At 41.3% G+C, this 479,512-nt stretch overlaps 2 protein-coding genes, 1 non-coding gene and 1 pseudogene across 3 annotated transcripts; all 4 read right to left on the bottom strand.

Moving 5' to 3' along the window:
• Positions 1-16,593: 16,593 nt before the first annotated feature.
• On the bottom strand, positions 16,594-18,974 carry SP5 (Sp5 transcription factor). Its single transcript, XM_060151449.1, has 2 exons — positions 18,924-18,974; positions 16,594-18,231 (listed from the first exon to the last, which is right to left on the bottom strand). The coding sequence occupies exons 1-2, from the start codon at positions 18,972-18,974 to the stop codon at positions 17,083-17,085; spliced, it is 1,200 nt and encodes a 399-aa protein (XP_060007432.1). The 3' UTR covers positions 16,594-17,082.
• A 57,718-nt stretch (positions 18,975-76,692) lies between these two features.
• Positions 76,693-464,711, bottom strand: MYO3B (myosin IIIB). The gene is made up of 36 exons (XM_060151181.1): positions 464,696-464,711; positions 464,323-464,326; positions 464,087-464,270; positions 463,219-463,353; positions 451,980-452,084; positions 451,648-451,747; positions 449,018-449,094; positions 429,555-429,700; positions 351,034-351,099; positions 297,770-297,925; positions 286,116-286,212; positions 285,021-285,137; positions 284,400-284,504; positions 281,927-282,010; positions 280,683-280,885; positions 275,959-276,057; positions 275,523-275,637; positions 268,412-268,538; positions 267,401-267,611; positions 266,452-266,599; positions 264,923-265,076; positions 263,615-263,703; positions 261,724-261,853; positions 232,142-232,221; positions 224,846-224,923; positions 222,436-222,641; positions 200,382-200,493; positions 199,289-199,451; positions 197,875-197,955; positions 184,927-185,028; positions 180,585-180,687; positions 154,242-154,302; positions 153,213-153,312; positions 78,950-79,056; positions 78,529-78,575; positions 76,693-76,831 (listed from the first exon to the last, which is right to left on the bottom strand). The coding sequence occupies exons 1-36, from the start codon at positions 464,709-464,711 to the stop codon at positions 76,693-76,695; spliced, it is 4,047 nt and encodes a 1,348-aa protein (XP_060007164.1).
• Positions 152,752-152,858, bottom strand: LOC132522531 (U6 spliceosomal RNA). Its single transcript, XR_009541271.1, has one exon. It is a non-coding gene; the product is annotated as a U6 spliceosomal RNA (small nuclear RNA).
• LOC132521781 (large ribosomal subunit protein eL39-like) lies at positions 343,548-343,701 on the bottom strand (annotated as a pseudogene).
• Positions 464,712-479,512: the final 14,801 nt, after the last annotated feature.

Below are 479,512 nucleotides of genomic sequence, written 5' to 3' on the forward strand. Positions count from 1 at the left end.
TCACAGAGCTCAGTCAATGGTTGTGAAGAGCTGAGAAGAGCCTAAGCCAATGGTTGCCATCCCCACCTGAGCCCAATCTTCAAGTCACCTCAGCTCAGGCATCAGGATGTGTGAATGAGGCAGCCTCCTGGTGGGTCCTTCCTCAGCCATTAAGTTTTCACAGCTGAGGCCCCAGATGTTGTGGATCAGAGACAAGCCATTCTTATTAACCCTGTCGGAATTCCTGACCCACAGAATCTGTGAGCATAATAAGATGACTGTCGTTTTATGCCACTAAGTTTTGGGGTGGTTTTTACACAACAATAGATAACGAGAATAGACTTTGGTACCCGGACATGGGATTCTCCCATAACAAAACCCCAAACCATAACCCATTAGCTTTTGACTGGGAAGCAGGAAATGTGGAAATAAAGGAAGACCAACCAAATGAGAACAAGCAAAGGCTATCTATTCAAAACTTGCTATAGCAAGGGAGTCAGCCACCATCACTTGCGTTTTGGCAGACACTCAAAGGCAGGCAGAGGAGTGGGACAGTTTTACAGTGGAAAAAAGGGGAAGACTTCAAATATGCCCTGGTTGGAGGCTGTTGGCATGGGGATACTATAAGCAGACTGAATAGAAGTGGGAAATCCTATCTGATTGGTTAGAATGAATATTTGGCTTTCTCTGGTTGGTCCTAAGTTGGAAACGGGGACAAAAATTAGGGAAGCAGTTGGTTATTAATTAAGTCCTGGTCACTTGGGGCCGATTTTTACAGGAGCTATTGTTTTGTTTCCTAGATTGTTGCTAGAGATAGCTGTCTGATTTCCTAGTCTGTCTTATAGTAGGTTGGCTTTCTGGGCTGCTTACTGTAGATAATAGGTTAGTCTCCTAGGCTGGCTGCTGCAGACTGTGGGTGAGAGTTCCACTTTTATATATTATCTGGCCATTATCTGTTTGTATATTCAGTTTCTCAAGGTCAAAGGGCGTTAGAAGTTAGCGAAACCTGGATGGACCTTGAGAAGACTGTCAGTGAAAGCTAGAGGGACAAAGAGGAAATTATTGTTGGAAGGCGGAAAAAAGATGACTTTGCTAAGTTGCAGCAAAATGTTTAGCAACACCATCACCTGTGGTAACATGAAAAATAGAAACTATACTAAGTGAACTAGTGGATTTTCCTGACGGAAAGCTGAAAGTGTCAACTGGTTTCTTTTAGTTACTGATGACAAAATATGGCTATGTTCAATTTTGCAGTAACATTTAGAAGAAGTATAGCGAGCTCAAGTCAGTCTTTCCAATCAGCAAAGCATCCTCAAAGTAAGAAAGGCCCTCAGTGCAAAGGTCGAATCAAGGGTTTGATTAGGAAGACACGGTCTCAGAGTAAAGAGGAGGCCAACGATGTGATTTTAAATACTTTTTTTAAGACCTCAGAAAGATTTAAGATGGTGCCTCATGAACCATTTCAGACAGATAGTTAATAGGTCTTTAAAGTATCTTAAGACTAGAAGACTCGTCTCTTTGGTTCACAAGTCTTCAGACTGCAAGGAACTTCAGTGAAGGGGCTGTGCCTGAGAAAGGCACTGAGAAACCTCATCAGCATTGGACCCGACTAGATACCAAGATCTTGGAATTTGAATTGATGCAGACTTTGAAGACCTTGGGGATGAGACTTTGGGGATCTCGAGGGAGGGATGAGGCAATGTATTCGGGAGGCATGTGAACCTTCATTACCAGAGTGCAGACTGGAGCAGATCATACTTTTCCAAAGATGGCGGCAATGATGGTTCTTTTGCAACGTGAACTTGCTGATCTGGAGTCTACTTTCCCTTCCCTCGAATGTAGGCTAGCCTTGGTGATGTGCTTGTAACCAACAAAATATGGTAGAATTGTCACTAAGTGACTTCTAAAGCTAGGTCTGAAAAGGTCAAGTAGCTTCTGCCTGTTCTGGAAGGCTCACTATTGGGATGATCAATCTCAAGACATTCCTTCCGAGAACCCAGCTGCTATGTTTTGTGAAACCCAAGTCACATGGGGAGGCCACGAATAGGTGCTCCGGTGGATGGAGTACTCAGCTCAGACTTCAAGTCATTCTAGCTCAGGGACCAGACATGTCAGTGAAGCATCCAGGTGATTCTAACTCCTAGGCATTCAAGTTACCTCCAACGGAGTCATTCTCAGAAGAGAGACCCAAGACTATGAGACAAACTACCCCCACTGCATCCTGGGTGAATTCCTGTCCCCCAAACTATGTGAGCATAATACAATGGTTGTTATTTTATGGCATTAAATGTTGAGGGGGTTCTACTTAGCAATGGATAAACCAGAATACCTGGCTATATATACAAGCGTTCATAAGAATCATACCATTTTCAAGCAGGAAAGGACCTCAAGATATCATCCAGTCCTACTCCTTCCATTTTCAGATAAAGAAATTGACCCTCACAGAATCACAGGACTTGCCTAAAGTCATGCCATTAGTTAGTAGCAGACCAAGAGTCTGAACTCCTCTTCCATTGCAGTACAGATGAATCCATTATACAGTGCAGTCACCTATGAACTGGAACAGAAACAGCTACTCCTCACGAAAGTTCCACCTCTCTGGAGGGAAAAGGTCTTGACTTTGGGTAAACCTTTCAGCTGAAGCTCCCCATAGGGCCTGTCTAAGGAGTCAGCCCTCTGCCTGGGTCACATTACTAGCCTGGCCACCTTGTTTCTTCCTTTCTCAATCTTCCCTGGTCTCTTTCCCCCTCCTCCTCCTGGCTTCTCCCACTCCACTATTTTCTTCCATTTTCCTTTTTCAGCACTATGTTTTGAAACCTTGTGTATCAATGAATGGTTATACTTGTAGTTCATGCGGTCCAGCCTCATACAGGAGTGGAAGGGATCATCAACCAGCTGGTTAGTGGTTATCAGAGGAGCTCAGAATATGGAACAGAAGGAGAACATCTCATCTACGAGACTCCTGAAGCATCTCATCTGTCACCAGGGGTGCTAAGGAATTACATTTGGAAACCCCTTAAGCTCCCTCCCATTAATAGAGGAGGAAACTGATCTCAGAGAAGTGAAGTGATTTGTCTGTGATCATACAAGTCTTGGTGTCTCTGTGTGGATCTCAGGACTAAAATCCCCCCAAATCAAAATGGGCAGTTGTATTTTTCCCCTTAAAGATCTTATCTGTGGCAGTTTAATATTAAAGTCACTGGTATTCAAAGAGTAGATTTTCAAATCACAAATTTAGACTTTATAGATAGAAATCACTTTATTTGTGATTTCAAATCACAAATTTAGACTTTATAGATAGCGGCTTTAAATTGTAGGGTTTAATGGAGCATATGTATCTTCTCAAGAGTCGTACTTTAGATGGATACAAAGGGAGGAAAATATAAATGAGGACACACTTTATGGAGGAAAAGAAATAGGCCTTGTGAAGAAACTCCAATTTTTAAAGACTGAGCTGGGAAGGTATTTGGGGTTGTCTAAACTAAACCCAAGCGTAGAGGTTGGCAATTAATCCTGCTCCAATGAGGAGCTGGGACGTAAAATGAAATCATTAAGTTTAAACGTAGTGAAATTGTTGGTTTTGGCTCTATGTTTCTGTTTTTGCCTGTTTTCTAGAAAGTTTTCACATTTCTAGGAAGGAGAGAGGAGTAATTAAACAACACACAGATGGAAGGACTGGAGCACAAAGAGGTGAAATTATGTGATCAAGTCAAGCACTGGCCCATTTAAATCACAGCCCTGCTTTTGGATTATGAACCCTTTTAGAATGTAACTAAGTTTTGTATCCACTGTCCAGAAGAAAAAGTACATCAAGAACTTGGCAAGAAAGAAAAGAAAGAAAGAAAAGAAAGAAAAGAAAGAAAGAAAGAAAGAAAGAACTTGGCATACAATGCCCATTCATGGACTCCATGTCCATCAATCTCTCCACCAAATATACACACAAATGTAAATACAGACAACAGAATACCATAAAGCAGTTAAAACGATGAACTTCACCTTCTATGTTTTGAAATGGAAAAAGGAACATCACTGAAAGGGTTCAAGGAGTAGACCGTAGTTGTATATAAGTATCAATAGTATAATCCTGTTTATATAAAAGCAAATATTTATATTATCCATATAGCAATAGTAGCAGCCTTTTTTTTTTTTACTGAGTGCTTATTCTAAGTTATTTAACCTATATTATCAAATTTAATCCCCTCCAACAACCCTATATATTAGCTACTATTTTAATACCCATTTTGTCAATGAGGAAACCGAGCCTTCGGGAGTTAAGTGGTTTGCCTGAAATCGTATAGCTAGGTATGGTACAGGCAGTTTACAAACCCAGGAGGAGACACACACATACACACACACTCAAGCTAGAAGCCACATGAGGTTAGGAACCATCTCCAGCATATTCAGCATCAAGGACAGGGCCGGGAACAGTGCAGGAGATCAATAAAGATGTGTTGGTTGAATGAAAATGTTAACAGTGGTTATTTATGAAGGGAAAGGATAAAGTGCCCCTTTTATTTTCTGCTTTATGTGTTTTTTATTTATTTGGATTTTTATGATGGGTATGTTGGTGGAACACTGTTAGTGTTCAACAGATATCCATGTGCATCTCTATATTTTCCATCCACCACGCATATAGGTGTGTTCATGGGACTCATTCTCACCAAAGGGTAGTAGGTGGAAATAATTTGTCTCCTTCAGTCTGAGGCAGTTATGAGACAAGGACTACTGGGGGCCATTCTTCAGGCTGGAGACCGTGAATTATCCAGCAATGTGGCTGAGACTCAGTTTCCCTGCGTGATCTTGTAGGGTAAATGAAGATGAATTTCAAGTTGTTGTTCTATTTTATGATTCCCTGAATTATCTTATTTGTTGGTTTATTTGTTTATTGTGTCTTTAATGCCCTACTAGAATGTCAGTCACCTGAGAGCAAAAAACTGGTCTGTCCTGTTCACTGCTGTATCCCCAGGCTCATGTGACTGCCACATGAGAAATTCCCATAAATAGTCTAATAAATGAATCACTGAATGACTGAAGTCCTCTGGGTACCTGAGCATGGGCAAAGCTGGAAAGCAGTGATAGAGTTTTCCATAGCAGCATCCTAAGAGGATACCCTTTTGGGGGCGAGAACTCATTTTGAGGACTCCAGCAGACATAGCCTAGGAGGAGCTGGAAAGGTGACACATTGTGACATCTTTTAAAGCGATGTAATTCACAGCTGCCACAGGAAGACTCAGCAGGAGCACTGCTAATACCTGCCTCTGGAAGCACTGTGTGATCCACCAGTTAGGATACTGGTTTAGTTACGGTAACAGATAGCAGATAACAATGGCCTAAACAAGATGGTTTATTTCTCTTTTAGATAGAAGTCCAGCTGGTAGGCAGCCCAGGAAAGTTGGGCTACTCTGCTTCAAGTGATGGTCTGGGGACTCCTATTCCTTCTGTTTTATTTTTCCAAGATCTTCCAGAGTGTTGGTCTTATCTACATGATTGAACTGGATGCCCACCACAATATATGCATTCCAGCCTCAGAAAGGGGGATAAAAAAGAAGGGGAGGGCATGCAACTTTCTTTTACGGATGTCACTCAGAAGTGGCATATATCACACAGGCTCACAGCCCATTGGTGGGAACTTAGTCATATGGCTATACCTAACTACAAGGGAGGCTGCCATATGTAGTCTCTAGATGGACAGCCATATGCCTCCCTAAAATTTGGGGATTACTATTACAATAAGGAAGAAAGGAAAGATGGATGCTGGGGGACAGTCTCTCACGAGTGAGGAAGCATCATAGCTGATGCTGAGAAACTCTTTGTCCAAACCTTTATGGTCTATATAACATGACTCCATTATTTTTATTGTTTTTGACAAGCTGTGTCACAAGGTGTGATAGTCATCCTCTAAAATGGCCTCCCATGATTCCCACCTCCTGGTATTCGAATCCTTGTGTAATCTTCTCTTGAGTAACCTTCTTCAAGTGAGTAGCATGTTGATAGGCTGTCACTTCTGTGAATAGATTACAAAAGATGTACTTCCATCTTTCTTTATTTAAAAAAAAATTATTTTATTTATTTATTTTTGGCTACTTTGTTGCTATATGCGGCTTTCTCTAGTTGCAGCGAGCCGGGGCTACTTTTTGTTGTGGTGCATGGGCTTCTCATTGCGGTGGCTTCTCTTGTTGTGGAGAACGGGCTCTAGGCACGCGGGCTCAGTAGCTGTGGCTCACGGGCTCTAGAGCACAGGCTCAGTGGTTGTGGCACACAGGCTTAGTTGCCCTGCGGCATGTGGGATCTTCCCGGACCAGGGCTCGAACCCATGTCCCCTGCACTGGCAGGCAGATTCTTAACCACTGCGCCACCAGCTTCCATCTTTCTAGTAGACTTTATTGCCTTCCCAGCTTGCATGTTGATGAAGCAAGTGGCCATGTTGGAGAGACCCATGTATCAAGAAACTGTGGGTGGTCTCCAGACTGCAGCCAACAAAGAACTGAGGTCCTCAGTCCAACAACCCACAGAGAACCAAGTCCTGCCAACAACCACTTAAGTTTGGATGAATATCCTTCACTGGTCAAGCCTTCAGATGAGACCCCAGTCCTGGCCATCACCTTGATTGCAGCCTTATAAATGTCCCTAAGCAGAGGCTACAGCTAAGCTCTGCCTAGACTCCTGGTGCACAGAATCTGTGAGATAATAAACATATGCTGTTTTAAGCCTTTAAATTTGTGGTATTTGTTATGCAACAAAAGATAACAAATACAGAGGAATCTTTGCTGAGACAGTTGCTAAGAGCTCTGGATCTAGACTTTTTTACAACTTTTTTACCTGTTCCTTCTGAAATATGGTCCTTCCACGTCCCCAGATCTATCTGATGGACAGATAGATCTGTCCATCACATGACACACACCCATACCATTATCAGCTCTTTTCCATCAGAGAGCCTCTCTTTTTCTCCTCAGCTCTGGCTTCTTCTACCCCCTGCCCTTCTGGTCTTTGCTTTTTTTTTTTTTTTTTTTTGCCTTTGAATGGTCACTTAACAATCTTCTAAATGAGTTTACATTTTGATAACATAGGGAGATTGTGGTGGGGGGATGTCTTTAAAAGCTGAAGCAATGAGACTTAGGCGTTCCAGGGAATGACTGTTAAGGCATTGGGAAGTTGAGATTGCCTCAGAGAAGGCAAGAGGCCCAGGATACTGGGAAGGGTAGAGGGAGCCAGTTAGCAGCTTCCTAGGACCACCACCTTACCTCCACCCACATAGCTAAGGGTAGAAAGGGATCCTGGTCTTGATCCCTGGGTCTTCTCCCACTGTTCATGATCCTTAACTATCACTCCCTTTTCTAGGCTGCTGAGTTTCTACTGAGTGTACTTACTCTTTAATGTATCATAGATACATTAGATAATGGTTGCTTCATTTGATTAAGCATGCCCTCAGTTGTCTCCTCTGTTAAATGAGAAGGTCAAACTGGATGATTTTTAAGGTCTTCTCCAACTCCAACCTGTCAAATTCTATTTCTATGAATCCTGGTTGGGGAGATTTATCTGGTCATAGAGAGCTCCCTTGATCTTTCAGGGCTCTGGGGAACTCCTTGGGGATATGCCATAGTCATCATCAACCTAGATTTTTGTTGTCATTCACTAAGTGTCCTCCTAAAGTACCCCCAAATCAATGATGGATAGTTTAGATTTGGAGGCAGAGGTTCATTCACTGGAAAAAATTTTGGAGCTATTCTCATTGATGTTACAAGTTTCCCTGGTACTGGTAATTCCCAGCATCCTTCTATAATTGCAAAGGTCAGAAATAAAATGTTTTTCAAAGAAATGTTACAAAATCATGCTCTGGTTTGAGAAACAGCCCTGAGATGCACCTTGAGCAAGAAAGATTTGGTGGAGGAGAGGGTTGGGCTGAGGAGGACAGCAGTGAAACTAGAGGAATTGAAGACCGCGGGTTTAGATAAATATCTACAACTTCCTAAGTTTGGGCCTCTACGAAGAAGCCCTAGGACTCTGCACTTCCCTATCAGTAGTTTTAAAAGCCCTTTTTTTTTTTTTTTTTTTTTTAGCAAAACAAAGGCTTGAAGCAACTGTGCTTGTGTTTTAGAAGTGCCATCCTTGTATTTCTGCAGCACTGAGTGTACATGTAGTTTTCACTCTTAGTGGTGGAGTTTATACATGCCCTAAGATAATTAGCTATTCATCATCCAATGACACTAAAAATCCAAACTGCTCAGTTAGCTGAGCACTCCTTTGAAGAAAACAGATGTTGTTAAAAGTCACTGTTCCACTTTCTTGGGAAAATTCCACTAACATAAAATATGATTGATGATTCAAAAATGTAAATCTTCTATGTGTATTAAATACTACTATAAAAGGACAGTTGTCTACATAATTGTAGAAGATACACAGAAGAATCACTCTGTAATTAAGACTATTGCTGTCTTCTCATCAGGAGTTAGAAGGTTCTCAATTGGGTCTCTTGACGGGGTGAGGGATTTCAGCCAAGTGACCTGTCCATTCTCTATGTCCCCAGAATAGCTTATGAGAAATGTGTTAGGCTTGAATTTGCTTATTTTCCATAGGTTAATCTTATGCATTATAAAAGGTACCATTTCCTAGACCAGTGGTTCTCAAACCTTAGTGTGCATCAGAATCACTTGCAGGGCTTATTAAAACACAGATTGCTGGGCCCCTTTCCAGAGTTTCTGATTTAGTAACTTGGAACTGGACCCAAGAATCTGCATTTCTAACAAGTTCCCAAGTGATGCTAACGCTGCTGGTCTAGGGACCACACTGTCTTGAACTCTCAGCTCCATGTAAAAACCTAAAAGGATTCTGAAGGCTGCAGGTGGAGTCTGTGGACTGTTGTTTCTGAAGACAGAAATATTTATGGCATAAAATAGTTTAACATTGTTTTACCTGAAGTAATTTCTCTTTCCTTTTTGTTATAATAGGAATTTCGTTACTGGGTTTTTAGTTAGGCCTTGTCTTACATTCATTTGTGTGTATGTCTTAACTCCTTTATGACTGTGAGCTCTTTGCATTGTGTTCATCTTCCAATCCTCAACGTACCTTACATCTTGTAAACTCAAATAAACGTTTGGTGCCTTGAATTTAGTTATGTATACATGTTTTGAATTTGTTTTGCCTGAGTTTTCTGCATCTAATAATTATAAATAACAAATACTGAATTAAGTATGCAGCTCAGGTATTAATTATATATATCAACTTGACTGACTTCGAGGGTATGGGGAAAGAATGGTTTCCTTAAATTTAGCTAGGCCACAGTTTGTAAATCTAAATGATTACACCTATATAACTACTGAAAAGTTACCTATACTTTTCCATCCTGTCATTGTACTGTGAAATTTCCATACATAAAAACAGGACTTGGTGATGTGCATCATGGTACAGCATTTACAAAGACTGACACCCCCAGAAGTGTTCTTTTCAAAAACCAATATTAAGATCATGTGACTACCTTCTGATATTACTTCTAGAGAGGCTGACTGATTTATCCCAAATTACTCTGCTGCTCTTTAATACCTTTAACTATTTAAGAATAAACTATATTTTCCCAAACTGGATTTCTGAAATCAGATGCCAGAATGCCAGGAATATCCATACAACTGTTGCATTTTTAGTAGCTTTAATAAAATGTATTTGGATTTTTTGATGTACAGATTTTAGATTTGAAGCATTTCAGCTTTGGAAGAGACCATAAAGATTCTCCAAGTCCAACTCAGTCAAGGGCTGCATCTCCCCTACAGCCTACTCATACTCAGCTTTGGTTTAAGGAAGACAAAAACAACCTGGGGTGAGGGAGGCGCTTTCCCGGGGTCCATTCTAACTTTGAGAAAGTGATCAAGCCTTTTCCTTCAGCTCCTACCCAATGGCCCTATTTCCACCCCTTTAGGAACATCCTGTCTAAACAGGATCTTCCAAATGTCTGTTATTCCCCATGGTCATGTTATTCCCTCTGATCTGTTTCCCTTTTCACTACTTCTAGACCTCTGTGCTACAGAAGCAAGGGGGCAGCTTCCAGCTACTAGCTACCCAGGGCACACAGATTTGCCATTGACACGCCTGAATCATGATCGATGAAGGGAGTGCTTTCTCCTTAGAAAACTTTAACAACTTTCTACTCCAAACCCAGTCTCGGTACAAAATCTGTTACCAAAATGACTTTCTTGGCAGTTGTCTGAGGTATGGAGAGATGACATGAACTTCACCAAGGATCAAACAGAGGAGAATAAAGGCTTTGAGAGAAAAAGAAACCTCCATCAAATATAATAACCTTAACAAGGAATAAAAATAGATAAATGCTTATAGGTCTTAGTTCACATTCCCTTCATTAAAACCTTAGCTCGATAAATAAAGGGCTATGTTTACAGATTTAGGTCATCTACTTCTTTTGTATGCTTTTTACTAATTAAAATCTATCCAACCTGGTATTACCTCAAACCATAATTCTCTACCATATTTTACAATTTTACTCTCAATTGTCACGGAAATATTTTTTCCATGACAACTGAAAGTAAAATGATGTTCAGAAATCCACAGTAAACAGCAGTCATATAATGCATAAATAAAACATGATTTGAATCTATAAATAGAACTCTAAATTGAACTCACTCACGTAAAATTTAGACCAAGGAATATGTGTCTGTTAAACGTACAACAGGTTTTAAATAATTGGAGTTTAGAATCCTGTCAAGTCCTGCATTATAGGGAGCAAAATAAAATAATGGGCATAGATACATCAAGAAAAGGAAGAGAGACACACGACACAAAACGAGTTTCCGTGCTAGAGATGAACACGAATATTTCGAAGACGTGGCATCCACAAGTAAAGAGACATACAGAATACAAGAATAAAACTTACAAAGACAGAAATAAGAGAAATAAGCTTTCATGGTACCTTACATAGAGTTTCAGGAAACTGTCACCAAACACTTTTCAAATTAAGACACATTTTCCCAACCATAAGCATAAATGAGGATTTAGCTTTGATACTTGCCTTGTGAATTGGATGAAATTAAGCTAAGGGCCAGATGTTTTTCATCCGTGTTTTAGATTATGCTAAACACAAAATCATTAGAAAGCATCCATGTGACTGAATGGCTTAACATTGTATTAACAAATCAGGTGATATCTAGACACTGCCTTAGACCTCAGAAAATTTTAGTGTATTTTTGATGTTAGGGTTTTGGCAACTAATGAAAAAAAATTAAATAGTTTTCCTACAAAACAAACTTCCATTTTATAATGGGCAAACCAAATCTTCATAATGCTGAAACAACTTTTTGGGAAGTGAAAGCTGCAGACTTTTATATACAGGCATCCCTGACTTACGATAGATTGACATACAATTTTTTGATTTTATGATGGTGTGAAAGTGATACACATTCAGTAGAAACCAAACTTCAAATTTTGGTCTTTTCCTGGGCTAGCGATATACTGTAGGGTATTCCTGTGATGCTGGACAGGGCAGCGAGCCACAGCTCCCAGAGAGCCACGCCACCACCAAGGTAAACAACCGAAACACAATCATCCTGTACCTATATAACCACTCTGTTGTTCACTTTCAGTATAATATTCAATAAATTACACGAGATAGTCAACACCTTATTATAAAATAGGTTTTGTATTAGATTTTGCCCAACTGTAGGCTAATGTAAGTGCTCTGAGCATGTTTATGGTAGGCTAGGCCAAGCTATGATGCTCGGTAGGTGAGGCGTATTAAACGCATTTTCAACTTCGGTATTTTCAACTCACGATGAGTTAATTGGGAGGTAACCTCATCGTTAGTCAAGGAAGATCTGTATCAAACTAGGAACTGATTTATTTCCCCTGAATTGAATTTTGGTATTAGGTAGACAACCAAAATATATTAGTTAATATAGTTTATTATGTGTTGTGCAGAAACTACTGCAGTTCACATGCATGGGTTGAATTACGAATTAAGTGTCAAATACCCCATTGAGGATTATGCTTCAACATAATCACTAAAGACATGGAAGGAGAAGTATATAAAGTCTAGCAAGGGAAGTCATCAAAACGTCAGCATGAAAATGAATACTATATCAATCATCACATGCAAATCTTCAATTGGTAATAAACTGTAACAGTAAAACAACTGTGAAACTATCAAAAAAAAATTATGAAGGTCCATAGCTGTTTGATTACATCTTTGCTGAACAGTATCACTTACTCATTTTAGGAAGTAACATTATGTAAGTTATTTTACAATGTCCATAAATTAACTTGAAACATTGCTGATTCTTTAAAAACAATCAAGGGAGGAGGAACTGACACAAAGATCTTTATGCAAAAATGTGTCGAGTCTGAACATCAGAGAAAAATATACTGTTTACATATATATATATATATACACACATATATATGTGTATATATATATATATATATACTTTTTATTTTTTTGATTTTTGGCTGCGTTGGGTCTTCGTTGCCATGCACGGGCTTTCTCTAGTTGCAGCGAGCGGGAGCTACTCTTCCTTTCGGTGTGCGGGCTTCTCACAGCGGTGGCTTCTCTTGTTGCAGAGCATAGGCTCCAAGCGCACGGGTTTCAGTAGTTGTGGCACATGGGCTCAGTAGTTGTGGCTCGCGGGCTCCAGAGCACAGGATCAGCAGCTGTGGCGCATGTGCCCAGTTGCTCCGCAGCATGTGGGATCCTCCTGGACCAGGGATTGAACCCGTGTCCTCTGCATTAACAGGCGGATTCCTAACCACTGCGCAACCAGGGAAGTCCCTGTTTATATATATTGAATGCCACATGAATCAGCTTACAATTATACTGGCCCAATACTGAAACCTGTCATTTTGGTGTATTAATCTAAATATATGTCTCATTACCAACATACATCTTTCTATCTAGATGTTTTCCTTATTTGTTCCTAGTTTATCAAACTATGTTGGCACATGTCCTCATGTCAAAGCTGCCCTTGGTTTCATACTCTTTTAAGTTCCCCTCTACCATGCAAACCAGAGGAAGGAAATGATATTTAATAGAACATTGGTATGACTTGTTTTGAGTGGCCCTCAATTTGGGACATTAGCAAAGCATAATCACATTTACTAGAAAACAAAGCTTGAGGTTTGAATCTGATTCCACAACAGATGATTTCCCAGTGAGATAATGTCAATTTACCACAACTTGTCATTATTTAATGTGGTTAGCTAACACAAGTAAAAGTGGTTTGCAATTTTAGAGCCATAAACAACTTAGTAGGTGTTCACGTTAGTGTGAAGATATAGCTACCGCTAAAGGTTCTGTGAAAGTCTCACAGCAGAACCAAAACAGACGGGAAACACTGAAGATGCCGCTTTAAACTGAATATCTAAAACCCAATAGTATTAAAATAGAAATGGAGTGAAAAACTGCCTTTTCTACAAATACTGTTTCATGTAGGTTTCTGACAGAAGCAATCTCATCAATGTTAATTTTTTAAATAGGCATGTGTTGTCTGATTGACTTAAGGGAAAATAAGTTAAAACAACATACACAACATAGTTATAAGATTTAAACTCTAACTGAAACTAGAAAAGACTTATTTAACACGATGGTGAATAATGTAGCTGTATTTTCTTTAATATAATTTACTTTCATTCATTACCAAAACTATTCCAAATTAGTGGTCAGCAAAGGACAAATTTGCACAATTTTCCCTTGAGAAAAGCAGAAAACTATACAGTGTTGTTAATAAGTTCAGAAACATATAATTCCAAATTACCTAAATTACTGATAACTCAATTTCTCTCTGTTTCCAAGTTTTTGGTCAAATGGTTCATTTATCAATTGTGTTAAACAATGTAATCATATCACACTTATTTTAGAATTTTCTAAAATATGACACTTTACATTATATTTGCATGCTACTGAAACAGTTGCTTAAAAAACAAAATGTCTATTGACATTTGAGGCCATCATTAACATAGTTTCTTCAATTGGTTTTTAATTCAATTGAATTTGGTTCTGGGGTTCTTAAGTAAAGCCTTGAATTCAGTTGGTGGATTAAACTTTCTTTTTTGATGATGGCAAAATTCCAAATAAAAAATAAATTTCAGTTTACATTTAAAAGTACTTTGCTTCTGAACTTCTTTTAATTTGAATGTCATTAAAATTAAATTAAATGTGCTTAATTTACATCATTTATGCATATATTTCTTGCATACTGGTTTATTTTATAATAATTTTTTAAAGTTATAAATGGATAATACCATAGTAGGTTGCAGTTTTATGAACCAAATAAAGCATGCAGCAGCAGTTCACATTTTAAAAGCTTACAGAATCTAATACATTTCTTCATTGTCAAACTTGTATTTCTGAGCATTTATTAGCTTATTTTTCAGTATAAACATGAAATGTTTTCCTACACTTGGATAATAATATCACATTATTGTGACTTCCTGGCTTCTATTTGGATAATGGCATAAATATTTTTTTCTAAAGTAATTGGAACACAGATTTGCACTGACAATAAGGAACAGTCTTTAGTCTAGAGTCTATACTTTTACCAAACTTTTAAAATTTGCAGGTTCAATTTCCTAAAAACTAAGAAAGTGATTTGTCATCAAATGACTTCATTCTGCTTTTTAAAATTATAAATATTGTATTTTTAGATAAATTCCATATATTTTATCTTTCTCTTAACCACCACAAAGTTATAGGAAAACTATCTTCAACACCTTATCTGTTTAGATACAAAATTTCATACATTTTACCTATTTTCTCTCTTAACAACAAAGTTAAAGTTATAAGGAAATTTTATCTTCAACACTTCACCTGTTTGGATGCTAAATGATCGTAGCTGTCAATAATAGCTAGTAGAGTCACTTCAAAATTGCCAGTTTTCTTTCTCTACCAAGGGCATTTTCTTTCACGTGAGAGAATCGTTTCAAATTTTCCAAAGAAAGTCCTTGGTCTTTTCACTCTCTAACAAGGACTTCTCTTTCCCTGTCATCTGCCAAAAAACCTTTTCCGGCTCTGAAGTCAATCCCAGGGCATGGTTCAGATGTGAGAGTTTCTGTAACTCTTCATAGAAATTATTCTCAACAATCTTGATGTAGATTAAGATTACACATTTAAATGCATATTAATGTTACTGTGTAGCAACTTTCTTATTGCTATTGCTTGCAAAACTGTCACAGCCTTGAGAATTTAGCCAGCCCAAACTGCCCTTTCCAGGTAAAGAACCCTAAAGACTCACATTCCATTTTGTCATTCAATAGTTCCAAAATCTCTAATGATAGTAACAGGTTCTAAGGCATAGTCCTACAATGATTTTAGTAGTTACCACCTTGTCCCAAGTTACAAAGTAAAAATGCTATTTCTTAGGAGTATAAAAGTAATTTTCATCTCAACTATGTTGCTGGTTGAGTTTTACTTAATACAGTAAGTCTCAAGCACAACCCTCCTGGTTTTTAAGAACTTACCCTTCAGTTTGACTTCAAACGAAAGGCAAGGTAACAGCAGTGTGTAAACTGTGAAATCCTATCAATTTATATACACTTCTACTACCATGAAAAAATTATTCAGTTCGATTGAAATTTGGCATTAATGATGCCAGCCAGTTTAACATAGTAACAAAATTGAGAACAATTTCTTTTCTTTGCTAGTTCTAAATCAGAAGATTAAGGTTTTGGTTTCAGGTTAAAAACTCACATATTAGAAAACATCCAGGAGTCAGCCGAGTTGAAAAAACACTTGTAAACTTTACATTTAAAACTTCACATTTTAGAGACAGGTGAGAAACCTAGATATGAGTATTCCTGGCTCCTCCCTGAGAAAATCTTAGTCTACTGCAGTGATTGAAAAAATAAAGTCCCAAGACACAAAATGGAACTAAACTTCCAGGCCTAAACAGAAATCCCTAAGAGGCTATTGTGAAACAAGACTGGTAAGATTGCCACAGCAAAAGGATTAAGAAGAAAACAAGCAAGACAAGGTTGTGTATCATGACGGGGCTGAAATACAGGAGAGCCGCTTCTTTCCCAAGCAAAGATCAACCTGAACAAGGGCCCCTAGTTTCTCTGTAACTCTCCAAAATCTCATCTGTGAACAGACCCTCGAGATAGTAGTACCCCTGCAGACAGCAGCATAGCCGGCTGCCAGGAGAAAGCGCAGCTCGCCTGTGACCTCTGGGAGTACCAACAAATGAAAAGCCACAGGCAATTCGCCAGATAAAAGGATCGTGTATTGTATGTGCAGCAGGTATCAACTTTTAAGAGAAGCCCGACAGTCTCTGGTCAAGTCCTAAGGCCGCGTGAGAAACTCAAGGTGGGACTGGAAAATCTTGCCCTAATCTCTTTACCACAAAACTGACCCTGCCCTCCTACTTTCTGCATCTTTGCACCCGACACACTTGCCCAGAACCTTCCAAACCAAAGAAGTCTCCGACAGAGGCAGCCTACAGGAGCCTTCAAATTCCCGGTGAAACCTGACAGCTTTGTAAAGCCTCCCGGAAGGAGAAAAGATCAAATGAGACCGGCTCAGCGGGGTCTTCCCGAGGTGACCCCGGAGTTAACGTATTTATTTTCACGCTGCAACTGCTGATTGCTTTACAGAGACATTTCATGCTGTAGCTCTGCATGGAGCTGAGGACAAAAGTAACATTTTAATTAATGTTATAATTATTATAATTATTCTTTAAGAAAGCTATTAAATAACCTGTACAAAGCCCGGCCCAGTCCTAGCAAAAAACACAGCACTATTTCAAATCTCTCAAGGTTCTTCCGCTTTGATTTCAGCAGCGTTTCCTATATACAGAGGTCAGCCCAGGGTAGTCCCCCCAAACTGTAGTCTCCCAGATGGTGGGAATGGTTCAGAGCCTGAAACTGCTCTTTCGTGACACAGAGCTCTCAACCCTACCTCCCCTGCTCTTCCTGGGCACACGGTCCTTGTCCGCAGGCCGGCCAGGGAGCTGGAGGCCTGGCGTCGTTTTTGGGAGGCGGGCAAGCAGGAAGGGGCAAGTAAGTGCCTCAGTTGGGTCTCCTCTCGGCCGGCTGCCCACAGGCCACCGGAACCTCTCCGAAGAGGTGCTGGGTAGGGAGCCCGAGGCAGGAGAGGCATCGAGGCGCCCCCGGGTGGGCTTACAGGTCCCGCGGGTCCTCCCGCTTGACTCCGGCCTCAGCAACTTTGAGCTTCTTATTCTGGTGCGTCTTGACGTGCTTGGCGAGGTGGTCGCTGCGCATGAAGCGCTTGCCGCACTCGGGACAGGCGAAGCGCTTCTCGCCTGTGTGAGTCCTCAGGTGCCGCTGCAGCTCGTCCGAGCGCGTGAAGCTCTTGCCGCAGAAGAGCCAGTTGCACACGAAGGGCCGCTCGCCCGTGTGCCAGCGCAGGTGCGCCTTCAGGTGCGACGTCTTGCCGTACACCTTGCCGCAGCCCGGCACGTGGCACACGTGCTGCTTCTTCTTGCCCGGCTCTGCCTCCGGGGCGCCGCCCGCCGCCTGGCAGTTGGGGCAGCGGCAGCGACGGCACCTCCTGGCCGTGGCCGCCAGGGGGGCCTTGGTTTGCAGCAGCGCAGCGATCTGACTCTGGTATTGCGCGAAGTCCGACGGGCCCAACACCAGGCCCCGCTGCAGCGCGGCGGCGGCGGCGGCGGCGGCAGCGGCGGCCGCTGAGGCCGGGAAGCGGGGCGCGTGGGGTCCCCCCGCACAGGCGCCGGAGAGGCTGCCCCCCGGAACCCCCGAGGTTCCCGGACCGGTGCCGGCCTGCGGGATACTCCACCACGGGAGGTCGTCGGGGGCCGAGTTGGGGGACAGCTGGCGGCACGTGGGCGGCGGAGGCGGCGGGGGCGGCGGCAGCAAGTTGGAGTAGCCGGGCGGCAGCGCGGCCTGGGCCGCGTAGGGCACGTAGGCGGGCGCGCAGCTGGCGGGCAGCGCCGCCATACTCGAGGGCAGCATCTTCACCGGTGAGAACTCGTAGGGGTACGAGGGGTCTGCAGGGGGTGTAAGCGGCAGCTCATGCGCTGCCCCGAAGGACGGCTGCAGGTGCGTTTTCTGCGGCGTCAGCCCCAGGCTGGGGTGCGGGGATGGCAGCGTGCCGGGCGAGTGCGCCGGCATGTCGGCGGTCCACGGGTGAAAGAGCCTGGAGGGCGAGCCCAGCGCGGGGTCGTAGGACACCTGCAGGAAGTCCGGGGGCGCCGTAGCGCCCGGCTGGCCAATCCGGCTACAGGTGGCGGCTAGCAGCGCCAGGGGCGAATGCTTGCCCAGGTCTGGGGAGGCGCTGGGGGTGCGGTCCTGCATAGGCGGCGGCACGGGAGGGCGGAGAAGAGACAAAAGGTTAGCGCTCCAAGCGCGGTCTCCGGGCCGGCCCGCCACACCCACGCCGGCTATTATACCGCCGCCCCTCCCCCGTCCTGGGTGTCCCTCCCCCGCCACCGCACACCACGCACGCACCCACCAGTCCCGGGAAACTTTTGGTGCTTGCGCTACCTGGACGCGGGAGCGCTTCCTGTGAAACTACTTGGTGCAAAGAGACGCCATCTAGCCTCAGAGGAAGACAGGCACAAAGTGGGAGGGGAGAGAGATCCGACGGGCCACTCCCGGCTCCGCGGCCAGAAAGGGTCTGGAAACACCCACAGCCCGGATGCCCATCCGCCTTCCCTCCCATCTTTTAAGCTCTCATTTCCACGCTACTCTCGCGCTCCTCCTCCGCCCGCCCCAGGAGGGCCCAGCGGGGTGAGCTGGGACCGGTTCTCAGCCAGACGCGCACCTCCGAACAAGCCCTGGATACGCGCGCCCCTCCCCCAAAGGCCACACTCTTGACACCAGGGTTCAGTGTGAAGTTGGTGTGGGCACCCCTAGGTCTCACTCCATTGGTGTCCACCGAGCGGGATTCCCTTTGAAATTCAGGGTGCACAGAATATCAGGAAAGATCCAGACATGACTCTTCCCACCTTTCCCTCGCCCCCTCCGAGCCCAGCCCTGACCTGGAGGAAGGCCTGCAGCGAGTCGTTCCGGAGGACGGCCACGGCGGCCATGGCTATGGCTTGCGGGCCGTTGGCTGAGGAGCAGGGCGCTGCTGAGGCATGGAGACCCGAAGGCGAGGACGAAGGGCCGCCTTAGCGTCCCTCCCGGGCGCCCTCTCTGCGCGCAGGGGCCCTCCCCGCCCGCGCCCCTCGCCGCAACCCGCTCGCTCGCCCTGCGAGCGGTCTGAGCGCTTCAGGCTCACCTCCAAGAATTTGATAAGGACTTTGCTGGGCCGCCAGCCAGTCAGAGGGAAGATTTATGGCTTTGAAGTTTGCCGCTACCCAATCATCAAAGAATAGCGGCTCTTTCAGAAGCGAAAGCAAATCCTTTGAATCCACAAAGCTCCTATGGTGTGTTTGTTGGTCTGGATAAAAGAACTGATTATTAGGGGGGATGGGAAGGGAGGAGATAAAGGCGGGACAATTAATGAAGTAATCACTATGTGGGAAATGTATATACACAAATAATTGGATTTTCCTGATCAAAGGGGGCCTTGCCGCCTGGAGACCCGCGCTTGGGTTGCTTGAGACACTCTATCCCCCTCTCCCGCCGCCACCCCCCCGCTCCCTTGCAATTAAAGATTTGCGCCAAGGCAGCGCCCAAAGTGACAAAGTATCTTTGCTATCTCCAGAGAAATCTGCCTTCGGCTTCCAGGCGCGGGACTTGGAGACGAAGATGAGGGTAATTCTCTCCTCTCCGCCCCCGGTACTTACACACCCGGCACCCGGACAGCACAGGCACCGGCCCGAGCACGTCGTCAACCCGAGCACACCTTGGACCCGAGGGAATTCCCGGGGCTGAACGTGGCACGCCCTGCGCCCCGCCCGCCTCATGCTCCCCCTTCCTCCCCCAGCCCAGCCCCCGCGGAGCGGTGAGCAGCCCTGGGACCCGGGGCGGGGCCGGGCGGCCGCCCAGGGCGGCGGTGGGTGGCGCGCACGCTCCAGGGCCGCCCGCCCCTCTTGCGACGTTCCGGCTGGCGACCTGGAAGTTCTCGGGCCACAACTTTTGCAAATAGTGAGCCTGCGAAATACACCCGGGCCACGCTTACCCCCAAAGCTAAGCTTGGCGGGACACTCAGAGCAACTCGAGGGGGAAATGTTTGGTGTCTTGCTCTTCTCTCTCGGAGCAGGCAAGCTGACCGCTATTAAGCCCCACCGAAACCCACAGAGATGCTAGAAATCCCCACCCCGGCGCCAAGCCCGGCCAGGCAAGTGCGCACGCCTGCAAGCCGCACACACCTACAGGGAACTAACCGAAAAAAGTAAGGCGCGGTGGAGGAAGACCGTAGCTGTTCTTGTTGAGCAAACCACAGATAGTACGAGGGTGGCTCCCTAATCGGAAAGAAATGTCAATAAAAACTGTTGTTCCCAGCACCTTTGTAAAGAAAAGAAATTTCTTCAGGCGCGGGCCGTGCTTCGCTGGGGTCAGGAAAACGCTCTCCAGAGTGTGGTCTCCCCAAACCCTCGCTGCCAGTCATGCCTGGCCCAGGAGGGACGGCAGGCCACCTGCCTTCCTCCGGCCCACGGCGCAAGATGCGTCCTGCAGGGGAGGTACGGACACCCAGATCTCCTCACCCGGGAGAGCAGGAGCGGCGTCTCGGTGTCCTCACCGCGCTGGAGGGCATTAGGGCCGGGAATGGCCTCTGAGGCCTCCAGCCGGCGGCCACGCTCCGTGGAACGGCGCAGCAGAGTGGGCCGCCTGCGCTTGGCCAACCCCGCTCCACTTGCGGCGTCCGGGTACACCGCCTCCTCTCTGCGACGCGGCCGACCGGGCAGGGATCCTCTGAGCCAACTCGCGCCCAGGCTTCCTGCGTATGGTCCTCCCGGGTACCGCACAGCAGCCGGGACTGACGTGGAGAGGTCGGATCAGGTGGTCCAACTCGCCGTGCGGCGCCAGCGGTTACCCCAACACCAAAAGGCTTCTGATTCGGAGTCTGGGCTGTGTATTGGTGCCCTCTGCACTCGCATTAGGGGTCAGGACACTATGCCACCAGGCCACTTCCCCACACCCAGGGCCGGCCAGCAAAATAGAAACATCTTGCTGAAGGCGAATGGGCCGAATGCAGCCCCAATACTATGCTTGAGCACTTCTCGAGTCCCGTCCTTGCACGCCCCTCTTCTCTGCAACAAGGTGTCACCCAGGAACGGTGAGCAGTGACTGCACAGCTCGGCCGACGCGGTCTGGCTCCTGAAGAGGAGGTCCGAGTGCTCTGGGAGCTAGGAATGAGAGGGGACTTAGTGTTTTGCTCCGGAGGCCCGGAAGACCTACACTTGTCCACACTGCGTCCAGAAAATCGATTACCCGCGAAGCCTGGAAGGGGAAGGAGCCCTTTCCCGCCTGCAAGTCAGAGGCCGGGGGTCCCATGGTGCACACACACACACACAGGCACCTGTCGGCACTGTCGAAGCGGGCCTGGTCCCTTAGTGAGTTTCCTCTCGGGCTCCTTTGGGCTCTTCGACCTCCACTATCGGTGATTGCAGGCCAGGCTGGGCCAAGCAGGCTAGGAGGCATTCTCGTTTGCCGAATCTGTTCACTATTTTAACAAAAAGGCAAGAGAAGCCAATTCACATCTCCATAGTTGTTATAGAAGAGAACTTTTTCTCCAAGATGCCCCGTTAGCCAATAAGCCACCATCAGTGGCAAGCAGGGAGAGAGTAGTGGGTTGGTGTTAAGAGCTCCAACTCTGAGAATCTGAAGGCCGATTTCTAGATGCCACTTTCTAGTTGATGACCTGGCTGATGACCTGGGCCAGCAACTTACACAACCGCTTTGTGCCTCAGTTTCCCAATTTGTAAAATGGGGGTTATAGCAATGCTCACCTTGTAGAGTCCTTGTAGGCTTAAAAGAGGTAAATACATTCAAAGTATTTAGGATTGTGCGGGTGCACGGTAGGCCCTCCCTTGACTGTTTGAAGTCCTGGCTCTGGGCCTCTCCTCCATTTGTGAACACCCGCCGGGATTCCAGCCCTCCCAGGCGCAAGCTGAAGTCTGGAGAGAGACTTTCACAAAGTGCTGTTTAGCCGCTCTCCCTTTGCACTCGGGGCTCCTGAAAAACTTATCCTTAATGAAGTACTGTTCGGAGCGTCCATTAAAAATGAAATGCCGGGAGATCAAAGTACAATATTTATTTTTGAAATTTGTTGCAATCACCAAGAGATACAGGTATTAAGGCCAAATGTCAGTTCCGTTACACAAAGCCCTGCGCCCGGGAAGAGCGTGTGGCTGCTCTGCCATAATGTAAAGAGACATCAAAGACCAAGCGCGCTGCAAAAGTACGCAGCCGGGAGGAGGGAGTGAGCCCAGGAGGGCTGGGCGATCCCCAGACCGCGCGGGGGCTGCGGGAGCTTCGGGGGTGGGGTCAGTTCAAAGAGGTATCCGCTGGGGCGCGAGTTCGCAGGAGGGAAGATTTAATGGGCTTTTTTTGTTGGTGGGTGTGTTTGTGCACCGAGGACCCAGGAACTCCTCTGTGGTCCTCCAGCCCGAGGGCAGAGGCAGGGGGCGGGGGTGGGAAGCGGCGAATGGGGAGCAAACTTTAACTACGGCGAGGGGGGGCGGGGAGGCGGAATACCAGCCTCCCGGCGGCTGCTGGCGCAGTGGAGCCGTTCTCCTAGTAGCTCTCCGTGCAGCAGTGTTCCGAGGCTGAGAAGTTGGCCTCGCGGTTTCTTCGCGGGCAGGCAAGTGCTGACCAGGTGCTACCTGCGAGGAGAGGCGGGTAGGTGAACCCGCACAGGCATTAGCGTGATGGACTGACCTGGTGTGCGCGCTCCGGAATCTACTCCAGGAAAAAAAAAGTGTTTACTGAGAGCTCTGGGGCTGCAACTTCGCGCCGAGCCTGGTACCTCGCCTCAGGCATTTTCTTGCAGCAACCGGGGACTCCTGCCCCTGGGGTCAATCCAACCGGTCTCCCATTTTCAGTTGATTTTTAAAAAATCTGTACATGATTTAGGTCATTTCGACAAATTCTTAATTCACCGGCTCTTTACAGCAAGGTGTTGCTTGACCTCCCAGTCTCGCCCCTTGTCTGCCAAAGCCTTAACCTTCCAAGATCGCGCATCCGCCTAGTTAATACAGTACCAGTCGTTGTTTTATTAAAGGTGCTGGGAGGGGAGGGGGCAGAATTTCCCTCGTGCTAGCAGAGCAGAGTCGCAGGAGGAGGCCGGTGCGTTTCTTCGGTCATCTACAACCAAGTATTCTTAGAGCAGTCACTCGGCAGCCTTTTGAAGGTATGCTAGAGCAGAAAGCTGCTATTGTTTTCAGCTCTCAACAGGGAAGAGATAAAACTTTGCCTCTTCAATTTGAAAGTTGTTTTTTTTTTTTTTTAAATAGTGGTGTGGGGGGGTGTTGCAATCGGACACACTCTTAACTGTGAGGGTTTGGAGCCATCTCACAGTTTAAACTGCAAACCAAATCACAGATGCCCTAATGCTTGCGCCTGAAACAGGGCCGGGATCGTTATTACAGCCGAGAGCATTTTGTAGCAAGGAATTACAATGCTGGGAATCTTTGGAAAACACTGGCTTGGCTTTGGAAAGTTTCAGTTAGAAACCTTGAGTTAACTTTAAGCTTACTCTTCAAATTTGGATCAGTATGTAATGGAGGAAGAAGTGGAATTCTAAATCTAGGAGGGATACTTTATCTCATCCAATTAGACTCCCCCACTTGACAGCAGAAGGAAACAATGTTCACATACATGTGTCATGCCTGTTCAGTGCTGTGAACTTCAGTAGCTATTCAACAGATGCTTATCGGTGTTGGGTGGTAGCGTAGAATTGGGTGTACCAGTGTTACCTGCATAGTGATTGGTGCTACAGAACACACAAATGCAGTAGGGACACAGAGGAGAGCACTGGCAAAGGCTGGGGTAGTTAAGGGAGGTTTATCAGGGAGCTGGGGTTTGAAGAAGCCTTTAAGGACCTATGGAATTTTAATTGGGTTCATAGAAGGGAGGGGAAAGTACAGCAAGGAAGGAGAACTCCCCTTCAGGGAGGAGCTGAATAACCATGGAAGATGAAATTTTGCATATTTGATTTGCTGGTATAAACTGGGTGGGGCCGTATTAGAAAATCAGAGAGAAGAGTTTGGCCCTGATGCTGTATGTATTCAGTAGTAGGACTTTAGGCTCCTGAGCAGGTGAATTACATAAATTCAATTCATTTCTTAAATTTCCTTCTTTAGGAAGTTTGGCTTGCTGAGGGCTTGGAAGGATAAACATGGATGCAGATATCTCTGTGTGAGATGGTAAAGGCCTAATCTGGGAACTGGTGTGGTAGTGAAACAGTGACAGACATTTTAAAGGGAAAAAGGACAAAACTTGATTAACAGGTTGGAATAAAAGATAAAACAAAGGGAATAATTAAAAAGATCCCTCTCTTGACAAATGGTGCGGGGACAACTGGATATCCACATGTAAAAGAATGATGTCAGACATTTTCCTTACAACATGCATAAAAATTAACTCTAAATGGATCATAGATCTAACTACAAGAGTTAAACTATAAAACTCATAGAAGAAAACATAGGAGTAAGGCCTTATGACCTTGGGTTAGGTAACACCTTCTTAGATATACCGAAAGCACAAGTGGCAAAAGAAAAAATAGATTAATTGGACTTCATAAAAATTTAAAACTTTGTGCTTCAAAGGATACCATCAAAAAAGTGAAAAACCCCACAAAATTGGAGAAAATATTTGGAGATTGTATATCTAATAAGAAACTTGTATCCATAATGTATAAAGAACTCTTGCAACTCAACAATTTTAACGAAATTTTTTTTAAAAAGCAAAGGATTTGAATAGACATTTCTCCAAAGTAGATATGCAAAAGGCAAATAAGCACATGAAAAGATGCTCAACATCATTAGCCATCACTGAAATACAAATAAAAACCAAATGAGGTCCTGGTTTACACCTACAATGATGGCTATGATGAAAAAGATAGTAAGTTTTGGCGAGGCGTGATAAAACTGAAACTCTCATGAACTGCTGGTAGGAATGTAAAATGGTGCAGCCACTTTGAAATACAATTTGGCAGTTCTCAAAATGTTAACCACATAGTTATAATTCTACTCCTAAATATAGATCAAAGATAATTGAAAACATATGTCCACACAAAAACTTGTATGCATGTCATAGCAGCATTATTCGCAATAACCAAAAGGTAGAAGCAACCCAAATGTTCATCAACTGACGAATAGATACACAAAATGTGTTACATTTATACAATGGAATATTATTCAGCTGTAAAAATGTCTTAAATACTGATACCTGTTACAATATGGATGAACTCTGAAAACATTATACTAAGTGGAAGAATCTAGTCACAAAAGATTACATATAGTATGTTTCTATTTATATGAAATGTCTAGAATAGACAAATCCAGAGACAGAAAGTAAATCAGTGGTTACCAGGCCCTGTGTGGAGGGGAGAATAGGAAATGATTGTTTTGGGACTTTGGTGGGGGTACAATATTCTAAGATGGATTGTGGTGCTGGTTGTACAATTCTGTGACTATACTAAAAACCATTGAATTGTGTACTTTAAATGGAGAATAGTGTGATGCCTGATTATATTTCAATAAAGCTGTTAAAAAATCAAAAGGAACTCAAAGTTTTAGCCTGTGAGGCAGCAAGAACGGTTCAATTGCTGACAAAGTGGGAGATTAAAGAAGACAGACAGATTGGAGTTAAGTGGAAGTCCTGAATTCAGTTTTGGGCCGAATTGAGTCTAAGATGTAGGCTGGATGTTCATGGGGAAATGCTTGCAGAAACCTGGAAGTGTGGGGAGTGGGCAGTGCAAGCAAGCGATAGGGCTAGAGATAAGGACTTGTGAATTTTGGGGAAGTAGTAATGGTGGAATAAGTGAGCTCACTGAAGTGGGTGGAGGTCAAGCAGGTAGAGAAAAGCTACAGCAGAATTTGCAAGGAAACCCCAATTAGAAGATGAACAGAGGGAGAGGAACCATCAAAGCAGCCAAAGGATAAGGAGTCAAGAAAGGCCAGAGAAAACAAAAAAATGTCGAGGTGGGAGATGAGTAAGAACACTGAACGTGACCAAGGGCATCGGAGGTGGGGTGAAGGGCTAGAGAAGGGGTAGGACGAAACAGAGAGTCTGTCTGATTTGGGAGGAAGCTTTGAGGATCCACTCTCAGAACTGAGGTGAGGACAGGAAGCGGATTAGTCTAAGCAGCAGCTGGATCAGATAGCAGGGTCAAGGCAAAAGCCTCATGTGTGTGTTTTAGGATGTGGTTAAAAGGAAATGTTAGAAAGAGGGGGCGGTTTTAGGTGGGGAGCCTAGAGACTGGGTGTTTGCAGTGGAGGTGTGAGGCCTTCCTTTGATGAATTGCAGAGAGAGGCAAGCAAGTGTAAACTGCAGGAGGGAACTTCTGATGGCGGGGCATGCCAAATGAAACTCAAGGGGGAAGCGCCTTATTTATTCATTTAAAAGTACAAGGTAGTAGCAACATGGCTGGACCTAGAGATTTTCCTACTAAGTCAGACAGAAAAAGACAAATATCCTATATCACTTATATGTGGAATCTAAAAAAAAAAATGATACAAATGAACTTACTTAAAAAACAGAAACAGACTCACAGGCATAGAAAACAAAGTTATAGTTACCAAAGGGGAAAGGGGGCGGGGAGGGATAAATTAGGAGTTGGGATTAACAGATACACATTACTGTATATAAAATAGATAAACAAGGACCTAGTATATAGCACAAGGAACTACATTCACATCTTGTAATAACCTATAATAGAAAAGAATCTGAAAAAGAATAAATATATATGTATGTATAACTGCTGTACACCTGAAACTAACACAATATTGTAAATCTTCAATTAAAAGAAAAGGTACAAGGTAAGGTCATTGCTGAGAGTGAAGGCGGGGGTGGGGGGGCGGGTCCCACATTAAAAGTGCAGCTGGAAACGGGTTACAGATCAGGCGATGCTTATACCTACTTGTGCCAGGGCTTGTCCTGTGTGTTTTACTTGATTGCATTCAGGCCTCACACACTTAAGCCCTGCCTTCTAGTCCACTCTACCGGCATTTGGATTTCCTCAGACAAGAATGCAGCCCCTCTCCTTCCCTTCCTGTCTGGTAAGGAGAGGGGCAGTGCAAATGTCCTGCTCTGGGGGCTGTCATGTGGGGCAGGGGGAGAAGCCCTGGGGTGTTACCTGCCTCCCATGGGAGGGAGGTACCCACATAAACATGCTTTTTGAGGGGGGGGCATATAAAATTGCTTTCTCTGGGTTGTAGGCAAAAAAATTGCTTTCAACAGCACTACCATGGATATGAGTGATCTTTAGGTACAGACAAGGCCCGCTTACAAAAGACATATCCTAGAAAAGGTAGTACCAAGCTTCCTTTCTTAGTGGTGCTGGTGGTATAGTGGTGAGCTTAGCTGGCTTCCAAACTTCCTTTCTTAAGGATATCTTTTCCTATTTTAGTTTATCCATTAATATTCATGTTTTAAAATGACCCCGTGTTTGATTTGTGACAAGGATCACTTGATGCCAGAAGAAATAAAGGCACAGAGAAGTGTAAGGACTGAGGTCGTGGCAGGAGCCTGCAGAAGCTTAAGCTCATTCTGCAGCTCGTCTCCCATCTTTATTCCTCGGCACAGGGAGCCCAGTCTGCACTGAGTACAGAGGATGTGTGTGCAGCTGAGCTCAGGCACAGTTCGGGGGGTCCCAGAGATAAAGAAGATGTACCCTGCCCTTGGGTAGTCTGGAATCCAGTCCTGAGGACAAGAAAGCTCACAGGGGAGCCACATTTTGGGTCACAGGACCACGGGGAGGTTACTGAGGGCAGGTGAAAGGACTGAGGCCCAAAGACGTGAGTGGCTTCCTGAGATCACATAACACAGTGGAAGAACTGAGTCGTGCCTACGTTATTTCTCCAGTGCCGATAGAAAACAGGACTATTGAAAGATTTTCCCTGACCTGTTACTCATTTGTGGGAGCATTTTTTCCCTTAAAAGAGGAGAAAGTGATAAATCTTTAAGCTACACAATAAATTTACACATAAATTTCTGGAAATGTGATCTGGAAATTGCAATAAAATGAAAACATACATTAATATAAAGGAAAATTACTTTGGATACAGGTCTAATAAAGATTCTCTCTGCATATCAAGAAATACAAATAAACTCTGTACCCTCCATTTTTAACCCTCTCAGTCCAGTCCCCCAGGATGGAGGGGGTTGTGGCCCAGAGGCTGGAAAAAGGAGTGCTGATGAGGTGGTGGGTTTGCACCACGATCTCTCTGGTGTGCTGGTAGTGGTCTCTCGGTGGCCACGGCGTGTGCCCTGTCTGTGCACCAGGCACTTTCACTCACCGTGTGCTTATGTGACTGTGTCCTGTGGGTCACACTGTCATCACAGCAATACAAGGTCTCACCACATCTCTCACAACCCTATTTTATGGATGGGGGAATTGTTGCACAGAGGGGTTAAGTTATCTGCCCAAGATCCTGTTGCTGGAATTGGATCCAGGTCATGTTACTCCAGAGGGCAACCTTTTAACCCTCAGGATAGAGTGCCACCCTGAGCGAATGCAAGTCTTCCTATTATTAGAAAAACAATGTATGTGTCTATGGGTCTGCAGTGATGGTATTAAACAAGAAGCCTGGGTCATTTATTGGCCGCATTACAGGTTGTTTGTTATTTGCCTCATGGTTAAAATGTCAGACCTACATGAGACGTCTGCTCTCTGTTTTACCCAAGGAGAGAGACAGGTTGACCTCAAGGAGGATAGTATGGACCTATGACCTTTTGTTTCATGGCTAGAGTACTCTTCTCTCCCCCTCACCCTCATCCCAAGCCACCAGGGGGCACACAGAATCAGCTCTTTACCTTGGAAGGTTTAGGTCTCCAATTTTAAGGATTTAAGAATGAGTCCGATATCTTTAGGGGTCCAGCTGGGGACACACTAACACAAACATCAGGTCTCTGAATGTCCCCAGTTCTGTTTAAAAGGTCAGCTCACCCATGGGCCTTTTGCTCTTGAGAAACAACACCCTTTTATGTGGGTTCTAGGATCACGGTTTGGTTTCCAGTAGAACTGTTCTCTTTACCCTGGACCTTCTCCTGCAGAATCACTCAGACCTAGATGGTCCCTTTGGGGACCCTCACTGACCCTCCTCTCCATTCGCTCTCTTCTCTCGCTTTTGCCTTTTCATAGCTGCTCCCTGAAATCTTTCTCATTTATTATCTTTCTAAGATTCGCCTAGGTGGCCACTGCACAAGGCTCTAAGACCTACAGCAGGATCCATACTTGTTTCTTGCTTACTGTATGGCCAGGGCTCAGCTAAGTGAGTCGACTTCACTGGACCTAGTTTAAGCATAAAGGGACGTATTCCAAGGTAGCCAGTGTCTTACAGATTGACAGGAGGGCTGAAAAAACAAAGTCTCAGCTGAGCTATTAGGGTGGACAAGGAAACCACTGCCTCTGCCAGGATCAGAAGGCTGTGGAATTAGAAAGCTGCCTGCCTACTGGGAAGCCACAGTAACACCTGCCCAGTTTCAGAATTATGCCACCTCTACTGTGGTCTGTACCTTGTCTCTTGACAACTGTGTATGTAGGGCTGTGACATTAGGACCTCTGTTACAACTGTCATAGAAAAAGCAAATGTACCAGAACTCTGCTTACTGGTAGAGACAGCAGAAACACAGTTCCTGCCTCACAGTTGTTTACTTCTGTCTTCCAAATTTGGTATGCTGCATCTGATTGGAATAATCTAAATCATAGATCTGGAACCCTAGCTGCAAGAGAGTCTGGAAAATATAGATTTTTTTTTTTTAACTTTCTGGCCTAGAAAGAGATTGGAGTAGCTACTAAGTGAACCAATTCAAATATTTGCTACATTTGCTGATTATGAGGTGGCTTCACTTTAATTCCTAGTCTACATTCCCAGGTTCTCACTTCTCCTTTAGGGAATTGCCCAGGGATTGATATTCTCTTCCATTTCATTATAAGCACTAATTTTGGTCCAGTCACTCTGGTCCCAGCTACAGTGGAGTTATGTCATTCAACCAATATTTGTTGAGTTCCTACCATGTGCACTCCCTTGACCATTTCCTAATCTCATGATTCCCAAATCTGTCTTCAGCTTTAACTTTGACCTTTCTCTAGAACTCCAGCCCTGAATTATTAACTGCCATTCTTGATATATCCTCAAGAATGTCCCGCCAGGGCTTCCCTGGTGGCGCAGTGGTTGAGAGTCCGCCTGCCAATGCAGGGGACATGGGTTTGTGCCCCAGTCCGGGAAGATCCCACATGCCGCGGAGAGGCTGGGCCCGTGAGCCATGGCCGCTGGGCCTGCGTGTCCGGAGCCTGTGCTCCGCAACAGGAGAGGCCGCGGCAGTGAGAGGCCCGTGTACCGCAAAAAAAAAAAAAAGAATGTCCCGCCAGATCTCCAAAATAAATATATCCCCAGGAAACAGCTCCTCTCCCCACTTTTCAAACCAACTCATCTTCCCAAGATTTCTGGTTGGTGATTTTTAAATTGATTCATGTCCAAACTCAACTGAGCTTCCTCCTTCTTTACTCTCCACTTCCATTACTGTAGTTGCATTTCCACGCTGTCGTCTAATTCTTACTTCTTTCTTTTCCCACTTCCATTTTCCTGGTTGAAGCCTTCATTATCTTTCAACTCCCTTTTCATGGCCTTTGTGGCAGACTATACTTTCCAGAGATGATCCCAACAATATCTCTCATCCCACAACCTGACTGGCCTTAGTGACTCACTTATAACCAATAGGAGGCAGCAGAAGTGACTTCCAGGGCTAGGTCGATACAGTTCAAGTGGCTTTCACCTGGACTTCTTGGAGTGCTTGCTTTCCAGATGCTCCCCCTTGGAACATTCCCTCTTGGAACCCAGCATGAGAAGCCCAAGCTACATGAGAATCTGCCTAGAGGTGCTCTGGTCAACAGTCCCAGCTGAAGGAAGCCTTTGGGTCATCCCAGCCCAAGAGCCAACATGTCAGTGAAGAAGCCTGGGGGTGATTCCAGCCCCCAGATGTTTCAGTCACCCTAGCCGAGGTGCCAGACATCATGGAGCAGAGATGAGCCATCTTTTCTGTGCTCTGTCCAAATCCTTGACCCAGAAAATCCATAAGTACAATGAAATGGCTGTGGTTTTACTCCACTAAGTGTAGGGTGGTTTGTTATACAGCCATAGGTAAACAGCCCTCAAATCCATATCGCACATTGTCTAATGATTACCTTGCTAAAACACCGAGCAGCTCATGTTTTTACCTTGCTCAAAAAACTGAAATGTCTCCCCACTGAATATGGAATTAATTGTATGTTTTCCGGGTTTGTGTCCAAGGTGCCCCATAGTTCTTAATCTTCCTACCTTACATTCCACTTTCACTACCACCTTTTATTCCAGTCTTACCTGGCCGGGCCTGAAACGTTTTTACCTTGACGAACTTTCACAAGCATTGCTCTTTGCCTGGAATTTTCACTTTCTGTATGTATCAAACTCCTACCTATCCTTCTTAAGCCAGCTCAAATCTCACATCCCCTAAGACTATGCTGTCCAACATGGTAGCCAGTAGCCACCCGTGGCTATTTACATGTAAAGTTAAATTGATTAAAGTGAAACTTCAGTTCCTCGGTCTTGCCACATTTCAGTGCTCAGCAGCTACATCCTTCTGAACGGCACTACTCTAAGAAGGCTTCTTAGCCTTACCTTTTCCAATTAATCTCTCCTTCCCCACAGAACCTTAATCTGAAATTTTAGCAATTTTGATCTGAATGACATTTTGAAGGTCATATAATCCAATACCATAAAATTACAGATGTTTCTTGGCTTTCTACTCTTCTAGAGCATTGTTCTGTATATGGTAGGTGGGCTCAAACATTTCTTGAGTTGCAAGGAAGCAGCAGTGAACTTATCTGTACTAAGAGGTTTGGATTAAATGACCTCTTAGGACCTTTTCTAGTAAAATATTCAGCAAACAACAAATCATATGTCTTTGACAATATGTAATCTCCCAGGAGAACTGTTTTTTCAAATCACAAATGATTTGGGAGGAGGGTCTCTTGGGAGGGGCATCTAGGTGTAGCCTTCTTTATTTCTCTCCAGCAGCTAACCATTCTAGGGATTTAATTATTTTGGAATGTGTGTGTGTGTTTTGTCTCAAAGGATGCCAATTTTCGCTCAGTCCTCATGACATCTTAGTCTACATGCCAACTCTACATCCCATCGAACAAGGAGGAATTTCCTTCACACAGTTTTCTCTGACAAAGGAGGCCATGGTACCAGCCAGTTACCAGATGGATGAAATTCTATTCAGTTAAAGAAAAGGTTTTTACCAGTCCCCAAGTTATTAAATTCATACAAATAAGACACATAAAACTAAGCTCTAAAATCATATACTATGTAATAGGACTACTTCATTGTGTGTGTGTGTGTGTGTGTGTGTGTGTGTAAGGGGGGGAGAGAGAGAAATTTTAAGGTTAATCATCTAAATTTTCACTCATATAATAAAGCCAGATTATTAGGGATGTGGTAGATTCAGTGTGTTCAGGAACACAGCCTTCCACAAGCCCCATAAGAGAGAAGCTTTGACGATTTTATATATGATACTACGTGTTCATGTTAGTAAGTATTGATCGTTACCATTTCCCTTCACTCATTATCACAGAGTAAAACTCCTATTAAACCTGGGACATTTTTGAGGTTAATATTTACTTAATTTAAACATTCAGTTTTAACAATAAAACCTGGACTCTGTACCAGAAGCAGTTTTTCAGTTACTCAATAACATTATTTTTATCCGACAGTAATAAATGGGAATTTATTTACCTGTTTCTGGAATAGATGATGAAAATTAGCACATAGCTGCCTGCTGAATACCTCTGGGCCACTCTCCTAACTTAGCTGTCCCTTTAGAATAATTATGACTTCACCCATAATGACAATATTTTATGCTTGCTTAGGTAGGATGGGTTTTTAAGATGCAGAAAGCATTAATTTTTCTTGATAGTTTAGAGAGGTGCCCTCAGGTCTTAGCACGATTACGCAGCACTTGAGGGAGATGCCTTTGGGCCTCGGGCATCTCAGTGTGGCCCAGACAGGGAGGTAGCCCTCCCCCACTCCCATGTGCCTGCTGAGGGGAGGGCAGCTTTGTCCTTCTGGATCAGGGTGGCGCCTGGACTCCCATCCTAGCACCAGGGCAGGGTTTTAATAACTTTCCACATCATTTGCCCTAATGGTGGTATCACGCTTCAGACATCAACAACTAAAGAATACGATGCCTTCAATTTAAGTCTGAAAGGAAGAACTATATGCAATACCTGTGTAGTTTGTTCTCCATAAACCTAATTAACAATTGACAAAAATATATATTGCTCTGTTCTCTTGCCATAACATGAAGAGTTAACATCATTTTCTTCTAAAAGCGGTACAGGGAAACATGAAGTTCTTTAACCTTCTTATTGCGATTACAAGAAAGTAAGAAGTCCAGCCCTCTGTGCATGCACACGGGCATAGCTGAGTGACCCTGGGCAAAGCTCTTGACCATTCTGGGCCTCATTTTCTTCACCTGTGTAATAAGGGACAATTTTTTATTTTTTGCTTCTGCTTTTCTTTCCAACACATAGTAATGTGTTTCCAACAGATAGTAATGACACTTATTTTTTTGGATATGTTAAATGTGAGGGTTTTAAAATAAGCTTAAATTGGGCAAAAAATGCATAACTAAAATTGACCATCTTAATCATTTTAAGTATACAGTTCGGTGGTGTTAAGTAGATTCACATTGTTGTGCAACCAATCTTCAGAACGTTTTAATCTTGAAGAACTAAAACTATACCCATTAAACAACAACTCCCCATTTCCCCAGCCCTTGGCAACCATCATACTACTTTCTCTTTCTATGAGTTTGCCTACTCTAGTTATCTTATATAAGTGGAATCAAACAATATTTGTCTTTTTGTGACATAATATCCTCAAGTTTCATCCAGGTTGTTGCATGTGTCAGATTTCCTTCCTTTTTTAATCTGAAGCAATGACACTTTTTTTTTTAAAGTAACCTTGTTCCTGTAGGTAGATAGGATCATAAAATTTTAGAGATAGGCCTTGAAATCCAATCTATTATTTTACTGATGTGGAAGCTGAGGCCCAGAGAAGTTAAGTGACTCATGCAGGGTCACCCAGCAGTTTCGTGTAGGAGTCTGGGCCAGAACTCTGGCTCTCAGGACTTCTAGCCCAAGTACTTTTTCTACCGTAGGGAATGAGGGGCTGCATTTCAGTACATTCTAAAAGAAGAGTTATGGGGTTTAAAATAGCATTAGGGGGCTTCCCTGGTGGCGCAGCGGTTGAGAGTCCGCCTGCCGGTGCAGGGGACACGGGTTCGTGCCCCGGTCCGATAGGATCCCGCGTGCCGCGGAGCGGCTGAGCCCGTGAGCCATGGCCGCTGAGCCTGCGCGTCCGGAGCCTGTGCTCCGCAATGGGAGAGGCCACAACAGTGAGAGCCCCGCGTACCGCAAAAAAAAAAAAAAAATAAATAAAATTAAATAGCATTAGGTAGAAGGGAAAATAGCATCAGTTGTGCTGGAAAACAAGGTGTGCACCTGGGAACGTTGGGCAGAGCCAGGGGAAGACATTAGGGTCCGAGGAGGGGGTGGGAGAGGAGTAGGAGTAGGAAGACTGATGTGGGGAGAGGGCAATGAACTGGGGGGAAGGGAGGAGTGGGGGGAGAGGGAAAGGAGGGAGAGGGGAGGGAAGGAGTAGAGCCAGATGGGAACTCAGTGATGGTCTAAGGCCCAGGCTTTGGAATAGGCTAGGGAATCCAACCTGCAAATATCTCTGCCCCAGAGCAGCCAAACCACATTGACTTCAGGCCCACCGCCTCCAATCAGCTAAGTTTAGTGAAAAATCATGGAGTGGTCTATTTTCCCCACAGCCACCTGTCCGTGGATGCTTCAAATACCTGAACATAGGACAAAGGCTTACAGTCTCTTAAACTGAAAATGCTTAGTTAGGGTAAGTTGACTGACACTCTGCCCACTAAACCAATCCCCTCAACAAGTGTAAGTGATTTTATCAGAAACTTTCTTGTTTGGGGCCAGAGAGTGAGCAGAACGGGTGGGTTGCTGGGATTGCTAAAAAGGTGGGTATTAATGCAGGAGACCGAAGGAAGGGGAAACCAGGAGTGGGGAGATCTGTGCATCTCTGCCTGTACTCGGCCTCAGTTGCCTGCAGTTGTCGTGGGCCTGGGCATTCGGAGGTAGATCTGCCTTGACCAGAACAATGACTATGGACCCAGAGGTTCAGAGGATTTATGAAGATTTTACTTTTTCAACCCAGTTAATTCCTTTCACAAGGAAGCTCTGTCCCAGGTGATTCATAAAGAGCAGACCAGGCAACACGTGTTCCATAATATCTATGTTTCCTAGATACCCAGAACGCATTCATGCACACCCTGGGAACTCTAATTGGATGTTCATTTATTTTGAGAGTCTTTGTTTTCCAAGAACTAATTCTTCAAAGACTTGCAGAAGAGAACAGAAGCCGCCACCTTTACAGTGGACACAATTTTCTTTCTCTCCCATGCTCCAACTCCTGGCTGGCTAGAAAGCTACCAGGCTCATTTCCATATCAAACAAAGAGAAGGCAGGAAAATACTCCCCTGATCAACATAAAAAGACACATTACTGGAGACTGTCTAAGAACTTGTTTTTATGGCCAAAATTAGCAAATTATTCACAGTAATAGGTGAGTTGGATGACAATAGTGTTTAAGAGAACAAAGCCACTCATCAGGACTCCGACCCCAAATCCGCCCCACAGCCGGTCCCCAGCTGCCAGAACATCTCCGCGCACAGACAGCCAAGAGGCTATAAAAAAGAAAAAGAGGCAGCCAGGAAGTCTGCCACTTACCCAGATGCAGCTACCAGAAAATACATTCCAGGGCTCACTCCTGCAGCTGCTTAGAAGGCTCTGTGGGTGGCCACTGTGTTAACGTGGGAGCACACGTGGCTCCTATCTCACTAGGGGTCCCAGGGCAACCAGGGAACTTCAGACGCCCCATATCTGTTTCCTTTCTTGATCTGAAACTCTTTGGAGGTTTTGGAGACTTCCAGTGGAAACCTGAGCTGCCAGCTGCCAAGTATAAAGTGCTTGATTTCTTGACCTGCCCTTAATCAATACCAATTTAGTAACCCCTTGGAAAAGGTTAACGTCCGCCGGGTTGCAGGGTGGTGAAAACAGGCTTGGCACCTTTCTGTATGAGATCTGTCCCAGAGACAGTTTGTCACCTGGTAAATCAGTGTTGGCCATCTGGGACTCAGCGACCCTTCCTACGAGGTCGTGGTAAGAGATTAAATAGACAAGGCCTCGAAACTACCTGGGAGCTGAGGCCTCCAGAAAGCGAGGAAAGTCTTAAGGCAGGACTTGGGATCCAACTGTGGACACCTGGGCTAAGGCTTGCAGAGGCAAGAGCAAGGAGCTCAGCCAAAGGAGCAAATTGGGAATTGAATGCTGCTAATTGCTGATCATTCCCTCTGCTTTAGGCCATCCCTCCCTCAACTCATAACTCACGAGGATCTGTCTGGTATCCTCGCCTCTCAGGGACACATCCTCTGCCAGGTGACAGGAAGCGAATCTCATAAAAATCCTCTTACCTTCTTTTAGGACCTCTTGAAGATAATAGCTCAACTCAAAAGAGTGCCCCCAATCACAGGATTCCAGGCCCTGTCTCTGAGGTGTTCAACTCTGGCTGCAGGTGAGAATCATTTAGGGAAATTTTCATGATACTCAGGCCCCACCCGGACACATTAAATCAGAATCTGTGAGGCCCAGGCACTGGAATTTTAAAGAAAGGTTTTATTTCAAAAATAGGTACAGCTTCATAGGACATTGCAAAAACAGTGTAGAGATGCCCCGTGTATCCTTCATCCCATGATTACATAATACATAAACCCAGAAAACTGACACTGGTACAATGTGTGTGTATAGTTCTATGTCATTTTTTCACACGTCTAGGTTAGCGTGACCGCCACAACACTCAAGATACACAACTATTTCATCCTTGCAAGCCTTCCTGCTACCCTTTACAGCCACACCTAGCTGCCACCCCTCGCCATCCTCAATGCCGGGGAACCACTGATCTCTTCTTCACCTCTCTAATTTTGTCATTTTGAGAATGTTACATAAATGGAATCATATAGTACTTGACTTTTTGGGATTGACTTTTTTCATTGGACATAATGCCCTTGAGTGCGAGCCGTTCAAGTTGCTGCACACATCAGTAGTTTGTTCCTTTTTACTGCTGAGTACTGTTCCATTGTATGGCTATGACACAATTTACCCATTCACTTTTTGATTATTTCCAGTGTTTGATTATTACAAATAAGGCTGCTATAAACATTCATGTACAGGGTTTTGTGGGGATATAAGTTTTCATTTCTTTGGAATACTTTTTTTTTTTTCCCGAAACTTCAGGTCATTCCAATAGAAAGCAGGGCTAAGAACTCTTAGACCAGGGGAAAGTGAAAAAGTAGCTACCACACGTCTCAAACATTTGCTACGTACTCTGTGTGACGCTGTGTTGTAAGGTAGGGGGTCTAGAAGAGTAATAAGAGCACAGGTGTTGGAGACAGACTGCCTGGGCTCAAATCCGGGCTCCACCACCTTGTAGCTTGACCTCTCCATGCCTCAGTATCTCATCTATGAAATGAGACAGCAACACCAACATCAGGGTACTGTTGTGAGCATGCAATGAATCTTGCTATGGACTGCATGTCTGTGTACCCCCAAGTTCATATGTTGAAGCCCTAATGCCCAACGTGATGGTATTTGGAGGTGGGATCTTTAGGAGATACTTAGGTTTAGATGAGGTTGTGAGGGTGGAGCCCCATGATGGTCTCTGCTATAAGACGGGACCAGAGAACTTGCTCTCCCCTTCTGTCTCTCTGTCACGTGAGGATGCAGCAAGACAGTATCCTTCTGCAAACCAGGAACACAGCTCTTCCCAGGAACAGAATCGGTCAGCACCTTGATCTTGGACTTGCCCAGCCTACAGAGCTGTGAAAAATGAATTTCTATTGTTTAAGCCACTTAGTCTATAGCAGCCCAAGCTATGACAAATACAATTCAAATATAATTCATGTAGAGGCTTAGGACACATTAATAGCTCAGTGAATGCTAGCACTTATTGTTATTATAGTGGGAACTGAACTTAGGTCACGTCAGTTCCTGGCTTAAAACTCCTCAAGGACTATTTTAACGCCTCCCCTCAGATCCTACACGCAAGCCTTAGGGAACTTTGCAGCGATATCTTGCTGTGGACGTTTTACATGTGCTGCAAGCTGAGGTGAGAGCGGGTGGCACTTCCTCCTGAGAGCCCTCCCCCGGGGTCTGCCCCTCGCTGAGCTCCACAGCACGCCTGCTTATCTGTCTCTTATGACACTTGCTGCTGCATCTTGGAACTGCCTCCATCGTCTGTACACTGTGGGCTCCTTGGCGGCTCCTTGGCGTGCGTCCTGCTCACCAGTCAATCTCCAGTGCCTGGCGTGGTGCCGGTCAGTAGGCTCCCATTAAATGTATGTTGAATGAGAGAACAAATGAATGAACCGAGGGTCCAGTTACTGTGTGTGGTGGGAAAGGACTTAGACCCCAGTTAGCTCCCTAAGGAGGTCCTGCTCTCCTCCTTATTCAGGGTGGTCAAGGTCAGGGAAGCCTGGGCAGAAGGCAGAGCCTCAAGTTAGTTACTGACTCCTGTGCTGAGAGTTTCAGGGCTCTAACGGGTCATAGAGTGAGCCCTCAGAGTAAACATGACAGGCTGGAAGGATGCAGACAAGGGCACCAACACCAGCATCATGAAGACTGTCAGAGCAGGAAAAGCAGAACAAGCCAGGACTTAAAGTTAGAAGAGGCAAGTTCAAGCTATGTGACTTGGAGTAAATCAAATAACCTTTCAATGCCTGAGCTTATCTGTAAAATGAGGAAAATAATTGGTGTTACCTTAGGCACTGATCCTGGAGCCAGACTGCCTGGGTGTGAATCCAGCTCTGCCACTTAATGCTTTGTGACCTTGGACACTTTACTTAACCTCTCTGTGCCTCATTTTCTCATCTGTACCGGGGGATAATAATAGTACCTACCTTATAGGGTTATGATGATTAAAACAGTTCATAAATGTGAAGGGCTCAGAACAATGCACAAAATTAATGTTAATTAAAAATTTAAACATACATAAATAAATACAATGAGAATAAAGGATTGTTGTGAGATCAAATGAAAGGAAACCGAAGCCATGTTGCCTGTGATTCTGGCAAGGCTTCCTGAAAAAAGATTTTGTTTTCTATTTTGGTCTACATTCAAAATTCCACACTCTGATAAATATCCGGAAAATAGTGAAGCTGTAGTGGGGAGCCGTTGGACACAATGGAACCGATCTGCTCAGGAGGGCCCGGAAGTTGCTACCATCTGATGTCTGTCTTGCGACTGCATGAAAGGAGCTGGGGGTATAAGTCCAGCTCCTAGTGGACAGGTGTTTGAAACCCAGAACCATCCTTATAATTGGCACCCTTGGTGAGTTCTCCACAGACGGGCGAGGATTAAGTCGAGGGGATACCAAATTACTCTTCCACCTGGAGCTGGTGGCCCCAGCAGGCAAGGCTGAGGCTCAGTGACAGAGACTGGGCAACCAGAGTTAAATTCTTCGCTGTTGTGGTCTACACTCTGCTTTGCAGAGAAATCTCAAGTTTTGGCCCCCAGAGCAGTCAGTCCAACAACTTTCATAGACACTGTCCTATTCACATTATACTTCCATCTGGCCACAACTGTTTCAAAGAATTAGCTGCATCTCTTTTATTATCAAAAGAATAATATAATTAATGCAAAGTTTTAGGCTTTGAATTCTGCTGTCAGAAATAAAGTAAAAAGAGCAGTGTCCTGGACATTGCCTTTTATTTAGAAGTTTTTATTTCAGTCAAAGAAAAGAGAACGCCAGGAAGGAAAGGAGTTTTGAAGTATCTGGTTCTCGCTTTCTGTTAGGAGTTCAGTTTTAGAGTACTGATTTTTATTGATATACAGAGATTTTCAGAACCTAAGTGTATAGCCAAAATTAGCAACATAATAGGAAAAGATCTCCCTCTAAAATTTAAATAACATAAGCATGTATGAGATTACTCTATCTTTGGAAATCTCTCATACTACCAAGAAATTATTAGCCAATGTGATGAAATTGATGTTTCTCCTCGAACTCTCATCTGAACGTGTGACTGACACAGGATGAGCAGTATTCTAATTATTGGTGTTTTGCCTGCCCTGAGACAATGTCGTAAGGTCAGAGGATAATGGTGACATGAGCATTGGAACCAGTCTTGAAGAATGAAGTATTTGTCAGTCGTGAGAAGACTGTGCTCAGCCAGCCTGGACACAAGCAGTCCTGCCTTCTAGGAAAACATATCCCCGGGGAAGAGGGTAGTTGATGGAGCTGGTGTACCAGGCCATCTTAACTCCACACACTCTCCCTACAATAGCCCCCCTTTGGAGAGTGTGCCTCAGCTCAGACTCCTGGGCCCTACCCTCGGAGACTCTGATCAGTGAGCTTAGACTAGAGCTTGGGGCTCTGCAAGCACGGTGCTTGGCCTGCCACAGTTGTGATGAGCGTGGGTCTCGCCAGCACCTTGAGAAACGTGCTCACTGCTCCTCTGACCCACTGGCTTCATCCTCCCCAGTCGTCTTAACTTGACCTTCTCAGAGTCTGCACAGTAGGTTTTCCTACTGACAATAAATTGGTATCCTGTTTGATAAACCTGTCTTCTACAAAATTAGGTGGACAGAGGTTTCACCGTGTCTAAAAGGCTAGGAGTTCAGCAGAGGTGCACTAGGGTGTGTGGCGCTGGGGGCTGGGGCAGGAGGAGCTGGGCCCTCCCTCTGTGCCTCATGGACTTCTGTGATTCCACAGGAAGGAAGTCAAGGGCTCTTGACTTAAAACATTCTGCAAATTATTGGGTTATATTTGTCAATCCTCCAGAGCCAGACCATCCCTTGATAAAGTGATTCAACTGAGCTGAGCTTGCAAAGATGAGGCTGTACCCCTTGATAAGTGGTGACCCCACAAAGCTGCAGGCCCCCATGAGGCTTGGTCTAAGTCATCTAGCTTTTCTCTCACAAAATTAATCCACTGTCTACTCTCACAGAGCCCCTCTTTCTGTATTTGTTCCAAATTCAAATGAAAACATAAAAATAAACATCATTATCCATCACTTCATCCTCCTAGCATGTCTCTAGTCATCTTCATATCTATCACCTCCTGTGTTCCCATATAAAATACATTGTTGAAACTATAATGTCCATCACATATACTTATCCTGCCAGTCTTGCTTAATATTTTACCATGTTTTCCCATCTTTCTCCATAATTAACACCATTTTAATTTTTAATAGTTGTGTAATAGTCCATTTTAATGATGTGTCATAAGTTTTAAATGATTTTAATAAAGAAATTTATAAGACCTTTCCTCTGGATGACTGATGGAGCATCCATTCCAAAAGCTTTTAACAGGAAACGGAACAGTTTAAAACAAGATTGGACAATGTTAAAAAGATTACACAGAAAAGCATTTTGCATTAGAGAATGAATTATTATTAGATTTTTTCAAGCATAAATAATACAAATTTCTAGTGAAGAAAAAAGAGCCAGTTACTTTCTTTCCTTAAACAATTCTTTCCTAAGAACAATTATTAAATGTTCAATTCAGGGCTTCCCTGCTGGCGCAGTGGTTGAGAGTCCGCCTGCCAATGCAGGGGACACGGGTTCGTGCCCCGGTCCGGGAAGATCCCACATGCCGCGGAGCGGCTGGGCCCGTGAGCCATGGCCGCTGAGTCTGCATGTCCGGAGCCTGTGCTCCGCAATGGGAGAGGCCACAACAGTGAGAGGCCTGCTTACCACACACACACAAAAATGTTCAATTCAGAAAGACAACCATTGACAACCGTCTAGGATATGTCTTTCTAATAATTTTCATGGCTACAGAGACCTATTTTAAAATAGAAAATAGTGTCGTTTTGCACTTTTTAAAAGTCAGGCTTCTTTTTCCATCTTTTTGAGCCATTTTAAAGACTATACTATATTATCCCATGGTATGGCTACACTATAATACACCTAATTAACACCTTAATATTGAATATTTAAATTGTTTCTAGTTCTTTTGTTATTATATACAATGCTGGGGAAAACAACATTTTGCACGTATCTCAGACCATTCTCTCAGGATACATGCCTATGAGGAGTGAGGGTAAGCTGTCTTAAGGCTTTTGACATACACTCTCAGGTTGCAGGCCAGGAAGTCCATGCTAATTTTTACTCCAACCAACAGAGCTTGAGAGTGCACATTGCCCAGTATTCTCACTAACACTGAGCACTTTAATCAAGGGAAAAAATTGCCATTCTGAAAGTAAAAATAGTATTTTATTTGTAATCTGTTTTATTAGTAGAGTTTGCCCTCTTTTCCATAGGTATCAATTTGTATTCTTTTTTGTGAACTGCCTGTGCATGGCCAGTTTTCTTCATTTCTTTTTTGGGGTGTTTTTTGTTAATAGTTTGTGGGAGTTCATTATGGATCTTGAAAGCAAGACTGCAACGTCTTGATTTCCATTGTATTCCTAGTGCATCATAACAGTCAATACGTATTCAATGAAAAAGCAGTAAGAATATTAGCCTTTATCATATATGCAACAGATGTTACTTCTAGCTTATATTTGAATGTTAATATTAAAGATATTATTGAAAATTACACACAACATAAAAATATTACCATTTTAACTATTTTTTAGAGTTTAGTGGCATTAAGTATATTCATATTGTTGTGCAATTATCATCATCCATCTCCAGAACTTTTTCATCTTCCCAAACTGACACTCTGTGCACATTAAACAGTAACTCCCCATTCTACCAGTGCAATTTAATTTATTGTATGGTGTCTTCGACGTGGAGAGCCTTTAAATTTTTATGTAGTCAAATGCATTATTCTTTTTCCTTTAAGTTGCCTTTGATAATACATTTAGAAAGGTCCCCCTTCCTAAAAACTATGGAAGCATTTGTATATATTTTCTCTTAGATTTTATAGTTTCTTTTTTTTTTTCTTTCCTTCTTTTTCTACACTGAACTCTTTCTTTAATCTACCTAGAATTCTTTTTAAATAAAACACTAGTCAATAACTGTCGGGAGATAATTCTCCATGTGTCTCTTGTGTGGCTGCACGTCTTCTGAGCAGAGGCACTGACTGCCTTTGTTCTAAATTATGTTTTCAAGGATGTTTGCATACTGATCAGCCTGGGAAAATATGGACAGTGTCCCCTTAGGAGCAGAGAGTAGGTTGATAGGTTGTCCAATGTAATAAAGATAATGCCTCATTCAGGTCAGAGGTTAGGCAGGCTTACTGCCCATTACAAAAGAATAGAGTTCCTTAAGTTTGGGGTTCCTCTCTGTAATACACCCCACTGTATGTGCAAGTATCATCTGGCCCTCTTTGCATCGCCCTGTGGGAACTGGGGCTCAGGGAAGCAGTGCCAATGCTGATCCTCTAGCTATTGCTACTGCACTTTGTCTCTGACCCAGGAGTCTTGTGTCTTTTGCCAACATCCATGAAACTATGGCAGGCTAACTTGTTAGTGTGCAAGTGAGTAAAAGTGTGAGAGCTTCACAGTTCTCGACAAAAACTGAAATTTCTTTTTTCCAAAAGTTTAATTAATTTTCCCAGCACCATTAATTGAATCATTTCTCCACTGATTTGAAATTTCAGCTTTATCATTAAGAAATACTTCCATATAGTTGTGTTTATTTCATGTTTTTCTTGTCTGCTGCATTCTTTAAATTTGTCCAATCTGGTGCCAGTAAAATTCTGTTATTTTTTGGAAATTTGACAGCATATTTTAAAATCCTCCTTTCTTCTTTATTTTCCTATTTCTTGCTTTCTTCTTTTTTTCCCTCCCTGTCACCTTCAGTTTTTTTTTTGTTTGTTTTTTATCGTTTTGTCCCAGATGAACGGTATCTATTTTGTTCACCATTCTATCTGGTACACAGCAAATATTTAATACATATCTTTTGAATGCTATTAATGAAACTGAGAACATTTGTCAAGTATTTCATCCTTTTTGAATGTTTTTAATTATGTTAATTATAGCAATTAAACTGGAAATAATTTAATTTTTGCATGCACTTCTAATTTGTTAACTAATTTTTTAAACTGGTCCTTTAAGTGTTAAGAATTTAACTGTTACTGATTATACAATTTAGGAAAAGAATTTATCTTCTTAGAAAATGTCTAATAAAAACATAAAGAGTTCTTGCACTTTTTTTGAATTTCAGAGTTTCCTGGATATTTGGAGAATTCTGAAATTAATGACATTTCCTGACAATTCTAAGGAAACTTATGTCAATATTTATTTATTTATTACCTTTTAATGGGCTTTATTATTTCATCATTTCCAGCTTTTCATTAGAATAAAATTTTGCTTTTGTCTCTGCTAGGAATGTTACAGTTCAGTATCTCAGGAGAGATTTCTTAGAAAGAAAAATGATGTTAGAGCATTTATTTATGGGACAGCATTGAGGAAGCAGCATAAATATGTGGGCTTAGTCCATGACAAGAACTGCTACTTGGGTGTCATGGAGATTATTCCTAGAGTTACTCCTTTTTCCATGGGCTACCCTGCTGGTCGCTGCTGGGGCCATAGCCACTGCTAGTGATCTGCCCAGCAGCTGTGGAGGTGAGCTGGGCAGCCATGGCAGTGGGGGTCTAAGTCTAAGCAACCTCTGGATGCTTCCCTCGCCCATAGACAGGGATCCTAACTGTTAACCTAAAGACATTTAAAATGGCAACTAGTCCCAAATTTCGTGTTGTTCACCACTCCCATATCCCCTGTTGATTTGATGCTATTCAAAGAAAAATAAAAGTATAATACTCTCTAGAGAAACAGATGAATTTTTCAGCACTTGTAAAATCCATGAATGTCCTCATTCTTCTCTTGTATTCATGGGGAGCTACATTTCTACATTCTGGAAAAACTGGCAAATTGGTGTCAGTGTTTATATTGACTTTAGTACTTGTAAGTGACTTATAAGAAATAAAGGTATTGAAATTTTGGAGGTAGGGGCTGGAATTAAATAATAAAATCTGCCTTCCAGTTATGAGATCAACCTAGTTTTCAGATGCAGTGTTAATGCTCCTGTTTCTATAAAGTAAATCTCCATTAAAACATTTTTTTTTTGCCTACTTGTTTAGTCCCAATAATTTAGAAGAGCACTCTGTAATGTGTAAGGATGATGCATATAATTTCTGGATGATCACAGTTTAGTGAGGGCCTTATGATGTCTGTGTGAAACCAGTGACTGGAAAACAAAAATGATACAATGAAAAGCCAGAGGCTTTGCTAAGAATCTCTAGGAAGAACATGCAATTGCTTCTACCACTCGTCCTTAATGCTTTTCCATTGAAAGTGGAGGCCAAGTTCGTTCTCCCCCACATTTAATTGTCAAACTCATCCGCATCATTTAGACATGTTTTTTAGTTGGTGGAGGTCTTTATGGCATTTCTCTCACTCTTTATACAGTGAAGAAGTTACGGGGTTATACAAGCTCTCAGAGTGCAGGAGTCTTTTGTATCTTGTTCACCTCAGGATCTCCAGCTCTTGGCACAATGCCTGGCCCATAGTAGGTGCTCATTAAAAATGTATTGACTGGGGCTTCCCTGGTGGCGCAGTGGTTGAAAGTCCGCCTGCCGATGCAGGGGACACGGGTTCGTGCCCTGGTCCGGGAAGATCCCACATGCCGCGGAGCGGCTGGGCCAGTGAGCCATGGCCGCTGAGCCTGCGCGTCCGGAGCCTGTGCTCCGCAACGGGAGAGGCCACAACAGTGAGAGGCCCGCGTACCGAAAAAAAAAAAAAAAAAAAGTATTGACTGAATGGTGATCTGGCGTTACAGACTACAGAAAGTACCCTCTAGGTAAGAACTATCATTTATCTAGGGCATTTCACAAATCATGGTAATTGGGGAATTAGAAATGGTATTCTGTTAATTTGGGTGACTAGCTGGATAAGTGAACTTATTCTAGATGACTGAGCTAACTTGTTCCAGGTAGAATTATTCATTATTCCTTTCTCCATCACCTACCCCTGGCTAACTCTTTAGAAGCCATACATCACTAGTAGTCCTGCAAAGAGGCAAACTGGAAGCTAAGCAAAAGAGATTTACTAAATACAATGAATGCTGCATATGCTTTGGGTATCTAAAAAGGTGTGTCTCGTTTCTCCTAATTTAATAAGAATTTATATTTTATTGTTGCAATTTATTTGAGACAAACACTCTAGGATCTATAACAGGCCTGTGGACAAAATAAAGCTTTGTCAAATGACAGTGCCTGTTGCTCAGCCAGGAATCACGGAAATTTGCAAAAAGAGTTGTGTTTGTGGCCAATCAGGGGAGATGCTTTATAAACAAACTCTCTCTCCCATAATTGAGAGTTGCTGTTTAGTGAGAAAAAAAATGCCAATTTTACAAAATACATTAGGCAGGAAAGAAAATCTCTTAGGTCCTGTCCTGAAAATAACTTGACATGAACATTGTTCCCATCCCCTGTGGTCTGGAGCTGGGCTCTGTAATTTACCCGACATGATGGAGGATTCTATGCCATTTTAACTAATGATGTAAGTTGGAGGGTACTCACCCCTTTGTTCATTATGACAAAGTATTTACTGCCTATGAGTACTAACTTCTAATAAATGTTTAATTTGCTTCTTTTTGCAATGCTGTGCATACTTGCCTTAAAGTGTTATTTGTCAATGAGCGTTAAACACAATAGCCAGGCAGCTCTTTTTGAAAGACCCCAAATAAAATCCCATATAAGGACCCAATCCTAGATAAAGATACCGATACAAAATACATTTTGCTGGTAGTTAGTCATCTAATTTGGCAGAGGGGAATTCGTTTTTGAACAAATTCCTTAAAAGATACAATGACAATAAGCTAGTTGATTAGATTTTTCCCCTTTAACTTTTCATAATGTTTCCAGGCTTTGCTACTTGGCAAAGACAATTTGGGACAGATTTCTTTATTTTCTCCTCTGGCCTAAAACAAAAAACCCCCACTTTCCAAACTGTTACCACCGAAGAGTTTATTAAATGGCTGAAAAAGACAGCTGGTCCCACCATCTGTTAAAATTTTTCAGGGGCCAAATAAAACAGGTTACACCTTTAGCCATGCCAAGTCTTGCAATACCCCCTTCCTCTCACAGCCTGGGGAGGGCTAATCTGAATTTCACGCTCTGATTTTGCTATTGCTAATGCCTGAGCTGCTTATGTGTGCTTCTCAGCGTTGCTTCTATTACCTCTCTTTTTTAGTTACCAAGCTATTCTCACATTTCAACCAAGCTTATTTGCAACCATTACCCTACACCTCTATAGTCTCTATAGTTACACCCAACAACTAGAAGAGAATCCACAGACACCTAATTTCTGACTTTTCAAGCAAAAGGGGAGAGCCAAAAGTATGTTTCTGTTGTTTTGCAACCATTTATAGCATTTCTATAAATGCTAATGGAGGTAATTCAGATTTTGGAACAAAGGCTTAGCTCATCACACATTGCAGGTGTGAGAGGGTTGAAACAAAAGAGATGCTAACCCTAATGGTATTTCTTGTCATTAACGATTCTTTGATGTTCACACTGGAGCCTCCCTTTTATCTTTTAGTTTTTCAGCCATCTTTGTTAACGCGCAGCTCAATTGAATCTTTTTTTTTCCCCTGGCCTTTAAAGACATCTGCAAAATGTTTATGCTAAGTTAGTTTCCACTGCATCTTTTAGTACCAAGGCAAAGTAAGATGAGATAAAGCTTGTGAGGTTATTATTAAAACATCAGTAAGTTTCTATCATTAAGCTGAAGGGGAAGATCAATAAAAAGGGAGCACTTAATGTTACTTTAATAAGGATGAGTTTCCTGTAACAGGACTTGGGATTAACTTTAGTATTACTGAAGTTGGCTTTACAATAAGGATGTTGCTGTGATGAGAGGAGTTTGACTTGCCTTTACCCAATTAAACACTTTGCAAATACTTTGAATGTACTTGATCTATTATTTCCTGTTTTACTGAAAGCTTTCATGATACGGCATATTTCAAGAATATTTGACTATGGCTTTTCCTTCCTTGTAGATCAGTCCCTGGCAGCCTACCAAAGACCTTCTAAGGCAGGTTTGCCTCTGTCTGTCCTTCTGTCCATTTAGGATTGGGGGAGGGAGGAGGTGCAATGACAGGGAGTAGAAGTGCAGCTTCAAGAAAAGTTTAACTCGCTTTGATGACAGCAAAGAGTAGGGAACAGTCAATGCTACATAATATACCCATAATATACTGTCCCAAGCTATTCAGCGGCAGGATCTGCAGCTAGACAGTGGGTGCTAAATAGAATCATATGTTTCATGCCAAGATTGTTTGACTGATCTTACTATTCATTTGTATATTTTGCATTGTTTTCAATAAAGCAGAAATGTTTATTAATTGCTTCTTAATTAATACAGGTTTTCCTTTAACTGCTGGAGGGGACAAAATGTTTAACTAGTTAACTGTTCAACCAGTATAAGTGCTGATCTGGACAGTTAATTTGTTTCCACTTGAGGACTCATTTTTGGCAAGTATTAATTTGCAGCCAGGTTAATACTACCGTTCATAGCTATAATAAATGTGGCAACTCCCTCAGCCTTTATATATAGTTCAGCCCCAAATGTCAAATGCTAGGGAGCAGATAATAAGAAAAGATAAAATACAAATTAATGTTAACAATGTATCTGTTTTATGATTTTCCTCTCATATTATTTAATAATTCTTAGCATTTATATGATGCTTTTCATCTTCAAAGCACTTTACAAATGTTAGCTAATTAATCACGAGGTAATGAGGCCTGGATAATAATGCTGCAGTAAATGTTCTCTAGCTCAGATTATAAAGTAAAAATGGAGATGTATGTATTCATACATTAAAAAAATAACATTAGGTGGTCTTAGAGATTTTTTTGAGTTCAATACTCAAGCAATTTATCTTCTATGTATAACTTACGTCTCTCTGTAAAAAATCTTGGGCAATTCAGATGCTCGTGAATTGTAAGGATTTTCCCACCTGGCAGGTGGTTGGCAAACTTTCTTTCATCTTAGCCTTGTCTGTCCTTATTCCTTGATCTCTCTCCTCTTACCCAATAACAGAGAAAGGTCTAAAGGGAAGGACTATTCACTATTAGGAATTAGGGATAGACACCCATCTTGGTTTTCCCCAAATTTTTCATGTTCTTTTCCCAAATGTTTCCCATGTAGTTTTCAGTTTGTGGACTACATGGTAAAACACTTGTGCTATTTTACAGTGTTTTGTATAATGGCACTAGTGCAGGTATATTTCATTACTTTAGAATGGGTGTATATTTGTGCTGTGGACAGTCTGACTTTGTATAAGACCTAAATTATATAGCTTTTCAAAAGGAAAGCATACTCTATTCAATATAAAATATTACTGATATAAAATGGATTCCAGTAAGGAAAACTGTTACTAATAAAAGCACTGTAGTTCATAGCTGACTTACATTACAAACTAATAAGCACACCGCTTTATAAGAACAGAGAATGAATTGCTGCACTCAGGCTCTGAGAACAGGTCTTATTTTCCTGAACCCTTAACTTGGAAAAGCCACTAAAGTTAATAAGACTCTTCTTATTCATGAATAAGATCTTGACAATTCAGAGGGAATTTTATTTGAACTACAGAAAGTCCTACATACTGTAAGTCAGGGAAAGTTAATTTAGCAAGCAGTTATCCTATATGTTAAAGGATTTCCCCTCTTCTTCCTATGAGTTATGGCATGGTGCTATGTCTATACAGCCCACACAAACAACTGATAAATGGAGGTTTCAGTCTGGACACTGTCCTCCTGAGACTTGGAGAACATGCTGATGCTATTTGGAAAAAGCCCAATGATGACTGGTGTGCCACAGACAATGTCCAGATGACGATAGAACTTTTTCACTTTTCAGTCTATTTCTGAAGTCCTGAAATCTAGCATCAGCCTGCATGCTTTCACAATAATAATAGATCACCAAAGAGAAGAATCAATTGCTTAGATACATTAAATCTGGTTCTATAAATGTTTTAGTGATATGGCCTCTTTACCAAAGTAGTACCTGCTGACAGAGTGCACATAAAATGTACCATTATCGTAGGACTGGTTTCCCCCAAAGAAATGAATTATACACTTAACTAACTTGCCATGACATAACTTGGTCAACTGGAGCTTACAATACGATGATCAGGGAGAAGTGTTTCTATTATAAGTCATGACCTTGTCTCCAGCCTTTTATCCCTAAGGATACCCTTAGTGTGGTGTGTCATTACGATGGCTTCAGTCTTCAGATGGGGGTGGAGAGGTCAGGAAGGCCAAGAAACAAAATCAAGATTAATTTTTAACGTCAGTGACACCTACTTCCCTCCCACTTCCTATTTGCAGGGGAAAAGAAGTGAATCCCAGTGAAAATGGGAACTGAACCAAGTGCTTTCATACTATTCCAATTAAATCTCTCAAACATTTCTTAACTAACTGATATTGCTTCTGTTGAGATGATCATCGCTACATATAACAAGAAACTAACCTGATCCAAGATGCATACATTTGTCTGCAGTTAGTTATTAAGGATATACTGCCAGAAATATACTGCTGAGGCCTTATAGAACTTCGGATTCTTGCAGTGTTTAATGAGAATTGTTTCCTGTTATATCTAGCTTATATGTATAAATATTGGGGAAGAGATGTGAATTTGCTAATAATTTTTAAAAAGTTGCTAAGTCATCCAGACAGATTACACATATACAAACTAAAGATGTTTTGTTATAGAAGTAAGTAACTGGAAGGACCTAGTCTACTGAATAGATGCTTCAGTGGTTTGATGGTTTTTGATGGCAGGATTCAAGAACACATCCAAATCTGGGAGTGAATGTAGGATGCTAGATTTCAGGACATAAAGTCTTGGGATTTCATGCTGGTTCAGGAAAAGCCAAGGAAGCTACTGATTGAGGGTCCTTGGAAACCCAGGCATCAGCCCCATGGAGAAGACCAGTGCCCTCACAGGACAGAGCACTACAGTTCTGAAGGGATTCTTTCCCAGCTCCTTCCCTCTCTGGCCCCTTCGATCATGTTTTCTCCCCTTTTCTGAAGTTGCCTGGTGAGCCTTTAAGCATCCCATACTGTCCTCCTTCTTCCCATAATCAACGATCAATAAGGCTCATATTCTATACTCCAATTTATATATTAGAGTATTAATCACACAACTTTAAAAAAAAGGGCAACAGAACCATTTTACTAAGTTTTTGGTCCAAGAATTTTTCACTAGGCTAAACCTATTTGATGTCCCCCCAGAATGGTTGGAAAGTGGTTAGAAAAAAGTTTCCCCTCCATTTCTCTGAGTAACAGTCTATAGCAGGGGTTGGCAAACTTTTTCTGTAAAGGGTAGATAGTAAATATTTTAGATTTTGTGGGCCATGAGGGTTTTGTCATGCTGACCTAACGCTACTGTTACGGTGTGAAAGCAGCGATGCACAACATGCAAATGAATGGGTGTGGCTGTACACCAATAAAACTATCTATAAATAGAGGCTATGGGCCACATACAGCCCACAGGCTATAGTATGTCAACCACTAGCCTTGAGAAATGCCATTTCCCTGCATGGCCATGGTTGGGAATAATTCTGCATATCAGTAGTTAAGAAAGTCCATATTATTTATTTTACTACCTGGATATTAAATACCAAATAGCTGAGGCAAAAGGCTGATGAGTTTTAGTCTTTGTTTTTTCAGTCTGAATGTTCTGTGAATGAAAGTAGAAGTGACTGTTAACCAAATATTGTGTGACATAGGAACAGCATGCTATTTCTAACGAAAGCCTTTTGAAAATAAAGACAATGTGAATTTAGAGTTACATTTGTACAATGGTTGGATATTTGCCTGGGTTTTTTAGTTTAGGTTCTAACAGTCAGAACTATTGCCAATAGCTGTCTTTGCACAACATGCCCCAGACTTTTTACTGCCCGTCAGTCTCCAAAAAACTGTTTTTCCTGGTTCCTTGTTTCAGCACCAACTCTCAGAAGTTAGCTCATCTGAGAAACTAATCACAACAGAAGTGTAGATTGTGACAATAGTTTAATGCACTCTTCTTTGGGATAAAAGATGGCTTAGGTGGTCTCCAAACAGAAGGCTCACCATCATTTTCCCCATTGCTTTGTTAATTTTCACCAAGAAATCAGGAATTTCTCTGCAAATCCCTGCGCAGGCTATTCCACACTGCCTCAAGACCTCCAGTAATTTCATATTTCATAAGCTAATAGTTGTCTGAAGCCTTCAAGTTTTTTCCCAACTCTGCCCCATTAAGCCCCACTGAACATTTCCACACCTTGGTTTCCTATGAAAATGCTACTAATGATGATGATAACATCTATCTAACAGGTTACTGTGAAGATTAAATGGAGTGTTAGGGCTTTGTAAAGCACAGGACTTGGCACATAATGGGTACTCAATACATGCCAGTTATATTATTCTCAGATAAAAATTATATGAAAGCATGAGCATATTTTATATTAAGCTGAGTTTTAGTTATCTGGCCCCAGGGAGATTGTCATTTAACTATCAGTTAATGGGCAGTGAAACGCAGGTTGCTTGGCTCCTGGAAAGAGCATGGTTTAGGACTCTGATACACCTAGATTTGCAGATAGCTCCTTCCTCCCAGCTCTCTGACCAGGGTCAGGTAAACGTAACCTTTCTGAGCTTTACGTTTATGCTTGTCACCTGCTTAACACAGCTGGTGTGAAGATTAGATAGGAGAATGCCAGTGAAATTGCATTAAATAAATGCATTAAATATTTAAATTTCAATAACGGCTTTAGATGTCCTCAGATTATATCTGTAAATATCTGTTGAGTTCTTGCAAGGCACTATGTCTGGTATCAACATCTTACATTTTGGGAGAATTAAAGAAATATTTTTGGAAAGAAAAACATCTCTTTTCTAAGTAGGTTATTTGCTGTGTGTAGGAATGAGGCAGGTCCTAGATAGTACGACATCACTGGGAAGGCTGACAGTTTGGTACAGAAAGTACCAGAAAGTAGAATAAACTGACTTAGATTCTTGTCTCTACTGTTACTGACTCACTGTGTAACCCCTGAGCAAGTCACTGGACCTCTGCTCTGTCATCTGTAAAAAGAGTAGATTGGACTAGGGATTTTCTAAGTCTTCTTACTGTTCCAAAATAGAACCTTTGTATATATAGGGCAGTGACATGTCATTTTTATGTCCACAGACTGGCAAGTGACATCCAACCATCCAATGTTGTCAAGGGAATGTTAATTAATAGAAATATTTTCTGTTTTTAACACTGTAGAGTGAGTGGCAGTCAAACTTCTATTGTTTTATTTTTGTTCCCCTCCTTTTGTTTTGAACTATACGTGGCCCAGTAAAACCACAAGCGTGTGTGAATGAAGAAGACATTCCTGTGTGACTTGAAAGACTAGCATTCTTGGCTTCCCTGGTGGCACAGTGGTTAAGAATCCGCCTGCCAATGCAGGGGACACGGGTTCGACCCTGGTCCAGGAAGATCCCACATGCCGCGGAGCAACTAAGCCTGTGAGCCACAACTACTGAGCCTGCGCTCTAGCGCCCGAGAGCCACAACTACTGAAATCAGCATGCCTAGAGCCCGTGCTCCGCAACAAGAGAAGCCACTTCAATGAGATACCTGTGCACTGCAACTAAGAGTAGCCCCCGCTCACTGCAACTAAAGAAAAGCCCGCATGCAGCAACAAAGACCCAACGCAGCCAAAAAAAAAAAAAAAAAGACTAGCATTCTTTGCTGCCATTGATCAAGGGGCTGGTTTGGAGAACAGTAAACATCAGAGGTTTACATAAGTGGGAAGCATTATGCAAGTAAATAAATTAAGCATAGACTCTCCCCATGTATGGTTCATGTCTGTCATGTGTAAATGCACAAAATCCTTCTCTATCTTTAACATAATTTGAGTACACTGAAAACCTGATTTGGCTGGGCACTTCAGTAAAAACAGCCAAACTGGTGTTTACACATAGACACAGTCTGAACTGATGACCAGGTCAGTCATTCAACCAGTTAGCCTGATCAATAACTAGTCTGACTTTATTGAGAGGTCCTCAATGGATCAAATGATTCTAACCACTTGGTATGATTAGACACAGTTCTATGAGCAAGACATGGATACAAATAAGAAAATATTTAAGAGGAAATATCTCAACATCCCTTTACATTTTCTACTTCACACAAATTTGACTTAGGATAAAGACTAATGTAATTTAATAATAGCTATATAGAAAAGGGGCACCATATGTAATTTAAAAAAGAAGAAATCCCTAAACATTTATTTTAGGAAATAGTCTCTGAACTTTGAAATGTATATCTAAAATGATATCTATGATATAACAGTCTGTCTCTTGAAGGTTATGTTAACTGTCATCAGGGAGCTGGCAATAAATACCTTATGAAATCCCACAAAGCAACATCAGCAGTGTGAAAATACAACACACACAGCCCTGAACAAACTACCTTTCAATGATGGCTTTAATGTCCAGTGCTTTTGAACCTCATAAACATAAAAAGTTTAATCTCTCCTGTCTTCAGTCTAAACCTCGATCCTAATCCTTCTCTTCAGCCTCTGATTGTTTCCATCCTAAAAATCTGGACAACACTACAATCTCCTTGAATTACCTCTCCACCTTTTTCCTTCTTTTTCCTACTAAGTTTCTGGAGAAGTAGTCTACAGCCACAGGAAACTAAAGTGACTGTCCCAAACATCCAGTTAATAAATTATAGGGAAGTTCCATTTCTTCTGCATGGGGTCATCTTTAATTTATCCCTCCCCATCCCTTCCTTTCCCACCCCCTACCACCCAATATGTAAATGATAGTTTTGCAAGAGGTATTGGTTTCATACCCGTTTCTATTACTCTTACTCAGGTCTTCATTGTCTTTTGCTGAACTACCATGTAAGTCTTCCAGCTGATCTCCTTGCCTCTCACTTCTCCTCTTCACTCTACTGCCAACAAGCTTTTGCCAAATCCTAGCTCTGTTCATGGCATTCCTCTGAAGAAAGTCCCCATTGGTTTCTTTTTTCCCAGGAGAGTACAGACTCCCTAGCACAGCATTCAAAGTCCTCCATAATCAATGTCTCCAGTTTTGCCTTTTATATATATTCTATGCTCTAATCAAGCCAGAACAGGACCTGAATTTTCCTGCTGCTTCAGATTGATGGAGCTCTTCTGGGACACTTTCGGTTGTTCAAGTTGCATAAGGGTGCTTGGGATGGGGAGGGAGGAGGTATTTTTTTCTAGTTCACACTAGGGGCTAGTAGCATCCCTTGAGTCTCACTTTATGGGATGCCAGTCTGTCCTACCTCTGCCCATCTCTGCTGTATCCACCATTCAAGATTCAGGATGAATACTGATTCCTTCATGAAGCATTCCTTTATGGTCCCCGCTCTGACCTTACTTACTCTGCCATTTCCTAGTAAATATTTATGCATATGTCACAACTTCCTTCCTATATTGTAAGCTCCTAGATCAGCGCAATGATAGCATCTTAAAACGGTAATATCTGGCGGTTAGTCATGAGGTGTAGAACAAATCATTTATTTTTAATAATAGTTCAAATATTGAACTGTACACTTTAAAAGGGTGAATTGTACAGTATGTGAATTACATCTCAATAAAGCTGCTATAAAAATAAAAGTTCAAATACAAATATTTGTAAATGATTTAAAATCATTTAAATAATTTTAAGCAGGACAGGTTACAACATAGCAGATGAAGCATGCACACATTTTTATCTCCTATTTCTTGAGACCTCATTTAAATGGCAGTAAAGAAGAACAAAAAAGAATAAACTCAAAGTAATGATGAGAATGGAAGAGGGAATTATCAAGGGAAAAGATCTTAACATATTTCTGGAAGATGAAAAGTGGATAGAAGAAGGTATCCGCTTCCAGTCATAAAGGACTAAGTGATTCAAACTGCCTTTCTTTTGAGGCCAAATAGTAAGTTAGGACAAAATTTAAAATAAAACTGATAAGTCAGACAAAAGAAGACAAATACTGAAATATATCACTTATATATGGAATCTAAAAAATACAACAAACTAGTGAATACAACAAAAACAGAAGCAGACTCACAGATATAGAAAACAAACTAGTGGTTACCAGTGGGGAGAGGGAAGGGGCAATATAGGGATGGGGGAGTGGGAGGTACAAACTATTGGTTGTAAGATAGGCTCAAGGATATATTGTACAACACAGGGAATAGAGCCAATATTTTGTAATAACTGTAAATGGAATGTAACCTTTAAAAATTGTATAAGATTATTTTAAAAAATCAAAAAACTTAATAAAATAAAAATTAAAAAAAAATATACCTGACTGAAGGCACTCGAAAGCTAGCATGAGACTGAATATATACTGAACCAAGGTCTAGGAGAGGACAGAAATTCCGAGAGGATACCTGAGCGCTGGGGGCAACTTTTCTTCTGGGAGACATTTGCCAATTCCAGAAGAGACAACTAAGGAGAAGCTGTTAGGCTGTGCAGTGCAGGGTCAAGCAGACAAAAGCTGGAGTCTTGAACACCTACCTCCACAACACACACACATACTCTGACTTGGGATTGCAAAGAGCTCCCCTCTAGCAGAGACGGAACCAGATGCAGACTGCTCTCACAGGGACTGCAGGTACGTTTCCAACCATCCCAGGCTCTGAAGTTGGAATAAAGTGGTCCCTATTTGTTCATGCCCCCCAGCAGATATTAGTTTTATGGAGGAAGACAATACTATCCTGGGCCTCAAATTACCTTTACAAATAATTTTGCAAATATAATTTCCAGCATGCAATAAATAATAACCAAGAGAGTAAGAAAACATGAATGAGAACCACATCATAGTAAAACTTCTGGAAACCACAGAGAGAGGAAAACTTAAAAGTGGTCACAGAAAAAGACAGATTACCTTCAAAGGAATAACAGTTTGGCTTACAGCTGACCTTTCAACAGATACAATGAGGACCAGAAGATAAAGTGCTGCCTTTAAAGTTCCAAGAGAAAATAACTGCCAATATAGAATTCTACACTCATCAAAAATATCCTCCCAGAATTAAGGTGAAATGATGACATTTTCAGTTAAACAAAAACTTACAGCAGCAGACTCACATTGAAGGAAACACTCAAGAGTGCTATTTAGGCAGAAGGAAACAGATTCTAGAATAGAAGGTCAGAGATGTGGGAAGAAATGAAGAGAAATGAAAACAATAACAACATCCTGTGGGACATAAAATGTATATAAAATTGAGATACACCATAACAGTGGCAATATAATCAAGGAAGAATGTATATAATGTAGATAGATTGATAGATAGATAGATAACTACAGATAGTGTTTTAAGGTCCTTGGATTCTTGAGTGATCTAAGAAGAGGGTATAAGTAGCACAGGTAATATTAGAGTTTGATAAGTCAAGGGTACACATTGTAATTTCTTGGGTAGCCACAAGAGAATGATAAAAGTGTGTGTATATACCTAGTAACATAGCCTCAAAATATATAAAGAAAAAATATACAAAAATAAAAGGAGAAATAGGCAAATTCATAATCATAGAGGGAGATTTTACAGACTTCTCTTAATAACTAACAGAAGAAGCAGTCAAAAAATCAGTAAGTATGGGGAAGATGACAATTATCAAACTTGAACTACTGTGCGTATATTGAAGGCTGCAGAATACACCTAATTTTAAAGCATATATGGAATATTTATAAAAGTTTTATCCAAAAAAATCATATGCTGGGCCATAAAGTCTCAACAAATCATACTGAATTAGTTCTCTGGCCATAACACAATTAAGCTAGGCTCAACAACAAAAAGAAGAGAAAATGCCTGTATGTTTAGTAATTAATAAATAAAATTCCAAAAATCTCATTAAAAAAGGCCAAAAAAAGGAATGAATGTTTGAAACATGTTTTGAGTCCAATAATAATAAAAATACTTGTATGTTGCTGCTAATTTCATACTTAGAGGGAAATGATAGCTTAAATGAATGTATTAGACAGGAAGTCTTAAAATTCTAAGAAGTTAGGAAAAATAATGGCAAATTATATCAAAGAAAAGATATAGTAAGTAAAGGAGTAAAAGTTAGTGAAATAGAAATCAAATAGGTAATAAAAAAGATGAACAAAATCAAAAGTTGTTTTCATTAAAAGACTAATGAAATTGACAAACCTGAAAAGACTAGTCAAGGAAAAAGAGAGAGAACACAAATTGTCACCATCACAAATGAAAAAGGGGACCTTACTACAGATTCTACAATATTAAAAATACCTTAAGGTATATTTTGAACAATACTAACCAAATTTGAAAATGTAGGAGAAATGGACAAATTCCTCGAAAAATGAAACTTACCAAAACTGACACAGGAAGAAACAGAAAATATGAATAGTCATGTTATTGAGGAAATTTAATCCATAATTAAAATTTTCCCCTTATAAAAAACTGCAGGCATGCACTTGCCTGGCGATCTAGTGGTTAAGACTCTGTGGATCCCTTAGTCTGGGAACTAAGATCCCACATGCCACGTGCTGTGGCCAAAAATTAAAAAAAAACAAAAACAACAACAACAAAAAACTGCAGGCACAAATAGCTCCCTTAGTGAATTTAAAAAATTTTAAGAAGGAATTAATGTCATTCTTACACAAACTTTTCCTAAGAAAGACAAATTGGATATTATGAGAATGAAAGTTTTACATGCTAATTTTATCATGAGCATAGCTATAAAGATTTTTTAAAAATAACAAATCAAATGCAGCAATATGTAAAAGGATAATACAACATGATAGAGTTGTATATATTGTAAGAATGCAAGGTTTATTCACATTAGAAAACCAGTATAACTCACTAGTTAACAAAATAAAGGAGAAAAATCATAGGTTTCTCAAATCAACAGAAACACTCAGCCAACCCACAGGAGTTGTGAGAAATACGTGGTTGATTCCGGTGGTTTATAGTGCAGCAAAACCTAACTGAAACAGGTAGTAAGTCAAGAAAAAACAAAGTATAAATATTGAAAAGGAAGAAAAAGTCTATAGTTATTTGCAGAGATTGTGTATGTAGAAAATCCAAAATTATCTACAGATACATTATTGGAATTAATGAGTAAATTTAGCAAAGTTGATGGATCTCAAGTGCAAAATATCAATTGCATTTCCATATAAGGACTATATCTTAGTCTGTTCAGTCTGCTATAACAGAATACCATAGACTGGGTGGCTTAAACAACAGAAATTTATCTCTTACAGTCCTGGAGGCTGGGAAATTCAAGATTAGGGTGCTGGCAGATACGGTGTCTGGTGAGAGCCTGCTTCCTGGTTGAGAGACAGCCATCTTTTCACTGTGTCCTTACAAGGCAGAAGAGGCAAGCAAGCTCTCTGGGGTATGTTTTACAAGGGCATTAATTCCATTCATGAGGGCTCCATCCTCATGACCTAATCACTTCTCAAAGGCACCACCACCAAATACCATCACACTGGGGCCTAGGTTTCAGCATATGAATTTTTTTTTGAAATTTCTTTTATTTTTAATACAGCAGGTTCTTATTAGTTATCTATTTTATACATATTAGTGTATATATGTCAATCCCAATCTCCCAATTCATCACACCACCCCACCACCCCGTTTTCCCCCCTTGGTGTCCATATGTTTGTTCTCTACATCTGTGTCTCTATTTCTGCCTTGCAGACCGGTACATCTGTACCATTTTTCTAGATTCCACATATATGCATTAATATATTTGTTTTTCTCTTTCTGACTTACTTCACTCTGTATGACAGTCTGTAGATCCATCCACGTCTCTACAAATGACCCAATTTTGTTCCTTTTTATGGCTGAGTAATATTCTATTGTATATATGTACCACATCTCCTTTATCCATTCGTCTGTCGATGGGCATCTAGGTTGCTTCCGTGACCTGGCTATTGTAAATAGTGCTGCAGTGAACATTGGGGTGCATGTGGCTTTTTGAATTATGGTTTTCTCTGGGTATATGCTGAGTAGTGGAATTACTGGCTCATACTGTAATTCTATTTTTAGTTTTTTAAGGAACCTCCATACTGTTCTACATAGTGCCTGTATCAATTTACATTCCCAACAACAGTGCAAGAGGGTTTCCTTTTCGCCACACCCTCTCCAGCATTTGTTGTTTGTAGATTTTCTGATGATGCCCATTCTGACCAGTGGGAGGTGATACCTCATTGTAGTTTTCATTTGCATTTCTCTAATAATTAGTGATGTTGAGCACCTTTTCATGTGCCTCTTGGCCATCTGTATGTCTTCTTTGGAGAAATGTCTATTTAGGTCTTCTGCCCATTTTTGGATTGGGTTGTTTGTTTTTTTTAACAATGAGCTGCGTGAGCTGTTTATATATTTTGGAGAATAATCCTTTGTCTGTTGATTTGTTGGCAAATATTTTCTCTCATTCTGAGGGTTGTCTTTTCGTTTTATTTATAGTTTCCTTTGCTGTGCAAAAGCTTTTAAGTTTCATTAGGTCCCATTTGTTTATTTTCGTTTTTTTTTCCATTACTCTAGGAGATGGGTCAAAAAAGATCTTGCTGTGATTTATGTTAAAGGGTGTTCTTCCTATGTTTTCCTCTAAGAGTTTTATAGTGTCCAGTCTTACATTTAGGTCTCTAATCCATTTTGAGTTTAATTTTGTGTATGGTGTTGGGGGGGTTTTAATTTCATTCTTCTACATGTAGCTGTCCAGTTTTCCCAGCACCACTTATTGAAGAGATTGTCTTTTCTCCATTGTATATCCTTGCCTCCTTTGTCATAGATTAGTTGACCATAGGTGCATAGGTTTAGCTCTGGGCTTTCTATCCTGTTCCATTGATCTATATTTCTGTTTTTGTGCCAGTACCATATTGTCTTGATGACTGTGGCTTTGTAGTATAGTCTGAAGTCAGGGAGTCTGATTCCTCCAGCTCCGTTTTTTTCCCTCAAGACTGCTTTGGCTATTCAGGGTCTTTTGTGTCTCCATACAAATTTTAAGATTTTTTCTTCTAGTTCTGTAAAAAATGCCATTGGTAATTTTATAGGGATTGCACTGAATCTGTAGACTGCTTTGGGTAGTATAGTCATTTTCACAGTATTGATTCTTCCAATCTAAGAACATGGCATATCTCTCCATTTGTGTCATTTTGATTTTTTTCATCAGTGTCTTATAGTTTTCTGAGTACAGGTTTTTTACCTCCTTAGGTAGGTTTATTCCTAGGTATTTTATTCTTTTTGTTGCAATGGTGAATGGGATTGTTTCCTTAATTTCTCTTCTGATCTTTTGTTCTTAGTGTATAGGAATGAAAGATTTCTGTGCATTAATTTTGTATCCTGCAGCTTTACCAAATTCATTGGTTAGCTCTAGTAGTTTTCTGGTGGCATCTTTAGGATTCTCTATGTATAGTATCATGTCATCTGCAAACAGTGACAGTTTTACTTCTTCTTTTCCAATTTGTATTACTTTTCTTTCTTTTTCCTCTCTGATTGCCATGGCTAGGACTTCCAAAACTGTTGAATAAGAGTGGCGAGAGTGGACATCCTTGTCTTGTTCCTGATCTGAGAGGAAATGTTGTCAGTTTTTTACCATTGAGAATGATGTTTGCTATGGGTTTGTCATATATGGCCTTTATTACGTTGAGGTAGGTTCCCTCTGTGCCCACTTTCTGGAGAGTTTTTATCACAAATGGGTGTTGAATTTTGTCAAAAGCTTTTTCTGCATCTATTTAGATGATCATATGGTTTTTATTTTTCAATTTGTTAATATGGTGTATCACACTGATTGATTTACATATATTGAAGAATCCTTGCATCCCTGGGATAAATCCCACTTGGTCATGTGTATGATCCTTTTAATGTGTTGTTGGATTCTGTTTGCTACTATTTTGTTGAGGACTTTTGCATCTATATTCATCAGGGATATTGGTCTGTAATTTTATTTTTTTGTAGTATCTTTCTCTGGTTTTGGTATCAGGGTGATGGTGGCCTCATAGCATGAGTTTGGAAGTGTTCCTTCCTCTGCAATTTTTTGGAAGAGTTTCAGAGGGGTAGGTATTAACTCTTCTCTAAATGTTTGATGGAATTCACCGCCATCTGATCCTGGACTTTTGTTTCTTGGGATATTTTTAACCACTGTGTCAATTTCATTACTTGTGATTGGTCTGTTCATATTTTCTATTTCTTCCTGGTTTAGTCTTGGAAGGTTATATCTTTCTAAGAATTTGTGCATTTCTTCCAGGCTGTCCATTTTATTGGCATAGAGTTGCCTGTAGTAGTCTCTTAGGATGCTTTGTATTTCTGCAGTGTCCCTTGTAACTTCTCCTTTTTCATTTCTAATTTTATTGATTTGATTCCTCTCCCTCTTTTTCTTGATGAGTCTGGATAAAGATTTATCAATTTTGTTTATGTTCTCAAAGAACTAGCTTTTAGTTTTATTGATCTTTGCTATCGTTTCCTTCATTTCTTTTTCACTTATTTCTGTTCTGATCTTATGATTTCTTTTCTTCTACTAACTTTGGGTTTTGTTTGTTCTTTCTCTAGTTTCTTTAAGTGTAAGGTTAGATTGTTTATTTGAGATTTTTCTTGTTTCTTGAGGTATGATAGGATTGCTATAAACTTCCCTCTTAGAACTGCTTTTGCTGCATCCCATAGGTTTTGGATCATTGTGTTTTCGTTGTCATTTGTCTCTAGGTATTTTTTGATTTCCTCTTTGATTTCTTCAGTGACCTCTTGGTTATTTAGTAACGTACTGTTTAGCCTCCATGTGTTTGTGTTTTTAACGTTTTTTTCCCTGTAGTTGATTTCTAATCTCATAGCACTGTGGTCGGAAAAGATGCTTGATATGATTTCAATTTTCTTAAATTTACTGAGGCTTGATTTGATGTGATCTATCCTGGAGAACGTTCCATGTGCACTTGAGAAGAAAGTATAATCTGCTGTTTTTGGATGGAATGTCCTATAAATATCAATTAAATCTACCTGGTCTATTGTGTCATTTAAAGCTAGTGTTTCCATATTAATTTTCTGTCTGGATGATCTGTCCATTGGTGTAAGTGAGGTGTTAAAGTCCCCCACTATTATTGTGTTACTGTCAGTTTCCTGTTTTATAGCTGTTAGCAGTTGCCTTATGGATTGAGGTGCTCCTATGTTGGGTGCATATATATTTATAATTGTTATATCTTCTTCTTGGACTGATCCCTTGATCATTATGTAGTGTCCTTCCTTATCTCTTGTAACATTCTTTATTTTAAAGTCTATTTTATCTGATATGAGTACTGCTACTCCAGCTTTCTTTTGATTTCCATTTGCATGGAATATCTCTTTCCATCTCCTCCCTTTCAGTCTCTATGTGTCCCTAGGTCTGAAGGGGGTTTCTTGTAGACAGCATATATATGGGTCTTGTTTTTGTTTCCATTCAGTGATCCTGTATCTTTTGGTCAGAGCATTTAATCCATTGACATTTAAGGTAATTATCGATATGTATGTTCCTATTACCATTTTCTTAATTGTTTTGGGTTTGTTTTTGTAGGTCCTTTTCTTCTCTTGTGTTTCCCACTTAGAGAAGTTCCTTTAGCATTTGTTGTAGAGCTGGTTTGGTGGTGCTGAATTCTCTTACCTTTTGCTTGTCTGTAAAGCTTTCGATTTCTCCATCGAATATGAATGAGATCCTTGCCAGGTACAGTCATCTTGGTTGCAAGTTCTTCCCTTTCATCACTTTAAATATATCAGGCCACTCCCTTCTGGCTTGTAGAGTTTCTGCTGAGAAATCAGCTGTTAACCTTATGGGAGTTCTTTGTATGTTATTTGTTGTTTTTCCCTTGTTGCTTTTAATAATTTGTCTTTAATTTTTATTGGTTTGATTACCATGTGTCTTGGTGTGCTTCTCTTTGGGTTTATCCTGCCTGGGACTCTCTGTGCTTCCTGGACTTGGGTGGCTATTTCCTTTCCCACGTTCGGGAAGTTTTCGACTATAATCTCTTCAAATATTTTCTTGGGTCCTTTCTCTCTCTCTTCTTCTGGGACCCCTATAATGCAAATGTTGGTGCGTTTAATGTTGTCCCAGAGGCCTCTTAGGCTGTCTTCATTTCTTTTCATTCTTTTTTCTTTATTCTGTTCCACAGCAGTGATTTCCACCATTCTGTCTTCCAGGTCACTTATCCATTCTTCTGCCTTAGTTATTCTGCTATTGATTCCTTCTAGTGTAGGTTGTTTTTTTTTTTATGGTACACGGGCCTCTCACTTTTGTGGCCTCTCCCGTTGCAGAGCACAGGCTCCAGACGCACAGGCTCAGTGGCCATGGCTCATGGGCCTAGCCGCTCTGCGGCATGTGGGATCTTCCCAGACCGGGGCATGAAACTGTGTCCCCTGCATCGGCAGGTGGACTCTCAACCACTGCGCCACCAGGGAAGCCCCTCTAGTGTAGTTTTCATTTCAGTTATTGTATTGTTCATCTCTGTTTGTTTGTTCTTTAATTCTTCTAGGTGTTTGTTCTTTATTTCTTCTAGGTCTTTGTTAAACATTTCTTGCATCTTCTCGATCTTTGCCTCCATTCTTTTTCTGAGGTCCTGGATCATCTTCATTATCATTACTCTGAATTCTTATTCTGGAAGGTTGCCTATCTCCATTTCATTTAGTTATGTTTCTGGGGCTTTATCTTGTTCCTTCATCTGGTACATAGTTCTCTGCCTTTTCATTTTGTCTATCTTTCTGTGAATGTGGTTTTCGTTCCACAGGCTACAGGACTGTAGCTCTTCTTGCTTCTGCTGTCTGCCCTCTGGTGCATGAGGCTATCTAAGAGGCTTGTGCAAGTTTCCTGATGGGAGGGACTGGTGGTGGGTAGAGTTGGCTGTTGCTCTGGTTGGCAGAGCTCAGTAAAACTTTAATCCTCTTGACTGCTGAAGGGTGGAGCTGAGTTCCCTCCCTGTTGGTTGTTTGGCCTGAGGTGACCCAGCACTGGAGGTTATGGGCTCTTTGGTAAGGCTAATGGTGGACTCAGGGAGGGTTCATGCCAAGGAGTAGTTCACAGAATTTCTGCTGCCAGTGTCCTTGTCCCCTCAGTGCGCCACAGCCACCTCCCACCTCTGTAGGAGATCCTCCAACACTAGCAGGTAGGTCTAGTTCAGTCTCCTGTGGGGTCACTGCTCCCCCCTGGGTCCTGATGCATACACTACTTTGTGTGTGCCTTCCAAGAGTGGAGTCTCTGTTTCCCCAGTGCTGTTGAAGTCCTGCAATCAAATATCGCTAGCCTTCAAAGTCTGATTCTCTGGGAATTCCCCCTCCCATTGCCAGACCCCAGGTTGGGAAGCCTGACGTGGGGCTCAGAACCTTCATTCCAGTGGGTGGACTTCTGTGGAATAATTGTTCTCCAGCATTTGAGTCACCCACCCAGTGGTTTTGGGATTTGATTTTATTCTGATTGCGCCCCTCCTTCTGTCTCATTGTGGCTTTTCCTTTGTCTTTGGATGTGGGGTATCTTTTTTGGTGAGTTCCAGTGTCTTCCCGTAGACGACTGTTCAGCAGTTAGTTGTGATTCTGGTGCTCTTGCAAGAGGGAGTCAGCATACGAATTTTGTGGGGACATAGACATTTTGTCTATAGCAAGCAACTAATAGTTAGAAATTTTAAAAATAACATCAAATTATATATGGTACATAGGAATAAAACTAACAAAATATGTGTAAGATTTCTCACAGAAAATTATAAACCATTATTGAGAGAGGAGAAGAAATAACTAAATAAATAGAAGGATATACCATGTTCACAGATTAAAAAAATCCAATATTGTATTGTATCCATGATAATTCCTTCCAGATTGACTAATAGACTCAAGATGATTCCAAAGAAATCCCAACAGGTTTTTTTTTTTTTCCCTCTAGAAGTTGACTATTTAATTCTACAGTATGCAGAGGGCCCAAACTAATCACAGGTGTTTTGGAGAAGAGAAACAATGTTGGAAGATTTGCTCTGCTGTACACGAAGGCCTATTATAAAGGTATGGTATTTAAGGTAATGATAACAGATAGATCAATGGAACAGAATAGAGACTCTGGAAATAGGCCCATAAACACTTGATTTATGTAAATGGTAGTAGTTTAGAACAGTAGGAAAGGGATGGCCTTTTCATTAAATGGCGCTGAGACACTGAGTATCTATTATAGAAAACCTGAAAATTGACCCTTACTGCCCACCATTCACAAAGTCAATTCTGTGTGGGTTGAAGGTCTAAATGTGAGAGGCAAAACAATAATGCTTCCAGAAGGTAGTAAAGGCAAATATCTTTATGACCTTTGAGTACAAGTTTCTTAACAGGCTATAAAAAAGGACTAATCAAAAAGGAAAAGACTGGTAAGTTGTACTATGTTAAAATTATAAACTTTTTTTTTTTAAGCAAAAGTTAATTTAAGAGCAAGCCACCTAGTTAAGGAATTATTTGCAACACATGTAACTAACAATATATGATACATTTCTTCAAATTAAAAGAAAAATTGTTAACCAGTTAAAAATGGACATGTAACAAAAGGAGATCTCTAAAATGGTCACTAAACACATACAAATGTGCTCAATATCATTATTAGTCAGCCATGTGTGAGCTATATTCACAGTGAGACTATATACCCATCAGAGTGCCTGTATGAAGAAGACTGATACTAGCAAGAGTTGGTGAGAATGCAGACCAATGGGAGCTCGCTTGTACCACTGGAGCGACTATAAATTGGTACATCACTTAGGAAAACAGTTTGGCATCATCTACTGAAGTGAAGGTATGTGTACCTTAGGACCCTGCAATTCTAATCCTAAGTATATAGCCAACAGAAATGCATGCAAATATATACTAAGACACATATACAACAATGTTGTAGTAGCAATTTGCAAAATAGCCCCGTATTGGAAACAAGTCATATTTGTCTATCAAAAGCAGAATGGGTAAATCAATTATGGCATGTTCATATCCTGGAATACTACACAGCATGAAAATGAACTACATTTACATCCCACAACACAGATGAATCTCACAAATATAACACTGAATAAAAGGAACATGATCCCCCAAATTACATACTACATGATTCCACTTATATAAAGTTCCCCAAACCTACCTATAAGAGGTAAAACATAACTATAGTGTTTAGGGATACATGTAAGTGGTAAAACTAAAAAGAAATCAAGGAAGTGTTCACCATAAAAATCATGAGAGTGCTTATCTATGAGAAGGCAGGTGGGGGAAGGAGCAACTGTAAGGGACATGAAGGAGGCAGCTGACAATGTTCTATTCTTGACTGTAGGAGTGGTTACATAGATACTCACTTTCTGATAACTTATTGAGCTGAGTCTTCTGATTTGTGCACTTTTCTGTATTTGTATTATATTTAAAAATTAAGTTTAAAAAGTGGATGGAAGCATATGTGCAGATGAGCCAAAAGGGAGGAAGAAACAGCAGCTCAGAACATGAACACCAATGGTTGCAGTGAAGTTTTAAAAAATTGTTCTATTCTCATAATTATTTTTATTTTGTCCAGGGACCATTATTCTATTAGTCTTGACATTACCCTTCAGCCTGTTGGTTTTCTTCAGGTCAGCTATCCTCATAGAGATACTATCTAAAGTTAATGGCACAAAAAATAGGTGTTTAATTATATAATTCAAAGTTTAAAAGGTAATCGACAAAAATTTAAAAACAAAATTGTAAGCACTGGAAGAAATAAGACAGAGGGGTGAAGAAATTGAGATAAATGCACATCTTCCATAGGGGAGGAAAGTAGATATTGTCTAAAATGATGAATCAACAACAGAAGCAAATTATTCAGAGATATGATGGAAAGCATTAAAAGAATTAGAAATACTTTTAAAAAATGATTGCTTCTGCGAGAGGGACTAAGGAGCACAGAGAAGAAGACTGCTCTGAATGATTTGATTTTTGATTTGTTTTTGCCATGTTCATATTCCCTTGATAAATCTAGTAAGACATTTAAGAGATTCCATGTTGTATCATTCTAACCTACTGATTTAAGAACTGCTCTTTGAGTTTGTGGCATTATGACTTGTCAAAGAATAATATCTACAGTCTGTCTTCTCTGTGTTGTAGTTGATAATGAACACAATTTCTAAAGTATTTTTAGGAGCTATGGCATTACTGTGGCAATGACCAGTTATTATAGAGCTTCTGAATTATGATTTTATAATGGCTTTTATTTCCTTTTAAACTTTATAGATATATTTTAATTAGAAACAAGGCAGGTATACAATTGTACACTGACAAGTTGGAAGTTATGAACATTTATATTCAACAACTTGAGAAGCTAATATTATCAAATCAAACGTACATGAATTGATGAAAGTGAAATTCCCCAAACCACTCATATTACTAATAACTTTAAAAATCTATATATTCTAGATACTGTATTTTAAACAATAAAATAAAATTCATTTGTGTTTCTCCTGCTCTACTTGCATACCTTATGAACATTACCTTTGGGGTGAAGATCTGGAAAAAAGATCAAGACTCATTTTTTATTTTTATTTTATTTTTATTTTTGCGGTATGCGGGCCTCTCACTGTTGTGGCCTCTCCCGTGTGGAGCACAGGCTCCGGACGCGCAGGCTCAGCGGCCATGGCTCACAGGCCCAGCCGCTCCGTGGCATGTGGGATCTTCCCGGACCTGGGCACGAACCCGTGTCCCCTGCACTGGCAGGCGGACTCTCAACCACTGCGCCACCAGGGAAGCCCAAGACTCATTTTTTAAAAAGTAAAGTGTAACTACTGAATAATTAGCTCTATTTCTTTTTCTTGTAACATTAAAATTTCTGAGATCTTTAAATGCCTCATTTCATTACGTCTGTAAGATGCTTATTAGAACTCTCCCCTTGAAAGCTCTAGTAACAATTATTTTTCCTATTTCCTCAAGTTTATTTTTCTCAAAATCTGGGTACCCCCATGTGTACTATCTGCCAAATATTTTAAAGTAAGAAGATTTTTTGGGGGGTGGGAGCTTTATTTATTTATTTTAAACATCTTTACTAGAGTATAATTGCTTTACAATGGTGTGTTAGCTTCTTCTGTTTAACAAAGTGAATCAGCTATACATATACATATATCCCCATACCTCCTCCCTCTTGCGTCTCCCTCCCACCCTCCCTATCCCACCACTCTAGGTGGTCACAAAGCACCAAGCTGATCTCCCTGTGCTATGCGGCTGCTTCCCACTAGCTATCTATTTTACCTTTGGTAGTGTATATATGTCCATGCCACTCTCTCACTTCGTCCCAGCTTACCTTTCCCCCTCCCCATGTCCTGAGGTCCATTCTCTACGTCTGTGTCTTTATTCCTGTCTGGCCCCTAGGTTCTTCAGTACCAATTTCTTTTTTTTTTTTTTTAGATTCTATATATACGTGTTAGCATATGGTATTTGTTTTTCTCTTTCTGACTTACTTCACCTGTTTGACAGACTCTAGATCCATCCACCTCACTACAAATAACTCAATTTCGTTTCTTTTTATGGCTGAGTAACATTCCATTGTATATATGTGCCACATCTTCTTTATCCATTCATCTGTTGATGGACACTTAGGTTGCTTCCATGTCCTGGCTATTGTAAATAGAGCTGCGGTGAACATTTTGGTACATGACTCTTTTTGAATTATGGTTTTCTCAGGGTATATGCCCAGTAGTGGGATTGCTGGGTCGGATGGTTGTTCTATTTTTAGTTTTCTGAGGAACCTCCATACTGCTCTCCATAGTGGCTGTATCAATTTACATTCCCACCAACAGTGCAAGAGGGTTCCCTTTTCTCCACACCTTCTCCAGCATTTACTGTTTGTAGATTTTTTGATAATGGCCATTCTGACTTGTGTGAGGTGATACCTCATTGTAGTTTTGCTTAGCATTTCTCTAATTATTAGTGATGTTGAGCATCCTTTCATGAGTTTGTTGGCAATCTGTATATCTTCTTTGGAGAAAAGTCTATTTAGGTCTTCTGCCCATTTTTGGATTGGGTTGTTTGCTTTTTTGATATTTAGCTGCATGAGCTGCATGTATATTTTGGAGATTAATCCTTTCTCAGTTGCTTCATTTGCAAATATTTCCTCCTATTCTGAGGGTTGTCTTTTCGTCTTGTTTATGGTTTCCTTTGCTGTGCAAAAGCTTTTAAGCTTCATGAGTTCCCATTTGTTTATTTTTGGTTTTATTTCCATTTCTCTAGGAGGTGCGTCAAAAAGGATCTTGCTGTGATTTATGTCATAGAGTGTTCTGCCTATGTCTTCCTCTAAGAGTTTTATAGTGTCTGGCCTTACATTTAGGTCTTTAATCCACTTGGAGTTTATTTTTGTGTATGGTGTTAGGGAGTGTTCTAATTTCATTCTTTTACCTGTAGTTGTTCAGTTTTCCCAGCAACACTTATTGAAGAGGCTGTCTTTTCTCCATTGTGTATTCTTGCCTCCTTTATCAAAAATAAGATGACCATATGTGCGTGGGTTTATCTCTGGGCTTTCTATCCTAATCTATATTTCTGTTTTTGTGCCAGTACCATACTGTCTTGATTACTGTAGCTTTGCAGTATAGTCCGAAGTCTGGGCGCCTGATTCCTCCAGCTCCGTTTTTCTTTCTTGAGATTGCTTTGGCTATTCGGAGTCTTTCATGTCTCCATACAAATTTTAAGATTTTTGTTCTGGTTCTGTAAAACATGCCACTGGTAATTTGCTAGGTATTGCACTGAATCTGTAGATTGCTTTGGGTAGTATAGTCATTTTCACAATATTGATTCTTCCAATCCAAGAACATGGTATATCTCTCCATCTGTTTGTATCATCCTTAATTTCTGTCTTCAGTGTCTTACAGTTTTCTACATAGAGGTCTTTTGTCCCCTTATGTAGGTTTATTCTTAGGTATTTTATTCTTTTTGTTGTAGTGGTAAATGGGAGTGTTTCTTTAATTTCTCTTCCAGATTTTTCATCATTAGTGTATAGGAATGCAAGAAATTTCTATGCATTAATTTTGTATCCTGCTACTTTACCAAATTCATTGATTAGCTCTAGTAGTTTTCTTGTAGCATCTTTAGGATTCTCTATGTATGATATCATGTCATCTGCAAACAGTGACAGTTTTACTCCTTTTCTGATTTGGATTCCTTTTATTTCTTTTTCTTCTCTGATTGCTGTGGCTAAAACTTCCAAAACTGTTGAATAAAAGTGGTGAGAGTGGCAACCTTGTCTTGTTCCTGATCTTAGGTGAAATGGTTTCAGTTTTTCACCATTGAGAAGGATGTTGGCTGTGGGTTTGTCATATATGGCCTTTATCATTTTGAGGTAAGTTCTCTCTCTGCCCACTTTCTGGAGGGTTTTTATCATAAATGGGTGTTGAATTTTGTAGAAAGCTTTTTCTGCATCTATTGAGATGATCATATGGTTTTTCTCCTTCAGTCTGTTAATATGGTTTATCATATTGATTGATTTGCATATATTGAAGAATCCTTGCATCCCTGGGATAAACCCCACTTGATCATGGTGTATGATCCTTTTAATGTGCTGTTGGATTCTGTTTGCTAGTATTTTGTTGAGGATTTTTGCATCTATGTTCATCAGTGATATTGGCCTGTAGTTTTCTTTCTTTGTGACATCTTTGTCTGGTTTTGGTATCAGGGTGACGGTGGCCTTGTAGAATGAGTTTGGGAGTGTTCCTCCCTCTGCTATATTTTGGAAGAGTTTGAGAAGGATAGGTGTTAGCTCTTCTCTAAATGTTTGATAGAATTCGCCTGTGAAGCCATCTGCTCCTGGGCTTTTGTTTGTTGGAAGATTTTTAATCACAGTTTCAATTTCAATGCTTGTGATTGGCCTGTTTGTATTTTCTATTTATTCCTGGTTCAGTCTCGGAAGGTTGTGCTTTTCTAAGAATTTGTCCATTTCTTTCAGGTTGTCCATTTTATTGGCATAGAGTGGCTTGTAGTAATCTCTCATGATCCTTTGTATTTCTGCAGTGTCAGTTGTTACTTCTCCTTTTTCATTTCTAATTCTATTGATTTGAGTCTTCTCCCTTTTTTTCTTGATGAGTCTGGCAAATGGTTTATCAATTTTGTTTATCTTCTCAAAGAACCAGCTTTTAGTTTTATTGACCTTTGCTATCGTTTCCTTCATTTCTTTTTCATTTATTTCTGATCTGATCTTTATAATTTCTTTCCTTCTGCTAACTTTGGGGTTTTTTTTTTGTTTGTTTTTCTTTCTCTAATTGCTTTAGGTGTAAGGTTAGGTTTTTTATTTGAGATGTTTCTTGTTTCTTGAGGTAGGATTGTATTGCTATAAACTTCCCTCTTAGAACTGTTTTTGCTGCATCCCATATGTTTTGGGTCGTTGTGTTTTCATTGTCATTTGCTTCTAGGTATTTTTTGATTTCCTTTTTGATTTCTTCAGTGATCTCTTGGTTATTTAGTAGTGTATTGTTTAGCCTCCATGTGTTTGTATTTTTTACAGATCTTTTCCTGTAATTGATATCTAGTCTCATAGCATTGTGGTAGTAAAAGATACTTGATATGATTTCTATTTTCTTAAATTTGCCAAGGCTTGATTTGTGACCCAAGATATGATCTATCCTGGAGAATGTTCCATAAGCACTTGAGAAGAAAGTGTAATCTGCTACTTCTGGATGGAATGTCCTATAAATATCAATTAAGTCCATCTTGTTTAATGTATCATTTAAAGCTTATGTTTCCTTATTTATTTTCATTTTGGGTGATCTGTCTATTGGTGAAAGTGGGGTGTTAACGTCCCCTACTACTATTGTGTTACTGTCGATTTCCTGTTTTATGACTGTTAGCATTTGCCTTATGTATTGTGGTGCTCCTATGTTGGGTGCATAAATATTTACAATTGTTACATCTTTTTCTTGGATTGTCCCCTTGATCATTATGTAGTGTCCTTCTTTGTCTCTTTTAATAGTCTTTATTTTAAAATCTGTTTTGTCTGATATGAGAATTACTACTCCAGCTTTCTTTTGATATCCATTTACATGGAATATATTTTTCCATCTCCTCACTTTCAGTCTGTATGTGTCCCTAGTTCTGAAGTGGGTCTCTTGTAGACAGCATATATATGAGTTTTGTTTTTGTATCTATTCAGCCAGTATATGTCTTTTGGTTAGAGCATTTAATCCATTTACATTTAAGGTAGTTATCGAATGTATGTTCCTATTACCATTTTCTAAATTGTTTTGGATTTGTTATTGTAGGTCTTTTCTTTCTCTTGTGTTTCCTGCCTAGAGAAGTTCCTTTAGCATTTGTTGTAGAGCTGGTCTGGTGGTAGTGAATTCTCTTAGCTTTTGCTTGTCTGTAAAGGTTTTAATTTCTCTGTTGAATCTTAATGAGATCCTTGCTGGGTAAAGTAATCTTGGTTGTAGTTTTCTCCCTTTCATCACGTTAAATATGTCCTGCCACTCCCTCCTGGCTTGCAGAGTTTCTGCTGACAGATCAGCTGTTAACCTTATGCGGATTCCCTTGTATGTTAATTGCTGCTTTTCCCTTGCTGCTTTTAATATTGTTTCTTTGTATTTAATTTTTGATAGTTTGATTAATATCTGTCTTGGTGTGTTTCTCCTTGGATTTATCCTGTGTGGGACTCTGTGCTTTCTGGACTTGATTGACTATTTTCTTACCCATATTAGGGAAGTTTTCAACTATAATCTCTTCAAATATCTTCTCAGTCCCTTTTTTTTTCTCTTCTTCTTCTGGGACCCCTATATTTCGAATGTTGCTGTGTATTTTGTTGTCCCAGAGGTCTCTGAGATTGTCCTCAATTCTTTTCATTCTTTTCTTTATTCTGCTCTGCAGTAGTTATTTCCACTATTTTATCTTCCAGGTCACTTATCTGTTCTTCTGCCTCAGTTATTCTGCTATTGATTCCTTCTAGAGAATTTTTAATTTCATTTATTGTGTTTTTCATCACTGTTTGTTTGCTCTTTAGGTCTTCTAGGTCCTTGTTAAACGTTTCTTGTATTTTCTCTATTCTATTTCCAAGATTTTGATCATCTTTATTGTCATTACTCTGAATTCTTTTTCAGGTAGATTGCCTATTTCCTCTTCATTTGTTTGGTCTGGTGGGTTTTTACCTTGCTCCTTCAACTGCTGTGTATTTCTCTGTCTTCTCATTTTGCTTAACTTACTGTGTTTGCGGTCCACTTTTCGCAGGTTGCAGGTTCGTAGTTTCCGTTGTTTTTGGTGTTTGCTCCCAGTGGGTAAAGTTGGTTTAGTGGGTTGTGTAGGCTTCCTGATGGAGGGGACTGGTGCCTGTGTTCTGGTGGATGATGGTGGATCTTGTATTTCTGGTGGGCAGGATTGTGTCTGGTGGTGTGTTTTGGGGTGTCTGTGAACTTATTATGATTTTATGCAGCCTCTCTGCTAATGGGTGGGGTTGTGTTCCTGTCTTGCTAGTTGTTTGGCATAGGGTGTCTAGCACTGTAGCTTGCTGGTCGTTGAGTGGAGGTGGGTCTTAGCATTGAGATGGAAATCCCTGGAAGAGCTTTCGCTGTTTGATATTATATGGAGCTGAGAGGTCTCTGGTGGACCAATGTCCTGAACTGGGCTCTCCCACCTCAGAGGCTCAGGCCTGACATCGGGCTAGAGCACCAAGACCATGTCAGCCACTCGGCTCAGAAGAAAAGGGAGAAAAAATAAAAGAAAGAAAGAAAGAAAAAATAAATAAATAAAGTTATTAAAATAGAAAAAAATTATTGAAAACAAAAACATTATAAAGTAATTTAAAAAAAGAGAGAAAGATCAACCAAACCAAAAAAATCCACCAATGATAACAAGTGCTAAAAACGATACAAAGAAAAAAAAAAAGGACATTCAGAACCCTAGGACAAATGGCAAAAGAAAAGCTATACAGACAAAATCACACAAAGAAGCATACACATACACACTCACAAAAAGAGAAAAAAGAAAAAAATATATATATATATTTAAAAAAAAGGAAGAGAGCAACCAAATCAATAAACAAATCTACCAATGATAATAAGCTCTAAATACTAAACAAAGATAAACATAAAACCAAAACAAACTAGATGCAGAAAGCAAGCCCCAAGTCTACAGTTGCTCCCAAAGTCCACCTCCTCAATTTTGTGATGATTCTTTGTCTATTCAGGTGTTCCACAGATGCAGGGTACATCAAGTTGACTGTGGAGATTTAATCCACTGCTCCTGAGGCTGCTGGGAGAGATTTCCCTTTCTCTGCTTTGTTTGCACAGCTCCTGGGGTTCAGCTTTGGATTTGGCCCTGCCTCTGCGTGTAGGTCACCTGAGGGTGCCTTTTGGGAAGTCTGAGGTCTTCTGCCAGCGTTCAGTATGTGTTCTGTAGGAGTTGTTCCACATGTAGATATAGTTTTGATGTATTTGTGGGGAGGAATTGATCTCCATGTCTTACTCCTCTGCCATCTTGAAGGCGCCCCGCAAGAAGGATGTTAAGAACATCTTTTCTAGAGAAAGGGTCTTGTTAGGTTTTCATATCACACAGCAATCTCTCACATATTGTTGTGCACAGAGTAGTTACTCAAAACACTTGTTGTATTGAATCACACTGAGTAATATAATATATGGTAAAACATCATTACAATAGGACTAGGCCAAACTTCATTGAAAAATCAGAGCTTATGGTGTAAGAAAAGTGATTAATAGTCTATCACATATAATTGAAAGTAACTTTCCTGTCAGATATGTTGTATAACTAAGTCTCTCCACTCACTCAAGGGTGGGCATTTACTGGATGTCCTCTCTGTGCAAGGCACCGTGCTAGGCTCTGTGCACAGAAAGGTGGACGAGACAAAATGCTCCCCTTGCAGCCACTCACAGCCTCATGGAGACAGCCAACCAGAGAATGGACAGTTACAAAACGATGTGACATGGACTCTGACAGGTCCAGATTTTCTTTCCATCTCTTTCCTTTCTTTTTACTGCCAAGTTGATGGGGTGTCTTGGTAAGGTAGAATAAAGAGGCAAAGGCTTTATCAGGATAATAATTAGCAAGAGAGGGGTTCATTTGTCTTAAAGGAAGAACCTGAAAGATTCAGGCTCCCCTGAGCATGAAAAATTATCCTGGCCTCAGAGACCTTGAGTGTACTCCTCAAGGATGGGGGCACTCAGCAATGGAGCCCTGACCCTGGGGAGAGGCAGGATGGGGTAGAAAAGACCAGCAAAGGGGAAGGGGATGCAGTGTAGACGTGAGGAGGAAAGGGACTCCTGGATTTCCACAGGGGCGGATTCTGCATGGAATGACATGGTGGGAAAAATAAAGAAATACCATCAGTGTCCACACGTGAGACTGATACCCTCTTAGATGTTGGGGGCATGAATGATGGTTATTGCTGTAGTGGAGGTGTGCTCAGTGTCCCACAGGGACCCATGGGATGAGGAAAGGAGAGGCTGCCTAGGTCAGGCTACACAGCAGATGTGGGGAGGGTGATAGAGGTAGGAGAAAATGGTTTGAAATCTGAAAATTGTTCAGTAAGGCTCCAGAACAGACCACATGTCCATAGAAGCTGACTCCATTGCACGACTTCCTTATTAAATGACAATCAGTCAATTACCATGATTGTTCTTACCCTCAACAGACTTGGGGGGCAGGAAGTACAACTCAGTGCTGAGCAGAAGATGCTCCCTTTGAGGATGAAGAAAAAAAGAGAGGGTGGGCTGAGCTGTCTTCCTCGGGGATAGAGCCCACAGGTGACAGAGATTTGTAATAGTCATCTTCCCCATCAAGCACTTTGATTTGGCTGCAACAAAGGAAAGAGTTTCAGCAGAAAAAGAAAACAAGTGCAGCAGTCATCAATGGGGCAGCTTAAGTTGTGTGAGTACTTGGAACAGGGTTGGGCCCCAACACTGAGTCGGGGGGGGGCAGCTTACGGTAGCTCAGGGTCCCCCAGCCCGGAGAACTGGTGTCTGATCCACAAAGCCTTTCACATCTAGGTCACACACTAATAATGGGCCCAATTTAGTGGTATCTGGAAATTGTAATCATATTGCAACTTAAATTATGTGAATTAACTTGTCTGGTTCCCTCTAGATGAGAAAGTTCCCTTCCTGATCTTTATTTCTCAGACTAGTACCAATTACCTACCTCATTCCTATTCTTTTTTTTTCTTTTACATCTGTACCTTTTTTTTTTTTTAACATCTTTATTGGAGTATAATTGCTTTACAATGGTGTGTTAGTTTCTGCTTTATAACAAAGTGAATCAGTTATACATATACATACGTCCCCATATCTCTTCCCTCTTGCGTCTCCCTCCCTCCCACCCTCTCTATCCTACCCCTCTAGGTGGTCACAAAGCACCAAGCTGATCTCCCTGTGCTATGTGGCTGCTTCCCACTAGCTATCTATTTTACGTTTGGTAGTGTATATATGTCCATGTCATTCTCTTTGTCCCAGCTTACCCTTCGCCCTCCCTGTATCCTCAAGTCCATTCTCTAGTAGGTCTGCATCTTTACTCCCATCTTGCCCCTAGGCTCTTCATGAACATTTTTTTTTTTTTAGATTCCATATATATGTGTTAGCATACGGTATTTGTTTTTCTCTTTCTGACTTACTTCACTCTGTATGACAGACTCTAGGTCCATCCACCTCACTACAAATAACTCAATTTCATTTCTTTTTATGGCTGAGTAATATTCCATTGTGTATATGTGCCACATCTTCTTTATCCATTCATCTGTTGATGGACACTTAGGTTGTTTCCATGTCCTGGCTATTGTAAATAGAGCTGCAGTGAACATTGGGGTACATGACTCTTTTTGAATTATGGTTTTCTCAGGGTATATGCCCAGCAGTGGGATTGCTGGGTTGTATGGTAGTTCTATTTTTAGCTTTTTAAGGAACCTCCATACTGTTCTCTATAGTGTCTGCATCAATTTACATTCCCACCAACAGTGCAAGAGGGTTGCCTTTTCTCCACACCCTCTCCAGCACTTATTGTTTGTAGATTTTTTGATGATGGCCATTCTGACCGGTCTCACTCCTATTCTTAATCGAGATGCTAACAAGCAAATCAGCCACAAACTCTGCAGTGTCCCTGGCTAACCATTGGGGGAAATTATCCTTTGTGTACCTTTAAGGCCCACAGGTAGGGGAACGTGGGGAAGCGGCCTATTTGCACTGCATGGAGTGCTCTGATTTGTGGGAGAGTTTTATACAGCCTGATACACGTCTCAAATTATGAGGACAGTACAATTTCCTGGGATAATTATGAAAAATGACACTTGCCTTTTGGTGGCAATTTCAGTCTTTTCAGACAGAATAGATTCAAGTTTTGTATACTTGCTACTGTGAAAAGTAGTTTCCAGTGTCAATAATAGTGGTGATATCCCCACTGCATATTTTTAGAAGCCTCTCTGGAAAGTTTTGCATTTTCTATAATATCACAAAGGACCCCTTCTGTTTACAGTTGCTTAGAACTAAGAAGACAGATATTTACCCAAGTTTTCTTGGCTTCCTCTTGCTCCCTTGATATTCTAGAGCTCCCTGTGGAGAGGGCCAAGAACACACAGTCAAAGGAAAGCAGCAAGTCGTTAATTTTTAATTCAAAGTGATTTTGTGTTGAATGCAAGCAGATGCTGATAATATCAGAAGTCACAGCATAATTTTTTTGATCAAAGGGCTCAAGTGAGCCTGATGAAGCATGCATCTTGCTCGTCTTTGATAAACCACATCAATTATTCACCGTGAAGGCAGACATCCTGACATGAAAGCAACAGATAAAGGGCCTAAGCACATGTTCAAGAGGAGAGTATAAGAGAGTGGGGGCGGGGCTGGAGGGGCTGGAACAGGTATTAATAACAGAATTATTAACTGGAAACAAAGCCAGTGAAACAGCTTTATGGCCACTTTGAACTCACATTTAACTGGTTATAGTACATGGTGTCCTCAGGACTACTCAACATTTTGGGCTGCTGACATCTTCGGTGAGGTGTTCGCTGCTTCTGTGCAAGACCGTTTTCTGAATCTGCAACAGGATAGCAAAACTTTACTGTAAAGCATCTGAGGTTTTGGAAAAACTGAGTGTAAAATCGCTCATCACATAAATGCACATAGCAGAAACTCTGTCCTGTTTTAACGGGCACGTTAGAGCTTTGCTAATATTAGGAGAAATATCATGCTAAACACACACACACACAAACACACACAGATTGCTAAGTGTAAACAAGGGCAGCTGTCGAGGACTTTGCCTACATCTTTCTTATCTGAGTCAGCAGTCAAGAGTGAAGGAAAGAAAATTGGTTTGTCCATGCTGGTGAAGTAGAGGTTGGTGGTCAGCCTTTGTAGAGTAGAGAATGCCCTCTTGGTGAGATAACTCAGTTAAGGCAATGAAGGCAATCTGGGGCAGTTTGCACCACATCCTACAGTGAGAGTTCAAAGACATCTGGAGCACACACACTCTTGGGTAGATGAGAAGCAAACCTTTTGGTGGGATACATTTTGGGGGGGATACATTTTGGAGGGCAAATGGCTTGAGCTAGTATTTTCTGAAATGCTTTGAACAATACCACTGATCCATGCAGTCTCTGGAGGTAGTGTAAAGGAGAAGGGGAAAGGATGATTGCACGATTTCAGGGAGCAGCCTCTCCGTGTTAGTCCTGATTTTGGAACCTTGGACCAAGAGTGTACTAGAAATTAAGAAACCACAGGTCCAACAAAGTCATGATTTATTTCCCTTCCAAGCAGATGATTTTCATGAAATCTGCTGTCCTTTTGGCACTATATCTGAATCAGGATTCAGCAGTTCTAACTTCTTGCCAACACACACAAGCGTGCGCGCGTGCGCGTGCCTGCATGCACGCAAACACAGCCACCATAAAATATTGCTCATGAATGTCATGGTTTGGAGAAGACATATCACTTTCTTGGACCAAGGGTATACCATAAACTAATTATTTATAAAAAAGAGTTGGAGCTTTGTATTTGGAATCATAGCTTGATTTCATTAGAGATTCCTACTATACAAGGAAATTCTAGGGGAATTTTCTAAGTGAAGAATGACTCAGCAAGGACCACAATGAAGAGTGAATTATCAATTTCCTAAGTATGAAGTTTTGCGTCTTTTTTTTTTTTTGAATTGGAACATATCTATGTTTGAACAAGACTATTAGAACCATACAGGACTTTAGGAACCATCCATTCTAAATACCCATTTTTTCACAAAAGGAAAAAATGAATGACACACCCCAGTTCAAGTGGCAGAGCGGGGACCCAACCTTAGATCTCTTACCTCCTGTTCTGGCAGTTAAAAAAAAAGACTACAGCATATTGTCTTTCTTAATAAAAAAATTGTTTTAAAAAGTCAAATTTAGGGCTTCCCTGGTGGCGCAGTGGTTGAGAGTCCGCCTGCCCATGCAGGGGACACGGGTTCGTGCCCCGGTCCGGGAAGATCCCACATGCCGCGGAGCAGCTGGGCCCGTGAGCCACGGCCGCTGAGCCTGCGCGTCCGGAGCCTGTGCTCCGCAACGGGAGAGGCCACAACAGTGAGAGGCCCGCGTACGGCAAAAAAAAAAAAAAAAAAAAAAAAAAGTCAAATTTAAGTAAAAGTAAGCTCCATGAAAAAATATTAATTAGCATAGCCATATGATGGTGCTTGCAGAAGGTTCCAATAACCTTAACAGACATCCCTGTCCACATCTTCAGGAACTGTGCAGAGAACAGGATTCAAGCCTCTTGTACTGGCGTCATCCTCAGAGTACAAGGAATCCAGAATTGATAAGGGTACTTTCTGATAGTTCCAACATACCTACCTCCATACGCTTTATGAAGTTCATATTCTGTAATATGGTAGAACATAAGGTTGTGAGGTTCTTTTGTTATCTCCTCTGATTCATAGACTAATGAACAGAAACATCTAGAGTTAAGGTTGCCGGTGTGAGCATGCACTGGAGATCTGACATCTACTCCCTCTTAGACTTTCTACTATTACAGGAATTCCAAACTTGACAACTCAAAAGACTGATCTTAAATAGTTTTGGGGTTCAGCTGACGTTCAGCCCCATTCAGTCGGACTTTATGTAAAGTTTACAATTGATCAGAAGCTTTTATTTTATATTCTTAACTGGGAATGCTTACTATAAGACGTGGTTCTCAACTTTTGCTCTTGATGAACTTGCTGTTTCATAGGTGGGTGTTCTTTTCCCGATTCTTAGAAAGAATTCAGTTATTGGATTGAATTTTACCTATTTTAACATTTCCCATAAATTAAGACAAACTGTTGGTATCTGGTGGTATCTATACCATACTAGAATCTAATGTAAGCTGGTGTCTGATTTAGCATCAAATTTTTTTTTTTTTTTTTTTTTTTGCGTTACGCGGGCCTCTCACTGTTGTGGCCTCTCCCGTTGCGGAGCACAGGCTCCGGACGCGCAGGCTCAGCGGCCATGGCTCACGGGCCCAGCCGCTCCGGGGCATGTGGGATCTTCTCGGACCGGGGCATGAACCCGCGTCCCCTGCATCGGCAGGCGGACTCTCAACCACTGCGCCACCAGGGAAGCCCTAGCATCAAATTTTAATTTTCATTATTTTAACTTTAATATCTCCATATTTCATGATGTTTTGCAAGAAGTGCCACAACTTCCAGGTGCTTTGCCATTGGAACAAATCTGAGTATCACTGATATATGATCGATCACAAGCAGCCAAATAAATAATTGGGAAATAAATCATTATTCAATTACTGCTGTTGGAACAACTGGATAGCAATATGCAAAAAATGTAACTTAAATATACACCTTATAAAACTTATTCTATATGTAAAGAACTTTGCTCAGTATTGTAGGGAAAACAACAAGGAAAAAGACAAGGTCCCTGCCTTCAGTCTAATAGAGGACCTTGAGTCTTAAGAGGTTAAGTGACTTGCCTAAGGCCATAGCTATTGCTGTTGGACTCAAATTAATTTTTTTTAATTCTAAATCTTTTACTTTTCTCAATATACTTCTTGATTCTCACCAGCCACAATAAATTCCAGATGAGCTATATAGTTAAACATTTTAAACATTCCCATAAAAACTTTAGAAGGAAATGAAATAGACTATATATCTTAAATGTGGAAGAAGATATTAGGGACAAGGATGGGTTCAATTATATTAAAGTGAAGTATTCTATATGATGGACAGTAACAAAACCTTAAGATGAAAGAAAGTGCAACAAAAGATAAAAACAAATTTAAAAATATAGACACAGAAGTCTATTATCCATAATGTGGAAAGGCTGAGGCAAGAGAAAGATGGAGAAATATTTATACATGTTGAAATGCAATTATGATATGAGATATTGAAAAACATTCAGCCACCTTGACAAAGAGCTTCAATTAAAGCAATTACTACTGTCTTTCTATTAATTAGGATAAATCAAAAAGTAAAAAGACAGTGTGAGAGAGGCCCCAGGTGCACAGATGAGTCCATAGGCTCCACTTCTCCTGAAGTTACCTGACAATAGATAACAAAAGCTAAGCAACTTGTTCCAAGGAACATGTCCCAACAAAGTAAACCAAAAGAGAAAAAAATACCATTTGTATGAAGATGGATATAATACTTTAACAGAAAAAAGCTAGAACAATACTTTCTTTAACAGAAAAAAGCTAGAAACATGATAAATATTTGATAATTGGGGACAAGTTAACTCTGAGATATAAATATGATGTCATACCATAAAGGCACCAATGAGGATAAATATGGGTATGATACTGATAGATGAAAATTCAAAGTTCAGAAAAAGAAGCAAATACAAAATAGCATATGGCACACTGATTAAATCTAAATATGTGTGCACTTTGAGAAGTTTGTCATGATTTTTTTCCCTTAAAGAGTTAAAAATAAAAAATGAGGCATGTTGGACAAAAATTATGATTTCTTTCAATATATAAAGAAACTATAGGTAAGAAAGGCTAAATCTGTACGTGGCAGAGTGGAAGCTTAACCTCTGTCTTCTGGCTCTTGAGCCAGTTTGCTCATAGGAGATACAAAACAATAGGGTTACCTGGCACTTTCCTAGTTCATTTGACTAGTTTATGTAGATAAGCTGGGCAGTTCAAGTTTGAAGATATACATTAGAATATGAGTTATTACTTTGAAGACAATGATGTTCATATTCTGTAAGTAGCCAACTTCCATCTCACATAAATATTTGTTAAGCCAGGCCAAATTCTCCAGTTTGTAATACTCTGGGTGCTACCTACCTGTTGTGCTTTATAAAAGTATATCATATCATGGATACCAGCTTGAGCTTAACATAGGTTCTCTTTCCTTTCAGGAACCCCTGTACATTTCTTTTCCCCCTGCACTTTTTGATTTCATAGTTGAGACCTTGAATACACCCTTCTCTTCTGAGTTGTCACAGAGCTCTATAATAAACTGGAGAGAAATCTGTCAGAAAATGGAAGAAATATGGAGAGAGTTTCAAGAGCACCAGGAAATGCATACTCCTTATTCCCTAATTCCAGATCACTGTGTGGCGGCACAACTGGCCAAGTCCTTGGTGAGAGACAAATGGCTGAATTTAGTTGATAGCTTTGTTCCGTAACTTTAAACAACTGGTTTGGAAATTTAATATTTCAATTTTCTTTATTGAACATGCAGGTATATCCAAACTAGAGTTGCCAGATCAAATACAGGGTACCCAGTTAAATTTGAATTTCAGATAAACAACCAATACCTTCTGAGTGTAAGTATATATTCAGGACATACTTATACTAAAAAGTGATTGGTTGTTAATCTGAAATTCAGATCTAGCCAGGTGTACTTTTTTCCCCCTAAATCTGGCAACCCTAACTCAAACACAATTTTAGTTACAAATGAGGCTTTTTGTTTTCTCTCAGGGTCTCAGAGATGAAGAAAGAAATGACTTCCTTTACTCTATTTGACTTGCTGAGTTACAGCTATTTTGGCCACAAAGGCTCTTGCCTAACATTGTCCCCTAACACTTAGTTTCACTTTCCATCACCCATCACAGATGTGCCAGTCCTGGTAAATTTCCTAGCTGGGCTTGCAGCAGGGGAAGGACAACCACAGGGACGGCAGGATGGCACATGCAGCCCAAATAGTCCCCGTCCTGGGTGGGACAGTATGGATTCCAGGTCCCTGAGGAGTGGGCAGGCAGTGAGCAGGGTTCTTGGGAGAGGGCATACTGGGAGAGCCATAGTCTTTGCACTGTGCTTGAAGGCCTCTGCAGACAGGGATACTTTCTGAGCAGTATGACTGCTGATCTGATTGCCATTTTGTGGATGAGGCATTCCCAGCGTCACTTGCCAAGTAAAGCATCCCCCTGAGCCCTTGAGGCAAACACAGTGTTCAGCGTTCCAGATTTACAGATGGCAAATCCTGTACAGAGTTACGAGATACACCCTACTTAGGGTCATTTTCTTCACACTACAGTAGATGTTCAGCTTTTTAAAATACCAGTGCTCAGATCAGGACCTTGATAGGTCGATCTATCTATCTATCTATCTATCTATCTCATATACATACATACATATATATATATATATATATATATATATATATATATATATATAAACACATATTTTATCTCCTTAGGTGGTTCTAATGTGCAGCCATGGCTGAGAGACAAGGTACTAGACCATCTTAAATCTTCCCTTCCCAATAACAACCACACTGGCAGAAAGTCTGCAATAATCTGCACTACCTTAAAAATGCAGTCTTTGGAAAATTATGGAATTATGAAATCTATGGAATTAGGGTTGCCAGATTTAGGAAAAAAAAAAAAGGACACTGAGCTAGATTTGAAATTCAGATAAACAACCAGTGTGTTGTAAAGCATTTGCTCCTGATCTGCTGAGGCATGGGCTATGTCAGGGATGCTCAGAGCCTTGACAGGGAGTAGAAGGGGAGAAATTATGTCTGGTAGTTCAGAGATAATTCAATTTTAAGTTATGACATGGAGGATGATAACCTCTGTGGTTAGGCTCCTTGCTTTTATATCTAAGGGGTCTGAAGCCCAGGGAGCTTGGGGCCCTCTGCTGGTCTCCCCTCAGGGCCTAAGCCTTGGACTCAGGTCTTTTGATTCAAACCTCAAGGCCCAGGCCATGGCCTCTATTACAATGCTTTTTCTTTAAATGAGACGTTCTTATAAGTTTTCACCTTACCACATCTAACTTCGGGAGGGACGAAGGAATTCAGTAGGCTTTTGTAAAACACACACATACAACCAGAAAGAGAGATTTTCTCCTGGGGTGCATGTAATTCAGATCTTCCTTTCTAAGATGAAAGGAAAGCTACAAATTTTCCCAGTTGCCATGTTATGTCATGAACAATCTTCTTCAAAATTGCAAAATTGCTACAAAGAAAATATCCCTGAGTTAAATTAGTGCCTGTGGAAGATGGTGGAGTTATAAATTTTCTATATGGAATTCTCCCCTTATTAGTTAGGGAAGTGGTAATAACTTCCGCTAAAACGATTTCACAGCTCAGGTCCTGGCACACACTCAACAAACAATGAATGAATGAATGAATGAATGGTTACTATTCATCATTCTTGTTAAGGTCTGTTGTATCTCTGTGGTCCACTCTTTGTTTCTGTCAATTAGAATATTATTGCCAAGGACTTTCTTATCCTGGGACATCTCTGGGGAACCTTAGTCTACCAAGGAGGGCGATGAAATTGGCCTTTTAAAAACAAGGTTCATTAAGTATTTTTTTCTTAATATCCTTTCAATATTTTTTCTAGGAATATGTATTCACTTTTTTAGCCAGAAAAAGCAAAACCAAAACTTAATCATTCATCTAATTTGTTACTACTTTTCCCCACACTTAACAATAAAGTCATAAATGTTTTCCCATGATTTAATCTACTTTAAAAATAGTATTATACTTCTAGAGTTACATTTTTTAAAGTAATGAATGAACATGATGTTCAAATAAGTTAAGCAGTGAAAAAAAAAAAAACCCCAATCCCATTCCCATAATAGCAGCAAATGATGGAACAAGTTTCTTATCTGTCTTCCAGTTTAGTCTAAATGGCATCATTTCTAATAGCTGCATGCTATTTCATTTTATGAATGAACCGTGATTAACTTATACAGTTTCCTGTTTGGGGCATGGAAGTTGTTTCCAATGTTTTTCTCTAATAAGCAATGCTGTGAGGAACATACTTATAGTTTGATCTTTGATAATTCACATTATTTTCTTAGGATAAATCCCTAGAAGTGGAATTACTGGCCGAAGACTATACATATTTTAAAAACTTAAAATTTTATTTCCAATTGCCTTCTAGGAAGTGGGTAGCAAAATATACTTCTACCACCTGTACCTGATATTACCTGTTTTTGAAGGCCTTCACCAGCATGGGTCAGCATCTTTAAGAAAAAGCCTGACAATTCAATAGGTGAAAAAATGGCACGTCATTTTTTTGATTTGCATTTCATTGATTACTTGAGAGGGTAAGTGCCCTTCCTTTCCCCCTTCCCATGTTATTAGCCATTTGTGTTTCAGGATTCCTCTTGAGTTTGAAGCAGCAGCAAAGTTCAAAGGTCCCAGCTGGACCTAAAAAGGATGGAACTAGTTGCCTGTCTGGTGTGAAAGGATGAGAGGTCCCATTGGCTAGTAGATGTAGAGATGCCCATTTTTCAAAATTACCATGTTGTGGGAAAGTATTTCTCAAACTTCTGCATTCATCTGCCACTTCAGTATTTTTTGCTATATTCGAGACACCTGTACTATTCTTTATTTAATATTTTAAAATCAGCCAATTTCTTTTTCTCTTAAATACATTTCTTTAAAAATGAAACTACTACTGTAAAGGGAAAACACGTGTCATTTGCCATAAATAGAAGTAAACTGTAAAGTAAATACAGTAAGAACAAAATAATATTCTCACAGCTGAGCTAGGTTCTGTTTCCCACAGAACATTCTGGGCTTCTTAAAGGTTTGTTAAAAAGACAGGTGAGTAAATGTGAGAGGAACGTAAGACATACTAACATCACTATGGCTTTCTCCTTAACCTGAAGAATTTAAACTGAGGACTGTAAAAGGAGTAACTTTCTTCTACACAATTCAGTGTTATTTAAGGTCACATCCACACACCATGTAAAATCAACCTGCAGACCACCAGAGGTCCATGTCCCACACTTTCAGAAACATGAATGTTACAGAAGAAAAAAGAAGTCAGAAAAACCTGACTATGAATCCCATCTCTAGCACTTGTTAGAAGTCTGAACTCACTGATGATGATCACGCAAGTAAGGCTGTAGTGAGGATGACAGATAATGTATGGAAAGAGAAAGCGTGGCACCCAGAGGCAGAGCAGGTGCGCCTAAGGGGTTGTCGTGATTCTTGTTATATGAGAGTGATTCTCCGTCCTGGTTGTACATTAGTATCACCTGAAAGCCTTTTGAAAAACACTGACGCCTCAGCCTTATCCCTGGAGGTCCTAATTCAGTTGGTTAGGGTTAGGTCTCTGGCATTTTTATTGTTTAAAAAATGACCCTCCCGGGCTTCCCTGGTGGCACAGTGGTTGGGAGTCCGCCTGCCGATGCAGGGGATACGGGTTCGTGCCCCGGTCTGGGAGGATCCCACATGCCGCGGAGCGGCTGGGCCCGTGAGCCATGGCCACTGAGCCTGCGCGTCCGGAGCCTGTGCTCCGCAACGGGAGACGCCACAACAGTGAGAGGTCCGCGTACTGCAAAAAAAAAAAACCCTCCCCCTTTCAGATGATTTTAATTTGTAGCCAGGGTTGGAAAAACCCTGATATTTAACTCTTTCCTAAGAGCTTAGGTTGATTTTGCAGATTAGCTAGCTGCATCTTGAAAAGTTGGCCTAGGGTCGGAGAGGTTTTGAGATGGCAGAAGGAATTCTAGGAAGGGGAAGCATCTCCAGTAGAGCTCCCGGCATCGTCAAGCATTTTCTTTGCACTGGAAGCTGCATCAAATGGCTTGAGCCCAAAGCAGACATTAATTTCCCTGGACACTGGGAAAATCATTTCTCTTATTCCAAGAGAACAGTTTTGCTGATCATGGAAACATGTCTGGTTTCCAGAGGTACGATGCTGCTCAGTGCTCTTCTCGAGGGTTCAGTATGAATGCATGACAAAGCTGAAAAGCCTTTTGGACCTAGTAAGACTCCTTTTAAAGCAAAACATAAAACTCAGGTGTCAGGAGATTTGAAACTAGACAAAAATGTTTAAAATGTGCAAGCTTAGAATCAGTTATACAGAGTCTAATGGGTTGCTGTTGGTTTTCTTTTTGTTTTACTTTGCATAGGGGTCAGATTGTTTGTATCATGTCCCATCTCTCTGCTTTTAGGAGTTTTCTAACTGCTTATTTTGATGTCTCACAATATTCCTTTCCAGCCAGGTGTCTTCATGTGGGATGACTGACTTCCTCTGTACCCTCCCTGACAATGGCTCTTCTCTAACTTTGGTCCTGTGGCGGGGGGGCAGGAATTAAGGCCAAAATGGCCACCCAAACTGTGCCCAGTGGGAAAACAGCATTAATTCAGCTTTTTCAAAAATGTCAACATAAAAAAAAAAATCTAAAACCTGTATCTGATGCTTAGTGGACCCACGGCGCCAGGCAGCAGGCTGGGAGATATCATTTCTGGAGCTCCTAATGAGATGCAAATCACCTAGTGAACTCCTCGGAAGCTGGGAAACAATGTCCTAGGTAAAAGCAGATAAAAATGGAACGGAAGAATGTCTTTGAAGATTGGAACGACATTTTGAATGCTTGAGGATATGGGACACCAGATAGTGCTGGTTTTTACTATACTAATTGTGAATGGGTCTTTGATTCCTCGTGGCAGGGGATTCCGGGGTGTTCATCCCCAGCTCTGCCTGGCTCTCTAAATTGGGTACCTGGTTCCGGTACCTGCTGTTAGCGTGCAAAGGGCCGGTCAGCTGTAGCGACACCAGCACTGGACTTGGGGTCAGAAGGCCTGGGTGTAGTTCAGGTTCTGGAACTTACTGGTATGTGACCTTGGGTGAATTGCTTAGCCCCCTGGGCTGCCATGTTTTATCTGTGAAACAGGGGGTTGGACTGATATAGTGATTTTTTCAAGAGGGTGGTGATGTGGGACATTACAGCTGTTCTTGCCTGGAGATTCTGAGCTGTTCTCCTAGGAGTCATGCTCCTTCCCAATGTGTGAGCAACTGTGTGCAGTGAAAGATGTACGTGATGGACGTTTGTTGCATGAAACCAGTGTGAAAGCAGGTAAAGGGTGAGAACCATTAGTTGAGAGCCTCTTTAAGGTCCCTGCCAACTTTAAGATGCCGTGGCTGCAGATTTCCTGCCGCTTGGCCTCTTAGTACCTCATCTGCAAAATGGACATAAATGCTGTTGACCTTACTGGCTTGTTGGAATTTAAAGATGACCAAACAAAATGCATTCAGGGCTTCAGGGAGGAAAATTCTCCATAACTATACCAGAACTTTATTCTAACGCAATTCACTCATTTAAAAAGCAATGCTGCACCAGGTGGCCTTATCCGAACCCCTTTCTGGATCATTTGGTCACTGATGGACTAAAAGACCACATTTTAACCAGTTACTTAGTCTTTCCCCAGCTGTGAGCAAAAACTGCAATGTACCGGTTAATATCGTACAGCTGTACAAACACCCACCAAGGTTCATAAATTCTAAAATATTTTTACAGGTAGAGAGCAGTCGTTAGTATGGATGAGTTGGTTCGGGGCAATTATACACACAAATGACTGGCAGGTGTGCGCACACCTGTGGGCAACAGTAGAGAATGTGAATAACAGACGAAATGAAATCACAGGTATGACTTTTGTTTGCATTAAACTAATGAGATGCAAAAGTGAGATCAATGCAGTATTCGTGGTGAAAAAGTAGATCACTCTGGTGCTTTCAGTTTTAATCTCCAAAAAACCAATAAAATAGGAAGTGTCTGGGGGAAACAAAGTTAAATAGAAAATAATTACATTTGGGTTATTTTCCTATCTTGTGCTTCATGTTGGAAAAAAATTCCTTAGTTCACTGTAAATTAAATCTGGTTCAACTATCCAGTAAACATTTAAAGATTTATAAAAATAGTGAGACACAAAGCTCCCAGTTCTCTGCTCAGATCAAGAGTTTAGACTTTGGTTCTTTAGGGTCATATAGAATTATTTAATTTCTTTGCCTTGTTTTCTTACAATTTGATATGAGATTAATGAAAACCCTTTACGAAACCATACACAGAATAATGACCTCTCAAGCTCTCCACTTCCCTCTGTTCTCATTGAAGGTTATTTTGTCATGAGTAGGTCCGGAGAGATCTGAGTTTGAGTTTCTCCACTGGACTCAAGATCTTTCAACAAATTAATGTCATCAGCTTTCTTCCCTTTTAAATCCCCCTTCTCTGAGTCACGTGACCAGTATGTTGCAAAAAATACATTCCAGCATGTTGCAAAAAAACAAGCCAAGGGCTTCCCTGGTGGCGCAGTGGTTGAGAGTCCGCCTGCCGATGCAGCGGACACGGGTTCATGCCCCAGTCCGGGAAGATCCCACATGCCGCGAAGCGGCTGGGCCCGTGAGCCATGGCCATTGAGCCTGCGCGTCCGGAGCCTGTGCTCTGCAACGGGAGAGGCCACAACAGTGAGAGGCCCACATACCGCAAAAAACAAACAAACAAAAAAAAAACAAGCCAAGCTTAACCAAAGTAAATACAGCTATTATCCGCATACCTGAAATGGGTATCTCCTGTGTTATACAGTGATTTAGGCCGAGACAAGGAAATTATCACCTTCACTCAGGTTTCTTTGTAGTGACTTTGTATACTGACACATACGATCTGCTCTGATCACTAAGTTCGACCAGACTAAAAGACAGTTCCAGTGCAATTTAATTTTAAGTTTCCAAACTAACATATTTCAGGGGATTCATATCAGTAGTCCTCAACTCTTGAACCCTACAGGAAATGCTCTTTCAGTGTTTGCTGGCTTAGTCAAATGAAATTTTAACAATCTGAAGCCTGGTAGCATTTATCTGACAACAGAGTGAAAATCATGTTAACAGGAGCTCTCCACTGGAGCAACCTTGGACATGCGTGATGGCGCCGGGAAACATGCCACCAGCTCTGGAAGGGCGGGAGTTCCTGGATGGCTTGGCACCTTCCCACTTCCAGCTCTCACTGCCTCTCACCCTGCGTGAGATGGGGACCCAGCAGGGAGGGGTTAAATGGGTTGAGGAGCCAGTCCAGCTGGGGGTCATTAGCAATCAAGGAGCAGCATTAAAAGGCAGCAGGAGACTAAGGGTCTCTGACAGGCTTGGCTCTGTGCACCATCTGGAAGGACAGAGGCTGTCAAAGCTGGATTTTTTTAAAAAAGGACTTCATGGAGACCCCTTTCTTGGAGATACAAACATGAACAGTGATGTCGTTTTCCAAGTGGGTCCTTCCTTTTTGAGAGTAGGTCCAGGTAGCCACATTTCCAGGTCAATCCCTGGCCATAATGGACCAGTCATTGGCACCTGAGGTGGGACCAGCCCAAGAAACTCTGACTAATGGTTTGCTAGTGGCTAGTGATCAGAACACCCAAGCTGGATAATGAGGTACCAGCAATTGTGAAGCCTGAAGTGTGGGGCAGAGTTCATAGCAAATAACACATTTAACTGTAGTCTGTGCATTATAATCCAATCTGTGATGAAAAAGAGAAAACCTGACAGCTTTACTTAGGATATGCACAAGTTGATCATTCAAGCTGTAATTTTTGACACAATAAAAATTTAAAAACAAGTCATGGCTCACTTCCTAAGGTCATTCTAAGGTAATCTGTACAAAGAGGTGGCAGATACAGGCAGTCACAGATGTCACAATTGCATCTACCTGGTCACTGACTCAGGTCATATTATTCATTAAGTTGCTTTTCTCTTCTTTTTCTTTTTAGACTTTTGGGTCCCCCTCCCTCTTCACCTTATCTATAAATAAGAAAGAAAAAATGTTTAAAATACAGAATTTTATTTCTTTTGGTCATAGATTGTAGGCTTATAGAATAAAGAAGCCTCATAACATGATCTTTAAGATATATTACAATACTAGTTTAGAACAAGCTGCTAATCACTTTGTAAGAATCATTAATATTATAGTTGAATTTGCAGAGGAATTTGCATTCCAGCTCATTATTGTACGATTCTAACACTGGTCTTTGGTATACCTTTAAGTTCTGATAACAAAGCAGCCAGTGCAAGGAAAAGGACTCAGGGTTGTATTTGTTTTTTACATGGTGGATGTACTCTTCTGGTATTGTTAAGAATGAATAGTAGCTAAAATTATCCTCATGGAGCTTTTGGCAAGTTTACAGATGCCTGGGAAAGGGAAAAAGTGAAAATGAAGATCTAAGATACTGTGGTCTCTCAGATTCAGGGTCACCAGAGTGGAGTGGACGGTCAGGTGACATTGCCTGCTGACCCAGGCAATAGACATCAATTGGTAAAGAAATCAAGGTGGTTAGCAGACCAGTAGAAACACAAGATTCTGAGAGTTGGGATTTGGATAATTTTTAGTAAACTTTGGACAAATTTACATCCATTAGTGGCTAGCCTGTCAGAAATCGTGGTGTTTTTATTTTATTTTATTTTTTGGGGGGTTTGCGGGCCTCTCACTGTTGTGGCCTCTCCCGTTGTGGGGCACAGGCTCCGGACGCGCAGGCTCAGTGGCCATGGCTCACGGGCCTAGCCGCTCCACGGCATGTGGGATCTTCCCAGACCAGGGCATGAACCCGTGTCCCCTGCATGGGCAGGCGGACTCTCAACCACTGCGCCACCAGGGAAGCCCAGAAATCGTGTTTTAATTAAAGGTACAGTCACACAGAACAGAGCTTGTTTAAAAAGAGACATGCAAATACCCAGAGATAGAACATTGTGGATATAATGCATGGAGGAATCCTATCCTTAAAGTTCTGTATTTGGACTGGGCATATACCCTGAGAAAACCATAATTCAAAAAGAGTCATGTACCAAAATGTTCACTGCAGCTCTATTTACAATAGCCAGGACATGGAAGCAACCTAAGTGTCCATCGACAGATGAATGGATAAAGAAGATGTGGCACATATATACAATGGAATATTACTCAGCCATAAAAAGAAACGAAATTGAGCTATTTGTAATGAGGTGGATAGACCTAGAGTCTGTCATACAGAATGAAGTAAGTCAGAAAGAGAAAGACAAATACCATATGCTAACACATATATATGGAATTTAAGAAAAAAAAATGTCATGAAGAACCTAGGGGTAAGACAGGAATAAAGACACAGACCTACTAGAGCATATGAGGATATGGGGAGGGGGAAGGGTGAGCTGTGACAAAGCGAGAGAGAGGCATGGACATATATACTCTACCAAACGTAAGGTAGATAGCTAGTGGGAAGCAGCTGCATAGCACAGGGAGATCACCTCGGTGCTTTGTGACCGCCTGGAGGGGTGGGAGGGAGGGAAACGCAAGAGGGAAGAGATATGGGAACATATGTATATGTATAAGTGATTCACTTTGTTATAAAGCAGAAACTAACACACCATTGTAAAGCAATTATACTCCAATAAAGATGTAAAAAAAATATATCATGCTTATAAAAAAAATCATGCTTATATGGGGTGTGTGTGTGTGTATGTGTGTGTGTGTGTAGCATTTCGTGATTTTAATATTAGCTAGAAGTGAAACAAGATAAGTGTGCTAGTGTAATTTTTGAGACATCCATTTCTTATTAATGAAGTAAACAGAGGCATTTGTGAAGAAGCATGAGCAAGGAACTCAGCAAACACGTGGCCAATTTCCCACCTACATCAGACAAAACATGAAAGAGCAACTCTTAATTACAACCAAATATTAGCTCTGGCCCCTGGGAACTCATCATCCCATCTCAAGGTCTATATTTATGAAAATTTAAGCAATGTCTTAAAACATGTTAATTTGTTCTTTGTTTATTTCTTTCCCTGACAGATTAATTTATTCCAAGGGACTTTGGTTCTCAAGCCCTCATATATCGATCGGGTCCATGTACGACATAACTAACAGCCTGGGGAGGAGATTTTGGTGGAAAACAAAAGTCTTTCTTGTAGTTTTCCTTAGGTAATTAACTTTGTATTTGTGGGCCCTGGAATGCTTCCAGTTTTCTCTGGATTTGCATCCCTTGACTTTCAGATCAATGGTTAATTTCATGAGAGAGAGGCTGGGAGCATGGGGAGAGGGGGGAAGGGGGGAGAAAGGACTTCAGGCTCCAATGAGTCACTCAGAGCACATGGAGGCCATAAGAAAAGTTTTGTTTTTTTTTTTTCTCCAAGAGCTTCTATGTAAAGAACATTTAGACGTTAATAAGAACCTGCAGTACTGGCGCTGGAGAAGGGAAGGTGAGGAGGCTGTGAGAAATACTATTTATCATTTATGGACACTTCTCTCTGTGTGTTTTGCATCCCTCCATCTTATATAATCCCACTGGGAAGTCAAAGCAATGCTTACAAAGTGCCATCCTTTCAAAGTCTATTAATTGATTATCAGTTATTTTGTAGTCCATGAACTGTACTGAGAAGTCTGTGGAACTTACACTCTATAAATTTTTATATCTTTTAGAAAGAGAAAGTACATAGCAAATAAGACATGGGATTAGCCCCACACCGTGTTCCATACCAACCTCATGCCTATAACTACGAGACTAACTTAGCAGAATAGAAAACCTCCAAAAATGCACCTGTTCCCAAAATTCAGGCAACTTCTTAAACATCCCTGGATTTTGTCTATAGGTTGTTTTAAAGGTATACGAGTTTTTAAAATTACATCAAAATCAGCAACCCCTAATGATATTATTTCCCCTTCACTAAACAAATCTTTCAAATCAGCAAGCAGAGAGATTTCTGTCACTCTTTGGAATTCCTGATTTCTATGAGCTTTGTGCCTTCTCCTAGAGCTTGTCATTAAATACAACAAACTTACATTATTATGTTTAAAATGCTAAATACAAGTCAGAACACTAAGGTAGATATTTTTACTATGTAATATTGCTTTTACAAATGGACTAAAGGGCATAAACCTAGTCCATTTTACAACTAGGACATATACTTGAAGTATAGGTACCTAGTATCAGGTGAAAGCAGTAATTGCTCAGGATTACTGTAATAGACTGTGTTACTTTTATACCAAATATTTCTATTGCCACCCCTAAAGTGCATCTCCCAGGAGAAAGACTCACATCCCCGCCCTGTTGAACTCAGGAGTGGTTGTGTGACTTTTTCAGGCCAGTGAAACACACACAAGGATGTGTGTATTTCTAGGTAGACGCTAGAATGTGGTTCACCAAATCTCTGCTGCAACTACCAGCAATGATCTAGACAGAAACCACTACACCAGCCTGGGCCCTGGAGTGAAGATAACACACAGCAAAGGCACAGCCGAGCCATAGCGGCACAGTACGAGTGAGAAATGAGCCTTTGTGGTTGTGAACCACTAAGGTGTGGGAGTGTTTGTTTCTGCAGCATAATCTAATCTATCCTGAAACAATAGCTTAAACCAGAGATAGACACTTTAATTAACTATTTATTAGCTGGCAGCTTATGAAATTGCCATTGGTAGTAACAAATGATCTAATGGCAGCAATCTCATGTGATTCAAATTATTATAATTGAGAAAAATTGGAATATAAATTTGTATTCATGAATGCTTTTCCTTCTGAGGTGTAATTGCTTATTAAGAGAAGAACATAATTATTACTTTTAGTTTCCTTTTATAAGGAACATCATAGCAGAGTTAGAAAATGGTGGCAATTTAAATACTCATTCCTAAAACCATAGCAGTATCAATGATCAACTGAGTGTCTTCCATGTGTCAGTTCCTAGGGATGCACTGTTAAGCAAGACAGGCATGATCCCTGCCTTCATGGGGATTTCATTCATTCTGGTGGTGGAGTTCAACTCTAAACAGGTAGATTATCGCAAAGGATCTTAAGTGCAAATAAGAAAACAAATAGGCTGTTTTAAGTCACAATTACATAGGAAAAGGGTGGTAGGAGATGATCCCTCTGAAAAGGTGACAGTTAAGATGAGGCCTAAAGAAGGACAAGAGCCAACCACGTGAAGAGAAGGTAAAAGTGGGGGTGGGGAGCATTCCAGGCTGAGCGAACAGCATATACAGACACCGTGTCTGTGTCCTCCAGGCAGATCAGATCTGACCAGGGTGGCTGGACTGTAGTGAGGAAAAGGACCATAACGTGAGATAAAGTTGGAGAAACAGGCTGTGGACAGATCATCCAGGGCTCTGATGGCCATGGAAGGAATTTGAATTTTAATTCAATGGGAAGCTACTGAAGGAGATGGGAAGAAAAAAGACATGAGACAGTTTATTTCTTTAACAAAGAGCATTTTCTCTGGCTGGAGTTCCATATGTGTGGAGGCACAAGTATGGAAGCAAGAAGACCAGTGAGGAAGCCACTGTAGGTCAGAGGTGATGGCTGTCTAGACCAGGTTGTAATGGTGAAGAAGAAGAGATGGGGACAAAATCAAGATATATGTTGTAAGTCAAAACAAAAACAGAACTTGAAGGGCTGGATGCGGAAGGTGAGGAAAAGGGCATGACCAAGAATGACTTCCAGACTTCTGGCTTGGGTCCTTGAGTGTGTGCTATGCCATATACTGAAATAGGGAACACCCAGGGAAGACGGAGGTTTCTGAGGCTGTGGGGAAATCAAGGGTTCTGTTTTGGACACGTGACGCATGGGATGGCTGCGAAACATCTGAGCGGAGATGTCGAGTGGGAAGCATGTCTGCAATGCGGAGAAACAATCTGGGCTGGACATAGGAACTGAAGAGTCATCAACACATCAGTGGGGTTTCAGGTTTGGGGAATAAATGTAGATGGAGAAGAAAGAAGGTTTTTGGATGCCTGAGGAACCCCAGCATTTAGAGGTTTTAGTAGGAAGCAAAGAGTAGCCATGAGGTTGGGGCAAAGCCAGGAGGGTGCGTCTTCACAGACACTAAGAAAAGGGAATGGTTTATGAAGGCTGAGAGAGGTGGAATAAGAAAAGGACAGAGAAGGTCCTCTGGACCTAGCAAACTGGAGGTGTCCAGCGACCCTGGAAGTGTGTTTCAGGAGAGTGATGAGCCCAAGGAGTTCTGTAGGGGAGGAAATACAGGCAATAGGTACAGTAAAAAATGTTTTAAAATTTGGGATTGACATATACACACTACTATGTATAAAACAGATAACTAATAAGGACCTGCTGTATAGCACAGGGAACTCTACTCAATACTCTGTAATGACCTACATGGGAAAAGTATCTAAAAAAGAGTAGATAATATGTATATGTATAACTTTGATTCACTTTGATATGATTCACTTTGTTGTACACCTGAAACTAACACAACATTGTAAATCAACTATACTCTAATAAATTTTTTTTTTTTAAAGTACATTTGCAAAATCTAAAACGGCAAAAAAAAATTGGCTAAGAAGTAGAAAAGTGAAGAAGGGTAAGGGAGGAGAGCCCAGAATTAACAGTATTTATTTTAAAAAGACTATGAAAAATCCTGGAAATGATTGAGTTTACCTGGAAGCTACCAGATTGTTTTCTTCCATCAGCAAAAATGTAGGCTTGAGAACTAGCTAACCAGTCAGAACCCTGCACATCTGCATGATGTGGCCAGTTTCTGAAATACTCTGTTCCGCAAGCATCGGCTCCTGTTCCACTTTCTTTTCCTATATTTATGGAAAATGCTGACCTAGCTGGTTTCTGTATCTCTTGGTAGAGTTCACTTCCCTCTTAGCACAGTTCACTTCCCTCTTAGCTTTAGGGTTATTAAACGAGAGTAAAATTTCATCATACATTTTAGTAAAAACAATGTTTAATTAATATTTTTAATTGAAAATGTACGCATTTTGGGTATAGGAAAAAGACAAATAGCACAAAAGATTACAGAATGAATAAGAAGTCCTCTCCAGACCCCCAGTCCTTGCTCCAGAGGAAACCACTGGCATTACCGTATTGTGTGACATAGTCTATGCAGATACAATTCTAAAGCTATAGCTCCTATTGTTAGAGCAAAACCCAAACCCCCAAAGCCCCTGAGGTGTGGGCATATTTCTACACTCTGTGCCTTGCTTTCCTCATATTCCAATATAATATGGAGGATGTTCCATAGGAATACATATGGATACAACTCATTCTTTTTTGTGGTTTCCTAGTATTACATTTTTATGGTTGTGCCATCATTTAATAAGTTTTCTGTTGATGAAGATGTAGGTTTTTATTAGCATCTTAAAACCATAAGATAAAGAACGTTTTTAAGTGATTACATAAGACCGTTGCCCAACAATACACAAAACTTTTGCCCAACGTTAATTAAACAGTTGTTATTCCCAATCCCAAAGAAGGTTAGACTGGGAATAACTGATATTTTTATAGTTTGTGATAAGAAAGATGGCTGGTATTTTGGTGACTTTTCCATTTATGACATCTGGGGATAACAGCAACCCCAGCCTTTAGGAATAATAAGCATAAGTCATAGGAATAATAAGGAAAAGAACAAATATGAAAGTTTTAAGACATTTAGAAAAACAATCCTTTAGAATAAAGAAATAGTATATGGGCTATCAAATGGCTTATATAACAAGTACGTGGTGTTTCTTTTTTTCTTTTCTTGGCTAATATGCTACAAGATTTTTTCAAAATGGCGTAGTTTTCTAAAGATGCTTTCTTTCAAACTTTATATTACATGGACAATTAGTATTTTCAATTTCAAACAATAATACTGCTTTTGCAGGGGGAGGGATAGATTGGGAGTTTGGGATTGACATGTACACTGTACTATATTTAAAATAGATAACCAGCAAGGACCTGTTGTACAGCACAGGGAACTCTGCTCAATATTCTGTAATAACCTAAATGGGAAAAGAATTTGAGAAAGAATAGATACATGTATATGTGTAATTGAATCACTTTGCTGTACACCTGAAATTCATACAACATTGTTGATCAACTATACTCCAATATAAAATAAAAATTTTTAAAAGAAAGAAAAAATTTTATACTGCTTATGTTTCAGTTAAATCTTGTTAGATGTTTTAGAAGAGTGTACCTAATAAACAAGAAGAAAAAAAGATACTGCTTTTATTTGGGGGAGATTTTTCATGGGCCTAATAAATGTATTATGGAAGCCAAGTGCTCACATGCCTTCCCCTAGTATCATCATTAATTAGGAAGGTGTGTTTCAGGGGTTAGGGAGGTGGAGATCTGTTTGGAAACACATAAAATAAAGTTTGGTTGTGAATGTTTGGAAGTCAGTCTTAAAGATTTTGCCTTTTATCCTGTGAGTTGTGGAGAAACCTGAGGTTTCTGATCAGGAACATGACACAGTACAGTTGTCCCTCAGTGTCTGCTGGGGGATTGGTTCCAGGAAACCCCGTGGACACCAGAGTCCGTGGATGCTCAAGTCCCTGGTATAAAATGGCGTAGTACTGTCGCCTCTCCGTATCTGTGGGTTCCACACCCACAGATTCAATCAACCTGCAGATTCCGAGGGGAGGGCCGATTGTGAGTGGCAGTGGCACGTAGAATGAATTAGAGGAGGGGCAAAAGGGAGAATCAGAAAGAACACCGCAGGAGTCCACGCTGAGGTGAGGAAAACCTAGGCTAGGGTGAGAACAGCAGAAACAAAAAGTGAAAAGGACCTAAGAGTGAATCTTAACCCTTTTTCTCTGTCCCAACACCCTTGTGAAGTGAGACAGATCCCATTAATTAACAGCGATTCACTCTGCATTCAAAATTTTGTTATGAATGCAGGAGAAAGCCCAATTAAAAGGCTAAACCATTAAAGTGTGTCACAACAAATTATTAAAATGAATATAAACAAGGAAGTGAGTGTCTTCAGAGTGTTCTGTTGCTTACATTGAATGGGCTGCTTTTGCCTTCTTTGGTGCCTTCCATGAGCCATCATTGCTATAAGGTAGCGAGCGAGGCAAGACCTCCAAGAATGGAAGATACAGTCAGCAATGATGGTTGATTCACGAACTTAATCATCTGTGCTAGGTAAATTCTAGATAGCTTAAGAATAAACATTTTAAGGATATTTATATTAAATCTAAATGTTAAAAAAGTTTTTAAAATGATAAAAGATATGGGTGAATATATAATTAGGGGGTGCGAAAAATCTCTGGAAGCAGGAGACCAAAGACAGACACTCTAAAATATTGAGCTGACTACGTTAAAATGAGAAAGAAAAAAAAAAACCTTTTGACAGTAAAGGTGCAAACAAAAACAGCAAAATAAATAAATAAATGGCAAACAACAAAGTATAAAAATATCTGTAACATCTATATTGAACAACAGATCACTGTGCCTAATGTATAAAGAGCTATTACAAATCTTTGAGAGGAAGAGATTTCCTACTCAGCGCTCTCTCTCTTCATAGAATATAGCAGACTGGACACACCTGAAATGCCTCTCCTTTGATAGAAAGACAGCCATAGTTACCCAGAGTATGGCCAGATGGATGCTCCCAGGGTTAACAGAATTATATACCTTGGTTTGATACAGCCCTTTCTGCTGTAAGGAAATAGAGGATGACTAAGAACATGACACGGGTGTGGGGAAGAAGGTCTTGTAGAGTGAAATGAAGACAGGATGTGTGGAAACACTAAAGAAGATAGCAGAGAAATACTAAATCTATTTTTCAAGCAACACAATACTGAGAAGAATGTAAAAGCATCTAAAACATAGACCCCAGCCTGCAGTAGGCACTTTATTCAAAGTGTACTGAATTTAAGCAAAGGCATGACATAACTAGAGGCAAAGAGGCAGAGATGAAGTAGGTCCTACCTTTAACAATAATTACAATAATAGCTAATTATATGATTATGGCTTACTAGGTACCAGATGCTTAGCTTAGCGCTGATATGGGTGATTTCATTTAATTCTCATAACAACCCCTGTAAGATTGGTACTATTACCCCTATTTAACAGATTTGGAAATGGAGACTCAGGAAACTGAAATGCTTTGCTCAGGTTCACATGACTAGAAAATGGCCAGGTGATTAAAATTTTGACTCCAGAGCCCATGTTCTTACCACTACACTCTACTTCCTCACTGGCCATCTCTCATTAGCAGGGAGACCACATGTGGTCTGAATGGACCCAGGTCCTCAGCCGGTAGCCACAAACATGGTTCTTGGTAGAAGGGCTGTAGTTCTGAATTTCCACACAGGATGGCTGGATTCTCCAAGTGCCATGAAGCATCAGGCTAGGCTAGGAGACTGAGAGACTAAAAAATGGAAAAGCTGCCACAAAAGAAATGGTCTTTCTGGGCCTTCTACTTTCCAGTGACCAAACTGCACTCTGTTTATTCAGATGGAGGCAGACCCTGGTGCCAAGCACTGTACATTGAAAGGGAATTCGTTTGTGAGGTCCTTTGATGTCACATGCATCCCAGGAACACCCAGCTCAAACAGGGAGAGCTGCTTCATGTTTATGCCTCTAAATAAAACCATTTGAGTACACAGACCAAAGACCTGGTCCGGGAGCACTGCGTTTTCTCCAATAGGGTGATTCATTACTAATGTCTTCATTTTGGACACTGCAGTTGAATGTGAAGCCATATGCTTTAAATTAAAAGCACACTAAGCAAATCACAAGTTTCTCAAGATGGTGCTTAAAGTCTGTTTTGGCATCTGTTGGTTGCCAAAAGACCCATATGATCCTGTAATTAAACAACAAATATTTTCTGCAAAATCAATCACTTTAGCTGTCCCCAAATGCTATGATTACGTTTAAATGCTATGTTGAGAAACAAGTTGCACAACTAGATCTTTTTTAGAATTGTTTGTTCCCTACTCCAATACTGTCCTGATCTTTCTCTTAGCCATTTTATTCCAATTCATTATATTAGAATGCAAAGCTTTTTAGTTACATGAGCAATAAACAGCAGAGCCCCAGAGCCGGAAACGTTGGCAGCAGAACCACCACTAATAGATACTGTTATATCTACGTGGTCAGAAGATTCCTTCACCATGTGGTTGGTACCAGAATCAGCTATGGGTCGTGACTGCAGTCATCAGAAACCAACTGAGGTCATCTTAAGTAAAAAAGGGAATTCACTGGAAGGAAGTCAGGGACTCACAGAACTGATGGGGAGGTAGCCAACCCAGCCTGGACAACAGGTTGGATCCAGAGGCAGTCTGGAAAGCCAGGGAGTGGAAAGAAGCAAGGCCACTGCTATGCTGATGCTTCCACCTCCTCCCCACGTCTTTGCCTGGTTGGCTTAAGAGTCTGGGGGGCACCAGTTGGGCAGGGCCTCTTTTGAGGGCTGACCTGTAGTAGAAGTGGAGGTCGCCCGTACTTCCCACCTAGATGGTGAGGAAATTCCCCAGGAAGATGGGGTTGCTAAGAGCAAGGCAAGGTCAATGCTAGGCAGCCAAAGATTCTGGTAACACACTCCTAAAATGGAGACCATTTCCATTTTCAGGCCACGTTTTCCGACCTAAGCAGGAAAATGTGTGGATAGAAAACCAACTCTATGAGGGTCACAGAAGAGGTAAAGGTAGGATGCAGCACCTAATGAGCAGGCACTAGCAAGGGAAAGAGACTCCTTCCTGAAGGAATCGAGGCTTATTTCACAGGCTTGTGGCTGGTGAATGTGTGTTTAGAACAATGGCTTCTTAGGCCCACTTCAGCTGGGAGGTTGCCTTCTACAAAATGCATCGTTTCTTATCGCCTTAAAGGGCCTTCTCCGCCCTGGAGGCAGTGAGGTGGGTGGGATAGTGGTAGTTGAGGGGCAGAGGCGGGGGGAAAAAAGAACAGAAGAAGAGATGCTTATTTAAAATGGGTCGTTCTTCCGCCTGTGAATGTTATGGGTAAGAGAAAACATATAATCAGAATTAAGGAATTTCATGGCCAAATTAAGCCCAATTAGGAATGTGCGGTAATGCTTAGGTATGTGGAACAGCTAGAAACAGTGTTCTGCACGATTTACGTTGTACTCTGAGGCCCAGCTGAACTTAGGTAAAAGCAAGCTCGGATGAGGAGAGGCAGAGGGAGCCCCTGGGGCTGGGACCAGTCAACAAAGGGACCACCTAGGAGGTGAGACGTGAGGGGCTAAAGGGCCAGCTTTCTTTCAGGCCTGGTACCAGAAATGACAGCTTTTTTTGGGGAGAGGGGTTACGGTAGGGATGCCCCTCAGAATGGTTGTGATGGGGCTTCTTATTTTCAGTATTCGAAAAAACCCGGCCAGCATCAAAGACAGGCTAATTAGAACTTCACATTTCTTTCCTTTTGGCCTGAAATGAACTCACTCAATGTAGTGCTGTTGACTTTATCATGCTGGTGGGTTAAGCCCTAATGGCAAACATTCCCATAATTAATAAAGTGAGGAAGTTAATTTTACTTACTAAACTGTGTGCTTGGAAGAAGATATAAATTTCAAAATAGCCACAAGAGAGAATAATAGAAGGTGTTAAAAGTGACAAGAAATGTTGGGAACACCTGGATTTGGGCATTTTGACTGCAAAGGTCCCCATTAAAATGCAACCAGATTTAGGAAGAGTGGATTCATTAGGAATAGCGACTAGAATCTTCATTCATTCATTAGACTAGCTGAGAAAGGGGGAAGAAGTGGTTGGGGTTAAGAGTAAGAAGGGAGGCCAATGAAGGCCCAGATGGTATGTCCTTTGGAGCTGGGAGACGCCCGAACGCCCTTAGAGCCCTTGGAGAGTAACAGTAAATGAGGAGAAGTGGGCCGTGTGGGGAGGAGGGGCAGGGCAGAGGTATAGGGCCAACAATGGCTTCTACCTCGTCATTCAGTCTTGCCTGTCTAAAGACTGGCAGCTCATCTCCCTGGTGGCCACGAGCTTCCCATCCCACCATCTGGCCATCTTCAGTCAAGGTGGTGGTGCAAGAACTACCGCCATTTTTTTGACCACCTCCTACACGCGAGGGGCTGGGCTGCCCAATTGGCATATATTCTTTTCTCCTCCCCCCCACCTCTGCAAAATGGTGGCTGTGGTTCCTATTTTACAGATGAAACTTAGGTTCTAGGCGGGTTAGTGACTTGCCCGAGATCCCAAGGCTCGTGGAAGTCGGAGCCCGCGTCCCTCTCTTGCACAGGTGCTCTGGAGACGCGGGCGTGACCCTGGCCTTAGGGCACCACACAACCCTCACGGCTGAGTCAGGTGCGGCCAGTGAAGCTTTAATGATCACCTTCTGTGCCTGGTACTGGGCTGCCTTCAGCAAGGGAGAGAGAAAAGTGACAGATGAAGGCGTGTAAGTGTAGCTGGGCACTGAAGGTGTGCGCTGGCAGAGAGCGCACAGGGAGGCGCGGGGGGCCGCGAGCGACAGAGCAAAGCGTGGGGAGCCCTGCGAGGAGGAAGCAGGGGCTGGAACACGGGGAGACTGCGGCGGCGAATGAGGGGCCGGGCTTGGGGCACAGTTTACCTCGACACATCCGCCGCTGGGTGGGGCGTCGGGGGCTGCTCGGGACCGGCCGCCCTCAGGGAGATGGTTCTGTAGCACAAAGGTAGCCATTTTGCTGTTTACTCCCGTGGTAAAATTCCCATTTGCTATTAGATAATGTGTTAAATGTCTGTTAGCTCAGGTGACAGGAGCCAGTTCAAATCTGTTCTCCTAGCACAGGAAACATAGGCTTACTGGACAGAACAGTCTGGGAGGAAGAGCTGGCTTCAGGTGTTCCAGGGGCTCACATCCTGTAACCTGGAATTTCTCTCTCTGCGGGCTCCTGTATGCCCACCGTCCCCCATTCCTTCTGTCCCTAAGCCCTGCTCCTCCCTAGGCATCGACCATGCTCCCTTTTACTTCATACAGCCTCTCTCCACCTGGTGGAGGTGGGAGAGTGACGGTGCTGGAGGATGTGATTTGGGGGAGGGAAGCAGCCATACATAAAACCTCAGGTGGGCCTAACTTGAGGCATTTCTCCCACTCTGTACCAATCACAGCAGCCGGGGGCGGGGCAATCAGGGATTCTGATAGACCAGGCCCGGGTCTCATCCCCAGAGGTTTGACCAGGAGTTGGCATAATTTGAGCATCTCATCAGAACCGCAGGAAGTGTGTGTGTGTGGGGAGCAATTTCCCAAAGGAAGGCAGGTGACATGATCAGAAGTGGAGGAGAAGGAATGCTGACAACACTAATGAATATCACAGTGTACAAAATCAGAGCTCCATGAAATAATATGGACTCTCTATGAAAAATGGGCAGACGTCTCATGACATAGGAAAATCTTACAGATGCTCCTGACTAATGACTACCAGGGTGCACATCAGAGAGAATTGGAAACAAAACAGTGGAAAGCCAAGGCTGCATCCTGTTCAAGTATATGGAGCTCATTTATTTTAAGATGTGCAGTTCTCTTTTAATTATTTATGATACCTCACAGCATACTGTAAGTGGATCCCAGTATGTTTTGTGAGAATAATGACGTCGTAGGAGTAACAGACCTCACTCGGGTCTCTGTTCTCCAGCTTTCGCTAAGAACTGAGAGAGAGGCAGTGGAAGTTGATATTCAGATCTGTTTATCTGCTTGACGGTGTATCTTTTCTGTGCTGATGTGTGCCAGGGGCCGTGGGCTTTGGAGTCAGTGGACTTAGGGAAACTGTGAACCTCAGTAAGCTACGTTGGGTCACTGAACCTCAGTTTTCTCCTTTGTAAAACAGAGGTGGTAAGACTCTCATTAAAAGTGGTGAGGAATTCGTTCATTACTATGTTCAAACAGTGATGTTTATTGAGCATCTAGCATGGCTGTGTGATGGGCACCAAGGATACAGCACTAAACAGCACGGACAGGATCCCTGCCATCAGTGAAGGAGACCAATGAAAGGATATGATATTCAAAAGACACCTGGCACAGAGCCTGGTACACAGTAAGTGCTCAGTAAGTGTGAATTGTCTTCCCTTTTCCTGCCAATCCACTCACTCATCCTGTCTTAATCTAAAAATGGTAGCAAATCTCTTAATTTCTCTGAGCCTCAATTTTCTCATGGGGTTAATTGAAGGGTTTGGAGAGATTTTCTGATGTTTCATCTTGCTTTAAAATTCTGTGAATCTTTGGCTCTCTTTCCTCTTCACCCAGGGCACAGAAAACGGGTTTATTAAAGGGAATGTCACTGGGGACTATCACCTGAATCCTGTCTTTAAAGGGCAGTTTTATTATTGTTGCCAACCTGGCCCCTAGACCATCAACCTGACCCCAATGTAAAGCTTGCAGAGATACTTCTACCCCACCCCATCTAAAACAGCCTCAGCAAGCAACTCTATCAACATAAAGGTGCCTATAAGAGTGATTTTACAATACCCATGAGAGGCAGTGTGGTTACGATAAGGGCTTTCATTCAGATAGATTTGGCTGGAATCTCAGCAGTTGAATGGGATTTTCGGACAAACGATTTAACCTCTTCATGCCTCATTTTCCATATGTGTAAATGGGAAGAAAAAAACCTGCTTCAACAGGGATATTGTGAGGATTGAACAAGATAATGTATGGGGGGGTTGCCTGGTGTGGAGTGTATTAGTAAATGGAATATACTACCTTGACTTGAGAAGTAACTGCATGTTAATTGCAAAATGGTAGCTGTAAGGAACTCCTGCTGGAAAGTAAAGCACCTGGAGCTAGTTCTAGATTCGTATTATCAGGCTTAATGTGTTCTAAGTGAGTTTAGTACATAACATTATTCTTTTAGCAGAAGGCTGGGGGAAGAGACATTAAGAAGGTTAACTAGGAAGTGTGATGCTCACCTATGAAACAAGAGGGTTGGACTAGGTGACCTCGAATATCCTTATAAATTCTGAAGTTCTAGGATTCCAGGCTTTGCTAAAAGTCTGTGAGGGAATTTGAGAAACAGGAAAAAATATCTTTCATTCTACTCTACCTCACTCTCTCTTCCCACACTGGACCTGCTGACTGATGACTGTTAGCTGTCCTATGTTACCACCAACCTCTGTTGTCATTAACCTCATGTTTTCATAGAAAGCCCGTTTTGTCCAGTGAAATGTGAAAAGGTGAGGTTTACAACCCCATCATATCTTTGATTTTTAATACTTGATCTCAGTGAAAGTGGTTTGCACTCACTTAGCAAGATCATGAGAAACAATAGAGGCCCTATGTACCTTTAACACAGAGGCAAGAGTTCTAGGCCTCCTAGGAATGAGGTTAGTGTTTGTGAAGGTCTAAAACTGCAGGCACATATTGACACTGTACAAGCTCTTAAATCCACAGGAATCCGCTGGTGCTCAAAGGAGAGCAATCAGAAACCTAAATTAGTAATTGTGTCAATAGATTTTGCTAAGGAAAGAAAAAAATTAGCATGCCTCAGGCTATTGGAAAAATAATTCCAAGCAGGGAGAAGAGGTAGTAAAATATCCAAAGGCCCAGCTTGATGATGTTCATTTTTAAATGTTGGGAGCAAATGTGGTATTATGACCTTTTTCTTCTATCAGCCCCTTGTGGCAGGGCTCTGTGGCCTCTGAATATTGGGCCATAATCAATTTAATTTACTCAAGGATCCCGCAACAAAATCAAAAGTGTGAGGGATGGCGAGTGTGAAGAGAGTGGTTCAGCCGAGTGTTTTTCCCAGGAGCACCCTAGAGGCCCTGATGGAGAGAAGCCATTTGAATACTCCAGCCCCCATCCCAGGAGATTCTAAATTTGGTATCAAAGTGTAGCACCGCCCCTCCCACCCTTCCTTCCTGGGTTTAACAGAGAGCAGTGGACCATTTTTTTCCCTCCAAATTCAGCCAGATTTTCTTAGCTCAGTTCTATGTCTTGTCCTTCACAGAGATAAATATGCAGATGAGGAAAGATCTTTCAGGTAACTGGATTTTGTAGATTTAGAGAGATTTGAGGCAAACAAAAGAAAACAAAAAGAAAAAACAAACAAAAAACTATTTAGTGCATGACTTCTGATAATGGAAAGGAAGATGTTTGAAAAAAAAAGTTTGAAGACAGTAGTCTTAGCTGGTGCGAGGAGAGGAGCATTTGGTTCCTGGTCTGCTCGGTGCCTGGCTCACTCATTACAGGTGGATTAAGAATAAAATATGTTAATATAGGGGCGGGGCCATAATGAGGAATTTCATTAGAGGTAAAACCAAAATATGGAAGAGTAATTCCATTTGTTTTCAAACAGCTTAGGGTGCCAACTCTTATTCTCAAAGGAGAAAAGTCAGGATAGAACTTTTGAGGAAAAAACCCTATTTGAACCTTTGTCCTTTCATTCATAGGAAGCATTCACTCTCCTGTGCCTTTTGGTTGTTTTCAGAGAAAGTAACTGTACCAAGAATTCTGTACTGGAAAGTAATTTCCTATATATATATATAAAAACATATATGTATTTGTATATATGTATACTTATATATTTATGTATATATTATTTATATGTATATATAATATGTATATCTATAATGGAAATAATATATAACATATACATATGTGTATATGTATAGAGCGTGTCTATATATATAGGTATATATATAACAAACACTTCTGTCTCTGAGATCACTATAATTTGGACAGTGGTTGTGATAAAGGATATTAACTACAGGAAGTAAAACAAGTTTGAGGCATATTTTGACCAAGCTAATACAGACGTAAATCCTCTATGGTTTTGTGTTTGGGAATAGTTGTTTTCTTTCCTTTACCTGTGTTTGTGTCATTTCAGCAAAACAAAAACCCATGTCATGCACTGTTGCACAGGCAGGTGTGAAAAGTTATCTAAGCCTTTTCTGCTACAGTTGGTTGACTTTTCTTTATCGCAAAATGCCCCTCCCGAAAAGTGCTGAAATTCTTACTTTGTTGGCACTGGGCAGAGTTGGCAAAGCTGAAAACTAACATACCCATTTATTAAAAAAAATCTGAATTGACTTCCAAAGCTTTTACTTAAGCGTTGTTTATACAAACTGTTAAATATTTGGATAATCAGCTGTCAAAGTAGCAGTTCCTGGAAGAATTATTTTCTATGAAGCTGCCAAAGTATCTGATTTTGACATCAAAATTAATTTCACAAAATTTTAGATTTAGTTTAAATCAAATTTAGACTTGATTCGGAGCCATCAATAATTAAATTTTATGAGCACACAGCAGAATCTCTGGTGCCTGGCAAAGTCTTCAGGGCCACTGAAACCGAAACGTCCACCATGTGACCTTTATTCAGGGGCAGCTCTACTTTTAAATTAAGAACTTTTCATCTCACAGAAAATGAAAAACAATGAGCAATTTCTTTGGGTCACGTATCTCTGTTGCCAGAAAAATAAAAGACATCGAATTTTTCAGTAACATATATAACAGGCACCATTTTTGCTTTTATGTAAAGTATCAATTCCACATGTAATTGCTGAAGATTTTCTAAATTAAGAACCCATGTGGTGAGCGGGTGCACACAAAAAGATAATCAGAAAAATCTCGGCATTAAAATATAGCCTGCAAGTAAAAACACATAAATCACTTTGGTGAGTCCCAGCCTGCTGTGAAAATGATGGCTCTCAGCCTCGTATTTCTGTTGAGTCTAGTACAAGGAACCAAAAATCCACTGGGCCTGTGAACTTTAGGTCACAAGGTAAAGGCAACTAAAACAAATAGCTACAGAGCACAAGTCAAAGACCAAACCCAAAGCAGCACGGAGATCTACTACTGGCTTATAATAGAGTCTGAGCTAGAAGGAGACCTGCATTCTAGTTTCTACTTTTCATTCCTCTGCTTAGTAAATTCACTTCACCAAGGGCGCTGCTTTCCCAAATGAGGATAATAAAACCTCTCCCTGTACCAACACTGTGTGACTTCTTGAAGTGATTTCCAACTCCAAGAGCTGTGACTTTGCTTATTTCCTTATTCAGTTGCTTGTTTAGAGACTGTTGCTAGTGAAGTCACAGGTGTAGGTTTTCTGATCACCTGGGTCTGTTCCGCTGTCCACAAATGGTGCCCCTGATGCCGGCTGGTCATCTCACAAATGTCACTGGGGGGCAAACCCGAGAGCACACCTGTGCCCCAGGTGACCCTGTGTCCACTCCTGGAAAACCACGAAATGGTTTGCAAAAGTGGGGACGGCTCTGCAAGAGCTCAAGGCCCTACAGTGCAGTGGGGGGAGGGGCGGGGGGTGGGGAAGGTGAGCAGACCTCACAACTGTGCTGCTTCTTGCTGGTCCAGAGGAGCTTTTGGAGGTGAGTGAGGTATAAGAACTGATTGTTTTTTGGCCCCCCCTTAAAAGAAAGACATACTCAAGTGAGTCCTGAAACTTTTCTTGGCTCAGAACACAAAGAATCACTAGGAGTAACACATTATTCGTCTGCGATGCATTATTCAGGCTAGTAGAAACATTTGCAACCTGAGGACATGCTGGAATTTATGTTTCAGACTTATTTATCAGGTTTCCTCTCTCTGCATGTCCCTGGAGCTGTAATTTTCAGCCTTGACTGCACATTAGAGTCATCTGAGGAACTTGAAAATAATCTTGATGGCCAGATCACACCCCGGAACAATTATATCAGAATCTCTGGAGGTGGGACCCAGGCAGCTCGATGTTTTTTAAAGCTCCCCTGGTGATTCCAATGGGGAATCACTTGGTCCCCTGGTGATTCTCAGCCAAGGTTGAGAAGTGCTGTATTAGAGGAATGACAGTTGCATGGACCCCGACTCAGGAACTGAGAAGGGTGGAAATGCTGTCAGTTATGCTGACTTGTTAAAAGCGTCCCAGATTTCTAGGGTAGCTACTTAGTGTCTGCTGAAAAGTTATTTCAGTTTTCCTCTTAAGGGTCAGAATCAAAGGCAGACAGCCTAAAAATAACTCATCAGCAGCTTATTTGGCTGATGAAAATTGTGGAAGCTCTAAGTTGCTTTTTAACTTTAGCTTATTGCCTTCTTCCTTTGAAATACTTCAAGTATTAAGAATCACCTTACAGATCAATAAAAGGTCTTGTTCACCGTGTTAACAAGTGTGGGGCTTCCCTGGTGGCGCAGTGGTTGAGAGTCCACCTGCCGATGCAGGGGACAGGGGTGCGTGCCCCGGTCCGGGAAGATCCCACATGCCGCGGAGCGGCTGGGCCCATGAGCCATGGCCGCTGGGCCTGCACATCTGGAGCCTCTGCTCCGCAGTGGGAGAGGCCACAACAGTGAGAGGCCCGTGTACCGCAAAAAAAAAAGACAAAACAAAAAACACAAGTGTGAAAGGTCCAAAACAACACCCTATGAGTATTCCCTAGTACTGACATAACTCTCTACCTAAAATTCAAGAAACACTTAAAGGGGAAAAAAAACCCCAGCAAAGATTCTTGAAGAGAACTGTATTTCCTTAAAGGAATGACGAGTGATACATTTTCCACATTAATTTATATACACCCTTCATCTCCACAGGCTCAATTCATAAAAGTTATGCATAAATCATAGGAGAGATCATCAAATCAACCAGTTCACAGTGCTGACTAATTGGTAAATAAATACTTCATGAAAATGGTGAGGGGTCTACAGATTCTGTTTTTCTTTTAAAAACAAAACAAAACAAACAGAAAAAAGCTTTAGTTGTAGCTTTGGTAGAGATAACCACACCTCATCTACTTCGATTTTATAATACCTCCAAGTTTGTTGGAGGGAATTGTACAACAAAGATAGAGCCCCACAGGGTGACCACAGTCCTGGATGAAGAGTTTATAATCAAATGAAAAATTCAGATTTGTTTAATTAGCCAGATGCCTGGTAGCATGTACACAAGACATCCTAAATCTGGATGTTACCACATTTTCGTTTTGGTCTAGTTGTTTGTCACTGTGTGAACATAACTACAGACAGAGAAAAAGAAAACAAGACAGGCATAGGAGAGGATGAAAATAGATCTTTGCCAGGATAGACTAAAAACCAAAGAGACACTTTGTAAATTAGCTTGCTTTCTGAGGTTTAATTTTTTTTTATAAGGTTACTGCTATATATGAAAATAACATCTTCAGAGAGAAAGACTTTTTTTCCCCTCACCGTGAGACCTGAGTCTGAGGTCAGGCTGTACTGCTTGCCCACTGTGTGACCTTCGGCAAGATACTAAATCTCTTTCCCCATCAGGGAAGAATAATGGTACCCACTTATAAAGACGTTGCCTTATTTAAGATATCGTGTGAAAAACATTTGAACCTGGTGTAGGCACAGGGGAAAATGCTCATGAAATATTTATTATTGTTGTTACTATGGGTGGACAAGCCTAGTACCCATCTTGATTTTTCTCACAGAAACTCAATTCTTACAGAAATGGATCCCGCAGAGCAAAGACCTAGATTCAGATGTAAATTCAGATCAATGACTCTATATAAAATAAATGAAAATTTAGAAAAGTGATGCCTCCATCCTTGACCTGTCATCCCTGTTTCTCATGGAGACCTTGGATGTGGCCAAGGGAATGGTGAAAGCAAATTTAGAAGGGATACAATGTTCCTAGCAGCCAGTGGAGAAGGCTCAGCGAGAAAGGACCCGGCTGCTCACCGAGGGCCTCTATCCACGGGGAAGCTGAGCTCTCCTCCATAGGGTCAGGATGCAGAGAAGACCAGAGGTGGAAGGAGACTTGGTCCCCGCTCTCAAGAATCTGTCAATCTGGTAGGGGAGACCAGAGTTAACTATACACACAAATATGCTCAAATGCTGAAATTCAAGCCCATTGAGTTCCATTAGGACCTGGGGGTGGTTTCTGCAGTGTGGTAGCAGTCCAGGGGCAGCGGGAGTGACAGGACTGGCCAGAGGGCCCGGGGCATGGTTGGGCCCCCAGTGCTCTGGCCAGGGCTAGTTTTGCATCTGCGGAGAGGGGTTGTGTCTCTTTGCCAAGCTGCAACATTCACTCTTTGAAGTGAGCTGTTGCAGAAAAGGGTCTGTCAACCTCCAGAGAGTAAGCTCAGGAGGGCATTCTGTGGGAGAGTGAAAGAAAAAGTCCCATTGTTCCTCTCCCCAGGGCCCCAAGAGATAAAAGCCACAAAGACAATTGTTTTTCTTAATAAAAGGTGCAAATATTGAATGTCTGTTGCTGAGTACTTATTTCACTCTTCTGGGGGATCTTTAAGTCACAACTCCTGCTGGGATTTGTATTTTTTAAAGAAAAAGATGAGAGAGAAGTAGAGGAAGGAAAGGGGGGCAAAGAAGACAAAGGAGAATTGTGAGAAAAAGCAAGAAACTGTGAGAAACTGGAGAGTCCTCACTGGGTGCCATTTAGAGTGGGACTAGCCAGGGACGTGGTTACGCCAGCACGTCCCATACGCCAGCAACGGCCCCAGCAATTGGAGAATTGGTGATGAGGTCATCTTTCCTCAAAAACAGTGCTCTTCCCCCACGACTTGACTCCATCCCACACACATTTGCCCCAATGCCTATATTGTTTCGTTTTCTTTCCTGAGTCTAAGAAATGAAGCAGCGGTTGTCCACCAAACTTCCTATCTCCACCCTCAACCCTTCCCAAACTGCTTCTCTGAGTGACACAAAATCCCAGGAGCTCCGTTCCCTGCTTCCTGGGAATCTTCCAGACCTACTGGTGGTGTGTCTCTAGCCATCCCCAACTTCAATCTGCTTACAGTCCTAGAACTTCTTTCTCACAAAGTTATGTTACATGAAAGAGCCTTTCCTTTGCCCCTGCAAAAGTTTATTTTTTTTTTTCTTCCTGAAAAGTGGTTAGAAGGTAGTTTATAAATCAACAGGCTGCCTTACAATTGTTGGCCTGTCCAACTTTGAGGTATATCTTACATTAGATTAAGATAATTCTTGACTTTTGGGTTGTTTTCACTTGTTAATAATGACATGTACCTTTCAGCTCCTTTACACTGCATAATTTTTAATAGCTTCATGAAAATTGCCACAAAAGATTCTTGCGTGAAAAGATAGCTCATTAACATACGCCGTTATCAAAACCATGTTATTATTGTACCTCAAGTAAATATTAGCTTTTGTAGTAAATCAGACAGAGGTTAAGTTGCCTAGCCGCAACTGTGAGGGTTCAGCAAGAGCCAAGTTTGCGGAGAAGGCTTCAGCCCATCAGAAGTCCAAATGAGAGGCTGGCACGGCTTTAGGGGTCCCTCCCGATAACCTGCACCTGCAGCCCTTCCACAGCCACCTCAGTAAACACACAGTCTCAGAAGAAGCCATGGTACTACAGTGTAAACACAGCTTCAAAGCCAGTCTTCTAGCAGCTCTCCAACCAGGTTGCGGTCCCTAATAGCTGCCCCTGTGGGGATTCTGGAGCTAGCACTGGCTATAGCTATCAGAGAAGCAGTGTTTGGAGTTTCCTATTTACTGAGGAGATGCATAGACAGAAGGAAATCCAAGTGACTTTTGTATTAAATCATTTAACAAACATTAATTAAAATCTGCCAGTGAGCAAGGAGCCCTATTAAGGTACATGGAAAATGTCCCTAGTATAACATCCTGAATCCTTAGCCTGTTGACAAGACCCGCCCCTTGCCTCCCTCTCCAAGCTTATGGTACGCTATGCACCAGGTGGACTGAACTTCCTCCAGTCCTTCAAGTTCTGTGAATGTTCCCTGCTTTCTTTTTTCTCCCAGCTTTTTCATCATTCCATCTGCCTGGAACACACTTCCCGCTATTTCGTATGAGACTAATTATTTCTCATCCTTTAAATCGAAGCTTAGTTGTAACTTTTCTAGGGTAGTCTTCTCTGATCCTTGGGACTAGGCTTTGTTAATTTTCTATTTGCTCCCATAGCCTCCTGAACTTCCCCTTTCAAATAATCCCTTTCATGTTTATCACTGCTTAAATGTCTTTCTTCCCATCTGTAAATTTCATGAAGGGAAAGCGCTCTGTCTTCTTTGTAACTATGTGCCAATAGCCTAAAACTTCATGCCTAGCACATAAGTTGCTTCATGTTTATTGAATTATTTAATTGAATATAATGTCCCCTGCCTACAAGGACTCCTATAACAAGAGAGGGGAAGAAAGTAGATAAATGCCAGAGCACATGTGTGTGTGCCTATTTAAGTATACAATTAAAACCTGGCAACAGCAACAATGAAGAAAAAAATTCCAAACCAAGACCTGCCAGTTTCTGGTTCTCCTAATACTGAGTAATATCACATGAGTTTCAATTCCTACCTATGGTCATTGCTACTGTGTCAAATATTCAGCCACTGCCCATGAGAATGAGTAAAAGGAACTCAATCTTGGAGTACCAAATCTTGTTCCTCTACAGCACAAGCCTAAAATATATATATATATATATTTTTTTTCCCCCCACCCCAGGAACACAGCATTCCGTCTTTACCTGACTTTCCCTGCATAGGCAAGTTGTCTGGAGTATTGTGACTAATAGTGAGGTGACAGCACAGGGGCTCTGGCAGACCAAAAGCACCACAGTAAAAGAGCACCCAAGAACTCTGTCAGTCAGTGTTCTGCATATAAACCTCTGCAAAACATTTACATAAGTCACTGACTCCACAGAACCGTGCTAAGCTCTGAGGAAAAACTACAAAACTACAGCGAATGCTACAAAGCATTAGCAAGTAAAATTCAGTAGTGTGTAAAAAATTACATTATGATCAAATAGAATTCCAGGATTTCAAGGATGCCTCAATATTTTTAAAGTCTTAGTAATGTGTAATACCAACACAGCATACTACCTAGAAATTAAAGAAGAACTTTAGTTCTGTGGTTCATCTAAGTAGATACAGAAATAGCTTTTGACAAAATATACCCTTAAGTATTATCAAACTAGGAACAGAAGATAATATACTTAATCTCATTAAATTAATTTATTTAAAACACAGTAAAAATCATACTTAGTGGTGAAACTTTAGAGGCATTCTCATTAAGGTCAGGAAAGAGTCATACTCATTAGTTCTGCTAATATCCAGTATTGTACTGAAGCTTCTAGACAACATGATGAAGCATGAAAAAAAGAAGGGTATCACTGGAAACGAAGAGAGAATTTTTTTCTCATCTGTAGCAATGTTATAGGCTATATAGGAAGCCTGAGACAATCTGTAAACTATTGAAACTAATAAGTGTCCAGCAAGTTGATATTCAGAATCAACATACAAAAATCAACAGTGTTTCAGTCCCATTTATAATAGTAACAGAAAATATAAGTGTGGTAGCCGACCTCCAAGATGGCCCCCAATGGGCCCCCCATTCCCTGCCTTCCAGGTATTCCTGTGTAATCAATAGGATACCACAGAAATAACAATGTGTGACTTCCAAGGTTGAGTTGTATAAGATATTGTGGCTTCAACCCTTCTCTCTTGGATCACTTGTGGTCACCATGTCATGAGGACACTAAAGCAGCCCTAAAGAGAGGTCCACATGGTGAAGAAGTGAAGCCTCTTGACAACAATCAGAAAGGAACTGCAGCTTCCTTCCAATAGCCATCTTGGAAGCAGATCCTCCTCCAGCCCTAGTCAAGCCTTCAGATGACTGCAGCCCTGGCTGATATCCTGACTTAAATTTCATGAAAAATCCTGAACCAGAATCATACAGTTAAACTTCTTCTGAATTTCTGACCCTCAGAAACAGGTAAATAAGTTGAGATAGTAAATGTTTGTTGTTCTAAGTAACTAAGTTTTGGGGTAATTAGGCAACAATAGATAAATAAGTTTAACAAAAATTTTAAAAATTAATCTAAGGAAAGATATGAAAGGCTTATAGAAAAAGTATTTTAAAAAACATTATTGAATGACATAAAAGACAAACTGAATAGATACAATATTCTTTACTTGAGGACAGAAATTCTTTCCAATTTAAACTATATATTCTGGACAAAATCCCAACCTACTTCCTATGCAACTTGATGAGCTAATCCTAAAATTTACATGGATGGTCAGAAGAGCAAGAATATTCAAAAACAATTTGAAGAACAACACCAGGTGTGTGGAGGGGGATAAGCCTTGTCTACCAGCTATCAAAATTTATTACAAAGCTGTTATAATTAAGATGGTATGGTACTGGCACAAGAATAGACAAATAAACCAATGGAACAGAATACAAAGCCCAGAAACCGACTTGGAACCTTGATCGATGTGATAGGCAGAATAATGCCCAACCCCACCCACCCACCAAAAGATGTACACATTCCAGTTCTCAGAATTTGTGAATATGTTAGGTTACAATAGTAAAGGGGAATTAAGGGTACAGATGGAATTACAGTTGCTAATCAGCTGACCTGACTTTAGAATAGTGAGATTATCCTGGATTATCTGGGTGAGCACAATGTAATCACAAAAGTCTTTTAAAGTGGAAGTGGGAAGCAGAAGAGTCAGTGTCAGACAAATGGCACTGTGAGAAGGACGTGGCCTGGCACTGCTGATTTTTAAGATGGAGGAATGGGGTCGTGAGCCACAGAATGCAGAAGCCATGTAGAAGTTGGAAAGGCAAGGAAATGAATTCTCCCCTAGAACCTCTAGAAGGGATGAAGCTCTGCCTACACCTTGATTTCAGCCCAGCAGGACCCATTTTGGACTTCTGACCTCAAGAATTGTAAGATAATAAATTTGTGTTGTTTTAAGCTACCAAATTAGTGGTAATTTGTTACAGGAGCCATAGGAAATGAATATAATCTATGTTACAAGTCAGTAGGAAAAGAACATACTATTCCACCAATGGAGCAGGACCAACTGGTTATCCATATAGAAGAAAAGAAAATTAGTTCCCTCCCTCATGTTATATACAAAAATAAATTTGAGGTGGAGTGAGTACCTACATGTGAAAAGCAAAATAGTAAAACTTTTAAGAGACATAAAGTTTAATATTTTTATGAGCTTGGAGAGGAAAGATTTCTTAAACAAGGCACAAAAAGCACAAGCTATAAAGAAGAAATTAGTAAAACTATGTTAAAATTAAAATCATCTGCTCAGTAAAAGATACTATACATAAATACAGAAAACAAGACACAGACTAGGAGAATATATTTGCAGTGCATCTAAGGCACAAAAAATATCCATAATATAGAAATAATTCTTCCAAATCAATGAAAGAAAGACAACCCAATAGAAAAATAAATGAAGGGCATGAATATGCGGTTCATAAAAAAGAAATTCAGATACCCATTAACATATGAGAAAGTGCTTATCTTTATTATTAGCTAGAGACAAGCAAAGAAAGCCATACATCACTGTGTTTCTGACTGGAAAGTTTTTTTTCAAAATTTGAAAATGCTTAGGGTTGGTGAGGACATGGAGAAAAGGAAGGCTAACAGTCTTCTGGTATGAGTGCAAATTTGTACCTTATTTTTGGAGAGAAATTTGGCAGTATTCTGAACAGTAGATGTGCATCTTGTGTGACCCAGTAATTCCTATTTAGGAAGGGATACACCCTTGTACTTTTATATAAGAAGACATGCACAGGAACATCCATCGCAGCACCATTTGGAACACTGAAAACTCATGAACAACCTAAATGCCAATGAAAAACAAAATAGATGCTGTGCTGTTTCCATGAAATTAACAAAATACGTGTATCAACATGGATAAATATTGGAAACATTTTAAGAAAAAAATAAGCTTTCAGAGTGATAAATATATTCTGCATTTGTAAAGTTTAAAAAATATACTATTTATGCTTTTGTATATAGAAGCTTGTATAGGACCTGAAGCTTATATAGTTTGGGGGGGGCCTCATTAAGAAAAATATTAATATCAAATAGAATATAAAATTATGTACAAAATTGAATATTAATTTTGAATAAGAAAAACACAACAAATCATAAATTTTTAAAAGCTGACAAATACCATGAATAATAAAATCCAGAAAAACAATGTAATATTAACTATTCAGCACACCTCTATAATACAATCTTTTCTTATATTTGTTAGCTTCATTCTCTTTGACTTCAATTTTGTAATAAATTTCTCTACAGAGAGTGTTAAAAGATAATTCCATCCTTTTTCTAGTAAGGCTGATCAACAAATATAAGAAAAAAAGGATCCTTTAGAAAAGATTCTTTAAGCATCACAACTCTGTAACTTCTGTCCTTGCACAGCAGAATGGCTATTTGACCCTTCTGGGCAGGGCTCCCCAGGCAGCCTGGAGCATGGCCCCTGGGCAAGGAGCAGATTCTTCTCACAGGTTGTGGGGAATCAGAGGTGCAGGGAGATCTACCAGGGGCAGAAAATCTCTGGCAGCTGGGAGCTGGAAGGGTACAGAGGTCATCCTGGCAGCCCCAGGGCCCCCCCCCCAGGCCCAGAGAGGTCCCCCCATCCTTGGGTGGTGCTCCAGACTTCTACCTTGACAACTTCTGGGTCTTGGAGGAAGGGGTGGGAGTGGCTGCTCCTGAGCCTAAAATTCTTTAGTTTCAGGGTAAATTGGCTTCTGCTTTTTTTTTTTTTTTTTTTTTTGCGGTACGCGGGCCTCTCCTGTTACGGAGCACAGGCTCTGGACGCGCAGGCTCAGTGGCCATGGCTCACGGCCCTGGCCACTACGCAGCATGTGGGATCTTCCCGGACCGGGGCACGAACCCGTGTCCCCTGCATCGGCAGGCGGACTCTCAACCACTGTGCCACCAGGGAAGCCCAGGCTTCTGGCTATTTTTTTCAACCCTCTTAGGGTCCCTGGCTGGGACCCTAAGAGGGTTGAAAATTAGACTGACAAAGACAGATTAACAGGAGAAAAACAAGTTTACTTAATATAAATTTTACATGACACGGGAGCCTTCATAAGGAAATGAAGACCCAAAGAAATGGTTAAACTTGAGTGTTTTTATGCTAGGTTTGTTGAAGAGTAGAAAGATGTGCTAGGACAAAGGTGAGCTAAGGGTAGTAAACTGGGGGAAACTTAGCAAGGTGTGTTTGATCAGATTCCTCTCTGTGTCCCTTCTCTTGGGAGACAAGGATGCTCCTTTCCTCTAGGCATAGGGAGGACACCTCTTATATGAGAGTTTCACAATGTGCTTTAGGGGAAGGGCAGAAAGTCCTTCCTGCACACGCCATTTCTCAAATTCCTTCAGCTTGAAATATTCAATATGGTGTCATATTTTGGGGTAGTGTGTCCTGAGCCAAGTCACTACACATTTAACAAAAAGTTAATAACATGTTAGGGAAAGAAATGAAAATTCAGAATAGTGAAATGAAATGAAATGAAAATTCATTTTCATTTCTGAATGAAAATTCAGAATAGTAGGGATAAGAGAGGAAGGATAGGATTGGGAAAGGTTAAGGGGGGTTTCAACAGTATTTCAAATTAAAAAAAAAAACGATGCAAACAGGGTGGGATATTAAGACTTCTTATGGGGGTGTTTTAGTACTATTTTTCTTCTTTTCTGGGTGTTTGAAAATATTTTATTACTTTATATATACGTATATAAAAACCAAAGCACTGACAATTGGGGTTGTAACTGGCAGTGCCCACTCTGTGCTCAAATGACTTGAAAAGGTCTTGTCCAAAGGAAGAACTATTTACAAATTACGGATCTTTAAATTAAGTGATACTGATTCTCCAGTTCTCTGCTGGTCATAGTTTCTCATTTTATTACACAACCAAGAAGCATATTTTATTGCTTTTATACGAATAGTTGCTTCTATAGTGACAAGCTCTACAAACATGCTGAGTAAGTAAATGCAATCCATAAACTTTTTGTTGGCCAGGATTTAGGGACTAATTAGAATATGAATTTCTTAAAAATAATAACTTGCTCCCCATACTATGTAGAATTTCTGTAACAAAGTCATTTCTCTAAGAAAGTGCAAAGCTCTTTGGAGCTACTGCTGAAGATCCAAGCCTTCAGTAAGCTTTCCAGGCCCTCCATGTAATGCCACCATCAGCTGGGGACAACACAATTCCTGGGGGGGTCTGTTCACTTAGACCATAATATCTACTCTTTTAAAGCGAGTTTCGCAAGTGAACAATGTGAATATTTTAGCAGTTAGTTCAGAGAAATGAGTGCAGATTGTGGATAATACAGCAAATATATTACTAACCTAGGATATTTAATATATTTTAAACAAAGTATAAATTATGTAAAATGCAAATTTTTAACAGTAATTAAGAGTGTTCACAGTATTTACCTTAGGATGCTTTTGAAATCCTTTAACAGAAAATATTTATTAACTTTCCAATACCCTCTCACAGGGAACTACTTTTTTTTTTTCGGTATGCAGGCCTCTCACTGTTATGGCCTCTCCCGTTGTGGAGCACAGGCTCCGGACACGCAGGCTCAGCGGCCATGGCTCACGGGCCCAGCCGCTCTGCGGCATGTGGGATCTTCCCGGACCGGGGCACGAACCCGCGTCCCCTGCATCGGCAGGCGGACTCTCAACCACTGCGCCACCAGGGAAGCCCTTACTGCGCACTTTGAAATGGAATATCTTAAATTTTAGAAGATTCCTTTTCCTGTGACTTTAAATAGGGAAATATTTCATTAGCTCCTCTTCCCAAATCCTGAGGAGCTACTGAAATGTGAACCAAAGCAGTCTTCCACTGCCTGGAGCTCCTTCACAACATCAAACACTTAATGAAAATGTTTTCCTCAAACCTCAAGCATTTCCAGATATTAAATGTGAAAAGGAAAGATTTTGCTCTAACTGCAAAGTGTTCTACAACCGCAGGGTAAGTGAGAATGCCTGTGTGTGTGTGTGTGTGTGTGTGTGTGCGCGTGTGTGTGTGTGTGTGTGTGCGCGTGTGTGTGTGTGTATTTCCCATTTAATACTTCTGAGATAAATTGAATATTATGCCCAAACCCTCTCTAAACAAGGTTGCATAAACAATACCTGTTTGGGGTATTCTCAAGGGTTCATTAGGAAGAGGTAGGAGGTATGTGTGCCCTCCCCCAAACACAGCCAAGCTGTCAGCCTGAGAGAAAGTGGGTTCTCATGCACACAAGGTTGCTGTGCTCTCTCAGGGCTATAATATCTGGTGACCCAACACGGTTTGTTTCAGGGGAAGAGGCAGGGGGTGGACAAAAAGGTACCAAGCAGCTTAATTTTAATTAGATCTGTTTTGCTAAAGCACAATTTTAAGGGCTAGCCTGGACTTTAAAAACAGAACAGCTGTTCTATATTTGAAGGTTCACCCTCTCCTGAGCTGCTATGAAGTACTTTGTTTTAAATAAATAATATCAAAAGTAGTTCCCCCAGGCTTCCCTGGTGGCGCAGTGGTTGAGAGTCTGCCTGCCGATGCAGGGGACGCGGGTTCGTGCCCCGGTCCGGGAAGATGCCACATGCCCCGGAGCGGCTGGGCCCGTGAGCCATGGCCGCTGAGCCTGCGCATCCGGAGCCTGTGCTCTGCAACGGAAGACGCAAAAAAAAAAAAAACGCAAAAAAAAACCCAACTATGTATAAAGTGCGCAGTAATGTAAAACACTATCCGAAAGCCATGACACTCTGAAGGGAAGTTTGAGGAATTCATATCCTAGTAATCTTCAACCCAATACTGATAAATGGGGTGCTGAGTCATAGGTTACTAGAACTTATTCGTTAAGTCCAGACTGAAGAAACCTAGCCTTCATGTGTGAGCTAGCAACATTAAAGTGAAAACAAAAAAAATTTTAGTCTTCTGACACACTCCAGTTAGCCCATATCTAGCTATCTATCTACCAATACATTCAACCAGCATTTATTGACTGCCTCTCAGGTTACAGATGTTATAAAAGGCCCTACTAGAACAAGTTGGAGACTTTGCCCTCCAGGAGATTAAAGTCTAAGGTGAAAATATTTTTCCAGGGAGTAATAAATCAGAGATAATGGATCCATTCTAGAACTTTTATTACTTCCTAAATAATTAAAATAGTTTGATATAGAATTTTTGCTTCTTATCCCCACAACTTTCACTTCTCCTGATTTGAAGGTCTTGGTACCCAAGAGAGGAATGCTTCCACCTGGGGATATAACAGTGGTTCCATGAATTGGAAGATGAGGCTGCCACTTGGCATTTGGGGCTCCTTATGCCACTGAACCAACAGGTTACAGAAAGGGATTACTGAATGGAATGATCCTGATTGTCAGGGAATTGGGACCACCCAATGGGGCAAAGAGGATGCTGTCTGGAACTCAGGACCTTCTTTGGCCCTCTCAGTACTTCCATGTCCAACAGTAAAAGTTAATGGCAAACTAAAGCAAGCAGAAATATGCAGAACCAGTGAAGATTCAGACCCTTCAGGAATGAGGTAAAGATCCTCAACAAGCTGAGATTCTCAGCAAGCTGGTCCTCTTCCTCTTGGCTGAGAGATCACAGGTTAAGGAAATTATAAGCATCAGCTATGGCTTTATGACCATTTCCTTTATAGTAACAAGGACTATAGCAGCCCTATGTATTTTCTTCTTGCCTTTCTTATGCACGAGTGTGTATGCACAAGCACACTAATTTCGTTTCTTTTCTTCTCGCCCTCATACTATTACTATTACTCTCAGTTCCACACTCTCTGATGGTAGGGATGGGACCTGACAAATCACTTCTCCTTTGCTATATGACTTCCTATTAGGCTCTGCCAACGGGGGGCGCTAGAGGGAGACTGTGAGGCAGGGGAAGGTGGGACTTGCTTCTTTCTGTTTGCTTCTTGTTCCAATGAGCATCACTGCAGCCACAAAGCTTCATCCCGGCAGCACTGTTGATTCCAGCAGTCACAGTTAGTTCCAATGTACAGTGTGCCCACACACCAGAACTAGCCTCACTGCATCCCCTCAGACACCAACACCAGCTGGACAGTGACCCTTCTCAGAGGTCTGAACTTCAGCTCTGGGAGGCCCCTCATCCAAGCCTAATTTCTAACAATCACATCTTTTGGTCCTCAAACTTTAGGAGTGGTAGCTGCTTCCTAAAGTTATTATCTCCAGGATACTGCAGGGTCTCCCCTTTTGCCTTTTCAGTTCTCTAATATCGGTTACCAACTAAAGAGTTAAATTCTCTCAGTTAAAATATCTGGTGTGGTTTCTGTCTCCTGACTGGACCTTGAATGATAAAATGAACACTGTTACCTCTCCAATATCCTTTCTACCCCTTCTACAATGCCTAGCAGTTGTACTTGGGAGAGATTGATCCTGCCCCTGACCCAGGGACAGGCTCTAATTGGTCTAAGCCGGGGCAACTTCATTCCCTTCCTTAGAGTAACTGGTGCATAACAACCCAGGCCTCAGCCAATGAGCTCACAGCCACAGGGATTGGTTAGGGGTACTCCAGTCAAACTGTGGGACATGGAGGCTCTATCTCCATGGGAACAGGGTTTTATTTAAATGTAAAGTCTACAACTGCTGTGGCCATTTTGCCGTCTTAAGAGAAACCAAACCAAGAGTGAAGCTGAACCAGGCAGGATGGCAGAGTCAAGGGAATTGCAAAGAACAGAGCCTGAAGTCCTGAGCAAGTCATGCCTCACATACTCAGGACACTTCAGTTAAGTGAGCCGGTAAATCCTCTTTATTGTTTCAGCTAGTTTGAGTTAGGTGTGCAATGACTTGCCAGCAAAAGCCTGACAACGAAGTCATCTTGTAATTAAACATATGTGTGACTATAAAGGACCATGTGGGCTTATATTATGATATAGTTTTATATACATGCATTAAGCACTCACAGGGTATATAACCCATGTGAGGCGAGTACAGTAAATACTGAAGAATGATAAGTCCTTCACCTTTGTTTGGGTCCTTAAACTAGAGTTACCCTTTATAACCTGTCTTCCTTCTTCATCTTAAAAATAACAAAAACTTTATCTGAATAGGAAAAGTTTTCTTGCGTCTGTTTTTTTTGCGGTCATCAGGACATGGGAACCTGTTTAGTTTTAAATTTTTGGTTGGTATTTCTAATATTCTGGGGATATGAATTCAGAGCCATTAGAACACATACAAGTTCAAATGAATCACAACCCAGAAACTACTTTAACTTCCAACAGCTTCGCTTTCAGCTCCTCATGCTAGCATGTTGATGGGCCAATTGGGAGGAAAGGACCGGGGGTAGCCTGCTCTTATTTCTAGAAACCTGAAATCTTGACGCTCTCTCAGGGCCTGCCTCTGCTCTCCTTCTTTTTTTTTTTTTTGCGGTATGCGGGCCTCTCACTGTTGTGGCCTCTCCCGCTGCGGAGCACAGGCTCCGGACGCGCAGGCTCAGCGGCCATGGCTCACAGGCCCAGCTGCTCCGCGGCATGTGGGATCTTCCCAGACCGGGGCACGAACCCGTGTCCCCTGCATCGGCAGGCAGACTCTCAACCACTGCACCACCAGGGAAGCCCTCTCCTTTTTTTTTTTCTTTGGCTGTTCCACGTGGCATGCAGGATCTTAGTTCCCTGCGATTGAACCCCTGCTGCCTGCAGTGGAAGCTTGGAGTCCTAACCACTGAACTGCCAGGGAATTCCCTGCTCTCCTTCTTAAACATTCTTAAACACTGTCAAAGCCTCAGCCTCTGGCCTTTGACTCTTTAGTAAAGAGCAAAGGCACCAGTAATAAAAATTGCCTCTCTGCCACTGATTGCCATGTATCTTGAGCGCGTTGTTAAGTTTTGGGAGTCTTCACTTCCTTTTGTAAAATAAAGGGTTGTACTATTCATACGTCTCTAAAGACTCTTCTAGCCATGCGATTCTAGGGGGCACTGGGTACGGCAGAAAGGGGTTCTCCGTTCAAAACCTGCCCCTGCCACCTACCATTTGTTAAACTTGGACAAATTCTTTCTTTTAAAAAATAATGCTTATTTTTTTCTTTCTATTATTAAAGTATAATATATGTACTATAGAAAATATATTGGGCTTCCCTGGTGGCGCAGTGGTTGAGAGTCCGCCTGCCGATGCAGGGGACATGGGTTCGTGTCCCGGTCTGGGAAGAAACCACATGCCACAGAGCGGCTGGGCCCGTGAGCCATGGCCGCTGAGCCTGCGCATCCGGAGCCTGTGCTCCGCGACGGGAGAGGCCACAACAGTGAGAGGCCTGCGTACCACAAAAAAAAAAAGAAAGAAAGAAAGAAAAAAAAGAAAATATAGAACATATAGGCAAGTATATTAAGGAAAAAAATAAGATCTCTTATAATTCTGCTACCCAGAGGTAATCAGCTATTTTAGGGTGTTTCTTTCAGTGATGTAAATCGGGTTGGCACACTCACCCTCAGGCCCACTGCTATTTTTGTATGGCCTGTGACCAAAGAATGGTTTTTACATTTTAAATAGTTGAAAAAAAAATCAAAAGAGTAATAATATTTTGTGGCTTGTGAAAATTATATGAAATTTACATTTAGGTGTCCATAAATAAAGTTTTATTGGAATACAGTCATGTTGATTAGCTTATGTACTGTCTATGCTGCTTTTACCCTACAACAACAGATATTATGGCCCACCAAACTTAAAATGCTTACTCTCTGGTTCAACACAGAAAATATTTGCCAACCCTTGATATAGATAAAATATAAATATGTGGGTATATGTAAACATATATGAAAAATTACATTATATATCTTATATTCTACTTTTTTTCTCTTAACACTTAAATACGAACACTTGATGGTAACTGTAAATATTCTTTGTCAACAAGATTTAATAGCTTCCTAATATTACATCATTTAAGATGTTGTTGGACATTTGGTTTATTAATATTTTTCACTTATAATTGCCACAAATATCTTTTATTATTTCCTAAAATTAAGGGAGATGACTAGCATAAACTATATGAATAGTTATAGTCTAAAAATGTTGTTTACACATCCATTATTCTTAGTGAGTGAGAGAGCTTATCTCTGTATCCTCTGAGTAACCGTCATTAAAGGAGAGAGAGGGGAGAGGAAGGGAGAGGACGAAGGGGAGAGAGAGAGAGGGAGGGAGGAGGAGGTTAAGACTGAGGTTGAGATTAGGTCCAGGTTCGTTTGCCTCTATGAGCATATTTCCTCTTCAATGATATGCTGGTAAGAGTTCTAGGGCCTAAAACGTTTGCTCTGAGGGTCAAAAAAGATGTGAAAGCACTTCGTAAACTGTTAAAGCAAAATCACTGTCTCATAATTATTATCATGATTCTATGAAAGCTACATATATGAACCAACCAGTAGTTCACCCCGAGGGTGGAAAAGCAACTCACCATAACTGTCCTTTTTATGAAAGAATAGGGTCTTTACAAAGAGTATTTTATCCCTGTGTTACATTCTTAAAATTAGATCCATGTGTTTCTTTTAATTAGTATTTGATACAGTATTAATATTCTTATTTATCTTCTGCATGCCATATGGATTAAATTCTCATTACCTTTGATCTTAATACTTTTAAAATATGTAAATCAGAAGACACCCTCTTTAAAGCAGTGTTTGCATCCCTGTCTATTATTGCCTCGGGCAAAAGGAAAATATCTGCATTGCAAAAAATTCCCCAAATTGTGTTCAAATCCTGAAAGCCATATATTACACTGGTCAATCTCAATAGATTAAATGATGGCCAATTGGAAATGAAGCCAATTAGAACTAAATATTGCTTAAACCTGACGAAGGTTAATGAGAGCCCACCATGTGTGCACATCAAGATGGTCACATTTATTTCAGGGACAAACTAGTTAAGGCTTTGTGAGTTACTTAACTTCAGTAAACAGAACACAATAAAGCTTTTCTGATTAACAAAGATATGCATGCTACATTAACTGCTTCAGTGTTCTGGGTGAAAGTCCTTTTCTTCGTGTTGAGCTATAGCAAGTCATTTCCCTTTCTTGGTCCTTAGTTTCTTCCTCCGTAAAATGGGGTGATTAGGCTGGTGAATTGTAAGGCATATTCCAGCTCTAAGCACTAATAAGAAGTAATAGCAGGAGTGTTATCTAACACATTTTAAAGGAACTTTAAACTTTACCGCGACTATAGTTACTAAGTAACTCAAGAAGGACTGGAGAGGAAAAAGTGCAACTATCGTTGACTGATGGAAATTAATCTTAAACAAGACCATTTATATATCCTTTTTATGACTACACAGTCTTTTAGAAGGTCTTTTTCTTTTCTTAAAAAAAAATGTATTGTGAAACAAATATTGGCATTATCTTTTCACCTCTTAACTTGAAATGTTCTTCTAGCTGATGCTGGGATAGTCTTTCCTTCCCTTTAGAGCTTATTCAATTAATGGTATAAAATACTTTTAGGGGAATTTTGTGTCAATCAAAGGTCCATAACCTGCACACCACTAAATGTCACAAATTATTCTTGCTCATTTCATAAGGTTAATTGCCTTTTGTCAGCTATTCCTTTTACTTTGGAAGATAAAGTTTCCCAGACTTCTAATGGAGTTGAGAGCCCTCCTTGGTTTGCAGGAGGGCTTATGTTCTTAAGCCCAGATGTAGTTCTTTCTGGAAGAATGCAATCATGTGTTCATTTTGAATTAATTGCCAAATAGCCAGTCTCTAGTTTCTTGGAATTTAACTGACAAACACCCTACATCCTACTAGTTATTAGGTAATGCAGTTTGATTCTCAATTCAGTCAAACTTTGCTGATACAGCATAGTCTACATACATACGCTATCTCCTAGAAGCAGTCTAATCTCCAGAATAACAAGTGTCTTCTATAGAGAGTGGCTCTGCTTTAGAGTTTCCAATCTAGCTGTATATATCTATATGCCTTTTTTTGGGAGCCCTATTATTGACTAGTAACACATTGAGACCAACTTCAAGGTACATACAGCTGAATATCAAATATGGAAGACTGGAGTTTATATGACAAATTACTAAAGGAATAAGGAATATCTAGAGGAAAACCACTCGTGACACAGATTCTTTCTCATAATAGATTGGCATGGAAAAATGAGAACCAAGGATAGATTCACAACACATATTACATTGTGTATTTGTTTCCCCAATTTAGCCAAATATGTTTATAGATATTTATCTTTGTCAAAATTATTTCAAGAAGCATAGGCCCAGTGGAGCATCTGCTATATTGCACCTGGGGGTGTCTTGCATAAGTGGGTGCCAACCTTGACCATGAGGGTGGGGCCTGTGCCGTTGGTGGGTGGAGGAAATGCCAACCTTTTACAGCCTCCTCCACTTTTCTACCAACTGATCACCAATGTTTCAATTGTGTGTTGAAAGACTAACCCTTGTTCCCCACTTATTTCTTTAGCACTATTTCATCATAACCTTAGCAGCTGCCATTGAGACTCACTGCCTTATAAAGTTATTGAAAAGGCATCACTTTTCTACAGTGTGTTCAGGAAAAGTACAAAGCGCAGAAACAAAGGAATCTCATTCCAGGTTCCTCTCTCCACTACTCCTCACCATACATCAGTCACCAGGGCCTGTTCCACTTTTAGCCTCCGAATGGGAAGCATTCCATCTATCTCACTGCTGCAATGCAGGCCCTCCTCAACTCTTGCCTGGACTACAGTGACTGCCTCTCTGTTAATCTCATCTCTAGTTTTGACCCCATCCTATCTATTCTCCACAAGGTAGCCAGAGATAATTTTCAAAATGAGCATGTCATTCCTCTGCTTAATATCTTCAGTGGTCTTCCATAACTTTCAGGAGATGGCACTCTTCAGCTCAGCACACAAGGCCCTTCCTGATCTGATACCTACTTACCTCTACAGCTCATTTCCTACTTATTCCTCAGAGCTCAGCCTATGCTCCAAAACAACAAACTCCATCTGTTAGCCCTGAAGAACCATCTCAGGCTCATCTTCTCTTGGAAACTTCCCTTACTCCTAAGTGCAAGCTGAATGACCTAACACTGGGCTCCCATGTCAGCCTGTACATAACAACATAATAACAATTATCCCACCTGACACAGGTATAGAATCATATTCATCTTTCTATTTCTGTGGCTTGTATCAAAACAAATGATAAATGAGTGTATATTCAAGAAATGAACCAATCTTTTAGTTGCTCTTGCTCAAAAACATCCACCAACATCTCCAATTCCTTTAGAAGTCACTCCTTGCTAGATGAAAGCCAGCTAGTCTGATAAATTAAATCTATCTAAGTGTTAACTATCTTGAGAAACATAAGGTTATGTAAACAGCAGGCTTTTAGGAGGTAATCCTCAGTCAGCAAGGGAGATGTTATTGGTGAGTCTTTCAGGATGATCAGATAGACTCATTTATTTCACAAAGATCGAGTCCCGACTGTGTTCCGAGCACCACATTAGGGAACAATGATAGCGAGAGGCTTAAGGAGAAGGCTGTGAGAACTTCAAATTCCTGCCTATCACTTACAGATGGGTTGCTGGGGTGCTGCTAATTTGCAGAATAAATGTTTATACTGATGTCTGCAATAATTGAGAAACTGTCCAGAGATCTGCAAAACCACAGTGAAAAACTGCAAATAAAGAATCTAAAAACTAGGCCAGAATAAAACACAAATGATTATTTTCTTAAGGACCAGTAATCAGAAGGGTCACTTACTAAATAAAATCAACCCTGCCAGCCATACAACAGTAATTAAGGAAAACCACCAAAAAGCTGGGTTAGGTGTCTGCTACAGACTAGAAGTCTGTATCCGTCTCCCCACCCCCACTCCCAAATTCATATGTTGAAATCCTAATCCCTAGTGTGATAGTATTTGGAGGTAGAGCCTTTGGGAGGTGATGAGGAGCCCTCAGTGGGATTCTGCCCTTATTTTATTTTATTTTTTTCGGTACGCGGGCCTCTCACTGTTGTGGCCTCTCCCGTTGCGGAGCACAGGCTCTGGACGCGCAGGCCCAGCAGCCATGGCTCAGGGGCCCAGCTGCTCCGCGGCATGTGGGATCCTCCCGGACCGGGGCACGAACCTGTGTCCCCTGCATCGGCAGGCGGACTCTCAACCACTGCACCACCAGAGAAGCCCCTGCCCTTATTAAAGAGACCCGGGAGAGGTCCCTTACCACTTCTGCCATGTGAGGACACCCAAAAGATCCTTGTCTATGAACCAGGAAGAGGGCCCTCACCAGATACTGAATCTGCCAGCACAGTGATCATGGACTTCTCAGCCTCCAGAACTGCGAGAAATAAATGTTTGTTGTTAAAGCCACCTAGCCTGTGGTATTTTTGTTACAGCAGCTGTAACAGACTGAGACAGTGTGCAATGACACTGAGTTGAATAATCAGTTTACTGTGGAAGATGACAGAGCACAGTGGTCCACAGCCCAGGCTTTCCAGTGAGAAGAACCCACGTAGAATCCTGGCTCCTGGCTGTGTAAGTGTGTGCTAGGCACCTAACCTTTGGGAGCAGCAGTCTCCTCATCTGTGAAATGGAGAGATTCTGTTACTTTGTTCACAAAGATCCAATATAAAAAAAGATTAATTTTATCCAGAGTAGCCTAAGAAAAGGAGCTAAATTAAAAAGGAAGACTGAAAACCAATTGGACTCCAACCCTTCAAACCAATTTTTTAAATGCAGGTTTTCTTTCCTTTAAACACCATTTTCATGCTCCTGTTACAGCAGCTGGGAGAAGCTGGTTTTCTCTCCAAACTGGAAAACTCTTTTTCTTCAGCCAAGAACTTGTGTATGAGATCTAAACCTGATTTCACAACGTCTGAAACAATAGTTCTGGCAGCTCAGTACATTACTCTTGGCTCTTCCCCCCGGATCATACCAGGGTCTGAGTCTCCTTAATCCTCTTCCAAATTAGTTAAATTAGGTTTAGTCGGATGAAGCATTTACCAAATACTCTCGTCTTCAAATAATCCACACCACCTTATAATGAGGACACTTAAAAAGAGCCAGATCCTGCAGAAAAAAAAATTAGGAAAATATCCTGAATTCTAGAATTTAGGGAATAAAAGAGCAAAATATTTCCATGACTCTCAGTTTTCTACGGACCACAATTCAAAACTTGAAGCTTGAGAAGATAACCCAGTTTGGTTTTAGACAGTCTCTCTATCAAGGTCCCAGGAAGAAAATGACTCCTCTGCTTATGGGTTACAATTCAAGTGCAGCTTCACAACTTCCAGTGAAATATCCTGCAGAGGCTGTTGGTGATTAAGCATGTGTCTTCTTATATATCAGTTTTTACCTAAGACATCAACCATGTTAGTGTGAGGAGAAGAACATATTACTTGAATATTGCTGGAAGTTGCATTTTTTGGTGGGGAAACACTGACTTTAGCTAACTTTTGGAAAGATGGGTGAAGAGCTATCAGGAAAAGCTAAATACAGACAAAAGGGAAGCTAAATACAGACAAGGGGAAACAAAACTGGCATGCTAATGTTCCCTGGAATAATATTCAGGTCCCAGCTAATGGGAAAGTACAGGTATGATGATAAAGTGACATTCACAATTTTATGAATTTCTAGTATGTTAAGTTTTGGTTTTTTTTCTCTCCTCCAACTGCCCTCACCACCAAGGTTGAAAGAGAAAAATGACAGACTGGATGTCTAAAAATATATGTGGATATTAAATACCAACTTATCTAATAGGACACATATGCCACTGACTTCATTTTTGTAAGCCTCGTCCCTGGCCATCCAACTTTTCAACGAAACAGTTGCCTTAACCCAAGATCCAGCTGAAACCACTGTTGAGAGTCACTGTAATCTCACTGACAAGCAAATGCATTTTAGGGACAAAATCCTGTAACTTTGCAAACGTGGGGAGGCAGATTATGGAATACAAACCTGGGAGCTGGATGTTTCAAAGAGCTATGGTTCTCATCTCTTTATTGAGAACAAAAAGATACAAAGGCACACAACAGCTAAACCAATGCCATCTGTTTGGAAATCGTATTTTAAACACAAACAAAATCAAACGCTCCATATGCCGTCACTCCTGAACATTTGCTAGAACGTTTCTGAGTATTTATTGTTAGAGTGTCAGTGTGGTCAAGTGAAGAAAGAAAGAAAGCCCGACGGGAAGTCCCCTGGACTCCCTCCAGGCCCGTTATCACCACGCATGTCATGTGTCCTTTTAGGGGACGCTGAACTCTTTCTGCCTGTTTATTCACTCACAAAATAATTTTACATGTCCCTTCTTTTAGACTTCAGGAATTTTGCAAAGCAGGTTTTTAGCCTCCGCCAGGTCATGACACACATAGAAAAAGGGTACTATTCGTGTGGCACAACCCGGCGAGCCAGGCCAACAGAGGCACTCCGGTTGCCCAGTTTGGCCTGGCTGCTTTGATATATTGGCACAAGCATAACTCCCCAACAACCCACCAGTGCACTGCAGCACATCACGAAGACCTATTGGAAAATGTATTTGCTTCTAGGTGATGTTAACACTATCACTTCTTTAAAAAGTTCCTAAACGGAATATGAAATTTTTATTTGAAAGCACATAAAAATGTGCATGACTCTTCATCACCCCACTCCTTAATCTCATCGAGCTTTCCACAGTTTGGGTCTGTGTTAAGACTACTTAAGACTCTACAAACACTTGTAGTTATTTCTGTTCCCCATAAGAAGCAGTAAAAGGTGTGGCTTTCCTCACGGTGACATTCACTTTGTGAGTCTGGCTGAGGGTTGTTTTTTTTCCATTGGACTTTCTGCCTGGAGGCATCTCAGCATCCTGAGATGAGCCACACAGCACGTCATTCCTTTCCAACTTTAGCCAAAGGACCCAAACAAAACATCTTACGCTGATCAGAAGTGAAGCTCAGTGATTTTGTTCTTTGCGGCTCTGATTCGATCTGTACCCTGTTAACTTTCTTAAACATTTCATTATGTGACTTTTTATATGAGCAAAGGAATGTCATACTTTCAGGTCCAAAGACAGCTTCAAACATTTCTATAAGTCCTTTTCTTTGAATCTCCTGCAATCTTCACTAGCATCACCTAAAATCTCTCAGTAGGGGAGAAATTTAACATTTTCAGTTGAGAAACTTAAAGAAATTTACAAAGATCTTATTGAAATTCTTATTGATTTCATTAACACTCATCTAGTTATCATTTTAATATTAGAATGACAGTTTCAGTAGAATATATTTTAATTATTATTACAAATATATAATAAGCTTAAAACTAAACATCAAGTTTATAACTGAAATCATTCCTTCTTCTTCCTGCATTGCATCATTTTATTTTTCCTCTTAGAAGGAATCTCTGGAAAGACAAGACAACACCCTCCTCATGACAATAAATGCAGTTCAAATTGTTTTAACCGAAGGTTGCTTGCAAAAATTCTATAACCGGTTTCCCACAGGCCACCGGGCTGAGTGTCTCATTTAAAAATACGACAATATTAAAGATTAGATGGTTGACAAACACCCGTGCTAAAGTTCTAAAGCTTTGAGTCTGTGACTCGGGCAGAGAAGGCTGCACTTCTTCATCAGGTCACTGCCCTCCTCTCAAACCTGGACTCAATCATGCCGAGATGTGAGGACCGCATGCACTCTACTAATCTTTCTGACTTACAGGAGGTACCAATAAGACAGCAGGACACTAATCAGAAACATTTGAGCTTCAGAATTATACTGAGAAGATTTACTTACTGAGAGTGAGACCCTCTTCAAAATGCCAACTCTATTCACACTTGGTGTATAATTTTTTAAAAACTGAGCTTTCTTTTGCCAGCCTCGTCTGATAACACCATAGATTTCAATACTTTGAATAAGTTTGGTGCAGATAACGTTAATAAATTAGTCAGGGGAAAATGCTGTGGAAAAAATTAGGATTTTCTTACCAGCCACTCATAACTTTCTCTGTAAAGTGGATAATAATATTTAGTTGCTGGGGTAAGCAGAACTTAGAAAAATTCAAATGATAGAATTCTAGCCATAATGCATATTCAAAATGAGACTAAAATGTAAGCTTTATTTTCTTTAATTGCCTATACAATTCACATGGTAAAAATTCTCAGGCATTACAATCAATAAAAAAATAATGCCACAGCCATTTTCTAAAACTCATTTTTCTTCTTAGACACCATGTTATATACCTAAGTTGAATTTTCTATCCAAAGTCCGTCTAACTGAGCGGCGTTACTTCATCCTTCCCTTTGTAACACAAACAGTTAAGAACAAGTCTCTTAACCTATTTTAGATGCTTTCTCACATTGAGTGATTTAAACATACTCTGTTGGGAATTGCTGAGAAAATAATGCAGCTTGCAGAAGTTTCTAATTTGACATATTTTCATCATTAAAATCCAAGCTTATTTTAATGTGCTGTAACCTGCTGATATGAAGTTCAATATTTCAAGTTGTCTTCACTGATTACTGTAGCTAAATTCTTTTGCAACAAAGGTTGGGGGATTTTTCAGGTGTGTTAAGGGAAAAGTGTTTGAGCAGAGGAGGAGAAAAGACTTGAAAGCAAGCTACACCTCCTTTCAGCAGGGCCTGAGACCATCTCTCCAGACTATGCAAATTTATCTAAAATGATTATGCTTGTCAATCAGATGACCCAGTTAATTTTTCTCTCACCCAAAGCACTGCATAAGCTAAATAAATCACAGAGCAACCTGATTTGGTCTACCTTGCCCCCTACAGACTTTTCCAAGGCTCACTACTAATCTCCTTCTCCAGTCTTGTTTGGAGACCACATTCATTTTCATAGCTAATTTGTACAAAAAAGACAAGAAAGGCAGACAAACAGAAAGAAATCTCATCCCTTAAAGTCTCCCACTGTTCTTGACAGATGGCTGTGCCCTATCTCCTAAGCTCTAGTCCCACAGCTACAAATGTTGACCAGAAATATTTAGAACACGAGACTAAAATGCAAGCTACTCTTTGAGACAAAACCTATTTCCCCAAAAGTGTCTACCCATCTGAATTAACTTATCGTTTGATAAACACTTATTAAGCACCTACTGTGTGCTAGATACCATGTCAAGCACTTCCCTGTTTGTTATCTACCAAAATTCACAGAGTGACCAAGAATGAACATCACTGGGTTCTTTTTAGACTTCAATACAACTAGCCACAGAACAGTATATATTGCTTCCAATGTGCTTATCCAATTATGTACAGAGGATAAGTTTATGGAGCAGGTATTGCTGGGCCAAATGATATACTGGCAGATATGCCCTAAAAGAGGCTGTTGCCCTGCCACAAACTATACTATGAGTGCCCTTGTTTCCTCGTTTTCCTGACAGCCCAGGTATTATCTTTTTTTCATCATAGCCCGTCTGATAAACGAGAGAAATTTTCATTTCTCTTATTAAATTCTGAGGTTGAACATTTTTGCATATAGTCATAGGTCATTTGTATTTTTTCCTTTTATGAATGTCTCTTTAAAACTCTTGGTCAATTTCTTTCTGAAGGGGTGTTTGTTTGTTTGACGAGCAGCAATGGAGTAGAGGGTATAAATCCTACTGTTAATACTAGGATGGGGGCTCCAGCCATTTCGGTTGGATATTAAAGGAAAGGGAGACCTAGAGAATTAAAATACTCAAGAAAAACTGCAGCAGAACCTTAGGCTAATATGATAATAAAACCAATTCTCCTATGCTATCATAAATGCATTTATGTAATGTAATATAATTTTAATAGTTATATATTATTCCACAATATAGCGGTATCAAAGTTATTTAGTTCTCTTAACTTTTTCTAGACTTTTTAAAAGGCAGATTATGAGTAAATTATTGGGATAAAGGATCTGACCATTTTTAAAAGTCCCTCAATATACACTGCAAAATATTTCTGCACAAAAATTGTTCCTTTATACTTCTACCAGCATGCTAACCAAGTGTGTCTTTTCCATTTCTCCCATTTCTAGACTCTGCCAGAAATAGTTTCATTTTGTTTGGACAAACTGTTTCAAAGACACACTTGAAAATCTGCCTTAGAATTTTATAGCCATCTCTTATAAGTGGCCTTTCTCTTTACTGCAGGCCTTGGTATTCCATGAAGAAAGATCAGAGGCTAAATCTGATCATTCAGGAGGGAATATTTGATTCATATGACTTGAAAATTCCCCAGATCAGAAACCAGCATGAAACTATGTCCTTTGAAACTATGTCCTTAGCATATGCACCTGAGATGATTAAATTCTGTCTTGGGTAGACAATATTAGTGTCTACTCAACACTCATTATTTCTTGCTTCTTTCCCAATAGAACACTTATATCATAGGGGCAACAACATAATCAACTTAAATGTTTTTTTTTAGGTTCTCCTGCAGATAAAGGAGGGCCATGAGATGTAAACAGAAGGCACTGCATAGGGCCTCTAGGAAAATCCTTTTAGTCCTTTCACAAAGAATGCAGCCACGATGGCTGGAGCTCCAGCAGCCATCTTGAGACCATGAAAAAAAAGCCAAGAGAATTGCAGAGGCGTGGCCTTGCCTGACATTCTTGATATCCTGAATCAATACCAAAAACTGCCTACCCTCTGGAGTTCTGGTGGCATGAGGAAAATGAACATTTATCTACTGAAGTCACTGTGTTCCAGTGTCTCTTATTTAAGCAGAGAACAATCCCTGACTAAGGCACTATTTTAAAAAATATATTCCAAAGAAGTATCTTTCATCTCTGTGAAAGAGAATGTGAATTTTTTATTAGGAACTGAAGTTATATTGGATCCTTTTAAATGGTGTAGCATTTCTTCCCAGTAGATCCATTCTCCCCCTATTTCTACCATGTTCTCTGACCCAAAAGCTGACCTATACGGAGGACTCTGGCTTCCCAGTGGCTTGGCCAATGAAGAGCCCTAGCAGGACATCAGAAGGAATGAAGAAAGTGAGGAAAGAGAGATAAAACATTCTCTCTTATTTCACAGCTTCCTTCCTGTGTGGCTGTCTTGTGTTGACTGTGTTCTTGACTGAAGGTCATCTCTCTTCTCAAGGCCCTTCTACTCACATGGATCTTTCCTTCTGGGTTCCAGATGCCATGACCTTTCCTTGTCTTTTAGGTGTATGTGCTAACAGCTCCAGTCTCATTAGCCCCCAGGGTACCATACTATCCTTTATAGTTTCCTTATATCCTGCCCATAACCTTTTAAAATAATCCCTTTATTAAGCAATCCCCAATCTATCCTAATTTGAGTGTGCAATCTACTTCCTCCTGGGATTCTGTCTGATATATTTCTTGAACTTACTTACATAGAATCTTGTAAGTTTAGGGAATTCAGGCATGACTTGGTCCAACCTACTCATTTTTTAGTGATGGCTAACTGACTGCCTAAAACCAAGTCAAATACCTCATCTCTAGACATTCAGTCAAGTTTGTTTTGGTTATTTGGGGGTTTTATGAGGCTTTGTTATTGTTTTATCTGTATCTTGATTCTTCCTAAATTCTATCTAGTTATAATTCAGCCTTCAATGAAAGAAAAAAACCAAGCACAATTTTAAAACTCTTAAAATACAACATATGAGATTTCTGGGACCGTTAATACTTTTATAAAATTAGTGGCCTATGAAGTCAAAATAGGGTAACATCTAAGTTCAGACTGATATTAATGAGAAGCAGGAAGTAACTGCTTTCAAGGAGAGCAAAAATACTAATGTATGCTGTGCATAAAGTATCTGAGCATTTACAAGTGGCTCAGAAAATATTAGCCCCACTTTGCAGGGAATTCAAAGTAAAATGATTTTAACTCAATCTTTATGTTCCATCTTTCAGTCTAGAATTCTACTAAGAATTCTCCTTCTCTCTCTATTAAGTATGGAAAATTGAGCAATAGCTAAGTAATATATTTTTTTAAAGATTTTTTTTTGATATGGACCATTTTTAAAGTCTTTATTGAATTTGTTACAATACTGCTTCTGTTTCATGTTTTGTTTTTTTGGCCATGAGGCATGTGGGAGCTTACCTCCTTCACCAGGGATCGAACCTGCACCCCCTGCATTGGAAGGCAAAGTCTTAACCACTGGACCGCTAGGGAAGTCCCCTAAGTAATATTTTTTAATTAAAAAAAGAGTTAAGGTGGGCTTCCCTGGTGGCGCAGTGGTTGAGAATCTGCCTGCTAATGCAGGGGACACGGGTTTGAGCCCTGGTCTGGGAGGATCCCACATGCCACGGAGCAACTAGGCCCGTGAGCCACAACTACTGAGCCTGCGCGTCTGGAGCCTGTGCTCCGCAACGAGAGGCCGCGACAGTGAGAGGCCTGCGCACCGCGATGAAGAGTGGCCCCACTTGCCACAACTAGAGAAAGCCCTCGCACAGAAATGAAGACCTAACACAGCAAAAATAAATAAGTAAATTCCTAAACTCCTACCCCCAACATCTTAAAAAAAAAAAAAAAAAAAAGAGTTAAGGTGATGGAGAAATAAACAGAGCTCAATGTTTTAGTCTTTTAGAGAATTCTGAGGTTTAAAAATTTTTTTTTTAAAGGGATCAGTTGTTTTGTTCTGTTTTATTTTAATGAAGAAGGAAAATACTATAGCAACCTACCTTGGCATTTTTGAGAACTACACCCCTATCTTTTTTGGATTGCATGCATGTCTTCTAGACCCAAGGCCTGAGATCCTGGCACAAAAATTTCCTAATGTGGCCATAGCTTTTAAGGGTTATTTGATGAATTATACTGTCAAAGGCCCCAAAGAGAAGTCTCACTGAGAAACCTATGACAATCTACAAATATTTGAAGAACTACCACGTGGAAAAGGAAGTAGCCTTTTTTTTTTTATTGTTCTGTTACTGCGAAGCAAGAAGAAAAGCACTTCTATCGAGCTTTCTAACCATAAAATTGATAAGTCTTCAAAATTAGTCAGCTACTCTCACTGGTATAGAGATTATTAATGTGTGATGTAGACCCTTATGGAACCATGAAGATGTTCAGGAAGTCCTTGACATTATGCGCAAAATGGTGCAGTTGTGCATTTGTCCATTTTTCTGGGTTTAGGGGGTGTGGATTACATCAGCTTCTCAAAGGGGCTCAGGATATAAAAAAGTCTGCAAAAGAATGCATGAAATCAGCCTGCATGACCATTTGTCAGGAGTGCTAGAGAGAAGATAATCACTCTTAAGGTCAATATTTATAATTCAGTGGTTACAGATAATGTAAGCAAAACTTTTATGCAGTGTGTGTTCAATCCTCTAATCATTCAGCAATTATTTACAGGTTGTGCATCAAATAATTTGCTCAGCGTGGTGGGTTGGAGGGAGCATCTATTTTAACTCCCCCTTTATGGGGAGAGATAATGTGATGTACTTTTTTCCAGTGCTTTCCCACAGTGCTCCGTAGAAACTGCTACATGAAGTGGAGGCTCCATTAATAAGCTGAGTAAGGGGATGCAGTCTAGAACAAAGAATGGCAGCCCACACACATGAGAAGGGCCTGGACCCCAGACAGCAGCCCAAGTTGAAGATCAGAGGGCAGAGTGCAAGTGTGAGGCTGTGAGCTGGACTGCTCTGGGTGTGGATAAATATAGCAGTGAAGGGCAAACAGAACGGACACTTTGTAATTTGACCCTTGGAGATTTGGAGTGGATCCTTGGATGCTCTGTCCTCCACCCATACCCCAAACATTCAGACCCTGGGTAATGAGTTAGCATGCAAACTGTCCTTTTGGAGGACATCTCAGTTAAGAGCTGAAACAAGCTTAGAGCTCTTTGCACTTATCTGATTTCTGCACAAATGCAGAGTTTGGCATTTAAAGTTGGTGTGTGCCCACTGGGAGAGCCCAGCCATTGTGTGCTGGCATCAAAACTTCTCCTTTGAAATTAGGATAGTGTGTAAACTCATCCCTTAAGAGCTTTGTAGATCTCTTGCATTTGTTTCTGGGGCCTGTTTGAATTTGTTCTTTAAAAGAGGCTGCTTAGAGAAAATTCCCGGCACCAGTGTAATGAAAAGGGATATCATTAATTTCTTCCTTTAAAAAGGAAGTGCTCCTTTGGGACCACTGATCTTTGTGTATATTAGGTCAGACAAACCCAGCCTAATGTCTGGGTAGACTGGTTGTTCTAACTACCGACCGCCAAGCAGGCTTAACAGACCCTCTGCACAGCAGAGAAAGGAAATGGGGCTCTGAGTCGGTGGGAGCTCTAAATAGTCCTTATACCATTTAGGTGGATTGCTGAAACATGACTCCTTCCCATTACACAAATTGCCACAGAAAATACCAACAAATTAGTCCCACGCTTTTTAAATGTGGTGAAGTTCCAAGGTGATAAACTCTTAGGACTCGTGGTGGCATCGAGAAAAAAACAAATGCAGTTTCTAGAAATCTTAGCACACTCCATAAGACTTGACAATTTGAATAGAAGGAAGGAAGGAGTTGTTAACTTGAAAATTAAGTGCTTTCAGAAGTGATTCTCATTTCAGGAGGGAGAAATGGCAGCGGCAGCAGCTAAACATTTATTAGGTGCTTTACATATGCCAGGCTCTATTCTCATGCATTAAGCCCATAATCTGGTGTCTTATTTTTGAAGGACAAAGTTCTGACCCAGAGTTCCCTCAAAGCTGCCAGAGTGTCTTCAACACACACACGTGCGCGCGTGCACGCACGCACACACACACACACATCCTAGGAACACAGATCACAGAGCAGGAAAGTTCAGTGTAATAAAAGGCTTAAGTACTAGCAAAGCAGTGGAAATATGGGCAAAATGTGGGAGTGGACAGGTTTGGGGTGGTGGGCAGAGCTCAGGAAGGCTTTGGTTTAGGATAGAGTACAGTGACTTGCAGGTGATCAGGAGATCGCTGTGGATTGTTCTGAGTTGGGAGAAAATCTGTGGACTCATTTAATATCAATTGTTTATCTTGAACTTCTCCCTCCTGTCATTATCCCAACTTCATATTCACAGTTTTATAAAAAATGTATCTGTTCCCTTTTTTAAATCACAAGTAATTTTAATCTAAATCCAGCAGCAGTCTGAGCTAAACAAAACACTTACACCTAATGCCAATAATCCCCCAGGCATGGCTTTATGTCCCTTATTTTGCCTTCCTGCCTTTGAGCCTAATCAGGATAGAGCCCATGATGTCCTAAACTCTGGCCAGGAACAAACAGTCAAATAACTTGAGTGTAATGTAGCAGACTTCAGAGTCTACAACTGAACATACAGCTAAGTGTTCAGCCCCTTAAGGTTTCTATTTTTCTCTGTTCCTCTGAAGAGCAAAGAGGAAAATACATTTAAGAGGCTAAAATGGCCATCCAAAGTACCATCAAGATTGATCTGGGGGCTTCCCTGGTGGCGCAGTGGTTGAGGGTCCGCCTGCCGATGCAGGGGACATGGATTCGTGCCCCAGTCTGGGAGGATCCCACTTGCCGCGGAACGGCTGGGCCCGTGAGCCATGGCCGCTGAGCCTGCGCGTCCGGAGCCTGTGCTCCACAACGGGAGAGGCCACAACAGCGAGAGGCCGGTGTACCGCAAAAAAAAAAAAAGAATGATCTGGGCCCTAAGAGCTGGTCCAGAGGCATCACTTCCTTGATTTCTCCCTAGAACACAGCTTTGGGCTGGGTTCTAGCTCTGGGTTGACCAACTGGGACTCAGTTTTCTCATCTGTAAAATGAGACGGTTGAGCAAAAGGATCTCAACCAGATGCCCAGCGACACAAGAATGGATTCATAAAATGGGATACTGTACAGCATTGAAAACAAACACGTTAATCTTAAAATATTATGTTAAGAAAAAAAGAAGAAGTAAAAGCTAGAAACCAAAGAATATATACTGTGTGATTCCAGTTATACAAAGCTGAAAAGCAGGCCAAATGAAACTATGATATTTAGGATGCATACTTAGGGGGTGACCTCTAGGGAGGAGGAGGACAGTCAGCATCAGGAAAGGGTAGCAGAAGGCTCTGAGGTGCTGCAAGTTCTCTCTTCTGATCTCAGCTGTAATTGTGCAGGGACTTTAGAATAATTCATTATGCTGTGCATCTCTTTTTTAAACCTTTTTTTTTTCTGTCAGCATGTTACATTTCAGAATTTAAAACTACGTTAAAGACAAAACAACCACAATCTGATATCTCTCATGTGTGAGCTTTTCCTGGTGTGAAGAGGGAACAGGCAGAGGGCCAGAAACATCTTTCACTCTTTGCCTGGCTGGTTCTTGATTCCCCTTCAGTTCTCAGCTTTGGTGTCAGTCCACTGACCCTTCTCTGCTCCCATGAGACCACGAAGGTATTCCTGTCATAGAACAACTCCAGGGGTCACCAAGGCTCGATCTTACTAACACCCTGGCTGAAGGAGATTTGATTTTAGGTTTACTTATCCATTTCTCCCTAGGAATGTAAACCCACAGGGCAAGCCTGGATCTTGCTGCATTATATACCACCAGCACCCAATATAGCACCCACCACTTAATAACTGCTCAGTAAACATCAGCTGATTGAGTACCTGAATGAATGGGTAATAAAGGTACATTTCACTCTCTCCCAGCCCTCTTTGAACTTAAACCGACAATTTCTCTCTTGCTAAGTACAGTTTTTACTGGAAGCAGACAGCCCCAGAATCGTCCTGGTCATTCTAGGAGTTCTAGTTACTTAAAAGAGAGTCAAATAAAAATGAAAACAGAGAAAAATCTTACCATGGTTCTACAAACAGTTGTATAACCACAGTGTTTTCCCCCTCATTTAATTTTGGACTATGTTTCTCTTGCCTCCCTATAACACTTAGACTTGATTACATTTAATTTAGGGAACACACTCATGTCACGGTCCTCAAATATTCAATTACTGAACAACCAATCACCTTGTTCCTCTCAGGCTGTTTCCTTTTCTGGGAAAGGGAGTGGGTACTATACTAAGATGAGAGCCAGGTTTATTTAAAAACACTTTTCTCCCTGATTATATACATAAAAAATTCATTACTGCTCCACAAAACACACTGTTAAGAGAATGAAAAGACAAGCCCCAGACTGGGAGAAATATTTGCAAAACACGTATCTCACACAGGATCGGTATCCGAAATATGCAAAGAACTCTTAAACCCTCCAAATAAGAAAACGAACAACACAACTTAAAAACAGGCAAAAGATGTGAACAGACACTTCACCAAAGAAGCTATACAGATAGCAAATAAGCATATGAAAATATGCTCCACATCAGGGAAATACAAATTAAAACCACAATGAGGTACCACTGCACACCTATTAAAATGGCAAAAAGCCAGAACACTGACGACACCAAATGCTGGCGAGGATGAGGAACAACAGGAACTCTCGTTCATTGCTGGTGGGAATGCAAAATGGTGTAGTCATTTTGGAAGACAGTTGGGCAGTTTCTTATAAAACTAAACAGGTACTCTTATCATATTACCTAGCAATCACACATTTTGGTATTTACCCAAAGGAGTCGAAAACCTATGTCCACACAAAAAAGTTTATAACAGCTTTATTCATAATTGCCAAAACTTGGAAGCAACCAAGATGTCCTTCAGTAGGTGAACTGGTGAACAAATTGTGGTACGTCCATATAATAGATTATTTTCAGCAATTAAAAAGAAATAAACTATCAAACCATGTAAAGACATGGAGGAATCTAAAACGCATATTGCTAATGGAAAGAAGTCAATCTGAAAAGGCTATATACTGATGTATAATATGTGTGATTCCAACTTTATGACATTCTGGAAATGGCAAAACTATGAAGACAGTAAAAAAAAAAAAAAAAAGAAATCAGTGGTTGCCAGGAGCCTAAGGAAAAAGAGGAAGGGATGAACAGGTGGAGCACAGGGGATTGTTAGGCAAATAAAACTACTCTGACACCGCAATGATGGATACATGTCATTACATATTTGTCAAAACTCACAGACTGTACGACACAAAGAGTGAACCTTAATGTGAATTATGGACCTTGTTAATAATAATAGATCAATATTGGCTCATCATTGTGAACAAACAAGCCACACTAATGCAAGATATTAATAATAGGGGAAACTGGGGGGAGAGGGAGAGGTAAGAGAGTGTATGGGAACTCAATACTTTGCGCTCAGTTTTTCTAAAAACCCAAAACTATTAAAGAACAGTATTAATTTAAAAAAAAACTCAAAAAATTTATTACTCCCAATCTTGGAAAACAAATAAAAGTAAAAAAGAAAAATCACTCCATGCCTACTACACAACTATGTTTCATTTTAAAGTTGAAAAGAATCCTTTAAAATGAAAGAAATGAGGCAGCCAAGGTTAACAGTCAATTTGTGCTGCTTCAAATACATCGAGTAAGAAAAGAATGTAAAAATAAAATTCCTCTCAGCACGTTTTACAGCCATGCCATCAACGTCCAATTCTGAAAGCCAAGCACCCTAACTTGACTCACACATGCCCCCACCCCTGCCCTGTGTTGTTTGGCAGCTACGCTCCTGACATCCTACGTCAATGCCAGAACCTAACTTGGCATCAGCAAAGAGGGCATCCTGACCTAATGCACTCAGGAAAGCACCTTAAAAGTTTCTGCTGAACCCTCCTCAGAAATGTTTGCAGTAACAATCTAAGCAGAAATAATGTCCCCAAACTATCCAACTTTGTAACAGGCTTTAATGAGCTGCAAGAATGAGAAAAGGCTGTCACAAGGCTGTCCCTGAGGTATGTGACCTTAAGAATTGTGGCTGACAAATGACTTCATGGCTTCTACCTACCAGCCCTCACAGTGGCAGCCACTTTCCCCTCCAGCCTCAACTCCTCCCGTGGAGTCCAAATCTCACTGACTCAGCTGGCTGAGGGGTGGATGCAGTGCTGACCTATGTGGACTGCATCCCTTCTTCCTTATCCTCCACACCCCCAAATTTCAGGGAAAATGCTTTGCCAAAAGGAATCTTTGCCTCTTGGTAGGTACCGTATACGGTTCCTGTAGAAAGCCACAATTTTGCACAGAAGCCTCAGCTGGCGTAAACGGCCATGACTGCAATTGACGACCCAAGCACTCTGCATTCTCCAAAATTACAAAATTAAGCAAGACACGGACAAGATCTAGTAAAATGAGGAAAGTCTTTTAAACAGAATAGGGAAGGTGTGTGATTAATATAAATGGGGCTATACGTGAGAAATTAAATTTGGGATCAGGAGAACTACAGTCTCTCCTCTTTCTCCTTCCATTCCTCTGCCCTCATGCCTTCAAGCCTCAAACCGTGCATTCCTTATGTTGGCCTTGCCTAAATTCTTTTGCAAAAAGCCAGGACACAAACACTATGGCAACGACATACGTATTAGAGGTACAAGCAAATATTCAGATCTGGTAGTGTTTTGAGCACTTTTGCCTTGCGGGAGGCTAGCAGAGGCAGTAGAGTTTATAAAATAGAAATATCTTTTAAAGGCAGTAATTTCTAATAATTTTAGAAATTGAGACACTTTTAAAAGTCTGGAACACTCCCCTCTTCCTCCTCTATAGCAAAGTTACAAGTAAATGAAACTTTGTTCTTGACAACTTCCTGAGAATTTAATGAGACCACTTGAGATAAATGTGGACACATATGTTACCAAACTTGCTTTGGAAAATAACAGCTGCAAAGACCCAGCCATTAGAATTGCATTTGTCTCTTAAGTGTCTTACTTCACTGCCAGGGCTGTGTTTGGCATACAGTAGGTGCTTGATAAGTGTCTGTTAAGTGAAAGAATAGAAAGCCATATATATAAAGTTCACTTTTTCTGATTCAATATAGTATCATAGAGATAGGGGATGTGGTTCTCAAAGGGCAGTTCCCCAAAGAGCAGCACCACATCACCTGGAAACATGATAGAAATACAAATCCCCCCTCTCCCATACCCCACCCAAAATCGGAAACTATGGAATGGGCCGGCAACTTGTGTTTTCACAAGTGCTCTGGGTGATACTGACATTTACTGAAGGTTGAGAATCACCGGCCTAAAAAAGATCCTTTAACAAAGAGGTGTATTTTTCTACCCTCCGCACTAAAGGTAAGAATTCTAGGCCTGTAATTCTTTTACCATCTCACTGAGAAAAGTCCTGAGACCGAGGCTTCATGATGAGGGTTTATGGTGAATTCCGTGGCACCCAGGCAAGAAGAAAAGAGGGATCAGCCGTATGGGAGCCAAAAAGAGCAGGGATTCGAAACACCAGAGATGACCCATATGTGAGGGCACAAGAGTGGCCTCTAAGCCTTGTGTGTGGCTTCCTGCCATGGCATTGGGCGCGGGACAGGGAGGCCCAGTAGCCTTGCCTCCATAGGGTCTGGCTTCCATGTGCTTTCCTAACAGGGATTATGTTGCCTTTGAGTCTCTGTTGTAGGAACACGCTCTCCCTGTCAAATGGGCGACATCTGAGCCCTTTATGATCACAGTGGCTGTGGTTTGGCAAGCTGCTTGTATCCCCTTCCAAACACAGGCAGCAGTGTGAGGTGATTCTATAGCACAGATCCAAGGCTCAGTCTTGCCTGATACAGTGATCTAATTAAAAAAATTAGTTCTCGGCCCAATCAAGTTCAACTTCCAGTATTATTATAGGATGACCAACTTGTCCCAGTTTGCCTGGAACAGTTCCGAAAATCCACATCTTGGAAAACCTTCGGTCCTGGGAAAACTGAGATGTTTGGCCACCCTAAGGATTAAGAGTTCCAAGGATAAAATACAGCCCAAGTTTGCTTTCTGATAGCTGAACTTCTGCCAAGATCAACAAAATTTAGTGATGAGCAGTGAGGAAGGTATAGGCAAATAACAAAGTAGATGGCATTAGAGAAGTAAGTGGGTAAAAGAAAGGGTGTGTGATTTGCTCAGCAAATCTGAAGAAAGATCTGAAACCAGATCACTAAAGCCCCAAATTAGACGCTCTGGCAGGGGCAGGGGGCTCCACCACACCCTGACACTGCACGCTGCCACTGTGACCCCCTTGGGAGGCTGGTACAATACCACCTGCTCCCCAGCTCCCTAAAAATGTACTAGGCGCCATCTTTAAAAAGCCATGTAGTTAAAGTTACTCTTAGCAAATGCAATGACTTTTTGACCTTCAAAAAAAATACAAATAATTTATACTACCTGTAGACGGGAAGATAACCAAGGGCAGGACTACCTCATGTAGGTGAGGTATCACAGGAAACCCAGGGGCAGGCAATGACGGTCCTTGAACAAGCAGGTCACAAACTTAAACTAAACTTGTGTATGCCACACTAAGAAAACACAGGTAAAGCACCTAGCATGTGCCCAAAGTCAATACTTACTACATCTGTGGCAGTTCCCTTTCTTTCATTCATTGGGATCTCCTCACATCTCCCACTCAGATCCCTTTTTTTAATTGATAAAATGCAGAAAAAAAAATGTTTAAAACCTGTTTTTTTTAGGCCACAACCAAGGAGAAAAAGAGAGAAGGTGGAAGGAAAGTATGTTACAAAAAATGAGCACATTAACAATAGCAGGAAACACCAGCTTAGTGTTGAGAGAGAAGAAAGTTGAAATAATTAGGCACATTAAGTAAAAATCATAATGGCTGAGGGTCATTTAATGCACGGGTAGGTGGTCCCATTTCACAATGGTCTCCAAGGATCTCTGCGTTACAGCCAGTGTGACAACTGTTGTTAATAATCATGTCCCGAGACACTGAGGATAAGGAGAACTGTCCAGTACACTTAATATGAAAACGAGTTGTAGGTTTTAAAAAGTTTCAGCTGCCTGGAAATTGTAACTTACATAGAATATCTCATACATCGATAGTGTCTGTAGTCTATCCTCAACCCAGTCGCTCCCAATTCACTGAGTTTATACCCTTGCTACTCAAAATGTGGACAATGTCAGCAACACCTGGAAGCTCCTTAGCACTGAGGAATCTCAGGAGCCACCCAGACCTGCTGAATCAGAACCTTCATTTTAATCAGATCCCCAGGGTGTCTGTTTGGACCTGCATCAGCTGGCTTCTCACCCCCTATGATACTCTTCCTTGCTCTCAGCTCCAATCACCTGGGCTCCCTTCTACTCTTCACATTTTCCACGCACGCTCTCTCCTCAGGGCATCTGCCTCGGCTGTTTCCTTTGCCTGTAATGCTCTTCTCTTAGATATCCACATGGCTAATTAGCTCACCACCTTCAAGTCTTCTCAGTGCAGCCCACCCTGACCACCCTATTAAAAGTAAACCGTCCTCCACACTTTGGCCACGCCCAATCTCTCTTGCTGTATTTTCTCCCCTATAATACTTTGCCTTTCTAACATCCCATACAACTGACTCACGGATTATGCTTATTGTTTATTGTCCCTCTGCTAAAATGTAGCATCATGAGGACAGGACTTTTTGACCGTGTCGTTCCCTGATGTATCACACATGCCCGGAACAGTGCTACTGAAGTGTGGTCTGCAGGCTGACTCTTGCTACTGGTCCCAACTATCAATAGATCACTAAAGAAATTTAGAGTAATTTAAGTTAGAGCAAGAAATTTTGAAAAGTTTAGATCAATTTGATACGGACACCACACCTACATGTGTGATTATTTACCTAGTAATTCATTTTTACTATATTTCACAAAAGTATCAGACTGTGCACATTGGAAATTAAAACACCCAACCCAAAACGGGTCTTTTAAAACTGTTTTGAGAGGCACTGGCCCAGGAAAGTTGCTGGCACTTAGTAAGTGTTAATAAATGTTTGCTGAATAAATAAATAGAAGAACAGATGGTTAAAGAATAAATTTTTGGGCTTCCCTGGTGGCGCAGTGGTTAAGAATCTGCCTGCCAATGCAGGGAACAAGGGTTCAAGCCCTGGTCCGGGAAGATCCCACATGCCGCGGAGCAGCTAAGCCCGTGCACCACAACTACTGAGCCTGTGCTCTAGTGCCTGCGAATCACTACTACTGAAGCCTGCAAGCCTAGAAGCCTGTCCTCTACAAGAGAAGCCACCGCAATGAGAAGCCCACGCACCGCAACAAAGAGTAGCCCCCGCTCGCCGCGACTAGAGAAAGCCCGCGCGCAGCAAGGAAGACCCAACGCAACCAAAAATAAATAAATAAAATAAATAAATAAATTTTAAAAAAGAGAAAATTTTTACATAGTAAAGCCAGATCAGGTCTGTATATATGCCTGTGAGTACAATTAAATAATTTCTGCTTGGATCAGTGGCAAAGTGATTTGTACTATGAACTTCCTGGATATACTGTGCTCTCCTCTCTCGTGTGAGGAATGAGTCGATCTCAAATGGATCAGTTAAGGACCTTCCTGAGATTCTCTGAGGGGCAGAAGACAGCTTTTGTCCAAGCCCCACATCTGCACTCTTTCGCCTGCCTGCTCTAAGCAGAGATGGCCTGATTAAGCAACTTTAGATTTACTCCCTGCCTCCCCCAACCCCCATATCCCCCAGACCCCTTTATGAAACAGTGAAGTTAGCACTCACGGCCAGATAGAAGGCAAAATCGTTGGATTTTGGTGTTTTCTTAAAACTGAAAAGGTCATAATATTCTCAGGCTTTCACAGAAACATGGATTGAAATAACGGGTCATTTAAGGCAAAGAATTAAATATAAAGGTACAACTGGCTAAAATGTCTCTTGCAGAATAAATATACTCTTAGTTTTGCAGCTTATCACCTTGAAAACATAAACAAAACTGGAAAACTTTTGTTGTTCAATCCATCTTTGTTGCCTTCTAAGGTCAGGAGGAATCTGATTTATAAATGCTTTTTCCTGCCCAAGCCTTCCTTCCCTCTCCCCCTGCTCAGAACAACAACAGCAACAAAATGAAACGACTTGGATCTTTTTAACTTGTTCCACCGGTATGCTCTACCTATTTGGGGGTGCCTAAAAGATCTTTTATTTTGTTCCAGGATTATTAAAAATACGGTTTAAAACTTTCTCTGACTCATTTACTCAAGAGTTTCATTTCATTCTTGCTTCCACTATATTTCATCACAGCTTTGGTTGCTCAAGAATTCAATTTGGGAACCTTGGCTAGGTTGCGAGGAGAGAATTCAGAAATGAAAAGATAGGACCCCAGAGAGTTTAAAATCTAGTAGATGCATAAAAATAACTGTAGGGCTTCCCTGGTGGCGCAGTGGTTGAGAGGCTGCCTGCTGATGCAGGGGACGCGGGTTCGTGCCCTGGTCCGGGAAGATCCCACATGCCACGGAGCGGCTGGGCCCGTGAGCCATGGCCGCTGAGCCTGCGTGTCCGGAGCCTGTGCTCCGCAACGGGAGAGGCCACAACAATGAGAGGCCCACGTACCACAAACAAACAAACAAAACAAAACAAAAAAACTGTAATACAAGGCAGAATGCAGTAAGTACTAAAGGAAAGTCAAAGGGCTCAGAGGAAGCCATTGTGGACTCTGAAGAACGGAGAGGACTCAGAATGAACAGTAAAGGAGGACAGGTGGGGCACAGGGAGCAGCATGAACAAAATCACAAAGGAGAGAAAGAACACACTGGGCATGCGTGGAGGATAGAGAGTAGTTTGGATATTCTGAAGCACAGAATAAGGGAGAGAGATCAGCAGACAATAGAGCTAGAAAGGAAGATTAGGACCAGAACAGAGACAGCCTTGTATGTCATGCCAAGAAGTTTAGAGATGATGGTGGAACAATGGGGAGCCACTGATGATTATAGTGGAAGAGAATGTTATGATCAGGGTATGCTTTAGAAAAGCTCCTCAGGTATCTATGCATGAGGGAAGTTGAAGGAGGAAAAGAATGGAAGCAGGAAGACCACTTAGGATACTGTTTACAAGAGTTTAAGGAGAAGTCATGGTAGTGGTGGCAGACCCAACAGAAAACCATCTAGATTGGAAGGAAGGAGCAACTGTGACAGGAAAGTGCATATGAACCATTTACAGCAAATCAGATGTGAAACTTATTAAAAAGTTTGACTTCTGGGGATACTTTTCTAAAGAGAGGGAAAGATGATTATAATCCAACAAGTCTTTTTAGTAGTTAATTAAAAATGCAATATATTTTTACTCCTCCTAAACTATACCACCAAAACTTAATGCCTTACAGTAAGAACTTTATTTCTCTACCCATTTTTTATACTTAATTTGCATTTATATAGTATCAATAGCAGTAAATACCACTGCAGCATCTGACACAATAATGTACCCTTTCTCTGAACCAGACACCATGCTGTGCCCTTTACTCCTACTAGCTTATTTAATCCTCAGTACAACCCTTTGGCTAGGAACTACCATTTCCCTATTTTACATGTGTAGTTATTGAGGTAAGGAGTTGTTACATAGCTTTATTAACACTACACAAGAAAGCAGAGATTTGAATCCAGGCAGGTCTGACTCCAGAATCTGTGCCTTTGGCTACTCAACCATGCTTTAAAATTTTCTTTTTACTTGTATTTTAAAGTAGAATGCTAAAAGAGAACAAAGACCGGATGGGACACATGGAAAACAAATAGCAAGATGATAGATATAAACCAAAATATATCCACAATCTCATTAGATGTAAATGGTCTAAATATCCCAATTAAAAGGTAGAAATTGTCTGTCTGGATAGAGAAAAATGCCATCCAAATTCATGCATAATGGATTCTGTTCCACCCACGATCTTTTTCCTCGATTTTCTTTTTTGCACTACTCCTACCCATACCTCATGTGGCCTTATTCTTAAACACTATCTGGCTGTGGGGAAATTAGTCCATTGGACAGTTTTATCATTTTTGGCATATTCATTTAAAAGGTTCTGCTGTAATACATTAATCCTCTCTCATCTCTCTTGAAGAGTTTGCTTTGTATGAACTGAAGGTCCTAACACATTTATTACGCATTTCCCACTTCATATTGTACTACTTTGCCACTGAAAAACAGACTAAGAAGAAAATTTGAGAAACCTAAGAAACTACTGCATATTTCAGAAAAATAAATGAGGTCGACAGTAAGTGTAATATTAGTATTTTAAGTTGAAAAGATTTTTTCCTTTGGAATGAATCCACCTTGTGCTTAGTATTTCCTGGTTCATAAATATTTCTTATGATCATGCTTCTATTTTATCTTCCAGAAGTATTGATTATAGCCATACATATGGCCCCAAACTGACTTTTTACCATATTCTGTAGCGAATAATTTAGAAAAGGGGCCAAAAATTCTATTTTCCATAAAAGTGTGGCAAGATGTCTACATTCTTGCTGGAAGAACAGCCGTGTTGCCAAAAGGGCAGAACTTCTCTCTAAATCCATAGTCTTTACCAAGCCCTAGATTTTGACCCTGAACTGTCTGCTCCACTGAAAGCTGGTCAATTATTTATCTTTCCTTTAAGAAAATAAAGTTTTTTTAAACATATGGAATGCTTCACAAATTTGCGTGTCATCCTTGCGCAGGGGCCATGCTAATCTTCTCTATACTGTTCCAATTTTAGTATATGTGCTGCCTAAGCGAGCACTAGAAAATAAAGTTTTAAAGCAGTTTCCTAATTTGAGGTTCTTACAAGTAAAGGGAAAAGTATGGCCTTTGATATTCATTTTCTTCCTTCAAAAAAGTAAAGTTCAGTGGCACAGGTGGGTGATAAACTGCCACTTTTAATGCAAGTTTTGTTTCCAGTCTTTATGGCTTCCCAAACCTGAACTTTCTGCTAACATTAGGTTATATTACTTACTTAGGTTATTACTTAGGTTATTACTTAGGTTATATTATATTACTATCTGCCTTCTACACAGTCCTGCCTAAACAACTCATTAAAAAGTACAAAAGCATGCAAATGGTAGAAACAGCTTGCAGTGCAAAATGTTCTTCTTACCAGATTTTGCAGGGGCTCCCCTCGAGGGTCTCAGTCCTGGGCGATGTGGAGCAGCATGGCATGTCTGAGAAGACACAGACTCAGTCCCAGAAACTGAGTGCTTCAGAAAGACCCAGTAAAAGAAACATTATTTTTATCCTCTGATGAGGCAGCCTTAGAACTTGGCTTCCATTTAACTAAGGGACCCTTAACCTCAATGGTACTAGGGAAAAATCTAAGTATATTGGGGTCATGTGGTTAGTTGCACGTGTCTTGCAGCAGAATTGAGTAGAGGTCCTCTCCTTGGGGCAATTACCTGCAAAGTCTCAACACCTTTTGCTTCATCCATTTATTTCTTCCTCTGAACAAGCCAACCTAGCCCCCTCTTAAATTAATTATAGTCCATATAGAAAACAGCTATGTGCTGATTTTCTCCTATACTAATTTTTATCCCTAAGAAAGAAAAAAGAAAACCTATAGGAAGGTATTAATCTACTTAACATTTCTAAGTATATCATCCAAAGGATTTTGTTTTTTAATCTTACATATGCTCAGCAGAGTTACTGGCAAAAACTGTACATTTTCTTCATTTCATCCTTTCAACATCAAATAGTAGGCAGTAAAAATTGGATCAGACTTCAAAGCCTGCTGTGGGCTCCAAGTCACAGAGAGACGCCTCCATTTCACATATTGAATTCGAGCAGGATATCAAAGTGCTACCAAAGAACCTCAGGTCCTTACTCAAAAAGAGGCTCTAACATCTGTAGAGAGTGGAGTGCACAGACAAATCACCTCAGGGAGCAGCTAGCATTTATTCTCAGGAGCAAATTCCCAGGCTTTTGATTCTCTCTTCACTGTACCTCCCTGTCTCTCTGCTGAACCAAAATTCTTTAGCAAGCTGGGCTTTTGTCTCAAAGCCTTCGAACTATCACTAACAGTTCATGTTTGGATGGCCTGACCAAGCCGCCATAGACAGGCACCACGACTATGGACTTGGATGAGTCTGTAATAAGGATACACAGTTACTTCAGAATCAAGATGTCCTTCTACCTTATTTGAATGTCCCGCGAAGACATCACACCCTTTTGAAGAACTCTGGGCTTGTGAATGCCTAAAAATAATAATAATAATAATTTTTAGAAGGCCTGAAAATGATAATTAAAAAAAAAACTTAAAGAGGGTTGCTTTCCTCCAAAAATGGATCAGAAAATACTCTTTAATTAAGATTCCATTGTTTTCCATTCCAGTCCTTGGTTAGAAGGATATGGTCAACTTAAGGAAATGCATCCTACCAGGTGCTGCTCATACACCCACAGTCAGCCTGAGATGCTAAGACCCAAGAAACTGCCCCTTTTAAAGTTGTGTGATCCAATCTAGTTTACTATTGGCGTTCACAGACTTTACCAAGTAGCCAACCAAGTTGATGCGAAGGCTCTACTTCCCACCCAGCACATTAATCACGTTGTTAAATAATTCAAAATAGATCCTGTAGTCAAATAAGTTTGGGAAATGCTGAACTATACATAGTTTAAGAGGTTTCCTTACTGCAGAATGATCTTTCACAATCACAATATGAATTTATGGGTTTCTAAAGTAGGGTGTATGGGGGGAGAATTCAGTTTCCTAAACTACTGTGACCGAGAAATTTAAAAAGTGATAACCTATTAACATCTAGTAATGTTTCATGGAGCAAAGTTTGGAAAAATCAACTGTGCTGTGCCCCAATTTCCAGAAATTGGAACACACTGTATAAAAGTGTGATGGGGGCTTCCCTGGTGGCACAGTGGTTGAGAGTCCGCGTGCGATGCAGGGGGCGCAGGTTCGTGCCTCGATCTGGGAAGTTCCCACATGCCGCAGAGTGGCTGGGCCCATGAGCCATGGCCGCTGAGGCTGTGCATCCGGAGGCTGTGCTCCACAACGGGAGAGGCCACAACAGTGAGAGGCCCGCGTACCGCAAAAAAAAAAAAAAAAAAGTGTGATGATTATAACTCACTGTTATATAAACAGACTCTTACAACTCCTCTCATATGGAACCCAGGAATGTGGAAAGCACTGACTAGGGGAAGGGAAGTCTGGATTCTAACTCCTGCCTCAAGATTCCTGATCTTCCTCTCTGGTCTCTCTGATACACACACATGCATGCATGCGCGCACGCACACACACACACACACATACACACACACAATTGGGTAAATTTCTGTAGTATTCTGGGTTCTAGTTTTCCTCATCTATAAAATGAAGGGATTGAAATAAGTTATTCCTAAGGGCTCTTCTAGTTCCACATTTAAAATCTTATTCTTTATTTAAACTGACAATTTCATTTTTTGAATTTCTGTGAATGGTTCATTGGTATTACCTTCAAAATGCATCTATATAGATTATAAACAATATACCCATTTAAAAAATATCACATCAGTACCTGGGGAGAGGAGACTATGATGAATATAAATATATATTTATTTGTGTGTGTATGATTGTTTATCATATGTCTCCCACTATGAAATGTAAGTTCCAAGAAGGCGGGGAATAGGTCTGCTTTATTCTGTACTCTATATTAGCACCTAACCCTGTGCCTGGTACACTGTAAGTGCTCAATAAATATTTGACAACTTGAATGAATGAAAGGGCTAGTGGACCCCCAAAATATGTGCCATGAAGAATACCCTTTACATTAAAATTAAATTAAGTAGCATTTATATAGCCCTTCATATTTTAAAAAATGCTTTTATATATCTAATAAGAATTTCACAACCATCTGAGCTAAGTGCTTTAACTGTCCCTATTATATAGCTGAATACACTGTATTTCAGAGAGGGCAAGGGATCTGCCCAGGGATCATGGCACATACCTGGCAGAGCTAAGACACTGACCCCTGTTAGTTTGACTCCAAATCCTCTGCTCTTCCTCTGAACAATGACACCCCCCTCTCCAATGCCCTTGGGTCTCTGTGCATTGGCCCAAGGAACTCATTCCTGCCAGCTTAGGCAGGTCTCAGTGGCAGTGGGACACCTATAGAACAGGTGGATTCAGTTCTTCTAGGAGTCCTGGTAGGCTTTGGAGAAAATCTAAGGAAGAGAGTTTAGCTGTTGAATTACCATGGGGTCTCCAATTTCTGCCTTTCCTGTACCTACAAGAAAATGAAACCTCTTAAGAACTCCTCTTGCTTGCATGGCTTTTCAGGTCCAAAGGTCAGTGCAGATACCCTCCAACAATACACTGGCAGTCGGCTCATGAGTTTGACTACCTTCTTATTCAAGCCTTTGGGAGAATCTAAGGCATCTCAATATAATTTTTACATGTGTTACATGGTTTTAAAGGGCGGAGGCAGGATGCGTAGTGTTCAAAGGCAAATAAATGAGAAAATACTTGACTAAACAAAGTTAGGCAGGTTTCTTTCCTAAGATGATTTCCAGAACCTTTAACTTAATAATATGCACAGTGAAACCTTAAGAGTGGGAGAGAACAGGCAGCATCCCCCAGACATTATCCTAACAATGGAACCCTCCCCTGGAGCATGTCAGAGGCCCTGGTTCTTACAACATGCCTTAGAAAACACTCATCTGAGCAGCCCTTATTTGAAACAAGTTCCAATTTGCCTTTCAAAAAAGGGTTAAGTCAATTCTCTTCAAAAGTCTAACTGCCTCAACTCCTTTGCAGCAAATTTATCAGATATGTTGTCATTTGCCTCAGGGACTTGAGCCTGGCAACAAATGGATAATGCTTTTGCAAGCTGTCACCACCAAAATAAGGAAAAGCACAATGAGAAAATATCCAATGCTTATTGCCTGCACACATGCCACCAGGCCATGGGCAAAGCATGGATACATGGTTATCTCATCTAATACTTCCAACAACCATGTGGATTGGGTCTATTTTTATACCCGTTTTACAGGTGAGGAAATTAAGACTCAAGAAGCTAATGACTTGTTTCATGTCATAACTAGTAAATAGTGCAGCATAAAACCTGCCTACATAGAAAAGGAGACTCCAAGGGAAATTATTGATTCAGATATGAATTATCAGTTACTGATAAAACCTTAGACAAATGATTGATGGTGAACAGGACATTCATATGGTGCCAAAGTACCACCGTACAGATTCCTTCTTCAGGTCACAAGGGGAGCAAGGGAACTGCACATGGGAGAAATCAGGTTACCATCTCAATCCAGTGCAAATCTTAGCACCACTAATGCCCAGACAATATTGTCTTGTGATGTGAGGCAATATGAAATATCTGACATCACCCAGGATATTTATATTTTTTCTTTTAGTCAAAACATTTAACTTTAATCTAATCAAAGCTTTAGATCTAACTTATAGTTTACCCCAAACACAAGGTATAGAGGGGAAAAGCTAGGACTGCAAAGAATCAAGCAGACAAATGTAGAAGGTGAGTTATTTTATGGAATAATTGGCTCATTCTCTTAACAAGTCAGTGCCATGAAAAAAGGGAGTATTGTATATTAATAGAGATTTAGGGAAATAACAAGTTGATGTAATGTTCTCGATTAGATCTTGGCTTGGACAAACAGGTGTAAAGGACAATTCTTAGAACAATTGGGAAATTCTGATTGGTATTAGATGATATTAAGGAATTATTCATTTTGAAGCATGATATTATTATTTTGAACCTGCAGGAGAAATTTTTTGAAATAACACTGTTCTCAGCCTCTGTAAGGAATCTGATGCTAAATGACAGAAGCAATACATTTGGTTATCAAAGGGTGGTGAATAGGAGGTAGTTGTCTCTCTAGAAACGATTCACTGCATATTTCTAGGGCTCCTGTAGCCTCTCAGAAGTCATGACTAAAGTCTTAAGCAGATTGCCTCCAGGGCTTGGCCACTCTGCTGCTTTACTGCAGTCACTGAATTGTGGGTTCTTGGGGAGACGAAAACTCTCCGTCACCACTGAAAACCCTTCTGCTGGGCCTCTGCCTGAAAAGCCCCCGAGACGAAAGTCACATTTGATTCCCTTTTCTTAACCCCCAATCCCAGTGCGACCGGATGAGAAGCAGGGGCAAGGCTGGCACACGGCTGCCAAGAATGCCCGAGCATCTCTCTTGTGCAGCGAAGATCCATGGGGCCAGCTGGCTTAGTCATGCTGGGCTGGCGGCTCTAGGTGAAGTCACCTTGTTCCAAAACTGGGTCTCAGCTTTGCAGCCTCCGAAAGTCAGTCTGCCAGTTTGCTGAGGGGTAATGATGTTTTCGAGAGCTGAGTTGTACTAACCAAACTCAGAAGAGTCGTATTTGAAAAGTAGAATGCCAGTGTGTGATTTTACAGTGAATACGATAATCTGGACTATACTTTCCCCCTTACTAGTTGGCTGATACACTCTGGAGACCAAATTACACATAAGAATGGAAACAAAGGAAGCAGGGTGCTCTTCCAGGATCTGACCAACCAGGTTGGTCTTGTAACTGGCCTTTTTCAAGTTTAGGGCTAGAATCAGTAACTTTTTTCTTGGACAGGAATACAGACACGCTACCCTTTGACTCTCCATTTTCTAAACTTCATTTAAATTTCTTTGCACAGTTTTTATTAACTTTGATAAAATTTGCAAGATTGTGTGTTATCTTTTATCAATTATAATGTAGAATGGCTTCTAGACAAACTGAGAAATCCATTAGTCATCCACAAATGAAAGCCATTAGTCATTCACTTGCAAGCATAATCTAATTTCAAAACAGGATAGGTTGCAGCTTATTCACTGTGGATTGATTTTTCTTAGCTTCCCGCTGTGTCCAGATTTGGGAGTAGTTCTCATTGTAAACTCATGTCTTACTTGGTAGCCCTGGGAGAAAGGTTAATCAGCATAACCAAGCAAATTTGTTCCTGCCTCTTCAACAGCTCTGAAAAAAAATCTTCTGTACATGGAGCTTTTAATACAAAGAGGTCATTTCTTTTTCCCAAGAATCAGCAGCCAATCTACCCTGCAAGAGGTATGCTCAGACCAAGGTATTTTAACACAGTAGGAGGCCCATGAATCTTGAGGGAGGCAGGTTTCAGACAAATAAGTCAAACAACTTCCCTTCTGGAAGTTATTACCATGAGAGATAATAGAAAACATAAACACCTTTAGAAATGGTTTCAATAAGTTCAAGTTCTGAAGGTAAATTAAGACATTTAAGGGATGACATCAGAGAAGAGGACACTGACCTGTGTAAAAGATCCTGTGCTAACCTGAGTGCTAACAAGGTTTCTATATGAACTGGCCATAGGTTGAATTGGCAACTCAAGCATACTTACTTAGCTCTTATATGGAATCTGAATATTTTAAGGGTTGAGGGTATAACCGTGGAACAACACCCAGACCTGAATCTACCCACGCTGTCACTATGTATCAACTCTTTCCTGATTTATATCAGCTAGGTGTCATTGCATATTCTTCTTACTGCTTATATTTATTTAAATAGCTTTGAAGGCACAGGAGATTGGAAGATAATGTTTTAAGAACACAGATTATTGTGTTAAGTTCGAAGGCACCCAAAGTGTATAAGTTAATGCATCTTTTATTACAAAAACTGAAAAGTTAGGATTTCTAGAATGCTTTGTTGTTTTCTATTCACCACCACCACCTAAGTATTTGCCAAGCACACACTAAATCTCCCCAGGGTTGTATTCATACTTCTGTGCTTTTACCTGCAATGTCATCTCCTCTCTTGCCCACCTGGCCACTGCATCCGTACCCTTTAGCTCAGGGGGTCGGCTGCTCTGAAGAGCCTTTCCTGTCCCATCCCCATCCTGGTCACCTCTTCCACTCAGGGCAGAGTTGGAGGCTCCTTGGTGTGTTCCCACAGTCTACTGAGCATAACCATACTGAAAACTTGGTTCTGTAACTGACTCATCTGGTACCATATCTTGACCAATTAAAAATGCAAATCATCTACCAAAGGCAAGCTTCATCAAATTTTGATCAAGGGAGGGAAAGCAAAGAGCAAGTACCATAATTCACTTGGCTTCTGAGATATCACAGTTCTTCTTATTCCTGTGCTCATCGGTGTTATCTTTTCTTCTCTATTTTTTATTTGATGAAAATGCTCTAAACTCCCAAGAGGTCTGAATATTCACCAATCCCTAATCAATGAAAGTGTAGCAATATCTGACTTTCTCCCCAAAGTAAATGACTAAAAGAACTGGTGGTAAAATGTTTCCCTTTTTTTTTCCTCTGTCTGATTAAAGTTTTTTTCTGATTAAAAAATAATATATATTCACTGTTGTACTGTATAAAATACAAATATTCAAGGAGAAGAAAATAAAGTTCTGGGAGAATCTCTACACCCAGATATAATATCTTTCTGTATATGTTTTCAGATGCTTTTCTATGTATATGATATACATTTAAAAAATAATGGCTCATGATATATTTGTTTCAACTTAACTTTTGTATTATGAGCATCTTCCCATACATTTGTGTGGAATACAACATACGTAAGTGTGCACATACGTCATATTTATCGTTGTACAATATTACATTGGTTGATTATCATAAATGATTTAAGTAATCTCTTTTTTTGGATTTTTAAGTTGTTTCCAGTTTTATGATATTATAAATAATGGGTCATTAAAGATATGCGCATATAGTTATGAGTACCCAGCCAAATTTGACTGGGATAAATCTAAATTTAAGACTATTAGGTTAAAGGGTGAACAAATTTTCTGTTTTAAAGCTTTTGAATTGTATCATCAAATTCTCCCTTAAAAAGCAACAAAAATGAACACTCATGACCATAAAACTATGAAAGGACCCATTTGCCATATCACTAACACTGGGTATTATCAGTCTTTTTAATCTTTGCTTACCTCTTTAGCCAAAAAAAAAAAGTGGTAACTCATGATTATTTTAATTGGCATTTCTTTATTTTTAAAGAGGGAAAACATTATTCCTGGGCTTTAATATATGGTATGAAGGAAATACAAAGAGTATAGGAGAAATGAAAGCAATAATCATGCAAAATAAGATCACCATCGCAGTAGGAAAAAAGGAAAACAAAGAGGAATGACGACAGGTTTTGTATTATTTTTTTCTCACTGGGTTTGGCTACTTGGTAACTTTTCTGTTTTGAGTGCAGAAACAGCATGTATCTGTTTCTGTATCTCACCCCAAGTCAGTGTCATTACTGAATGAGTTGAATGCAAGTTATACTGAAAGTTATGGATATTTCTTTGCTCTTGGACACAATTATTCTAAGTTTTAGAACATGGCTCAAGGAGAAATTCATCAAAAGGGCTCAAAAAGGCTGATAAATGTTTCATAATGCCATTGCTGTAAGTTAGCACTATTAGTTTATGTACTTATGCTAATTTCCCAAATCCCACTGAGCCCTTTAAATTTGATATTTGTTTGCCTCATTGTTTTTCCCCAACCATGAGCCCATACAGCCTTAATTTGCCACTTCTTGTATTCTCATTTCTTTTTTTTTTTCTCCTTTGCTATTTTATTGCAGGCAGCTGTCACTGTGTAAAGTCTAAGGTAAGAGCCAAAGGCTTTTCTTAATTCTGCTGAGAATGCTTGCCTTATTGGAAAAAAAGGACACTCAATGGAGAGCCCTTCAAGTAACCTAAACTTAAAGTAACCCACAAAGCTTACTTCAGTTCTTTGCCAGCAACCAAGGGAGCCAAGAGAAAACCCGGCCTCAGGGCTGGGGATGCAATTAAGATGCGGTAGTAAGGAAGAGCACGTGACCCAAAGGACTGCATGGCCATGGGCTGAGGGCCACAGCACAGCCAGAAGAGCTGACCATTCAATCCTCGCATCCACACTAGAAATGCAGATCCTACCAGGGTCTCCATTTCACAGCTGAAGCTTGGGCCGTTTGAGGTACCCAGATACGCAGATACAAATCCAGATCCTGTGGACACAGAGCGTGTGCTCTCAGCCTCCAGTGCCATTTTGTTACCGGACTCTTCCAGATATTCACTCAATCATATTTAGGATCTTAATAAATGACATCTGGGGTGACAAACATTTAACTCTAGAAAACCTACCAGGAGGCAGATCAAGTTAAATCCAGAATAGGTCTGGAGGTAATCCTTAGCCCCTGACCTGCTGACCTTTTACTTACCTTATGTCTATGGACTAATGTTAAGATTATACACATCTGTGCCACACTCAAGGCTCCAATTTGGTGGCAAGCCTTCTTGAGATTCTCTATGATTATAAGAACGGATATTACATTGTGCAATATAGGGTCCTCGACAGCCTCCCAGACATCACTCATTCATTCCACAAATATTTATTGAGCCCCTTCAATCTGTCTCCTACTGTTTTGGAGGATACAGCAGTGAACAGGAAATCTAAGATGCCTATGCTCATAAGAACCTACATTCTAGCAGGGAAGGTGTAGATAATAAATGAAAAAATAAGTAAATATGTTAGCATGTTCAATAGAAGTAAGGGCCAAAGAAGAAAATTAAAGCAGGGAAGGGGTATAGGAAGTGCTGGTGGCAGGCTCTGCCATTTTAGATGAAGTGGGTACAGTAGATGATATGTGAGTAAAGACCTTAGTAAATAAATGGGAATTGATGTCTTTGAATACGTTTTCAACTGAAAGCGCCTAACAGGTAAAAAACTTTATATGTTATGGCACATAGAGGTCAGAGGACTGATGTAAACACTTGGTAAAAGTTTAGCAACACACTTTATGATATATATATATATATACATGATATATACATACATATTCATGATATATTAGTTCCCAAGCACTTGGGCTAGTGTTGCCATATAAAATACAGGACACTCAGTTAAATGTGAATTCCAGGTACAAGGTGAATAGTTTTTTTAGCATAAAAATTTTCAAGTACTTCATGGGACATACTTATGCTAAAAAGAAATTTGTTGTTTATATAAAGTTCAAATTTCTGTGGGTATCCTGAATCTTCATTTGCCAAAAATGGCAACTCTAACTTGGGCAAATCAGCACCTCAGCTTCTGCATTGGCAAAATATGAATAAAAACTCTTGCCAGGGCTTCCCTGGTGGTGCAGTGGTTGAGAGTCTGCCTGCTAGTGCAGGGGACACGGGCTCGAGCCCTGGTCTGGGGGGATCCCACATGCCGCGGAGCGGCTGGGCCCGTGGGCCACAACTACTGAGCCTGCGTGTCTAGAGCCTGTGCTCCGCAACAAGAGAGGCCACGTTAGTGGGGGGCCCGCACACCGTGATGAAGGGTGGCCCCCGCTTGTCACAACTAGAGAAAGCCCTCGCACAGAAACGAAGACCCAACACAGCAAAAATAAATTAATTAATTAATAAACTGCTACCCCCAACATCTTCTTTAAAAAAAAACACAAAAAGACTCTTGCCAAACTGGGGCAAAAAGACTAATTTGTCCTTTCTGGCAGAATAAAATGAAAATATAAGAACAGGATTTTAAGAGGATTAAATCGAGAGGTATACATGGTCAGAATTTAGAAATAAAATGCACACTCAGCAAAGTGCTATACTTATTGCACTTCTGAAAGACAAATCCCTGAACTTGGACACTTCAGGCTCGACAGGGTAGAGAATGACAATGACAGGTATCTGGAGTGGCTTCCATTCTGTAACCTTTGCCTCTCCTTTGGGCGGGGTCACAAGGTAACTTGTAGGTTGAGTTACAGTATTAGCACTTTAAAGAGTAGATTAGGCCAGGCATAGATTTGTGGAGGCAAAGGAAACTACATATATGTTACTACATATATTTTTCATGTTGTAAGCGGGGAAACTGAGGCCCAGAGGGGTGATAGGACTTGCCCAGGTGAGTGAGAGGAAGAGATGGGTCTAACATCCACGTTTCTTGGATGATGCTCTTGTCGCCAGTGCAGGCCCCAAAGATAATATTTAATCCAGTTTTCCCCCTTTAATTCTGAAAGCAGTGTTCATTTCGGGGAAAGAGAAGCAAGAAGCCCTGAAATGAAGTGCAGGATGAGCCTGGCACTAAGTGATGAGACCCAAAGACAGATGAGGGTGGGGGCGTGAGGGTAGAGGAGGAACACTTTAGGGAGTTTTGAAAAAATAAAGTGAAAAAAACTGAACAAGATTGTGCGCAGCAGGTGCTGACCAGTCAGCGAGGTCACAGGGGAGAAGCTCGAGGACAGACCCTGAGCAGTGCCATGCTGATGTGGACAGACATGGAGGTGTGGATGGGGAGGGATCAGTTTCTAAAGAGAAAATGGCTGATGGACTGCGCTGTCTAAAGAAGGGAAGTAGCACTGTCTTACTTTTTTCATTTTAACATTTTATTTTGACCTAATTTCATTTTTATAGAAAAGATGCAAGAATAGTATAAGGAATTCTGTATCTTCCTCAGCAGGTTCTCCAAATATTAGCAATGTATACATTTGCTTTATCCTCTCTCTGTGTCTCTCTCTGTCTTTCTTGTTTTTTTGTGTGTTTTTTCGTTTTGCAGTACGCGGGCCTCTCACTGTTGTGGCCTCTCCCGTTGCGGAGCACAGGCTCCAGACGCACAGGCTCAGCGGCCATGGCTCACGGGCCCAGCTGCTCCGCGGCACGTGGGATCTTCCCGGACCAGGGCACGAACCTGTGTCCCCTGTATCGGCAGGCGGACTCTCAACCACTGCGCCACCAGGGAAGCCCTCTGTCTTTCTTTTGGTACATGTATACTGATAACCATACACACATACAAATACATAAAATTTTTTCTGAACCATTTGAGAGTCAGTTGCACCTGATACTCCTTTATCCCTAAATACTTCAGCGTGTGTTTCTTAAAAGCAAGGGCATTCGCCTATATGACGATAGTGCAATGATCAAAGTCAGGAAATTAATGTTACTATAATGCTATTATCCAACGTATAGATTATATTCACATTTTGCCTATTGTCTCAATGATGTCTTCTACAGAAAAAGAAAATTCTGGATCATACATTGCCTTCAGTTGTCGTGTTCCTTTAATCTCCTTTCATCTGGAACAGGTCCTCAGTCACCCTTTGCATCTGACTTTGAGGCCCACAGGTCAGTCAGTTTGGAAGAGGTCCCTTTGTTTGGTTTATCTGCTGTTTCCTCATAATTAAATCAGGTTATGCATATTTGGCAGGAAATCCACAGAAGTGATGTTGTGCTCTTCTCAGTGCGTCCTATCAGGAGGCACATGCTGTCAATTTGTCTGATTACTGGGGATGCTAACTTTCATCACTTGGTTAAGGTGGTGTCTGCCAGATTTCTTCCACTGACCTTTTGCAATTAATAAGCATCTTATGGAAATTTACTCTAAGACTATGCAAATAGCTTGTTACTCCTTAAGCTTTCACTACCAATTTTAGCATCCATTGAAGATTCCTGCCTGAAACAATGATTATTTTGGTAGCTGCCAAATGGTGATTTTATGCCTTCATCCTTCCTTTTACATTTATTATTTCACATCTTACTGCAAGGAAAAGCTTACTCTGTTTTTTTCTTCCTTCCTCCCCCACTTCCCTTCCTTCCTCTCTCTCTCCCTTCCTTCCTTTCTTCTTTCCTTCATTTCCTCCTTCCATCAATGTGGATTCATGAATTCTTACTGCATTCAATATTCTATTCTTTTATTATCATTATTTATTTTGATACTGAAATTGTCCTCAGTTTGGCACTTGCTTAATTTTAAAGGGTTGGGATTAACAGACTTCAAAATGAGGACTTTGGAAAGGAATGTATAATACTAGAGATTACGTAAAGAACGGTGAACGCCTCCGAGAGAACAATAGTAACTCTCCCTATTACTACTATTCATGAGTGCTTTTTGTGTGTCAGATGAAATGCCGTGTGCTTTGTATGTGTTCTCTCATTTAACTTTCATGACCTGGTGAGGTAGTCATTATGGCATTTTTATCTTCCATTTAAAGACGAGGAAACAGAGGCTCTGAGAAAATAAGTAAGTTCATCAAGATCTTACCCTCAGTCGTAGCAGGTCTAGTGGAGTCCGGGGCCCCTGCTCTCAACCACCAGGCAACCCTACAAATAGGTGTGGAAACCTTCAGGAAAGGAAAAGGTCTTAGAAGCAAGGCTGCACTGTTACTGAGGGTAGCTGGACATTTGTTCCAGGATCTATAGTCATCTGAACTTTATGCATTTTTACAAATGGGGCATTTCGAAACTGCCTACAAGTCTGCCTACTACAAGTCTGTCAAACTTCCCTAACCTGCACTGTGTAAAGTATCCAACCCTGCCTAAAATCCAAGGAGGAAAGAATAAATAAAGTGCTCATTTGTGCCAATGTCAGCTGACACAGTTCAAGAAAGACATGAGTTGGCCAAGTCACCCAGGGAGGCATTCCCATGGGTCAAGACAAGTGAAAGCCAAATTCAGGCAGAGAAGAGAAAACTAAGGGAACAGTAGAGCAAGGATTCTTAAGAAATTAAGTATCTATTCATCTATGGAGATCCCAGGTGAAGACAGTGCTGTGGAGCCCGCCCCCCCAGGCTAACATACTAGATCCTTCTTCCTGCAACAATACCAGAACTCTATCACCACCACACCACCACTTTTATTATCACATTTCAGATTCTATGCGAATGAGCTTGGGTGAAAGAAATATGGTGCATGCTAGTGAAACTAATTCAAACAACCATCCTGCCCTAGAGGGAAAAGCACAACTGAATCTGAGAATAACACCCTTACCCTCCCAGGAGGAACAAACTAAAAATAAAAGACAACAAGGTGCTTCCTGCCAGTCAGTAAATCCAATAAGAAGATGCCTCAACCTGGCACTGGGCAGTTAACAGTCAGCCCGACTCCCTCCACCGGAGAACGGCCATGTGGTTCTCAGAGCTGACAGCTGCCAAGCAGAACCCCTCAGATTAACCCATAGGTGGTGTTGAACCACTTCCCATTAAGATATTTGCAAAGCAAACAAAAATGATAGCCCCATTCTGAGTGCTGGGAGCCAGCCAGGAGCGCTGGCTGTTCTTGTTGACACAAAGAGCTCTCCAGGGAGGGTCTGGGCCAGAGCGCGGAAGGCCACTCCTGCCTGTGTCTCCAGACCGTGTTGATCTTAGGCCATTAGAATCTTGGTATCAGGGACTGTTTATTATCTAATTTCCCAATCACAGCAGTTGCTAGAGCTCTGTTTCACCAGAGCTCTCTATTCCTCTCTGTCTCCCTGACCTACACCATTCAGATGAAAAGAAAAAACTCAACTCTCCTCCTGTTATGTCTACTCATCAAGGAGACAAGTCTGAGAAGTTACTAAGATGCACACAGAGAGTGTGGCATTACCACTGTCAACAGCTTCTGTGGCAAACACTCATTCAGGTTCCTTCTGAATTTAAAGCGACCGGAGCTAATGGGAAATATGCTGGCATATTTGTGTCCTACAGGTAGGAGCAAACTGCTGTTTAGTTCACAAAATACACTTGGAACTGAAACACTAATATTTTTTCCTTCTAACCCAGAGAAGAAAATGAAATAAAGTTAAAGAGGCTATGGACATGTGCAAAGTTAATCTTCTTTCAACCTGAAGGATTATAGTCTCAGTTCCTTTAAGTGTTCATAATGAAGTGCTTTCGTACAGAATTCATTTTTTACGCAAATATTGTTTCCTGCAATATTTTCAACTTGAGCAAGTTTTCTTTTCTCAAGTTTCTTTCCTCTCAAAATAGCCTCAAAATGAAAAGGTATTTTTGTCAAAAATTCATTCTGAGCTTAAATAGAGCAAAGGTCTTGATGAAGATACAAGCACAGTAGATACCAGAGATGTGCTGAATTTCTAGAATTTCCTACACTCACAAAAAGAGTAATGTAGGAAGGGAACAAGGGATGGCAAAATGGTCAGAAGAATTTGTCCAATTTTGTCATTACTGGAAATTGTCCTTTAGATTGGAAAGCAGAACTTTAGAGATAGAGGTATTAATTCTATAAGGAGAGAGATGAAGAAAGAGAGAGAGAAACAAGGAAAGACAGAAGGAAAGGGAGAGAGCTAAAGAGAGGTTGAGATTACTTTAGAAAAAGCAGAGGCATTAGCATACTAAAAATTGACTTTTTATAAATAAGAGAACTGCTTGACATTTACAGTATAAAGTTAGAAAGCAGTTTTTTAGACTATATCATTCAGTTTTAGATGATGTTTCTCCAAATAAAAGTAAATGTTGCTGGACCCAAGTTCTCCGTAAATGTGCAAGTTTTCCAGAGAGGAAGTGAATCCAACCCTGCAGGTCAACTTCGTAGAGCTCAAGCCATCATTTGCTGATGTCATCATCATTTGCTGATAGCAAACGTGTTTAGGGACAGATTAGCATAAGCACAAAAGTCTGTCCACAGGTGATCACGTTAAAGACCTTGGTGGAGTGGTATAGAAACCTCAGCTACGTATGAGACGTGTTGGACATACTGGAAACCCGTTCTGACAGACTGTCCAAATCTTTTCTGGACATGCTCCATCTTTGAGGCACCAGACACCAAATCAGTGCCTTGAAGTAGGGATCTCATGTAGGCGTGGAGGTCGCCAGAGAACCCAAGTCAAACATGCATCCTAACATCATTTCTGCTTAAGTTCACTATGTGCCGATTCCTGGCAACTGAACTTTAAGTTAAGGAGTTAACCATAGACAGCTACCTGCCAATAACTGAGCTTTTAAAGAAAATACATAATTAAACATCTTCCCAAACTTGGGGCAGGCTTATTTTTGACTTGGGAAAGCAGATCCATTCCAGACAAACTACACGGTATTAATAGCATCCCTCCCTTCACTTATTTTGTTAACACTGTTGGAGTTTTGAGAAAGCCAGCTTCCCACCTTATCAAAAATTAATTATTGTGTTCAAGTCAAACCCAAGATAAATAGGAAGCATTTCTTGAGGACAAAGTAATAAAATTTAGTTTTGGACCCAACTGAGATAAAAATGCAAGAGCACATATTCCTTCATCTGTTCATTAATTACTTTTATTTTATGCCTATAACGGCCAAAGATTCTAGATTCTAGATTTGGTGAGTCATACAGAAATATGTGACAGGTAGTTTAAGCCCTGGAGTTTACTATGTTGTGTAGAATATAGTAATAACAGCTAATATTTTTTGTGTACTTACTACATGCTAGATAGTTCTCTAAAATTTTACTATGGCTTATTCTCACAACCGCCGTATAAGGTATATACCAGTGTTAGAAATATGCTTAACTTGCCCAATGTCATCTAGCTAGTTGGACACAGACCTGGGCCTAGAAGAGAAGAAATTTGGCTCCAGAGTCTGCAGCCTAAACTGTTTTCTTTACCTGCATGGAGCCCCAGTACACATAGGGCAGGAATCAGACTCAGATGCTGATGGGGTCAGGCCATGAATTAAGCAGGCCAGTGGGTTGGTATCAATGGAAAACAGCCTCTCTTCAGTTCTAAGAGACTGCTGCTAGATACACCAACTTTTCAGGAGCCATCAGAAATCTGAATTGTTATATGAAATATTTCTATTTTTATATGTTGGAAACTAATTGAGAATTTCAAAACTATTGTTCAGGCCAAATTAAATGTCTGCAGACCATATTCTACCCAGTGACTGTGGGTGTGCGTCTCTTGGCTTACAGAATAAAGTCCAAAACATTCATGCAGCTTTTAAGGCTTCCCAAATCCTGGCTCCCATCTACCTTATTCCCTATAGTAGTTCTCCCTGCATCACACCACTTCCACCCCATCCTCAGTCGTTATCCCACCGGACATCTCATCCTCCCCAGAATGCCCCCCACCACGTACATCCTGCCTCGGGGCCAGGGCCCACTCTATTCTGCCACCTGGGCTGCTCTTCTTTTGGCACTAGTCTGCTTCAAGGCCCTGCGGGAGGTGCCACATGGGTGAGACCTTGAAGGATGGTTAAATATCAACAGGTAAAGAAAGAACTGGCAAGGGATTTCTATTTAGAAGGAACAGCATTAACAGATATACAGAAATAGGAAAACAAAAGATGTTGAAAACCACCAAACACCTCCAAATATTTTAAAAGGCCTCTGGCCCTTGGAATCTGGTCCTATAAAGGAAACTCTAATTTCTGACATTCTGGACATCCACGGTCCTTCTAAAAGAGTCCTTTGCATAAGGATCACTGATGATTTAAGGTTTATTCAAACAGTCCAGATAAATATTTATGTATAGCCATAAGCAAATCCACAAGGAAAAATGTAATTCAAAACAGATGTTTCGTTAAAGCTCCTTTCAGCTGGTGATAAGGTTTCTGGCTTCAAAAAGGTTTTGAAAATAAAGTGACCAATTAATATTTTAAACTCTAAGAAGCCTCTAACAATCAAGGAAGCTCTGAAAGTTATCATTTGACGGTGTTGCCAGTGAAACCTGGCCATATTGACAAGGGTGAGTCTTGGGCCCAAAGTCAATCTCAGATTTATCCCTGAGATAAGAGCCAGGAACACAGGAAAATAAAATTTGGCTCTCAGTTTAAAGCTGAGAGTAAGTATTGTTCTAAAGTGTTGGAATCCTCAATGTTTATTTTAGTCCACAGCTCTAGAGCTAAACCAGAGGGGTCTTGACTCTTTATATCAGGATAGCTTTACAGAAACCTTTTAAATACTACTATCGCTACTATTATTACTACTACTTCTATCCCCATGAACAACAACTTGCCATCATCTTTAATTGGGCATTTATTATGTCTAGAACTGTGCTAGTTCCTTTGCATAGATTATATCTAATCTTTTTTTAAGCTCTAATCTCAGATAACTGATTTTTAAAATTTTTTTTCTCATTTTTTAAAAAATTAAATGATATTGGAGTATAGTTGCTTTACAATGTTGTGTTAGTTTCTGCTTAAAGCAAAGTGAATCTGCTATACATATACATATATCCACTCTTTCTTAGATTCCCTTCCCATCTAGGTTACCACAGAGCACTGAGTAGAGTTCCCTGTGCTACACAGTAGGTTCTCATTAGTTACCTATTTCATATATACTAGTGTATATATGTCAATCTCAATCTCCCAATTCATCCCACCCCCACCTTTCCCCCCTTGGTAACCATAAGTTTGTTCTCTACATCTGTGACTCTATTTCTGCTTTGCAGATAAGTTCATCTGTACCATTTTTCTAGATTCCACATATAAGTGATATTATATGATACTTGTCTTTCTCTGACTTACTTCACTCTGTATGACAATCTCTAGGTCCATCCATGTCACTGCAAATGGCATTATTTTGATCCTTTTCTTGGCTGAGTAATATTCCATTGTGCATATATACCACATCTTTTCTTCTTCTTATTTTTTTTTTTTAATACCACATCTTCTTTATCCATTCCTCTGCTGACGGACATTTACGTTGCTTCCGTGTCCTGGCTATTGTAAATAGTGCTGCAATGAACTTTGGGGTGCATGTGTCTTTTTGAATTATGGTTTTCTCAGGGTATATGCCCAGTAGTGGGATTGCTGGGTCATATGGTGGTTCTGTTTTTAGTTTTTTAAGGAACCCCCATACTGTTCTCCATAGTGGCTGTATCAATTTACATTCCCACCAACAGTGTAAGAGGGTTCCCTTTTCTCCACACCTTCTCTAGCATTTACTACTTGTAGATTTTTTGATGATGGCCATTCTGACTGGTGTGAGATGATATCTCATTGTAGTTTTGATTTGCATTTCTCTAGTAATTAGTGATGTTCAGCATCTTTTCATGTGTTTTTTGGCCATATGTATGCCTTCTTTGGAGAAATGTCTATTTAGATCTTCCACCCATTTTTTGATTGGGTTGTTTGTTTTTTTGGTATTGAGCTGCATGAGCTGCTTGTATATTTTGGAGATTAATCCTTTGTCTGTTGTTTCATTTGCAAATATTTTCTCCCATTCTGAGGGTTGTCTTTTCATTTTGTTTATGGTTTCCCTTGCTGTGCAAAAGCTTTTAAGTTTCATGAGGTCCCATTTGTTTATTTTTGTTTTTATTTTCATTATTCTAGGTGGTGGATCAAAAAATATCACTGTGATTTATGTCAACGAGTGTTCTGCCTATGTTTTCCTCTAAGAGTTTTATAGTGTCTGGCCTTACATTTAGGTCTTTAATCCATTTTGAGTTTATTTTTGTGTATGGTGTTAGGGAGTGCTCTAATTTCATTCTTTTACATGTTGCTGTCCAGTTTTCCCAGCACCACTTATTGAAGAGACTGTCTTTTTTTTTTTTAACTTTATTGGAGTATAATTGCTTTACATTGTTGTGTTAGTTTCCGCTGTATAACAAAGTGAATCAGCTATACGTATACTTATATCCCCATATCCCCTCCCTCTTGCATCTCCCTCCCACCCTCCCTATCCCATCCCTCTAGGTGGTCACAAAGCACCGAGCTCATCTCCCTGCGCTATGCGGCTGCTTCCCACTAGCTATCTATTTTACATTTGGTAGTGTATATATGTCAATGCCACTCTCTCACTTCATCCCAGCTTACCCTTCCCCCTCCCCATGTCCTTAAGTCCACTCTCTATGTGTGCGGAAGAGATTGTCTTTTCTCCATTGTATATTCTTGCCTCCTTTGTCACAGATTAGGTGACCATAGGTGTGTGGGTTTATCTCTGAACTTTCTATCCTGTTCCACTGATCCATATTTCTGTTTTTGTGCCAGTACCATACTGTCTTGATTACTGTAGCTTTTTAGTATAGTCTGAAGTCAGGGAGCCTGATTCCTCCAGCTCCATTCTTCTTTCTCAAGGTTACTTTGGCTATTTGGGGTCTTTTGTGTTTCCAAACAAATTAAAAAAATTTTTGTTCTAATTCTGTGAAAAATGCCATTGGTAATTTGATAGGGATTGCACTGAATCTGTAGATTGCTTTGGGTAGTACAGTCATTTTCACAGTATTGATTCCTCCAATCCAAGAACATGGTATACCTCTCCTTCTGTTTGTGTCATCTTTAATTTCTTTCATCAATATCTTATAGTTTTCTGAGTACAGGTCTTTTGCTTCCTTAGGTAGGTTTATTCCTAGATATTTTATTCTTTCTGACGTGATGGTAAATGGGATTGTTTCCTTAATCTCTCTTTCTGATCTTTCATTGTTAGTGTATAGGAATGCAAGAGATTTCTGTGTATTAATTTTGTATCCTGCTACTTTACCAAATTCATTGATGAGCTCCAGTAGTTTTCTGGTAGCATCTTTAGGATTTTCTATGTATGGTATCATGTCATCCACAAACAGTGACAGTTTTACGTCTTCTTTTCCAATTTGTATTCCTTTTATTTCTTTTTCTTCTCTGATAGCTGCAGCTAGGACTTCCAAAACTATGTTGAAGAAAAGTGGTGACAGTGGACATCCTTGTCTTGTTTCTGATCTTAGAGGAAATGCTTTCAGCTTGTCCCATTGAGTATGATGTTAGCTGTAGGTTTGTCATGTATGGCCTTTATTATGTTGAGGTAGGTTCCCTCTAAGCCCACTTTCTGGAGAGTTTTTATCATAAATGGGTGTTGAATTCTGTCAAAAGCTTTTTCTGCATCTACTGAGATGATCATACTGTTTTTATTCTTCAATTTGTTAATGTGGTGTATCATATTGATTGATTTGCATATATTGAAGAATCCCTGCATCTCTGGGATAAATCCCACTTCATCAGGGTGTATGATCCTTTTAATGTGTTGTTGGATTCAGTTTGCTATTATTTTGTTCAGGAGTTTTGCATCTATGTTCGTCAGTGATATTGGCCTGTAATTTTCTTTTTTTGTGTGCTATCTTTTTCTGATTTTGGTATCAGGGTGATGGTGGCCTCATAGAATGAGCTTGGGAGTATTCCTCCCTCCGCAATTTTTTGGAAGCGTTTCAGAAGGGTAGGTGTTAGTTCTTCTCTAAATGTTTGATAGAACTCACCTGTGAAGCCACCTGGTCCTGGACTTTTGTTTGTTGGGAGTTTTTTAATCACACTTTCAATTTCATTACTTGTGATCGGTCTGTTCATATTTTCTATTTCTTCCCGGTTCAGTCTCAGAAGGTTGTACCTTTCTAGGAATTTGTCCATTTCTTCTAGGTTGTCCATTTTATTGGCGTGTAGGCTGTTGCAGTAGTCTCTTATGATCCTTTGTATTTCTATGGTGTCCATTGTAACTTTTCCGTTTTCATTTCTAATTTTATTGATTTGAGTCCTCTCCCTTTTTTCTTGATAAGTCTGGCTAAAGGTTTATCAATTTTGTTTATCTTCTCAAAGAACCAGCTTTTAGTTTCATTGATCTTTGCTACTGTCTTCTTTGCCTCTATTTCATTTATTTCTGCTCTGATCTTTATGATTTCTTTCCTTCTACTAAGTCTGGGTTTTGTTTGTTCTTCTTTCTCTAGTTGTTTTAGATGTAAGGTTAGGTCATTTATTTGAGATTTTTCTTGTTTCTTGAGGTAAGATTATATCTAATCTTTACAATTGTTCCCTTTTTCCAGCCTAGGATACTGCTGTCAGAAAGATGAAGGAACTTGCCCAAGTCTCATAGCTTGTAAACAGTTAAACTAAGATTCAAACCCAGGTCTGTCACCTGATTTTCTACCAGAAGAAGGTAACACATAGCATCATAGGCATCTCATGAAAGAAGGCTACCACCCCTACCTCCTCTTACACCTGCTGCCCTTTCCCCTCTGGTGCCATAGGGGGTCCTCTAATGCTTTAGTGCACTAACTTGGTCACAGGGGTGGGAAATTTGCTGGAGGGCACTAGCCCCCTGAGGGAGTGAAATGAAAGTGGAAGGAAAAATTAGCATGGGAATTGAAGGGTGGGAGAGGAAACCTCCTCCGGATACTGATATGGAAAGAAAGGTTTTGTTTTGTTGAATCTTCTTAGCACTGCCACGTATTTCTACAATGACCCACCACACAGTCTATCAAGATATGTGGCAATCTGTATTTCACAGCCCACAGGAAAATCTGGCCCACAGTCGGCCCTAACAGGGAGGCTGTTTCTCTGGCTCATTAATTCTGAGGTCAGCCTGACTGGCTCCAAGCCCTGGGGCCGCAAGGATGACACACGGGAGAAATATGTGCTCATTTTCCCCTCTTGCGAGGTGCCAGCTCCCCTTGAGCTGCCTGAGTCACGAAGGTTCTGATCTCTCTGAGTCTGAATCCTCACTGAAGTGGCCCAGGATGAAGCAGCTTCTCTGGGGGTGTGTGAAAGCTGCTGGGTAAAAACATCTGCACCAGTAAGATCAATCTCCTGCCTCCCTCATAGGGGCTTCTTTTTACACAACAACAGGCTAGCTGTGCTAAAGAATGTCAAAGAAAAGCCTTGTGAGAGCTTTGCCATATGCAGGCCAAATTAAATTAGGGGCTAAGGGGCGTAATCCTCACTATTGTACTTATCAGCATTAAAATGGAGGATTACCATCAAGGGAACAAAGGCCCCCCAACATAAAAGACTACTTCCGTTCTGTCATTCACTGTACACAGTTATGGGCTCACACAGGAAGTGGAGCAGAGAAGCACCAGGCCAACCACTGACTTCGACTTGCAACGTGAGGCTTCCTTCTCCCCAGCCAAGTGAGCCCTGCCCCACCACGCACCCATGGGAACACCTTTCCCATGAGACCAGTGGCTTTCTCCCAAGATTTGGTGCTGGAATCTTCTCCACCAATCACAGGGTAAGAGTTTGATGCTGATCAGAGTTTACTCCTTAGCTGCCTGTGATTTAAGATGGGTACATATATACAATGGAATACTACTCAGCCACGAAAAGGAACGGAATTGGGTCATTTGTAGAGACGTGGATGAACATAGAGACAGTCATACAGAGTGAAGTAAGTCAGAAAGAGAAAAACAAATATTGTATATTGACGCATATATGTGGAATCTAGAAAAACGTACAGATGAACTGGTTTGCAAGGCAGAAATAGAGACACAGATGTAGGGAACAAACGTATGGACACCAAGGGGGGAAAGTGGTGGGCAGGGGGTGGTGGTTGTGGTGGGATGAATTGGGAGATTGGGATTGACATATATACACTAATATGTATAAAATAGATAACTAATAAGAACCTGCTGTATAAAAAATAAAGGAAAAAAAAAAGTTTTGCTGCAATGACAGTTATAGAGAACATAGAATAGAAAAAGCCCTGGGCTAGGTGTTGGAACCCTACAGAGGCAGCAGAATGTGCTGGTTATAAGTGTGGGCCCTGGAGTTAGAACACCTGTGTTCAAATCTTTACTCTGTCACTTTACTGACTAGGTGACAATGGCAAGTTCCTTGTACTCTCTAAATGTCAGAAATTATACTGGGTAATATCTTACTGAAAAACCTGAACAAACTTTTTGGCCAATCCAATATAATATGCACTTCTCCCATAGGGTTGTTGTGAGGATTAAAAAGAATCATGCATGTGAAACACTTAGCATAGTGCCCAGGAAGTTGTTAGCAAATATCAAATATTAGTTGTTATTACTGTTGGAGACAGAAGATCCAGATTCAAACCCCAGACCTGCCATTTACTCTCTGTGACACTGGGTGACCCCCGTGCTAGCTGACTGGGGCAGGAGTAGGTAAATCTGATGCCTCCAACCCAGCACTCACCTCTGGTCCAGCATTTGGGAGCTACTTGATTAGCCTTTCCCATGTTCAGTTTACTCATCAAGAACACCACCCAAAGGACCCGTGTGTGAGTTATGTGAGATAACTGTGGGAAAGATTGCCATTGCCATAAATGTTGGGTGACCTCAACACGTCCCTGTCGTACCATCCTCACAGTATTTCTTGTCATGTCTGGGTCTTCCTTATAAACTCTTCCTCTGATTTTGCCTTCCCTCCATCATTCCCCAGTACTTATCTGCTCCTATCACTACCCCTTCAGGACTCTTCTGGAAAACTTTGCTGGTTGCTTCTCCAACCCCTTTATTCTTTGAGTACTTTCTCTTGCAGCTGAAAATGCTCACTTTCCCAGCCTCCCTTGCAGCTCCCCTGTGGAGCCACCTCTGCAAATTCTGGCTGATGAGATGGGATGGGAATGTCCTGGGGACTTCTGGGAAAGGTCTCCCTCCTAACAAGAGAGAGATTCCTGAGGAGAGGCCCCTTTACATCCATCTCTTCTTTCCTGATTTGGACAATGCTATGTGAACAAGTGATACTTAGCACACTGCTTCAGCCACCTTGTGCTCCAAAGTGGGGGTATCACTGACGTGCTGAGATAGCAGAGCAAACAGATGGAAGGAGCCTGTGTCCACATCCCTGAGTGGCCAACCCAGCACTGGAACTTCTCTCTTTGGACCTCTTATCCTGAGGGATCCTTGAATCTATTGAGTTCTGTTACTTGCCGCTGAGAGCATCACCATTGGCATGACCCAGTTCTCTTCTCATTATGCTCTGCCTGCCCACCCCCCGCCCCCCAAGATTTCCTTCCTTTCAATCCCTGACTTGATCCATCCACAGGGCATTGAGGTGACTATCAAACACAGCGGGAAAAATGAGCCCCCAGCCCCCTGGGGCAGGGATGTCCTGAAACACTATCTGATGCGTTATTCTGGATCCTGTTGTTGCCACCACCACTTAAAGATTGAGGAGGAAGAACATTTCTTTCATAAAAATCTGAATTCTGAAGAGTGGTCTTGAAAGTCAGCTTGACTAACTTATTGAGACCCACTGCATGTACTGGAAATAGGAAGAATGAAGACTCAGCCCTCACCCTTGAGAAGCTGACCTGCTAGCACATGGTCAACCACAACACCAGGCAAAAACAGGAAGAGCCACAGAGAGTGATACACCAAAGTGTGGTCTGAGGACACAGTCTGTGAACGTTACCACTCACAATGTCGTAAGGGCTAGCACCAGAATGCAAATCAATTCAATTCATTACCAAGTATCTTGTTTCATTTGGCTGAGATTACGTGTGTGTGTGTGTGTGTGTGTGTGTGTGTGTGTTTGGGGGGGGGGTTGGTGACAAAACTTTCTTGATGAAGAAAGCAGTGGATTGATTTACATTTGGACACAGCTCATTATTTTGTTGTGAACGAGCACGCTGGGTAGTACTGTCATAAATGGACTGTGACGGTTCAAGGAGTGTTAGAGAGAATTAAGGTCTTTGTGGAAGAAACGGATATGATGATGTATCTTGATGAAATAGGTAAGAACTGAACAGAAAGGAGTGGGAAGAGAGAACAGAAGTAGGTACATTGGTAGGAACAATATGAAGTTTGACTCCAGGTAGCCAGAGGGTGCATATAGGGTCATACAGGAGGTGAGTCTGGAGGACAAATTGGAGCGAGACAGGGAGGGGCTTGCAATAGCAGACTGAGGAGTGTGAACCTCTTTTGGTCTAAAATGGGAAGCCATTATTGTTCTTTGAAAAGTCAGAGTAGCTTTAGGACAATTGATCAGGTGTCAGAAATGAGAGCTGGTCTGTAAAGAGGAGCGAGTGGAGAGAGAGACAGAGATAGACGTAGGCCTGGGCCAGGGAAGGATGATAAGAAAGTGATTGGAATGGGGTTAAGTGAGAGGTAGGGATCAAAAATGAGCACCAGGTTTGAAGACCAGGTCACAAGACAGCACTGACAGAAGTGGCAAGGTCAGGTGAGCCAGAGGAGGTGCTTGGTGGACTTTTCTATTGAGGCTCTGGTATGTGGATCAGGAGTCCATGGGCAACAGGAGGTGGGTGTAGGAGTGTGGAGCTCAGAACAGAGATCTGATAATCACACTCACTCATCTGAGAGTTGGCACCACAATACACTAGTGAGAGAGGATATCACCCAGGGGAGAAGTAGAGAAAGAAGACAGTCAAGGATTTAGAGAACGTCTACATTTCAAGGTGGTGGAAGAGAAGGAGGATAAAGACGGAGTACATTTTGGAGAAAGAAGCTGAGGACCGCGGTGCTGTAGAAACCCATGGAAGAGTCTGGTCCAAGGAAAGCACAGCACATGGCACTGAGAGCTGTAGAGCGTGACGAATATGAGGCTCCTGTGACTGGGAGCTGAGCTTCCCAAGGATTGTTTGAGGGATGTGGTGAAGGCACAGATCATATTTCAGGTTTAGGGAGGGAGGGGTTGGTGAGGGAGTGAGGCAACTGAGCTGGATGTCAGTCTGAGGAAGTCTGATGGTCAAATAAGAAGAGGGAGCGACAGGGCCAAGGGCAGGCTTTTTGTTAGAATGGGGAGAGGAATCAGCAAAAGGGGAAGAGGCAGCAGAAAGAGAAGATGTGGCAGGAGGGGCTGGGCTACCTGATGATGGCAGGGCCTGGAGGGCAGGGACACCACAGGGCCTGGGTGAGCCAGGGAGGGAACCTACGGTCTTTTGAGATGGGAGCAAAGGAAGAAAGGACAGCTGAACAGAAGGAGCGATTCTAAGGTGGAAGGAAGGGAAGTGGATGTTGCTCACAGCACTGTCCTGATATTCTGAGTAAAGTCTGTCATCAGCTGAGGTTGACGGCAGTCAGGCTGGGGCTGGAGCCATTTCCCAAACTGGTTCACTGACGTGCCCAAGATCAAAAAACTGGAAAATGCTAGCTTTAGGACCAGAACCCAAGTCTTCCACCTGCCAAGTTCAGTGGTCTTTCTGCTGCAACGGAAATTCTAAACTTTGTTATTCTAATATGAGATGTTAGGTCTATACTATTTCATCAAGTACCCCTAAATAAGCTATTCTGACTATTTAGGAAAGGACAATCTGCCCTCCATAGGCGTGGGTTTCGCGCACATCCAAGGTTGGTTGAATTTGCGGTTGGGAAACCCATGGATATGGAGGGCAGACTCTACCGTGACATTTTATGTATAAGGGACTTGAGCATCTGCAAGTTTTGGTGTCCACGGGGGCTCCTGGAACCAATGCCCGCGGCTACCGAGAGACAACTTTAGTCTACTTTGAAAGCAGCTCGAGCAGTTTGAGACCACTAGTGAAGGACTGAGAATTTAATTTGTCAAGTTTCAAAAATATTAATAAGATGTCTCAAAAAATTAAGAATTATTTTTAAAAGTTACAAATCAAGGCCACCTCTTTTTCCAGGTGAAAATATGCGAAGAACTTTCTAATGGCCTGCTTATTTCTCCAAAATCCTGGAGTAAACTTGTAATAAAAATGATACACCCTTTTTGCATTAGCTTAAGCCCACAGTTTTGTTTAACCTCAGGCCTACTGCCTTTTTAGGCTAGGCAATTCTTTGCTGTGGAGGCCTGTCCTATGTACTGTAGGATGTATAGCAGCAGCCCTGGCCTCTACCCACTAGATGCCCTTAGCACAAGCCCCTCTGCGAAAAGTTGGGACAACCAGACATGTCCCCAGAAGGAGAGGGGGAGAGGGGCAAAACTGCCCCCGGTTGAGAACCACTGCTTTAACCTAATGAGGCCAAGTACAGGTTTCACCATGAGGAGAACCCACAAGAGAGGGTTGTAGTCAGGTTGCCCTGTGGAACAAAGACTTTTGCCCACAGAGTAATGACCTCTGACATGGAAGAATCTGATGGGCAACGCTTTTTGGCTCCACTGTCTCCAACTCACCAAAAGAACACAGTGTAAGAAATACTGTTGTTTCATTATCCACTGGAATGAAATCTTATGGATAAGACTCACCGATCTTTCTCAGCGATAGCTGGAGAGTTGCTTGAAGTCTCTGCATGGCCATTGCTGGGTTCTGCTTGTGGACTGCTTTTACGATTGACAGAGCCCCTCAGAACTGAGAGAAAGCAAATTAGTACTTAGAGACTAAGGATAAACTCAGAAGTAGGCAGGGATTACTCTCCGCCGTACCTCTCTCCCCGTCCTCGTGCTGCTCTCTGACTTTCTGCAGCCTTTGTCTAGGACACCTCATCAAAACTGACCTGTTCTGTGATTACAGGCCTTGCTCAGTACTCGGTCCCAGCCAGCAAATTGGATAAAATGACTCATCTATAGGAAAATAAGCTACCTCTCTTTGACAACAGATATAAAGAGTGGGCAGGTTGGAAGCCCCAAGGTGAGGCAGATGGTGAAGGCAGCAGCACGCAGTAGCTGGAATGGTGCAGAGCTAGACAGAGTTAGGAGACCAGCCTCCATTCCCGGCTGGGCTGGGCAGGGCTGCCCGCTGATGAGGACAGTAGTTGAGAAACACTGTCATAACATGGCTAGTATTACGGTAACTAGGGAATCATTCCAGGAGGAACTCAGTTCTGTATTGTGATTGAGGACAGCTTACTGGTGAGTTTGTCAAGAGTCGGGGGTCACAAATACACTTCCTCCTTCCTGTGACCATGGCAGCATGACTGACTAATCATGGCCCCTCTCTCTTGAACTTTCATTCGGCTTCAAGTTCCTTTCAAACACAACGTTTCACATCAGTGGTTCTCAAAGTATGGACCCCACATCATCACGGCTAATCGAGAACACATCTCATGAAGCATCAACATCGCCTAGAGACTTGTTAGAAATGCAAATTCTTGGGTCCCAGCCCTGACCTAAGTGAACCAGAAAGTCCAGGGGTGGAGACTGGCAATATGTGTTTTTAACAAGCCCTTGAGGTAGTCAGGATCTATGTTGAAGTTTGGGAGACACTGTTCCAGATCAACAATTCTTAATCCTAGCTGTACATTAGAATCACCCAGAAGATTTTAAATATGCCTGAACCCAACTCCCAGAGATTCTGAAACTGATCTGGTGTGGGGTTGGCATCATTTTTTAAAAGCTCTCTAGATCATTTTAAAGTGTGGCCAAGGCTGAGAACCATAGTTCCATGTAGTCACTACCAATCCTTCAGGGTTGTAAAGAGACTCTACACTTATTTGCTATCCTTATTTCAGATCATCTAGAAACATCCAAACCAAAATACAACCAATGAAGATAATCTGTAAATTTACCAATTGTGACATATTGTGGAAGGTGCATAAAATATAAAAGGTTGATGTTATGATGATGAAACATATAACACAACAAAAATGGAGTACAGAAAAAGAAATATGGAAATCAATTGTTTTTTGTGTTGTCTATTCTAGAAAGAGTATGCTCTGACTCTACATTATTGGTTTGGTTTCTTAGGCATATTTATCTCTTGTGTAGAAGAAATGTAATGCTTTTTCGCTATCAGTGGTAGATAAGACCATCTGTTGTTGTTATTACTATTGCTATAAACACCAAAGGGATAAAAAGAAAATTTTATATGGAACATTATTACATTTTTATTATTATACACACACACACAAACATTATGACCAAACAGTGAAAAAACAATATTAAAAGAAGGGGAAAAAAAAGGAGAAATCAAGAAAAACAGCCTTTTAGAATTTCATGAGCTGATCCCCACCCCTGCCCCCCCCCCCCCACCTTCTCTTGATAGATGAACTCCTCTGGTTAGAGGACCAGGCAGGTTTCCTCTCCCGGAGATTCTAAAACATTGTTTGGCCCAAGCTCACTTGTAATACTGTGCTAAGCAGCATAAAATCAAGAACTGACATAAAAAAAAAAAGAGAAGCCCACTTCAGGGGCACAAATATCTGTTTCCTTATTAAGAAGGAAAATCGACACAACTCATTTTTAACCTTGTTCTCTGGCCCAGTTCAGCAGCACCAAGGGCTACCACTCACTGATCAAACCCTAGATGGTCTTGCCATGTGGGAAGTTGAGGGTGCTATTGTCTGCACCTATTTTGAGATCCTCAGTATGAAAAGGAGCAATTCAGAGAAGCAGCACAAGCAAAGCTAGGAAAGACCACCAACCCCTCTTGGTTTGGGGCTCTCCTTAGGAAGGTGCCCTTTCCACTACCAGGAAGAGAGAAGGCAGTAACACCTTTATTTGGGGCTTAGCAAAATGCCCTCAGTTACTTTGCCTGGGTTTCCAGTAACAACCCATAGAGTTTCTATTCGTGTAATTAAAGGGAAGACTCATTCCTTGTTTCTTATTCACTTGTACTTCAGTCATCAAAATATTGATTTTTTAGAGTTATTTGAAGTTTAAAAACCAAACAGAAACTTACAGAATATTCTTATTAAAGCTTAGATGAAGTCTGCCCCTCCATCTCCCAGCTCTGCCAGAAGAGCAGGGATAAGGATTTGGGTCAGAGTAAAGAGATAAACTTAAATAAGAAGGAAGTAATCATTATGTTGTACACCTGACACAAACATAATGTTGTAGGTCAATTATATCTCAATTTTAAAAGTTTTTCTTTTAATGAATAAAAAATAAGAAGGAGGTTGTCAAACCATTGAGTTCAAAGCAAAATCCTAAATTGTCAAATATTGTTAAATATGTCTGGTGACAGTTGGAATCACCTGGCATCTCTCTGGCAAATTAATTGTTAAACAAGGAGACTGGAGAAATGGAGCTATGGAGAAAAACAGTAGAGTAAAATAGGGTGATTCATTCTAAGTGAGTAGATCAGGTTAAAGGAATTAGACCAATGACATGGCTGAGAAAACTAAATGATGAACTTCAATAGTTCACAAAATATCAGACATGAGGTATGTGCAGGTGTGACCACAGAGGCTCCTCCAGACATGGGGCTCCTGTCTTCAGGGAAGCATCCTTAAGTATTCTGGTTAAGTGGAATAAAGAAATACTGGGAGGGACTTCTCTGGAGGAGTTGAATCCTTCCAAAATCAGGCTGAACTCTAGAGCCATTCATATTTCCCAGGAAAATTGAGCCAATTCTCCACTGGACCATTTTGAAATAAGATGAAAAAGCATTTGACCATCAGGAGGAAAAAAAAAAAAGAAAGAAAACAACATAGCAGGTGTTGCAAACTCAAAATGCCTTTGGGGTCACTCAGGTAACACGAACATGTGTAGTGTCAGGCAGAGGATGGGGAGTAGTGGGGTTTGTGGTGAGCCAGAGGACGTACACCCCATCTGAAGACATTCGGGTTCAATGTTTTTGTAAAAAAACAAAACAAAAACTCTGTGTCTGGCCAAACAAAACATACCTGCGTGCTGACTGCAACAGGAAGACTCCTATTTCTGAATTCTGCTAGGGAGAAAGGGTCTAGACTGCAGGTCTGTAACAGCTAGACATCCTTTTATGAAAATGAAAAGTGTCTCACCGTCTCCACCTCCATGACTCCTCAAGTCCAAGAAACACTGCTGCTCCTGGGGCACTCCCTTTCCTTTTTTTCCCACATCCTAACCTCCTTGCCCCCAGGTAAAGCTCCAGTGTGTATTTTCTTGAAACCTAGGCTGGGCAGCAGATTCCAAAGGAGCTGGAAGTGCCCAGAGCCTCGTTACTGGGCCTGGTGGAGAAACTAACTACAAACTCTACCGTGAAATCCAGGGCAACTCAGCTTCTCTTTCCATACAATGCTAGCATTAGCGTTAAAGGTTATATTTTTAAAAATCGTAGCTTCTTCTTCAAGCGGAAGTCCAGAGAACTTCAAACTGAAAAATGGGAGGATTCTAATATTTTTTAAATGTTTGAAAACCACTGATTTAGTCCAATTCTCTCATTTTACAATGACGATAATTAAGGGAAGGCTTAGACCAGATAGCCAAGTTTTAACTTCTTGTCCACAGTGTTCCTTCCCTCCATGAATGTTCTCAATATGTTCCAGTGTCAGGACCATAGAAAGACCTTCCTGAGAAGCTAAACTTTCAGAAGGTCTTAAGGTAAATCAGAGAGAAACATGTCAGCGTCTGCTCTAAGAGGATGGGTGGAAGGGAGACAGCTGGTACGGAGAGCTGCAACTAGACCAGTTTCCCCAGTGAACAGGTAACTGGGCACCCAGGACAGCTGTGGAGGGAGGGCTTGAGCTTATCTCTGTCTACTCTCTCCCCTTCTGTGAAATCACCTTGCAGAGTCCCCTGCAAGGCTGCCCCTGAATTTAATCTGCTGTCACCTGTAGGAAAAAAAGAATGCCCGACAGAGTCCATATCAGGTGATCATTTCCAGCTCTGGAATCTTCTCTGGAGTGTCCACAAATACAGGACACCCATCCCAAACCTCTAAGGACCTCACCTTTGTGGTCGCCGGGCTCACTGCAGTCTTGAACCTGGGCAGTTCCCCTGGTGCCCCCTGCAACGGTGGGGTGTAGATCACAGCTTTGGTCTGAAGGGCTCCCTGTGGAATGAAACAAAACAGAATCTTCTCTAGGTTATGCCCTACACCTAGACGAATTACCAAAGTGGGAGATACAGTGTGGCTAGGGAAACCCACACTTTTCTTATGGTTTGAGGCTCTGAGGTGATGAATCTCACCCATGGGTTTAGTGTTACTTTGAAGATTTAATACAGTGTGGTTGTGAAAGGGCACAACTATAGGGAACAGAAGAATTAGTAACTGTCTTGGCTGGACTCCCTACTAGCTTGGAGACATTGGGTAGGTTGGGTAACCTCTCTGTCTCACTGATTGCATTAGTCAAATAGGGAGCTGGGAGACAAATAGAGGTCATGCGTGTACTAGGCCAGGGCTTCTGGTTTGACAACTGGATGGCTTTCCTGTTGCCTTTCAGTTTCCACCTGAGAGTAAAAAGAGAGACAGGTCTCCTACTTCTCTCCAAACATCTGCTCTAGGGCAGGCCTCTTTTGTCATGCAGTCCTGTTCACTGACCTTTGTGGGTCAATGGTCAATTACTCTGCCATGGAAAAAACAGGCTACACACAATTCTTAGTCGAGGAATGTCACCACTGCAGCTTTTCATCATCCAGTTTAGCTTACTTCGCGTTGATGAACACCTAAATACTTCTCTACCAAGACAGCTGATGGCTTGGGTGTAAAGGTGCTAAAGGGATGTTCCCGGCTGTCCCATGTCTTCTTCCATGCTCCACGACCCTCAAGGTCACAATGGGTTGAAGATGTCCCAACATCTCAGACCACCTCAAGTATCTGGAGAGACCAGGTCCTTTCCAGCTGGATCCCTTGGCTTTAGAAGAAACCATCCTGCCAGCGGGGCCTCCTCTCCACAGAGGAGACCGTCTTCGGGCTCTTCCCTTAGGCATCAACCTAACTCTGTCCCGTCTCCTTTCTCCCTGGCCTGTGATCTAGACCCTGTTTTCTCTCTTGTCTGCACCTCCTCCTAACTCTGGCTGTTTCCAGTTCTGCTGACAGTGCTTCTAGATATGCCATATTAGAATATTTGGGATCTCTGATCTTTCTCCTTTTTTATTTCCTCAGATGTGGTTTTTTTCATGCCGTCTCTCTCTCTCTTTCTGGATGGCTCTCCTGCTTCAAGCATTGCTCTCCCACCCAGCCATGTCTCTCCATTCCTTTAAGGAGGCCCAGTAAACATTCCCGTGTTAACTAATGCCGGCTAACTCAGACTATACTTAAGGAGGCACACACAGTCCCTACCCTCATGGAGCTTGCATTCTGACACAGAGAGTGAGAATAAAAAGAGATATCTACCTGGAACCTCAGCATGTGTGACCTTACTTGGAAATAGGGTCTGTGCAGATGTAATTAGTTTAAAACGAGGCCCTACTGGATTAAGGTGGGTCTTAAATCCAGCGATTAGTATCCTTATAAGAAGGACACGTGAAGACACAGAAAGACACGGGGAGAATGCATGTGACAACAGAAGCTGAGAGTGAAGTGATGGGCCTAACAAGCCAAGGGATGCCGAGGATTGCTAGGACCCAGAAGGAGCTAGGAGAGGGCTATGAAAAGGCTTCTCCCTCAGAGCCTCCAGTGGAAACCAATCTCAGTGACGCCTTGATTCTGGGTTTCTAGTCTCCTGAACTGTGAGAGAATAAATTTCCATTGTTTTAAACTACAAAGTTTGTGGTAATTTGTAGCCCTAGGAAACTACAATAATATGAGAAGGGGGAGCTGATGGATGTTAAGGGTTTAACTAGAAGAAAGAGGAGAAAAAGATCAGGTATGTGCATTCAGCTTGAACTGGCTAGCAAGGCGGGGATGGGGTGGTGGGAGAAAAACTAGGAACAGGAGCTAGGGAAATGGCCATTATTTGCATTTAACAAACACAAATGTATGAATTATGATGTTCCATCCATTGTCCTAAGCCCTTTATAAAAATTAACTCATTTAATCCTCATAGGAACTGTAAAAGACAGAGACCACTATTATTCCCATTTTACAGCTGAGGAAACTGAGGCACAGGGAGGTTAAATGATTTTCCCAAGAAAGTCACACACAGCTAGAGAATGGCAGACTCAGGGTTCAAACCTAAGCAGTTTTGCCCTAAAGTCTGAATTCCTAAATATTACAGGGTACAGCCCATTTATTTAAACATTTAAAAATGATTAACCTCCACTGTCCTATTTTTTAATTTACAAATGGAAATAAAATTCAGACTATTTCATTCACATGCCTGGGCCTTTAAGGGTCCCACAGATTAGCCGCTGCAGAAGGAGGCTCTGGCCTCGTGTTTGATGACCCACCGAGAGGACAGACTCAGGCATTATTTCCAGCAGGGACACTGGGTAGGTTTCCTGGTCGGTGATCTAGGCTGGGTAAGCTTTCCTGCCTTCACCACGGACCTGGCAAAGGTGCCCACTGTACCTGGCAGAGAGGGCGCATAAAATGAGGCACAGAAGCCCCGCCTTCCCCTCCTCACCACTGCGGGCCAATGGCGCGAGGACCCTGTGGTTTCTGGCTGGAGTGACGGCTGGTCAGCAGCCATCTTATCAGAATTTAAAGAGGCCAACTTGTTGGAGGTCCAACAGGCAAATGCCACCAAAAGCAGCACAAAGTCGAATTCTTAAAGAATAGAATCTCATTGACACTTTTTCTTCCCCACTACAGCTGCATCAGAAACCCTGGCCTCCATTTCCACCACACAAAACAAGTCTAGTAATTTTAGGCCTATGAGAGCACTTTCCACTTTGATTCTTCACTACTTAATTCCAGTTATTATTCCAGTCAAACTTTGACAGAGTTCAAAGAAAGTCTTGTCTGGGAACTGCTTTCTCTAACTTGGAGGCTAAGGAGGGAGGCTTTCCCTCACCCTAGAGGTCAGTTTCTTGCCTATCCTGGAGCATCACTGAGGAATTTCTTTTCCATTCCAGCTTCTAGGGACTGCCTCTCTCTTCTCTCCCAACTCCCAGCAGCCTCAGGTTGGATTCATTTCTTATAATTTATGCTCTGCCTGTTTCCAAAAAGGACTTGGGGGGGAGCGTCATAGATCATTTGCTCCTGTGGCTGTGTTAGTTGGCTCTATCTTAGTACTCCTCTCAAGCCTGTGGTAGGCGTGTTGGTCTTGGTTCCATCTGAGACTGTCCCCCCTTGTTAAAAAGTGTATTTTTAGAGCAGTTTTAGGTTCACAGCAAAATTGAGGGGAAAGTACAGAGATCTCCTCTAACCCTCTGTCCCCATACATACACAGTCTCCCCATCATCAACATCCCCCATCAAGTGTACATTTGTTACGATCGATGAACCTACACTGACACATCATAAGTTCCCATAATTACCCAGATTGCACAGTTTACATTACAGCTCGCTCCTGGTGCTGTACATTCTATGAGTTTGGACAAAAGTATAATGACATGTGTCCATCATTATGGTACCACACAGAGTATTTTCACTGCCCTAAAAATCCTCTGTGTTCCGCCTATTCATCCCTTCCCACAGCTCCTCACCCCCTGACAACTACTGGTCTTTTTACTGTCTCCATAGTTTTGCCTTTTCCAGAATGTCATACGGTTGGGATCATACAGTATGTATCATTTTCAGGTTGGCTTCTTTCACTTAGTAATATGCATTTAAGATTACTTCATCTTTTGTGGCTTGATAGCTCACTTTTTTTCAGTGCTGGAAACTATCCCGTTGTATGGATGTGCCATGGTTTATCCATTCGCCTACAGAAGGACATCTTGGTCGCTTCCAAGTTTTGGCACTTAAGAGTAAAGCTGCCTGAATCTGTTCAGGTTTCTGTGTGGATACAAGTTTTCAACTCCTTTGGGAAAACACCAAGAAGAACGATTACTGGATCATACAGTAAGAGCATGTTTAGTTTTATAAGAAACCGCCACACTCTCTTCCAAAGTGGCTGCACCATTTTGCATTCCCACCAGCAATGAGTGAGAGTTCCTATCGCTCCACATTCTCACCAGCATTTGGTGCTGTCGGTGTTCCAGATTTTGGCTATTCTAACAGGTAAACAGTGGTATCTCACCAATGTTTTAATTTGTATTTCCCTGATGATGTGGAGCATCAGACTGTCTTCCTCTCTTCTGAAGGGAAAAAAAGCCAACATTTTTATGTTGTTTTTGTGACCACCCCCAAAGCATCCAGCAGAGTGTTCTTTATAGACAGGATGTTCAGAATGTTTGGGGGGAAGGACAGCAGATCGGGAGTCAGGCAGTCTGAATTGCGGGAGGTTTCTTAGCCACGGTCTGTAAAATGGGATAAAACCCCTAACCTACCTCTCAGGGTTACTATGATAATTACAGGAATAAGGTTAGTGGAAGTCCTTTGCATGAATCTATGAATTGTAAATTGCCATGCAAAAAGTATAAGATGTTATAAAAATAAGCATTTCTATTGGTTAATCAAGAAGGAAACAACTCTTACCTCTAGGATCATTCTGGCTTCTTATAAAACAAAGTTATTTACTTTCCTCTAAATTTTTCTTAAAAAGACAAATTTCTGCAAGTTTATAGTAGCTTTATTCATAATCGCAGGAACTGGAAACAAGTGTCCTTTAGCTGGTAAATGGACACAACTGTGGTACATCCACAGACCAGAATTCAGCTCAGCAATGAAAAAGAACAAACTACTGATAAATGTAACAACACTGATGACTCTCAAAAGCATTATGAGAAGTGAAAGAAGCCAGACTCAAATATCTACATACTGTATGACTCCATTTATATGACATTTTGGAACATGTAAAATTACAGGGACAGGAAAACCATTAGTGGTCACCAGAAGCTGGGGGTGGGGAAGGGATGGACGACAGAAGGGGCATGAGAGAACTTTTGGAAACGTTCCTTTTCTTGATTGTGGAGGGGGTTACCTGACTATATGTGTTCACCCAATTTTATCAAACTGAGTTTTACTCTGTATAAATGATACCTCAATAAATCTGACTTGCAAAAAGTCACCATAATTTTTAAAAAATAAAAGGATAAGTCCTCCTTATCCTCAAACTGGATTGTTCCTGGACAGCAGGATGCAATTGCTTCTAACCCACGAGGAGGAGAGTCTGGTGAGGAAAGCCTTGCTGTTGACGAGGGACCCTTCACAATCGTTTGCATCACTGACCATAGCTGGTTTTGACACTAAGCACTTGGCTCAAAGTCTATGAAATTAGCAGGCTCTGGTCGCTTGTACATCTCACCCGTCACAACTTTATTGATGAGAATGGCTACCAGCTGTCACCTCTGCCTCTGCCTCTGTGCTGGGTGATTCAGACTTCATGGCCACAGCAAATCAAGCCGTGATCCTGAAATGGCTCTTCATGTTGGGGTTTGAACTCTTGGCCAAATGGCTGTCGCTCAGTTGTTATGTTGCCAATCACCCGTCACTGTGGGTTAAATGTGACAGGCTCACCAACATCTTCCAACTCTTCAGACATCTGAAAGGCGACTTGCTTTCCACGCCAGCAAATCTGGGTGATATTTAACTCCTGGATTTTAGAATTTCTGACTTCTGGAAGGAGGTGAGGAGGAGACTTGTTATTTTACAGAACAAGTTGCAGAAGGGCCTCAAACCCCTGAGTGGGAAATATGATGTCAGGAGCACACCACCTAAGTCGGAACAATTTTGAGGTCACTGAAAAATGTATCCACACAAATGAACCAAGCTCTCAGCGTGATGGAGAGTAGCTCTTGATAAAAACAAAACCACCTGAAATCTTTCACATGCTATTGTTGTATTTTAATTTTTCCCTGTCAGATAAGCAAGACATAAGTTAAGATTTGGAAAATTCTCTCTTTTATAAAGGCTTCATTGTAACTATTTGAGATTTGACAGGTACTATTTTTTTCTTCTCCAAAAGTGAGAGAAATAGTTTCATCTTTTTGAAGTTATAACATTATTATTCTAATCATAGAAGAGTATTTCACAGACAATTTTTTTCCCTCTCAAGTTAAGTTCATACTTAGGAAGGGGGAACAGAGAGGAAACTAACACTTACTGGATATCTGCCACATGCCGGGTCCCATGCAGGATGCTTTGTGTATATCATCTGCTATCATCTTCACAACAGTCCTGAGAATTAGACCTTAACGAGCCTCACTTTATAGCTAAGGAAACTAAGGCTCAGAAGTTAAGTAATTTCCCCCAAACCATATGACAAATGGTGGTATAGCCAGGATTTGAAGTCAGTAGTTCTGACTCCAAAGTCCACATGCTTAGGATGGTATATAAAACTCTCCCCAAAGTTTTGACTGGTACTCTATGTCCATGTGCCATCTCCAAGATGGAAACCATCTAGTAGAGCACGTTCTAGTAGGAAGAGCATTGGGTAAAGACTCAGAAGAGGGCTCTGATATCGGTCATTAGGCTCACGTAACACATAAGGGGAGACAACTTATGTAGACTCTCTGTGCTTCTGTTTCATCTATTTAGGGGGAAACAAAATCTGCCTTTGTACACACCGGAGTCTTTTGAGGAAAAAAGCCTGATAATTCTTGCCATAGCACAGTTAATTTTTCCCCTGAATGTTTCTTTACTGTAACTTGGATAGAGCCCAATAACTAATAAGGGTTAGAAAACGTGGTACCACATTTTATGATTCTATGTGAAAAAACATGAAAAGACATAAAGGCAACTCGAGTGTGTTTTTGACACCATTATTAATCAATTATTACTGATCATAAAGTTGTTGCTTGACTCAATGTTGAGGTGGTAAGGATACCATTTTGGGCACTGCCTTTTTGCAGCCAGATTCTAGAGCTCTACATGAGGTCCATAAAGGAGGAAGCGATTCCAAACTGAAGAGGTTCTATCCATGGGCTTGCTCTGAAATTTAATCTTGAGTCCTGGGGTGCCAACTGCTGCGCCAAAGTTTCATCTTGAGCATTTCCATGCCATGTCAGTATGATATCGGGCACAAGTGGACGTCAAACCCACTTTGGCTTTGCAGCTTCTTCTCTGTGCATTAGATGAATAGTACCCTGCCCTTTGGGTGTTTAATTCTAACATAGGCAATACTTTGATTCCATAGCAAAGGACATGCCTTTGCATCACAGGTTATTTCATGGCAAGAATTCTACTGCTTGTGCCCCTTGAGGTTTGGCAGATCCCATTTCTCAACAGAAACCTTGAAGCTACGGCCAGGCCTCCTCTCCGCTATAAACCACTTTCTTGAAGCCATGCTTCCGGGGCTCTCTGTATGTCCTGACCCTGCTCACAGACAAGGCACATTTCCCCAAAGTAAATCACAATGCTTGTCCCCCCAAACACTTTCCCCTCCAAAACGTTATGCCTGTGGTTGTCAGACACCAGCCATAGACCTTCATCTACAGAGAGTTAGAGAAAGCCAGACAGTGCAAGTGGACTCAGCAGGACCCTTGTGTAAGCCTGAAGGGCACCCTGCCTTTGGTTAAGCAGAGCTTTAGAAGACAGTGGAGCTAGTGTGAGTTGACAGTTCACCTCAAGCTCAGATGCTCCAGTTAATTCTTTCCCCTAGATGCTGCTTTACTGTTGTGTGGAAATGGCCTAAAACACCAGAAAAGGATAGGCAGCTTGCTCCTGCCAAGAAGGGTTATATTTTTTTGTGCAAGATGACCAGGAATCTTTCTATGAGATAGAAACGGAGTGAGTAAAGAAACACTGGAATAGAGGTAGAATGACAAATAGAGATGCATAAAGGAGTGACAAAGGGCAGCTTGTTTTCCTTCTGTCTGTTCAAAGTGGACTTTTCTCTCGATGGTACATTCGCTTGACTCTCCTCCACTGTTTGGCTTGTGATCAACAACCTGCTTATGCACAGATTCGACAGACTGAAAAATACCTACCTAATTATTTTCACCTTCAAGAAGCATGGGCCATTCTCAGTGTATATCCTCAGCTATATTTTATAATGATTTTGACTCTTTGGAGTTTTACACAACTCCCTTCCATTGAACGTTGACATAATATAGAGGACCTGATTATACAAACAGCATCCATTTGAGGGAGAGAATGCTTTTTAGCCCTCTGCACTGAAGATGGAAAATTTGAGGCCCCAAATGAAATCCTATTGCTCATCTTGGTAGTAGCTCCAACATAAAGGAGGTAATTAAACAGTAGTTGAAAAAGTGAATGAAAGAAAGAAATTTCCGAATTTAAAATATAGTTGTCCTGCGCACCTAGGGGTATTTCTGGAAATCTCGTTCTAGGAAATTATTGTAACCACCTAGTCATTGCCAACCCACCAACAATGCTAAAGGAACCAGCCTTTCAGAGTTAGAAAAGACCAGGAGGAGGCCTTACCCTGAGAGAGATTGAAAAGTTCAGGCAGTTTTAAACACTAAAAACTTGGTTCCAACGTGAGGTAGGGGTCGGGTTTCTATAAGAAGTTAACCTGGAGGAGGGGCAGAGCCTGTCTGGATTCTCTGCTTGCTTTCCTCTCTGGAAGCTGCATTTAAAGCAACTCTCATTGGCTGGAGTCACATGATGCGCTGCCCAGAGGTTCCAGCTGCAGCTGGTTTAAAACGCCTGCTCACAGGCTCAAGGAAGAGGCCCCCTCAGCCTCCGCACGGCTGAGGCTGCCGCTCCAAAAAGCACTCCCCCCAAAGGGCATCAGAGGGACAAACGGCCATAGATTTTAGTGCTGTTATCTCCTGGAGGACCGAGGAGGGGAGTAAGTAGGAAGCTGACCAGAGGACAGAGAGAAAGAGAAAATGACAATTTCCACAGCACTGAAGCAATCAGATGAAAAAGTGCTATCAACCAATGGGTTCTTCCTGCTCCAGGGGTGGCTGCGGGGGACAGGCGGGAAGGGAGGCTGGAAAAGCCAGCTCCTCCTGGAAACACTCTTTGCAGTTCCTTCCCAGACTCTAGGGCTCCACTGTCACCTACTTGAGGCTTTTCCCCTGTGACATGGGGAGCCCAGCACTTTGCTCTCGCTTAAAAAAAGATTTTGAATTAGAGGGGCAATTTTTTTTAAATTGTGCTTTCAAAAACTTAAAAGACTGAGACACTGTAGATATTTTTTTAAATTCCCTGCAGGTTGTTTGTTTTGATAGTATTTACTGAGGAAGGTATGCAATTTTAGTTGACAAAATCTAGTTATATCCACTTTCTGAAACTTAAGAATTCATTTAAAAAATAATAGATTAGTTAGATGACTAATAAGGACCTACTGTATAGCACAGAGAACTCTACTCAATACTGTCGAATGACCTATATGGGAAAAGAATCTAAAAAAGAGTGGATATATGTATATGTATAACCGATTCACTTTGCTGTACACCTGAAACTAACACAACATTGTAAATCAACTGTACTCCAATAAAAATTAAAAAAAATAAACACTAGAAACTCGAAAAAAAAACAGATTAGTGATGGGATGACATACAACTATTAGTTTTTACTTAGAATACCCCAGGTATCTGAACACTAACAGGTGCTCAATTATTTTTCTGATTAAAAAAGTACATTTTTTTAATTCTTTGGTGTTTAAAGGAGTGTGTTTTCCTATGGTAAGAGCCTATTATCAGCACTAATCAATAATAAAAACACAATAAAGCATGCCACTTCTCACCAAGGTGACATTCAAAGTGGTTTCCCTCCCCGCCAAAAAAAGAAACTGATAAAGGATACTTTTGCCCAGATCCCCAGCTAGCTCTCTCCCTGCGACCCCACATCTCACAAAGGCCCTTTATTGCCGGCATAATGTTCTGTGCACAGGAAACGTGTGCGCATGTGCCAGGCGTGTTTTTCCGTTTGTTTTCTCTTCCAGCATTGCTCCCTGGCTGGTGAACAGTTTCGGGCCCACAGAGATCTCGAGACCACCAGCTCATGTATTTGAAAGGCATCTGTTTATTTTGAAAATGCAAATGTGGCCTATCTCAAAGACTGACAGGCAAGAAAAGACCCACGGAGCAAAGGGAGAGGTTTCCAATCTGGAGCCCTGTCCCTCCCTGTATCACACCCAGATCACTAGCTGTCAGAACCACTTAACAAGCTCCAGGAATCTGAGTGAAGGGCCCACAATTCAGATGAGAAGGCTCATCTCTCCCAAGACTAGCTAGGCGGATCGTTCCTCACCTGCTTCAAAGTGACTGATGAGGTCACTTCCAAAAGGACCCTGGGCCTTTGAGATGGCGGCTCCTAGGCCGAGGACTGCCTGGAGGAGGGCCCGTAACAGGGACACCGGCCTCCTAACAACAGCAGCCCGGTCCTGGGGACGGATTCCTGGAGAAAGCCCGGGAAGGTTAATACCTCGACTTTGATCTCTGTCAAGGCATACCAGCAAGAATTAATTTACATTTCAGATGAAAAAGGTTGACAGCATGAAAAGGCATCTTGTTTCTGGTATGTGAATGTGCCGTAATAGATCGGGAATTCTGAAAGGAAGTTCTGAGGAAGCTAAAGGGATAAGCCGTGCGGCTGCTTTTATTGGGAAGGAGATGAAAGGAAAACAAATTTCAATATGTGCTGCTCTGTAGCAACATGTAGGCCAAATGCTTCCTAAATTTCAAGGGCTGTTCTCTTAAAACTATATAACATAGCTCAGCAACACGATTAAAAAAAAAAAAAAAGACTATCGGCCAGAACTTGAAATATAAACAAACACATAGCACAGAATCTAAATTTCAAATGAAATGATTTGTTGAAAAAAATAATAAATTACGGAATAACCTTAGAAAATATCCAGAAACGGTTGCGTTATGATAACATCCCTAAGCCACTTCTGCAGGCTTCAAAAGTAAGAGCACCCCTATGTTTGGGGCTTGTTCTACTTGAAATGTCTTAGTGGCACGAATACGAGCTTGGAATGAGAGGACTATGCTTTGGGAAGAGCACACCCCGAAACGGAGACTTTGGAATGAGTTGCTTTGCTTTTTAGATCAACACATTGCCTTTGACTCTAAAGATAAGGAAAACATTCTCAAGTAAAAGTAAACTGCCCATAAAATTGCAAATGTTGTTACCCTATCTAAGTATCTTTACCACTAACACTGAACCAGCGCCTCAGTTCCTGTCCATGGTGTTGGCTGAAGGGCAAAGTGACGCTGCCTGCTTTTGCTCTGGCTGCCACACTCTCCTGCCAAGAGGGCAAGGTGGTGTGAGTACCACCCTCAATGACTACATGCCCGCCTAAGCCCCTGCGGACTCAGAAGCTCCCGATGCCACTTGATAAGCAGGAACGATGGCTGCCAGGCTAAGAAGGGGGGGTGCTTGCAAGGCTAAAGGAAAAAGAGAAACAAGAAGAGGAAGCTCCTTAAAGAAATGTGTTCTCTGTGGTCCCATGAAACAAAAGTACCCTCCCATGGTACCTATCCCATAGGTGCTGCAGTGAAGAGATGAAATCCTGACTGTCCTGATGTGATGAGGCTGCCCACTTGTCTGTTCTTATGCAGCGTTCACTTGGCAATAACAGAGTGCAAACAGGGAGCCCTCTAAAGATGATTTTCAGAGAGGGAAAATTTGATTACGATCCCACACACTTTATTTATGATCAGTGGCTCAACAATATATAAGCTCAAAGTTTATATCTGGAAATGTATGTTGGGCTTTGGGCCAAACGGCAAGATCAGTCCAGCATCCTCTCTTAATGGCGGGGGCAGGGGTGGGGAGTACTCTGTGTGTGTGTGTGTGTGTGTGTGTGTGTGTGTGTGTGTGTGTGTGTGTGTGTGTGTGTGTGTGTGTGTTGGGCAGTGGGGAGGTAGAGAAAAAAATGCACTTTGAGTTGTCTTTCTTAAGCTGCAACTAGAATTGCATCCTTCTTCCTGATGCTTTGAAGTTGTAGAGCTTAGAATTCCTAGGGGATGGTGTTAAAAGTTACACATTTGGATTTAAATGACACCCCTTCCTCCCAGATACTTTTGTTTTGAATGAAGTCCTCAGGTCTTTACCGGGCCAGAGAGTTCTGAGGAGTGTCCCTGGAGCCAGGCTCTGGGCAGGGACCTCCTCGAAAAGGTTGCAGCTGTTTTATTTAAACGTTTGCTTCATGCGTAGCAGTATCTGAAACCCTCTCCCTCTCCCTGCTGCTGAGTCCACTGGACTGGCCACTTCTCTCTCGTTCTGTCTCCGATTTCTTGTGCTCTAGGAGCTCCTGGTGTGCTCTGTGGGTGTTTCTTCCAGAGCCTCAATTAGTCACATGCAGCTCCAAATGACAGAGGGAGCCGGGCCTCGTAGCCACCGTGGGTACTGCCATTTGCAGAAGAGCAGAATGACCTGGGAGCCAGGCACCAGAGCTCGAGGTGCTCAGGTAGCCACAAGCTGAGCCACAGTGCCCTCACCCTGTAAGGCCCAAAGGACTGCCTTAGCCACATACAGGTCTGGGTGTGGGAAACTCAGTTAGCCAGGAAAGTCCCTGAGCTGTTCCTATCTCTGTGACACCAAGAGACTGGTCAAGCATATAATCAGAGAATTCCAAGGTTGGAAGACGTCTTTCAGACCTTTTTAGCCAACGCTCTTGTTCACAGACGAGGGATGGGTGACTCCAAGAGGGAAAGGGATTTGTTCAGTCGGCAGTATGCAAAGTGGAATCTATCCAAACTGCCTGTGAACGAATTCTCGCTCTGTCACTGACTAGCTGTATGATCATGGACAAGTTACTTCACTTCTCTGTGCCTCATTTTCCCTCTCTTGTATCCCGTAAAATTTGGAATACAAGGGTACCTACTTGGAGCATCCTTAGCCAAGTATGGCATGCAGCCAATTCTCACAATTATCACATGGGGGTGTGTGTGTGCATCAGAACAAGCGCTAGAACTCTCCCTCACTAGAACTCTTGACTCCTATTCCAGTGCTCCTGAATTATTAACATTTCAGCTTTTTGAAACTCATATGAACTTAATCACAGAATATTTCCAAGTGGACACTATGAAAATGATGTTTTAATTACCTGCTTGAATATGAACAGCAGACTCTCTCCTTCTGTTGCTTATTTTCTTAAATTTCCTCCGAGCATCATATCCTCTCCAGGCTAAAAATATAAAACCATGTGCTAGGAATGACATTAATTTAAGAATGTGCCAGAGAATTGATATAAGCTGTTTTCCCTCCAATCTATTACCCCTCTCCTCCTCCCTCCTACTTTCTCACTGAACAAAATAAGCAGAGCTACGTGAGTGATGGTGGGGAAGAGGGGCCTCTCTGTACTCTCAGCTTGGCCTCCGAGATGCTTCTTGATAAGGAGTTATTTTGGTTCAGGCAGTGAGTTTCCAGAACCCTCTGGATTCCACTTATGAATCACTTGGGACCCCTGTCTAGGTGAGGTGGGTCCCTGTCATTCCAATCCATGGAGGAAGCTCTGTCTTCAGGACTTGGGGGGTGGGAGAGGACTGGAATAGCCCAACCCACTCCATATTTTTTATTGGGAGGAAGGAATAAACATGAAAGTTGAAGGAGAGAAAAATAAATAATAATGATTGGTAGCATCACAGTTACATTTGGTGAGGGAGGACTATGTGCAGAACTGTGCTCAGGGAGGGAATGCATGTGATAGGAAGGGAAAAGCCACGGGAAATGGATGCAGAAACGAAGAGAAAGGAAAAGGGAACCTGGGGGCAGGGGGCGGGGTGTTAAGTTCTTCAGACAGAGAACCAGGGCACTGAGCCGCTACCAGGAGCATGACCAGCTCTCTTTTTTGTTCTCGCCCTGAGCACCACAGCTCTCTAGTCGCTGAGTGAGGTCATGAAGTCCGGAGGGGACATTATGATGCTGGGTTATGAGAACACAAAGGAATTCATCTACTGTGTTCAAGACCTGGGGCTTTCACAACCACTCGAGATAGCACAGGAACTCAAATGCTGTTTGTAGCACAAATGACACACGTGTCTGTAAAGAGGCACTGACTGGGCTGGGCGTATGACAGAGCCTAGTGATTTGTTCCCTTGGTTTACAAGCTCTGTCTGGGGTAGAAAAGCCTCATGGACGTGGCAGTAGCAATTCTGATGTTGAAAACCTGGTAATGGACCTGAAGTGTATATGTTGCGGTTAATCTGGGAGCTGAGGTACACGTCTGTGTGATTTGGGTATTACATCCATCCACTGCTACCGCCTCTATCTTGCCTCAGGTAGGGATGGCTTGTTTGCTTACCTGGAGGTTAGGGACCATGGTGGTCTTGCTCACGGCTATATCCCCAGGACCTAGCACAAGGTTTGGCCTGCAGTAGATACTCGATAAATATTTGCTGAAGCCAGGAAGAAAGGAAAGAAGAAGGAAGGAACGGAGGGAGAAGAAGGAACCACCGAGAAGAGCAATAGGAGAGTGGCCTCAAGTACTTAATGAAATGCCAAGATTCAGGACCGTTTACCTGACTGGATGGCGACGGCCCCCTTCTCTCTCTTCTCTCTGACTCTTTTGTATCTCCTGGCTCCAAGCCACCCCTTGACATAGGCCTGCAGCACAGCCACTCTGCCTATGACTTCCCGCAGTAGCAAATTTAACTGCTCAACATGGTAATACTTGAGAAAAACCTGAAATGAGACATCAGTTTTAGCATTACGTGTGGGCTCCCAAACAGAAATTCACTCTGCTCCAACATATTCTTAATGTAAATATTAAAAGCATCATCTAAATAAAGTTTACAGTGACTTGATTTATGCTAACATTACTGACTTCTTGGAAGCAAATACAATTCCCCTTCTAAGGTTGAGCCTATGTGGGACTATTGATATAAACAGACGATGAAGTTAAGAGGGTTTTGGGAGATCCTAAATGTTCTCCAGGCCAGCCTCAGTTTTGCCATGAGTTCCATTTTCTCAACTTGATCTCTTTCTCCACAGCTCTGATGGAGGTGCTAACCAACAAAACTGACCCTCGGCCAACAGAAGTTCAGAGGGATTGGGACCTGGATGACCCACAGTGATCTAATTATTTCTGCTGAGGGGCAGCAGTGTTGCCATCCACACTCAGGCGAAGGCTGGCTTTGTAGGGCAATTCAGAACGGACCATAAAAACCTGGGAGCCTGCAGGGACATGATGTTCCCCTGAACGAAAAGCTAGACATGATGAGACTACTAATCAGAGTGGGCAGGAAATATCACGAGTCTAAAACAAATGCACAAAACTATAAAAGATACTCATTGTCATTCGTATAATTTGTGTATTTGCCTGCGGTGCTGGAATAAGCAGCATTGAAAAAGGGACATTTAAAAATGAGCTCAAAGATCTCATTCTAGAAATGCTAAATGGTTCTCACTACATGCAGAACAGGAGGCAAACTCTCCTCCTCTGGTCACTGAGGTCCTGGGACTCCTGACCCAAGACCGGCAAAAATCACTGTTAGCTTGGGGTCTTGTCTGCTAAGCTACACAATTTACAGAGCTATTCAAATCACTGATAAGAGACAAAGGTTCACAGCAGAGCAACTCGAGTGACAATCTAAACAACAAAGAAAGAACTACCTTTGTTTTTCCCAGCAGCCAGTGATCTAATCTGCACTTTTCCAAGATAGCGACACAGCTCTCTTTGCTAGCAAGAGGTTTTTGATGTGCTCTGAATGCCAAATAATAATACCTACAAAATAAAAGAGTGAAATAAAGCATTTTTAGTCACCATTTGATTCAGTATAGTAGAATTACTCTGGGCCCATTGACATATCTTGTTTTTTAATATCAAATATTTCTTGAGCATCAATAATAGTGTACTAGGTAGTGGAATATATACAATTCACGCTTATTGGCTCTTACCTACTTTCATATTTTCTGCTATGTGTATTTTCCTTTTAATATTGCTTTGTAATTCATATTCAGTACACACTTGGCATATTTGCATGCAAAATCAAAGTATCTAATCCTTTAAAAAACTGAAATTTAGACAGCTCTCCTAGTAAAAGTCATCATTTTAAATGTTAGTATTACTATTATAAAAATAATTTGTCATCTCATTGTATAAAATTTGACTCTGCTTTGAAAATCCCATCTGAAGCAATATGTAGATAGCAAAAATGATCATAGCCTAATACGACTAATTTTGTCTGTTAAGTTACATGTCTCTCTCAAGGTAAAAAGTTGGCGTGTTTTCTTGAGACAATCACCAAAACCACATTTGTCTTCCTAAATTACTCATTTTAATGAACTTCCATACTTCCAGATGAAAGAGTTTCTGGGTAGATTCAAAGAACACCACCCAAAGTGTTTTTGTCTCCTTTTCTTTCTTCTCCATATATATATATATGTGTATGTGTGTGTGTGTATGTGTGTGTGTGTGTGTGTGTATATGTCCATATATATGTCTATGTCTATGTCTATGCATATATATGTATATAATGTTGAATATATCCTTTAGAAAACTTTACCTTAGTTTTTCTTTTAAAAACTTTTAAGGATCTTTCCTCTGCTCTTTGCTGCCATCTATAATTAAATTCTACTGCTTGGAAGTTTAAAAATAAACTTAATTTCCTTGTCAGAGGATTTTCCTGTCATTCCTCAGAAAGGGGGATCTGTTATTTTAGAATTGCTTTAAAATATAGAGTTGTTTTTACTTTTTAAGAAAATCACCAAAACATAAAATATGTCCTTTCCTCCTGCCAAATATTCCCACGTCTTTCTGTTTATGGAAAAATAAACACACCCGATTAACACTTGAGCCATTTAAATTTATCTTAGTGCTACAAGACTGTTTCACAAGTTAGGATTGAATGCTGAATTTGCTGAAAACATTTGCATTCAGAGATCCTGGGAATGATTCCAAGGCTCTGGGTCTCTGTTTCCACCTTTGAGGAGGAGGCGCAGTGCTCTCTCAGAAGCCCTGAATGGTGGCCAGGACCACGCTAGGTCATTTGGCCAAGCCCAGGAACCTGCTCGCAGCAGTTGTCTTCTGGAGCTAAGCCGGAGGAGGGACAGCCAGGAGTCAGGCTTAGGTCTGGGCAGTTCGTGGCATCAGCACAATTCTTCAGCCTAGTTTCTTCAGCCTAGTTTCTCCAGGACTGTAGTTTCAGTCATGGCTTCTTGGATTTGGATTTGACCAAAGCAAAAAGATTGTGTCCTAGAGTGCATGGGGTTGGTGGGAATAGATGGCAAATCTATAGAGGTGAATGCCTTGGGAAAGCTGAAGTATAGATAGCTTAAGATGTAAAAGTCAGTGGTAACACCAGGACTTCCTACTCTCTTTCCTTTAGGCCTGGCCATTTAGAACATGGGCTCCCTTGGCTCTAATCAGCCAGGCTTGCTCAGGATGACTGCTCAACACTACTGGTGATGAAGTATTTGGAGAGAATCTAACGAATGACCAGTACTGTGCAAGATATAAGAAGATTGCAAGATATGTTCTAGCTCTCCATTCAAGGATTTATACTTGTTTTTTGAGCAACCGTGTATGCTTCTTAGCAATTTCTAATTTCTAAATAAGCAGAATGTATCTGAACTAACATAAATACTAGAAATTAACTTTGATTTTTGACTCTTCAACCCAAATCTTTTAATTTATTATGGTGATAACATTCATATCTGGCTTAGTTCAGAAAGAGATGGATAACAGTTATTGCAAAGATGTGAAGGTTTCAAAAACTATTGAGGAAACATGTAAGTGATATGCTTACAGGAATCAGGTCAGAGAAAATACACTGTGTTTCCTCCACAGAGTAACGCTGTGTTCTAGCGGATACCATGGCGGGGGGTGTGGGTGGGGGAGGAATTTGGCTGAGCTTTTGTGTGCTTCGATATAAGGGCAAAATTGAACGGCACCAAGATAAAAGATCTGCCAGCAAGGGGACATCTTTTGGAGAAGATCCATTCCACCCCCTTCTTGACGCAGCTTGATGAGTTAAGCAAGCAGGAGATATGCAACAGCAGAATAATACATGTAAAGATTTGTCTTGAGGGTCTGGGCACTTGAGAGCATTGTAAAGACCAGTTCTGCTCTGAGCTGTCTCTGGTGGGTAGAATTCATCTCTCAGATTGGAGTTTGAGCCCTGAGTTAAGAATGAGAAAGTCTCTGTTTCTAACCGTAGGTAACTCACTTACCTCTCTGTACTTGAATTCTCATAGGTGGCAATGGGAACCAAATAAGTGGTTCTTAACTCTTTTTTTTTGATGTGGGGGCAAGACTCTGTGAAAATCTGGTAAAAGCTATACACATTCTTTCTTAGAAAGATGCTCTTGACACAACACATTGCATACAATGCCAAGGGGTCCACATAGCTCCTGTTGGCCCTCCAAGGACCTAAGAGCTCTTCTCTCCTTCAGAACTGTATGGCAAGTGTTAAATTTCCCAAGGCCTCATCTTTTTTTTAAGAATTATTTTTTTAAGTTATTATTATTATTTTGGCCACACTGTGGGGCTTGTGGGATCTTAGTTCCCCAACCAGGGATTGAACCCAGGCCCACTGCAGTGAAAGCACGGAGTCCTAACCACTGGACTGCCAGGGAATTCCCACATTATTGTTTATTAATAAAACACATTTCTGTTCTTGATCTGGTGGTAGATGTGGGTAGTGTGTTCATTTTGTAATCATTCATTGACTGGGTAAGGCCTCATCTTATTAAATCACATAAGCTATTAAAATAGTAAATATCCAGTTGAAAAATATCTCTATTCAAAATGTTATTTAATTTTCTGCCTAAAATGTCTTGTTGTATGGAATGCAGACTTTTCAAGGAAAAGTTTTAAAATACAACAGGTAAAGCGGTTTGTAAAGTGCTAGTAAAATCAACAGGCAACTAGAGACACATCCTTCTTCACTTAAACGCTAGAATCATAAACTGGAAGGATCTGTATGATCCTAGGATATACTAGTTTTCTACTGCTACATAACAAATTTAATGGCCTAAAAAGTAGACATTTATCATCTCATAGTTTGTGAGGGTCAGGAATTTAGGAGCAGTTTATCTGGCAATTCTGACTCAGGGTCTTTCATGAGATTACAGTCAAGATGTCGGCCAAGGGTGCAGTCATCTAAAGGCTTGACTAAGGCTGGAGGATCTATTTTCAAGATGGTGCAGCCACAAGCCTAAGGGTAGAAACCCTTAGTTCCTTACTGGCTATTGTCAGGATGCCTCTCAGTTCCTTGGCACATGGGCCTCTCCAGAGGACTGTTTGAGTTATCTTCATAACATAGAACATGGCTTCCACCAGAACAAGGGATCCCAGAGAGAGAGCAAGAAGGAATTTGCAATGCCATTTATGACCGAGGCTTAGAAGTGATACATCATCACTTCTTCCATATTCTTCTATTCATTAGAAGCAAGTCACTAAGTCCAGACTGCATATAATGAGAGAGAATTTAAGTTCTACCTCTTAAAGGGAGGAGTATCAAGTGATATGTGGACATATCTTTAAACCACCACAAAGAATCTCTCTAGATCATCAAGTCTTACCAAAAAATGCACAATATAAAGATAAAATAAGTTAAAAGTAAAAGAATAAGATATACCATGCTAACACCAGTCAAATTAAAACTGCACTGGCTATATTAATACCAAACAAAGTAGATTTCAGAGCAAAAATATATTACCAGGGATAAAGAAGTTTATTTCATAGTGATAAAGAGGTCAATTCATCAGAAGAACCTAAAAATCTGAAGCATTTTTGCACTTAAAAACAAAGCTTGAAATATATGAACCTAAAAGTGTTAATACTGCAAAGAGAAATAAACAAATACACAATTACAGTCAGAGAATTCAATACACTCTTCCAATAATTGATAGAACAAGTAGGCAAAAAAAAAAAAATCATCAAGGATATAGAAGGTATGAACAACCAACTTAACCTAATGGACATTTATAGAAAATTCCAGCCAACAATACCAGAATACATATTCTTTTCAATTACATACGAAACATTTACCGCAATAGGCCATATTCTGGGCCATAAAACATGACTTTATAAATTAAAAATATTCAAGTCATGCAAGGTATGTTGTCTGACCAGAGGGGAATTGGATCAGAAATTAACAAGAAGGTATCTGGAAAATTGCCAAATATTTATGAACAGACTTCTAAATAAGCCATATAACAAAGAAGAAATCAAAAGAGAAATTGAATTTGATCCAATGAAAATGAAAACACAACCTGTCAAAATTTGTGGGAGATTGCTAACTAAAGTAGTACTTAGAAATGTATACCATGAAACACCTATAATAGAAAAAATGAATGGTATCAAATACATGATCTCAACCTCCACCATAAATTGGGAAAAAAAGAGCAAATTAAACCCAAAGTAAGCAGAAGAGAGGAAATAATAAAGATCATAGTGAAAAATCATTGAAATAGAAAAGAGACAATGAATGAAATTAAAACCTGTTCTTTGAGAAGGTTAATAAAATTGATAAGCCTCTAGCCATACAGATCAGGAAAAGGAAAGGAAAGGGAAGGGAAGGGAAGGGAGGGGAAAGGAAGGGAAGAAAAGAAAACAAAGGTATGAGATTAGTGATATTCTATAGATTCTATGGATATTAGAAGTATAAGGGAATATTACAAACAACTTTATGCCATGTTAACAAGCTAGAAGAGAAAAAGCATATTATCTTAATAAATGAGGGAAAGGATTTGACAAAATCCAATATCCAACACTATTTTTTAAAACACAAAAATTTTCAATAGGCTCATACTAAAAGGGAATTTCCTCAACCTGAAAAAATAAACTATCTATGACGAACCTACAGCTAACACCATATTCAATGGTGGAAGACTGAATGCTATCCCCCTATGCTATCCCCCTAAGCTTAGGAACAAGTCATGTAGGCGTACTATCACCACATCTATTCAACACTGAAGAGGTTCCAGCCAGCGCAAACAAGAAATAAAAAGCATCCATATAAGAATGGAATAAGTAGAATTGTCTTAATTTGAAGACGACACAATTTTCTGTGTAGAAAAGCCAATGAAATCTACAAAACAAAAAATACCCCTACCAGAACTAATAAGTGAATTTAGTAATATTATAGGTTAAAGATCAATATACAAAAATTATTGTATTTCTATATACTAGCAACAAACAATTGAAATAACAATATCTATAACATTTAAAAATGTAAAATACATAGGGATAAATCTGACAATAAATACACAAGACCTGTGCACTGAAAATTATAAAACATTGGTTAAGAAAAATGAAAGAAGACCTAAAAAGATGGAGAGAGATACTACGTTTGTGGGTCAGAAGAATTAACATTGTTAATATCTGAGTAAAGCAGGTTACCCTCCATAATGCAGTGAGCCTCAACCAAGCAGTTGAAAGCCTTAAGAGAAACGTCTACGGTCCCTGAAAAGAAAGGAATATTACCACCACACTGCCTTTGGACACAAGACTACAACATCAACTCCTGCTGGAATTTCCAGTCTCACAGCCTTCCCTGCAGATTTCTGACTTGCCAGCCTCCACAATCACATGAGCCAATTCCTTAAAATAAATCAATTTCTCTGAGAGCGAGAGAGAGCAAAAGAGAGAGAGAGAGAAAGAGAGAGAGAGAGAGAGAGAGATCTACATCTATACCTATATCTGTACATATAAATACATACACACACACATCTTATTGGTCCATTTCTCTGGAGAACCCTAATACAGTTCCAGTTCCCCTTTGCTGTTATTTAAGCACAGAGTAAAGACAGAGCCAACCCTGGTGATAAACTTCTTACAATGTCACTAATGGTAGAGGCAAGTCTTGTGCAAAACCATGAGTTGGTAGAAGGTTATTTTTTGATAACTTCCTTCCCTCTCTCTCACTTCTCCCTTTGTCACTGAACTTCCCAAGTTTCCCACAGATGTTGGGTTCGTGTACTGTACACTGGGGGTCCAGGACATCCAAATCCAGCTGTTCCTCCTCATGTTTTCACAAACAGATCTTCCCTGTCCTATGTCAAAACTCTCTGTGCCTGGGCATTGCTGCAGGGCCATCTGTGCAGGGGATTAGCTGGCTCATCTAATAAACATTTGGATCCTGAAGGGAATTTAGAGTCATCAATAAAAATTCTTACTTTGTTTAGAGGAGAAAGCCTGAGAGAAAGCCAGAGAGCCAGAGCAACTGGCTCAAGGTCACAAACTTAGTAAGAAGAGCTGAGACTTCCCCAGGTCTTCTAATCCCAAATTCAGGCCTCTTTACACTCATCAAACCTACGTCTACTCTTAGTTCTTAGTGTATACACCTGATGTATTGTATATACTGGGTAGTATCTTTGACTCTCTAACAGGTACCTTTGATCCTCCAGCAATTTCCAGCTAACTGGAGTGTCTACAGTGATCTGGAATATTGGGCTTTTGACTTAGGAGAAGTGTTGATTTCCTACATCTGAACGTCAGCTGTCAGCCCCTCCTTGACACATGTGTGAGAGATCCAAACAATACTCTACTTGCAATAGTGTTATCAGAAGGTGTTGGTGTTTCAATGGAAAACAACAGACATTGTCTTTAGGTACCCTCCAGGGTTATCAGATTCTAGCCCCATTCATCTTCTTTGAGCTATTTTGCAACTCTTTCTAAATTGTAGGTAACTGATAGATACATAAATTCTGTCCTTTCTGGTGATGATTTTAATTGACGTCCTCTCCACTGTGGAAAAATCAGTTTTGTCTCTATTCACAATTCATCTCAACATTCCTTTACTTCATATAAGCCTCTGCTAGTTTGACTTTTCCTTTGAACCAATTATTACATCTGCTTGGTTCCCTCATATCATGTGAATAAAATAAATTCCTTAAACACATTCATCTTTACATCTGTATGTAAGTCATGATTTTACCTTCTTCTGAAAATTATCTTTAAACAAGAGAAAGAAAGAAATTGAAAAATTCAGGCTATGGAGGTTTGACCCAAAGGAGCACAAACACATGGGCAGGTGGAAGCAGGAAGTCCTCACACTTAGATAGACCCGGTGCTACCAAGCAGTCTAAAAGTCTAGTGTGCTCAGAAATACTGTCACTCTTCTACTTATAACCTTTGAAGTGGAAATATTGGTTAGTGTCATATGTTCATGTCAGAGTTTACCAAAAAGTCAAGCTGTTTTCCAAAGTGATCACGCCAATTTATAGCCTCACTAGTGGAGTATGAGAGTCCTGCTTCCCTCTATCCATGGCAACCCTAGGAATTGTCAGACACACCGATTATGGCCAAAATAGGTGTAAAATGGTATTTAATTGTGGTTTTAATTTGCATTTCCTTAATTAGATGTGGTTGAACTTCCCTTTTGTTTTCAGCAAAGTCTTCTGACGATGACGTCCTCCGACAATGGACAATATATAGTACAATGAAGTTAATTCCTCTATTTTTTCCTAATGATTACCCATACTCCTGGAAGGGAAAAGGAAAAGAAGAGAGAGAGAACTAAGAGGTATTTATTTTAGGTAAAAATTGTATTAGCATTGGAGATGGCTTACATTTTTGTAATGCCTGACATTTTAAATTTGTGCCTCTTATCTTAGTTATTCTCCTCCTGCATTTTTATGTTGTTTGGGAAGGATCTGCCTCCTTTAAAGATGTTTTTGAAATCCCAACCTATAATGAATGAGCTCTGCTTTGATTCATCCCTCCAGTTTGAATTTTGCACTCAAACACATGCAAAACATCTATACCTCTAAATGGAGATGTGCACGGACCTAAGTCAATAGTGAGACTTTTAAAAAAAAGTTAATTATACATTTTTATTTTCCTTTTTTTTTAAAAAAAAACAACCTTAAGCAAATAACTTCCTTTAGGATGGATCACTCATTCTGTACAGTTTTAGGGCTCTGATATAACCATGCTGTTCCCATTCATCACTTTCTAAATTAAATTGACTTTTCATTCCCACTCTGCTCATTTGTTTATTAAATAAAACTTCATTTAGGACCTATTAATGTGCCAGATACTGATGGAAGTGCTGGAAGACATGAGTGAGCAAGGCAGACAATTTCCCCACCCTCATAAAGCTTACATTCTAGTGGGGGAGACAAATGCTAAACAAGTACATAAAGGACATCATGTTGAGTAGGGACAAGTGCTATGAAGAATAACAAATCAGGGTAGAGGGGGTTAATGAGTATATTTGGGGGTGTATTTTGGCAGGCAGCCTTTAGCAGCTGGGATGGTGAGGGAACTCAAGCCACATTATCTGAGAACTGGTGAAGACATTGAGGGCATTGAACTTAAGAGACAAAAATTCTTAACAGGGTCTTGTACGGGAGGGGAAAGTTTTCTTTGACTCTCTTAGGGTCCTTCCCTGTCTGGGTCTGAGAATTAGACTTTCACAGACAGATTTACAGAAGAAAAGCACACAAATTTATTCAATATAAGTTTTATGTGACACAGGAGCCTTCATAAGGAAATGAAGACCCAAAGAAATGATTAAACTTGAGTGTTTTTATACTAGGTGTGATGAAGGGTAGAGAGCTGTGGAAATGTGAGATAAACAAGGAGTTTGAGCTAAGTATAGTAAACTGGGGGAAACTGAACAAGGCCTGTTTGTTCAGATTCCTCTCTGTGTTCCTTTGTCTTCAGAGATAAGGATGCTCCTTTCCTCTAGGTGTACGGAGGGCACCATTCACGAGACAGTTTCTTTTTTTTACAGGTACTCAAATATGTCTCAAATTTTAATAAGATACTCCATACATACATTTACTTACTACTGAAAATTGAAATAGCACATCAAAAATTTTTATTACAATTCAAATTTTTGAAAACCAGAAAATTTAGTTAATACACTTTGCTCTAATTATGCTCTAGCCAAACTACCCAGTGTTTTCTTTACATTCCTTCCACACAAGTTAATTTGTTTCAAATTCTTGATATTGGATTTCATCTTACTGACTTCAGGCTGCTAAAACAGGCAATACTTGAGACCTATTAGTGCTTCTTTGTCTCAAATCAAGAAGTGGAACTAAAGTATATTCAAGTTATTCAAATGCAAACTATCAATATATAGACTCCTTATAAGTTACCTGGATCAAGATAGAAAAGAGATGCAAGAAAAAAACGCATCACAGAACTTACAGGTTATCAAAATATTGGTACGCAGTCTCTCCTAGAGTAGCTTTCCCAAGCTGCTTCATAATGATCCTAAAATTATTAGCAAGAAAAAAACAGTACACGAATAAAATTTATGGCTCAATCAACTCTGTGTCATAATTATTCTCCGTGATAGTATCCTCAGAAGGATCTCTATGATACACGCAATAATGACAGCTACATCTAAATCTTTCCATGTTTGACTAAGTCTCAACTTCCTTCTGCCAAGATTCTCTTTGAGTCAGAGGAAATTGGTTGCCCTAGTGGTATTTAATAACTTGAATCATCCTTTCTATCCCTTCTTCCCAAGCAGTTAACAATGTCCTCACTCCTCTCCTCCTATAGAGTATGCCTTCACCAAGCCTCTGTCCACCCTGTTGAGGTGGATATTCTGGTAGAAGGGAAGGGAATTTGGTACTAGGGTTGAGAGTCAAGTTACGAAGGTTCTTTATTAACACTTCAGTGACAGGTTGAGAGGCAGCTGGAACTTCCTGGGAATTTTCTTCGATGGACATCTGAGGAGACTCCAGGGTTCAGGTTGGGTTAAAGTCTGATGAGTCCATTGGAAGTCTAGTCACAGCTTGAAGTTCCTTTGGGTTCCAGGGGAAGGTGATGCTTAATTAAGACTCTCAAACTGCTACAAAGTAACAAGGAAGAACTATAGATCCGGGAAAGAGTGAGAAAAATCCAAACTTGACTAACTGTGGTGAGAGAAAAATCTCACACAGGACAGTTTTATGGCCTGCTTCATGGAAGGTCAGAAAGTCCTTCCTACACACGTCATTTCTCAAATTCCTTCAGTTTGAAATATTCAATATGCCAAGGTGTCATATTTTGGGGTAGAATGTCCTGAACATAGTTAGTCTCTTAAACTGTCATGTGCAGACCACTTGTATCAGATCCACCTGGAGATTTCATAAAAGATTTGGATTCCTGGGTCACACTCCAGATACAGAATCAGAATCTCTGTGGTCAGGGCTCAAGAATCTATATTTTAACAAGCTCGTATGGTGATTTTGATGCACTGTAGAGTTTGAGAACCACTGACTGAGGGGAACATAATAGCTGACTGCCATCAAGTGGAGAAGGGAGCTGATTTGTTGTCTGAAGTCCAGAGGGTAGAACTGGGATGAATGTATAGGAGTTTCTGAAGGTTGGTCTTGCTCAAGGTTAGGAAGGACTTGGCTGTGACCAAACATCTGAAACATGGAATGAGCTGCCTCAGGAGCCAGGGAGTAAATTCTTAGACTCAGAGCTGTTCAATAGGAATCAGACTGACAAGGTCAAGCATGTTGCCAAAGAAATTCTGGTTTTAGCTAGGTAGTTGAATTGGATGACCCTTTAAGATTCCTTCCAACAAAGATGCCATGCTGACATGTCCCTTGGCCTAAATAATTACTTCTGTGATTTTAAAACTGATGTTTATCATTAACCCACTTATTATTAACCCAATACTGTTACTATCACAAATCTTGGGTGATTGTTATTACATTTGGGTAAGTTGGAAGTCTCCTACAGCAGCATCACCTGGAAACTTGCACAGACACCTCCCTGCTGAATCAGAGACTCTGAGGGCAGGGCTCAGCAATCTGTGTTTGAACAGATTAGCCCCCCAGGATAGTCTCATGTGTGAGAAAGTTGAAAAACCACTGTCTTAGACAAACGGAATCCCGCAGAAGTGAAATGACTTGTCTACAGTGATCCAGTCTATCTCAGGAAAGAAACTGGCTCCCATGTCTCTCTGTCATCCTTTTTCTTTGTTAGGTCCAAATGACTTTCTGGAGCACATCATTTTTCCTTGGAAAGGGCAACTGTTCAAAATCTACCCTCAAGAAATTCTCACACATGTTTAATATTTAGGATTGTTTATTGAGCCTTGCTGGCAAACAATTGGACACAATGTCAATATCCACCAGGAGAGGGATGGCTAAATAAATATCACAGGTTTCAATGAGGGAGTTAAAAGGAATCTGTTACAGCTATGGAACAACATGGATTTATCTCTAATACATATTGTTAAATAGGAAAGCAAGTTGCCAAATGGTATAAAATGTGTGATTCAAGCTGAAAATTTAGGGGGTTCTCTCTCTCTCTCTCTCTCTCTCTCTCTCTCTCTCTCTCTCTCCCCCCCTGTGTGTGTGTGTCTGTATTCTGAAAGGATAAAACTACCCCAAAAATAATAGTGGATACTCTAGAGAGGGGCCATGATGGGGATGCTGGGAAATGGAATTAGGGATGCAGAAAGAAAGACTTTAGCCTAACATATAATATTTTAAAATTTTAGAGGAAATGGTATTCATACATTATTTTTGCAATTTGAAAATTAATTTCAAACATTAAGTAAAAATTGTTATGGTTTAATTATGATGGGCCCAAATCCTGGTCAAAGAATCTCGTATACTAGTTTGATTAATATCTCCTGCATCGAAGTAGAAATATCTCCAATCATGTGAAGAGTAGCAATCCTTTCCCTATTTTAAAATATTCCTTGAGGGACCCTATATCTGTATCAGTGACCACCCAGATTGTCTACTCAGACACCTGAAATACAGGACAATTATCTGAACAATTAAATCCATATAAATAATTTTCTCTTATGTAGATAATGGAGGGAACTGAGCTATTTTGGCTTGGATAATTTGATAATTACCACCAATTGCCCATTTCCCTTCAGTGTGTATAAAAATCCAGATTTAGTTTATTAACTTCTTTCTCATATTTACCATAGGGCCTTTTATTTTAATTTTTTTTTCCCTTCATGTTTGGCCTTTAATAAAGACAGAACAGCTGGCCACCATCTGCTACCAAAAAAAAAAAAAAGTCATTATATCCGTTATATCCTTAAGAAGACTCTTCAAATTTGGACCTTCGGATAAAAAGTCACGTTGATCTATGCTATTAGATTGTGGAAGTCCTGAGACTGTAAATTCTAATTCCGTAGCGCTCACTACAGCACTTGGCACACACAATAGGTGCTTAATAAATGTTTCTGATGCTGTTGCTGCCTCCTCGTGTGCTCTAAATGGGAGACTTTCTAAAGAAGAAAAACAGAATTAGAGATTTGAGGCTGAGTTTATTCACAAATTAATTTGTAATAGAAAGTTAAGCTTTAAACTGATCATTCTATTTCACAACTAGTAAAATTATGAATGTATTTTCTTCTGCCTGAATTCTACAGATTGATTTTGCAATGACTATTTGGATGTGTTCAACTGTGTCATTTATGTATTTTGAGGATGGGCTATGAAATCAGATTGACTCTCATTTCACATCCTGACTGTACCACAGACTACCTGTGTGACTTTAACCAGTTTCCTCATTTGTAAAAGTGGAATAATTTTATCTATTTGGGGGTCTAGTACCAGTAGTAAGTGAGATGTATATGTAAAGCACTAACATGAAGCCTGCCTTAAGCAGATGGTCAATAAATGCTCCTCTCTCCTTTCTTCTCTTCCTTTCTTTGACAAAAATTTATTTTTCTCTTCCCCAACCCAAACGTCTATGAAAAAGCAGCTAGCAATTTTTCCTCTGAGTCATCCCTAAACCATGGTTTTCAGGGTTGGGCAGATATGCACTGTAAAGTGAACAGAACATGCTAGAACAGGAATGACTACGGGGTCAACCGTGGGTCAGCTGATGGACTGGGCAGCGGTTTCTTAGAGCACCATATTGGAGGGAATTCCAGAGCCCCATCTGGGCTCTGGAGGAAATGTGCCTTGACTGAGGAGCCAGGTCTGCAGCTGGGGCTGGAGAGCAAAGTGGCGCCCATCTGCCATCTCTGTGCCAGGAGGTTTCCTCGCATACTCCTGCTCTTCCACCTTTTCTCTTCTTTGTCCGTGATCTTCTTCATTCTGTCTTCCTTCTGTTGCTTCATTGTTATTATCCAACATAAGCTAGTCCCACTGAAATTTGTTTAAGGAATCTCCAAGCAGGGACATATAGAGTTTTACATCTACTGATTTTCATAGAATAAGCCAGGCAGCCAGTTCAAAAGTCCAGGGTGGCAGTCTTCTCAACTGCACTGATACTGTCTAACATCTTCATAGCATCTTTCTTCTTGTTTTCCTTTATTATTTCTTCACATACTGTTTCCATAGCATGGCCACTGTTCCCTGTGTTTCTTTACTACATGGATTCCTCCCTATAACTGAATTAGCTCATGAGGCTGCCCAGAGAGCAGACATTAAGGAAATTGGGAAAGACAGCCTGGGCTTATTACTGCTGCTACTCAGTATCTTTGGAGAGTAGTGTGATTGATATTACCTCTTGTATCCACTTTTCAAATCACCACTATAGATTTCAGTCTCAATTTGCAGAGCTATCAGCTACAAAAATGATTTTTCTGATACTTGAATAGATAAGAAACAGCTGTCAGCAGTTTGGGCTCTGTGAGAAAGGGAGGGTCTTCAAAGAATAAGTTTTGGGATTGTGAATCATCTATAGGCAAGTTGGGAGGGATCTTCAGGCCAGGCCAGGCCAAGTTGAACCCATACTGCACCCTAAGAATGGAGAGAGGTGGTCACAGAAATTCTCTTCAGTCCATAGTAAACTGGAGAGTTACTGATACTGTCACCTCCTTAGAGATGGGACCTTGGCAAAGCTACATCATCCCTCTGGCCTCAGTCTTCTCATCTGTGAAATGGGAAAGTTGGACCAGGCCATCTCTTAGAGTTTTTCAATGATATCTTAAAAGGTAGTTTTAGAATGTTTTTTGTTTACTGCACTAACCAAAGTTATAACAATGGTAATATAAGAGTTAAGGGAGAAAAGAAGTCATCCAAGGTCTCATCTATATAAAAGGCATCAATGCACACACAGTTGGGGAGCGGTGAGCAACTCATTCTCTCAAAACAACAACAACAAAAGGGTGGGAATGACAGTGTACAAGAACAGCAGTTGTTAGAGATTCCTCCCAGAGAATGCCACCACTCAATTGCTGCCCCTAGAAGCTAAATGCAGAGACTGTTCACATAAGCATGCAATATATTTTACTCACGATGCTGAAGCTGTCCATTATCCTCCCTAAGTATTATCTCTTACATATCTCTCGCAACCTCGTAAATCAATTTGCAGGGAACTGAGGATTCTGTTCACTTAGCTGCAGATACAGTAACTTATCTAAATAGCACATTAAGATCTATTTTATGTCAGGCTCTCATCTGTGTGGTTATAGGTGAAAAGAAAAAACCTCAGGGATGTCCTGGGAGAGATAAGGCATGGCATCGCCATCCGAGCTGCTGGAGGATTTGTGTTTTCCTATTCACTGCTCACTACCCAGAGAAGAAAGTAGCAGCTTTATTTTTTGAAAATTGAAATTTGGATTTCAGTCTTTCTTGAGATGTCTGGATTCTTCTGTGATGCTGATTTTTCTCTCAACTCCTGTTCTGTGAGCCAGTACTAACCCTGGGGCTCTGTAAGAGAATATCAGGGACCCTGTCCTTATAGATAAAAGTTTTCACAGTGATAACTGATGACATTCAGTTCACTTTGCAAGAGCTAAAAGAATTTGTTGCAGGTTTAAAACTGCAAAAACATCTTTCCATGGCAATGGGATTAAAGGGTCCTCAATATCTTGCCTGCTTCCACTCAGGCACTTCTGCACTTTTAAATTCTTAAACTACAATCCTGAGGAAGAAGCTGGTAGCAAGGAGTAAGAAATGAGCGGGTTGTGAGGAACTGAAAGTATTTATTCAAGTTCATTCAGCCCCTTAGTCGTTCAAGTCACTCCTTCACTCAATTAATAAACATTAGATTTCTTTTCTGTGACAAGCATAATTAGTGCCTCTCCCATTACCATTCCCACTTCTTCCTAGCTAACTGAACACCAGTTTTTCTTTGGGTCACAATGCACCCAGCCCCAGACCCATTCCCCACTTTCTAAACCGCTCTCTGTAGCTAGGAATGGTCATGTGACTCAGTCCAGGCCAATGAGAGGTTATGTGAAATGGTTTCTGGGAAAATGTTTTCTTTCCTAATAAAAGCTGGGCAAATGTGGCTGACTTAGCTATTCATCCTACCCCTTCCCTTTCTTCCTGCCTTGAATGCAGACATAATGCCTGGAGAGGTAGCAGCTACATTGTAACCACGAGACTATAAGCTAACCCATACATACTAAAGATGGTAAAAAGAAATGAACGGCGGTCAGAAGATACACAGGCCCCTGATAACATCATTGAACAGCTAATATAACATTAAAAATAGCTTACCTCTCAATTTCTTTTTGTGAGAAACAAACAAATCTGTTTGGCAATGGTTCTCAGTTTGGGCAATTTTGCTCCCCAGGGGACATTTGCCAATATCTGGAGACAATATTTATTGTCACAATTTAGGGTGGGGGGGTGTTGCTATTCGCATCTTAAAAGGTAGAAGCTAGGGATGCTGCTGTACATCTTACAAGGCACAGGGATAGCCTTCCACAACAAAGAAGTACCTGGTCCAAAATGTCAGCAGTGCTGAGACTGAGAAACCCTGGGTTAAGCCACTAAAAATATTTATTGTTTGTTATTCACAGTCAAATGCATTCCTAATTGATAGATTCCCTCATTTGAGAAATACTAAACATACACCATGGGCTAGACACCATACCATACAAGATGCTAGAGATACAAAAATAAGTAAGAAGTCAACGGTCAAAGTCCAAATATGAAAGACTTGAAAACAAAGGTCAACTTCGAAAATGTCTGGATGTCTAGAGTTGCTCCAGACAATCCACTGGCAAAAGCATGTGGATCTCAAAGGATTGCTCTAGAATCCAAGAAAGTCAATGGTCAACTCTGGAGATGTCCTCAGTGAGGAGTTTTATGGGTCTTCGCTATCAGAGTATAAATTGAGATAGAAAGAAGGCTTTGTTAAGGGAGTATTAAATCATGGCAAGAATTCTGCAGTATGAAAGGGAAGAAGCAGCCTTCTTGAGCAAAGTAATTACTGAAGACTATTCTTAGAGTACAAATAGAGGCCAGGTGAGAGACCCTGACAAAGAAAAGTGACATCCAACACAGTCCTAGAGAGGACAAGGCTATTATGACCCATACTGATGAAGAGAAAAGTGTCAAAAATGCAAGAAGATGAACTCAAACTGGGCCAGAATAGATCATAAGTTTTTTCTAATCCCTTGGTGAAGCAGAGCTGGAAACTGTTTTCAGAAACCTGCTGTATAGTAGAGCGGTGGTTCAAAAGACAAAGATCCCAAAAAACAAGAAGCCAACTATGCTTAGGTTAACTTAGTAAACTGTATATAGTTCTCATTCCAGAGTTAACACTGTTATTGTCAACGGAACTTTTATTCTTCTTAGAAAATTCTAAATTAAAGATCTCCTCTAGCTACCCAGGTTGGGGTAGACCTTTTGGCACTGTTACAGTTGATTCCAGGGTATGTATTGGTCAGATAAGGGGTAATGAATGCCTATGGTTTTAGCCTATCCACCCTCTACCTCTCCTTCCTTTAACAGAGTCCCTCAGACCATGGTTCACATGGGGCTGACTCCATGCCCTGGCACTTGACCAAAGACCCTGTCAATCATCCCCTTGGGCACAGTTACTGGTATGAGCACCGGCACATGACCCAGGCTGGGACAACCAGAGAGTTCCTTGCATGGGAACTCTCAGGAACTTGCTTGCTGCTGATGTTGCTAAGCCTTTAGGATGCTTCCTACAGGAGCTTCCAGGGACCGTCTCTGCCGACATGTGAGGAAGAACTGCCTAGCTGACAAGAAACTCCAAAGAGGGGAAGCAAAGCTGCTGAAAAGAAGACAGGGGTAAAATTGCTTGATGTCCCGTATCCAGACATATCTTTGAACTTCCTAGTTATGTAAGCCAATATATCATCCCCTTTTAAATTTTGCTTCAATTCACTTCAGTTTCAGTCACCTGTTATTAAAAGATTCCTGACTAACACACCAAGTAAGCAGCCTGCTTTTAGAGGCTCTTGCCTTAATAGGGCATATGTTGTGTTATGTTAGGGAGCTCTAATCTAAAAGATTCCTTCTTTTCTGGAATGTGAGCTAAGAGGTGGGAAGTTGAGAAAAGAGTCTAGAAAGGAGCCAGAGCAGAGAATCTCCCTTGTCCTGTGAAGTCTGTCTCTTCTAGAAAAAAAAAAAAAAAATCAGCGTTTATTGTCGAGAGAAGGAAGGAAAGTTTGTTTAAAAGTCACCTTTTTAATGTATCAAACTCCGATAATAGCATTTTCAAGCTGGGTAGAGACTTTTTATTAACTTATTATGGTTTCTTACCTTTTCTTGATAGAGAGCTACTTAACACTTACCTGAAATCTTATGCTCTAACAATCTAGATTCTACTTTATAATGCAGATTAAACTTAACCTCAACCAAGCCAGCTGCATATTCTTGTCATGCACTTCAGAACTGCAAGGACCAAAGAGTCAGTCAGGAGATGGTAAAAGAAGATAGTGATGAAGGGGAAGGAGTAAAAGTTTGATTCAATTCAATAAATATTTATTAAATGCCTAATTTGTATCAGGGACAGTGCTGAACAGTGCTGGACAGTACAGATACAAAGTTGGCTGCAAAATATCCCTGCCTCCCAGGTGGTTAATGTCAAGGTAAGAGACCGGCAGCTAGTTTCTACCTCAATGTAGTCAGCGCTACTGACGAAGCTCATCAGAGGGGCTCCTAACTCAGCCTGGGAGAGTCAAGGAGGGTGTTGCAGGGAAGAAAATGCCTGTTCAAAGTCCTGAGGAATGAGCAGGGGTTAGCCAGGGTAAGTCGGCTGACTGAAAACTTGGAGAAGGGGGATTCAGGCACCAAAGCACGAGCACAACATGAGCTTTTGCTTAAAGCAGGGAAGCATGGAATGACGTGGGGTGTTCCTAGAACTCTTAAGTAGTCTGGTTTTTGCTGGAATGTGAGCTGAGAGGTGGGAAGACAAGAAAGAAGAGACTGGAAAGGTGGGCAGGATCCAGACAGGGAGACTCCCCATATCAGGGAGAGGGGTTGATGCTCACCCAGTGAGGTCTGGGATGGTCATTTCAATTAAGGATTTTAATCAAGGAAGCAACATGATTAGATAGGAATTTTAGGTAAATTGTACTCTGTGGCTCTTTGGAGAACAGAACAGGCATGAAGTCCATTTAGGAAGTTAAGTCAAGAGGGTGGACAAAAGAGCCTCAAAAGGTTTGGAATAGGTATTGATCAATGGGATAGAATTGAGAAGTCAGAAATAACTTATGACCAATTTATGGTCAATCGATTTTTAACAAGGATGCCAAGACAATTCAACAGGGGAAAGAATACTCTCTTCAACAAACAGTGCTAGGAAAAGCTTGATATCTGTGAACAAATGAATTAAGTTGGACCTGTACTTCACACCATACATAAAGATAATTCAAAATGGACCACTGATCTAAATATAAGACCTAAAACTATAAAAGCCTTAGAAGAAAACATAGGAATAAAGCTTCATGACCTTGGATTAAGCATGGTTTCTTAGATATGACACCAAAAGCATTACTAACAAAAGAAAACACAGAAAAATTTGGCTTCATCAAAATTTTAAACTTTCATTCATGAAAAGATACCATCATGAAATTGAAAAGACAACCCACAGAATAAGAGAGAACATTTGCAAATCATATATCTGATAATGGGCTAGTATCCAGAGTATATAAAAATCAATAATTAAATGGGTAAAGGATCTGAATAAACCTTTCTTCAAAGGAAATAATACAAACGACCAATAAGCACATAAAAAGCTGTTCAGATTAGATAGTGGTTATTGTTGCACAACTTGTGAATACACTAAAACCTTAGAACTGTGTACTTTAAAAGGGTGATTTTTATCATACATGAATTATATCTCAAGCTGTTGCTTTATTATTATTATTATTGTTATTATTATTAAAAAGCCTTGGGAGAAGGGATCGGGAAATTCCCAAGGGAAACTTTTTGAGAAACTTTAGCAGGTAAAGTTGGCAGGACTTTTGATGGATTGTTTGAAGAAAGTGAGAAGACAGAGGTGACCCTAGATTTCTGGAGGAGAGGAAGTAGAGGAATAGAAGGGAGAAGGAGATGAAGGAGATACCAGGGCACATAGCTCTCATGCCATCATGAGAAGAAATGGAAGTTGCTGATGAAGGAGAAGAGGTAAGAGTTTCACTTTGTTCAACAGACACTGATTTAACAACTGTTATGAATTGGGTCCTGGGAATGCAGTTCTCCCTCCTGTGAGCTCAAGTGGGAGAGGTGGGCCTTTCTGGAGGACTCAGAGGCTAAGGCCCCAGAATCTGCATGTAATCTCTGAAAATCTTTAGGATGTGGGCTCTGTGTATTCCCGACTTCTTATCATGCAGATGATGAAACACCTTTTACAGAAATATTAGGTTACTTGCCAAATACTATATCCAAGAGGAGACGAGAACTCCGACCTCCTCACTAAATTATATTATTTACTACAAGAGTTTAATAAACAAACCATAAGACTTTGAACTGAATGTGCTGTGCTACCCTTGAGACATTGGCCAGAACACATCCCAATATGTGCAGTCATATGTGTTACCCCAGTATAGACCTTCTGCCAGACCACACTTCAGAGCCCACTGACCACAAAGCCAATGAGTGTTCATAGTCATTTTCTGTGATGTCTCAACAGCATGACTTCCAGGAGGTTTCAGCCAGCTGCCCAGCACTGTCAGGTGGCCTTTCTCATGCCTACCTGAGACTAGATAGATGAATGCTTCCAGTCCACCTGGCCCCATTGATGAGAGGGTGTTGGAAGTAACCCTTTCTTTGAAGGCTCCATGAATGGAGAATAGGAAGGGCACTTCTAAGTCATTTTGCCAGATTATTCAAGGATGATGGGGCAAAGAAATGTTTTAGGTTTGGCCATGTCTGCAGACTTGGGTGACTTGGGGAAGTCCTTCTGCATTTGGGAACCCGACAACATAATCCTCAAAACACAGCCTTTCAGGTGTGCACGTCAGGCTTCAGTACTGAGTGCCAGAAAATACAAAAAGGTAAAGAGTAACATTAAACAAATCTTTATCTTTTATTTACCACCACCTGATAAGCCCTGCCTTTGATTGTTTCGTCTGCATATTTCCTGCTAAGAGTTTACAAAACAGCACTCCTGAACAGGAAGATAAGAGGCGCACCTATTTGTTGAATAACATCAAGGGGGGAAACTGTTAACTCATCCATTTTGTTGTTAAGTTGCTCAAAAGGATCAAAATACCAATTAACCTGCTGGCTCAGAAATCTTTGATACCCTCAGATTTACTGACATTTTGAAACTCTTGTTCATACTTGCCTATTGGCTTTCTGATTACGAACAAAGAAGTGCCAATCTGTTTAGCATTTGACCTGTTTTCTTAAATATTTTTATGTATTCAACACTTAGTGGCTAAAAATACTTGACTAGTCACATTCATGAGCTCAAATAATCTTTTTTTGTTTGTTTGTTCCACCTCCAAATTTAAGAGGGAAAAAGAGGCTCTAAGACACTTCGTTTTAAAAAGCCATTTCGTTCATATTTTTAATTTAAAAGCTCTCATTGCAAGGAATTTCTTTTGCCCTTTTGTCTCCATGCAATTTAGTGGCATTGGGAAGACCTGATGAAGCGACCTGCCACATTAGGATCCATTCTTCCCTGAGGAAAAAATGGAAAAATGACCTTGGGCATTAGTTTCAGAATGGTGGTAAAAACAAACAGATTTTATAATGAATATTAATTTTCCTCTCTGGATATCCTCAGACACTAGTGTTCCTCAGAGATGGTTTTTTGTTATTCTTGTTCCTTATTTCTTCACGGAAAGTTTTGTGAAAATCCTACCTGTAATCATATGCGTGTGTAAGGCATACCTGTGGCAGCTGTTCAGAAAAGAGCAGCATTTCACTCTTAGGTAAAGGCAGTTTCTGGGTTTAGAAAGCTCCACAGCAATTTTTGCAATAAACATTTATGGAATGCAGTAGACCGAGGAGATTAAAAGTGTGGCTGCTATAGCCAGACTGCCTGGGTTCAAATTTTGGCTCAACCATTTACTAGCATGGGATCTTGGTAAAATCACTTAATTTCCTTCTGTGCTTCAATTTCCTCAACTGTAAAATGGGGATAATAACAAAGCCTAGCTTACAGGGCGGTTGTATGGATCAAAGGAGATTATATATTTGGGACAATTCAGGTGCTCTGTAGATGTTAGCTATCACGTTATATCGTGCCAGATGCTGGGAGAGGCGTGGATGCCTGGGTGCATTTACACTTGCCAGAATCTTGACCCATTTATGGAGGGATAATTTTGTCATAGCAATTAAGTATCTGGAGATTTTGAAACCTAAGGATATATAACAGATAAATATCTATGGATATTTTTATTTTTCAAATGTGATCAGGAGGGAGCTTAACCTGTCCTCCAGATGACCGTATAATTTAGTTGGAGCACAGGAGAAACACAACAATGAAGCAAGTAATTGCTAGCTGGTAACTAGCCAATTCCATGTTTGGAGGCAAGTGGGCAGGAGGAGTGATCCCAGGGGACAGAAGGGCCTTAGCAGAGCTGTGTTTAACATAATATAGTTCCCAAGATACCAGACTGACCTTTTCACAAACTCTTCAAAGAGGATACGGTGGGAATAACCCTGCTGGCGGATGCTGACCGTCTCTAGGATGCCTGTGGAGCGGAGCTGGGCCCGCACTCTGTTGCGGGTGAACTTCAGTGCCTCTCGGTCATCGTTGGGCTTGATGCAGCGTACAAAGTGGGGCTGTCCCACCACCATTTTGGAGAGCAGATCCATCAGAGAATACTACCAGGGAGAAAAACACACATGAAATGAGGTTACCACAAACATAATAGATAATTACGACACAGGCCTGCTGGGCCTCCAGGGCAGTTTGTTGGCTCGTAAACAACTCGTGGAACCTTCGAGGCTACACAAGAATCCAACAAAAAGAAATAACAATATAAGTGCTGACAAGTACTTATCACTGCCCACAGATTCAAAAGTATTCTTTAAACATCACCTGGTGCCAGGCAAGATCCCATTTGGCAGAAACTCAGCCGCCTAAGAACTTGCTTAGGTTACCTCGTAACTCCACCACCAGAACTAGCTTGTCTCTGGTATGCCAAGGTGTTCATAAACTGTATCCATAATGTAAAATATCCAGCTTTGGCTCCCTAACTCAGGGGTTAGAGCACTGGTCTCATAAAATGTCCAGCTTTCAGGAAGGGGTCAGTTGCCTCTTCAACCTAACAATCACCAGAAAGTCTAAGCAAACCTTACCAATGTCATTGTTAATAAGGCAGAGGAAAAACAAGAAAAATAAAGAGGGCAAAGAAAACAAGAAAATCAGCGGGAAGACAGATTATAATGAAGATGAACTAACATACAGCGAGTGTCTGGCAGGGGCGCTCGCAGAGAGAGCACACACGGAAAAGCTGAGCGGTGCTCACTGCTCCTCACGGGCATCCACTGTGGCAGCTCCTCTTTTGGACATGCCTTCAGGGGCAATTACAAGCCACGTGTAAAATCAGTTTCATTATTTCATAATCCTACCTCCTACTAATCCAATACATGGTTACCTAGCTTGGCAATGTGCCTTTTTTTTTAGCATTTGGGGACCAGTATTTTGAGGACACCCAACTGGTTGTTATGGATATATTTCTGAAAATTGTAAGCCAGAGGCTTCTTCTGCTGAAAGAAGGACTCTAGGATCTTGAGGATGCCTCACAGAGTCCATCAGAGCCTCCAAATCCCATGGGATACACATACACACACACACACACACACACACACACACACACACACACACACACACACACACACACACGCTAGGAGGATATAGTCAAGCCACTAAAGGGACATGATCAGGGTAGGTCTCAGATAAGAAATAAGTGGCAATTAGAAATGTCCAACCATGAGGGACGAAGCAGGGGCTGAAAACCCACCTGCTGGAGAAGGGATCACTGCACAGATGGAGTGCTGGACCCAAAGTCCTCTAGGCCCTTACAGTCCATACCCCTGAGGCCAATTCTAGTCTGCCTCTAAAGCACAGCTGGATAAGTCAGACTTCTTAGCTTTACATCTTTCTTGAACCTGCTAGCTTTTGGTGGAACCTTCTTTGCACGGTGCTGGCTCCCAGGCCCTACCCTTCAGCCTGCCTGGCAACTCCAGCTCATGATCCACTTGACTTACCATTCCTGCCAAGCCCCTTCCTGTGGCCGACCCCAACTTACAACCTTATTTCGTTGTCCCTGAGTTCAGCAGTTCCATCTCTGGCTTAACAGCGTGTCCGTCGTGAAGCTGCCTGGACCTCAGCTCCCCATAGTCAATGATCTAAAAGGGGCTTCCAACCCCAATGCTTCATAATTTGAAGATAAACAAATCTGTTCAAATTAGTACAAATTGACAGTGTCTTATCTTTCCTATCTAATGTGCATTTGACAGAGTCCCTCTAGAGATGACGTTTTTACTCAAAGGAGTCATTTCACCAGATGAAACATGAGGAATTGTGGTAACAGAGATGGGAAATAACTGGGCTCAGGCAAATGGGTCTTGCAATGGGTCAATTCAATCTAGGAAAAGAAAGTCAAAGCTAAGACATAGCCTCTCATGAACTTGATAAACCACCTTCTGGAATTGTATTAACTACTTTACTTCTCAGTAAATATGCTGGAAAAGTGGCTGACTCCAGCAGTCTTAAGGCCAAGAAGCAGCTGAAATGCCAACAGAATCAGCACACTCAATGGACAGGGCTATGTGCCAGTGGCAGAGAGGGCCTTCTGTAGACACCTGAGGGCTCATCTGGTCTTTCTGAGATCAGAGAACACTGTCTTCAGAGGGGGGTTCCCTGTTATAATTTTCCTCTCCCTATACACCACCACCTTTCTTAAATGACTCTTGAGCTTTGCTCTTATTTCAGTGACTCTGTGGTATGTGGGCCTCTTGTGGGAAGGGTTGGCAAGTCCTTTCTGGAAACAGGCAGAATAGAGATCAAGAAGACTCCATACCCGGAAGTAAGAAGCCATGGTCTGCCCCTTCATGTTGGTGGTTTCTTCCGGATGCCGTATCACCTCCAGAGTGTCCACCTGGAACACAGGCAGGAGTGAATGGTTTGAGGATATAGACAATTTATTTTCCCCAAATCTGAAAGGTAATCTGGTCAAATATCTGAGGGGCCTTGATGTTTAGGACACAACTGTACAGACCATGGGGGAGGATTTTAAAGACATCTAAAAGAAAAACAGAATTCGCACTGTTCTGCTCTCTTGACAATGACCGAACTCTGTGACATACTATATGGTCTCAGTACAAACCCCCAGCAGTGTTATTTCTGTATTTCTCCATGCTCTAATGGGCCACTATTAAGTTCTCCAATAATGTCACATGAGACCAAATTATTTCTTAAAAGAAAACTGGGCAAAACCCATGAGGCTGGGTGATTACAAAGCCCTGGACCCAAAGCCCCGGACCCAAAGCCCCAGTTGCACCACAGGGCATTAGGGGAGGCCTTTCGCCTTCCGGCCATCAGATACTAACCCTGCCACACCCCTCCTGACGCCCAGAGTTACCACGTGCTCACTGCGGCCCAGAGCTTGGGATACACCTGTTCCCAATCATCTGCCCCAACTACCTGGGCCGACTGGAAGGAATTTAGAATGAAAACAACTGTAGCAAACAGTTGTGGCACCCTGTGTTCCATCATTTTATCACAACAATAAAATTCCTGCTCCCGCACACACAAAGCTATTTGGTTTGCAGAGCACATGAGCGGCGTTTCAGCACCAGCCTCCTCTGTGGCAGCCTCCCATCTGCTCAGAACAGGTGGCAAGGGTATGAAGCACAGACATTTGAACTGGAAGATGCTGCTGTCAGCACGTGTGTTCCACTCAGTGGATTGCTGTCCAGGCAGCCACCCCCCCATGGGGTGAGAATGTCTGCAGCCTTGTTCAACAACAGTGAGAAGTGGGTGCTAGAAGGGACGGGGCCATGGGGAGGTGGGTGAATAATGACGCTTACCTCGAGGGGCATTTAGGAGACTGTGTGCAAAATGGAAGAAAAGGCTTCAACTGGCTTGGATAAAGAAAACAGGTCTGTTTAAGAAGGGGAATAAGTGTGGAGCTAAGTTTTCAAAAACTAGAAAAGCAACCTAAATAGTGAGCAGGAATATAAGGGTAACTCTGAGAGAAGTAATGTCAGGGGGCGGGGGGTCGGGGGGCGGTCCGCGGTGCAGCTTGCATTCTCTAGGCTGCAGATTGGATCTGTTCGCAAAGCCATCATTTCATTTGGATGCAGCTGAAGCAATGGTACAACTGCCTGTAGGTCTGACTTTTTAATATTTTTAATGAGAAAGCAGGAAATGAAAGCTCTGTGTTGAGAAGGAAGGCGGCTCTCACAGAGAAAAGAGAAAAACACAAACACACCCACCCCACCTGCAGAGGTCCTATGGTGTTATCTGCAGGGACCACATGGAAGGTTTCTTCCCCATCTCACCCCCACTTGGCGGATAGAGCTCAGCACTGGTGAGGTTTGGGGAAAGCTAGTTAGGACTGAAGGAAGAAAGATCTTGGCTAGGGTCTGCCTTCGGCCAAATTGTAAATTCTGAGAGTTTTCCTAAACATTCTTTCTCCCCACCTGACCTTCATGTGCACACAACTTCTGGGAATTTCTCACTATTTCTTTTATTCAGAGATCCTCCCTGAAGAACCACAGCTTGCTCTGAACCCTGCTTTTCCTCCTTCCTTTCCCTCCCTTTTCATTCAAATTAGCCAGAGAATGCCAGCCTCTCAAGCTGTAATTCACTGTGAAAGGGCAGCTGAAAAGTTCATCCATGTTTCTCCTACTAGTAGCATTTACCTGTTACCCTTCCTCAGAACATACAGTAGACCCTTGGCATTTGAGAATTTAACAGTTTAGTGATCAGAAAAATCTTTGATGTATGTTAATTCTGCTAAGACATAATTTAAAAAGTGTGATATGTATTGTTTTCAAGATCAGTACCCATCCCCTGCAGCAAACTGGAAAAATACAGAAGGAAGCACTAATTTGCAATCCAAGTTATAGGGCTGGTGTGCTCCTGTAGCCACCCAGCACGACTTTAGTTCTGTCCTTATACTCACGTACAGAGTAACTCTTGTAAAGTAAGTAAAAACCTATTCTGTGTTACATGTAACTTGGAAATGTTAATGCTTGTCTACAGTTCATCACCTACAATATTTAGTACTATATTTTAAAGAATAAATAATATACTATTGGGGTACCTTCTAATTTAAGAATTTGGAAAGGTCTTGGGTTGGTCAAGGGTCTCTTGCATATCTGCATAGTCATGAAGTTCTCCTGTGCATGGAGTGGATCCAAAAGAGGGAATTTCACTTCAGACAAGGGACATACCAGAAGTTGCCTCTCTTGACCTTTCAAAGTAGGAGACCTCTGTCTGCACTGGGCCTGCCATGACCTCCACAGAATTCAAAAAAACTCGAAAGAAAAAAAAAAAGAGATGAGAAGGTTGTTGTCTAACCTAAGAGCTTGTCTTTCTGAACTAATTTAGTTAATGGTAGCCTCATTTAATTTGAAAAAAAAAAGTCTCTTAGAAACAATCCAGAAAGTAGGTTCTATTGAGGTCATCATCTAACAAATAGTTCTTTCCAAAGGTGGGGATTTCACAACAAAAAACCAGTCCTCTCCATAGCATCTTATAAGTTTTTACCTCACATAGGAGGAAAAGAGACAGGAAAGGCTTCCTAGGCGCAGTGGGTATGTGCTACAGGGCACAGGGTTTGGAACTGGACACACCTGCTTCAAATTCTGGCTCCTCTGCTTAATAGCTGTATGGACTTGGACTTGTTAACTTCCCAAAGCCTGTGTTATTTAAAAACCACTGCCTTGAACACACACAAGAGGCCAGTCAGTTCCCCTTCCTTCATTACCATGTTGGATTCAGTCTTAGCTTAGTGATCAATACTAAGGATGCAGGGTTTTGTTCCATGGAATAAGGTGAGTACTAGCGCCCATGCAACACAGCAAGGACATCTTTTTATTTATTGGCAGAGAAAATACTTCCAATGAAAACAATTTCAAAATGATCAGTAGAACTGATATTCTGGATAAAAACATTGTCTTTCTAACCCAGTATACCCTTCTTCTACACCACCAATTGCTACAACAATATAAGCCAACTGGAGCTAAGCAAGCTTGTTTTTTGCCCACATGACAAATGTCCTACCCCATTCCTTGTGAGCAGTGCTGGTTAGCCTTCAAAGTAGTCATGAGTAAGCTTTACAAATTGTGGTACAGACCCCAAGCCCACAGGAAATGAGCAAGCTTCTGTATACATATGGACTACACACATGGAATTTTAGATGGTTATCAAAATGTGAGTAATAAAACATTTACTGTTTCCGATGTGAAATCACTATGCTAAACACTTTGCCTACACTATGTCAATGAATTCTCAAAAGGACCCTATGAGGTAAACACTATTATCACTCCTATTCTACATATAAAGAAGTTAAGGCTCAAAGACTTTAGGTAAATTTCCCAGAGTCCTGCAGCTAGTAACTGGCCATGCCTAGATCTGAACCCAGTTCTGATTCCAAAACCTACTCCTTAAACATTACATACTGCCTTTCTATGTGGTTTGTTACAACTTATAGAATGGGTCTGAAAGCATGGTATTATTAAAAAGATTTGCCTCATCTGTCAACTAAATTTACTTTAGCATAAAGACATAGACTCCAAAAAGTCTCACAAACCATCTAGATCTCAGCAATAAATGGAAAACTGAAGGATTTCTTTTCCCCCTTGGTCTCCGTAAGTACCTACTATCTGCATCCCAAAACCTCGGAAGTATTTATATTTAGGTTCTTGACAAGGCCTTTGGTCAAGAATTTTTACGGCTGTCAAGTGATCCATCCCTCTCTCAAGGAAACAGTCCCTACGGCATCACTTCCCTCAAAAGTCTCCACAGCACTGAATGAGGAAGCAAGGCTGGCCTTGACACCGGCCCAGTGTGAAGGTGCTGAATGTGGTGGAGGTCAGCTTTCTGCAAGGCCACCTCTGCTGTTTCACCTTGGAGAAGGCAGAGAGGAACTGATCGAGATTTTTATTGCTGTTGTTACCCTTCATATTTTCTGATGCCTTAATTAGAACTTTCAGCTCATATTCTTTCCCAGGGACAATAAATCTCTAGTCATTTTCATCTCACCTGTATTTATTATAGTGATGTAAATATACGTCACACACTCGAGGGCACACTTCTCATGTAGGCAGGGCAGGGAGGGACATAACAACGTGCTGATACCCAATGTGGAAGGCAGGGGGATAGGTCCTGGCAGAGTCCAGCAGTCAAAAAATCAAATTGAGGAAAGGAGGGGAATATGAGTTGACAGAGAATATTACACAGGAGTCTTTCATCTTTTTGAAAGGAACGTGTCACGATCCTTTTTAGAATCTGGTGGAAGCCAATGACTGCAAAAAAATACATATACAGTTGATCCTCATTATTTGTGGATGCTGTATTTGTGAATTTGCCTACTTGCTGAAATGTATTTGTAATCTCCAAATCAATCAGTGCTCACACGCTTTCACGGTCATTTGCAGACATGCAGAGCAGTGGAAACTTCGACATCTGATGTGCATGCTTCCAGCTGAGGCTGAACAAGGTGACACTCTGTCTTCTTGTTCCAGCTCTCATGCTGTAAACAAGTGTCTTTTTCAAGGTCTACTTAAGTGCCACGATTTTTGTGCCGCATTTTTGTGCTTTTGGCTGGTGATTTTACTGTTTAAAATAGCCCCTGGGGCTTCCCTGGTGGCGCAGTGGTTAAGAATCCACCTGCCAATGCAGGGGACACGGGTTTGAGCCCTGGCCCAGGAAGATCCCACATGCCGTGGAGCAACTAAGCCCATGCGCCACAACTACTGAGCCTGTGCTCTAGAGCTCGCGTGCCACAACTACTGAGCCTGCGTGCCACAACTACTGAAACCCATGCGCCTAGAGCCCGTGCTCCACAATAAGAGAAGCCACCGCAATGAGAAGCCCATGCACCGCAACGAAGAGCAGTCCCCGCTCGCCACAACCAGAGAAGCCCGTGCACAGCAACAAAGACCCAACTCAGCCAAAAATAAAAATAAAACATAAATAAATTTATTAAAAATAAATAAATAAATATAAAATAGCCCCTAATCATAGTGCTGAAGTGCTGTCTAGTGTTCCTAAGTGGAAGGAGGCTGTCAAGTGCCTGTTGGAGAACATTTGTGTGTTAGATTAGCTTTGTTCAAGGCATGAGTTATAGTGCCGTTGGCCTTGAGTTCAATGATACAAATACTGTACTTGAAATATTGTTTTATACAAAGCAATACTACATATAATTAATTATTTATAAGAAGTATCTAGTTGACCTGAGCAACACAGGTTTGAACTGCAGGGATGTACTTACACACATATATTTTTCAATGGTAAATACAGTACTACTACACGATCCATAGTTGGTTGAATCTGCATCTGTGGAACCGTGGATACAGACAGCCCTCTATAAAGTTATATGTGGGTTTTCGACTGTGTGGAGAGTTGGTGCCCCGACCCCCATGTTGTTCAAGGGTCAATTGTATTAAATAAAGTATCTTTCAATAGAAACACACATAATACAAGATTATGTATTAATCAGTTGACGAAAGTGTTGTAACCAGAGGCTTGCAGGAACCTAACCGCATATTTCCTCTAGGAGCAATGCTCAGAATTTGCTGATTCAGTGTTCACAGTAACTTTACAGAACATAAGTCTTGTGAATAATGAGAATCAACTGTATTTAACACAAACAACATTTTACATGTAATATCAAGAGGCTCTCATAACCACTGAAACTTCTCTGTAAATCTCACTGAGGGGCCCATATAACTCATGTTAAATAGCCCTAACATCTTGCCACAAATTCACAAGGTTGAAAAGTAGACTATTCCACAAGATTGTACTAACAATGTGGGTGTAAAAATTACTGTTAACAAAGATGATCTGAATCCCTATTTATGTGCAGGTCTTTTATTCTCAGAGAGAGTAAATATAGATATGTACATCTCTATCAATTCGGGGGTAATAGTCAATGGCATTATGTGCAGCTGTATTGATCATTCTTTATTAAATGAATTATTTAATATTCAATGTAAACAAAAAGGTAAGAAAATTCAGAGATATGACCTGTTTATTACCCCATCACCTTTAACATTATTGTTTCTTGGTGTTATATTAGTATATACAATGAGCATTAACCAGCCAGTCCTTGAGATTTGTGCTAAGCATTATCAGGAAGGATGGAAGAGTTTAAAATATTTTACAGTGGGATATTTAGGAACGCTTCTAACACCCCTTTTGCATGGACAAGTGCACCGCTCACTTTTCAGAGAGCAAAGCAGAGAAATAGGAAAGGGTATGGTTTATTTCCGCCCTGCTGACTCCTTTTGTTATCCTCCTCTGTAGGTTGGTGATAGCTTCAAGGAAAAGTGCTTTATCTCTTCCTAGATGGACTTTATTTTCAAGTGTCAACAATTTTCAAGTGTCATTGTTCTGTATCTTAAGTGATATTTCTGAAAATCAGGTGAAGGGGTCTAGATATGCCACAGTGGCATAAGGATTATTTTGAACTGAAGACATGTAAGAATCAACAGTTGCAAGAAGAAGCTTTTTGGAACTCCCCTTATCTGCCTAAAAGCAAAGCCTCCCAAAAGAATTCAGCTGTCTCAAATCCCCTCCGAGAGGGGAGCTTTGCAATCAGAGAAGATTGACTCCTATCACCAGAGATGAGAAGTCAGCACTGGGATAAGAAATTACCTAAATAGACATTGTCAAAGAACTGTTATACCTCCCATCTATACTCCTAAAGGACCATTTATTTCTCCCAAAAGTCATTTGTTGTCCCAGAAACGTCCTTCTTCCTCTCTCATCTCCTATTAAGATGGTATATAAGCCCCGAAATCTAACTGGCCCTTTGAATCACTTATTTGGTGAACTACTGTATGTATATGATTAAAGTATTTTTTTTTCTCTTGCTAATATGTCAGTTTATTTCACATTCTCCCAAATACTGAACTTAAGAGGGTAGAGGAAAATTTTTTTTTCCCTGACACAGGATTGCAAAGGATTCCATGGTGCTGTTTCAAATTTCCTAACCCCTGATTCCTAAATCCCTTCAATCTCTCTTCCAGACTGCCCAGGTAGTGGGCCAGATAAAGGAAACTAATGTTGCCCACCTAGGATAATCCCTAGGGTGGGAACATCTTGTCTTCCACAGTATTTTGAGTACAAACATACTACTTACCTTGGGTCTCCCAGCACTGAAATGCGGAGGCAAAGATCTTGAGGCTGCTGTTATCCTGGCTCTTGTCTGGGCCAAGTTACCTGAGCAAAAAAGACAAAGAAGTTAAGGCAAAGGAAAAGTGAAACAATAGCATGATGAGTAATTTTTCTCTTTGTGCCCTTGTATTTTTCAGAATGTTCTAAATGATCTGCTCTGAATTTGAAAAATTTGGAAAAATTTGAATTTTGAAACTTCAATGATATAAATTGGAAGTAAATTATAAGTTATAAATAATTTGTAATATAATTTGAATATATATTAGTTTAATAAGCAAATAAGAAAGGACAAAAGGTCTCAAATTCACTTAAACTAGGACTAGCAAGAAATTACTACAACATAAAAGGGCCATATATGAAAAGCCCACAAATCATGTACTCAGCAGTGAAAAACTGAAAGTTTTTCTCTAAGATTAGGAACAAGGCAAGAATGTCCACTCTCACCACTTCTATTCAACATAGTACTGGCAGTCCTAGCTAGATCAGCTAGGTGAGAAATTGAAATAAAAGCATCCAAATTGTAAAGGAAGAAGTAAAATTATCTCTGTTCATAGGTGACATTACCTTATATGTAGAAAACTCTAAAGATCACACACACACACACACACACACACACACACACACACACACACCCCACCACACACACACACCCCTAACAGAACTAACAAATGAATTCAACAAAGTTGTAGGATATAAAATCAACAGATAAAAAAATCAGTTGCATTTCTATATACTAACAATGAAAATCTGAAAAGGAAGTTAAGAAAACAATTCCATTTACAACAGCATCAAAAAGAATAAAATACTTGGAAGTAAACTTAACCAAGGAGGCGAAAACTTGTATACTGAAAACTACAACAAAAGTAAAAGGAAAGCAATTCCATTGTGGGGGAGGAAAAAAATCTTTTTCCTCTACTCATCTTAGGTTCACTGGCTGAGGCCCTAAAAATTAGACTGACAGAAGACAGAGTAACAAGAGAAAAGCAATCAGAAGTTTATTAACGCATGTATCACACATATACAGGAGTACTTAGTGATGAGTAACTCAAAGGGGTGGTTAGAACTTGGGCTTGCATAACATCTTAACAAAAGAATAATAAATTTATAAAGAAGTGACAAGACAAAGGAAACGAACTTTGAGTTTCTAGGAGCGGGAAATTGTGGGAAGGTAAATATATAGGGAAGCTAATGGAAGATAAGGGCTAATGCGTTATATAGATTCCTCTGGTGCTGTCTTTGAGTTGATAAGCATCTAGAGTTGTTTCTGGTGATTAATTTATGTGCTTTCTGGTAGAGAGGAGAAGGGCCTATTTTTACAAATTTATGCCCTGCTTTTGGGCAAATAGGGGGAAGCGAGAGAGCCTTTTCTTGTATCTGCTTCTTCTCAATTGCCTTCAGCTTAAAATAATTTTAATGCCAAAGTGGCGTATTTTGAGGTGGCATATTCTGTTACCCTTCACTGTGTTCATTGATTAGAAGACTTAATATTGTTAGAATGTCCATGCTACCCAAAGAGATCTACAGATTCAGTGCAATCCCCATCAAAATCTCAATGGCATTTCTGGAGAAATAGAAAAAAACAATCCTAAAATTCATATAGAACCACAAAGGACTCCAAGACAATCTTGAGAAGGAAAGCAAAAGCTGAAGACCTTACATTTCCTGATTTCAAAATATATTATAAAGCTATAGTAATCAAAACAATATGGCAAAACAGTACTGACCTGAAGATAAACATACAGACAAATGGAACAGAATAGAGAGCCCAGAAATAGACCCATGCACATATGGTCAAACAATCTTTTACACAATGGGGAAAGGATTACACAATGGGGAAAGGATTATCTCTTCAACAAATGGTGTTGGGAATACTGGACATCTACATGCAAAAGAATGAAACTGAAACCCTATCTTACATCATACTGGAAAATCAACTCATACTGGATTAAAGACTTAAATGTAAGACCAGAAACTATAAAACTCCTAGAAAAAAAACATAGGGGGTAATCTTCCTAACACCGGTCTTGACAATTATTTCTCGGCTAGGACACCAAAAGCACAGGCAACAAAAGCAAAAACAGACAATTGGGACTGTATCAAACTAAAAGTTTCTGCAAAGCAAAGGATACCATCAACAGGATGGAAAAACAACCCAGAGATGGGAGAAAATATTTACAAACCATAGATTTGATAAGAGGCTAACTTCCAAAATATTTTAAGGAACTCCTACAACTCAACAGCAAAAAATAAAGTAAAATAAGCTGATTAAAAAATGGGCAAAGAACTTGAATAGACATTTCTCCAAAGATGACACACAAATGGCCTGCAGGTATATGAAAAATGCTCAACTTCACGAACAGTCAGGGAAATGCAAATCAAAGCCACAATGAGATATCACCTCACACTTGTTAGGGTGGCCATTATAAATGAAGAGGAGCAAAATAAGCCCCTTTGACATACTGATTACTCTAAGCTGGTTATTTTTTTTAAAATGCAGACACATGTGAAGCTCTGAAAACTAAGCAGAAATTACCCTTTTGTAAGAAAAATTTACAAGGGGAATCTCCATATGTAAAGGTGTCTCCCTCTCTGTACCAGAAAGAGTTGACTCTAAACCTCTAGGAACTCTTCTCAATGGAGAAGGCACCAACTTAAATTTGCATAACAACCTTACCCTTGTTTACTGTGCTTTTCCTAGTCAACTCCAATAACTAGCCTCCCCAACATCTTTTGTCTTTAGCTAGATATAATGTTTAAGTTGGTGGCTTGGGTCATTTCAGGGAGTTTAGTCAGTTTTCCCTGGATATCTCCCATGTATACAGGAGGTATACATGTTATTAAATTTCTGTTTGTTTTTCTCCCATTAAATCTGTCTTTTTATTACAGGGGTGTCTCAGCTAAGAACCTAGAAAGGTAGAGGGAAAATTATTTTCCCTCCCCCACATAAAAAACACCACCACCAGCAACAAAAAATAACAAGTGTTGGAGAGGATGTGGAGAAATTGGAACCCTTATGCACTCACTGTTGGTGGGAATGTAAAATGATACACCTGCTACGGAAAATAGTATGGAGGTTCTTTGAAAAATTAAAACTAGAACTGCCATATGATCCAGTAATCCCACCTCTGGGTACTTACCCAGAAGAACTGAAAGCAGAATCTTGAAGAGATATTTGCATTCCCATGTTCACTGCAGCATTATTCACAATAGCCAAGCAGTGGAAACAGCTAAATATCCGTCAAAGGGTGAGTGGATAGAGAAAATGTGGCATGTACATACAATGGAATATTTATTCAGCCTTAGAAAAAGAAGGAAATCATGCCGTTTGGGGCAACACGGAGGAACAAGGAGGACATTATGCAAAGTGAAATAAGCCAGTCGCAGAAGGACAAATACTGTTAGATTCTTCTTATATGAGGTACCAAAAGCAGTCAAACTGATAAAAGCAAGGATGAGAAGGTAGTTGCCAGGGGCTGGGGGGATAGGGAAATGGGGAGCTGTTGTTCAATGGGTACAAAGTTTCAGTCATACAAGACGAAAAATTTCTCGAGGTCTGCTGTACATCAGTGTGCGTACAGTAAACAATACCATACTGTATACTCAAAGGTCTCTTAAGAGGGTAGGTTTCACGTTGTAAGTTTTTACCACAAAAAGTCTCCAATTAGGGCTTACCAGTCACTGAAAGAGACAAATAAGGAAGAAAAAAGATGCTGGGAGTTTTCCTGAAAGAGAAGGTGGGCAATAGAGAACACTACTGCCAGGATTTAAGGTACAGACTGATGAGCAGATCTGTCAGTATGGGTCCCTCAGCCTGAAGGGAGGAACCTGACCACCCCCATTGAAACAGCTGATGAAGAGAGAGTTAGTTAGGCAGGGGGGACAGGCTCTGAGTCATAGGGGCTGACCTTGAACAAGTTAATTAACATCTCAGAGCTTTGGTTTCTTTGTCTACAACATGAAGACAGTATTTACTACCTAATCCTCAGAGCTGTTTATGGGCATTGGATGAAATAATTCACGAAAAGCACTGTCAACACACAGCTGGTACAAGGTAAGTGCTCACTTTGTGTTACTAGCGTCGATGATGATGATGACGATGATTTGCTTGAACAGTTCACATAGCTCTCAGAGCGTAGAAGGTAAGAGAAGAACAGAGAATCTCACTAATTGGCTACTGTGAATACTGGTTTGTTCAAAATATAAAGATGAGAAAAAATGATAAGGCAACTCCATTTTGAACCTCCATGTCTTGGCCACTTTAATTCCTACCACGTCTTGCCTTTGAAGGGTCTGAACGGCCTGCTCAGACTCCCATCTCCCGTCCTCACCACCCACCCTTCATCTCCTCTCTCATCCCTAACCTCCCAAACCAAGAGATCTGTTTGCATTTTTACCTAAAATGTCATTTGATCCTGTAGCAAAATAAAAAGTTGTCAATGAAAGGAAATGCTGCAATTTGTGCATTTGCAAGACACTCAAGATTTCAAAGTTTTTAGCAAGTCTAGCACAAAGATGTCCAAATGTTTTCTCTGGCGATATCTTCAGAGGCTAAACTGTGATTAATAGCCCAGAAAGAACCCTTTGAAGCAGGATTGGTGACATCAAAGTCGTAATCCAGGGGTGGCAGGAGCTTTATAATGAGTGGGAAGCATTTTAACACATTTCAAAGGATTTACAGCATGAATAAACAATAGACCTCGGCAGATGTGCCACACACACCTTTCAGAAACATTACCTATAAGAAGTTTCCATTTTAATTTAAATGTAAATACAGTGTTCACACTTCTTTCAAATGTTAAGCATCCTCCTTGCTTCACCCCCCAGACAGCCTCTTTGGCTAAGGACGCCTCATTGCCCCAGAGCACCCTCCTGTGACTGCCTGACGTGTGTTGGGGAGCGAAAACGGAAGTCAGAGGCTTTGGATGGAATTTATATCCTACGTGAGAACTGGGTTAGGAAAGACTCTAAAAAGGAGCTTGCAATGATCCCACATAATTTCCCTGCTTCCAACTTAAAGGGAAAGAGACAAGTGGTCTGAAGACAGAGCTGAAACTTTTAAAAGATGGCAATTTCCTGCCTGCTTCAGAGGATTTTCAGCTCTTGGAAAGCACCCAGCACCCATGATTTCAGTTGCCTCTTAAGAATTGCCCAAGATGATGGGTTGCTGTTTTAAATAATCATGCTTGGAACTTGACTTCCCTCTGCTGCCCCCTCTGGGATTAAAAGATTGGTTGCAGGGTTCTGGTGGTAACTGCTGGTGGGCATTTGTTTGGGAAATTTTCTGTAACACAAGAAATAGGCTAATAAACGACTGCAAAGCAACGCTGAAAAGTAAAAGGCTTGTGTCAAATGCTACTCAAAAGGAGCTGCAAAGAAAATATCCAATGCTTCAGCTATTCTGTTACCAGATTATCTGAGTAGACCTGAGAACTAGAATGTTATACCCTACAGTAAGCTTGGATACTGAACACCAAAATCACACCTTCCTGTCTACATGAGAATGACCTTATGTTATTCCAGTCTCCATTAGCATGAATTTCTTCTTCCAGGAGTCTCCTGCCTAGATTGTTCATGGTTTGACTGTTCATTACAAGAACTGCCCGAAAGACCAAAGACCCATTAACTCTTTAATGGAAAATGTCCAAAGACAGTTTAAGCCCTATGATTCTATGAATCCCTTGTTTTAAATAAGCCTCACTTTGCTGTTTCCACCAATCATGGACTGGTTGTATTGTGTATGATCTTTACACAATCCTAATCATGCCCTCTCACTTAGAAAGACCCGCCTTAAATCAAACTTGATCTCTCAACAAATTCTGACCCTGCCTTTCCTTCTCCAAGACACTGCCAAAGCTTTGAGAGGTGGTGGTCTCCCTTAATGCGGTGAGCAATGAACTCCACTTTGTCTAATCAACAGGCAGTGTGAGTAATGGTTAGGGAGTCACCTTGGGACAGACCTATGATGGGGTGATACTTGCAGTGAATGAAATGCTCTAATTTCAGTTAATAACACTGTACCCAATTAAAAGGCAAGGGGTTAAATTTAGTAGTTGTATAAAACATACTATAGTATTTTATATGTTTTAAAAAAACCACTTGGATACTGATCTATCCTAAATCTATATAACAAAGACTTGTTTTAGATTTGATACACTGAGGTAAATTAAAATAGTGACAAAAAATATGACACAGCTGTAGGAGGCCAAGAAAGAAAGTGTAATGTTAGGTTTTGTTCTACAGTTTTCACTTTCTCTCCTGGCATTTATCTATGGCTTTGAGTGTTAATATCAATAAATGGGCAGGGGGGAGGTGGAAGAGCTCCCAGCCCACTTAATTTCCCAAGAAAAGAACACGGATAAATTTTATATATATAGAAGGGGCTGTAGTTTTGTGGAGGGAAGAAATAAGAGATCAGCCTGTCCTCCAGGCTGTTCCAATGAAGAAAGATACGCACATATAGCAAATGCTCTTTTCTGAATGCACAACCTAGCCTTTACCACGTATGTGGGAAATTCAATGTCCAAAAGAAACCTCTTCCTCTTTTCTGTATCTACTTTTAATTGATATTTGTCTGGAAATTTAAGGAATTTCTATACAGTGAACACCTCTAGACTATTTGTTTGAAGGAAGCCAAACCAAGGTTTTCACTGATTTTTTTTTTTTCATTTAGAATTGGAACTACAGCTTTAAAGATTTGTGGCCCAGAGATTTCAAAATTGTAAAGCTGAGGAAAAAATAATAACTCTTTTGCTCTTTAAACTTGAAAACTCATAAACAGGATGTCATACAGCAAACAACTGTACCAAATCATGAGAATGTGTCAAGGAGGCAATCAGGCTTCCCCTTCTTAACTCAGTCAATAGTGGAGGTGAGGCTCTCCCTGCATATTATTGCCACATTGGTAGAAGTTGCCAGTTCAGCCTATCTTAATAAAGATAGAGCTAGTTTTGGAAAGCCCTGGGTATGGTCTGCCTTCCCCTCATGTTTTGCTTGGAGTTTACTTGGAAATAACATGGCTGCCAAGTGACATGACACGTGTTCACAAAAGTGCTGGAGCCTAGACTGTTGACGTCTATCCAAGAAGACTTAACCCATTGAGAAAAAAATGAAATCCACACATGCATATCTGCCAGCACCCACATATCACGGACACGTAAGGATTGCTTATTCCAGTCTCAGAGCGACATCCATACACAGCAGAGCAGTTTCTAGTCCAACCATGGCTAGTCCTGGACAAAACAATAATTTAGGCAAAGGATATATTCAAGGTTCCCCACACGGCTTTTCACATTCCTATTCCCACTTCCAAAGGTGCAACATGGCTTTAATGCTGTGTCTCTTCCCTACCCGCAGCAACTAATTCTCCCTATTTCCTTGCCCTACCCTGGAAATCTTCCTGGCAGACTTTCCCTGTCTATGTTCCAAACCTTCAGGTTACTCTTCTTCTCTGACAACTAATCCTGATCTAATTTCTTCATGGATGGATAAATGTATTACTTCCCTCAGGTGAAATGTTTACATATGAAGGGGAGCAGAATTTGTCACCCCAAAATATACCTCTTTGATAGTATTATTATTTCAGGCTGATTACTTTTAAGAAACAGCTGTCACAGGAGAAACTCTGAAAACTGAGTAGAAATTACCCTTTTGTAAAAAATTTTTGGAGGGCAAAAACATGGAAAAGGAAGGCTTTATTAAGACATCATAAGCTACTGCTGGGACCATGGACAAAAGCTTAGCTAATTTTGCTTTTCCAGTGGCCTTTAGGTAGATACTCATCCAACTGTGTGGCCAAAGGTGAATGGTTTGGATACAAGCCACTAGAGGACTCATACCTGTTAGTTACTACAAGTGTTAATGGGGCCACAGTCTTGAGTAAAATCTCATACGGGTCAGGTTGTTGCAACACAGGGAACTCACATTCCATAGTCCAAGACTAGAATCCTAAATAAAATGCCAAGGCAAGAGAGAATAAACTGATTACTACAGATAAAAAATCTCTCCCTAAAAGCTCTGCTCAACACACCTTATCTATTCATGGTGGGTCAGTTATAGATTTCCCTGTGTAAAGCGTAACATTATGTTTCCTTGTGTTTTCAGTTAAGACTGAGAAAGCCACACAGGGCTTCAGAAACAAGAGGCTGTTAACTTCACATTTTGCAGAATGATGACTGAGTGCTTGGAATTATAAGTGCTTCTTTAGTGCTCCCTCTTTAGCCTAGAAGCAATGAAAAGAACATGACTTAAAATTGAGAAACCTGAATTCTTATCCCAGGCCTGCCATTGACTTCAGATCACTTCTATGACTCACCTGTGCTACACATCAAATGAGAAGTTTGAGTAGATTAGTGGTCCTCCACTCATGTGCATTTTGCCATGGCATCCATGAAACAAACCCTCTGTGCTATGCAGCTGCATCTAGATCAATGTCAGGCAATGTGGTGTAAGAGGGGTGGACTCTTGCGAGAGGGAACTACAAGGAACAGTGTAATGTTGACCTAGTACCAAAAAAAGACTGTGTGACATCTGTGGCCAGGACACGTGAGAACTTTACCTAGGCTGTAGATTAGAGAGCTGGTCAGGGTAGTAAAAAATATTGTTTGAAAAGCAACATTAGGGAAAAAAATTGCAAAAGGCACATCTGATAATGGACTGTTATCCAAAATACACAAAGAACTCTTGAAATTCAACAGTTAGAAAACAAACAACCTGATTTTAAAATGGACCAAATACTTTAACAGACACCTCACCAAAGAAGATACACAGATGGCAAATAACCACATGAAAAGATGCTCCACATTATATCATCAGGGAAATGCAAATTAAAACGAGATACCATTACACACCTATTAAAACAGCCAACATCCAGAACACTGACATCATCAAATGCTGCCAAGGATGTGGAGCAAGAGGAACTCTCATTCATTGCTGGTGGGAGTGCAAAATGGTGCAGCCACTTTGGAAGACAGTTTGGTGGTTTCTTACAAAAATAAACATACTCTGACATATGATCCAGCCATCACGCTCCTTGGTATTTACCCAAAGGAGTTGAAAACATGTCTGCACAGAAATCCCTGTTGCCAAAAATTGGAAGCAACCAACATGTCAGTAGGTGAAGAGATAAATAAATTGAGTTACATCCAGACAATGGATTATTTAGTGCTAAAAAATGAGCTATGAAATCATGAAAAGACATGGAAGAACCTTAAATGTATATTACTAAGTGAAAAAAGTCATCTGAAAAGGCTACATACTGTATTATTCCAAGTGGAAAAGGCAAAACAATGGAGATAATAAAAAGATCATGGATCCAGGGAAGAGATGAATAGGCAAGGCACAGAAGATTTTAAGGATAGTGAAAATACTCTGTATGACTCTATAATGATGAATATGTCATTATACCTTTGTCCAATCCCACAGAACATACAACACCAAGAGTGAAGCATAATGTAAACCATAATGGATTTGGAGTGATGATGATGTGTCAATGTAGATTCATCAACTGTAATAAATGTACCACTCTGGTGGGGGATGGTAATAATGGGGGAGGCTGTGCAAGTAGTGGCAAAGGGGATATGGGAAATCTCTGTACTTTCCTCTCGATTTTGCTGAGAACCTAAAACTGTTCTAAAACCTAGAGTCTTTTTTTTTTTTTTTAAATAAAAAAGCAACATCAAGCTGACCAACAAGCACATGAGTAAGAGTAGTATCTGTGGATGCAAACTGGAGTAAAAAAGGTTGAATAGTGCTGGGCTTCCATTCAGGTCCGAAGGTCTATCTAAGGCTGTGAAATACATTTTAAGAGATTGCTGAGGTGGAGAAAATAAGAAAGAACAAAATAAAGAGGATAAAACTAAAATCTGCATGATGTGTTCTTTCTTCACAGTTTGGCAGGCAACGGAATGGGGGAGGACGGTGATGACAATGTGGCTTAGATAAATGGAGGAAGCCTAAATAATGATTTGATGGAGGCCTGGATATTTAATTTGCCAACGTTCTCTTCACAGCTGCTCACCATGAGCAGCTAACAATGGCTCGGTTTCTGTCATCTCTTTCTAGTTACTCCTCCTCCTTCCCTTGCTATTGTGACTGAAGTAAGCTTATTCAGATCTCTAATTTGTGTATCATTCTTCTTCCTTAGCACATGAGCGAGGGGGCAGAGGTATAGGTTTTTGCTCCCCACCAACGTTTTTAAGATTAAGTAATTCAAGGTGATAGGGACAGAGTAAAGGAACAAAGTAGGTGTTTAAATAGTTAATCCCACTAGCGGATTGTAAGTAGAGAAAAAAACTATAGGAGACCCCTGTAAGTTAATGATCACTCAAGAAAGCAGGCTTGCTTAGCAACAAAACCATGCAACAGAAGCATGAGACATACCCCCAAACAATATGGAGGAATGAGACCCACATCCTGCCCAGTGAGGTAAGGTAATGATTCCTAGGACATGCTCCTCTGCATGCACTAAAAACAAAATTATAGGGAAAGATGACGTTATACTAAAACCTGAAATGATTTACCATATTTTAGTATATATTAGTGACTTCTGGGCCATTTCCATAGCGCCATGACAGTCCCAGTTTGACCATGGAGGGACAAAATACTCCCCTGCCCGATGTGGAGGAAGAGCTGATGATGGAAGCCTGAAGTCTACTCAAGAATGAAAAAAAAAGGTGGTCTTTTCCCACTCCCCACTTTTCCTTTGATTATAAAACTGTAGCCCACTAAGTTCTTGGGTGGCACTCCCTTGCCTGCCTGCTCGTATCTCTCACAAGTGTCCTATACTAATAAACTCCTTCCTTACCTGTCACTCTGCCTCTTGCTGACTTCTTTCTGCACCAACACCTTCATAATATGTATTCTCTTAGTAAAAAATTACGATTCTTTCAGTTTGCATATTAGCAAGTATCAGTCATTTTGAAAAGCTGGGTACTAATATGAATGCAATAATCACTTATATAAACTTTTTGATTGAGATTCTGAAAGCATTCAAGGTTAACTTCTGATCTGTAGGTATCCAAGTATAATTTTCCCACTTACCAATTCTTTTGCTTTCTTTCAAGGAATGACTATTTCGTATCACCTAGCGCCTTTTTAAAGGACCTAGTCTGAACATTCAGGTGTATATCTTTGAGAAAAAATGTAGCAGCTTAAGAATCCAGAAAAAAAGGACAGGCATACTGAGAAATGCAACACTCTATAGGAAGCAAAGCTTATAACATGCCTAACTGGCCAGCGTGACTCACATCTGAGCTACACTGCCACAGGTTTTCTTGGACACAAACACACCCACATATTTCTCTCTTTTCTCTCTTCTCTTCTTTCTCTCTCTCTCTCTCAGATTTGTGTTTTTACCAGTTCATAAAATGGCATTGACCAGAAAGATTCTTCTACTGAACCTGATATGTGTCATGGTGTTGAAGGATGCAGTTAATGTAAGTTTTATTTCGTAAGTACAGACATTGCTTTTTTGAGAACTTGGCTTTATAGAACTGTGGCATAGCATCCAGAATAACTCCTTGATTTCCAAATCTTCCTAAATTAAAGTCTTATCCTGAAGACTTGGGATGCAATTAATTACTGACTTTTCTTTTAAAGAAAAGACCCTATTGAGAATAAAGGCCAACAAAAAAGATTCCTCTGATGAAGGAACTCTACAAGCATCACAATTCTGTGCTAATTCTAGAGGCTGCAGTTTTTTAGTGCACTGAGCCCTTTTGAGTCCTTTTAAATCAATGAGCCCTTGTGTCTGAGCCCTATTGAGTCTTTTTAAATCAATGCAAATATTTTACCTTCTATTGGTATTTATCTTTAGAAATGCTTTGTTTCCTTATATAGGTCACATGGTTTCTGAAGTCAGGCACTAAGAATTTCTATTTCCATTCATTAATTCAAAAAATATTTCTTTAGCACCTGCTAGAAGATTTGTGAAGTGCCCTACATATAGTAGATGCTGAAAAAAAAAAAAGTTTATTGAAGATGCTCCAATGCACCAGAACAACATTTAAGATGATTTCTCCCCTTGCCTTCTTTTTTTAAAAAGATTTTATTGGAGTGTAGTTGACTTACAATGTTGTGTTAGTTTTAGGTGTACAGCAAAGTGAATCAGTTATATATAGAGAGAGAATGGAGATATATATATATATATATATATATATATATATATATATATATATATATATATCTCCATTCTTTTTCTGATTCTTTTCCCATATAGGTTATTACAGAATATTGAGTAGAGTTCCCTGTGCTATACAGTAGGTCCTTACTAGTTATCTATTTTATATATAGTAGATCCTTGCCTTCTATGGATGGATCACATCTACCATCTCTTGGAAAACTTCAGTATCACAGGTTCTTCTTTCAGTCATCCAAGAACACTATGGCTCATTATTCCAAAGAAATAGCAATTGACAGTGAACCACTCTACAGAGTTAGTGCATTCAATAGCACCATGGATGAGCAATAAGCCTGAATGAAATAGATTTAGGATTTAAATGTTTCTAGAGAATGCCTAGATGTTCCTTGATGTGACACTGAAAGCTACCCATGAAGCTAATTAACACTGTGTCTGTGACTCCTCACTGGAGTCTAAGCTCCATTAGGGCAGGCACTAAGTCCATTCTATCTACCACTTTATAGCTAGTGTTTAGCATAATTAACCTAGCACATAGTAGGCACTCAATAAATATATGTGAATGAATGAGTGAAGGAATAAATTGTGTGGCATTAAATTTTATTTAACATGACATCCAATACCCTTCTAGGAGCAAGCCCCAGCTCACCTCACTTCCCTCCACATACCCTGAACTTTTTGCTGGTCTCTGGCCATACCACTCTCCCTTCATATTTCAGAAACTTTGCTCAAGCTATTTGAGGCCTGGATTGCAGAGGTGAAGTGGTTAAGATTGTGAGTTCTAGGGTCGAACCACCTGGGGTTTGTCTCAGCTCTGTCACTTACTTGTTAGGAGGGCTTGAATGAGTTACTTGCCTTCTAAGTATCTGGGTTTCATCATCCAGAAGGCTGGATGAATGTTTATTGAGTTTTGGGAATAAAGTGTTCCCGTTAAATTTATAGTTAACAGAGTTTCAGTGGCGAGTGGAGATGTAGATGTTGCTGGTCTAGGGGATTTGATTAGAGCCACGTGGAGCCCCTAGAGGTCCTAGTTGGCCACGGAGTTTTAGTTTAAGCTAAATCACTTGACTCAAGTTAGTGACCTTCTCTTCAGCATGTATTTTGAGATTTATAAAACGTTATTAATTAGGGGTTTCGGTTAATCAGAGTTTTATAGACTATCCAATTTTCTATTGCCTAGAACTCATTAAATGTTGGGTTGGATGACTAGAAAAGAAAGTAAACAAACTGAAGATTTAAGGTTTGAGGGTGTATTTTATTCTTTCCCGTCTATATTCTTAAGGTACTATTTTTAAAACAAAGAAATCACAAACTCTCAAAAGAAAGAAAGAGATGAAGGAAGGAAGGAAAGAAGGAAGGAAGGAAGGAAGAAAGGAGGGAGGGAGGAGAACCCACAGTACTGTATAATATTATCTACTGTATTTTAAAACAATTCATCAGAGATAAGGAAATACATGTAGAAATCCACTTATTTTGCCCTATATTTGTCCCTCTGCTCCAGATCAGCAAAGAGTTAACAATACTTAAATACTAACACTTATTGAATGTCTACAATGTAGTAGATACTATGCTAAGTGTATAGAATGAATTATTTAATACAACACTGTGAGCCATGTCCCCAGTTCACCAAGAAAGGAAATGGCGGCAAAGAGTATACAAGCCTATGGCCTGAGGTCAGATATCTGCTGTGCAGGGCACTGAGCAGTGATGTTGAGAGAGCCCATCAACTCGGATGGCCTAATTAAAGACTCTGTGGTTGTTTCAGGGTTTCTGGCCACATTCAAAGGAAACCACTGAGTAACTGAGGGAACTGCTGCCTGATCAAACTGATTGAACCCAACTGATTTTAGATGATGTCTGAATTTTTTAGTCATTTACATACCAAACCAGGTGAACGGCACACAGTTCCCATTGATTACCCAGCAATCACTATCCTTGTGGCTAAGCCAAACCTAATCATCTGGAAAACAGTTGATCTGGGTTTTGTGTAACTAGAACTGTCCTTGTGAAACGTAAAGAATGGAACCACTCTACTAAATGCAAACCTTAATAAAATCTTAGCGCTCCTCTCCCACTTCCAACTCTCCAGTAAAGTTAAGTGACATTTTATTTAGTTTACTGACATCTCACATGTGCGAGCCAGTAAAGTTCACAATTGTTACTCCACACAGCTGTGGTTTACAGCTTCTCTTCGCACACAACACGCTGGCACCAGAGCAAAATGATTAACTTTTATATGCTTCTAACATATGGACCAGACTGTTAGAAGCTGGTCTTGTGTTCTAAAGAGAAAAATAGTTTTTATTAACATGACCCAAATTCCTGGGGAAAAAAGCATTAAGTTGTGATCCATCTCTAAGTAGAGAGATTATAATTATGATGGCTTTGTTTCTAATTCACTTTATTTGAAGTGCCTGGAGTTACCTTTTAGTAAGGTGGGGAGGGGGGAGGATGGCCTGAAAGCCCCATGATAAAGAGATTTTGTAGTGGGATGAATTAATAAACCGTAAATGGCCTTGAGACTTTTCCTCAATATGAGCTATGAAATAAATGCAAAGAACCTTTCATCTTAAATGGGAACATATTTCTTCTCTATGAATAAGAAGGATTCTGGTGAGAGAAGAAGAATTTGTTTTTCTTGCATTTCTGACCATTTGAAAAGTCAAAGCTGCCATATTTGCTGTACTTGACAAGATCATTAAAGAAATAAAATAAAATGGCCCTCAACTGTACTGCTACTTAAAAATAAAATGTACGTTCACTGTCACACTTAGGAGCTATGAAAGAAGTATTAAAATGTGCTGAGGAAAGATAGTGGATCTGATTCATAACAGATACTTTCCCAATATTAGAGCCATTATTACAACTCATTAGTGAACGTTATTTTAGTTTTTGTCTTTCAAGGACACAGCAGCAACAGGGTCCCTAGAGCTAGGAAAGCATGAAGAACTTTTGGAAATGGATTTAAGATCCACACTGGAAGACTGCCCTGGAAAAGAAAGACTCAGGGAGAAAATTTTCTGATCAGCAATGCCTCAGTAAGTCCCACTTGACTCTTGACCCTCAAGATGCTTTTCGCAAAAAAGCATCTTACTGGTTTCAGAAGCCCTGTACAGGAGAGCCATCTCTTGGTATTTCTGCAGTAAAGATGCTTATGGAATTTCATACCTAGTATTCCCCATGCTTTTTGACCATAGAAATCTCTTCTTTACCTCACACTTCATCACATCCCACAAACCTAGAGTTTCATGAAACACACTTGGGAAAACACTGCTCTTGATACTGACGATATGGGACCTTTCTATCTCTGCAAAGAGAGCCAAGGGAACTTTCCACAAGCTTGTGCTGGAACTCTGCAAATCCAGAACACCGACTTTTCTCACATACTGGGAAATAGGCTGAAGTCTGAATGCAGTAAAATATTATTTTATGAAGAAAGAAGAATTTATTTTCTTTGGAAGGACCAGCAAGAAGGGCTCTTTGGCATTTCTGCAGTTCTCTTCGAGAGCAGGAATGAGGCACATCTGTGGCTAGGGCAGCGATTCTCTGTAGCCACCACGTTATTCAACGTGGTGGCTGCAGAACACGTGAAATGTGGTTAGTCCAAACTAGATGTGCCGTAAGTAAAAATACACACCAGATTTCAAAGACTTAGTTTAAAAAAAGAAAAAAGTACGATATCTCAATCATTTTTATATTGATTACTTGTTGAATGATAATATTTTTGATATGTTGAGTAAAGATATATTAGTAAAAGTAATATTGTCTGTGCTGTAGACTAAATGTTTGTGTTCCCCACCCCCTACAAATTCATATGCTAAATCTTAACCCCCAATGTGATGGTATTCAGAGGTAAGGCCTTTGGGAGTTAAGTGATTCATGGAGGCAGAGCCCTTATCAATGGGATTAGTGTCCTAATAAAAGAGACCCCTGAGAGCTCCCTCGCCCCTTCTGCCATCTGAGGACACAGTGAAAAGACAGCCAACTATGGACCAGGAAATGGTCCCTCACCAGGCATCAAATCTGTTGGTGCCTTGATCTTGAACTTCCCAGCCTCCAGAATGGTGAGAAATAAATTTCTGTTGTTTATTAGCCACGCAGTCTGTGGTATTGTGTTATAGCAGCCCAATGGTCTAAGACAACCTGCTTCTTTTTACTTTTGAAAATGTGATGAATAGAACATTTTATATTACAGTGGACAGCACGGTGCAATAGACCAATGAACAACAGAGAGCCAGTGACAGCTCTCAAACCACAGTAACTCCAGACTGAAAGTTTGGCCTAGGGATTACTAGAGGTTGGTCTGTTTGACCTTCAGCTTCCTTCTACTTGAGAGGTTCTTCTTCACGCAAAGCCCTCACTTTGCAGATGGGACGCTAGTTCAGAAAATTGAATTAAACCCGTTGGGTGCAAAGTACCAACCCAGGTCAAACTCAGCCTGTCTCCTGACTTATAGCCCAGGGCTCTTTATTCCACCACACTTGACTGGGTGGAAGAAACTGCAGGTAGACGTTTTAAAAGGAAAGAAACATTCAAGCTGCTTACATTTGAACCAAAAGACAAATAAGCAAAAAAACCCCCAGCACCTGGGGAATACAAACTCAAAACCTACAGGCATTCAGGGATTCGAAAAAACAAACCAAAACAAGAATTTCAAGAGATGAATGATCTCTTGCCTCACAACCACACCACACATACACTTTGTCCCCAACAAGCCTAGCAAAGAAAATCAAAGATTCTTCTAGACAAGGGCTGAAAACCATTAACAAAGGGAGATGCGGGAAGGTGTGAAGTTTCTTCCTGGAAGGTCCAGTGGTTGCCAGGACCCTCTGCCTTCCCCTCCAGCCTGTCAAAGGGCAGAAGGGGACACTGCTCCCCATGGAACCTCACAGAGGCAGCAGAGGTCTCTTGGCTGGTCCTCCCAGTTGGCTATGGCAGTAATAGAAGGGAGTGTGACCACACGGGCACCCAGAGTCCCCAGGGTGCCCACGTTTCTGAGTAAGTACATGGATCTCGGGCTTCCCAACAAAGTACTTACAGCACGTGCGTGTGCTGTTTGCTTCTGGGAAAGCCCACCCTGTCCACTCCACCAAGAAGGGCGCTGGCAATCAAGCTCAAATGCTAGAGATGTAGCTGCGGTTCTATCTGAGCTGCTCTGGCATCTGAGTCCTAATAGGGCTTCATGCGTGTCTCCCCAGATTCAGAATATGGAGTTCTAGGTGGACCTCTGGATTTCACAACTTGTTGAAATAAATCTCTCATGCTGGGGGGCTCCCAGCCAGCACCATAAATAAGGATGACCCAAATACATTTCAAGTGCTCTCAAGACCACAAGGAAATTCCGTTCACAAAGTACACTCCCTGCCTGAAAAGACAGACTCTCCTGAGCACCTCGTATGTGCCAGGCGCCTCTCCAGGAGCTAGAAAGAGAATCTTACTGAATGGACAAAATCCTGTCTTCATGGAACTTACACCCCAGTGGCGCCAGGGATTTCACCCAACCCAGACCAAGAACTTCCTGGAGGAGGTGATGCTAGGGCTGAGTTTTGGAGGAAGAAAAAAGGATTAGGAGGCAGGGAAGGGGCAGGGTTGGAAGGTGTGGTGATGAGGGTGGGAGTGGGGGACAGAAGTAATCTCAGAGCAGAATTAACATGTTGTAATGGCATGGAACAGTGAAGTACTGTGAACAGTCGTGACTGTATTTTCTGTATATAAATGAAATAGAAGACGTGGTCCTTGTTCTCATGAAGCTTACAGTCTTCCCAAGTAGACAAGCTGGTTGCATGAGGCACAACTGCACAGCTGGGTAGCCCGAAGTACTGAATTGCACAGCTCTGATGGTAGGTTGTTGGAGATGAGGCGCCCATGTGATTAACATTTGCTATTTTGCTCTGTTCCTGAGACAAGAATCTGACTCTCACCCACTCTGGGCTGGTGCTGGGAGGAATCCTCAGCTAGTGATGGAATCTGCCAGCCTCCCAGGGTCACACCTACAGAAAGCTTTGTGGTTCTCTGCTGTGCCTCGAGCATGAAATCAGCATAATGAGGCATCTCAGTTCACTGGGGATAAACAAGAAACGGTTCCACTTTTTCCTGTAACTTCCCCACCCCTGCTGACCCCTCACCTTTCTGTGAGGATGGCAGCTCCATTAACTATGTTTAAGCCCATTTCACAGATTTTCAGATATTTTCTGTTATTAAAGATTACTTTTGGTTTTGAAGATTCTTTCTTATTTATTTTTAACCTTTAATATCATCTCAAGTCAAAGCTCTTTTTCCCACTGTTCCTTTCCCTCCAGGCTGGATTGATACCATCATGGCCTGAAGCAGTCTTCTCTCTCACCCCTCTGCTCTGGGCTAGCTGCTCTGGCGTGCGTGCGAGGGGGAGGAAGGAAAAAGGCGAGGGCCGAGCTCTCTTTCTCAGGCTGGGTGAGGTTGCAAACCCTCTCTGGCTGGACACAACAGTCCCTGGGCTTTATGGGGAAAGGCGGTGGCCCCATATGGCCCCCTGGTAAGGGGGCTCATATGGAACAGCTCCCTCAGCAATTAGGGATCTGTTAGGGGCTGAACTGTAGTCCCCCCCTTCCCTGACCATATTCATATGTTGAAGTCCTAATGCCCAGTACCTCAGAAGGTGACCATATTTGGAGATAGGACCTGGTTCTCTCTAGTTAGTCTTTAACACCCTGTTCAAGTTTTTCTTTCTTACTCTGAAGCTGTTCCCTTCAGGAGCCCATCATCGTTTATCCACCCTGCTTCCCTCCCTCTGCCCTGAGTCCTTTCCTCCCCATCCTGTTCACTTACTCATCCCACTTCCACCTCCCTCTCCTTTCCAGGGCTGCAGACCCTGGCGTAGAATGCCTCATTACACCAGGCTTTACATTTAATTTTTCTCTAGTCTCCTATTTAAAAAAAAAAAAAAATCTCTTCCAAGAAACCTTTCTTAGTTAAAAGAACTTTCTCCACATTGAACCATGATATTTCCATGACTTTTCCTTCTACTGATAGTTTTACTTGTATAGATACAGTGCTTATATTGCCCCCATTTATTGATTTACATGCTTGTTGTGCATCCCTTAAACATTTTAGGATTTGGCTCTGTTTATCTGTCACTGACTATTCTGACTGAGATTTTCTTTTATTCCTTCTAGAAGGCACCAGATCTAGAAGGACGATAAATACGTACTGGTTGTTGACTGAGATGCACTCCCAAATTAGAAGAAAGAGGCAGGCCTCTGTACAAGGAGGAACTGACTTGCCAGGCTCCCTGACAGAGTTGGCTCATTCGCGCCTCTCCCTTTCAGGAAGAGCAGAGCACTGTCCATGTCTGTGACCTGGAACTTTGTCACTTAGAGTCAGCTCATCTTGCCAGATTCGTGTGCTGAACTGCCAGGATGCAGGAGCAGCCATCAGTGGAAAATGAAAACTCTTAGAGATGGTTACAAAAAGGCACCCTCTTAAGAGCTTAATGCCGTTAATTTGGGGAGTTACAGAATCAGGACCAGACCATCCACAGCAAGGATTTCAGCAGTGAAGGTGTTACTGAGCTTTGCTGCTACAGGGTGGGGACTCGTCTTGCCTCCACTCTCCATCCAAATAAAAAGGGGAACCAACGGAAGTCAAGGCAGAGAAAATTTACTGTTGATTTTTACTGCAAATCAAATTCCAAGGGAGAAACCTGAGAGTCCTCAGACAGAAGAGGGCAACAGAGACAAAATTCATCTCCAGATTCTGAAGCAAAACCAGACTTTGAGGCTCAGAGAATATCCCCTCCGTGGTATTCTTGTTTTCTCTAGTTTCTCCCAAGTTCCTAACTCCTTTAAAACCCCACATTCCTATTTGGAAGTCAGAATTCATGATTCAAAGACAGAAATGGATTTTTCAAGTTCCTTTTGAAACCCCCTCTTCTCTTTCCTCCCCTGAGCCTTTTGAACTCTTCTCTAGTTTACTTGTAGCAAGTGGAACATTCCCCCAACAGGAAAATAGGCCATGAAACCTTCTTATAACATCTTTCCTTTTAATGTTTTTCTACCTCCACCATTCAGTTTGAAAAGTCCCAGCTGAAGGGTTGGAAAGCAGTGTTGCTGCCACATCCAATTTCCACATATAAAGTCTTCAGAGAATCTCCTATTAATAGGAAGGATCACAAAGAAAATTTTGACATGTCTGAAGTGGTCAAAGAGTGGTCACAAAAGCAGAGAGGGGAACAGAGAGGATCCGTCCTGACTGCAGCTGCCTCCGTTTACCTGATGGTCACTGGGCATCTCAGAACGAGAACACACCCTTCAGGCAGAGATGTTTCCACCACCAGGCGCAGCTGGGCGCCCACAGAAACGGCTGCTGGGAAGGGAGCTGCAGCACCCTGGGAGAAGCTGACCACCCTGGACCCAAGAGCTCATGCTCCACGTTTTCCACCCTTTACAGTGTTTGGGGGTGTAGAACGTGAACAGGAAGGTGCGAACAGGAAACTTGAAAATGCCAACTGGATTACTCTCTCTGATTTTATATTACAGTTTTACACAAACATACTCAGAGGTTAATCCTCTTAACCTTGATAAGAGATTAAACCAAGGGCCAATACTTCTATTTGATATCCACCAACGAAGGGATTGTCACCCGCCCAGCAGTCCAGGAGAGGAGGCTGATTTTTTTCAAGGAATGTCAGCTGAAGGCTCTCTGACGGCTGTGTTTGAAAGCAAAGGAGAGCAGGAGTCTGGCTACCAGGACACTTGAACTTAACTGGACAGGACATCTTAGATAAAGAAATTTAAAGTTTTTCTTTGCATTTTATGATTCTTCTCTATCCTTCGGGGAAAACAAGTATTATTGTGAAATAGATTGCATGTGTATAAAAGTGTACAAAATATAAATGTACAGCACAATGAATATTACAAAGCAAAGTCCATGCAGCCACCACCAAGACCAGGAGCTAAAGCATTGCCAACATCCCTTAGGGGCCTCTCCTCTCGAAATCGAGGAGCCCAACCCTGGACCTCTTTTTAAAGTTTGGGGTTAATAGCTTCTAAGGTTTCCCAACTTTGACCTTTCTCCTTCCTCTCTGTAGTTCATCCCCTAAAAGAAATTTGTAAAGTAATTGTCCATAATATGTATGCTCACTGAACTAGTGCCCTGTTTAAGTACTTAAGGGTTTGAAGTAGGATAAATAAAAATTTAAAAAACCAAGAAAATAGTTTCTCATGCGCTGAAAATATTAGCATATTCTTTTCTAAAATGCTAGGATGTATGGGACCTTGCTGCCAGCCACAATGCTGAGATGGACAGCTACATCGCCCTTCCTAAAGGGTAAGTGCTGGAAACAAGTATTTGCATTATTAGCAAAAATAATACAACCTACTTCTGTCCAGGTTTTCCCACTTGCAAAGGCTGTAATACAGGGACTTCCCTGGTGGTGCAGCAGTTAGGAATCCGCCTGCCAATGCAAGGTTCACGGGTTTGAGCCCTGGTCCAGGAAGATCTCACATGCCGCAGACCAACTAAGCCCATGCACCACAACTACTGAGCCTGTGCTCTATAGCCCGTAAGCCACAACTACTGAAGCCTGCATGCCTAGAGCCCATGCTCCGCAACAAAGAGAAGCCACCGCAATGAGAAGCCCGCGCACAGCAACGAAGAGTAGCCCCTGCTCACCACAACTAGGGAAAGCCCATGCACAGCAATGAAGACCCAATGCAGCCAAAAAGAAATAAATAAATTAATAATAATTAAAAGGCTAAAATATAATAAAACGAAAAAATATAGAATGTGGAGCTTTTAACCTTTAGAAGCTTAATTAATATTCTGACCTTCAACATAGGACACACAGTCTCTTTAAAACTGAAGTCTGAAAGCAAATATCGTCATAAGGAGAGAAATTAGTGCCCAATTCTAGATGGAAAGTGATGGTAAAACAAAGTTCCAGTTGCACAAGTCTCTTAGATAGCCTCATCCACCAGAGGGCAGAGAGCAGAAGCAAGAAGAACTACAATCCTGCAGCCTGTGGAACAAAAACCACATTCACAGAAAGACAGACAAGATGAAAGGCAGAGGGCTATGTACAGATGAAGGAACAAGAAAAAACCCCAGAAAAACAACTAGACAAGATGAAAGGCAGAGGGCTATGTACCAGATGAAGGAACAAGAAAAAACCCCAGAAAAACAACTAAATGAAGTGGAGATAGGCAACCTTCCAAAAAAGGAATTCAGAATAATGATACTGAAGATGATCCAGGACCTTGGAAAAAGAATGGAGGCAAAGATCAAGAAGATGCAAGAAATATTTAACAAAGACCTAGAAGAATTAAAGAACAAACAAACAGAGATGAACAATACAATAACTGAAATGAAAACTACACTAGAAGGAATCAATAGCAGAATAACTGAGGCAGAAGAACGGATAAGTGACCTGGAAGACAGAATGGTGGAATTCACTGCTGCAGAACAGAATAAAGAAAAACAGAATGAAAAGAAATGAAGACAGCCTAAGAGACCTCTGGGACAACGTTAAACACAACAGCTTTCACATTATCGGGGTCTCAGAAGGAGAAGAGAGAGAGAAAGGACCAGACAAAATATTTGAAGGGATTATAGTCAAAAACCTCCCTAACATGGGAAAGGAAATAGCCACCCAAGTCCAGGAAGTGCACAGAGTCCCATACAGGATAAACCCAAAGAGAATCACGCCAAGACACATAGTAATCAAATTGGCAAAAATTAAAGACAAAGAAAAATTATTGAAAGCAGCAAGGGAAAAATGACAAAAAACATACAAGGGAACTCCCATAAGGTTAACAGCTGATTTTTCGGCAGAAACTCTACAAGCCAGAACGGAGTGGCATGATATACTTAAAGTGATGAAAGGGAAGAACCTACAACCAATATTACTCTACCCGGCAACGATCTCATTCAGATTCGACGGAGAAATCAAAAGCTTTACAGACAAGCAAAACCTAAGAGAATTCAGCACCACCAAAGCAGCTCTACAACAAATGCTAAAGGAACTTCTCTAAGTCAGAAACACAAGAGAAAAAAAGGACCTACAAAAACAAACCCAAAACAATTAAGAAAATGGTCACAGGAACATACATATCGATAATTACCTTAAACGTGAATGAATTAAATGCTCCAACCCAAAGGCACAGGTGTGCTGAATGGATACAAAAACAAAACCCATATATGTGCTGTCTACAAGAGACCCACTTCAGACCTAGGGACACATACAGACTGAAAGTGAGGGGATGGAAAAAGATATTCCATGCAAATGGAAATCAAAAGAAAGCTGGAGTAGCAATACTCATATCAGATAAAATAGACTTTAAAATAAAGAATGTTACAAGAGACAAGGAAGGACACTACATAATGATCAAGGGATCAATCCAAGAAGAAGATATAACAATTATAAATATATATGCACCCAACATAGGAGCACCTCAATACATAAGGCAACTGCTAACAGCTATAAAAAAGGAAATAGACAGTAACACAATAATAGTGGGGGGCTTTAACACCTCACTTACACCAATGGACAGATCATCCAAAATGAAAATAAATAAGGAAACAGAAGCTTTAAATGACACAATAGACCAGAGAGATTTAATTGATATCTATAGGACATTCCATCCCCAAACAGTGGATTACACTTTCTTCTCAAGTGCACATAGAACATTCTCCAGGACAGATCACATCTTGGGTCACAAATCAAACCTCAGTAAATATAAGAAAACTGAAATCATATCAAGCATCTTTTCTGACCACAACGCTATGAGATTAGAAATAAATTACAGGGAAAAATCATTAAAAACACAAACACATGGAGGCTAAACAATACGTTACTAAATAACCAAGAGATCATTGAAGAAATCGAAGAGGAAATCAAAAAATACCTAAAGACAAATGACAATGAAAACACGACAATCCAAAACCTATGGGATGCAGCAAAAGCAGTTCTAAGAGGGAAGTTTATAGCAATACAATCCTACCTCAAGAAACAAGAAAAATCTCAAAACAACAATCTAACCTTACACCTAAAGGAACTAGAGAAAGAAGAACAAACAAAACACAAAGTTAGCAGAAGCAAAGAAATCATAAAGATCAACGCAGAAATAAATGAAAAAGAAACAAAGAAAACAATAGCAAAGATCAATATAACTAAAAGCTGGTTCTTTGAGAAGGTAAACAAAATTGATTAACCATTAACCAGACTCATCAAGAAAAAGAGGGAGAGGACTCAAATCAATAAAATTAGAAATGAAAAAGGAGAAATTACAAAAGACACTGCAGAAATACAAAACATCCTAAGACACTACTACAAGCAACTCTATGCCAATAAAATGGACAACCTGGAAGAAATAGACAAATACTTAGAAAGGTATAACCTTCCAAGACTGAACCAGGAAGAAATAGAAAAGATGAACAGACCAATCACAAGTAATGAAATTGAAACTGTGATTAAAAATCTTGCAACAGGGGGCTCCCCTGGTGGTGCAGTGGCTGAGAGTCCGCCTGCCGATGCAGGGGACACGGGTTCGTGCCCCGGTCTGGGAAGATCCCACGTGCCGCGGGGTGGCTGGGCCCGTGAGCCGTGGCCGCTGGCCTGCGCATCCGGAGCCTGTGCCCCGCAACGGGAGAGGCCACAACAGTGAGAGGCCCGCGTACAGCAAAAAAAAAAAAAAAAAAAAATCTTGCAACAATCAAAAGTCCCGGACCAGATGGCTTCACAGGTGAATTCTATCAAACATTTAGAGAAGAGCTAACACCCATCCTTCTCAAAGTCCTCCAGAAAATTGCAGAGGAAGGAACACTCCCAAACTCATTCTATAAGGCTACCATCACCCTGATACCAAAACCAGACAAAGATACTACAAAAAAAGAAAATTACAGACCAATATCCCTGATGAATATAGATGCAAAAATCCTCAACAAAATACTAGCAAACAGAATCCAACAACACATTAGAAGGATCATACACCATGATCAGTGGGATTTATCCCAGGGATGCAATGATTCTTCAATATACACAAACCAATCAGTGTGATACACCATATTAACAAACTGAAGAACAAAAACCATATGATCATCTCAATAGATGCAGAAAAAGCTTTTGACAAAATTCAACACCCATTTATGATAAAAACTCTCCAGAAAGTGGGCATAGAGGGAACCTACCTCAACATAATAAAGGCCATATACAACAAACCCACAGCAAACATCATTCTCAATGGTGAAAAACTGAAAGCATGTCCTCTAAGATCAGGAACAAGAAAAGGATGTCCACTCTCGCCACTATTATTCAACATAGTTTTGGAAGTCCTAGCCACGGCAATCAGAGAAGAAAAAGAAATAAAAGGAATACAAATAGGAAAAGAAGACGTAAAACTGTCACTGTTTGCAGATGACATGATACTATACACAGAGAATCCTAAAGATGCCACCAGAAAACTAGCAGAGTTAATCAATGAATTTGGTAAAGTTGCAGCATACAAAATTAATGCACAGAAATCGCTTGCATCCCTATACTCTAATGATAAAAAATCTGAAAGAGAAATTAAGGAAACACTCCCATTTACCTTTGCAACAAAATGAATAAAATACCTAGGAATAAACCTACCTAGGGAGACAAAACACCTGTATGCAGAAAACTATAAGACACTGATGAAAGAAATTAAAGATGATACCAACAGATGGAGAGATATACCACGTTCTTGGATTGGAAGAATCAACATTGTGAAAATGACTATACTACCCAAAGCATTCTACAGATTCAATGCAATCCCTATCAAACTACCAATGGCATTTTTTACAGAACTAGGACAAAAAATCTTAAAATTTGTATGGAGACATAAAAGACCCTGAGTAGCCAAAGCAGTCTTGAAGGAAAAAAATGGATCTGGAGGAATCAGACGCCCTGACTTCAGACTACACTACAAAGCTACAGTCATCAAGACAATATGGTAGTGGCACAAAAACAGAAACATACATCAATGGAACAAGATAGAAAGCCCAGAGATAAACCCACGCACCTACGGTCAACTAATCTATGACAAAGGAGGCAAGGATATACAATGGAGAAAGGACAGTCTCTTCAATAAGTGGTGCTGGGAAAACTGGACAGCTACCTGTAAAAGAGTTAAATTAGAACACTTCCTAACATCATACACAAAAATAAACTCAAAATGGATTTGAGACCTAAATGTAAGGCCAGACACTATAAAACTCTTAGAGGAAAACATAGGAAGAACACTCTTTGACGTAAATCACAGCAAGATCTTTTTTGATCCACCTCCTAGAGTAACGGAAATAAAACCAAAAATAAACAAATGGGACCTAATGAAACTTAAAGCTTTTGCACAGCAAAGGAAACCATAAACAAGACGAAAAGACAACCCTCAGAATGGGAGAAAATATTTGCAAACAAATCAATGGATAAAGGATTAATCTCCAAAATATAAAAACAACTCATGCAGCTCAATATTAAAGAAACAAACAACCCAATCCAAAAACGGGCAGAAGACCTAAATAGACATTTCTCCAAAGAAGACATACAGATGGCCAAGAAGCACATGAAAAGCTGCTCAACATCACTAATTATTAGAGAAACGCAAATCAAAACTACAAGTTATCACCTCACACCAGTTAGAATGGGCATCATCAGAAAATCTACAAACAACAAATGCTGGGGAGGGTGTGGAGAAAAGGGAACCCTCTTGCACTGTTGGTGGGAATGTAAACTGATACAGTCGCTATGGAGAACAGTATGGAGGTTCCTTAAAAACTAAAAATAGAATTACCATATGATCCAGCAATCCCACTACTGGGCATATACCCAAAGAAAACCATAATTCAAAACGACACATGCACCCCAATGTTCATTGCAGCACTATTTACAATAGCCAGGTCATGGAAGCAACCTAAATGTCCATCAACAGACGAATGGAAAAAGAAGATGTGGTACATATATACAATGGAATATTACTCAGCCATAAAAAGGAACGAAATTGGGTCATTTGTTGAGAGGTGGATGGATCTAGAGACTGTCATACAGAATGAAGTAAGTCAGAAAGAAAAAAACAAATATCATATATTAACGCATGTATGTGGAACCTAGAAAAATGGTACAGATGAACCGGTTTGCAGGGTAGAAGTTGAGACACAAATGTAGAGAACAAATGTATGGACACAAAGGGGGGAAAGCCGCGGGGGGTGGGGGTGGGGGTGGGTTGAATTGGGCGATTGGGATTGACATGTATACAGTGATGTGTATAAAACTGATGACTAATAAGAACCTGCTGTATAAAAAAATAAATAAAATTAAGTATTTAAAAAAAAAAGTTCCAGTTGCTTTTAGGGCAAAGCCACATTATCTTTATCTGTATAATCCCCTTTACTGCCTATACAGTGCCTTACTATTAGCAGCTCTTCTATAAATGTTTGTTGATTGAAGGCATTTTTCCATGAATAATTTCAGAAAAAGAAAACAGAATTATGCTTACTAGTTTTGATGTGTATTCATGGCTTCTTAATTATACTCAAAAATATAGTGGAGAAGAGAAAGTTAAGGATCTCAAAAGAAATTATTATGCATAATATACAACTCAGGAATACAAGGAAGCATGTCCGGAAAACATGTTTGTTCTAGTCTTAGTTTTCACTTTTGTTTCCTCCAGGTCATGTGGGGTGCAGTTTTAAGGCAAATGCAGAAAGAGTTATAAGACAGGAGGAAAGTTCTTTCAGAGAAAAGCAAAAATAAGAAGGGGAGGCTACCTCTTTGTTCTTCCTCCCTGGCTTTTAGGTTATCAAGGGCAACAGCAGGCTGGCTGCAGAGCCTGACCTCTTGCACAGCGCCACCTAGTGGCCTAGACTGTGAACTTGTTTTTATTTTGCCAAAGGTTGAAAAATTAGAAATTCCGAAGTTGTGAACAGATTTGACAAGTCATTACTCATATTTATGGGAGGGTATAAATGCTAGCTAACAAGTCACTTGGATATATTTTATTTCAAAGAGGACATCTCCTATCAAAAATGGCCGTGTCTTTGCTTCTGCACAAGTTACCTAGTGAGTTGACACACCTGAGTGTCTGGTGAGGGAGCCACAGCTGTGCCCACAGCTGCCCACTCTCCCAGAAGTTGATAATGAATCAAATCCTGGCTGTGCCCAATGGACGTCTGGAGAAGAAGCTGGAGGGCAGCCTTCTGATGGGCACTCTACTATTTTCATTTAAAGGAGCATGTTTGAAAAAAGTTAAGAACATGGTTTCAAAGTAAAGATGAAAAAAACGTCGTAGATTATGACTTTTTTCTTAAGCAAGCTTTTCATTCCTCTGCACGCTGGTAAAATTCAGGCCTGGCAACCACACTCTTTTAGCTTGCAGAGGCCCCATGCCAGACACAATGCCAATAATTTCACGAGGGACGTGGAAAGAAAAAGAAATTATGAACAATGATACAGAGGTTTCTCTGCCTCCTTTCTTAAAAGCATATCTGCAGCTGTTTCCAGGCATAGCCTCAAAAACATAAAGCCCTTGAGAGGAGAGCTATGGGAAGATTGAGTCTGCTGCCCAGCCAAAGGCAGAAGAATCCCAGAGAAATCAAAGGAGCTTGACCCAATTAGAATCTACTTGGTGAAACAGCAAAGACCAGGATGCTCCATTTTTTGGCTCTAGCTTCCTGCTCCTGCATGAGGACTGACCGAGCAACTACACAGAGGCTGACTGTAAGTAGACAAAGGCTGTGTATATAGGCCAGTGACAGACCTGTTCCAAGTAGGTTAGGAGAGCAGTGGGCTGGGGTCGATGACTAGGTGGGAAGTTGGACCAGCTGACCTCTGAGGACCCCATGATTGGATGACTTTGATTGGCCCCAGTCCCATTACTTGAAATAATACATAAATAGAAATAATCTTCCCAATAATTCTAGGTAAACTGAGATCATCCTAGAGTGTTTAGCATAAACTGATAATAACATCTGCTTTATTTATTTATTTTTTATTGGATGCACTGTGTGTCTTGCAGGATCTTAGTTCCCTGACCTGGGATCGACCCTGTGCCATCTGCAGTGGAAGTGTGGAGTCCTAACCACGGGACTGCCAGGGAATTCCCAAAATACGTTTTTATAAATGGAAGAATGAAGGAAGCAGGCAGAGAAAATGAGAAGTCTAAGAGGTGATGTTATAGAAAGTGTGTGTGTGTGTGTGTGTGTGTGTGTGTGTACACACATGTATATATAGGCTGATGCTGTGCAATTAGATGCAAAAGAAACAATCGCTTTCCTTTTCTTGAACTTAGCTGAATAGACTTTTATACCTGCTCAAAGTTCAAAACGTTAGTAGTGCAGCCCTGGCAGGATTTAGACACGAAATGGAAAACCCCAACAGAGCTTGTAAAAGCATCAGATTCCAGGGCTGTCAGGGAGGTTCCAAGTACCTGTTTTGGTCAAAGGGATTGAGAAGAGTTGCTGAAGAAGCTGGTTTTCCGATGTCCTCAGTACGACAACCACATCGGCAGGGAGAGTGTCTCTGTTTTTCTCAAGAACCCCAGAAGCATCATATAATACCTGCAACACGAATAGTAAAGCACAAGTGAGCCAATACCAACCCCATCACTGGCAACACGGGCACACTGTCCGAGGTCAGTAATTAATCAACCTCTGTATAGAATTCATCTTGACACAGCCATGCTTTTAAACCCAGACCACCATATAAGGGGGGAAAATTGTAATTTTTGAGAGGTCAGTTTATCTTAACCTCTTGTTCAATTATTCTTTGAAGAAGAGTCCTGTCAAAGATATATCACATCAGAATAATTGTATCGGGCACTCACAGTATGGGAAGCACCCATCCTATGAGGTTAACACTGTTATTATCTCTATTTTACTGTGGGCAAACAGAGGCTTAGAGAGAGGCTGAATAATGTGCCATGGTCACACGTGTCACCAGCGGCGGGCAGGTATCCCAACCTGGCCAGTTTGGCTCCACACTCACAACCACTGCACCCTCACTCTTCCCAAGGTTCTCATGGCACCTGAGTGATGGCTCAGGGATTCTGAGCAGTTCTCGGTTCTCAGGACAGAGGGGATCCAGGTCAGTGCAATTTTAAGGGATGTTCCAATGAAATAAGTGTTGAGTGACAAATGAATTCAGGAAAAGACACAGAGACCAGAAGGAAAAGGATCCTATTTTTCCTTTAAAGTCAAGAGAGGACAAGAGGGAGAAAGAGGGAAGAAGAGGGGTGGGTAGGAAACAGGTGAAAAAGGACAGAGAGATGGGAAGAGAGGTGTGAGAAAAAGGACAGGAATGGAAGGCAGAAGAGCAGAGAAGAAGGGGGACGCGGGGATCAGGGTAGATGTCATACGCAGTCAGGCTTCAATGCTAAGGTAAATTAAGTTTTTAAGGGCGAAAACTGGATTGCAATTTCTAGCAAAGATCCAAGATAGATACCATGATGTATTATGTGGAGGGAAAAACCACCTCTTCACTTGTATTAGACTGCCTTTTAACCAACCTCCAGTCAGGCAAAATTAATTTCCATGCCATGATGTGAACGTGAAAAATAATTTCAGTAAGTCTCAAATCAACAAAATAATCAGAAATACCTTTTAGTGAGCTCCTATCCATTTTCTGGACCCAGGGCCTCAGCAGACCCTGCGAGAACCAATTAGCCATAATTCACGCCGCTCCTTTGAGAGTAACGTGCGCAATGAATTGTTGGCTACAGGGGGAAAGAATTTCCTCAATCACTCACTAATTCGCTTCAGGAACTTGAAATTGAGACTCAGGCATAATGGGTGAAAAATGGAAATTTCAGTTAATGTTGTAAAAGCTTAACATCTGGATGATGGAGTTTTTTTTTTTCCTTTTCATCTAGACATTTTTGGTGCCCTGTAGACACACACTTGGGCTACGAAGTGCTAAAAATTGAGCCCCACTGTGATATTAACCCTCCTCCATTACCTACACATCTCCAAATGACTTTTTTTTTTTTTTCCCTCCAAATGACTTTTGAATGTGAACATTCACCACTAAACGCTGCAAAAGCTGTAATATGTTTTCTCTATGGAGAGCTGTCACTTCTAGGCCAAACCTCAGGTGAGAAGCAGATGGCAGCTCTGTGGGCCACCCCAGCGAGAAAGTGCTTCTTTGCCAGAGGCTACTTTCTGTGAGCAACACCACTGAGAAAGTTTGGGAATTATGATTAGGTATTCAAGAAGAATTAAAAGGAGAAAGGAATCTGCAAGCAATTTCATGAGGGCCACAAACAGGGTACGGTTGACACTTACCCCTTGTCAAGTTCAGGTTTAATAACTGACGTGTCTCACCTTTCCAGCGAAGTGCTGAATGCCAAAGCACAGCTCCATTCCTTTGGGCCTCCAGACGTATTTGCATCGGAGATTATCTTCAAATTTATCTGTGTGGATTTTCATGTTTAAAAGTTACAACGTGAACTATTTGGTCCTTCAGACAAAAGTGTGCTCCTCGAACCATGATGACCCAGAATAAGGAATTTCAGAGTAGCCTGATACTATTCTTGTATGTTCAGTGATGGAGAAAGGTTCCCCCATGTGATGGGCATTTACAACTGAGTTCTCATTTACTTGTTCCATGTTGTCTTTAGTGTCAGGCTGTTCCCTACGGTATCATGCTCTGCTCTGAGAACTCCTAGGATGAACACTGATGCCACCAGGAGACCAGCTAATTAGCTTTAGAACTATGAGGATATTCCATGGAAGGCAAATAACCCTGGTTTATACTCCTCTTGGCAACTTGTGACCATTTTATAAATAAAAGGAAGTCACTTGAGGGTGACAATCTCAACTCCTAGAAGTGAATCTCTCCCACAGATCAATTTTCCATCTGGGTAAAAGGCTTGAAACTTCGTGTTCCTCCCTCTACAAATAGTTTTGCTTTTGTTGTGACTGACGACCTACTACTCTGTGTGAGGAACTGTGCTAACTAGTAAAGGGATGCAAGGGTTGGGGCTTTGTTGCCCAGGGATCTCACAATGTAAGTGAGAGACAGGACCATGTGCAACACTGAAGATTCACAAAGAAGGAGGAGTAGGTCAATAGGTACAGGGGTAAAGCACAGAGGGCCTTGAATGCCAGAAGGAGGTGTTTTACTGTCACTTCATAGATAATGGTAACCTAATGAAAAGGTAGCTTTAGGAAGACTAAATCAGCTGGGATGTCCAGGGTAGAGGGGGAGAATATGAGCCTGGAACCCAGGAGACCAGCAGGGGCTTCTGTACAAACTTGGACTAGAGATGGCCGGGCGTCCAGTTGGAGATACGAGAGAAGGACATGAGAAAGGAGGGGAATCAAGTACTGGTTATGGGAAATAAGGGAGCAGAAGGTGGAAAAAATGATATTGACATAGGGTAAAGGTATTTCCATTTGCAGAAACAGGAAAGTGAGCAAGGTCTGAGAGATGGTGACAGGTTTGCCGTCAAATTCTACCAGGACATGTTTTGAACATTCCAATTCATTAAAAGCAGGGTCTATATTTTCACAATCACCGGGTAGCCAAAATACACAGGAAAGATTCCTTAAACCACATTCATTTGATGACGTGAGCCCAGTAGCCAAGTTCTCTTCTGCACGTATATGCCTTTTACAAAAGGTACCTACCAACCAGGGTCTGGTCCGTTGCTTGGGGAAACCTACTTTCCTCATCCAGAAGTGCAAGCAGTCCCAGAGGCTTCTGGAGGAACATATCTAAGAGGGGGCGATTGTCCTCATACTCCACGGGTGTCACGTCAATGCCCTCATTCTGATACTCCATCTGGAAGGAAACGGATTGTGAATCTCTCCAGCCCGAAACTGGCCTAGGTACCACCAGTTTGCCTGCACTTTTTTGTGTCTGGCAACACTGAACAGAGTGTATTTTATTATGTGAGTAGGACAGGGCTCTTCTGCAGTAGGCAGGTGAAGGTGGCAAGAGAAGGGATGGCTCTCTGTCTCCCAAACACTGACCTGGGGACTCAGAATTGAGAAACTGATGTAGAAAGGAAGGGAAGCTGAAAATTTTTTATTTTAGTGACAAGTAAGGTTTAAACCAGGAAGAAAGCAGGTTTCTATCTTCTGCAGAGGATTCTGCAAAGGAATCATCTCAGACTAAAAAACTAGAAAAACTCCAGATATCCCAGGAAGATAAACGGAAGGAAACTGGACTGAAATAAGGTCTAGTTTTGTACAAGTGAGTGGGGAGAAGAGTGCGATACAGATTTATCCAGTTCCAGTGATAAAACCAATACTGGTACTTTTAGTCCATGTCTTTGTGTTTATCTAATCATAGTAGTTTGTGTGTCCTTGCTCCTGTATTAAAACAAGGAGCTTGGTCAGAACGTTTAGTTTGTGCAACTACATAATCCCTCTTCATACAGGAGAGTCTTGGGGTTGGGGTACAGGATGTGGTGGAGGAGAAGGGCCCCTAGCCTTTGGGTCCACTAGCTTCACATCCTGTTTTATTTACCATTAAACAGGGGAAAGATTTCCATTTTGAGAAAACCAAGAACATCTCTATTCCTCCCTGAAGATACCCAACCACTTCTTGTGGGGTCTGGTGTGCAAAAGAGGGGATGGGCAGTTTGGGAGTTAAGAACAAGAACCTGTGTCCTGAGTTCAAGATCATCCTGAGTCATTCTGGACATGATCATAGATATTTTTAGTTAAATAAAGCAGAAGAGAATGTAGCATTCTGAGCAATGCACATGAATCAGTTTGGAAACAACATTTAAATAATTGGCTTGTCACCAGCTTCACTCAAGGGAGGAAATGTACCTTTCCACAGAAATCGAGACCTCTTTTTTTCCAGACTAAATTTAGACTGTTGAGTTATTTTGACAGGACTGCCTCACCAGTGGGGTTTTTTTTTTTTTTTTTACACCTTTACTGGAGTATAATTGCTTTACAATGTTGTGTTAGTTTCTGCTGTATAACAAAGTGAATCAGCTATATGCACACGTATATCCCCATATCCCCTCCCTCTTGCGCCTCCCTCCCACCCCTCTAGGTGGTCACAAAGCACTGAGCTGAGTCACCAGTGGTTTTTCTTTGGAGTCTTTGGCTTGTTAACCTAACAGGGTTTCTGCTTCAAACTCTGAGCAGCCTGAGGCACCTTTCCCACCAGCTCTAGTGCCTTCAGAGTTCACTGTTACCTCCTCAAGAGCAAAAACGTGCTGATTGAAATAGTATTGGATTTGCTCATTGGCGATGTTTATGCAGAGCTGCTCAAATGAATTTCTCTGAAAGTTCTCGAATCCAAAAATATCCAAGATCCCCACGTTCATACCACCATCTGAAGTACTGCATGAGAGAGAAGAATAAAACCTTTCAGGGGAGGAAACAGCCATCTCAGGACAGTGAGAATATACGTGCCTGCATTTTGTCAACACATGTAGCCACTCAGGGAAATCGGCATCCTGCCATCTTCGGGGGAGAAACTGTCTGTGTGTTAAACCATAGGCTCCTTGAGTTTTTCAACAGTACTTCCAACTTCTTGTTTTAAAGCAGCAGAATCCTTTCAAACCTTCCTCAGAAGCTCCATTTATAAAGAGATTAAAGAGGAACCACTCTGTTTGAAGGCGCTGGAGCTGCTGCTCATTTATTCTTCTACTTTCTCACACACAAAGCTTAGTTGGAAGAAGACTCTAGAGTTTGATGTTGTCAATTCTTCCACAATCTAGAAACCACTAATGCTCAGCGAAGAAAAAGCCGTAGTAGTAATAATACTGTGAGATACTGTGCGTTAAACACTTTTCATGAAATGTCTTAGTTGATTCTAAAAGCAACACTATGATGAGGATATTATACTCATTTTACAGATGAGAAAACTACAACCTCGAATGTGCACCGATGAAGCTGTGAAGCTTGGATGCAAACCCAGTTTTCCCAGCTCCCAGCCAAGACTGTTCTCTTGAACACTGCACTGTAATGGCTCCGTCAATCATGAGCCTCTCGGGTATAAGCACTGCACCTTTTAAAGGAGATGGCCTGAGATCTTCACTAAAGAAAACCCAAGAGAGAACCAAATGCTTCCTCTTGCAATCTCTAAGAGACACTGAATGACAACTCTCCCCAAGGCCTCTGCTCTCCGGGGGAACTTACCATAGGTTTTTGTCTGGCTGCAGGAGTGTATTGATGCGATTTACGATCCAGCTGAAAAGCCTCCCATACAGGGCTTTGGACATGGCATCTCGGACATCCAAGGCCCTGTCGACAGTGTTGGCGCGGATGATGGTCTCACCCCGGGCGACCACGCAGTGTGAGGTGAGGGCCTCCTGGAGCTCTTCAGGGCTGATACAGAGAACCGAGGCAGCTAGAAGAGAGGGTAAGGATGATGCCGGAGAATGCAGACATCCATCTGTCCATCCACCCATCCATCCATTCATCTAGCCAGTATTTACTCAACACCAGCTACATGCCAGGCTCATCCTCAGCACTTCAGGGCCAAGGATAAACAAGCCGGGTCCTTAACCCCAAGAAGCACCCAGACTGATGCAATACCTCCCAAACTGTTCTGAAAACTCTTCACACATGTTAGATGAAGAAAATGCGGAAGGAGGTGGTCTTTGGCCAAATAAGTTGGAGCAGTTGCTGGAGAGTATAGTCTGCTCTTGGAGAATCACAAAGCACATTAGTATATTAAAGACCATAAAAAGTGCTACAGTTTAACACAAAAGGTGTTTATTTAAATCAGTTTTTTTCTCACTCAGGATTCTTATTCCTTGTGCCACCATTATTACCTGCGGAACTTTAAAAATAAATAGGTGCCAACTCTGTCCCCTGCAGATGCTGATTCAGTGAATTTAGAGTGAGGTCCAACCTCTCGCATTTTTTTCAAAAATTTGTAGATGATTTTCAAAAGCAGCCGCTGGTGAGAATCACTGCCCAGAGTTACCCGGCATGGAATTCTTTTCTGAAGAACATCTATTTGCCACTTATGAAAAGAACACTGATGTTCTACAAGACAGCCTCTGGGAAATACTGGTTAGTGAAAACACCCAGAGCCAGTTGAACGACCAGCAACGAAACACCATGTTTCAGAGTCCTGAAAAACTCCCAAAGTGAAAGAAACGTGTACTTTAGCCACACAGTGCACAGGCGTCAAATAATTACCATTTTCCAAGGCTTCTGCGTTGGGCACCTCACTTTTATCAGTTTGATGCTGAGAGGAAATGGCTGCAAACTCAATGTTTCCAATATTCAAAATCCCAGCCAAAATTCTGTACACCGAGTGCACCTCCTGAAAAGGACATCAAGAACCATGTTTGGTCACTGCCAGTCAATTAGATCACTTGTGCTGTGGTGCAAACTGCTAGCTGTCCACCAACGTCCATCCTCCCCCTTCTCCTGGGCACACAAAAGATTTTCCAAGCCTCCCTTGCAGTTAGGCCACGTAACTAAATTCTTAAGGAAGGAGCAAGCAGAGCAACGCAGGCCATTTCCAGGCCTGCCTTACAGAATGGAGCCTGCCTCCTCCAGGCATTTTGTCCGTTATTGCTGGATGGAGCTCCCAGCAACCCAGCCTCAACCGCACCACTGATTAGGGTGCCTGAGACCGATGACCTGATGGAACAGTGATGTTGTACAACCTGAAACTCTTGCCTTGGAATGCTTACATTAGAGAGAACTGATCTTTGTTCTTTCAGCCACTTTTAGCCTTTCACCCTAACTAATACCAGCTCCCAAATTCAGGTATGGTTCTTTCTTCAAAACAAGAGTGGATATGTTTCCTTAACCTCTTCTGAATATAGCTTTTATGAAACAGTTGGCAGGGCATTCACTGATGTTTCACTAGAACATTCGAAGTTGAATTATGGGGTATATAGTCATGAAGGAGGTCAGAAAATCTTTTGAAAGACTCACTAGAAATTATCTGTGGTGTTTTAATATAATAATATTGGGTTGGCCAAAAAGTTCATTCGGGTTTTTATGAACTTTCTGGCCAGCCCAATATATATTTGGTCTTCATACCCATTTCTGGCACAAGAGTTTCTAAAACTCCAGGAATTTTCTGAGTGATAGGGTTGAGAAGGGTGTTCTTTGTTATTCACGATAAGCCCCTTTCAACCACACTTGAGTCTGTGCTAATGAGGTGACTCTTGGAGGATAGGTGGGGGAAGGGCTGGTTGCCAGAGGCACCAACGGAGTGATTCAAGGGTTGGAACTTTTAGTGGAACCCCGCACCTCAAGGAGGGGATACTGGCTGGAGATGGAGTTAATCCTCAGTAGGCAATGGCTTGATCAGTCATGCGTATGTAATGGAGCCTCCACTAAAATCCCTAATTGACGAGGCTTGGAGAACTTCTGGGTTGGCAAACACAGGAAGGTGGTGAAAGGAGGTGGCGTCCCCTCTCCCAATACCTTGCCCTATGCATCTCTTCCATTTGTCTGTTCCTGAGTTGCATCCTTTATAATAAACCAGTAATAGTAAGTAAACCGTTTTCCTGAGTTCTGTGAGTCCTTCTATCAAATTATTGAACCTGAGGAGGGGGAGGTCTTGGGAACTCCCAATTTACAGCCAGTCCATCAGAAATATGAGAACATGGGAATTGCAACTGGTACCTGAAGTGGGGGCAGTCTTGTGGGACAAAGCCCCTAACTTGTGTGATCAGAAGCTAACTCCAGGTCAGACAGTGTCAGAATTGAATTGAATTGTAGGAGAATTGGTTGGTGTGGGGAAGAAAACTCCACACATTTGGTAAAAACAGAAGTGATGGGGGTAAAAAAAGTTCAGCTGCTCTAAGTCCTCTTTTATACTGAAAGTGGAATACATGAGTATCATTAATGGTAAAATAAATAAATAAAGTACAATTATTTATTTAAATATTTGCATTTCCTGTAGGTGAGAAATGAAATATACAGCCAGGAAATTTCTGCATATTATGCTTATAGATAGAGAAAAGTACTTCCACAAAAAATACTCTGGCAGGGAACTTGATTTAGTACTATACAGAGCAGCAAACTAATAGGAACTGTCATAGACCATTGATAAAGCATTGTCTCCAAATCGAGCCTTTCTGCAAACAAGGCTCAGTAAAGCCAAAAAGCTGAACACGGACTGTAACAGTGACATCTGCTGGATACATGACAATGCTACAAAGACAAATGAAAATTTTTTTTTTTTTTTTTTTTTGTGGTACACAGGCCTCTTACTGTTGTGGCCTCTCCCGTTGCGGAGCACAGGCTCCGGACGCGCAGGCTCAGCGGCCATGGCTCACGGGCCTAGCCGCTCTGCGGCTTGTGGGATCTTCCCGGACCGGGGCACGAACCCCTGTCCCCTGCATCGGCAGGCCACTGTGCCACCAGGGAAGCCCACAAATGAGAATTTTAAACTGGGCTTCCACTATAGAAAAATACTGTTCTTCAAACTCCTAAATCAAAGGCAAGATGTCATGTTCCTGACTTCAAGAATCACTGTTTTAATCACACAACTTAAAAGTGGCTAAGGAGAACACCTACCAAACAGGTTTTCTGGGACTAGCATGGATTTAACATGACAGCACCTCATTACCTTGATCAATACAGTGTGAGGCTTACAGAGTGCATCCAGCAACTCCCCACAGAAGCAGATCCCTGACAGTAAAACAGAGACTCCACAGCAGTGAGTTCTATATCTGTCATTTCTATACACAGTTACCTCAAGAGCCTATCTAGGGCTTCCCAGGTGGCACAGTGGTTAAGAATCCGTCTGCCAATGAAGGGGACACAGGTTTGGGCCCTGGTCTGGGAAGATCCCACATGCCGCGGAGCAACTAAGCCCATGCACCACAGCTCCTGAGCCTGCACTCCAGAGCCCGCGAGCCACAACAACTGAGCCTGCGTGCCTAGAGCACGTGCTCTACAACAGGAGAAGCCACTGCAATGAGAAGCCCGCGCACAGCAACGAAGGGTAGCCCCGCTAACCGCAACTAGAGAAAGCCCGCACATAGCAACGAACACCCAACACAGCCAAAAATAAATTAATTAAGTTAAAAAAATGCATTGAAAAAAGAGCTTATCTAAAACTCTCAGTATACTTAGGGAAAAAAGTATTTCTTCTAATTAAAACATACACACACACACACACACACACACACACACACACACACACACACACACACACACACACACACACACACACACACACACACACACACACACACACACACACACACACCCATGTGTAACTATACAAGCTATGAAACCTCCCGAAATAAGGCTTCCAGGCATTTCACCACTGGGATGACCATCCCCAAAGGAAATGACAGTCAAAGACCACACCCTCACCTTTTGTGTCTTTGACAATATTCTTTTCAGCATAATGCTCAGATTTCCTCTTTCAAAGAGGAGAACTACCTATAACTTTCAGCAAAAATTTTGGGGTTCAAGCACTGTGCAAAAGACTGAAGTTAACAGCAGATTGGGTCTCCTTCCTTGGTTCAGAGAAGGGAACTCCAGAAGGGGTGACCAACGCTCATCACCTCATTACGGAGGTATCAGCCTTACAGTGCCCCCCTGCTCCATTTCCAGGTTATTCCACTTGACTCTTTAGTCCCATTCTTGGGCTAATTAGTTCTTCTTTTCTGGCCTAGGAACCTACATCCACTCCTGTGTTCAGGTCAAAACATTACTCATGTAAGGGTAGAGTTCAATCAGTAGTATGTCCATCTGTGGGGTTATTCCTCCCTCCCTAATACTTAATCCAATGTCTCTTCTCTTCCCCGCATAGCCAGCCTGGGAAGGATTTTTCACCTTCCTTACCTTGCTCATTTTCTCTTGCCTCATCTCTAGCTATGAAGCCTTTCCTGGTAACCCTGCCTTTCCTATAGAATCTTGCTAAGCTGCTCTCTTTTTATTTCTTACCAATTTCCAACTTTCTATATGATAAAATGGAACCACTTCACTCAAGACAGGAAAATGTATTAAGAAGTCTAACAACTCCTCCAATTAGGTTTCCCAATTCACTGTTGATGAGTGTGAATTCAGTTTCACCACCAATCAGCAAAAGTGGGGAAGCATTTCTCCACCAAAGCCCCATGCAGGATGTATGGTCTTGGCTTCTTCTCTCTTTTTCTCAGAAGATACTTCTTTCACTGAGATAGGTATTCTCTCCATAGAGTTGAGGCTAAGTGGAAAGTTGAGAAGAATCCTGGTTTTCTCTGTTCGCCTGGAGCTGATTTAAGGAAATTACCTCTGGCTGGGTTCATGGGCATCTCGTGGCAGTTGTGTCTCTGGTATCCCTAGGAATTTACTTGCCCTCTCAGTCTCTCTTTACCGTGCTTCTTTTTTAATGTCTTGAGTTTTTCACCAGTTTTGCCCAAAGCACTGCATTAGGCCCAGCTGAAGGGCCTTCTCCCTTGCAGGCTCTATTCCAATGCCTTTACTCAGTTCCCTTTTCAGAGGCTCACAACATTTGTAACTTGCAAGTCAGTAGTTGGTTTAGAAAAAACTTTTTTGGCATGTCAATCATACATCAATAAAGGTTTTTTGTTTTTAAAGTCAATGGTAAGTCCTATTGTCTTTAAGACACTTGAAATCCTCAACACCCCCAATTAACATTTTAACATATAACCCTCAGTCTATCCTCAGCAGTACTCTCCCAATTCATAATCTGTTTTGAAGAAAAGGAAAAAAACTTTGCCCTAATCGCAAAGCCTTCTCCCTGACCTCTTCATCAAGTGATCTGCAGTAAATGTCCAATCTTGACCATCACAGATAACCTGCCAAAAATTCTTCATGTAGTATTAAACATAAACATACTTAAAACTCAAGTTATTTAATGTTATGATAATTCATATACCAGCAAGACAAGCATAATATTAAACAAAAACAGTATGGTTTAATCCAAAAATAAGAGTAGATGGAATAGGGAGGGTGGGAGGGAGATGCAAGAGGGAGGGGATATGGGGATATATGTATATGTATAGCTGATTCACTTTGTTATACAGCAGCAACTAACACAACATTGTAAAGCAATTATACTCCAATAAAGATGTTAAGGAAAAAACAAACAAACAAAAACCCAAACAAACAAAGAGTAGAAAAGCACTGATCTTTATCATAGGGTTTTAAGTATAACCCCCCACCCCCATGAGGACTTCATTGTTATTGGAAGATTCCTTCCACCAGTGACATTTCTTCACAATAAACGTAGGGTCAAGGGTTCTTTCAGATACTTTTGGCTGGTGTACCAGAACTTAATTCATGCTCCTGAGTCCAGGAGCTCTAAGGGTTTTGGAAAAACTGAAGGGCATCCGAATTAGTGACATTATAAGAAAGGATAGGGACCATCCATAATTTTTATTAAATTGATCAGCTCATTCAAGCTCTGTCTAGAAATGTCCCTCAGAAAAACTTAAGAGAAATTCTGTTACATCAGCTATTTGGCATCTACTGCCTGACTACAGTCAACTGAATCTTTCTGAATGTAGTCAAACTACTTTACAAACATAAAGCAAACTGAGTTGATTCAGCAAAATGGTTTGTCTATAGAGATACAGACAGAGATACAACCAAAGAATTAAGGATAAGAAAGATAAGATCTAGACTCTTCCTTCCATTTCCAGGGCTGCTAACTGACATAAATTGTGTTTATTTCCAGTATGAATTAACAGTGGACATGGTGAATACCTACACATATACATATAATTCCAGTCTGGTTATTCATTTAACAGTCCAGACCAGGCACAAATTTAAAATGTTTACCATCTTTTATGTTTCTTTATTTTCATATCTATTTATGCAGCCATTCATTCATTTCTACTAGACTTTTTTTCCCATAGGGGTTAGGGATGGCTTACTTCAAGGATACATACTTCACATTTTTAATTTTGTTATCTTAAAACAGCATCTGTTTTATTATTATTTGCAGCACATTTCTATCATTGGACAGGGCTGATATTATAGCCTTTCCTTTAGAGCTAGTACCAATCTCTCCACAGTATTCTGCAACCATGATTGTACTTATGGAATGCAAAATATTATTAACCCTATGACTGACTTCTCTACTGTTCCTGTACCCTTTCAAGAAAGTATGTCCCTAAACACTTGGGCATGACCCAGGTGACTTTAAATGGCTCTACTGCCATCTCCACTGAACTTCGACTTTTCTGGTGATGCACCTTTGATAACAACCAGCTCTATAAATTAATAACCATAAAGGTCCTTTAACAACGCTGGAAACTGTTTAGTTGCTCTCCTCTAAGGAGCCAAGGGAAATATATTTCTATTTGTATCTGACTCTTGGGATTTTCCACTGTCTGTCAGTTTAAAGTCTATGGGAGGCTGACAGAGAAAATTAACAGCTGGCTAGAAAGAAGAAAAGTATTTTTATGACTAAAATCAACCATGCTGGGGAGGAAAGGGCTGGCCAAACCCAATAGATTACAAAAGCAATCCTTTATCCAGAGTGGCTGTCCCAGGGTAACTCAAGTGTCTTGTAATCTAATCCCTGAAGATTTAAACACTCTCACTTACCTCCTAATCATTCACCTCCTTTGTTGGAAAAGCAAAAGAATCTGTATATTTTACAAAATTGATGGCAAGAAGCCCAGAAACTATGACATAAATGTACCACAGAGTAATATTTGAGCCTAGAGTGATAAATATTTTCTGTCACCTCTGGCATATGTTTAATAGAGATAGCCTGTATCTAGTATGATAAGGGTAGTACAGTACTTAGAGCTATGGCTAATAACGTGCAACTGTGTGCCATGGAGAAGGAAGTGACTGCAAGAAAGTTGAAAAGGTTTAAATTAATTTGTTTGGGGGCACAAGGAACTACTTGCATAAATATACTCCTGTGGCTTGGGGGTAACCTACATATTCCTATACTCCTATTACACAATTCGCTCTAGGCTGGAACAACCCCAACTCAGAAAAGGGCAGCATTGTTTAGGTGTTTGTTATCACAGCTGGCGTGAACTGATGACAGTGACAATTCACAGGCACGTGGCACTCACAAGGGTACTTATATTTTAATATTCACCTCGCATCTTATTAAAATGGAGATTCTGATTCTGCTGTTCTTAGTTGGATCTGAGAGTCTGCATTTCTAACAAGTCTTGTGTAATGACAATGTTTCTCATCCACGCATCACACTTTTGAGTAGCAAGACCTTATAACATGACCAGCGTGGCATTTGAAAAGCAAGTGTCCAGCCCCAAGTTAGAACATTCATACCTTCACTCACATTCACCCAAGAATATTAACACTTGAGTTTCTTTCTCCGCTGACAATCACTTACCTTGTCAGTGAACCCTATAATCCTGAAGCAATGCTGAATTGCTTCAAACTGTCTTCTGTAAGACTCCTTGGAAGTTATGTCGTGCATCACCCTTCCAGTTTCATCAGCTATGTACCTACAGAGAGTATGACCAAACAGAATGAGCACTGACTTGGAAATGGCACCCCAAATACCAGGGCATCATTGGGCTCCTTCTTTGCAAGGGCATTTCCTTACAGTGATAAAATAATGGTGCACATGCTGAGTAAAATGGTTGCAATTGAGTTTTTGAACTTTCTAGAAAATGCAAAGGGAGATGTAGTTCCTGCCATCTCATGTGGGCATTTCAGCTAAAGGGACTGAGTGTCCAGTTAGGAGAACCGCACTATTTCCAAGTTTTATCCATTGCTAATTGTATATTCATTAAAAATTAACAACTAAAACTCCCGACACTTACCTAGGAGGCTTTTCCTCAGGAAGTCTGAACTCTGAAAGTTTCTTTTGGTGATAAAGGCCAGCATAAATATAGTAAAATATGTGAAAATTTTTCTCTCCCCTGGAAAAAAAAAAAGGAAAGGGACATTACTAACATTATATTCTGGGCTTCCCCACTCCAAGTAATTTATATAGTTTCCTTTCTGTGCAAAATATTATTCTGTAGCAAATTTGCATTTACAGGCAATTAAATATGCTACTTCCCAATTACAGAATAGCAATAGTGATAGGATTAGTATAGTAATTGCCACAATGTCACACTATTAAACACACTTATGTTTACTATATGCAGAAGGAGGTTTTAGAGAATGGAACATTTATAGGTAACAGCTCAGGTTACATATGTTTAGAGATCTTTCCAGAACAAATGACTACGTGTCTGTGCCACTCGTCTTCTGTTTGTAGCCCATGTTGCTTCAGAGACAGTGATGTCCAGCTTAGAGAGATCAGCCAAACTCCCTACTTTACTGAAGCCCAAGACAGGAAGCAGCTAGCTAGGTGTACAGCAAGTTAGGGAGGGGAATTGGTTGCAGAAGAGAGGTGACTACTCTCTCAAACTTGTATTCTCTCAAATATGATTCAAAATGGCTTGCATCCGTCCCCTGGTCCCCTGCTATGCACCCTCTTTTAGGCCACCCTGACCAGGGTTCTTTCGGATGGGTGCTGCTCTCAGTGTGGTCTGTGGATTGCTGTCAGCTATGATAAGACAAGGAACTAGAAAGTCTATGTCTAGACATTTTATAGTAAGTGATATTGCTATGACATCTAAGAGTATGATAATTTTTCTGATAATACATTTCAATTACATTTTACAAAAGTATTGGTTCACAATAGATTGTGAACTACTATTGGGGTGGCACAAAAGTTCGTTTGGATTTTTCCGTAACATCTTAAGGAAAAACCCAAACAAATTTTTGGGCCAACCCAATAATTTTTTTTTTTTTTTTTTTGCGGTACGCGGGCCTCTCACTGCTGTGGCCTCTCCCGTTGCGAAGCACAGGCTCCCGACGCGCAGGCTCAGCGGCCATGGCTCACAGGCCCAGCCGCTCCGCGGCATGTGGGATCTTCCTGGACCGGGGCACGAACCCGTGTCCCCTGCATCGGCAGGTGGACTCTCAACTACTGCGCCAACAGGGAAGCCCAACCCAATATTTTTTGAAAAAGCTAGTCTTTCAGCAAAGATAGTTTGAAAAGCCCTGCTCTACATCCCTTTCTCTCCTTTGGAGGAGGTCTTTATCTCCTGTTGATGCCCCAGGATTTTCTCAAATCCTCACCTTGGCCAACGTAGCTCTGTGGAAGAAACCTGTCTTCCTTCTACTCCTTGTCCCTATCTGTGACAAGGGCCCCACTCTTTTCTTCAGCATCTCCTGGATATCCTAGTCTTCTTCTGGTTGTTCATCCTGTCCAAGCTCTTCTGATACATTCTTAGCTCTGCCCTGTGTTCTAGATGTCTCTACTTGCCATTTCTCACCCATTTGTTCACTCAACTAATAAGCTTATTGAGTGCCAAGCATGGCAGGCACTGCACTAGGTGCCAGGGATACAGGACTCAAAGGATTCACGCCCTCTGGAGCTTCCTTCTAGTGATGGAGTCAGATGAATCAACGGGGAAACTGGTGATGAGGGCTTTGAAAGAAACAGAGACTGAGATGAACAATGCTGTGGGGTGAGGGCCACTTGCGTCAAGTCAAGGGAAGGACTCTGGAAGGAAATGACACTAAAATCAAACTGTGAAGCATGAGAAGGGACTGGGAGGAGCTACAGAGAGAAGGGGGAGAGCATCCCCAAGAGAGGGAGCAGCGTATACGAAAAGGCTCTGAGCATGATATCCATGTAGAACAAAGGAAGGCTGGTGAGAAGCAGGTGGGCAGGGTCAGCCCACAAGGCCTTGTCAGGCCATAATGAGGATTTTGTTGATTATGCAATTAGAATTCTCTGAAGTGTCTTAAACTGTAAGTGTGTGACTAGACTGTAAGAAGTTAAGATGGATGCAAGGAGACCAATTAGGAGGATCTGGTGAGACAGTGAGTGACTGGGACAGGGTAATGGCAGGGATGATGGAGAACAAGGGTAAGCTTAAAGATATGTTCTGGAAAAACAACTAAAAGACTGTCCAGATAGAATGAATGAGGGTGGTGAGGGAAAGGGACCTGGAGGTTGCTTCCCAGTTTTCTACCTTGAGTATCTGGTGATGGTGGCAACCATTCACTGAGACGGGAAGGCCTTTACAGGGCCTCATGAACTGGTATGCCCCGCATGAATGACAGTTGTTCTTCCGCCTCCGGTAGAAGTGCAGGCATTGGCTGACCCGTCGTGGTCCTACCTTCCTATAGATTTTTGCAGATACTTCCAGCGCTCAATTCTTCCAAGCTTTGCTTACTGACATCCATCTGGTTGCAGTAACAAACATCCCAAGATCTTAGTGGCTTAACTCAATAAAGTCTTAGCTTCTTGCTAAGAGTACTTGCTCAGAGTACTTGTCTACTGAGGGTCACGGTGCAGGGGGTGGGGGGGTTGCTCATCAGAGTCACTGGGCCCGAGCTGATGGAGCAGCCACCATCTTGCACTTTGCCAGCACTCTGGAGGGTCTTTCCATTAAACGCACATTTGCCAGAACTAGTCCTATGACCATATCCAGCCACAGGGTTCCAAGAAGGAGAATCCTACCATGTGCTGGAGGAGGACAGGACCAGAAAGGTCAGACAAACAGAACTTGCACAGGTCCCATCTTCTCCTCATGCAATGTCTTCAGTCTACTTTATCCATTAGTGCTATCATATTGACTAAATTTAATAATAATAAGTTATGGTTTATTAGGTACCAATTATGTTTCAGATTCTATATTTGGTAAAAATCACATATCATCTCATTTAATTCTCATAACAGCCCTGTGAGGTTGGCTTTATCATGCCCTTTTTGCATATGAGGAAAGTAAGGTATAAGGATAGTTATATTAATAAGTGACATAGCTGTGACTGGAACCCTCCTCACATTTTCCTTATAAAAGACCACTTTACATTTGAACACAGAAAACTATAATTTCCATTCTCTCAGAGGTAGCTCCCTAAACTTTAAAATCACCCTAATTTGGGAAGAAAGAAGTAGGGACCTCATAAAAATTAATCGAGACACCACATGGAAGCTAAAATGACTGACTCTAGCCTTCGGTACATTTGTTTAATTTTTCATGTCAGTCCCTATTTTGTGAGGAAACTGCAGGTATATGATAAAAGAAGATGCTGGGGCTCTGCACCTAAAACAAGTCCTGTGGGTTCTACCTGCACAGTATCTCTCAGATGCATCAGCTCCCCTGCATCCCCATCTCCACCGCTACCGCCTCAGCGCAGGCTAACGTTCCCGCTCACATGGATTTGAAACCAGCCTCCCAGTGGTCTCATTGTCGTAACTGTACTTCTCGCATCTCCTCCAATCCATTTGCCCCACTGAAGCCAGAGCCATTATTTCATTATATCAAAATGCAAGTTGGTTTTCGAGACTCCCCTTCTTGAAAATGTCAAATGGCTTCCTATTATTGCCTTTAGAATCAGGTTCCTCAGCCTGGTTCCAAAGCCCTGCAGGACCTGGCCTCAGCCTTGTCTTTGCTCCTCTCTCCCTCCTCCCCACTCCTGTCCCCATCTCATCTCACTGGCTCACTCTTAGTGATCCTCAGATTCAACGTCTCTTACACAGGGAGCCCTCTCTTCCTGGACTAGGTTACTGCCCTTTCTCCTGTTTTACCTTCACAGCACCTTACTTTGCTTCCTGGTACTTATCACACTTGGTCTGCATTTACAGTTTTTTGTGCTTAATGCCTGCAATTCCCCTGCCACCCCATCACCCCGACCCTGGCCGCCCACCCGTCCTCCATCCCCTATCCACTCCAAGCCCCATGAACACTGGGACCTCTTCTATTTTGTTCACTCCTGCAACTCCAACAGAAAGCACAGCACTGGTACACAGTGGGAATTCAACAGATAATTACTGATTAATGCATGAAGGGAGCCAGGCCCCTGAGGAAGTCTGGTGTCCTGCAACAGTAATAAGAGTGGCTAACTCTCTGATCACATATACCAACCCACGTACTTTTTAAAGTCATTTTATATAAACAAACTCACTGATCTTCACAATAAACCCATGAGGTAGGCTCTAGTAGCATCTCCATTTCACAGAGGAGGCACAGAGAGGATAGGGGACATACCCAGGGTCACATAGTCAAGGTCAGAGCCAGCACTTGAACCAGGGGCAGTCCATGCTATTGGACTATTGCTATACTGCTCTTCTTAAAACAAAAGTTTTTTTCCTCTCTCAATCTAGGGAAAAAATGAACATGTGGAATATTCTCAGTGCTTTTTTTTTGATAGACAAGCTCAATTTTAAGGGACCTAATGATTTTTCAAAGTAACTGCATATTGTTAAATTCTACCTGGTATAACAAACTCAGGAAGAACGGGCATACCTATCCCAGTGTAATTCCACCCAGCCCTTTCTACTCTGCTTGTAAATATCTTTTAGGTTAGAAGTCACCACTTATCCTCTGCTTAAATAATTCCTTGCTCTTGGGGAGGCTGGGGGTGGGGATGGTGGGCAAGGATGCTAAGAACAAGGGTGAATGGAGCCATGAAAATTCCCAAAGCCGCGCAGTCTATATTGCAGCGCAAAGCCAGAGCAAGAAAATAGTGCACCTACGCTGCCTGTTTTATAACTCTGGATTTTTCAAGGAGATATTCAGAAATTCTTGCCCCCATCACAGCTCCAGTTGGTGTAAACATCATTTCCAGATATTTTCCAAAACGGCTGGAATTGTCATTGATGGCAGTGCATGCATTTCCAAAGGCTTCCACCAGAGAGTTGACTTGCAGAATTTTCTCTCTCAAGGTCTGATTATTTGCCTGTGCCAAACAAGAACAGTCAGGAGGAGCCTCCAGAAACATTACTTCAATAGAGCTGCCACGCAAGGTCCACCCACACCACCCAGCCCACAGATTTCACATTTATCCTCTGGGGGAAAAACTCCATTTGGGGAAATTAGCATCAATCACCAGCATTGTTTTCTCCAATGAGCATTTCCCCAGATGTATAAGCATCAGATGAGGCTAGATTAGGTCATTAGTTTTTACAACCAACTACACTTCTCTTAAAATTCTTGACAGATAAAATGCCTGAAGAGCTTAGAAAGAATTTTTTTTTTGGTGGTACGCGGGCCTCTCACTGTTGTGGCCTCTCCCGTTGCGGAGCACAGGCTCCGGACGCGCAGCCTCCGCGGCCATGGCTCACGGGCCCAGCCGCTCTGCGGCATGTGGGATCTTCCTGGACCGGGGCACGAACCTGTGTCCCCTGCATCGGCAGGCGGACCCCCAACCACTGCGCCACCAAGGAAGCCCAGAAAGAATTTTAAATAGAGAGATACCATCACTTTTCTGTTATTCACTATAATATTCAATAAACCTCATCTGTAAAAAAGACTCTTAAATTTGTTCTTAGTCTCCTAATACACTAATTCTGAGTATAAGCAACTGCTAGGGTATCTTTAAAGCTAACCCTTTGATGCCCATTTCCCCACGCTGAGAATTTCCATTTCCCTCAACTTTTGTTCAGAGAGCTCTATTTCCGACCCTTTAATCACCTTAGTGGCGCTCCCTGCTCCTGCTCCTAATGTTTAACCACTTTTACTACTTAATGGCTGAATGTTTGTATTACATTGAAAACATGAAAAATTAATTGCCAATAATCTAGTAAATTGGTGCTGGCATTATTTTCTTCACTATGTGAAAGGTGGAGGACATGCTGACATCTTAAGAGGCCTAGCCGTTAGGAGGTGAACATTACAAAGATGGAATGTTTCTATGTAACCCCTAATAAAAACCAGTATTTCTATCATTTAGAAAATACGCAGTCCTCTAACCACGATACAGAAAGCAGGTCGTCAATACCTTTCCCAAGAAAGTCAAATGCTGAACTATCAGGTGGGCGCTTTCCGTCTTCCCAGAGCCACTTTCTCCACTGATGACAATGCACTAACAGAGAAAATGAAGTGTTGGTGAAGAATTCAAAGCACAGTAGACACCCTGTGTGTTCAGCTATGGTTTTCATATAACATCTACCACTGTATACCTTAAATCTTCACTGAGCAATATATCTTAGGAATCTTTCCATTTCAGTACACCGAGAGCTTCCTCAACCTTTTCAGTAGTTTGTCACTCCCTTATACAGATGTACCATAGTCTATTTAACCCATCCCATATTGATGGATACTTGAGATTTTCCCGATGTCATTACAAACAATACTGCAATGAATAACCTGATACGTAGGTCATTATATTTATATGCAGGTTCATTTGTAGAATAAATTCCCAGAAATGGGGTTGTTGGACCAAAAGGTAAACACATTTATAAGTTTGATAGATAATACCAAATTGCTTTCCTAAGGACTGTATCAGTATATGAAAGTGTCTGTTCTGCACCCTCACCAAATGGCTATGTTGGATTTTTGCCAGTCTGATAGGCAAAACATTATAACTCGGTACAGTTTTAATTTGCACTTCTTTTATTATGAGTGAGATTGGGCATCCTTTCATAAGTTTAAGGTCATTCATATTTTCCTTTTTTTGTGACCAGTCCATACTTTGCCTTTTTTAAAAATATATATTATTGGTCTTTTACCATTTGTTTCTAGGAGCTCTTTATGTGTATATAAAGGAGATTAGTGGGTGTGGTATAATAAAAAAACATATATTTGGTCTTTGTCTCTGGTTCCTGGCACTGAGCTCCTAAAACCCTTGGAATGTCCTGAATGATGAGAGCATCCTTTGTTATTCACAAACAAGTCCCTTTCAACCAACCCTAACTGCTCACCAAGTGGTTCAAGGTGGAGCCCAAGACAGCTTCAGGATGGGGGCTGGTTAGTAAAAAGACCAAACACATGATTTAGAGGGTGGGAAATTTCACCCCCGCCACCCCAGCTTCTGGGGAGGAGAGAAGGGCCAGAGATTGACTGAGTCATAAAAACTCTTGAACAAGATTCTGAGAGCTTCCGGTGTGAACATGTCGCAGGCCTGGGAGGATAACGCGTGGAAGCTTTACACCACTTTCCTCCCTGTGTCTTGTCCTATGCATCTCTTCCATTTGTCTGCTCCTGAGTTGTAACCTTTATAAAAACCCAGTAAACCTAAGTAAAGTGTTTTCCTGAGTTCTGTGAGTCGTTCTAGTGAATTATCAAACCTGTGGGGGGCTGTGGGAATCCCTGAATTTGCAGTCAGCCAGGAGGAAGTGTAGGTAGCCTGGGTACCCCATTCACAGCTGGTGTCTGAAGTAGGGGCAGTGTGGGGACTGAGCCCTGAGCCTGTGAGGTCTGTGCTAAATATGGATAGTTCATATCAGAATTGAATGGAACTGAATTGTTAGACAGCCAGCTGGTGTCAGGGAATTGGAGAACTGGCTGGTGTTGGTAAAGACACACATTTAGTGTCGAGAAAAAGATAACACAGTGGGGTAACTTTTTAACTTGAGAAACACATATATCGCTCTTCATTTCCTTCCTTTCTATGAATTCTATGGACATTCCACAAGTCTCTGGGAAAGGTAAGAATGTGGAGAAGCCAAGTTTCTAACACATAGTGAATCCAGGTACTCCATTTCGTAACTGGCACTATTATAATTTCAATCAGCTCCTCAGCAAATCCAAAGCTGGGACTTCACAGGTCTCAGGAAATATACACATTGTGCTGCTCTCGTAAAATTTCCCACCACATTAGATTGTTTCTATTTCAAACAGAATAAAGACAGAAGGGAAAACACACATATTGAAAGTAAAGGAAGGGCCAAAGGTTGGATATGCCACCACTGTGAATCAGAGGTCCAGAAAGTTAAAACGTATGGGTGAGCTTTGTGTTTAACTAGCACTGAGTTTAAGATTTGTTCAGTTTTTACCCAATTCATCACAATTTCTCAGCAGCTAAACAGTGTGGTGCAGAAGCACTATCAACCTGTGTGCAGTATTTCATACAAAAAGGACTGGACCATGAAATTTCTGAGACCTTCACTGGAAAGAACTTCATGTCCGTCATTCTCCATCCCATTTTTATGACAGTCATTGCCACGTCATCAGGTTTGTGTTAGCTCTATGTTCTTATATTCATATTAGGATTATCCTTATTATATTTTCCCAGGGGAAGTGAGAGCCCTTGTTAAGGACGTTTCACATTCCTTGAAAAGGGTTTTCAAGTTTTCCTGCTACTCTGGCTTTATCACTGTTCCTGTTCCCCTGAGCTACTATTTTACTGCCTATTTCCTTGAGTCAGCACCAGCAACCAGAATGGAAAGTTTTTAGGGAGACTTAAGAGCTGCAGAGGAGGACAGAACACATCCTACTGTGGGACTCGGTGGGGAAGGGCAGTAAGTTCTTACCTGGTCTTTGTTGAAAGTAACCATGCATTGGTAAGCAGCATCTGCTGATGCAAATATGTGGGGGGGATTTGAGGCACGTTTCACTCCATGATAAAGTCTGGAAAACTGAAAAACGTTAACTTAAAGAACTCTTCTAATGTCCCAGTACCTTTTTGCCCACAAAACCAAGGCTTCGTCACTTATTAGGAGAATTGTGGCATCAGGGAGGCTGTAGAGCTGAGGCTCTGGAGTCTATAGAGCTGACTTCAAATCCCAATTCTTCACTTACTGGCTTCCTAAGCTTGTGGAAGGGCATTAACTTCACTATGCTAAGTGTCCTCATCTGCCAAACAGGCTTAATAATATTACCTGTCACACAGGTTCGTGAGAGGTAAACAAGGTAACCCAGTGCCTGGTATATGGTGAGCACTAAATAAATGTTAGCTGTTTTGTTACATATTAACTTAAAAAGTTACCCCCAAAATGTAACAATTCCATCTGTGTTGCATTATTATCTTCAGTTTGGAGTGTGTACACCCCTAGGATGACATAATTTTATTCTCATTTTTTCTCCCTTTTCATTTTCCCTTGAGATTTCACATTTCCTATTAAGGAGCACCATGCTCATAAAGGATCCCTTACCTGTGGAGAGTATATGTTTAGATTCTGGAAGGGGTTTAAGGCAATTAAGATGTCTCCAACATATGTATAAATCAGTAAGTCCACATAACGCTTCTGCAACTGATGAATAATTGTATCCTAAGAAGAGGATAAATAGTACTGAGAGTAAACACTATTTCCAGTCAAGGGAGTGATCCTTAAAATAACAACAAATGTATTCTTACGAGAATATTTTTCTCTAAAACATTAAAATAGCCCATTAAAGTCATACCCTATTGATTAGGATCCTAATTATTAGGACCCTAATGATCCTAAATGCAGTTATTTGCCTTGAAAAAAGAAAAAATTAGGAATATGCTAAAAGAATTTGGCCCACTTAGGACTTGCTAAGAGACTCTGACATATGCAACAAAGATTTTGTCTGTTATTATGAAAAACATGTCTCACCCAACCAAAATGTTCTATTTAGAATTTGATTTAATAGGTCATTACTATTAATAAAGTACAGACAAATTGTAACTTCATTTCTCAAAGCATTACACTTAAAATTTATGTGGTGGGAATGCAGAATTGAACACTTTTATATCACACTTTAGTGATTCATGCATTGCAGTTAAGGGTCCCCAGAGTTAGAATCAGCAGAAGCAGCTCCAGTGCAATTAACAGCTCTATTAAACATGCATATTTTAAATGGGGATTATCACAGTTTCCAAATTTAGAATTCAAGCTATATTAGCTTCACTATTTCCCTAAATGAAGCTCCTCTTTATGAAGAGCAAACAACTATCTTAATTTAAGGGTTAAGTTGCACTTTTCTATAAACAGAAAATAATTTCAGCTGATCTAATACATCATTTAAGCCTACAATATAAAGGCCTTTACGGGAAAAATCCAAATCCTTTTCTCGTCATCATTCAGGACATTTGGGGGACTATAAATGCACACAACACCGGATCATAGTCACAGCAACCAAATGTTCCTGAGCTTCACCCCAAGGCTATACAAACAATTAAAGTTTCAAGTGACCTTAGGAGAATATGATCTACAACAGAAAGGTCACACCACTCATGTGAAACAAATGTCATTGGTGAAAATTGTCTATTAAATATTTAGTACCTCATCCAGAACCTCGAGATTGACCAAATCATCCTCAAGGCAGTATTTTTCAGCATCTCCCACATGGTAGGGTCTTCTGGTATGCATCCTTTCATGCCTAGAAAATACAGCAAAAAGTAGGCAACAAGAACAACTCAGCCACAGTCTTACCACACAACGTGTTCAGAGACTTCAGAGAAGGGACAGGAAGAGCGAGTCCGGTCCAGGTCCCCAGCTCTCTCCCCATCACTTCAGGGCCCCCCGGGGGGAAGGGGAGCTCCAGAGCTCAAGCCTTCTGCTGCCATGAGGAGCACAGCCAAGTGGGCCCATCTAACACTTATATCTGCTTTTTTTATGTGCCCACCACAGCACTTCCTTGCATTATTTTCTGTTCAGTGTCAGGCATGTAATTCTCACTAGGGTACTTCCCTTGAGGTCCCCTCCTGCTGTCCACCAGCACCACCCCACACTTCTTGAGAAATTTTTGAAACTACAGAAAACTTCAGAGAATAATATAGCAGATACCAACGAATCGATAAATGCTTACATTTTATCTTGTTTATTTTAAATCCCTTTGGGACCCATGTTCCATCCCACTCCCCTTTCCTGAGTGACCACTATTTTGTGGGTATACTTCCAATTTAAAAATATTGGTCATACACATATATGTACCCATAATACACAGATTTGGTATGTTAAATTATAAAAATGATATCATACTGGTGGTTTCATTTTGCAAATTTACTTTTTTTCCATTCAACATCATGATTCCCCACCCCCTCCTTCTCCCATCTCTCTCTCTCTTTCCATATATATATATATATATATATATATATATATGGACCTGTGATGATACTGGGCATAAAAGGTGACAGGGATAGACACACAGACATACATACATAGAGAGAAAGACAGGGAACAAGGGAGAGAGAGAGAGAATGAGAGTGAGTGAGCAAGTGACTGTCACTTTAATCACTGGGTAATATTACATCATATAAATATGTACCAATTTCTTTATTGGTCTTGATCAACATTTAGGCTGATTCCAACTTTTTGCTACCAAAAACAAAGCAGCACTCAAGTATCTTTATGTGCATCTCCTTGTGTACATATGTGAGATTTTCTCTTGGGAGTGTACTCACCAGGCATTAAAAAAACTTCCTGCCTATTAAATTAAAAGTTACTTCCTAATCCCTATTATTGATAGATTTGAAGAAGGAGTATTTTAAGCATGGTATTAGTCATCTCCAGTGCTAGAACCAATTTTGCTGCTAATTCATATAAAAGTCCAAAGTAGATGAAACTTAATTTTACTTAATAAAGTCAAATTTATAACCTAAGTATTTTAAAATTATTATTAGACAGAACAGTTTATTCATCTGTATTCTAACATATTAGTGATGGCAAAGAAAAATCATATCTGTTTGAAAAACAGCTTTTCTTAAAAACTCAGAGCTGCTTCTATCTAGCAACTTTGCCAAATAAAACAGCAGTAGGGTACACATTTCTGGCCAAATCCTCTTCACATAAAACCCAAGCATTTTTTTCCTTTGAAGTTCACCATAAAACAAAATATTGCAACATATTTTTAATAAATTAAATTCTCATCATATTAAATTCAGCTAGTTTATCTCCTTCCTAAATTTATATCTTGCAATCGTATGAAACAGTCTATGTTAGAGTTTATTTCAAGCATCTTTTGACAAAGAAAGTCAGGAATTTTTAAAAAATCCACAGCTCTGGTTCGGGTCAAGATGAAGTAAGCACTCTCCATTCTGTCTCTCCATTGAATGCAACTAAATACCTTGGACAGAATGCATGGTACTCTGAGAAGTATATGGTAACAGGCTGACCGGGGGAATCAGAATTCAAAATATCACTGAGTCAAAGGTGAGTTTCCTGAGATTTTTTTTTTTCTTCCAGTAACTCCTGACCTGGACTTGAAGTCAGCCTGAACTGCATATAGGGATGTCAAGTTGCACGCTGGATGACATTTTTACAGCCAACTAAAAGTGGAAGCATTGACAAACCTCACTTGCAATATCACAAATAAACTCTAGTAGAAAGTCGTGACTATAACTGTGAACATGTACAATGCAATACCACCAGGATCGAAACTGTTATCTTCTGAACCCTGAAGAGCTTATCTGTATATCTATCTCACAGATTTAACCTCCAGGAATCATGCAGATGTTGTCTGCAAATCTGAGCTTGCAAGGTATTTCCACTCTGATACAGACCACTTCATTTTCTCACTCAGGGAAAAAAATATATATTCCAGCCCTATCTCAGTATTCCCCAACTAGTGTTCTTCTGAAACTGCTACCTGCTTCATTTTCCTGCTTTGGCTATAGTGTTTGGAGAGAATGAAGAGAAAAAAATTATTTATTCCAATTTTTATCTTTTTTAATTTACATTATCCTAGAGTACATATATTTATTAAAAGTGTTACATTGTTTTATATTTGTCTATTTTTAGTTGAAATTAAAAGAAATTTGGTTTAAATGTTTTTACAGTTTTCTTGAGTTAAATAATTTGTTGTCACCAGTAACCCTCAACTTAAATTTCCTTTAAATTCACAAGCTCCACCTAGTGCCTTACTTGAGAATAGCACCTATTATCAATTCTTGCTGAAGAATTCCTTGTTTAATGTGAAAATTACAGATTTCCAACTAAAAACTTCGGATTGAGTATTCCAAAGCTTAGAGGAATGAAGAGATAGGTAAATGGTTGGGTAAAGCAAAAGGCATTCTATTAAATTAAGAGTATATGGTAAGGTATTATAGTTTTGATGATTTAGAAGATATTTTCAAATCCCAACAAAGTCTATACTGCTTTTTGCTAGATTTTCTATTTGTTTTCATGAAGCCCTAAGTATGTTGTCTGCCAATCCTGGTTTCCCAGACAAATGGAGTTTTGGGGTTAGAGCTTAGAGAGGATGAGACTCAAAGCCCTGGCTTAGGCTGGTTCTTGGAGTTTGGGTTTGGTGTGGTGTGGGGCAGCTAGTGGTGAGAAGGGTTGACCTAAGGATCCAGGGATCAGGAAAAGGGGAAACTGGTGTCTGAGTCCCCAGTTCAAGTAAGGTGGGAATGAGGGCAATTCTGAAACATCAGGTCTAAGGCAATGGGTGGAGAATAAGAACTGGATCTTAAGAGTCGGTGAGACAGAGCCAGAGGTGGAGACTGGGAGCTCCCCTAAAACAACAGTGGGCACAGATGAGATAGAGGATTGGGGATTGTGGGGATGTCTTAGGTCCAGCCCATGAGGGGGGAAAGAAGCTGTAGAAGGTACCAGGTTTGTTCAGACACTGGAGGAATAAAGTCCTAAAGTGCTGTTGGCTTCACTATAATCTAATCTCTACACCTGCATTATGGTTAAAACCATTTCTGGGAGTTCTCTTTGATATCTCATCACTGGGCCTGCAGACTTCTTTGTTTGAGCTACTGGCCCTATGAATAATATTGACAAAATATTATATATTTTGTCCAAAAGTGATTCCTTAATCCCTTAGCCTGTTCCTGTCTGTCAACTTTGCCTGTGGAAGCAGTAACATCCACGTAGGTAGGTCCACACAGGGCTGCAGGAGCTTCACGTAGGTATGGCAGGAGGCATTCTTCCCTTCATGCCCAACTATGTTGAAGAACAAAGCATAGAAGGAAGGCCTCTAAATTATAATTCAAGGGTAGGAAGGAAACAAAATCTTTATTTTGTAAGAACAGCCGGTTCTTATTAGTAGCCCATTTTATACACATCAGTGTATACATGTCAATCCCAATCGCCCAATTCATCACACCACCACCCCACTCCCTGCCGCTTTCTCCCCTTGGTGTCCATACGTTTGTTCTCTACATCTGCGTCTCTATTTCTGCCTTGCAAACCGGTTCATCTGTACCATATTTCTAGGTTCCACATATATGTGTTAATATACGATATTTAAAACAAAATCTTTTAGTCTAAAAATGACAGGGGATGTGCTAGTGAGAGGTGAAACTCTGCACTGAAAAATGCCTGATGGTCTTTTAGACGGTCGTCCTATGGCAGGAGGACCATTGGGAAGGCCACCTCTACCTCCACTCCTCTACACTCAGGATCAGAGCCCTTCCCTCCATCCAAGAGTGGAACCAAGAGTGGAACCGGAAGGAGTGGAAAATGACTAACACTCCCACCAGATCCCAGATAAATAAGTAAAACCTGTTGGGGGCGGAGAAAAAAGGAGTAAAGAAAAGGAGTAAGGGAGAGGGTCCAGGCTCAAAGGTGGTGGTCCTTACGAGTCTAAGACAAAGGCTTCTGCGGCCACGTACAAAGCTCAGGAACAAGTTGACAATTTGGATAGATTAGAGGGACCATTCCCTTATCACCACATTCAACGGATCTCATATAGTAAGGAAAATATTACTCAAAATTGGGGATAGAGTACTATTACTCCAACAAAGGTAGTGATGTTGAATATTTCTTCCAAATCATTATTTCCATTTCAGTGTACCTCTTGATAACAGAGTGGATGAAAGAGAACTTTACTGTAATCACATAATCATGGACCTAGCATGAGGAAAATAACGGCAAACCATCTAGGTGTAACACCATCCTACTGAGATCCAAATATGAGTAAAGTTACCACCTAGATAACTTTAACTACATGAGCTCGATCTTGATCTGAAATTTAAGCTTATAGTTATCAAACAAACATTATAATACATAGATTAAAAATACAAGAATTATTTGGGTGGAAATCTCTATAGTATCTCCCTGTTTTTTCATCCAAGCATTGTTTTTGACCAGAATTTCAATAGATCAGCATCTTATCAATTATATTAAGTGTATTTGATATAGCTATCTTCTCTAGGCAGCAAGAATCAGTGACACCAGCAGAAAATTAAATATTAATTCACTCATTCAGTTATAGATAGAGATAGATAGCAGATTACATCAGGGTATAGATTTATTTCTTGTCTGTTAGGAAAACAGGAAAATCCGTAACCTGCTATGTGGCAAGCGTCTTCAGCATTTGATGAAGTAATCATTCAAAAGTCATTCATTTGCACAGGATTCCAAGAACCCAACAGTGTATGTAATGTGATGTATGTGTATATATGTGTGTGGGGGGTGCATGTTTGCAGGTAAAAGAGGAAGCGAGAGCAAGACTTACTAGGGAAAGCTCAGCAGTGAAGCAGTGACAAACCTGTTTTAAGGGCCACTGCTGCTGGTTGAAAAGAAATCAGAAAAGCTGAGGTCATTGTTTTAATCAGCCTCAGGCAAACAGCAAGGGTAGAATCAAAATCCATTAAACAGAGCAGGAAACAACCAGCAACTTAATTGTTCTACCAAGTAATACTTGGTAGTAGACCCTTGGCATTTGAGGGTTTAATATTTGTGGTTTCAGCTAGTCCCAAACCACCCACAGGGGAACAAACAACGTGCTGGGTTTTGCAATTTTCCTGAGGCTAGAAGTTGAGTCCATGATGGGAGGTTGGAAGGTGGGAGTAGGTCGGGTCACAGCACAGCCAACCTGCGCTTTCCCTGCCTCTACTCTAATTGCAGACAGAGGTTTTGCTCTTTACCCACTAACCCTTGTGAAGTGATTTTTTAAAAAGCATGTTTTCATGTCGACGTCTCTAACTCTGATAGTGACATGATATACCAGATAATATTGATGAATTCAGGGATTTGCAAAGGTAATTTGGGGAAAAATTCCTTTTGAAAGTCAAAGAAATGGGAGCTGATGTGAAGGAAATGACCACATTGTTTAACAGCATCCCTGACAGGTTAAGTAAAAATGTAGCCCTAAACTATTGTTCACCGAATATTAGGGCTATGTGACTTCCTCTGAGAGAGTCAGCCTTGGATGCATAACCTCTCTACTGTTTCTGAGTCAAACATATGCTATAGAAAAATTATAAATTACTGGAAAAACTTAAATTCCGATGGTTTCACTCATTCAATCAGCATCAGGAAATGGTATCAAACCTCAAATAGTACAATGTCACTTCCCCATAGGCGCCTCATATACATAATGTGCAATGGGAATGGATCACAGTCTGGCTGTCCCAAAAAACTGCACCATTCAGAAGAGCTAGAACACTTACACCAGGAGAGGAGCCGTAGGGCCTCACCACTCAAGCTCTTCTTTATACTGTGAATGAAAAATATTGGCTGCCTTATCAGTGAACAGAGGATGTGCAGCCATCAAGCCATCACATTACAGCATCTCCAAAGATGAGTCCTGAGGGAACTGAGGATGGAAACAGGATGCCTGATGCCCACCATTTAGCAGTCAACTGCCGCAGCCATCCCCCCGACGGTGCACCGCGAGGAGACTCAGGACGTGAGAGCACAGGCTACTGGCCCCAGATAGCTGAGGTACATATCAAAGGAATGATTCCAGGGAGCCCAGACTCTTGCATCTTCCCATATACAGAAAAGAGCTAAATTCCTTAACTTGAGATATCTGGTTTTCTTTAAGTAACAATCAACCACCTGGTCTTTGCTGCAAAAAAACTCCTACAATATCCTGGCTCCCCGCCTTGCATCTTCAGAGCAGTCTCCCAGAGTTATGAGATGCTGTGTCCCAGTTTTGATGCTTAAGTCCTCAGTTTTGTCCACCGAATAAAACGTAACTCTCAACTTTTAGGTTGTGCATTTTTTTTTCAGTCAACAATACACAGTACAGTTTCTGCTCTATTGTGAATGAGCTCCCCATGATTCCTAGCCTTATTCCTGAATACGTGTCTATTTCCTCATCATAACAGGAATGGACCATTTCCCCATAATGTTCCTGCCTCATTCCACCTTCCATCCACTCGTGGTGAGGGGGTGGGGAAAAGAGTGTCCTCCTTGCTCGCCTCTGCCTTTTTCCATCCATTGTTCTCCCTAACCAATCTCTACCTTTAAAAAGTTCGTATCACCCTCTCGTACCATCTTCTCCAGCACTTGACCCCCATTTTCCTTTCTCTCTACTCCTTCCCCTAATTCCAGTCTGTGGTTTTCCCATACCCTACCAATCACTTTGTTAATTCTTCTCACGTTCTAATTTCAAGATTCCTCTGTCAATTCTTCAAAAACTTTTCTTTCTCCTCCACTGAAGTTGTTCACAAGTTCAGCTATGACTAATTCCCAATAATCTCTCAAAAGTTCCCGAGGACTCAGTTCTACAATCTCTTTTCTCACCATCCTCTCACTGAATCTGCTTTTTGTCTTCATTGTAACTGCCAGTCCCCTGACCCAGACCCACATTCAAAGCCAATAAGCCACTCTGGCTTCACTTTCTTCCAAATCTCCGAAAAGACCTCAAGGATACTCTCCTACTCAGATTCTCTTGCTCCCGTGTCCACCCATCAATGTCCATCCAAGCCAGTCTCCAGCCTGAAGAAGACCACAGTATCTGCTTTCTCTACTCCTACTCCTGTGGCTAAGAATTGGTAGAGATGATAGATGGAAAAGGTGATGGTGTTGATGGTACAATTTTTCAGAGGTTCTAATGCCAAATGCTCTCCTGAATGCTCTACATGCATTATCTTAAACACAGATTAACTTCACTACAATGTAATGCTATTCAGTTAAGTTCCACCTGGGTTTTCTGTGCTATTGAGCAATCGTTATGTCCACCTTTAATGAACCCTTTATCATATTCCTCATAGCGGCTATTTCAAAGATTTAACACTTCCCTGGAGTCCACAGCTCACTCCCAACTTTGAGACCATGTTGCTTACTTTTTTTCGGAAAGCTAAAGGCCATTCAACATGAGTTTCCTCATAGTATCTCCTCTGCCTCTTGCCCCTACCCCTCAAATTTTCTGGATATCCTCATCTAACCTTTCTGTGTCTTTCCCAACCTAGAGGTTCTTTCTAAGTTCAATCTTCCTCTTAGGTGCTTGATCTCCCTCCCTCTTGCTTCCTCTGTTACCTTCTCTCTATTTTCAATGTCTCCCTCTATATAAGATCCTCCCCTTCACCTATCCAAGTTCTTCCCCATCCTTTAAGAACCTGCATTCTTCTCTGCAACCCCCTGAAAATATCAACTTCTTTCGCCCCTGGAGAAAGTACTAAAGAGGACAGAACATTCCCTGCCTTTACAAGAACAGTAAAACAGTAAAAACACAGTAAAAAAATCTCCCCCTGTAGGCTGTAGTTCTCATTTCTCTGCATTAGCTCTCAAAACTAAACAAGTCTCTGCAGCTGGGGGTCCCAGGACTGTTTGGACCATTGAAGAACACTTCTTTGGGCAGAAAGCTGGAAGCTTTGTGTAATATCTGGAAGTACATGGCATTGCATAGGCTATGCATGGCATTTGATAGGATATGAAGAGGAAGCAAAGTAAGTCTTTTTACTGGTCTCTGTCTCTAAGTGTCTTGCAATTTCTGTTTGGTTACAGTATGAACCAGGGTTGGGAGGCAGCCAATTCAGGTAGACCCTGTGACGCTTCTCTCTTTCCCTAATCTCTCTCATCCAATTCACCACTAAGTCTTTGACAATACCATTACCTTAATACCTTCTGTTATTTACAATTGCCACAATCTGCTCTCACTAGCCTCCCTAGCTCCAGCCTTGCCCAGCTCCATTTCATTCTCCACACTGCAATCAGAACAATCTTCCTAAAGCACATCTCTGCTTGAAATCCTTCTGTGGCTCTCAAGTGTCTAAGGAACAAATCCAAGCTCCTTAGCCCATCATGCCCTGGCCCCTTCCTGCCTTGTTTCTCCCTCCCCACGTCCCATGCCAAGCTCCAGCAATGCCAGCTAATTGTTCACCAAATCCCCTAAGCTGTCTCCAGCCTCTGTGCCTTTACCCTTTGCTCATTCTTTCCTCCACGTGGAATAACCCCCCCTTCCCCAACTATCTTCTATTCGTTCTTCAGGACAGTTCAAGGATCACCTTCCCACCAGTTTCCAGGGTCTACCCTTCCCAGGTACTCTGGGAGGTACTCCGGGCAACCCTCTATCCAGGTACTTTTCATGCTGAGCTCTTCTCATCTGATTCTTGTCTGTTTCACACATTGGACTATTAGCTCTTTATCAGGAACTGTATCTGATTTCCTCTGTTCGGCAGAGGGCTTGACACATACACACATATAAATATTTCTGGAATGAATAAATGAATAAATTAGATTTTAAATAAGAGACAGAAATTTATATTTTTAACATTTAGTATCTCAGTACTGTTTATTTTCATGATGTTGTTTGGTAATAGAGATGAATTTGCACAGATTAAGGCTGAAAGAAACGGAGGACTGAATTAAACAGACCACAACATATACAACTTCTACAACTACTGCTACCATTGACTGAGGTTTAACTCTGTTATCAACATTAAGTTTTTTTGTTTTTTGTTTTTTGTTTTTGCGGTACGCGGGCCTCTCACTGTTGTGGCCTCTCCCATTGCGGAGCACAGGCTCCAGATGCGCAGGCTCAGCGGCCATGGCTCACGGGCCCAGCCACTCCGCGGCATGTGGGATCTTCCCGGACCGGGGCACAAACCCGTGTCCCCTGCATCAGCAGGCGGACTCTCAACCACTGCGCTACCAGGGAAGCCCAACATTAAGTATTTTTTAATGTATTGAGTCAACCCTCAAAATAATCTCCATCTTATAGATGAAGAAATTTTGGAACAGAAAAATTTAATAACTTGTCCATAAGTGGTTGAGCTGGGATTCAAACCTGGCAGAGTCAGGGTTTTTTAACCACTGCATTGTACCACTTGCTGTGTGACCATAATTGTGCAGAAAAATGTAAATTGGGTATTCGCCTCACTCATCTATGCGCTCACTTCAATAATTCTTTGTTTTTTCCACCTTAACTTGGAAACTCACTTTATAAATATATTGAATTACCAGCATCAAATGATATTTGAGAATTTTTCCGGATGGGCTTAAAAAAAACACCCATGTAGCCAACTCCCTGCCACTTGCTAAGAGGAAGTAATAGTGTAGGACAGGTGGTAAGATGTGTTAATTTCATGCAGCGTGTTTCCTTTAGAATTTTCCTTTCTCCTAAAGAAGTGGCTGGTTAAAGTTTTGATACCTATTTGTGAGGTTGTATTTTTTAGTGACTTTTTCAAAGAAACACAAACTTCTGAGTGAAACTGAAGATTACAAAGACCCTGAGAGAAGGGTCTTTGACCCTATGAGGCCTTCGACATCAAAGGAGTTAACAAAGATAAAGAGAAATTAGAGAGGGGGGTGAGAGAGCCTGGAGTCCTGGCTTTCTATGGTAAAGAGAGAAAAGTGTTTAAAAAGAGGACACACATCTGGACAGGCAAATTCAGGCAAAAGTGAAAAGCTGAATAACTTTGCAACTAAGTTTCAGAAATTGTTCTGCAGCAAATCAGAAGAAACAAGAAGATACCTGATTCAACGGAGAGCATTTAAATTCTGAGTTTGTTTTTTTTGCTTGGTTTGTACTTTATTTCATCTTCATTTTTGGTGGCAGTGCTGTGTGTGTGTGTGTGTGTGTGTGTGTGTGTGTGTGTGTGTGTGGTAGAGGGGTGGTGGCTGGTGGATAGGAACAAAAGCATTGGAAGAAAAGAAGATTTCAGTTCCCTGGGGCTTAAACACAAATTCTACTGCTTCAAAAGGCACCAAGTTACAAGAATTTCTCTGCGTTTCTCTACCTCACGGGCAAGCCATAGAAAGAGAAATTGCAGTGGAAAAGGGAAAAGAGTAGGAAATTAATTTGTTTTGAGCTATCAAAAAGGGAACCTGGGTTGGGGGTGGGGGGATCGGCAAGATATAGTCACCTTGAAACTATGCCTCTAGCTCCTAGAGTTCTGATGCTTTTTGATTTGTAAACAGTTTTCTGCAGAATACGTGAATATTTCCAGAACTTGTGACTTGTGATATTTTAGTTTCTTCACCTCCAGTCCTTTGAATGTTCTTTTAGTAATAATGGATTAGAGCTTATCTGCATCCTGGCCAGTTTTGTAAAACCAAATAATTGCTTAGCTGCGGAAGCAGCTTTATTTGCATGTAGTTTTTTTTTAAAGAGAAATTCTGCCACCCTCTGGACAGAAACCAAAGATCTATTTCTTAGAGACCACCACAGAATACTGTTTTAAGCAACTGCCCTTGAAAATAAACATTTATTTTTTTAATCTACCCTATAAAAATAGGAGAGGGGGGAAATCACAGTTGCTTTAGATAGCATAGATGATATCTGGGGGAAAAAATCATTTAAAAATACTAAATTGCCTCTAAGGAATTTTTAACTAAAGAAAATGGGCTCAGAGCACTTTAGAGAAAAAGGCTCCAGTGTTTAACTTGTAATCTTTCCAAAACCACCTTATATTTGTACTCTCTAGCCTGCAATAGCCAAGTAAAGATTTCTCACACAATCTCAGCCATGGCTGCTTTCATCCAGTTTTCTTTATTGATGGAATTTTTAAAAATCTACATGTATATTAAATATAAATATATATGCATTGGTTTTTAACTAGAACATGAGGGTGGAGTGAGATTTCAGCCACAGTTGAGAGAAATTAGCCATAAGAGCACAAATGGGCAGCTTGTTTCTGAAGCTCTCCTGCTCTCATCCACCGGGCATGGAGTACTTAATGTCATGTAAATGAAACTTAAAAATGCACGGATGTGATTACCAGTAATAATGCTGGGCAAATCAAAACACATGACATGCTGTTTTTTTCATAAATAACCAGAGAGAGGAAGCAGGAAGACGCCGAGGACCATACCTGGTTTTAACAACAGGATTTAGATGCTTCTGGTCTTGAAGGACCTTGGTCAGCTGTTTTTGCAGAAACAAAACCTTCCCGTGGACTCCCTTAATAAATGGGTGGTCGAGGAGATGTGTGACGGAAGGCCGCTTTTCAAAATCCTTAATAAGACACCTGTTCACAAAAATCAACAAACAACTGAAGTACAATCTTAGAAACCTGGCTCCCCTGTAAATATGGGAGAGAGGAGGAGAAAAAGCTCATTTATAAAACCTGATCACTAACCTTAACATAGCTCTTTCTTTATTCATAGTTACCAGAACAGAAAAAAACATTCTCTACTAGTTGAATTGATCAAAACATCAGAAATCTATTTTAGTTTGCTTTAAATATATATTGAAAACACAATCAATTTAATTTGAAATATTCAAAACACTGAAAAATAGACTGGCCAGACTGAATTTTCTGTCTGAATTTTCATTACAGAAAAATGTTTACAATGGAGCCAAGTTGATTAGTCTATATACTTTATTTTAGAAGTATATGAAATGTCCACTATTTGGTGGTGGGGAAAATGCATTTAGGAGTTTGCAAGGATAGAAACGAATCATAAAGAAACTTTCACAGAGAAAATTCAACCCCTTGATTTCTAATATCTTCTGAAGAAGCAGAAAAACCTCAGAACAGGAAGTGACTACAATATAGTTCAGATGAATTGGAATGGAATTATTCAAACAGGGAACAAAAAGTCCACACAAAATGGTAAAAATTGGGTTGCATTTAAACTCCTCTGTGGTTAATTGGTTAAAACCGCACCGGTATAACCACTTTGTTTCAGGTTCAATGCCCTTTTCAAAGAAAACAATGATTCAGTACATTTTGCTGTGTGATGTACATTATTAAAGATGATTTTGACACAGGAAATCTCTAGTGAAATTGAATCTGATGAATACCCCTCCAATTACCATTGCATTTCCATTCTGAGTAGCTGCCCTTGACGGGAGGAAGAAATTTCAACATCCGCCCTTTTAAGTTATCAGCTTTTATTTAGCTCACGTTGGAAGGCTTAGGATAAATACTAGATGCCATTCTGCCCACTCCATGAAATAAATGTTTCCAGTTTTCCCAATAGTGACATGCCAGCAACATGTAAAACACAACATATTTAAAATGATGAAATGCACTGACAAATGGTAAAATGTTCAGCCTCACCCTGAGCATCCTTTCAAAACATGTAAGCAGAGTTCCTAGAACAATCCTCAACTGTTGGTTTTACAAAAAGGCCTTAATCTTTGCATTTCAAACCACTTTCGCATCCCTCGACTTCTAGTCCTGAAAGATATTCAGTAAATTTCCCAATCATCCCATTTTAGAATTGACTCAGGGATTTCCTATCTATTGGAACTGGAGCTTTCAGCTAGAAAAGCCAAAAGAACCTAGATTATCTCCATTCTGCTGCCTGCACGACTATAAATACCACCTCTGTCTCGCTATGGGGAGAAAGCAATCATTTGACTTTTATGGGTCCAGGGGCCTTTTGTATAATCTATTATATTTCCTACTAAAAATAAAAAAATCAGTGCACATCCTTTAAAAAAATACTCCGTTCATGTTTCTACATCAGCAATGTTCCCTAGATTCCATGTATATTAATCCGTATATAATTATGTGACTACCAAAGGAAAATAAACGCTAACGTTTCCCTAAGCACCTGGAAAAAAGGAACCTCTTGATAGTTTATATGGTCAGTAATACAGGTGTATGCCTCATCCTCCTAGCTTGAGAGATGGTGTATAAAAATTCCCCAAATAAAGTCTGTGTCCTCTGAGAATTCCTACTGAAGATGCACATGGTGGCTTTGCACATACCCCCACCCCCCGAGAGGGCATGGGTAGGACGGGAGACCAGGAACTGCTGGGACCCCCAGCTAAGCCTGTCCAGGGATCTGGTGCAGGTCACATTACATCTGTCTCTCATCACCAAACAGACATACTTCCCGTACCCAAGTATATCCCCAAACACAGGGAGACCGATTTCTTAATCGGTTTCCCCACTTTTTTTTTTTTTTTTTTTTGCTTTCTGGGCAAGTCTCAACTGCTTGTTGACTAGTGCCAAAACTTCAGATGAGTAAACTCAAGGGGGCTGAAAGTGGGAGGTGTAACAATTAATAGGAAATTCAGAGCAGGTGAATGGGAAAGTGAGCAGGCGCTGCCTCTTCCTTCTCCCTCAGGATAGGTGCCTTGGAACAGTACTTCCGGTAATTAAAGCTCCTTAGATGGGGTTTGAGAGAAGCCAGGAAACCCATACTCCAGCCTTATGAAAATAGGTGTTTGCTAGATTCTGGGGGTGCAATTAAAGGTGCTATATCTTGTTTCATAATTTTAGCATCCAGTGGGAGAGCAAGGTTGCAAACAAGGTTGCAAGATCATTTGGTATTTTGGAAGGGATCTCTCTCTAGATCACAGAGGGAGTAAGAGAAATGAGGACTAAATAATGAAGTGAGATAATCAGACAAGGGAGAAACAACAATGAATCTGTTGTCTCCTGGAGATTCAAAAAATAAAGACGGTAGGTGTTCTACTCTCTGAAGGAATGATCAAGAGGATTTATTTGTTAGTTCTCTCAGTAAGGCCCAAGTGGGCTGAATGTCATACCAGCGGATCAGCAAAACTGAAACCGAGTGTATATGGGAAGAATGCTAAGCAGAGCTATGACATATCCAACTGCATTGGCGGATTTTTAGGAGAAGGGCAGGAAGACCTTGAGGGTAGAGCCTTATTCTAAAACACTCTTGCATACTTTTTTTCTCATGGGGAGCAAAGAGCCAGAATGAAATGGACTTAGTATTTTACTAATAAATAGAGGAAAGTTCTATGTTAGGAGCAGATATGGCGAAAGTCAAGCATTACTAGATACCAGGTCATTGGAATCATATCATTTCATTTGTTCAGCAAACATTTATTGCACAGCTGGAATTAGTCAAAATAGATGAATTCATAAAAAATTATGACAATTTTCCTCAAAGATCGACAATCTTATTATAAAGATGGAAGGACAAGAGAAACACAGGAAACAGCAGAAGCCAGTGTTTGCTTTTATATTTAGAATAAGAAATAGTCACACGAAAGCATAAGGTTTTGGAGCTAGGGGACCAAGATTTTCTATTCTAACCCTTCTTTTACGAGGTGAGGAAGTTGAGGTCAAGTCCTGATAGTGATGAGGTCAATTCCCTGGCTCCCATGAGAGAACCCTCCTACTCTGCAATGTGTTGTTAAAATGGCACAGGTACAACGCGCAAAACAATACTAGGCAGCAGTGGGTGCGGGGCATCCAGAGAAGGCTTAATGGAAAGAGTGAGGATTGAGCTGAGTTTGGAGGGAATTTTTGGAAATAAATTGAACTCAGTATGTGGAGAAGATGTAGAAGGCATTTCAAGGTTGGGAAACTGGATCAGCAATGAAAGAAGCCAGCCTAGGCAAGCTGTGTAGCCGGGAACTCAGGAGGTCACCAGAACGTTGACCTTCACCTCCTAAGCTGCCTTCTTTGAACATCTAAGAACAATTCTTTGCTTTAGTCCTTTTACCAACTTTAACTAGGGCATATTCTTTATTGCTTAAGATGTTGCAGTTTTGTGCCCCAAACTCATACTGTTATGTTTTCAGCTTGCCATTTCTGTCTTATTCTCCTTTCAGGCAGGGATTTAGTGGATTAAGATAGAATTGACAGCCGGGATCGGTAAGAACTCCTGACAGCCTCCATGTCCTTTTATAAGCATGATTAAATCCTCTAACTTGATTTGGAGAACAAACATGGAAAATTAAGGAAGTTATAATATGCTTATTCATTTTCAGATTGCTTATTAAACCAGGAATTGCAAATTCCAGATGCAGAATATTTTCCCCCAGCAGGGGATTGAGCCGTTTTTACAAGAAAATGCATAAAACGTTGACCTCTGTATGGGAAAAGGGGGGCCAGCCAGTGTGAGGTAAGTTGGGTGAAACACTAGACACATGAGACATTCCACTGAAAAATGAAACTAGTCTTCTGGTCAAAAAGGTTTGGGAAACATTGGTGATTCTCTAAACCAAGTAAACCTGGAGTTTCATAGTGCGTGTGAGCATATTAAATGTTCTTAGAAGTATGGAAGTAAAGAAAACAGCTTAATTTTGTTTAAATCCATGTTTCCAAACTCACTTGGCCACAGATCCTTTTTTGTATCACCAGAACCAGGGCCCTGCAAGTGACATCCTTGGAAGCTCTGTTGTGAGAAATCAGTACTAGGCTCTTGAAATTGGCGGCTGAGTCTTTATCTCAGCTGATTGAGGGGAGACACTCAGAGCCCCTAATTGTCACCAGCATGTTTGAGACACCTGTAGGCTGCAGTTTCTGCAGAAGACTGTCTCGAATTGGGGAAATACATTCACCAAGCTCAGTTCTTCCCAGAATCTTTTACCCTGGAAAAAAGAAATTGAACAAGGACTAAATTTAGGGAATGTCGCTTTTTTCCCAAAATCGTAAGTAATTCTTTCAGTCCTAGACTTTTTAAAAGTCATTTTTAAAAATCTGGATTTAGGTGTGGTTATCTCTGTGCTAAGATACAAAACAAAAGAATAAAAAAATTAAAACTACCATGAGATGTATTACCTGGATTTACAAGGCCATGGAAGGTGGTTTGAATATGACAGAAAAGTCCACGAGAAGAAAAAGGAAGCAAATTTCAGCCCTGAAGGAAATTTAATCCATTACCTAATTTGAAATTCTAGTACCTTCCATCATGCATTCTTGGCTGAAGATTAATTCTCAGAATTCATTGGTGTCACCACATTAAACACAGGTTGTTGCAGCCATTTGCTGGGATCTCCCAGCCTGGCCTCTGCCAGAAACAGGCAAAAAGGAGGCATTTCTTTTTTTAAATTTATTTATTTATTTTTGGCTGCGTTGGGTCTTCATTGCTGCGCGTGGGCTTTCTCTATGTGTGGCAAGCGGGGGCTACTCTGTTGCGGTGCGTGGGCTTCTCACTGCAGTGGCTTCTCCTGTTGCGAAGCATGGACTCTGGGCGCATGGGCTCAGTAGTTGTGGCTCGTGGGCTCAGTAGTTGTGGCTTGCGGGCTCTAGAGCGCAGGCTCAGTAGTTGTGGCTAACGGGCTTAGCTGCTCTGTGGCATGCGGGATCTTCCTGGACCAGGGCTCGAACCCGTGTCCCCTGCATTGGCAGGCGGATTCTTAACCACTGCACCACCAGGAAGTCCAGGACGCATTTCTTAACAAGAAACAAGGTCGGGCTCCTGCGTTGGGCTCTGGAGCTGGCAGTGCTTGTGCTCCTTCCGTTTGCTCCCAAAGGATCATGCTGTCGAGACACGGCTGCCTTGCCACTGTAAACTGCCGTTTCATAACCAAAGAATCAGACGCCTGCAAGGGGGAGCTGTTTATCAAGAGTCACGAACGGCTGCTTACTGATGACTAAACTACACTTGATAAAGAGAAGCTGATCAAGTCAAAAACTAAAAATACTGGTGAACTCGGTGAGAAAAGCAGGAGGGTGAGCAATCTTATTCCACACATTGGGGCAAAACTAGATGAAAACTTGAAACTTATGTCTCTTCTCATTTCTTTTTTAATATTCTGTCTTTTATACTTACTGCTGTTTTCTTTGGGTTTGCTGCTTAGATTGTTAAGTGTTTCCATTGGCACCAAATATCTAAATGTTGCTGATTTGAGCAAGCATTTCCCTGCCCTGTGATGCACTGCATCTGCAGTTCCTATCATCAGCAGACAGAAGCCTGAGTGACAAAGAGGCCTCTTCATCAAGAGAAGAAATCCTGCAGAGGGTACACTAATTACAGGTTAACTATCAGAGCCCATGGTGCTCTGTCTTGGAAGGAAATTTCCATTTTGGAAGACAGGACTATGACAAAAGCAGGCATTTTCTCAAGATGACTAATGCCTCAAAAGAAGGCAGGCTGAGAAACTTGACATTGCATATGTTATTTCGGCAAAACCAAACCTTCCCGTTTGGTGGAATACTTAACTCCATTTCAGTTTTCATGAAGTTTGCAAATATTGCACATGGTGGCGTTTTAAAGTCTCACTGGTGAGAACTGAAACTGTACACTAACTTCACACGTAGTGTGGAGAAGTGGGGTCCTAACCTGAAACAGAGAAGTGAGGACCAGAAGCATATCAATCAGAGAAAAAGTCAGGATTCACTGAAAGAAAAAAGTCCTCAGAGGGTAGGATGGAGGGTTTTAGAACAGGAAGCTCAGTTCTTTTTATGAGGTGGGTAATGGGAGCAGATCCTGTGTGGCAAAGTGGGAGGAAGGCTACAGGGCAGCAGGACCACAGGGCAGCTGGCATCTTGCCTGAGGTCACTAGGGTGAGGAGAAGGCAGGTGCAGGGGTAGAAAGATCAGCAAGTCAGCCCTACCTTTAGACAAAGCCATCAGCACTGAAGGTCCAGAGTGAGCTCAAGGGAACACAGGAAGGAAACCGAAGTGGAAGAACATGGCATTTCCAGAAGCATGAGGCTGGGGAGAGAGAAGAGCCAACTTCTGTCACCCAGAGAAGACTCTCAGAAGGTGAAGAAGACGACTGGAGGAAAAGTGTAGGGTGGTCTCAAGCCGAAAGATAAACTCTAAGAACAGGTAGGACAGAATCTCCCTCCAGAGTTAAGGAATGTGCACCATGGTAGCTGGAGAGAGTCTCAGTGCAAAAAGAGGGTCCAGGACTGGAGGGCAGTCCTAGGGCAGAGAGCCACCACACATAACCCAGAATGACCCAGGGTTGTGGCCTGCATGACACCTGCGAACACAACTACCTCTTCATGTTACCTTTATGTCTTTGATCCCGTGATCAATAGTAAATAATTAGAAAAGTCCAGACTAACTCATTGTATTCTTAGGGAAGGAGATATGGTAACAGAAATTCTAGATCCTCAAGCGTGGCTTGTCTGGCGGACAACCTCTGGGCCACGGCCAGGAGGGGCCGAGGGAAGAAGAGTCTACTATACCAAGGAAAAAGGAGTAAAAATGCCAAGCAAGGAGGCAAAGTGAGGAGAAGGGTCAAGAGGAACCAGGCCAGAACTTAGGAACAAGACAGGTTGGGGCTCAGGGGACACAGAAGCTGTTCAAGGAGAAGCCAGTGGAGGGCATGGTGGCAGAGGTGCAGTCTTATTATTGTTGTACTGCCACTTCCCTCTTCGGTTTCAGCTGTGCTTTCCAAGTTGCAAAGACGGGATGAGCACACCCTCCACTGGACATGCTGTAGCCAAGAAAGATCCTGCTGTCCATGTCTTAGGACTAAGGCTGTCTTAAGGGCTGTAACCAGTGGCCCCAAGTCACCACCTTCTCACTCCTCTTTGTTTTCGTTGTTTCTTTCTTCCTCATTTGGGAAAAATATCAATACTTTGCAATTAAACATGTTTCTCCAGGCCACTCTAGCCATGCGGTTCAGTCAGGGTGCTGAAAAAAAATGAGCCATCACTTCATTGCACAGCCCCAGCAACTAGTTTACTGGACAATTAAATCTGCGTTCAAATCCCACCCTCTGGTTCAAAGAGCGGGGAAGGCACGGCCCCTGGGAGATGGGAATACTGTGATGGCTCCATCTCTCAGGCTGCAGTGCTATCGCTTCCCAAGGATCTGGGTATTGGCTGTGGCTGCCTTTTGGGGCTTCTGCACAGGGCTGAGGTTGGCCACAGGTCAGCCCTAGACTCGGCCAGGAAACCAGAGGTGGGCCCTGTCTTCTGTTAGAGGTCTTGGTTTCAGGTGGAAATTAAGGAAATATTTGCTTGAAGCAGCCCAGGTAAGATGAGGAGCAGAGGGAAGTGATGGCTGAACTCAGAAGGAAATGGGTATATAAAATGTGGGTGAGTCAGGGCAAAATAACCTAAATGTTGGCAAGTCCAGTTTTTGTTTTTGTTTTTTTTGCAGTACGCGGGCCTCTCACTGTTGTGGCCTCTCCCGTTGCGGAGCACAGGCTCCGGACACACAGGCTCAGCGGCCATGGCTCACTGGCGCAGCTGCTCTGCGGCATGTGGGATCTTCCCGGACCGGGTCACGAACCCGTGTCCCCTGCATCGGCAGGCGGACTCTCAACCACTGTGCCACCAGGGAAGCCCCAGTTTTTAAAGATATTAATTTTTATGTTAATTATTAATTGATACAATATAGATTCATGTAACATATATAATGTATATTGTATTTAAATTATTATTAATCTCAAATATTTAAAACAGTCTGACTTACTTAAAAACAGTATACTTAATCACTATTATTCACCCAAGCATGACACACGTACTCACTCATTTTAAAAAATGTTTGGTGCCTATCATTGGGGCAGTAATATATAAAGGTTAAAAGTCAGGGGTTAGGGTCAAACCTAACTCTACTTCTTACAGGTATGTGATGATATGCAAGTTAATTTAATTCTCTGGGCCACAGTTTCTTCTTCTATAAAATAGTAATAATGTCACAGTCTGCAGTAAATGAGATAATCCATGTACAGTATCTGGTACATAGTAAGCACTCAATAAATGACAGCTATATGGGCCAACCACTGTACTAGATGGTGGGGTTACAGTCAGCGCATTGGAGGAAGACAGCCATAGCATACCCAATTCCAAGCAGGATGAGTGCTATAAAAAGAAATGTTAATGTGCAAAGGATCCTTGAGCCAGACTTGAATAACAGTGTGCCCATTAATTAGATACTTTTTCTCAATATGATTCCCACGACTCAGTAAAATTACTATTTGATAGATGTCCTGATCAGAAGTTTCAAAGTTCAGGGAGAATGGGGACTTCTAGGGTCTGACAACTTAGCAAAAGCAAAGAACTTTGGCATTTTCAAGTTCAGGCCTCTGGGCACTCCTGTTTTTGAATGTCTGGCTAATTTCTTTGATTCAAAAATCAGTTTCCATTTTGACAGACAGTTATGGTCTGCTTCTTAGTCCAGGCTTAAGTGCCAGGGAATATATGAATTCTAATCTTTCCCTTAATCCTACTTGCCATGCTGTCCAGAATTAAATCCACAATTCTCATTTGTATGCATTTTTTCCCTACAAGGGGAAGCAATGGACAGTACCCAGCTAGTACCTAGTACCCTATGAGAAATGAACAACCAGTTCCATAGTGCATGACCATTACATGCTTAGGACTACTCCAGGACTGGGGTAGGGGATAGGAGAGTACAAAACAAACAAAAGATCTATGCCTCCATAAAAAATTTATCTTCTGGGATAATACCAAACTTACACAAATGAAATATTTATAGACCCAGCTGGGATTCAATGCACTGATTCATTCAAACACTTACTAGGTATTTACTGTGAATGGCACTGCATCAAGTGCTTGGAAGAAAAGATGCCTGGAGTGAGATGCTGGCTTTCACAGAATTTAGAAACAAGTAGTAGAATAGATATAGACATAAAAAAAAATAATTCAAGGCTAAAAAGTGTAAGCACTAGAGTGGCTCAGATGAAGTAAACAATCCTAGTTAGGAGAACAAGTGTTTCACATGAGAGATGACACTTGGGTCTTAAAGGATGAAAGGGATATTGACAGAAGTACAGGGGAGGAGCATTCTAAGCAGTGAGTACAGTAGGAATGGAAGCCCATTGGTAAAATGCATAGCTCATATGGGGAACACAGTGGAAAAGAATAATACAATTGTAATAGATGGGGTGAAAATGTGACCACAAACATCTTACTCAGAACCTAGAAGGCATGCCAGTGAGTTTGGGTTTTCTTTCTTAGTCACAGTGAAGTGGCGTTTTTGAGCAGGGAGGTAACACAATTAGATCGTTACTCTAAAAAATGAACTGGGATCAGTCAGTCTCCTGGATCTCTGCCTGCAGGGTCTCTTGGAAACAAGAGTAAGCTGTGTGGCTGACAGGGTCTTGGTGCTCCGGCCAGGTATCAGGCCTGAGCCTTTGGGGTGGGAGAGCCAAGTCCAGAATATTTGACCACCAGAGACCTCCCGGCCAAGCAATATCAATGGGTGAGAGCTCTCCTAGAGATCTCTGTCTCTGCTGGGTGGACCCAGCTCCACCCAATGTCCAGCAAGCCCCAGGGCTAGATGTCCCATGCCAAACAACTAGCAAGACAGGAACACAACCCCATCCACTAGCAGAGAGGCTGCCTAAAATCATACTAAGTTCACAGACACCCCAAAACACACCACTGGACATGGCCCTGCCCACCAGAAAGACAAGACCCACCCACCCACCAGAACACAGGCACCAGTCCCCTCCACCAGGAAGCCTACACGACCCACTGAACTAACCTCACCCACTAGGGACAGATACCAAAAACAACAGAACTACGAACCTGCAGCCTGAAAAAAGGAGATCCCAAACACAGTAAGTTAAACAAAATGAGAAGACAGAGAAATATGCAGCAGATGAAGAAGCAAGGTAAAAACCCACCAGACCAAACAAATGAAGAGGAAATAGGCAGTCTACCTGAAAAAGAATTCAGAATAAGGATAGTAAAGACGATCCAAAATCTTGAAAATAGAATGGAGAAAATACAAGAAACGTTTAACAAGGACCTAGAAGAACTACAGAGCAAACAAACAATGATGAACAACACAATAAATGAAATTAAAAATTCTCTAGAAGGAATCAGTAGCAGAATAACTGAGGCAAAAGAACACACAAGTGACCCGGAAGATAAAATAATGGAAATAACTACTGCAGAGCAGAATAAAGAAAAAAGAATGAAAAGAATTGAGGACAGTCTCAGATACCTCTGGGACAACATTAAAAACACAAACATTCGAATTATAGGGGTCCCAGAAGAAAAAGAGAAAAAGAAAGGGTCTGAGAAAATATATGAAGAGATTAGAGTTGAAAACTTCCCTAACATGGGAAAGGAAATAGTCAATCAAGTCCAGGAAGCACAGAGAATCCCATAAAGGATAAATCCAAGGAGAAACATGCCAAGACACATACTAATCAAACTATCAAAAATTAAAAACAAAGAAAAAACATTAAAAGCAGCAAGGGAAAGCCAACAAATAACATACAGGGGAATCCCTATAAGATTAACAGCTGATCTTTCAGCAGAAACTCTGCAAGCCAGAAGGGAGCAGCAGGACATATTTAAGGTGAAGAAAGGGAAAAACCTACAACCAAGATTACTCTACCCAGCATGGATCTCATTCAGATTTAATGGAGAAATCAAAATCTTTACAGACAAACAAAAGCTAAGAGAATTCAGCACCACCAAACCAGCTTTAAAACAAATGCTAAAGGAACTTCTCTAGGCAGGAAACACAAGAGAAGGAAAAGACCTAAAATAACAAACCCAAAACAATTAAGAAAATGGTAATAGGCACATACATATCGATAACTACCTTAAATGTAAATGGATTAAATGCTCTAACCAAAAGACACAGACTGGCTGAATGGATACAAAAACAACACCCATATATATGCTGTCTACAAGAGACCGACTTCAGACCTAGGGACACATACAGAAAGTGAAAGTGAGTGGATGGAAAAAGATATTCCATGCAAATGGAAATCAAAAGAAAGCTGGAGGAGTAATTCTCATATCAGACAAAACAGACTTTAAAATAAAGACTATTACAAGAAACAAAGAAGGATACTACATAAGGATCAAGGGATCAATCCAACAAGAAGATATAACAATTGTAAATATTTATGCACCCAACATAGGAGCACCTCATTACATAAGGCAAATGCTAACAGCCATAAAAGGGGAAATTGACAGTAACACAATCATAGTAGGGGACTTTAACACCCCACTGTCACCAATGGACAGATCATCCAAAATGAAAATAAATAAGGAAACACAACCTTTAAATGACACATCAGACAAGATGAACTTAATTAATATTTATAGGACATTCCATCCAAAAACAACAGAAAACACTTTCTTCTCAAGTGCTCATGGAACATTCTCCAGGATAGATTATATCTTGGGTCACAACTCAAGCCTTGGTAAATTTAGGAAAATTGAAATCGTATCAAGTATCTTTTCCAACAACGTTATGAGACTAGATATTAATTACAGGAAAAAAACTGTAAAAAATAAAAACACATGAAGGCTAAACAATACACTACTAAATAACCAAGAGATCACTGAAGAAATCAAAGAGTAAATCAAAAAATACCTAGAAACAAATGACAATGAAAGCACAATGACCCAAAACCTAAGGGATGCAGCAAAAGCAGTTCTAAGTGGGAAGTTTACAGAAATACAATCCTACCTCAAGAAACAAGAAAAATCTCAAATAAACAATCTAACCTTAAACCTAAAGAAACTAGAGAAAGAAGAACAAACAAAACCCAAAGTTAGTAGAAGTAAAGAAATCATAAAGATCAGCGCAAAAACAAATGAAAAAGAAACAAAGGAAACAATAGCAAAGATCAATAAAACTAAAAGCTGGTTCTTTGAGAAGATAAACAAAATTGATAAACCATCAGCCAGACTCATCAAGAAAAAAAAGGGAGAAGACTCAAATCAACAGAATTAGAAATGAAAAAGGAAAAGTAATAACTGACACTGCAAAAATACAAAAGATCATGAGAGATTACTACAAGCAACTCTATGCCAATAAAATGGACAACCTGGAACAAATGGACAAATTCGTAGAAAGGTATAACCTTCCAAGACTGAACCAGGAAGAAACAGAAAATATGAACAGACCAATCACAAGTAATGAAATTGAAACTGTGATTAAAAATCTTCCAACAAACAAAAGCCCAGGACCAGATGGCTTCACAGGCGAATTCTATCACACATTTAGAGAAGCGCTAACACCTATCCTTCTCAAACTCTTCCAAAATATAGCAGAGGGAGGAACACTCCTAAACTCATTCTATGAGGCCACCAGTGCCCTGATACCAAAACCAGACAAAGTTGTCACAAAAAAAGTAAACTACAGGCCAATATCACTGATGAACATAGATGCAAAAATTCTCAACAAAATACTAGCAAACAGAATCCAACAGCACATTAAAAGGATCACACACCATGATCAAGCGGTGTTTATCCCAGGAATACAAAGATTCTTCAATATATACAAATCAATCAATGTAATACACCATATTAACAAACTGAAGGAGAAAAACCATATGATCATCTCAATAGATGCAGAAAAAGTTTTTGACAAAATTCAACACCCATTTATGATAAAAACTCTCCAGAAAGTGGGCATAGAGGGAAACTACCTCAATATAATAAAGGCCATATATGACAAACCCACAGCCACATCATTCTCAATGGTGAAAAACTGAAACCATTTCCTCTAAGATCAGGAACAAGACAAGGTTGCCACTCTCACCAATATTATTCAACATAGTTTTGGAAGTTTTAGCCACAGCAATCAGAGAAGAAAAAGAAATAAAAGGAATCCCAATTGGAAAAGAAGAAGTAAAGCTGTCACTGTTTGCAGATGACATGATGTTTTACATAGAGAATCCTAAAGATGCTACCAGAAAACTACTAGAGCTAATCAATGAGTTTGGTAAAGTATCAGGATACAAAATTAATGCACAGAAATCTCTGGCATTCCTATACACTAATGATGAAAAATCTGAAAGAGAAATTAAGGAAACACTCCCATTTACCATTGCAACAAAATGAATAAAATACCTAGGAATAAACCTACCTAAGGAGACAAAAGTCCTGTATGCAGAAAACTATAAGACACCGATGAAGGAAATTAAAGACGATACAAACAGAGGGAGAGATATACCATGTTCTTGGATTGGAAGACTCAACATTGTGAAAATGACTCTACTACCCAAAGCAATCTACAGATTCAATGCAATCCCTATCAAACTACCAATGGCATTTTTCACAGAACTAGAACAAAAAACTGCACAATTTGTATGTAAACACAAAAGACCCCGAATGCCCAAAGCATTCCTGGGAAAGGAAAACAGAGCTGAAGGAATCAGGCTCCCTGACCTCAGACTATACTACAAAGCTACAGTAATCAAGACAGTATGGTACTGCCACAAACACAGAAATATAGACCAATGGAACAGGATAGAAAGCCTAGAGATAAACCCACACACATATGGTCACCGTACCTTTGATAAATGAGGCAAGAATATACAATAGAGAAAAGACAGCCTCTTCAATAAGTGGTGCTGGGAAAACTGGACAGCTACATGTAAAAGAATGAAATTAGAACACTTTCTAATACCATACACAAAAATAAGCTCAAAATGGATTAAAGACCTAAATGTAAGGCCAGACACTATCAAACTCTTAGAGGAAAACATGGGCAGAATACTCTATGACATAAATCACAGCAAGATCCTTTTTAACCCACCTCCTAGAGAAATGGAAATAAAAACAAAAATAAACAAATGGGACCTAATGAAACTTCAAAGCTTTTGCACAGCAAAGGAAACCATAAACAAGACAAAAAGCCAACACTAAGAATGGGAGAAAGTATTTGCAAACCAAGCAACTGACAAAGGATTAATCTCCAAAATATACAAGCAGCTCATGCAGCTGAATATCAAAAAAACAAAGAACCAAATCCAAAAATGGGCAGAAGACCTAAATAGACATTTCTCCAAAGAAGATATACAGATTGCCAACAAACACATGAAAGGATGCTCAACATCACTAATCATTAGAGAAATGCAAATCAAAATCACAATGAGGTATCACTTCACACCGGTCAGAATGGCCATCATCACAAAATCTACAAACAATAAATGCTGGAGAGGGTGTGGAGAAAAAGGAACTGTCTTGCACTGTTGGTGGGAATGTAAATTGATACAGCCACTATGGAGAACAGTATGAAGGGTCCTTAAAAAACTAAAAACAGAACTATCATATGACCCAGCAATCCCACTACTGGACCTATACTCTGAGAAAACCATAATTCAAAAAGACACATGCACCCAAATGTTCATTGCAGCACTATTTACAATAGCCAGGACATGGAAACAACCTAAGTGTCCATCGACAGATGAATGGATAAAGAAGATGTGGCACATATATACAATGGAATATTAGCCATAAAAAGAAACAAAATTGAGTTATTTGTAGTGAGGTGGATGGACCTAGAGTCTGTCATACAGAGTGAAGTAAGCCAGAAAGAGAAAAACACCATGGGCTTCCCTGGTGGCGCAGGGGTTGACAGTCCGCCTGCCGATGCAGGGGACACGGGTTCGTGACCCGGTCCATGAAGATCCCACATGCCGTGGAGCAGCTAGGCCCGTGAGCCATGGCCGCTGAGCCTGAGCGTCCACAGCCTGTGCTCCGCAACGGGAGAGGCCACAACAGTGAGAGGCCTGTGTACCGCAAAAAAACAAAAAAACAAAACAAAAAAACCCAAATACTGTATGCTAACACATGTATATGGAATCTAAAAAAAAAATGGTTCTGAAGAACCTAGGGGCAGGACAGGAATAAAGATGCAGACGTAGAGAGTGGACTTGAGGACACAGGGAGGGGAAAGGGTAAGCTGGGATGAAGGGAGAGAGTAGCACTGACATATATACACTACCAAATGTAAAACAGATAGCTAGTGGGAAGCAGCTGCATAGCACAGGGAGATCAACTCGGTGCTTTGTGCCACCTAGAGGGGTGGGATAGTGAGGGTGGGAGGGAGGGCAAGAGGGAGGGGATATGGGAACATATGCATACATGTAGCTGATTCACTTTGTTATACAGCAGAAACTAACACACCATTGTAAAGCAATTATACTCCAATAAAGATGTTAAAAAAAATCAACTGGCACCATATTAGACAGTAAGTTGGAGGGAAGTAGGCACGGAGAGGATCCATTTTGGAAGTATACAGTCTGAATTAAGAAAATGGGAAGGGGAAAATGATGGCTGTAGCTGTGGAACTTGAAGACAAATCAAGAATATATAAAGAAAAAAGAAGGGACCACCAGTGGACTCTTGGGCCAACTTAAATTTAAGGATGTACCTGTAGCTAAATCTTTGTGAACTATCTACTTTTTTACCTTCAGTATCCAACTACAATCTCTCTTGATGGAAACCAAAGGCCTTTAAGTTACCAATTCAATGGTCTCTTCTCATTCTACTCAACCTCTCTGTTCACTGACGGTCATTGTTGACCTGCCCCAGAAATATTCTTTCCTTGTCTGTAGTGATGCTACATCTTTTAGCTATTCTATTACTTCTCTGACCACTCTTGCTCATTTATTTTCACTACCAGCTAGAGTAAAATGACAAGATAGAGGAGACTGGGTCTGCAAAAACAAGAAAGAGTGGAAGTAGAACAACAGCCTTTATGCCCACAGGCTTGGAACTTGCCACTGAACAACCACAAGCTTTGCCTGATGGATCAAATGATCCAAACTAAATAATACAGAGAGAATTTGCATTCTATAGAGACGGCTATCCCTACTCTTGGAGACTCACAATCCCAAACAAGTCTGCAGATCCTGCAGAAAATAAGTGGATTTAACTAGAGTGTGCATGTCTAGCACAAAGTGAAAATTAAAAGTGTAAGAAAAGCAGCAAAAACTACTTCACAAAATTTACAGTTGATTGCTGCAAATGACTTTTTTTTTTTGCAGTACGTGGGCCTCTCACTGTTGTGGCCTTTCCCATTGCAGAGCACAGGCTCCGGACACGCAGGCTCAGTGGCCATGGCTCACACGGGCCCAGCCGCTCCACGGCATGTGGGATCTTCCCGGACCGGGGCACGAACCCGTGTCCCCTGCATCGGCAGGCGGACTGTCAACCACTGCGCCACCAGGGAAGCCCGCAAATGACTTTTATAACAGCTTTAATGAGATATAATTAACATACCATATAGTTCACTCATTTAAAGTATGCAATTCAAAGTTTTGGCATATTCATACAGTTTAACTACCATTACCATAATCAATTTTTAGAACATTTTCATCACCCCTAAAAGGAACTTTGTATCCTTTAGCAATCACTCCCAACTTCCCTTCAACCTCCTCAGTCCCAGAAGACTACCAATCTACTTTCTGTTTCTATGGATTTGCCTAATCTGGACGTTTCATATAATATATGTGGTCTTTTGTGACTGGATTCATTCACTTAGCAAAATATTTTCAAAGTTCATCCATGTTGTAGAATATATCAATACTTCATTCCTTTGTATTGTTAAATAATGCTCCATTGTATGGATATACCACATCTTGTTTATCCATTCATCATTTGGGTTGTTTCTACTTGTTGGCTATTATGAATAATGCTTCTATGAACATTTGTGTGCAAGTTTTTATGTGGACATATGTTTCTCCTGGGTGTATATACCTAGGAGTGGAATTGCTGGATCATATGATAACTTTATGTTTAACCTTTTGAGGAACTACAAGACTATTTTTCGAAGTGTCTGCATCATTTTAAATTCCTACCATCAGATGCAATTGATTTTTAATACTTCATCTTGTTCTAGAAATAATTTAAGGCATCTCACAACAACATGTGCTTATATAAATAAAGGTATGTATAATAAGGCAAGATAAAAATAATTAAAAGCAGAAGAGAAAAGTGAAACAATAGGGAAATTAGGGAACACAAATAGGAATTAGAATACCAAATAAACTACTTTGTTAGAGGTGGCCACAAATTTGGTTCAGCTCTCAAGCAGCCAATGTGAAAGGGAAAATGCAGTCTGTTCTCTATTTCTTAAAATTCATTATATAAAAATAGACCAGCTGCTTGAAGAATGATGATGATGATGATGTATGTGTTGACTGGTAAGGAGACTAGAGATACATGTCCTTCCTGAGTTTTCACAGAAATGACTTCATATACTGTAATAAATAATATTTCCCTCCAGTTAACATGGCCATGGGTTTCATAGGGTTGTTTCTTATAACACCCTTTAATCCCAACTGAGATCTTCTTTCAAAGAACCATCTAGTAAAAAAATTCTCCCTGGGTGGCCAATTCAAGGAAACACAGAGCTCTCTGATCTTAATCCGGGACTATATATCTACCAGCAACTTGGTGAATTTTTGTACAGTTAAGTCCCTTGATTCCTGAATGCAGTGCCCAGATGCTGGCATCCATCAAGGAAAAGAAAGGCAGGGTGCCAAGCTACCATGTGCTGTTCATTGCAAAGAATGGAAAGAAGATAGCTTTAAAAGTTTAGTCCATGAATTAAAAGCAACTCAAAAAGCGGGAGGGGAGGTTGGGAGAGGGTGGGAAGAGGACTGGAGCATCATGGAAGTGGGCAGGGAAACAACAGGACAGTCACATTTGCCTCTTAAATGATGACAATAATGGTTCCAAATAAAATTTCAGGCCATAGTATATAATGAAGGTGGAGGAAAGAGGAAAGATAATTGCTTAGTTCAATAGTCTTGCTGGCTTTGTGTCTGTCCACATTCAGTGCCCTGCCTTAACATGTGTTCTTTTGGTAAATATTTAAAATGACTAAAAACTTCTCTGGCTGATTGCCAATTATATGAATATTATTAATGGTGTGAGATCAAACTGGGGAAAATAAACTAAGCCAGGTTTTCATTAACAACCTAACCACTACTGAAAAACCTGGAGAAAATACTGTCAGATAATAAGTAGTTGTAAATGTCTTATGCAAATCAGGATTTTGCACAGCTATTGGCTGCCTTGGTTCATGTTTCTGAGGACACAAACCACTACCATGCCTGTCACCTGCCATCCCTCTGCCCAGTTTCTGACAAAAAAACCTTCCAAGGGCGATGAATCACAAGGCCAAAATGATTACTTCTCTTGCTCTGTGGAGAGACAGTTCTTCCTGAGGAAGTGGCCACCCAAGGAAGCCAGTTAATGTTGCGCCTCTGTGGTTTTAGACCAAGAAATGAACGCTTCACCCCCTTCCGCCCACACCAAGGACACCAATATGAAGCCTTCTTTAAGCACTAAATTTCCGTAAGACAAAATATTTTTCATTTTTAGGCAAGGGAGACCAACTGCCAAAGAGAGCCTGGGGAATCCTCAAAGCCCCTCCATGAACATGAAGGAGGAGAACAGCTCCATCTATTACATCAAAGCCTCATTAGAGACCCTAATCCTTTTGGAAAGGAACTCTCAGGCAGCCAAGCCTTTAATTTGATGAATAATGGGCCCTCTGATTAACCTTGCAAAGCAAAGCATAGGCGCATAGACGCTGCAGGGAACAAATATTCCTGGGGGTTGAGAAAGAAAGTGGGGGTGAGTGGATAGCTCCTACTCCCACTGTTAGTGAACTAACTCTGTGCATAGATTTCTAAATGGTTAGCTTTCTGTTTTCCTTTTTCATTTTCCCTATTCTCTCTCTCTCCAGGGAACATGCCACTTCCCTGTTTTGGTACTGTGGTGTGTCCTGAGCTTCAAGCCATTGTAATTCAGTGACATGCACAGACAGGTGATGTGGAATGACCGTGTCGCTAAATATACTCATAGAAGCAAATCAGTGACATGAAAGGCTATTTCAGGACCATTTACCCACCCACCCTGCTCTAGGACAAACTACTTGTGCTAAAAAAAAAAAAAAGAGTAAAAAGAGTAGGAACCCATGACTGGGGGGAAGAGAGAAGTGAAAGGAAGAGAGGGAGTTATAGCTCAAGCATTTCTCTGATCTGTTCTAATTCAACAAAAGATGTCTAGCATTTAAAAAGCTGTTGATCCTCTTTGTAGGATCCTATTACTGGCGGGAGACAACTGTATACTATGTTGCCAAGGACAGGTAACAGGTTAGATAGGTCATGGGTTTCACGTTAGTGTGCATTAATAAATCACATACATATTAGACTTCTGGCTCTTTTTATCAGATAATGAGACGAATGATTGAACGTATGACACAGTGGTCAATTATCATCTGGATGATATAAATTCTATTCTGCCGAGGACATTTATCTCTGTATTGATCTGGCTTTTCTAGCAAGGATCATAAATTATTAGCCTTCCATAACCTATGATAAATACTCTAATAACAGAATGCCACCAACTCCTGGTTTCCCAATAAATTTCCATATGGTTTCAGTTAGAGAAGTAAAATGCATAGAATCTGGGGTTTTTTAATTTTTATTTTATTGTCAAAATTATATATAGTATGAAGACCGTGGAGAAAAGCCTGTCTATCCCAAACAAACAGCAGTATGCTGGAGCCAGCAAATACAAGCTCCCTACATATTACTGTTACATTTCCAAGAGTTTTGTGAATGGATTGATGTTACTTTGGTAGCTTGAAATTGGCCATGGTAGGAGTATTTACCTCACAGAAATCAGTATGAACAATACAAATCAGCCCCCCATCCCCACCCAGTCAGTTGTTAAACATCACTGCTTATAGAGTAGAGATCCTGGGAAAAACTGTCTGATAATTCAATAATTCATATGCACAGAAATCTCTTTTTACCACCTTTTCCCTCTAATTCTTTTTTCTCATTTCCTTTCTTCTGTTGGATTAATAAAGTTTTCTATAAATCCTTTTTTCCTTCTGTTGGTTTAGAAACTAGACATTATTTTTCTATACTTTATTAGTAATTACCGTACCTGTTTAAGATATTTGCTTCACTATAAGTTTTCCAGTAGTTCTATCCTCGTTTTGAGCCCAAGAATCTATGCATGCCATAACCATGCAGTAAACACTGCCCCCCCCATTTTTGATTCTTTAGTTTTTAGACGTTTTATCCCAAATAGTTTTCCTTCTTATAGTTAATAGTTACTTATTTCACTCCTTCAGATTGTTCCATGAACTTAATTTCATTTCAAATGTATTTATGCTTCATTTGTTGTTTTGGTGGGTTGTTTTGCTTAGCCTTAGATTTCTTCATGTGTTTTGAAATATCAGTTGGCAGGCTCACTGTGAGGAGGAGAAGGATTCTGTTTTCCTTTTCACTTCCACTGTGTCCACCCTCCTAGTCTAATAATTTTAGGGCTGTGTCTTCTTAGCTCTCTGAGTCTCTAGCCCAGAGCCAGGTTTTAAAATGGCATTTTGTGCACCTGTTCCATAGTCCTATTAGGTATATGGAACAGCCCATCCCTGTGGCAGAAGGCCCAGCTGCTTATATATCCTTCTACCACCTGGAGTCAGAAGCTGGCTAAAAGCCATAGTGCCAGGTGACGGCCAGCACTACCTCAAGTGACGGAGAACAACATGGAAGAAACTGCCATAGTCAGAACACAGGATCATATGACCCCTCCCCTATCCCATTCTTTTCCCAGCCTCTTTTTATCAGCCCTGGAGAACCACCCCAGACACTGCTTCAAGCCAGAGTCCAACTGAATTGCTTAAAGTCCTCTTAATCCTTTTATTCACAGGAGCCAAACTCCCAGCCACCACTGCTTGTTTCCGATCCCAGCAGACTATGACTTCAGCCCGGCTGAGCACCTTTTGGTTTTGTCCCATTCTGATCTGTCACAATATTTAGATTCCTTCCTTCCCTCCACAGTGGTATGTTTTTGGCCTTTTCTTTTTACATGTGGCCTGTCGTTGTGTGTTTGGAAAAGTGTAAACTTGAAAAGCCCCCTTGACAGAAAATCTCTTACATCTAAAGGCAAAAAATCCTTAAACATCAAATTTATGGAGTAATTTCTTCTTCTTAACACTATCCTAAATTATTTTTTTAGTAACACCTATAGATGTGACAAATGTATTAAGCTATTAACATATGTGGCCAAGATGAACACTTATGAGACGTGCCCCTGCTTTTATTTTATAGGGAGGAAGCAAAGTTTAGGTCACAGGCCACAAACTCCCCCACACTTTCATTTTCATCCATCACACATGTGTATTCCCCTAAGCAGTCTTGGCGAGGCAATGCATACACTAGAAGGAAATTTCCGAAATCTATGCGATGCAGCAAAAGCAATTCTAGTGGGAAGAGGGAAGTTTATAGCAATACAGGCCTACCCCAAGAAACAAGAAAAATCTTGAATAAAAAACCTAACAAACCATCAAATGAAATTAGAAAAATAAGAACAAGCAAAGCCCCCAAGTCAGCAGAAGGAAAGAATAATAAAGATCAGAGAGTAAATAAATAAAATAGATACCAAAAAACAATAGAAAAGATCAATGAAACCAATAGCTGGTTTTATGAAAAGATAAACAAAATCGATAAACCTTTGGCCAGACTCATGGAGGAAAAAAAGAGAGAGGACTCAAAAACAAAAAAGAAATGAAAGATGAAAAATAACTAATATCATAGAGATACAAAAAGAAATCGTAAGTGAATACTACAAACAGTTATATGCCGACACATTGAACAACCTAGAAGAAATGGACAAAAATTTTCCAAGACTGAATCAGAAAGAAATTGATAATCTGAACAGACTGAACACTAGTAGTGAAATTGAATTTGTACTTTAAAAAATCCCAGCAAACAAAGTCCAGAACCAAATAGTTTCAAAGGGGAATTCTACCAAAAATATAAAGAACAGCTAATACCTATACTTCTCAAACAATTCCCAAAAATTGAAGGAGATGGAACACCCCCCAAATTCATTCTATGAGGCCACCATTACCCTGATACCAAAACCAGACAAAGATACTACAAAAAAAGAAAATTATAGGCCAATATCTCTGATCAAAAATCCTCGACAAAATCTTAGCAAATCAAAATCAACAATATATAAAAAGAGCCCTGCACTATGATCAAGTGATTTATTCCAGGAATGCAAGGGTGGTTCAATATTCATAAATCAATTAATGGGATATACCACATGAACAGAAGGATGGATAAAAATCACATGATCATCTCAACAGACATAGAAAAAGCATTTGACAAAACTCAACATCCAGGACTTCCCTGGTGGTGCAATGGTTAAGAATCTGCCTGCCAATGCAGGGGACATGGGCTCGAGCCCTGGTCCAGGAAGATCCCACATGCTGCGGAGCAACTAAGCCCATGCACCACAACTACTGAGCCTGCACTCTACAGCCCACGAGCCACAACTACTGAAGCCTGCGTGCCTAGAGTCCATGCTCCGCAACAAGAGAAGCCACTGCAATGAGAAGCCCATGAACCACAACGAAGGGTAGCCCCCGCTCGCCACAACTAGAGAAAGCCTGCAGCAACAAAGACCCAATGCAGCCAAAAATAAATAAATAAATAAATTTATAAAAAACAAAAAACAAAAAACCTCAACATCCATTCATGATAAAAAACCTCATCAAAGTTGGTATAGAATGAACATATGTCAACATAATAAAGGCCATTTATAACAAACCCACAGCTAACATTATACTCAATGGTGAAGAGCTGAAAGCCATTCCTCTAAACTCAGGAATAAGACAAGGATGCCCATTCTAGCCACCATTATTTAACACAGTATTGGAAGTCCTAGCCACAACAATCAGACAAAAATAAATAAATAAAAGGCATCCAAATTGGAAGGTAAGAAGCAGAACTGTCACTAATTGCAGATGACATGATAATACATATAGAAAATCCTAAAAATGAAATTAGTCCTCTACTACTAATGAACTATTAGAAAGAGAAAGCAAGAAAACAGTCTCACTTAAAATCACATCAAAAAGAATAAAATATCCACTAATAAAATTAACCAAGGAGGTGAAAGACCTGTACTCTGAAAACCATAAAACACTGATGAAGGAAACTGAAAATGATACAAAGAAATGGAAAGACATCCCATGTTCTTGGGTTGGAGAATTAATATTGTTAAAATGTCCATACTACCCAAAGCAGTCTATAGATTTAATGCAACCCCTATCAAAATACCCATGGCATTTTTCACAGAACTAGAACAAATAATCCTAAAATTTATATGGAATCCCCAAAGACCCTGTATTGCCAAAGTAATCTTGAGAAAAACTAACAAAGCTGGAGGCATCACCCTCCCTGACTTCAGACTATATTACAAAGTTATAGTAATCAAAACAGCATGGTACTGGCACAAAAAAAGACTCATAGATCAACAGAGCAGAATAGAGAGGCCAGAAATAAGCCCACACATATATGGTCAACTAATCTATTTCAAAGGAGGCAAGAATATACAATGGAGAAGACAGTCTCGTCAATAAGTGGTGCTGGGCAAACTGGACAGCTACAAGTAAAATAATGAAATTAGAACATTTTCTCACACCATATACAAAAATAAACTCAAACTGGACTAAAGACCTAAACGTAAGACTAGAAACCATAAGACTCCTAGAAGAGAACAAAGGCAGAACACTCTTTGACATAAACTGTAGCATTATTATTTTGGATCTGCCTCCTAAGGCAAAAGAAACAGAAGCAAAAATAAAGAAATGGGACCTAATTAAAGTTAAAAGCTTTTGCACAGGGCTTCCCTGGTGGCACAGTGGTTGAGAGTCCGCCTGCCAATGCAGGGGATGCGGGTTCGTGCCCCGGTCCGGGAGGATCCCGCATGCCGTGGAGCGGCTGGGCCCGTGAGCCATGGCCGCTGGGCCTGCACGTCCAGAGCCTGTGCTCCGCAATGGGAGAGGCCACAGCAGTGAGAGGCCCACGTACCACAAAAAAAAAAAAAAAAAAGCTTTTGCACAGTTAAGGAAATCATCAACAAAATGAAAAGACAACCTATGGAATGGTAGAAAATGTTTGCAAATGATATGACCAATAAGGGATTAATATTCAAAATATATAAATAACTCATATAACTCAATTTTTTAAAAGGCCCCAAATAAAAAATGGGCAGAAGACTTGAATAGACAGTTTTCCAAAGAGGATACACTGATGGCCAACAGGCACAAAAAAAGATGTTCAACATCGCTAATCATCAGAGAAATGCAAATCAATACCACAATGAGATATCACCTCACACCTGTCAAAATGGCTATCATCAAAAAGTCTACAAACAACAAATGGTGAAGATGTAAAGGAAACCCTAGTACACTATTGGTGGGAATGTAAATTGGTGCAGCCACCATGGAAAACAGTATGGTAATTCCTCAAAAACCTAAAAATAGGACCACCATTTGATATGATCAAGCAATTCCACTCCTGAGTATATATCTGAAGAAAATGAAAACACTAATTTAAAAAGATAGATGCATTCCAAAATTCCGAACAGCATAATTTATAATAGCCAAGATATGGAAGCAACCTACATGTTCATCAACTGATTATGGATAAAGAAGATGTGGGGGCTTCCCTGGTGGCACAGTGGTTGAGAGTCTGCCTGCTGATGCAGGGGACACGGGTTCATGCCCTGGTCCGGGAAGATCCCACATGCCACGGAGCGGCTGGGCCTGTGAGCCATGGCCACTGAGCCTGCGCGTCCGGAGCCTGTGCTCCGCAATGGGAGAGGCCACAACAGTGAGAGGTCTGCGTACCGCAAAAAATAAAAAAAAAAAAGATGTGTTATATATAGATATACAATGGAATATAACTAAGCCATAAACAAAGAATTAAATTCTGCTATTTGCAACAATGTGGATGGACCTAGAGGGTATTATGCTTAGTGAAATAAGACAGAGAAAGAAAAATACTCTATATTATCACTTACATGTGGAATCTAATAAATAAAACAAATGAACGTATATAACAAAAGAGAAACAGACTCACGGATATAGAGAACAAAATAGTGATTACCAGTGGGAAGAGGAAAGGGGGCAGTGGCAAAATAGGGGTGTGGAATTGAGAGATACAATCTACTCTGTATAAAATAACCAACAAGGTCCTATTGTACAATACAGGGAAATATAGCCATTATCTTGTAATAACTTTAAATGCAGTATAATCTATAAAAAATTGAATCACTATGTTGTACACCTGAAACTAATATAATATTGTAAATCAACTATACTTCAATTTTAAAAAAAGCTGGGAGGGAATTGCCAGCTCTGTAGAATGTCATGTCACTGACTGTGGTCCTGAAACATCATGAGCTATGAGAACATAGCTTTTTCTCTTAATCCGGGGTTCAGAAATGGCTCCTCTTCAACCTTTCCCTGGACTTCTGAACCAGGTGATAAAGTATATGATGGGGGGAAATAATAGAAGTGGACTGGGGTCAGGGGAAAGAAGATGGGAGAAATAGAGAGGAATGGGCAGAGGTTATTGGAGAGGAATAACCACTAAGAGTGCCGGGGAGAGGATTTGTTTTGATGTCATTTCCATATATCCAAAGCAACCAAAAAAAGAATCGACAGCTAACCATGTAGCTGTCATCATTCACTTTTAACAATCCTATCATGTTTCTGACAGTTGCAATTTTATTTTTGCTTTGAGAAAGTGTGTGTGTTTTGGGGGGATACATTTGACCACCTTTCCACCCCTCATACTCTTCCTTAATATTATGTTTGTGTCTAGAAGAGATTGTCCAAAGATCATGAGTCATAATATCCAACTTCTAACCAGGTGCATCATACGCTGTGTATAATTTTGAAGATATCACCTCCTCTCTAGGATCCTTGGTTCTTTAAAAGGAACTGGTGCTTACTGAGCTCCTGCAATGTGCCAGAAATTGTGCCAGATATTGGGGATACAAAGCAGAAAAGACATTCTCTGCTCCCAAGGTACTCAAAGTTTGAGTGGGGAGATAGATGCACAAACAAATAATTTCAGAATGGCTTGACCTGCTTCTCTCCCCTCCTTATTTGAAGGTCTGTAAAAGGCACCATGCTGACATGAAAGCATGAGGGAAAGGGACCTATTTCTACTTTAGGAAGTTAGGGGATGCCCCACTTATTCGACTTTGCTAGAATGTGCAGGGAGTATGGAGGAGAGAATGCTATTGCATAGACATATAGAGTCTATCTTGAATGACCTTGTGTGTTGAAGAGTTCTGATGTATCCTTTCAGCAATGGGGAGCCACAGCATGACTGTGAGGAGGGCATGACTTGAACAGTTTGAGGTTTCAGAAAGATCGTGCTGATCATGATCTTTTCAGAAAGACCTTATGTAGGATGGTTTGCAATGACTGTAGTTGTAGAACCAAGGAGAATAACATAAAAGCTGTTGCCCTAGTTACAACACAGAGCTGAGTCCTGTAGGATGGAATATCTAGGCACCCCAAAGAAGCCAGATAGCAAAACTATGACCCCAAGTTGGGAGCAAATAGGGGAAACCACTTACCCTAGGCTATAGTCAGTGTTCCCACTTCTAGAGCCTCTGGGTTCTTTGGGACATCCGGGGGACCGAAGACCATGTCCAAACATTCCTACTTTATACGGGTACAGGGGAAGAAGAAGGGCGAATGCCTGGTATTTCAACAGTCTGGTCATCCTTGGCATTATGCACGGACTGATGGGGGGAACTGGAGGAGGTATCTGAGCAGCTAGACATGGGTCCTCTTCATATCTCCAAGTGGAGGAAGGTGGTGGGGTGGCTGCTGACATTCTGCCTCAAAAACATACCTACAGTATCATTCAGCCATAGAAAGCAATGACATACTGATATACACTACAACAGGAAAACTTCAAAAACATGCTAAGTGATAGCAGACAAACATAAAAGGTCACCAATTATATGATTCCATTTATATGCAATATCCAGACTAGGTAAATCCGTAAAGAAAGAAGAGGCAGAAAGCAGGTTAGTGTCTGCCAGGGGCTGGAGGAGAGGTGGAAACAGAGAGTAACTGCTTAATGGGTATAGAGCTTCTTTGGAATGATTAAAATGTTTTGGAACTAGATAGAAGTGGTGGTTGCACAACGCTGTGGATGCCACTGAATTGTTCACTTTAAAATGGTTAATATTATGTTATGTGAATTTCACCTCAATTAACACACACACACACACACACACACACACACACACACACACACACACACGCACTGCAGCGTCATGAGCCTCAGAACAGATATTGGACTATGATGCCGACCTGGGTTTGACTCTTAGCTCTGCCAGTTTCTAGCAAGTCCAGCTGTGAGAGCTCAGGCTGGTCACTTAACTCCTAAGATGCTCAGCTCCCCATTTGAGTAGTAACCTGCCTCATATGGCAGCAGTGAGGAGTCACTGAAACAACACATGTAAAGTCCATTTCACTGTGACACATGACAAGCTTTAAATAAATCCTTAAGATTAATGTCTGTACTCTTCACACACACAACCCCAAATTTATTCAACTACTTTTAACTCTCAAGTACGTTTTAGGATACACCTGATTTAGTTGAGCGGAAGCCTTCTTTGCTTTCCTTGGTGGAATAAGTTTTGCCAAGAACAGAGATTTTCACAAAGCAGAGAATATGGTCATAATTAAAAAGAAATGTGGGCGGAGATCACCTTCCTCCCCACAGATACATCAGACATACATCTACACGTGGAACAGCTCCTACAGAACATCTACTGAACGCTGGCAGAAGACCTCAGACCTCCCTAAAGGCAAGAAACTCCCCACGTACCTGGGTAGGGCAAAAGAAAAAAGAAAAATCAGAGACAAAAGAATAGGGACGGGACCTGCACCAGTGGGAGGGAGCCGTGAAGGAGGAAAGGTTTCCACACACTAGGAAGCCCCTTAGCGGGCGGAGACTGCAGGTGGCGAAGGGGGGGAGCTTCGCAGCCGCGGAGGACAGGACAGCAACACGGGTGCGGATGGAACAGCGGAGAGATTCCCGCACAGAGAATCGGTGCCGACCGGCACTCACTAGCCTGAGAGGCTTGTCTGCTCATCCGCCGGGGCGGGCAGGGCTGGGAGCTAAGGCTCAGGCTTCAGTTGGAGCACGGTGAGAAGACTGGTGGTGTGAACACAGCCTGAAGGAGTTAGTGCACCAGGGCTAGCCGGGAGGGAGTCCGGAGAAAAGTCTGGAACTGCCGAAGAGGCAAGAGACTTTTTCTTCCCACTTTGTTTCCTGGCGCGTGAGGAGAGGGGATTAAGAGCGCTGCTTAAAGGAGCTCCAGAGACGGGCGCGAGCCGTGGCTAATAGCGCGGACCCCAGAGACGGGCATGAGACGCTAAGGCTGCTGCTGCCGCCACTAAGAAGCCTGTGTGCAAGTACAGACCACTATCCACACCTCCTTTCCGGGGAGCCTGTGCAGCCTGCCACTGCCAGGGTCCCGGGATCCAGGGACAACTCACCCAGGAGAACGCATGGTGCGCCTCAGGCTGGTGCAACGTCCCGCCGGCCTCTGCCGCCACACGCTCGCCCCGCATCGTGCCCCTCCCTCACCCAGCCTGAGTGAGCCAGAGCCCCCAAATCAGCGGATCCTTTAACCCCGTCCTGTCTGAGCGAAGAACAGACGCCCTCCGGCGACCTACACACAGAGGCAGGGCCAAATCCAAAACTGACCCCAGGAGCTGTGCGAATAAAGAAGAGAAAGGGAAATCTCTCCCAGAAGCCTCAGGAGCAGCGGATTAAATCTCCGCAGTCAACTTGATGTACCCTGCACCTGTGGAATACCTGAATAGACAACGAATCATCCCATATTGAGGAGGTGGACTTTGAGAGCAAGATTTATTATTTTTTCCCCTTTTCCTCTTTTTGTGAGTGTGTATGTGTATGCTTCTGTGTGAGATTTTGTCTGTATAGCTTTGCCTTCACCATTTGTCCTAGGGTTCTATCAGTTTTTTTTGTTTTTTTTTTACTTAAAAATTTTTTTTTCTTAATAATTCTTTTTTATTTTAATAACTTTATTTTATTTTACCATATTTTATTTTCTTTTATCCTCTTTCTTTCTACTTTTTCTCCCTTTTATTCTGAGCCGTGTGGATGAAAGGCTCTTGGTGCTGCAGCCAGGAGTCAGTGCTCTGCCTCTGAGGTGGGAGAGCCAACTTCAGGACACTGGTCCACAAGAGACCTCCCAGCTCTACATAATATCAAATGGCGAAAATCTCCCAGAGATCTCCATCTCAACACCAACACCCAGCTTCACTCAACGACCAGCAAGCAACAGTGCTGGACACCCTATGCCAAACAACTAGCAAGACAGGAACACAACCCCACCCATTAGCAGAGAGGCTGCCCAAAATCATAATAAATCCACAGACATCCTAAAACACACCATCAGACGTGGACCTGCCCACCAGAAAGCCAAGATCCAGCCTCATCCACCAGAACACAGGCACTAGTCCCCTCCACCAGGAAGCCTACACAACCCACTGAACCAACTTTAGCCACTGAGGACAGACACCAAAAACGACGGAACTACGAACCTGTAGCCTGCAAAAAGGAGACCCCAAACACAGTAAGATAAGCAAAATGAGAAGACACAAAAACACACAGCAAATGAAGGAGCAAGATAAAAACCCACCAGACCTAACAAATGAAGAGGAAATAGGCAGTTTACCTGAAAAAGAATTCAGAATAATGATAGTAAAGATGATCCAAAATCTTGGAAATAGAATAGAGAAAATGCAAGAAACATTTAACAAGGACCTAGAAGAACTAAAGATGAAACAAGCAACGATGAACAACACAATAAATGAAATTTAAAATACTCCAGAAGGGATCAATAGCAGAATAACTGAGGCAGAAGAATGGATAAGTGACCTGGAAGATAGTGGAAATAACTACTGCAGAGCAGAATAAAGAAAAAAGAATGAAAAGAATTGAGGACAGTCTCAGAGACCTCTGGGACAACATTAAATGCACCAACATTCGAATTATAGGGGTTCCAGAAGAAGAAGAGAAAAAGAAAGGGATGGAGAAAATATTTGAAGAGATTATAGTTGAAAACTTCCCTCATATGGGAAAGGAAATAGTTAATCAAGTCCAGGAAGCACAGAGAGTCCCATACAGGATAAATCCAAAGAGAAACATGCCAAGACACATATTAATCAAACTGTCAAAAATTAAATACAAAGAAAACATATTAAAAGCAGCAAGGGAAAAACAACACATAACACACAAGGGAATCCCCATAAGGTGAACAGCTGATCTTTCAGCAGAAAGATTCTGCAAGCCAGAAGGGACTGGCAGGACATATTTAAAGCGATGAAGGAGAAAAACCTACAACCAAGATTACTCTACCCAGCAAGGATCTCATTCAGATTTGATGGAGAAATTAAAACCTTTACAGACAAGCAAAAGCTGAGAGTTCAGCAGCACCAAACCAGCTTTATAACAAATGCTAAAGGATCTTCTCTAGGCAAGAAACACAAGAGAAGGAAAAGACCTATAATAACAAACCCAAAACAATTAAGAAAATGAGAATAGGAACATACATTTCGATAATTACCTTAAATGTAAATGGATTAAATGCTCCCACCAAAAGACACAGACTGGCTGAATGGATACAAAAACAAGACTCATATATATGCTGTCTACAAGAAACCCACTTCAGACCTAGAGACACATACAGACTGAAAGTGAGGGGATGGAAAAAGATATTCCATGCAAATGGAAACCAAAAGAAAGCTGGAGTAGCAATTCTCATATCAAACAAAATAGACTTTAAAATACAGACTATTAGAAGAAACAAAGAAGGACACTAAATAATGATCAAGGGATTGATCCAACAAGAAGATATAACAATTGTAAATACTTACGCACACAACATAGAAGCACCTCAATACATAAGGCAAATGCTAACAGCCATAAAAGGGGCAATCGACAGTAACACATTCATAGTAGGGGACTTTAACACCCCACTGTCACCAATGGACAGATCATCCAAAATGAAAATAAATAAGGAAACACAAGCTTTAAATGATACATTAAACAAGATGGACTTAATTGATATTTAGAGGACATTCCATCCAAAAAAACAGAATACACATTTTTCTCAAGTGCTCATGGAACATTCTCCAGGATAGATTATATCCTGGGTCACAAATCAAGCCTTGGTAAAATTAAGAAAACTGAAATTGTATCAAGTATCTTTTCCGACCACAACACTATGAGACTAGATATCAATTACAGGAAAAGATCTGTAAAAAATACAAACATATGGAGGCTAAACAATACATTACTTAATAACGAAGTGATCACTGAAGAAATCAAAGAGGAAATCAAAAAATACCTAGAAACAAATGACAATGGAGACAAGACGACCCAAAACCTATGGGATGCAGCAAAAGCAGTTCTAAGAGGGAAGTTTATAGCAATAAAATCCTACCTTAAGAAACAGGAAACATCTCGAATAAACAACCTAATCTTGCACCTAAAGCAATTAGAGAAAGAAGAACAAAAAAACCCCAAAGTTAGCAGAAGGAAAGAAATCATAAAGATCAGATCAGAAATAAATGAAAAAGACATGAAGGAAATGATAACAAAGATCAATAAAACTAAAAGCTGGTTCTTTGAGAAGATAAACAAAATTGATAAGCCATTAGCCAGATGCATCAAGAAAAAAAGGGAGAAGACTCAAATCAATAGAATTAGAAATGAAAAAGGAGAAGTAACAACTGACACTGCAGAAATACAAAATATCATGAGAGATTACTACAAGCAACTCTATACCAATAAAATGGACAACCTGGAAGAAATGGACAAATTCTTAGAAATGCACAACCTGCCAAGACAGAATCAGGAAGAAATAGAAAATATGAACAGACCAATCACAGGCACTGAAATTGAAACTGTGACTAAAAATCTTCCAACAAACAAAAGCCCAGGTCCAGATGGCTTCACAGGCGAATTCTATCACACTTTTAGAGAAGAGCTAACACCTATCCTTCTCAAACTCTTCCAAAATATAGCAGAGTGAGGAACACTCCCAAACTCATTCTATGAGGCCACCATCAGCCTGATACCAAAACCAGGCAAGTATGTCACAAAGAAAGAAAACTACAGGCCAATATCACTGATGAACATAGATGCAAAAATTCTCAACAAAATACTAGCAAACAGAATCCAACAGCACATTAAGAGGATCATACACCATGATCAAGTGGGGTTTATTCCAGGAATGCAAGGATTCTTCAATATACGCAAATCAATCAATGTGATACACCATATTAACAAAATGAAGGAGAAAAATCATATGGTTATTCAATAGATGTGGAGAAAGCTTTCGACAAAATTCAACACCCATTTCAGATAAAAACCCTCCAGAAAGTAGGCATAGAGGGAACTTTCCTCAACATAATAAAGGCCATATATGACATATCCACAGACAACATAGTCCTCAATGGTGAAAAACTGAAAGCATTTCCACTAAGATCAGGAACAAGACAAGGTTGCCCACTCTCACCAGTCTTATTCAACACAGTTTTGGAAGTTTTAGCCACAGCAATCAGAGAAGAAAAAGAAATAAAAGGAATCCCAATTGGAAAAGAAGAAGTAAAGCTGTCACTGTTTGCAGATGACATGATGTTTTACATAGAGAATCCTAAAGATGCTACCAGAAAACTACTAGAGCTAATCAATGAGTTTGGTAAAGTATCAGGATACAAAATTAATGCACAGAAATCTCTGGCATTCCTATACACTAATGATGAAAAATCTGAAAGAGAAATTAAGGAAACACTCCCATTTACCATTGCAACAAAATGAATAAAATACCTAGGAATAAACCTACCTAAGGAGACGAAAGTCCTGTATGCAGAAAACTATAAGACACCGATGAAGGAAATTAAAGACGATACAAACAGAGGGAGAGATATACCATGTTCTTGGATTGGAAGACTCAACATTGTGAAAGTGACTCTACTACCCAAAGCAATCTACAGATTCAATGCAATCCCTATCAAACTACCACTGGCATTTTTCACAGAACTAGAACAAAAAATTTCACAATTCGTATGGAAACACAAAAGACCCCCAAATAGCCAAAGCAATCTTGAGAGCGAAAAACGGAGCTGGAGGAATCAGGCTCCCTGACTTCAGACTATACTACAAAGCTACAGTAATGAAGATAGTATGGTACTGGCACAAAAACAGAAATATAGATCAATGGAACAGGATAGAAAGCTCAGAGATAAACCCACGCACATATGGTCACCTTATCTTTGATAAAGGAGGCAGGAATGTACAGTGGAGAAAGGACAGCCTCTTCAATAAGTGGTGCAGGGAAAACTGGACAGGTACATGTGAAAGTATGAAATTGGAACACTCCCTAACACCATACACAAAAATAAGCTCAAAATGGATTAAAGACCTAAACGTAAGGCCAGAAACTATCAAACTCTTAGAGGAAAACATAGGCAGAACACTCTATGAATAAATCACAGCAAGATCCTTTTTAACCCACCTCCTAGAGAAATGGAAATAAAAACAAAAACAAATGGGACCTAATGAAACTTCAAAGCTTTTGCACAGCAAAGGAAACCATAAACAAGACCAAAAGACAACCCTCAGAATGGGAGAAAATATTTGCAAATGAAGCAACTGACGAAGGATTATTCTCCAAAATTTACAAGAAGCTTATGCAGCTCAATAACAAAAAAACAAAAAACCCAATCCAAAAATGGGGAGAAGACCTAAATAGACATTTCTCCAAAGAAGATATACAGAGTGCCAACAAACACATGAAAAAATGCTCAACATCATTAATCATTAGAGAAATACAAATCAAAACTACAATGAGATATCATCTCATACTGGTCAAAATGGCCATCATCAAAAAATCTAGAAACAATAAATGCTGGAGAGGGGGTGGAGAAAAGGGAACACTCTTGCACTGCTGGTGGGAATGTGAATTGGTACAGCCACTATAGAGAACAGTATGGAGGTTCCTTAAAAAACTACAAATAGAACTACCATATGACCCAGCAATCCCCTACTGGGCATATACCCTGAGAAAACCATAATTCAAAAAGAGTCATGTACCAAAATGTTCATTGCAGCTCTACTTACAATAGCCAGGAGATGGAAACAACCTACGTGTCCATCATCGGATGAATGGATAAAGAAGATGTGGCACATATACACAATGGAATATTACTCAGCCATAAAAAGAAACGAAATTGAGTTATTTGTAGTGAGGTGGATGGACCTAGAGTCTGCCATACAGAGTGAAGTAAGTCAGAAAGAGAAAGCCAAATACCGTATGCTAACACATATATATGGAATCTAAGGAAAAAAAAATGTCACAGAGAACCTAGGGGTAAGACAGGAATAAAGGCAGAGACCTACTAGAGAATGGACTTGAGGATATGGGGAGGGGGAAGGGTAAACTGTGACAAAGTGAGAGAGTGGCGTGGACATATATACACTACCAAATGTAAAATAGATAGCTAGTGGGAAGCAGCCACATAGCACAGGGAGATCAACTTGGTGCTTTGTGACCACCTAGAGGGGTGGGATAGGGAGGGTGGGAGGGAGGGAGATGCAAGAGGGAAGAGATATGGGAACATATGTATATGTATAACTGATTCACTTTGTTATAAAGCAGAAACTAACACACCATTGTAAAAAAAAAAGAATACAATTACTTTTAATTAAAAAAAATTTTTTTTAAATAAAATGAGTTCCTGGCTTCAAGGAGCTCACAGTCTGTCTAGTGGCAGAGCTAGAGGCATAAATAAGTAATGATAATGCAGTGTGACGAATGAAACAATGAGAGGAGTGAGGCAGCCGGGAGGGTGTGTTTGCAGTGCATCTTCCCTGACCAGGGGAATTGGTGGGGTAACTGGGAGAGCATATTCCAGGCAAAGAAAAGGACATGAACAATGGTACAGAGAAGCAGAGTACGGTGTGTACAGGTAGAGCATAAAGTTCAAGATGGGGATCAGAGCAAGCTGAGGCTGGACACGTGGGCAGGAGCCAGACCAGGGAGAGATAATTTGAGCCTGATTCCTGACCAGCCCTTATTTCTCTGTTTAAATAAGATCCTTACCTTTAGTCATCAAAGCACTCAACACTCATTTAATAGAATTACTAGGTCCACCCTAGATCATATTGACCCAAACTGCACTGAAGAGAAGTTCCATGCTTCACGAGACCACAGGTATCTCTGAACCAGCTAATCTACAAAAGCTGCAACAATACAGTTTCCCTACCAGCCTTTTGGTCCCAGCCATGGACGAGCAGACAGAAGTGACAGCTCCCAGCTGGATCTATGTGCCTCCAAGTGAGTGTAATTCAGTGCTGGAGCCAAAGCCGATGACATGCATTAGTTATTACTGTAAGACAGCAATTCGGTGATAAAATACAATATTGTCACCTTCAATATGTACTAATAGTGATTTACCAGAGCTCATAGGGAACAACTTAGACGACTATCTGATTACAATACACGGGATAAATCACCCTCATCTGAGGGTTAAATTACCCCATCTGACAACTCTAGATCAATTTGACAGTTTAAATCAGGGTCCCCATCTTCCCTCCCCAACTTACAGAGTCTGTCCTGGTTCACGGGTGAAAAATCAGAACAGCAGATAGACCCTCTCCTTTTTCCTTCCATAGCAATTTCCCATCCTTCATGCTGGGTCCAAATGAAGCTCTGTTAAGTCATCTCTAAAAGAACTAATGCACTCACAGGGTATCAGCCTTCATGGTAAATATCTGTAGCTCAAAGGCAGCACTCTGTCAGACAGTAAGGTCTAAAATGAATGTTTCCACAAGAGATAGTCTTCAAATATGGCTGCTGTGATGGTTAATTTTATGTGTCAACTGGGCTAAGGGATGCCCCGATAGCTGGTGAAATGTCATTTCTGGGTGTGTCTATGACGGTGTTTCCAGAAGAGATTAACATTTGATTCAGTAGACTGAGTTAAGAAAACCCACTTTGGTTGGCCTCATCCAATCCACTGAGGGCCCGGATACAACAAAAAGGGCAAACACACTCTCTCTGCTTGAGCTGAGACCTCCGTCGTCTCCTGCCCTTCGTCTAGGGCTTTTAGGCTCAGATCAGGACTTACACCATCGGCCCTACCCCACCTCATCCCCAATTCTCAGGGCTTCAGACTCAGACTGAATTACACCACCAGATTTCCTGGTTCTCCAGCTTGTATATATTCTTACTGGTTCTATTTCTCTGGAGAACCCTGACTAATAGAGCTGCCAACAATTCCTTCTCTTCCAACACACACGTCTCTCTGCCCAATAAGACTTGGAGTCTGATTTCCCTCCCCCGCCTTGAATCTGGAGTGGCCATGTATTTGCTTTATCTATAGAAGTGACAGTCTGCTAACTCTGGGCCTAACGTTTAAAAAGGCAGGGTGCTTCAGTTTGGGGACTCTTGGAGTCCAGCTGCCATATAAGAAGCTTGAGCTGGACTACTGATGATAAGAAGCATGTGAATGAAGACCATAGGCCTTCCTGAACATCCCTTCTTGGAGCTCAGCTAAGCTCCCAGCTAAATGCAACCACATGACAGACCAGGCTGACATGATGTGCAACATGACTGGGTGGTTCACCCAGTCAACCCATAAAACCATGCTAAATAATAAATCATTGTTGTTTCAAGCCAAAAAAAAAAGAAAAGAAATGTGAACTCTAACTCTGTATCTGTACTCTATAAGCTACAGTTACCCCAGTTCAGGCTCACAGCAAATATCACTAAGTGATCATAATCCTCTACCCTGGAGGTGGCCTCAGAATCCTTCTAACACAGCATTCTAGGAAGGTGATCAGGTGATCAGTGGTGGGATGCAAGATGACACCAATCTGCCAGCTCTTTCTACTGTAATTGCTTCCTCTCAGAGAAGTACATGTGACCGTGAAATCTTAGTGCAGCTAAGTGTATTTGGTTCTTGAAGTCCTCAATAAAGGCCAGCAAATCATTGATAATTACAAAAGTATCCCTCTTTTACTATTGGGCAGTAGGTTTGGGAGGAGGAATTTAACATAAACCCTTAACATTTGAGACATATTAAAAAAACAGAAACAAAAATAAAACATGGAAAGGGAAGAAAGGAAGGAAGGAAAGAAAGAAAAGGAAGAATGAAAATACACTATGGCTTTATGGTGTAATACTAATACTTGAGGTTGTGATGAAACTGTATGTATTAAAGGATTTTACATTTATCCTCGCTGGCAGACATTGCTAACCCACAGCTTAGGGATCAGAGGCCTGGAGAGATCAAATGACTTAAGGTCATGTAACCACCAAGTCATGGGCTACATTAGTTTCCTAGGGCTACTGTAACTTAAGCACCACAAACTGATATTTATTCTCTCACAGCTCTGGAGACTGGAAGTCTGAGATCAAGACTTAAGATGAGTAGAGCCATGTTCCCTCTGAAGGTGCTAGAGAAGGATCTATTCAGGCCTCTTTCCTACCTTCTAGTAGTTCCTTGGCTTGTGGTGGCATAACTCCAATCTTCACATGATGTTCTCTCTGGGTGTGTTTGTATCCAAATTTCGTCTTTTTATAAAGACACCAGTTTTCCTGGATTAGGGGTCCACGCTACTGCAGCATGATCTCATCTTAACTAATTATAGGTGCAATGGCCCTATTTCCAAATAAGGTCACATTCTGAGATACTGAGGCTTGGGACATCAACATACGAAGTTTTAGGGGTACGATTCAACCCATATCATGGGGTGATCAAGGCCAGACTTCCTGTACATGTGTGAGGAGCACTGCTTGAGCATAAGGGTTTAAGTTTTGGGCCTCCCTTAAAGGCAAGAATTCTCACTATTCACTAAAATATAGCCTTTTAAATAAAATTTTTCTTTCAAAAAAACATCCAATAGTCCTTCACATCAAAAATCAATTATGGGATTTTTTCCCCCACTCATAAACCTGGTATGATAGCTATATCATACACCTGATGACCTTAGGAAGTTACAAATTAAAATACTGAGAGGTCACCAGAAGCCACACACATACCCAAAAGGAGATGAAAGACCAAGAGAATCTATAATGATTTATTATATTTGAAAACACTGTTATAAATCTTGAATACACTTAAAAAAAAGAGTCCCTCCCATCAGGAAGCTTGCACAAGCCTCTTAGATAGCCTCATCCACCAGAGGGGCAGACAGCAGAAGCAAGAAGAACTACAATTCTCCAGCCTGTGGAAGAAAAACCACATTCACAGAAAGAGAGACAAAATGAAAAGGCAGAGGACTATGTATCAGATGAAGGAACAAGATAAAACCCCAGAAGAACAACTAAATGAAGTGGAGAAACCTTCCAGAAAAAGAATTCAGAATAATGATAGTGAAGATGATCCAGGACCTCGGAAAAAGAATGGAGGCAAAGATCGAGAAGACGTAAGAAATGTTTAACAAAGACATAGAAGAATTAAAGAACAAACACCTAGAAGAATTAAAGAACAAACAAACAGAGATAAACATTACAATAACTGAAATGAAAACTACACTAGAAGGAATCAATAGCAGAATAACTGAGGCAGAAGAACGGATAAGTGACCTGGAAGACAGAATGGTGGAATGCACTGCCGTGGAACAGAATAAAGAAAAAAGAATGAAAAGAAATGAAGACAGCCTAAGAGACCTCTAGGACAATATTAAATGCACCAACATTCGCATTATAGGGGTCCCAGAAGGGGAAGAGAGAGAGAAAGGACCAGAGGAAATATTTGAAGAGATTATAGTCAAAAACTTCCCTAACATGGGAAAGGAAATAGCCACCTAAACCCAGGAAGCGCAGAGAGTCCCAGGCAGGATAAACCCATGAAGAAACACACTGAGACACACAGCAATCAAATTGACAAAAATTACAAAGAAAAATTATTGAAAGCAACAAGGGAAAAATGACACATAACATACAAGGGAACTCCCAGAAGGTTAACAGCTGATTTCTCAGCAGAAACTCTACAGGCCAGAAGAGAGTGGCACAATATATTTAAAGTGATTAAAGGGAAGAATCTACAACCAAGATTGCTCTACCCGGCAAGGATCTCATTCAGATTCGACGGAGAAATCAAAAGTTTTACAGACAAGCAAAAGCTAAGAGAATTCAGCACCACCAAACCAGCTCTACGACAAATGTTAAAGGAACTTCTCTAACTGGGAAACACAAGAGAAGAAAAGGACCTACAAAAACAAACCCATAACAATTAAGACAATGGTGATAGGAACATACATATTGATAATTACCTTAAACGTGAATGGATTAAATGCTCCAACCAAAAGACACTGGCTCACTGAATGGATACAGAAACAAGACCCATATATATGTTGTCTACAAGAGACCCACTTCAGACCCAGGGACACATACAGACTGAAAGTGAGGGCATGGAAAAAGATATTCCATGCAAATGGAAACCAAAAGAAAGCTGGAGTAGCAATACTCATATCAGATAAAATAGACTTTAAAATAAAGACTGTTATGAGAGACAAGGAAGGACACTACATAATGATCAAGGGATCAATCTAAGATGATATAACAATTATAAATATGTATGTACCCAACATAGGAGCACCTCAATACATAAGGCAACTGCTAACAGCTATAAAAGAGGAAATCGACATTAACACAACAATATTGGGGGACTTTAACACTTCACTTACACCAATGGACAGATCATCAGACAGAAAATTAATAAGGAAACACAAGCTTTAAATGACACAATAGACCAGGTAGATTTAATTGATATTTATAGGACATTCCATCCAAAGACAGCAGATTACACTTTCTTCTCAAGTGCACAGAAAACATTCTCCAGGATAGATCACATCTAGGGTCACAAAAAAGCCTCGGTAAATTTAAGAAAACTGAAATCATTTCAAGCATCTTTTCCGACCACAATGCTATGAGATTAGAAATCAATTACGGGGGAAAAACCATAAAAAAACACAAACACATGGAGGCTAAACAATATGTTACTAAATAACCAAGATATCACTGAAGAAACCACGGAGGAAATAAAAAAATACCTAGAGACAAATGACAACGAAAACACGACAATCCAAAACCTATGGGATGCAGCAAAAGCAGTTCTAAGAGGGAAGTTTATAGCAATACAATCCTACCTCAAGAAACAAGAAAAATCTGAAATAAACAATCTAAACTTACACCTAAAGAAATCAGAGAAAGAAGAACAAACAAAACCCAAAGTTAGTAGAAGAAAAGAAATCATAAAGATCAGAGCAAAAATAAATGAAATAGAAACAAAGAAAACAGTAGCAAAGATCAATAAAACTAAAAACTGGTTCTTTGAGAAGATAAACAAAATTGATAAAACTTTAGCCAGATTCATCAGGAAAAAGAGGGAGAGGACTCAAATCAATAAAATTAGAAATGAAAAAGGAGAAGTTACAAGGGACACTGCAGAAATACAAAGCATCCTAAGAGACTACTACAGGCAACTCTATGCCAATAAAATGGACAACCTGGAAGAAATGGACAAATTCTTAGAAAGGTATAACCTTCCAAGACTGAACCAGGAAGAAACAGAAAATATGAACAGACCAATCACAAGTAATGAAATTGAAACTGTGATTAAAAATCTTCCAACAAACAAAAGTCCAGGACCAGATGGCTTCACAGGTGAATTCTATCAAACATTTAGCGAAGAGCTAACACCCATCCTTCTCAAACTCTTCCAAAAAACTGCAGAGGAAAGAACACTCCCAAACTCATTCTATGAAGCCACCATCACCCTGATACCAAAACCAGACAGAGATACTACAATAAAGAAAATTACAGGGCTTCCCTGGTGGCTCAGTGGTTGAGAGTCTGCCTGCCGATGCAGGGGATGCGGGTTCGTGCCCCGGTCCAGGAAGATTCCACGTGCCGCAGAGCGGCTGGGCCCATGAGCCATGGCCGCTGAGCCTGCGCGTCCGGAGCCTGTGCTCCGCAACGGGAGAGGCCACCACAGTGAGAGGCCCGCGTACCGCAAAAAAAAAAAAAAAAAGAAAGTTACAGACCAATATCACTGATGAATATAGATGCAAAAATCGTCAACAAAATACTAGCAAACCGAATCCAACAACACATTAAAAGGTTCATACACCATGATCTACTGGGATTCATCCCAGGGATGCAAGCATTCTTCAATATACGCAAATCAATCCACGTGATATACCATATTAAAATTGAAGAATAAAAATCATATGATCATCTCAATAGATGCAGAAAAATCTTTTGACAAAATTCAACACCCATTTATGATAAAAACTCTCCAGAAAGTGGGCATAGAGGGAACGTACCTCAACATAATAAATGCCATATATGACAAACCCACAGCCAACATCGTTCTCAATGGTGAAAAACTGAAACCATTTCGTCTAAGATCAAGAACAAGACAAGGTTACCCACTCTCACTGCTATTATTCAACATAGTTTTGGAAGTTTTAGCCACAGCAATCAGAGAAGAAAAAGAAATTAAAGGAATACAAACTGGAAAAGAAGAAGTAAAACTGTCACTGTTTGCAGATGATATGATACTGTACATAGAGAATCCTAGAGATGCCACCAGGAAACTACTAGAGCTAATCAATGAATTTGGTAAAGTAGCAGGATACAAAATTAATGCACAGAAATCACTTGCATTCCTATACACTAACAACGAAAGATCAGAAAGAGAAATTAAGGAAACACTCCCATTCACCACTGTAACAAAAAGAATAAAATACCTAGAAATAAACCTACCTAAGGAGGTAAAAGACCTTTATTCAGAAAACTATACGACACTGATGAAAGAAACCAAAGATAACACAAACAGATGGAGAGATATACCATGTTCCTGAATTGGAAGAATCAATACTGTGAAAATGACTGTACTACCCAAAGCAATCTACAGATTCAATGCAATCCCTATCAAACTACAAGTTTTTACAGAACTAGGACAAAAAATCTTAAAATTTTTATGGAGACAGAAAAGACTCCAAAGAGCCAAAGTGGTCTTGAGGGAAAAAAAAGGAGCTGGATGAATCAGACTCCCTGACTTCAGACTATACTACAAAGCTACAGTCATCAAGACAATATGGTACTGGCACAAAAACAGAAATATAGATCAATGGAACAGGATAGAAAGACCAGAGATAAACCCATATACCTATGGTCAACTAATCTATGACAAAGGAGGCAAGGATATACAATGGAGGAAAGACAGTCTCTTTAATAAGTGGTGCTGGGAAACCTGGACAGCTACATGTAAAAGAATGAAATTAGAACACTCCCTAACACCATACACAAAAAAAAATTCAAAATGTTTTAGAGACCTAAATGTAAGACCGGACACTATAAAACTCTTAGAGGAAAACATAGGAAGAACACTCTTTGACATAAATCACAGCAAGATCTTTTTTGACCCACCTCCTAGAGTAATGGAAATAAAAACAAAAATATACAAATGGGACCTAATGAAACGTAAAGGTTTTTAACAGCAAAGGAAACTACAAACAAGATGAAAATACAACCCTCAGAATGGGAGAAAATATTTGCAAACAAATCAATGGACAAAGATTAATCTCCAAAATACATAAACAGCTCATGCAGCTCAATATTAAAAAAACAAACAACCCAATAAAAAAATGGGCAGAAGACCTAAATAGACATTTCTCCAAAGAAGGCATACAGATGGCCAAGAAGCACATGAAAAGCTGCTCAAGATCACTAATTATTAGAGAAACGCAAATCAAAACTACCCTGAGTTATCAACTCACACCAGTTAGAATGGGCATCATCAGAAAATCTACAAACAACAAATGCTGGAGAGGGTGTGAAGAAAAGGGAACCCTCTTGTACTGTTGGTGGAAATATAAATTGATACAGCCACTATGGAGAACAGTATGGAGATTCCTTAAAAAACTAAAAATAGAATTACCATATGATCCAGCAATCCCACTACTGGGCATATATCCAGAGAAAACCATAATTCAAAAGACACATGCACCCCATTGTTCAATGCAGCACTATTTACAATAGCCAGGTCATGGAAGCAACCTAAATACCCATCAACAGACGAATGGATAAAGAAGATGTGGTACATATATACGATGGAATATTACTCAGCCATAAAAAGGAATGGAATTGGGTCATTTGTAGAGACGTGGATGGATCTAGAGACTGTCATACAGAGTGAAGTAAGTCAGAAAGAGAAAAACAAATATCATATGTTAACACATATATGTGGAATCTAGAAAAACGGCACAGATGAACAGGTTTGCAAGGCAGAAAAAGAGACACAGATGTAGAGAACAAACCTATGGACACCAAGTGGGGGAAAGTGGCGGGGGTGTGTGTGGTGGGATGAATTGGGAGATTGGGATTAATATATATACACTAATATGTATAAAATAGATAACTATTAAGAACCTGCTGTATAAAAAATAAAATTCAAAAATTTAAAAATTCAAAAAAAAAAAGCAGCCTTTTCCTCCTTAGTGCCAAAGGGTGATGTCTGTTATTTTTAACCCTGCCAGAAATTATCAGTGGGTTGGAAGAATGTAGTACTATGACATGAGCCTTCATTTCCATTTTTAATTAAAATCTTACTGACTCTGAGCCAGATGTGCTTTGTCACCAGAGCCTGTGGAAGCTCCACAGTGGAAACTACAGTGGCCTGGGAATGGAGGAGCAGGCAGGAATCTGGGGCTTAGCATCAAATCAAAAGAACATCACAGCCCTTGGGAGAAGACCAGGAGGCGTGTGAACCTGGCCACTCCATGCTCATACCTTGTCCTTAATTTCCTCATCTCTCTCAGGCAACAGGTCAGCCTTGATGGGGGATCATGACTGCCTTTCCTCAAGATCCACCTCTGTTTTGACTCATCACCCCATAGAACCCCCTGGCTCTGCTTCCTGACTCCCTCATCTCTTGACGTCAGCACTATTCTAAGTTACAATATTCATCATGATCACTCATATTTGCTGAGCTCTCAGTCTGTATCTCACTTAATTCTTACAACACTCTATAAAGGAGCATGATTCCAGACTGCTACCTGTCTACAGACTCTCCACTTGCCATAGGGATAGGGCTCTGGTACTGACCTGGGCCTGCAGCTGCCCTGTCCAAAGACTGCATTTCTCAGCTTCTTTTGTAGCTAGGTGTGGCCACGTGACAAACTGCAGCTAACAATATACTGTATGAAACTGCCAGAAAGTCTTCTTAGAGAAAGGAAACTTTCATTTTCCTCTCCTTCCATCTGCCCATAAATGTTGGAGCTACAGCAGCCATCTTGGCCCATGAGGTGCCCTTGGGAATGGAAACAACACTTAATGGGGCAGCACGAGGGCAGGAGTCTGGGTGGTTGCCACATACCCTGCCAGACCAGCAGTACATGCATGGTTTGACTCCCAGCTTACTTCATGTGAGAGGAAATAAAAATCTATCCTGTTTAAGCCACTGTTATTTGGGATTTTCTATCACAGCAGACCTGATCTTAATTCCAAGTGGTTAAGAATTAGTACTTCCATTTCACAGACTGAGGCTCAGAGAGGTTAAATAACTTGTTCAAGGTGAAAAATGTCGGTGGCAGTGGTAGAATACAACCTGACTTCAGATCCTGTGCTCTTAATCTCCCCAACATGTGTTCTCTGAAAAGACCTTTTCCCATGCTGAAGACAGTGGAGTCACGGTTAACTCGTCCCTCTCTGTAGCACCTGTCTCCTCCCATAGTCAGCTGCCATGCTCTGTGGGTTCTGCTGCCCGGGGTCTTGGCAGCCATCTCCTGCCCCAGTGCTCCCTCCTTACCAAGAAAGGTGTGGCCAGCAGACAGCAGAGACAGAGGCCTCAGCCTAGACAAGATTTGCGCTGGGATGCGGGGAGAGCCAGGGCTGTCTGCACTTCTGTTTGACTCCTGCTGGGGGTGGTCTCTAGGCTAAGCTTGAGGGGCTCTGCTGTTGCCCTTGAGAAGGGAGCCGAGGAGTGTGTGTGTGTGTGTGTGTGTGTGTGTGTGTGTGTGTGTGTCCGTGTCCTGAGCTGTGAAAGTCAGTGAGCTGAAATCTAAATAAAGAGAAGCTGGACAGGAGATTGAAATATTCCAGAGGTGTTGACACTTTCAGGAGGTCATTGACACTTTCTTTTTTTTCCAAACAAAAGGTGTCACACTTTATTACTGAACCTACTAGTGCAAAGGCAAAGAAACAAAGAGAAAAATAATAGCCTCCTGACAAATGTCCAACTGTCCAGATAGTGGTGATGTTTTCAGCTTGATGGGGTAAGACGTTGGTGGCCTTAGCATCACCGCGTGTGCCATCTCATGTGTGATTCCTTACAGACCCAGCTTGGTTCTTCTCCAATATCTCCTCTTAGAGTTACACCTGACTTTAAAACCAGTTTTTCCATGTGAATCCACTAGGGAATGGAATGGGACGATTCTGCCTTTGTTTCTTGGCCAAGAACTGCTTGATCCTGAAAGTCTTGTGAGAAGAACAGAGTCAACCGCATACCCCACGATGGCAGGGAAAGGGAGGGAGCCAGTGACACTTTCAAAAAAGGAGTTTCAGGATAGTGGTATGGCCAAATGCAAAGGATGATAAAAATAACAGCTACTGTTGGCTGAGCGTGAATATATATGAAGCAAGTCTTCTAGTGTTCAAATCCCAGCTCCAGTCCTTAATAGCTGTGGTCTTGGGACTCTTGGACTCTTTCAACCTCAATTTCTGTAAAGTGGGGATATTAGAACTACCTCATAGGACTGTGAGGATTAAGCCAATTGTGTGACGTGCAGAGAACAGAGCCTGGCACGAGTAAGAGTTACATATGTTAGTTATTATTTTCTGCCAGGTTCTACATACACATTATATAATTTAATCCTTATAGTAACCCTCTGAGATGGGTATTCTCAGCCCCAATTTGACAATTGAAAAGCAAAGGTCAGAGAGGTTAAATACTTCCCCCCAGGTTACAGAGCTATTAAGTGACACAGCTGGATCGCACACACTGCTCTTCCACAGCTGCCTCTTCTTGATGATAAGCCAGGCAGCACACGGGGAGGGGCTGAGGGGGAACAGGCTGTGGATGGATGTGTGAGCCACACCCCCATCTCCCCACCCCCAGCCCACACACACCAGGTGCGTGGACATACAGACAGCGCAGAGCTCACCACCACTGTTTATTTCAACTGCAGATTCTTTTTGATTTACATTATGAAATTCAAGTAAGATTTTTTTTAAAAGAAGAAAGAAAGAAAAGCCATTATGGAATAAATGGTACAAACGGTACATTCTAACCTTATCTAAAAGTCACCTAACATCAAAAAATCTACCAACAATAAATGGTGGAGAAGGTGTAAAGGGAACCCTCCAACACTGTTGATGGGAATGTAAATTGGTACAGCCACTATGGAGAACAGTAAGGAGGTTCCTTAAAAAACTAAAAATAGAGCCACTATATGACCCAGCAATCCCACTCCTGGGCATATATCTGGAGAAAACCATAATTTGAAAGGATGCATGCACCCCGATGTTCACTGCAGCACTATTTACAATAGCCAGGACATGGAAGCAACCTAAATGTCCATCAACAAAGGAATGGATAAAGAAGATGTGGTACAAATATACAATGGAATATTACTCAGCCATAAAAAGGAACAAAATAATGCCATTTGCAGCAACATGGATGGACCTAGAGATTGTCATACAGAGTGAGGTAAGAAAGAGAAAGACAAATATCATATAATATCACTTATATGTGGAATTTAGAAAAATGGTGCAGATGAACTTATCTGCAAAGCAGAAATAGAGTCACAGATGTAGAAAATAAACTTGTGGTTACCAAAGGGGGAAGGGGGGAATGGGATGAACTGGGAGATTGGGATTGACATATATACACTACCTTATATAAAATGGATAACTAATGAGAACCTACTGTATAGCACAGGAAACTCTACTCAGTGCTCTGTGGTGACCTAAATGGGAAGGGAATCTGAAAAAAGAGGGGATATATATATATATATATATATATGTGTATATATATATATATATATATATATAACTCACTTTGCTGTATAGCAGAAGCTAACACAACATTGTAAAGCAACTACACTCCAATAAAAATTAATAAAAATAAAAGTCACCTAACATAATGTGCCTCAAGGACTAATATGACTAATATGAAATCTATGACATATGCTACAGACCTGGTTTCTTACAAGATGTAAACTCAGCATTTGGTGCGAAATAAACAGAATATGCTGGCTAGAGTCTGGAGCACCTATTTATTATGCATTTTGCTTATTTTGGATGAAGCTAAACCTGTCATTGCCACGGTTCCCAGGACAACATATTCCAGGTATGTGTGGATACTGTACCGTGTTTCAAACCTCAAGCCATACTGAGTCACTTCTTGGTTTATACCATGAGAGAAGCAGATTTTATCAGCTGAGTTTGTAAGTGGAGTACAAGTGAGATCAAATCAGGCCCTCGGTGTCTTTAGATGATCTATTAGGTAATCTAAATTAGATGCTCTTCAGGGAGATATAACCTTGAAACACACAGCTTTATTTGTTCTCCTCATAAAGGGAAAAAAATCCCAATTTTTCAAAATGAGAAAGAAGTTGGGTTGCATTTATAAGTATATTGATCAATGTATGTTTAGAGGTGAGAGGAGAATTGGGGTTTTTTTAAATTAGAATTTTTTTTTAGCTTCTCCATGAGTTTTTATTAATTCACCAATTCCCTATAGCTCAAGAGATGCTAATTAATTCAAGAAACCGTAATAGCTAATCATTGGCTAAATAAATCTAAAATGGAGAGAGTCTGTCACTGGAGATACCACTGCTCATTTTAATTAAAATTACCAATTTGTGAAGTAACGTAAATAAAGGTTACTGTATCCTTCTACTCAGGAAGTATTAACACTGTGCATGGCCACCTGAGAATCCATGAGGACTTAAAAAGCCAAGAATACTTGTAGAATCTTATCAATTTCTGAGTTAGAATATTTATCATTCCAAGCGTGTTGTTCATTGACATTATAAACCTATGTGGAATTACGCTGCCTTGAAACACAAAACGGAGAATGGCAAAGGACTGAGAATTGTTGCCTTGAAGGGAATACACTCAATGTCAAGGAATCAACCACCCCAAAATGATTACTTTTAAACATTCAGGCCTACAGGAAAGCAGATGTTCCAGGTCTGAGTTTCAATTTTTAAGGGATAAATTTATGCAAATGCCCATTTGTTTTAGTACTTCAGTAGCTAGGGTGATCTCACCTTGTTAACATTCAGTGCAACTGCTTACAGCCATTCTAATGTCATTTGCAGGGACAGGAAAGGTCGCCTCAACATTTCATGACTAAATGGCAGGGCTCGACCATGATGCTCACCCTAGGAAGTAGACACACCTGCACACTTAGCTGCTCAAGCCAGCCAACCCTGGAAAACAGTGCGTGCGTGGGCAACCATATAGTTCAAGTCATCACTGAGCCCAAAGCTGAGCAGCCATAGTGCTCTTGATGGATTTGCCCTTGACGAAGAGAAATCCATCTTTATTGTCTCACTAGTCAGCTCAAGAGCCATTGATGAAGTCCTAAATCTAATTCTTAATAAAACCCCAAACGTTTTAGAGGCAAAATGAAAAAGCATAGTTCACAGATACCTTTTGGCCAAAGGTTGGGAAACTATTTTTGTTTTTTAGTCCAAAGACCTGAAATTAGTTTGAACTGAAAAAAGAAGTGACATCCTTTAGGACCAAGGTGAAGCTGCCGAATTGTTATCTTATCAAAAGGCTACTTCTGAACGGAGCCTCCTGACGGATACAGAAGTCTGGCTGGGACTTGAACCAGATAAACTTGTTATGCAAATAGCTTTAGCCAAAGGGGAAAGGGCTGATAATGAAATTGCCACAAAGCCAACCACACATTACAGAGGTGACAAAAAACATCAAGCAGCGACCTACCATATGCATAAAAAGCAGTGCAGAATTTACGTGAGCATCATGTTTAATTTATCAAAACTAAGCTGTCAGGAGTCATGCTTTGACAAATGCATAACTAACACATATAAATGAGTCAATTATCACTAACGACCACAGGTTCAAAACCAAACAGGCTGATGTTTCCTTTCTCTTTTTTTAACCCTCAAAATAGGTTTACTAATAGGATTTCGGACCTTAAAATCTCTCCTTCTGTCTCTAAATAAAGAAGGCTGGAAACACGTCTAAAAAACACTAAGCCATAGCCTGGTACTTACATCCTGCCTCTGCTCTCACCCATGCACTTATTTCTCTCTCTCTCTCTCTCTCTCTCTCTCTCTCTCTCTCTCTCTCTCTCTCTCTCACACACACACACACACACACACAGACACACACACACACACACACACACACACACACACACACACACACACACACACACACACACACACACACACACAGTTCCCTGTCTACACAGCTGTGATCACTGGCCTGCAGCCTGGTCAATCCCTTCAGACCCCTTCAGCAACAATGAGAAGCCATAAGGTCCTCTGGTGAGTGGTGACCATCATGGACCAAGAAAGACTGAAATTACTGAATTGACTCTGCTATGGTTCAGCAGTCACGTGGGGATAGGGTATTAAAGGTTTTAAAGCTGTTAAAATGTTTCTTGTCCTGTTTATTCTTTAGAAAGAACCAGTTTAGTTTACTCTAATACAATGCACTGTGGCCCCAGTGCATGTTTCTTGTCCTGTTTATTCTTTAGAAAGAACCAGTTTACTCTAATACAATGCACTTTGGCCCCAGTGCATTGTGGGAATTGAGGAAATTTTCTGGATAATTCAGGCTAAAAAACTTTTCCTAAATTACCAGATAATCATCTTCCCACCTCAGTCCCAGCAATAATGAAAATTTTATAATCTGGAGGTCTTAATCCTTCATCCTTTTTCCCTTTCCTGCCCAATACGAGCAAGGAGAGTATAAAAATAAGCCAAGGCTCTCTCTTTAAACAGACATTTCTAACCCAGTGAGTGTCTTTGTTTACATTTAATTAGAGATTTGAATAAACAGAATGAAATAGAAAATTAAAATTACATTTGGTAGTCTGGCTCCTTTATGAAACCAAAGGGCATTATTTGGGAATAGTGGGTAGTTTTCTACCTAAAAACATAAAATATAATAATTAGTTCCTAATCTTGATAGTTACATTCCTAAAAATCTTGTAAAAGGAAAACTCATGATTGAAGAATCTCAGATGTTATGGGGAAAACAGGACTGGGGGGCTGAGGTCAGGAAAGAATCCATGAACACCTAAAATATACAATATTTTCACTAATAAAACCAATAAGGACAAGTCATTAAATAAATAGAAGATGGATGACATTTTTCCATATCTTAAATTAGTAATAAAGCACACAATCACTTAATTTCTATTTACCTTCCTTGGTCATTAGAACCTCTTCAGACACTCTACTCTGTAGTTTCAACAAGATGCTTTTGCTTTGCCCCTGATGTATGCATACTAAAGGCATTGTTTTCTATGTTGAGTCCTCCATTCTAGTATCAACACTTTTCTAAGTCTAAAGCAACTCGAAATGAGTGCATTTGGAATTCTCAGAGTTGGGGAAGACATAAGCAGATTTAATTGGCATATAACAGGATTTGGCATATAACAGGATTTGCCATAAAGAAAAATCAACAGTAGAGAGGGATTTCTATCTATACTGTATTTAACCCTGAAAGTCCCAACCCTATCATCAATTATGTACCTTTATTCCCAAATCTGTCCAAGCAATACTGTGCTCAGTTTAAGAACACAAACATACTCTTGAAGAAGTATACAGAACCCAAACTTTGGTGAGTGGGTCAAGTCACATTTTAGAGGCATCACTAGAGCTCGGTATAGGAAAGTGTATCTGTGAATATGTAATGTGGTTTTCCAGGCCAGCAGCTTAGAGAAGGTCAGTCAAGGGCATCTGTGTGCAGCAATGGAATGAAAAGGAAAACTCCTTGGCTCCAGCCTTTGCCAGCAAAATCACTGGAACCCTAGCCCCTGGATTTCTTTCCCTGAAAGAAACACATTTCAGATCAGCCACCAGGATGTCTTTAGCTCTCCAGGGCCTTCCACCTCCTCCTTTGGCTTCCAAATATCAGGAAGTGGCTCTTCCTCTGCTCCTATGGGAGCATCATCCCTCCTGCTGTTATCTGTTGTCCCTCTCAACATTGCCCACTGTCACCACCATTGACTTGGGGCTGCTTCTGTATTCTGCAGAAACATCAGAGTGGGGACTGAAGGGACAAGGAAATGTCCTCCATCCCTGGCCTTGAACTTCATGGTCACATTCTGACACAGCCTTGCTAGTAGAATTCTTGGAGTTCTTTACCCTTCCTCTCTCCTGAGGAAGATGGCAAAAAGCTAGAGGGATTGATTGGACAATCAAACAATTTCAGGGACCTTGAACTATGTTGCATTGAAATGAAAATGAAACACAAGTATGCTTTGGAATTCAGAATTTTATCAAATTTTAGAAAAGTAAACCCGTGCATTTACTGTATTTTATGTAACATCCCCAGCAGGATCTGGGGCAGCACACTGTAATCAAACACATTAATATATCTGCAGCAATTCACATGAATATTCACACTGAGTAGGATAAATAATGGCTATAAATAGCCTCAATTCAGTTTAGGTCATGTGTTGCCACCAAATCAGTTCACGTAAGGTCAGGGCTTGCAGCTAAATGACTCAAGTACAAAAAAACTTCCATTTTTCAGAGGTCTTTGGATTTTCAAATTGTGAACAAGGGATTGTATTGTGTTTAAGGAAGGCGATCAAGAGACCCAGTCTGCTCCACTGCTCTGCATCTTGGTGGAAGTTAAGTATGCACATAGGTACAATTTAGAGAAATTTGTGTTGACCCTTCCCTACTTCCTGTTTATCAGCTATTTTGGTCACTTCTTTTCTCCTCCCATGACCTCTGAACCCCGTGTTTGATACAGCAGACACTGAGAGCACCTCTTCCCAGCTCCTAGCTGGGATATGGCTTGTAACAGCCTTGTCTAGATTCCTGCCCCTGCAGTTCACCAGGCCCCTTGCTTGGGGTCATATAGCCCCCTCCAACATACTGAGCATCTTCCCCAGAGGCAGGACCAGTGTGGTTCTCTGCCAGGGGACAGGCCAAAAGCTCATGTTCCCAGCACTCAGTCACCACCCTGTTGGTGCTGCTGTTGATTCTGTTCCTGTCTTAGTCCCATGCAATACTGCCTAGCTCCTGGTAACAGAGCTCCCACCAGGAGCATCGCCCATCAGCTGGGTTTTCATCTTGTTCTCCACACTCTGAGCCCTGGCTGGGGCTCCTCACCTTGGAGCCTCAGGCCTGAGATCTTACTTTGGCCCCTCAATCATCTTGGGAACTGGAGCCCTGCTCCCAAAGCACAGATCCTAAAGCAAAGCCCAACTTCCAAGCTGCAAAACCTCTACTGAAGGCTGCCACCTTCTGTCCCCTCTCTGGCCCAGGAGTGGATGTCAGATTTTTAGATGCAGTCTCCTCCCTTATTAAACAAGACCCACTGGCAATATTTGCCCCAGGACAGAGCAGAGTCAGATGAATGTGACACATATGATCAGAAGAACTGATTATAACCAAGAGTCAAATGGAACTCCTTATTTCTCAAATCCTGCAGGGGCATCTTCTATCATTTACTGGAACAAATTTTGTGTCATAATGTGCTAGAAGGCGTAACAACTTCTAGCGCCAAGTCAATTCCACACCTTGGACTTCTCCAATCACTGTCCAAGGACTTGCTGGATGAGCAATTTTCAGTGGAAGAAATACTCACTGTGAAATGAAGTGGCTGAATTCCTCACACCATTTTTCCGGATGAAGTAAAGTTGGTGGAGGATTTCTGAAAAATAAAAGCAATATTTTTCTTACAAAGAAAGGGTTCCGTTAAAAGCAAAATATCAACTTGCCTTTACTGATATTGTTTTAAATAGCTCTGATAAAATCTATTCTTGGGGCTTCCCTGGTGGTGCAGTGGTTGAGAGTCCGCCTGCCGACGCAGGGGACACGGGTTCGTGCCCCGGTCCGGGAAGATCCCACATGCCGCGGAGCGGCTGGGCCCGTGAGCCATGGCCGCTGAGCCTGCGCGTCCGGAGCCTGTGCTCCGCGACGGGAGAGGCCACAACAGTGAGAGGCCCGCGTACCACAAAAAAAAAAAAATCTATTCTTATTTCTTCCTGGGTGAGAGTCATTCACCAGCGGCAAATTATAAAGTGCCAGCCCCTACTCATTTCGTGGCTCATTTCCATTGACTGAAGGCCAATCATGTCCACGGCTTTCTGCAGGACCTCTGAGGGTTACACAGATCAACAACATTCCTCAAGGAGCAGACACTGTAGTGAAGGGTGAGGCAAGCACACAGCCACTATAACTGAGAGCTAAGTATTATTAGCGCCATAAGAAAGCTATAAACCGAGTGCTAGGGGCTTGAGAGAAACAGACTTTTAATTTTACAGGATTTTCAGATCATTATACTACCATTTGAATTAATTATGTGATGCAATTAAAGTATACTTATAAATTCACTGGTCACATTTTTAACTCTTTCCTATATGTCAACCTCTGCAATAGGTACTGGAGAAAGCAAAACCACTAAGACAAGTTTCAGATCCCAAGAAGATCCTCGGTAGCAAGGAGGACATACATCTAATACAACTAAGTACTGGCAGTCCAAGAGAACTAGAGAACTGTGGAAAGACTCTGGTAACCAGACCATTTCCTGGTGGGAAGGTAGGAAAAGGAAAAAGTAAGAACCCTGCATTTGGCTGAATATTTACCCAAAGAGAATCAATTTTAAAACAGAAGGGACATTACCTTTAATTGATAAGAATTTTTTCTTTCTAGCTATTAATGGAAATAGGGGTTTGTGAGCAAGTCAAGTTCAACAAATGAAGAAAGTTACATTTCTGCACACCTGAATTATGACTGTAAATCTTAAACCCATTAAAAATCTTAAACACCTTTGTATATATAACCCTTCACTTGGGTTCTAACTGCTTCCTAAAGCCATAGATTGCTCAGCCTCCATAGGCAGAGGAAGCAGCAAGAATGACCAGAAATTTAAAAAATGTATCAGATAATGTGATTGTAATTTGCCTCTTCAATACCATTCCGTTTTTCATTTCTTCTAGTACAATTTTTATTCTGGCACAATGCTGCCATATATATTTTCCTGAGTTCCCTGCATCTAGATTTGGCCATGTGACTGCGTTCTGGCCAAATGATATATTACTAAAATTGTTCTGTGGTGTTCCAGAAAGTCTTCTTAAAAGATGGGAGACATGCCATTTTTTTCTTCCCCCTATTTGCTTTCTGGAGCATGGATGTGATGGCTGGAGCCTCAGCAGCCATTTTAGACATGAAATGAAAATGAGAGCTATGAGCTGAGTATGGCAAAGAAGGTAGATAGGAAACTGGATTCATGATGACATTGTAAAGCTGCCATGCCAGCTCTAGACTGCTTCTCCCTAGTCTTCCTTAACAGGAAAGAGAAATAAACTTCCATCTTCTTTAAGCCACTGTTATATGCAATTAATCCTAATTGAGCTGATCCTATTTCAGACCTATTACATGATTAGAACACAATTTGACAAGTATATCACAACTACAAAGGTAAGTGGAAGCATAATAAAGGGGCAACTTACCCAATCTGGGGAGTTCCAGAAGACTTTAAAAAGAAAGTGAACTTGAGCTGGCCCCTGAAGATTGGTTGGATTTTTCAAGACAGAGGAGAGGGAAGCCATTTCAGGCTTAGGAAACAAGATGTACCAAGTCACAGAAGTGTAAAAAAGTCTGGTAGGTTCAAAGAACATGAGTAATTTTTTGAGGCTAGACTATATGATTCTTTCAGGTCTGGAGAGACAGTAGAAGGGAAGGATGAGGTGGGAAGGAAGAATGATGAGAGGAAATATATGGTTTCCCCATTCTGCATAAGAATTTAATCATCCTTCAGATCTTCTGATTCAAAGACCCAAAGGAAAATTATCTGTGTACCCACCTAGAAAGAGTAACAGTTGAAAGTTGCCCTTCAGTTATTTTGGAGACTGCCTCTATCTCATTCATTTCATTCAACAATATTTGCCTTTATCTTTCCCTGGCTTTCTTTAAATAATAAAAGTACCATCACATAACTTCTGCTTTAACACCAGCATGGCTGACCTGTTCTTACTGGCTCCAGCTGTTTGAGATTGTACATGCACATGTCCTCCCAGTTCACCCCTGTGGACATCTCTCAGTGAGCAGCTTACCCAACATCATCTCTACAGCCCTCTTCAGAGCTCGAACTTGCCTTGCTCTGCTCAGGTTTCCTGCTCATTCTGCTCTCATGGAGGTCAGTTCCACAGAGAAGAGGTGCTCAAGCAATCTACTGTCTAACACACTTCTTCCACCCCCAAAACCGTTAACTGTTTTTGCGTGTGGATGAAGAAGTTACTTGTAGACAAAGTAACAGACTTTATTAAACCCTAGTAAGCTTGACCTTGGCCAGCCGAGCATGGAGGGATAACCCTCTACTTTAATTAGAGAAATGACCTGGCAAGGGTCCACCGGAGGAATGGATGGAAGTGTCAATACTTGTGTAGAGAACACTGTCCACTGTCCCTTCCCTGTTTTCAGTCTGTCCCTCAGCAGGAACCATGGGCAGGGGCTACTGTTTATGTGTTGGCCTGAACCTCTGTAGTAGAACACAGAGGAAAACAGCAGATCGCCACCCACCCAGGCCACCACCAATCCATGGTGGCCTCACATGAACCCCACACAAGGAAACACTTTCTCTGAAGCTTGGCATCATAGGAATTTGGTTTTAGAGAAGCTCATTTCAACTTGTAGATGCCCCGCCTTTCCTGGAGTCCATCCATCATACTTAGGTTCAGTAAATTGAGGTCTTGTGAAAGATTACTATCTGAGTATAATGGAAACTAAAAGGAATTTGAAGGCTTTACAGTACTTTGTTTGCATTGGCAATATAAACTCCAGTTCTCCTGCCATCCAGGAAGAGCACCAAATAGTAACAATTGCACCTTTTTGGCTCCTCTCAACACTACAGATGCAAACTGCAACCTTGCCCAAAAGGGTCTCTCCCTGAAAGGAGAGATGCTTCATATTCAGTGTGATAGAAGAGTCAGTGAATAGCTGAGATAGGCAGGTCTCACTCAGGTACGTGTACGGATGCTGAGAGCAGGATGTATGAATGGTGAGTCCTGAAAGGTCCACGAACCTGAATAACAAGCGCTCATTTGGATAATGTTTATAAACAGATAATGTTTATAAACATACCAAGGCAATGTAGAAAAGAGATTTAGTCAGTAAAGGAGAATGACTATATTCGATTTGAGGTTTGCCTGCCTGGATTTTATTCCTGTGTTTTGACCCTAAATTCAATTTCTACAAAATGATCCCCTGCACACAGACAGGATTACGGCTACATGAGGCTAGCAGCAAGGGGCGATGCCCATTTTTGACATCATAATCCTGGGTCCAGCAAATACGATGGAGATAAAGTTAACCTTCTTCCCCCAAAGCCTCTGTGGAACAAAATGATTTGCTGAACAGTCAAACTGAATTGATTTTAATTTCTGAAATAGAGAAGTAGCTGACTGGATGAAGGGGGGTACCTGACCTCAGGACAACCAATCCAAGTTTAATCTGGTAACCTATGCCAAGGCATGACCCCAAATGATAAGCTGGGTCAATTCGATTCTCTTTAGAAGGTTTTCCTTTTTTCTCACCTTGAACTGAGAAACAAAACAAACAAACAAAAAACCAGGAGAATGAGGCACTTTAGTAATGGGAGCTGAAGCTGAAAGATCCATGACGAGAGGCCATGGAGTACACTGTACAAACTGGTTTTAGGAAGCAGATACTAGGAACAGGCAGGAAACCAGGGAACGAGAAGAAAGCAGGCCAAGTAGAGGAGAAAGGAAGAAATGAGCCGCAAGGAACACAGACCCCATGATGGGAGACCATGTAGGTTTTTCTTCAGTTTCTTTTGTGAGTGCTTCTCCCTCTGGTGCACCTACAATATTATCGGCCCCAGCATTCTGTTCTTAGCTCTATTCTCCTCCCGTTCTACACGTTCACTGAGGGCTCACTATACGTCATCAGCTTCCTAATCTATATCTCCTGCCTCAATTTTCCCTCTGCCTTTTGGCTGGTGCATCCAGCTACTTATTAGAAGTTCCATTTTGATTTCCCAGGGGCACCTTAAAGTCAGCATGTTCAAAACCAAACTCATCATTTTCCCCTAAATCTGCATTCTACCTGGTTGTTGAAGTCAGAAACTTGAGTTCCCCCCTCTCCATTGACCTCACATCCAACTTGAAAAGGCAGAATAAGGGTTCCCCTTATTAAAGAAGTCCACATTCTAATGCCCAGAGCCTATGAACATGCTACCTTCCACGGTAAAAGGGATTTTGCTGATGTGATTAAGGTTAAGGACCTGGAGATGGAAGATTACCTTGGATTACCTGGATGGACTCAATTTAATCTCAAGTCCTTTAAAGCAGAAAAGAGAGGCAGAAAGAAAGAAGAGGCAGGACAGATTCAAAGTGTGAAAGGTGCTCTACTCGCCACTGTTGGCTTTGAAGATGGGGGAAGGGAGCCATGAGCCGAGGAATGCTGGTGGCCTCTGATGGGCCTCAGCTAATACCCAGCAAGGAAATAAGGACCTCAATTCTACAAATGCAAGAAACTGAATTCTGCTAATGACCCGAATGAACAAGGAAATCAGTTCTCCCCTAGAGCTTCCACAAAGGGGTACAGCCCTGCTGACACCCAGATTTTAGCCCAGTGAGATCCATGTCAGATTTCTAAGCTACAGAACTGGAAGACAATAAATTTGTGCTGTTTTAAGATGTTAAATTTGTTAGAAAAGCAATAGAAAACTAATACATCAATCAAGCACCAACACCTATCAGTTCTACTTCCTAAATTCCTTTCTTATCACCCCATCCCCTCCTTCACAGCCGAGTTCAGTCCCATCATCTCCATCAGCCTACTCCAGTAGCCTCCTTATTTTTCTCTTTCCCTCTATCCTCATCTCCCTCTAATCCATCTTGCACTTGGCAGCTAGAATTTCTTTATAACATACAAATCTGACCTTGTTATTTTCTTGCTCAAAATTCTTCAGTAGATCTACACTGCCAGCATGATAAAATGTCAACTATTTTGCATGATATACAGATGGCCTTGCCTGCCTATCTACCCAATCCCATCTCAAACCACCTGCCTATGCTCACGCAATGCTGCAGTACTGCACTGTGCAGAACTTGCAGCTCCTAAAGCAAGTCCTGTTCTTTCATGCCTTGGGGGTTTTTGCACATGCTATACCTTCAGTTTTAGAATGCTCTCCCCAGTTTGTCAACCTAGCAGGCTCCTACTCATGCTTCATGTGTATCTTTAGTACCCAGCACAGCAGCACTCAGTAAATTTTTGCTGAATGAATGACTACATGAATGAATGCACACAAACATACATATACTGTAAGTAAACCAAGAAATGATGCCAGGACAAAATATGCCCTTGGTCCCCAAAGTAGCATAAAATTAGACAAATATGGAACAGCTCCTTTGGATGTGAGCAACTTCACAGCAAGCAGGGTTTGAGGAACAAAGGAGTCCACTTAGGTAGTAACTTGAGTTGGATTTGACAATATAAGCCTCATCTCTCATCATTTGGGCTACCTTTGTAGCCCAAATGTCACCAGGTCCCTGAACATACTTGACTAAAGTGAGCAAATCAATCATGATTTAAACTGCATTATAGACACTATCTAATGTCAGGACCACTATATACATGCATGGGGGTTGGAGACAGAAGAGAATCAATACTAATAATTATCCCATGTTGAGTGGTATTACAGTATACCAAGCTCCATGCGAAGTGCTTCACATGTAGGACAACAGAACATCACAACAATCATATTCCTATTGCAATAACAATAGGAATTATTATTCCAGTTTCACAGGTGGGGAAAATGCAGCTTAAAAGAAGGAATTTGCTTAAAAACATCCAACTAAAAAGTGGAAGGGTCAGGTTTCAAGGAGGTATTTCTGTCTCCAATGTCTACCACACTGTTCTCTGTATTTCATCTAATGAAGAATCCATTACTCTGGAAGGTGAATGAAGAGAACATACATGCAAAAAATGACAGAAAAACAATTAGCAGGCAATACCTCTAAGAAGGTGCAAAATAAAGTCCTCTAATATTAAAGTACACTCAACAAGGAGACGCTGAGTAAAAGATTTATCAATGGGACTGAGTTAATTAAGAAAGACTTCCTGGAAGTTGTCAATTTTGAGGCAGGTCCTAAACAGGATACATCAACCAGTTGGTGAGAGGGGGAGGGTGTTAGGAAAGGAGAAAGAGAATATAGGGAGGAAGATATAAAGACTGAAGTATAATAGTTAATAAATAATAACATACAGTTAAATAAACACAGGAGTGTGTTCAAAAGCTATTCTATGTCTTTACTCATAAAAGCAATAAAGCAAGACATCTGAGCACAATGAACTATTCTGAGAGTGTTAAACACTGCAACAACACAGCTGCCATTCTGACAACTGTGAGATTCATTAATGAGGGTGAGTGGTTAGATCCGTGCCTACGTCTCATCCTTCAGTATCACCACCTAGCCCCAACCAACGCTGCTTTTTGCCCTAAGTCACATCTTCCCTGTTCAAAATTAATTATTTCAAAATTTTTGTATTTATTTGTAATACATGACTCCATCTTAATTTTTAAAAATTCCCCAATGCAGGGACATAGAAAGCAAAGAGCAAAATACCTCTTCGTTACCACCCCTAATCCCAGTCTCCTCCCTGTATCAGTATGGCTTGTATTCTCTGACATTTTGTTTTTGCATTTTAAAATATTTGTTATAAATATAATATATATATAAATATATAAAAATATATAATATTTTTGCTGTGCTATAAATTATAATACAATAAACACAATATAAATTTTATATTAGTATTTATAATATATTTATAGTTGGGGACAGTAGAAATAGGATTATATGCTACATGTAAGTGTCCTGGTACCTATTTTTTCCATTCAGTAAAATGGCTTAAAGATCTTCCCATGCCAGTTTCATACCCAAATAGTTTTCCATAATGTGTGCAAACTATAGCTTAGCCATTCACCCACTGATGGATATTCAGGCTGTTTCTAGTTGTTTTTCACTGTTAGAAAGAAGGCTGAAATGGTTTACACGTGTCATAAGTGATTTCTAACTTTTAAAATGTTTTTTAGGTGGCGGACACCTCCTGTCAGTGAACATTTAGGATCCTGCCATGTAACTCAAATGAAGAGACAGCAGGTGCTGATTGCCTCATTTTCTCGAGGTGACCCAGTGAGCAGTTGTGGAGCAGAGGAGAAAGCGACCACCCAAAGGGCTTGTGGGGTTGTGAAGAGCACCCCTGGGTCACCACCCCCTAGACCACGCTGTGAATGAGAACTCTGAGTTATTCAACCCCACCAGGGTCAGAGCAACAACCCTGCTGCTGGGGTCCCCTCTGCCCCTTGCAGGCACCTGCTCCCTGGTTCAGACAGTGGGTACCTCTGGGTAATTATCTTGACACATGGGACACAGACCAAGATTTATTCAAAATATGCATATAATTCTGCTGAAGAGGAATCATTTGAAAAAAATTAAATAGCTGAAGATATTTCTTTAACATCAGAAAAGAGATGATATGAAAATGACACAGAAATCAGAAACACAATGCTATGCACTGCACCCTCAGTAAACGTGAAAGGCAGGTCCAGGCTAGAATGGATCCCCATGCAGAGTGCTAACCCCACAGTGAAGGCAGCTCTATCAGGGGCAGTCTTCTGAAGCAGGGAAAAGGAGGAAAGAAAAGGTTTGCAAGGACAATGCTAGATGGGAACATGTCTGGAAAGAAGCAAATGTAGGAAAGGAAAAACTCCTTCACCCTTCAAGTTCTCAACTGGGGCCTCTGTAGCAAAGGACAGACAACAAGAGAAAAGCATACAAATTTCTTTAATATAAGTTTTACATGCATGGGAGCCCTCATAAGGAAATGAAGGCCCAAAGAAACAGTTAAACCTGAGTATGTTGAAGAGTGGAGAGTCCTGGAAAGACGTGATGGAACAAAGAGTATGAGTAAGTGTGGTGAACTGGGGAAACATAGCAAGGCCTATTCATGCAGGTCCTTTCTGTGTCCACTGTCTTGGTCTTTGGAGGTAAGGATGCTCCTTCCCTCCGGGTGTAGGGAGGAAGAGGGTCTTATGACTTGCTTCTGGGGAAGGTCAGAAAGCCCTTCCTGCACACACGATTTCTCAAATTCCTTCAGTTTGAAATATTCAATATGCCAAGGTCCCATATTCAGGGGTAGCGCGTCCTGAACCGTGTCACAAAAACAAAATGAGCCTAAGTCACATCTCAGCCTTAGATAACCACTGTCTAAGAAAGGAGAGGTTTTATGATTAATACCTATGATAATTTATTCTACAATAACTGAAGAAGTTATTAAAAGCAGTGAGGAGAAAAGCAAAGATTTGTACTTAAACTTCAAGCTTGTTGATTCCTTTTTTTTTTTTGATTCTTAATAACCTAATTTGATCCTGTCCCTTAAATAACACCGTTTGCAATGTTAAGCTGTAATCACTAAAATGTAAAGTTACCACATCAAATCACATGTCTCATAATAAACCCATTTTTAACCATTTACCATCAGTAAGTGACAAGATGTTCATTTCCTCCAGCTTTTCAGCCCAAAGATCATCTCAGAATCCCAAGGTTACATTATGTTCCCCACGTCAGGCCTGTGCTTGAGATAGGACGTGTCATGGAGCTTATTAATCCTTGGCCACTACACTAACATTTCAAATGTTTACAAAAGGCATGAATTGCATTTTCTAATTCTCTCTAAAGCACATTGGGGTACCCTTCCCTTCTCTGTACTCTCACTATGTAAACACACAGGACACACAGGCAACTCAGCCATGCATGCAGAATGCGAGAGAAAGTCAAGGACAATAGAAACTGCTGTATCAAGTGGTGTGTGGCTCACTGTCTGAGCCAATGTGGTCATTTGCTGACATCCATTCTTCAATTTCCTCCTTCAACAAGAACTCAGCAACGCCATCAAATCCAACTGTTAGTGTCCAATGTGTCAGGGAAGTAGACCTTGCCCAAGGGCTGGCTAATGACCCTTTTCCTCTGTGGTCCTTTATGCACAGAGTGCAAGCCAAAAGTCTATTTTTTTTCACACACAGTTTTAAATGTATGATTTATTAATTCATGATTTTAAAGAGATGTGTTTCAAATAGATGACGTTTTCTAAATGCTTTTCCTATCCTCAAATTCTGGACTGTTTCTGTGGGTTCTGTGGGATTGTACTCATTGAAGGTGATCACTAAGGTGTGTCAAAGCATTTTGTAGATACAGAATCACTCCCCAATTAGGTTAGCATTTTAAGAAAAAACAGCTTTATATGTGGTGGGGTGAAAGTCACGGTGATAAGACAGTGGGCAAGGGAACAGGCAAAGCTAAAGAGCATGGGTTAGACACGCTATGCTTTCCTGGAGTATCCATTTTTCTGGTGATAAGTTATTTAAAGTTGTTTCATATAAAAATCATTGGGGAGTAGGCGAGGGAGAGACAATAAAAAGTAGGACTTCTCCCTGCCTGGGTTCTGAACTAATTGAGGAACAAGAAAAGTAGTCAGCAGATGGAGTCCAAAATGACACCTTTATTACCGATAGAGCTGATCTCAGAGAATGTGGCTTTTACCTGCAGGAAGTAGGCTTTCTAAGACTGAAAGACAGAGTAGGCAGACTTTTCCAGCTGGTCTTGGGGCCAGGGCTGGGTCCCTCACTCAGGGGCAGAGCCTTGGCCACTGAGCTGAGTGCAGGCTGAGAACAATCCCCCAGGGCAGGCTGACTCTCAAAAGAAAGGAGAAGGGAAAGAGCTGGGATCTGCACGTCCAGTGCCTTCCCAAATTCACCATTTGCATACATCACTTCTGATCCTCTAGGCTCCATCAGTTTGGGTCCAATCAGAAGACAGGAAAAACACCTATAATTTGAATAGGGAAAATTTAATATTAAGAATTATTAACTAGTAATAGGGGATTAGATATTAAGGAGTGAAGAGAACTCTAACAAGTACACGAAGAGCAGATATGGGAGCAGCTACCATGTCTAGATGAGACAGATTATCTGAGGAAGAAACTAATTTGGAAGAGCCCCTGCCCCCAAACTCAAGGCTGAGACTCTGACCTCATTGGAAAAGATGTGACTATGGCCCATGGTGGGTGAAGTTCTCAAGGTAAAACAAGCCAGGGCTGGCAAACAGGAAACCAGCTGCCTGGTGCCTGAGACTCATAGGAAGCTGCCCAGTGGGTACTGGTAGAACTTGCTGGAGGGTGAGCACCACTGGGTGTCCCAAATGCCACTGATTAGCCAAAGGCCACAGAAACAAGAAGTAAAAGGCTCCTGAAACCAGGAAGTGGGCCCTTTCCTCTGGCAGTGGCCTTCCAGTGCCCTCTACTGACAAAGCTTAACTTCTGCCATATGGCAAACGAGAAATGTTTAGGAGTCCACGCCGGTGTCACAAAGCAGGGGAAAGAAGGGTAGATTTGGAGCTGAAAGGCACTAGATTAATGACTGGCACAGGAAAGAAGTGAATGAGAAAACAGAGAGGCTAGCAGTCTTACAGAGAGAGGTTAGGAGTCTTACAATGTTCTTTTTTTTTTTTTAAGATGAAACACCAGATTTTAAGAAATTTCTATTTCAGGGTAGGGGAGGGAAGGATTGGGAGTTTGAGATTAGCAGATGCAAACTAGTATATATAGGATGGATAAACAACAAGGTCCTTACTGTCTAGCACAGGGAACTATATTCAATATTCAGTGATAAGCCATAATGGAATATAATATGAAAAAGAATACATATCTATAACTGAATTGCTTTCCTATACAGCAGAAATTATCAATAACACAGCACTGTAAATCAACTATACTTTAATAAAATATTTTTTAAAAAAGAAATTTCTATTTCAGGCTTGCAATAGGTAACTTCCAACCATGATCAACTGAATGAGTCCAGTCTCCTTTGCCTTAGGAGCACTTGTTGGATATATTTTAGAGGTAATGAAGAAATAATGGAAAACTTCTTCTTCCCCCACTTAAAAAATCTGTTTTGTCATGGTGCATCAAATTTCCTCATTAAGACTCATTGCTTTCTATCCCAGAAGCTCCTTATTGAAATAGGAATGTTCTGGGAAGCATCCTATCGTAAACCTTTATTGGCCAAAACTTTACTTGGGATAAAAGGCAGACAAGAATAAAAACTTAGAAAAAGGGACGCAGAACAAGGACCAGTGAGGGGACAGGACTACAAATACAAGCTTAATCTCTCTGTGATTTTCCATTTCCAGGATTCCAACTTTGTGTGAGCTGAAAGAGTGAAGAGTCAGGTGGCATGACACCTCTTTTTACTCTTTCCTGTCTCTGCCTCTAAGATCTCTCTCAACACAGAAAAGGAAACAATGAAACTCAGTGTGGTTCAAAATACTTATTCCAGGATCATGGACACAAAGGGGAACTCCTTTTTCTTCTGGGCCCCCTTTCCCACCAACACAGTCACAGGAGTGCTCGGTACAGAATAGGCTGAGGGGAGCTGATAATGGTGCTTCCTCCTATTCTCTCAAGCCCATTCTGGAACCCAAGACTTTCCCTTAAGCTGGACCATTTTCTTCTGTACCATCTAATATTATTTCTGGGGTCTGAGTCCTTAATTTCTTGAGAGCTTATTATGTATAATAAGCACTGTTATAAGAATTCACTCATTTAATCCTCGCATAAACTCTCTGAAGCAGGTTATACAACTCCCTATTTTAGAGATAAAGAAACCAAGGCTTAGAGCAGTTCAGAAGCTGGTAATGGTGTGGTCAGGCTTCCGGTGCAGGCAGCCTGATCCCGAAGAACACAATTGCAACCAATGTGCCATCCTGCTTCCCCACCTGGGAATTCCTCTTGGTTAATTAGACACCACAGTATCTTTAGATTCTGCCAGAGCAATTTATGTCCTTTTAATAGGGGAATAAGGGTCGGATTTAATAAGCCAGTTGTCTTTCTGACATCCCTCAACTTAAACACAGTACTCTTCAGATAACCAAGACATTAGCAAGCAAATCCAAAGAACATTTTGTTCGGGATGCAAAATGATCAGTAATAGGGAGTATGAGCTGAGAATGCTTTCATCTGTTGAGTTTTATGCATCCTCTGTCATTCAGCTCCTTCTAAAGTCACAGCTGGTAAAACCAAATGGGTCATTTTACCACAATCAGACTAACGTCACAGTTCAAGAAGCACCATTTGTCCTCTAAGGCAAAGCCATGCACCTAATTACAACACACTGTTAATAAATTTATAATAGACAAACAGAAATTGACTGCTACGGATTTATTTTTCCCCAGCAAAGCAAAACCATTTAAAGGGCATTTTGCACAGCTATTTCTTCTTTTATGTTTCAGTAAAGTTAGCAATATATCCTAGACAGGAAAAAGCAGAGCAGACCTCAGATGAACAGATTGTATCATCAGATCCTACCACATTGTCTCTAATGGGGGAAATTAGCAGCTGAACATCAACACCTGTCACCATGAGCAGACCCTGGCACACACACCAGGTAGGAAGGCTGTGCAGCTCCTTAGAGCAATCTGAGCCTAGGCCACCAGAGCCAGCACGCATGCCAATGCTCACAGAAGCAGGCTCCATTTAAAATCAAGTGGATATATTAAATGCCAGGGGAGATGCAGCTGCAGTTCCTAAGGAAGACTGGGTGTTTTTAAGTGTGAGCTCTAAAGATGTTTTATGGAGATTGTGCTAACTGCCAGTGGAACCACACAGACTTAGGCAGAGAGACTCGCCCCAGCAGAAACCACTGAACATTCATCCCCTTGCAAGGGCAAAAGGTACCACCAGAGCAGCAACCCCCTTTCACACCTGGGTGGCTTGAGTCATGTCTGCAGTGGGCAGATAGGGCCAATTGTTTCACCAACCTCAAGATCAATTGCAGTCATTGAAACTGAATGAATTATGCTGCAAGTCCCGGCAAAGCCCAAGTGAACAAGCCCACATTTATTTATCTGACATCATAAGCATGTCTTTTCTTTACATGGGCTTTGACCATTTTCCTACCTGGTTGCTTAGCAACCTTTTGAACGAACAGAAATATGGGAGAGGGATGCTAGAGACATACCAATGAATGAATTTGTATTTATTTCACAGACTCCTTTTCAAAAATCAATCTGTTGTCCCTCCTGGGGTGGGGGTGGGTGGGGGAGGAGGGGTGTGTTATATTATCATAATGCTGCTACTCTTATAGCAGGAACATACAATGCCAGCAAGTATATTTATACAAGCATACTCAGCAAACAGAGGGCGGGGGAGGTATCACTGGTTACTGCACGTTAAGAATATTAAGAACAAATACATCAACATCAAGTCAAAAGAAACATATTGAGTAAACACAATGCCCATTTCACTGTTCTCTCTCAGGAAGGTCTCAGACCATGCCTGAGGAAAACCTGTAATCTCTCTCATTTCCTCCTGGTTGTGAGTGGCTGGTGAACAACACAGCATTCTCATCTGCCTGGTATCCGTTCTTTTGCTAAATAATATTTCCCTACAAAAAGTACCCATTCCATTCAGATGCTCAAGTTTATTTGCAAAGAATTGAGCAAAGTAGCCTCCCATGATTCTTTTAATTTCCTCAGTGTCTGTGGTTACTTTCCTCTTTTTTTAAAAATTTTGTATGTTAAAACTTTATTTTTTCATGATTAGTTAACAATTCATCCATTTTATTATTTTTATCCAAAAAGAGCTTATGGGGGCTTCCCTGGTGGTGCAGTGGTTGAGAGTCCGCCTGCCGATGCAGGGGACACGGGTTCGTGTCCTGGTCTGGGAAGATCCCACATGCCGTGGAGCAGCTGGGCCCGTGAGCCATGGCCGCTGGGCCTGCACATCCAGAGCCTATGCTCCGCAATGGGAGAGGCCACAGCAGTGAAAGTCCCGCGTACCGCAAAAGAAAACAAAAAGAGCTTATGATTTATAATATTGGTTCTATTGTTTCCTATATTTTTGCTTCATTAATTTCCACTTCTATTTTATTAAATTCCTTCTTGTACTTTACTTGGGTTTAAAATTTTTTTTTTTTAATTTCTTGTGTTGGAAGCTTAATGCATTTACTTTCATTCTTTCTTGATTATTAATATAAGTATTTACGGCTATGAATTTGCCTCTAATTCCTGCTTTAACTATTTCCTATTAATTCTGATATGTAGTGCTTTGATAATTATTACCTTCTACACATTCTTCAACTTTCATTTAGATTTTCTTTTAAGCCTAAGTTGTTAAAGATGATTTTGTTTTTTTCATACCCGGATGGCAGGTAATTTTTGTTTTCTGTGTTTGTTTATTTCTAGTTGTTTGCACTGTGGACAGTGAACGTTGTCTGTACTGTTTATACTTTTGGAATTTGAGAATGCCTCTGTAGTCTTTGTAATAGGCACAACTTAAGTATATATATTTTTATATAATATATCATATATATGATATTTTATATATACTTAAACATATATATAAAACCTTGTCTCTCAAGAATAGAGAATGCCCCTCTTTTCAAGCACTCCTGAAACATTGATAAAAACTTATAGTATTCCTTACTTTTTTTAATGTATTACAACTGTCATGGAATGAAAGAGGTTCAATAAATAACTTCTGCAATTAGTATATAACTCCTTGTACTTTCTGCTTTATGAATGTGATACCATAAATAGATATACATCTTATATCTTCATTAAAAAATAGCACCTATTAAAAAGTGCCCTTCTTGGACTAATTTAATGTTCTTGGTCCTGAATTCAATATTGTCTCATATTAAGAACACAGTGTTATAATTATTGCTTTACAAAATCATGTAACTTTTAGAGAAATTAAGAGAGAAACTGAAAAAAATATACTTAAAGAAGTTTTCATATTAACACACATATTTACCATTTCCTGTCTCTCTATTTCTTTCTGTGGACTTCAGTTACCATCTGTTATCATTTCCTTTCAGTATGAAAGACATCCTTTAGTATTTCTTATAAGGCAGGTCAGTTAACAACAAATTTTCTCAGTCTTTGTTTATCTGGGGCTGCCTTTATTTTCATTTTTGAAAGACAGTTTTGCTGGATATAAAATTTTTATCAGTATTCCCCAGCACTTTGAATATGTCATCCCACTGCCTTCTGACTACCATTCTTCAGGTGCTAAATCAGCCATTAATCATATTGCTGTTCCTCTGCACATTATCAGCTGTTTTTCCCCTGCTGATTTCAATATTTTCTCTTTATCTTTGTCTTTCAACAAACTCATGCCTGTAGGTGGTAGCTGTCATCAGGCTCCAACCCACACTAACAATTCAGAATCACATCACTCCACCTATTAAACGATGAGCATTGTTTCTGCAATAAAGCACCCACTGTTCTACCTTTCCCACCCACTATACTGGACCCCTTGTATATGACTATTATTTATTTGAGCGCAAGTTTGTCCAAACTCCTTGAAACAATGGAATTTGGTCTAGGGTCACCCATCCCATGGGATACAGCCCAATAAACACATCAGCAGCCCAGGTTCCAGTTCTTCCCAGTCCCAGCCCACTTCATCCTATTGGCTCATGGCCTTGAACATCTCCTTCACCATGAGTCACCACTTCCCAGTCCTGTTTCTGCACTGACTGCAAAGTATCTATGGCTATAATATTTGGCTAAATCAGTATGTCAGTGGAATGATTTAGAAAGCAGCATTCTGAGAATTTCTAGTTAACTACTAATGTGGTATTAATACAAACCCAGGTGAAATAAACAGATCAGATTTTCTAGTCCATTTGGCCAGTCTAGGTAAAGTCTAAGCAAAGATGAAGACAAACTGTCCAGTGTTCACTCTCCACTCTCCAAACTTGTATGCAACTCATAAGTTTCTCAATGAATGTGACCCTCATAAGTTTTCCAATGACAACTAATGGCACGTTACACTTCACGAAGTACCTTCATGAATGTATTTCATTCAATCATCACAAAAACCCTGTGATCTAGGAAAAGTCACATGATTACTCCCATTACACAGATGAGGAAACAAACTTAGAGAGCATAAAGTTACTGAGCTATTTGGGTGCAGAACTGAGGTTACAAACTAATTTTTCTTGCTTTCAAATCACTGAGTTTTTCAGAGCATGTTCCATGAATCAGTAGTCCCATGAGAGATGCTGTGGTCAAAAAGTTCAGGAATGGGCTTCCCTGGTGGCGCAGTGGTTGAGAGTCCGCCTGCCGATGCAGGGGACACGGGTTCGTGCTCCGGTCCGGGAGGATCCCACATGCCGCGGAGTGGCTGGGCCCGTGAGCCATGGCCGCTGAGCCTGCGCGTCCGGAGCCTGTGCTCCGCAACGGGAGAGGCCACAAGAGTGAGAGGCCCGCGTACCGCAAAAAAAAAAAAGTTCAGGAAAATGTGAAGATTCTGCCATGATAAAGTCTCTGGGAAACCCTGAAGTAAAGAAATCTAGTTAACTTTGTTTCCTGCAGTGTTTCTCACACTTATCTGACCATACAACCCCTTTTTTCCTAATAACTGTAAACATGTCATAGAACTTTGGGAAACACTGTCCTACACCAAGCTGCCTTACAGGAAAGCCAGGGAAGGCCAGATTGAGTAAGGCTAGGGTATACTTGGAGGAGCATGCTCCTCTGAGCAACTTCCCCCCTTTCACCAAACATTTCCTCCATCAAACATGATCCCTCTCAAGTAGAAAGGGACTCTGGTGATGGGGTAAAATGGACTCTTAGAATGAGGGCAAGGAACAAATCAAAATGTACAGATATACTTACTATAATATCGGGAAACTTTCTAAAGTGGTCCTAACTCAGTGTTTGTCACAATGGAGTTTATAGTAGCACTTGTGCATCAGAATCATCTAGGGAATCTAGTGACCATGAATATTCCCAGACAACACTCAAACCTGATGAAACAGAATCTCTGGGAATAGGGCCCAGGAATCTGCATTTTAACAAGCTTATGAGGTGATTTTGCCATGATTAGAATCTGAGAAGCATAGCCTTAGGTAGTCAACAACAGATGTGAGATATTTTTCCAATTACATCAAAGTCACAAACCAAAGTGAAAATGATCTGAGATGCATCCAGTAGGGGACTATTTGGTTCCATGGTAAATAACCACATCTCAATAAGACCAGCCTTCCTGGCGAAGACTATTCCATGGTCTATCAGATCTCTTCATTAGGGAACTTCCCTGCTATTCCATCTAAGTAGCTTTCCTTAATTTGATCCTATTACTCCCATGTTTTATACAAAGCTGAGTAGAGCAGTTACACTTAATAAACAAAAATGCTATATAAATGCCACTCCAGGCTCATTTTTCCACCCAATTACTCTCAAATGGCCACATCTCTCTACAAAGTGAGGGTCAACCTAACTGTCCAAGGCAAGATTCTGTAAGTCTCAAATCTTGATTTGGATCAGTAGTGCCATCTTCAGAGTCAACTGTGCAACCATCAATGGCCCCATTCTTGCAAACAGATGGCATTCTCACAGCTTCTCGGCCACATTACAAAAACTGGGACTCAGAGGGCTGTTCAAGATGGAGGCACTTAAGGAAACTGAAATGTGACCATAACTACTGACTCAGTTATAAATGCTGTGATTTCCTGGCTTTGGGGAAAGGACCACAAACAGGATAACATCAGTATCATGACAATCAAATGGAATGAGCCAAAGCAGCAGGAGAGGCTTGGATCGCACATCAGGAAATACCTGCTGACTATCTAGATTATTAGGAATGGCAATAAGCTTCCAAGATAGGTGGTATGGTATCCTCAAGGTCAATAAAAATAGAAACACAACCTTCCAAGAAGATTTCCTGCCCAGGCATAGGTGGGTAAACAAGACGACCTTTTCAGATTAGAATAAAGACTTTAACAAGTATTCAGAAGATGCATTTAGAGAAGGTTGTTCTGAGGAACAACAACAAAAAAAAGCTCTTTGGAAGAGTAAATGATTCATTTGGAGATCATTTGAAAAATTTCAAACAGATTTTCCTGGGAATACCTTGGTTTCAGAGTAACTGGGAAAGACTTCAGCAGATTGATACACTTAAATAAATAATTAACTGTCTAAATCTGATACACCCCATCATCTATACATACACACACACATACTATATACATATGTATATACATGTGCATGTATAGTTGGAGTTTTAAAGGTTGTAACACTAGGAATTTTCAGTTTGGAATACTTGGCAAGTTATTCCACCTAAATTGCAGTAACAATCAATAGTAATCCTGCCTACAAAATAATAATAATAATGCTTTGGAATCATCTCTGAAATAGCCCAGACATCTGTCATTTTGAGGTCACATTTGTGTTGATCTGCCTAGATCCTGGGAGATAAAGAACGTGATCTTTCCAGGTATTTGTCAGGCCCACAGTTCCAGTCACAGAAAGAAGCTACGGCTGGGAGAACCTACAAAATGTGGGCTCTTGAGTTGGACTGCCTGGGTTCAAATCCCAGTTCCACTGCTTACTGTCTGCATGAGCCTGGACAATTTCTCAACCCCTGAAGCCTCGGTTTCATCATATGTAAAGTGAGATAGCAATGATACATACAGTATTGGGATCAGATGAGATCAGTAAAAATGATTCACATGAAACATTAAATGCAATATCAAGAGCCAAGTAAACATTCAATAGGTGATGTTAAAATTGACCTTACTGTTAAGAACTGTAAGTAAATCATGAGTCTCTTCACTCTAACTAATTCTCCAGATAATCCCTGACATTGTATGATAAATTTATGAGGAATCATTCTGCAAAATAAAGCAGACTTCCAGGAATCATAAGATAAATGCTTCTTTTATTTCCTGAAACTTCAGTCTTTTCAAAAGCAAAGGGATGAGGAATTATGTGCTGCTTATGAATCGTGGGAACCAAAAAGCAATAGAATAAAAGAGTAAGAACAATAAGGTACATATGATCTGAAGCAAAATTTGTCCAGTCAGGGCCTTAACCACCCAATACAAATTCCATACAGTTTATGAACTCCTGTAAGGAATGGCTGATGCTATATGAAATATATGGCTATTGGTAGACCAGCCTCGAGGAACATTAAGTGGGGACAAAATTGAATAATCTTGAGTAATACAGCTTTAGTGTATTCTTTTATGTATTCTAACACCAGAGATTCACCCCCAGCACAAGATGCTTTTCTTCCAACACTTCCCATTCTAGGACTTCCTATCTCTGCCAACTAACCCAAATCTTACTCTTCCATTAGGACTTGCATTTCCCCATAGCCATCCCAAGACATTTAGCTTAAAATACATTGTTCCTTATGTGAACATTCACTTATTCATTCACTCAATACTGCTTAATTGAGTGCTTGCAAACAAAATATAAAACTCTGTACTCAGAGCTGAATATTGATGTATTTTTGTGTATATATTCCTCCCTTTTAAGCTATATTTTCTGTCCTTAACAAGTTAAAGATCCAATGAAAGATCGTAAGACACAGCAGCACAACCAAGGGAATTTAGGGGAGGGAGAGAATGCAATGACTGGGATGAGCCAGTAAATGGCACCCTAGCCTGGCTGCAAAGAGACGTCACTAGACAGGGTTAAAGTAGGGAGGGGAAGCACACTTCATAGGGAGGAATGCAACTTCAGCTTTCCCCTCCGAATCTAACTCTTCGTGCTGAGTTCATGACAATTTTGGTTGGATGAATACATGATTTAATGAAATAGAGCCTATTTAACCTTCACCAGGAAAATGGGCACATCAGGTCCCAGCTCAAGGTTATTGAGGCCTTCTGCGATTAAGTGCTTGGCAGAACTTAGCCACAGTACCAATTCTAAACTGCACGTTAAATAAGCATAATAAAGATGAGAGCAGGGAGGGGAATGGCCAGCAGGATGTTATTTTTCTGGAAATGGCATGTGAGTTGGGGAAGGGGGGGCAGAGGGGGGAGGCAGTAGGGAGGGAGCACAGCCCCCTCCTTCCCCTCTTATCTGTCAGGCTTCCCCTCTTATCTGTCAAAACCCAAATGGACCCTTGTTTTCTTTCCTAGGCCAGTATGAACGGCAGTAATTATCCACGTGGCGCTCTGCGTGAGTCACGAGGCAGTGCTGGCTCCCATCTCCTTGCAATTTTGAGCAGTGTGTGTGTGTGTGTGTGTGTGTGTGTGTGTGTGTGTGTGTGTTCATCCACTACTATTGAGGGGTGGAAAATAGATTACAATTACATTCCAGCTGGCTTTTGAAGACTTGATAGACAGCTGGAGAGAAATCTTCCCTGCAGCTGCCGGAATGAGAGGGTGACCAAGAGGTGGGTGTGGAGAGAGGAAGAGAGGCCTTGTCCAGAGAGGAGGAAAGAATACAACATGGATTCAGTACATTCCCAGAGGACTATCTTTAAAAGATCAGGGTTACTAATATTAAAAATGAATCTGGGGTCCAGGTGGCTGGTTGCATATCTGTGGGAAGTAAGTCCCTTTCAGGAACATTTTGAGTGTTAATTTCCAAAGATGTTCTCACTGGATCATATAGCAGCAAGATCAGACTTGGACAAGGCTGGCCCTGAGGATAAGTGCAGCCCATAGCTCTCAGTCAAAGGACTCAGCTGGACATTTCTCCCTCTGCATCTGGAATCATTTTTCTAGGTTACAATTGATATGTTTCTCCAAGAGATTAGATGAGATGATTTTTATATTCCCTTCCACTCCACCCCAAGTCTTTTTGTGTGTGTGTGTTTGGGGGTGGAGGCAGAGGAACTCTCATTTATTTCCTGAGCTCTAAATCTTGCCCTTAGGCCATACTTGTTATCTACCATACCGGGTAACCCCGACCACTCCCCTGAGAGGGAAAGGTCACAGCCCTCATTTTACAGGGGAGGAAAGTGAAGTTCAGCGAGGTGAAACGACCAGCACAAGGATGTTCAGTGTCAGGGTGAGCAGCCCCGTCAGGGCCACTTCAAACTGCGTCTCCCACCCACAGGGCAATGCTGAGCCTTCATCTGGTCACAGCAGTCACAGTGCTCTGTGGTTCTCTGAAACATCATCTCCCAGGCCATCAGAACCTATTACTGAACTTATTACCCCATTATTGAGGAATTGTTGGCCAGAGTGTGGGACACAGGAACAGGCAGTACAGACGAGAAGGGAACAAGAAAGGCCCCATGCCCTGGGTCTGGCTCTGGGAGAAGAGCTTATGTGTGGGGCATGGAAAGACAAGGACAGGAACTGCAGGAGGAGTACAGGGGACAGTCACAAGTAGGGCAGGTCTCTGGAAAGAATGGCAAAGCTGAGCTGCAAAGACAAACTCAACCTACATCCCAGCTTGCCTTAGACCAGCCCTGACTCTGGGTTGTGTGTGCAGTCCCACACACATCCATCCTAGACCACACCAACAATTCTGTCTCTACAGCCTGAAGAACTTTCATAGTGAGTGCCCACTATGACCTTATTCTCACAACATCATTGCAAGGGAGGCCTTTTGAATATATGAAGACCATAGGTATACCTTTAGATGGAGCTTGTTCAATGAGTCAGACAGCCTCAAACAAACCTGGGTCTCCAGAAATCAAGGTATAAGAATTGTCATACATTCCTCAGACTACAGGAGACCTTGTAAGTCTTCCTTAATCTGCTTGGAGTATCTCTTAAGAGAATTATACCTTAGCCTCCTACTCATAAAAATAAATAAGAAAATGATTAAAATATATATATATATATATATATCCTGCTTTGGAGCAGCTGGCCCACAGGTGACCTTTTTCCTGACACACCGGAGTGTGTGCAAGTTGCAGGTTATAGGCGAAATGAGCAGGTGTGAGGTTTCATTTAGAGCCTGACCAAGAACTATTTATTCTCATTTTGTTTCCAGCTTCCTTTGGATAAGAACAGATAGCTCTGGAACACTAAAAACTGTGGTTAAGGGGGAAGGAGGGAAAAGACAAATACCTCTTCACTTGCTAATGGTCGCCCTCCAGGCTAACCGCAATATGTCTATGGTATTTTACCCCATCATTCCTGTGACTGAAATGGCATGTCAAAGCAAGGAGGCAGATCAAATTGGGCATCAAGGATGCAGAAGCACAGTAGAGATTTTTTATTTTTAATTTATAAAATATTATGCAATATTTTGTTTCTGTTATAATTTTAAAACTACAAATTTGGGAAGCAAGAATGTCAATTAATGGGAACAGTGGAGGGGGCAATGCTAAGATGTTTATTTGTCTTTCTAAAAATAGATACCCAGTTGTCTAGGTCCTGCAATTCCATAGTGGTTAAGAAAATAAACACCATTACATCACAAATTAAATATAGATAGCACCTCCATGTATAGTTTACATACAGATATGTGGGTATAAAATCCCCACACCATATAAGGCACTGGAGAACTTACCAGCTTTAAATATAACTAGAATTCAGATATTAATAGTAGGTAAACATGGCCCCCAAATTGCAGGTAGGCATGATTTCCCTGGCTAACAGATGGCAGTGATCTCAACAGGCCTCTAAACTACAGGGAAGGTGGTTAGCACAGTGGTCTACATGGACCACATGGAGCTGCCAAGTAAAATATTCAGAAAAGTCTCCCGTATGCTTAGCTAATTGCCAATAAACATTTCCTCTCCTTCCCACTAGCCTTCCACGCAGGGTTTGCTTTGATGGCATTTTGTCTATTGGTTTAGATCAAAATTAGATCACGATTTAAAAACTGGTTTACTAACCACCAGAAGCAATTCCTTTGTCACTGGGGTTGGAACCCTTCCCTAGATGTGAGACAACATTTACCCACATTTGGTCAGGGATTTCTTTGTTCAGTAATATACTAAACAGGCATAGTAAGCTCCTACTGAAGGCAAGGGGTCATTAAATATCAGAGGTGCCATCCTTGCACTCTAACTGCTTACAGATTAATCACAGATAAGTAAATGGACCACTACAAAATGCTGTCTGCTGTCCCAGCTGGATGGGCCAGAGAAGGATGCTGTGCCGACTTTTTGGCTCCCTGCTATCATTTCATCCTATCCCAGACCGTGTTCAGAGGTAATCAGTATCATGAAATCACAGCAAACTCTACTCCCCAGAAACATCTGTGACAGTGAAAAGAATGAACACCTGAAGAAATGTGCATCTTAGGATACTTACTATGTAAGTGATGGAAAGGATGGAGAAGAAGGTATGCAAAGGAATGAGACAGCCTTAGGTACAAGTAAAGATAATCCTGTGCCAAAACAATATTGGAAAATAAGAACAAAGTTAGAGGACTCACACTTCCAGATTTCAAAACTTACTTCAAAGCAATGGTAATCAAAACAGTGTGGTACTGGCATAAGGACAGATATATAGACAAAAGAAATAGAACTGAGAATCCAGAAATAAACCCAAATATCTATGGCTGATTGATTTTCAACAAGGATGCCAAGAACATTTAATGGGGAAATAACAGTCTCTTCAACAAGTGATGCTGGGACAACTTGATATCCACATGCAAAATTACTGACCCAGACCTCACACCAAATATAAAAATTAACTCAAATGAATGCACAATCTAAATTTAACAGCTAAAACCAGAGAACTCTTAGAACAGAACAAAGGAGTAAATATTCATGACCTTAGATTTGGCAATGGATTCTTAGATATGATACTACAAGCACAAGCAACAAAAGGAAAAACAAGATGAATTGTGCTTCACAGGCCACCATCAAAAGAGTAAAAACATAACCCACAGAATGGGAAGAAATATTTCCAAATCAGGTAAGGACCTAGTATCCAGAATGCATTTTTAAAAAAAACTCTTACTACTCAGCAATAAAAAGATAAACAGTTAACTTAAAAAATGGGCAAAGAACTTGAATAGACATTTTCCCAAAGAAAATTTACAAATGGCCAACAACCACATGAAAATATGTTCAACATCATTAGTCATTTGGAAAATGCAAGTCAAAAGCACAGTTAGGTACCACTTCAGACCCACTAGGATGGCTATATTTTTAAAATGGAAAATAACAAGTGTTAGAGGGGATGTGGAGAAATTGGAATCTATAGGCATACCTCATTTTATTGCACTTTACTGCAGATACTGCTTTTTTTTTTTTTTTTTTTTACAAATTGAAGGTTTGTGGCAACTCTGTGCTTTTCCAACGACATTTGCTCACTCCGTGTCTCTGTGTCACATTTTGGTAATTTTTGCAATATTTCAAGCTTTTTCATTATTACTCCGCTTGTTATGGTGATCTGTGATCAGTGATCTTTGATGTTACTACTGTAATTGTGTTCAGGCATCATGAACTGCGCCCACATAAGATGATGAAGTCAATCTGTAAATGCTGTGTATGTTCTGACTGCTCCACCAACCATTTTCTCCCTCTCCTTGAGCCCCCCTATTCCCTGAGACATGACAATATTGAGATTAGGCCAATTAACAACCCTATAATGGCCTCTACGTGTTCAAGTTAAAGGAAGAGTTGCACATCTCTCACTCTAAATCAAAAGTTAGAAATGATTAAGCTTAGTGAGGAAGGCATGTGGAAAGTTGAGATAGGTCAAAGGCTAGGCCTCTTGTGCCAAACAGTTAGCCAGGTTGTGAATGCAAAGGAAAAGTTCTTGAAGGAAATTAGAAGTGCTACTGCAGTGAACACACGAATGATAAGAAATTGAAACAGCCCTATTGCTGATATGGAAAAAGTCTGAGTGGTCTGAATAAAAGATCAAACCAGCCACAACATTCCCTTAAGCCAAAGCCTGAGCCAGAGAAAGGACTTAAGTCTTTTTAATTCTGTGAAAGCTGAGAGAGGTGAGGAAGCTGCAGAAGAAAAGTTTGAAGCTAGCAGAGGTTGGTTCATAAGGTTTAAGGAAAGAAGCCATCTCTGTAACACAGAAGTGCAGGGTGAAGCAGCAAGTGCTGATGTAGTAGCTGTAGCAAGTTATCCAGAAGATCCAGCTAAGATAATTAATGAAGGTGGCAACATCAAACAACAGATTTTCAACGTAAACAAAACAGCCTTCTATTGGAAGAAGATGCCATTTAGGACTTTCATAGCTAGAAAAGACTTTCATAGCTAGAAAAGACTTTTCAGAGGCTAGATGTGGCCTCTGACTATATTTGAATTCGTGGTCCCTTCTAAAAGAACAAGCTTGTTGGGGTGGCTTTTGGTGTTGTCTTTCTTGAAGGTTGGGGAAGGGAGGAGTGTGATAGCCTCATTGGGAAAAGTCTGTAGGAATGTGAGAAGGGGTCATTAACCATAATACAGAACTAAGATGGTATTTTTAATACATCAAGGAATAAAAGGATTCTTGAGAGACGATGAGAAATGAAATCAACATGAGTGTCTGAACCCAGCCCCTTGGACACTGAAGCCCAGAGACTGACATATACCCAGAGTATGCCCAGCACTAAAGATTCTGTCTGTGATCAAGGAGAAGGAAGCATGACCCCTACACAAGTCAAGACTGTTGTGGGAGCAGTGATTTCTGCACATCCACTGATGTAAATATTGGTGGGAGAGAGAGATCTATTCCCACCAGGCCCAGGGAGGTGCCTTTGTGCAGACACAGAGAAGGGAGGTGTCCATGTCTTACCCTCAGCAACATGGCTACAAAAATAATTACAGGAGGCAATGATTTCTTTGACTTTTGCTTTCAGGTTTCTGAATGCCAGAAAGGCCTCCACAGGGCACCGCGTACAGCAATTACAGCATCCCCTTGCAATGTTGCTGGAATAGAACATTCACATTTTCTCAGAAACTGAGAATAGTCTATTATCACTGTATGTTCTGAGACAATGGGGTTCAACAGGGCAAACAAAAGACTGTAAATAGGAGGCCAGTACATTTAAATCATTGCCCTAGCCATTCACTCAAAAAATATTTATCGAGTACTCATTGTGAGCCAGAGCAGGCACATAAAAGAATGACTTCCCATTTTCAGTTGAGACAAACCATTCCCTCCACCTGTGACACAAAGTGTCTTGCCCTCACACTTCAAGGCCATGTGGGGGGATGGGAAGCCTAAATTAATGGGATTTGACAGCTTTAGAGTCATACATGCCACTGACATGCAATGAATTCTCTATCATATTGATAATAGGAAGAAAGGTACACTGGGAAGAAAACTGACTCGCTGAACAGACCATTTTAATTTTCTCACATTAAAGGCATAATTCACCACCTGTTTCTGAGCACCCTATTCTGTAGTGAAAGTACATATGCCTTTTCAAGTCACTGGTCAAGAGAAAAGCAGAGAATGTTGTGATCAACCTAAAATAAAAGACCTGGTAAATCACAGGGATTTTGAAATGGAAGAAAGATTATATCACCTGTGAATGAATGAGTGTAAAAGAAATGTTTTCCCCATTTCCATTTGCCTGAGAACACACAGAGCTACTGGCAAAAAACAATAAACATAATAATTAAAAAACAGTTTTTTTAATAGATTATTCAAATGTACAAAATGTACGTGGGTACCTAATGACTCTTCATGTACTAAGATGACATCACAGACCCAACTAGAGAAGAACCTGGGTTTGCTTTCCCCCAAATGGTCATCTGTCCATGCTGTCACTTGGCATCCAGACATGTAATGGCAGATGGGCTAATGTGGGGTCAGAAATGCAGAAGTCCTCCCATCTCACATGAGGACCACATCCCTGGCCTTGGGGTCATGAATGCAGTGCTCCAGCCAACTGAACTCTACTTGACAAGGACACTTTGAAAATCACAAGCCAAACTAATGGCCAGTATTTCCAAGGTTAGACTATTTGAGTTTGAACTTCCCCACCACACACACACAAACACACACACACACACACACACACACACAAACTGTGTATGTACACCCATGGAGTTCATAAAATAATGAAGAAAGGCTTCCCATGGTTCTGACTTGGAAGTTCTAAATGCTGTGGAAGCATGCCCAAAATAAGTCATTAGAAACGGCCATATGCAAATGTTTTGTGATACTCTTCCCACTGAGAGGTGGGGTCTATGCCCCTATTAATAAGTGGGATCCATGCCCTCACCCCTCGAATCTGGGCCAGCTCTGTGACTACTTTGATCAACAGACTCTTGCAAAAGTGATGTAGTGCCAGTTTGGGAAACCAGACCTTAAAAGAATGGCAGCCTTCACCTCCCGTCTCTTGAAACACTTGCTCGTAGAGCCTTGAACAGCCATGTAGATAACTACCCTGCTGCAGAGACCACATGCATAAGGAGAGGGGTTCAACTGAGCCCAGGCTTCCAGACATTCCCACCAAGGCACAAGGCATGCAAGTGAAGCCATCTTGGACCCTGCAGACTGGACCAGTTACCAGCAGAATACCACTAGGTAACCCCAGGTTATGTCATGTGAAATAAAAGAATCACTCAACTGAACTCTGCCCAAATTCCTAACCTCAAAATCACGAAATGTAATAAAATGTTTGTTGTTTTAACCCACGAAGGTCTGGGGTAATTTGTTATGCAACAATAAATATGTGGAACAAAAGCTTACAGGATCTCAGGGCTGGGACTACTTGAGTGATGGGCAAGGGGAAAGAGTCCTAGGAAGGTATTAATTAGCAGACAGAGGGAAGTCTGTATCTCTTTCCCCCCATTATTACTAAAGCCTTGATATAATGCTTGGTGACAAGGTTAGGAAACGAGAAGTACAAGGGTTGGACCAGGACTAAATAATCTTCAGTTCTAGTCTGAAGGAAATTGCCTCTGACATTATCATTGCCACATTCTACTGTGAATAGCCTCTGGAAGAGTAAATGTGGGAAAATAGCCAGAAATATATTGGAAAAAAAGTGAGGATTCACCCTGCCAGCTAAAAAAATGTACCGTAAAGTAATTAAAACAGTATGGTACTGTTTTAAACACGGAACAGAATAGAAAGGTCAGAAACAGACCCATGTATATGTGATATTTCAGTGTGGGATAAATAGACATTTCACTGGAAAAGGATGAACTATCCTTAACAATGGTAGAGAATGGAGGATATGTCCTATGGTATTAGGACAATAGGTTATTCACATTTTAATCAATCTAATTACATCCTTACTTGAATTAATCATAAAATAAGTTCCAGACGGACTAAAAATCTAAATAACAAACATCCAAAATATTCATCTCTAAGGGAAAAGTTAAATATATTATAAAACTTCTGTACTACAGAACACAACACGGCCATTTTAAAGAATAGGTTGATCTATATAAGACCTGACAAGGAAAGATACCTTTGATGAAATTGTTAAGTGAAAAAAATAAAAGTTAGTAAAATACAAATGGTATGATCATATTTTGGTGAAAAAGCAAATTTACAAAAGTGTGTGTGTGTATAAATATATATTAGTATGTGCACAAGAAAAAACTCAGGGTGCACAAACACATAAATACATACATACATACACGAGAAAATAGAAAATGTCTGAGATTATATAAACCAAGCTGTACTCAGGAGCTACCTCTAATAGAGAGATTTACAGTACTTAGTATCTCACAATCTTTTTATAACAAGGACCTAATCATAGTCCTTTTATAATAGAAAAACCAATCAAACAATAAAGTGATCAAAAAGGTTTACTATTGGGTCAAACTATCTGCTTTTTGTAATTGCATCGTGACACCAAAGCTGCCTTCATCCTTGCCTCATAGTCAATACCTCTACATTTTAACTCTTTCTCCTAAAAAATGCTCAACATCTGAGAGATTAGCATCTAAGAGTTGTTTTTGCAAGGACCCATTCTCTAAAGCAGTGATCTCATTGAGGGAGAGTGAACAATTTAAAACGAAACATGCTTCATGCTCTCCAGATAATACCCTTTCCCCTACCCCTGCCATGGGCTTTTACTAGGATGAACTTCACAACTACAGAAAGTCCCTCCTTTTAGTAGTAGTATATGTTACACCTCTCAGGAGTTTGGAGGCAGGAAGAAGATTGGGAACCACTGCTCTAAGAACTAGTTAAGTTAGTCCCTTTGAAATCCCATGTTGAAATTGGGGCTGTTCCCACTATGGGAAGTACTACTGATTGAGACTACACAGTCCCAAACACAGCTAGCTCATTTAAATTGTGGAAAACAGATAACTAATTCTGTTTTTATTTAAAATAAGTACTTCCATCCCATATAATTTTTCTTTCCATTTAAAACTCTTCATAATCATGTTAACTAACATTCATATATTAACTATAAGAGAAAATACCAGTTGGAGTAAGAGTTAAAGAAATACAAGACCACATACACAATAAGAATTCTATTCACACAATTTCAGCTTCAACTGTTATTACTCATTGTGCCTATTCCCTTTTTAAAATCAGAAGTCTTGTCGATCTCATTCTCTATGGCAGCGTTGTGGGTTAGAGGAATTTTCAGAGCTGCTGAAGGACACATCCAGCTTGGTGGAAGACTTGCTGATGCCTGCTCCCACACTTGAGTCTTGCTTCAGGGCTTCAGAGAAGTATCCAAAGCTCACAAACACCTACCTATTTAGAATTTCCCGGTAAGGCTTTAATTTGCCTCCTGCTGCTGGCTCTAATTATCTAGCCAGCCCCTAAGAGGGAAAATTCAGGCTCCTGCTTCCACTCAGCCTAAGTGGCAGTTCTGTGTTGCTTGTTTCCTATAGGCTTTCTCCTCTTTTGTGTGTCACAGACCCTGACACACAAAAAGGCCCTGAAATACTGGGCTGGTGTGTCCCCACCATCACCTGCCGCGTGACTCTGCACCACACAATCAGGAAACGATTGCTCATGATAACTATCATCTGTTATAGCAAGTAGACTATTGAAGATTAGTCATGAAACCACCCAGCAACTCCCAACCGCTGTTTTGTTTCTTGATGGAAGCCGGGATTCCGGCGAAGGGCATTCTCTTTAAAGGATTCTGCCTCTTTCCCCTTCTGATCATTTTAAGCGTAAATTGAATTTAGCAGAACAGTCTGAATGCAGAAAAATTTCTTAGTAACGTTCCACCTTAATTGGACTGTGTTTTGTACCCAGAAGTATACAAAAATAGGATAATCTATAACCATTATCAATTCAGTTTGAGGGACTATGATTCCCTCAAACTTCAGATAAATCACTTGATGTATAAAGTAACCTAAAATATCAACATCCCCAAATTCGACACCCTAATATGTTATTAGGACTAAGTAATTTATTCAAGTCTAGGATATCTTCATTAGTCAACTAGGATGCTTTTTCCTAGGTCTTCAGTCCCCAAAATAAAACCTGGTTGAGCAGTTGGTGTAGATAATTAAGGGTCCTGTGGTCTTTCCAGTTCAGCTGAGGAAGGGATCACCACACACTGACAAGAAGATTGGTTTAACATTCAGGGAAATTACTCTCATTGCCATCCAGTTGATTCCAGCTCCCCTGTCTGATGAAGCATCTTTCCTAGGCTAAGATGTCTTCTCCACAGGCCGCCTGCACAGATGTAGCCTGCAAGAGTCTGGAGTGCCTGCATGCCGGCACCCACCACGGTACATCAACTAGCTGCAGAAACCCTCTCTTTGTAATTCAGCACCTCTTCTCCAGATTTGTTTTGAATCTCCAAGAGATGTCACATGTGGAAATCTGGTTCATCTTCACTCTTAGCTAGTTTTGAGATGGAAGACTATAAAAACAAAAACAAACCCTAACTCTTAAGTCTTACCAAATAAGTCATTTAAGATGTAAGGTGCTGAATCTCAAAAGGCAGAAGAATACCCTGATGTCTACCTCACTTTTGTTTTATGAGCACTAGTTGAAGTTGGTTGCAGATTAGATGTGCCAAGACGAAAAGCCAGCAAGAATTGGTTTCAATCTTGTCATTCTTATTGTTTCCTATAGTGTTTGACCCTCTACTTTTTAAAACCCGAAGGTGAATAGAAGAGGAGAAATAGATATTCTCACATCTGTAGCACTAAGTCCCTTATTCTGCCACTCTGGCCCAGTCACCAAGTGCCCTTATTACCAACCTCCCAGGGACACCAGCACCTTCTGCATTACTATTCCCCAGAGGGACATGGTTGGCGGGCAGGGGTTGGCATAAGATATGCCATATGGTAAGGATTTAGAAAATGACATATCCTTAGATTGAGGGTTGGAAATGAGTCTTCTCTTGTGGCCCTAAGCCACCTAGTATGGTAGGAAGTAAGGGAGGTGCTTCCATGCAGATTATGACTCCATTCTTTTAATATAGGCCATGCCCATATCGGTCGTGTAGCTGACAAGGCACACTATCAAGAACGTTGTCCATCCGAGTGTCAGGGGAAAGAGAACATGTAACTCGCTTTTCAAAGGCTTCCACCCAGAAATGTCATGTGTTACCTCCACTCACATTTCCTTGGCCAAAGCAACTCACATGGTCAGATGCAATTTCAAAGGCATAGGTGAATGCAATCTGACCCTGTGCCCAGACAAAGGGAACTGGGATACTGACCAGCTCTATGCACTCCATACTTCAGAGGGGGTTGAATCAGATGAAACAAGATATGAAAGTGCTTTAAAAAACTGCAAACGCAACACAACAGTGAGTCCCCTTATTAGTGCATGCCATACCACTGAGAGTATTCAAGACTTTTGCCACACCGAGATTTTATAATCTCATCCTAACAAGGCAAGCACAAATGTTTTTTGATATTCAGGAGATACTTCCTAGGCTTTTAGATCTCATCAAAGACCCTAGATAATTCTTCCTGTGATCTAGGGATGTATCTTTTTTCCTTACTAGCCTCTCCCACACTAAAAAGCTTTTTACCCTTATTTCTGGAATCCCAGAATTGAGCTCATTTCCATCTATACTCAATGTCCTTGGAACAAAGGAAAAGAAATGGAAGCTAAACTGCTTGCTTGCAAATTCTGGCCCTAATACTTGCTAGTTATGAAATCTTAGCTAACCTTTCTGAGCCTCAGTTTCCTTCTCTAAAAAGTGGGCATAGGGGCTTCCCTGGTGGTGCAGTGGTTGAGAGTCCGCCTGCCGATGCAGGGGACGCGGGTTCGTGCCCCAGTCCGGGAGGATCCCACATGCCGCGGAGCGGCTGGGCCCGTGAGCCGTGGCCGCTGGGCCTGCGTGTCCGGAGCCTGTGCTCCGCAACGGGAGAGGCCACGGCAGTGAGAGGCCCGCGTACCGCAAAAAAAAAAAAAAAAAAAAAAGTGGGCATATTAATAGCACCTACTCTGCAAGGGTTTTGAAGGATTAAATGTACATAATATGTAAAGTGCTCAGCTCAATGCCTGGCTTACCATAAGCATTCAGTGAATATTTTCCGTTTCTTTTCTCTTTTTTTTTTTTAAGAAAAAAGAAACTTACTGGAAAGTTATTTTAAGGGTCACGGTAGCACTGAAGGTAACTGTTATGTCAGCCAAGCCATTGGCAATGTCCAGGGAACAAGGATGGTCCTAGAAAATGGGACGTGAGCCTGCCTCAGTGGATTCATTCATTTAATAAGCTAATCATTCAGGCATTTATTTCCCATTCTCTCTATTTCAGGCACTGTGCTAGGCCTATAGCTCCAGAGATAATTAAGACACTATCCTTCCTTCCATGAGTTCATAATCTAGTAGGGAAAGCAGATACATAAATGTACTGTTCCAGAGCATAAGAAACATTGTAAGAGATATAAATCCTAAGTAGAGCTAGAGACAGCTCCTAGTCACCAACCATCCTGAACTCCCATGGCAGGTTATCTTGCTTGAGATTTTCTCCTAGAGTGCTAGTCCTTTGGTGTAAGGATTTGCCTCTCTTGTTAAAAAGAAAATAGTCCTGAGGGAAGAACCATATTATTCTCACTTCCTCCCATCTAAGACCAACCGTACCAGGGGTATGATCTGGCTGGTCTCTGGGGAGGGCCGTATCCTCAAGTTCCCCTCCCCATTCCCGTCACAGGACCCAATATTTCACTGTCTGAGATTCACTCATTTGGATTACTCTTTAGCCACCTGGGACCTGATTTGGAAATAAAACAAATTACCCCTGGAATGATTCTAATTCTCTGGAAGAAAATTCACAGAGAACAAGCCCTGAAATATATATGGCATATATTTATATCAACACATTTACAAATACACACATTTATAAGCCTTCATCAAAATTCTATCAACTCTCCAAATAGTATTTTTAGGACATGATTATCATAATTATTATTTGCTCACCTAATCATTTTTCCTTCATATATCTGTGTCTTTGGTCTCATGATGGCACCTGTGAAAGGCTAGATTTCCTTGCTAAAAGTACGCTCACAAGCTATTCCTATTGTATTGCTGCTGTGCTAATCATGAACAGCGATTAAATATCCTGCAAGCAATTGTAACATTCGTCGAACTGATAATGGCAAGAAACAAAGTGGAGCCTTTCAGTGTTTTACCAAATGTGCTAATTCCTCATTACGCTATATCGTTCTGGAAACTATTTCTATACACAAACCAAGCTGAAATGTGCTCTTTGCTACAAAAATAAAAGAACAAGTTTAAGCTGCTTGCCACCCTGGGGATAATCACAATCACATTAAAATGCAGCTCAATGGCTCATCTTTTGTCTTTCCCCTCTATCAGTCAGTAAATTAATTCCTTTATAGACATCAATATTCTATTTTTGTAAAAAGTGCCTTTTTTCAATTACTTCCTGAGAAAAGCAGAATTACTATGGCAATCTCTGAATTCTGCACTCTGCAGCTTTAGACTACCACTGTTTTATAAATGGAAAGCTATAATTTAGCTCAATTCCTTTTGCAAGGTGTAAGGAGAACAACCACACGTTCTTAACCGTCTGTTGCATCAATGCGGGAGAGGGAATGGGGAATGAATATTTTCCTAAGGTGAATTTTTATATCCCAGCACCCAGTGAGGGCCTCAGTCATGAAGGATGCCAAATACGTTTGTTGAAGATGAAGTAGTTGTGTATTCCCCCCGGGACTGCCTCCTATTAATAATCCTATTCAACATGCGAAGGAGACCAATTGGTGCAAAGGTTTTGCACTACTTTGGGCTATGAAGAGTGGTCTCATGGCCCACGAAGACCCTGATACCTCCCCATTACAGCCCCCTGCTCAGTTCTGTAACCTCCTTTTAATCCCACACAATGCTATCCTTCAGCTTCCCAATACCTGGATAACAAGAATCTTCTGTAATAGGTCTGCTTTAATGTGTAGACATCTAAATAATTCATACTGGAAAGCCCATTCAAACACCCTTCTTATTGTATACCATGTGGGTACAGATGTACCATTAGCCACCAGTGGTTACACAGATGGATAAGTAACATCTCAGCAACTTATATTTCCACTTCAATTTCCACATGGACTGTCCTTTACAGATCTCTTCTGCTTTAGACCAACTTCTTCTTTTTGCCACTCCTTACTCTTTCAGCTACTCCTTAGACTGGAAGGACAAAAGAAGTACTCAACCCACACACAATCCAGTGCTCTGCTCCTCAGAGTAGGAGCTTAGAAATGGGAAAAGGGTCAAAATTCTACATGGAAAGATAGGGTCTGCCTCCCACAAGGAAAGACCTCCCACCTTTGGAGGGCCTATAACAAGTCTTCTTAACCTGGGGCCATGGATGAGCTTCTGAGCATGCACAATCTCTCAAACTAATAGGCAACATTTTATACATTTTCTAGGCAGAAGGTTACATGATTTTCAGCAGGCTCCTATGAGCTCAGGACCCCCAAAATGGGTGAAGCCCATTGGCTTAGCAGAGGTGGGCTTCAGATAGAGACTTGGAGCAGACGGCCAGCATTCTTTGGAATAACATCTTCAACATACTGAGAAAAAAGAGCTCTCAACATGGCATTCTATTCCCAGCTAAGTTATTTTTCAAAAATGAAGATGTCTTATAATAAAGATAAATACAAGCCACAGACCTAGAGAAGATATTTACAATACATAAAACAATAAAGAACTAGTATCCATAATCTATAAGACGTTCCCATTAATTAATAAAGACAAAAAAAAACGCTGAAATGCAAGTTGCTAATACCTGTTTAAACTGAAGATGTGCATATCCAATAACATAGCTGTTCTACTTCTAGGTATGTCCTCCAGAGAAATCCTCACTGTACATGTACACAAGAAGACAATTACAATATTGTTTGTCGTAACAATGTAGACACCCATCAATAAGAATGTGGATAAAGTATGATGTATTTGAATAATGGAATACTATGCAGCAGGTAAAATGAACAAATTAGATCTACATGCAACAGCATGGATAAACCTCAAAAACATAATGTTTAGCAAGCTACAAATGAATATGTATAGTATGAGACAGTTTATGTAACATTTTAAAAGAATCAAACAATGTACTATTTTATTAATATATGCATATGCAATAAAAGTTTGCAAAAATTCATGGGAAAGATACACACCAATTTTAGTGTGATGGTCACCTATAGGAAAGGAGAGAGAGGAATGAGATAGGTAGAGGTCCTTTACCTCTATTTATTACACTTTATTCATTTAAGGAAAAGGAATTCAAGCAGATGTAGGAGATTCACAAGTGTCATATTATTTTCTAAGTTTTTCTGTACGTTTTAAATATTTAACACAATAATGAAATCAAAATTTAAGGGACTTCCCTGGTGGCGCAGTGGTTAAGAATCCGCCTGCCAATGCAGGGGACACGGGTTGGAGCCCTGGTCCGCGAAGATCCCACATGCCACAGAGCAACTAAGCCCATGCGCCACAACTACTGAGCCTGCACTATAGAGCCTACGAGCCACAACTGCTGAGCCCACATGCCACAACTACTGAAATCCACGCGCTTAGAGCCCATGCTCCGCAACGAGAAGCCACCGCAATAAGAAGCCCGCACACCGCAACAAAGAGTAGCTCCTGCTCACCACAACTAGAGAAAGCCCACGTGCAGCAACAAAGACCCAACACAGCCAAAAATAAACAAACAAACAAACAAATAAATTTTTAAAAATTAAAAAGCCTAGGCCACTCTCTTTCGGGAATAAATCATGTTACCATAAACACCTTTCCCAAAGTTTCCTTTCTCTTTCTTCTTCTCCCCATCATTCACCAAAATTCTGTGAAGGCCTCAGAAAAATTCCCTGTTCTGTCTGTCTCTCTCCCTCCCTGCTCCACGCTCCCTCTGGACACCCCCACTGGACTCGAATACTTCTCTGTTATCATAACTACCACACTGACACATATTGGGCTGAACCACAAGAGACTGCTGCTGTTTGTAGGTCAAAAACATTTAAATATTGGGAATGTCATACAGTTCCACCAATAATTATACTTACATATCTGCCTTTCGTAACTAGACTCTGGGTCCCTTGAATGTTCGTGTTAGATTCACTGCTTTGTGTGGGAATGGCACATAGAGGGTGCTCGGTGGACATTCAAATTGAACAGATCCCAGAAGGACAGGCATTTCCTCTCTGCCTCTCCTTCAGTCCTTTCCCCTAGATTTAAGAAGATAGATGAATGGTATGAACACTCTTCCCCTGTATATCAGCAAGGAGCTGTGGAGTGGTCATTGCTGTGGTCTTTGTTTCATGGAGTTCTCTACTTACGGAAGGAACTAAAAACAGAATATGTGAGTGAAGAATTCACAAGAACTGCTCAGCTGCAGGACAAAAGGGATTCTTGGGAAACTGAAGAGTCAGTTTATTGTAGCAATAATGCATAAAGATGCACATCTATGCATTTTTCATTCATTCTTTCACTTACTTATTTGCTCAGCATCAGTATTCAACTTATCCAAACTTATCAGGAATGACCCAATAATCTGAACATAATGTGCCACTTTAACTGCCATTTTCAACTAGAGGCACCACTGCCCACCTCCAGCCTTCTGACATCTGCACAGAGAACTGACCAGAGTCTTCTAACCCAGGAATAGGCAATTATGATTGCTGTTAGTGGTAACAATGCTGTTAGTTTCAGGAATGAGCCAGTTTGTGCCTGCTCTACAAAGGACCAAATGATGGTCCACTTGTCCCCTTTCTTCTGCTTCTGTAAAAGGGTGTGTCCCATAACTGCTGTTTAAAGCAGAAGATACTCTAACAGGGAAGAACATCATAAAATTTAAACACCATAATGAATTCTTTTTAGTATTTAGGATATATGGACTCTTATTTAATAGCTTCTAAAGCATTCAGCTGTTGCCAAAAATAGATGTGTGCTAGTTGAATTCCAAAGAGCTGTTTTATAAGGGAAATAGAATGAATCGTAGAAGGGATCCTGCGTATAATCCTTTCCTACATCCTTGCTGTATATAGGATTTTAAAATTCTTAAAATTTCAAGCCCTGCTCTGGTTACCTTGGTGATAAATTGGGGATAAAAATTACACATAATTGCTGCTGATGTCACCACTGCCATATTGTTTCCAAGGCTACAGATTGTCTCCAAATAATTGTAATGCTTTGTGCATTGGAAGACCACTATGTAGGTAAAAGCTTAGTACTGAAGTTATTCTTTCTAAATCTATCTAATAAACCATCCATGGCCTCTCAGGGCCTTTGGATAATTATGGAGATAAATAGGCATTGAAAATGCCTCTATCTTAACCTATTCCAGGAACACAAACATAATTTGAAAAATCTAACATATAGAAAAGTTAGTTTCTTTTATGATATATCAGAACATTTCCATCTCAAATACATTTTCTCTAAATGCTAGCCGGGAAAGCAAATTGCAGAAGAGTGTGTGTGTGTGTGTGTGTGTGTGTGTATGTGTGTGTGTATTCTGCACGAAAAATACTGACAAATGTGCAGCAAACTGTTGACAGTGCTACTCTCTGAGGGGTAGGATTAAGGCAGGCTTTCATTCTCCATAAGACATATATTTGTGTAATGTCTGAATTTTTTCAGTCAGCATATATTACTTTTGTAATCAGATAAAACAGTACAGTTAAAACAAAATTCCTACTTCCCAGCAGAGCTATCCTTAAATTACCAGCCTAAAAGAAATGGTTTCTTAAGGTGCATGAATAGATGCAGCCATTCATAAAGGACGCCCTTCCCTCTCACCGGCTTTCATCTGTAAAAGCAGTGCTCAGTGAGTTCTTTGTGCAATCACACTCAGCCACAGTACAGTTACCCTTGTAAGTTACATTAGGCACAAAGCAAGAATCTCTTTGAAAACCAGCAACTGATGTATATTGATTTAGTAACTATTATTATTATTTTTTTTTTGCATCAGCCATAGATGTTGACTGCCCAAGAGGTCACCACAAAGCAGTATGGTCAATGAAAAACACCATTAAATTTTAGCTTCTTGGGAAATCCTATTTAAAGCACGATATGCTTGAAAAACAGTCTGGTAATGATGTGATTAACCCTAACAATTATTAGAATAGAGTATGTGTGCTTCCAAAGCCCTCAAACCTACTGCTAAGCCTGGGCTTCTAGGTACACCCAGAGCCCCGCATTTCAGACGCTTACTTGACCAACAGCAGAGAGAGCAGGAGCCTTCTGACCTGGGGCTGCAAGAGCCTGTGCCGCTTGATGACACTGGGCTTCAGCAGTGACCTGTCAGCAGGACATTTTCCACAAGAGCAAACAGAGCTGATGCTCACTGTATCTTAGCCGCCCCTGCCTGGCTGAGCAGCAGGTTTTGCATACTAACAATTTACCTTTGGAGCCCATTTACCACATAACGCATAAAATGGCCCATATCTGGGGGGCAGGGAGGGGGCTCACAGAACAGTCCTCATCTTTTAGACTAAAATATACAGAAACCACAAACAGAATTATGATCCAAATAAATAAATAAATTATAAAGCAAAAACAGCCCCTTTGTATCAGAGTCCTGACTCTTTTTCTGCTGGTGAAATTTACGCTGGAAATTGCTGCTACAAAAGAGACTGGAGATCAAAGAACTATGTTTACAAGACAGGTAATTGGCTATACTGGCCAGGCATGATTTTATCCACCTGTGAAGAACTGAATACTAACCACTTGCCTTTTTGATGGTCATCACTTTAGGCTCCAGTAATGATTCGATGATCTATTCCTGTGCTTCCTGTAATTGGCCAGGCACGTGACTATGCCCATATTCACAACCTAATGACAGCTGCAAACTGTACGATTAAGACGGCAGGCCTGTTTAAGCTACAGGGTTTGCAGACTACATAAAATGTTTCCTCATTTTACCAAAGTGGACTTTGGAAGCTCTTAGATAAACATACGCATATGAGTTCTACTCTAGAAAGCTTTTTAGGGTATCATGAGACCAGAATTAATATAGCTTGGGTTTTATGAATAAGTAGTCTATCAATAACAGAGGACCCATTCATATCAGTCCAAGGTTCTCTATGTTACCCATTTATTTGCCATTTCAACGGGCTGTACTAGAAACAGTTCATTTAGGTCTTGAACCAACATTAGTTTCCATACCACCCACTCCTGACTTCAGTGAAAGTCTCCTTCTATGACAGCAGGTATAGATGGGAAACCCATTCCAACTTTTTGTATCACTTCATTTGTCTAGAGTGACAATCACTGTTCTAGGAATAATATGTACAAGTGATCTATGAATAATCTCTTCCAGGAGATGACACTGGCTAGCATAGAAAAGTATGGAACGGCATCTCCAAGGTCCTCACTCATTGCAGCTTGGATTTAGTAAAGATTACAAAATTCTGCTGTTAAAAAAACATAAATGATGGAGAGTATTTAAAGGCCATGACCACTGTAACTATATACAGAATCACTCAGAGGTGCTTATTTTTGTTTTATTTTTCCCTGTGTGAACAAAATATAAGCACTATTATTTAAGATGAAAATTTCTACCTTTACACCCACAGAATGCCCACTGGTTTAACCCATTCATTGTGTATTTTGTTTTCTGCACAGATTTTACTGGTTTTATGGCACTATGCGTTTTCTGCAAAGCATGAAACAATTCCTTAAGAAACATGCCTCAGAAGTCAAAACAAAAGGTAGGAAAACCATTCCTGCCCTGACAATGAGCCTTCCTTACAAGCACCAAAGACTTATTTTTAAAATAAGCTAGTACTTAACTAATGTATGTGTTATATGGCATAAACATGAAAAGTTCAGGAAGCCCTAGCTCCATGCCTTTCTAAAGTAAAACAAAATAAAATTAATGCAACAACACAGTATTTAGGACATAGTACACATGAAATAAGTCATAGTAACAGTAATGATTCAATTAAATCAAGTTCCAAAGCAAAGATGTAGGAAGGGGATGGAAATACCTGATAATTTTGGATGAAATGGGATTGGCAGTAATCTAAGACATTTGCAAATCTCAGTATCTCATTTCATAGACCCTATTCAAGACATCAGGAAGTCCTGAAATAAGAAAACCTGTTTACTACATCTGATAAGGGGTTAATATCCAAAATACATAAAGAACTCAAACAACTCAATAGCTAAAAGCATTTTTTGCTGCCAATTTAAAAAATGAGCAGACGATCTGAATAGACATTTTTCCAAAGAAGATACACAGATAGCTAACAGGTACATGAAAAGATGCTCAACATCACTAATTATCAAAGAAATGCAAATCAAAACCACCTGTCAGGGGACTTCCCTGGTGGCACAGTGGTTAAGAATCTGCCTGCCAACACAGGGGACACGGGTTCATCCCCTGGTCCGGGAAGATCCCATATGCCGTGGAGCAACTAAGCCCATGCACCACACGTACTGAGCCTGCGTGCCACAACTACTGGGCCCGTGCACCACAAGGAAGAGTAGCCCCCCCTCACCACAACTAGAGAAAGCCCGCGTGCAGCAACGAAGACTCAACGTGGCCAAAAATAAATAAAATAAATTTATACCAAAAAAACCCCACCTGTCAGAATGGCTATTATCAAAAAGACAAGAAATAACAAGTGTTAGCAAGGATGTGGAGGAAAGGGAACCCTATACACTGTTAGTGGAATGTAAGTTGGTGCAGCCACAATGGAAAACAGTATGGAGGTTGCTCAAAAACTTAAAAATAGAACTATCGTATGATCCACAAATCCCACTTCTGGAAATTTATCCAAAGAAAATGAAAACACTAACTTGAAAATATATCCGATTCCCATGTTCATCGCAGCATCATTTACAATAGCCAAGATATGGGAACAACTTAAGTGTCCATGGACAAATGAATGGATAAAGAAAATGTGGTGTATGTGTGTGTATGAAATATATATATATATATATATATGCAATGGAATATTATTCAGCCATTAAAAAGAATGAAATCTTGCCATTTGCAGCAATGTGAATAGACCCTAAGGGCATTATGCTAAGTGAAATGAGACAAAGACAGACAAAAAACACACGGTCTCACTTCTAAGTGGAATCCAAAACAAACACAAAAAACAAGCTCACAGATACAGAAACAGATTGGTGGTGATTGCCAGGGGCAGGAATTGGAAGGGGGTGGTTTGCCAAAGTGGGTGAAGGGAATCAAAAGGTACAAACTTCCAGTTATAAAATACATAAAGCATGGGGATGTAACGTACAGCATGGTGACTACAGTTAATAATACTGTATTGTATATTTGAAAGTTGCTAAGACAGTAAATCTTAAAAGTTCTCATCACAAGAAAAACAAATTTGTAACTATGTATGGAGATGGATGTTAACTAGATTCATGGCGGTGAACACTTCACAATACATACAATTATCAAATCATTATGTTGAACTCCTGAAACTAATATAATGTTGTATGTCATAATACCTCAATTAAAAAAACAGAAAAACTAAAACAAAAACAGAAGGGCCTGTTTACTTTGTTTAAACCAGAATTTCCCAAATGCATTTGACCCTAGCAAGCTTCATAAGCTGTAACTGTTGTTGTTTTCAGTTACCCTGTTTAAACATCCTATGAACCAGTGTTTAAGTCTGGGAGACGCTGGCTTATAATCAATATTGCTTCAAGACCTTAAATCAAATAGTTAATAGGCAAAATGTTTAAATGAGGGTCCAGCAGAACCTAGAGCTCAGGAAAGTAGATGCATTTCTCTTCAACAATAATCTTCTGTTTCTAACACTACTCAGAAGTAGAAAGTGGAGAACTAGTACCTTCTATTTTGGCAGCACTTTGAATAATATCGAACATGCCAGAAAGCAAAATCATGTTCCAAATCCCTATTATCTGGAGACTAAGGGCAGAGGAAAAAAGGAAAAAGAGAATTGGATAAACTAAACATTAAAAATGTTTTGAGATTCTTTATTAGGAAACTAATATGTTATGGAGAAAATCTTAATTTACTTTGCTCTCTTTTTTTTTCTTTCTAATTGATTCATTTATTTAGGTCAAGTTTATTGAGTTATCATTTATGTTCAGCAAAACTCTCCCTTTTTTGGTGTACAACTGTGTGTGTTTTAACAAACATATACAGACATGTAATCACCACCAGAATCAAGATAGGGAACATTTCCATCACTCCAAACAGTTGCCTGGTGCTCCTTTGCAGTCAACCCCCCCACCCCCGCCCAACTTCCCCTACACCTTTCAGTTTTGATTCTACAGAATAATTTCCTAGATGCTCTGCGGCATCCTTAGTGCCTAATGTTAGTTCACTCATTCAAAATTTACTAATACCAGGATACAAAAGATACAAAGGGGAGAAGCCTTGTTATCTTCCCTCAGAAAGCTCCCAGAGATGGGCTGGTTAAAGCTCTCCTGTTTGCATTGAAGAAAAATCTGTTTCAAATAGCTTGAGCAAAGGGAGTTTTATTTAAGGCTATAGCATTCCAATAAACCTGAGAACACAAAATTACATTTAGACAGGTCCCAAGTGAACCAGGCTGGGAACAGGAAAGGTAAGAAATTTGGATCATACTCCTAAACCACGCTGTCTCACCGACTCCTAGTCAGCTCTGTTCTCTTTTCCTTCCTCTCTCTCTCCCTCTCTCCCCTCAGCTGGCTCTACTTATCCATCTTGCTATAGGTCCATTATGTCCATCCCAGCTCCAACTCTTTCCAGCTTTTCAGCTCATATACTGCTATAGACTGAATGTTTGTTTCCCCTCAAAATTCCTATGTTGAAACCTAGTCCCTAATGTGTTGGTATTTAGATGTGGGGTCTGTGGGAGATGATTACGTCGTGAGAGCAAAATTCTCATGAATGAGACTAGTGCCCTTTTGAAAGGGATTCCAGAGAGCTCCCTCGCCCCTTCGTCCATGCGGGGACACAGTGAGAAGACTGCTGTCCATGAATGAGGAAGTGGGCTCTCACCAGACACCGAATCTGCCAGCGCCTTGATCTTGGACTTTTCAGCCTCCAGCACTGTGAGAGAGAACTTTTTGCTGTTCATAAGCCAACCAGTCTATATTGATGTTATACCGCCAGTTAGAAGACTCTCTATGTCTCAGTTAAAATTTCTAAGAGAGGAAATCTGATTGGCCCAGCACCACACTGTGGCTTCCACAGCCACCCTCCCCATTCAAAGTGGAGTCTCCAGGCCTCTTACTATCACCTATGGCCCAGGAAATTGCGGGCATTTCAAGCTTGGGAATGTCTTACTCTGGAAATAAGGAAATTGTCACAAAACGTATTTCTTAGACCAACATTACGTGATAAATACACGAGCCCAATCCTGCCTGATGGGTTTGAAGGAGGTTTCACAGAGGAGGTGAAATATGAGCTGGGTTTTAAAGGAGGGTCACCATGTAGTTAGTGGCAGGGCCCAGGGGGAATGTGGAAGATGTGGAAGATGTGGAATATGTGAGAAGAGGGCAATGAGCATTCCAGGCTAAGGATACAGTATGTGAAAAACACAGAGAACTAGGAAAGAGCATGTCTTCCTTAGGAAACTTGATATGAGTGGAGAGCAGGGTGCATTTGGGCAGTGTCAAGAAAAAGCAAGTTGGAACCAGAATATGAAGGGCCTTATAGGCTGTAGCAAGATATCTGGACTACATCCTGTGGGCAATCATGGGTCCTTCAGGGATTTGAGGCAAAAGGAAGATCCTAGGTTTGTTAGGATAATATACAGCAAGGACCCAGGGTCCCAGAATTCTCAGATCCCTACATTTGCCTCTAGTTCCCAAGAGAGAAATGCAGAAGGACTGCTCCACGCTGCTCTGTTAATTATCAGCTGAGGCTTTGACCCTAAACACCTGGATGGTCATTGCATGAGATGGGTCAGACTTCAGGGATCTGAGAAAACCCCTTTTGCCTAGGCTCCAGGCAGCGCTCAGGCTTATACTAGAAGCACACTGAGCAGCCTCTATGGATCCTTCTTAGAGAGCCACTCTTGAATCTTGACCCTCTTGATCCTGTCTTAGATAGCAAATAAAGTTGATCTCCAGGAAAACACATACACACCACACAAGCTCATCTAAGAGAAAAGGAAGAAAGATCAGTTACCCAATATTCCTTCTCATAATGGCTACCACCCCCCACACACATGCCCCCATCACTACCAAGGTCTTACTGCATCCATTGCCCGGGGCCACCCCTTGCAAATGAGTGGAGTAAAGGGGAGAAACTTGGGCTCCCTCTACAGTGTTGAGTGCTCCACTAGTGACTAGACAAGGTTGGCATTCCATTAAGAAGGCCGACAGTGACATGGAGAATGGATTGGAGAGGTTGACTTGAAGGTAGGGAGACCAGTTGGGAGGGGCTGCTCCAATGGCTCAGGTCAGGGTTCATGAGAGCCTGCACCAAGGCAGCAGAGGGCTTGGAGAGGAGTCAAGGAAGAATGGCCCACCCAGGTGTTTTCAAGCCTCAGGGAGCATGAGAATAGCCCACAGCGTTTGTTAAAACACACATCACTGGGCCGAACCTCCAGTTTCTGATTCAGTAGGTCTGGGCTAGGGTCTGAGAATCTGCATTTCTAACACGCTCCCAAGTGATGCTGATGCTACTCGTTCAGGGACCAAGCTTTGAGAACCACTGGAAGAGAACCATTCCATGTGCCAAGTCAAAAATGAAGTATTCTCTTTTGTTCTCATTTAGAAAGATAAGTCACCTGTGCTAGAGGCATTAAAATAAAATGTAGAAAAATAACAGTCCCCTACTAGTCAGCTGGCATCTGCAATGTTCCTAGAAACAAAGAGCTATTCTCACCTTGTTGTGTATGGAAACCCAGGAACACAGGCCACCCAAACTTACTAGTCCCCAGCCCAAATTCTGAGACTACATTCAAAGCAACTTGAAAAGGCAAAAGCAATTATACGGAAGGTTTCCAAATCCCATTGTAGGTAGTATCAGAATCAGTACAGGGCTTAAAGCAAGAACTCATTAAATTTGTTTTCTTTGTGGTAAAAATTCTCGTTATGACTCTTAGCAATTTCTGCAATTTCTTAGACTAGACAAGTAGCACTAATACCTTACTTTTCACAAGATAACATAGCTTAAGGAATTTCTGGGTTCACTGCATGTTAAAATGGTGCATTCCAGCCACTCAGCATTAGGCCATGTCATACTCCATCCACTGGGCCACGCTTGACACAAGCAGAAGCAGCAGATGGAGGAGGTTAAAAGTATCAAATACCAATGTATCAACTTTGCTAGGCCACCTCCCTTCATAATTTAGACACTTCTGTTGGAGATTTGAAAATATATTCTAGGCAGATGGACATGTTAACAGAATCATTTCATGGTTCAGTGTCCTCTCACTGTAATTTATCTCTATCTGTAGACACCGGAGGCCCCCCATTCAAGAGAATTATGAGCTACCTATACAATTCTATTTTGCTGAAAGGAAATGTGTGCATTATTGAAAAACAAAATGAAACTATTTAAGATTATGCCACTTTCCAATTAGAAGCTTTAGAGCTAAAACATGTTCACCACCTTTATATTCCCCCACCCATTTCTTTACCCCATTAACAAATACTAAAATAATACCCTGAGGCGAACAGGGAGAGGTCCTTCTCATTTCTGAATTCTTGGACCTGGACTTGAGGTTACAAAAACTGGATGTGATTTCCAAATCTGCTACTTAGAAGCAATCTTTACGGGCTTCAGTTTCCATATCTAGAAAATAAGTATAACACTTCCTTCCAGAGTCTGAGAATTAAGGAGAGAATACATGTGGATACAGTGTGTAAAGGGTGAAGTGTTACACAACTCCATGGTTGTAGAACTGGTAGTAGTAGCAGGAATGGCAGTTGGAGTAAAACACTTTTCTTTCTCCTCTCTCACATTTACTATACAAATTCAACTAAAGAAAGGCTGATGAAATAAACGATGACGGTTACCAAGTGTCTAAGTTCATACAAAGGCTAGCCAGGAGGTGTAGCTCCCTTGGCGAGGACACCCTTTCCTCAGGTCACAGCTCCGACTCCTCACCCCTACAAAGTCCTACCCTAAGCTACCACCCCATCCCAACACCTTGCAACAACTGGAGGCAACCCAAAGTGGCAGCTCCACCCATGACTGCCAGGCTATGGAGGGCTTTCACACAGGGCAGGGCCACAAGGACAGGAGCCCAAACTGTGCAAGTTAGTAGATAGCACAGGTTGAAACAGCACTGAGTTAAGAGCAAGAAGTAGAAACATCAAATCCAAAATCTGAGAGAACAGGCTCTGGGAGAAGTAAACAGGTGCCTCAGATCTAAGCGGCCTTGTGTCCAGAGTCTGAGAGCTAAGCAAAATTCAAAATGGACACCTTGAATTCTGTGGCCCTGTCACCCATCAGTATCAGTCTTTCTCATCCAAACTCTAGTTCTGTTTCTCTCAAAACTACTGAACAGACTTATTAGTCCTCTGTTTCTTTTTATAATTTCTCTTTTTAACATAAGTAATACATAAATATATCCCCCATGTAAAAAATTGAAATAATACAGAAGCATAGAATCAAAGCAAAAGTGCTGCTTCTCCTCAGAGGGAAGCACTGTTAACAGTTTGCTATAGTATATCTTCTGAGCCTTCTTCCATGAGTTTATGTCCATTCAAATATGCAGAGATTTGTGGTAACTAGGACCGTACTGTACATAATGCTCTGCAACTTGGTTTTCTTCATTGAAAGCTGAGTTCTGGAACAGCTGTTCTCAGGTTTTCTTCATTGAAAGCTGAGTTCTCAGAACAGCTGGTATGGGTAGACCCCATACCAGCAGCAGCATCATTATCACATGAGACTTGTTTAGAAATGCAAATTCTTTCTGCCCTGCCCCCCCACCAGACCTCCTGAATCAGAAATCTGGGGACAGGGCCCAGCAATCTGTTTTAACAAGTCCTGCAGGTGATTCTAATGCACACTAAAGTTTGAAAACCTCTGTTTAAAATCTTTCCAGGTCAGGACATACAGATCTATATATTCTTTTTAATGGATGCATATCACTCCTCAGAATGTATATATCGTAGTTGTTTAGCCATTCCCCTACTTAAGAGAGTTTTTCCTAATACAAAAACTGCTGTGATGAACTGGTACATTCTGGTACATTCACTTCAATGATCTTTTGTAGTATGTCTGTAGATGGATTTCTAAGAGAATTGCTGTGCCAAAGTGTATTTTTATTGAGATTTTGATACTGATAAACTGCCCTCCAAAAGGCTACCAATATTAACCATCGACAATGGTAATGCCTGTTTCTCCACATTCTCACCGACACTTGTTATTAGCAGTCTTTCCCTATTTAACAAATCTAATGAGTGAAAAAGAGTGGCACAGTAAAGTCACATGTTACTTGTAGGAGAGTGGAGTGTAGGTTCTGAAGTGGTAAGGTAAAAAAAAACAAAAACACATACAGTCAAAATTACCTCTGAAGATCTCTTAGGAATATGCTATTTTGGTGACATACACACTCGCTTCAAATATGGACAACTCAGTCAGCTTTTTTCCTAAGCTATCTCTGGAGCTCCAGATGAGATGTTTGGGGGCCTTGTCATATGAAAAGTCCACACCATTAAACACCAGGCCCACACTCTGTTGTGGAGGAATCTCTCACATTAAGAAGGCTTAATGAGATGTGCCACCACCTGAGCAAACAGCAGGTCCCCAGCTCTCATGTTACCTTCACCTGGGCAGAGCTGGATTCAGGTAACCTTCACACCCTATGAAGCAACTCAAGTGTGTCCCATTATTTTATTTCACACTTCCTTGATGTCTCTGTATAGTGATTTGAACAGTTTGAGCATCATGTTTCGATGGTCATTTATATTTCTTCTGTAGAATGCCAATTTCTATCTTTTATCCTTTTTTCAACTGGACTATCTTTTTCTTACTTATTTGGAGGGGGTCCTTATATATTATGGATATTAATTTTTTATCTGTTACATATGTTACAAATATTTTCCTTCCATCTCAGTATTGCTCATTGGTACTCCTTTATACACACACATTTTTCACGTTTCATATGTCTTTCTAACTAGATGACCGTAAGACTGAAGAATAGTGAACGTGTCTTACATTTTAAAATTTATCTCCTCATCCCCTCTAGCCACCAAGGTTGTAGTAGAGTTTCCGACAGGCAGAAATATTCATAAATTGAATGAGTTACCGTACAGAAAAGCAAAGTTTTAAGCATATAAACCCCATATTACTCGACCTTCAATTTAATAATTTGAACAGTTTCTGCTAGGATTCCTTCTTTCAAACACTCTGTCCATTGGCCACTGTTTTACACTACTACCACCAGAAGAAACCTGTTAAGAACAATATAGGACTGTTATAGCTCTTATTGACCTTTCTTTAATTCCTGACTCCACAGATGAGAATCCATCATGAACTAAGAATTATGAACTCACTACAGATCCCTAGTTACTATGACGCTTTCATAGAATTTGGGACTTCCTTCTCTCACTTGCGTCAGTCCTTCCACTCCCCCATGAGACAGAGAAAAGGATAAGCTCACTTCTATATACAGAGAACTGACAAAAACTGTTAAGAAATAGGTGAGAGATGAGCCGTGGAAAAAGATTACTTCAGAATATTCTAAAACAAGTCATAATTTCTGGCAGATATCCTACAAAAATATAACTAGTTTAAAACCAACAATAAACCACCTTGATCAGTTACCTAGAAATCCATTTGTTTAACTCAGGGAGTATACCAGGAAATGACATGGATTCAAGTTAGCTTAAAAATTAAAATTAGATGCTTTACTAACTTTAGATGTGTTTCGTCTTATAGCCAGAGTGGGCATTTAATCTATTACTCTAGAAAATCCAAAAATTAGTCTTGTATTAGGCCAAATCACCAGAGAGCTATACATATGAACTGCACTGTTTTATTAATTTTGACTGAATTTTTCTTTATAGTCATAATATCAATCTACATTGAAAAACCGTTGTTGGATTTACCATGAAGATGATAGTGAAAACATTGTTTACTACGTTACCTATCCTGAGCACTCTGCTTTTGTTTTTAATCTTCTGAACACTGTGAAAATCATGTAACTGATTTTATTTGGATTTTTGCCTTGACAGCTAGGAAGCTCAGAAACAAATGTGTGGTCCATGAGTGAGTAAGAAAGTACGGTGCGCATTTTGTTTATCACCCTCCCCTTGGCTTAATCTTTTTCCTACGTTTGTTTTCTATCTATGCAAATTCCTTCCCTCATGTGTTTTCAGCTCGTTGCATAGTCTGCATTTTCTTAAATGGCCTTAAATACTTTTTGGAATAAGCCAAGTGATGGAGAGATGGATACCTAACTAGAGAGAAGAGAGAAATCAAGGTATAAGAGTGGAAGCTGAAACTAAGCCCTCAGTAGGATCACAGATTTTCTTCAAGCAACAAACTCTGGCATTACCTGAGCTGTAATCCAACCAGGGAACCTTTAACTCCCTGCCTGTCTCTCTACCTTGAAACCCCTGGTTTGGGCATCTCTCTGACCTGACAGCTCCTTTACTTTGTGTCCTGGCCCCTGACTTGCCTGACCTTGACTGCCTTCTGCTTGTGACTACCCACACCTTGGCATGGGGACCTGGGGCCCTGGCTGTGTTCCTAATAACTTTAATTTGCTGATTTTGGCCCCAGCCATGCTATAATTACTCCCAAATTCACATATGATGTAGGTTTTTATCACACTTACCTTCCAAGTTATACAGAAAAGTGCTTTCTTTTAGAATCTTTTTGGAATGCATGAAGCTTTTCAGAGTTTTAGAGTCTCCAGTGGTGTGATTTATAGGCAAAGAATTCATAGTACTCTGAAATTAAGGCCAAGACTTAAAAATCTAGAGGAGCTTCAAATTCTTTAAGTGTCTGTGTCCAACCAGAGGGAGACTTTGGAAGGTGAGAGGACAAGAGACCCCTCTATCAGGAGGCAAGAAAAGTTAGAGATGGAGTCCTGTTATGAAAGCAAATTTCAACAGCTTTCTGGCTCATAATCACAGCATTCTAAATATGAATCTGTAAAATCTTAAGAAATCTTTTTAAAATCTCTGCCCTCATCAATTATCTCCTTTCATATGTCATTTTCCACCTCTCCACCTGCCCTTCTGTTTAACCTGATTTCCCCACATGACAGTCCCTTTCACTTTATTTCACCTTTCATTGCCAAGCTGTGCTCACTGCCCTCAAATCCACTTACAGCTTAACCTTTGCCACTGGCTTTTGCTAATCACCCTGCTTCTACTTTCTCCCAAAGTCAGGCAGTCATGAAAAGTTTCTTAAATGTCAAATCCAACAGACGTCCTCTTGCCAATTTTCATCGTACTTATCCTTTGAGTGCGTGTGACAGTAGTAATAATAGTAGCTACTATTTATTGAGCACCTACTACATGCCAGGGCACTTTGCCATATCATCTCTTTCCCTCACAGCACCCAATAACATTGATATTATCTCAGCTAAAAGAGTTCACATAACTTACCCAAAATCACACAACCAGCAATGGAAGAACCAGGATTCAAATTCAGGAATGTCTGTGTGGTGGATTACAGATGGCTGCAAATTCTCTGCCAGTCCTCCCTCGGAGAGGTGGAGTCTATTTTCCTCCCCTTGAATCTAGGCTGGCCCTGTGATTCGTTCTGACCAGTGGAATGTTGCAGAAGGGATGTGTGTAACTTCCATGCCAGGGCCTTATGAGAGCTGCAGCTCTGCTTTCATGCACTGGGAAGTTGGCCGCCACACAGGGAGTTCAACAACCCTGAGACCACCATGCTGTGAGGAAGCCGGTGGATAGGGGAGGCCACGTGTAGGAGCCCAGGGCACGTAAGTGAAGACTTCTCAGAACTCCCGGCCCAGTGAACTACTCGCTGAATGTAGCAGCTCCAGCTGAGCCAATACTCCAGCTGATTCTCACCATGCGGAGCAGAAGAACCACCTACCCAAGCCTGAATTCCTGACCCACAGCATCATGATAAACCATCAACTGTTGCTCAAGTCACTAAGCATTTCGGCCATTTAGGGTTGTTTGTAATACAGCAATAAACAATCAAAGAAGTCTGATGCTAAAAGTCTATGCCACCTGGCCTCTCTAATTTTCACTGTCTCCTATTTTCCCGTGAACCCATTTCTCTTTCTCTGTTTTCAGACTTATTTGATGATACATCTACTCTCAGTTACCTCAAAAGTACTCTTTATTTTAAACAAATTTGAGCACACAGTATGCATACAATTGTGGTCCTAGGTGCTATGACAGACATAAAGATTCAGAAAGGTATAGTCCTAGCCCTCAAAGGCCCTTACATCCAATCAGAGAGATAATCAAACTACACAAATGACCCCCAGATACACAAAGGAGTGAGTAAAGATGGATTTGAGAGTGAGAACTTGACATGGAAAAGCCCAGGTTCAGGGTTCTGACTGGAACCCTCAGATTTACAGAGAGGCCTCAGTACACGACTGGGGTAAACACACCCACGGAAACCTGGGGATGGATCAGCCTTGATTTCTACCTGCCGACCGTGCCCCACAAGCATCAGCAAGTCCAGACACCTGTGCCCCTGCGACCCCTCCCCTTCCTCCGGTGGTGTGCTGTCTTGCTTGGGCCCTGGCACAGCCTCTGTATGCCCCCCTTGCCTCCTTGCTCGTACTTTCTCCAGTTCATCCTTACTCTGTCTCTAGAGGTATCTTGCTAAAACACAGGTGGAGTTTTTGTCACTGTTCTCCTAAAGGCTAATGGCTTCCAGTTCTCTGCAGTCCCAACAAACTGCTCCAGATGGCCGTCAAGACCCTCAGCACAGGGTTCTCCAAGTCACTTTCAAGTCCCAACTCTTATGCCCAAAACTCCAGTCCTGGACCCACTTTTGCACTTTTCCTCTGCTCGTGCTCTCACTTTGCTTCTGAAGTATCACCTCATCCATCCGTAATGGTTCAGCGCAGGTACAAATCCAGGCCTTCCTGGATCTCCTTGGTCAAAATCATTTCTCCTCTTACACCTCCACAGACTTGACACCTTCCCTCTGTCTGCCTTACGTGTGCTCTTCGTTACATGAGGGAGTTTCAAATAGATTGTGAACTCCTGAGGGCAGAAGCTCTGCCTGTCTGATCTCTGCATCTCCACAGGTTTGAGCAATCCTTCATACATTGTCGGTACTTACACATTTATATTCAATTGATGGTATCCTAAATATTTATATCTTTAACTTTAAACTCTGATTAAGCTTGCCCAATCTATTTTATTCTCAAACATTTGTATCCTCAACCCCAAAGATGCAGATTAACAACTCAGATTATCAAATCATCCTAGGTGGGATGTAACATTGCTAAATATAGAATCATGCCACAACCAGGCACATGTTTCTCTAGAACATATTTTTCATACTGCATACACTTCATAATGAAAGACTACATCATACACATAACAAAGACCACGGTCTTATGCATGCGTACTGGCAGTGCCCTACTAATAACACTCACAGATACAAATGACCACTGAAACTTAGAAAATGTATTCTTTATCTCCTCCTTCAGCTACCATCCCATTTTTCTGCTCCCTTTAGAGCAAACTTATCAAAAGAGTTGTCTCTAATCACTATCTCAACTTCCCCTCCCTTTTTGAAATGTTTTATTATGTAATATATCATGTATAATCTAAAGCTAGTGTAACTACCACCCAGCTCAAGAAACAGGATATTGCTATCACCTCAGACTCTACTCCAATTTGGTTTTTATCCCCATAGCTCCACTGAAATAGCTCTTGACAGAGTCACTAGTTTCCTCCATGTCATCAGATCCAATAGTCAATTCTCAATCTGTATCTTACTTGACTCATGAGCACTGATACATTTTGAGCATTCTCTCTCTCTCAACCCTTCCTTCTTTGGTTTCTGGAGTACCACCCTCTTTTAGTCCCCCTCTTGTCTCAGTGGCCACTACTTATCAAACTCCTTTCCTGGTTTCTCTTCATCTTTCCCATCTCTAAATGCTGGAGTCACCTTCAGGAACTTGTACCTTCTTTATCTACACCCACTGTCCAGGTAAAGTCTACTAGACCCATGACATTAAATGTCATGTATATTCTGATGACTCCCATCTGATGACATCAGACCAGATGTCTCCACGGAGCTCCAGACTCCTGTTTCTCACTGCCTGCTCAATAGCTCTACTCGGATGACCAATTTGCATTTCAAACTTAATGTCAGAAACAGAGCTCTTAATTCCTGCCCCACCCCCACCAAGTCAGCTCCTCCTACAACCATCTCCACCTTAGAAAACAGCCTGTTTCCAGTTTCTCCAGGCAACAACCTTGAGATCTCCTCACTTTTTCTCACGCCCTACATCTAATCCATCAGCAAGCCTATGAAATCCACCTTCAAATTATATCCATAATCCAGCTACTTCTCACCACCTCCACCTTGGTCCAAGGTGCCGTTCTCCCTTACCTGTGTTATAACAGGTAAGAGCCTCTTACCTCCCTTGTTTCTCTGCCTGTACTCCTACCCACCCCCCAACATTCCATTCTCCACGTACTATCCAGAAGATCTCTTTAAACAGAAGTCATTTCATGTCACTTCTCTATTCCGAACTCTAATGGCTTTTGATCTCTTTCATAAAAAATCCAAAACCGTTACAGTGGCCTACAAGGCCCTGCCTTTCTCTCATGCTCCAGTTTGCTTCCTTGCTATCCTAAAACACGCCCACCTCCTTCCCATCTCAGGAACTTTGCCCTTACTTTTTCCCTAGGCGTGGCTTGCTCCCTCACTCCTTTTAGACTCTCCCCTCTACCTTATCAGAGAGGCTTTTGCTCAGCACCTTGTATGATAGTAAATCCCACCCCAGCTGTCACCCTCTACTCCCCTTGTCCCACTTGATTTTCTTCAGTCAGGCACCTATCACCACTCAGCATATTACATATTTTGTCTGTTTATTATTTCTCTCCCCCACCCAAAATAAAAACTCCATGAGGACAGGAAATTAGTTTTGTTCACTGCTGTGCCTGACACAGTGCCTGATCACAGTGTACACTTGATGAATACTGATCAGATGATTGAATAAATTAATTCCGAGCAACAGTTTACAGTCCATTTGTAAGCAGGTCACTATTCACACACATGCTCCTAGTTTTAACTAGGAAACTTTTACATTTTGCTGAACTTATTTGTCAAATATTTTTTACCCTAGAGTCATTCTTCCCTGACTTGTAATTTCGTGCCAGATGCGCTGATTTTTTTCAGTGCCTTTCCAGTTAGAGAGCTTAACATTACCAAGCCAATGAACTATTTCCCTGTTCATATACATATTTAGTTACAGTTGGGGTTTTTTTTTCCCCTCTTTTAATAGACCCAGAAGTACCAAATGTGAACTTCCGGAAGGAAGTGAAGGGGGAGCAGAAGGAAGACCATGATCTCCAGAGAAGTACATCATCATCAAGGCAAAGACACAACACACTTTCCACCTGTTCCTTTAAAGTCACCGGCAGAATGGTGAGGCATGCCAAATCGAGGCGGGCCACCAAGGCAGAACCAACAACAAATCTAGTGATGAAGGGAAAAGGCCACTTTCTCCACATTCACTCCTCCTGGCCTTGAATTTGAACTGAGGAGTCAGAATGTGTGGGACTCAGCCATGTATCCCTCTTAATTAGCCACATCACCTAGAGAAACTCTCAGCCTCTGGGCTTCTTCCTCTGCTCATGATTGCACTGGATTACATCAGTGGTTTTAAGCGTTTTAGGGTCCTGAACCCCTTTCGGAGTTATGGACCACTGTATTAGTTTCCCAGGGCTGCCATGACAAAGTACTACAAACTGGAGGGCTTATGTTCTACCTCTGTCAAGACCATATTTCCAAAGAAGGTCACATTCTGAGGTACTGAAGGTTAGGACTTCAATATAACTTTTGAGGAACACAATTCAACTCATGACAACCATCTTCCTAAAAATGGCCCATTCTGCATTCAATCTTGGGGAGTTTACAGACCACTTGAAGCTCACCCCCTGCTACATATCAGCTTCTATTAACTGTATGTCGTGGAGCAAACCTTAACTCTTTTGAGCCCTGAATCCTCAACTCTAAAATGACAAAAACCTTACCTATCAGAATTACAGTGGAGGTTCAAAGAAATTACATTTAAGACAGTTAATATGAATTGTGAAGGGACAAATGATTTTAGAACTATTTACAGTGGCTGAACTAGGGCCCAAAGCTACGTTTAGAAGAGTGTGGTCCCCAAATTTTTTTGATTGTATATTTTATCAGTAAGAAATTTTTAAGTGTACCCCCTAATAACAATTTCCTTTCTTATCAATTGTGTACAAGTGTTACTAAATTTAAAAAATGAATAAGATGAAATAAATAATATATTTTTTAACATTACTCCCAAACATTCAGCAGTTAGACTGCAGAGGTTTGAATGGGTCATACTAATGACTTCTTGCACAATATATACTGAGGAAGAGCTTTATCAGTAACAGTAGTGGATATAAATTCATAGTTCAGATAGTCTTCATGGTAATTTTGAATTTTAAAAACTGATTTCTTGGCATAGCTGATTAGCTTATCATTGTTTTGAACCTCACGTGGCTGATGAAGAGCTGTCCTAGGAGGAGCAGTGTCATCATTTCAGCAAGTTTTTTCTGTTGCTCGGATGTGCTTGCATTAGGAGAATCAGATACAATCTGAGGTTGCTTTGCAGAAATCTTTTAAAGCCACTTGTCCACTCTGTGAAGATCTATTTAGTTGACACTTGATGGCATTTGCCATACAACCACTTAATGAAGCACCCTTTAACCTCAGTGCTTTCCAGGACTCTACACTTGAACCTACAAGTGGGGCCTTCTCAGCCCCTTGGCTGTGGAGCTCCCTCGTGATTCATCTGCAGATCAAACCAGAAAGGACCATCCAACACATGGACTGAGTGAAGGCGCCAGGGTCAATCTTCATATTCAGTAATAGGAAAGCATAATTTGTTTCTTGGTTTTTAGATTTAAAATGCATAGGTATAGAAGACTTACTAGTTCCTCTCTGCACCGACATGGGTTGTCCTGTATCCTCCCACCCTGCAGACCACTAGACAGTCAGTACCTCTCCTTTATTCAGCTTCAACCTCAAGTGTAGGTTCACATGAATAAGAGCATCTATTGACTAACTCATGCAACCAAAAGGATTAAGTTTGGAGCAGGGGAAGTACAGAGGAAGGTGGAGGGGGTGGTGTAGGTTTGTTTCCTTTCTGTCTCCTTGGACTGATTAAAAGAATGATGATAAAAATAGAAGAACCTGTTATTCTAGAGGGATTTGATGCTACTCTGTCAAGAGAGGAAGGCCAGAAGCTGACCAAAATGATGAGGCTCTGGGCACAAGTAGAGTTGCACAGGGACGCAAGTGCAAGTGACGGGGTCTAGCTCAGAGCTAGGGAGGCTACTTCCCTTCTTCTGGGTGGAACCAGTGCTTTGGCCTCCAAAGACCAGAGCCTTTGGGCGTAACCAGAACCAGCAGCCCCACAGGCAGGGATGTTGAGATGGCGTTTGAGAGGGCAATAGATGTGGGCAAAGAAGAGTCAGACATGAGAGAAATAAGAGGGCAGAGGTCACACGATGGTAGCTCAAAATGGCTGTGGCCACAAATGGAGCACACCTTTGAAGATTTCTAAGAATTCCTGGGCAGTATTCTGAGGGGTATTGTAGGCAGAATAATGGACCCCAAAGATGTCCGTGTCCTAACCCCCGGAATCTGTACGTTAGGTTACATTCTTAGGCCACATAGCAAAGGAGAATTAAGGTTGCAGATGGAATTACAGTTGCTAATTAACTGACCTTAAGATGGGAAGATTACCGTGTGGGCCCAATGTAATCACAAGAATTCTTAAATGGGGAAAAGGAAGGCAGAAGAGCCAGTGTTAGAGTGATACAATGTGGGAAAGCCTTGACCAGCCATTGCTGGCTTTGAAGATGGAGGAAGAGGCCAAGGAATGCAGGTAGGCTCTAGAAGCTGGAAAAGGCAAAAAATGGATTTCTCCCTAGAGCCTCCAGAATGGACCTCAACCCTGATGACTCCTTGAGTTTAGTCAGATTCTAAAGACATCTGACTTCCAGAACTGTAAGATAATACATTTGTGTTGTTTTAAGCCACTTCCGTTTGTGATCATTTCTTATAGCAGCAGTAAGAAATTAATAGAGGGGATGTGCACCTCAGATCTTGCTATTATGGGGCTGTGCCTGAAGACATTAGAAAAATATATAAGTCAGTATTATCCTGCAGATGCTGAGTGACTTCCAGAAATGTCCAAATCAGGCAGATTCCCCGGGACTTGGTGGCCTAGAGGTAACTAACTTCAAACCTCTCCTCAGTCCTTCAAACACTAGGCTTCCCATCCCCTCACTCTTCCAGAAGGAAGGCGTAGAGAAGGGGTGGACTGCAGGGTAAGGGCAGCAGGAGAGGCCACACCCATTGAGACTGATAAGTAATGCAGCATGCGTGCTGGAGCTTCCAATCCAAGGGACAGGTGGCACAGAAAGAGGGGTAGGAGGGGACCAGGACTCCAGAGAGCAGAACCAGAATTCACACCAAGAATATGAGGCCAAAGTAAGCAGGAGCTGAGGGTTTGGATGCAGAGGAAGCGATAAGGTCACAGGGTCCAGGAGGAGACCCTTCCACACACACAGTACTCCTCACCATTCCCTAAACTGGCCACAAGCTAGGTGTGGAGCTAAAGAACAAAACCTGGATGAAGCCTGGTGGAAGGCAACACCTGTATCCCAGAGCTAGGACCAGGCATGATGCTGGGATGCCCATCTGTCCTCTGTGCAGGTGGAGAGGCCCTTGGGACACGGAAAGCACATAATTCTGCTCCTTGGATTGTGCTCCACTGTGCTTGGCCCTGCCCAGAAGGACACGTCGGTCTTCTGGGACATCCTCACCTGCCTCACAATACCTGTCCCAGATACGTGATAGGCCACCACAGCTACTTCTCAATGCCCCAAGTTCTACTTCTACCATGCGGTTCCCTTTATTCTCAGATGGAGCCATTTCCTTTCATTCTGGTACTCCACTCCACAAGTCCAGAGTCTGGAAGGAACTCAGAGAAGAAATGCAGAGCTCCGTTCTCCATGCTGAGCACTGTGGAAAGGAGGGACTCTTCCCTGCCCAGGTAGGGCTGGATGGGGAAGGAAGTCTTGGCTCAGTGGCCCAGAGCAAGGGAGGGGAGGAACTCTCATGTACCCACTTCCTATCTGAGTCCTGCTAGGCATGGTATGTAAGAACCTTGATTCTACAGAAATACCCCCTGGGGGTTGATGGAGTGGAAGTCTAGCCAATGTAACCCTCCCCCACTACCCCCTCCCCCAGGACTCTTACAGGCCAAATATCTCACTCCTATCCCCAACCCTCTAGCCCTAATCATGACTTAGGCAGCTGTCCAGGAACAACAGGCTCCAAACAAGATAAAATTGCTGTATTCTTTTCCTTGGGCTGCTGTAACAAAGTATCACAGACTAGGTGCTTAAAACAACAGAAATTCATTCCCTCACAGCTCTGGAGGCCAGAAGTCCAAAATCAAAGTGTCATCAGGGCCAGGCTCCCTCTGAAGCCTCTAGGGAAAGCTCCTTCCTCATCTCTTCCAGCTTCTGGTGGCCCAGGTATTCCTTGGCTTGTGGCACTGTGGCCATCTTCCTGTATGTCTTTGTCTTCATATGTCTGTGTGTCTAGGTCCAAATCTCACTCTTCTTTTTTTTATTTTAATAATTTTTTAAAATATTTATTTATTCATTCATTTATTTATTTTGGCTGTCTTAGTTGCAGCATGCGAGATCTTCATTGTAGCATATGAGGTCTTTAGTTGTGGCATGCAGACTTCTTACTTGCGGCATGCATGAGGGATCTAGTTCCCCGACCAGGGATCGAACCTGGTCTCCCCCGCATTGGGAGCACGGAGTCTTACCCACTGGACCACCAGGGAAGTCCCTAAATCTCCCTCTTTTTATAGGGACACCAGTCATATTGGATTAAGGACCCTCTCTGCTCCGGTATGACCTCATCTTAACCTAGCTAATTACATCTGCAATGACCTTATTTCCAAGTAAGGTCAAATTCTGAGGTCCTGTGGAATTAGGACGTCAACATATCTTTTTGTGGGAGACATACCACAATTCAACCCCAGACAATCACCACTGACTATTCTGCTGAAATGCTTTTTTTCTGCTTCTACATTCTTCATAATGTACAACACACTCCCATCCGTAACATCTCTAATTTCTCGACTCTCAACCAGGGGGTGGGGATGGGGAAGGCAGGAACCAGAACTTTCAGGGAAGACACTGTAGTTTGGAAATATAAATAAACAAACAACAGTCTAATAGTTGTTTCAGGGCAGGGTTTTTCTCAACCCTGGTTGTACTTCAGAATCGTCTGGGGGAACCTTAAAATACAAAACAATATGCATATTATTACAAATGTATATATTTGTAAAAATTAATTATATATTCATATAAATGCTGCGTTTGACTCCAGACCAATTACATTGGAATCTCTGGGGGTGGTGCCTAGGCGCTGGTATTTTTTAAAGCTCCCAGGAGATTGTAAGCTGCAGTGAAGATTAAGGACCTCTGTGCTGGGTGAGACCGGCTGCTTAGGGAATGGCTCCGGCCCTGCAGCTGGTGACTACTCACGTTTCCCTCTGTTGGTACCCATGAAGTGTAGGGAGGATGCTGAAGGAAACGGTTTACACAGGCCTTGTTATCTGAGTGCAGAACATTCTGCTTAAGGATGGTGCCATTTTTGCCCCTTGAGAGGTGAAAGGATGGACTGGTGACAGAGCAGGAGCAGAACCAGAGCTGAGTGTCCGAATCCCAGTTTGAAATGCCAGCTTCAGGCCCACTAGAGTTCTGTCAGGGTAAGACTCTCTGGCAGCAGCTTGAGTGTGGTGCCCAGAACGAAGCCATCATTCCAAAGGAGGTCTGGTTGGGATGGAGCCAGTGTGGGCTGGTGTTTGTTCTGACTTCCAAACGTGAACCGTGAAAGACTGTCTTACTGTTTGACCCCTACTGAACTTACAGCCACAATTAAACTCATTTTCTGCCCATGAATTCTCAAGCCATGGCTCTCTCAGCCTATACAGCTCACCAGAGTTTGCAAGCCTACTTGCTTGTTAGGGAATCCCATTGTTCTTGGCAGTAGAGGTCTTTGGGGGATTCCAAGTCTGCCATGCAGCATACCAGCTACCCTTATGTGACCAACAGGCTACTATGTCCTCCAACTCATTACACATTTTAAAACATTCAGCAGGCAGGACAGTCAGCAGAGCCCTGCCCAGGGCCTCCAGGACTTCCCTCCATGTTGACACCCACACCATTACCCAGTGCTCCTCAACACAGTCCTTCCTGGGCTATCTATGATCCATCAATATCACCACCACCATCCTCCAGCCTGTGTTTCTCCATCTTGGCCACAAAGACATCAAAATAGATTTTAACCTTAGGGCAATATTCCAAATATATTCTGTATAAAACAGTCCCCATTTGCTTTCATCTAGCAGTAACACCAAACAAGGACATTAGTCGAACATAGCTTATTTTTAGTGAACCCATGCCAATTCCTAGTGATCACAGCTTTTCCTTCTAGGAATTCATAAGCTATTCAAAGAAAAGAAAGAATCTTAATAATTAGCCCAGCATAAAGTCAAGCTCACCAGATAGTAGTCTGCAGGTCCTGCCTTCTTCCCTTTTCTGAAGAATTAAAACACATTCTCCCTTTCCACTCCTCTAACACTGTTCCTGTCCTCCAGAATTCTTCCAAGATCACTGTCAGTGGGTTAGCAGTCTCATCTGCTCAGTCCCTGGAGTATCACTCCTCCCAGCCAAGAAATTTGAACTCATCTGGAGCAACGAAGTGCTCTCCTTACAATCCCCTCACCTGGCTTGGGTTTCAGTCTCCCTTTGCCAATGTTTATACCCTTTGCAGGCTGAGCTGGAAAGAAATCATTCCCTCTGGAGGAGAAAGTGGTAGCAAAATGAAACCCAATCTTGACAGAGCTCTTACCATTGTCTTACCTGGGGACATGATATTTCCAGAACCTGGGGGAAGGTTATACCTACCAAGAGGGCTGAAGGGACCCTGTAGAGGGAGGCAGCCAAGCCCCCATCACACAACTCACCCACCAAGCACAAAGCTGCCACAAAGATGGAACTGAGAGGAAAGGAAAAGCCCTGCAAGCCTCAGTTCTCAGAGGATGACAGTATCACTACTCATTGTAGACATAATGGGAATGGGGACCAAGGCCAGCTCTGCTCCCCAAGGGGCAGTCCCATTATCACATTCATGGGTATGTATGGGGACTGGGGGGGGGCGGTCCACATCTCTTAGGAGTGTGTCTGTTAACAAAGGAGTTGTGACAATGGATATTCAAGGCAGATTCCTTCAGATAGACACAGTGGAAGTAGTAAGGATTTACTGAGAAATCAGTCTCCATTCTCAATTTCCCATATAATCATCAATCAGTCAATTAACTAAAACCCTCAAATGATTGATCTCACAGGTGGTTCTTTTGAATGGAAGGTGTCAATTCTTGAGCTACAAGGGAAAGTAAATTCCTTACAATATAAATACACTTTTGAGATTTTTTTCTTTGATAGCAGCCAGCAAAAATGGAATGCTTACTATATACTGTTCTGAGCAATTTACATTCATTAATTGCTCACAGCAACTCTATGAGGCTGATACCATTCATATCTCCATTTTACAGAGGAAGAAACTGAGGTGCAGAGACAAGTGATTTGGTCAAATTCATACAGCTTGAAAGTAGTAGAACTGGTATTTGAACCCATGCCTACAGAACACTGAGGTAAATGAATTGTAAAAACAGCCCAGTTTTCTACCCCTTCCTGTACCTATGCTTGGAACCCTGTCACCAATGTGAGAAGTGCCCTGGCTAGCCTGCTAGATGATGAGAAGCCACATGGAGCAGAGCCAAGTCGTCCTAGACAAGGCCATCCTAGACCAGCCAGCACCCAGCCAAATCCCCAGCTGACCACAGCTGCACGAGGAAGCCCAGCCAAGATCCACCCAAGAACCCACAGACTCATGAGAAATAATAAATGATTGCTGTTTTAAGCAACTAAGTTTGGGGGTGGTCTGTTACCTGCCAGTAGATAAGTGACACAAACCCCATTGCTTGACCACTATGCTATATTTTCTTTCCTAGGACGCTGGCTTCACCTGACTCCAGGATTCTCCAGGAATGGAGAGCTCCAGCTGTGATGAGCCTTCATCCAGATAACCACCTTCCCACCCTTCATCCTTGTGCTGCCCCTGCCCTACCACTATGCTAACCCATGAAGACAGTTTATAACTATTCTTCACCTTTACTCCCTGCTTTTCTTTGGAATCAAGAGGAAATGAGGGTGCCTCAACCCTTTGGTACTATTTCGAGCTCTGTTTCCTTGCCTACCCTCTTTGCCCATCTCTCCACCATTTAGGAGCTAAATGGGAATTAGCCAAAGTGCTGCCAAAATAATGAAATCAGCGTCATGAGGGAGAAAGCGCAGATAGTGCTTGAAGTCAGCACCTTGCATTCACTGGCCTTTCCCTTCTCTCAAGGTGGGCCTCTTACTCCAGGGGGATGGGGACCAGCACTCCCTGGAGGCATGCTCCTGCTGTGCCACCTGATCCCTAGGTGAACCCCTGCAAAGCTGAACTTTCCCTGCCCGTCAGGATTCAGGGGGTCAAGCTGCACCTCCACAGGAACTAACAGCCCCAGCTGCTCAACTCAAATTAAAAAAAAATGTGGAAACATGTTCCACAGAGCAGAAGCCTTCCGGGGCATTTCTGCCAGCTGCCTCCAGCTACTATGTTACGTTCTCAAGGAAATGGAGAGGATACCCCACGGGGAAGGAGGGTACCCCCAAGGCATCATGAGGGGTAGGGATTACAATCCACTAAAATGCGACTAGAAAAAACCCAAAGAAAGAAAAAGACTCATAAAAGACCATGGTTTTTCTGCTGGAGTATTTCAAAACTTTTTTTGCTCTTAGGCACTCAATAAATGCTAACTGATGCTAATTCTTCTAGCTCTTCTTGCTTTATGAGTGAAGCTGGGATTGTGAGGGCTTGTTGCTCAGGCCAATAGCTAAGTGACCTGGGTTGATGAAGAGAAACCAAAGTTCCCCCAGGGTAAACCCAGCCTTACTGTGCCATTAAACACCCACCCCCCCTCACTCATTACACTCCAACAATAGTTTAGCTTTAATTTCTTTTCCTTATATTTCACAGCCATAAGGGAAAATGTCCTGTGACAATTCTGTAATACTAAGACAATTACTGGTGACTCAGGACTCCCTGCTGCCTCTGAATCTTCTCACAGCTGAGGAGCTGGCTTCCCACCCACCCATGTAGGAACAATTTGCTTTGTGAATTGGGAAATTCAGAATAAAAGAAATCTTTACCCTTTAAAAATGATAGAAATTCAGATGAAATTAGATGAAAACTCAGCCCAGGGAGTCTGTTTCAGAACAAGAGTCAATTGCTGGCATTGAGACCCACAGAGACTCATACTTTCTGAGTCCTACCGTCCACAGCATCCAGGTAGCCCAAGGTAGCTCCGTGATTTCTCCTCCTTTCTCCTTTTTCCTGGGTATCCGACTTCTGCCCATTTCACCTCTGCCAATGAATGGGGGAGGGGACAGTAAACTATGTTCTCCTTGAGAGAAGAAAATCCCTGTCTTATTCACCTTGCAACTCGAGCACTCAGCCCAAGCCTGACTTAGCATGAACAGAGTTAGAGATATCCTAGATTAGAGGGCACGCTCCTTCCCAAATCCCCAGCAGACTGCGTTCCAAAGCACTTTTGTAAATGGGTAGTTTAGAGCTTGGAAAGCATTTTTTTACATAAGCATGAAGTTCTAGAGACAGGCTATGTCCTCAGACTCAATTATAAAACTCGAGTTGGCCATAAGAGTCTAATAACGCACGAAAAGTGAGAACTTCATGTATTCCGTTGCCTCCTCCTAAATAACCATTTAAAATAGCTTCTGTGAGAAAACGCATTCCAAATCAGGATGCCAGAAGCAGATTTCCATCTACTCCACAACCAAAGCAAGGTTTTCCTACTGAAAAAATAAGAGGAAGATGAAAGGGAGGAGATGCTGCCCCTACCAGAAACAGCCCTGATGTTCATGGCAGGTGCAGGTTTTGCAAGGAGGGTAGGATAGGACAGAAAGGACTGGATACCAACAATGATAACCTGAAATTCTTTAGTTCAAACACTGGTCTTAAGTGTTCTAAAACAGGAACTAAAAGGCAGATGCTTGAAGGGGAGTTTGGAGAAGGGAGGGATTTCTGGTTTGGGAGTCATAAATCAATGAGCCAAGGAGGGCCTGTGCTCACCTATGATGACTCTTGATTTCTGTTCTTCAGTTCCTTGACTGACACACTCACTGATGCTAATAACATTCTAACTCTCAGGTTTACTGTGTCAGTTTGAAATTGGGAGCATGGAGAAGGAAGCTGGATTGTGAGCTTCTTAAAGGCCGGGATATCCTATTCATTTCTGTCTCTTTTTTTTTTTAAAGGAAAATTTTATTCAAGCCAAATATAACTCAGGAACAGCCTCTCAGAAAGCTCCGAGAACTGTTCCCCCCATTCATTTCTTTATACTCCAGTCCCCTTGGTGCTGAATTCATAATTCATCAATAAATGAGTATAATTTAAGGAAGGTCTTTAACTTTTCAGTGTAGCTGCAAAACATGAGGGCTTTGGAGTCAAACTTCACAGATTCAAATCATTTTCCTTCCATAGGTGCAGGACCAGCGACTTTCTCCCAGGGCTTCCAGTTTTCTCCTCTAGAAAAAAGGGTGGTGATAGCACTTACCTCAAGGGTCACTGTGGGAATGAATGCATTTGTATTTGTGAATCGCATAGCACTGTGCCTGCCACATAAGTTAGCACTCGATAAATCTAAGCTATCGTGTTCCCATCATCATGTAGCTACTTGTCCTATATTTTGCCCCCCAAATTAGTTTCTCAGGGAACGTGGTGAACATGAAAGTTGGTTGGTGCAGTGTGTTGAATTGTGGCCCCCTAAAGATATGTCCCCTTGGAACCTGAGAATGTGACATCATTTGGAATAAGGGTCTTTTGCAAATGTAATTAAGACAAGGATCTTGAGACGAAATCATCCTAAATTAGGATGAGACCTAAATCCAATGACGAGTGCCCTTACTGGTCAGACAGAAAAGAAGACACAGAGAGATAGGGAAGAAAGCCACGTGGAAACAGAGGCAGAGACTGGAGCTATGCTGCCACAAACCAAAGAGCACCAGAAGCCACCAGAATCTGGAAGGGGCAAGAAGCAGTCTCCTCTAGAGCCTTCAGAGGGAGCAGGGCTCTGCTGACATTTTGATTTTGGACGTCTGGCCTCTAGAACTGTGAGAGAATACATTTCTATTAAGACACCAGGTTTGTGGTCATTTGCGGTGGCAGGCCTAGGAAACTAACTCGCTGGGTAGTTTGGAACAACCTAAATTTGGTGAGGAAAACAAGCCAGAATATAAACTGGAATTACCACAAGTTCTTCTCCCAAATCGTGTACTACAGGGAAATTTCTCTTTACGAAGGAAAAATCACTGGCTTCAGGGACTGGAATGTTCAAGCCATTCTTTCCCATCCACTCCCAACCGAGGACATTTCTGCTGGGAATCTTGAAAACACTCTGCATTTTTCCACAGGAAGGCGGTGGAAGCACTCAATGTGCAGTAAGACTCTGCACAGAGTCAGCAGCTATGTGGCCCCAAATAAATGGGCAGGTGACATGGCTCCCAGTCCTTGTCCAATAAACACACCCACGCTAGTCCCTGCTGTCTCCCTGACCCCATCTGTGGAGGTCCAAGTGAAATGCCCAAGGTCGCGAGGCCCCTCCACAAGACCACCAGAGTCGAGAGTCAAAGCCAAACGGCAAGGGTCATTTATTGCAGGTTCGAACCTGGACCTCCGCGCACTTGTTGCCGGTGACGCTAAGAGGTCCTGGCGGAGTTTAGTACAGCTCTTTTATAGACCGGTACAAACATAGTCGCCGATTGGTTGACTTTTAAACAAAGACACTAGTCGCCGATTGGTTGACTTTTAAACAGAGACACTAGTCGCCGATTGGTTGACGTTTAAACAAAGACACTAGTCGCCGATTGGTTGACTTTTAAACAGAGACACTAGTCGCCGATTGGTTGACGTTTAAACAAAGACACTAGTCGCCGATTGGTTGACTTTTAAACAGAGACACTAGTCGCCATCTGATTGGTTGGACGGTTGCGGGGGTGGGGGGGGTCAGCAGGCGTAATTACAGAAGCGAGAGCGGCTGGTTAAGTTTCGGTTTCCTGAGGTTTTGTTTCTTAATTGGAAATACTTAAGGCGGGGCCATGGTCGCAAAAAAAAATAGTGCAAACAGGAGGACTGATACAACCCTAGCAGTGCTGCGGCCTCCACCAGCCCAACGGCAGGGCGTCGGGAGGCTGTGCGCCCAACTTCAGGCAGCGCTCCCAAATGTGGCAAGCCCAGCGCCGCGCCCTGGAATGGTCCTTTTTCGGCCCTTCCCCTCCGGAAAGAACAGAAAAGAAATTCCAGGAAAAGCACAAATTGAATGCAGGGCGTCAACTCAGTCCTATTCTCACCAAAGTAGAACATAGCCCCCTCATTCCCCCCTTTCTCATGAACCAGAGGAGCCAATCTTGGGTCCTCAAGGCTCCGTTTCTTCAATTTCTGAGGCCTCGCAGGGCTGATATTGCGTTCTTAATATCATTAGCTGGACTGTATTTATTCTTTCGCGAACAAAATTCATGACTTTACTGAGTATACAGGGGCCTATAGTGAGGAGGAGAAGGAGGCATAGTAGAGGGCCCAGGATGGGGAGGAGGAAGGGGAGCATCCCATGAAATCCTGACCAAAGGGGATTATCCGCTAATTCTTGCCGGCGGCGAGCTAGGTCTTCCTGGAGCTGGTGGATCTTGTTTCTTACAATGCCTGATTTATTTGCATAGAAACAACATTTTTCTTTTAGGGCGAGGCATATCCCACCCTGTTCAGCTGTCAGCAAGTCTAAGCCCCTCCTATTCTGTAGGACCACCTCGGCCAGCGAATCTAATTGGTCCTGTAAGTCCTGAATGGTCCCAGAGAGAGTTTCTACATCTTCTATTAATTGCCTAGACAGCTGACTATAGGAGTGAAGGGAGACCCCAAGGCCCGTGCTCCCTGTGGCCACAGCTCCTGTAATTCCTAATCCTACCAGGAGGGGCAGGACTGTAATGGCTCGTTTGGTTCTCCCTGCCCAGAGGTCAAAGCTGGGAATGGGCAATGGGGTGTCTCCCGAGATCAGGTCTACATTGGGGAGGAGAGTGGCCAGGGTGCAGACCCCTGTCCAATTCGGGGGTAAATAGGTGTATGCTAGGTTACTTCCACAGACAAAGACAGTGGTATTAGGACTACAGAGGGAGGAGTTCACGGGGATATATTGACTACATCCAGTGGATGAAAGGATTCCCAAGTCAATACTGGCGTTAGAGAGGGAATCGTTCTTGACAAAGCATGAGGTATTAAAGGTGGTTGAAAATTTTGAAAATTGTATGGGGAACGGCTCGGGGAGTGAAGTTGGGTTACATCGTTCGCTGATATTTAAATTGGCGAAGGTGGGGATGGCTATAGGGCGGGGCGGTCCTTGAGGAAGGCAGAGCCAGCAATCCTGTGCTAAGTTGGGGTTGGTGGTATTCAAAAGCGCAAAAGTAGCTTCTAGTATGGACATGGTCTGGGAGTCCAATTCAGAGGGATCGACCTTAGGGAGAATTAGGGGGTGGTAGCTGAGCTGTGGGTACAGATGCCGATAGGCCTCTTCTATTTGTCTTCGGGTTTCTATCTGGCGCACTGCGTCCTGGGGCCCCCCACCGTCTGACATATGTGTGGGGGCCCTGGTATTCCAGCATACCGGGGTCCCGGGGGTGCCAGTGCATCCAGCCTGAAGGTATTTATTATCATCACTAATGGTGGGGCTTTTATTATTCTGTAGTATGGCTGTGAAATAAGTCTTGTTATTGGCCCCTATACATTGCTGGTAAGAGGAATAGCACATGCTATGCATTGATTCCTGGAAGGTAGAACAGGGGCAAGTAGCTCGAGGGGGGAGTGGCTTAGGCTTATGGTAGCATTGCCAGTTTTGAGAGGCCCCGGTAACCCTATATTCCTGAACAAGATACGCAGTTATGCCCCCGCAGTCCTGCATATGAGTATACCCTCGGGGAACAACAGGAGTCTCCATAGTACCTCCCCTGCACTCGCACGGTGCACCATATAGTAGTTGTATTAAAGTATTCTTATTGGGGGGAGGGCCGAATCCTCCCCTCGTGGCCCGAGGGTTGAGGGTTAGGACTATCATTAGGGCTATCAGCAGTACTTTGGTCATCATGGGGGAGGGTACGGCGCAAAGTCAGTTTGAGGGGATTGTTCTTACTCCGGTCAACAGTCCAGGTGACGTCAGCTTTAGTGGACTTGATGAGGTCAGAGAATGGGTCCACCGGCTTGACGTGTGTGTAATGGATCCAGGCAGCTATGCTGTCCACCTTGATGGCTGTCGGCGTTGTCAGGATGATCTGGTAAGGTCCTTTCCACCTGGGTTCTAGGGTCTCTTGTCGATGGCGTTTGACAAGGACCCAGTCACCTGGCCGGAGCTGGTGTGGAGTAGGTGGGGGTCCTGTTGCATATAGCTCTTTTAGTTTGGGCCAGATTGTCTCGTGTATCCGCTGTAAGGCTTGGAGGGAAGACAGGAGATTATTTTCTGGGTCCAATTGGATAAGGTTAGTCTTTAGATTAGGGATGATAGGAGGAGGCCTACCATGCATTATTTCGTAGGGAGTAAATCCTAGCTTATAGGGGGAATTTCGCACCCTAAACAGAGCGTAGGGGAGTAGGACTACCCAGTTAGCGCCAGTCTCCATGGTCAATTTAGTCAAGGTCTCTTTTAGAGTTCTATTCATCCTTTCTACCTGTCCTGAACTCTGGGGGCGGTATGCACAATGTAATTTCCAATTAGCCCCAAGTATGGAAGCCAGATCCTGACTTACCTTAGAAACGAAGGCTGGCCCGTTGTCGGACCCTATCATAACTGGAAAGCCATACCTGGGCAGGATCTCTTCTAGTAGCTTCTTAGCTACTATTCGTGCAGTCTCATTCTTGGTTGGGAATGCCTCAGTCCAACCTGAAAAGGTATCTATAAACACCAGTAAATATTTATACCCATATTTGCCAGGCTTTACCTCCGTGAAGTCCACTTCCCAGTAGGCTCCAGGCTGGTTTCCTCTCTCCCGGATGCCAGTGGTTGGCGGGTGGGAGCTGGCATTATGGAGTTGGCAGACTGCACAGTCAGCAACCAGTCGTTCAGTCTTCTCGGAGACATTTTTAATTTTAAGTCCAGTCTGCCTGATGAGATCCTGTAGCCGTCGGGCGCCCAAGTGGGTGCTACGGTGGATCCGTTCAAGGACCAGGGTTCCTAGTCTCTCAGGAAGGAGGATATTGTTCTTAGCGTCCCGCCACCATCCGTCTCTAACCTGGGTTAGAGGAAGCTTGCTCATCCATCTGATGTCATCCTCCGAGTAGTCGGGTTGGGGCGGTAGTTCCCGGGGGCCTGGATCCGGCAGTTGCAGGGGAAGTAATGGTATTGGAGTGTGTGCCGCCTTTCGAGCTGTCTGGTCTGCCAAATTGTTGCCTCGGGTGACTGGATTCGTGGGTTTTTGATGCCCCGGGCAGTGTACAATGGCTAGCTTTTTGGGTTCCCATATGGCCGCTAGCAAGGCCAGGATTTCCTCTTTGTTCTTGATGTCTTTGCCCTCTGCTGTGAGTAGTCCCCGCTCTCGGTATATTGCCCCATGTATATGTGCGGTAGCGAAAGCATACCGGCTGTCTGTGTATATGGTAGCTTTTTGGCCTTTGCTCATCTTGAGAGCTTGGGTCAGGGCAATTAATTCAGCTTTTTGGGCTGAGGTCCCTGGGGGGAGAGTCTCTGCCCATATCACCTCAGTTTCTGATGTTACTGCTGCCCCCGCATACCTCTGACCTTGCTGGACAAAGCTGCTGCCGTCAGTGAACCATGTGACTTGTGCATCCGGTAGGGGCTGGTCACGTAGGTCTTCCCGAACCCCATGGATCTGGGCCAGTACCTCTGCACAGTCATGGAGTGGGGAGTCCAAATCTGGGTCAGGTAATAGGGAGGCAGGGTTTAATGCCCGCGGCGGAGTGTAGCTGATTCTGAGGGGATTTAACAGTAGACCCTGGTAGTGGACCAATCGAGCATTGCTCATCCATCGGTCGGGAGGCTGTTTGAGAACCCCGTCGATGGCGTGGGGGGTGGTGACATGTAACTCCTGCCCCATAGTTAGTTTGTCAGCATCCTTTACCATTAGGGCCGTGGCGGCGATCATCCGGAGGCAAGGAGGCCAGCCGGCAGCCACTGGGTCCAATTTTTTTGATAGGTAAGCAACAGGCCTGGGCCAAGGACCGAGGGGCTGGGTCAACACGGCCTTAGCTATGCCTTTGCTTTCATCTACAAAGAGGTGGAAGGGTTTGGAGACATCAGGGAGACCCAGGGCGGGTGCGGATAGCAAGGCAGTTTTGATCTGCTGAAATGACTGCTCAGCCTCTTCTGTCCATTCAAAGGGCGTCTGCTCTTTGGTGGCTAGGTATAGCGGTTTGGCCATTTCAGCAAATTTGGGTATCCATAAACGGCAGAACCCAGCCGACCCCAAAAATTCCCTCACCTGTCGAGGCGTGGTGGGTCTGGGGATGCGGAGGACGGTTTCCTTCCGTGCATCTGTGAGCCATCGTTGCCCCCCTTTCAATAGGTATCCCAGGTAAGTTACCTCAGGCCTGCAGATCTGTGCTTTCTTGGCAGAGGCTCGGTATCCCAGGGTGCCGAGAGTCCGTAGGAGGTTTCTGGTTCCCTGCAGGCAGGCTTCAGCGGTCTCAGCAGCTATTAAGAGATCATCAACATACTGCAGGAGGGTTACATTGGGGTTTTGTCTCCGGTACTCACTGAGATCCTCGTGTAGGGCCTCATCAAACAAGGTAGGCGAGTTTTTGAATCCTTGGGGAAGTCTGGTCCAGGTGAGTTGTCCGTTTATACCTCTCTCGGGATCTGACCATTCGAAGGCAAAGAGTTCTTGACTTTTGGGCGCCAAGGGTAAACTAAAAAAGGCATCTTTGAGGTCCAGCACAGTATACCATTGTTTTTCTGGACTAAGGGCGCTCAAAAGAGTATATGGATTGGGCACAGTAGGATGGATGTCTATGACCCGTCTGTTGACTTCCCTCAGGTCCTGCACTGGGCGGTAGTCTTTACTGTTAGGTTTGCGGACTGGCAGCAGGGGTGTATTCCAGGCCGACTGGCAGGGACGCAGTATCCCCAGGTCAAGAAGCCGGCGAATATGAGGAGTGATACCAGTCTTGGCCTCTAGGGGCATGGGATACTGTCGGACACGTGCAGGATCTGCCCCCGGTTTGATCTCTATGAATAGGGCTGGGCGGTGTTTGGCTAGTCCCACCCCCCCTGTTTCTGCCCATGCTTCGGGGAACTGCTGAAGCCATGACTCTATATCTTGATTTTGGGAGGGTGGTTCCTGGTGAAGTCGGTACTCATCTTCCAAGTTTAGGGTGAGCACAGATATGGGTTGGTCGTGAGGGTCTGTTACGATTGGCCCCTCTGGCCGAAAATGAATTTGTGCTCCCATTTTAGTGAGTAAGTCTCTCCCCAGTAAGGGGCAAGGGCTATCGGGAATGACCAGAAAGGTATGGGTTACCCTTCCCGTGCCCAAGTCCACAGTTCTCTGAGTGGTCCAAAGATAACGTTTGACTCCCGTAGCTCCCTGGACCCAGGAGGATTTGTTAGAAATTTTCCCGTGGGGCTTAACCAAGACCGAATGCTGTGCCCCTGTATCCACCAGGAATTGGACTGGTTTCCCCTCCACTCGTAGGGTTACCCTGGGTTCGGGGAGGGGGTCCGAACCCCGTCCCCCCTACTTTGTATCATGTGTAAACAGGACTGGGGTGGCGTTCGGTTGCCATTGCCCCTGGTTGGGGCGCGGCTGCCTTTTCTTGGGGCATTCCCGAGCCCAGTGGCCCTTTTCCTTGCAATAGGCACATTGATCTCTGTCCAATGGTCGCCTGGGAGGTCGAGTGGCTGGGGGGCCCTCTTGATCTTTCTGAACAATGGCGGCCAAGACTTTAGTCATTTTCTCAGTGGCTTTAAGTTGTTTATCCTCTGGGGCGTCCCGGTTATTAAAGACGCGCTGGGCGATACGGAGTAAGTCCTGTATCTGTTTGCCCTCCAGATCTTCTAACTTCTGGAGTTTCTTTTTAATATCAGGGGCTGCCTGGTTAACGAAGGACATTACAATGGCGGCCTGATTTTCGGGGGCCTCTGGATCCATAGGGGTATACTGCCTAAAGGCTTCCATTAATCTTTCTAAATAAGAGGAGGGACTTTCTGTTTTACCTTGTACAATTGAATATACCTTGGCCAAATTAGTGGGCTTGCGCGCGGCAGCCCGGAGACCCGCCATTAGAGTCTGGCGATAAATGAGCAGTCGTCCCCTACCTTCTCCGGTGTTATAGTCCCATTCATCCTGCGGGGGGCGAGTTAAGGGAAAAGCTGCATTGATGAGGTCAGGGTTAGCGGTGGGTTGACCATTATCTCCAGGAACCAGTTTTCTCGCTTCCAGCTGGATTCGCTCCCGTTCTTCGGTAGTGAATAGGATCCGGAGGAGCTGTTGGCAGTCATCCCAGGTGGGCTGATGAGTGAACATAACGCTATCTAGAAGAGCTATCAAGTCTTTAGGATTATCAGAAAAACGGGCATTCTGGGTTTTCCAATTATATAGGTCACTGGTAGAGAATGGCCAATACTGGAGTCGGGGGTTCCCTGTCTCATCGGGAGGGCCTATTTCTCGCAGGGGTAGGGCTATGGTGGAATCAGGATGGCGGAACCCTGGGTCGCGCTGAGTGCGTCCGCGAGTGCGCCCAGCCGGCCCCTGGGAATTATTTTCATTGGGCAGGGGGACCGGTAGTGCCTCTGCCTCTCGGTCCTCCGGTTCTGGCCTGGGTGGCCCTCCGGGAGGGGCCGCAGGAGGTTCTACCAAGGGGAGAGGAGCAGAGCCAGGAGCAGGAAGGGGGACTGGTTGTGGGGCCACAGGAGGAGATTGATATGGGGGGGGGGTCTAGGAGGAGGTCTTGGCTGTCAGAGAGTATGGGTGCAGTTCGGGTCTGAGGCTTGGGAGGTTTAGTTGGTCGGGCCGCAAGGATCTTATATGACCCTGATGACAAAAAGGGGGTCATCCAGGGAGGAGGGTTTTCTACCAGGTCCTGCCATACCAGGATGTAGGGGATCTGGTCCGGATGGCCTTCTTTTCCTGGCAAGAAAACTCTAGATTTAACTTTTAGGATTATAGGAAGACAAAAGGTACCCTCGGTGGGCCAGCCAACCCCGAAAGTTGGCCATTTAGAGCGGCAGAAGGTAATTAGTTTTCTTCTCCGGATATCCAGACTGAAGTTGTGTCCTCGGGACTTTACATCCCCGAAATTAGCGAGAAGGAGGGAGAGGGGGGTACTCTGTGCTTGGCCCATGTCTAGGTCCTGGAAGAGATTGATTAGAAAAGGTTACTCTGAAAACAAAAGTGATTAAGAGCAGTCCCAATAGCGGAGTCTGTAAAAGGAGGAAGGGGAGGTTATCGCGTGCGCGCTTCAGATGGGCTGTCAGCCCCAGATGGGTCGTGGTGGACGTCTCCAACCACACCCGACTAGGTGTCCTATAGCGCGTCCGCCAGGACTGTCCTAGTCCCCAAAACAGAAGGTACCCTGAGCCGGCTTACTTACCGATCGGTTGTCAGCGATGACCCGTTGACCTGATGTCTGGTGGGCTTGGGGGCATCCCGGACGAGCCCCCAAATGAAATGCCCAAGGTCGCGAGGCCCCTCCACAAGACCACCAGAGTCGAGAGTCAAAGCCAAACGGCAAGGGTCATTTATTGCAGGTTCGAACCTGGACCTCCGCGCACTTGTTGCCGGTGACGCTAAGAGGTCCTGGCGGAGTTTAGTACAGCTCTTTTATAGACCGGTACAAACATAGTCGCCGATTGGTTGACTTTTAAACAAAGACACTAGTCGCCGATTGGTTGACTTTTAAACAGAGACACTAGTCGCCGATTGGTTGACGTTTAAACAAAGACACTAGTCGCCGATTGGTTGACTTTTAAACAGAGACACTAGTCGCCGATTGGTTGACGTTTAAACAAAGACACTAGTCGCCGATTGGTTGACTTTTAAACAGAGACACTAGTCGCCATCTGATTGGTTGGACGGTTGCGGGGGTGGGGGGGGTCAGCAGGCGTAATTACAGAAGCGAGAGCGGCTGGTTAAGTTTCGGTTTCCTGAGGTTTTGTTTCTTAATTGGAAATACTTAAGGCGGGGCCATGGTCGCAAAAAAAAATAGTGCAAACAGGAGGACTGATACAACCCTAGCAGTGCTGCGGCCTCCACCAGCCCAACGGCAGGGCGTCGGGAGGCTGTGCGCCCAACTTCAGGCAGCGCTCCCAAATGTGGCAAGCCCAGCGCCGCGCCCTGGAATGGTCCTTTTTCGGCCCTTCCCCTCCGGAAAGAACAGAAAAGAAATTCCAGGAAAAGCACAAATTGAATGCAGGGCGTCAACTCAGTCCTATTCTCACCAAAGTAGAACATAGCCCCCTCACAAGAGGTCATTAGCCAAAGACTCCAAGCTAAGGAAAGATACCTGGTTGCCAAGAAATGTACATAATTGTATACTCCTAATTCTATGGGTTCTTGCAAATAATCTATGAAACAGATCTCCTTTTAAGTGAAAAATATATCCTGGTCATCTGCAGGATCCTTCTAAGCCTTTGGAATTTACAGTCCTCAGGAGAGAGTCCTGAGAGAGATGTTGTCGAACCCACTGATGCCTAGAGAAATGATTTTCATTCATTTCCTCTCTTCTAACTCCTGGAGAGAAGTAGCAGCAGACAGAGCAGTGACTGTCAGAGAGGGGTGACTTTTTTTAGAGCAAAGGCGTTAGACAAGATGACACATGCTGACAGGCTCAGCAAACAGTGGCTGCTCTGCCAATCAGCAGACAATTTCTGTGCGTCTGCAATGTAGGAAAGATTGTCAGTCACGCAGTGTTTCAAAGACAGGTCACGACGACCCCGTGTGTCATCTTCTAATGCCAATCAGCAGACAATTTCTGTGTCTGCAATGTGGGAAAGATTGTGAGTCTCAGTGTTTCAAAGACAGGTCACGACGACCCCGTGTGTCATCTGCTAATGTGAAGGTCAAAAGAAAGGGCAAGGTGGGGGGAGGCAGAGAGGGGACAGCAGGAGACCCCTGTGCAGGCAAATCAGGCACATCCAGGCAGGTCTCGACTCCTGTTTCATGACAAAGCCTGGGGAGCCCATGTGATCACCTGCTTCACTGACATCTGAGGCTCCCACCTCACATGTAACCAGCACTGCATTAATCCCTGTCCTTTAGAACTCGTGAAAGTCGCTTCTTCCCTGACTGAGGAAAGGTCTTTTCCTTCCTTCCTTGGTAATTTACTCAATTTATTTCCAGTCAGGAGAGGGTTGTAGGGAAGAGGAGGAAGCCACACACAGTACTCTGGCCCCCAAGAGTGCTCTGCAGTGGACTTCATCGCTTAATTGACGAGAATTCCAGAACACCGACAACACTCATAACCAAAAAAAATTCTGAAGCCTAACAGATTCAAAGGATTTTTGTCATTACCTGTCATTTACTCTTCTTCTATTACAAAAGGAAATGCTGAGATAGAATGAGAGAGCCCCATGAAACATACAGGTAGATAACCTAAGTGCCTGTTTAAAGTACGTAAATGTTAAATTTCTCCACTTTCCATCAAAGAGCTTTTCTGAGGAAAGGATACATTTTTACCACTCAAGATTAAGATAGAGTATACACATGTGCGTGAACACACATGAGACTGCACTTGGTCAATCTACAGCCCTTCATAAGAGAACTGCATGATTCTAATTAACAGGATACTTTTTAAGTAAATAACTTAGTGATTATAAAAAGCTATACAGTACATACAAATATGTTACATTTTTTTTAAAAAAACCTCCATCCTTCCTGTCCAGAAATGTCCAGTTGGCCGTTAAGGTTGTGATAAAGGCAAAGTGTTGAGCACACGTAATCACACTGAGGGTCCTGCTAACCGACTAGTGTTGACGTTCCCTAGTTCAATCTGATTCATCTCTTGCACAGGAACCAAGAGATGGTAAAAGGGTCGGAGATTACACCAGAAGGAAAGAAAGAAAGCTTCAACCTACTTTGGGATAAGGATCCTTGTCACCCCAAGATCCTTTTCTAGCAATTGCTCTGTTCCTGAAGTTCGCCCTGTCCTGAGGCAAGCAGTAGGGGGCTTGGTTATTTGTGTTTCAGATCTGGAAGCTTCTCCCAAGATGGAAGAAGCGAGGGGAGTGAAAGTATAAAGGTTATTAGATATCAGAGGTTTGGCTGGGCACCACAAGCAAGCTAAGAGGAGTCACTGGAGACGAAGGGTCTGTTAAACACACACACATTTGCATGTACACACACACACATACACTTTCTAGGCTGCCTCATATTTATCACCCTATGAAATTTTTGAACAGTTGCTCTGTACACAAATGCACACTAAAAGTTAAATAAATAAGACTGAGAGAAAAAACATATCCAAGTAGATGATCTCTTATCAAAAGTACACGTCTTGCTAATCAGAAACCACATCTTAATTCTGATAACTGAGAAATTATGTGGCTACAGTAAATAAAGAGTAAACCATTTGTAAAAAATCAAAACACACAAATCATCCCAGATACCAGTTCTCATTTCCTGACATATTACTGTACACATTACTGTTTTGGGATCCTTCATTCTTACATTGTTTTGAACATTCATCAGACTATTAATTTTAAAAGCCAGGAGCTCTGTCCTAATCACCAGAACCTGTTTTTGTACTTTGGAAAGGGCGAAAAAACCAACTCTGACTTGGGTGGGAATCATTTTGGGAATAATGGTGGGTGGTTGTTCACATCCGGATTAAGTATAAAACGATAACATTATGATGATGAATGCCACAGAGCCTCATCTGCATATAAATAGACCTAATCAGAAATGCAAATTGCAATCAGGAGACATTTTTAAAGACTGTGATAGCTGTGTGATTGTGCAGATAAGGAAAGGTTAACACTTGTATTGTTAAAGCAGTTAAGTGGCTCCCAGCCGGCCCAGGGCCTTCCTTTGAAAGAGACATGTGGAAGATACAAATCTCCCAACCAGCAACCCTCCTGGATGCAGCTTTCCAGAGCTTCATTTTCTGTAACTAGAGGCTTGAGCAGGCCAAACATCAGCCCTATTCTGATGAAAGACAAACAACCAAACCTCTTGTACAAACCCTTAGTGAATACAGACAATAGAAAATAAAATGGCATTTAAATACCCTTCAAATAGCTCTCTTTCAGCACAATTGCCCATTGAGACAGAAATTAAAGGATGAAGAGAAAGTCATGACTGATGTAACATTTTTCTGATATTTTTTAGTGCTGGCATACATTTTATTTCATCCCTAAGTTTTTCAGCATACTGGAGAAAGAGTCAAACTAGGAAAAAAAAAAAATAACCAGACATGATTATATAATTTAAAAAGAAAACACCAGTATTTAGACAGATTACTTAATCCAACACCACATTTTCAGTCTTCTCGTGCAAAGCGCAAAAAATGAACATGTCAAAAAAATTAGAGTACTGAAAATATGCAATTGTTATGACATAGTCCTATCATTTTTAGAATACGTTACATTTCAGGAACACCCTCTCCCCCACTTTCCTGCATCTGCCCCCACTTCCCCCCAAAAAAGAAATACATTTTACAATCAGGCTTTCACAGGTTTGGAGAGAAACTGTTTATGAACAATTTATTATCCTTAAAGAGCCTCTTTCCCAAAGAACTAATAAGCCAAGAGCGCCATCTTGTGTCTTACCTTGGAATCTTAAAAAGCGTTTTCACAGGATGCATGTCAAAGAGGGGAGGGTCTCCATCCCCCAGTTCAATAGCTGTGATCCCCAAGGACCAGACGTCACAGCGAGCGTCATAGGAAGAGTCATACTGCTGCTCACAAGCAATGACCTATCAGACAAAAGCAGGACACAACACATCAACCCCACCCACTGACACCACAGATGTCCTGAAAGGCCCTTGGCCGATCTTAGCCCCCTTCTCAGTTCCCTTGGCTATACTGATATTAAATTCCAGTAATAATAAGATGTCCATTTTCTAGGCCTTATTTGTGTGATTGATTTATCATCTGATATGTTCATTAACTTTTAAAAATGTATCAGTTCAGTTCAAGAAACATGCACTGAACCCTCTAGATACCAAGAACAGTGCAAGGGGAGGCACAAGGGTGAATACCTCACCACAGCCACCCTAATGTCCTTTAAGGAAAGGCTTTGTCTAGATCCTTCATCTCATTACCAGCTGCTGAATTCAACAGTGAGGAGCAACTGTTCTCAAAGATGCCTGTCTCCTGCACAAAGTCCCTAGGAGCACAGCATTTGAGCAGAAAGCTGCTGGGAGACTGATGTGCTTAACTTAGAAGAGGAACCACTCCCTCCCATTCCCCTTTTCCAAGAAAATCGGCCCCCTCCTCAAACCCCAACAACTGGTTTGTGTCTCAGCCCAGCTGCTGCTTCAGGTATTAGCTCTACTAGGTGCAAGAGAAGGGGAACCAGAAAACGCCCTTGGGCTTGTCATTGGTTTGGAAAGTATGGAACCTTGTGGGGAAATCTTTTTCTATCAACGTTTTGAGTCAGACAGGAAAAGTCCCACCACTTAGACTCTGGTGGCTATCACAGTGGGGTCAGGAGAAGGCAGGGGTGGGCCAGAGGCTGTGCAGGAACCAAATGCCCCTATTTGACCTTAAATCTGCTTCCTTGACCAAGGATGACCCATGGCTATGAGCAGGTGGGAGACTTTTATTAGAGTCTGATGATGTTATGTCCAACAGCCTATGAGGTAGATAGACAGCATCACCGGAGACCGCAGCAGGGCCAAAGTGATGGTCCTGCCTGCCCTCTTTGGCTGTCAGAAGGTCTTTGACTTTGAGTAAGATGGACCAGCTGGCCATGGGAAGTAGAAGAATGATGGATCTGGCTTATGTATTAGCAGGCTACTGTGCTGAGGATACAATAATATGGAACATGAATAGAAGAAGCAAATCTAGTAAAGATGTTACTGCAGGACTCCAAACTAGAGACAGTGAGAAATAATCAGATTCTGATTATATAATTTTGAAGGTAGAGCCAACTGGATTTGCTGAATGGGACTTGTAAGGAAGAAGAGTTGAAGAAGAGTTCAGTTTTTAACCTGGGTGAGTTTTTAACCTGGGTGAGTTTTTAACCTGGGTGATTCCAAAATGAGATGGGGAAGACAGTAGGAGAAGTTGAGACAGTTGAACAGCAGGAGCTCCACTGGGGACATACTAAGTCTGAGATGACTGTGAGACTTCCAAATGGAGACTACTTTTAGCTGGGTAAGACGCAGACTTCTGACCTAGAGAATAAACACACGTTGTTTGAAGCCACTAAATGTGTGATATTATGATGTCAGTGACAGAAAACTAATACACCTGCTCTCTGCCAGACCCAGTTCACTGGTCGCGTGATGCCAAGCAAACATACCCGCCATCTTGCCCAAGACTTGGTGTTCCTTCTCCTATAATTTCTGTCTACCTTCTCTTCTGGTTTCTGAACTAAAGAACCTTTTTCTATGTACCTGCATCCTTGGCCTGATCCCAGCCCAACCCTCTGAATAGACTATCCCGCCATAGAACATCCTTTTAACACATTATTTTCAAATATGCATTCAAACTCAAGTTCAAATAATTCCGATTTTGGAAGCAGAGGCCATTACATTGCCCCCCGAAGATCTCACTTTCATCACCTCCATCTGGTGAGAAACTACATTATTCTAAAAGATCTCCAGAGAAGGCTATTTACCACCTTCCCTTCCAGAAATGACATTTCCAAATGTGTAAGACAAACATAATTTTAGACCTATCAATCAGCAAATAGTTCACCATTCTTATACATCTCTGTGAGAGAAAAAGAAATAAGACTCTATCCTTCCCCAACAGGAGCTACGGCCAAGTGAAATTTAAAGTGAATCTATAATAAATTAAATGACAAACCATGACAACTAAAAATGTCCTAAGACAATACGTACTAGGATGTCCAATAAAGGATATGGGCTCCAAAAGCTTGGGATATTAGAGGGAGACCAATTCAGGCTAAGCAAGACAACAAAAAGTAAATAGTGCCCATAGTCCACAACTTCCAGAAAGAAATTCAAATCAACTTCTAGCTGTCCTGGATGGGACACAGAAGGCAATTCCAAGAACCCGTCCAAATGTGGGAATGGAGACATCCTATCGATTCTCAAGTGCTGTCATAAAATATTCAAAACGTTTATCTGGTTTCCACTTCTCTTTACAGACAGTCACACATTATCTTCAGCTCAGTCTGATTAATAGAAGAGTATCCGTTGGCCAAATTCTCTTCCCTAAACTCAGCTTGTAATGTGACAAAAGAATTATTTAAGCTTAGCCTTCTAGAGAAGTTTATAGAAAATGTCTCTAGTAAAATAACTCACAAATAATTATTGAGTACCCATGAGCCAGGCATGGTACTAGGTAGGTATATAATCATTCTGTCAGGTAGGTACTACTATCACCTTTTGTAGGTATGGAAACTGAGGCACAGCACAGTTAAGTAGCTTCCCCAGTACCCATAGCTAGTCATGGTCAGGGACAGAATTTGAACGCAGGCAGAGGAGAGACAAGTGAACAGATTATCACAATGTGATAAAAGTACTCTAAGTAATAAAGGTTATATTCAAGAAACAGTTGAATTATCAGCATCTGTACACATATTTTGACCAAACTAATCACATTTTTGAGATTTTTGTCACCTAAACTCTATCTCTTCAGAGGGAGTCTCTCTTTCCATCTCTCTTTATTGGGTTACATGTGATGGGATTCAAAGAGGCACTCTGAGAGGTTGCATCCCAACTGAAGGTCAACACATCCTAGAACTGGATTCCCTATCAATCCAACAACAAAATCTGCAACTATTTCTTTAGGAGAAAAAGTAATTTCATTCTCCTTAGCTCAGCATTCTCCTTGTCTCTAGGTAAAATAAAGCTGAGTTAAGAATGCTTGAATGGTCGATTGGTCTTGCCCCCAGGAGGAAGTGACCTCTCAAAGAGCTCTCTGAATCAGTTGTTACAATGCTCCACAAAGAAAAGGAGAGTGGCAATGTCAAGTAAGTGCACTGCCCTGGCACCAGGTTTCCCAGGTTCTGTAAGTCATATTAGAGGGGTGGGGAGAGAGGAGTCTGAAATGGTATTGACACAGGCCCAGGACCCCAAACACCTTGTCCTCTTCCACTCCTCAACCTCACCTCTACTGCCCCCAGGAGGAGACATGCCTAAGGCAAGTGTATTCTCTCCTCTACCTCAAGCCTTTACTTCAGTCATAGGAGTATAAATGATGCTGGTGGTAGTGGAATGGGGAAGATGGAATAGGTGTGAGAGAGAGTTCAAGGGAAGACTTGCAGGACTTGGGAGGCTAGGAAAAGGGACACACCAAGGAAGACAAACATTATGACCCTGGGTGACCAGGAGAATGATGGTGCCATTTATAAAACAGGGAAGTCAGGAAGAAGTCAGTTTGGTAGGCAGTATAACAAGTTCAAATTGGGTCTAAGCTCTACCTCTAACCAGGTACAGAAAAATCATGTGTGCTCTTGGAAACTCACTTCTTTTTTTTCACATGTAGATGCAATAAGAAAAACAAAATTCCATCAGGATCAGAAGCAGAATATACTAAAGGGTAACAATAAAGCACTGATGTGTTATCAGTGACTTCACGGAGTTTTATATTATAGTAAATATATCCTACATTTCGTTCGGAAAACCCGAACGAACTTTCTGGCCAACCCGATATATCGTGAACTTTGACAAACTGCTAAATTTATCTTAATCCAGCATTGTGAATAGAAAAACTGCTAATGAATGTCAATTTTACAAAGTAAGAATTCTCCAAAGTTGATTTTAAAGTCCCACTAGCATGTTCATATGAAGAGAATATGCCTTCTGGAATGTTCCAAAAGATGTGTATGTAGACTGTTACAAAATATTTAGTGCACCTGGCAAAGGCTAAGAGCACAGAATAAAATGAATCAAAATAAAGAGAGCTCTAGTGCAGGATTTGCTAATGGCCTATTGGCTCCAAGATTAAATTATTGTCTCGCTGAGTCTCAACGAGTTTCAGGATGTATAAGTCCCTACATACTTCTGCATACTCACCTTTAACAATCTTCAACTCTTTGTCATGACATCAGTGAGTGTTTATACTGCTTCTGAGTTTTAATGAGTAGTTTTATCTACTTGGTGTTAATCTATCATTAACCTCATCACTCCTTCTAGGTTTTAAAGGGGCCAGTCTTAGGATCTCATCAATGTGACCTCTGAAGTAAACAGAAGTAACCCAGGGTAAGGATTATGTCTTATCTTTCTTCCTCCCTCATCCACATCAATTTGTGGCACTCATCAGAGAAGCTTTGTTGAAAAATCTTTGGATTGGAATCAGAAAGTCTGAACTCCATTATTCACCACTGGGTCCCTTTGAGCAAGCCCCGTGAAAACTCTGAGCTGAGGGTTCTTTAGTTTTTCTAGATCTATAAGATGGCAAGGTGGGGATGAATCATCTCTACTATCCCTTCCAGCTCTAATATCCTATGACTTAATGATTTCCAAATAAGTGGCTTTCTTATCTCAAAAAGATATCTCAAACTGAGAGACTAACCTCTCCATGCAAATTACCTAGCAGTAGATCATTCTGGGGTGTGAACTGGGTGGCTGGAACCTTGAGGGCATTTTATTGCCAGTATTTTGTAGAAGGTCTTAAGGTCTATGAAAAGATGCTGGTTGCTGTGACAATGCCTCCATTAAGGAAAATGAGCTTCAGCGACAGATCAATTGTTTGGATACTGGTTAATGGAGCATGTCCACGTTCCTACCTTGAAATGCAAACTTATGGCTTTTCTGATATGTTTAGACTACACTGTTGCTTATTTTAGGAAGGGGAAAGACACTACTACTCGGATAACTAGCAATATCTGTGCACTAACAGCCTCAGTGCTCAATGCCAATTTTACCCAGAGGTGGGCTTGAGCCTCCCAAATGTTGGTCATTACCACCTTGGCTGCCCAAAACTTCTTTCTGGAGGGAACCAAGGACAAGAAATAAGTTTTCACTATAGTTTAGCTCTACTGGTCTTTGTAGCAAAGGCCAGCAGTCAGCTTTCTTTGTTAGGGCAGTTCTTCGTAAGCCTTCTTCAAGCTAACGGGTTCCAAAGTTGTAGATTCTAAATCTTCCCCAGTCACTCCCTCCTCCCCTCTCCTAAAGGAGTTTATAGGGTAAAACTGCACCCACAACTTGATAACGCAACCGCTTTGACACATGTCATCTCCTTATCCATCCCGGGCATGGTCCCCTGAGTTCTGTTGAGGAGGCTGGCCCTTTCCTCAGCCATGAGCTGGAGGAAAGTAACTGTGAAAAGCTCTGGGGCTGTGAAAAGACTTGCACCTCTGCATGGTGCAAGAAAATCCCAGAGCAAGCCACCTTCATTTTGGTAGCCACCCCCTCACTGGATAACTTTAGCAAATTATTTAATCTCCCTGTATCTCTTCTTCCTATGCAAATTAAACAATCCCTTCCTCATGGGTCTTATCTGAAGCACTGCTTAGGAAAATGCAGGTTACCCAGCTTTTTCTATGGCACCAAAATGTTAATAGTAGATATCATCAGGTCACTGATGTATGAGTAATATCCATTTTATTTATTTACTTCTTTAAAACTTCTTGCATTTTCTAAAATGTCTACAGGGAACATGGATTATTTCTATAACAAAAAGAACAAATTTTGTCTGTTTTTCTGTCTTGAAAATGTAAATAAGTATTAGAAAGTTTGCCTTTTCCTTCCTCAGGGGTATGTACTGGCTGTGGGGATTCTTCATCAGCAAGGTGACAGGTTAAAGGTGTTGTCTTGGTTGTAAAACCAGGGTCCCATGCATTTAAAAAGAATTAAAGAAATTCTCTTCTCAACCATATTCTTTTCCATTGTAAGCACCAGACTAGAGTTAGTACTTACACTTTCTCAGGCCACCACGATCCCATGAAATGCCCCATGATTACACTTTCATTTCAGCCTAGACCAAGAGTAGGGCTTACTGATGAAGTTCCCAAGATAGGGGGTGAGATCCACCCTCTACCTCTTGCAGAAAGACTTGGGCTATAAGAAACTTAGAGAACAGTTTCTCCTCATCTCAAAGTCTTCATTATCTATAAAGAACATCTGTATTAAACTGGATGTAAAGGGGACAAAAAACAGTCAATGTATGAACTCCTGCATTCAGAAAACCTAGATTTCTCCAACCTATTTAACTTAAACCATTTATCAAATGATATATCAAAGAGCTGCTGGGCTGAAATCTCTTTCAATAATGTGATTTTTAACCAATACTTTCAAGCAAATAATATTATAGTAGCACCATCCACCATAAGGAAAAATATGTTTTGCTCTTATAAAAAATGATTTACCAAACTTAAAAAACAATGTTATTTGTTATAGATGTTATTCAGACTATTTTATTTTTCCACTAATATTTTAAAATGTCATTAAAAATGCAATTAGGTTTGCTTTATATGATCTGATTTCTCATCTTACTAGAATTGATCATGTGATCCAAAATTATAACCAAAGGTCAAGATTAAAATTTCACTCAAGTACAGAGGCAAAATGCTGTTATCTCAAGAGCTAAATTTCAGCTCACAAAGAGGCAAAGCAAATAAACCTAAAGTTATTAATCTTTGGCTGACCTTGAGCCCCAAAATACAGTCAATAGACTGGCAAATAAGATAGGCTGAGAGGTAGGAAGGCAAATAGGATTCTTAATTTTGCTTACATAATTCACACAGCATAATTAATAAATGTTATTGATCATAAAGATTTCTAAAATGGAATTTCCCTGGAATTGTAAATTGCAGTTATAAATATTCCAGTGGCAAATATTATTCATCAGTTTTACATACAAACATCTTAAAGTGTTACAAGCTGAGATACTGAACAAGCACATAAAATCTCTTCCCTTGAATGAAATATAACTTTGAGGGAGGATACATTTGAGATTTGAGTTTTTTTGCTAAGAGGATGTGGACTAGAAGAACTGAAATTTATGGGGGGGTTTATTTCTTCTTTTTTTTTTTTAGTTCATTCATAAAACTCAAGACTAGAACTGAATCTATACTTTGTATGCTAAGAAACTGCCAGAAATAATTTAAATTATACTGTTCTTATGAAATTCAGAAAGGTGTAATTAAAATATGATGTTCTACAAGGCTTTTCTCAGGACTGTAACATTCAGCTTATGCCTTTAGAAAAATAAAACAAAGTTCAAATTAAAAACACTCAGGGCATCCCTGGTGGCGCACTGGTTAAGAATCCGCCTGCCAATGCAGGGGACATGGATCCGATCCCTGGTCCGGGAAGATCCCACATGCCGCGGAGCAACTAAGCCCCTGCGCCACAACTACTGAGCCTGTGCTCTAGAGCCCGCGAGCCACAACTACTGAAGCCCGTGCGCCTAGAGCCCGTGCTCCACGACAAGAGAAGCCACAGCAATGAGAAGCCCGTGCACCGCAACTAGAGAAAGCCCGCGCGCGGCAACTAAGAGCCAACACAGCCAAAAATAAATAAAATTAATTAATTAAAAAAAATAAAAAGACACAGAACACACATACACAACACCACTTCCCACCATGGCTGGTGGAGGGCAGAGGGGGACCGTTCTGGGTTTGAGGCCAGCATACACAGTGGTTTTTGCACTTAAATTCCCCAAAGCCCTGGGAACATATCACTTATACTTAACTATATGCTAAGTCCTTCTCTCAAACTCAGGACCAGTATCACAGAACTCCCCTGTGAAAGGTAAATCAGCGACCCCAAATTTTTATATGTGTCCTTAGTACTCAAAGGCTCCAAAGGAACACATTTGCTTAGAGACCCAGGATCATCCCACCACCCTCCCCAGCTCCAGCAGCTTCCCCACCTCAGAGATGGATGCTGGAAGGGATCCTAGGATTCATTAAGTCAACCCCCCTATTTCACAGAGGAAGAAACTAAGGTGCTGGGGGAGAGCTGACCTGTCCAGAGTCACAGAGCTGGTTTGTGGCCAGACCAGGAGAAAACTCCATGGTTCCCGCATGAGGGAAGCATCTCCTGGGGATTCTTACGGTACACAGAATGCTGAGCCATTGCCAAAGGGATTTCGTGCGCCATAAGCCACAGCCACACCATACTCTGAGCGTGTAAGCACACCCTCCATTTAAGCAGATGGAGTTCCTGCCACCTCTCACTTCCCCTGTCCCCTCACTTTCCCTTCCGCTGCCCCTTTCCTTTGTCAGCTAGTGCTCCAATTCTACCAGAGTTCAGTTTAGGAAAGAATGAGTAGGAGTTCTATAATTCAGTTCATTTTACAGCTGTTAAGTCAGGTATTCTTACCCCAGGTGAGGAAACAGATTCAGATGGGCTAAGAAATTTCTCAAAGTCATACAGCTAGTAGGTAACGGAACTAAAGCATAAGCCCGTGACAAGAAACTAATTGGCGGGGGGGTTTCTCCTCCACAGTACATCTGAAAAACAGGAAGGGAAGCAAATCAAACAGAATATCTGAATGCTCCCGCACGGGCATACCCCTTTATCTGCATGTAGTCTCTGGGTTCTGTCCTCTCCCAGGCTGATGTCACCAGGAAAACCAGAATGCCCTTGGGAATGTCACACATTCCTACCAAAGAGTGATTTCCTTTAACCGTTTAAAGAAGGTGTGGGGAAAAGCTGGGCCATAATAGAGCACCATAAATACAAGTCTGCACACCCCTACCTGCTCCTGCTTCATCTCCACCCCAAGGCTCCTCTGGGTCCCATTCCTAATGCTGCCTGCCTGCCTCCCTTTTCTTTCCTCCAACAGCTCAAGGACCGTGGGACAGAGGAGCCGATGCAGCGTTGGCCTAGCCGTGAACTCCCTTTCCCTTTCTTGGGGCTGAGCCTCTATACCCTGGGCGGGGCAGTGGAAGCACTGACCAGAGGGTAGCCACCAGGTGATGTGAGACTCAGAGCTCAGGAAGAGCAGAGGCGGGCTCTGACGTTTCTTCAGCAAACACTTCTGCCCCTGCAGGAACAGTTCTTCCTCTTTGGTGGATGAAGAAGGGGAAACAGCAGGTGTCTTGCCCTTCTCACCTCCGCAGAGAGGGGTGGGAGGACAGCCTGGAAAGTTCCAAATGCTCACAGAGGCTACTACTTTGAAACATCTTACTAAGCACTGAGCAGAAGGCAGGGTGGGGAAGGGGGGATATGAGGTCTCTGCTCTGGGCTCACGTGTTTCTGCACATCTGGGAGCTGAGGCCTCAGATGGGGTCCTATATTTAGACCCGCCAGGAAGAGGGTAACAACAAGTCACCGTCACCTCCAGGGCCAGCCCCCCACCTCCACACTGACAGATGACATATGACTCAACCCCACAGAGCTCCAGCTGAGAGGGGAGCTATCGCTGAAGCTGAGGGTACAATCCGGGGCTGCACCAGTCACTCTGCCCTTGCCCTGGGCCCTTTACCCGCCGGAGCCCCAGGTGCCTGGGCTGTGCTCCAGGCCCCTTGAAGGCAGAAGCACTCTGGGAATGCAGGCAGGGTCAGCCCCAGAATGAGAAGGGAGGGAATCCCTACTTCTTGGAGACTGACACAGGAATCTGGAGGGAACCGGGGAACACAAACGGCTACAGAATCTCAGAGGTGAATGCCTTGGGGGAAGACGCACAGGTCTTTCAGCCAAGGGTCCAAGGTTCTAAACCCCTCACTCGAACCTGCTGAGCAACCAAAGCCTACATTCCTCACAGTGAAGTGACTGGCAGATGGGATCCCAAGAGTCCTCAGCCTTTTAGAACAGAGTCAGGTAAGATCAGACCCTAAAGGTCTCGCCATTGCCATTGTCTCACCCTTATTGAGATCTTGGAGAGGTCCCACCTTCCTTATCTGACTAATACCAGAGGCACGGAATGTGAGAGCTGGAAGAGGCTTTTCCCCCTGGAAACCATAAATGCTCTCTGAAACACAGAAGGGACCTAGGAGGCAGAGACTACCCAGGCCAGTCTCCTTCCAGCTGAGAACAGGATAGGGAGGGTTGGGCTCAGGCAATAGGCACCACCATTTTTAAAGCACTTACTATGCTGGGTACTGCAGCAAGCACTTTCAGTACATCGTTTCACTTTGTCCTCTGACGCTGTTGGTCAGTGATCAGGTGGGTAAGCAGGGTATCTATGATTTGCTCCCAGGTGTATCTGACTCCAAAATTTGTACTCTTATCTCTTCTACCAAACATGAAGCCATACTAAAATAACTGAACCACAATCGCTTTTTTAAAATGAGTGGCAGAGCTGTAACTATTTAAAATCCAAATCTCCTAAATTCTATTCTGAAGAACTTTGTTATTTTATTTTTCCAGATCCTTCCCTTGGGCATTAATTACATTGGTTTCTAGTGTCATGTTGAAATATTGCACTTTCCTCAACATATTAGGAAGTATAATTTTTATCTAAAATAATTTTTAAATTGGAAAAGAAAGACATTCATATTATCTGGTACACAGGTGGTTACAATTAAATGGTTTGCTCTAGTATAGTGGCTAAGAGGGAGGATTTTGGAGCCAAATACCTGGGTTAAAATCCTGGTGGCCTCACCTAACAACCTGTCCAAGGACAAGAACAGTACTTTCTGTGACTTACTTCCTTTCTCTAAAACATTGGACTAGTAATAGCAGTAACTTTCTGGGGTTATTGTAAGGATTACAAATGAATTAATTTATACAAAGCACTTAGTGCCTGGCACATAGTAAGCACTCAACAGATGCTATTAATTCTTATTAGGTACCAAACCCATTAGCTAGAGCTTAGGGAACAAAATGGTAATAATGACAACAATAATATTTCAGCTCTGTAGTGGTTTATGGCTTTCTCAGCCCCTCAACAAAAAATATCTCTTTTGTCATTTCTATTCCTGGCAGTGCCAAAGGAAATAGCATTATTGTATCATTTAGCTAAGAACGGCATAATTGACGAAGGCAACAGTGGTTGCAAAAAGCCTGCGATATTTCTGCATTGGTGTAAGCCAGTTGTTATGGCAACCGTCCCCAGTCAACCCTTTGCCAGGGAGAGAGAGACCCATTTTTGGAGCCGTCACAGCACATCTGTTTCTCTACTCAGCTGATTAGCTCTTGTTTGCAACAATTAGCAGATGGAAGTAAAAATGAAAAAAAATTTTTTTTAAAGAAGCAAGTATTTATTTTATCCACAAGTCTGCTTTCTAATACAGAAACAGACCTTTGGCTATTTTCGGAAGATTCCAAGTAAACGGGATCCTTAATATATAGGCTGCTTCTCTCATTGGTGGGATGGCAAAGTTTAGTCAATCTATACACTACACGTGATAGGTCCTTCATGTATGTCTTTTAAAATGATGTGTCTCCACCACCACTCCATCTCTGCACGGCTTTGTTGTAGGAGCTGACTCAGCACACACCTCCCACACTGTACATCCCATATGAATACACTGAAGCAAAAGACTACGAGGCTGGTGGGCTAGGAAACCTGAATTCTGGGTCATGTCTGCTCTGAACTAGCATGAATAGTATCCTCTCCCTGCCTTAGTTTCTTCACCTGTAAAATGTAACTTGGATTCCCATGCTCTCTGAAAAGCCAAACAGCTCCAGTATTTACCAGATACGTGAATTTGGGCACAATACCTCCTACCCCTCTTTGAGCCTCATTTTCCTCAGTGGTAAAATGAAGAAAATAATATCTACTCTAGAGAGCTGTTGTGAGAATGAAATAAAATAATGTATTAAAAAAGCACCCGGGGCTTCCCTGGTGGCACACTGGTTAAGAATCCAATGCAGGGGACACGGGTTTGAGCCCTGGTCCAGGAAGATCCCACATGCCGCAGAGCAACTAAGCCCATGCGCCACAATTACTAAGCCTGTGCTCCAGAGTCCTTGAGCCACAACTACTGAAGCCCGCGCGCCTAGAGCCCGTGCTCCATAACGAGAAACCACTGCAATGAGAAGCCTGTGCACCGCAACCAAGAGTAGCCCCCGCTCACCTCAACTGGAGAAAAGCCCGCGTGCAGCAACGAAGACCCAATGCAGCCAAAAATAAATATATTAAATAAATTTTAAAAAAAGAAAACTAAATGACTTACTGGGCATATAGTATCTGACACATGTTAGGTACTTAGTTAAAAAAAAGAGAAAAAAAGCACCCATCCCAGTCCCGGTGCATTAGTGGGTGAGTCCTCAGTAAGTGAAAGTTTCCTTCCCACTGTATACTTGCTTAGTAGGTGGAATATTCAAACTATCTGACAATCAGCTGCACACGGCACTGAAGCTGGTCCTTGAGGTCCCCTTCTCGCCAGACATTACCCCCTGGAGTTGCTGGACCATTAGAAAATCTGGGTGTCCCAAGGGAAGAGACAGGCACCTCTCGTGGTCAAGGAGCACTCAAGGGGTTCTGGATGGCAGCCACTTACCATCTAGAACAGAAGTATTTCAATATTTTAACAATCAGCGTGGTCACACCAGTGCATCCCAGCTAACTGTAAGGCGTTATTTTAACAGAGACTACAAATATTTGTAAAAGTTCTATGCAGATGTGGGATGTTATTACTCTATCCTTATAAGAAACTGGCTATCAGGAGAGAGGGAAGGAGAAAAGAGGCAATAAACATGGGTAAAGGGAGGACTGTGTTAACATATATATATGTCTGAGATAAAAGCCAATGTCACAGGCAGGGAGGGAGACCAGAGGCTCGATGTCAACAGAAGGTTGAGGGAAGTGACCTGAGCCAAACATCTCAGGAGATAATCCAAAGATGCCTGGCCAGAGAGCAGGTAGGACAGCACAAAATTCTCAAGGTACTGAGGGCTCACGTGAGAAGGCCGTTTGTTATGGTATGTCCAGAAGAACATATGGTACATTCTAGCACATCCAGAAAGAACTGTGTTTGCCTCACACACCTTAGGCTGAAAGAGATCAGTGTGTGTGTGTGTGTGTGTGTGTGTGTGTGTGTGTGTGTGTGCAGATAGGCAAAGCTGAGCTCTCCAACTAAGCTAGCGCCTGTAACATGTAGACCTGTAGGTTGCAAATGACTGACTGATTACCTTGGAAATCAGAATTATTTACTAGAGGAGGGATGTTAAGTATTTGGAGGGTTGTTATAGGTTGAATCGTGTCCTCCAAAAAAAAAAAGATATGTTAAGGTGCTAGCCCCCAGGACCTCAGAATGTGAAATTATTTGGAAATAGGGTCGTTGCAGATGTAATTAGTTAAGGTGAGGTCATACTGAAGTAGGTGGGCCCCTAATCCAATATGACTGGTGTCCTTACAACATGATGGCCATGTGAAGACAGACAAACAGGGAGAACGCAATGTGATTACAAAGGCAGATATTGGCGATACGGAGCTGCTAGCCAAAGAACGCCAAAGATTGCCAGCAAACCACCAGAAGCTAGGAAGAGGCAAGGAATGATCCTAGAGGATTCAAAGGGAGCATGCCCTGCTAACACCTTGCTTTTGGACTTCTAGCCTCCAGAACCGTGAGATGATAAATTTCTGTTGTTTTAAACCACCCAGTTTGAGCTACTTTGTATGGCAGCCCTAGGAAACTAGTATGGAGTGGCCACGGCTTTGATCCCAGGACAGGAGGAGAACCCACTTTAACTTCTTGGCTGGCCAAGGGCAGCTCCAAGGGAATAAAGGGGGTGTCTGTTGGATTGTACCACGGGTGCTTTCACTGGTGGCTGCTAGAATACTGGAGCCCCTGCTGCCCCTCAGACACTCACAGACGATGTTGTCCTAACCGCCTCCAGGTCTGTCCCTAACAATGAAGCCATGCAACTTGCAGCAGTCACAGCCAGGGAAATCTAAGAACCTGGGTTTCTGATGGCTTTACTGAGCTGCTGAATCAACAAAGTCTGGAACCACCTACCTCTGTACTCACAGGAGAAACTTCATTTCCTATTGCTGAAGTCATTTTGCTCAGGGTAATCTTGTTAAATACAGTTTCTATGTTGAGCATCTTTCTTTCCCTCTTAAAATCATCTTCCCGAGTCATAGTATGCTACTGACGTACTCAGTTTGTAAAAAAACTGTACTGACCTTGACTTTTAGATTAACTCTTACTATGCCAGCCAATATTTCCCCAGTAGCATTGTTTCAAAGTACTATCACACTAAGCGCACCCCCTAAAATTTTTCTTCTCCTACACTGCTGAGTCGATACTGTTTTTACCCAGCATCTTTCAACTTTATGAGTGTCCACATGAGATGTCAAGAGGAAATAAGTGGAGAGTGTTGTGAATATGATAGTCAGTTCATGATGTAGCTTCAAGCTGCCCCGGTGAACTGCTGTTTGGACTGCGTGTCAAAGTTTGACGGTGATCTGGTCACATTCCATTAGCTACCTGGTTTGAAGCATAGCCTATTTGAATTAAATATTGTAGTTAGGCTGGTGAAATCAAAATGGAAATACAAATGGGAAAAAAATAATTTGGTTCAATTTCTCAAAAATAAAATAGGATCAAGGATCATTCTGCTGCGTTTTCAAAATAAAAGCACTGGTGGCATGCAATGGTTTTATTACACTGGCATTGGCATTGCACACATTGCTGTCATATTTAATCTAAATACCACTTATTCACACAAGCAGAAGTGAAAGCATATTAGGATCAATATACTATGCAGGCCACCATACGAAGACAATGTCCATTTGAACCACTACTGATTATACTTTCAAGGACTCGTCTTGACCCAAAGCCTGGCTCACGGAAGAGAGTATAAATGTTTGTTGAATGGAATGCTACTTAGCCATAAAAAATAATGAAATAACGCCATTTGCAGCAACATGGATGGACCTAGAGATTATCATACTAAGCAAAGTCAGTCAGACAGAGAAAGACAAATACCATATGATATCACTTATATATGGAATCTAAAATATGACACAAATGAACTTATCTCCGAAACAAAAACAGACTCACAGACATAGAGAACAGACTTGTGGTTGCCAAGGGGGAGAAGGGATGAGGGAGGGATGAACTGGGAGTTTGGGATTAGCAGATGCAAACTATTATATATAGAATGGATATACAACAAGGACATACTGTATAGCACAGAGAACTGTGTTCAGTATCCTGTGATAAACCATAATGGAAAGGAATGTGAAAAAGAATATATATATATATATATATGTGTATATATATAACTGAATCACTGCTATATAGCAGAAATTAACACAACATTGTAAATCAGCTATACTTCAGTAAGATAAAAATTTGTTTTTTAAGTTTGTTGAATTGAACTGACAAATGGAAGATTATTCCTGTGGACACTCTTAAAAGACTCTTTGTTGGAAAGAGTAATTCTCCATTTGAAAAATAAAAATGTGAAGTTTGTGTAGGACTGAGTCTCAAGAACTGCAGCTTGGTCCCAAAGCATCTTGGATGCAAGCACATATCCTGAGAGAATCTCTGAGTCATACACAGAGCAACTGGGCACTTGCTCCTGAGAGGCACTGTCAAGGTCTCCGCCCCATAATCTGCCTACTGCTCAATTTATCCACTACAGCAGGCAAGATGCAACACTGGCTTTTCCCTGATGAGAAGGGAACCAGTTTCAGGCAACCTGGGCAACAGAAGCTCACCATGGACCACTAAACTGCCCGTAAATAGAAACACTCCACATATTTTCTTCAACCCAGCTGAAACTGAAAAGTCACAAACACCTCATGAGAAATGTACAAAGCCAAGAGCAGGTTTCTCTTATTTGTATTTTGTGGTTCTGAGAACACCAACTTGCCGCAGATTGTAACGGGAACACCATCTTCTGAGTTATGCCACACTAAATATTAGTTGAGTGGCCTCAGTTATGCTTTCCTTTAATAATAAATTAATCAAAATCTACAGAGAAATTTGTGAATACCAATAGTTTTAAAGCCCTCCTCAAACTACCCTCCAAATTCATCTTCTCCTTTGACTTTTTTACCAATGTATTCATTCATCCAACAGATGCTTATTGAGCATCTAGCCTGTATCAAGCACTACACTGAGAGCTGGGCATCCCAAGTCCCTGCCAGAGTTTAGAGTCCAATTGGGAGACCTGCTTACCAACAACTATTGGGTTGACCAAAAAGTGCCTTTGGTTTTTAAGTAAAAACAAAAGACACATTTTTCATTTTCACCAAGAACTTTATTGAACAACGTATTCAATGCTTTATTCCACTACTTTCTGCCATTTTTCAGGCAAATTCATCATTCCATCTTCCCAAAACTTTTTATCTTTTTGAACAAAGAATTCTTCCAGGTGCCCTTTACAGTCTTCCAGGGAATTGAAATTTTTTCCATTAAGAGAATTTTGTAAAGACCAAAATAAATGGAAATCTGAAGGGGCAATGTCTGGTGAATTGGGTGGATGAATCAGAACTTCCCAGCCAAGCTGTAATGGTTTTTGCCTGGTCATCAAAGAAACATGCTGTCTTGTGTTATGCTGATGGAAGATTATGTGTTTTCTCTTGACTAATTCTGGATGCTTTTCACTGAAGTGCTGCTTTCAGTTGGTCTAACTGAGAGCAGTACTTGTTGGAATTAATCATTTGGTTTTCCAGAAGGAGCTCATAATAGAGGACTCCCTTCCAATCCCACCATATACACAACATCACCTTCTTTAGATGAAGACCGGCCTTTGGTGTGGTTGGTAGTGGTTCATTTCACTTGCCCCATTCTATGTTATTGTACAGTATCCACTTTTCATCGTCTGTCACAATTTGTTTTAAAAATGGAACGTTTTCATTATGTTTAAGTAGAGAATCACACACGGAAATACAGTCAAGAAGGGTTTTTTTTGCTTAACTTATGTGGAACCCAAACATCAAAGCGATGAACATAACCAAGCTGGTACAAATGATTTTCAGCGCTTGATCTGGATATTCTGAGTATGTCAGTTATCGCCTGTATGGTATAACATTGGTTGTTCTCAATTAATGTCTCAATTTGATCGCTGTCAACTTCAACTGGTCTACCCGACTGTGGAGCATTGTCCAGTGAGAAATCTCCAGCACGAAACTTTGCAAACCACTTTTGACACATTCAATCAGTCACAGCACCTTCTCCATACACTGCACACATCTTTTTTTTGCATATCAGTTGCGTTTTTACCTTTCTTGAAATGACAAAGCATAATATGCAAAAAGTATTGCGTTTTTTCTTCCATCTTCAATATTAAAATGGCTACACAAAAATTCACCAATTTTGATAAGTTTTTTAAAAATGCACACTGGTACGACAGCTGTCACAATACAATCTAACAAAACTGTTTTGAATGAAGTTAAAGACAACTAAGTGTTACTAGAGCCATCTTAAGGAAAAAACCAAACAAACCTTTTGGCCAACCCAATACAATACAATGGTCATGGTTTGCTAACGGAGGGTGTAAAGGCTGCAGTGGAAACTCAGGGAAAAGAACCTCAGTTGGCCAAGGATGAGGGAAGGTTTCCTAGGGGAGTTGCATTTGCGCTGAGACTTGAAGATTGAGGAGGAATGTTCCAGAGTTCTGAGGGCCATCCCAGATGATGTAACAATATATGGAAAGGTTTAAAGGAATGACACATAAGGATAGATTTGGAGAATTACCTGTTGTTCACTTCTGTTGAGGCATTAAAAACAAGTAAATTGGGGAAAAGTAACCTGAAATGAGGCTGGACAGTACAGAAGCTGGAATATGAAAGGCTTTGTTCCCCATTTTAAGGAATCTTGACTTTGTCCTACAGTGTTTCTCAAAGTGGGGTTCATGAGGTCCCTACGAAAATTTTTATGTTTTTGCTTTTGTTTCAATGATAGTTTATGTATAATAATAAAATGGGAGAAGCTGCAATAAAATCATGTTCCAGATCATCTGGATGGCTAATTGACACACAATTTCAGTGCCCATATTTATGTTTATTATTAAGCCGGCACTAAGCCGACAGAGACGTGCCAGTTAGAGGCCAAAGGAGATGCTGTTTAAACAAAGAGATCACTCTCGCTGAGTAAAGTGGTGGGAGAACTGGGTCACCACATGGTATGCGGTAGTAAGGTTGACAAAATAACTCAAAATAATCCACGCCATCATGCTCTGAAACATATTCACATTGCAAAGGACAACTGAGTTTCACAAAACAATGTCATTTGTCTCATTAAATTAAAGCTGTTTACTTGAACACTGCTGGCTTTGTAGTTTTTTCATAATACATTTTTTTCCCTTTTGGTTTTATAGCATTACAAATATAAATGACTAGATAAGTGTATGTCTAGTTTCATGGTTTTTAAAATCAATTTAAGATTTAAGTAAACACTGGAATCTGCAGGGATTTTCTTTTTCTCTAAAATGGGTCTGTCCATTATCCAAGTATGAAAGAGAAGGCCATTGAGACAGAATAAATTTGAGCATATTGGCGTAAGCCAATTACTGTGTTAGGAGACCACCTTGGCAATCACACAGAGGAAGGAAAGCCCAGGGACAGAATGGAGATGGAATGACCTCTAAGGAGATGACTGCCGAGTTCTCTTATTAAAAGAACCCATTTGCTTGATCCAAGAGAGCTGCTCTCAGGCCAGAGTGCTGTGGAATTAAAATGCTGACCTGACAAGCAAAGCTGTACAGTGCCTCTGTTTCAGGGTATGTGGTATCTAGCCCGAAGATTCCCCAAACTTCTATATGTGTCATTTCATAGAGGATTCTGTGGTAATGCCAGTACTAAATTAGGGCGAAATCCCAGGTTTTACTACAGAGCCAAAAAAGTACACAAGAGAAGTTACTATGTATCTGGTAACAAAAAAGCAACCAGGACTATGGCATATAGTTCTGTAAGCCAGCTGGAGCTGAAATCCGTCTCTTCACCAAGCCACGTGTCACTGGGGCTGCATCTATCCAGGGAAGGTGACTTTTTCTAATTTACACAATGGCTGGATGAACTTGTCAAGCCAGGACCCTTGCAGAGGGCTGCATCTTCTGGAGGGGGCACCTTTTTCTAACTGCATGAAGGTATTCTGTGGGCCAGCTGTGACTTAATCCCGATTTTCTGAAATTAAGTTCTGGTTTGTCATCATTATCACTCACCAAACCAGAACCCTCACAGTTCAATGAGGATAAAGGATTTTCTTCTTCCTGAAAGTGAAGTGTACGACCTTCCCATAAAAAGGCATAGTACCAAGGCTCTCAGCAAATACAAAGAAATCGTTGCCCTCTGCTTACCTCAGGGGCCATCCAGAATGGGGTGCCGACAGATGTGTTTCTCCGCAGACGTGTACTGGTGAGTTGAGCTGAGACGCCTATAAGAAAAGGGTGTCACAATTCAGCAGTGAGCAGAAGATGATGCTAGACCAGGGGCTGGCAAACTTCTTCCATAAAGGGTCAGACAGAAAATATCTTAGGCTTTGCGAGCCTAAGGCTCTGTCACAGCTACTCAACTCTGCCATTGTAATGGAAAAGCAGCATAGACAACACAGAAGCAAATGAGTGTAGCTGTGTTTCCACAAAAATTCATTTATGGATGCATAGTTTTCACGGTCATAAAATATTTTTCTTTTGATTTTTTCCCAACCATTTAAAAATGTAAAAACCATTCTTAGTTCACAGGCCGTACAAAAACAGGAGGCAGGTCAGATTCGGTTCACAGGCTGTAGTTTGCCAACCACTGTGTGGGAGCATATATCTATCTAAATCGAGCATTTCTACCATACTGCTGCAAAATTGGAATCAAAAGAAAACATCAAGAACTAGGATCAACCCAAAATACCTTCCTACTATATTTCCAAAATATTTCAGGTGATATCTTTCTTAAAATGGTGCCTCATTTGATGGAGGAAGAAAATTGGCACGTATTATCTGTAACAGAGCATCAGTGTAGAAGTAAAAAGTTTTCAGTGCCTTATCTTACCTAGAAGGCTGGAAACCTGACATGAAAAATACATTTGTCAAATGGAAAAAGAAATTGACTAATAATATTATTATCTAGGGCTCAATGTTGAGGACCTGAATTTTAATATAATTCCAATGTACTCTGTCATAGTCTTAAGCCAGCTCTCTTCTTTATGCCATAATGGATGTAAAGGTACACTGGATTAGGAGTCAGAAGACCTGTTTCCCATCTCAATTACGTCTTTTCCTAACTGTATGACCTCAAGCAGACAACCTCACTCTGAGCCTCAGTTTTCTTACCTTCAATTGGGGATAATGCTACTCATCACACCTAACACAAAGAGTTCTTCTTAAATACCAAGTAAGAGAACAACTGTGGGGGCTTCCCTGGTGGTGCAGTGGATAAGAATCCGCCTGCCAATACAGGGAACACGGGTTTGAGCCCTGGTCTGGGAAGAGCCCACATGCCGCGGAGCAACTAAGCCCATGCGCCACAACTACTGAGCCTCCGCTCTAGAGCCCGTGAGCCACAACTACTGAGCCCGCGAGCCACAACTGCCAAAGCCCACGCACCTAGAGCCCGTGCTCCAAAAGAGAAGCCACCGCAATGAGAAGCCCGTGCACCGCAACGGAGAGTAGCCCCCGCTCGCTGCAGCTAGAAAAAGCCAGCGCGCAGCAAGGAAGACCCAATGCAGCCAAAAATAAATAAAGTAAGTAAATTTTTAAAAAAATGGAACAACTGTGAAAATGATTTATAAATTGTAAAGTATTTTACAAATATAAGGTATTCTTTTATACCAAGCAAAATCTAATGCAGCCCTTAAGAGAATAGCAATGGTGGCCACTAATGCTGTTGATAAGAGCTTAGAAATCTGAATATGCTCATCAGCAAAAAACAGACCTTTAAAAACATTAGGCATAGATTTGCCAAGGACCATGGGTTGTTTTTTCAGGGTAGTTGTTATGCTAACTGCTTGCATTCCTTATTCTTTATTAGGAAGCCAAAGAGGGCTCTTTAAACTCTATTTAAACCCTCTGCAATTTTTCTTTGCTTTTTAGTAAATAAACCAATATACTTAGCGTAATTTCATTTATTTTTGAGTAATTTCTTCTGAGCAAATGATTCACTGATACTTTTTAACACTGAATTCTTTCTTACCAATAAAACAATGAATATTCAAAATCATCAATCTTTTCTCCTACTACACTGACAATGATAAAGAACATTTTAAAAAGTGCTTCTGTAAATGGTTTCTCATTATTTATAACAATCATGCTGAGGTACTAATTGTTGTTGAACCTGTTTAGAAGACTAAACCATTAGATAAACTTAAAAAGGAAAACCAAATGGTTTGTTGGTTTGTGACTATCAACACAGGAGTGTCACAAGCAGATATTTAATAGTTCTCTGGCCTTAGGTGATATTGCTCTGCGTTTCCTTTCACACTTCCATTTCCTGTTAATGTTTCCAGTTCAACCAGCCTCACATGTAACAGCAACAATCACAATTGAAAGGGATGTTAGCTTCCAGACCCAAAGGACCATTTTACCTTCTGCTCACTGGGAATAAGTATGCCTAAGGCTAGAGAAAATCATTTGAAAGACCAAACTGCTTTCTCTTTTCATATGCAAAAAAGAATAGACAAAATGTAAATTATAGACAATTGCCCTGAGATGTGAAATCCTTCCCAGAAAACCAAAGTTTTTCCCTCGAATTCTTCTTTTGAAACACTTTTATATTCTCTTTAAAAAAATTGCTTCTAAAGCTGAAAATAGATTAACAAACAGCATCTCCTAGGGTGATCCATCTGGTGAACCACCCCCCATTCTCCAGCATGTGTGTGACTGGAAAGGCCCTCAGCCTATGGCGTAGAAGACAGGCCCCAGTCTTCTGAGACTGCAATAAATTGTTGCCTTTGGCTAAACCGCACACATCAAGAAAACAAAGGACAAGCAGTCATTACCAAAGTCAACGAGCTTAACTCCTCCTCCTGTTGTCAGAAGAATATTATTCCCCTTGACATCACGGTGGATGATTCGGTTATTGTGCAAATGCTGAAGGCCCTGCATGGTGTCCCACCGCCACCAAACAACAGGAAAGAGAAAAGGAAAATTTGCATGGTTATTTTTAAACAGTTACCCTACTATTAAAAATCTAATCAAAGTCCACATTTGGCTACACCTCCCTGTTATACACCTTGCATATTATAGGGCAGTTTCCCCTCGTTAATATGCAATGGGGAGCCAACCAATGACAAATTGCCCCCTCTGCCCCCAGCTTGATGGACGTCCTTACCAAGAGGGCCCCATATAAGATGTATGAGATCACTGCTTCATCCAGCCGCTGGCCACACCTGAGTAGACCTTTGACAAGCTCAGTGACGGAGCCCCCATTACACAGCTGCAAGAAGAGGTGCCAGGGGAGAGAGACAGCAAGAGAACACAAACAAAAAGAAAAGAAAAGCACATTAAGAAGAAAAGCCCACTTATTACCGACTCAATGTAGTAAAATAAATTTGCAAATCACAAAACTCTAGGTCAGAACAATTAAACTTCACTTTTCCATTACACAATCAAATCTCATTGTGTGTGTGTGTGTGTGTGTGTGTGTGTGTGTGTGTTTTATTCAAGGTGATGATTTATGAGTGAAAGTGCATGTCCAAAAATTTGATTTTTTAAATTGTTAAGTGAAATATAAAAGCACAAGACATTATTTAGAAATTAAAAAAAGAAAGCATATAAGGAATCATGGTGACTTATGGGATATTTTCATTTTACATGAATATTGTCTATTTTTTTAAAAAACATGCATTTTGAAGGAAAGACTGAAAGAGGCAAGATGGACGCCCTTGACACTCAGGAGGGAACACATTTTATTTCAGTCTCCCTGTCTCCAGTGCTGGCACTGCAGGCAGCAGAAGCCCAACCAGCAGCTCCTTCTCGAGTTGCCACTGCACGTCAAGTTTATGGAGTGCAGCTGCATCATATGTGTATTTAACCTTTTCATATTCAACTGTAGGAGTTCAGCACCTTTATGCTCTTCTTTTTTTATTCCTGTAATTAAAAACACTGTAAAAGTATATCATATTTGCTCTTTTTACGTATTATACATTACTGAGATTTGAGAATGCATAAACCAGGCATACTATTCTTTCACAGCAATTTAAGGGTTTTCAAGGGTGATTTTGACTAAGTGCAGAAGGCAATGTGCCGGTTTGGGTTTGCTGCATGCCATCTTAAATCAAGGGTTCTTAACTTGTTTCAGCAGGGCTTGTAAATACCTTGAAACTGTAGGCAGCATGTTGTATATGCATCTTGCACTTTTCTGCTGAGAAAATTCAGAGCTTTTGTTGGATACTCAGAGCACTCCTTGTCCTTATACAGGTTATGACCCTACTTTAGAGACCTAGGTTTCCTCCTGGCACTTTGTCTACAATCTGGGAAAGAGTTAACTAGTGAACAGTGGGGGGGTCCTCTGGGTTGTGGCTGCTTGAGTCAACTGGCTTTTCATAAGCAAAGAAATGTGAGGAGCACAGATTAGCACCTTTGCTAAAAGAAGACACTCTTTATCCAGATAATAATACATTAGGATCTACTCGACTCTAATGAACATCTGCAAGGTTTTAATAAATGGTGAGCAGGTGTTTTTGTTTGATGTGTGTATCGTTCCCCAGTACATATGCGGCAGATACCTTGCACACACATTAACAATCAAGATAAACTGGAAATGAATCTGTCCATGTTTTTACCATTTAAGTTGCTCTTAAACAACAGTATTTGACTAAAAATATAATACAAAATTAGGAATCTTTACAACTAGGATAAAATTACTATCTGTCAGGAATGATTCAGGAAGGAGCCAAGAACAGTGAAGTGCACTGAAGGCTAAAATGGTCCCATGAGTCTGGGATTATATAAGTGTCCTTGGAATCCTCTCTCTACCAATGTCAGGAGTAACTTGTAACTCAACACTGATACCTCTCATGGCCCTAATGTTGAGTACCAGGATAATGTCTTCCAAAGGATTCCACATTCTTTTTATTTCAACTATGTCTTACATGACCCTGAAAGGGCACATAACATTCAATGTACAATCTAATACTCTCTTGAGCAGTGAATGCATTTTTGGTGTCATGATTTGTAAAATAATCTTAAAAGCTAAGCTTTCGACAAATATATAATAATTTTCTCAGGACTCCCCAAATTAGATTTATATTTCAAGTAATAAAAATTGGAGAACTGATCACAGAGTCAAATGATGATTATGAAAGAATGTAGGACATGACATGAGGGAAGTTCTCAACCCACAAAAAGAAAAGCTTTTCTGGGGCTGATGGCATAGAGCTTGGAGAGCTTGAGAGAATAAGATTAGGGTGAGGATGCTCCCTCTTGGGGGTGGTTGTGTAAGAGGATAATGCTAATGAAACCATTTCTTATGAACCTCTTTTTATATGGAAATCTAAGGGGAGACCTCCTCACAGGAGCCTCATGCCAAAAAAGGGGTGTTCACGCTGAGTGGAATGGCAGTAGGGTATGGTGAGGTCCATCAAGGCTGGGATTCTAACAGTTCCCTACAGCCTGCTCATGACTTGCAGGAGATTCAGAACTTAATGCTCCATTTGGGTTCAGGGACAAGGCTACAGTTTGAATGAGAAGGAAAGACAGTGAGTGCAGACCTCACGATAAGAAGGAGTATCAGGGACCTGGGACATGGGGAGACACCAAAGGCAGACAGTAGAAGGACTTAGGGTCACCAGTTGGAGGTCCCTGACCTCACTGCCATGGCTTTACATGACCATTTGCTGTATCCAAATCCAGATATCACCCAGGAGAAGGAAAGATGAACGGGGAAAGAGAAAACCACTAAAAAACTAAGTCCTTATCCAAGTGACTAAGCTTTGAACTGGATTGTGAAAATGGGATACAAATTCCCAGAACTTGCCCCTTCCCAAAGAAGTCACTCTATGGACTAAGTTTAACAGGATAAGTTAAAATCAATTGTCTTCTCTAGGCAGGCTGGGGGCTCAAGAACAAAGTTGGGTTTAGTTATTAAAAAGAAAGTTACGTGCTGGGAAAACTGGACAGCTACATGTAAAAGAATGAAATTAGAACACTTCCTAACACCATACACAAAAATAAACTCAAAATGGATTAAAGACTTAAATATAAGGCCAGACACTATAAAACTCTTAGAGGAAAACACAGACAGAACACACTATGACATACATCACAGCAAGATCCTTTTTTGACTCATCTCCTAGAGAAATGAAAATAAACAAATGGGACCTAATGAAACTTAAAAGCTTTTGCACAGCAAAGAAAACCATAAACAAGACGAAAAGACAACCCTCAGAATGGGAGAAAATATTTGCAAACCAAGCAACTGACAAAGGACTAATCTCCAAAATATACAAGCAGCTCATGCAGCTCAATATCTAAAAAACAAACAACACAATCCAAAAATGGGCAGAAAACCTAAACAGACATTTCTCCAAAGAAGATATACAGATTGCCAACAACCACGTGAAAGGATGCTCAACATCACTAATCATTAGAGAAATGCAAATCAAAACTACACTGAGGGGCTTCCCTGGTGGTGCAGTGGTTGCTGATGCAGGGGACGCGGGTTCGTGCCCCGGTCTGGGAGGATCCCACATGCCGTGGAGCGGCTCGCCCGTGAGCCATGGCGGCTGAGCCTGCGCGTCCGGAGCCTGTGCTCCACAGCGGGAGAGGCCACAACAGTGAGAGGCCCGCATACCGCAAAAAAAAAAAAAACCAAAAAAACTACACCGAGGTATCACCTCACACCAGTCAGAATGGCCATCATCAAAAAATCTACAAACAATAAATGCTGGAGAGGGTACGGAAAAAAGGGAACCCTCTTGCACTGTTGTGGGAATGTAAATTGATACAGCCACTATGGAGAACAGTATGGAGGTTCCTTAAAAAACTAAAAATAGAACTACCATATGACCCAGCAATCCCACTACTGGGCATATACCCTGAGAAAACATAATTCAAAAAGTCATGTACTACAATGTTCATCGCAGCTCTATTTACAGTAGCCAGGACATGGAAGCAACCTAAGTGTCCATCAACAGATGAATGGATAAAGAAGATGTGTATACAACGGAATATTGCTCAGCCATAAAAAGAAACGAAATTGAGTTATTTGTAGTGAGGTGGATGGACCTAGAGTCTTTCATACAGAGTGAAGTAAGTCAGAAAGAGAAAAACAAATACCGTATGCTAACACATATATACGGAATCCAAAAAAAAAAAAAAATGGTTCTGATGAACCTAGGGGCAGGACAGGAATAAAGATGCAGACGTAGAGGATGGACTTGAGGACACGGGGAGGGGGAAATGTAAGCTGGGACGAAGTGAGAGAGTAGCACTGACATATATACACTACCAAATGTGAAATAGATAGCTAGTGGGAAGCAGCTGCATAGCACAGGGAGATCAGCTCGGTGCTTTGTGACCACCTAGAGGGATAGGGAGGGTGGAAGGGAGACGCAAGAAGGAGGGGATATGGGGATATATATATATACATATAGCTGATTCACTTTGTTATACAGCACAAACTAACACACCATTGTAAAGCAATTATACTCCAATAAAGATGTTAAAAAAAAAAAGAAAGTTACCTCTTTGTTCTCAATAGCTTGTGACTGCCCAGTTTATTACCCATTACTCAATCATGAACACAGGGCCTGCCCTCAAAGAGCTCAGCACCAGAAATGGACACATGAGTAATAAGAGTGGCAGGTGGAAGAAAGGGTGTGCCCAAGGGGAGTGTGGGCACCGAAGAGAGAATGGCGACTTCTGTTGTGCTAGGGTGAAGTGGAACAGTCTGGGAATCTTCCCAGAGGACGTTAACACATACAATGAGTTTGAAGGACATAGGACCTTATGGCAGGTGAACAAGAAGAAGAGCATCCCTGGAAAGGGAACACCGTGTGCAAAGGAAGGGAGCACAGAAGAATGAGGGGGGAGGTAGTGTGTCTGTCTGCCTGTGCGTGTGTGTGTGTATGTGTCTATGTCTGTGTGTCTTTGAATTCTACATACTCTGCCACTGTTGGGACAAAGGGACAGAATCCTAGAGTAGGTAGACAGGGAAAAAAAGGGGGTAACAGGGAATGACAGGTGAGCTCTTCTAAGAAGTGTGGGCTTTATTACTATACACACGCATATTATGATACCATAATATACCATTAGATAGGAGTGGTAAGCTATTGACAGGTTTTAGGCAGGAGGTCTGTTCAGATTTCTAGAAAGATGACCTTGGTAGCAGATTGGAGGGTGGACAGAACAGGAAGACACAGGGAGCTGGACACCTGTTAGGAGGTGTTGAAGCAATCGAGAGAAGCAGGGTCAAAAAGTCAGGAGTCCTGAGGACAAAGAGTCAGGGACAGATATGGGGGACTTTTATGACATAGAATCGACAGGAATTTTGTACCAACTGGATAGAGAAAGTTAGGAAGAAACAGAGTCTAGGGATCTTGTGAGTATAAGAATAGCAATAAAGTTCTTTGATCCTCTAAAGCTAAAGGAGCAATAGACATGCAAGGCATTGTAACGCCTTCATCAGAACCACTTCTCAGCCTGGCTCCTGTCTCAGGGAGGCACATGCTTTACTGTACTGCAAGTACACTATTAAAATTCTACCCAGAGAACATTTAAATTAAGTGCTGGGTGATGATCCAAGCTAACTCAACCCTGGAATTTTCCCCTGAAACCTCATTTTAGTCTCTCTCCTGCCCTACTTTAAATCCGGCCATTTCTGCAACAAGAGCCTATTCAGTGGCATTTTATATAGGTAGCCAACTTATAAACTTTCTTCATAGCTCTAGAACCTACGGAGGGACTAAGAGCTGCCATTTTGTCAGCAGGATCAAAACTCAGCTGTGGATTTAAGAACAACAAAAGGATCAGACAAGGTTGGTGCCTTTTGTTCACTAAATGTCAGAGTTTAAGAACTGTCTGACTTGTGGTTCAAAGAAACATATAAATAAACTGCTCAGGGCACCTTTACAGGAAGAAGTCCCGTGAAGCTGATTAGCCCACCAGCAAGGTTTTAAAGGGCAGCCCGTGGGTTACAGGGAAAGGACTTTGGGTACCTGGATATAAAAAAGGAAAGCAAAAAAAAAAAGGAAAGCAGGTATGTACTGACAATTGTCTAATCGGAGTAAATAGTGAGATGGACTGAACATTTTAAAAGCATGACAAGGAACTATATTTAAATACATCAAATAAAATAATCCCCTTAGAGTTGTAAGAAGGCAGCCAAGCCTCTTACCCCACCCCTGAGGGTTGGCACCTGCAGCCTTTTATTCCTGCCCACCCTGCCAGCCATCAGACTCAAATACAGAGGTAGGTCTCCATCCCTGCATTCCTCCCGACGCCCTCAGCATTCAGGAAATGTGGCAGCTGGATGCATCTAGACTTTAACAAGCATTTTACTCCAAACCAAGAAAAATAGAAAAATCATTTACATTCCACATCTATTTTCTAAAACATCATTGAATATTGATTCAATCACAGTACGTGCATTTGCTATGACGGCCATAATTTCAAGCAATAAAATGTTCCTTGCTCAATAAGCCATCAACTTTCCTCCATGTTATTAACGAATGGCCCATGCAACACAATCACCAGACCTTTATTCTAGTCAAAAGTGCAACTTTCAAGTAGGTTCTATACTGGCATGTTGATTTGCCCTAGTCAGATGGCAGAATTAAGAGGAATTTCTTTTCAGTGCTCTTTTGTTTGGTTGACTTTATCTTTCAAGGGTGTTAGGGTCTACAAGACGGCATAAAGCAAAAGTCAAGGATCGTCAAAATTACTCTGGAAGATGCCTTAGGGAGCACCGTGTTGGACATTGCCCACCTTTCAGGAAGGCCAAGCAACATAGTTTTCCTCCACACTGTTGGGAGAGATTGTGTTTATTTTACTGATACCAGATAAAGTCATTGGCCTGCACCTAGAAGAATGAAGACGATGTCACTTGAAACTCTGGAGCTCCAGTCAGGGGGGTTGGGGGGAAAATGCTCACACTATGAGAGGCAGGAGGGCCCCAAGACTCCCGCCTCCCATTTCAGCCTCTCTCCAGGGCACATGCACAGACCGGTGGTTGGGCAGAATTGCTCCCACACCTCAGTTCTTCACGTTCTCTTGCTTTTGCTGAACGCAGAGAGCGCATAAATATCGATGCACCTCGGTTACATTTCACAGTTCTTCCCTTCTCCACTCCCAACTGTTCTGTACTTTCCTCCTGACCCCCAACACTCCAGTGACTCTCATTCTAGAACCCGGTCAGAACCTGCCATCTGAGTCAGTGTTCAGTGCTCCAGGGCTTTCTAACCATCTCTGGCCAATCAAAACATGCCAGAGCTACATTCCAGGCCATCAGTGTCCTGCTAGGACCCTGACTTGTTAACGTGATAAACTTGACTCATGCCACAATATCAGTGGGTGAAAATGGTTTTAAGTGCTAACTTGCAATGATATTGGGGCCCAGACTGGACTTTCTAGGGCCTTATATAAATGCAAAAACTGAACAGAGATATCTTTTTCCCCCTTTCTGGCTTAGATACTGAACTTACACAAAGACCTCTGAGAGGAAAAAACAGGTTAGAAAATAATTATTTTATCTGGTTTTAAAATATAAGGAGGTTTTTTGTTTTTGTTTTTGTTTTTTTTACTTTACATTCTCATTTACTAACACTCTAAACTCTAAACCATTTCTTTTAAGTTGAATGTGATTCAGGCTGAAATAGTATTTATGGGCTGAAGGTTTTATACTGAAAGGAAAAGAGAAAATGTACTTCATGTCTTAGCACATACTAGGTATTTCTTCTGAAATATGGTGCTTTTTTTTTATATGAGGTTTTTAAAAAATTTATTTGTTTTATTTATCTTTGGCTGCGTTGTGTCCTCATTGCTGTGCGTGGGCTTTCTCTAGTTGCGGTGAGTGGGGGCTACTCTTGGTTGTGGTACGCGGGCTTCTCATTGCAGTGGCTTCTCTTGTTGTGGAGTACAGGCTCTAGGCGTGTGGGCTTCAGTAGTTGTGGCTCACAGGCTCAGTAGTTGTGGCTCGCAGGCTCCAAAGTGCAGGCTCAGTAGTTGTGGTGCACGGGCTTAGTTGCTCCATGGCATGTGGGATCTTCCCGGACCAGGGATTGGACCCGTGTCCCCTGCACTGGCAGGCAGATTCTTAACCACTGTGCCACCAGGGAAGCCTCTGGTGCTTTTTCTTAAAAGTCTAATTTCTTATCGTGCTTCATTTAGGTGAGACATAATAGAACTTACAGATTTTCCAAATTTAATATTAATTTAGAATAAAACTTACTCATAAATTTTCCAAAACATTATTATGTATAAGTGTTTTCTGTCCATATTTTTCTCCTATAGTAGGTGTCTGTTATGCAAGAAGGCTTTGGTTTGCTTTCTGCTAACAATTAGTAATTAATTTCTGAAATGACATTTTTATTTGCTTTTGTTTTCAGAGTTGTGGTGATTTAAGAGGGTTATTAATAACATTTTTCTATCCTCAAGAATTGCTCTGTGGAATAGCTTCTCCCTGGTCCTTTCACCACATTCAGGCAAGAAAAGAGCAAAGGCAACATAAATTTAATCTCAATATACAGGATGAGGGGAGCAATATTAAACAGATAATAATTTTATTGTACAAGTCTCCTAAAGCACTCCTAAAAAAGTTGCAGACGGAGCAACGTGGTCAAGGTGCTGTGTGGACTGTCATTATCTTCCAGCTGTGTGTCTGTGTCTGTGTCTGTGTCTGTGTGTGTGTGCTAATTCTGTGCTAAAGCAGTTCCTGTGTAATCAGGAACTGCTGCCATTTTAACCAGAGATTCCAAGTCTGTATTCCCCGGACCCGGCAGACAGCAACAGCACAGGATGGGAGAAAAGTGCTGAAGCGTTGTCCTCCTCCAGTTCTGCCATATAACTCGTATGGGACCATCGGCATGTCACTCCTTCTTTGGGTCTCTGTTCCTCAGCTGAACACTAGGAGAGTGACAGAAGGAAGGCCGAGGTCCCTGTCAGTTCTAGGAGCCCAGGAATCCCTGCGTCTACAAGCATACTGGAGGTACTGGACATACCTACCCCAGCTGCCTGGCATGGATGGCCCATTCCTGGACAGAAAAGACTGAGGACATCTGGTTCCCCATGCCAGCAACTTTGGCATGGGCCAACACAACCTGCAAAGGGCATAATATCAGCATATTGTATTGCTGAGGTATGAATAATTCAGTGTGCCAGGGCAACCTCATTATCTGTACTTAGTCACCCTGAAAAAGCAAGAGACAGTCGCAGGGGAGCATTTGCACAAGGCTCAGTTCATAGTTCTGGGCTCTTTCTCATCTTTCAAGGCCATGTGTGGCCCTTTCTGGCTGCCTTGGCTGTGCCTGAGGGACTAACATTTGGTCACTCCTCATCAGTAAGAGCAATTATTCTCCAGGTGGTGGCAGGTCTGAGCAGCCCACCTACTCTCCTGGTAAAATGGAGGGAGGGAAGGTCCCATTTCAGGCCCTGGAAAATCCCTGGAAGTTCAGTTTTCTATATCCGAATGCAGAGTCTTTGAGTCGGTGGTAAAGTGGAAAGAAACTAAAACTTCTCGGTCACTGTACTTACATTATTAAATTATAATGAAGTTTAAAACACTGAGATCTTACAGAGCTTAAGAAGAATACAATCAGGGCTTCCCTGGTGGCGCAGTGGATAAGAATCTGCCTACCAATGCAGAGAACACAGGTTCAATCCCTGGTCTGGGAAGATCCCACATGCCGCAGAGCAACTAAGCCCGTGTGCCACAACTACTGAGCCCACGTGCCACAACTACTGAAGCCCACGTACTTAGAGCCTGTGCTCCACAAGAGAAGTCACCATAATGAGAAGCCCACACACCACAACAAAGAGTAGCCCCCGCTCTCCACAACTAGAGAAAGCCTGCATGTAGCAATGAAGACCCAACGCAGCCAAAAATAAATAATTTTTAAAAAAATTTTAAAAAAAGAATACAATCAGAGACCCTAGAAACAATACTTTCCATATCTCATGAAAATGAGCATTAAAAAATTAATGTTATTCTAGAGCTTCATTGGCAGGATAAAATCTATAATATTCCCAGGGAGGGAGTGGGGAATAATAAAACCCAAAAGGTGATACTATGAGAATATGTTATGTGACTTAACCAGCCAACTAAACAGACAAAGATGATTTCTGAAAACCAAAACCCCTTACATCTTTATATTCTGAAGAAGGCAATTGATGTGACAGAAATGTTCCCTGCAGATTATTCCATTTGAATACAAGTGAATTCCCCATATATTGTTGCCATGGCAGCCAATATATATTGCCTCATGGCCAGGCCCTCCCAGAGCCAGGTGGAAAGTTTTCGACAAGAGACCCCAGACAGTGAATTGAGGTCTGATTTCTCCTTTGTTGCTTCTCTTTTAAAGCTTTCACACATGTCCCCGTGCTCATGGATCACACATGTGACCTCAGGCATGGAGGCTGGTTCAGAGGGGCAGAGTCCAGGACAGATCAGGGTAGACCTATACCCACCCTGAGGCAATACAATAGACCTGTCCTAATATACTAATTTCATATGTTGTCATTGTGTCTTTGCCATGTTAGTTCCACGGAGGAATTGTATTTGTGGGGAAGGGACTCTTTTGCATCCAGTTACACACATTCATTCCCATTAAGAAGAAAAAAGGCAAGACTACACTGGATATAGTGGTGCTCCCTTCAGATTCTCTCTTCAAAGCAGACGCTGCCAGGAATATCAGCTGCTCCCTGCTCCCAAGTCCCAGCGGCACCTCTCACCAGGAATAGTGCCCAAATACAGGGAACTGCCTCCCCCAAGGCCACACCCCCTCCCAGGGTGGCATGCACCAAGTGATTGGCTCTTGTAGAGATAAAATCCAGGACAACCCTACAAGAGGATCCCAGGTCTTCTTCTCCCTGAGGATGGGCTGAGACCTCTGCAACCACACTGATGTTTAATGTCTCCCTTGCCCAATCCCACCTTCCTTGCACATCTAGCTCCTGTAAGAACTCTCCAATAAACATTCCATACACAATTCTCAGAGTCCGTTTTCAGGAAACCCAACCTAAGATGAGGATAAATGAACATGAATGCGCTGATTCAAACTTGGCAACCAAGTAAACCTTGGGTTAACAATTTTTGAAAATGAGTTGCATCAATTGGAACATGTTTTCTGTGAAATTTTCCCAGCCTAGGGTAGAAAATAACCTTTTCCAACTGTGTTCCTGTATTCACTGAATTAGAAGAAGATTATTAAACCTTACAAGCAGAGAAACGTGCACGTTTTCAGCACACAGCCTACCCATAAGAACGTGGAGAACACCACATCTGGTAAGGTACCTGTGCCATGCAGGAGAGACCGCCTCCCCAGATGTGCATCTTACACTATTTAGGCAACAATGAGTCTGCTCACCTCTGGTGCTCTGTTTGAATTGCTGGTTACCCAATGGGAGCCTCTTACCTCCAGGACCAGCCACAGCTGTCCTCCCACACCGTGATCTGCTTTGTAAAACATCCCATAAAACTTTACAACGTTGGGGTGATTCGGAAGAAACTGTAAAATGTTGTATTCTGCCTCAATCTCCTCATCCATATCCTACACAAGGTAAAAAGTGCATGCTGGATTCAGTATAATGTGCGAGGAAGGGTACAGGAATGATATCACGATCAAGTAACCATTTAATAAAGCATATGTAGTCTGTGTTTTTAATGTAATCATTACCATATCTTGAAAATACCTAACAATGGACATTCAGATACCAACTAAAGCCTTCTGTTATATCAATAAATGTCTTAATTATATATTCTTAATAATAATATCATAAATATCTTTTTTAAAATTTAAAAGTGTCTGAATTTTCAAAGCAATTAAGGAGAAGTAGCTCAAAAGAACCGAACCAGGATAGGACACTTATAACTTCACTGTGGTAAACAGTGCACAGCATTATAGGCTCAGTATTCAGTGCTCTGAAATAGGATGCCAGGCTAAGATGACTGAATACCACAAGTCTGGGTCACTTTGTGACTTACAGAGAGATCAGCCTCTGTATAAACCTAACAAATCACTCTTTCCAAGAGAATAACATTTGAAGAGTCCAGGGGACCAAAATCAAAACAATAGTAAAATGGACAGAAGAGAAAATCAAGGGAAGTTTTAACTCCAAATGGAGTCCCTTCATTCAGATAGGCTAAGGAGTCATAACTCATTTTGAGATTTCATGCCAGGTTTCATTATCCCTAGAAAATCATCCCCAGAACAAAGAAAGAAGTTGAAAGCTCAGTGTGTATGAAACACTATATTGTAGTTATAATTTATAACTGTTACTTACACTGATTGGATCTAGAATTTTTACTGCAGCCAGGCTCCCATCTCTCTTGTTAGTTACTTTGTAGACCTTGCCATAGGTGCCTTTACCTATGGTCTCTACAATTTCCCAGGTATCTGTGGGATCTGGAAGCGATTCAAGTCCAAGCATCGTGGCACTGTAATGAAACAATCCATACAGATGTTTCCTAGTGGGAAGAAAAGTTTGTTATGTGCAACAGATCACAGGATTAGTGGCACTGGGCTTTTGAAACAAGAATATTTTTATTTCTTCAGAATACAATGGCACATTAAAAGGATCACACACCATGATCAAGTGGGGTTTATCCCAGGAATGCAAGGATTCTTCAACATATGCAAAACAATCAATGTGATACACCATATTAACAAACTGAAGGAGAAAAACCATATTATCATCTCCATAAATGCAGAAAAAGCTTTCAACAAAATTCAACACCCATTTATGATAAAAACCCTACAGAAAGTAGGCATAGAGGGAACTTACCTCAACATAATAAAGGCCATATATGACAAACCCACAGCAAACATCATTCTCAATGGTGAAAAACTGAAACCATTTTCTCTAAGATACAAGGCGGTTGTCCACCCTAACCACTATTATTGAACATAGATTTGGAAGTTTTAGCCACAGCAATCAGAGAAGAAAACAGAAATAAAATGAATCCAAATCAGAAAAGAAGAAGTAAAGCTGTCACTGTTTGCAGATGACATGATACTATACACAGAGAATCCTAAAGAGGCTACCAGAAAACTACTAGAGCTAATCAATGAATTTGGTAAAGTAGCAGGATACAAAATTAATGCACAGAAATCTCTGGCATTCCTATACACTAATGATGACAAATCTGAAAAAGAAATTAAGGAAACACTCCCATTTACCACAGCAACAAAAAGAATAAAATACCTAGGAATAAACCTACCTAAGGAGAAAAAAGACCTGTATGCAGAAAACTAAAAGACACTGATGAAAGAAATTAAAGATGATACAAATAGATGAAGAGATATACCACATTCTTGGATTGGAAGAATCAACATTGTGAAAATGACTCTACTACCCAAAGCAATCTACAGATTCAATGCAATCCCTCTCAAATTACTAATGGCATTTTTCACAGAACTAGAACAAAAAATTTTACAATTTGTATGGAAACACAAAACACCCCACATAGCCAAAGAAATCTTGAGAAAGAAAAACGGAGCTGGAGGAATCAGGCTCCCTGACTTCAGACTACACTACAAAGCTACAGTAATCAAGACAGTATGGTACTGGCACAGAAACAGAAATATAGATCAATGGAACAGGATACAAAGCCCAGAGATAAACCCACACACATACGGTCACCTTATTTTTGATACAGGAGGCAAGAATATACAATGGAGAAAAGACAGCCTCTTCAATAAGTGGTGCTGGGAAAACTGGACAGCAACACATAAAAGAATGAAATTAGAACACTCCTTAACACCATACACAAAAATAAACTCAAAATGGATTAAAGACCTAACTGTAAGGCCAGACACTATAAAACTCTTAGAGGAAAACATAGGCAGAACACCCTATGACATAAATCACAGCAAGTTCCTTTTTGACCCACCTCCTAGAGAAATGGAAATAAAAACAAAAATAAACAAATGGGACCTAATGAAACTTAAAAGCTTTGCACAGCAAAGGAAACCATAAACAAGACCAAAAGACAACCCTCAGAATGGGAGAAAATATTTGCAAACCAAGCAACTGACAAAAGATTAATCTCTAAAATTTACAAGCAGCTCATGCAGCTCAATATCTAAAAAACAAACAACACAATCCAAAAATGGGCAGAAGACCTAAATAGTCATTTCTCCAAAGAAGATACAGATTGCCAACAATCACATAAAAGGATGCTCAACATCACTAATCATTAGAGAAATGCAAATCAAACCTACAATGAGGTATCACCTCACACTGGTCAGAATGGCCATCATCAAAAAATCTACAAACAATAAATGCTGGAGAGGGTGTGGAGAAAAGGGAACCCTCTTGCACTGTTGCTGGGAATGTAAATTGATACAGCCACTATGGAGAACAGTATGGAGGTTCCTTAAAAAACTAAAAATAGAACTACCATATAACCCAGCAATCCCACTACTGGGCATATACCCTGAGAAAACCATAATTCAAAAAGAGTCATGTACCAAAATGTTCATCACAGCTCTATTTACAATAGCCAGGACATGGAAGCAACCTAAGTGTCCATCAACAGATGAATGGATAAAGAAGATGTGGCACATATATACAATGGAATATTACTCAGCCATAAAAAGAAATGAAAGTGAGTTATTTGTAGTGAGGTGGATGGACCTTGGATCTGTCATACAGAGTGAAGTAAGTCAGAAAGAGAAAAAAAAATACTGTATGCTAACACATATATATGAAATCTAAAAAAAAAAAATGGTTCTGAAGAAACTAGGGGAAAGACAGGAATAAAGACGCAGATGTAGAGAATGGGCTTGAGGACACGGGGAGCGGGAAGGGTAAACTGGGATGAAGTGAGAGAGTAGCATGGACATATATACACTACCAAATGTAAAATAGATAGCTAGTGGAAAGCAGCTGCACAGCACAGGGAGATCAGCTCGGTGCTTTTTGACCACCTAGAAGGGTGGGATAGGGAGGGTGGGAGGGAGACGCAAGAGGGAAGAGATATGGGGATATGTGTATACGTATAGCTGATTCACTTTGTTATAAAGCAGAAACTAACACACCATTTTAAAGCAATTATACGCCAATAAAGATGTTTAAAATAAAAGAGTATTTTTATTTCTTAACCAGCGACCTTGTGGTACTTTTCTCTCTCTCTCTCTCTCTTTTTTTTTTTTTAATTTCCCCCTTCTATTTTAAGTAGATTTTTTTTAATGAGGGATATGAAGCCTTCTTAAGGAATGGGGGTAGAAGATGGAGGGGTGGGCAACATGACTCTGAAACATCTTGAAAAACACAGTTCTAAAAAGGGAAATTATATCCACACAGCAGGAGGGAGTAAAAGGGCCAAAGAAGATGTCCAGTCATGACCAGACAATTGTCGTTCTAAGTTGCGGACTGGTGGCTGCTGCTGCAGGGAAAGTAGCTGAAAGCCAGGGGTCTGAGACTATGTACCCAGGTTATAGTAACCTTGACCAGACCTCTCTGATGGTCACTAGAAACTAGTGTCTACGTGCAAAGTCTGGGCTGTTAAGAAGGAGGATCTGGTGCCTGTACCAGGCACTGAAACCATGTACAAACCCTTGTGTCCCTGTCCTTTGAAGCAGAAGGCTTATGTTTAGTCTTCCAGGTCTCCCTTGAGTCTCAAAAGACTGGCTCAAGAGTTAATGATTAGGAAATGTGAAGATGTAGAAACAAAGAACAGCTGTTGGGCCAGGAAATTGGTAACAATTTAGACTATAAATCCACCACATAGCAGAATCACCAAACTCCTAGTTCCCTGAAAGGTATGGACAAAGGCCTGACACACATTCTTAAGCTGTTTTTACAGGAAGCAGAGCCCCACCAGATGAAAACTGCTGACCACAAGAGCACAGACCTTGGACCAGTTGAAACCAGAGGTTGGTATGCTTGAAACTTCACCTTGATGCCAACCAATCCAAGAACTGTGCACGAGCTGATCACGCACCCTGCAGCTCCCTCCCTCACACTGCCTTTAAAACCCCTTCCTTGAAAGCCATCAGGGATTTTGGGTCTTTTGAGCATGAACTGCCCATTCTCCTTGCTTGGCGCCCTGCAATAAATGCTGTACTTTCCTTCACCACAACCAGTGTCTGTAGATGGCTTTGCCATGCCCGGGTGATCAGACCCAAGTTTGGTTTGGTAACAGCATCAGTCAGTGCACAGTATCCATTGCCATCCAGGTCTTGGGTCCTGCAAGGATTAGCCAAGCCCAGATCCCATCCATACAGCAACAGCCTACTGTGGGAACCACACTGAATGGTTAACCAGAAGCTGCAAACTCACTCTGCCTTAGCAGTACTATACTGAATAAGGACATGGCCCTGTGGAATTTAAGTACCAGCAGCAAGCTTGGCAGGCAAACAAAGTCACCTGAGACTGATCCCACGAAAAAGTCCCTTCAAGTGTAGTTACTCCAAGGCTAGAAGAGGGGTCCCAACCCTAGGCTGCTTCTAACCCCAAGGGAGGGACCATCAGCTCCAACACAAACAGCCACAGCATCCAATCCCCATGCTGTGGCTTGGTGTCCACCCAAGGTGAGCACTTCTGCCTCATGCTGGGCAATCCAATTTGCACTTCTAATTCTAATTATCTTCTAAACTGCATTCTCTCAAGACACAGCCTTTTGACTTGGAACAAAAATCCATTATTTAACCCTTACCCTTTCTGATGGGGGCATTTCAAAGATATTGAAAACCATTACCAAAACAAAACAAAACAAAATCCCAATAGCTGTTGTGTTGATACTGGAAGGGAATCTGTCTTTCCAGAGTTCACCTGGCAGGCATACCGTGCTCTAAAGGGGTCTCCAACCAGCACCTCAAGAACCCAGGCCAGGCTCACACTGAGTTGAGACAATGACCCTAAAAGGTCGGCTGGTCAAATGACTCCTGCCTTTCATCCGCTGGTTTCAAGATTCTAACTAACTCTAACCTTTCCTCCTGGCCAGTGTTTCACAAAATCCATCTTTCTCAGCAAATGCCTCACAATTCTTGCCATATGTGTACATTACCTGTGCTATTAGTTACTAAATACATTTAAATTATTTGCTTTTTCATATAAATAAATGTCTTTTTAAAAAAATATTTTGGGCATGCCGTGCAGCATGCAGGATCTTAGTTCCCCAACCAGGGATCAAACCCATGCCCCTTGCAGTGGAATTGTGGAGTCTTAACCACTGGACTGCCAGGGAAGTCTCACAAATGTCTTTTAAAGGCACTTTATATCTCTACCCTAAATCATTTGCCATATATCAAAATTAACAGCAAAAAGATGATTATGCTAAAAACAACAATTGTTCAAGTCCAGCCAGATACTGCGGCCCTCTGTTCTTTTGCAAAAAGGGAGATCATGGAGTGATGGGGTAGAATTAAAGCCTAGTACAAACTTTTCCCTTAACGTCATCAGAAGACGTGAAAAAGAATTAGCAAGGGAACAATTTTGTCACTATGTGATTCAGTGTCCTTTATTGCAAGATCACCAAAACCTCTGAACACCTTGAGAACTGCTCTAGGCTCTGCTTCTACAGGAGCAAAAAGCAGGACCAGCAGGGGGTGCTGGTCAAGGCCAGACAAGTGGGGGTGGGGAGGGTACTGGGATGTCCTTCCTGGAGAGAAGAATCTGGCCCATCAACCTAGACGGGATTACATTACACTTACCAGGACAGTCCCTGTTTCCCCACTTGCATCTGGGCTCAGCGCCGTGACACAGAGGCGCTAAGTCAGACTGCCTTCATGATCCAGGCCCTGCCCTGACCAGACTGGAGACCTGCCCATCTCTCTGGGCCTCAGTTTCTTCATCAGCACGCTGGGGCTGCTGCTGCCACCCACTTCACAGAGTTGCTATGAGGCTAAGGGGATGAAGATAAAATAAAGTGAGCACAGTGAGTGCCCGGCCAGTGTCACCTGCCATCGCTAAGGCACGGCACCAAATTCTGCTTTGGAATAGGCAAGGCTTAACACAGTTTCTTGCTCTGTTTTATTTTACCCTTAGCCACAGACAAAATGAGAACCATATTCATTTTGCTCCAATCAGTTATCAGTTTCAAACAACTGGCTGGAATTCGGTGTGTGCAAGTGAAATTAAATCATACCGTGTGGCAGCAGGAGAGGACCCTGGAGGCCATTGAATCAAGTGGTTTTTCTAATGATTTGGGGCCACGAGACCCTTTTGTTACATTCAATCTCACTTAGAAGGCTGATGGATAAGCAGGGCCACTCTGGCTGAGAGAGGCTAGGGAAGCAAGTGCCTGCCCTGTGCCTTCCGTGGGAGACCAGCAGGGTGAACAACCACCCTGGTTTGCCTGGGCTGCTCCGTTCAGCACTGCAAGTCCCACGTCCTGGGAAACCTCAGAACTAGGCAAACCGGGATAGTTTGTCGCCCCAGTCTCTGGGATCTCCTCTGAGCACTATTAGAAAATCACTGGTTAAGTACCCTCTACCACCACCACCTCACCCCCTGCTCTGGGCTAAACTGTATCTCACCCCCTCCCCACCCCAAATTCATATGATGAAGTGTCTTGACCTCCAGTACCTCAGAATGTGACTGTATGTGGAGACGGGGCCTTTAAAAAGAGGCAATTAAGGTAAAATAAAGTTATGGGGCAGAGGGGTAGGGCAGGAGTTAACCCGAATCACCAGTGTCCTTAAAAGAAGAGAAGAAGGCACAGTCATGCACAGAGGAGAGACCATGTGAAGACAGAGGGAAGGTGGTCATCCACAAGCCAAGGAGAGAGACCTCAGAAGGAACCGACCTTGCTGACACCTTGATCTTGGACTTCTAGCCTCCAGAACTGTGAGGAAGTAAATTTCTGTTGTTTAAGCTACCCAGTCTGTGGTACTTTGTTATGGCAGTCCTAGCAAACTAATAGACTTTTAACTTACAGATGAAGAAACTGAAGCCCAGATTGGTAACAGGACTGTTTAGGGGAAGTACAGGAATGGGAATCCAGGCCTCCCTAGGCCCAAGACCTTTGTTCCACAGAACAGAATGAAGGGAGTCATCTGATTAGCAATGGTTCTGACCAACTGCACCAAATTTGGAAAAGTTCTGTGCAGGAAGTACCCTCCCACATGGAGGTCAAATGCCTCATGGACCTAATGGACAGCACTCTCTGCTCCCTGCAAAACAAGAAAAACTCACCAGAGGGATTCCTCTACAGTTGGCACCAGTAATGGGTGAGCAGGAGGCACGCTCGTCAGGTCCCACTGCCACACCCATCATGTCCATCCGGACACTCGCAGACAAGGTTAAATAAAGGTGCAACAGAACAGGTGCACATTAATAGGGCTGCCAGTCTTCTCTCTTTAAAATCAACACCCGACTCTATAAGCTCTCTGATGATTAACAGCCAGCCCGAACAGTGGATGCTTATATAGCCCTATAAAGATGCTGATAATTGCTCGTGGAGGTGGCCCTTCAGACAGCCGAAAAGCCGCTCCTGGCCAGAATGTTAACCTCAGGGTAGACTGTGCTTCTGCCCATGTCTGTGTTTGGGGCCTCATGCAACTAGCTAGGGGTGACCAAAGAAGGGCCAGGAGCAGTCTGGAGTGAGAGGGATGAACCTGGGACCTCAGCACTCTACAGAACCCTCAGAAGTCCCCTCAGAGGTACCTGGGCTTCCTGCAGTTCCCCAGATGGGGCCTCCATCATTTATTTGGACACAAAATAAAAGGGTGACCTCAGGAGACTAGAAAACTCAAGTTACATGGGCTACTCTCATTGCAAAACAAATAGAAGGACGAATCTATCTGGGAAGAGGTGAGTGATGGCATTTGTCAGCACAGAGGAAACTCAGGCAATTTACACACCAATTCAGAAGTCCCATGGGCCTGGACGTATCTGTGTGTGTGGCTGTTCTAGGGTGAAGACTTGATGAATATGCTTTGATTTTGCATGTAACGGTATTACGGAAGTCAATGCCACAAAGAAATTTCTGATCAAAGTCACTACTCTCTCAGAGCAAGATTCTGCTGTCTCCCATCTTCCTGTGGTATCTAAACCCTCCCACTATGGGGAAGGTCCCACTATGGGGATATCTTTCACCTAGGAAAGATATCCCCATCCAGTAAATAAGGGTAACACAGGTATTAAAGGAATATTTCCCTATCTTTGCCCACACATCACTATTAACCAAATATCTAGGAAATACCCAACTTCTCATTACTTAGGCCAACAGAGAGACAGACACACAGATAGATAGACAGATAGATAGATATTTAGTAAGAGAATTTAAACGACAAGGTCCTGCTGTACAGCACAGGGAACTACATTCTATATCTTTTAATAACCTATAATGGAAAAAGAATCTGAAAAAGAATATATATATGTGTGTGTGTGTGTGTATATATATATATATATATATATATATATATATATAAAAAACAATCACTTTGCTGCACACCAGAAACTAACACATTGTAAACCAACCATACTTCAACAGAAAGAAAAAAAGAGACTTTATTCTTGTGGTAACAGAGTCCCTTGGAAGTTAAGAACAATAGTCTTTTTCTTGTTTTGTTTTGTTTTGTTTTTAGAAGGCAAACTCCTAGAGGCAGAGGCCGTGTCTCTTTGCAGCAGTTGGGAAAGCAGTCTGTCAATAAGATTCTTTCTGTTGATAAGTACAAATGGACTAAAAATGACCTCTGTTTGCAACTAACAGCAAGGGCAGGTCTTGCTCCATCACAGAACACCTCAGCTCCAGATCCCTTTACCGCAAGAGAGGGGCACCTTGCCCAGGTTACACTTCACACTGCAGTGAGAAGTTTCCCATATGGCTGTAAACTAATAGCACACCTGCTACTTTATCTTATCAGGATTGAATGTCTAAAGACTTCCTTAGGAGTTCTGGTTTCAATTATCAGCAAAGGATACACTTTTTAAAATAAGTCAAAATATTCCATGCTTACGTTTTATCAAACATTACACCATAGAGATTTAAATTCCATACACTTCTAGCATCACAAAAAGAAAGTCAGGCATTATACATTGGTCAAAAAAAAATTAAACCTGAATCTAATCAAGCATCTAGATTACCAATCTACAGGAATAACACAGGTCAGGGCAACATGCTAGGCAACACCATAGGTGTACAATAAGCAAAATCCAGACTCTAAGTAAGAAACTCTCCAGACAAATGACCCAACTTCTTCAAAAACTAAATGGCAAATAAAAATAAATAAACTGAAAGGGATAACCTCAGGATTAAAATTAAGATACATACCAAACATGAAATAAAGGGTGGATTCACAAAAACAAGCTAAAGAAATAACAGTTATGAGATCGTTAGAACACCAACTAGTTATCTGATGGTATTAAAGAAACATTGTTAAATATGTTTTAGCTGTGATAACTGTATTTGTGATTGTGTTTTTAGTCCTTATCTTTTAGCAATGCATCCTGAAATATTTACAGGTGTAATAATATGCTGTCTGGAAAAATATGAGTGGAAAAAATAAGGGGCATTCATGACGCAAGATTGACCATGGGGGAACCTAAGTACCAAGATTGAACCTAAGTACATGAGGGTTCATGGTAATGTTGTTTACTTTTGTATGTTTTTCAATTCCTTATTTTAGAAATTATAATAAGTTTTTAAAATTCTGTGTAATTAACATATGTCAGTGTACATTCTAGTATTCCTACACATGGTCAGCCCCACCTCCCCCTGAACTGTCTCCCCACTACCACCCTGGATGATATTCTAAAAAGTCTCTGGACAGCTTCATGTAAAAGAATGATATTAGAACAGTCTCTAACACCACACACAAAAATAAACTCAAAATGGATTAAAGACCTAAATGTAAGACCAGATCCTATAAAACTCCTAGAAGAAAACATAGGCAGAACACCCTTTGACATAAACTGCAGCAATGTCTTTTTGGATCCATCTCCTAGAGTAATGGAAATAAAAACAAAAATAAACAAAGGGGACCTAAAAGCTCTTGCACAGCAAAGGAAACCATAAACAAAATGAAAAGACAACCTAGAGAATGGGAGAAAATATTTGCAAATGATGCAACCGACAAGGGATTAATCTCAAAAATATACAAATAGCTCATACAGCTCAGTATCAAAAAAACAAACAACCCAATCAAAAAATGGGCAGAAGATCTAAATAGACATTTCTCCAAAGAAGACATACAGGTGGCCAAACGGCACATGAAAAGATGCTCAACTAGGCACATGAAAAGATGCTCAACATCACTACTTCTTAGAGAAATGCAAATCAAAACTACAATGAGGTATCACCTCACACTGGTCAGAATAGCCATCATCAAAATGTCTACAAATAAGAAATGCTGGAGAGGGTGTGGAGGAAAAGGAACCCTCCTACAGTGTTGGTGGGAATGTACCACCAACATTCCCAACCAATGTACCAATGTAAATTGGTACAGCCACTATGGAGAACAGTATGGAGGTTTCTTTTTTTTTTTGGTATCTTTTTTTTTTTTTTAACATCTTTATTGGGGTATAATTGCTTTACAATGGTGTGTTAGTTTCTGCTTTATAACAAAGTGAATCAGTCATACATAAACATATGTTCCCATGTCTTCCCTCTTGCGTCTCCCTCCCTTCCACCCTCCCTATCCCACCCCTCCAGGCTGTCACAAAGCACCGAGCCAATATCCCTGTGCCATGCGGCTGCTTCCCACTAGCTATCTACCTTACTACGTTTGTTAGTGTGTATATGTCCATGACTCTCTCTTGCCCTGTCACAGCTCACCCTTCCCCCTCCCCATAACCTCAAGTCCGTTCTCTAGGAGGTCTGCGTCTTTATTCCTGCCTTACCCCTAGGTTCTTCGTGACATTTTTTTTCTTAAATTCCATATATATGTGTTAGCATACGGTATTTGTCTCTTTCTTTCTGACTTACTTCACTCTGTATGACAGACTCTAGGTCTATCTACCTCATTACAAATAGCTCAATTTCGTTTCTTTTTATGGCTGAGTAATATTCCATTGTATATATGTGCCACATCTTCTTTATCCATTCATCCGATGATGGACACTTAGGTTGTTTCCATCTCCGGGCTATTGTAAACAGAGCTGCAATGAACATTTTGGTACATGACTCTTTTTGAATTTTGGTTTTCTCAGGGTATATGCCCAGTAGTGGGATTGCTGGGTCATATGGTAGTTCTATTTGTAGTTTTTTAAGGAACCTCCATACTGTTCTCCATAGTGGCTGAACCAATTCACATTCCCACCAGCAGTGCAAGAGTTTTCCCTGGAGGTTTCTTAAAAAACTAAAAATAGAGCTACCATATGATCCAGCAATCCCATTCCTGGGCATATATCCGGAGAAAACCATAATTCAAAAGGATACATGCACCCCAATGTTCACTGCAGCACTATTTACAATAGCCAAGACATGGAAGCAACCTAAATGTCCATTGACAGACGAATGGATAAAGAAGATGTGGTATATTTATACAATGGAATATCACTTGGCCATAAAAGGGAATGAAATAATGCCATCTGCAGCAACATGGATGCAACTAGGGATTATCATACTAAGTGAAGTAAGCCAGACAAAGAAAGACAAATATTATATGATATTGCTTACATGTGTAATCTAAAAGAAAAAATGATAAAAATGAACTTATACACAAAACAGAAACAGACCCACAGACATAGAAAACAAACTTATGGTTACAAAAGGGGGAAAAGGGGGGATATAAATTAGGATTTGGGGATTAACATATACACACTACTATATATAAAACAGATAACCAACAAGGACCTACTATATAACACAGGGAACTATACTCAATATTTTGTAATAACCTATAAGGGAAAAGAATCTAAAACAAACAGATGTATATGTTTGTATAACTGAGTCACTTTGCTGTACACCTGAAACTAATACAACATTGTAAATGAATCTTACTTCAATAAAAATAAGTTAATTAATTTTAAAAAGTCTCAAAGTTTCATGTGGGCTAGAACTTTACTCATGTAAGAAATAGTAAACCACTAATATAAGACCCACAGAAAAACACCCTGGCATTTCATTCTAAAGCACCCACACTCATATTGTCAGAAGGTCACCTTCCCAGTTCACCTCTAGGTGACTGAGGCACAGTCAGTCCCCCTCGGTGGCTAATGTCCCAGCCCAAGCTGCCGCTAAATGCAGAACTGTAGTTAGGAGAAACTAATGAACCGCTGAATGGCACAGGAAAATCAATAGGCAGAAGGCAAGTCACCTTCTTCTGCCCGTCCAACTCCTGTTCTTTTTTCCTGAAGGAGGAAGAGAGAAACATCAATATACAGACACCGAAATGAACAAAAAGATCTGTGATCTTTTCATCTGGTCCCTGAAAAAGAAACTGCCCAATGGCATGAAGCTTAACCTGCCCAAGGCTAAATGCAGAGTCACATACCCACTAAGTAGCTGGGTGGGTGGCCCCTAAGCAGCAGGTGAAAGGCCTAGAGGGAAAATGAAGGATAGTCCAAGGTGAGCCTTGGCTTTGGCAATAAAAGGAAGCCACGGAACAAATTTCACACAGTGCCCTTAAAACTGATATGTTTAGTGAAAAAGAAGGAAAAGAAAACTAATCCAAAGGAAAACGGTACCCCTAATAAACTCCCTGCTCATTCACCTGTGTCTTTTTAGAGGCCCTATGAGCTGATATACCACGAGGGGTCAAAAGTAAATAGATGAGCTCAGTTCTTCCAAGGTTGAAGTGGGCACTAAACATCCTCACTGTGAAGTGTGGCCATTTTTTCCATGTCCTACTGCTCTTCCCTTGTGCTTTGCCCATCACCTCTGTGGATTAATCAAAAACTAGACTTGGTGATTCCAAGGTGACTGTACCTCAACAATAGGTTATAGATTAGACCAACTTACCATAAAATTTATTACTTATGCATTTAGTAAGTAGTTATTAAATGCCAATTGTATGCAAGCCCTGGACTAGGATCTACAAGAAATATAAGGAAGGATAAGAAGATCAGCTCTGCTTTTAAGGTTCTAAACTTGTTTAAGAAAGCTTTATAACTTTTGGGGTAAGATGGAAGAGTGAAGTCAGGTACCAAGTTTCCCTAAAACTAAGTGAATGAACATTGTTAACAGAAAAAATTGATATCCAGCAAAGAAAACAAAACAAAATGTACAGCAGTAATCAAACAGAACAAGGGATACAATTTCATGCCACAATCTTTGAAAAGTATCGTTTGGGGAAAGTGAGAGATGGAAGATACCAGGAATGACTTCTCGTCTCAGCCCAGCTCTCTCTCTTCTCCCAGAAGTGTGGTGAGTTTGGGAGATGGTGATTGGACAAAATTCTGAAAAACCTCATTAACACTCCCTATTTAGAGAGAAGGAGAGACAGAGGGTGAATTAGCAGCAGGGAAGTGGGTCCAGGCTCATCACTTATATATGCAATAAGAATTTAGTAGGAACCTTTTGCCTACATTACTCAAACTAAGCTTTGTGGGTCATTAAAAGAAGTAAAAGAAATAATCAGGCTCTATTCTAAAACAAGTTACATTTCCAAAGATATGTAGGAAAAGATGCCTCCTGCCAAGGAGAATAATGCTAGCACAGCATTTTAAACAATATTTTGGAAAGAAAAGCAAAGTCAATATCCATCAAGCGTGACTGCCCCTAATGTCCAATACCTTGTACTTCAGAAGGCAAAATGAACAGTCCAGACAGACAGACGGCTCCTGGTAAAATTACTGAATATAAACGATAGATAGAATTTTTCAGGTATAGAGGAGACACACACACACACACACACACACACACACACACACACACACACACACACACAAATACGTACCCCAAAACAAAATGAAAAGCAAACAAAACAGAACAAAAACTCAGGCTTCTCTCCACATCAACACTCAATACTCAATAGAGGAAAATCTGTAATCCACCTGTAATATATGTGTACAAAACTCTGAGAGAGAAAAAAGTATGAACAAATATTTTTATATTTAGCCAAAGTGTTGTTCAAGTATAAAGACAACAGACATTTTCAGACATGCAAGAGCTCAGTGACTGCATGAGTCTTACTTTAAAAAAAAAAAAAAAAAAGACGAGTCCAAAACCCAGCAAACAAAGACATAAATGTGGAGCTCTAGTAGAAAGCCTGATAGGGATTTCGGAACCTATTTATATTTAGAAACGATGCAAAGCAGCAGTATGAAGTACATTTACAGAGAGAACTGTTATACATTTCAGTAATAAAAAATAATAATAAACCAAATTCAGGGGAGGGGGAAAGTTTCTCTACTTTCTAAAGATGATAAATCAAGAAACTGAGATTTAAATATACTATTTAAAATTATAAAATTAACCAAGTGAAATGACAATATTGACAAAAGTAAGCAGAAAGCCTATGTGTTAATCTTCTCACTCATGTCACTGAGTCAGTAAATAATTGATAAATAAAGGTTAAAACCACTCTACAAAGTTATAAAAGGAATCTCTGAAAGACCAAAAAATAGACTATAAATCCTTGACATTATCATTAAAATGTACACTTACTCATAAAGACACATATGTATACCATATGAAGAAAAGACAACCCATGAGGTAAGAGACAGGGGGAGCATTAAAGATAGAAAATATAATGTAAGTTAAGAAGCATTAAGAATGTAAACATTTATTATATCAATAAATATAGGATTCTTTAATGAGAACAAACCAAATCTATAAAGATCCACACTAAAATAAACTATCTAGGAGTCTTTATGACTCAGAAAGGTTAAAAGTAAAAGGAGGTCAAAGATAAGCCAGTCAGATGGTAACAACAACCAAAAAAATCATAGGATTAACATCAGAAAAGAGTAAATTCAAGGCAAAAACTATTAAAGAACAGAAAGTGTTATTAGTACATTCAGTAATAATAATTGAGCAATTACTATGCACCAGGTACTGTTCTACATGCTGTTAGAATACCAAAGTTTAAATCAGTAACGAGTGTTATAAATATTTCAGCACCAAAAATAAAGTGTTAAAATTTATAAAAGCATAAACCTCTATAAGAACTCAACAAAACACAATAAGAGTAACAGATATTGTCAGTCATGACAGAACAAGGAGACAAAATAATGTGAAATATGAATCATACAATCAATATGGTTAACCCAGTAGATACATATCAAAGTGCATAATCTAACATAAGACTTCTTTTCAAGCACTAATGGGATATTTAATTTTAAAAAGAAAGAATACATTAGTCCACAAAGTAAAGTCTTGACGCATTCTAGGAAAGTGGAATTAGAACAATCTTCCCTGACCATACTAATTTATTTACTAAAACTAAATACTAATAATAAAAACAAGAAAAAGCCTAGCTACCTGAAAATTTTAAAGCTCTTTCAGATCTTGATGCAAAGGAAACAGATAAAACTGAAATTAGAGTATATAAAAAATAACAATATTAAAGATAGTATGTAGCAAAAAACTTTAGAAGTTGGGCTCAAGGTAAAACTTTACCAAGCAAATTATAATAAAAATGAATTTAAAAACCATTCTATTATAAAGATAGAGATGGATCAACAAAATTAACCTAAGGAAAGTATAAGAAAAAACAAAAGCAGAAACTAATGAATTACAAAACAGAAAAATAATAGAATACATAATTAAAGGTATAGTTCTCTGGGGAAAAACAAAATAAAACAGATAATAATAAACCAGTTTAGCCAAGAAAAGGAGATTGTTTCTAATAGAAAACAAGATACAATCTCAAGGTC

Source organism: Lagenorhynchus albirostris, chromosome 6 (genome assembly GCF_949774975.1).
Source record: "Lagenorhynchus albirostris chromosome 6, mLagAlb1.1, whole genome shotgun sequence".
In the NCBI taxonomy this organism is placed as follows: Eukaryota; Metazoa; Chordata; class Mammalia; order Artiodactyla; family Delphinidae; genus Lagenorhynchus; species Lagenorhynchus albirostris.

Bases quoted from the DNA above. Each gene is read 5' to 3' on its own strand.
- SP5 (XM_060151449.1), bottom strand. From the start codon at position 18,974: ATGGCCGCCGTGGCCGTCCTCCGGAACGACTCGCTGCAGGCCTTCCTC. The intron at 18,232-18,923 runs GTCAGGGCTGGG...CCGCCTATGCAG, and splicing joins CGCTGCAGGCCTTCCTCCAG to GACCGCACCCCCAGCGCCTC.
- MYO3B (XM_060151181.1), bottom strand. The intron at 275,638-275,958 runs GTAAGTGTCGGG...TACTCTCTGTAG, and splicing joins CCTGAGGAAAAGCCTCCTAG to GTACATAGCTGATGAAACTG. The intron at 232,222-261,723 runs GTACTTGGAACC...TTTTTTGCTCAG, and splicing joins AATCCCTTTGACCAAAACAG to GTAACTTGGCCCAGACAAGA.